Genomic DNA, 487,201 nt, shown 5'->3' with positions numbered 1-487,201 from the left:
AACGGGGAATCCAATCTGGATTATATTCTAAATGCTCTTGTTACTTCACCAAATCAGAGCTTTTTCCTCTGAAGGAGCGTATTAATGGCACTTCTTCCTGGGCGTCCTGGGTGTGTAATGCCCCCGCTCCCTAATTCCCTGAAGCCGAGGGAGGAAAAGCACGGGGGTGGAGATGTGCCCCCAGGTGCGGGACGCCCCACGAAAGCCCCGTCCCCAGCTGGGGATTGCTCCTTCGCTGGCGTGGGAGGTCCCGAGGGCTGGGATCTCCTCGGTGCTCCCTTGCTGAGCTCCTTAGTGCTGCTCCTGCTTCGGGCCAGGTAGGACAGGGAAGGAGCTTTGCGCCTTTGCACTCCAGGTGTCTTCTGCAAGGCTTGTCCCTTGCGACTGCACCCTTCTCCTGCGGCAGGGTGAGCGATGGTTTTTTTCCTCCTCTCATCTTGAAGACCTTTTCCCTGAGGAATGCAAAGAATCTGGCAGATCGTAGTGTCGATTCCTGAACAGTTTTTTTCTATTTATGAGCCTTTAAAGCTTTGCAGTCACAGAAGGTGGCTGAGACGGGGCTGTGGTCTTGACAGTAATTAAAAGTGAAGTTGAGCAGAGGTCTAGGTCCAGTTTGGGGCCACGCTTTTGATGTTCCAGTGCCCCACAGCTGGCCCTAGTGCGGGGTGGGAGCGAGTACCAAAGGGCTGGGGTCACTCAGGCTGCCGGGGCGTGGAGTGGTGTGTGGTCAGAGGGAGCAGGTTCACTCCTGTTCCCAGCATTATAACCTGAGCACCGTAAGCTTGAAGGCAAGTTTAGGACAGGGCCCTAAACCGTAGCTCTCCTAGACTGGTCTGTGTCCGCTCCAAAACTGCAGTAGGGTCATCTGAGACCGAGACGCCGTTAGGGTAAACGGAAGCTTACCTGCTCGCTGCTGGGCCCTTCTGCCTCGTCCAAAAAGCTTGCTGTCCCCCCGGTGCCACCCGCCGCTGGCGGGGGGTCGCACCTCTGCCCGAGCAGAGCCGTACCCCCAGCCGTGGGAGCTCCGCCGTGCAGGAGCGATGGGGCAGTGGACCAGGAACAGGCCTTCACCCCCCCTGCCTGCACTTGGCTCCGCTTCCTAATAATACCCTAAAACTCCCCGCTGCGGCTGTGTCCTGTCTGGCAATTCCAGCTCCACCGTGTGGTTCCTGAAAAGCTGCGCTTTTTTTCTTGGCTGATTTAAAGCCAAAAATACCCATTGGGGCACCTAAAGAGTCTGGGGTGTCTAAATATGCGAGTGCGCGTCGTCCTCTGACACCGTTATTTCCATTCCTGAGCCTTTCCCACGAGAAACTTTAGGATGAAGGATTTGGCAAGGCTGGAAACTCCTTTTCAAACTCCGCAGGATTTATAGACCCAAGTACGCTGCAGCTGGGGATAACCCCGATGGGTAGCGCCAGGCACCGGCGCCCAGCCCACGGACTAATCCCCCCCACCCCCAAAATCCCGGTAGGAAACGGTGTGCCCTGGACAACGGGTGGCGGCGCGGGTGGGGGTGACCTGCCAACGGCGTGGCCGTGCCAGCGCCGGTCCCTTGCCCGGCTCTCTAGGAACAGTGTCGCTCTTTGTCTGCGCCGTCGCCCGCCCGGCCGCGTGTGCCGCCCGCGTGGGAATTTCCCCTTTCATTGGAACCTCCCGCTGCTGCTGGGGGTCACAGTTCAGGGACCCTTTTCAGCAGCCTTGGGAGCTCTCGGGCAGCGGGGGGGGGTCACGTGGAGGCTGCGACGGGAAACCTAGGTGCGATGATTTGGAAGTTTTTTCCCCAAATCTCTCATTTTCTCTGCTTCCAAATTAACTTGTGATAAAAACAACCTGGTGTCCATCCAAACCTGCTCCTGGCGAGCAGGTTTCCAGCACCGGGACGTTTGGCAACGCTGGTGGTCGCCGTGCGCCGGCGCCGAGGTCGCCCACCCGGGTGCGTGTTGCTGAGCCCAGCGAGCGCCGTGGGGAGGAGCGGTGCTCCGGCGCCTGGCGGGCAGGAGCAGCGGGTGGTCTGGCGGGCAACGACCCGCACCGGCCACTTCCACAGCGCCGGTTCAGCCCAGTCCCGCTGGGGCCACCGAGGGGCGTCTCCTCGCCCGGCACCCGTCCTCGTGCTGCTGGAAGAGCCGCCGGATCCCGCAGCATCCGTTTCCTGGAAATGCCTCGTTCCCGCCCAGCGCTGGGGACCAGGACGTCGCAGAAGACCCGCTGAAGCGGAGCCAGGCTCTGCCTTTGGAGGATGCTCGGCCCAGAGCTGATCTCTGGGGTTCTCTGCTGCTGTGGTTCGGCTTCCCTCCTCCGGATGAAACAGGGCCCGAGTCTTGGATGTCATTAAATACCCGTGACCTGTCAAGAGAGGGGTAAGGCGTGCCTTTACCACTCCATGGGTCGCCGGGGTTCAGCTCTTCTGTCCTCCCGAGCTTCCTTCCTTCGTTTTCCGTTGGGTGAAGTGGTGTCTCCGCTCCTTGTCCTTAACTGTGAAATAGCTGCTTTATTCATCCTGGCTTCCAGCGGGAATAAAAGCAAAACCTTGAAGATAAAAAGCACTTCTGGAGGGCGTTCAGTGCCCTCTTTGCAAAATTGCAAGTACTAAACCTGTTCCTTCCGTGAGGAAGGAGAGGTGGGGGAGGTGCTATTGCTTGCAGCTGACCCCGGTCCGCGCCAGGTTTATTTGTCGCTCCTTGCAGACTCTGAACATTTGCAAACGCAAAAGGTGTTGGACGCGTCTGGCGGGTGCTGCCCTCGGTCCTGGGGGCGCAGCGCTCGGCGCGCTCTTCTCCCCGGAGCAGCTTGGGCCCATTTTACTCAGGTTTTTTTCTTGGTCTTTGCAGCTCAGAGCTGCAACGTGCGAGCGTTAAACCTCTCCCACCTTTTCCCTCTGCAGCCGCAGAGGAGCATGGTTCGAAAACGGCTGCTGCAAGGGAGAGCACGAGCCAGTGGCTGCCTGGACGATGGGGTTCTGCCTCCGCCCCGAGCCCGGCTCTGCCTCTGCGACACTGAATCCTCAAGCCAAACTCACCAGCTCCCTGTGCAGGCTGGGGAGGGTTTCTGGGGCGATGCCAGCTTGCTTTTTCCCTCCGGCCAGAGGTGGGAGAGGGCCTGGAGGGCTCCAGCACCGCAGGGCACACAGGGGTTGCGGGTCCGTCTGTCTTTACGTGGTGCTGCCAGCATCCTTCCCTGAGCTGCTCGTGCAACCCTAAACAGCTCCTGTTTCGAGGACTTTTGAATTATGGCAATTTTCAGATCAACTCTTGTGTCGGGAGCGGTTTGGTGTGTGACTGATATGTCGTGGGTGAATTTGTTCCCTGCAGAAATGGTTTGGATGATTTTGTCGGGTATTTAAGGCTGAAGGCTGTGGGGGAGCAGGGCCTGGGTGAGCGGGGACTAGGCTGAAGATCAATCTTAAATGTCGCAGCTTCCTCCAGCTATCGGTGTCACATCAGGGCTCGTCACCTCAGAGCTGTGCCCCATGTGGTGCCAGCCCCAATCATGGGCAAAGCTGTCCTGCTAAAACCCTGCCTGGCTGAGCTGAGCTTGACCCTGGGCTCAGGCTCACCATCAGTGATGCTTTGAGAGAGGGAAGAGCTCACGTGTCCAAGGCGAGCAGTGCCCGAGCGGAGAACGCTGACCTCAACCCCGTCTGTTCAATTCAGCGTTTTCTGCAGTTGCAATTTCTTTGCACCTTCCAATACTTGTTAATTAAAAAATTGGAAAAGGGGGTGGTTGGAGGATCTCTGGTGCCTGGGCGAGGAGGGAGGGTGTCAAGCCGGCAGCCTGGCGAGAGATGACGGGAGAAACAAAAGCAGGTCAGTTCATCCTCCATTCGCCATCAGCCCCCCGTTATCCCGGGGGTCTGGATGCAGCCCAGCGTGGGTCCTGGTCGGGGGGGGGGATGCCATCATGCGAGCACAGGGAGAAGGCGATGCCCCCCTGCTCAGATACTGGGAAGGAGCCCGGTCTGTGCCTCCCTCCAGCCTCTGTCTGTCTGTCCCCATGGGCTCCCTGATCCTAATCCAACCTGTCGCCTGTGCCCAGAGCAGATCTGCACCTGCTCTCGGGGACGGGGTACAAAGGTGCTGGTGTGGGGCTGCCCCACGGCTGCTGGCGTGCTCCGCTAGCTGCCGGCCGGGACGTGGGGCTCAGCCAACTGCAGCCGCTGCCAGGCGTGGGGGGAGCATGGAGCAGAGCGGGGCTGGGGGGGGGGGGGTGAGCAAAGCCCCTCCCGTGGCTTTTTGGGGACCCCAAGGCAGGGCAAGAGCCATGAGCAAGATCAGCCCCCAGCACTGGACTGGGCAGAGAAGAGATTTGGGGTGAGAGCCCTCCCCAGCTGTGTGCAACCTGCTCACATGACAGACAGACAGACGGAGCTCATGCTGTCTTCCTCCGGAAATGCCCCAAACGGGCTGCCAATGTGGCTGCATTTCATAGTCTTTTAATTCACCTTAAATATTTTGAGTAACTCCCCCAGGAAAACACGTGCCCGGCAGCAGCAGCTGGTTCTGCCCGAGAGGAGGGAGCTGCCGCTTGATTTCTTCTGCAAGGCTGAAGAGCTGTCACTGTCTGTCTGTCCTGCCACCCCCCATCCAACCCTCTGCGGTCTCTAAGACAAACCTGAGGCAGGTTTGTAGGAAAGCTGGTGAAAGCAGACTTGGGAGACAGCCCCGACACCTGCGCTGGGCTCTGCTGCTTTGTCTGGTCCTAAATGTAAGCGTGGTGATGGAGCCTGATGCGCCACGGCTCTGCCACGCTTTGCCTGGGGGGGTGCGAGGGGGAGGCTCTGAAATTCATCCCCCAGCTGGATGTCCCGGCCTGATGCGCCGCATTGAGGAGCTGAGCTCTGCCCACAGAGGGGGGCGAGACCCTCGGTCCCCCCTCACCCACCCGCGTTGACGCTGGAGGGGGGCCCTGATCTGGAGCCGCTGGTGCAGGGGTGGGTGCGGAGCCTGCGCCGGAGGGGCGAAGGCGTGTGGGGAGGTGGGGGCTCCTCCCATGCGAAGGTGGCCTGTAGGGAAATGCACCGTCCCCTGGGCCTGGGGGAGCAGCCAGCCGCCAGCTGGGGTGGGGGGCACTGACACCCCCTCGTCCCCCATGGATCCCGTGGCATCCAGGGCAAGGTGCCTCCTCCCCTCGGCACTCGGAACCCTGGGGTGACACTGGCCGCAGCTGGAGCTCTTGGGGGTGTCGATACCCCGAGGGGACACCATGAGCAGCTGGTTGACCAGGGCGGGTGGTCCAGGTGTGGGAGAAGGGCATCCCCTCGGTGCCAGGGCTGGGAGGCAGGGGATGGCGATGCTCCTGGGCAAGGTGCCCTGGGGCTGCGAGGTGACGTGGGCCAGAGCCACTCAACCCCACTGGCGAGGAGGAGCTGGTGCCCCGGGATGCTGGCACAGCTGTCCTGAGGGCTTGTGGAGCCTTCATCCATGGAGATGCCCAAGACCTGTGAGGCAACCTGCTCCAGGTGACCCTGTGTGAGCAGAGGTTGGCCCACGTGGGCTCCAGGGGTCCCTGCCCGCCCCACGGGCCAGGAGTCGCTGTGGGTGCTGGAAGCTCCCGTGGGCGAAGCAAGCACCAACCGCTTGAGCCTAAACACCATGAGCCATTGCTGCTACGTACCAGCACCCTGCCGCGGTGCTGGGGAAGGGCTTCGGGTGCAGGATGGGCGCTGCTACCCTGCCCCGGCTCCATCTCCCTGCCCCGCGTGTCATCCCCAGCACCATCCCCAGGATCCTGCCCGTCTTCCCTCGGCCTCTTGCTGCGATGGTGGGGACCCAGCGGAGGGACCCCAGCCCCAGGCATCGAGTGGGACCCTGATGCCTCTTCCTGACCCTTTCCCTCGGCTGTCGCAGCCATGTCCCCCCGCCCATCCCAGCGGCCCCTTGGCCGGTCCCCTTGGAAACGCATCCAGGGGCGGAAGCATGGGGAATATTAAGCAGGTGCAGCCCCTTCAATCCCCCTTTGAGCAGGGACAGAGCGGGGCTTGTTCCCAGCACGGGGAGCCCGGCCAGGCGCAGCGGCTGCTCAGGGGAAGAGGGGACCCCCAGCCCCACCATCCCCCTGCAGCCCAGCTCCCCCAGTCCCTGCAGCACCCCCTGCATGCTGCCCCTCTGCATGGGACGGGGTGACGTGGGTGAGGGGTGCACAGTGGATGCAGGGGGTGTTGCAGCTGAGCTGGTGTGGGTCCTACGCAGGGGCTGGGGGGCACCGAAATGGGCTCCCCCAGGAGCACCCGCTGCTCCCTCGGCCCTGCCCTGAGCATCCTTCCCCGGCGTGGCATGTGGGATGCAGGAGCAGCCATGGCCGTCACGTTCCTGCACCACCGGGAAGAGGACACACAGTGACCTTGGAAAGCCTCAGCCAGCCGGGTGCTCGCGCCAGCCCTGGGAGGATGAGGTGGCTGCAGGGTGAGCAGTGCGGGGGCCAGGGGACAGCAAAGGCACAGCCCCTCACCTGTGCACAGGTCCGGGCTGAGCCCCCCATGCAGCTCGGGGCGTCCCCAGATGTGGTTGTCCCCATCGCAACCCCCACATCCCCTGCAGAGCTGGGGTTCAGGCTGGTGACGGGCTGGCTGTCCCCCGCGTTGGCGGTGGTACCCGCGGGGTTTGGGTGCTGCCCCGGCTCTGTCAGGGCCAGGAGAGAGCGCGTCCCCCTCCCCACATGGCTTCGGGCAGCACAAAGGCAGAGCCCAAGGCTGGGAGGGTCCCTCCATGCCCACGCACACCCGCGCGTGCACCCATGGCCGTGGGCATGCCTGGCTCCCCGTACGTGCTTGTCCTGTGGGCCCAGCCCCAGCGTGCATGCCATGGGGCTGCCTGCCCGCTGCCTGCCCGCTGCCTGCCCGCTGCCTGCCCGCTGCCTGCCCGCAGCCCCTCTGGGCTCGCCCTGGCCCCATTGCTAGGCTGGTCACGTCTGCGCAGCTTCTCCTCTCCCGGCCCTTCCCCTGCTCGATCCAGCCACTGCGTCGGCTTGGCCTCCCCACCTCGCGCTGGGCCATGGTCTGGAGCAGCCCCCTGCCCGCACCCCCTGCCCGCACCCCCTGCCCGCACCCCCTGACCATCGGAGAGACCCCGGTTCACGGCACCCATGTGGACTGGTCACGGGTGGTGGAGGCCGCAGTGGCACGTGGACCGGTTTGGCACTGGGAAGCGGCACCGTGGCCATGGGGCACCTGCTTGGGAGGATGAGGAGGGTCTGACCCGACACCGGGACCTTTGTCTGGGAGGGGCTGAGCGGCCGCAACCCCCCACCCTGTGCCACAGCCCTGCGGGGACCCTGGGGCAAGGGCTTCACCCCGGGGTTTTGGTGCTCTGCCCTCACCTCGCTGTTGCTGGGGGGTGGGGGAATGCCCCCAGCCTCACCAGGGCCATGCATGAGTGGGGGGCTTGGGATGCAGGGTGGGGGTCCCCCCACACCCGTCGAGGATGCTGGGGGCGGCCCCAGTGCAGGGACGCCCCCTCCCCATGCAGAAGCAGTTTGGGGGGGGTGTCAGCGAGGCGTCCTGGTGCTGGTGGGGTGCGGGGGGAGCGGTTTGGGAGGGGTTCAGTGAGGAGTCCCAGTGTTGGGGGGATGCTGTGGGGGGGTCGCAGTGCAGGGACATTCCCCCACGAAGGAGCAGTTTGGGGGATGGGGCTCAGCAAGAGATCCGTGTGCTGGTGGGGTTGCGGGGGGCTGCCCCCCTCCATGCAGGAGCAGGCTTGGGGGCGGGGGGCCGGTGTCAGAGAGGGATGGCAGTGCTGGGGTGCGGTGCAGAGGGGTCCTGCTGCAGGGATGACCCCCCCCCACGCACGAGCAGTTTTGGGGGGGGGTCAGTGAGCGCTGCTGGTGCTTGGGGCGGGGGGGTGTGTGTGCGTGCAGGGAGGGTCCTTTTGCTGGTGCAAAGACGGCCCCCCCATACAGCAGCAGATTGGGGGGGTGTCAATGAGGAATCCTAATGCTGGGCGGGGGGGCAAGGATACACCCCCACCCCCCCACCGCCGGTGCAGGAGCAGTTTGGGGGGGGGGGGGTCAGCGAGGGATCCCTGTGCTAGAGGGGTGCAGGGGGGGTCCCGGTGCAGAGATGCCCCCCCATTGAAGGAGCAGTGTTGGGGGGGGGGGTGTCAGCGAGGGATGCCGGTGCCGGGGGGGCGATGCTGGGGCGGGGGGGGCCGTCCCATTGCCGTGTCCCGGAGCCCCGGCCGGTGCTGCCGGCGGCGCCCCCGGTCCCGCGGGCGGAGCCGGTGCATCCCGCCCGCCCCCGGCCCGCCCCCCCCCCCCCCGCATCCCCCCTCCCCGGGCCCGGAGCGGCGGCGGCGGGAGGCGGGCGGCGGCGGCGGGGGGCGGCGGGGCGCGGGCGGAGCCGCTGCCGGTGCCGGCCCCGCTGGCGGAGCCCGGGGTCCCTCCATGCCGCCATGGCCCCCGCGGCTGCCCGGCCCCGCGCCCTGGCCCTGCTGCTGGCGCTCGGAGCCCTCGGTGCGTACCGGGGACCGGGGCGGGGGGGGGGCTGCGCCCCGGGATGGGGCCGGGTCCTGCTGCGGGTCCCCGTCACCTGTGGGAGGGCGGCGGGGGGGGCCGGATCCCCACGGGGGGGCTCGGCGGTCCCGGGCAGGGGCTGCGTTCCTCTGCGGGCACCCGGGGGGGGGCGGGGGGGGGGGGCGGGGAGGGGGATGCCTGTGCGGGGCTGGATCCCCCGTAAGGGGCTGGGTCCTGTTGCAGGGAGCTGCATCCCCTCCGGGGCGGGCTGGATCATCCCCTTGCGGGGGGCTGGATCCCCTGGGGGCGGGGGGGGGGATCCCCTTGTGTATATGGGGTGCATCTGCAGGAGCCAGAGGAGGGGCTGGATCCCCTTTGCGGGGGGCTGGATCCCCTTGTGTGGATGGGTGCATTTGCAGGAGCCAGAGGAGGGGCTGGATCCCATTGCGGCGGGGGCCGGATCCCCTCGAAAGGCGCTGGGTCCCCTTGCAGGGAGGGGTGGATCCTGCCGCGGGGGGCTGGGTCCCCTTGCAGGGGAGCTGGGGGGGGTCTGAGCTGGGGCAGCCCAGCTTGGGGGATACTCTGTTGGGGGGGGTGGTCGCAGAGTTGAGGGGTGATGACTGGGGCTTTCGTGGGTGGAGGGGGAGCCACGGAGCCAGGGGCTGCTGTGGGGTTTGCCCCTTCAGTCCCTGTAGGAGGCTGTAAAAGACTTGGGGTGCAGCCACCCCACCCCCCGCAAATGGCTTGTCACGGTGGGCATGAGGTCGAGCAGATGGAGACCCACTGGGACCCCCCCCCCACCCGGCCACTGTGGCCTCCCCAGGGTGCGGGGGGGCACCTCTGACACGTCTTTCTCTCCTTGTCCCCCTCCAGCGTCCGAGTGGCCCCCCCAAAACACCAGCGAGGCCGAGGGGAGAAGCTGGGAGGGCTCCCTGGAGAGCAGCCCCCCATGGTGGGACCCGGAGAGCAGAGAACCCCCGGGGGGGGCCAGCAACAGCACCAGCCCCGGGGGGGCCGCGGCGGGCAGCGAGTCCACGGCGGGATCCCAGCTAGAGCCCCCCGAGGGGGGTACGGCCGCCACCACGGACCCGGCGGCGATGCCAGAGGGGTGTGCGGGGTGCGCCGGGGAGGGCGACGCCAGCGCTGTGCCCCCCAAAGCCGGCGCAGCGGAGGATGGCCCGGCAGCGGTGACCTGGCCCGGTGACGGGGGGACGGTGCCAGTGGCACTCGGCAGCCCCGAGGAGCCGGGGAGTGGCGAGCGGCCCACGCGAGCCTCCCTGCCCAGCCCGGGGGGTGTTGGGGGGCTCACGGCCGCCCCGTCGAGCCCCCCCAGCCCACGTCTCGCCACCGACTCAGCCGAATCCAACCTGCTGCTGGCAGCCGGGGGCTCGGCCGCGCCGCGGACCCCCTTGCTGGGCGACCCCAGCCCCGTGCCGGGTGCCGCGGGGGACTCGGGGCGTCCCCCGGAGCTCTGGGTGGCCGCATCCAGCCCGGCCCCGGCGCAGGGGGCTCGCGGCCGGACGGATCTGACCTGGCTGGAGGTGGAGGAGCCTGGCACCGCCACCCCAGGCCCGGCCGAGCTGCCCACCGACCGGACGGCCTCGGAGATCATCGACGTCGACTACTACGACTTGTTTGAGGGGGGCGAGGGGCTGGGGGGCTTCCCCGGGGGTGGCCGGGGGGCGGCTGGCTCAGTGCGGCAGCGGGAGCCGGAGGGGGCAGCCACGCCGTGGGCCCTCCATGAGCTCTACGACGACTTCACGCCCTTCGACGAGGCCGATTTCTACCCCACCACCTCCTTCTACGCCGATGGGGACGAGGAGGATGAGCTGGAGGAGGATGAGGAGGAAGAGGAGGAGGAGGAAGACGGGGGGCTGGAGGACGAGAACGGCTACCGGCCGCCCACCTCAGCTGTGCCTGGTGCCCAGCCGGCACCACGGGACCCCCGACCCACCGGCCGCCGCGACACGGCCCCACCGCACCCCTCCAGCGTCACGGGGGGCAGCCCCACGGCGCGGCCGCGGCCGGGGGAGCGGGGCCAGCCAGAGAACGGCACCGAGTGCCGGAGCGGTTACGTGCGGTACAACAGCTCCTGCCGCTCCATCTGCGACCTCGTCCCCAGCTACTGCCACAACGGCGGCCAGTGCTACCTGGTGGAGAGCCACGGGGCCTTCTGCCGGTAAGGGACAGGGACCCCAGGTCCCATGGGGAGATGGGGGGGGGGCGCATGTGGGGACTCCCCACCCCCCTGCACCCTGTCCCCAGGCTCTTCAACCTTGTGTACCCCATCCCTGGGCTGTCCAACTCCATGAACCCCATCTCTGGGCTCTCCATCCCCATGGACCCCCATACCCCTGTCCCTGGGCTTTTCATCCTTGTGTGCTCTGTCCCTGGGCTCTCCGTTCCCCTGCAGCCCACCTCTGGGCTCTCCATCCTTGTGCTTCTCATCCCCAGTCTTGTCTTCCCTCTGCACCCCACCTCTGGGCTCTCCATCCCCATGGACCCCAACCCTGGGCTCCACATCGCCCCATCCCTGGGCTTTTCATCCTGTGCACTCCATCCCTGGGATCTCCATTCTCCTGCACCCCATCTCTGGGCTCTTCAACCTTGTGCTTCTCACCCCCAGTCTCGTCTTCCCTCTGCACCCCACCTCGGGGCTCTCCAACTCCATGCATTTTATCCCTGGGCTCTCCAACTCCACCTACCCCACCTCTGGGCTCTCCATCCCCATGCACCCCATCTCTGGCTCTCCATCCCCATGCGCCCCCTCCGGGTCCCTTTCCCCCTGCAGCCCCATCCCGCCAGGGCTCAGAGGGGCTCTCCCTGCCCCCCGAGCAGCGCCTGGACAGGAATTAGGTCAGGGCCGTGCAGCCGAGGCTCCGGGGCCGCCGCACTAATCGGCCCCGGCAGATTGCGCCCGGGGAGGGCCGACGCCGGCTGTGCCGTACGGCTCGGCACGCGCCATGCGGCTGGCACTGAGCCCGCCTGCACGGGGGGACACGGGTGGGCGGCGTGATGGGGCCACCCCCTCCCCCCCCCACCTCCCCACTGGCCGCCCCACTCCCCACCACTGCTGGGCTGAGTGGGACGGGGAGCCACGGGTGCAGGGGACGAGCGTCACCTGGGGGGACCCCGTCCCCACTCCCGGTGTCCCCCACTGTCACCCACCTTGCTTGGCCCCAGCGTTAGGTGGGGGTCACCCCTCTCAGGGTGCCCCTTGTGGACCCATTAATCTCATCCTCTAAAATTGCCCCGATTACAGATGCTGGATTCCCCCAAGGATGCTCTGTGGGATGGGGACACGCTTTTTGGGGCGGGGGTCTCTAACTGCCTCCCCTTGCAGGTGCAACACGCAGGACTACACGTGGCACAAGGGCACGCGCTGCGAGGCCATCGTCACCGACTTCCAAGTGATGTGCGTGGCTGTGGGCTCGGCTGCTCTTGTAGTGCTGCTGCTCTTCATGCTCACCGTCTTCTTCGCCAAGAAGCTCTACCTGCTCAAGACGGAGAACAGCAAACTGCGCAAGACCAAGTGAGTGGCATCGGGGCAGGAGTTGCACCCCCAAAACTGCCCCAAATCGCTCCGGGGTGGCACCTCGGTAGCCACAGCCGCTTGGTCTCAGCTCCCAGCGGTGGCACAGGTGCTGGATGCAGTCCCGTCCTTGCACGGTGTCATCGAGACCCCCCCACCCCGGTGCCGATGGAGACAAGGTGACAGTGGGTGGGAAAGTGCCTGGAGGCGGGTGCCCTGCGGGGACGTGGCTTGTGGTTCCAGCTCCGTGTTTAATCCTTCAAAGCTGCTCCTGACTGGCACCAGTTAATCTGCTGCACTGGTAGCTGGGGCCACCGGCTGGGCTTGCCACACTGCCCAGGGCCACCAGAGATGGTCCCCACTGTGTCCGCGAGGACAGGGCTGGGGGGTGACAGGGGAGGGTTGGGGTCACCCCCACCCTGCCCCAGCAGTTGCTTCCCACCTCCCTGGAGCCGGGGAAGAGAAAGCTCTCCCAGCCTGGGTCTCTAATGAGCTGTTAATTAATGTTTGGAAGTGCCAAGTGTAATTAGCAGCAAAGCTCTGTGCCAGCCCGTGGGTCTCCCTCTCTGGCCCAGCAGCCTCTGCCTGCCCCGGGCTGCCCTCAGCACTCCCCTGCCTACGCCTGCCTGCACCTTCCCAGAGATGGGGCTATTTAGTCCCAAATTGCCAGATCTGGAGCTGTGTCACCCAAAAAAAACCCAGCTCTGGGGCATTTAGCACCCCAAAATGCCAGAGCTGGGGTCATGTAGCCCCAAATTCCCAGAACTGTGTACATTTAGCTCCCAAACCCTAGATTTGGAGGCTTTTAGCCCCAAAACTCCATCCCTTGGGACATTTAACCCCCAAAACCCTAGACCTGGGGGAATTTACCCCAAACCTCCAACTCTGGAGACATTCAGCCCCTCAGATCCTCAGAGCTAGGGGTATGGATCCCCAAACCCCCAGAGCTGGGGATATTTTGCCCCTAAATCCCCATATGTGGGGGCATTTAGCCCTCAAATCTCCAACCATGTATTCCCATGTATGTATTCCCAAACCCCCACAGCTAGAGATATTTACCCCCACAAGTCTCCAGATCTGGGGGCATTTAGCCCCAAATCCCCACAGACAAGGGTATTTAGCCCCAAATCCCCAAGCTGGGGACATTTAGCCCCCAAATCCTAGATATGGGGACATTTAGCCCCCCCAAAACCCCAGAGCGGGGGGCATTTAGCCCAACCCCCCACATCTGGGAGCATTTCACCCCCCAAACCCTCACATCTGGGGGTATTTATCCCCAAACCTCCATCCCTGGGGACATTTAGCCTCCAGACCTCCAGCACTGGCAGCGTTTACCCCCGCCCCAGCACTGGGTTCGCCCCAAAATGCGGCTGGGGGTGCGGGGAGTACTCAGCAATGTCCCCAGTCTCACCGCCGTGTTCTCCTCTCCCTCCGGCAGATACCGCACCCCATCCGAGCTGCACAACGACAACTTCTCCCTCTCCACCATCGCCGAGGGCTCCCACCCAAATGTAAGGAGGCTTCGTGGCACCGTCCCCTCCCCTGGCCCCCGCTTGCTGTCCTACCCTTGTCCGTCTGTCTGGTAACGTTTCGTCTGTCCCCCCCTGCTCACGGCCCCGGCACTGCCTGGGTGACGTCTCTCTGCACCCTCCTGTCCCCACCCCGCCATGGCCACCGCACCGGGCCCGAGCCAGGCACGGGGTTGGTGTCACCCCGCTCCCCCCCTGCCCCGTCCCCTCCTGCCCGTGTGGCACCCCGGGGAGCCACCATCCAGAGTTGCCTGGCGGCTCTGGCTCCGTGTGCGGCTGGCAGGGGGGGCTGTGCCGGTGTTTTCGGGGAGGGGACAGCTGGTGCCGTATGGCTCCCGCAGACGATGCTCGCCGGCTGGGGCATCGCTGGGGCCGGACCGGCGGACGACGGCCGGTAGCGACGGGCGATGCTGGAGGATGAAACGCCCGGGGATGCTGCTGGCGTGGTCAGGGTGCGGCCGCCCGCATCCCCCCGGGGCTGCCCTTCCAACCTCCTGTCTTTCAAATCAAAACAGAGAGAAGCGAAGGGCTTTGCTGAGCGCGAGCCGAAGGAGGAGCGTAGGTCCCTCTAGCCTTTGCCTTAGCTCAGAGCCGGTTTTCCCCGTCTTTCGACCGCCTTTAGCAGCCGTAGCGTCTGCCACCGCTCGGCCCGGCCGCCCTGGCAGGAGGGTCCCGGAGCCAGCTCGCTCCCCACTGCGGAGAGGATGAACCTTGGGATGAATTCGGTGCCGCTCCCTGGCGTCTCGCCGGGGTCTGACCCGTCCCTCATCCCCTCTGGGATGCGGAGGGCTCGGTCCCACTGTGGCATGTGGTGCCTGGGACGCAGCACACCGAGGATGCGGAGGGGACGGCGTGGCCAACACCCCCGGGAAAGGGGCTTTTGGGGACACGCGGTGCAGCCCCTCCGCCGGGCGATGGAGCTCGGTGCCCCGGCAGCAGAGCCCATCCCGCAGGGTTTGCCGCGGAGCCGATGGCACAAGCCGGACCAGCCGGGCCCCGCTCACAGGGTCACTGCCCAGGAGATGGAGGTTTCCTGTCCTCGTAGAGGCACGGCTGCGTGACACCGGCTCTTGGGTGTCTCCATCCACCTGCTGCTTGCCGTGCGGCACCGGGAGCACCGCGACCACGGGTGCCTCACCGCCACGGCCCCGGGCTCGTCCTGCCCCGCCAGCACTGACGGCGACGCCGGGACCATCCGGGCACAGACGTTACCCAACGCAGCCAGAGCTTGGCGCCGGTGCCGGGGGGCACGCTCTCCCCATGGATGCGGGACAAATTTGGGGTGCAGCCTAGTGCTGGGGTGGGGGAGGATGCTCCCAGCTGCCATGGTGGGACATCGGGAAGAGGCATCCCTGGCTTTGCCGCTGGTGGATCCGGCCAGCGGCGCGGCGGGGCCGGCTGTACACTAACGAACCTCAATAAATCCAACCCCTCGGGCCTCCTGCCAAGCGCCGCTCGCTCGGGGAGTTGCTAATTGGTGTGGGGGGATGATGAGATGAGCTGGGCTGGAAATGGGAAGAGAAACGGGGTGGTGGAGGGGGGGAGCTGGAAAGGTGGCGGGTGGGATGGCTCCCATGGCCAGTGCGGCTCTTGGGTGCTGCTGGTGAGCGGCTTTGGGTGCTGGAGACACCCCAAGGTGGGGAACGACACGGTGGGTCTGCAGGGGTGCCTGCACAGAGGCAGGGCCCGGATCGGGACCCTGCATTGCCGGCGTGGACGTTGGTGCCGTCACCCACTCCCAGCTGTGCGTCACCCACCCTCATCACGCCGGTGGCCCCCACGGCACAGCCGTCTCCTGACCCCCCCCCCCCCATCTTTCCTGGCAGGACGACCCCAGCGCTCCCCACAAGCTGCAGGACTCCCTGAAATCCTGCCTGAAGGACGAGGAGCCGTTTAACATCCACAACTCGACGTCGCCCAAGCACGACGGCGGCAAAGGGGAGCAGGACGGCGGCGAGCTCAACTGTCTGCAGAACAACCTGACGTGAGCAGGGGAGGAGGAGGAGGCGAGAGCGGGAGCCAGCCCTCCCATCCCCTGCTGTACAAATCTTCTCCTCCCCGTCCGGTATCTCTTTTTCCCGCTCCGTGGCATGCTTTGGTGTGTTTTGTACAGAGGAAAACAAAAAAAAGAGTTAATAATAATACAAAGTCAAAGGCTGTAAATAGCCTTTGGCTGCGTCGTGTTGTGGGGGTGTTTGGTTTGTGCTCCGTGTTTATCGCTTGGGCTAGTTCAGCGCTGTGATTTCTAAACCTTTGCCGTTCTGCAACTGACTTTTTTTGTACTTTTACCCCACTTTTTTTGAAATACAAGTAAAAACAACAACAACAAAAAAAGGGAAGATCTTGAAATAAAACTTTTTTTTTTTTTTTTTTAAGTTAAGCCTCTTGCCGGTGCCTGCGATCTCCTGACACAGACACAGCAGGTCCTCAGTCCCTGCTCCCCCAGGGTCCCATCTCACCGCCCTCCCCTCCGGCCGCAGCTCCGTCCCACTTCCCACAGGAGCCTTCCAGGGACGGATTCACCCACGAGCCAAAACTCGCGGCTCCTCGGGAGAGAGGAAATGAAGCAATTAAGCAACATACAATATTAAGTGTGCCGAGCATTAGGGATGCAGCCGGCGATCTCCCCGGGGCAGGTAGGAGCTAAAGCCGCAGCTCAGCGTGTTTTAGACATTCCTGATGCTTTCCACGAGCTGCTAAATAATTAATTCCCAGCTCACTCGGGGAGATTAAAAAATGAGGGGTGATGGCGGGAGGCGGCAGACAATCCCCAGGGCTGTGCAAAGCGGAGCAAGAGGCTGGCCGGCACCGTCGGGGCTGCAGTTTTGCTGTTCCCCTTCCAGCAGAGCTGTACGAGTAAAACCTGGTTAAAGCACCGGGGCAGCACGGCTGCAGCAACAAAGGATGGCTGGGGCAAAGTCCGGGGCGGAGAGCGATGTGCTGGGGGAGCAGGAGCGGAGAGGAGCTGCTGATGCCTGAGAAAGCCTCATGGAAAGGCGAGCTGTCCCCGGCACGGGCAGGAGCTGGGTGTGAGCTTCCCGTGGGACTGGGCAGGAGGGAAAGGGAGCTGGAGTGGGATGAGTGTCGCTATGAGAGGAGGGAGAAGGACCCGTGCTTGCAGACAAGGACCAGTTACGGGCATGCGTAAGGAAGGGGATGTTGGAGGTGATTGGGAATGATGTAGGGCTGCGGGGGAGAAATGCCTGCGGAGCCGTGGGGAAGAGGAGGGAAGGGGCGCCACAGGGGTGGGGGAGGCCACCCCTCGTCTCCGGCTGCCCTCGGAGGACGTCGGCAGGGCTGGATGCAGGGAGACGCGGGGTGGGATGGGGCGGCCAAGGAGTGAGTCCAATTGGCGAACGTGCAGCTGCATGGTGGGCTCTGGAAACTCTCCACTCCTCGCTGGGATCCTTCCTGACGGTGCCTGTGGGTCCAGCCGGACACTGCCTGGGGAGAGAAGAAAATCTTCGCAGGGAAGAAGCAGCCGGCATAATGCCAGTCTCTTGACTGGACAGAGAAACCTCATCCCTGTTCTGCTGGCCAGCAGCAGGCGGGTCTCGTGTCTGGGATGGGGCTGCCTTCACCCTTTGGGTGATTTGGGGAAGCAGCTGTCCCTGCCACTCTCCTTCTGCTTGGTGGTGAGGCTGGCATGGCACAGCCCCTCCACCATGCTGCCGGCATGGCATGGTCTGGCACAGCCTGTCCGTCCCAGCACAGCCCATCCATCCTGGCACATCCTGTCCATCCTGGCACAGCCCGTCCCGGCACAGCCCGTCCGTCCCAGCACAGCCCATCCGTCCCAGTACAGCCCATCCATCCCAGCATGCCCCATCCAGCCCAGCACAGCCCGTCCATCCCGGCACAGCCCATCCATCCCAGCACAGCCTTTCCATCCCAGTACAGCCCATCCATCCCAGTACAGCCCATCCATCCCGGCACAGCCCATCCATCCCAGCACAGCCTTTCCATCCCAGTACAGCCCATCCATCCCAGTACAGCCCATCCATACCGGCACAGCCCATCCATCCCGGCACAGCCCATCCATCCTGGCACAGCCCACCTGTCCCTGTACAGCCCATCCATCCCAGCACGCCCCATCCAGCCCAGCACAGCCTTTCCATCCCAGTACAGCCCATCCATCCCGGCACAGCCCGTCCATCCCGGCACAGCCCATCCATCCCAGCACAGCCCTTCCATCCCAGTACAGCCCATCCATCCCGGCACAGCCCGTCCATCCTGGCATGGCCCATCCATCACGGCTCTGCCCCAGCTCGACAGAGGTGCCCACCTCGGGTGCCTCCCAGGTGGGCAAAGTGGCAACTGGGGTTGCTTGTCCTTTGCCACCCGTTTTTCAGCCTTTCAGAGGAGCCCAACACGTGGCCAAGGTGTGGTGGGCAGCGGGGGACCAGCCTCTGCGCAAAGCCGGGGTGGTAACCCCTCGGTGGTGACCCCCTGTTTAAGAACAGCGAGGGGTGGGCCCAAGGAGGAGGCGAGGGGATGGGTGTCATCCCCTCTCGGCTGCAGCTGCTCACCCACACAGGCTGTCGGGGCTTACTGGGATTCAAGGCAAAACTGGGTCACAAGGCTTTAAGCAGGTCTAAGGATGCTCCTGGCCATAACACACATGTTAAGAGAGATGGGGGAATTATCCCCCGTCCCTCTGCTCTGGGGAATTGGTCTGACCCCCATAATTCCCCTCCTTGCCGTGCCCCCTGCTTCAGACCCTACTCACCTACCTGGTGCGCTCCCGTTTCCTGCAGGAAGACGCAACCTCCGCTCCCCATCTCGCTCCAGCCGGCCACGGAGCCCCGGCGCTCTGGGGTCCGCGTCCCTCGACGTGCCGCGGTTCTCCCCCCCCCCCGCTGACGGCGCACCCCCAGCCCGCGGGCTCTCCTCCTGCTCTGGCTTTGCCGGGGCACCGAAGGAGGGAGGAGCGCGGTTTGCACGCGCGGGTGCGTCGGGATGGAGGGGACAGCCAGGGTTACCCTGGGGGCCGGGCTCGCCGTCAGCACCTCGTCTGACACCGGGAGAGCAGGGGGGACGGCGAAGAGCATCCACCATGTGCCGCACCAGTCACCGGAACCGATTTCATGGGCCCTGCTGAGGAGCTTGCCTCCCAGCCAGCAAAGCAACGCATGGGCTTTAATCAGACGCCTAATGACTTTGAAACGGCGAGCTTGTGGACAGCTATTAAATTTAATTGCTTGGTTAGTTTGCTGGGAGGAGAGGTGGCCTTTTGTGGCTGGGCAAGGGCTGGCACGGGATGCTGGGTGCGAAGGGAAGGGAATTGGCGTCGGTACCAGGTCTGTCCTCCTCGCTCCATCGTCCTCTTTTCTCTCGCAGACACATGACAAGATTAGAGCCCCGACCCCGACACAAGGAGCCTTTCTTCCTTTTGACGAGCTCCGGCTGCCTGAAACAAAACAGCCAGAGTCCCGGTTCACCGGCCGAGCCCTGGCTGGGAGAGCGAGGGAGGGAGAAGGGGTCGGCGCAGCGGCTCTGCGGTCCCCGGCAGGCTGTGCACACCCCGAGCCATGCTCAACGTCCTCGGTGCGGGACGCCGCTCCTTCCGGGCCCAGGGTTTGGCCGTCCTTCCCTGGGAGCTTCCCCTGGGAGCCGAGGCCGGGGTTTTATTCGATACCTGAAGCTGGTGGGGTGGGATCTCTGTGCCCGTGTCCTCTCCAGCGCCGGCCCTTTGCTGGCTTGGGTTTACATACGCCGAGCGCGGCCGTGGCCGTCATTGTGGGGTGCTGGCACCCACCACGCTGGCAGAGGCACCCACTTCGCCCTACCTGCGGCCCCAGGTGCCGCCACCCCACCACAAACCCACCTCCTGTTGGCTCACCGGACCATGCCAGCGTGGCCGCACCGTGTCTTCCCCATGCACCCTTTCAAAGACCCCGACGTGGTTTCCTTGCATGAGAGCTGGCCCCACAGCCCCAGCAGCTCCCCTGGACTTTGGGGAATGTCTGGGAGACGAGGCTGGCCACCTTCTTTCCCCTTGGTTGGTGCTTACCTGACCCACGTCCTCCACCACGGTACAGTCTGGCTCCCGCTGACTGGAGCTGCAGCCCAGACACGCTCCAGTCGTACACGTGGTCAGATGAATCCCACCCTTGCTGTCCCACCTCCAGCCTCCCAGGATCAGGGGTAAGGAGGGTCAGGCTTGCGGGAGCGTTCCCAAACCCTCCTGGACCATCCTCCAGCACAGGACCGCTGCACGGGGAGCTCAGGATGCTTCCTGGTGATCCACAGGCATATCTGGGAGGAGAAATGTCCTGTAGGTCACTGTGGGGAGCTGGTACCCCCCGGACCTGCTGACATCCAGGTCTCCCTACCATCGCTGGGCTGTCTCCAGGCTCATAGGAGCCCTTAACTGGTATTTGTACAGCCCGAAAGCGCTGGGATCTCAGTATTTAGCGATGGGGAATACCAATTACTCCATTATTCTCAGTCTCAATGTAACAGGGAGCAAATCGAGTATTAAACTGACTGTACGTTGGATTTAAAGAGAGAGAAAAGCAAAATCCTCTTAGCTCAGTGTGGGAAAGAACAGCTGGGCGTGCATTCGCCGATGCTAGCGAAGCTCCGGGGATGGCTCCAACCGCAGGAGCCCCCCGTTCGTCACTGCTTCGTGCCGTGCTGGCCAGCGCATGGGTTGGGTTAGCTGGTTTTGCTGGGAGAGGAAGAGGGCAGGGCGCAGGCAGCCCAGCACGCTTGCAGGCAGCGACGGGCATCAGCCGCCGGAGGCTGATTTGAAACATAAAGGCAGGAGGCGAGTTGGCCAAGACTGAGCGTGGAGTGACCAAGCTCGCAACCCTCACGAAGGGATGTGGAAGAAAAGGGAAATAAAGACAAGGGACCCTGAGACCCTTTGAGAACCGGTAAGATCGCATGGGAGGCACGTTTAAAGGTGAAAGGAGTTAAGGAAACTGGCAGTTCTTCAAAGAACCGATGCAAACAGCGCACATAGAAGCCATCCCAATAGGAATCATAGCAGGAACCAGCTTGGCTACATCGCAGGCTCCTCACTGACCTCAGGCTGAAGGAAAAACATTTACAAAGTGGGAACTAGGTCAAATTACTAAGGCCAGTTATAAGAGTAGCGTGTGGGGAAACATCAGAAAGGCCAAAGCACAAATTGATATGGAAATAGCGAGCATCATTAAGAGGAAGAAGAAAAGACCGCACCAGCGGGAGGAGAAGGAGCAAGGGAGCCTTGGTCCAGACCCAGTGAAGAAAGGAAGGCTGCTGACAAAGGAGGCTGAGAATTCAAGGGTTTCACTTTTTTTATTTTAAAAAAATGCAAAACAGTCTTTAAAAATGCCAACTGCAAGCAGATGCCTACCACAATAAATAAGACGGTCTGCTCTCCACCAAGAGAGTGTTAATTGCAATAAATAAGAATACTAAATAGCGTACACAGATCGGTCAGGTATTTTCTGAACTTCATCCTCTGGTATTCCGAAAACCAGTTTAAAGCCACCTCAGACCTATTAGGTAGCACAAGGGTTGGCTAAGGTTTTGCAAGATGAAGTCCAGTTTGAGATGCGCCACTTCAGGAGAGATGCAGCCCATGGGAAAAGGTTCAGGGGAAGCAAGAAGATGAGCGATCCAGAAAAGAGAGCCTCTAAGGGGTGGGGTGGGCAGTGGGGAGAACTGAAGACCAAGGGAGACATGAGAACAGTCTCAAAGGATGTAAAAGCCTTTCAAAAAGGCTGGGAATAACCAAGATCTGTGGTGGCACATCAGAAGAACCCCATAAAAATCCCCAGTGAACTTCAAATGATGAACTTCAGAAATATTTCCTAACTGTAAGGAGAAAGAACGTCAAGGACGGGCTGCTGGGGGAGGACGGGCGGCTCTCCTTGTAGGGGTCATCAAGACCAGGTTAGTTGTCTCTCGGTGTGACAAGAATTGCTGACTCCCCAGTATTTCTTGATTCAGGAGTATCGCTCAGATCTCTGTATACAATTTGCATGTATTAAATGAATTAGAAGCCATTCTGCAGAAGAACCTAGGAGTCTCGGTCCTGAATGAAGATCTTTTGCTAGGTGCTACCAAAATGCAGCATGAAAATACGGTTCTTGCTTCGGAGAGCTCAGAATTTAACTGCAAGGCAAGAGACAGCAGATGGAGACAATCTGTTGGGTAGAGGAGTACAAAAAAAACCAGTGAGACAATACTGGCTGGCATGGCAGACAGCGGGGTTTCGCACAAGACGAGCCAAACTTGCTGGGGTTTTGTGCAGACGTTGGAAAAGAGGAGATTTCAGGACGGGTTTGGGAGATGAGGACATTCTTCTGCAGCTTTAGAGCTCTAGTTTCTGGGTGGTGACTCAGGCCAGGGCTGGATGTGGAGCGGAGAAGCTCATCTCTGAAGCTGTCTGTATCATCCTCAGGCTGCTGAGAGGCTGTCGTACGCGAGGTCGGCAGGAATGAGAGGGGAGGAAAAAAGGAGCCGTGGGAGCGCTCTGTGAGCTCCCCTCGTTGGGAGGACGAGAAGGAAGTGCTGCAGAAGGGGTGGTCAGAGAGGCAAGAAGAAAAGCAGGATGGGGCAAAATGAGGAACAGCCAGAAGAGGGTACGAAGCATGAAGGACGAGGGGATGACGGCGGATGGGAAGGGCAGGGGATGTGGCAGAGAGCGGTGTCTTTAGAGAGCCAAACACCTGCATCTGGGAGAGGAGAAGGACAGCATTTTCCATTTTCTCTGCCTGCTTTGATCCCATTTTCCTCGCAACCATGCTCAGGATCTCGGCAGTTCCCCGCTGAGACAACCCTGCCGCCAGGTCCCTGCTGGTTTCAGCATGTTTCCCAGGGATTCTTCAGTTTCTGCTGGAAAAGGCCTGGAGATCCCTCGTGAAAAGCCAGCAGGCATTTTGCTTCAAAACAGTAAAACAAATTTTAAAGGTGACCTGAAAATTGGATCAAAACTCTTTTTTCTCCTCTCCTTGCTTTATGAATGCAGTAAATTATTCTTCACGGCCACGGGCAGTCAGCAAACCAGCCACGGTTAAAGGTAGCAAAGGGTGCTTAGTTTCGCCATTAGCAGCACGTGTGTAACGTGGGGATAATGAGGCGCTGGAAAGAAATGCCACGAGAGGGTGCAGAGTCATCATCGCTGGGGGTTTGTAAGAACAGGTTGGACAAACATCTGTCAAGAAAGGTTTAAGCTGAGCTGATTTTGCCTGGCGGCAGGTGTTGCTCTATCTGCACGACCTCTCTGGGTCCCTCCAGTCTTATGCTCGTTGATCCTGTGATGCTTCTGCTTTTTTTCTCATCAGAAATGTCAGACCCGCTCTTCCGCCCCTCTGCAAAGCAGGTTTATGTGCTTCATCTTCACGGGGGGCTGGCAGAATGGTAATTCTTAGTTTTCTCCTACATTTTAAATAGCTGCTACGTACACAGAGGGATATACATGAATCTACCTACACAAATAGGCAAAAAGTAAGATTTGAAAAGGGAAAGAATAAAAATCATTGCCCTTCCTACCTATTTTCTCTATTCGCCTTGTGTTTCTTCTGTCCCAGTCGTATCAGTCCCCCATAAAATCTTCCAGGACGACAAATGCCCAGACGTGAGACTAACCCCACCCTGAGGTGTGTATCTGGCTTCATGCAACCAGTGGGAGGAGAAGGTAGAAGAGGGAGGCGTACGCACTGATGCCGTTTTTCTTTTGCAAGTGTCTTTTAAAGGCAGCTCAGGTGTCCTGGGGGTTTTACTGTGTCCTCAGGCACCTACGTTCATATTTATTTTCCCTGTCTCCTCCCTGGCGCTTTGTCCCTGCTGCCCAGCCCAAAGTATTCCACGATTCTGTGATCTGCGGCCTTGGGGAATCACGGACTAGAGGCTTTGTAAATAAATACCTGTGGGATTCTGTTTCCCAACCACTGCCAAGCTAAAGGAGACAGGGACGCGGAAGCCAAAGCTCCTCGCTCCCCGGGCGCTGCTTGGCTGATTTACCCTCCGTGTTTCTGAGCCAGTCCCCGAGGAAGACAGCGAGGTCCTGCGTCGGGCAGGGCAGCACCTCACCCCCACTTCCAGCGGGCACGGGGGATATCTGCTGGCTGCTGAAAGCGGGAAGAGCGGCTCCAAACACAACCTCAGGCAGCGATGGTCGATATCAGGAGGTGCACGTAAACAGCTCTGGTGTTTTGCTGCTCATTCGCAAAGCCTAGACAAGCTGGAAAAAAATAAGTCAGGTGTCCGCATGGCTAGCGTGACACAAAAAAAAAAGCAGTTTTCCCCTAGTTTCGCTATAGAAAAGAGGTGCTGTTAGCGGCAGAGGGGCGAGGACCCAGGTTACGGCCGGGTGAGCGGAGGGACGTGTTTGAGGAACAGTGACAATGGCAGGAGCAGGCAGCAGCCGCCTCTGCAGAACAGCCCTGCCTCTCGCGCCGGGCTCCGGGCTCCCTTTCTCCACTGGCTGTCGCAGGGAGGGACCCGCTGGCTTAGAAATTCTTTTCAAAGTCTGGCGCTTGCATGTCTTGAGAGAAATTCGGCACCTGGTTCAGCTCACCCATTATTCCTTCCAGCTGCTTTTTGCCATGTCAGGGCCGGAGCATTGAGCGGGCTGAATTTATCCCCCGAGCACAAGCTGAGTTAAAGGGACAACTTGCCCATTTCTTTTCTTACCCGGCCATTGACTCAGCCCAACATCTGCTCTCTTATTAACCTCCTCTGGCCTCAAAGCACTAATGATCTTTTATGACTGAAAGCATTGCTAAAGCATTTAGCATTCTATCAGCAACAACGGAGTTATTCGAAGACGAGAAAACCCTCCCACTTTGGTACGCTCCTTTTGCTGTGGTGTAATTTGATTTGTGCGTTAAAATCCAAAGGGACGGGAGTATCCCGGATAGCTCAGCAGTAACGCCGGCTCCTCTGTCGCCAGGAACGGGTAATCAAAGGAGGTAAATCAAAGCATGTTAACCCTAAAAATCGTTTTCCAAGCGCTCACATCAAGAAGCCCGGTGCTTTTAGTTAACCTTCCCTGCCACGCCCTTGGGAATTAACGCTGCAAGATTAATTGCTTTGATTTGTTCAGTTGTTTTGGGGTTTTTTTTTCCTACTCTTGGTCACGAATTGCTTTTTACCCACCGGTCTGACATCGCAGAGGAGCTTAATTGTAAGCAGCATTGTTACCTATGGATGCCATATGGCTCCACTACACAACACTCACAAGGTTTGCTGCATTGTAAATACCGCAAATAAGCACGAAGCAGATGGGAGGGAAGGGGCAACAGTTTCAACAGCAAAATTCTCGCTGCCTTTGCACAGTAACAAGTCATGAAATGTGAGAAGGAATATATTAAGAAGGACAAGAGGTGTTTTGAGAGATGCAGCTGTATTTTGCCCGCCGTTTTGGTCCCCTTCCCACTGCAAGGAGAAAAAGAGAGGATTTTACATTTCATTTACAAGGCATTTAGGGCTCTGTGGCTCATGAACGAGCTGGAAGGAAAGTGCCACAGAGAGAAATGCGGCAGTGCAGACAAAAGGTGGGCTGAAACCGGCATATTCGCTAGCATACGAATGCAGCCGTACAGAGGGCTCCCAGGTAGGAACACCTCCAGGTTCATCTCCGCCTGTGAACTCCCTTTGCTGTCGTCTGCATCGCAGAATGGGGCTCTGCAGGCAAACCACGTGAACTAGGAGGCCAGGAGCCAGAGCCAGACTATTTCAAAGGTCGGTGAAGGAATTAAGGCTCTGGCTGCACCACAGAGCAGGGACTGAGCTGGTTACCGGACTCCCTGAGACCAGACCCAGGTTCCCAGCTCTGTGAAAGGGTAGGAAAACAAAAGCAAAGTGATTCGGACTTTTAAAGAAGCTTTCAGCTAAAGCTTTTACAGAAATCAAGCCATCAAAGGGTAAGAGAGGAAGTCCTTTCACAGCTAAATAAGTGGTTAAAAGACAGGAAGCAAAGGGCTGACACAAATGATCGGTTTCTGCAACCAAGAGAGATTACAGACAGGGTACCTCAGGGTCTGTGCTGGGACCTGGCTCACCCAGCATACTCTGAAGAAGGGACGGAGAACGGGATGATAAATTTTACAGAAGATACACGTATCAACGTAGGAAATGAAGAGCAAAGAACAGCTGCAATGGCTCAACCCAATATCCATACAGCCCACCATGTTTTCTACAAGTTGTCCTCACCAGGAGGCCAGGGAAGACCGGGGCCAAGGCAAGCACTGCACGTGTTCCCACAGCTCTTGTCCCAGGCCCCAGTAATTCCCAGCTCAGGGACTTCCCGAGCCGGGTGTGGCCCTCAGGAGGTCTCTCTTCCACAGACTTGTCCCCTTCTCCTACTGATTCACACTCCTAAACAAACAGAAACCTTCAGTAGTGATAATTTGTGGTTCTGAGGAGGCTCACGCTAACCTACGCACGTGCCTCCTCTCTCTTGCTCGGCGCTTGCCATGTATTAGCATCGTTTGATGCCCCCTAATGCTCACAGCGGATGAGACAGTGAAAGGCTGGTGCGCCTTGTCTCCAGGCCCCTTGGCACGTCCAGGGGTCCAGCACGTCTCTGCTCAGCGGGGCAATCCTCGTTCTACACTATGAAAATCAAAGGTTACAAAAGCTTAGATGGAGCAACGAAACGGAAAGTTGAATTCAGTGCGGCAAAAAAATGCAAATTCAGGCACATAAGCAAAAATAATACTAAATGATGTGGATTTTTGTGGTTACAGGCTGTAAATTTGCTGTTACTACCCAGCTGCTAGCTGGGAACTGCTGTGGCTTGTTCTTTGGGAGTACCAAATGAATGCTCAGCAGCACTCACATGTGCTAATAGTGTATTGGGAAATATTAAGGTAATAATAGACCCCCTCCCAAATGTCCCACTGTCCTGTGGCATATTTGTAGAATCATAGAACGGTTTGGGTTGGAAGAGACCTCTAAAGGCCATCCAGTCCAACCTCCTGCCATGAGCAGGGACATCTCCCACTAGATCAGGTTGCTCAGAGCCCCGGCCAGCCTGGCCTTGAACACTTCCAGGGATGGGGCATCTCCCACCTCTCTGGGCAACCTGGGCCAGGGTTTCAACACCCTCAGCGTAAAGAATTTCTTCCTACTATCCAGTGTAAATCTCCCCTCCTTCAGTTTAAAACCATCACCCCTTGGCCTGTCACAACAGGCCTTGCTAAAGAGGTCGCCCCCACCCTTCCTACAGCCCCCCTTTAAGCACTGGGAGGCCACAATAAGGTCTCCCTGCAGCTTCTCTCCCCCAGGCTGAACAACCCCAGCTCTCCCAGCCCGGCCTCGCAGCAGAGGGGCTCCAGCCCCCGGAGCGTTTCTGTGCCCCCTCTGGCCCCGCTCCAACAGCCCCGTGTCTGTCCCGTGCTGAGGAGCCCCGAGCTGGAGGCGGCGCTGCAGGGGGGTCTCACGGAGCGGGGCAGGGGGGCAGGACCCCCTCCCTCGCCCTGCTGCCCGCGCTGCTGGGGATGCAGCCCAGGGCACGGCTGGCTCTCTGGGCTGTGAGCGCACACGGCCGGCTCGTGTCCAGCTTTTCACCCCCCAGCACCCCCAAGTCCTTCTCCGCAGGGCTGCTCCCCATCGCCCCATCCCCCAGCCTGTGTTGGTACCAGGGGCTGCCCCAACCCAGGGGCAGGACCTTGCCCTTGGCCTTGCTGAACCTCAGGAGGCTCTCCCAGGCCCCCTCTCCCGCATGTCCAGGTCTCTCTGGATGACATCCTGTCCTTCTGGCGGGTCACCTGCCCCGCTCAGCTTGGTGTCATCTGCAAACTTGCTGAGGGTAGACATGGTCCCGCTGTCTAAGTCATGGATGATAACGATAAACAGCACCTGTCCCAGTAAGGACCCCTGGGGGACACCATTGCCACTGGTCTCCATCTGGACAAGGGGGAGTTTTAATTCACGGCTCTGAATGAGGTGACCTAGGGCTCTGGGCAAGTCTCGTGGCATCACTGTGGAGGGGAGAGCTGGCATCTCAACCTGGAATGCAGGACAACACACGCCTTTGTAGGCTGGGTTGTCATCTCGGAGACATGCTCATCACCCCAGGGATGTGCTCCTCACCCTGGAGACATTAACCCTGGGGATGTGTTCTTCATCCTGGCGAGATCCTTCTTACTCTGGGGTCATCGTCCTCAGGCGGTGCTCTTCATCTTGGGGACAATTTTATCGAGATGTTATCAGAGAACCACAGAATGGCAGGAGTTGCAAGGGACCCCTGGAGCTCACCCCGTCCCACCCCTGCTGGAGCAGGCACCCCCAGAGCAGGGGCACAGGGCCGCGTCCAGGCGGGGGGTGAATGTCTCCAGGGAAGGGACCCCACAGCCTCTCTGGGCAGCCTGTGCCCCTGCTCTGGCACCCGCACAGGGAAGGGGTTTGTCCTCATGTTCAGGGGGAGCTTCCCGCGTTCCAGCTTGTGCCCGTGGCCCCTTGGCCTGGCGTTGGGCACCGCTGAAAAGAGCCCGGCCCCATCCCCCTGACACCCACCCTTCAGATATTTATAAGCATTGATGAGATCCCCCCTCAGCCTTCTCTTCTCCCGGCTGAACAAGCCCAGGTCTCTCAGCCTTTCCTCACAAGGGAGATGCTCCAGCCCCTGATCCCCTTGGCAGCTCTGCGCTGGCCTTGCTCCGGCAGCTCCCTGTCCTTCTGGAACTGGGGGGCCCAGAACTGGACGCAGCCCCCCAGATGTGGCCTCACTGGGGCAGAGCAGAGGGGGAGGAGAACCCCCCTTGCCCTGCTGGCCACACGCCTTTCCATGCCCCCCAGGGCACCGCTGGCCCCCTTGGCCCCAAGGGCCCGGTGCTGGCTCAGGGTCACCTCGCTGCCCCCCAGCACCCCCAGGGCCTCTCAGCAGAGCCGCTCTCCAGCAGGTCCCCCCCAGCCTGTGCCGGTGCGGGGGGCTGTTCCTCCCCAGGGGCAGGACCCCGCACTGGCTCTGGTTGAACTCCACGAGGCTCCCCTGGGCCCAGCTCTCCAGCCTGCCCAGCCCTCGCTGGATGGCAGCACGGCCTGCCGGCGCATCGGCCGCTCCTCCCGCCTCGGTACCGCCAGCCAACTTGCTGCGGGGACGCTCTGTCCCTTCGTCCAGGGCATTGGTGAAGGTGTTGACCAGGGCTGGACCCAGCCCAGACCCCTGGGGAGCACCGCTAGTTACGGGCCTCCAGCCAGACCCTGCCCCATTGATCACGACCCTCTGCGCTCTGAGGACGTCCCTAGAGCCCCCTGGGGCCCATCCCAGGGCTCTGGTTAGGGCAGGGGGAGGCCGGGGGAGCCCCAGGCCCATGATGGGAGCGGGGTACAGGGCGGGGTGAGGCGAGCGTCCCGCCCCTCCAGCAGGCGGCGCCCTCCTACTCCGCCCGGCGCATGCGCACGAGGAGGGGCCCTCCGCACACGCCATCACGAATGCTTCCGGGTCAGATCCGAGAACGCCGCCCGCCATGTTCGCGGAGCTGAACGAGTTGCTGGACGCGTCCCCGCAACGACCGGAGACGGTGAGAGGGCGGGGGGGCGGGGGCTGGAGCGAGGCAGCACTGGAAGGAGCGGGGTCGCCATTCGGGCGCACTGGAAGTTGTAGTGCGGTGCGCGCTGTCCGCCGGAAGCCGCGCGGTGCATGCTGGGAGGGGCGGGGCCCGGGGCGGTGGCAGGGGGCGGCATGGCGGCGGCCTTCCCACGCTTCCCCCCGGGGTGGGTGAATGGCCCTTCGCTTCCCCCGGTACCTGCCCCGCAGCCCTCGGTCCCCGGTGGGTGAATAACGGCAAAACCGGGGGTAAAACCCGGTGCCGGTGGTCCCCTGCGGTGTGTTGTGGAGGTTGCGTGCCCCTGTGTTCGGCACCGGTGAGGCCCCACCTCGAATGCTGGGCTCAGGTTTGGGCCCCTCGGCACAAGAAGGGCCTGGAGGGGCTGGAGCGTGTCCAGAGAAGGGCAGCGGAGCTGGGGCAGGGTCTGGAGCACAAGTGTGCTGGGGGGCGGCTGAGGGGGCTGGGGGGGTTTAGCCTGGAGAAGAGGGGGCTGAGGGGAGCCCTTCTCGCTCTCTGCAGCTGCCTGAGAGGGGCTGGAGTGTGGGGGGGGCTGGTCTCTGCTCCCAAGTCACCAGTGACGGGACGAGAGGAAACGGCCTCAAGCTGCGCCAGGGCAGGTTTAGGTTGGGTGTGAGGGAAATGCCTTCCCTGCCAGAGGGGTCAGGGGTTGGCACAGGCTGCCCAGAGAGGTGGGGGAGTCACCGTCCCTGGGGGGGTTCAAACACCGTGCAGACGTGGCACTTGGGGATGTGGTTTAGGAGACCTGGGGGTGTTGAGTTGGACCTCGAGGTCTTTTCCAACCTTAATGATCCCATGATTCTGTGATTTCTTTTCCTTTAGGCCAGTAAATTAATTCAGTTCATCCATTTTTTATGCTAATGTAATCACACTGTAACTATACCCCCTCACCCTGTATAAAAGTCGTGAAGCACTTCAGATAAAAAGTTAATAAAATACATGCAAGTTACACAGTGCTTATGTTTTTCCTGATAGATACTAGCTTAGATAATAAAAGTGTGTTTGAGGTGATCATTTATTTTTTGTAGGTCTGAGTTTCCCCTCCTTCTGTCCTTGCAGAGCTTACAGGGTGAGTAGGGCAGCTTTCTACCTGGGCTGGAAAATGCCAGTGAGGTAATTCCTTGTCAGCTCGCCCAGAGCAAGGCAGAGCTGTTCTGATGGGGAAGAAAAGCTGGGACAGCGCTGCTGGAGAGAGGTCAGGCCCTCAAGGCTGGAAGCAAACCTGGTGGACTTTGTTGCTGAGGCTTGGTGGTAGCAGTGTTGCTCTCTGTAGAGGAAAGACTGAAGCTACCTTTCTCACAGCCCAGAAAGCCAACCGTGCCCTGGGCTGCATCCCCAGCAGCAGGGCGAGGGAGGGGGCTCTGCCCCTCTGCCCTGCTCTGGGGAGACCCCCCTGCAGCACTGCCTCTAGCTCTGGGCTCCTCAGCATGGGACGGACACGGGGCTGTTGGAGCGGGGAGATGCCCCATCCCTAGAAAAGTTCAAGGTGAGGCTGGTCGGAGCTCTGAGCAATGTATTCTAGTGGAAGGTGTCCCTGCTTGCTGCAGGGGGTTGGACTGGATGGCCTTGAAAGGTCCTTCTAACCCAAACTATTATTCCATGATTCTATGATAAGCTGAGGCTGTGTAAATTCCCAAGTTCCTGTGGGTTGATCATTGGGTTTCTAAGACAGGTAAAATGCGAAGTGGGGAGCCCTTGGTGGAGTTTGACTATTGGTAGAGCAGAGCCTGTGCTCTAAGGTGGGTTTGATGGTGGAGCTGTGGGACGAGTGGGGATACTGTCATCCACAAGCCTGTTTTGGAGACAGGTGCCTCGCCTTGATGCAAATAGGAAATTAGGAAATAGAAACCAAAAGGAGAATTGGCCTGCAGGTCCTGAGTTTTGGCTTGGCAGCCCGGGCAGGACCCGACAGAAGAGCTGAACCAAAGGCACCTCTGCTTGAGGAATTGCCTCAGATTTGAGTTGGCTCTTCCTCTCCCATCAGCCAGGGACTTGAACCTCCCACCGCACGCCCCAGATTCCTCTTGTCGAGGTGTCTGGCGGTAGCGTAGCACCAGTATATGGCTGGCCACAGAACGAACTGTGTTTCCTGAAGCTACAGTTGGAAGATTGAGTTCATACACTGCGATGTGGGCTAACCTGGTGGTAAATGATGAGTATTCTTTTGCAAGTCCCTCTCTGCACCGCTCAGTGTCACCGATTGCTGCGCAGAGACGTGCAGTCTGCAGCTGGGCTCTTCCCCTTGGGGCGTGCCGAGATATCTGGCCAAGCCTGGCTGGAAATCAGTGTCTCGCTGTGCTTAAAAAGCACCAGCCCTTTGCAAATCTCTTCTTCCCATCTCTGCCATCCCGATTTCTGCATCTCCATGGTTGGCTTGTGCCATTTTCAAAGTGCTGACAGACACCTTCACTGCAGGGCCGGTAGGTGGATGAAGCTGCCGCCCGTGTGGGTGTATCTGACATGTCACCCCTGGATGGTTGTGACACCCGCTGCTGCCCTGCCAAGGGATTTTGGCAGTTTCTAACAAGTAGCTGCAGCTTCTGCCTTGTAGCCTGCAGGTGGAAAGAGTGTGAAAGCAGAGTGTGGAGGGAGAAGATGGGGCAGGCAGATGGAGAAGGTGCTACAGGAAGGCCTTGCCTTTGGAAGTGCTTCATACCCAGTAGTGTCTTTCTGGGCATGAGAAGGATGCGCAGAAGGGGGAGGAGAATCAGACCATGCATAATGATTCTATGGTTCTGTGATTTGCTGTGGCAAATCGGGGCCTGTGGGGTTTCTGCATGCTGGAAAACAAGGTCCTGGTGGTGGGGCCAGGACTCCCCTGCTCCTCGGCAGGAGAATTCCTCTTGCCTGGCAGTAAGGGGAAGCCGCTCGCCCTCAGGTCCTCCAGGGACCTGGTTTCTTCCAGCCAATTGCTAAACAATTTGATACATGCCATCTGTGGGATGGATGCAAAAGGTGCATGGACCTGCGTGAAGATGGCGTGACCATAGGGGTTTGCAGACCTTGGAAAGCCTCGCAGATTCCTGCTGGCTTTACGTCCTTTCCTCCTTGTGTCGACACAACTGGTAGAACCCCAATTCCTGTATTTGTGTGCTGTGCTCTGGAGTTGGTATTGGCTTTGGGGCAGTTCTGTGGCCACAAGCAGGATGCTGGAGCTTCCTGGAGCTATTGCCTTCCTTCCTTCCACCAGCTGTGCTTTGGTTCAGCTGCTGCCTCTGGAGATGCACGGTTTGGACGCTTCCACCCCTGGCCTGCTGGGCATCTAAGTGTCAGGAATGAAGAGTTTTGAGTGCTATCTAAGTTGCTGCAATGTGACAGCAAAGTGAGTGTTGGTGGGATTTAAGGGTTGATAACTGGAAGGTTTGAAAAAGCGAAATAGTGAATGCTCTGAATGACAATATCCTGCCGTGTTCTGCGCAGCATATGTGGGAGCAAAGGAGAGAGCCTGCAAGCGAGGGAGGAGACTTGGGGTGGTGTTCTCATAGCATCCTCACAGAAGAGCTAAGGAAGTGTGTGTTAGATGGGTGGACAGTGAGGTGGATTGAGTGGACAGTGAAGTGGATTGAGAACTGGCTGAACACCCCTATCAGGAGTCTGGGGCTCCCCCGGCCTCCCCTGCCCTAACCAGAGCCCTGGGATGGACCCCAGGGGGCTCTAGGGATGTCCTCAGAGCGCAGAGGGTCGTGATCAACGGGGCAGGGTCTGGCTGGAGGCCCGTAACTAGCGGTGCTCCCCAGGGGTCTGGGCTGGGTCCAGCCCTGGTCAACACCTTCATCAATGCCCTGGACGAAGGGACAGAGCGTCCCCGCAGCAAGTTGGCTGGCGGTACCGAGGTGGGAGGAGCGGCCGATGCGCCGGCAGGCCGTGCTGCCATCCAGCGAGGGCTGGGCAGGCTGGAGAGCTGGGCCCGGGGGAGCCTCATGGAGTTCAACCAGAGCCAGTGCGGGGTCCTGCCCCTGGGGAGGAACAGCCCCCCGCACCGGCACAGGCTGGGGGGGACCTGCTGGAGAGCGGCTCTGCTGAGAAGGCCCTGGGGGTGCTGGGGGGCAGCGAGGTGACCCTGAGCCAGCACCGGGCCCTTGGGGCCAAGGGGGCCAGCGGTGCCCTGGGGTGCATGGAAAGGCGTGTGGCCAGCCGGGCGAGGGGGGTTCTCCTCCCCCTCTGCTCTGCCCCAGTGAGGCCCCACCTGGGGGGCTGCGTCCAGTTCTGGGCCCCCCAGTTCCAGAAGGACAGGGAGCTGCTGGAGCAAGGCCAGCGCAGAGCTGCCAAGGGGATCAGGGGCTGGAGCATCTCCCTTGTGAGGAAAGGCTGAGAGACCTGGGCTTGTTCAGCCTGGAGAAGAGAAGGCTGAGGGGGGATCTCATCAGTGCCTGTAAATATCTGAAGGGTGGGTGTCAGGGGGATGGGGCCGGGCTCTTTTCAGCGGTGCCCAACGCCAGGCCAAGGGGCCACGGGCACAAGCTGGAACATGGGAAGTTCCACCTGAACATGAGGACAAACCCCTTCCCTGTGCGGGTGCCAGAGCAGGGGCACAGGCTGCCCAGAGAGGCTGTGGGGTCCCTTCCCTGGAGACATTCACCCCCCGCCTGGACGCGGCCCTGTGCCCCTGCTCTGGGGGTGCCTGCTCCAGCAGGGGTGGGACGGGGTGAGCTCCAGGGGTCCCTTCCATCCCCCGCCAGTCTGGGATTCTGTGATTCAGCCTGCTCAAGCAGGGGGCCGTTGCAGGCAAGAGAGGAGTTGAAGGTGATGGAGTCCTGCAGAAAATAAACCACTGAATCTCTGAGCTGGTGCTGTTTGAACCCAGAGACTCCTCCAGGCTTAGCCATGCAGGGTGCATCTTGGTGAGACACTCCCTGGGGCGGTGCCTCCTGTTATTGTAGGGGCCACAGTGACATAACCACTTTTTCGGGTGCAAAAGAGTTTTCTCTGGATGATGCAGAGTAGCGCTTTTGTACCCTGACTTCTGCTTTGCATTCCCTGCAGACATGTCCAGTGTTTGCCGTTCCATTAGCACTGCTTTGGAACACGTTTTAGGCGTCAGGGAGTTAACTCTGATAGGTGGCTTGTGAATTGCCTGTAGGTAGATTGCTTGGTGCTGCAAAGGGTGTTTTTTCTCGTAATAGATCAAAGAAAAGCATTGATATGTTCTTTGTGATTAAAAGCAGCCCTTCTATGATCTGTATTGATTAAAGAAACATCTTGGCTAAGGTTTTAATGGAAACAAACGCCTTGATGAGGCTAGTACTGATAACAAGCGTGCACTGATGAACAGAATTAATTTCCAGCTCAGGGCATTCTGTGATTCTATGATATGTGTGTGCTCTGGATGTGCCGGCACTGGAAAGCTCAGGGCTGCTCTGCAGCAGCTGGGTGTTTCTGTGTGAGGAGGTGGCTCTCGGTGGGCACAGAGCGTGGGGGTCCAGCTGGGATCTCAGTCTGGCACAAGGGCTTTTAGCTGGCGGGCACGTCTTTCAGGAATCAGTGAACTCAGCATCTTCTGATGCCTCCCCGTGGGCTGTGTCCAGAGGAAGCGCAGGCATCTCTCTGTAAACGGACGGGTGGCTGGAGCGCTGCTTGTCCACTTCTTTCTCTAATACCTGCAGTTCCCCCTAGCCTGAGCAGACGTCTTGTCTGCCAAGATGGAACCGGGAGCAGTTTGTACCCTCATCTTCCTTTGGTAAGTTATTTTGCTTCTTTTTTTTTTCAGGGTAAATTCACGCTGCTGCGAGACACCAGAACAGATGGTAGCTTCCTGGTGCACCATTTCCTCTCCTTCTATCTCAGAGGTAAGCCAGCAGCAGGACTCTCCAAGGCGAGGGCTTGCCTTTGCCTGCTCCTTGGAGGTTCCTTCAGCCTAAAGCATTTCCATGTGAGCAGAGGCTGGTTTTGCAGAGCGTGAGGCATCCTCGGATTTGCGCAAAGCTTTGGGGTCAGGATTTATGGATCCCAGCCCTGACTTGTTCTTGGCACTTGCTCTATATCCTTGGGTACATCCCGTAATATCTGTGCACCTCGTTTCGTCATTAGTGCAGTGAAAGTTGTAAATCACACGGACATCTGAGAGTGAGGTGTTCACTGTAATTCCTTCACGAGCTAGGTGTTTTATAATATAATTAAAAATATCTGGAACAACTAACAAATAGATAAGCTGGTAGTGAGTAGAGAAACAAACAAAGAGCCTGGCAAGTTGCCTAATTGCTTTTCTGCTAACAGTTTCACCTGTGGGTAACCTACCAGCCCCTGCAGAGCCAGTGCTGGACTCACGGGCTCCTCCAGCTTCCTGCTGGCAAAGCAGCCAGCCCAGCAAATCTGGCACCTATCAGACTTGAAACCTAGCTCAGCATGCTGTGCAGGTGGTGGAGCTGAGCGCATCCCACCCCCCATAACCGCCACTTCCTCAGCTATGGCTTTGCTTTGTTTTTAAAAATTTGTTTTACGTAATGGAACAGAGTCAAACCGCAGGAAAGCCCATGGAGAGCGAGTGATTGCCAGTGTGAATGGTTCAGAGGAACAGCCCTGCCGAGGCACTGCCTTAGGGTCTGCCCAAGTCCCCTCGGCTCTGCTAACGTGCTGACCTGCAGCCCTGTCCTGGGAGTTGCTGCGCGGAGCTGCCCGTCTGCCTGGGCAAAGTCTCACCCTTGGGGTTAGGAAGCCCTTTGGGATTGTGACTGCAGCTCAGGCAGGTGTGCTTGCTGCCACCCTCTCGTTTCCACCCTGGGACCTGGGTGCCAGCATACGCTGTGTCTGTAGCACCCTGTGTTGTCCAGGTACCCACTTGGTGCTCAAAATCTTTGGGAGCTCCTGAGGGGTCTGTGAAGGCTCAGCTGGGGCCACTGACTTATTCCACTCGGAATCCACGTCCTGCTCTCCAGCAGGGAGAAACAAATACGCTGATTTTGTTCATACCCAAACCATGAGGCCAGGTTGTCACATGCCGGCTTTTCCAAAATCATGTTTTAGTGAGGTGTCTTTGTCATGATTGCTTGTTCTGTGTGTTTTTTGCAGTCAAGGTCACTTGCCCTACAAGAGCCGAAATGGGGATTTTTGGCACATCAGTGTTTTCAGTAGTTTGTGTCGTGGTCAGCTGTTGGCCTCCTTGCAGTAGTACCAGCAAACAGTGCCAGGAGATCCCAGGGCAGGATGGCACAAGACAGAAAAGGGGCCTCCTACTTTTTTTTATGTCATCTTTTTCTTGTTCTTTCCCTTTGTTTTTAAACTGACTAACATTTCCCCTAATGTGGAAATCCTATAGAAAGGTGAAAATGGAAAGCCTAGCCACGAGCAAGCGAGGGGCTGCCTCGTCCTGGCTCACTTCAAGACCTTTCCAGGCAGATCTGTAGCCTGGCTGCTGTGATTTATGTGCTTTGATAATGGCATCTTGCAAAAAATGAAATGATAACGTGTCTTTTTGTCTCCTCACCCAGCTGGCTGTAAGGTTTGCTTTGTGGCCCTGCTCCAGTCCTTCAGTCACTATAACATCGTAGCACAGAAGCTGGTAAGTCTCTTGGCGTCAGTTAATAATTACAGGTCTGGGTAGTTTCTGTTGGGTGGAAAGGGATGAGAACAGTGAACAGGAATCGCATGTGAGCAAATGTTTCCAGATCTTGATGGGGGCAGTCAGGATTGGCACTCCTGCGGCAGGGGATGGAGAGCAGTTCTCGCTGGAGACGGGGTGTGATATAGGGCAAAAACCTGGCTATGGGGCTCACTGCAAGGCCCCCACCGGGCTCTGCCCCAGAGAGGGGAGAGTGCTGAATGGCTGCTTGCTTTTGTTGCGCTTTGAAAGGTTTTCTGGAGATCAGCATTCCCCAGGCAGGCCCAGACTGGTAGGTGTAGTTGCATTAGTGCTCTGGGGAGAAAAGCCCTGCGGTGCCTGTGTCCCGAGGGGCTCTGTACGCCTGCAGGATGCACTGGCGCTTCAGCGCAGGAGGTCCTGAGGTGACTGTCTTCTGTCTCCGTGGTTACATGGTGATGAAGTGCTTTGGGCCGAACCACCTGTAGATTCAGGACAGCTGTACACCTCTTTTGGCCTCCGTTCGAGCCATCAGTTCAAGGCATCTGAGGAGCCACAAGCGCTGAGTATGTTCTCACAGATTTCCTTCCCATGGTGAGTCAGGCGAGGATTATGTGTACCCTGAAATGAGGAAACGGAGAAGCAAAGTTGGCAGGGTCATGCCCAGTGTCAGCAAATCAGTCTGAGCTCTGGCTTTAAGCTGCACCTCTTGGCTGTGAAGTCCAGGTGACCTTCCAGGGCCGAAGGGATGCGGGCTTGCGTTGGTCCTCCCTCCTCTGGTTCTGCGGGAAATCCCAGCAGTGCTGCTGCTTATAAAGATTTTCAGGTGTTGAAGAACCAGATTTTGCATTAACTGTGTATTCCCCACTGTAAACATGGGTTGAGTCTCAATGCTTGCTAAATAACTGGTTGTATTTACTACTCAGTTTTTACCTTTTAAAAGCAGATTGATGGTCTGAGAGCTCAGACCTAAGTAAAATAAAATGGACCCAGCAAACGAAGCATTTCCGCGTGGAGCTTTAACTCTGTGAGATACTCAACATGTGATTCCCCTGCAGAGCAAATTCCCACTGCTGAGCAAACCAGCCTCTGCAAGCACTGAATAGTTCTTCGTGTTGCAGAGAGGAGGAAGTCTTGGGGGGAACTTGTTAAGTGGGACAGGAAACAGGACATAGCAACCGGTGTAGGTAGGAGATTCAGCTGTTACATGTGGATCCTTGCCTGCTCTAAAAGCAGAATCGTGTTGTTTGGTGTGTTTCCTAATGTGGTGAAATTTCCCAGTGCACAGCTTGTGTGTTTGCTTTTAATAGGTGCTGTTGTCATCTCCCTCGTGGGAGAGGAATGAGAAGGGAGAGAACATGAGGATTAGCTGGAGCACACGTGCAATGCAAATCGAAATGATTTGCTGTCTGATGCTTCAACAAAAAGGTTACTGATGTGAAGGGAGGTGATAAAAAAAACCAATACAGTTTGCCCAGGGGAGTTTGGAGAAGTGATTACATTTGGCTGCAGCGATGAGCTGTCCCTGTCCCGTTGGTTTCAAGTCTGAGTCAGTCTTACGTTATAACTTCACAGGTGCCCGTGCGGTCGGTTGTTGTGAATTCTTCCAAAACTCTGAGGAGTCGGAGGCCGTAACATCACTTATTTACATCTGTCTGAGTTTCCATAAGATCTTCTCTTTGCTTTAATCCTCCTTTGCCTCAGTGAATACATCAGGCTCAGTAAAGGTGGGTTTTGACAGGGTAGTTCCACTCTTAGGCTTGCTTAAGAATTTGCTGCTGTAGATCTGTACTGGAGACCAGCTGGGATGTCACTTACATGGCTGCAGCAAGCCCCGATTTCAGGCAGTGCCTGAGCTGCGTCATGCTGCAGCTAGGTGAGCTGCACGCTCCGCGGCATGACCGGCTGTTCCCTTCCCATCCCCTCTCCCTCGGTGGCGAGCTCAAGACCAGCTGCCTGGCTCTCTGGGTTGGCCAGAGAGTTGCAGGGGGTCAGGCTGTAGTTCCTCCAGGAACTGCTTGGAAGAATCTGGCCCATGGGCATCCACCTGCATTACATTATCCTGTCCACAGCTTAAATCTCACGTGGATAATCATTCCTAGCAGATTACACACTTATGAAAGACTGCAGCTGGGAGGGCTTCGTAACTTGGTGATGCTCCTGTTTCTGCTGGGAACAGGGTGGTCCCAGGCCTGGGAGGAAGGGGCCTGGGGCAAGGGTCGTATTATACAAGTCTTTACAGCGATGTTTTGTGGATCTGGTCCCTGTATCACCGTACATTGGCTGCTATACTGAATATTTATACATAGTTGAAGTAATGCTTACCTGCCGTGCTGCTTCCCCACAGTGTTGCCAGGTCTTACCAGTCCAGATCCAGTTCCTTATGTGTTAGCTAAATGCAGTGATGTACTTTCACTGGCAGGAAAAAGCTTCCCTGGATTTTTGTGCTTGTGCTGGCTCTGCAATACTGGCTTCCTGCTTTTCCTTTTCTGCAAATCCCACTCTTTTCATGAGGATCCGCACCTAATTTTAAGGGACAGTTAATATTTTTTGCCGTGACCTTGTAGACAACGTGCCAGGCCGTAGCAAGACTAATAGCACGGGAGCAGCTTGCCAGATCGATGCTCCCACCCTCATTTGTACAATGTTTGGTTTGTTTTAAAGGCTAAACGTATTTGTCCCCGTTTGGTCTCCTGCTTGCCTGCTCCCCTGTCCCGGCGCTGAGATCACAGACCACAGGACATCACCTGGTCGCCTCTGTTTTCCCCTCCAGGTAGTTGTACTAGCGAAGAGACTTTGGCCGGCTGCCTGATGACCGATCGTCGCACTTTGTACCACGGCTGTGTGCGCTGTTTGAGATAACAACGGGTGCCTTGCACGCCCTGTTACTAGTTCTCTCCTGAAAATATTTCGCTTTCCCTGATGAAATGGCCAGTGGCGAGTGGCGGTTCTGGTTTGAAGGGACATCACTGCTGGCAGGCCGGCGGGCTGCCACGCTGCCCAGCTGGCAGCATCCCGGACGGACAGATGAGAACAATTGCGCTCCGTTGTGGAGCTCGCAGCCCCAGCCACACCGAGCTGCTGTTTCAGAAGCATTTCTGGCCTTGGTCGATAAATGACAGATTGCCAGAGATAATGTCTGTGTGCTCCTGGCGATAATGGAGCGCGGTGCTGTGAAATAATGAAAGCTTTCAGGGCTGGTAATGCAGGCTGTTTGGGTGCTCTGCAGCACTGTGGCTCTGCAGCAGGGACATGTGTGGTGTCTGTGGCAGTCAGGCAGGTGCCCTTGGCTGTTTGGAGCACTTTTTCCACCGTCTCTGAGCTGTCCTGGTGTTTCCTGTGCTGCTTCCCAAGGTTACAGCAAGCGGGCTGTTAGCTGAGAGATGAGCAGAGGTTTGCTGTGGCAGATGACTGCAGCGGGGTGAGTCCAGGTCTCCATCCAACGCTGTCTCTCTGGGACCTGCTTCACCAGCTGCAAAATGAGACTGGGCTTGCTGGGTGCACCCAGGAATGTCATGGCACAGAGGGGATTGAATTCCTGCTCTGACCCACGAGTACACTACCCCTGCCTGCCGCCTTCTTACGCTGTGGCCCTTCTCTCGGTACGCCAGGCAGGCCCTGGTGTAACAGCACTAAGCTGCTGGGCATTTTAAAGAGGGGACACTGTTCTCTTGCTGATCTGAAGTATTGAGAGTTTGTTTGTGCGGGAAGAAATGGCTGAAGCAAAGTTAAAGTCAGTTTCTGAATTATTGACCTTAATAGTGAATTTAGCCAGTGCTGTAGCAAAGCATTGCAGCAAGTGCCGAGTCCTGTGGACTCCAAAAATTCGCCAGGGGAGGAGGTTTGTGAGACTGCCACACAACCCAGCCCTGCTTTAGGGCACGTCAGGTATTTGCTGGCTGTTCGCCGCTCCTGGCCTGCCACATAAAGGTTCTTCTGTCCTTGGCTAGAAATTTTTCCATGGTGTATGCTTTCAGTTGTCCTTAGCACTCCATTCCTGCCCTGCTTTCTGGCATGGCAAATATCACCTGCAAAAGCCGAATCCCTCCACCTGCAGCCCACATCAGCCTCTGCTGGGCTCGGGGCCGGCGGGAGGTATGGCAGCGAGAACGAGTCTCATTCATGGGAATTACTGCTCCTGGCTTGCCTGGGAGAAGGGGAAAAGACAAGAGACAATGCGGATTAGATGAGGCAAGAGTGTGCTGCAAGACTTGCTGGTTAATGCCATTTATTGAGAGGGCGCTTGAAAACAAAAGGGGTATGTCCAAAAGCACTGGCTGGTGCATTGCCCGAAGCTCTCCGTCCTGGGGTTTGCGTGGCAGGTGGGACCAGTTTCTTCCCAGAAGCACGTGTGGAAGACCAGGAAAAATAAATCAGCCCCAAGCTTGCCCTTCAAAACTGGATCTGAGGTAGGTGAGCGTCAGATGGCCTTTTCCCCGGAGCAGCCTCTGCTAGTCGAGGATGCTTGTATCCCCTGGCCATGATGGAGGATGTTGCCTCTGATCCGTTGTTTTCTAATTGCCGTAGACAGCCTTTTCTGGCAGCAGCCCTGATGAATGGAGCTCTCCCCCTCGCAGTTCAGCTGGGAGGAAAAGCAGTGGAAATCTGTCTTTCCTCTCATTAGCACTGAACGTGTGGCAACTGATAAGGCTTGCAGGAGCTCAGGGTTAATCTTCCCAGAGAGGACGACTTCTTTATCTACCCAGACCTTCTCTCTGGAGGTCCTCGTGTGGAAATGCCATGCTCACAAAGCCACTGGGCCCTTGTAGGGATTGGCTCAGTGATCAGATGCTTAAGATGTGGCTTTACAATCTTTTTTTTTAAATACATGGAAGAGAAGGGGTGTGTGAAATGTTGGCACTTAGATTTTCATGTCAGAATAACAGGAAGGTTGAGCAGGTGAAAAGAGAGGGCAGGAGGCAGAAGTGGACACATCGCTTTGCTGCATCTCCCGCTCGCGTGTGAGCAAAGAGAGCGCGGTGGCTCTCGGGGTGTCGTGAGGCCTGGGAAATGCTTGGAAAACCTCCAAGGTCTTTGCAAAAGAAGGTGTTGGGGCAGTGCCAAGCACAGCGCTGTTCAGTGCTCGAGGTCCTGGGGGAAGAGCTGCTACGAGCCTTCCCCTTGCTGGTGGCTCAAACAGACTCTGTGCTCAAGTGTCCTGCAGCTCCCAGCACCATTGCTTAGGAAATAAGTAAAAATCTGTATTTTCTGTGATGCTTAAAAAGTTCCTGGTCAAAAGCAGCAGCACTGCGGGTGTGTGCTTCTTCCAGCCTTCAGGCAAAAGCCAGTCCCGGCTTAAGGTAAGGGCTCCTGCTCCTGCCCTAGGACTTGCCTCTGTTCCTAACCAGTCCTGCTCAGCCACCCTCTTTGGAGGGTGCAAAATCTCTCAGCATCCCGATGGCATGTCTTCTCCTGGGGATACGGGAACTGCTTTTTCAGGATCCTTGTTTCTGGTTCCAGGCCTCTGGCTCACCAGTTCTGCCTGTCAAGCAATACTGCATTGAGCTAAACCTTCCTGAACTCTTTGTAAACTGTCTATGTCGCCATCCTGTCCACCTACCTGCTGCGTTGCACAACAGCCCTGTTTCCAGGCGGCCGAGACGCTGCGGATCTTGGCATTAATGCTCCCTGGTTCCATTTTAAGAAATTACAGTCCTGTTGTGAAATGTGGGAAGCAACCCACACCGGAGAGCAGAGCAAATTTGTGCTTCTTCCTGCCGGGAGCTGCGCAGTTTGGCCGAGGTTTGAAGATGGTGCATGAGATATTTGTACAATCGTGTCAGTAACAGGTACCAGGTTTTCTCCTGAAAAGTGGACTGTGCAGTTACCAGGAAGCTGAGGAGCTACAAAATGGTTCGCAAAAGTAACCCTTTCTGATGAAAGAAAGGAGGATGAGACAGGAATTCATGAACTAGATCTCCAGCTGCGGTCTTCTACATGTCTGATGCAACTCTGCCAGGGCTTCCTCCATTGGGGCTGGACGTGCCCAGCATGTGGCTCCTGAGGTCGGCCTTGTTGTGAAGCAGGGCTGAGAGCTGGAAACCTCAGTTTGAGTCAGAATCACAGAATCACAGAGTGGCGGGGTTGGAAGGGCCCTCTGGAGCTCACCCCGTCCCACCCCTGCGTGAGCAGGCACCCCCAGAGCAGGGGCACAGGGCCGCGTCCAGGCGGGGGGTGAATGTCTCCAGGGAAGGAGTCGTGGCCCTGGGCAGTTTGTCACGGTCCCTCCTTCTCCGAAGGGGAGTCAGGGCTGAGGCTGCTTCCCATGGGAGCCCCGGCCACGCTGCTCTCTCCCGGGCGTTGTGCAAGTGTCGGGGTGCCCAGCTCACGGCGTTCTCCAGGTCCAGGCCGTGCCTCATTCAGGTACGTGGGTTGTGCCGGGGAGACGCTATTGCCACAGTGATGATTTGGAGATAGCGAATACCGAAGGCTTTTGCCACCCAAGAGAGGCGGGTGAAGAAACTGCTCACAGCAGGGTCCTTGGGGCAGCCTGGAGAAGCCTGTACCCATCCTGTCCCTGCCTCCGGATAAGAAGCTGCTTTTCTCCCATGCAATGATGCTGCTGTCTTCCCAGGAGCAATTCTGGGGTGTTTGAGCCCCAAACCACAGTGATTTTTTTTTTCCCTCTGGGTAAAATACAGGGGAACGAATGCGCCCACCAGCGTGCGTAACAGAACCGCCTGCTGCACCCCCTGTGCGGGAGTCGCTGCGGCGTTGACTTTATTAGCGCATTTAGATAAGACTTGATAAAAACCAGATGTCGATCTGCTTTGTTCTGTTTGTACCATTCCTCCAAAGCCGTTTGCTCTGCAACTTAATGTTTTCCTCTCTCGAGGGAGTCAGTCTGACAGCTGCCAAAGAACGGGGACAGCTTGTCTTCTTGGAAGGCCTCAAGTCCTGCCTTGACCTCTTGTTTGGAGAGGAGGAGGAGCAGTCGGGACAGCCCAGTCCCCTCCAGTTTATAAGGTAAAACTGACCCGTTGGTGGCTCTGCTGGGGCTCAGCAGGGCCCCCCGCACACAGTGTTTGCCCCCAGATGTCTCCTGCCACTGTGGCCGACGCCGAGAGCGGCAGTGAAGCCCACAGCTGAGGCTGGGCTCCCTTTGGGCTCCCCTCCGGGGCCCAAGGGCTCGGCGGCTGGGCACCCAAGGGGAGGGAATTGGCGGCACCGTGCAGGGCAGGACAAGCACAGCGATGTGCCTCTCCCTGCCGCTCAGAGAGGGATTCTGTCCCCGTTCTCCAGCATTTCAGGGCGATTTCTGTCCCCATCCTCATTGCCAAGCATGTTATAGGTCTAGAGAAAATTTATTTTGGCACTCAACATGTTTGTGTCAAATAAAACCATCCGAGCAGTTTTGTTCCTTTTTTTATTATTCTGAGTTTTTTTCTCATCCAAGAGAAGAGTGCTGCTTTCCTTTTTATTTTTTATTTATGCTGGCTTTCCTTTTTATTCTCACTTCACTTTCTCCATGTCCCTGATGATTTGATCGAAAAAAACCAATCCACCGAGGGCTGTTAAATGGGAAGATACCACCTCTGGGTCACACAGCCTCAGCATGGACGGCTGTGGCCTTGCCCTGTTCCTGTATGCTCTCGGCTCTCTGCTGTTTCAGACTCGTGCTGGGTTAGGTGAGCCTCTGGGGAGACCCAGGGCAGGCACTGAAACCCCGCAGACCCCTGTGAGGGGGGACCCTGCAGCCCTTCGGGTCTGGGTGAGCGGGTGTCAATGCAGCATGGCAAGCTCGAGAAGTGGGCACCTGTGGACCGTGTGAGGCTCAACAAGGCCAACTGTGGGGTCCTGCACCCGGGTCGGGGCAACCCCTGGTGTCAGGACAGGCTGGGGGATGGGGGGATGGGGAGCAGCCCTGCGGAGAAGGACTTGGGGGTGCTGGGGGGTGAAAAGCTGGACACGAGCCGGCCATGTGCGCTCACAGCCCAGAGAGCCAGCCATGCCCTGGGCTGCATCCCCAGCAGCGCGGGCAGCAGGGCGAGGGAGGGGGTCCTGCCCCTCTGCCCCGCTCCGTGAGACCCCCCTGCAGCGCCGCCTCCAGCTCGGGGCTCCTCAGCACGGGACAGACACGGGGCTGTTGGAGCGGGGCCAGAGGGGGCACAGAAATGCTCCGGGGGCTGGAGCCCCTCTGCTGCGAGGCCGGGCTGGGAGGGCTGGGGTTGTTCAGCCTGGGGGAGAGAAGCTGCGGGGAGACCTTATTGCGGCCTCCCAGGGCTTAAAGGGGGCTTGTAAGAAAGATGGCCTGTAGTGATAGGCCAAGGGGTGATGGTTTTAAACTGAAGGAGGGGAGATCGACACTGGATAGTAGGAAGAAATTCTTTACAATGAGGGTGGTGAAACCCTGGCCCAGGTTGTCCCGAGAAGCTGTGCATGCCTATCCCTGGCAGTGTTCAAGGCCAGGCTGGCCGGGGCTCTGAGCAACCTGATCTAGTGGGAGATGTCCCTGCTCATGGCAGGGGGTTGGACTGGATGGCCTCTAAACATCCCTTCCAACCCAAACTATTATTCTGTGGTCCCTGGAGCAGGGCACGAGGGTTTCACTGCACACAGGCAAGCAAAGGAGCAGCGGCTGTGGGGAAGCATAGGGCCTGGTCACTGTCACAGCAGTGGGGACAGCAGGGATGCTGCAGGCTCGTGTTCCCTGCGTTGGGTCAGTGGGTCAGAGGGGGACGCACAATGTGTGCATGGGCCAAGCCCCTCAAGACCTCTTTCTTCCAGTGAGAGTGCTTCCAACCTGAAAGCCTTGTTTGACTTTGTCCGGACGTCCCTGACTCCTGCCGGCAGCGACTCTTGGAAGGGCCCTGTGCTGCTGGTGGACGACCTCAGCGTCCTGCTCAGCCTGGGTGCCGCGCCGGTGGCGGTGCTGGACTTCATCCACTACTGCAGAGTCGCCGTGTGCTCCCAGCTGAAGGTACTGCTCCCTCCGTGTGCTGCGTCCTGTACGCTACGTCCACAAAAGAGCCTCTGGAACACAGCTTGGCTTTCTTTTCTTTTTCCAGCTGTGCATGATGAGGTTTCGGAAGGCTTTGGCTGTCCAGAAAATTCAAATCATTGCTCTAGGGCCTCTCTCGGGGGGGTGCCAGTCCCTGGAGTACCTGTGTAGGGTCCTTTGTAACTCGTCTCCCAGGAGGTGCTGCCTGGAGAGGGGCTCTGGCTGTCCTTGACGTGTGAGCAGGGCTCTGAAGTGTAAAATACTGTTTCTTATAGCTCCCGGCTCCCCAGAGAGCTCTGTGCACACCCATGTTTGTGTGCATGTGGGAGGGCAGGGAAAGAAACGGGTTATGACGGTAGTGAGGGGCAGAGTCTTGCCAGGGGCAGAGATGAAGGTCCGCTTGGAGGGGCCGCGAGTCTCTGCTTCCACCAATTTTCAGTGTTGCTGTGTGTTGCACCGGCTGGTTTCTAAGGGCGTGTGAGGATGCAGCACTTCTACAAAGATCTCCCCAGCGATGTGCTAACTTCTGAGAGCATCGCAGCCAAAAATCGTTACAGTCACATCCATGCTTTGCTATTTACGTTGCAGCATCCCCCACCCTGGCCACGTCCCTCTCTGCTTGAGTGAGAAATAAAGTAGACGGCGTCAGGTTTTGTTATTCTGCACTTTGTATGGTGCCAGGGTGTTTGTGCTGTAAATGCTGACTGGGGATGTTCTGCTTGCTGAGAATATTTACCTCCAAAGCAGCTAAAAAAAGATGATAAATCATGCTAACACGTTTCTATTTCCGTCTAAGACGTTCTGAGGCTTTAAAGTACATTTTAATTGATTGGCAATTCCCTGTTATTTTAAGTCCCTGGTGACCTACATGGGCTGAGACAGAGACTATTGGGATGCGTTTTACACAGAGCTGGTGTTGCACTGGGGACCTCTGCGCTCCTTGGGGGAGCTATGAAGGTTTGAGCATCACAGCTCTGGCTGTGGCTCTTCAGCCACATCTTTATTTAGCTGTTCTGAATTCATTCAGAGAGTTGCCATTTGTGTGGCCTGACAGACTGGTTTAACTAGACAGCTGCCTTTTAACAAAGGCTTGATGTATTTTTAGGCTGCATATTATGAATATGTGTGTGTATATACAATAAATATACAGCAAGCTGTTTCAGAGATGTGCATACGTATCCGCTGTTTATTTTCCCAGTGGACTTTAGGTCAGAACCAGTTGCCATGCTGGGGGATGTCTAAGTAGCTCAGTTAGCAGGGCATTTGTGCAGGCTCCTGTGGCTATCTCTGCTTCCGTACCCAGAGCGGGTTAGGAATCAGCCAGGGGCTCATTGCTGTCTGGTGCTCTCGCTCCAGGGAAACATCGTGGTGCTGGTTCACGGCAACGAGGATTCGGAGGACGAGGAAAACGAACTAGTTGCGAACTCCCTGTGTCATCACAGCGACCTGATCCTGTGGGTGGAGGGGCTGGCGACCGGCTTCTGCAAGGATGTTCATGGGCAGGTAATGCACAGGAGAGCCCGGAGAGGCGGCAGGTGTTAACGTCACACACAGCACTGCCTGCAGGCCCAAGGGGAGGCGAGACCTGCTCCGACGGCTCAGGACTAGCCTGGTCTGCAGCACGGCTTAGGACTAACAGGCAGCCTTGCTGGGGTCACCGGGATCTGCTGGAGCACCTGGGCTCTTACGGCTGTGACTCTGCTTCTGCGGGGATATTCAGGGATGTCCTGGGGAATCCCCCACCCCTGAAAGCTGGGAAGGGTTTATACAGCAGCTACAGTGCAGGCTGTCTCCCGCCCCGAGATGATGGCAAAGAAAAATATCTAGTTCCTGGGAAGCTTCCCTAAACTATCCTGTTGGTGGGTCTCAGCCTGGCTCGTAGCGATCTCTTTGGGGCTGGGAGGGCCTGGTTACAGCGTGGTGTCTCAACAGGGGCTGCCACCAAAGGAACTGGTTATAGGCAGCTCTACGGTGGTGGTTTTATCAGTGATCCCCCTTCCCTGCAGGCCAGCAAGAGATGTGGGGGCTGAGGGTGCTGTGATAGGAGCAGCCAAAGGAGTGATGTTCCTCTTCCTTTTCCTTTGCAGATTAAAATAATCAGGAGAGTGTCTTTGGAGCTGACGGCAGAACCGGATCATGTCCAGATCTACCAGTATAAGATCCAGGACAAGAATGTCACCTTTTTCGCTAGAGGGCTGTCAGCTGCAGTCTTGTGATGCTGCGATACCACACAGCACTGAGAGCAACGCGGAGCAAGGCCGGGGAAGCTGGGACCTCTAGACTGGCTGTGCCACCAAACCAGCCTGGCTTGTCACCAGCTCCTTCCAGGAGCAACCTGACTCAGGAAGAGAAGCTGAAACGCGTGTTGAACTGTGTCCCGATGAGGGGATTAGCCTGCCCAGAGCCTGCTGCATCCCTTTGTCCTCCCACCCCGTTCCCAACGTACGCAGGCCAAAAGGAAGAGCAAAAACTTGCAAGAATGGCCCTTAGAGCGTGTAAATACAAGTAGGGGGGGGTGCCCCAAGGGCGGGGTGTGCATCACCTTTGTCAGTGTGTTACTGGCAGCGCCCAGGCGCTGCTGTGTGGAGGGATCACCCCACCCTCCCGCTGGCATTTAACGGGATGACACAGAGCGGGTGGAGTCAGGGATGGTCTGGGAGGGTGTTGCAATTCTTACCTTTCTCCCAGCTCTGGCACAGCAGAGATTTGCTCAACTCCCAGCTTCCACACAATTAAAAAATCTATAGCTACATGTATAGTCCCTCGCCTTGCTGCTGTAAGACCTGAAGGCTGCCTTGCTTGGTTGATACTGCGCTTTGTTTTCTTACTTCCCCTCTTTTCACATGAAACCCCTGTGTGTCTGTTTATTGTGTGGGTGATGGACAGACGCTTGTACACGAGCCTCTGTCTCAGCCACTGCCTCCTGATCACAAATCAGTACTAGCACTTGTACGATCTGCCTGTGTTGAAGCATTTTTGGGGGTTGATAGTCACGGAATTTAATTAGATAAGGGCACAGTTATTAAGTAACTGTGGATCTCTGGATGGGAACTGCTCCTGACAGGCTGCTTTGGCAGAGGGAGAAAAATGGGCATCTCCTGAGCCTGGGTGAGGAGGCAGTTTTGCGTCCTTCCCCACAGACGTGAGGGCAGTCCCAGGAGCAGAGCTCAGACCTGGGGGTCTCCTGGTAGATGCTCTGGCTGTAGTGGGAGATAGATAACATCCCGCACACTTGTGAGAAATGAGAACGACCTGCCAGGTCCTTTGCAGCTCCAGAGCCAGGGTAACAACCCTGGCAGTGGGGTTCTTACCCCACCTCTTGCTTTTTCCATGCAGAAATGCCGCGCGGCTCAGTGACCCGTCCTGCCACAGGTTTGGGAACAGTCCCCTTCGGCTTGAGTTTGGGGAGCCCTGGCACGCTTGGAGGCCATGGCTGCTTATTGATAGCAGCCCAGGGAGACTGGGCAGGTGATTGTGGCAAGTGGCGAGGTACGCAGGAGGGGGAACAAGCCCCACGTGTGCTATAGGATCACTCCACCCTCTTACATTGGGACATAACTCATGGGTCTCTCCGTGCTGCCACGGACAGCACCGAGTTGTGTCTCTGGCCCAGCCTCGCTCAGCAACCTCCCAACGTCCAGGCTCAGGTAGCGCCTGCTGGGCCTGAGCCCAGCCCCAGAGTGTCACGGGTCCAAATTATCTTTGCAGGGTGAGCCCCGAGCTGCCCATCTGCGCAGCCCAGGCAGGCAGCTGAATGCCGAGGGTGGCGTGCCGGCTGTGCTTGGTGCGCCCAGCCCAGCAGCCAGCAAGGAAGCAGCCAGGACCAGAGCTTAGTGTGCTCAAACCCCTGCCCAGCTACAACTTCTTAAAATACACCTGTAATGAGCATATAATGGTGTATAACTGAAGTAATACCTGTATGGTCAGTTCCCCCTTGGAGAGATCCCAAAGCAGCCCTGCTCCAAGGCTCTGCCTCCCTCCTCCAGGATCAGCAGGGTGACCGTGCAATGTTGCTGGTGGCTTTTGCCTGGTTCTTTCTGCGCTCAACCGATGCCTGCATCCAAGCAAGACCAGAAGCTGCCCTGGGCTCAGAGTCAGTGCGTCGCCGGCGGGCGAGGGCTTGGCACCACGCAGGAGCAGCACCCAGACTCCCAGTATCCCCATGCAGGGGGATGTTTCCCTGGGATCCAAGGCCCTTCCGAAACAGCTGCCTTTACCTGCTCTACAGAACAGTGCTGCCTGCACCCTGTTTCCCAACAGCAGCAGCTTCAGCCTAGTATTTCAGCATGCTCTGGTACCCACAGGCTTTTGATAACCTATGGTGATTGCAGCGGGGAGGCGGTGAGGGCTTGGGCAGGCTGTGTCCAGGAGATGCCTCCTGGAGAAAGGGAGGTGAAACCTGTGGAGGCTCCTGGTTTGTGGTGAGGACCAAGCCCAGCATTTCCTCCATCCCTGCCTGACATCCAGAGTTGGCATCCTCTACCAGGAGAAGAATGCCAGAGGCTGATTTGGCAGCTCCGCTCTACTGAGCCAAGGCCACGACCGAACTGAGACCTTGCTCTGGCGGTGACGCTGCAGGAAGGCAGTGCAGAAAGCGGAGATGAGGAGGGATGCGGTTGATGGCAGAACGGGACAGCCTTGTGCAGGGTTGGCCAACATCTGCACACTCAGGGCCACCGCTACGTGCAGCTCTGTTTGCGAGCCAGAGCTTGTGCAATGCTGCATCTTGACCAATAAAGCAGGTGGGTCTTGGCCTGAGGTTTGCGCTGTCTCTGGTCTTCGTTCCCTCGGCCTTGGTGGGACCAGCACAGGGCCTTGGCCAGGCAGCAACCGGAGAAAGGCCCGCCAAGGCTGGGACTGGTGGTCCCCCAGGAGAGGGTCGGATGCGATGGTATGGGGCAGGGCTGCCAGCAGTGGGGACTGTCACAAAGCGCCATAGCCCACCGGCTGCAAGAAAGGCCCTGCAAAAGGCTGGTATTTAGGGTGAGACAGCCTGTAGTGCCTCCGCTGTGCCCACCTCCTGGCCAGATGCACCACAACTTCAGAAATGAGGCATAAGGGTGACTTTCTGTGTGTCGCATGGGACATCACCAAACCATGGGGCCCTGAGCACATCAGGGGGCTGGATGTGGAGGTGCTCAGCCCCAGGAGATGAATGAGCAGGAGCTGCCTTTCCCCCATCCTGCTTCTGCTCCTTCCCTGCATCTCGCTCTGGTTTCCCACCGAGACCCTTCTTGACACTGGCTCTTCCCTCGCAGGGCTCCACTGGGATTTCGGGTGTGATGCCTGCCGAGCTAGCAGCACCGGTGTGGGGCCGCCTGGCTGTAGGGCAGCAGCTGCTTGGCTGCCTTCCACCATCCCACTCTGCCCCTGCCAGCGCTGGGGCTGCTGCATCCTTTGCTGCAGACCTTGGCCTGCCCATGGCTTCCTCCAGCACCAGGAGGAAAAGACACTAATGGTTTTGTTCTGGTGCCACAGGGTGAGGTCTGACCTTGCAGGAGCCCTGTGCTCAGGCTGTGTGGCACCTCGCCCTGTGCCAGGGCGTGTTGGCAGGCACAGGATGGGCGTTTCTGGGGGAAAAAAAGGACCCTTTGGGGACTGGTGCCCCTTCCCCGCCCTGCTGCTCTCGCTCTCCTCCCAGGTGAGCAGCAGCCCTCCCGACCGAGCCCAAGCCATGGGCTCTGTCTCCTCTGCGCTCACGGCTCCTGGTGTCCGGCCCACTCATCTTCCCCGCAGCTCCCGGTATCCGAGTCACCTCTATCCCTCGCACCGAGCCCCGGGACTCCCGTGGCAGGTCCTCCCTCCCAGGTCCGCTCTCCTCGCGGTGCCTCAGGGCTCCTGGTGCCCAACCCTCCCCTTTCAGTCCCCGCGCCCGCCCTGTGCCGCCGGGCTCCCACCGCCCGACCCCCTCAGCCGCGCCATTCCCAGGTGCACGGTCCGGATCTGCTCCCCCCCGACTCCATGAACCCCAGGGCTGCCGGTCTCCGGGCCGGCCCCTCTCCCGCGATCCCCTCTGTGCCCCCGGAACCCCCTCCCGTTCCCCCCCACTCCCAGTCTGGGCCCCCTCCACCCCAATCCCCGCTCCACGTGTTCCCGGCGCCACCGCGCCTCTTCCGCCTTCCCCTCGGGGGCGTGGCCTGACGCCCGGGGGGCGTGACCAAAGAATTAGGGGCGGGGAGTGGCAGTCAAGGGGCGTGGTTATAGCATGGAGGGTAGTTATGCAGATGAAGGCGTGGTTTTGCGTGCGTGGGCGTGGTTGGGGCGTGACCACGGCGGCGGCGGGGGGGCGTGGCCGGCGTTGGGCGCTGCGCGCGCGCGCGGGGCCCGGCGGCGGCGGCGGCGGCGGCGGCAACGGGGGGAGGGCGGGAGGGGGTGGGTGAACCGGATCGGGAACGCCGGGCCGAGCGGAAAGGTTGAGGGTCAGGAAAAGGGTTAAAACAAACTCAAAACCCAAGATAAAGAATAAAATAATATATATATATAAAACAAACAACACGGACTCACGGCCGCGAAGAGGTCAAAGGCCGGAGGTGAGGAGGAGCCGCTTCCCCGTCGGTGAGGTGAGCGGCCCCGGCGGGCGCGATCGGGCCCCGGCGGACACCGAAATACCCTCCCCGCCCCCCGCTTTTCCTCGGCGCGGTTCCCGCCGGGCCCCGGCGCGCGCCTTCCCCTCACAGGGACGTGCGCGCGTGTGCGAGGGGAGGGCGCCCGTCCCCCCTCCCCCCTTTTCTTAACGGCCGCTTAACGGTCGCTCACAGCCGACCCCCTCCTCTCCCCCCATCTCCGGTCCTGAGGGGACGGCGGCCTCGAGGCCTCTCCCCGGCGGGAAGCCTGAGGGGAGGCCCCTCACCCGGAGAGTGGGGGGCGGTGAGGGGGCCTCACGACCCTCGTGGGTGCCTGGGGGGGATTTGGGGTGCACAAACGGGGCTGGTGGGTGTGGGGAGACCCGCTGGGTCCTTTCCCACCCCCCGACCGGTGCTGCTTCAGCTGCTGTTGTATTCGGGGGTTCGGATGCGGAGGGCGGTGGATATCCTTGGTGGGGGAGTCGTGCAGATGGTAATTTATTTAATGAAAGTGTTTTCTCATAATTAATAAGAGTGTGGGTGTTAGCGAAAAAAAAAAATCCAAATCTTAATTTTCTTGTTTGCAAAGAGCAAGGTGGTGCATTTCGCCGAGGTACGTAGAAGGGACCCGCTTGGCACCTGAGGATGAGGAAGCAAGTGGTGTTTGTGGGAGGGGAGGGAAGGTTGGGGTTGGATTCGGAAGGGATTGGGATCAAAACAGGGAATGTTTACCGCTTGGGAAGCGGGCAGTTGTCAGCCCAAAGTATTGCTGTGCTGGAGGAAGGGAGGGAAAGCAGGAGGAACTGTGCCTGCGAGAGGGATGTGGAAAGTTTTGGTGGGGTCAGAGGTGGTGGGATGGGGCTAAAGCAGTGAAGGGGCTGAGATGAAGGAAAGCGTTCATCACCTCTGCTGCAGAACCAGAAGATTATGCTTTCTAGAAGCGAGGACAGAGGAGTGCGTGCGTAAAGGGAATGACCGAAATGCAGCGTAAGCTCCCCTGTGCAATAGGTTCACTTGGCGTAGCGGGAGGTAGTTGCCGACCGCTTCAGAACCAGAACTCTTCCACTGCTCGGGTTTTCTGGGCACTTAGCTGCGTGCTGATCGCATGGTGCCGCGCGCATCTCTCACCCTACCTCATAGCCCTCGTCTTTGAGGTCTGGCTAAAATTTAGGAACAAACTTCCTTATCTGAAACCAAATGAACATTTTTTTAGGTTATTTTCTAGCCTAATGAGGAAGGAACTGTTTGAATCCTGAGGTGGTGGTGGTGTGGTTTTGCCTTTGGGAGACTCCTGAGGAAAGGGCCACTGCCTTCATGCCAAAACTTCCTGAATGAAATGCCTGCTTATTTTTCAGGATTGTTGAAAGACAAATTAAGCTTCGCCCCCCCCCCCCCCGTGAGAGGGGCAAAGATGAGGCATGATCTCACTCTTTATGAAACCTAGAACTGTTATGACAGCATACTAGTGTGATAAATTTAGGATTACACGAGCTGTTGTGCAATGCAGAAAGGAGATTAGCTGACTTGAATTCAGAAGAAAGGAAAACACCCTGGGATTTTCCCTGAATGTACAACACGTAGAGAGCTGGGCTGTTAGCCCCTGTGTCTTTCCACCAAGACAATTCTGCTCAGTATTTGCAGTTACAAAGATCAGCTTGGTACAGTGCTGTGTATTTTTTTCCAAACGTGATTCAAATATAACATCACCAAAGAGCAAAGAAGAATCAGGTTTTGTCTCAGGAGCATTAAAATAGTTTTTTAAGTGTCAAAATCTCAGCAGTGAGTGAATTTGTCAAACTCTCTCTGAAGACGGCTGTTGAGTTATTCAGTGGTATTTTTATTCAGTGGGTTGCTAAGCCTGTCATCAGAATTTGTATAATTCTGCATAGATAAATTTTTGGGTTTTTTTTCTCCCTTGCTGAGCAAATAGTTTAAAAAAATGAGTAGGTACAGCTTGACAAACAAAAATAGTTTTACCTGTCTGTAGCGGAACATAGTAAGTAACGAGTGGAAGTGGAGTAGCAGCAGTACAGCGGTTGCAGCAGATTTTGTGATCTGGGAATCCTCCTTTCTCCCCTTGACGCGCTCATGGAACTGTCAGACCTCCCTGGACTGTCTTTCCAGGGAGCCGCAGGCAGCTTTTTCCCATTTTCCAGCGTGCTGTGGCAGCGCCGGGCCCCGGTGATGGGCAGCACGCTCCTCGGTGCCGGGTGCTGCACCAGCAAGGAGGAGCCGGCGGCGCTTGGGCCGAGGAACTCTGTCTTTGGTGCAGAGCGAGACTGCTATAGAGGTAGACTGAGCTTTACAGCATTCTGTAGCTGTAATATCTTGTGTTATAATTCCTTTGAAACTTACATGGCACGTTAAAGGGCGAGAAAGAAAGGCCTTAAGGAACAGGAGGCAGCTCTGTGGTTGTGCAGCCCTGTTTCAATGTCTGTAAGCTATTACTTCTCGCAAACAAAATATCAAGCAGAAGGTGCAGGAACAGGGACGGAAAGATGACTGTCTTCAAGGGAGTCTTTCCATTTGTGTCCTCAGGTGAAGACACAGTCCCGGTGTTTCAGAACGGCCCATGTCCTTTTACTCGTAACTGGATTCCCTTGGGAAGAAAATCAAAATTGAAGGCTCCTGCCAGTGAAGGAGCGAGTTTCAGCTGCAGTGAGAGAGAGCGCGGTGGTGAATGAGGAGGGGAGGAGGGTTGCAATTCTTTGGTTAAAAACTGAATTAATCTTGTATGGACCATTGTGATAAAGATGCCGTGGGAAGAATAATAGTTGGTTTGTTTTCAAAAGACAATGTGCAAGTCAGACTTTCAGACTTGTCTAACAGAGTAGTTTTGGGATTAGTTTTGCTGTTGGGAAGAAAGAGCTTAGTGATTTGCCGATCCTGGGATTATTAGAAAGAAAAATATTTTGTTCTGCATGATGCTAGGGGTGACAAAAAGCTCCCTTATGGGATGGTGGGAGTCCTGGTAGTTTGCTTATTCAGGCCTGCCAAACATTACTTCGGTAGCCTAGAACCTGTTGAAAATCAATCCCATGCAAGTGGATCACCTTACAGATGCTTGCATTCCCTTGAGCCTTCTCAGGGCACTTTTCAAGCCTGAAAGATATTAAAGTGCAGACTTCTCTATAATGAAAACTGTTCTGATTAAAGGTTTGGTGCTTTGGATTATTTTTTTTTGAGGGAACAATGCAGGGAAATACATGTTCAAGTTTCCTTCTTAATTTTTGCTTTCTATTTCACGGACTAAATGGTCAGTTGCGTTCGATGCCTGTAATTGTTGTCTCCCTGCACAGCATCCTGCCTGTGAGAGGATGCCTGTTAGTTAGGTGATGGACACAGCCAAAACTTGCAGCATTCGAGAGTTAAGAGTGAAAATACCACTGAAGCTCTGATGTTCGGGAGTTGTAGAGAGGGTCTCTGTGGAACAGGAGGCGTCTTTCCCCTGAGAGCCGAAGGCAGGCTTCTGCTTTTCTCCCAAACCCAGAAGTTCTATAAATCCTTCCCTTGATGGTACCCAGCGACACTAGAGAAACAAATCCCCCTTCTGAAATGGGAAGGCTGTCGTTCTGGATGTTTCCACATCTTTTTCAGGAAAATGATAGTGTTTAACGCATCAACTTGGTTCATTCCAACTCTCATTACAGTTAGTTGCGGAAGTTCTGCCAGTGATAGCTGGTCTTTGTTATAGGGGTATGTTTTTTGTGTGATGGAGTGGCTTACTCAGAAGCTATTTCTGAGGGGGTTGGGGGGTGGAATCCTCTTCTAGGAGGGAAATGACTCAACATAAGCCATGATCTTGGTAAACCAGAAAAAAATACTACTACTGTTGCATCAATAGAGACTCCAAGGCTGGCTGCTGAACTAAATTCAAAGGATTGTGGGAGCAGCAATGAAAATGGTGGTGATGCAAAAGGTGCTTGAAACACTTCTGTTGGCAATGCAAATTTCAGGAGGAGGAAGATGCCTTAAAAAGCTCTTCTGTCCTTCCTCATTTAAAGCCAGAGCCAGAGCTTTTATTTGTGTGGTGGAGGGACCACTCCTTTGTGTGGGGAAACGGAGCAGTAGGTGGGAAATGCAGAAGTCTGCTAGAAGTATTCATGTAGAAGTGGTTTACCTGGAAAGGGTTTCCAAAATCCACGTGTCTGTAGCACCCAGGACTGAAGTAGCGACCCAGACATCAGCAGCAGTGTGGCAGGCTGCTAAATGAATGACGTTTCCTTCTGAGGAGTAGGTTTGCCTGTTACAGGCGCTTTTTAAAAATGTTATTGTCCAATTTAACTTTCCCTATCCTGTAAAACTGTTGAAAACAATATGGATGTTAAGCATTTATCATGGCACAATCTCTTAAAAAGTAGTTGGAGGTGGTGGTCATATATACAGACAAGACCATCTATGTGAGAAATGGAACCGAAAACCATGCAGTCAGAACCTATGGGCCTAAATTAAATAGGCCTTCGTTTGTTTTGTTTTATTTTTTTTGTAAATATTGGTCATTACCATTAATTCTGATTTCTGTCCTGAAGGAGACTTTTGGACCAGGAAGTATATCCTTTGCAGGGAAAAGAGCCTCAGCAACAGGTAAAGAAACAGGAAGAGTCGTGCTTGTTTCAGGTACTTGTTTGATGAGGTAAATGAGTAATTGCAGCCGGAGAATTGTTAAGGAAAAAAAGAATGAATCTCTGGTGCGTGCCATGTGATGGGAAATGGCTGCTATCGGTACTTCTCAGTTACGTGAACTGTGTCTTAAAAAAAGCAGCGCTGGGTAAGAATCACGTTCTTATATGTTAAGTACTAATTGCAAACGTTGATTTCATCGCTCCCGCAACACAGGCGTTATTCAAACCCAGAGGTTGTTTCTGTTTTTCATTTGAAGAGTAGCAAGACCACAGAAGAAGCATTGAGGTAGAAATTAAACCTGACTAGCAAAGGCCGTCAAGGGTTATGGAAATCATTCTGTGAATGTCTTAATAGTAAGGGGATGTTGGAGGAAAGAACAGAGAGGAAAACTTACTGTCCGGTGTTACCAAAACGGAAGTGTTCAGTATCTTTTGTAGTTGGTTCTCACTGAAGACCAAAGTCAGCTGGTGAGCAACTGCTGCTAGTGGCAGACTAGGAAGAAAAAGGAGCAGTGAAGACCTTGCTAAAACGGAAGGCTGTGTCGGGAGGGTTACTGTGGGGGCTGGGGTTTTCATTCATGATTTGAGTGGTACGTGCAGACTATGCGTGTTACAGTTGTACATGACGTGAAGGTGGGAAGGGCTACAAATGTGCTACATGACAGGATTAAAAATTGAGAAAAGGATTTGATGACTTAAATGTTGCCTGAAAAACAGACTGCAGGTCAGTAAGGCTGGTGGTAGGGTTTTGTATTCAAGCAACAATAATCAGCTGCAGGCATTGGAATAATTGGTTGGGTATAATCCGGAGTCAAAGGACCCTTTTCACCAGTGATCTCCTGTGGGGGAAGGAGAAAGGGAGGCAAAAATTTTGTTTGGGTATATAAACCAGAAAATAAACTCCAGGTTATGGCATAATCCTTCTGTTCCACCCCATGCTGGTAGAGCTTCATCAGAACACCCAGCAACCTGCTTTTGGTACGACACCCGAAAAGTGACAGGAACGAAGTGGAGAGACAGTGAAGCAGAGCAGTCTGCCTCTGGAAAGCCTGATCAGGGATGGCTGCGTGCCCCGGGAAGGGTGAGGGGAGGCTCGAGGAATTTACTTTTACAAGGATTGCTGCTGAGGCTGCAGTGTTCCCCATGCCCACTGAGAGCAGCACAGAAGCATGGGTTTAAATAGTGGGGAGGGGCGCGGGTAAAGCGTTAAAAACACTCTCTAAAGCTGAGCACTGGGGTATGTTGCTTGGGGTGACTGTGGAGTGCAACTAAATGCTTAAGAGCAAGTTGGGTAAACATCTGTTGGAAGCCACCTGGGCATAACTTATAACGCTCTGAGTGAGGTATGTGAATTAGAGCCCTCAGCATCCCTTCTAGCCCTGTCTTCTGGCATGCATGAGCTGTAATTACTGGTGGGGTTCAATCTGGGCTGTGGGCCTCTGACTGTGACTGGGCGAGTGCTGGGGCAGGCAAAGGGCCTTTCGTTCCGGAGTGAGGCATAAGGTGCATGAACTGGAAGAAAGATGATGTCCTTCAGTGCAAAAGCCTGTGTCTGGCCTTGCACATTTCACAGAAAGCTGTCGTGGTTATGCTAAAGTATTTGTCTTGATTTTTTTTTTTTTTTTTGCAGTTTGTGTGCTTTAGTGGGGTGTGAGGGCTCCCAAAAGGGAGGTTTTGGCTCCTTATTGCTAGTCTGAAATATATGTAGTGCTTGGAAAGTTTTCAGAAATGATACTATGGAAGGATCTGACAGTTACCACTTCATGAATGACATCCAAAAGTATTCTACGTGTTTCATATCACAAACAAGAGGGCCATGACGCAGAGAGGTTTAGCAAATGACCTTATTAGAAACGGTAGCCATAGTAGGAAGACGAGCGTGTTGCAGGTCTGTGCTGGGCGAGCTGTGTACTGCTCTCAGAAGTCTTGCATACACAGGCTGTAGTGATTTGTTATAGAAAGAGCCAAGCAGGTGACACTATGTTCAGGAAGAAGTACAAATGCAGGCACTGCTACTTTATATTATAGCAATGGAGCTTCATTAAGGTCTACAAGAAGTCATCAACGTGGATTCACCAAGGGGAGATGAGGCTTGACCAACCTGTTACCCTTCTGCGATGGCATGAGTAGCTGGGTCGATGAAGGGAGAGCAGTGGATGTTTCTCACCATCAGTAAGGCATTCGACACTGTCTCCCATAACACCCTCACAGGCGAGCTAAGGAAGTGTGGGCTGGGTGAGAGGACAGTGAGGTGGATTGAGAACTGGCTCAGCAACAGAGCCCAGAGGGTCGTGATCAACGGGGCAGGGTCTGGCTGGAGGCCCGTAACTAGCGGTGCTCCCCAGGGGTCTGGGCTGGGTCCAGCCCTGGTCAACACCTTCACCAATGCCCTGGACGAAGGGACAGAGCGTCCCCGCAGCAAGTTGGCTGGCGGTACCGAGGCGGGAGGAGCAGCCGATGCGCCGGCAGGCCGTGCTGCCATCCAGCGAGGGCTGGGCAGGCTGGAGAGCTGGGCCCAGGGGAGCCTCGTGGAGTTCAACCAGAGCCAGTGCGGGGTCCTGCCCCTGGGGAGGAACAACCCCCCGCACCGGCACAGGCTGGGGGGGACCTGCTGGAGAGCGGCTCTGCTGAGAGGCCCTGGGGGTGCTGGGGGGCAGCGGGGTGACCCTGAGCCAGCACCGGGCCCTTGGGGCCAAGGGGGCCAGCGGTGCCCTGGGGGGCATGGAAAGGCGTGTGGCCAGCCGGGCGAGGGGGGTTCTCCTCCCCCTCTGCTCTGCCCCAGTGAGGCCCCACCTGGGGGGCTGCGGCCAGTTCTGGGCCCCCCAGTTCCAGAAGGGCAGGGAGCTGCTGGAGCAAGGCCAGCGCAGAGCTGCCAAGGGGATCAGGGGCTGGAGCATCTCCCTGGGGAGGAAAGGCTGAGAGACCTGGGCTTGTTCAGCCTGGAGGAGAGAAGGCTGAGGGGGGATCTCCTCAATGCCTATAAATACCTGAAGGGTGGGTGTCAGGGGGATGGGGCCGGGCTCTTTTCAGAGGTGCCCAACGCCAGGCCAAGGGGCCACGGGCACAAGCTGGAACACGGGAAGCTCCCCCTGAACATGAGGACAAACCCCTTCCCTGTGCGGGTGCCAGAGCAGGGGCACAGGCTGCCCAGAGAGGCTGTGGGGTCCCTTCCCTGGAGACATTCACCCCCCGCCTGGACGCGGCCCTGTGCCCCTGCTCTGGGGGTGCCTGCTCCAGCAGGGGTGGGACGGGGTGATCTCCAGGGGTCCCTTCCAACCCCCGCCATTCTGGGATTCTGTGAAATAGCACCTAATTAACATTGGAGTCCATATTACTCTTATGGAAGTTCATTTTCTCCATATTTCAGAAATTTTGAAGTACAGCTCTAACATGCCTGATCATTGCATTCCTATAGACAAGGTATATCCTAAAAAGATCAAAGGTGCTCTTTGTTGGTTACTATTTGTATTCTGGAGATAATTTCTCTATGGCTGGAGTCAGGAACTTCCCGAGCAGGCAAGGAGTTAAAAGTTGATCAATTCTGCAGTGTTTGTGCCTGGCTGCCAAGTTGAGGCATACTGCAACAGGCCAGCATGCTCCCATCGAAGTGAATGGTGGATTTGCTATAGCTGGGTTTAATGGTAAAGCTGCGGTACATAATCACATGTGGGGGTTGCGTCAGCCTTTCTGTATTTTTAGGAGAAAGTGATTCCCTAGCCGTTCGTCGTAAAGCAGCTACATTGGTAAACAAAAAGGAGTGGATTATTCTGAAAGTCATCATGTGAGATGCGTTGCGTAAGGAGAGCTGCTGGGTCAGGCTGACGGCCTGTCTAGGTTTGTGTGTGGTGTCTGAGCGTGGACAGCATTTAGCACAGGGGAAGAGTTGGACGAACAAGGCAAATATGTTGGATGCTGGCAGCCAGCGTGGTGTTCGGGAGAGGTGGCTTGTGGCTGAGGGGCTTTTCGAGCCGGAGGAATGCCTTGGCTTTGCGTTGAGCAGTGCTTTGTGGGTCGCTCTTCCAAAAATGTGGGGCTTGCTTTTTTTAACCCACGTGACATAGACAATGTCCTGGGGTAAAGGTTTCCACAGCTTAACTGTGTTTATTTTGAGCTGCCGCTTTGTAGTTTTGTTTGATGCTGAATTATTCCTGCACTGAAAGTGGCAGCCCTCCCCGTTGGGTCTCCTCAGATCACCGCTGATTCTGAGACCTCTGTTGTACCCATTTGCTGATAAAATCTTTTCCAGACTGAAAAGTCTTCCCGTACTCTTGTTTTACGGAAGCTGCTCTGTCTTTGAGCATCCTCGTTAAAATTCTTTGTACCTTTTCTGGTTCTCTTTTTTGTCCTTTCTGAGATGAGGAGGAAGAGGCAGAATGGCAGAACCGTGCAGAGCACAGATTTAGATATTAATGTTATATTTTCTATTAGTTCTCCATTCCATTCTTAACAATCCCTAATATACAATTTGCTTTTTTTGACTGCACCGAGCTCACTTTTTCAGAGAATTAACAATTAGGATCCCAGGATCTTGTTCGTGTGTGGCGACAGCCAGTCGAGAATGCATTCCTGTGTACGTAACGTTATTTTCCCTGTATGTATCGTGTACCGTTCATTGGCATTGAGCTTAATCTCTCATTTTGTTACTCTGTCGCTTGGCGTGGAGTTATTTCTGCCAGCTCTTCAGCTGGACTGATCTTTGCCACCATGAATAACAGGCAACTGAAAGTGTTATTTAGGTCAACATTGCACCTTTTTTCCAGGGAAATAGTGACCATATCAAAAGGCACAGTTCCCTGTGGGGCTGCCTGGTTACCTCTAGCTATGAAAAGAATCAGATGTTTGTTATGATCCTTTTTTAACCTGTCTTATAATCAACCTCTATCCATATCAAGGGATCGCCCCCTTTATTGCTTAGTTTTTCAGAAGTCCCTGGTAGGAGTTTTCCTGAACACGTTTTAGCAGCCTAGGTAGGCTTTCTAAATTGGATCTCTGCTCTACATGCTTGTTTATTCCTCTGGAGAAATCAGTCTAACAGATTTGTGAAGCTGACTCTTCCTCAGTGTGTGGTAACTTTCCTTCCATCAGACTATTCTTTTTTGCTATTTCCTACTCATTTCTTTAGACTCTCTGCCTTAGTCATCTGCAGTTTCCCAGATATCCCCTAGTAAAAGTCGGAAGAACACTTCCCCACTTCCAGCAACCATACTGGGACAAAAGGTTACCTGACCATTTGTTGGTCCTACAGACTCTCTGGAGGACTTGGTGCTCATGGTATCCGAATTAGCATTTCTTATTAGTCCTTACGCCTCTTCCCAGTGGTTCCTCAGACTCCTTTTTCACCTGCTGTGTAACATTCTCGCGCTTAGTGTGCGAGAGCCTCTCTCCTTATTTTCCTCGTTTGGACACATCTTCAACTCTTCACTGAATTTTTTGATATGTGATAGGCATTTCTTCTGAGTTTCCCTTGGGATATGTCAAAGTAGACTCTGTCACCTCCAAACATTTTGTTTTTCTAATTATTCCTCTTCAGGAAAACAAAAAACTTTTTGTTTTAAAGTAGCCTGTCCCCCGCCCTTTTTTCTTTTTTCCCTTTGCTGTTACACAAAGCAGTGGGGTTTTTATTTTGGACTCTGTGATTCCTGGCAAGATACAACTTTGGTTGTCAAAGTAGATTTTCTGGTAGAAGCAGAGCCGCTGTCCACACCTGCTTCTCTGTGCTTTGCTTGTTGGTAGTTTTAAATACAGAGTTAATTCAAGTACCGCTTAGGTCTGATCCCGTTGAGGTGATGCCACACGTGAAGGACATCGGACCTAACGCTGTCTAACCAGATTATAGCACAAATCTTTGTTCTCTCTTATTTCTGTTGAACCTTTTAAGGGATTACCCTGAATGCCCTGCCGTGATGGCACCCACAGGGAGCAGTGTACCAAAGCCACGCCACCTGAGCTGAGCATGGCTGACAAGGTATGGGCTACAGAACTAACCATACAGCAAAAATGGTGTTGGAAGAACCTTTAGTGGCCTGAAAAACAATGAATTGGTGTTGATCTTATTGATGGAGGAGTTCAGTGAAAAATGTGTTGGGCAGCAAGTTCTGAACTTGGTAAATTCCTCCATAAAACGAAGGAATTGCCACTTTGCAGTTCAGTATGGTCTGTGATAATAGATGGTAGAGGAGGTTTACGAGGCATTTGAAGTCTTTTTTTGAAAGACTTTCTGATGACCATTGTTTAAATGTTTGTGTATTGCATGGCACTTGAGAGTTTATATCCTTTCCAAAACCCCTGGTGGTTTGTAATTATAGTGTTATAACTGTGGACTTATTTATCTAAGTAAATGTCTGTTTTTTATAGTAAAAAATTAAAGAATTAAACTAAAAGCTAATCACTGCAATCTGATTTGTCTGGTTTGTCTTCTTATCCCATCAGAGTAGGAGTTTGGTACTCAGTTGCCTAAAGCCTGGAAGAAATGTAATATTGTGGTTGTGCTTTTAAAATTCAATTTGCAGGCGACACATTGGTATTGTGGAAAAAATCCACCTTAGCTAGAAATCCCCTGAACAGTTCCCTGCCAGACAAAGCAGCTGCTCTCTGGAGGGCTTACAGGCTTTATCTGGCTGAGGAATGACCTGCTGCTCGGCGTGCTCGTTAGAAAAGCACGTTCTGGTGGTGCTGTGAAGAAAGTAAGAGTTTGATGTCTATCTTCCTGATATTTACAGCAGCAGCTTTTGAATTGTGATTCTTAACTTTATATTCACACTGTTTATAATGGAATCAGTATCATTTACTTTCCTTTTACAGACCAGGGAGAAACAAGTCTAGAGAGGACAAGCTTTTTGTCCAAAAGCTGCTGAGCAGCTTGGTGCAAAATCAGAAACGGAATTTGGGGATTCTCTCTATGGTGTATGTCCTGCACCTTTTCTGCTCTAGATTAAACCTTGTCCTAACTAATCTTGCATGTTTTCTATCATGTATCTCCCATCACTTGCCCTGCATGAGGTACACACTAATAATATTTCTGAAATTGTAATAAACGATGCTGAAACAGGCTAAACCTGTGCTTTAAGGGAGGAGCTGTCTCATGTGATCGTGTTTCTTTCTGTGTAGTAAATTGACAGTGGAGACCAACGAGATCATTGCTAACAAGAATGAGGTTGGGCAAGAGCTCGGGGTCAGGAAGCAGAGATTGGGAAATGTTTTCTTGTGTTCGGTAAGCTGTCAATGTACTTGATAAACGAGTAAGCTTCCTTTGGCTGGATGCAAAAAGAAGAGGAAACTTAGAAGTTGTGGGTTTTTTTCTAAATTTGGGTGCTTTCTATTTTTGTTACATATCCCAAACTTCTGTGTGTTATGGTTCTTCACGTGGAACATCCTGTCATCCATCTGCACCAGTAAGTTGTTGTCTAATGCTGTTGGAAGTATTTTAGGAAGCAGGAAAGGACATTTGATAGCAATTCATTAAATGCAGTTTCTATTCTTAAGCATGAGTGTAGCTGAGGTTCTTCTCTTGTCGCATGAATGTCCAAAAGGTGTCCTGAAAATAGGTTTGGTAGCTTATTTTGAACGTCAGTCTCTTCTTTGGTAGGAGACACCACGTTATCTGGGATCTTAAGATTATTTAGGTGCTTTCTTTTTGAATCTTTGGCAGCGTTTCTCTGTTATTGCTGCTACTGAAGCATTTCAAGATAGGATTAAAAATTTGTAAAATGAGTGAAATACCACCTGTAAAATGGGGCCTATTTCAGATAACTTCTGGATTTTTAAATTCTCAAAACGTAAATTAATATTGTAAGGGGAGGAAAACGGGCAAAAAGGGGAGAATGGGGTGGCTGCTGTTACTTTGTGTAGAATTTTGTACCAAAATGCACGTAACTCCTTGATCTTTAAACCTCTCAAGTTCTTGGCAAGAATGCTTTAATTTGGTTTTGGTGGCTTGTTTATTTTTTTTTTTAGTTGGCTGAGGGAAATGAGTTGCCAAGCAAGTTTAGAGCTCACAAGCCAAATGTTAGAGCAGTGCTGAGAGCCTTGAGGTGTCTTCGGAGAAGGATAAATGAGAAGGGAAGGGTATGTTGGAGGTGCTTGGTCCTTGCAGTGCAGTGTCGTGCTATTGAGAACTTGAAGGTTCAGCGCCTGTCAAACCTAGCTTGTTTCTGACCAGCGGAAGGTGAGCCTTGTGCTAAGGGTGCACGCACCTGGATATCCTGGGCTGGATGCATGTTTTGAGTCTTGAAATCTGGTTCAAAAACTCGGTTCAGACTTTAAATACTGTTTTGGCCCTACAGCTGGAATGGAGGGCATGCAGCCTGAAGTTTAATTTATTGAAGAATTTCGACTTTTTTGAAAATGAAAAGTACCCTTCCATGAAGAATACTCAACTGAGACCATACAGGCTGTTCTGGAGCCTTATTTCTGAAGGAGCAGTGTCAGGATTAACCCATTCCAGATGCCAGCCTCCAGGAGGTTAGTGCACTGGTCGTGATTTTCCCATAGGAAGTATTCTGTTGCCTGTGACCTCCGCGTCCTTTCACAGCACAAAGCCCGTTATTCTTCTCATGGGAATGCAAGTGGAGAATAGGAACTGGTGTAAGAGCTGATTGTGTAGCGTTTCTATGAAGGGAGGGTAGTGTCTTGAGTATATTTCTTGTTTTCCCACCTCTGAAGTCTTCAGAAGAATGCTTTATCCCTGGCCCACATTGGAGGAGAACTCACACTTGCTGAAGAGCGGGAGGATTGGGTTCCCGAGGTCTGTTCTGCTGTTCCTTCCCCTTCTGCTGATGCTGGGGTGGGAGAGCTCCTGCAGCAGCTGATGCCAGTCACTTTGCTGAGGGGGTCACAGCTTCTAGCATCTCAAGGGTAGGAAGCACCTCTACAACCCAACAAAGGGCAAGAAAAGGCAGTTTTTCCTTTGCTGGTGTGTGTATGATCTAACACCTGGCTGTTCTCTGCATCTGCAGGGAAACTCTTTGATTGCACTTGGTTTTTGGGGGTGTTTGTGGTGCTGAGTTTCATTGTCACAAAATCAGAGCTGTAGTGGGGACTGAAAAGAGGCCAGATAGACGTTTGCAGGTCGAGTGGGGACTGAATCAGGCAGTAGACTCAGTATTGGCGATCAGTCTTGCTTTTCTGCTTTGTGAGGCCTGGGTATTGCCCAGGAATGCAGGAGATACCTGTAGCGCTGTGTGTGTGTGAGTACGTCCCCATGGGCTGTAGAAGCGCTGCCGTGTGAAGGAGGTGGCACATGGATTTGAGAGAGGCATTGTTGTCCTCTATGGACCCTCTGTTCTGGGGCTCAAGATCTTAACTGGAGCCAAAATTGAAGTTTTTCTCATTGGACACTACAATTTTGAAGTAGTTTGGATAATTGTGTCTCTAGCAGCATCAGTCCTGCCGTCTCCGCTTGTTTTGCGATGACTTTGAAGGCAGAGTGTTGCTCCACTGGCTCTGCTGTCTCTGGGGAGCCTGTGTTGGTTTGACGGGTGCCTGGCAAACGACTGCAGCCTTGGGAGGGTGAATTATTGCTAATGGTCCTTACGCCCGCCTTGCCCTCGGGTGCTGAGAGAGCAGCAGTCAAATAGATCTGCTCTGTTGGCAGCAGCGAGAGCAACTGAGTGACCTTATAAATCCTAATTTTTAATAAACCCTGTCTTCTTTTCCCCTTCGTTCCTCCCCTTTCCTTCCCCAAACACGCAGCCTTGGCAGGAAGGCTTCTGAAATTCTGCATCTGCTCTGGGGCTGCCATACAGATGTGATGTGCCCTTCCCCTTGTGAAGAGCACATATGTCAGAGAGGCAGGTCATGCCTTTGAAACGGTTAGGTCCCCGTGGGGGTGCTGTGCCTGGTGGAAGGTGTTTGGGGGGACAGAGGGACCGTGCCAGATCTGTTCCTGCTTTACCAAGGTTGGTGTTTTTAATGAAAAATGCTGGATGTGAAGTCACATTGAAAGTTTAGGTGTAGGACTTTGCTATAGGTAACAAGAGGGCGCAAATAGTTTCATATTGAAGTGCAAGAAAATTGCTATGGAACAGTGATTTTATTTTAATATATATTTTATTTTACCCCACTCTTCACTAGCTCAGCAATATGTTTTTATGTTTTCCCAATGCTAAGGCCTGATTCAAGGACGTTTTATGGAAAGCTGAGAGGTTGAATGTACTTGAATAAAACAGGTTACTGTTTGTTCTAAAGGGAGAAGTTTTTGTACGTTGGATAATTTTGCCCTTAAGCTTACAGTGAGCTTGTGTTGCCCGAGCTGCTGCTTTCTACATACTAGAGAGCTGCGTTTTCCTGTGCTTCAGTGGTAAACGGGGCCTTCTGTGAAGGCTGTAAAATGCTTTCAGGCAGAAATGTAAAGAATTTGGAACATGTAGCTATCCTTAAGTGAGATAAAAGCTTTTGTCTTGGGAAAATAGTATTATTCAGCATCTGATAGAGTTTTTTTTCCTGCAAGAAATAATTCTACGTTTCTTTGCTGCTCAGTCTTGTTTTGTGTAAAAATTTGCAGTAGAGCCAGCAAACTGCAGCAACAGTAGTTTTCCAAGAGAGTATAACTGTTCCAACACCCATAACGCTATGGAATAGCCACCTCTTCTTGCATTTGAGGTACAGTTTAATATTAGCTTAGTCTGGACTCTCTTGGTCACACGCTTGTTTAGTAAGGAAGTGTAAGAGGCTGCTCTGGTTCTGTGTCCGAGTGGTGTGAACCTCGTGCTGGTACAGGTGGGGATGAGAAAGCGGCTGTCTGTATGCAGAGGTCTAGCACTGTATTTCTTAAACCTTAGTGAGGCTTGTAGAACCACTTAGTGGGCTACTGAAAGCATCGCGTTAAGACTGATTAGGCGTGTCCTTAATGAACGCTGCCTGTGTGAAGTGGCAGCACAAGTCTTTTTGCGTAGAGGCTTTCCACGACGTGCCATGGGACTAACCTCTGGAGAACACCTTGGCATCTGCCCTTTTACTGTGGTCAAACACTGGAGCCAGTTGCAGAGGGGCTGTGGAGCCTCCATCGGTGGAGGTACTTGCAGCCTCAGTGGGGATGGCCCAGACCGACCTCCCCAGCTCACCCTTGGTGATCTCCAGAGGTCCCTGCCGGCCTCTGCCGTGCCACCACGTCTGTGAAGTTGTCTGGGTTCGGTGTCAGTGAAGCTTTGTTACCTGGTGAGGAGTTGGCTGCCACAAGCTCCTCTCTGCAGAAAAGCTTTAGAAGTAGAAGGTGAATTGTCTGTTCAGCTCTTGGACAGGTGGGAAATAAAGAGCCTGACCTGCTGTCAGCTAGCCGCAAGTTATGGCAGGACAAATTGGATTTTGTGAGGGGTTTGGATGAAGAGCTGCTGTGCTGGCGTACACTGAGGGGATGGCAGGGAAGGCAGGTGAGGCTGGGAGCAGGTGGCGTGATGCAGTGCTGTTAAGTACTGATGCCAGTCTTAATTCCGGTTGAAAAGTTGCTTTGTCTTGTGACAACAGTCAGCATGGAGTATATTATTAATTAAGTGGTATATAACATTATACACTTTCTAATCAGGATGAGGATCAGCTTGAAAAATGTGGCCTCGGGGCTCTGAAGGTGTTGTGGGAATTTAATCTTCTTTCTGCTGGTCTTGCATTGTGAATGAATAGCAAATAAATGATTTCTCTTGATGAGACGGTAGAAGCCCTTCTTCCAGAGTTGCAGCATTATGTATGAGAAGAGGTTTTGGCTACTTGAGAACGTTGTTTGTTAAGCCTGTGTGTGCAGAGGATGTAGCACACCCAAAAAAGTACAAAGATGTGCGGTATAACACGGCATCAATAAAAATTTCAGGTTTTAGTCATATTTCTCTTCCTGTCTGTGGGTGAGGGAAAGGGCTTCAGAGGGAAACCTCATTCCAGCTGAGAAGCACTGCAGTCTTCTGACCTGCACAGCGTAACAGCCAGGCTGTCTGAAAACTCTCCCTGGAGGAGGTAGAACAGCTCCTGTGGGCCGGAGAGTGAGGGATGCTGGGTGGCAGCGGTGCTGGCTCTGTCGCCTCGCATTCCCCTGGTCATGCTACTACATCCCCTAATCACAGGCTATCGAGATTTTCAGGATTTGCTTGGGGACCTTCTCACCAGCTGAGCTGTGGCATGTGTGTGTGTGTGGCACCTGAGGTGTGCTTAGTCCTTTATATGGCATAATCTGCTGTGGTTTGCAGTAAATTACTGATTAGACTATGGCAATTGGATTGTTTCAGCACTTGTTTATTCTCCATAACACTAGAACGGGGGAAAATATCGTGTTTACAAGGTAAATTAAGTCACTCTTCTGTCACTATCCAGTTGTGAATTCTGTTTTCTGGCTGCAGCGCTGAATTTTCAGTTTGGGACAAATCTGAAGCCTTAGTGTTGTGTTTGCATCTCATATGAAATGTTTGTCAAAGCTACACAGAAAAAATCTGTTTCTGGAGGCGTGAGTGAGTAACCTTGGTGCAGGGTGTCCTTCCCAGACCTGCGCTCCCTCCACAAGCCCCCAGTCCTCGCTCCCCCACCCCACTCCTGCCCCAGCCAGACCCAGGTAATGGAATCACAGAATCATGAAGGCTGGAAAAGACCTTGAGGATCATCAGGTCCAACCCCCAACCCAACACCCCCAGGTCTCCTAAACCACGTCACCAGGTGCCACGTCTGCACGGTGTTTGAACCCCCCCAGGGACGGTGACTCCCCCACCTCTCTGGGCAGCCTGTGCCAACCCCTGACCCCTCTGGCAGGGAAGACATTTCCCCTCATCTCCAACCTAAACCTGCCCTGGCGCAGCTTGAGGCCGTTCCCTCTCGTCCCGTCACTGGTGACTTGGGAGCAGAGACCAGCCCCCCCCTCACTCCAGCCCCTCTCAGGCAGCTGCAGAGAGCGAGAAGGGCTCCCCTCAGCCCCCTCTTCTCCAGGCTAAACCCCCCCAGCTCCCTCAGCCGCTCCTCATAAGACCTGCTCTCCAGACCCTAAATAGTTACCACGGGACTGCATGCTGCAGCTACATGAAATGTTGGAATTGGATATGTGCATGGGGTCAAAGCGTCTTAACTGAAATCCACTCATGTATAGCTGAATTTGCGTTTTCCTGGCAATAATAACATTTTATGCATCTGTAAGTGGAAGGAATTACTAGAGAGGCTGAGCGATTGCTTAATGTGTAACTTAATTTGGGAATTAAGAGGCTTTAAAAGCCAACTCTTGCTCGTCCAAGCCTGCTGTTTACTTTTGTTTCCTGTCATCTATTTCTGAACTTCGCTGTGTATGTATGTCTTGTACCTGAGACGAACCAGGAATGCCACACGTTGAGTTGCAAGGTTAAGGAAAATCCCGACGTCCTCCTGTTACCAGTCAAACTTTGTCTTGGCTTTGCCGTCATGCAAAAAGAAAGAAACACTCTGAACGGATTCTCCTTCAACGTTTCTTAAAATCGGAGGGTTTGAGTTACCTAATCCTGGTATGCAAAAATGACTTTGAATGGGAACGGTTCCTGCTTCTGACTTTTATGAGCAGGGTAAAGTTAATGAAGATTTCAGAATTTAATATGCAACCCCCAAAAAACTAAAAAGCAAATATTAGCTTTGGAATGCTTAATGTTTTCCTCTTAATGAATGCTGATGTTTCACATCAGGTGAAGCAAGTAAACGCGTAGTTTTCCTCTTTGCAATTAGTAGGAATGGTTCCCGGTGCGGTGCTAATAACAAAAATCGCTGTTAGAAGGCGAGGCTTGTCAGAAAGCCAGTCGTGGCATATTTCTGCCACAGAAGTAGAATATACGTGTCGTCCCCAAGTTACTTGTAGAGCAGGGATCGGAAGGGATGGTCCAATCCTGACGCCCAGCCCTCAAGGAAGATCAGGTCTGCTCAATCATTTCTTTGCAGGCTGCAACACCCAAGTGTCTGCGGATACGCAGGTCCCTGCTTAGTTACAGGGAGGAGCTGTCGCTCTAGAGACCTGCCTGCATCAGAAACGGTGGTTTATTTGCGCTTTAAGGCAAAGGTGGGGAATCAAATGCCGCCTCTTTGAGCAGCGGGGATGAAGCCGGGATGGCGCGCACACAGCGTGTGAGGAGCCTGGCTCCCGAGGCCTGTCCCAGGCCGAACAGCAGCTGCCCGTAGGAGGCAGCACGCAGAGGAGCAGAAGTGGCCCCGCTTTGCCAGCGCAGGGTCTATCTAAGCCTCCCTTGTTCTGAACGCTGCCGCCGCGATGCTCTCCCTTAGGGCTGAGAACTTTTCTTCCCATTTGACCTACACTTTATGTTGCATATGTTACGTATATCCACTGGAATTTTTAAGTAGTTGAAACTGGGGGGGGGTTTGCCCCTTACTTCTGTGGCTGGTTGGTGTGTGAAGCTTTTCTCATAATTGCAATTCTTGCACTTGCAGCATTCATAAAATTTATTACTAAAGTAAATGGGGCTGATATGAAGCATATTAATTTTCCTCCCGCCCCGCCCTTGCTTCAGGCTGGGCGCTCAGGTTAGTTAGTGTCTTGTCACAAGGGATCAGATGTTCTGTTGCAGCGGGATGGCCGTGGAGTCCGGGCGCTGAAAGCCAGAGGTTTTGCGGTGTGCTCCCTTTTGACTTTGCTTTGAAGGGCTATTTAATATTTTGTTTTTGTCTTCTCCCCTTAGATTAGGGATACGAGCTGTCTGTGAGCCCCAGCATAATGCTTCTAGCTCTAGCAATACTCACGCTGAGAAAAATCACCAGGGGGATGAAGCCCTGAATGTTTCGGTTCCACTACACTTGTTTGCAACTTCCTTTTCAATTCTGGTAACACAGGCTGTGGATTTTCAGTTCAGTTACTGCCATATATTCAAAAGGTATTTTTTATTATTTCAGAGATCTGTTCTGAGTGCTAGGCTTGTGCATGCAGGGACTTTCTGTGCTGTTCCCCACTCTTGTGAACAGCTCTTTTGTCACTGAAATTTTAAATCAAGATTTGCTTATTTTTCTACTCTCTCCTGAGACCTAGAATAGAAAGTCTGCATTTCTGGTGGCTTCAGTGCACCTTTTAAGATGTTTCTAAGTTGCCTTTTTTACATTTGCCTTGGACTTGATTTGAACAGGTCATGTTTGCCACTGAACAAAACCAAGCTAAAGGTTTTAAATTGAGCTTTTCCTGATGTAATCACTGCAACTTCTAAGCGTATTCTTATACACCACGTGTCTGTTCCTTTGCGGGGTACCACAGTTTAGGTTCTCCATGTGACTATGAGACAAAACCTCGCTGTTCTTCCTGAATGTGATGTGTAGTGTTTCGGCTGGCTTGTCAGCCTTGCCCTGGCATTGTAGGGTCTCCGGGCAGCAGTAGTGCACGCTTCTCATCCCTCCCCTCTCCCGAAACCCAGCGAATGTCCGTGCTGGTCTGCAGGCAAACCAAAATTGCCCACGACTAGGAAAGTGATATTGATTCTTATGGAAAGATGTATGTCTTGCTAAAAGGTGTGAGCAAAAATATTTATCCAGGTTTACCATTTGGTTATTAGGCCAGTATGCTGGTGCTTCCTTTGCTAAAAATCTGATTATTTTCATTTGCATTACTAGGGGGAAAAATAGGTAGATTATTGTAAAATAGTCCTGTGGGCATTAAATGGAATTTAATGTGAAATTAAAAGCATAGTGGCTGTACTTAGGGTTTGCCTTCCCCTGTAAGCTCTCTCTCATGTAGCTGGAAGTAGATGCTTGGGAATGAATATAAAACAAAACAGCACCTGTGATACCTCCCCCAGCCTCTAAATATTAGAGGCTTATACATATCTGGCTTAGGAATTCTGTAAAAACCCTTAATGGATTTCTGACCTGTGTGAACCTACCAGACTTCCTCTTGTAGTGTTCTGTATGTTTGAGGTGGTGAAGGTGAGGAGTTCCGCATGTCAAATGACCAGCTGGTTTTAGTGGGGTAGAGCCTGGGTTTAGGTCTTGTATTGAATTCTCTGGCACGATCATTGGTGGTGTTTTCCTGTGGACAAAATGACTTATTTCATATGCTTTGGGTCTCTTATTGTCCCACCTTATTCTGGAGAAGCCAGGAAAAAGGTATTTATTTCCTCTCAGATAAAAATATAAAAATCTTGGATAAGCATAGCTTTGAACTTTATGAAAAAAATCTGCCTTGTGTTCAAGCCTTTCGCTTCTCACAACATTGTGAACTGCATGCTTTGCATTTAGCCTGAGATTTAAAAAAACCTGAAAGTTAGAGGGTGGGCTGCTTCTGCACCATCTTTCCTAGAAATTTGGTTTGTGCTTTAATTTATTAGCGTAACCTTTTCTTAGGGCTTTTCATATTGAATTTTTTTTTATACTTTGTAAATCAAACTGCAAGTTTAAGTGAACCAGTTGGGACATCTGCGATTCAGTTTGCGCTCGGTAAGCAGCCTGGTCGCAAGTCTTATAGTCAAGTCAAAGTACATTTTGACATGAAGCATCTGCATTAGTTCATTTTACTATTCAGCATACTCTGGCTTCGTCTTCTGAACTGTGGCTACTTGTGCTTCCCTCCCTTGTTCCCCACGCGAAAATAACTTGCTTCAGATTGTGTCAGCTGTAAAGCCCATTCTGGTCTCTTCTCTCATTACTGGTGTGTCGCTAATAGTTAAAGCACTGCAAGTGCTTCGGTCGGAGTCCAAGAGCACTTCCCTTAGGACCACGTTGCTGACAGCTAGCCTCAATCCTTCTTTTCTAATTGGCATTTTGGCATCTCCTCGGAGTCCTGCTTAATTCTTTCACTGCTAAGCTCCTTTTCTTCCTTCCTTTCAGATGGTTTGGTTCCTAGCTCTGTTCCTGCGTGCTCTCTCTGACCGGCAGCTCGTGGCAGCGGTGCCTGACATCTGTTCGTCTGGTGCTCGGTCTCTGCATAGGTTTTCTGCCCTTCCTTCCCCTCGGCAAATTCCTAAAACAAGTGGGTAACGTTTATTTCCCTTTTGGTTGTATATGTTTCTCAAGGGCTTGCTTTCTTCCCAATTTCCAGCTGGATACAGTGCCTTTGCTGAAGTGTTGCACATGCTGGAATTGCCTGACCTCCTGATGTATTCCGGGATGGCAACAAGGTGACGACAGTTGAGGATGACCCTGACTGAAAAACTGCGCGAGAGGATATCGCGGGCGTTCTACAACCACGGGCTGCTGTGTGCTTCCTACCCCATTCCCATCATCCTCTTCACTGGCCTCTGTATTCTGGCCTGCTGGTAAGTCACGCAAAGTACTTGGTGTCACAGTGTGCTGCTGATTTCTGCGGTTTTTGTAGCGACGCCATGAACATGTTCAGGCTTCTCTCTCTCGTGGGCTATCCCACAAGCGCTTTTTTCTGTTGCTAAACGTAATAGATTTTTGTCATCTCTTTTTGTGGGACAAAAGAAAAGACAGGGATGAAATATTTCATGTGGTTTCATAAGTAAATAGTAAAACTGAATTGAATAAGTGAAGTAAAGCAATAAATAAAATAAAAATAATCCCAGACACCTGCTGGTGACTCCCAAGACTATGAATTAAAAATGGGGAGAAGGAAAGTTGATCTTTCTCTCTGTACTTGCCTATTCCACTCCCTGAGACTCGCACTCTTCAGCCCTTGCCTTGGTGTGTGTATGTGTGGTTTGTTCTGGTAAATTCTCTGCTGTCCTTATAGACTCTAGTTTGGATATGAGTTGCAGCTGAATATATTTTCATGATAAGAAATGTTACGTGGGCCTCTTAATATTTTCAGTGAGGTTTATGACTGCTGGAGTTGAGAACTTGTGTGCTCAGGTTTGCGCACAGATACATGCAGGGACAGATTCTCTTGTTGAGGTTTTAATTCAAAGTATCTTGTCTCTTTGGGTCAAAATAACCCCTATGTGATGATGTACTCTTTTCCTCTGCTTTTAGAAAAGCTCCACCTGTGTTGCTATAGATACAGACATAAATTTTTCTTTGAGCATTGCTGAGGATAAGACAGACTTCTTTCACATCTGCAGTTAAAAGAAGTGATTATTTTCATGTATTGAAAACCTGTGAGATCACTTCTCGTGCCCGTGACTCGTGAAGGTTGTGAGCAGCAATTGAAGCATTGCTTTCCTGATTTAGCACTGCTTTATAGGAATTCATTTAACTGTCAATGCGAATAGCTTAATTTTCAGATCTCTTGTTCTGTAGAAGCTTCTGCAAGGTCCAAGCAAGTGGATTCTACGCTCTTGTTTATCATTGTGATATCATTGCAAGTAACAGCTCTATCTTTTGACTTCAGCTTTGCTGGATGCTGATTTCCCGTGCCAAGCCTGCAGTAGCCAAAATGGAGTTCCAGCGTGAGTCCTGAGTCACTGTGCCACAGCGGTCTCGCTCGCTAATTGTTTCTCAGAGCTGCCAGTGGTATTAGGCTCCTATTTTCAGTTATCTTTCAGGTGCTGTTGACTGGGGGTGAATGCAGGAAGGCAAGGCAACTGCTTCAGTGTAAAACTTTTGGCCATACCTTTTGGGAGGTATCAAAATAAAAACTGCATGCTTACTCCCTTTCCTAAATTTAGGATTTCCCGGACAGGAGGAAATCTGATCAAGGATTACTGGCAGCTGTCCTCATTCTTCTTGGGGACCTCGTGCCCACTAGGTCAAAACTTGTATCTGTCCTGTCCTTTTAGTCCTATATTTAGAGCAGTGTGAATTAAGGTGTCGCACGTGAAGCTCCTAAAGCTCTAAACCAGATTGTCTTTGGCAGATGAGCTACTTGTAACTGTATTTGTGGAAGTGTCTGCATTACTCGGTGCCAGTATTTGAGGACTCTGTAGTTATTGGCCACCTTTAGGCTGCAGAAATTTGTCCAAGACACCACCAAGCATAAAGTGACTAGTTTGTGTGTTCTTTAATGAGTTTCAGTAGCTCATTAGAAAGGCAAATAATGGCCCTAGGAGAGACAGGGTTTTAAAAATGCCGTGACACCCTTTGAGAGCAAGAGTGCCTTGGCAAAGAAATGGAAGTGTGGCTCAAGTGCTCCCTCTTTAGAAGCAATTTTTGGGGACGTTTCAGCTCCTGTTCTGAGCTGCTCTGTATTAACTGTTGTTAACTAGGTGCTAATTCTGGCTTGAGAAGTGGTATTACTGACTAGGTCAAAACTGTTCCTGAGTGCAGCGTGGTAAGACTGAACCCTGAGAGGATATCTGTGCATGGGATACTCCGAGTGTTTATTGGAAGTTTAGTTTTGGGTTGAGGTCTTCAGGTTTTCCTCTTAGTTTGAGCCTGAGGTCTGACTTCTTCACTGCTGAGCTGGATGATGGACTGCGCCCTCAGCAAGTTTGCAGATGGTATAAACTTCCTGTATTGATAACTGGAAACTGGAAAACTGGATGAAGGGCTGGATGAAAACAGAAGGAGTAGCTGATACACCAGATAGCTGTATGGGCAGAGAGTAACCTCGTGAAGTTCGGCACAAGGAAATGTAAGAGGAAGAACAACCCCAGGCATCTGTACAGATGGGGCCAGCTCTCTGGAAAGCAGAACACGTTGTGACGGACACCAAACTGGCAGGAGCCACCTCTGTGTCCTCACGCAGAGGCGGCCCACAGTGTCCAGGCTGCACTGGGGAGTGCACTGCCAGCAGGTCAAGGGCGGTGATCCTTCCCTTCAGTGCAGCCCGGCTGAGGCTGCAGCTGGAGTGCTGGGCCCAGTGCTGGGCTTCCCCTTAAAAGAAGGATGTGGAATTAGTGGAGCAAGTCCAGCAAAGGGCCACGAAGGTGATGAAGGGACTGGAGCGTCTCTCCTATGAGGAAGGGATGAGTGAGCTGGGACTGTTCAGTCTGGAGAAGGCTCAGGGGGATCTCATGAATGTATATAAATTTATGAAGAGAGGGTGTAGAGAGGATGAAGCCAGGCTTAGCACCCAGTGACAGGACACAAGGCGAAGGGCCCAAACTGAAACACAGGAGATTCTGTTTATACATAAGAAAACAATATTTTTCTTTAAGACTATTAACCACTGGAGCAGGTATCCCAGCGAGGTGGGAGAGGCTCCATCTGTGGAGGTACTTGGAAGCCATCTGGCCATGGCCCTGAGCCACCTCTGGTGGCTGATCCCGCTTTGAGCAGGGTTAACTTAGCCAATCTCCAGAGCTGCCTTCCAGCCTCAACTGTCAGTCGTTCTGTCTCTTTTTAGTCTGCCTGCGAAGTTTATAAAGGAGCTGGGCAATGCATAATGACTTAGGAGAATTGTTTTTAAGGTCCCTTTTCAGTCTCTCTTGAGTTATCAAGGTGGTAGGAGTGTCCCCTTCCCCTCCATGCTTCCTTCCTTCCATCTTCTGTCTTTTTTTCCAAGCTGAAAAAGGAAGCGGTGGTAAAGAGAATGCGCATCCTGTATCTTATCCTGTTCACGAACAGAGAAGGACTGGTGGGAGGAGCGGTGGTCAGAGGCCATCTTGGGCTTAGCGACCATGATATGATTGAGTTCTTGATTCTTGGCGAAGTAAGGAGTGGGGTCAGCAGAACCACTACCGTGGACTTCCGGAGGGCAGACTTTAGCCTGTTGAGGGCACTGGTTGGGAGAGTCGTTTGGGAGGCAGTCCTGAAGGGCAAAGGAGTCCAGGAAGGCCAGGCTTTCTTCAAGAAGGAAGTCTTGCAGGTGTAGGAGCAGGCTGTCCCCAAGTGCCGCAAGACGAACCGGTGGTGAAGATGACTGGCCTGGCTGAACAGGGAGCTTCTGCTGGCACTCAGGAAAAAAAGGAGTTCACCACTTCTGGAAGAAGAGACAGGCAACTCAAGGAGACACAGAGACCTTGTTAGGTCTTGCAGGGAGAAAATTAGGCAAACAAAAGCCCAGCTAGAACTCAACCTGGCCACTGCTGTAAGGGATAACAAAAATGTTTTTACAAATATATTAACAATAAAAAGAGAATCTCCGTCGTCTTTTGGATGCGGAGGGGAACATTGCCACCAAGGATGAGGAAAAAGCTGAGGTACTAAATGCCTTCTTTGCCTCAGTCTTTAACTGCCAGACCAGTTATCCCCAGGGGATTCAGCCCCCTGAGCTGGAAGGCAGGGATAGGGAGTGGAATAAATCCCCCATAATCTAAGAGGAAGCAGTTTACGTGCTGTTCTACCTGGACACTCACAAGTCTGTGGGACTGGATGGATCCACCCGAGAGTGCTGAGGGAGCTGGCAGAAGAGCTCGCCAAGCCACTGTCCATCATTTACCAGCAGCCCTGGTTAACAGGGGAGGTCCCAGATGACTGGAGGCTTGCCAATGTGACGCCCATCTACAAGAAGAGCCGGAACGAGGATCTGGGGAGCTACAGGCCTGTCAGCCTGACCTCAGTACTGGGGAAGGTCATGGAGCAGCTCATCTTGAGTGAGCTCACCAGGCATGGTTTAGGAGGCCTGGGTATGTTGGGTTGGGGGTTGGACTTGATGATCCTAGAGGTCTTCCAACCTTCATGTTTCTATGATTATATGATCCTTGCTGTCAAGTGATTTGATTAGTAACTCCTGTTTTCTTGGGACTAGGTACTTTTGCAGTTGCAGCCCATATATTGTTAATTCATTTAAAACAAGAAGTAAAATTTACTATATCCACTTACAACGAAGCTATGTTACCAAGGGTATTGTATTTCAGGTTCCTTGGCTTGTACTGTAATTTGGGTATTTTCTTGCCAGAGCTCAAATTCAGGGGCTGCTCTCTACAGTGAGCACTTGATAAATATCCTTAGAAGTCCGAGATGCCGCCTCCTCTTTGCTCTGTGTGGAATAATATGATATTTGTGGTGTGTGGCTGCACACAGTTGTTAGCTCTGCGGCTTGCGCAACTATAGCCATTGAATGCTAATCCCTTAACAAGCGGGTAGGGACTATGACCGTGTAGACCTGGAGCAGGACACTCGGTAGCTTTTCAGACTGTGCTGCGCTAGAATCCTTCTAAACAAGTCTTTTCGTCAGATATAGTGAAATTTTATAGGTCTTTTAGGGGAAGGGGGCAGGGTGCCAAGGCCAACGAAAGGGCTGTAATTTTGTTTTTAATCAGGGCTGGATATATAAAATGGTGTGAAATAGCAGGAAAACAGAAGTGATCAACAGTCATCTGAATGACTACTGGCTACCTATGGGGTGGGTGGGAAACTTCCAAAGTATTGCAGCAATTATTTGGGAAAACAAATTTTTAGCTAATACACTGACTCCCTTCAGGTTAAGGTTAAATCCTGGAACTATGTCATGTGCCGGGCATTCCTCTGCTCTTTCCTAGACATCTGCAGCTGGCTGCTGTAAGAAGTAGGCTGCTGGGCAGATGAACCCTTGGTCTGACCCAGCACAGCTAGCGCTGTGTGTGTGTGTCTTGTTTTAAGCTACGTCTGTCTGATCAGCCGTCCAGAACACAGAACTGGCAGCTGTGGGGCACGTTCAGCACCTAGCGTGGGTTGGGCGCTGTTGCAGGAGCGGCAGCAGATGGTCGCTATGGGAGCTGACGACGGCCACCTCCTGAGGAAGCTTTCTGTTGGCTGGGGGAGGAACTCGCTGGTGGCCACGGAGTGTCACATCTGCATTTTTCCATGCAGTTGTACTGTGAGGCCTCTGAGTAATGGTCTTGGGCACTAATTTCCTGCTGAAATATCATTTTGTTTGCTCTCTTTGGAAGCATGCCATCTTCTCGGGACAGATCTCACTGATTCATCTCAGCCACCTCGCTGCAGAGTGAGAAATGTGCTGAAATTTGGAGAAAGAAGCTGGTGGGTAAAATCAAGGCCCAGCTTCAGGGTAGAAGCTCGTTTAGGTGATGTTTCTGTCCAACATGATAAGAGACCCTCAGCACTGCATAGTAATGCAGATTAGTGTCTGAAACAAGCATGGACCAACTGAGCAGTAGGAACTACAGGTGTTTCTAATGAGGAAGGACGATGCACAAGTGATCTGGTGGTTTTGTGCTGAATTTTATCAACAGGGAAAGAGCTAATAACATCCTCGGTGTTACTGAGGTTAGTCCCTGTCCCTGAAGAAGCAGGTGGAAAAAGAGAAGGTAGTAGACCAAAAAGGAAGCATTCTGTGTTCTTCAGCCTTAAACATGGTTAATAAATACATTGTATTGTTAAAGCAAGCAAGGGTGGATCCTAGATCCTGAATTCTTGAGAGGAAGAGAGATCAAATGGAGTCTTCTTTTCTGCACCTGTATGTACCCAGGAGCAAGAAAATCCTGTAAAACCCTGCTACAGAAGAAGTTAACTCAGTTGTTCTTGTTTTCCTCCCCCACGCCTCAGTAAGACTTCACCATCTTTGTGTTGAGATAACTTTTTTTTTTAAAAAAAAGCTGAAATAAACCACATGGTCCACAATTTATCCAGCATCAGTTCTGGCTCTTGATCAATGTGACAACAGTCAATGTGTGGGTGTTTCTCCCCTTCTAAAAAGGTTGGTGTCAAGGATCAGGTAGCACAGTCAGCACAGAAGGTCTGTTACCGGTGGTTTGAGCATACTCTGTCTTTAACCTTGGAAGTATTTTATGTAGACACTATTTTAAATGTCAGCTATAGCCAAGACATAACACATCTGGTTTTGTTAATAAATTAATGTTCAAAGGAAAACCAAAAATTCCTGTGACTCATTCTCACTGTATCGTCTTAGTCAAAGTCTGAAAATCCAAGTTAGTCCTCACTTCAGAGGGAGGGCTTTCCGCTGAACTGGCTGTTGACAGAGGTAGGGCTTGTTAGCCAACGTCTTGTTTTAGTACATATCCCTTTGTAGGTGACATTCATTTTCATCATCCCACTTAAATGGATCTGTGTTGGGAAGCATTCCTGTTCTTCATAGGGACAAACTTATCTGAGCATTTTTCTGTTCCCTTTTCCCCTAGTAGAATGAGAGTGCTGCATAGGCCTGTCTGACACAAGAGGAGTTCTTCCTCCCCAGCTCAGAGGAGAGCAGATGATACTTATAAATCTGGTAATCAGAGTAAATTTGGAATTCCCCTGTAGTTCTCAAGAATAGTTTTTAGTTAAAGTAAGAATTTAAAATCGAACGGTTGACTTCGTGAAGCAGTTTCAGGAGTGTTCAGCAGGGTGAGTCTTTGCGGGTGTTTGTTATTTGACTGAAGCACTAGGTTCTGCTACTAAGGAATTGTGGAACTGACTGGTACCAGAGCCCCTCTGTGTGTGTGTGCATGCATATATTTCCTTCTAAAAGAATGTTTCACTATTTTACAGAATCCCAGAATAGTGGGGATTGGTAGGGACCCCTGGAGATCACCCCGTCCCACCCCCTGCTTGAGCAGGCACCCCCAGAGCAGGGGCACAGGGCCGCGTCCAGGCGGGGGGTGAATGTCTCCAGGGAAGGGACCCCACAGCCTCTCTGGGCAGCCTGTGCCCCTGCTCTGGCACCCGCACAGGGAAGGGGTTTGTCCTCATGTTCAGGTGGAGCTTCCCGTGTTCCAGCTTGTGCCCGTGGCCCCTTGGCCTGGCGTTGGGCACCGCTGAAAAGAGCCCGGCCCCATCCCCCTGACACCCACCCTTCAGATATTTATAAGCACTGATGAGATCCCCCCTCAGCCTTCTCTTCTCCAGGCTGAACAAGCCCAGGTGTCTCAGCCTTTCCTCCCCAGGGAGATGCTCCAGCCCCTGATCCCCTTGGCAGCTCTGCGCTGGCCTTGCTCCAGCAGCTCCCTGCCCTTCTGGAACTGGGGGGCCCAGAACTGGATGCAGCACTCCAGGTTTGTACTGTCTTGTGTGATAACCAGAGGAGCTGAGCTGCTGTCAGACTCTCCATGTTCCGGATCCACAGATGGTCTCCTGTGGGACCACATGATGAAACTAGAAGCAAGCTCTGTGTAACGAGACCTCTGTTCTGCTTCACAGAAAAAAAGGAAACTGGCAGCACAGAGCAAGGGGAATCTTTACTTTTGCTGCGCAGATTTTTGAGGGCCCTGTCAGTGAGAAAGGGTGCAAAGCAAACCGAATCATTTATTCAGAAACAGGTATTGTTTGTGCACTTACCAAGGCTAAACAGGGAACTGTTGCTGCCAAATATCTGGGCTCCTCTACCCACTGGCAAGACCCTTTTTATCCAGTTTCACATCTGTCATTACCAAGGGGTTTTCAGGTTGTCCTGTCTTTGTGATAGATCATTTAGGCTGGATATAGGCTAAAAGCTTGTTCTGTGGTGTGCAAAATGAAAGTGGTAGCTATTTTAAGGCAATGTATCACCACTTTCCTTGTTATCTAAGACCTGGCAGCCCTCTACTTTCTTCTTGCTCACCAGCAGAAGGCTATTCTGGGGTGGTAGAGATCTCCGCTTTGATTCTGTGAAGGAGGAATATGCATTTGTAGGGTTTGCAGTTCTGTTGCGTTGCCAGCTGCCTTGGGCTGACCTGGCAGTTCTCCATCTTGGCCCTCTAAGCTGTCTTGAAAATATGTAAAATAGTTGGATGAACATTTAGCTTGAACTTACCTCATGCTTGGTAACTAAAATATGCTCTTGCTTGAATTCAGCAATACCAACTTGTAGATGATCTATTTTCCCTTTATTTTGGATTTGCAGAAGGGTGTCAGGGGTGTGCTGTTACATGAGCAACTAAAAATAACTCTTCTCAAACCCAAAACTTATTTTTGAGCTTTTCTGTCACCTGTTCTAGATCCCACTTTTCTTCCTTCCTTTCTCTATCCTTTCTGTTTGGGTGTTCACCTCTTCCCCTGACGGTCAAAAAAAAAATCTCTGACAAAGAGAAACATGAGGAGCATCAAACCTGAGTGCTAGAAACCACTTCCCTGTAACTGGCTTGGAGCAGTTCTCGCGTTTGGTGAGAAGTTTGGACTTGATGATCCTTGTGGGTCCCTTCCAGCTCAGGGCATTCTAAGTCCACGTGGAAAGGACCTAGGCCTGTCACATCTCGGAGTCCTCGCAGTGTTGAGCGTCTGTGGGAAGCCAGGATGCTTCTGACAACTCAGCAGCAGCTCTTGGTTTGGTTTTTTTATGTATCTATCTACTTTTAAAAGCTGCTCTAACATTGGTGTCTGAAGTAGTGGCTCTAGTGACTCTCTTGGTGTCATTGGGTGGTTCTTTCTCTGTCCTGTTTTTGTCCCTGCTGTCAGTCTGTCTCAGGTATCACTGACTAGATCAGCTGGTGCACACCTGTGCAAGGCTAATTACATTCAAGAATTAATGTTTTAGCATCATGCTGAAGCAACTTACAGTAGATATAATCTAGAATGTGTACTTTGTGTGCTCTTCCATCAGATATTCTCAAAACCTTTCACAAACATGAATCCTCAAATACCCCTGTGATACAAGTAAATAGATGTCTCTGCTTCACTTAGGGGGACATAGATTTATGTTGTAGTTGGCTCAAGATGAGGGAGCTTTTGAAGAGAATCCCAATACTAAGTCTTGTTCCTGAGCTCTGTTCCAGATCAGCACCATGAGCAGTCTGTGCTATCTAGATCATGTTGGGATAAGGAGTGTGGGAGCTAAACATAGGTGTGTACGGACCACGTGGTCTGTTTTAACCTTTTAAAAGTGGATTTTCTGTGGGGCCTCTTCTCTGAAGATAGCTGCTGAAAATGTGGATTATAATCACAAATAGTTCCAGCTTAATTTTTGTGCGTGCGTGCCAGACAATCTGCTAGGAAGTCCTGTTCCTGATGGGTGCACATTGGTGTCTTCCAGTACCACAGCTGCCACAGCCCTTCTAGTCTTAGTAAAATACAGAACTATAGCATAGAGTAGTGGAAAGGTTTGGGTTGGAAGGGACCTTAAAGATCACCTAGTTCCAACCCCCTGCCATGGGTGGTGGCACCTTCAACTCAATTAGATTTCTCAGAGCCCTGTCCAACCTGGCCTTGAATGTTTGCAGGGATGGGGCATCTCCCACCTCTCGGGGCAACCTGGGCAACCTGTACTGCCCTCTCAGTACAGAATTTCTCCCTAATATCTGATATAAGTCTACACCCTTTCACAATATGCAGATAATATCACCAAAGACAAAAGCTCCATTCCTGATGAAGGTAACAACCTATGAGGGTAGAGCCACAACTGAAATGTGTTACGTCTCACTGCCTTTAACAGTGATGAGTGTTAGAATTAGGACTCATTAGTGTATGGGGAAATGAAGAGAATGATGTTCTGCTTGGCAACGTGGCTTTTGTTGGCCGAGCAGCCTGGGCGTGTAGATGAAGCTGCAGGAGCCTGCCAGTGTGACCTGCAGAAGACTTCAGACTGGCTGGAGAAAATCTAATGCTGTTTTGCATCACATGAGCAAGAGGCAGACACTATGAGTAGCTGCAGTGTTAGATGCCGCTTTCTTCTTCCTCACCTACTGTAGGGGTAGATTAAAAATATGAATTGGAGGGAGCATATAGATCTCTTTCTCCAGCATAAGTCCTGTTCCATATTCAGGATTTAATCAAATTTCAGGGAAGTGCTGAAGTTATCTTCCCTGGCCAGATCTACCCTGACAACAGGCCTGGAGAGGATGGTGGAAAATGGGAGTCTTGGTTGCCTTGGTTCGCTGTCAGCTGCAGTAGGATACAGTCCTCAGCAGTGCACAGACATCTCCAGATTTTTTTATTTTTCTTTCTTCCGTCAGATCTTTCCCTTTTGTTATTCCCCTCATTTTGCTGCCCTTGTGTTTTCCAAGAAATGCCATTTACTCTTTCCTCCATTCCATTTGTGTGTACTTTCAGCTTTTTCAGACAACTTTGAAAATCCTAATGTGAAAAATAAAACCCAACAAAACAAAAACTGTGGTCGTTCAAAAATGCCGTTGAGGACCTGTGAGTTGCTGCGCCCAGTTTCCTGGGAGGTGGCTTGCACTTCAGCCTGGGAGTGGTTTGCTGCTTTAATTTTCTAATTAAACAGTTTTTTTTAACACCAGAAAAAAACAAATAGGGGATCCTTAGCTACCATCAGGCAGCCTGTCCTGTCTTGCTTCTTTCTCCGAGGCTCCATGTAACCCCGAGCAAAGTGGAAGCTGTGTACGAGTTACCATTGTTCAGATGCATGTTCCTCCTTCCCAACTTCTCAGGTAGCTTCAGTAGCTAAAGCCAAGGCTCCTGTGAACAGCTGGTACGTATGTAGGAGGAGATTGTTCGATAGTAGGAGTTGACATGTGGCTCCACTCCACTCTGGCAACAGGCATGTTTCTTGGCGATGCAGTGGTTTTATACAGATGTAAATGTACTCGTGGCTGAGAGCCAACGTGGTGGAGCAACTGAGAACCATCTCTAGAGGCTACTTTTTTTTCTTAAAAACATAGAAATATTCTCTTTTTCCAAGTCTCTGTGGTATGTAACCTGGCATGTTAAGGTCTTCCTTTGTGGCCTCAAGCACAGAAAGGGCACAGCAGAATCCAGAACTGCTTGGTGTGACATGCTCAATACTGGCAAAACAGCTGTGATTATGGCCAGGTTGTTATTTTGCTGTGGAAATTCAAGTCCTTCACCTTCCCCAGCTGTTCTCCAGTCCCTCTGCTGCAAGTTGCTGCTCCTGCAGCTCTGCCAGCAGTTCCTGTTAACCCCCTAATCCATGAACAGGGGTGAGGTCTATTTAACATCGCTGTTCGTGACCTGGGTGAGGGAGCAGAGCGCACGTTCACGAAGTTTGCAGATCGTGAGAGAGCAGTCGGTATGGTGGAGAGCATGGTTGCCAGTCAGAGACACTTTGATGGGTTGGGAGGATGGACTGACAGGAACCTTGGGAAGCTCTGCAAAGGCAAAAGGGCAGATGCAGAGTCCTGCACCCAGAATGGAGTAAGGCCCTGGAGCAGGACGGGCTGGGAAGCAGCTTTGCAGCAAAGCTGGCTGTGAGTCCTGCAGCATGTCCTGGCAGTGAGAGGCCATCTGCATCCTGGGCTGTGCTAGCAAGTGCAGCCAGCAGTGTTAAGGGAAAGGGAGTTTTCCCTCTCTTTGGTCTTTGTGAAACCACAGTCCTGTGTCCAGGCCAGGGCTCTGCAGCATGAGGAAGGTGTTGACATACTGGAGTGCATCCAGCAGAGCAATCGGAGGGGGGGCTGTAGTGTACAATGGAGGAGGAGAGGCTGAGAAGGCTGAGTATCTTCAGCCCTAAGTAGGCTCAGGGATGATCTTACCTACAACTACTTACTGGGAGGGTGTAGAGAAGGTGGAGGCAGGTTGTTCTCAGGGTGTGTACTGGAAGGACAAGAGGCAATGGACAGATGGGAAATTCTGATAGAGCTACGGAAAAAAAAATGTTCATTATGAGGGTTATCAAATACTAGAGGAGGCATCCAGAGAGGCTGTGGGACCTTGGTCCTTGGAGACCTGCAAACCCAGGCTGGACACGGCCCTGAGCAACCTGCCCTTGTTTGCCCTGGTTTGGGCAGGAGTTAGCACTGGAGCCCTCCAGAGGTCCCTTCCACACAGGGTGACTGCTGTGGGGGCCACTGCTCGAAGCAGGGCCAACCCCGAGGTTAGCCTCGGAGCCTTGTCTGGTTCAACTTTTGAATAGCTCCAGTGATGGGGAGTTCACAGCTACTCTGCTCCTTTTTCCAGCATTTGACTGCTCTCATCATGAAGATGATGCTGAAGACTGCATACTAGATTCCCTCCTGAGTCTCCTCCAGTCTGGATGAGTCCAGTTAACCCAGTATCTCCTTCTGCACCATGTTCTTGTATGAGGTTTAACAAGGCCCAGGGCCGGGTCCTGCCCTCGGGTCACACCAACCCCAGGCAGTGCCCCAGGCCTGGGGCAGAGGGGCTGGGAAGTGCCCGGCGGAGAAGGCCCTGGGGGTGCTGGCTGACAGCCGGCTGGGCATGAGCCAGCAGTGCCCGGGTGGCCAAGGAGGCCACCAGCCCCCGGGCTTGTGTCAGCCCTGGTGTGGCCAGCAGGGGCTGGGCAGGGATGGGGCCCCTGTGCTCGGCCCTGGGGAGGCCCCACCTCGAATGCTGGGCTCAGGTTTGGGCCCCTCGGGACAAGAAGGGCCTGGAGGGGCTGGAGCGTGTCCAGAGAAGGGCAGCGGGGCTGGGGCAGGGTCTGGAGCACAAGTGTGCTGGGGGGCGGCTGGGGGGGCTGGGGGGGTTTAGCCTGGAGAAGGGGGGGCTGAGGGGAGCCCTTCTCGCTCTCTGCAGCTGCCTGAGAGGGGCTGGAGTGAGGGGGGGGCTGGTCTCTGCTCCCAAGTCACCAGGGACAGGACGAGAGGGAACGGCCTCAGGCTGCGCCAGGGGAGGTTTAGGTTGGGTGTGAGGGAAATGCCTTCCCTGCCAGAGGGGTCAGGGGTTGGCACAGGCTGCCCAGGGAGGTGGGGGAGTCACCGTCCCTGGGGGGGTTCAAACACCGTGCAGACGTGGCCCTTGGGGCCATGGTTTAGGAGGCCTGGGGGTGTTGGGTTGATGGTTGGACTTGATGATCCCAGAGGTCTTTTCCAACCTTGATGATTCTGTGATTCTCCTGCCACACCACCATTTCGGTGGCCTCCACTGGACTAGCTATGCTAGCCTGCTGGCTGGCACCTCTGGAGGTCATCTGGCCTGCCCCCCTGCTCACGCTGGATTTCGGGGTACTGTACTGAATGAGCAGGATGAAGGAGGGTGGCTACTTGTTCCCCAGCTGGATGTGGGTGACTGGGATGAAGGGAGGGATGCAGTCATCTTCCTGGGAGGTGGCAATTTATTGCTTCTGTGGGCTGAGCTCATTGCACCCACTGAAATTACTTTCATCTCTAGCTACAGAAAGTAGTTTTCCCTCCCTAGCAAAGTAGTAAGAGGGCAGAATCCTCGCATCCCAGCAGGTCTCCAGAAGTTAAAAAACTCCGTTACATGTCTGCCAGGATTTGGGGTCTTTTTGCTTTGAAAGGCAGCAAGAGTTGAAGGTGTTTTCAAGGTAGAATTGTGTGCAGGGCCAGCGGAATCTTGCTAAACTACAAAAAAAGTACTTGCGAGATGTTCAGCATCCAGAAGATCTCAGAGTTTCCATTGCCCTTTACTTGGCACCATAGCTGTGACCTGTGGTCAGGTCAGGTCTTCGCCTCCGACTGTGGAGACACAACCATCTCCATTGCTCAGCCATTGCCCTCAACGTTTTCTCCAGCTTCTGGGTATCGAGGCTTCTTGATCAGTGCAGCGCCAGGCGCTGCTTGTTTCAGCATATCCGACAATAACCCGGCCCCGGAGATGAAGCTTCAACCGGAGAAGCGACAAGCTCACTTCTGAAGCCTGAGCTGCTCCACTGGTGCTCGTGAGGCACAACCAGCCTGTCCCATTGTTACTCCTGCAACGTGCTGGCTGTTTAGATTTTGTGCCTCTAAATGAGCTAAGTTCTGTAAAAGATTATTGTTCTTACTCCTTAAAACTGGCAGGGGGTTGCACAGGGAAATCCACCTCTGGAAAAGCACGTTGTATGAATCTAAAGGGTTTTCCTTAGACTGCTGGACTTGCTCAGGCATCAACATCAAAATCATTTAGTAAAAAAACCATTCTTCCTTGGTCATCTGTTCAACTCATTCTGCTTTGTTTATCACATATACTCCATTTTATTATTTGGATTGATGTCTTTCTCAGCCTCAGTCAGACGCAGGACAATTGCGGTATGTATCTCCCCCAGGCTTTTGTTTTCAGCAGATCGTTTGTGACACGCAGGGGCTATGGGTTGTTTAGAAGGGCCAAAACTGATCGCTGCTTGTGAGGGAAAACGGGCTGTGCTGTGTTGCCAGATTGTGGCTTTTGTTGGGCATTTTTCACTTCTGAGGTATTACGACGTGATGTTATTGCTTCTTTTTCTCTTCCTTTGCACATGAAATGATAATAATTAGATGTTGTATTTTTGTCAGACTAATAAAGTAGCAAATCTGACAAGCTTTGCTTCTGTTTCATTGTTTCTTTTCAGCCTTTTGGTGTTTGTTCTGCAGCCTTGTCTTTAGCTGTTGCTTGTCCCCTCCTTGGCCTTTGAGATTCAGGCTAATCCCTAATGAAGTGGGTGGAGTATTGCATGAAAACAATCCCAAGGCAATCAATACTGGCAATATTGCAAGAAAAGTTCAGCTACAGATGGGAAATATGTCAGAAATTTAAGGCCTGCTAGATTGTCCTGCATCAGACAACACAAAGACAGAAGTCATGTCATCAGAAAGCCCAGGAAAGTCAGATCTCTGGCTCGTTTTGGTGCTGAGGGTTGCTCTTGTTGGTCAATATCTCTGTAACAACAGTCTTGCTTTTTCCACCAGTTCAATTCTGATACGGTTTTAATCATGTTTAAGAATCTCTGGAGCTAAAAATACTATTCTAAACCCTCTGAAACCTCAGTTTCTCGACTTCTAAATAGGTTGAAGTCTTTGTTGTGGGTTAGCTGCCACAATCATCTGAAGACTGGAGTAGTAAAGGAGCAAGAAGATAAATATTTTGTAGCTCTTTTGGTGTCACACTGCTACTATTAAAATTGCTTCGAGGACCAATGAAGTTAATGACAAATACTGGAAATAGTTTCAATCTTAATGGGGAAAATGAAGTCATTAGTATAGGGTTTGGGTCAGGGAAGCAGCCGTCTGAATGCAATGAATGTCTCGTTTTTGTGCGGGCTACAGAATAGTTGAGACATGGCTGTACTTAATGTTTTTAGCACTACTAACTTACAGGGTATGGAAAGTAATTCAGGTGAGGTCCCACAAGATCTTCCCTTCTTCTTCTCCCCGGACTTTTAATTATCCATTTCCAAGAGAGAAAGACCAATTATCTCTTGTGTTGGGGAAACACATCAAAGAGGTTCTGTGATACCTCAAGCCTTCTTGTACCGCAGCTGTGCCGCCTGTCCTGCAGAGCTTGGGTTTAGCTGGAGGGGCTCATTTTTCATGACCCACTCATTTTCTGAGCTGCTCTCGGAGACTAAAAGCCAAGTTAAAACAAAAGCGCGATGTTTCTTGCTTGTGTCTTAATTGTAGTTACCCGCTGCTGAAGCTGCCGCTGCCTGGAACAGGACCTGTGGAGTACAGCACCCTCGTAAAGGATTACTCTCCACCCTCTCCAGACGCAGGTCTGCAGCAAGGGGATCTCAGCGAGCGTCCCGACTGGGTGAGTCCTGCATTGGGGGTGGCGGGGTGTTCTGGGGGAGATGAGCTGGCAAAACATCCCTGCTGTGCTGCCTACGCTTTTCTGTAGTCAATGAAAAATATTTCTGGTGACACATTGCTTTGTGTGACTGCTAAGTTTAGGCTGTATTTGTCTTGTATTAGTCTTACTCTATCAGCAAAATGGGTGCTAGGCATTTGCAAGACTTAAAAGCTTTGAAATGCAGTTTAAGAGCCCATTTCTCAAGGATAACTTTATCTAAGGCAAGTAGTGCACTTTGTAAAGCATTGTTAGGTTTTAAATAAGTTTAATGATGGGCTCTGGCATAACAGGTCCCATTCTCTAAAGTCATACGAAGGCATGCAGCAGGACAAGCCTCCTGCTGACACACACCGCTTCACGTACCTGCCTTTGGCCTCCTCTGGCAGGTAAGAATAGGATTCAGTCAGCCTTTACTGCTCTGACTGTCTGTGGAGATGCTACCAGTAATCACGATGGTGGTTTTGGTGGTGTCAGCCTCTCTCTGAAGGGGTCTGGATTCTGGCTATTGACCAGCTTATCCTTTGAAGATCACTAACTAGCTGTCAGAATGGAAATGTCTGTCTGGCCTGGAGGTGGAAGACAGACTATCCATCTCCTCAGCTTGCAATATTCTCTCCTTTGGCTTTAAAATACTGCATCTAGCAGCGTTTTTTTGATGGTGGAGGTAGTCTAGGCTCTGCCTCCAAGACACAGGCTTTTTTCTTAAGGTCACGATCAAGAGTTTTTCATTTGAATTAGATTTTAGGCAGCCAAAGCCTCCGGCTGTGGAGCTAGCTACTACAGCATGCTCTAGGGACTGTAAGGATGCTTGAAGAACCTGGTGAGTTGCGTATAATCTAAAGGTGGGTTTTGGTTTCGGTTTGGGTTTTTTTTAATTGGCTGGTGTGTATCATGCAGGTAAACTACACTTATAACCTTATATTAAGGGTAAGGAATTAACTTTTCTTTTGTATGAACAAACTGGAACCCTGGTGCTTTCCAAGAAGGCTGATGGCCTGGTCCAGGAAATCAGGGAACAATTCTAAGGTCATCCTTTGTAACCTGCATTGTTCTTTTTCATTCCAGGGTCTCTCTTAGGTAGAAGTTACCTGTTGGATTAATGCTTTTGATGCCTCTGGCTCTCCACTCTCTCATGTGTGCTTTTCTCCCTGTGATTGAAATAATTTGCCACCTTCTACACTCCCTGGTGCCACTGAGAGCATTTTGCACTCTGCTGTTAACTCAGGCTGCTGCTGGCTGATTAAATCTTCCCTTCTGCTTTGTTGCCTAGTTCAGCTAACAGAGCACAAAAGCTCTGGCTGCCACGGCATGTCAGTGCTGCCGTCCCCAGAGCAGGGTCAGGAGCCTGGGCACAGAGACCGTGAAGATTTAAAAGGCACACAGCAGAATTGGCACAGGTTGGGGGAGCGGCAGCGTTGTGAGAGGCATCTGCAAGAGGCAGAGAGTCCCTGCTCCTGCCTTTCACTGCAGTACCAAATTCAGCAGGAGCTGGGAGCCTCTGCCTCGCAAAGAAATGCAACAGACTGATGCCAGAATGGTCAGTGGCATTTTGCCTCTTTGAGAAACAGACCCTTTTTGTTCTTGCTAGGTTAGTACTGTCATGTTTCACCTCTAATTCGGGAAAGGAAAATATAGTCTGGCAAACCCCTTCTTGAAAGGTTGCCAAGCTGTGGTTTAACTCTGCTAAGCGGCTTCCCACCCACCGTGGGTTTTCATTTTCCCTCTGGTTTTCCCCACAGTATGTTGGTGCTCCTGTGGCCTACATTCAGCAGATCTTTGTGAAAGCTACCGTCTCCCCATGGCAGAAGAACTTCCTTGCTGTTGATGTATTTCGTGCACCCCTTTCCCGCGTCTTCCAGCTAGTGGAGGAGATCAGAAACCATGCCCTGAGAGACAGGTAATTACTGCTCGTTACAGTTCGTGTAGAAGGCAGGCTGGCCCCCTGTTGTACGCACCCATCTTCTGAATTACTGCTCTGGAAGTCTGATGGTTAGCTTTGAATGTGTAAGGTTCTCAAAATTAAAAGAAAATGAGAGTTCACTGCTAACCAGTGACATCATATCCATCCTGTGTGTAGTCCAGCTTTTGTGCTGGAGAACTTGCCTGACCTCTAGTCACTGATAATTGTCAGGAACCTTCCAGTCAGAGTTTTGGGTAGAGGGGTCTGGGAGGGTGCTCCAGGGTTATACCTGTTCCAGCAGACAGCAGCGTCATGTAATGCCTTCGGAAGTGTGCAGGCTTTGTATTAAAGCAACTTCATTTGGCCCCACTATGCCTATTGTGAAGCTCTTCTAGAATTTTACGTGGTCAGGAGCCTTCTCCTGACTTGCCACTTCAGCTATATTTAGGACCAGTTCATACCTGCTTGTTTTTGTCCTGACGCAGTCTTTGTGCAAAAATAGCTTTCCTCTGCTTGCAGATATTTGCAGGGAGAACTCATCCTCCCCACCCCAAATCTGTGTCTGTTAAGCTAAACATAGGAAACTCTTGGCTTACTCTGGTGAGACAGCTCTGTATTCAGTTCGGTTGCTCCTCTTGCACTGTTGCTAGTGTATCATTCCTGACCGTGGGAGATGAGAACTGTACACAGTATTCCCAGAGAAGTCTCGTTTGTGTGTTATTTTCCATGGAAATGCCTTTCCTGAAATACAGTGAGATTGCAGGTCCCTTTTTCATGGCCAGTCACATCAGTTTTACACGTTATGAAATGACTGATTGACGTCTCTGTGTCCCCCTCTGTGATATCCAGCTAAGGAGCTCCCACCTTGTAGCAGAAAGTCTTTTTAGTCCCCGAGTGCGTGGTCTTGCACTTAGTACTGTTAATAGAAAGGGGGTTAAATCTCTTTCACCCCTCACATCATCCATTTCAGATATTCTGTTCCTCTTCTGTATTAACAGTGTTTATTTTGTGTCTCTGGCAGGTGTCCCTATATCTTAGTCCAAGGTTATTAATAAAAATATCCAATAATCCTGGTTCTCTGAACTGGGTGAGAAATTCCACTTTGCTTTCCTCAAAGGGGTGGTTCCCCTTTCAGCAGCCCCACTACCACTTTCCTGTTAACCTAATTCTTTACTGCATCACAACTTTTGTGATAATTTTTGTGTATTTCCTGTGAACTAAAGCATTTTCTGTGTGGTGCTGCATCAAAAGCCTTATTGGGGCCCAAGTAGATGAGATCAGCTGTGCTTTCCCCATCTGAAGAGTCAGGCATTTTAAAGAAAAGACTGCTCAGATTACTTTGGTGTATTCTCTCTTTGTAAATCATTTTATACACATTAACTTGCCTCTATTTTTTTTAATAAGTTTTCCTTTGAGTTTGAGGTTTTTATCTGTGGTGAAGCTCTTGGCCAGGTTTACTTTCTGAGGACAGAAATGCTTCCCTACTTGTCTGACTATGTTCAGCAAGAAACGATGCTGAGAACAGGACAAGTGTGGTGAAGAATGGCGAGATTAGTGTCTTTGATCATCTCCTAGCTTTTCAGCCAGAAGCTGTCTTCATTCTTTGTCCTCCAGCTCACATGGGTAGGGAAGATTTGCTGCTTGTTCATACTTCCTTGGCAGCATCCTTCATGGTCTCATTTTTGAGAGTGTCCACTCGACTGCTCTACCTGGTGATTTGTCCTGTTTTTTAAGCCATCCCTTGCAAGCTGGCTGTCTGTACCCTCTGTGATAATTTTTTAGAAAAGCCATTTATGCTGTTAAATATGTTGCTCTTTCCTACCAACTCCCAAAGCCTCGGCACTGACATTCTTTCTGTGTTTTCAGTTCATCTCCTCCTTTATCAAATGTCTAACTTCAGATAATAATTGGTATATTGTCGCCAGTTACGAGTTAGAAATGTCTTGCTCCTAGTACATGTGTTATCTTCTCGTTATCTCTCCTTGGTGTTGCCCTTGATGAACGGTGATGCAGTATGGAAGCAAAATTAAACTTACATAGCCACCAGATGGAAAAGGCTAGGTAGTTGGTGCAGGCATTTAGCCCTGACCTTGGGATAAGGACTCCCAGTTTGGTGGCGGACTCAGGTATTTCAGGAAATATCTAACTTTGAGATAAATTCTGAAGTTGTTCAGAAAGTCATTACAAATTTTCTTGTTGTCAGTTGCTTTTATCAGTATCAAAGTTAAGTGCAACTGATGTTCTTAACATGAAAAAAGTGTTATTTTATACTAAAGTGGTACAGAAAGAGCTGAAGATTATTGACAACTGGATAAGAAGCACAAGGTGACGATACGTTCTCCCACCTTACTAGCGACAGAACGAGAGGAAACGGCCTCAAGCTGCGCCAGGGGAGGTTTAGGTTGGGTGTGAGGGAAATGCCTTCCCTGCCAGAGCGGTCAGGCCCTGGCACAGGCTGCCCAGAGAGGTGGGGGAGTCACCGTCCCTGGGGGGGTTCAGACACCGTGCAGACGTGGCACTTGGGGCCGTGGTTTAGGAGGCCTGGGGGTGTTGGGTTGTGGGTTGGACTTGATGATCCCAGAGGTCTTTTCTAACCTTAATGATTCTGTGATGATATTTTCATCAGCTCTAAGATTACTCAAACTTTGAGCAGTCGTAGTTTGTAAGAAGTCAGAAGTGACCTGAGATTTGTGGTTTGCTGCAGTTCATGTTTTTGGTATCACCCTCTGCATCCACAGCATACTGGTAGGGCATTGCCTTGTGCACTCGTTTCACAGATAAGAGCGTACATAGGCTTGTCTGCGGTATAAACGGTTATCGCTGTTTTGTGTCAGAGTTAGCTAAAGTTAAAATACAAAACAATAGTTGTCTTACTCTTCCTGGAGCTATTAGTGGAGGCAGCACTGCATCAGTTCCTTTAGATTATCTTTCAGAAACCTTCTGGTCCTACAAACACAGAACTTTCAAGCATATCTTCTAGTATTTTCATTTGATAGCTGTGACCTTTTGAGGCAGCTTGCCATACAGTGACAGAATATAGATTCTGGAGGGAGTGTTCACAAAGACGTAGCTCAAATCATCGTGAGCTGGTTTCCATGTTTTCTCTTTGTAGTCACCTAAACTCCTCTAGAGAAGCCATTTTACAATAGGACTCTAACTGATTTGTGTTCTGGAGCCGCTTTCTTTATAACCTGCGAGGCGGGAGGCAGGGAAGACTGATCTCTTGTACCTTAACTTAGCCTTTCTTAAATACACCCTTCCCATGCAAATCCCACCAGTTGCCCATATCATGTTGAGGGAAGCGTTCTCTTTTGAACCAGCAGCTCTTCCTTGTCTAGCCAAATGGTGTGCTGACAGATTTTGTCACTAAACCTTCACAATCAGATCCTCTTGTGAGCCCAAGTTGAGTCTTGCTTGAATGACTGGTTGATAAGGATGATATAATTATGTTACAACGAAGTTGGGGAACAAACACAAGTTCCATTTTGTACTGGTTACACCTCTATTGATTTCTGAACCTGTAAGGCATTTTCTTTTCCATACAATGCAGAGGAATTCTGAGAACATTTTGCACAGCTGCAGGTGTTGAATCCTTTGTACATTTTGGAGCACACTGTACACCTTAAATAATCCGCCTCAGGAAGGCTAATAAAGATTTCTGTAAAATGTCCCGTAGGAACAATGTAGGAAGAAGCACGGGGAGGGGTTTAATGTCTTTGAAGAATAATTCCAGGGAGACAGTGTCTCTATAGACTGGAAGCATTTTAGAGGTGGAACTGAAAATTGTGGCACCTAGGATGGGCGAAGAGTGAAAGCTGTGTGGCCATAGAGTGTGCAGAGAAATGACAGTGGGGTTCTGGAGCCTGTGCACCTGGTACAGTGAGATCCTGGTCTGTGGCCTGAGGCTCTCGATCCCTAGTTATGACGAACAAGAGCAGTAACACGGTGATGCGGGTCCTTGGGGTATTAATCTCGGCCGCTTTGCTTTTTGTTTGTGAGGGTTGCAACATTCATGGTAGCGTCTAACCTTCGTTTGCGTTTCAGTTCTGGTGTCCAGAGCTTGGAGGAAGTTTGCCTTCAGGTAACAGATCTTCTGCCTGGCCTCAAGAAGCTGCGGAATCTGCTCCCAGAACACGGCTGTCTGTTACTGTCTCCAGGGAACTTCTGGCAGAATGACCGAGAGCGATTCAATGCTGACCCAGATATCATCAAAACCATCTACCAGCATGAACCAAAGACATTACAGACATCAGCTACTCTCAAAGGTAAGAGGCTGAATTGCCAAAGAAGCTGTGAGAAGTGCCTACAGCTTGCATCGCTGTTTTGTCCTTGGTATCTCCAGTGCCTAGATTGCCAATATTACCAAATCAGGTGGCATTTTGTTACTCACAGCATCTGGAATGGAAGTACCAAATATGTGTCATCTCTCATCTTATATCTGTATTTGAGTTCAGTTCTGGATTTGTGGAAAGTAAATAATTCCACTCAGACTCCTTCTTGTAGGTGTAGAAATAGCAGGTAACTTGTCCAAGTCTTTTTATTCCTCCTACTCATGCTCTAGCCTATCTTTTTTCCCTCACGCTCTTGTCTGTCATACTTAAAGGCTGTCTCGTTGTCACAGATAAATGAACATTAATCCTGCTCCCTGTTGAGCGTTCACTGGTAGTTGCTTGCATACACCCCGAGTTAACATTGGGTATCATAAAAGTGGTTTTCTCTCTTAAGTAAAAAATTAAGTCGGGCCATGTCTGCAGTCATGTCGTTCGGTGGTTCCCTAAGGCAGAGGAAGTGCTGATCCTTTGCTTTTAAAAGAACTGTGTAGGTGTCGGGAACCCTATACCATGGCGTGTCTGAATAGGGCCTTTGTAACCCTAAAGCGAACTTGTTCTTAAGGTTATTTTCTGAGCACCCAGAGTGTGTGCACGCCATGGTTTGGGGTGCATGGACCCTCTCTTTGAGCGCTCATTCACAGGTAAGATAGAGGCCCACAGTATCCCGGGAATTCCCGAGGACAGTAGCAGTGTTCATCATGACGCAGACTTTTTTTAAGTCTGCCTTTTAGCACACAAGATTAGCAGAAGGGACGTTGAATAGTCCTTCGCAATGCAAAGTCTTCCTGGAACCCCTGGTTCAAATCACATGCCGATATGCACAAAAATGAAGTGTCCAAGGACTTCTCTGGCTGCATCCTTAAAGATAATGTCTGCCTCCTCTGCTGAAGGACAAATTAGGTGCCCACTTGACGTGCCTGAGCACACACACAGCATGGGGAGCAAACAGGAGGGATTAGAGGTGGTGCGCAGTTGGAGAGCTACAACCTCTTCCAGCTCATGGGGATGACGGGGTAGCTCGCAGTGCTGGAGAGCTGCTGTGGGTAGGCACAGGCTCTGCAGGAAGGACAGGCTGGGAGGGCGAGGAGCTGTTCTTCGTGTGAGCGAGTGGCGGGAACACGCGGAGCCTTGCTTAGGAACAAGTGATGAGCTAGCTGAGAGCTCACGGCCTAGGATTGGAGGGCAGACCTTGTCTGCCACAGACTGCCTGGTCAGGGAGAAGAAGGTGAGGACAGACAACTTCCCCACAAGAAGGAAGATTTTTCTTGTGTTAAAGGGAATTTCCCATGTTTTAATTTGTGCCCATTGCCTCTTGTCCTGTCACTGGGCACCGCTGAGAAGAGACGCTCCATCTTTACTCCCTGCATCAGGTATTTATCCACATTGTAAGGTCTCACCAGAGCGCTGAGAAAGTGCTTCCTTTAAGAACAGTAGTTCTCATTCAGCATTCTTCACCATGAACACCTCTTGTATCCCACCTTTTTTGTTTATTTTGTTGTTATCCTAATGCCTTGTTGATACCCTGGTCTTGCAGATCTGCTGTTTGGACTCCCTGGGAAGTACAGCGGGGTGAACCTCTATAACAGGAAGCGAGTGGTATCGTACACGGTCACACTGGGTCTCCAGCGATATGATTCTAGGTAAGGAGCTTTAGCTGTGCTATTTCTACATTCAATTGTTCAATTCTTTGCAAGTTTGCTGTTTTCTCTACTTTGATTATTGTTGTGTTTTTCTTTAATCTCCATTTTCTTGTGTTTCAGAGTATTTTAGGATCTTCTGAACGTGCTATAGCAAAACAGGGTGCTGTTTTTGGGAGAAAACTTATTGCATTTTAAGGAAATAAAATACTATCAGTTCTGTTTCTCCTTTAAAAAAGTACATATGATACCCAAAGCTGCCAATGGGGATTCCTCTGACGATGGCTTCATCTGCACACAGAGCTGTCGTTGCTGCAGCCAAGGCCCAGTAGGTCTGTTTCGACCCAGTTTCTGTGGTCTGTGGTTTGTTTTCCAATAAGCGCTAATTCAACTGGTACCAACTGTGAAACCCCTTTGGCATCGTTGGCAAAGCTGGCTTGGATTAAGTGGATCTGAGGACTGAATACTCTGCTCAGGATGCCCCAGGGAATGCCTAGGACAGAGTTGGCAGCACAGTGGTCAGAACTTGCTCTGCTGCCACCCATGCAAGAACCCTTCAGCCTGAAGGACTGGCATGTAGCACCTTTCGTCAGCCATACTTACATGAAATTCAAGGGAGGTTTGAGACTACAGTACGTTCTGTTCCCCAGGGCCAAGATTTTGGATGATGAGCCCTTGCTTTAAATAGTTCCGCTGAGTCTTCACACCTATCCTTGAATCCTTGTAGAAATCAAGGTCTGTGAGATTGCCACAGTAGAGGTGTGACAAATGTAGTTTGGGCCAGAGAGGAACAGACTTAGGAGCCAGGCCTAGGGAGAACCGTGCTTTGTAAGCCTGTGCAAATCTGTGGAGCTTCCTCCTACTTGATCGATACCCACTGAGCTCCTCCTTGGAATTAGGTACTGGTTGTTGGGTACGGCGTAAGTGACACCCTCCTGCTTGCTTTTCACCTCAGGTTCCTCAGCAGCCTCCGCTCTCGCCTCAAGCTGCTGCACCCCAGCCCGAACTGCACGCTGCGAGAGGAGAACATCGTTCACGTCCACTTCAAGGAAGAGATCGGCATTGCTGAGCTGATACCCCTCGTCACCACCTACATTATTCTCTTCGCTTACATCTACTTCTCCACACGTAGGTTTGTGGGGTGGAGAGCCTTGAGGGGAGAGCAAGCTAATAAGCCACCTCTACACCTGCCAGCTGAATATATGCAGGGATCAGTGGTGGGGTGCCTTTTCCCTGGCTGCAGATAAGAGAAAGGCTCTTGTCCATAGCACTGCAGTTCCCTCCTGATTCATCAGGAAAGGTGGTGTTGAAATTTTACCCTGAACTGTCATGTAGAGAATTAGTAGTCCTGTTGATCCGATTTCTGCTAATTTGTCCCTCTTAGCCAGCATGATGCTATTCCTTGTGATATCTTCTGAGGTGTTTTCTGTCTTAGGCAGCTCTAAATGCCATAGTAACGAGATTTTTTCCAGTTTAGAGAGACTAATTGATTGTCAGACAGATCAAATACATGTTCTGAACTGACGGTTTTAGACCTTACTAGCCACATTTAAGTTCCTTTTTTCATGCCTCAACAGTGCTGTACTGAAATTGGTTTGAGCTGGAAGCCATGCATTATCCTCTGTCCCACCCTTGTTACAGACCTCTTACATACTGGGAGGGTCTGGGAGCTGCGTTTTGGACATTGAGACTGAACTACCATTACTTCTGGGTTGCTGGATATTAAGCTACCTGCTGAAATAAGTCAGGATGGGAATCCCTTCTTATTTGGTTTTTTTTTTTTTTTTAATACGTCACTTTCTTTTGCTTGGTAACCAAGACTCTGCATTCTGTGTTGCAGGGAAGATTGACATGGTGAAATCGAAATGGGGTCTGGCGCTGGCAGCGGTCGTGACGGTGCTCAGCTCCCTGCTCATGTCTGTTGGGCTGTGCACGCTCTTCGGTTTGACGCCTACTCTTAATGGAGGGTATGTTTCCAGCACCAAGCCTCTTCCTAAGGAAGGGTAGATGGAGGTGAAATAATTTGAAAACAGCTGTTCCGTGCTTAATCTTTAAGATCTAGTATTTTTCAAGTAAGCTTATGTGATATTATTTTACACACTGCTGTGCAAAAATGATCATCAGATCCCCTCCTAGGCTGAAGAGCTTTGTGTTTCTCTGCCACCCAGCAAATAGACCTGACTGGGTCCCAGTCCTCCTGGAGATGCCTTACTGCTCAGCAGTTGGCTCTTTCTGCATAAAGCAGAAGGAATTGCTGGGACAACATCTTATTTATAAGCTTGATTTCCTGGCAGCTGAGTAGGCTCTCACATACCTTCCTCCTGCAGTGACTCGTCGTAGCATCCAGAAGGACTTGTTGCCTTTTCTCTGGCTGATGGAGGTTCACAGCATTTTGCTTAGAAAGATCTTTAGAGGCAGCAGAACTGACCTGTGGCATTTGTGCCTGGGAGGCTGCCTGGGTGACTTTGCACCCATCGCCGATCGTTGTCAGCTCTTCTTTTAAACGGGGTTCCTGTGCATGTTAGAGTTGGCGACTGGGGCTTTTCGTGGGGTTGCTGCCATGTGTTTCGTTTGTGTCGAGCTGAAAATCCCTGAGAAAGCTCTTAACTGGCACCTCACCTACCCGAGTTCTACGCACTGTTCATTTCTCATTAATTAAAGTTCGGTTCAGAATCTTCTGTTTGATTTTCAGATCCCTTTACTAAGTAGTTAAGGAAATATCCATCATTTTTCTTCCCCTCTCCTCCTCGTGACTGTACACCGCAGGAACAACAAAACGTCTGACCCCTGAGGGAGACTTCTCAGCACTGGCCATAAGTTTAGCAAGAGCCAGACCTAGATGGAGGAATTCCTCTCTGAGAAGCCTAAAAGAGAATGAAAAATTGACTTCAGAAATGGAAATATTTGTTGTTTCTGGTTTTACTGCTATGGTGCCTAGGAGCCTTAATTATGAATCAAGACCATGTTATTCTGAGCTGTTAAAATATAACAGATATCTGCTGGGAGTTTATCATTTCAGTGCAAGAAAAAAGGCAATATTTGGATGCAGGTACGTGGGAGGCATCCAAGGGAGCACTTTTGGTTAGCGCAATGACCAAGGCTTTTGTATATAATCAGCCTTACTGTTGTCACGCAGAAGGGCTAAACTAATCTAGTTCTTCCTCCTACAGGATACAAAGAGTGAATTCAGTCCTTATTTCTAGAAATAGTTTTCCAGCAAAATATCTCTGCCTTAAAATGATGGCATGGACAGTTTCCTTTGAGGTTGAAACTTAATTCTTGCAATACTTCATAAATGATGTCTGATGAGGTAGAAGACCTTGGGTTCTGTGGTGGTGGGCTCTGGTGACACTGAGGTTTCTTTTACTTTTGGTGAGTGACCTTTTCCTGGTTCCCCAGCATCTGCCAGAGCACTTTCCCTCCAGTTACCCGAGTCCCCACTGGGAACAGGGTGTTCTTGGTGTGTCACGTACCAGCAGCAACGCACTAGGATTTGGCCAGCTTAGGGTGCAGAGTCTGGTTAAACTTTGATCTGACTTCCAGCCTTTTTTATCCATTTTGTTTACAGCAGAGCCTTCCAGATGTGGGTGTGTTTGTTTTTAATGGTTCCTGTATTTATGATAAGCCTTTTTCCCTCACTGGTTTTTGTAAGGTATTAAAATAAAGCTTGTGGCTTAGAGATGAGCGTTCGCTTGCTACAGATATGATATATAAACTGGACCTTAATCATTAGCAATCAACTTTTATAGTGAAGTAAAATGATTATAGGTGAGGTAGGCATTAGTCTTAGTTTACAGAGAAGAAAACTAAGTGGAAATAGGTGACACGATCTATGCAGGATTTAAGAAAGAATAAACAGTGAAGTTGAGGAGAATGCCTGGAGTTCACTGGAAGTGGGATTCCTGCGAGCTGGTGGACTGGGAGAGTCTCTAGATGACCCCAGAGCTCAAGCTACCGACCCCCAAGTCGGCATCTCAGCTAGGTTAGAGGAGTCACAGCCTGAAATGATGAGCTGCTTCTCCTTGTTGCCTGTAAAAAAAGGCTGAAACCGACTAGCTCAAATATGTATATTTGCAGTTTAGAGAAGAGAAGCTGATGTGATAAATTCTTTGGTCTTCTAAACATTTTGGATAAACCAGAGCTCGTCTCTGTTCACCAGTATGTATGGAGTCAGAGAAGGTCTGTTTTCTTTATGAGTTAACAGTACTGTTTCTGTGATTCTGGGGTGCTGGATCATGCTATGATGCAGCACCTTCTGGCATCAAAGTGATAAGTGAGGTGTAATTGTTTCAGTAGATGGACACGATAACAGCACTTCCCCTTGCACTTCCTCCCTCTTCCTGTCGGAAGCTTGTTCTCAGTGCTTGGCACTGTATGGCGAAAATCTAGCGAGGATCTCTTGGTGCTGCCTCACTCTGAGCGGAGACAAACCAACTTGGGGTTCGGAGTTGCAGGGCGTGAACAGCATGTGTTTGTCCTGCACAGGGTCGCGTTGCTCTTCAAGAAAAGTTAATGTCTCATTGCTTTTAAACTGTTGGTCATTTAACATGAAAACTGCTGACTCTTTAGGGACTATCAGAACTCATCACCTGGGACTGTTAGTTAATTATCTTATACAGTAGGAGCTACTGTTTAAGTAGGACGCAGTTGATGGGAGAATTAGGAGTTTTCTTTTCCGAAATTGTACTGAAGGCTTACTGCAGCTTGTCTGGAAATGGCACTAGACCCCCTGTGTATCTTGCAGGGCTGTGCATAACACAGGACTCCGCAAGGACTCGTAGGAGCGTAGCCTTGCAGGTGACATGCTCTGCAGGACGGTTCTGCGCTGTGCCGGGCAGCAGGGCTCTCCCTTGTGTTTGCTGCATTCTCTTTACTTAGCAATTTCCATCCCAAAGGATTACGAAGAGCTTTTCTCACATCTGTTTCCTGTCCTAAAGTACTGCTTGGAGGAGTGACAGAGGTTATGAACTGAAAGTGCTTTAGATAAAGGCAGAACTAAGTTGCACTTGCTAGGTTTTGGACTCTTTGACATTAACAGGACGTTGCCTGTGAGAGGCATATATATATTTTGTATTTTTTTCCACTAAGGAAATGCCCTTCGTGCACAGGTTTTGGACAGGTGAATGGACCAGGGCGTTGCACAACTGTTAGAGCTAAAATTGGGTTAGGATACCTGGACAAGGGTGCATGGAGTTTGTTTTTTGGTTTGTTTAATCTTGCTTTCAGTGGAGCTCTTGCTGTTTCAGCTTGCTGTTTGCTCAAGAAATCAGCTGGAACAAATTTGCTGAGTTAGCAGTGGTTCCAGACAGGTGTCTTCCCCCAGCTGAGCTTGTCAGGTACAGGCTGCTGACAGCTGTGTGTGTGCTGAAGCCCGTGTCAGATGGCCAGAGGCAATCAAAAGCAGCATTTGGGATGCTGCTCCTTGGGGGCTATGGCAGGCAGTGGTCACAAATAGGAAATGTTCTTCTGAAACTCCTGTTCTTTACCTGTCTCGGCTGTTAGTGATGTGCCAAGGGGCGTGTGCGCAAGCACACACACATGTTGTCCTTTTGGATCTGTACATGCCTCCACAACGCAAGCTTTAGTATTTTGCTTGAGTTTAGCTGGAGGGAAACTAAGGGATTCAGTATATACCATGTTCTGGCTTTTTCTCTCTGATCTGGACTACCAGCAGTTCAAAAGAGAGAAAAATATTTAGGGGTGAGAAGAGTTGAATAAAGTCATGGTGGTGACCCTGGGTAGTCTTACTCTTCTGTGTGCATGTATTCTGAAGGGCAAATCCATTTCAGTGTGTCGTCTTGACTCTTGGGTAGAAACTATCCCTGGCAGGATTTAGTATACTTACATACAAAGTGTATGTACCTTGCATGTTGTCCTCAGTGTTGTGGCTCCTGAGCCTGCCTGCTGTACTGAGAACAGAGCTCCATGTTTGTTAACTTATCTCCTCCCAACAGAGAAGTCCCTTCGTGCGTCTCCTTCGCTGCCCAAGACCGGATTGCTTCCAGCAGCTGCAGGGTGCAGAAGCTTCTGCCCTCTGGGTATCCGAACCAGGCACCATCCATGCTCTTCACTTGAGAATTCTTTTTTGAAAGTCTTGTTTAATGTAATGCTTAGATGTGATGTATCAGTGTTTTCTCTGTTGATGGTGGACATGCTCCCTGCCCTCTTGTAACACACTCTCGCTGACTAGTTATTACTGAGTCTGTTGCACTGTTGTCCAAAGCCCATCTTTTTGATTTGCACCTCTTCGCACTAGATGCTGCAGGGACACAGAGGGGCGCTGTCCCAACCCTGGGAAACATTAAGACTAATTTAGTGGTGGTCTACAATGGCCATTTTCCAGAAAAACCTGCAGCTTTGCAAAAAAGTTAATATCTGTCCAAAGTGGATGAAATACAGAACCCTTACCTCATCATGGAGTAATATTGTATGAGAAGGCATTTGGCTGGGAGCACTGGGTAGGGCGTCCTGGCCTTGACTCTGTGGTGCGTGTTTGCTGCTTAACTTGCGTTCTTCCCTCCTTTTCCACCAAGGATCTCATTCTCAGTTCTGGTTCTGTTTCCTCTAGAGAAATATTTCCATACTTGGTTGTAGTGATTGGCCTAGAGAATGTGTTGGTTCTCACCAAGTCGGTCGTCTCTACGCCTGTTGACCTGGAAGTGAAGCTACGCATTGCCCAAGGTACGCAGCCTGCTCTGGAAGAGTGTAGAGAGAGTGAAAATTAGGGTAACCCAAGGACTGGGAGATGGGGAATGATCTTAGTTCTGGTTTGTGAAGGAAATAAGGACTGTGTCTGTTAATGTGAATCGGGAGTTGTATTCTGATAGTCTTTTCGTACCGTTTGTGATAATTCCGAGAACGAAGATAAGCCTGTAACTGTGGGGGTTGTCTGAAGCATTGACTAAACAAGTTTTAAAAAGTGTTAGTAAGGGTGACCTGTATCTCCTGGTATATGTATTTAGCCCCTTGTCCTCTCATGTCATGCATATTGTTAAGTGCAGTCCACAGGTCGTGTGAAGTTCTGCTGAGTCTGTGACAAAATTATCTTCTCTGTTATAGATACACTCTGTACCTGCCTAAGGATTTGAGTGTGCTCAAACTGTGGATAAATGTAGTTTACAAACTTAAAAAAAATATTTCTGGAGAGCAGGGAAGAGAGATTCTGGAGCAATGCCCAGAAAAATCTGCCTGGTTTTAAAGATACAAGTGGTTTGTATCCCAGATTGAGAACAGGACCTGAAACCTCAATGGTCCTTTACCCTTCTGAGTCCCTGTACTACCCTGTGCAGTACCCTCAGACTGCCTAAACCAGGGAAGTTTTGTGAGCTGAGAGTCATCCTGAGCTCCCTTGTAGTTAACAATAATCCCACTAATAGAAGCATTGGGAATCTGCAGTCCAGTTCTTTGACTTAGATGTTCAAAATAGGTCAGATGAACTTTAGCCTGAAGGTGCCATTTTGGCTGTCATCCATAGATGCCTAATTTTAAAGAAGGGAAGTCCAGTTCCTTTTTGCTACATGTGTGAACAGTCTCATTTTACCTGTCTTTGCGTGTTCTTTCTCCAGGTTTGAGCAACGAGAGCTGGTCGATTATGAAGAATGTGGCGACAGAGCTTGGCATCATCTTGATCGGGTACTTCACGCTTGTCCCAGCCATCCAGGTGAGTGTGGCTGACCAGTTTGAGTTTGCGGGACAGAGGCTTGTAGGCGCTGCAGGACGGCAGTGTGCAGTATGCTGCTTCCTTCCCTGGCTGATTGGATTGAGTGTCTTTTAGTGGGAACTATATCCATCTATAGAATGTGGATCCCTCCAGGACCTAGCCTGCTGTCCAGCAGCTGCCCCTGGATCCCCAGTCTCCCCATCTGGGATCCTTCCAGTAGCTGGGCTTACACGTTCAGTTCATCCAAGAGTTGTCCCTGGATCCTTGCTCTCTCCAGTTGCCTCACCCACACACACGCACGCTCACCCAAGCAGGTCTGTCAGTCACCCCACAGTCCCTCTGGAGCCCCTGGTCCATCTGGCAACCAACTCCTCCAGCTCTCTTGCTCAGGGACACGCACACACCTGGCTCCCGAGCCGCTCACCCTGCTCCCCAGCTGCCTGGCTCAACAGTCACTAGCAATCACACACCGACGTGCATACTCAGACAAGCTCCGGTTGCTGGTGACCCCGACACGTGGGCTTTTGTGCCGCATGGCTCCCATTCCAGTTGCTGGTGCGTAGATCCTGCTCGTTCCAGTTGCCAGCACCACAGACACACAGGCTCCTACAGGACACATGGGTTTGGAGAGCCTTTCTCATGGATTCCTCATGATGGCTGTCACCCCGGACCGTGGGGCTCATCACTTTGCTGAGACAGCCCTAGGAGAAGCCGGAGGAGGGGCTCATTTCCCTCCCTCCCTCCCGTCCGTCTGTCCATGTGTTTGTGGAATTGAGCTTCCTATCATAGAACTTAACACTGCCCGGTGCCCCTGCTGTGGGGGTGCCTTTATTCCAACCTAAAAGTGCCTTTTTGTGAGCTGGCTAATCCACTTTATAAGCGGGTGGAAGAAGAAAACCCACCCTAGTGCAGAATGCCTGCTCTGAGAATGAGGATGGAGTGTCCGTTTGGGGCTCCTTCGCCAGGCTGATGAATCTGTAGGTTTTTACAACCATGGATATCACTGCCTCTGTTTCATGGGCGGGTAAACTGAAAGCTCAAGGTAGAGTGATCTATCAGGGGTCATGCTGTTGGGTCGGTGTAGTGCTGAAAATAGCCCCTTCTGCCTCGCGGGGTGTTAGTTTCTCTGCTGCAGTCTCCTTTCCGGGACTCTGCTTGCTGAGTTGCATCAGGAAGTTGACACCATTTAATTTCTGATCCTTCACCGAGCAGAGCTTGTGCCTGGTGAGCTACATGAACAGAAGTACTGCCTAGACAAATCCTCATCACCAATTCTATAGCATCTCTGCAGCCAGACTTCAGGGAGGAAATCTCTGGAAATCTGGACATTTGTCTGGAAATTTCAGGTGCCATCAGCAAGCAAAGGCAGGAGCCCCCCAGCATCTACGTAGTTGGAGGCTACTCTGGGTGCTCGCTAGGTGCTCACGGGCCACCCGTGACCCGGGCGAAGAGGGGTGGGTTGTGTATATTCTTGCTTTAACGTTGGGGAGTCACCAGTAGAGACTGCGGATTAAAGTGTATTATAGTCTAAGAAGATTAAACGTTCAGGTTGGGAGCCTGGAGCATTGCCGGCCGAACTTCACAGTTCCTGAACTACTCTCAGAGCACAGCAAGAGAGGAGCTAGAGTAGAATTCCCCAGGCTCCAGCCAGACACCAATTGTGGCCCAATTTTTTTATTTGAAGCTGATTGCTGAGATTGCTCAGCCTGAACACTGTCATGATCCAGCCTTTGGGTCTAAATTGGGCTCATTCATGTGGGTGATTAGCACCTTTTGGCCCCCGTTTCATTGCTGCGCTGCTGGACCTCAGAAAGCGAAGCTTGACGGTGTCTGAAGCAAGCGTCGTGCCAGCAGCCCCGTCGTATGGATGCTGCTGGGATGGTTCACTTTCTTTTTGTGCTCTGCCACAGAGGAGCTTGCAGGCTGCACTGATGACAGGAGATAAAGGAGTGTGGTAAAAGGGATGGAGAAAAGCCATGTAAGTGTCAGTAGACCCATGGAAAAAAGTGACTCCACGCCCCCACCCCCATGTTATCTCCATTAAAGTACTCCCGTTTGTTACAGCATCCTGAGACGTGATGACATCCACTGTCTGCTCTCTCTGTGACCCTGCCTTTCCTTGGATGCTTGCTTTCCCCAGAGGAGGAATCTCGCAGGGATGCTGTCTGTCAGAGACTGACAGCTGCTCTGCTGGAACCTGGTCTATGCCCCTTATCTTCGTCCCTGAGAGTGAGGGACGCTGTACAGATAATGTGCTGTACTCGCGTTGCAGAGTCCAAGGAACCTGGCAGAAAGAGAGCCAGGCTGCGTAGATCCGGCAGGGACCTTTGCTCTAGGCTGTCAGAGGGAGCAGTGCAGTGCTGGGGTCGTTCAGGTGCTGTCTGGTGTAGGGAACAGCAGAAGAGGGAGGCTTTGCTTTGCTGAAAGCTCTCACCTGCCCCCAGGGCTGTAATGGGGCTTGTCGTTTTCCTCAGATACTCCTTGGCAGCGCAGCTCGTTTGGCAGAAGGGAATTTTCTGTGTTTTCCGTGGCTCTCCTTGTCCTAAAATAGAGTTTGGCTTCCATGAGAATTGCGTATCCACTTCACGTCCCTCATAATTGAGAGCAGCAATGAAATCCTCTTGCCATGCGTTGCAGGTGGGGAGAGACCCCTGTTCTCCTGGGACAGTGTCGCTGTTGATGGTCCCGAGGCGCTGCAGGGCTGCACGCTGAGCGCTCCTCCTGTGCTCTCCATCTCTGACCTGCTACCTTGTGCTGAAGTTCACGCACTGAGAGCCCAGTCCTGCACGCACTGAAACCACTCTGGGTTTTGCCGTACCCAAGTATAAGACGATTTTAGATTTCCAGGGCTAGCAGCTTCAGATGGCTCTAACCCTAAGTGGAGTAAGTGGAGGTGTTAACAGAGTTAATATCTCTCCATGCAGAGCCTGCCAGAGCCGAGGTCTGGCTGAAATCCGGCTGGACGTTGCTTTCCTTCTGGTTTTCTCCTTGAGAGAGGAACCTGTGTTGTGTTTTCATCCCTCCGCTCCTAAAACCTCCTCTCACACGTTGGGAAAGGGGCTAAAGAGAAAAACCTGATGAGACCCTGCGTCCTTGCGCTGCTGTCGCTGGGAGGGGTGGGGAGGGGCAGCTGACCTGGTGGGTTATCTCGTTTCATATCACACTCATCTTTAACAAGCAGTTGATTGCTTATGTTTTGAGAACAGTTTGGACACGATGGGGAGGCTTCAAGGTTTGTTTAGAGGTTTTGGATGGCCTTTCATGCTGTCTTTTTTCATTTCACTGTGCTGATATTGGCCTCCAGCCTTATGCAAGAAGTTGGGGCAGACACAGAAAGGAGGGGGACCAAAGAAATGAATCTCTGCGGCCTCTCTCCTTCCCCTTAGGTGGATGTGTCCTGGCTTGGTCCGCAGGTAGCGAGCATGCCGCCATGCCAGCAGGCAGGCAGTGAATGGCAGCGGGTGTTTGCCAGCTCTGTTCTGCAAGTGAGGGCCAGAGTCTTTAATCTGTTGTTTAGCCTAAGGTTTTAACTGCTGCCTACGTTCAGCTTTCTTGATCTCTCCAATGTTCACTAGATCCTTTTTGGGTCCTGACAGAAATTTGTGCCTCCAAGGAGAACAAAATGCTTCTCAAAAATACTTCAGTTCTTTGTTGCTGTGAAGTTTTGATTGTAGTGGGGAGAGGGGACGGCACTGAGCACTAGCGGGGACTGGGGTGAGAATGTGCATTTGTTTTATAGGGATGATCTGGGAGTCGACTGCATTTCTGCTGCTGGGCAGAATCTTTTAATCCTTATTTCTGCAATGGCACCTGCTGGGGAAAGTGGAGCATTACAGCGAGTTTAGGAAACACTGGCTTTGGCAAATGTTGTTTCCCATATACTTAGTGTTTAGAGACCTCTGGGAGTGGGTGTGGGACTTACTTTCCAGGGGCAGAGGAATGAAATTTGCCCATCAAATATACATTAAACAAAAGTGTGATTTAAGGGGAAAAGGTTTAGCTGGGGCCCTGGAGAATGGCTACAAATAAGGACACCGATGTGCAGGGACTGCAGCGGGCTGTCTTTGGCTGGAGAGTGATCGATCCAGTTCCTGAGCAACCTGTGCTCCAGGAGGAATTTTAAATCAGGGCTAAGGTTTATCAGTAAAGGGCAGGAAACTATCACTGTTGGAGGCCGTTTGGCTTTGTGATTTGAACGCATGGGCAGGAGGCTGAGAGCTCTGGCTGCGCTCTGCCACAGCTTTGTGAACTGGGGAAGCATCCTCTGGCAGTTTTTCCTTTAGTGCTTTGACATTTTATGGCTAAGAAGAACAAAGAATGTGAACCTGAATAAATATGCTCTTGAGTTCCCACACGGACTTTTCTAGCACTAAACTATTACAAAATATCAATCATAGGATTTGTCAGTAAAATAGACTCAGGCCTGCGCTCTGGGCAAGAGTTTGCTGATTTTCCCTTTTTCTGAAGTTGAAATATTTACTGTTGTCTCTGCAGCTGCTGTAGCTAATCAGTGCTTTCCTGTCTGCAGGAGTTCTGCCTCTTTGCTGTGGTCGGCCTGGTGTCTGACTTCTTCCTGCAGATGTGTTTCTTCACTACTGTGCTGTCCATTGACATTCGCCGTATGGAGGTAAGGAAGGGCTGGGAGCTGCTCTTGTGGAAGGATTAAAGGAAGCACACCCTGTGGTTTTCACTCTCTAACCAGCAAAGACTGAGACGTACAAGTTTGGGCCAGTACTTGCTTTGTTACACAAACACAGGGGCTTGGGACAGGATGCTTGAGGGAACAAGATGCCCTCAGGAATACAAATGTGCAGACTGGGGGTAAACGGGCTGGAAGGAGACATGGTCAGAAACAGATGACCGTGGCTGGGCGAAGAAGAGAGTGTGTGCTGGAGAGAAGCTGGGACAGATTGACTAGAGGGTGAAGGTGGGAGCTCAGACATAGGCATGTATCGAAGGTGCACAGGTTTCTCTCGAGGGACCTCATCACCGCGGCTCTCAGACGTTTGCTTTTCTCTTGGCAGCTCGCTGATCTGAACAAACGCTTGCCAGCAGAAGCCTGCATGCCCCCAGCGAAGCCTGTCAGCCGCTCTCAGCGCTACGAACGCCAGCCAGCCATGCGACCTGTTACCCCCCACACCATCACCCTGCAGCCGTCGTCTTTCAGGAATCTGCGCCTGCCAAAGAGGCTGCGGGTGATTTACTTCTTTGCCAGGACCCGGCTGGCCCAGAGACTCATCATGGTATGCCATGTGGTGTTTGTTATCTGGTGCCCCTTCCTGCTGGACACTAACCCAACCCAAATAGGCTTCCGAGGGAGGGGGGGGTGCAGGGGGGAGCCCCATTTTAAGGCATCCTCATACCCCTGCAAGGCTTCTGCTGCCCCGTGGTAAATACAGTTCAAGATATGCTTCCCCAAGAACATTGCTCTGCATGCATTCGCTCCAGGGCTCTGCTGTTTGCATGGTGTTTGGGTGGTAGCGGGTAATTTTCTGATAATTGCTTTGGAACAAAAATCTGCTTTTATGTAAGCAGATTTTCAAGGACCGTATGAGTGGAGAGAGGAGATGATTTCTGCTCTGCAAACACGTTTTGCTCCTGCATATAATGTGGACTAAAGACATGGAGATATTTTGCTACATGAAAGACTAAAGCTTTTCCTTTTGCGGGTGTAACTGCAGCAGTTACACCAGTTACTGCCTCTGCTTGTCCCCCTGTCTCTGTTCTGGGTGTCTATAATGGGAGTGGAGGAACATGTGTGTTCCTCACCTCTACAAACCACAGCCCAGCCCGTTACTGCCCACGAACCATGGTGGCACTTTAAGTTAAATGAACACATCAGCCTGTGAACTGTGGCTGCTGCCGTTGGTCTTGCAGAGCTCATGAGCCAGAACCCTGAATTAAGCCTTCCCAGCCCTGTTTGAGGGGCGCAGGCGTGCTGGTCCCAGCCGCCAGCGAGGAGTCTCCTCCCTGCTGTGCATTTGTGTGGGAGAAGTGGGGCTCCCGCCACCAGGTTGAGCCAGATGGCTCACAGAAAAACAGTCTTCAGTTCTTGCACGTGCTGTGTAACCTCTCCCAGTCCTCTTAGAAGATGCGTCTGCTGGGAGTAAGACCATAACTGAGTGCAGGGCGTCCCCTTGGTCGGGATGTGGCTGATCAGCTCAGACGGCTGAGGCGGCGTTGGGGGCGGAGCGCGAAGGCCATTTACTGAACGAGCTTGTCTCTTTTGCTCATCATATGTAGGCCGGGACAGTGATCTGGATTGGAATCCTGGTTTACACGGATCCTGCTGGTCTCCGCACTTACCTCACGTCACAGGTCACTGAACAGAGTCCTTTGGGCGAAGCAGGTCTGCCTCCTATGCCTGTTCCTGGAGGGGTCCTACCTGCTGGGGACCCCAAGATCGATCTCTCCGTCTTCCCATCGGACCCTATACAGCTGTCAGAGAACCAGACTCAGCAGCGTGAGCAGAAGTCGGGGCTGGAGTCCCTGAGCAGGCTGGAGACAAACCAGCACACTTGGGCCCACGGACCAGAGGGCAAAGGGAATGGACAGGTGGAGATTGGAGCTGAAGGAGAGGTTACCTGGGGAGCAGAGGATGAGGAGATTTGGAGGAAGCTTTCCTTCAGACACTGGCCATCCCTCTTCAGCTACTACAATATCACTCTGGCCAAAAGGCAAGTGAGCTGGCATCGAGTGCCGCAGGCGCTTCGAATTGTGGATTTGACGCCACGCGTTTTCCTTTCTTGTGTCCTTCGTCCTTCTGAGCGAGATAATTTATGTGCCACGTGGCTTGCTCCAAATGTGTCCTTGGGAGGAGACGGTTAAACAGGCCCTCCTGTGTGGTGCAGAGGTACCAAAGCCTCCAGGACTGCTTGTCTGAGAATAAGGGCTGTGATTCTCTCGCTGTGCTCTTGGGTGTCTCACTTGGTTGCTGTCATCCTTTACCCTGGAGGTGACATTTAGAATTTTGTAAAACAATATATGATCATCTGCAAGGGCTGGGGATGGTACATGTGAGGAATAGAGACCTCTGAGCTGAAGAAACTTCTTGCTGAGATCTTCTGTCTGGCAGTGTGCAGGAAGCTGGACCAGATCATTCTATCCTTACTTAAATGCGTGTGATCCATTTGATCTCATCAGCAGTTCATTCCACTGTTGGCTCTTAACCTCTTCCACAGAGTTACGGGTCAAGACCTGGAAAATACTATTTAGAAGAAAATATTTCAAAGTAGGTCTTTAGTTTAGAATACGTGAAACCACCGGACTGAAGGTACATACTGATGCCTACCTTGGCTGCTAGTGAGAAGATGGGCTGGGTAACCTCTTAGGGGTTTTGTGTCTTTCGCGGTTGTTGTTCCTAAGCTATTCTCACCTTTCCATTCCTTCAGATACATCAGCATCCTTCCAGCAATCCCTGTCACGCTGTACCTGAACCCACAAGAGGCCTTAGAAGTGCGGCATCCCCAGGAGGCTAACCGCTACCACCCCTTCTTATCTTCAAGCAGTGGGAAGCTGGATGCTGAAGCTCAGCCTGACCAAGCCTCACCCAAGCTGCAAGGGCACCAGGATGTCACCCTTTACAAGTAAGAGAGTCCTTGGTGCAGCCTCCCATCCATGCCCTAACTCCCTTGGAGACGTGGGCTGCTCTTGGGCTGTTTGGCTCTTCTCCTGGAGGGAAACCAAAAAACCTTTGTAAAGCTTCAGTGCAAAATCCTGCGATGCCCAGGCCACTCCAGCTCAGCTAGCGCAGCATTAGGTTAATCTCTCCTGGCACTGTTTCTTCTGAGCTGCCTGGCAGGAGGAGGTGCGTGCAGCCCGGGTTGTTAGCTCGCACTAGTAACGCTAGTAACTGTTGTGCAATTAGTCACGCATTTTGAAGATTAAATTTACCTGTGTTTTAACTGGATGGCTTGGTGATGCTAAAGCTGTTGCTCTTAGCACCACACGTGATGCATTCCAGGGTTTATCACGGGGTAACGGGGATAGGAGTTTGTCTTTGGGAATAAATGTTGTGATTCAATAATGCTTTATTGGCTGTTAGATCAAACTCTCATGCAAGCAGGGACCTTCCTTTCCTGCTGAGAAGTCTGGCTCCCAGCTTGCCCTCTGAATCTGCAGTTCTCCTTTGGCTGTTGAACGCACTTTATATCCCGCTCCCCATCTGGCGTTTTTCTTAAAGTCTTAGTTGCTATGTACATTTTTATTGAACAGTCTGAAAAACTTGTTGAAACTGATGTTTTCCCATTAAAAAAAAAACCCCTTTAATTTTCCACAAATCCCTATAGCTTGTTGGAAATGTTTCTCAGCTGAAAAATTTAAACCAGCACCATATGTAATACTTCACAGTATTTTTCAAACTCTATCCGTGGACTAGTAAGTGGCTCTTTTATCTCACCTTCTTTTTGGCTTTGTGTCTGTTTCTCTCTCCCACCAGGGTGGCTGCTCTGGGTCTGGCCTCAGGCATTATCCTGGTCCTCCTGCTCTTCTGCCTGTACAGGGTGTTCTGCCCCAAGAACTACGGGCAGAATGGGCTCTCTCACAGCAGGAGGAAGAGGGGGGACCTGCCCTGTGACGATTACGGCTACTCCCCGCCCGAGACTGAGATTGTCCCCTTGGTTCTCAGGGGCCACCTCATGGTAGGTCGGACGGGGGCAGTCCTTACAAGAAAGGCGTTTGACTGACTGGCACCACGCAAATGCTGTTCTCTTTGTTTTATTTCAATAAGAGCCCTCACACAGGACAGAGCAGCCATGCGATTTAGCGTAAGGCAGCCGTGGAGGCTGACAGCCGGGGTGAATGCGATATATTACATATCTAGTAAGAAACTGTAGCGTGAAGTTTCCTGCAGGACTTTCCCAATTCTTCCTGCAACTCGCTCTGAGCAATTGCTGTTACTACCTCCTCTGCAGAGCCAACCGTTGGCTTTTATCGGCTGGGCTGATCCAGCCTTCTTTGCTGGTGTAGCTCTGGATTCCTGGTATTTAATGCCTGCTGTATCCTTTTTTCCCTGCCTCCCAAAAGTTAATGCGTAGGTTTGGGCTGCTAAATGTTGTTTTCAGCACTAAAAGCATCCATGGGTATGCACAGAAGTGCTCAGTTCTCTCATTTTTCTTGAGGGGAAAGATGTTTCTTCCCATTCTGAGACGAAACAAAGCGCACGGGCACCCAGTCAGATGGAGTTCTGAGACACTGTGCCATGTCTTCCAAAGAAGCTGCACCTCTGTTCCTGATCCTGCCATCCCTTTGGGCCATACTTTGTCGGGGAAAGGGAAGACAGAGTCTGTTTGATTTGCAGCAGTCTAGTGCACACCTAGGACTCTGGGCAAAGATGTCCTCATGCTCCCGGAGTATCCCCAGGTTGCTAAGCCGGCCATGCAGTTTTGACATAAAACGTATCATTTCCATAGCTCCTCTGCCACACGCAAGGTGATCGTCAGGGTCCAGGGGCCTCGGTGGTGCTACGCGCTCAGCTGTGCTTGTTCTTCCTTCCCAGGACATCGAATGTCTGGCTAGTGATGGCATGCTCCTTGTCAGCTGCTGCCTGGTGGGCCAGATCCGTGTGTGGGATGCTCAGACTGGCGACTGCCTCACCGTTATTCCCAAACCGAGGTAAGTGGTGTCCGTACCAAGTCACTCAGCTGCGGGCAGGGCCCTCCGCAGTCGCTGCTCAGCAGCTGGCTGTCGTGGTTCAGCCCCAGGCGGCACCTAAACACCCCGCAGCCGCTCGCTCACTGCCCCACCCCTGTGGGACGGGGAGAGAATCGGAACGGCTAAAGTAAGAAAACTTGTGGGTTGAGGTAAGAACAGTTTAATAATTAAAATAAAATAATATGGATATTAATAATTATTATGATGCTAATATCATGAAAAGGAAAAGGGAAAAAGAAAAAAAAAAACAGAAACACAAATGATACAACCGGTCACCACCCACCAACCGATGCTGCTGGGCCCCAAGCTGCGATTGCTGCCTCCCTCCCCCAGCCAGCTCCTCCCAGTTAACATACTGGGCATGATGTTACATGATATGGCATATCCCTTTGGTCAGTTTTAATCTGCTTTCTCAGCTGTGCCCCCTCCCCTCCCGGCTACTTGTGCCCCCAGCAGAGCGTGGGAAGCTGGAAAAGTCCTTGACTGGTACAAGCACTGCCCAGCAACAACAAAAACATTGGTGTGTTATCAGCCTTGTTTTCATACTAAGTCCAGAGCGCAGCACTGGGCAAGCTGCAGTGAAGAAAATTAACTCTATCCCAGCTAAAACCATGACACTGTCGTAGCCCCCTCTGTATGAAATCACCCCTCTCTGATGGTAGAGGTGGGAGGGCTGAGCTTTTATTACTGTGTTTTAGGTTGCGAAGGGACAGCAGTGGCATCTTCGATTACCAGGAAAGCTGGGATCATAGTCCAGATGGCAAGAATGGTCTGGACGACTCTTTTGAGAACAGCCACCAGCTCAAGAGGATGATCAGCCCTCCCCAGCCTCCGCTTTTCTGTGACCAGCCAGACCTCACGTCCCTCATTGACACAAACTTCTCAGAGCAGGTGAAGGTGGCCGAGTCAGAGACGCGGCTCCGTGCCGTGGGCAGTCGCCAGAAGGAGGCTGGGTACGACTTCAGCAGCCTGGTTGGTAAAGTGTACGAAGAGCACAGCACCTCCAACTGCATGAACTTCACCGGCCTCTCAGCCCCGCACGGACAGGCTGCCTTCTGCGTGGGGAGCGGCAGTCCCCGCTCCCTGGGCTGCGGGACTGAGGAGGGGGGCTGCAGCAGCCGCAGGAGGAGCCTGGGGGACGAGTCTTTTATGGGATTTGACAAATCATCACCACTTCCTTCCTGGGGGGAAAACTTGGAGAGCTCTGTCTGGAGTCTGGACCTGCAAGGGAACCTGATTGTGGCTGGCCGGAGCAATGGGAAGCTGGAGGTGAGGAAGCTCGCAGCCAGCCCAGGCGCTGGGAGAGCTGCCAGCAGCTCTTTAAGACTGAAGAAGCTTAAAGATTGCCCTGTCATTAAGTAATGTTACTGGTCAGTCCTGAAATAAGGTAAAATTCATGGTGAATTTTGGAGTTGTCCTGTGTGGCGACAAGAGTTGGACTCAGTGTTCCTTGGGGTCCCTTCCAACTCTGGACATTCTATGAAAGTTAATAGGGATTCTGTAGGAATGATACAGGGTTTGAAGCTAATTTTAATTGGAAATTTAGATCTCCTCCACTGAGAAACTTTAAGAATTAGTTTAATTTCATTTTTGGAAAGGAAGTCGGGAATAAACCTTCAAGGGTTTTGAAGATTGACCTGTGCTCCATGTGGGCGGCGCTCCTTCTTCCCAGCAAAGACACAGGCAGGCCACTCGACTGGTTCCCTTGTCCTTTAAATATGCTTTTGAGCCCAGATGCCTTCTCTTGAGCAGCTGCCTTGAGACACTGACTGAATTTTGCTGCTGAATCTTGTTTCCAGTCCACATTGCAATATTGGTTCAAAATCCAGAGTGCTCCATGCTCAGAACAGGGCAGATGTGGGGCTGAGTGGGAGCAAAGAGGGGTGCTGCAGAGCCAGGGATGGGCAGCAGGAGCCTGTGCTGCCGCAGGGTGCGTTGTGGTGCACTGGGGCTAGCGTTCGTTGTGACCCTGCTAAGAAAGGCATTCAGTTTGTGAAGTGTTGGTTAAAATCATAGAATCATAGAATTACAGGATGGTTTGGGTTGGAAGGGATGTTCCAAGGCCATCCATGAACAGGGACATCTTCAACCAGATCAGGTTGCTCAGAGCCCCGTCCAACCTGGCCTTGATGTTTCCATGGGTGGGGCATCTCCCACCTCTCTGGGTAACCTGGGCCAGCGCTTCACCACCCTCATTGTAAAAAATGTCTTCCTTATATCCAGCCTAAATCTCCCCTCCTTTAGTTTAAAACCATCACCCCTTGTCCTGTCACAACAGGCCTTGCTAAAGAGGTCGCCCCCACCCTTCCCACAGCCCCCCTTTAAGCACTGCGAGGCCGCAATAAGGTCTCCTTAGAGCCTTCTCTCCCCAGGCTGCACAACCCCAGCTCTCCCAGCCCGGCCTCGCAGCAGAGGGGCTCCAGCCCCCGGAGCATTTCTGTGCCCCCTCTGGCCCTGCTCCAACAGGGCCGTGTCTGTCCCGTGCTGAGGAGCCCCGAGCTGGACACAGCACTCTGTTAATGTTAATACCATCTATTGCCATTAAAGCTAGAAGGAAGAAGAAGGTAGTGAGATCTTAGGTCCCTCTCATTGCAGGGAGCCCCGTGTTGGGCAGACCTCCAGTCCGAGCACGGCACACTGTGCAGGTCGTCTCCCTGGAGAGGTCAGCCAGCGCTGTGGTCCTTAGAGCTCTTAGGGGATACCAACCGTATGGAGTTTAACAAGGGCAGGTGCCGGGTTTTGCCCCCGGGGCAGGGCAGCCCTGGCTGTACAGGCAGCCTGGGGAGCGAGGGGCTGGGGAGCAGCTCTGCAGGGACCTGGGGGCTCTGGTCCATGGCAAGTTGAACACGAGCCCCCAGCGTGCCCTGGCAGCCCAGAGGGCCAGCCGTGCCCTGGGGGGCACCGAGCCCTGCATCGCAGCCGGGCGAGGGGGGGGATTGTCCCGCTCTGCCCCGCGCTGGGGCGGCCTCACCCCGAGTGCTGTGGGCAGCGTTGGGCGCCGCAGGACATTGGGGGTATAAAGGTACTGGAGAGTGTCCCGAGGAGGCCGCGGAGTTGGGGAAGGGTTTAGAGGGGAAACCGTACGAGGAGCGGCTGGAGTCCCTGGGTTTGTTCAGCTGGAGCAGAGGAGGCCGAGGGCAGCCTCATGGCGCTCTGCAGCCCCCTCCCGAGGGGAGGAGGAGGGGCAGGGCTGGTCTCTGCTCTCTGGTGCCCAACGCCAGGCCCCGAGGGAACGGCAGGGAGATGTGCCAGGGGAGGGTGAGGCTGGGCATTAGGAGATGGTTCTTCCCCCAGAGGGTGGTGGGGCCCTGGCACAGGCTCCCCAGGGAGGCATCACAGCACCAGCCTGGCGATGTTCCAGAAGCCCTTGGACACGGCCCTCAGAGACACGGTGTGAATTTGGGGTGTCCTGTGCAGGGACGGGAGCTGGGCTCGGTGGTCCTTGTGGGTCCCTTCTAACTCGGGGCATTCTATGATTTTCTTTGAAGAAAAGAATTGTATTCATCATTTCTGCTGTCAAACAAAAGGATGTTCGCTTGAGAACTTGCTGCTTCACTTTAAGGTAGATAGAAGGACATCAGACAGCCAAGGGAGCCAGGGGATGTGTGCGGCCCAGCACGGGTTAGCTGTTACGGGGATCACTGACTCCTCGATTGACAACAGTCAGGATCACAGCAGCGACCCTTTCTCCTTCCAGGTTTGGGATGCTATCGAGGGGACCCTCCGCAGCAGTAACGATGAAGGTCAATCTGGCATCACAGCGCTCGTCTTTCTGAACAACAGGTAATTGGATTTGTGCTCGGTGATGTCCTGCGAGGGGAGGGGAGCATGTGGTGTAAGCCAGGACCCCAGCCCTGACCCTCCTGCCAGGGAGGCTGAACAGCTCCGGATGGCAGAGGCTCAGCTGGGAAGCCTCTTCCTTCCCACGCGTCGCCCCTCAAGCTGGGCGTGGTGGGACGAGCTTTCCTGAATCCAGCTCTGTTCCAGCAGCCACTTCTTCACACGGATATTCTGGTAGCCGAATATGCAGAATAACTCAGGGCTGGGAGATGGGGCCTTTGGGTCCCAGCTTTCTCTGTGCTGTTACTCAAGAGGCACCGCGATCTCCCAGTTTATCGTGGTCTGAGCTTAATACAATATCCAACTTCCTTGTAGTCGGGAATGCCTCCTCACAGGGGGAGCCTGTGTGGTTTGGGCTCTGCCTCGGAAAGCACCTGGTCTCGGGGCTGTAGGGGCGGGAAAGGGTCTCCCCTCACGCGCCTGCGTTTCTCCCTCAGGATCGTTGCCGCCCGCTTGAATGGATCGTTAGATTTCTTTTCGCTAGAGACACACACGTCCTTGAACCACCTGCAGTTCCGAGGTAAGCCAGTGTCCAAGTGTGCTGTGCACCGCTGAGCTCCGCTGAGCCTTTTCCTCCTCCCTTGCCTTCTTGCAGCTGACTCTTCCTCACACCCACTTCATAAGCTTTTGTAATAATGCTCTGCTGAAAACACCCTGTGCTGCAGGATGCTGAACCAGCTGCTGTGGAGAGGTGAGGAATACGTGGGGAGTCCCCGATGCAGGGAGAGCTTCTCGAGTGCTGGTTTTCTCCAGTGCGTAAGTCGGGAGCCTGAGACGTGCTTTCCAGGGTCAGCTCTGCCCCGTACCTCTTTCCTCTCCCACTTGTCGCTTAGTTTCTCCTTCAGCAAGGTCTGTTCTCAGTCATTTGCACACCCTGCAGCTCTGCACAGCCACAATCCAGCCTGGGGCCTTGGCACAGCCGCGACACGCACAAAACTCGCCCGTGGTGGTAACTGGTTTGCAGTGCAGTGGCCCCTTTGGTTCTGGAGTGGCCGGGAGGGGCGAGCAGCCCTGGCCTTACTCCGGGAGAATGGTTGCATTCCGGTGGGATGCCCTGGGATCCACAAGCTGTAGGTCTGGAAGTGGAGCAGGCTCTGTGGGAAGGGACTGGCTGTGGGAACGATGTTTCCCCACAGGGCGCGGAGTCTTGTGCCCAGCTGTCTGTCCTGCCTCTCTGACGAGGGTAACCGCAGTGCTCTTGGGCTTCAGTGGCCCCAGTCTTGCAGATGACTTACTGCATAGGGGCCGCTGATGTGCAGAAGGGAGCTCTGCTGCTGAGGACCCTGTCAGAGACCCTCATGAGCGCTGAGCCACCGTAGCTTCTGCTGGCATCCGCCAGCGTGCTGAGCGTTTGGCTCTTGGGAGGCCCAGGGTCAAATTCCTTAAAGTTTGGCATCCAGGCATCCCTGATGTCACACCACGTCTGGGTGATACTCGTTTTGGAGCGTAAGGCTGTCTCTGCTGCGCTGAGGACTAACCTGTGTGTCTCTCCACAGGAGCCCCAAGCAGAAGCAGCATCCCATCGTCCCCCGTGTTCAGCAGCAGCGACATCATCCTGTGCCAGCTCACCCACACCGTGTCCTGCGCGCACCAGAAGCCCATCACGGCGCTGAAGGCTGCGGCCGGACGGCTGGTCACTGGGAGCCAGGACCACACTCTGAGAGTAAGGCTGTCGCCGGTGGGCTGCGGGCGCTCACCCGTCCTGCAGACGCTGTGGGACGTGGGCAGGGGGGCAGAGCTGACGCGTGCGCGTGCACAGAGGCAGGCGAGTGTTTGGGGTGGTGTGGTCGGAGTCCGGTGCGTTCCCCAAGCTCCCCGTGTTATATTCATCTGCCTGGAAGGGGCTCCTTGGTGGAGCGAGGAGGACAGAGCCCTCTGAGAGGTATCTTAGGAAACGGAGTGAGAGCCTCTTGCCTTAGAGATGAGTGACTTCATGAATAGAAAGGTGTGGGTTCTGTCTTAGTCATAGAATGATTTAGGTTGGAAAAGACCTTTAAGATCATCGAGTCCAACCGTTAACCCAGCCCTGCCAAGCCCAGCACTAAATCATGTTCCCAGGTGCCACGTCTACACGTCTTCTAAATACCCCCAGGGATGGTGACTCCCCCACCTCTCCGGGCAGCCTCTTCCAGTGTTTGACAACCTTTTTGGTGAAGAAATTTTTCCTCATATCCAGTTAATTAATTAACCCAAGTCTTCCTCTTGTCCCTTCCAGCAGCAGCTGTCCCCTTCAGCCATGCACGTTGCTTCCCTGCCCTGTCGCTGCCCGACAGGCATTACCCCCTTCCCCTGCCCTTGGCAGCAGCATCCCGTGACCTTGCTGCCCTGAATCGCCGCAGGCTCCGACTCTGCCATGAGAGGGGGGTGGCAGTAAGGACAATAAAATGAGATCTGTTGCCTCATTAGCAGGAGCAGTAAGGCTCAGGTAGTACCGTTCTGCAGCACAGCCACCCCGCGGACACTCACACCTGCCTCTTCTGCCCTGCAGGTGTTTCGGCTAGAAGACTCGTGCTGTTTGTTCACGCTGCAGGGTCACTCAGGAGCAATCACGGCTGTGTACATCGATCAGGTAGGCTGCAGCTGGCTCTGCACCGGCGAGAGCATCCTTTATACAAGGCTGCTGAGCCACTGGTACAGCCAGAGGGACCTGGCTGGGCCCCTCCTCTGGTTTGCACGTGGAGGTGATGTCTGAGGACACGGAGGCTCTGCTGGCCGCAGTGACCTTGCGCTCACCTTGTGCCTTACGAGCTGAGCCAGTGTTTTCCCCTCCACCTAACTGCGAGCTCAGCAGTCCCTCTCCCTGGGGGCAGTTTGTCTCCCTGCCCTGTTTGGAGCAGGAAAGCCCCATTCCCGCCGTACCCGTGCCGCCAGCTCAGCTGTTCTGACCACAGCCCTGAAACCCGGGAACCTTTGAGGGCAGAGCTGGGAGCAGGGGCTGAAACGGGCCCAGGAAACGTTCCCTGCCCTGTGAGTGTCTGCCCTCCTGGGGACCGGCTGGCCCCGAGAGAGGCACTGTAGGTGTAGCTGAGCCGATGCACGGCTGGAGAGGCGAGCGGGGCTAGTGACAGGGCCCAGCAGTGCACGCCCTGCTCTGCAGTGTCCCCCAGGAAGGCTTTGCCTCCCCTCAGACAGAAGGAGAGCCACACCCGTGTGCTTTACAGCCCTGGTTAAACGAATTCAGGTTTCTCTGCAACAGCGAGTCCTGCTGGGCTTGGGGTTTCACCTCCAGCCTGCTCGGACCTGTGTGCAAAGGCAGGGAAGACACGGAGCGGGCAGGTCAGCATTCCACCCACATTCCTGTGACCTCCTCCAGCCCGGGAGCATGCCCGGGGCGCTGGAAGTGCTTGTACACAGAATCGGCCTGCGTGTTCAGCGGCTTCCCGCGTCCGTGGCGCTGCGGGGTGTGAGGGAAGGGGTGCTGCCGGCCGCCTGCCGAGGCCCCTGACCTGGCCCTGCCCCGTGTCCTTGCAGACGATGGTGCTAGCGAGCGGAGGCCAGGACGGTGCCATCTGCCTTTGGGACGTGCTGACGGGGAGCAAGGTCAGCCACATGTACGCCCACCGAGGGGATGTCACGTCCCTCACCTGCACGACGTCCTGCGTCATCAGCAGCGGCTTGGACGACGTCATCAGCATCTGGGACCGCAGCTCGGGGATCAAGCTCTATTCGATCCAGCAGGTTGGTAGCTGGGGAGCAGCCAGGGAAAGCGTAAGGGCGGGTCTGTGTTTTTCTAGACCCCACCAAACCCCGCAGCCCACCTCTGCTGGGCTTCTAGTGTGAAGGGATCTCTAGTTAAACTCCGCGTGCTTTGAAAAAACTTCCCTGTTTGTAAATATAATGTGCAAGAGCTCGGAAAAGACAGACTCGGTTGCTTGGCTGGACCCAGCTGCGAGGCTCCGTGGCCCCGTTCCAGCACGTGTGCGCCCCCGGGGCTGGGTTGGCAGAGGGGCTGCGGCTAAACAGCCTCCTCCCAGCCACAGCAAGGGCTGGCCGCTGCAGCGGCATGGGCAGGGGGCTGCCCTCCCTCACGGAGGGGCTTCCTGCCAGGACACCCGCCGGGGGGGGTCCTGGCTCTCTGACATCTTCGTTCCACGCAGGAGATGGGCTGCGGCGCCAGCCTGGGCGTGATCTCCGACAACCTGCTGGTGACAGGAGGCCAGGGCTGCGTCTCCTTCTGGGACATCGGCTACGGCGACCTGCTCCAGACCGTCTACCTGGGGAAGAGCAACGAGTCGCAGCCCGCGCGGCAGATCCTCGTCCTGGAGAACGCCGCCATCGTCTGCAACTTCGGGAGCGAGCTCAGCCTGGTCTACGTGCCCTCGGTGCTGGAGAAATTGGACTGAGGAGGAGGAGGGGCAGGTGCTGGAGCCGGGGTGGAGCGAGGCAGGTGGGACAGGGTGCCCCGGGCCCCTTCTGTAGTTGAGGGCAGCGTAGGCAGGCGCGGGATGGGCTCCGAGCAGCGCCGTGCTGAGGGGACGGGGACACTGGCTCCATCGCTCTGTCCGTGCCTCTGTCGCCTTCCCTCCTCGTAAACTGGACTCTTGTCACCCAGCGGTGTGCGGGGCCTGAGCCCTCCTCCGCTCCCCGGTTCCTGCATCGTCCGTGTGGTCACGGGGCCTCCCCCGAGGGCGTGGGTGCTCCTGGGCCTGTGCTCCAGCGCACTGCTGGGGACAGGATGGGAGCTGGGGCCGGCGTGCGGTGGCTTCCCAGGGCTGGGGGAGGGTTGGTGCCTGTTGCCTGTCCATGAGCTAAGCTGGGCCCAGCCCTGGCTCAGCAAGTTCCAGCTTGCTCGTAGCCCTCAGGACAGTGGGGTGGGAGCGGGGCCCATGAGAACAGCCCTGGAGCGGAGCAGCCGGGCGCTGCCAGCCCTCAGCGAGCCCCTGGCCCCCCAAGCGCCGCCGTCACCACCGGGGAGGGCCGGGGCTGACCCCGCAGGGGCACTGGGCTTGGCCTCCACGTGCCTTAGAGTGCGGGCCGGGCCCCGACGTGCCTGGCTCCGGGCTGGCCCTGCTCCTCGCGGGCTCCAGGCCACAGCAGTCCCTGCCCTATTTATTTATACGCTGTATATATTTATTTATTATGGCAGGAGAGCGTGGGATTAGCAGCCCGGCAGCGCCCACCAAGCCGCCGTGGCAGAGCCACGCTGGGGCTCAGGACCCGCTCCCCACGTGCGCGGCCGCCCTTCCCGCCTTTCTCCTTTGCCCGGTTGGCAGCAACAGCACCTTCCTCCTCCTCCGCCTCCTCCCACTGCAGGGCCTTTCCTCTGGCTGGGAGTGGGCAGGCAGCCCCTGCCCTCGTCCTCCCTGCAGGAACTAGGGAGAAACCCCCTCGGGGGAGGGGGAGACAGCCCGACCGACGCGGGGGGGCAGGAGGTGCTGGGGGAGCCGCAGCGGGACCAAAGCGCCCTGCGTGGGCTGGCAGCACCCACCAAGTACGGGGCTTCTCCCGCTGGGCCTCTTCCACCACGCACAGGGCCAGGGGGCTCGGGTCCCCTCCCCAATTGCACTGCCGGCCCCAGCAGCGAGGGGCTGCAGGGGCACACGAGCCCCCAGCCCTTCCTCCAACGCTCCCTTCCCTCAAGTAAACGCCGATGACGTCTGTTAATCAAATCTTGGTGATTGTAGAGGCAGCGTCGTGCCGGCCCCGCGAGCAGAGGGACCGAGGGCTGGGGGCTCCCAGGGACCCCTGCCCACCCCTCCCCTCCGCACGGCACCGCGGGTGGCCTTAGCCCTGCTGTACGCTTTGTACAGGGCGGGGGGAAAAAATGCTTTTTGTACCAGATCGTGTTTTATAACGTGTACCACGACACCGCCATTAAACCAGAACTAACCCGAGCGTGGCTGCGCCGCTGCTGCGCCCCTCCCGAGCCCCCCGCCCTCCCTCGCAGCCCCCCCAGCCGGAGCAGAAGGACCCCCAGCACTGCCAGCAGCACAGCTGCAGATCAAACTCTCTTTATTTTAGTAGCAAAGAGCTGAAAAAGTCAGTTCTAACAGGAGTCAAAGAACGTGGCGAGGGCCAGTGTTACACCTGTATAAAGCAGAGGGGCTGGGGGGGACAGAGGGAAGGTAGGACACCCCCCCCCCCCCCCCACCGGGTACCCTAGGAGGTCCCTGGGGTGCTCCAGTCCCAAACTGGGGCCTGGGGGACAGGGCAGCAGCCCCAGGGCTGTAGTGCTGGGTTTAGGGGGCCAGGGCGAGCCCAAGACCCTGCCCCCTCCTCACGTCTTGTTAAGCGTCCAGAGGGGGTCAAGCATGCTGAGGGGGTCGTCGCTGGGCCGGGGCCCCCGCAGCCCCTCGCCCGTCTGCGCCTGCAGGAAGTTCTGCTTGTTCATCCGCTGCTTGCCCTTGAGGGAGGCGTCCAGGGTGAAGGCCTCGGGTGTGAGGGAGGCCAGCAGCTCCAGCGAGGAGAGCGCAGCAGGGGGGGCCACCAGCTGCCCCCCGGGGGTCTCAGGGCTCTCCAGCACATGGTCGCTGCTCTCGGTGTCACCGGGTGGCTCAGGGACGGGTGGGCCCGCTGGGGGCGGCTCAGGGACACCGTCCATCAGGCTGTCAGGCAGCACTAGGGGCACCTCCATAGTGGTGGTGGGGTCCAGCAGGGGGGCAGGATCGGGCCCCCAGCCCCCCCCAGGCTCCCCACTGGTCCCCGCTGGTTTGATGCTCAGCTTGGCGATGGTGGCCTGGATGGAGCTGATGGGCATGTCCCCCCCCAGCACCAGGTCCTGGGGGTCCTGCGGGAAGTAGAGCTGCGGGAGAGGTACCCTGTGAGCCCCGGGGAAGGGGCGGGGAGGACGCCTCAGCACCCACCCGGGGACCCCCCCCAACACACCCACCTTGGGGGAGGCACTGTTGGTGGCCTTGGGGACGGCGGGGGCACCCACGCCGTGGCGGTGCAGCACCTGCTCGGCGTGCAGCAGGACGGCCTCGTAGCAGAACTTGAGGTGGAGCTGCAGGGGAGGAGGAGGAGGGTGGCAGGGTGAGCCCCCTACGCCAATGGCAGCACCCCCCAAGCCCGGGGAGGGGTAACAGCCCCCTCCCCCCCACCTTCTCCTGGAGCATGTGCTTGCGCTGCTGCCGCATCCGCTTCACCAGCTGGGCCAGGTCGGGGATGCCATTACCGGCCTCCACCTCCTGCATGGCCGCGTAGAGCAGGCAGAAGGCCCCGGTGCGGCCCACGCCGGAGCTGCGGAGAGACCCCCGACCCCCCGGGCTATGAAAGGGCCCTGGGGGGGGGTGTCACACCCGCCCCAGCACCACAGGAGCCCCCCCCGAGCCCTGCTCACCTGCAGTGCACCACGACGGGGGTGTGGAGCGGGCGCTGGTGTAGGTAGTGGCCGTGCACCTCCTGGATGAAGCGGAGGAGGCTCCCCTTGCTGTCAGGCAGGCCCCTACCAGGGAGGATACAGTTATTGGGGTGGGGGTCCCCCTCTTCCCCTGCCAGGAGGGGCCAGTGCTCCCCAAACCCCCTCCCCATGCCAGGCGCTCCCCTCTCAGCAGAGAAGGGCTCCCATGGACACCCCCCGCCCCAGCACCGTACAGCTCTGGCCAGGAGGTGAACTGGAGGTGGATGACGGTGCGCTTGAGGCTCTGGTCACGGTACTGCAGCGTGATCATCCTCTCCACGTGGGTGGGAGCGACCTTCAGGCTGGTGAGGACCAGGGTGATGGGTCCCTGCACCATGGGCTGGCCCCGCTCCGGCGGGAAGTACCGCAGCACCTTCTGCTGCGGGAGGGAACGGGGCGCACCGTCAGGAGCCGGGGCGGGCAGGGGGACCTCCCCGCTCTTCCCTGGCAGCCCCGTAACATCCCACCCAAGGCAACCACCTCCACACGGGACCCTCCTCCTCCTCCTGGTCCCCGCCAGAGCCTGCAGGGCAACCCCGGCGCAGGAGGGGCCAGCTCACCCAGGGAAGGGGCTACCTTGTCCAGCTCCTGCTCCGACACCAGCATGACGATGACGGAGACCTTCTGCTCGTAGATCATCAGCCAGAAGTCAGCAGCGGTGCCCAGCAGCGGGGCCTGGGTGGCGATGATGGTGGGGCAGTAGGACGAGAGGTCCTCCACCCTGCTGGCGTTGATGTAGTCGTCCTTGCCCGAGCAGAGGACAACGCGGTTCCTGTCGTAGGGCATGATGTCCTGGTGCCGGTTCTTCATGGAGTAGCAGCGGGCGATGGCGATGGAGAGCTGCCGGGCGTCCCGCTCCTGGCTGTCCTGCAGCTCCTTCCAGACGGCGTCCAGCTCGGCGCTGCCGCTGGGCCCCGGCTGCTCCAGCCGCTCCACCAGCCCACGGAAGCGGTCGAGTTCCCCCAGCAGCCGTAGGACTCGCTCCGGTTTCTCGTAGGGATCGTTCTCGATCAGCTGCACCGCTTTGGGTTTCTGCCCTTCCTTGGCATCCGCCTTGGTGGGCTGCAGCAGGGGCTGGCCGACGGCCGCCTTGGAGCCGCCGTGCTGGCTCTCAGGGCTGGAGGACAGGAGATCGTCGGTGGAGGAGCTCTGCCGCTGGAAGGGGGCCTCGCTGGGGCCCTGGGAGAGCGGGGCCGCCCCGGGCGTCAGCGAGGGTGGGGGTCTCTGCGGCAGGCTGCCAGAGCTGGGCACCGGCGCTGGGGGCTGCATGGGCAGCGCCGGCTGCGGGGAGGGGGCCGGGGAGGGGACGAGGGGACCCTGGACCCCCACCGTGCCCTGCACCTGGCTCAGGCTGGGGCTAGGAGAGGGGGCGACGTGGGGGGAGGCCGCCTGGCTGGCAGGGGCAGGCGGTGGGGGGCCCATGGCCACGGTGCCAGGGGGCACCTGGCTGCTGGGGGGTGCGGGGCTGGGGCAGAAGGGCAGAGCGGGGGAGGCAGGGGGCACCGGCTGCAGCCCCCCCAGGGTGGGGTGCAGGGGCTGCGTGGGTGGAAGGCCCTGGCCAGGAGCTCTGGGGAAGGGCAGGGCACCCGTGCTGGGGGGGACCCCCTGGGGGTGCAGCTTGTCCTGCCTCGGGACCTGGTAGAGCTGTGGCAGCGTGGGCTGCCCCCCACCAGGGCCGGTGAAGGGCTGCTGGGCAAACTGGGCCAGGGGGGGCCGGAGGGGCGGCTGGAAGGGCAGTGGGACCTGGCCTCTCCCCGGGGGCAGGAAGGGGGGTGGGGGGAACGGCTGGTGACCCTGGGCACGAGGGGGCACATCGACGGGGGGCTGGAGCTGCGCCGCCGGGGTGAAGGTGTGGGGGTGGTGCCTGGGAGGGAAGGGGGCCTGGGGGGGGTGCGCAAAGGGCTGCAGCCCCCCCCGACTGTAGGGGAAGGGGGAAGCGGGCAGCCCCGGGCGCTGCGGGGCCAGGAAGGGGCCGGGGAGCCGTGGGGGCACGGTGCAGCTGGAGATGGGGGCCTGGATGCTGTCCACCGTAGTGGTGGCCGGCCGGGGGCCCGGGGCCGGCTCAGGGCCACGCATGGGTGCTGGCCCCAGGGCGGGGGGCCGGGGGAGGCCAGCCGCGGGCACACCGGGCTGGCCCAGGCCGTAGGAGGCAGCAGGAGCGGAGCCGGGCAGGGGGCTGTGCTGCGGGGATGAGCAGGGGGGAAGCGTGGGGGACCCCACGTAGCCGGGCTGCACCGGGCCTCGCGTCAGCGGGGCGGCCGGGAAGAGCTGGGGGGCTGCGGTGGGGGCCGAGCTGGGAGGGGGCCCGGCCACCTGTGGGGCGGGGGGCTGCAGGAGCTGTGCCGCAGAGCCCCCGCCAGGGGGAAAGGTGGGCAACACAGTGGGCACCGGCGGCAGGCGGTAGTGCCCAGGGAGGGCAGGGGGTGCCGGGAAGTGGGTGGGGGCGAAGGGCTGCAGTGGGGCGCTGGCCAGGCGCGGCGCAGGCAGGAATGGCTCGGGGGGCCGCAGGCCAGCGGCCGGGGTGAGGGTCAGCGCGGTCAGCGTGGCGGGGGGCAGGCGGGCCAGGTGCCCGGCCAGCACATCGGGCGGCAGGCTGCGCAGCTCCTCCGGCAGCTCCGACAGCACCAGGGAGCTCAGGGGCAGCGGCAGGTCGCCGGCGTCCAGCCCCGCGGCGTCCAGCTCCAGCGCTTTCCTCTGCAGGGCGGGTTTGGGGGCCGTGGGCCGAGGGGGCGGCTGCTTCTTCATCTCCCTGCCGGGACGCAGCGGGGCTCAGGGCGGGGCTGCCCCACCGAAGCCAAACCCTCCAGTCACAGCCCAGAGTCCCCGCCCCCCCGCGGGCAGCGCCCAAAGGTGCTTCCCCACCTCCCGGAGGGTGTTGCACTGTGGTGGGACCCCAACCTCGGCTTTACACCCCCCTCCAGCCCCTCCGCGGCCCCATGACGGGCACGGCACCACCTACTTCTCCAGGATCTGCTGCCTGTTGGCCTCGGCGGCTTGGCAGGCAGCCCGGGCCTTCTCCAGCAGCTTGGCGGCTTTCCCCTCCAGGTCGGTGTAGAAGTCCTTCCCCTCCTGCGATTTCTTCATCAGGTCCTCATAGGCTTCGTAGGAAGCCACCAAGGTCTGGACGGTCGTGTTCCACCTGGGGAGACGGGGTGGAGGGACTGAGCGGGGAACGTAATGCTAGGCCAAAACTGGGCGTCTCTGCTGCTGGGGAACCCACCAGCACCCGCCTGGGATGGACACTGGGCGCAGGACAGCCACCAGTGGCCACCCAGCAGTGGGGCACGAGGAGGGACAAGCGGGAGCAGCCAGTGGTGGCCCCACAGCTCTCCCTGGGGGTGGGGACAGGGCTGTTTCCTCACGCCCAGACCCCACCGGGGAACGCTCCCCACCACCACCACTCACTTGTGCTCCACCTCGGCCAGGACCTTGCGCACAGCCGCGTATTTGACATTGGCGTCCGTCAGGGCCTTCAGGATGTTCTCCTGGGCAGCCAAGTTCTGCTCAAGGTACACCTTGATCTGGTCGTACTTCTTCAGCTGCTCCTCAAAGAGTTTCTGCCGAGAGAAGCGAGGATCTGAGGGGCCGCAGGCAGCCGGGGAGGCTCGGGGTCGGCTGGGAGGGAGCAGAGCTTGTGCCGCAGCCCTGACCGCAGCGCCTGAAGGGGCTGCCCCAAAGGTGGGGTCCGGCGCCCACCTTCATCTCAGAGCGGTCGGTGGTGACCAGCGAGGTGGTGATATCGTCCTTCTGGATCATCTCGCGCAGCTGCTGCTCCAGGGACGTCCGCTGGTCCTTCATCTCCTGCACCTTGCCCAGGATTCGTTTCAGGTTCTGCAGCACCTGCTTGTCATCTGGGGGGGATGGGGAGGGCTGAGCGGCCGCGCCGGAACCCACCGAGGCCTCCCCGGCTCACGGGACGTGCTGCGGCTAAGGGGACCGAACCACGGGGGAAGGAGCTGGCGGTAAAGCCAGGCATTGGCCAAGACACTAACAGGGTCTCAGCCCACTCTGTCCCCATGCCAGAATCCCATTTTGCACGTTTTTCAGGGGGACAAACCCCCGCCCCAGCCCACGCAGGCGGCCAACGCCAACGCAGAGCAAGCCCTGGCGCCAGGCGCCACGAGGGGGGAAGCGGACCAGCCTTCCCCGCCAGCCCGGGGTGCGGTTGGGAGGCCGGGATGGGCGCAAGCGCGGCGGCCAGCCCTCCCCGGGGAGGGGCACCGCTCACCTTCGGTCAAGGTGGGCGAGGGCAGCGCCGCCCGGACCTGCTCCAGCGGCCCGCTGAGCAGGCGGAGGTTGCCGATGTGGAGGTTCATGGCTTTGTGGAGCTCGGTGTTGGTGAAGCTGGCCTTCTCGTGCGCCTCCAGGTACTTGGAGCACTCCTTGCTGACCTCGGCCAGCCCCGGGGATGGCGGCGGGGGGGACCCCTGGGGCGCCGGGGCCTTCCCCAGCAGCTCCTGCAGCTTCCGCTCCTGCCCCTCGTCCTCCTCCAAGAGGTCTCGGATCTCCTTCAGGGAAGCCTCCACATCGGTGAAGACCCCAGAGAGCACTGAGGGGGTGAGACATGGAGGCTGGCAAAGGGCTGAACGTGCTGCGAGCCCTCCCAGCCCCCACCCGCTCCACGCCCGAGGCTGGGTATCGGCACAGCAGCCTGAAGGACAAATCTGGCCGCGGGCGAGCGGAGGAGGCCCGGGCATCGCAGCCCACGCACGCGGGTGCTGGCCCAGGGTTTGCGTGCGCTGCGGAGCCGCCCGCAACGGGCTCCAGCCAGCGCCACCCCCTCGGCTGCAGCCCAGAGCATCCCCACCACCGGACAGCGGGAAACGCAGCCAGCTTTGGGGTTAAGGAATTTGTATCGGAAAGGAATTAGTGATGGGAGCGGCCCTTCCCAAGGGAGCGGCGTGGCTGCCCCCAGCGCCAGCCCAGACATCCCCAGTCCCCACCAGTACGTCCCAGTGTCCTCACCCTGCATGGACTGGACGAGGTTCTTGACGGTGTCAGGGCGCACGCTGAGCGCGGCACATTTCTCCATCAGGATGGGGGGGATGTGGCTGTACATGTCGAGGTTGTCCACGGTCTCGGGGTCCAGTTGCAGGGAGTCCGTGAACTGGCTACAGGGGAGAGAACGAGCCCCTGAGCGCTGGCAGCACCTCCCCGGCGAGCCGAGGGGGAAGGGGCTCCCCACTTCCACCCCGAGCCGCGGCCAACTCGGGGCGCAGCGCTGCGGCATCGCCCCGACGGCCTGAGCGAATCTGGGCACCGGTCACTGGGACTGGAACCCGCCCCAGAGCTGGGTAAACTGGGAACATGACTCTCCTCAGCACGAGGGTGACAGATCCGGGATGTCTGTGCTCCCAGCGGCGCCGGGGCGGGACCCCCGGCAAGGGGATCATCGGGACACCCCCAAGCCAGGCCACAGGGAGCCCCAACCGCCACCTGCATCTCCCGCGGGGAGGAACGGGCCGGGGCCCCGGTCAGGTACAGCTCACACGTACTTCAGCACTTCATTCTTGGCTTCGATCTTCGCCATCACGTCTCTCAGCAGTTTGGCCTTCTCCTCACTGTGACAGAGGGGGGGAAAAAAACCCATCCTTTAGTGCTGCGCCAGCAGTAGGGAAACCTCCACTGTAAATCAGAAGCGCTCCGAAACCTGCAGGAGCGGGCCGGAGCCTCACCCATCCCCAGGGCCCTTTGGGCAGCAAGGCCAGCTCCAGCCGCCGGGAGAGACAGCGGGTGCAGCCAGACATGAGGGCGACGTGGGGACATTTGGGGAGGGCGGCAGCTCCCCTGGGAAGCCTCCGTGGCCAGTTCAGTCCCCCCCAGCTCCCTTCAGGCCGCGGAGAGGCTGAGCTGGGGCATGGGCTCCTTGTCGAGCTCAGAGATCCTCATCCCTGGCTCTGGCAGAGCCGTGCCCGCCCGCGCCGTGGCCCCGGACGCACCTGTAGAGCGAAGAGGCCTCGTGGGCAGCCATGGGCACCAGCTTGGCAAATATGTCGGGGCCGGTGACGGCTGGATCCGTGGGGTTGACAGGGAGGGCTTTCACCAGTGGAGCACCTGGGGGTCAAGCACACAACATGCCCAAAACCTCTACGGGGAGCCGATTATTCCTAAGACGGGTCCTCCCAGCCAACACCTTTGCTCCCAGCGATCCCAGGAGAGCAGGGGATCGTGGCACGAAGCCCCACTGCCCCATGGATCCACCACGTGCCGCTGCGTGCGCGTGTCCCTCGCCCACCCGAGCTGGCGGGAGAGGGCACTGCCCATCCGCACCTTTCACGGACTGCAGGGTGTCCAGAGCAGGCACAGCTTCGTGGTAGATGAAGTCATTGTCCTTTTTGGCCGAGTTGTACCTAGAGGCGAGAAGCGATGCCGCATCGGCGAGGAGCGGGCAGCCTCCCCGGCTCCCCGAGCTCGCTCCCTGCGGCATCAGGCCCTGTGTGTCTCGGGCTTGCTCCAGCGAGAGCAAAGAGCAACACCCGCGGGCAGCCGCACACCCCGAGAGCCTCAGACAGCGTGGGGTGCTCGGGTCCGTGCACTGGGGACACCGGGGACGCTCCCTGGGCTGACACCAGGCATTTCTGACCCCACAGAGAAGGACGACGGTGACGTCCAGGGGTGCCCCGTGCACAGACTCACTTGCCACCGATCACATCCATGGTGAATCTCAGGGCTTCCTGGACGGTTTCTGGCTGGCCCTGCAGAAATGGGAGCACGTTAGTGCAGGCAGAGAACGGGCATCGCGGCCACCCACAGCCCCGTGCGCCGTGGCCACAGCCTGAGCGTGCCGGGGAGCCAGCGGCAGCCTCGCCAGCCATCTCTCCTTGCGCCCCACAAAGGAACGGGGATGCCCGCAGGCAGCCCCAAATCCTCCCTGTCCCTGTTGCACAGGCAGACCCCGCCGCGGGGCCACCCTTGGCTTCCCGAGCGCCGCAGCATCAGCACCAGGGGGTCTGTGGGGAGCTGCCAGCCCACAGCCCTTCTGGAGCTGCCCATGTGCTCCTGGATGATTGAAACCAAACCAATTCCCCCTGAAACCCTGGGAGACCAAGCAGCCAGAAGACACCAGAGCCTCGGGCTTGGCCAGATGCCGCAGAAGCAAAGGGACACTTTGGGAAGGCGGCAAAGGTTTGCCAGCCCAGTCAAGAGCAAAAGAAAGCTTTTAAACTGACGCCACCAGTTCTCATCGTGGTGTGGTGTCCCACCGGACCGAGCCACGGCTCAGCACAGCAGCTGTAAAAAAGTCCCACCCAACGAGTGCTACAAGGTGGAGCAGGAGCACACCTTTGCCAGCTTGATAGCTTCGTTGAGTTTATCCAAAGCGCTCTGGAAGTAGATGACCTGCAGAGAGACTGGGAGTTAGGGGTACCAGGGTGGGCGCAGAAGTAGGCACCCTTGCTTTGCACAGGAACAGCACCACCAGCCCCCCCACAAGAGCTGCAGCTTCCTTCGGCGTTGCGGGGCTTTCCAACAACACCCATCGCTTGCAGGAGGCAGGACATGGCTGGTGACACACTCATGTCCCCAGCGCCGCGGACACCCAGTGTCGCAGAGCGTGACAATCTCTCCCAGGACTCAACCCTCCCCGGGCAGGACTGCGATCGGGAGCCCGGACGAGATGGGCCGACACGGCTCTGCTTACCCTTTCCCCAAACTTCTGCTGCTCCTCGGCTTGTTTTCCCATGTGCAGCTGCAAGAAAACACGCGCGGGCGCTGTCAGAGCTCCGTAACTCAAGGGAGAGCTTTGAAACAGGGACGAAAACCCCACAGAGCAGCCACAGCCTGGTCGTGGGTTGCACCGTGGTGAGCACCGCTCCAAAGCGGGCGTGAGAGCCGGGCTGGGAGCAAAGGGCAGGTCCCCACACTGCAGCCAAGTGGCTCCCCGACCCCGAGCGGGGCTCCCCACTTACATGGGCCACAGCAGCAAAATAATAGATCTTCATTTGAACCAGCTTCTTCCAATCTTTCTGGATCTTTCCCAGCAGCGAGGCCGTCTCCGAGTTTTCCAGCGCCCGGCAGGCCTCTTTGTAGTAATCCACCACCTACGGAGAGAGGGACGGGTGTTTGGAAACCACCCCCAGAAAGCCGGATCCCAGGCAGAACCGAGAGCAACAAAGGGACAGGAGGATTCACCGGCTCCAGCGTTTGTGCCCTTGGGTCACCCGGGCAGTGCAGCAAAGCAGCCGGTGGGGACGTTGCGGGGGTGTTTTTGGTCAGAGCCAGGGACCAGTGACATCACCACGATAAATTCACCCCACACAGAGGGGTGGAATCACAGGATGGTTTGGGTGGGAAGGGACCTTCCAAGGCCATCCAGTCCAACCCCCTGCAGCGAGCAGCGACATCTCCCACTAGATAAGGTTTCTCAGAGCCCCGGCCAGCCTGGCCTTGAATGTCTCCAGGGAATGGGTGACTCCCATTTCTCTGGGCAACCTGTGCCAGCGCCTCACCACCCTCAGAGTAAAGAATTTCTTCCTTATACACACTCTGAATCTACCCTCTTTCAGTTTAAAGGCATCGCTCCTTGTCCTATTGCTATACTTCCTGAAAAAGGGTCCCTGACTATCGTTCCCACAGCCCCCCTTTAAGCACTGGGAGGCCGCAATAAGGTCTCCCCGCAGCTTCTCTCCCCAGGCTGAACAACCCCAGCTCTCCCAGCCCGGCCTCGCAGCAGAGGGGCTCCAGCCCCCGGAGCATCTCTGTGCCCCCTCTGGCCCCGCTCCAACAGCCCCGTGTCTGTCCCGCGCTGAGGAGCCCCGAGCTGGAGGCGGCGCTGCAGGGGGGTCTCACAGAGCGGGGCAGGGGGGCAGGACCCCCTCCCTCGCCCTGCTGCCCGCGCTGCTGGGGATGTAGCCCAGGGCACGGCTGGCTCTCTGGGCTGTGAGTGCACATGGCCGGCTCGTGTCCAGCTTTTCACCCCCAGCACCCCCAAGTCCTTCTCCGCTCTTGATCCCTTCATCCCCAGCCTGTTTTGACACCAGGGGTTGCCCCGACCCAGGGGCAGGACCCTACACTTGGCCTTGCTGAACTTGATGCAGTTCACACAAGCCTCTCTCTCCAGTCTGTCAAGGTTCCCCTGGATGGAATCCCTTCCCTCTGGGGTATCTTACAGGCTCCTTTCAAGAGCTGGTGGTCATGCTCACAGCCCAAGGCAACAGCAGCACCCTGTGAGGCAGCTGTTTGACTGCACCGACACCGCACAGGGTCTGGGACGCCCTCCCCGAGCTCCCGATCCCACACGTCGCTCCGTGCGGCGGGAGCAGGGCTGTGCTGGGAACAGCAAGCGCTGAGGTGGGAGCGGACAGAGTTCAGCACCGCAGAGGTTACCCAGGGGCTCACCTGGGCGCTGATCCGGGCCACGAGGAAACTCTTCCTGTTGTCCAGCATGGACTTCTCCAGGAGACACTCCTGTGCCTGGCCCTGATGAGGACATAGGATCACAGAATGTCCTGAGTTAGAAGGGACCCACAAGGACCACCGAGCCCAGCTCCTGTCCCTGCACAGGACACCCCAAATTCACACCGTGTCTCTGAGGGCCTTGGCCAAGGGCTTCTGGAATATCGCCAGGCTGGTGCCGTGATGCCTCCCTGGGGAGCCTGTGCCAGGGCCCCACCACCCCCTGGGGGAAGGGCCTTTCCCTAATGCCCAGCCTAACCCTCCCCTGGCACATCTCCCTGCCGTTCCCTCGGGGCCTGGCGTTGGGCACCAGAGAGCAGAGACCAGCCCTGCCCCTCCTCCTGCCCTCGGGAGGGAGCTGCAGAGCGCCATGAGGCTGCCCTCGGCCTCCTCTGCTCCAGCTGAACAAACCCAGGGACTCCAGCCACTCCTTGTACGGTTTCCCCTCTAAACCCTTCCCCAGCCCCGTGGCCTCCTCGGGACACTCTCCAGTACCTTTATACCCTCAATGTCCTGCGGCGCCCAACGCTGCCCACAGCGCTCGGGGTGAGGCCGCCCCAGCGCGGGGCAGAGCGGGACAATCCCCCCCTCGCCCGGCTGCGATGCAGGGCTCGGTGCCCCCCAGGGCACGGCTGGCCCTCTGGGCTGCCAGGGCACGCTGGGGGCTTGTGTTCAGACAAAAGGGGAACACTCCGTTTCCCCTATGCCTCGGGACACCCCCTGTATCCAATCCAGGCCCTGACCCGCAGTGGGACCCACCAGCTACAGCCCCTTTCCTGAGGGGCCAGCGGAGCGCAGTAAACGCCAGCCCCAAGGGATGCCCGAACGACACAGAGATGAGCAGGACAGCAAAGAGCCTTCCCTCTTCCCCGCTGCCCCCCAAAACCTCCTTCCCTCCCATGGGAGGGAGCCCCTCATGCAGCCGCCCAGACATCAACCCACCACAGGGCACCGGGGTCCTGTCCCAGCTGGCTCCAAGCACTGAGCAAGGAGCCCCCAACCCTACCAACACCCCTCCCCCGGTCAAGCAACAGCCGCCTTCAAGGTGTGGAAAGAGCCATCCCAATGTGACCAGTGCCCCAGTGGAAGCAGAGCCCAGTTCCTACCAGCATGAGGTTGATGTTGAGGTTGAGGATCTGGTGGCTCATGTCTACGCTGTAGGAGTGAGGGAAGTGATCCCGCAGGTACGTAAACGCCCCGGCAGCACACTGGAAATGGGTGCAGGAAACCTTCATGCCCTGAGAGGATGGAGAACACGCGTCAGGCGTGCAGCAGCCCTCTGGCATGTGCGCCGAGCCAGCTGATGGCCGTAGGCACGTGCTGCCGGACGCAAGGGATCCGCGGAGACTTGGCAAGACCGGGAAAGCAGCGACCTCCCTTCAGATGGGGCGTTAGGATGATAAACCCCAGCTCAGCAGGGGTTAGGTGTTCCCTGCCTCCTCCAAAGCCCCAAAAAGCAGCTGCCGCAAGCCTGGAGAGAGTTCCTGGGGCTCTAAACAGCTTGGTGCTTGCCCCTGGCTGAGCGTGCCCCAAGCTGCATCCAATTTCCCCCCTCCCGGCCCTTCGTGCTGGGGGTGGGGGGAAGGACAGCCTGGCCAGCCCAGGCAGAGCCTTGCTGGGGCAACGACGGGGCAGGGAGGGATGCAGACCCCCAGAGCGGCCCCTCAGAACGCCCTACGGCGATACCGGGTCAGAGCAGACACCCAGAGCTGGTGTCTGACATTAACATGCTTGTAACCACCCAGGTTACAGAGAAGTCCTCGGCACTATGGACTTGTGGCTATTAACCAGGTGGGAGAGAAAAGTCACCAAGGAAGGCCCCACGAGATTGTTACCTCCTCGGACACTCGCTTGTCCATGGCGCCCAGCATGGAGTGCAGCGCACCTGTGGAAAAAGGACAGTGGCTCAGCAGGGCAAGCGTGCTCACCGCTCCCGGAGCCCGGGCATCTTGCACCAGGGAAGCCTTAACTCTGTGGGAAGTTGGCCACAGACACCCGGCAGCACCCAGGACACCCGTCTCAGAGGGCACCCGTGTGCTGGAAGGCCCCGTGAAAAGGCTGGACACAAAAATCATTCAGCACAGGAAAGTCCCGCACTGGAAATAAATCCTCAGTATTAACAAGTGACTGTCTAACACCCTCCTGGTTTAACAGATGGGTTTCTACCAACTTCAGGGAGCAGCCGCCTCTCGAAAGGGGCCCGGGCACCACATCAGCTCCCGATGCCTTGGGCCGAGCAGCACGTGGGGTTTAAACCTGCACACGGTTGGCTGGGAGAGCGCAGCCACTCCCGAGCTGCAGCAAAAGGGGCAGCCCTGGTGCCAGGGAGGGTTTTCAGCTGCGCTAACTGTGTCCAGGGGCTGAGCGTCACCTTCCCTTTGGGGCTGGAGCCAAAACCCCTCACCCCACTCTGAGCCGTGACTGTCCAATGGCTGGAGAGCACAGGTTGGGGAAAAAGTGTTAGATTAGATGCTTTTCCACCCATTTTCTGCTTTTGAGGAGGTGGGATGCTGCAGGAGTCAGACAAAGCCTGACGGAGGCTGTCACTGTGCCAGAAAGGGCATTTGTAATGTCACAACCTGATGTCAGCCTCCTTGGTGCAACCACTGACCGAGAGGAGGGCAGTGCATGGCCAGGGTGTGCTCCAACTGGAAGGAAAGGAGATGAAAACCAAAGCCAACTGCTCGTGCAAACTCCGACGTTGAGCACCCAGCCCCACGGAGGGGCAGAGGCATGACAAGGCTGAGCCACGGCCTCGGCAGCACCAAGAAAGGCTGACACGGAGCTCAGGCAGAGAGGAGGGCCCGGATCCTCCTGGAGACAAGGAACCCTCGTGCCCAGAGCCGCAGCCAGTCCCCCACATCCTTACCCAGGTTGTAGAGGATGCATGCCTGCTCGTACTTGATGTCCTCGTGAGTCACCGTCTTGCCAGAGAAGATCTCAGTCCTGCAAAGAGAGAAGCCACGTGGCAGGAAAAGGCGCTGTCAGGAGATGCACTCTCTCAGAGGTTTGGAGAAGGGTCCCTCCCTGCCTGGCATCACCCTGCACGTTGAACCAAGGTGCTGGAGGTGGTGGGAGGGTCCCTCTCTGCCCAGTGGGCTCGTTTTGGCTTCGTGAGCACAGAGGCACCCCGTTTACACGCGGCCACACGACTCCGCTACGCTGGGGGATCTCAGCACTGTCACCTCGTGTGGTGACACCGTCCCATGTCTCCTCAGAGCCAGCTACTGCCTCGCGTTGCCCAACGGCTCAGCTCCAACACCCTGCCAGATCCCCAGGCCTGGAGGTTGTTTCCCAAGGGGTCCCCAGGACACCCCCGTGCCACCCAGCTACAGCCGACAGGCTTCGGGGAGGAGCATATTGGATGCCGGCAAAGGACGTGTATAGGGAAGAGGGAGCAGCTGCGCCGCTTTGGGTCAGCCTCTGCATTCTAGGAAGCACCTGCTGGGAGCCGATCCTCCCACCAGCGATGCCCGAGCCCCTCGCTGGAGAGGGTAAAAGGGAAGAGGGTCTTCCTCACCACGCGATGGGGACCGCCGCCTCCTGCTCAGCGCCCATGGGGATGCGGCTCTGCAGGTAGTGGAGTTGGCCAAAGTACTTCCGCAGCGTGCTGCAGCCCTCAAAGTCCCTGGGCACGTTGACAGCGCTCTGGAAGGGAGAGGAGGAAGAGGTTGCCCCAGGGACAGGATTGCGCTCATGGGTAATGTGTCAGGCAGGAATAGGAGCCTGCCTGATTCATGGTGAGATCCGCAGGCAGGAGGGGATGGCCAGAGCCGGGCACCAGCTGGCTCCCCCGGGATGAAGCAAGGCCTTTGGAAAACACCTGTGTAACACAGGTAGCAAAACAGGTCTGTTTGCCTAAACATGAGGCTGGAGGAAGCCACTTTATGGATCCAGAGCAACTGGTTCAGGGAGGAAGAGTCTCTGCTCTCCCCAGCATGGGCTCCTACGGGTGAAATGAACGAGAGGAACTGGGGAGCGACTGACAAGGGGGTGTCCTGGACAGGCCACGGGACCCGCTGCTACAGTGAAGCTGTGTCAGGAGAAGGAAGGGAAGAGCAGGAGACCCTAGAGAGGTTTCTCAACCTCCTGCTTCAGGTTTACGCCCATGGGTGGAGGGCAGAGCTCCCCAGATCCCAGGCTGGGGGTGTCTGAGCAGCCCACCCACCTCCAAGCCTGCCAGCAGACCACCGCTGTGCTTTGGAGACGCCGGTGAGAAGACCCCAGTGCCAACACCATGGGTGACCCCAGCTCCATCCTGTGCATCAGGCTTACGGCCTCACTACAAAACCTACGGCACGGTACAAACCGGCACCGTCTCGGGGAGGGTCTCTGCTGTCTCCAGCAGGTTTCCCCACCCATGTTTCAGCTACCAGCAGTCTGGGGCCAAGGCTGTCTCTAACTTGCTCAGCGGCCCCCAAATTGATGACCCCGGTGACTAACACAAGTATCCAAACCTGAGAGAAAAGTGACAATTTATTCACTGCAAAGAACTCAGGCACCGGCCCAGCTGAACAAAGCGATTCCTTCCACCCAACAGGGAAGGTGTATCCAACACAAAACCCCCCAAATTCAGGGAAGCGGAGAGAGCAGAGCCCTAACGCCCAACCCCTGCACACTCCTTGGGAAGCCTTGGAGAGCCCAGCACGCAGCCCGGCTGCCAGAAGTTTAGTCTGTGGGTCACTGGTGAGGAAGAGTAGCAGCGGCAGCATTCTGGCACAGCTCCTGGTGAAGGGAAGTGGAGGGAGCCGGCAGACACATCCTCGAGCGCAGAGCAGGTGACAAACCAGCCCCCGTGGTTCGGCTCTGGCACTGGCAGGCCTCACCGGGGCAACTGGGGACGGAGCCTGGCTTACCTGCCGGAGAACCTCCAGCTTCCGCAGCTCCTCATTGTAGTTCTCTGGGTTCTCTCCATAGTTCTTCAAGACAAACTGGAAAGGGAAGAAAGGGGTGAGAGACTGGCCCTGTCCGACACCCAAAAGTTGACTTTAGCCCCGCGCCAGAACTACAACTGGCAGCTTGCCCGGGAAGCCTGGGAGAAGCCCCCGCAGCGGGTCTGGCAGCACAAAGGGGCAAGCGCTGGCTCAGGGCCTTGCAGCTCCTGGTTGGGAGCTTATTTGCCCTCCAAAATACCCCAAATCTTGCCCAGTTCCTGCTGAACCTCAGCGTAACGCAAAGCCAGGCGCAGGGTCCTGCAGAGACAATGTCAGGAAGCAAAGCCCCAGGTATTCCAGGGAAAAGCCAGAATGAAGTGGCTGCAAGATCCCAAGGAGTCACCAGCCAACAGGATAGACCGAGCTGAAGTCACTCCGGATTCATGCCCGATACCCCTCTGAGCTTGGATGAAAGCAAAGCCTCACACTGACTGTCAGAGGGTGAACGCCATGCTGGCGGCTGGCCAGGAGGCAGCTCACCACGGCGGGGGCCGAAAGGGAAACGAAACAGGGTAGCGCGTGCCTATGCCGAGCAGCACAGCGCCGCAGCCCCCGCCAGAAGCTTCTCGCTCGGTACGGAGTGGAGTTGGAGCCAGGCTCAGCCAAAAGTGTTCATTAAAAAATAAAAATGCTCTGGCATGCCTAAGGAAGGCACTTGGTGATGAGCTATGTCTCCCCACCATGGCAGAGGAAGCGGAGCTCCCCAAACCTGCCTCTAGTGAGGGTTTCGCTATCCCTCGGATCACAATGCTGTCAGCAAGCACAGGGCTGCCTGGCCATGGGCAGCTCGGGATCCTCCAAGGGTCCGGGCAGGAATTCATCCAACCTTCCCAGCAGCCGCAGGGGAGAGTCGGGGACCCACAGCCCCACGCTGCCCCAGCTCAGGCAGGCACCGGCAGCTCGATCCACCCCAGCCCAGCTATGGGAGGTTAGGGACACACGAAGGGCAGCCTACACCTTCTGCCACTTAAGCTCAAGGTTAACACAGGTCAGCGCTGGAGAAATGAGGGAAGTTTCTTCTCCTCCCTTTCTGTTTCGACCAGGGTGCCAGGTTTTTATTCCCTGTCAGTTCTAGTGAGCCAGCAAAACAGCACCCTTTCCATCAAACATCCACAGGGAAGCCTGGCTCACAAAACAGGTTTCCACCTGCTGCTGTGCACAGGAATTCCCTAATCAGCCCGCTTTTGATAAGCCACCATCCCTCTGGCGCAGCTCGGACTTGGAGGCCACCGTCCCCCTGGCGCTGGCGGGCAGGCACGGCAGGGCCGGAGCCACACTGACGGCCGCCGCACCTTGTCCCGGCACGACATGACTCAGCTCAGCGGTCCCGCAACACCTTCCTCCTGGAACAGGGATGTTCCCCATCACGCTAACACCGCTGCTGGGGTCTGACAGGATGCCATCCCCCCTCAGCACCCCAAAAACCAGCGGGGCAGGAAGCAGGTGGTGGCATTAACGCAGAAGAAACACCTCCCATCCCTCCTTCCATATCAACAAATTGTACTTTTCATCCGTAGGCAGCACTAGGAAACGCCAGTCAGAGGTGGAGCTTGTTTACAGCTGCTTAATTAAGTATTTCACCTCCCTTAAGCCATTGGTTCATCGCAAGGGCAGGTCCTGTCCCCCTCGGTGGCCTCCACGAAGGAAGGAGCCCGTCACCTCGCACCCACCAGACTCTCAACCTTCCTCCGACACCACTGTGAAGGGGTTGGGGCTTTTAAGCGCCTGATGATTAGCCGGGCTGCTGGCGGTGGGAGAACCAGCTCCCCCCTCCTGGCCCCCCCTTTTACATGCCGGAGCGGAGGGAAAGGAGGCGCAAGGAATCGGCCGTCGCCAACCCAGATCTCCTAATGGGACCCACCGCAGCGTGAACAACGACTGCTGCCGGTGGAGGCTGGATCCAGCGGCGGGAGCCGGGAGTCAGAGCGGTCACATGCGGCGGGGACGGACTTGCCAACTCACCGCTCAGCCTGGAGGCGGCTGGGGAAGGCTCTGCCCGGGCTGGGGAGCGCTCCAGGGACTCCCCCCTCCCCAAACCCCATAGCACCCTGTTAGCACGGACCCCCCCACTGACCCTGGCCACCGAGGAAGGTCCTGCAGCCCTGAGGAGGCAGCAAAACGAGCAGGGCCAAGCTTGAGGGGAACTGAGGGGAGCACAGATGCACTTGTGCCCTTGCCCCCCCGTGCCACGCCAGAGTTACCACGGGGTGATGAGGCACCGTGGCTCACCCTCCTCCCTGCCCCAGGGCCCCCAGGGCCCTGTCCCAGCCCCTACACCTCCAGACCCCCCCGACACCCTGACCCACAGAGCCCCCAAACATCCCCAGCAATAAACCCAGGCTGCCCCAAAAATCCCTGACCCTCTGCACCCTAAAGACTCCCCACACCCCAAACACACGGCCCCCGGACCCTCCAACCTCCCCCTGCCCCATGCACTCCTCTCCTTTGCAGACCCCCAAACACCCTCCACAGAGCCCCTCTTCCTCCCTCAAGCACTCCTCATTCTCGCAGTCCCCTCCACACCACTCACAGAGCCACTGACACCCCCCCAAAGGCCTCCCAAAGCACCCCCCTCCCTCCCAGGCCTCACAGACCCCCCTCTCCATCTCCTCAAGCGCCTCCCCTCCCTCCCCCTCCAAACACCCCCCCAGCCTCACATTCCTCCCTGCCCATCCCCCCAGGCACGCACTCCTCATCCTCACAGACCCCAAACACCCCTCACAGAGACCCCTGACACCCCCACCCCGAGTAATCCCTCCCTCACAGGCCTCTCAGAGACACCCCCCCTCCTCCCCAGGCCTCACAGACTCGCCATCCCAAACCCCCCCAAACACTCCTCCTACCTCGCACCCCTCGCAGACCCTTCTTCTCCAACCCCCCCAACCTCTCCCCCTCCCCCAGGCCTCACAGATTCCCCTTCCCAGCGCCCACACCCTTCACAGACACCCCTCAACACTCCCCACAAGCGCTCCTCTCCCTCACAGGCCTCACAAACCTCTCAGAGACACCCTCCCCGGCACCCCACAAGCGCTCCTCTCCCTCACAGGCCTCACAAACCTCTCAGAGACACCCTCCCCGGCACCCCACAAGCGCTCCTCTCCCTCACAGGCCTCACAAACCTCTCAGAGACACCCTCCCCGGCACCTCACAAGCGCTCCTCTCCCTCACAGGCCCCAAACACCCCTCACAGGCCCAGACCCCTCCCTCACGGGCCCCTCTCGCCCCCCCAGGACCCCTCGCAGGCCCCAACCGCCCCTTCCCCGACCTCACCTTCTTGACAGCGGCGTTGAACGCGAACTCCCCGGCTTCCTTGAGGTCGAGCCAGATCATGGGCATGCGGGGCACGGCCTCCATCCCGGCCTGCGCCCGCCGGAGCCGCCCGCCGGAACCGCTCCTGCCGCCTCACGGGAAACCGAGTCCTCCCGCCCCCTGCCGCCACGCCCCTTCCGGCGCCGCCGCCACGCCCCCTCCGGCGGCGTTCCCATGGCGACACCCCGCCCCTAGGCGCGGCAAGAGCCGTTCCCATAGCGACGCCTCGCTCGCTGATAGGAGGAGACGGCGGTTCCTACGGCGACGCCCCGCCCCTAGGCGTGGCAAGCGCCGTTCCCATAGCGACGCCTCGCTCGGTGATAGGAGGAGACGGCAGTTCCTATGGCGACTCCCCGCCCCCGGGGAGGGTACGGGCGGTTCCTATAGCAACGGTCGGCCTCACTCATGCCCGGTTCCCCCGGGCCTGCTTCCTTCCGCCCCCGGTTCCCCCCGGACCTGGTTCCCTCCGTCCCCGGTTCCCCCCGGCCTTGGTTCCCCCAGGCCCCCAGTTCCCCCCAGCCATTTGGGAACCCCCCTCGGGGCCAGCAGGCTCCAGCAATACCCAGCCGACCCCCTGCCCCTCCTCCCCGGCCCCCCGCCAATGTCATACATTAAACGGTGTAAAATAAAACATCTTCGGTTGTGTCGCGCATGAGCTCAGCCGGGGGGATGAAATGCATCCCTTGGGAAGGGCAACGGCTTCCAGGGCCTTGGGGGAATTGGCCCGTCGAGGGATCAACTGGCAGCTCCCCACGTGCCAAACACTTCCCAGGCACTGGTGGGACGGGAGCCACCGTCTTCCACCCGGGAAAAATCCCCTGTTTTCCCATCCATCGCTCCCCTGGGCACGGGGACACCAGGTGTTGGGGACATCAGGACACGGGACACAGGGATGTCAGGACACTGGATGTCCAGGGTATCAGGAGTCGGGACATGGGGGCACCAGGACACGGGGACATCAGCATAATGGGTGTCAGGGACACCGGGAACTGGGACACAAAGCCATGAGGACACAGGGACACCAGGGATGTCAGGTCCTGGGACATGGGGACATCAGGCCATAGGGACATGAGGATGTCAGGGGACAGGGTGCCAGGGATATTAGGACACAGGGACATGGGAACAGTGGATGTCAGGGATATTGGGACCCAGGGCATAGGGACACCAAGATACGGGGACATTGGGACGCTGGGTGTCAGGGATATTGTGCCCCCAAGAGGGGTAGGTAGGGGTGCGGTGGGTGCCAGCTCCCACCCGCCCCTGCCTGTCCCACCCCATCCCACACCCTTCCTGCCCCATCCCACCGCATCCGACCTGGGGCAGATGTTTTGGGGGGAACCCAGCCCCGTGCTGGGGCTGCTGGGGGACCTGAGGGTCCCGGCCATGCATGGAAGAGTGAGGCTGTGGGGATCCCATCCAGCTCTTTATTCCTGGTGGTATTTATTGCTGGCTTTGGCATCACCCCAGGGGGACGACTGGACCGCGTGTGACGGGGCCGCAGTGGGGTCTCATCTCCCGGGCCAGTAAAGCACGAAGCCATCGCAACTCTTGCCAAAATCGGGGGCAGCCACGGCCGGCCGCATCTCCACTGTCAGCAGCCGCCGGCGCCTGCGGAAGCTCAGCTGGATGCAGTCAGAGACCCGGACCTGCAGCTCCCGTTTGGTCCTACAATATCCCAGGATCAGCGGGGGGCTTGTGGGGTGCCAGGACCCTCCCCCAAGCCCCCCAACTCACGCTCGGCAGTGCTCCAGGAGGACGCCCACCAGCTCGCCCACCCGGTTGTCCCCCGCCGGCTGCATCTTGTGCAGGCACACGGCCATATCCTCCTGGTTCTGGGTGTGGAAGACCACCAGCTGTGCCTGGCAGCTTGTCACAGTCAGCCCCGTCACCTGTGGGGACGTCTGGGTGTCACCCCACGGCTGTGTGGGCGGGGGCTTGTGGCCACGGCATGGCCAGCGTGGTGGGGACAGCATCACACTGCTGTCCCAGAGGACTTCGCTCTGCCAACGTGGATGATGGCCCCGGTGTGTGGCCATGGGGACCACAGAGGGGTCTCCATCCTCTCGGTGGGAGCGGGTCAGCCAGGACACCTTGGGTCCCCCGATCCCAGCTCATCAGCACAAAGCAGGGGGCCCCCCTGGACCCTGGGGACACCAGGGTGACTGGGGACACTCACAGTGCTGAGGGGCAGTGCCCGCATCACCCGGTACTGCCGCCGTGGGTCCAGTTTGTAGAGGTGCCGGTCTGTCACGAGGATGGCCCGGTCCCGGCTCTTACCAAAGCGGTTGATCTGCGGGGAGGAGGCCAGGTGAGGGGACATGCTGCGGAGCCGGGGGGGGGTGACACAGAGGCGGTGGCTGGGCAGGACCCCCCGTTTCCCTCCCCTCACCTTGCGGACGTGGCAGGAGAAGAGGACAGAGCCAAAATGCACCTTGTCCTTGAGGGCCTGGAGGCGGTGGGCGAAGGGCAGCGCCAGCCCCGGGTTCTCGCTGGGCTGTGGGGAGTCGTGGTGTGGCTGCCACCTCGGGGTGCGGGGTGGCACCCCAGGGTGTGCCATGGGGCACCCCCAAACCCACCACAGCCCTTACCGAGGAAAGGTAATCCCGCGCCCAGCTGCGCTGGCAGCCCCAGTCCTTCCGCAGCCCGCCCAGCACCTCCAGGGCGGCCACCTTGGCCCGGATCTGCCCCATCTCCGAGGGGGGGATGTTCTTGACGATCTGCCGTGCTCGCCACCTGCAGCAGGGAGGACACGACATGGTCACGTCACTGTCCTGCATCCCCATCCCACATTCCCATGCCACGTCCCTGTTCCTCGTCCCTCTCCCCTGTCACCATCCCACATCCCTGTCCCCTATTCCAGTCCCACATCCCCATCTCACATCCCATGTCCATCCCACATTCCCATTCCATGTCCCCATTCTATGTTGCCATCCCACATCCCCATCCCGTGCCCCCGTCCCACGTCCCCGTCCCTGTCCCACATCCACATCCCATGTCCCCGTCCCAGTCCCACCTCCCATGTTCCCATCCCACATCCCCATTCCACATCCTTATCACTCATCCCCATCCTGAGTCCCTGTCCCCTTCTCACATCCCCATCCCACATTTCCAGCCCATGTCCCTGTCCCACGTCCCCATCCCACTTTCCTGTCCCACGTCCCCACCCCACAGCCCCATCCCTGTCCCACATCCCCATCCCATGTCCCCATTCCATCCCACGTCCTCATCACACATTGCCATCCCATGTCCCTGTCCCCATCCCACATCCCCGTCCCTCTCCCACATCCCCACCCCACGTTCCCGTTCCCATCCCACGTTGCTGTCCCCATCCCGTGTCCCCGTCCCCACCCCACGTTCCCTTCCCGTGTCCGCATCCCTCATTCCCGTCCCACATCCCCACCCCACATCCCCATTCCCATCCGATGTCCCCGTCCCTGTCCCACGTCCACATCCCGTGTCCCCATCCCCATTCCACGTCCTCATCACTCGTCCCCATCCTGAGACCCTGTCTCCTTCTCACATCCCCGTCCCACATCCCCGTCCCAATGGGGGAGTGGGGCACGATTCAGGATGGTACCTGCGGAAGAGGCGCTGGCTGGCATCCTGGAAGCGCGCCAGCACCGCCGGCGGCTCCGGCCAAACCACGCTCTTGCCGAAATCGGGGAGGGTGCGGACGGCCTGGAAGCGCCGCAGCAGCTCCCGCAGGTACGCCTTCACCTTGTGCCGTTTGTAGTAAGCCATGATGGTGTAGGCGGCGCGCAGGTAACGGCAGCGCCGCCGCGCCAGGGCGCCGCGCCAGGCCTGCCGAAAGCCAACGGTCAGGGTGGGCGCTGCCCCATGGATCCCCCGCTGGGAGCGTGGCTGTGGTACTGGCGGGGTGCCCGGCACCGCACCCCAGCACCACAGCTCTGGGAGACCTCCGAAAATGCTGCGCCCACCAGCGCCAGCAGCTCCCCACACAGGCAGAGCCCTGGCTGCCCGCTCGCCCTGCCAGCACAGTGATTACCCGTCCGGCAACGCGGGCACCGGGGTGTTGGAATCACGGAATCATGTAGGTTGGAAAAGACCTCGAGGATCATCAAGTCCAACCCCAACCCAACACCCCCAGGCCTCCTAAACCATGTCCCCAGGTGCCACGGCTGCACGGTGTTTGAACCCCCCCAGGGATGGTGACTCCCCCACCTCCCTGGGCAGCCTGTGCCAACCCCTGACCCCTCTGGCAGGGAAGGCATTTCCCTCACACCCAACCTAAACCTCCCCTGGCGCAGCCTGAGGCCGTTCCCTCTCGTCCCGTCCCTGGTGACTTGGGAGCAGAGACCAGCCCCCCCCTCACTCCAGCCCCTCTCAGGCAGCTGCAGAGAGCGAGAAGGGCTCCCCTCAGCCCCCCCTTCTCCAGGCTAAACCCCCCCAGCCGCCCCCCACCACACTTGTGCTCCAGACCCTGCCCCAGCCCCGCTGCCCTTCTCTGGACACGCTCCAGCCCCTCAAGGCCCTTCTTGTCCCGAGGGGCCCAAACCTGAGCCCAGCATTCGAGGTGGGGCCTCCCCAGGGCCGAGCACAGGGGCCCCATCCCTGCCCGGCTCCTGCTGGCCACACCAGTGCTGACACAAGCCCGGGGGCTTGTGGCCTCCTTGGCCACCCGGGCACTGCTGGCTCATGCCCAGCCGGCTGTCAGCCCCCACCCCCAGGGCCTTCCCCGCCGGGCACTTCCCAGCCCCTCTGCCCCAGGCCTGGGGCGCTGCCTGGGGTTGGGGTGACCCGAGGGCAGGACCCGGCCCTGGGCCTTGTTAAACCTCACCCAACTGCCCTCGGCCCATCGATGCAGCCTGTGCAGGTCCCTCTGCAGAGCCTCCCTGCCCCCCAGCAGATCGACACTCCCACCCAACTCGGTGTCGTCTGCATTTGTTGTTCCCCCAACCCCATGTCACCCCGGCAGAGCTGAGACCGAGCCAGCTCATGCCAGGCACGCCCACCTTCTGCAGCAGCAGGACGATGATGGGGATGAGCTGCGCCCGCTCCTGCTCGAGGCTGAAGAGGGTACGGGGCGTGCGGATGAAGACCTTGGTGTGGCCATAAGCCACGTCATCCTGGAAGCCGTGCTGCTCCAGCAGGGCCTGTGTGGCCTCCCGGTCGCTGGCCATCAGGTGGTTGGGCCACGTGTACTCGCAGGTCATCTTGTACCTGGGGGGCAGAGCAGGGTGAGGGGGTGCAGGGGTGCCTGGGGGGCTCGGGGAGGCTCGGGCCATACCGCAGGAGGAAGCGGTCGTAGGGCTGGCGGTAGGCGAAGCCGGCGCGGCGCACCCGGACGTTCTCCAGCAGCCCCAGGTAAGAGACCTGGTGGCGGCAGCGCTCCTCGTCGAAGAGCGTCGGGGACTTCTGGTCGTTGGGTTTGATGCAGCGCACGTAGTAGGGCTCCTGCGGGGACACGGATGGGGTGGCACTGAGCCCATGGGTGTCGTGGGCTGGGGGGCTGTGGGCACGCAAGGTGGGATTGCACCAAGCATGAGTGGCACAGGGACAGGAGGCCTCAGTGGCTTGGGGACATGCCTGGCTGGCTCAGGGACAACTTGGCTGGATGGGGACATGCCTGGCTGGCTCGGGGTCATCTTGGCTGGCTCGGGGACATGGCTGGCTGACTTGGGGACATGCCACGCTGCCACAGCTTGGGGACATGCCAGGCTGGCTTGGGGACATCTTGGCTGGCCCAGGGATATGGCCGGCTGACTTGGGGACATGCCAGGCTGGCTTGGGGACACCTTGGCTGGCTCAGAGACATGCCAGGCTGGCTTGGGGACATTTTGGCTGGCACAGGGACACGCCAGGCTGACTCTGGGACGTCTTGATTAGCTGGGGACAGACCAGGCTGGTTCAGGGACATGCTCAACTGGCTTGGGGACAGACCTGGCTGGCGTGGGGACAGATGTGGCTGGCTCAGGAGCATGCCCGTGTGTCTTGGGGCGATGCCCCGCTGCCATGGGTACACACCAAGGTGGGTTGGGGACGTGGCCAGCTGGCATGGGGATGTGTCAAGTCGGTGCAGGGATGTGCCCGGCTGTCCCCGGTCCCCTACCTTGGAGGCGAGGTTCTCCACCAGGGCCACGATGGAGTTCTTGAAGAGCGTGCCCGTGGTCAGCGGGCGCTTGGTGACCTCGGTGATGCTCTGCTCGCCGTCGGGCCACATGGCACGCAGCACAGGGTCCGCGCTGGGGATGGCGTTGGTGTGGGGCTGGCAGCACTGGCAACCCCGCGCCTGCCCCACGCCTGTGCCACCAGCCCCCCAGCTGTGTCCCCTGTGTCCCCAACCTGTTGTAGAGGAGCCGTTTGAAGTCCTGGAAGAGCGTGTCCTTGTTCTTGTCCAGGAAACCCTCCACCGAGTACCTGAGGGAGGGGGACACCACGTTGCGGGGCTCCTTCAGCCACCCTGGGGGACCCAGGCCCATACAGAGGTGACATGTGGCCCTGGTGGCACCCACAGAGGTCAGGGGACTGTGGGGTCCAGTCCTCATGGACACGGAATCCCCTGACACTGTCCCCACCGTCGCCAAGGCATGGCATGTCCTATACAGTCCATCCTGCTGCACGTGGCCTCTGGGGACCTCCCAGACACCGTGGACCCCAACAGTCCCCCCAGATGGCCTTCCATGAGCCTAAATGACTCCACACAATCCTCCACGGGTCCCCCAAAGCCCTGTGGCCAACCAAGGTCACCCCATAACCCCTCAGGATCTACTATGGCTCTCCATGGTCCCAAGCAGCCCCACAAGGTCCCCCATGTCCTCCCAAGGTCCCTTGTGGCCCCCCACAGTTCTCCATGGCCCCACTGCAACCCCATGGCCACTCATGATGTCCTTGATGGCCACCCACACTCCTATAGCCCCAACTGACTCTCCCCCCCACAGTCCCTCAAGACCCCCCTCCATTCTCCCATGTGGTTCCCCATGGTTCTCCAAGGCCTCATGGTCAACCCTAGACCCTCAAGAGCCCCTACAGCCCCATGGTCCCAAGTGGCCCCCCACGGTCCCCCATGCCCTTCCCAAAGTCCTCCACGGTGCCCCACAGCCCCGTGGCCACCCGATGACACCCACAGCCCACCGTTGCCCCCTCCCCGCGTCCCCCCAGCGCCCCCCTCACGTGACATCTCCAGCGTAGTGCTTGATGCGGAAGTCCCGGTTGAACTCCATGGTCTTGTCCGTGGGGCAGAGCTGGAGAGCAGGGAGGTGTCAGCCCCCTGCCCGTGGACCCCCAGCCCCCACTCCCCCCAATCCCCCCCAGAAGCACCTTGCGGCTGGTATAGTGGGGGTGGCGGCCGAGGCGGGCGTCCATGGAGGCGAGGAAGAGGGAGTCGGTGACGGTCCCCACGGCCAGGCAGGCCTCGTCCAGCAGCGCCAGGATGCCGCGGTGCGGCTGCTCCACCAGCTCCACGATGGGCTCGTTGCTGAAGTACTCGATCTGGGGAGGGGGCGGAGTGGGGTGGGCACCCTGAATTGTCCCCCTGGGCACCCTGATTCGCCCCATGCACCCCAGATGTGTCCCTGCCAGGGGATGCCCCCCCGCGCCGTCTCCCTTGAGCCCCTCGTGCTCTGTAAAGTGACGTCCCCCATGTCCCACTCACTCACGCTCTGCCAGGCGATGCCCCCCCATGTCCCCCCGTCCCTCCAAGCCCCTCGCGCTCTGCCAGGCGATGCCCCCCCGTGTCCCCCCCGTCCCCCCAAGCCCCTCGCGCTCTGCCAGGCGATGCCCCCCCATGTCCCCCCCGTCCCCCCAAGCCCCTCACATTCTGCCAGGCGATGCCCCCCGTGTCCCCCCGTCCCCCCAAGCCCCTCACGCTCTGCCAGGCGATGCCCCCCCAACCCCCCGTCCCCCCAAGCCCCTCACGCTCTGCCAGGCGATGCCCCCCGTGTCCCCCCCATCCCCCCAAGCCCCTCATGCTCTGCCAGGTGATGCCCCCCGTGTCCCCCCCGTCCCCCCAAGCCCCTCACATTCTGCCAGGCGATGCCCTCCCGCTGGTACTCAGCCTGCTCCTGCCGCAGGATCAGCTCGATGAAGAGCTGCTGCAGCTTCTCGTTGCAGTAGTTGATGCAGAACTGCTCGAAGCTGTGGGCAGGGGGTCAGGCTGACCACCGCCACCCAGCCCCACGCTGTCTCCCCGCCATGCCCTGCCCTGTGACCCCCTGAGCTGCATGGTCCTGCTGGGGACCTCCTGGGCCTGTCCCTCCACGGGTCCCTTGCCGTCCTTGCCCTCCTGGGTCCTGTCATCTTCATGGGTCCTGTCATCTTCATCCTTCATGGACCCTCCATGCCCCTCCTGGGTCCCATCCCCTCCCTGTGTCCCTCCTGGGTCCCGTCCCCTCCCTGTGTCCCTCCAAAGCCCCCATTCCCTCCACACACCCCACGAACTTCTGTCCCCTCCCTGAGTCCCCCCCTGGGTCCCAGCCCCCCCCGTGTCCCTCCAAGGCCCCTGTCCCCTCCCTGAGTCCCCCCCGGGCCCTGTCCCCTCCCGGTGTCCCTCCCAAGCCCCCATTCCCCCCAACCCCCGTCCCCTCCAGGTGTCCCCCCGTCCCCTCCACGCGCCCTTCCCATCCCCACTCCCCCCGCCGTGTCCCTCCCAGCTCCCATCCGTCCCTGCGTCCCCATGTCCCCCCTCCCCACCCCCGTCCCAGGTCACCTGTTGGTGTCGAAGATCTCGAAGCCGTAGATGTCGAGGACGCCGATGACGGTGCTCTTGCCGTGCAGGCGGGCGTCGTAGCCGCGGGCGGCGATGCTGGCGTTGATGCGTCCCACGATCCAGCAGAAGAGCCGCTCGTAGATGGCCTGGGGACGGCACGGTGGGGTGGGCACCCAAGGGTGCTGTGGGTGGGGGACCCGTCACCCTGCGTCCCCCTCCCTACCTTGGCGCAGGCGTCCCGGGCGTAGGCGGCCTCCTTGGGGCTGTGGCCCTTCTCGATCAGCTCCCCGCCGCCGGCCGCCACGGTGCGGGCGAGCAGCGCCTGGCGCAGGCTGCTGGGCTCCGTGGCCGTCAGCTCGGCCAGCGCCGAGAGCTGCGCCGCGTCCTCCACCGCCGCCGCCTCGCCCTCCGCCACGAACCCCACGTTGCCCTGGGGCGGCCCCGCAACATCACGTCGGTGGCTGAACATGGGGGGGACACCCGGGAGCCCCCAGAAAGGGGCTGGGGTGTCCCGGTACCAGCCCCACCCGCACCACGGGCTGGGCTGGGCCATACTGGGCTGTACTGGTGCGTATGGGGCTGTGGTGGGACATACGGGGCTGTACTGGCGCGTATGGGGCTGTGGTGGGACATACGGGGCTGTACTGGTGCGTATGGGGCTGTGGTGGGACATACGGGGCTGTACTGGTGCGTATGGGGCTGTGGTGGGACATACGGGGCTGTACTGGCGCGTATGGGGCTGTGGTGGGACATATGGGGCTGTACTGGTGCATATGGGGCTGTGGTGGGACATACGGGGCTGTACTGGCGCGTATGGGGCTGTGGTGGGACATATGGGGCTGTACTGGTGCGTATGGGGCTGTGGTGGGACATACGGGGCTGTACTGGTTTGCATTGGGCTGTCTTGAGTCATACTGGGCTACGCTGGTTTGCATTGGGCTGTGCTGGCCGTGCTGGTTTGTGCTGGGCCGTACTGGTTTGCGCTGGGCCGTACTGGTTTGAACTGGTCTATACTTGTTTGCACTGGTCTGTACTGGGTAGTGTGGGGCCATGCTCATTTGCCCAGAGCCATACTGGTCTGCTTGGGGCTGTACTGGTGCACGGTTGCTGTACTGGTGTGGGGTGCGGGAGCGGTGTACTGGTGTGTGCTGGGGGCATATTGTCTGCCGCGGGCCATACTGGTGGCGTGGGGGTCATACTGGGGGGACAACACACACATACTGGTGTGGTGGGGCCATACTGGTCTGCCTGGGGCTGTACTGGTGTAGGGGGTCCCATACTGGTCTTCGTCAGCCCGTACTGGTGTGCAAAGGGTCCTACTGGTATACAGGAGTCATACTGGTGGGGTGGGGCTATACTGGTCTGCCTCAGCCTGTACTGGTGTGCAGGGGGACCTACTGGTATGGGGGGGCCATACTGGTCTGCCTGGGGCTGGGTCCCTGGAGGGGAGGCCATACTGGTGTGGAGAGGGCCATACTGGTCGGGGGGGGGAAACATACTGGTGTGAGGAGGCTGTACTGGTGGGGGGAGGCTGTACTGGTTTAGCAAGAACCATACTGGTGTGGATGGGCCGTACTGGTCTGCCTGGGGCTGTACTGATACATGGTGACCATACTGGTCTGCCTGGGGCTCTACTGGTGTGAGGGGGTTGTACTGGTATGGGGGGACCATACTGGTCTGCCTGGGGCTCTACTGGTGTGGAGGGGGCTGTACTGGTTGGGGAGGGGGAATGTACTGATGTGAGGAGGCTGTACTGGTTTGCCCAGAGCTGTACTGGTGTAGGTGGGCCGTACTGGTCTGCCTGGGGCCATACCAGTGCAGGGAGGCCGTACTGGTGCAGGGGGTGGGGGGTGTACTGGTGCGGGGGTCCGTCCTGGCGCGGGGTCTCACCAGGTGCAGGATGGCAGCCAGGATGCGGTGCACGGAGCCCACCTCCTCCGGGGAGAAGCCGATGACGGCCATCGCCTCCTCCACCTCCCGGTAACACGCCGCGTCGTCCCCGCAGGCCTGGGCACGGTGGGGCGTCAAGCGACGGGACCCCCCGGCCCCCCCCGGCGCCCCCCAGCTCCCCCAGCCCCACTCACACTGCTCCGGGCGCCCTCCCGGGTGTAGCGGTAGGCGCCAGCGTCCCGGTCGAGGCGGAGCGAGGCCAGCAGCGCCGCGGGGGCTCCCAGCAGCAGCTGTGGGGAGTGGGGTGGGGGTCGGCTGGTGCCCCCAGCCCGGCCGGTGCCGGTCCGTGTCCTCCCACCCTGCCTGACCCCTCCTCTCTCATCCTGCCCCATCCATAGATCACATCGGGTCCAGCCCATCCCCACCCCATCCATCTCCTCCTTCTCATCCCAGCCATCCCGTCTCCATCCCACAGATCCCAGCCATCCCAGCAACCCCATCCCATCTCAACTTCACATCCCATCCCACCCCATAAACCCCATCCATCCCACCCCAACCTTCTCACACCACCCATCCCATCCCCATCTAATCCCATAGATCACATCAGATCCATCCCATCCCCACCCCATCCCTCTCCTCCTCATCCCAGCCATCCCGTCCCACAGATCCCACCCATCCCATCCTTCTCATCCCATCCTGTCCTGACCCCAAACCAACCCACCCGCCCCGTAGATCCAATCCATCCCATCCCAAACTTCTCAACTCACCCACCCCATTCTCATCCAATCCCATTGATCCCACCCATCCATCCCACAGATCCCATCCATCCCCATCCCATCCCACAGATCCCATCCATCCCACAGATCCCATCCATCCCACAGATCCCTTCCATCCCCATCCATCCCACAGATCCCTCCCATCCCACAGATCCCATCCATCCCCATCCCATCCCACAGATCCCATCCATCCCACAGATCCCTTCCATCCCCATCCCATCCCACAGATCCCTTCCATCCCCATCCCATCCCACAGATCCCATCCATCCCCATCCCATCCCACAGATCCCATCCATCCCCATCCCATCCCACAGATCCCATCCATCCCACAGATCCCTTCCATCCCCATCCCATCCCACAGATCCCTTCCATCCCCATCCCATCCCACAGATCCCATCCATCCCACAGATCCCTTCCATCCCACAGATCCCTCCCATCCCCATCCATCCCACAGATCCCTCCCATCCCCATCCATCCCACAGATCCCTTCCATCCCACAGATCCCATCCATCCCCATCCCATCCCACAGATCCCATCCATCCCACAGATCCCTTCCATCCCCATCCCATCCCACAGATCCCTTCCATCCCCATCCCATCCCACAGATCCCATCCATCCCACAGATCCCTTCCATCCCACAGATCCCTCCCATCCCCATCCATCCCACAGATCCCTTCCATCCCACAGATCCCTTCCATCCCCATCCATCCCACAGATCCCTCCCATCCCCATCCATCCCACAGATCCCTTCCATCCCACAGATCCCATCCATCCCCATCCATCCCACAGATCCCATCCATCCCACAGATCCCTTCCATCCCCATCCATCCCACAGATCCCTTCCATCCCCATCCATCCCACAGATCCCATCCATCCCACAGATCCCTTCCATCCCCATCCATCCCACAGATCCCTTCCATCCCCATCCCATCCCACAGATCCCATCCATCCCCATCCCATCCCACAGATCCCATCCATCCCCATCCCATCCCACAGATCCCATCCATCCCACAGATCCCTTCCATCCCCATCCATCCCACAGATCCCTTCCATCCCCATCCCATCCCACAGATCCCTTCCATCCCCATCCATCCCACAGATCCCTTCCATCCCCATCCCATCCCACAGATCCCTTCCATCCCCATCCCATCCCACAGATCCCATCCATCCCACAGATCCCATCCATCCCCATCCATCCCACAGATCCCATCCATCCCACAGATCCCATCCATCCCCATCCATCCCACAGATCCCATCCATCCCACAGATCCCATCCATCCCCATCCATCCCACAGATCCCATCCATCCCACAGATCCCATCCATCCCCATCCATCCCATCCCACAGATCCCATCCATCCCCATCCCATCCCACAGATCACACCTTATCCATCCCATCCCCACCCCATCTCCTCCTTCTCATCCCAACAATCCCACCCCCATCCCACCGATCTCATCCCACCCGCATCCCATCAAACCCACAGACCCCACCCCACCCCACTGACCCCACCCATCCCGCCCCACCTGGTAGAAGGCGTGGAAGTTCCTCTCTCCCGGCTGCTGCTGGAGGACCCGGGACTGGAAGCGGGAGCAGGGGGTGGGTGCCGGGCGGTGGGTGCCTGGTGGGAGCAGCGACTGCCCGGCCACACCCAGCAGGCCCCGCCCACCCACGGCCCCACCCACGGCCCCACCCGCACCTTCTCCAGGAGGTAGTTGTGGATGTGGCCCCCGGTGGGGTCGCCCTTGAAGTCGAAGTTGATGTCCATGTACTTGCCGAAGCGGCTGGAATTGTCGTTGCGGTTGGTCTTGGCGTTGCCGAAGGCCTCCAGGACGCAGTTGGACTTGAGCAGCACGTTCTTCACCCTGGGTGGCGCCGCACGGCACGGCTGCAGCCCCACTGATGGGCTCAGGGCACGGCACCCCAGGGCCCCCCACGCCATCCCTATGGCCATGGGGCACCCCAGGACCACCCCACAAAGCGTGGGGCACCCCAGGACCAGCCCATGGGAGTGGGGCACCCCAGGTTGCCCCACACCATCCCACAGGACCATAAAGCACCCCCAGTCCCCCCACACCATCCCTGAGAGTCGTGGGGCACCCCAGAACTACCTCACAGGTGTGGGGCACCCCTGGTCACCCCACACCATCCCTATAGACATGGGACACCCCAGGACCACACCACATGTGTGGGGCACCCCAGGACCCTCCAGAACCCAACCCACAGGCTGAGGGGGCACCCCGGTCCCCCACCCCACAGGCATGGGGCAACCCCAGTCACCCCACATCACCTCTATGGGTGTAGGACACCCCAAGACCACCCCATAAGCCAATGGGGCACCCCAGAACCACCCCACAGACATGGGACACCCCAAGTCCCCCGAACCATCCCTAAGTGTCATGGGCACCCCAGAACCACCCCACAGGTGTGGGACACCCCCCCGTCACCCCACACCATCCCTATGGGCTCAGGGCCCCCCAGGACCACCCCACAGGCCCATGGGGCACCCCCAGTCCCCCCACAGGCATGGGGCACCCCAGGACCCTCTGGAACCAACCCATAGGCCAATGGGGCACCACTGGTCCCCCACCCCACAGATATGGGACACCCCTGGTCACCCCACATAATCCCTATGGACATGGGGCACCCCTGACCCACCCCCTACACCTCCCCCCACCCCACCCCTGGGGCTAGCCGGTCCGCGGGGTGCAAGCCACAGCACCCAGCCTTCCCGCCGGCACCGTGGGGCCGGGACCCACCTCTCCACCTCGGCGCGTTGGGTGGGGTTGGTGATGGCGGCGATGTACTGCATGATGTACTTGCTGGCCTCCGTCTTGCCCGCCCCGCTCTCGCCTGGCAGAGACAGCGGGAGCTGGGCGAGGGAGCCCACCCGAGGGTGCCCCCCACCCGAGGGTGCCCCCCACCCACCCGCCAGCCCCTACCCGAGATGACGATGCAGGTGTCCTTGGCGCGGCGCTTCATGGCCTTGTAGGCGGCATCGGCCAGGGCGAAGAGGTGGGGCGGGCGCTCGTAGAGCTCGCGGCCGCGGTAGCGCTCCACCGCCGGCGGGCCGTACAGCGCCAGCGCCCGGTAGGGGTTCACCGCCACCACCACCTCCCCGATGTAGGTGTAGATGAGGCCCTTCGAGAACCTGTGCACAGGGGAGGCCGTGGGGCGGGCTGTGGAGTGCCACCCCGTGGGGTGCGGTGGGGCAGGACGGCACCCTGGGGGGCGCAGTGGGGGAAGGATGCGTGCCCTGCAGGGTGCTGTGGGGCAGGATCAGAGTCCATGGGGTGCTGTGCTGTGGGGTGGGATGGCACCCTGTGGGGTGCTGTGGGGCAGGATGCATGCCCTGCAGAGTGCTGTGGCATGGGGCAGGATGCAGAGTCCATGAGGTGCTGTGCTGTGGGGTGATATGGCACCCTGTGGGGTGCTGTGGGGCAGGATGCATGCCCTGCAGGGTGCTGTGGCATGGGGCAGGATGCAGAGTCCATGGGGTGCTGTGCTGTGGGGCAGGATGCAGAGTCCATGGGGTGCTGTGCTGTGGGGTGGGATGGCACCCTGTGGGGTGCTGTGGGGCAGGATGCATGCCCTGCAGAGTGCTGTGGCATGGGGCAGGATGCAGAGTCCATGAGGTGCTGTGCTGTGGGGTGATATGACACCCTGTGGGGTGCTGTGGGGCAGGATGCATGCCCTGCAGGGTGCTGTGGCATGGGGCAGGATGCAGAGTCCATGGGGTGCTGTGCTGTGGGGCAGGATGCAGAGTCCATGGGGTGCTGTGCTGTGGGGTGGGATGGCACCCTATGGGGTGCTGTGGGGCAGGATGCATGCCCTGCAGGATGCTGTGCCATGGGGCAGGATGCTGAGTCCATGGGGTGCTGTGCTGTGGGGTGGGATGGCACCCTGTGGGGTGCTGTGCCACAGGGTAACACCCTGCAGGGTGCTGAGTCGTGGGATGGCACCCTGTGCCATGGGGCAGGATGGTGCCATGCCGCGGGGCGACACCCTGGGGGGTGCTGTGCTGTGGGGCAGGACGCACAGTCCGTTGGGCGTTGTTCCGTGGGGCAGGACAGCATCCTGTGAGGCGCTGCAGGGCTTGACAGCATCCTGTGGGGTGCTGAGGGACAGGTGCGGCATCCTGTGGGGTGCTGCGCCGTGCCGCAGAGGGGGGCGACGCCCTGCAGGCCGCTGTGCTGCAGAGCGATGCCCCACGGCGCAGGACCCTGGCCGGGCATGCCGCTGTGGGGCAGGGTACCTCCCTGTGGGGCCTGGGCGGTGCCGTGGGGCAGCGGCTCTGTCGGCAGCAGCTCCGGCAAGCGCGGGAGCAGGCAGAAAACGTGGGGGCCGCGTCCCCCCGCCTCAGGGAGGCCCAAATGCGCCCCAAATCGCACTGGGGGGGGACGGGACGGGGGAACGCGCCCGTTTCCCCCCCGCCGCGAGCAGCGGGCACCGCCCAGACACTTCCTGCCAACTCGGGGTTCGGTACCCAGCGCTTCCGCATCCCCCCGCCGGGGCCTCAGGGCTCCCAGCGCCCCCCACCACCGCCCCCCGCCTCCCCAGTTTCCGCAAAGGCGGCATCGCGCGGCACGCCGCGAACAGAGGGGGCCTGGGATGTCACCTCAGGGCACCCCCGGCATCTCCCCCCGCCGCCGCCGCCCCCTCGGCTCCGTACCGCAGGCGCAGGTTCTCCAAGAACTGCTCCATGGTCACCTCGTCCAGGAGGACGAAGTCGGCTTTGCCGAATTCGGGACCCTCCAACTCGGCCATGCCGCGCCCGCCGGGGCAACCCGCTTCCCCCTCTTCGCCCGCCCTGGGGTTTCCTGCGTCGCCAACGAGCGCCGAAACCGCGGCGCAGGCGCGGCGACCCAACCCGTGTCATCGTCACCTCCCGTGGGGCAGGCCGTGGGGCAGCCATGGGGCTGGGGACACCCACATCTGTGGGGCGGGGACGTCGCCCTACACCCCCAGGGCTGCCCTCGCCCCTCCGTCCCTTCCCCCGTCGCCAAACGGTACCAAAAACCCGCAGGGAAATCGGTTATTTATTAAGGTGCTGGTGTCACCCGTTGCCATCCCAGTATCCCCAGTTAAACCCCGGTAACTGGGACCTCTGGGATGGAGAAGCCAAGGTGAGGAGCAGCAGAGAGGGAACCCCAATATCCAGCTGAAAAAGAAAAGGGGGGGGGGAATTTATTAAGACAACGAGAATCGCAGCGCTAACGAGGCACCACCCGAAACCACGCGGGATCTCAAACGTCCCGGCGCTGCCCGTGGTTCCAGCGGCAAACCAGTATTCCCAGTTGTAGTTATTAAAACGTTAAGTTCTTCCCGGTAAAACCCAGTCGTTCAGAAAGCAAACCTTCCTCACCGAGGGCGGGAGCGTGGCGGGTCTCCCCGGGGGGCTGCGCCCAAGGCGGATCTGCCGGGATTTTTACCTAAAAATCAAAGAAAAAGCAAAGAAAAATATAAACCTCTCAAAGTTTGGAGGCACCGTGGGGGAGGGGCGGGGCCTTCACCCCTCCCCCCTTCAATTAAGGGGATTAATTACATACCTGGGAGCGTGGGGGAGGGGGACATCCCGAGCCCCCCCGCCAGGCCTGAGGGACCCGGGGGGGGTCACCCCAACCCCGCGGGGGATCTCAGCCCCCCAACCTCGGCCGGGGGCGACGCGGAGCTAATTACGGCTCATTGGGGTAACTTGGGGGGGGGACGGGAGACGCCCGGGCCAGGCCCGCTGCCCCCCGCCCCCCCCCGCCCTCGGCGCCTTCCCGGATCCTTCCTGGACCGCGGATCCTGCAAGGGGAAAGGGAGAGCGCGGCCTCAGCGGCCCGGCCGGGCCCGGGGCAGCCCGCGGTGGGGCGGGGGAGGGTACGGGGTGTCCGGGATGTCTATAACCTCCCCCCGGGGAAGGCGGGGGGAGGCCTCAAACCGTCCCGGGGTTGCTCTGGCAAGCGCTGTAGGAATGGCGGGGGCCACGGCGGGCCCCCCCACGCTGGAAGGCTTGCTGAAGCGGGGGGAACCGACTCCCGGGATCCCCCCGGGACCCACCCCCCCGGATCGGCCCCCCGCGGCCCGTGGAGGACTACCCTTCCCAGCATGCACCGCGGCCGCCTCGCAGTAGCGGCGCCAAGGCCCAACGCGGGGATAAACACCACGCTCCGCGCTGCCCCCAGGGGATCCCCGGTCCGTGTGGGGGCGGCCCCGGTCACGTGAGGGGGGCTCCCGGTCCCGGATGGCGGCGGATGGCGCTAGGCCGCGCCGCCCGCCCTCCTACCTGCCGCTGCTGCCGCCATGGCCGAAGGCGGGGCTCCGCCGGCGCGTGACGTCAGCGCGGCGCGCCGCGGGACGGCGCCACCTGGCGGAGGGAGGGAGGGAGTGGTGGCAGCGGGATTAGCGCATGCGCAGAGGCATCGCCGCGGCGGGCTAGGCCCGGTCTCAAGGCCCAGCTTCCCGGTGCCGCCGCGGCCCCAGGCCCTGTGTCCGGGCCCGGTTCCCCGCCGCCGCGGGAAGGACGAGGCCGGGAGCGACGCCGCCAGCCCCGGGCATGGGCTCGGCCGCCGCTGACAGGCCCGCAGGCCACTGCGATGGGCGGAACTACGCTATGAGCGAGTGGGTGGGGCCACACTGAGTGGGAGTGGGCGGGGCCACACTGAGTGGGGAGTGGGCGGGGCCCCACCCCTAGGCGGGTGGGGCCGGTGAGCGGGGAGGCCACGTCTGTGGGCGGAGCCGTACCGCAGAATGGGCGCGGCCAAACGTGTGGGCGGTGCCACTGCCACGCTTGTTCCGGACGGAGGGCGGGGCTAGCACGGGTGGGTGTGGCAGAGCAGTCCCTGCGGGGAGGGGATAGCGCATGCGCACGGCGCGGGTCGGCGGAGGACTGACGTCAGTCCTCCGGGTGGAGGGCGGGGCGCGGTGCATGCCGGGAAGCCGCCGCCCAAGATGGCGGCAGGATTGAAAAGTTGTGGGTGTCGCTGAGGCGGGTCCGGCCGGGCCGAGGCCGGGGGCGGGAGTTGGTCCCCGGGAGGGCCATGGCCGCCGCCGGGCAGTGACGGGCCGCGCTACTGGGGCCCCCGCCGCGCCGAGGCCGGGCGAGGAACGACCGCTGCGGGGATGCCCCGGGGGGGGCCGGGGCCGCCGCCGCCGGAGACATGGAGGAGGAGGGCAAGAAAGGCAAGAAGGTGAGAGCGGGGCGTCCCCGGGGCTCCTCGCCGCTGCGGGGCCGCCCTGGGGCTGAGGGGCCGCCGGTGGGCCCTGCTGTCCCTCTAAGAGTGGGGCCGTCCCGGGGGGCCTGACGGGGGCCCCTCTTGGCTTCTCAACCCTTGCCTCCTCCCTGTGGTGGCTTCAGGCTTGGCTCTGGCCCAGCTGAGTGTCTCCCCATCGGTGTGTCTGTTCCGAGGCCTGGGGCCTCTGTTCCCCTACTAAAAAACTTATTTTCTGCATGAATATGGTGCTTGGGGGAGTGCTGCTGTGGCCTCGCTGCCTTCCAGACCCCCCCAGCACTCATCTGTGGTGTGTGTCCGCTCCTGCTACTCTCCCGGTGTCCCGACACCCATTAGGGGCCCCTTCACCCTCCTGCTTCTCTCTCCAGGCTGCAAATGAGACGGACAGTTAATGGTGTGTCTTAAAATGTCTTCTGTAACAATGCTGGATTGCCTTGTCCACTGACTGTGGTGCTAAACTGGGAATGCTAGATATAAGTGCATCTGCTTCATCTATTTTTATATGTAGATTGTGTCAACTCTAGTTGGGACCACCGTACTGTAGGTGCCTCGAAGGTCAGCCAGCCCTGTCTGCGTTGCCTGCCAACGGGCTGCTCTACTTTCTCCTGTTTAAACCTATTTTTACGTTGCGTGGGAGAGGCGAAGCCTGAGCTGAGGCTGGGATGCTTGCTGAGAGCAGCGTTCCCTGAGCAGGCCGGGTTGGCTCGCTCTTTACAAAAGAAAACCCTTCCCTTCGTTTGATGATATAACTGGGGGGGGAACAAGTTATTTTTAGTCGTTTTGCGGGGCACATGTAGTAACGGCGATCTCGGAAGGTGGCAGCAGAGTCTCCCACTGAAACTGGTGTGAAGTGATCAGAATATTCACAGAATTAGAAACATGGCATGCCTTTTTTTTTTTCCTAGAGCTACTGTACAGGCTTCCCACGGAGTCAGATTTGGAAAGTAAAACTGCTGTCATCCCCTTGCGATGTCAGGTGACCCCCTGTGCAGTGTGGTGGGATCAGCAGCGCAGGTGGGAAGAGAAATAATGCATCTGGATAGGTTGTGTCCCTGCTTTCAGGACGAAATGGCTCTGGATGCTTGCTCCTGGGGCTGCGGATAGTTGTAGAGTAGCTCTAGGTGTGAGTAAGCGCCTGGTTTTCACAGCAGGCAGTGACTGCATGGCTGGAAGCGCTGCTTAGCTAAAGTAGGTAAAATGCGATAGGCTGTAGAAATAGTTCTTCTCTATGTTGAAAACTCTTTTTCTGCTATTTAAGAAACATCTGGGGTGTTTTGCCTTGGAAAATGGTGCTTTTCAGAAACACTAACTTCTGTGGCCAGGCTGGCTGGAGGGAGTGTGCTGTTGTAGCAGCCAGTGTAATCTGGGACCCTTGTGCTGCTGCCCAGGGGTTTTTAGTGTGAGAGGAGGCCCTCAGCTCCAGTGGCCGAGGATCCTCGGGTTGCAGGAACCTCTGGAGATGGCCTAATCCAGCCTTGTGCTGGGAGCAGACTGTGTCCTGCTGGGTTTGGAGTCTCTCCAAGGATGAAGACTCCATAGTCTACCTGGGCAACCTATTTCGTGTTCATTCTCACACTAAAGGAGGCGGTTGCATTTTTTTTCTTAAACTTAAAGGGAATTTGCTGTGTTCCAGTTTGTGCCAGTTCCCTTGTCTCCTGTTGCTGGGAAGAGCCTGGATTCTTCTCTCCTCCCCCACCAGGTCCTCGTATGTGTTGACGTGATTCCCCCAACCTCCTCTCTCCTCACATGACAGATACTCTGATCCCTAAACCTTCCTCGCAGCCCATTCCCTGGGCCTCTCCTGCATGTTCCAGTCTCTCATCTGCTGGTGACCCCAGAACTGGCCACTCCAGTCCCCCTTGCTCCACCTCCCACAGGGAAGCAATCCTGACAGATGAGGAGCTTGCTGAGATCTGCGGGAGTGGGGTAACAGCTGGGGAACAGGGATGGCAGCTCCTGGGCCAAGGCGTGGAGTTTTCCAAGGGGAAAACCCTTTATGGAGTTTCCTCGGTGTGAGTTTTCCCTTGTAGTGGCAGTTAATTAACCCTTGGATCAGCTGCCTGTGGCTCTTCTGAGCTTGGACCACTGTCAAACACTGTTAATTTGGCTATGGAGACTAGGACTAGGGAGAAAATCCCTTCCTGGCTTTGGGGTTAACTCCAGGTTTAGACAAAGCATGGACTTGTTAAAGCAGAGCCTTAGAAATCCCACCAGAAACCTGTGTCCCCTGGCTCTCGCTTTTGGTGGCTCACGCCAATGAGGTTATCCCAACTGGAACGCAGCAGTATAGGACGGAGCACATCCAACCCACTGTGGTCGCAAGAGCTGTGTCTTAAACAGGTTTGGGATAAAACCATCTGGTTTTCACAAATATTGTGAGGAAAGCTGGATCGACTGGGGCAGAGGGGCTGGGAAGTGCCCGGCGGAGAAGGCCCTGGGGGTGCTGGCTGACAGCCGGCTGGGCATGAGCCAGCAGTGCCCGGGTGGCCAAGGAGGCCACCAGCCCCCGGGCTTGTGTCAGCACTGGTGTGGCCAGCAGGAGCCGGGCAGGGATGGGGCCCCTGTGCTCAGCCCTGGGGAGGCCCCACCTCGAGTGCTGGGCTCAGGTTTGGGCCCCTCGGGACAAGAAGGCCCTGGAGGGGCTGGAGCGTGTCCAGAGAAGGGCAGCGGGGCTGGGGCAGGGTCTGGAGCACAAGTGTGCTGGGGGGCGGCTGAGGGGGCTGGGGGGGTTTAGCCTGGAGAAGAGGGGGCTGAGGGGAGCCCTTCTCGCTCTCTGCAGCTGCCTGAGAGGGGCTGGAGTGAGGGGGGGGCTGGTCTCTGCTCCCAAGTCACCAGTGACGGGACGAGAGGGAGCGGCCTCAGGCTGCGCCAGGGGAGGTTTAGGTTGGGTGTGAGGGAAATGCCTTCCCTGCCAGAGGGGTCAGGGGTTGGCACAGGCTGCCCAGGGAGGTGGGGGAGTCACCGTCCCTGGGGGGGTTCAAACACTGTGCAGACGTGGCACTTGGGGCTGTAGTTTAGGAGACCTGGGGGTGTTGGGTTGATGGTTGGACTTGATGATTCTTGAGGTCTTTTCCAACCTTAATGATTCTATGATTTGGAAGTGTGCTGGCTCTGGCTGTGCTGCGAGGCCAGTGCAGTCGTGGGAACCTGCCCAGAGCTGGAGAGAGGTTGGTCTCGTGCCTGGGAGCCTTGGGCAAGGATGGATGTTCCTGGTGCGCTCATTCCTGGAAAAAGAAGGGGTGGAGGGAGGATGGAGGCACATTTCTTGGCTACCCTGGTTGTTATTTGCCTGTGCAGAGGATTTGCCTGCTGGCCTCTGTCACAGAGGCTCTTACAACACCTCGGATCCACAGGGAGGCTGCCAGGCTGCTGCAGGTGATCCAGTGCGAAGCTCTCGTATGGTTTTCCCAGCGTAATTCTCTGTGGGTGGCATCAGATGTTAGCATAAAATTCCTGACTTTCCCTGCTCAGATATGCCCGAGATCTCTGATGTCGGCTTCCTGGGGGTGAATTGAGGCGCTTCTGCGTGAAGTCTGAGGCCTCTCACAACAGCTGCTTTGGCAGTTGCCAGATCTTCCTCGTAAAAAGCTGATCTTGGTCTGTGGCACTGAATTCTTTGCGGTTTTAAAAGCTGGTTAATACTGAGGATGTTGGCCGGTCGGGCAATTCCTTCTCGTGCAGATCACTGGGAAACGTCTGCCAAAAAAATTGAGCTTGTAACTCTGAAGTGTGCTTCGCTCTGCGCCAGAGGACTTGGGCAGCAGGGCTGTGCTCTGCGCTGGTGTTTGTGGGAGGGACTGGAAAACTGAGAAGCTTCTGGGGGGAAGCGAGGTGGTTATTAAATGGCCAAAATAGAGCTAGTTCTTCTTGAAGTTGGGTGCAGGGCAAGCGCCCAGCCTTACTATAAAAAATACTGAAGGACTGAGCTTGCAGTCACAGCTCTGAGGAAGTTTCTGCTTACGGGACAAGTTGCTTGAGCTTCCTTTGCTCTCCCAAATATCCAGCTTGTTCATGCCAGAATAACCACCGGGCTTTGACAAGCCCCTCACCCACGTTCCTGCCTGAGACTCTGTTGCTGCAGGAATGGTTCTTCCATGACTTCACTTGTTTAGGCCACTTGAGTGAAGGTGGTTTCTGTATTTTTTAGTTTGCTGGGAGGTTTGTTTTAGGTTAATGAAGGCACACTCTTCTCAGACCCTACACCGCTTTGCGTGTGGAGCCTAGCTCTGTACTTCCAGCTAAAGCAAGCTGTGGGAAGAGCATTCCTCTGGGCTGCTGGTTGCCTGTTGCTCTCTTCTGCTCCGAGACCAGCTGTGACCTGATCCCCAGCCCTTTCAGGACAAGTAAATTTGTTGGGTGGGTTGTGACTCCTGGTGATAAAGCTCCAGCTGGCACGGTGTCTGGTCGCTTCGCACCTTGATCTGAAGCTGTGCCATGGAAGGTTGTGCTGAGGGTAGGACCGGGGTATTCAGCCCCTTTCTCTGATCTCTAACCTGTGCAGGGGTCCAAGCTGTCATCTGAAAACCTTCCAGAGTAACTGGGCAGAGCCTATGGTCCCAGGAGGTGTGGTGAGCACTGCTGCCTTCTCCTCTGCTCCTGGCGTGTCCCCTGTCCCTGGGCTCACGCTGCTGCTCGTGAGCAGCCAGGGCTCATGGTGGAAAGGCAGCAGAAGCTGCTGTGCTCCTGAGGGACGGGGGGTTGGTACGCTGCCTGATGGTGGGGAACCGGCGGAGGGCGAGATCGGAGGGCTGGGCAGGGCTGGGGCCGGCTGCCCTTGTCCCCTGCCGCAGTGTTGATGGGTGGTGCAGTTTGGCGTGCCGGCGCTGCCATCTGGGCAGCGGGGGACAGCTTGGCATGCTGTGAACCACTGCCTCTTCCAGTGTGGGGGGCACCTCCTGTTAAAACAGGAGCCCGGCTTCTGAGCTCCCCTCACAGACAGATCAAGGTTGAAGTGTTTATGCTGATTAAAATGTGGTTTCAAGTACAACTCAGGTCCAGCTGGGATCCTAGTACAAGTAGGGTCCTCTCGAGGCTCCTCTTACTGAGCCTGGAGATGCATGGGGCTCCCAAAGTGGATACAGATGGGTTGTGAATTGCTGGTCGAAGTGCTGCCCTTCCTGCTCTGTGCTTTAAATACAAACACTCGGGTACTTCAGCCGCTGTGAAGCTGGGCAAGCTTAGCCAGAACAGCGCTTATGAGGCCTTCCTTGGCTCTCCCCCTCGGCGAGTGGTCTCTGGTCTTCCTCTGCAGCTAGAACATTGTTTGCTGTGTACCTTAGCTCACATTTCCAGACAACAGACTCGTCTGAAGTAGCTAATACTTGATCTCTCTACCACACTGCTTTGTGCAAGCCTAGCTGGGGCTCGTGCAGGTGAGAGCAACCCAAGATCTGCCATATGGCTCCCTGACAGCCTCTGGGTTTCCACTGCTGATCCCGTTAAACCTTAACGGTTGCGGTTACAAACCCCGGTGCTGTTTCAGACGGAGCTTGGGAAAACTCCCAAGTGCAAGTCAGCATTTCCCTAATCGTGCTTACGATCTCTGCCTACATTCAGCAGCTCAATAAGGAAGAAATTTGGCATCGCTGATCCCTCTGAAGGGATGGCTTCTGGGTTGGGAAACGGGCTTTTCATTCTGAGAGCTGCCTCATGATCTAAGTCTTCATGGGGAAGCCGGCCAACCCGCTAGACTGGGTTTTAGCAGCTGCTCTCCTTTGAACTGCCGGTGCTTGGCTTGCTGCCGGCCTCAGCGGGACAATCCTGTCCTTGCTGTTCTTGGCTGCTTCTGGCCTCGGCCCAGTTATGAGCAGGGAGTTGCTCTTTTTCCTCTTCTCAGTGCTTCCTCTTGCCTCTGGAGGAAGCAAAAAATCTTCTGGAATATGAGGAGCAGAGGCTGAAGGGAGGTGGGATCATCTTGGGTTTAGGCTTGAAGTCCAGAGGGGGAAAATGTGGGGTGAAAGGGGTGGGAGAGATGAGGCTGTGGTGTGCTGGTCTCAAACAAGGCAGACTTTAGTAGAGCCTTTGACACTGTCTCCCACAGCACCTTCCTAAAGAAGCTGGCGGCTCATGGCTTGGACAGGTGGACTCTTTGCTGGATAAAAGCTGGCTGGCTGGCTGAGTGGAGCTAAATCCAGCTGGGGGCTGGTCATGAGCAGGGTCCCCCTGGGCTTAGTGTTGGGGCCAGTCTTGTTTAATGTCTTTATCAATGACATGGACGAGGGGATTGAGGGCACCCTTGGTAAGTTTGCAGGTGGCACCAAGTTGGGTGGGAGTGTCGACCTGCTGGAGGGCAGGGAGGCTCTGCAGAGGGACCTGCACAGGCTGATTGGGTGGTGGTCTCTTCTCCCAAGTCATTAGTGATAGGATGAGAGGAAATGGCCTCAAGCTGCGTCAGGGAAGTTTAGATTGGCTATTAGGGAAAACTTCTTTACTGCAGGAGTGGTTGGGAACTGGAACAGGCTGCCCAGAGAGGTGTTCAAACACCGTGCAGACGTGGCACTTGGGGCCATGGTTTAGGAGGCCTGGGGGTGTTGGGTTGGGGGTTGGACTTGATAACTCTCGAGGTCTTTTCCAACCTTAATGATTCTGTGATTCTAGGTCTTGTGCTTCACACCTGTTGGTGGCATCTTCCTCTTGATGCTGCCAATCCTCAGCTACTCGGCATGAAGGTTTGGACGGTTCTGGTGGACCTCGTGGTGCTGCACAACTGGACTTGTCCAGCTTGCAGCAAGGAGCAATTCCTAGGCAGTTACCTCAGAAATTGAGCTTAGCTGTGCTTCTCAAGCAAGGCCTGTGAAATCTGAGCCTCGCCCAACTAAAATTCAGTGTGAGTTTTGTCTCCTTGTAGTGTGTGGTTCAGTCTCATCCGTGCCCTTCTTGGAGACCCTCCACCTTGTCTGGGGCAGAGTGAGGAGCTGTGGTGTTGGTGGGGACTGGAGGACTCTGGAAAACATGTTGGTGTTGCCCTGCGCTGTGGAGCTTTCCTCCCACCTCTCCCAGAGATCTGTGCTGCTGTTGGGGTGCTCGCCTTGAGTGGCGGGTGACCTCTTCCAGCCCCGGGGTCTCAGCTGCTGGACGTGGTGGCAGCTGTGACGTGGGACATCTCCAACGGCCCCTCTCCTGGGTGTGGGTCTAAACCTCCTGGTTGGAGGGGCTGCTTGAGACCCGGTGCTCGACTCGGCCGAACGCAGGATGTCTGGCATTTTGGTGGCGGAGGGCAGTGAGGGGTGGTGATGAGGCTGCTGGGAGGGGCAGCACTGCTTCCCTCCGCCCCAGCTCCTGCCCCATCCTCGGCACTGGCTCTGGGGCTCGTCTGCTGCCCGCCCGGCTTCCTGCACCACCTGGTGTGTGCCGTGGTGGGAGCAGGCCAGCCCTTTCCTCTAGCAGGTGGCCACTAGATAAGAGGGTCTGCTGTCAGGGTTGTGGTCTACCTCGAGATGAGGGAGGCTGTCCCAAAATCAGTAAGGGCCCTCAGTGGGCACCAGTACAGTGGCTGGGAACAGAGATACATTCCCAGTTTGCTTCACTCCCTTGGACTGGGGACATACTGAGTCAGTGCTGTGGCTGTAGCTGACCTTTGAGGTCCACGAGCTGCTCTGCAGACCAGTCCCCCACCCTGTTCTGCAGCAGGCTCTCCACGGCGTGCTGTTGGGCAGCAGCGTGGCTCCTTCGTCCTTGGGCTGACCCACTCAGGGTAGCGTTGCTTCCCCTCTAACTGGGAGAGGCAGCGAGCAGGTCATCTTCAGAAGTGTTAGAAACACGTCCACCACCCTAACTTGCACATGGCATCTCTTCGTGGCTGCTGCTTGGCCTGAAGGAGGCTTGGTCTGAGTTATGTGGCTCTTCTTGGGCTGGGGGTGACCACAGGCCCAGCACCTTCCTGGCTTTCCCACTCTTCCCTGTCCCCTGAGTGGGGGTGGATCAGAGCTTGGCATCGGGGTGGTGATTCCAAGAAATGTGGTGTCTTCCTCGGTGGAAGCAGGCGAGAGTCTGCGCGGTATGTGCGGTGGGGAGTGTGCTGTTGCTGTGTTCCCCTGGGTACTGCCCAGGCTCTGCCTCTGCCCAGCTGCTTGGCCTCAGACAGACCTGAAATATTTTGTTCTCATTTCTACCCTTGTATAACTGATGTAAAATGTTGCTGCCTCACTGGTGTCCCTTTTCCAGCAGACTGGTGCAGGTTCCTGGGGTCTGATGTCCACCCCAGGAAGAGAGACCTGATCTGGCTCTGCCTCAGCAAGACCTCCTGGCTCCTCCTCCCTTTTCCCTCGCACCCTTGTGTCCCCCCTGGTGCCAGCTGGCACTGTGATATGAATAGCAGCTGTGACTGGAGGCGACTTCCCTGAGCTGGGAGGCACTGGAGAGGACAAAGCTCTGCTTCAGAGTCACAGCAGCACCCTGAGTATCCAGTGCCAGTAATCAGGTGCCCTGTGTTGGCTGCTCTGGCTCCCAGCAGCTACTGGGGGTGTCTTTGGTTTGTATTTGCAGGGTTATGCAGAAAGACTCGCCCAAATAGAGCACCAGTGTTGTGCTGAGACACGTCCTCGGAGGCTGGAGAGGTGGCTCTTCTGAAAGCTCTGGTTGATGCTCACACGCAGCTTGAACAGGTTGTCTTCTTGCGGGTGGTCATGGGAAGCAGAGGGAGAGCATCCGGGCTGCTGCGGCTCCTTGCTGTCCAGGTGTCTCTACTTCCCACCTCAATGCGTGTCCTGGTTGTGGCTCCTGGGGGCATTGAGGATGGAACGGCGTGAGGGAGTCGGGCTGGTGGCAGTGGGCATTGCTGGGTGATTGTCTCCTCGGGGAGCTCATCCAGGGCAAGTGATGTCTGGGGGATGAGAGGGGTCATGTTTTGGGGGTTAAGGCTTTACAGCCATGTAAGCTAATGGTCCTGCTTTTGACCTTCAGCCTATGCTGACCTTCTCTGTACACTGAACAGCTGCTGAGGCTGGCATGGGAAAGGACAGATCCTGCAGCAGCGCTTAATGTAATGCAGGCTTTTCTGGGGCTTGCATGCCTGTGTCGAAATAGCTTTGCTGCTGTGGGTTTTGCTTGGTACAAAATAACTCTACCATGTAATTGGGCGAATACTTGCTTTGCTGTTTGGTTAGAGAATGGCAGACAGAGCTAAAGCTTGCACTAGATGCTGGCTGAAGTAATCATATGAGCTTTGAAAAGTGTAACTTGCACTCTGTAAAACTCTCCATGGTGGAAGCTCTGACCCAGCAAAAGTCTTGTTCCAGCCCCAAATAGATGCATGAGGTATCCCCAACCCTGCACCCCTTGTTAATTTTGTTGTGAAGAGCAACACCAAACACTTTGGGTTTAAGCCTCTGCTCCCTCTTGTGTGAGTAACATCCAGAAAGCGGATAATGTTTTCTGTTCTGGAGGTGCAGCCTGTTTCTCTGCTGGTGAAAGCCTGAAGTGTCTGTTTAACCCAGAGACCACCCTGACCTTGAGCAGTTTCCATATTTCCAGCCCGCTGTCTCGACGCACGGGGACTCGGCAGGCTGGCCGAGCCAGCAGACAGAGCTCTGCCCTGTGGGATATGGTTTAGTCTGAGGGTCTGTGGAGATGAGCCGTGGCAGGCTGCGGAGCCCAGTTCTCCAGGGGTATGACCAGGAAGCCCCCAGGTTTGCTGTGGGACCACCAGGATCACAAGCTTTAAAGCTGTGACTCATCTCCTCGGTGGTGGCTGTTCTGCAGAGCCCTCATCCTTTCCCCAACCAGTGGCATCTTGCTCCCAGGACAGCATCTCAGTCCCACACAGGCTTCATCTCTGCTTATTTCACTTTTCATGAAGCCATATCGGCCTCCAGTGCCTTTGGATCCTTTTGCCCTAGGATTTAGTCACAGCAAAAAACAAAGTCAATCAAGGGAGAGTGTGCTCTGCAGAAGCACAGTTTAACGTGGCTCCAGAGCTGTGCTGTGGGGGGTGTGAGGAGAGGCGACTGCAGAAAAGCGCTTCCCTTGTACTGACCAAAGGGGGAAAGTAAGGTATGAAGTTGTGCTCATCCTGATCTTCCATCAGCTCTGTGCCCTCGGGCTTAATCTTGGCCTTGGTAGGGAACAACTGAAACCTGGTAGGTGATCAAAAGAGTGTACTTGTAGGCGACAGATGGGTTAGCATCGCTGTGAGACTGCAGAAACCTCAAGCTCCGCCTTCAGCAGAGGTCTCTGGGTCTTGTTTATGCTCAGCTTTGCAGGACAGTGCACTGCTGCCTGGGGAGCAGTTGCAAGAACTGGGTTCTAGCTGGAGGTTCCTAGCACCAAAGCCATGGCTGGCCGATGCCTGGGAAGTTCTTATTTGTCCATTTGAGGTTTGGGTACCAACGCTGCAATGACAGCTACCATTAGCTGGTGCCCAGCTGCATTCGCACCTGCCAGAGGTCTTGTGTTCTAGCGCTGCAGGGGGCTTCTCTGATGGCATCTCCTGTTAATCATCACTGGCTTGTGTCCTTACAGACACCTGTAGTGGTCATCCAGCCTGACTCACGCAGGTATTTTCTAGCCAAGTGTAGGGTGGGAACGCGATGCTCTTGTCTAGCAGCAAGTGTTCTGTGAGCTCGGTGCGACCAGGATACTGCTGAGGGCCCATGGATATAGAGCAGAACAGGAGCAACCTGCTCCCAGCCAATACACCTGGCAGGGTGTGTGGCTTAACATGTTTGAGACTCGATTCTGCATCTATTTGAGTCTGTAAGTTTCCCGCTGTTAGGGTTGTAGAAGGATTTAGGTTGGAAGGGACCTTCCAAGGCCATCCAGTCCAACCCCCTGCCATGAGCAGGGACATCTTCAACCAGATCAGGTTGCTCAGAGCCCCGGCCAGCCTGGCCTTGAATGTTTCCATGGGTGGGGCATCTCCCACCTCTCTGGGCAACCTGGGCCAGGGTTTCACCACCCTCAGAATAAAGAATTTCTTCCTTATGTTCAATCCAAATCTGCCTTCTTTCAGTTTAAAACTATTCCCTCTTTTCCTATTGTTACAGGCCCTACTAAAAAGTTATAGAATCATTAAGGTTGGAAAAGATGTCTGGGATCATCAAGTCCAACCCCCAACCCAACACCCCCAGGTCTCCTAAACCATGGCCCCAAGTGCCACGTCTGCACGGTGTTTGAACCCCCCCAGGGACGGTGACTCCCCCACCTCCCTGGGCAGCCTGTGCCAACCCCTGACCCCTCTGGCAGGGAAGGCATTTCCCTCACACCCAACCTAAACCTCCCCTGACGCAGCCTGAGGCCGTTCCCTCTCGTCCCGTCACTGGTGACTTGGGAGGAGAGACCAGCCCCCCCTCACTCCAGCCCCTCTCAGGCAGCTGCAGAGAGCGAGAAGGGCTCCCCTCAGCCCCCCCTTCTCCAGGCTAAACCCCCCCAGCTCCCCCAGCCGCCCCCCAGCACACTTGTGCTCCAGACCCTGCCCCAGCCCCGCTGCCCTTCTCTGGACACGCTCCAGCCCCTCAAGGCCCTTCTTGTCCCGAGGGGCCCAAACCTGAGCCCAGCATTCGAGGTGGGGCCTCCCCAGGGCCGAGCACAGGGGCCCCATCCCTGCCCGGCTCCTGCTGGCCACACCAGGGCTGACACAAGCCTGGATGGCTGATAGAAGCCTCGGCCCATCAATCCAGCCCGTCAAGGTCCCTCTGCAGAGCCTTCAGTTCTGTCCCCATCTTTCTTTTAAGCCCTCTTTAAGCACTGGAAGGCTGCAATAAGGTCTTCCCGCTGCCTTCTGTCCTCCAGGCTAAACCACCCCAACTCTCTTAGCCTGGGTTTGTAGCAGAGGTGCTCCAGCCCTCTCAGCTTTAGGTTTTGGGTGACTTTGTTCCATTTCTCTTCTTTCCAAAGAAGCTTCATTATCTTCACGTCCACATCGGAGAAAGTTACCAGGTTACTGCCCGCCTCTGTGCTGTGGCGCACCTGTGTCCAGACCAGTGCCTCCGGGGGGGAAGCGTGAGCTTCTGACCGAGGAGGTAGATCTCAGCGAGCAGCTTGGCACTGTCAGCTGTTGGGAGAGAGGCGATGACAGCCTGATGGCATCACAAGATGTGCTGCGGACACGGTCCGTGCAGCTTGGCAAATCCCCTCTGCGAGCCTGGCAGCGCTTCGGAACTGCTCAGCGCGGTGAGCCAGGAAGGGATTTAAACCAGGAGCCTTGAATGAAGGGGAAGGAGCTTGAGGGCACTTGGTCAGTCTGGTTGCAGAGGTTCTTTACCTGTTTCTGATGGGAGATGGAAGGGCGTGAGCCAGACATTCTGCACTTTACTTCATAGACAGCTCTTTTTCCCCAGGCTGAAGCGTACAGCATGGGTCTGCCCTCTCCTCCTCTCCAGGAACTGGGAGACTTGGCGCCAACGGGATGAGCCCAGACACCCGTGAAGGACTCACACGCAGCGTGGGGAGCCTGACATATGGATTTTTAACTTGTTTTACCTTCTTGATTTCAAACCACAGCTGCTTCTTTCCCTAATCTTGATTTTGATACCTTGCATTTGAGTAAGATTCCCCAGAGGCAAGGTAAGATAAGCAAAATTCACCGCATCAGCTCTCTGGGTATTTCCAAGGGAAGAGGAGCTGTAAAATCACAGCAGCAGCGCTGGCCATCCTGGTGTCGCTGACTATCTTATGGTGCCTTAAGGACAGGCAAAAGCAGAACCAGGGGATGAAATAAATGGGATTAATTATGCTCTGTGGTTTCCTTAATGCAGCTCTCGGTTCTGGGTGGCTGAACTGGACAAAATGGGAGGATCGGACTTGATCCGTAGCAGGCTGGAGGCAGCGGCTGTCCCAGGTGCGTCAGCCTGTGTGTTTACAGGGCAGAGTGTACTGTAAATAAATAAATAAAACCAAATCCTGAAATAAATGAACTTTGGCAGGAAAGCAGTAAAAGGATTTATGGACACCGATGAAGCTGCCAAGCTAATTGCTGAAGCCAGAGTATGCAGAACACGAAGGTCAGAGCCTGGCTGACCTGCGTGTGGGCTGTGCATAACTTCCCCCCTCTCCAACTGACTTCCCTGGGCAAGGGATAGTGATGGTGAAAGGGTTCTGAAATCGCTGGTTTCTCAAAGTCTTGGTAAAATGTTAAGTAAGTAAATATGCTTGAGTGGCTGGCTCCTAACAGAGGAAATGTCAGGAGCCAGACTGAGCAGTGGTGAAGTTGTAGGCTCTGGATTTTGGCTGTGGCCAGCTCAGGAGGTTGCTTTCTTACTCATGTGCCTGAGGTCAGGAAGCCTTGCCCTGCCCGAACCATTGGTGTCCTTCAGGTATCGCCTCGCCTCAGCTAGAGACAGCCCGACTGATCACAGCATGGCAGGGGCTGGAAGGGCCCTCTGGAGCTCACCCCGTCCCACCCCTGCTGGAGCAGGCACCCCCAGAGCAGGGGCACAGGGCCGCGTCCAGGCAGGGGGTGAATGTCTCCAGGGAAGGGACCCCACAGCCTCTCTGGGCAGCCTGTGCCCCTGCTCTGGCACCCGCACAGGGAAGGGGTTTGTCCTCATGTTCAGGGGGAACTTCCCGTGTTCCACCTTGTGCCCGTGGCCCCTTGGCCTGGCGTTGGGCACCACTGAAAAGAGCCCGGCCCCATCCCCCTGACACCCACCCTTCAGATATTTATAAGCACTGATGAGATCCCCCCTCAGCCTTCTCTTCTCCAGGCTGAACAAGCCCAGGTCTCTCAGCCTTTCCTCCCCAGGGAGATGCTCCAGCCCCTGATCCCCTTGGCAGCTCTGCGCTGGCCTTGCTCCAGCAGCTCCCTGCCCTTCTGGAACTGGGGGGCCCAGACCTGGCCGCAGCCCTGCAGGTGGGGCCTCACTGGGGCAGAGCAGAGGGGGAGGAGAACCCCCCTTGCCCTGCTGGCCACACTCCTTTCCATGCACCCCAGGAATCTTGCTCTTCCCAAGGGGAACAGTGGCCGATGCAGTTGCAGGCAGTTTTTGGTTCTGCTCTTGCCCTGGCTCCTCACCTCTGCCTCCTTGCTTGCCATCGTCAGGGTGTGTGGGAACTTACCAAGTCTTTGTTTTAGCATAAAACCCCCTGAGTTTTGGTGGGTGCTGTCTTGCTTTCCTTCCCAGCCTGGCTCTGGCTGTTACAAGTGCAGCTAAACTGCTGCAGATGAGCAGGGTGAACCCCAGAGGAGGGTGGGTTGGGGCAGTACGCCCTTGCCTTGTCGCCTCCTCTCCAAGCATGCACAATCGCATCCCTGAGAGTGGTGCCCTGCAGCATGGCTCCTCTCTGGTTCGTTTCCAGACAGCTCAGGGGATTCGTGCCAGCGGCACTTTCTGTGTCTGTGCTCACTGCATGGCTAAACCCTCGTGGGGACTGCACGGGAGCCTAGCCAGGCGAGGATGTAGGGAATGTCTGGTAAACCCAGATCTTCAAAAGAGAGATCAGAGACTTCTTGAAATGTCTCTGCCAATTTAGTTTGACTTGCATAAAATTCTCCTCTACTTTATCCTGTTTTACTGGCTGTGATGCCATTCAAAAGAGAGACTTAAAAGCAGTATTTTCCATAAAGTCCTTCAGATTCTTTACTTGGTCTTGTCTGACTAGTGTGTCTCTGCAGACTTGGTCACCAGCCTTTTAAGAACCTTCTCTCTGTCTCCTGAAGTACCTTTTGGTGTTTATCGAGCCAGAAGCATAATACCAACCCCTTCGAGTGTGGATGCAGTCAAAGTTTGCCAAGCAGACTTTTCCTCACAGAAGCAAATATACTAAGCTCTAAAAGCCAATGTAGAAAGTGCACTTTGTGCTGCTACGTGTGGCAACGCACTAAGTGAACTTCAGGGCTTCCATGCTTTTGGTTTGTAACCTTGTTAGGTTATTAAAATAAAGTAGTTTCTCTGTTAAAAAGAGGAAATGGCCACCTTTCCTGGTTTAATTGGAGGTGTGAAGACTCTTCAGAGGGTGCCTTGCAGGAGAGGCAGGATATGTGGAAAACCTCTGGAGCCTGGCTGAGCTAATGGGAGGAGCTGGTGGTGGTGGGATGTTGCCTTCATGACCCACCATCTGAGAGAGCTGGGGTTGTGCAGCCTGGGGAAGAGAAGGCTCCAAGGAGACCTTATTGCGGCCTCCCAGTGCTTAAAGGGGGGCTGTGGGAAGGGTGGGGGTGACCTCTTTAGCAAGGCCTGGTGTGACAGGCCAAGGGGTGATGGTTTTAAACTAAAGGAGGGGAGATTTAGGCTGGATATAAGGAAGAAGTTTTTTATGCTGAGGGTAATGAAACCCTGGCCCAGGTTGCCCAGAGAGGTGGGAGATGCCCCACCCATGGAAACATTCAAGGTCAGGCTGGCCGGGGCTCTGAGCAACCTGATCTGGTTGAAGATGTCCCTGCTCATGGCAGGGGGTTGGACTGGATGGCCTTGGAAGGTCCCTTCCCACCCAAACCATTCTATGACTCTAAGGAGGTGCCTGGGGCTAAGGGACACCAGCAGTAGGACACACCAGGCCGTCAGCTGGAGGTCAGGAGCTCAACACAGCTCAACAAACGCGGCTCCTGTTCCTCTATGAAACGCTCTTACCATCACAGACCCCTTTTTTTCAAGCTCCCCTGTGTGTTGGTGGGTCTGTAGGTCAGGCAGCGTGGTGTGCTTGGGCAAACGGAGCACCAGCAGGAGGCGAAACGGGAGGGGGTTGAGGACTCGGTTGCAATGCTGAGCTTTCGGCGTCAGAACTCACCCGAGGTGACTTGACCTGGTGTGGCAGCTCGGTGCTGCCCAAAGGAGAAGGTCTAATCCCTCTCCTCTCCCCTCGCCAGGCGTGGCGACGTGCTGGGCTGTTGGGGATGCGTTTGAGAGGTGTGTTTCTGTGGATCTGGGTGTTAAAGAAGATGGCAGAGCTGGTGAAGCCAGGAGCTGAAGTGGGATGAGCACGGTGTGTCAGCCAAAAGCTTTGTGTGGTGGGGAAGGAGTCATTGCCTACACCCAGCCTGGAGATAAGCCGCCTCTGGGTGTTGCAGGAGACGCCGGGATGGCTGGGCTAGCGTGGTGGCTCTGTCCCATATCACTCTTAAAAATCAGTGCCTCTTTGAGAAGAGTCTGAGAAGTCATCAATCTTGTGATGTAGTGGCTTAAAATACTGTCAAGTTTGGCAGGGTGTGCCACCCTGGGTGTTCTGGGCAGCCTGGCCATGCAGAAGGAGCTGGTACAGACTAGGCGGACGAGAAAGGGCTTAACTGGTGAAAGTTGGATTTGCCACTTCTTCAAAGGTGCCGTGAAATCTTGGGCCTCTGACATGAAAGAGAAAAGGCTGAGGTGCCTCCCTGTGGGTAAAAGCTTTTTGTTATTTACTGCTGGGGAAAAAAAAATGCAACCTTTCTGAGGGACGCTTGTTTCCAGCCAAGGTGGGCAAGTTGCCTGCCTCGGCTCTGGCGGGAGTGCCCGGCCGTGTGGGTCCGGCCGTGCTGCAAGACTTTAAATAAAGCTGGAGTTGCCCTTGAAGCTGGAACAGCGTTGGATTTATGGAAGCGGCTCTGCCCTCTGCTTTCGGGGAGCTGGGTGTCACCTTGGGAGATGTTCCTTGCGGCGCCTACCTAGGACCAGTGCTCTTTTACAAGGGGGAAACCACCACGTCTTCAGGTGGCTTTGATCATGGAAATCACTGGCTAGGAGACCTTTGGGCGCAGGGGGAGATTGGGCTTGGGAGGATCATTCTAGGGTGTTTTAAAATAGCTTGGGGAGTCGCCGTTGAGCTGTGTGGACACAAACCCAAGTCACCCCATTCTAGGCTCCTCTGCTCTGTAAATCATACGTGATTATCTCAGAGCAGTGTTGGGTTTGGGGTGTGCCGAGGCTTCCCAGGGACGCCGAATTCCCCACGTCCTCAGTGGATCTGAAGGGCCGTATCCTGAGCAGTGATCCGGAGAACCTGTTCTTGAGTGGGCTGCCCAAAACGACGATCCTTGGGTGGCTTTTCCTGAAGATACGTAGGTATTAACCCACCTCCCTTTAGCTGCACAGCTGAACACAGCAGCCAAGCAGGGAGACAGTACACTGGGCGCCTCTATGGGTTTCCTTGAGCGGCTCTGATGTGGAAAAGCAGCTCGGGGATCTTCTCCCGCAGCTGGCTTCCTGGCGCCGGCAGCTTCAGTCCGCCTGGTCCACACCTGGATGAGTGGTCGGGCAAAGGCTGGCTTGCGGCATCTTTCGCGGTGCCCGGCTGCAGAGAGGTGTTTCGCTGCGTGGGCGTTGCAAACCACCTCTTCTCTAAGGACTCCCGAAGGACTTGGTGCTCCATCCTCTGTCTTTACAGGAAGGGATGACGGAGGTCCCTTGGTGCCCCCAGCCCTACGTGCAGTCTGTGTCCTGAGAAGGAAAGAAAGACTTGAGAGTGCCTAAACTGCAAACGTACATTCTTAATGCAGGGGGTTTGGCTCCTTGGACTGACAAAAATGAATAGTAACACGTCCCAGAGAACATGCTAAAACAAACCAGACTTTATTTCCTACTGCCAGAAACCTCCCCATATCCTTTGTCTGGCAGTCTAGACAAAAACCTGTTGGGCAGTTTATGTCTGCAGCAAGTCAATGCAAAGGTTATTTCCCTGTGAAATGATCCTCTCAGCAGCCAGCCGTAAACTACATGATTACAGGACTGGGTGTTTCACCTTTCCTCTTTCAGTATGCAAGGAATGGGAATAACCTTCTGAAAACTGGAAGGGGACTGGCTGTGCTGGAGGACGGGCCACCAGCTTGGCTGGCCACAGGGGAGCTTAGACATTCCCATGGCATTTTAGATGCTGTGACATGAGCATGCTTTGCCAGCGTAGCTTGGGACAGATCTCTGCAGGCTTTCTGTTGATGCACATGCTGTTTGAGCCATGCAGCTTTGTCCTGCCCCAAACCCTCAGTCCTGCAATCCTCAGTCTCAAAGCTTCTTTCCGTGATGGTGGTGGCATCAGCTGTCAGATTTCCCTTCTCCCATGAGCAGCCTCGCTTTTGTGTTCACCTACGCTGCAAATTCTTGTAAGGTGAATCCACAACCTTGGCTGTCTGTGGAAGATGCCAAAGGGCTACACTGTCTATTTTGAGGCCAAAAACTTCTTGGATGCTTTCCTCAGTGTCTGTGGAAGCAAAGCTCTAGACTTTACTGGGGTCTTGGGTAGCCTAAAAGTGGGAAGAAGTGTTAAAAGTGGATTTAATAAGGCCAAGGGCCGGGTCCTGCCCTCGGGTCACCCCAACCCCAGGCAGCGCCCCAGGCCTGGGGCAGAGGGGCTGGGAAGTGCCCGGCGGAGAAGGCCCTGGGGGTGCTGGCTGACAGCTGGCTGGGCATGAGCCAGCAGTGCCCGGGTGGCCAAGGAGGCCACCAGCCCCCGGGCTTGTGTCAGCACTGGTGTGGCCAGCAGGAGCCGGGCAGGGATGGGGCCCCTGTGCTCGGCCCTGGGGAGGCCCCACCTCGAATGCTGGGCTCAGGTTTGGGCCCCTCGGGACAAGAAGGGCCTGGAGGGGCTGGAGCATGTCCAGAGAAGGGCAGCGGGGCTGGGGCAGGGTCTGGAGCACAAGTGTGCTGGGGGGCGGCTGGGGGAGCTGGGGGGGTTTAGCCTGGAGAAGGGGGGGCTGAGGGGAGCCCTTCTCGCTCTCTGCAGCTGCCTGAGAGGGGCTGGAGTGAGGGGGGGGCTGGTCTCTGCTCCCAGGTCACCAGTGACGGGACGAGAGGGAACGGCCTCAGGCTGCGCCAGGGGAGGTTTAGGTTGGGTGTGAGGGAAATGCCTTCCCTGCCAGAGGGGTCAGGGGTTGGCACAGGCTGCCCAGAGAGGTGGGGGAGTCACCGTCCCTGGGGGAGTTCAAACACCGTGCAGCCGTGGCACTTGGGGCCGTGGTTTAGGAGGCCTGGGGGTGTTGGGTTGATGGTTGGACTTGATGGTCCTTGAGGTCTTTTCCAACCTACATGATTCTAAGAGACCTCAAATGAAAAACACCAGCATGCCAGAGCTACACCTTTTCTGTGGCTGCCTCCTGATACGTCTGTTTGCCCATGTTCTGCTGCCTGACCTCCCCGAGGTGGCCTCCCACCTCCTCGACCTTTGGTATTGATCTCTTCTGCATGGGTGACCTTCACCTCTGCTTCTGAGGCTTGAAGAGGCAGCTGGGCTGGGGAATACGCTCCTCCCATCCTTAAAAATCATCCTTGCAGCTGGCGCGGTCCTGGGACCACCGGGATGACACGCATGGTCTTGGGGGGGTGGGTTGTGCCGAAGCGTCGCTGACGCTGACAGGTCTCTGCAAGAGCCATTTACGTGGGCGAAGGATGGTGAGTAACGGCACTGCTCTGCCCAGGCCCACCGCGGACCACAAACCCGCGCGGTGCTCGTGGGAGCTGGGACGATGCTGGCGCTGAGCAGGAGCAGAGGCTCGTTGTGGAGGAACGGGCCCAGCTCTGCTTGGGAGCGACCTGCGCAGAGCTGGGCGCTCGGGGGGCTCAGTTCCTTGGGCACCATTTAATTACGCAAATTAAACTGGCTGCATTGCTCCTGGCTGCTTCCACGACCTCGTTCACCGGGCGGCTGCGTGACGGGCTGGATTGGCACAGCTGAGGGAGGCACAGAAACAGTGGGAGCTGGAAGAGACCTCCTGGAGCTGCTTCTGATGCTGGAAAATCCCCGAGTCTTTGGGTGCTTTGGGGATGGACTTACGGCAGCTTCTTCCTTGGGGGTTTGTTTGTGTGAAGCTCTAGCTTCAGCGTGACTCTAGAAGCCGGACTTAGGGATAAAACCTTGAAGGTTTAGTTTTGGACAGGAAAAAGCTTCAGGATATGAAGCAAACATTTAAGCTCAGAAAGAAGGTGAGTGTTAAATCCTTCAGTTCTGATACCTCGGATAGAAACATGCCAGGCAAATTGAGGGCCCCTCCTCTGCGTCTCGCTGGTAAATAGGGTACTAGATTGAAAGGTTCACTTCTTGGCACAAATAAACATTTCTCTTGCAAGCAGCTGATGCTAATAATATTGAGTAGAAGGGGCTAAACTTGTGAACTGAAGTAATCTAGTGGCCTGTGTTAACGTGCAGCTAAAAACTGGGGAAATAGGGAGAGGAGAACAGGGCAAGTGAGCTGCCTTCCTCCTCACCTCACTTCTCTGCGCTCACCTGTGTGCAATGGGTATTCCTCCGGGAAAGGGGAGGACGTCGTCCCGAGGAATCGGCTGGAGCCAGGGAAGCTGGTAAGCTCGTGTTTCCCTTTCCCAGTCAGAAATGGAAAAAGCGGTTTTGTAGCTGAACTGAACAGGCTTGCCTGTGGCCAGGCAGTCCCAGCGCTTTCTTGTGATAAAACTCCGCTTTTCTTGCTTTCTGTGCTCCAGCACCTTTTTGATCTCTGAATTTTGGCAGGATCCCCTGGAAACTGTGGAAAACAGTAACTCTCCCTCCCAAGTGTGCTCCTGGTGCTGATAAGGCTGCAAATAAGCTGACCTTGCCACCCTTTTCCCCCACAAATATCAGTAAATGATAAATATGAAGGGCATAGCCGCTGCTGGCGCTGTGCCGGCGGTGTCTAGGTGCTGCCGGTACCAGCAGAAGGCTGTTTTCCACCTCTACGACCCCTCCATATCAATGTACATCAGAGCAGGAGAGGCAGTGAGGACATGCCGGGTCTGGATCACCTGGGCAAGGAGGTATTGGTTTTTCATCTCTTGTCCACAGGGCTTAAATTTAGCTTAGAAATTAAGCTGGGCTTAAATTCTGTCCAGTCCTGCAGACGTGGATTCCTGAAATCAGGAAGGGAGGCAGCAAGAGATTAAGTCAAGCCCATGAGCTGTTATTTCATGAGATACCGAGCTTCTTGTACTGCGATACGGAACAGCCTGGGCTAAAGCCTAGCTTAGGAAGTACAACCAGGGGATTGGGCTCAGCCAGCATGGGTTTATGAAAGGGAGGTCATGTCTTACTAACCTAGTCTCCTCCTATGTTAAGGTGACCTGCTTAGTGGATGAGGGGAAGGCTGCGGACGTTGTCTACTTGGACTTTAGTAAGGCCTTTGACACTGTCTCCCTCAGCATTCTCCTGGAGAAGCTGGCTGCTCGCGGCTTGGACAAGTGCACTCTGCGCTGGGTTAAACACTGGCTGGACGGCCGAGCCCAGAGAGTGGTGGTGAATGGAGTCAAACCCAGTTGGCGGCCGGTCACGAGTGGTGTTCCCCAGGGCTCAGTGTTGGGGCCGGTCCTGTTCAATATCTTCACTGATGATCTGGACGAGGGGATCAGGTGTACCCTCAGTGAGTTTGCAGGTGACACCAAGCTGGGCAGGAGTGTCGACCTGCTGGAGGGCAGGGAGGCTCTGCAGAGGGGCCTGCACAGGCTGCATCGATGGGCCGAGGCCAGTTGGGTGAGGTTTAACAAGGCCCAGGGCCGGGTCCTGCCCTTGGGTCACACCAACCCCAGGCACCGCTCCAAGCCTGGGGCAGAGGGGCTGGGAAGTGCCCGGCGGAGAAGGCCCTGGGGGTGCTGGCTGACAGCCGGCTGGGCATGAGCCAGCAGTGCCCGGGTGGCCAAGGAGGCCACCAGCCCCCGGGCTTGTGTCAGCACTGGTGTGGCCAGCAGGGGCCGGGCAGGGATGGGGCCCCTGTGCTCGGCCCTGGGGAGGCCCCACCTTGAATGCTGGGCTCAGGTTTGGGCCCCTCGGGACAAGAAGGGCCTGGAGGGGCTGGAGCGTGTCCAGAGAAGGGCAGCGGGGCTGGGGCAGGGTCTGGAGCACAAGTGTGCTGGGGGGCGGCTGAGGGGGCTGGGGGGGTTTAGCCTGGAGAAGAGGGGGCTGAGGGGAGCCCTTCTCACTCTCTGCAGCTGCCTGAGAGGAGGTTGTAGCGAGGCGGGGGTTGGTCTCTTTTCCTTAGTAACAAGCGATAGGACGAGAGGAAACGGCCTCAAGCTGCACCAGGGGAAGTTTAGGTTGGATATTAGGAAAAACTTCTTCACCAAAAGTGTTGTCAAACACTGGCACAGGCTGCCCAGGGAGGTGGGGGAGTCGCCATCCCTGGAGGTATTTAAAAGAAGGGTAGACGTGGTGCTTGAGGAGATGGTTTAGTGGTGGACTGGGCAGCGATAGCTTAGCGGTTGGACTCGATGATGTCATGGGTCTTTTCCAACCTTAACGATTCTATGATTCTCTGATACTGCTCTTAAAGGAGGAGGATTTAATTGGAGGCTGTCTGGATGCCTTCCCCTCCCTCTTGCTTTGAGGATCCACTGCAAACTGCGAAGCTGAGTCAAGGCAAGCCTCCCGCATGCCTCTGCCTCCGGCCTCTTGCTCAGCCGATGCGTCAGCTCAGCCTCGCTCGGCTGCGCACCCGGAGATGAAAGCCGTGGCCGGAGGGCTGAGCCGGGCGGTAGGAATCTCATCGTGAGGAGGAACAAGGCTCTGCTAAAAATAGCCGGGAAAAATTCCTTTCCTCTTGCCTTAGAGGAAAATCCTGTCGGGGAGGCTGGAACCCGGCTTAGCTCCTTTGACTGGGAGACTGCCTGGCAAGGCAGTCTGAAACGTGAAAACACGGAGCTGAGCCTTGTTTTGAAACCAGGTTTTATACAACCATTGCCTTCAGTCTTGAGCTGCTGCGTTGTTTGTTTTCTTTTTGAGACTGACTTGGGCGCCAGCTCACTGTTTTTAGGAAAATGGTGTTTCTATGTTGCTTAGGTTTAATAACATGTTTGTTTGTAGGAGCGGCTTTGAAATCAAATACAGCGTTTCTGGCTGAAACATGAGTTTTTTATTTATTTCACTCTGATACAGCCGGTGAGTGTCAGCTCTGCATCGGCCTGCCGGGAGCTGGGGAGGAGTGAGAGGTCCCAGGGCCCACAGGGACCCCTTGCTCCTGTCTCTAATTCAGCCCAGCGGAGATGAAGCCAGGTCTTGTGGAGCCACGTGGAGCTGGGCAGGGCAGCAGGGTCACCTCCAGAGGCTTCCCTTCAAGCTGGGCAAAATGATCTTGGAGAGATCCGGGTGCTGGCTGGGTCGGAGGAGAGCTGCCGGGGTTAGGAGCGGGATGGATGACTAACGTGGCACAAACAGAGCTAGAAAACCGCCCACAGGGCGGGGTGAGGAGGGACAGTGACCTCGGCCAAAACCCCTCCTTCGTGCCCTAGGGAGCACAAAGCTATTTTTACCTGGCGCTAAAACGCAAGAGTCACGCGTTATCCGTTCCGCAGGCAAGGCTGCAAGAGGTCCGTAACCTCCTCATCAAAGGAACTGAGCTTTATCGCTCTTCCTCTGACCCCCCAGCCCGTCGGTTGTGGTCTCAGGTGTTCAGCTCCTCAGGGAGAGGAGGGGACGCTGCTACAGCTGCCCTTTCTGGTGGTCATCGTGCAGTAAGATCTTGCACCGGAGAAGCTGCGTGAAACCCAGATGCAACCCCACGCAAAGCCTGAGCGTCGCCAGCTCTGCCAGTCCCAGGGACAGAGCTGGATTAGAAGGCTCTTGAGCAAGAAGTAGGAAGAGCTGCATGTCCCCAGGTCATCCTTCATGTCCTCCTTGCTTAGATGTTCCCTGGGCTTTGGTGTCTGGTTTGGGTGTAGGTGGGTTCTTGCCCACGAAATGCTGAATGCTGCAGCAGCAACGGGGACTTCGCTGCCTGGACGACGCTCCGAAGCCGGAGCGTTCTCTGCTCGCTTTGGAAATCTCCAGAGGACCCTTCCACACGTCGTTTCTCACTCCGCATGCAAAGCTGTGGCTGAGCATCTGACCGAAACACCGTTCTGGCCAGCCTCCTGCCGACGGGGGAGGCCGCGGAGGGGCTTCGAAGGTCCCTTCCTCCAGCAGCCTCACCCTGGCAGGCGTTGGCAGAGCTCTGCGTGGTGAGATGAAACCGAGGGCACTTTCCCTTGCCCGAGCACCGCGGTTGAGTGTAGGCGTTGCAGATCTGGCTTCGGCGCCGTCCCAGTGCCCAGGGAGAAGGCTCTGCGGCCGTGACCGTGGCTTTGCAGAGGGACAGGAGCTAGCAGAGGGTGACATCCAGCCCTGCGGCGCACGCCCTCCTGCTCCCAGCCTTGGCAGCCTGCCCGCAGCTTTGGTCTTGATTAATTTTCGACGCCACTCCTGGCATCATTATCCAGAGCCTCCCCTCCTCTTAAATCCTCGCTGTAGCGTTTCCCTAAAGCTGATAAAAAGCTGAAGCTGTTCTTAGCTCTCGGCTTCAGAAGGGAAACCCTCAAATAATGCCTTGATTTAACGTTTTAACATCCAGATATCTCTGCGGGGAGGAGAGGGGCTGACCGCACCGAAGCGGCTCTGCTGCAGCGACGTGGGCGTGCAAAGTTCAGCGGTGAAACCCGGAGCTGCCCTGTCTGGAGTTTCTCAAACCGAATGCCGACACACCCTCATCTCGCTGCACTTCCCATACAAATAAGTCCCCTGGCACCAGTGTACCGCTTCATCAAATGCTTCCCGTTGCCAGAAACTGGAAGAAAGTGGAATAAAAGGGCTTTGGGAAGGTGTTGCCAGCCGGCGTGCTGCGATGTTGATGCTCCGAACCCAGCAGTGGAATGAGGAGGGAGCAGCAAGGGGCACGTAATGGGAACATGTACCATGGGTGGTTTTCCGTCCAGATCCCATATGGAGCTTCGAGGGGGTTCCCAAGCCAGCTCTGTGGCTCCTGCGGAGTTGCTGGGCTCTCCATATGTTTTTCCTTGCAGCGGTGGGGTCTGAATGGTGGGTTTGGAGGTCTTGGGGGGTTGGGGACCATCCCACTGATGGAAAGCTGTTTTCCTACCGAGCGTGCCAGCACCAAATAGCATTCGTTAATGAAACCAGCTCTGCAGAATTAAACGTGGCGAGGGTCCTTCTCCTTAGGCAGCACTGAAACACAGCCTAGCATCCCTGCACGGAAACCCAGGGCTCTTGCTCAGGGCCGCGGGTGCCGGCAGTGGGCTGGGCGCCGCTGCTAGTCAAACAACTGGGAAACTGCTTGGCTTTGCAGCATCGGGGCAGGGCTGTCTGTGGAGCGTGGGTTTTGGCTTGGGCTCAGGTGTTTGGGTTGTAGGGGACAGGCAAAGGCAGCCGCCTGAGCGGCTCAGTCCTCTGCATAGCAAGGGCAGGAGCCATCTCCTCCTTGACCATCCCCCTGCAAGTTCAAATATGTAGGCGGCTGCTTTGGGGAAGAGCTTGAGTACTGGCCAAGTCAAAATAAACCTAATCACAGGGACAGGATGATCTAACAAAGGTCGCATCTACCTGAACACCTGTAGCTGCTCCTGAGTCCTCTTGCCTTGTTCTGGTCCAGGACCAGAGAAGGTCTTGGTGGGCACCAAGGTGGGTGTGAGCCAGCAAGAGGTCCTCGTGGCAGAGATAGCACCAGCTCCCTGGGCTGCCTGCGGGCAGGAGGTGATCCCTGGGAGCACTGGGCTCCCAGTACAAGAGAAGGGGATATACGGGAGTGAGTTCAGCAAATGGGGAAGGGCCCAGAGCATCTCTCGTCTGAGGAAAGGCTGAGAGCGCTGGGGCTGTTCAGCCTGGAGCAGAGGAGGCTCGGGCAGGGGTTTATTAATGTATATAAACCCCTCGTAGAGGGAGTGAAGAAAAGAAGGAGGATCCAGGCTCTTCCCAGTGTTGGGACAAGAGGCAACAGGTGCAAACTGGAACACAGGGATTTGTATTCAAGCATAATAAACTTTCTTTAGCGTGAAGATGGTCAAACACTGGACAGGCTGCCCTGGAGGCTGCAGGTTCTCCGTCCTTGGAGATGCTCAAAGCCTGACGGGACGCGGTGCTGACCCTCTACTTCCCTCTAGTGCTCTTGGCCAAGCCTCTCTGCCCATAAACACATGGCGCCGCTGCACAGACCTGGCTGTAAAGGATGGAGGGGTGGGGAGATCCAGGGCTGTGAAAGGTCTGCAGCCTGTTCCCGAGGCAGCAAGGTATTTGCTGGGATTTAATACGGTTTTTAAGCAGCTGCTGCTGTAATCCCATCGCTGCCAGGTTGGGAGTTGAGCTGGTGTTTTATTGTCTGAGCGACTTTGCGTTGCGCTGAAGGGCTGGAGAGAGCCCCTGAGTAATTCACCACCTGGACGGGGACCTGCCTCGGTCAGGCAGAGCAACACAAGGCTGTTACGGCTTCCTCCTGGTTGAGGAATAGGAAGTCATCTGGAAATAAACCTCCACTGGGCATCAGGATGTACCTGCTGCAGTTTGTGGCTTTGCGTTTGGAGCTTGTGTTCCTGTTGGGGTGGCGTGAAGGAGCAGCAAATGCGAAGGTTGGTGTAAAACCAGGCTACTTTCTGCTTTCTGCTTGCGTTCCCTGGTGGGGCTGAGCCCTGAACCAGCCCCCCAGTCCCGCTTGTGTTGCAGCGCTTTTCTGTGCAGCTAATAAATATAAATAATAAACCCTTTTTTTTGGCAGGGCCGTGCACTCGCAGCTTTGGTTTGAGGATACCCAGTGTCTGGCTTTCCCAGGTCAGAATTCATGCGTTCCCTTGTCACCCCTCGGGTCATGGAGCCTGGTGCTGCGGAGCCTGGCTCAAGCCATGCCCAGGCAAAGCTGAACCCACAGAGCCGGTGTTTCCGTGGCATTGCCACGCTGGAGGCTGGTTGGAGTTTATTTCTTAACAGCCAAGTCTTCTCTAAGCATACTGAATGTGTGTTTTGTTGCTTGGTTTCACATTTTGTTATTACAGGCACCTCCCATGACTTCTCGTCCTTCCACACTCGCCTCTGTGGTCCTTTTCTTCGCTTCCTCGTTTCCTCTGCCGGCAGGGAGCTGACCCAGAGCCCCTTGGGGCTTGGTTAATTGTTTCACCCGCTGCTGTATCACGTGCTCCCTTTGTGCAGATACTTCCTCCGCCAAGCCCAGCCTTCGCGTTGTTGGTACGCTCAACATTGGCTTTCTGATCCGCTCAGAGACGTAGCCTGGTCCTGGGGTGCTGCCGGCAGCTCTCTAGGAAAGCGCTCTGGCTTTACGCTAAGCGAGTGTGCCCTGCGTCCCTTTAGGAACAGGGTAACTGGATTTGGGGCGCAGGCTGTCCCGGGGGGCACACAGCATGCTGGCCAGCAGGCACTGGGTGGCCGTTTGGAGCTCAGTCTCCCTTAATCTCCACGCAGAGCTGCCTTACAAATTTGCATTTGAGATAATCCCCTCGAGTGGATTAAGAAGCTGTTTCCTCTCCTAATGAGAGGGATGCTCTTTCTCCTTTGTGTTCAGCTCAAAGGGTTGAACCTATTTAAAGGGGCTGTCCAAGACCTCATTGATATTTGGGTGGATCCAAGCGGCTGGGCTCCGGGTGAAAGCAGCCCAAGCTCTGCACTAGAAGCAGCTTCGTCCCCTGTGAAGCGCAGCTGGCGTGGCGTGGCATTGCTCGGCAGCACGGAGGCGGATCCACACCTTAACGTGAACCGTGCGCTCCTGGTCCTGGAGGTGTGTTTTACAGGGTCTTCTGAAGCGTGGGAGAAGGTCCTGGTCTGCTCCGTGGGTTGATCAGGGTTTAATTCCTGGCTCTGCCACCAACCTCGGGCTGTCAGACAGCCTTCAGCAGCAAACGTCCACCCAGAAATTTTCCCCAAATCCCCCCGATGCTCTAGCTGAAGTAATGACAATCTAGGTGAGGGATAAATCCTCCCTTTTCCCAGAAATGGCTTTCCTGGGATTCCTGAAGCGCAGCAGGAGCTGGGGATGGGCGCGCTGCTGGTTGGGGGCTGCAGGGGGGCATGGCGTGGGTGAGCAAACCCCGATGAAGTGGGTGCTGATGATGATTCAGGGGACCCCGATCTTTTCCCAGCAGCAAGGGGATGGTGCACCTCCTCGGTCATCTGGGGCATGCTGCGAGAGCCCCGGTCTTGCCACCTGAGTGGGGGGCTACTTATTTGGGGCACCAAATAAAGGGGTCTTTGAAGTCCCTGTGTTGTGAGAGGCAGGGGGAGCGCAGAGAGCTGCAAGCACTTTACGGGGGTATCAATAAGGCTGCAAATTCCTACCTTGCCTCCCAGTTACCTCGAGAGCTTTCAAGGGGAGCCTCCTGCTCAAGCAGCTTCTTGAAGGTTTGAGGATGGATCAGGCTGTCTTCCCTGAGCTTCGTACTGCCGTAACAACCTCCCCTGGTCCTTCCTGTGCCCAGGGCTTTCCGCAGAGCGGGACAGCACCGGGCTCTGCTGCTGCGAGCAGTACCAGCCCTTGCAGGGAGCTGCCTCTGCTATCTCAGCTTCACACCTCGCTGCTGGCTGGTCCCCAGTGATGGAGAGGCAGGTAGTTGCGAGCAAGTCCTAACGTAGCTGGTGGGGTTGGTGGAACCTCCGAAGGGAGCCCTTCTCGCTCTCTGCAGCTGCCTGAGAGGGGCTGGAGTGAGGGGGGGGCTGGTCTCTGCTCCCAAGTCACCAGTGACGGGACGAGAGGGAACGGCCTCAGGCTGCGCCAGGGGAGGTTTAGGTTGGGTGTGAGGGAAATGCCTTCCCTGCCAGAGGGGTCAGGGGTTGGCACAGGCTGCCCAGGGAGGTGGGGGAGTCACCGTCCCTGGGGGGGTTCAAACACCGTGCTGACCTGGCACCTGGGGACATGGTTTAGGAGGCCTGGGGGTGTTGGGTTGGGGGTGGGACTTGATGATCCTCGAGGTGTTTTCCAATCTTAACGATTCTGTGATTCTATGTGTTTTATTGGCCTCAGACAGGAGAAATGGCATCAGAGGGACAAATCACCCCAACCCAGATGCAAGCTCAGGTTGACTAGGGGTTCTCTGGACTGTGCTGTGTCTCTGTTTCTCTCCTGACAGTTTGTGGCTCTGTCCAACCTAGGCTGGGGGCCTTAGCGCCGGGCTAAGTCTGGTCTCCTGGGCTTTTTCCTGAGTCTTTGTCCTGTTTCCGTTGAATTTGCAGCCCCTGGAGCAGCAGCAAGTGGCTCAGCTGAGTTGACTTTTTCCACGCGGGCCACCGGATCCGCCATGGCCAGGAGTGTCCCTGGAGCCTGGTGGCAGCCAGTCCCTGGTGGCAGCTGGTCCCTGGCACTCACCAGAGCTGCACGCCATGGCACTGGTGGGTTTTGGGGGGATGCTGGTGGGGCACGCTCCACCCTGGTTCCTCAGCAGCGTTCCTCGTTCAAATATGTGCGAAGTACGTTGGGTGAACCAAAAAATCCCAGCCAAAGCCCACCTACAGGTCCCAGAGCCCTCTCCCCTGCCCAATGGTGTGCCTTTCCCTGTTAGTCTGGCCTGGCGGGTTAAAACCAGCTCTGAGATGCTCTGTCTCAATTAGCCAAGTCTTAAATGCCTCGTTAAGTAGATGAAGTGACTCTTTTCCTCCTGAATTTCTGTCGCAGATACAGATCTGTGGATACTGCCAACTACACCGATTTGTCAGGAATGTGATTTGTTACGCGGCTTTGGTTAGCAATTTAAGATTTATTAATATTTTTGAGGTAGATGACAGTGTTAGGTTGTGTAATTCTTCACAGCGCTTAAGCATCAGCCGATTTAAAACAGCAGTTTGATGGGATTTGTTACAATCAACGTAGTGACTTAGTTAAAGACTCGAGAGTTCCAAAGGTCTCCCTGTTGGATCGTTAGTTATAGGATCGAGACGATTGGCTTTGGTCGATATTTTACTTTCTGGCCACAATTCGTGCTCGAGTCGTTACGACCAAGGTAACAGCCCTGCAGGGCTTATCCTGGGACCTCAGAGTGGCCCGCGGGGCTGCACCACCACAGCTTCGGAGCCATCAGCAGCAGGAGGCTCCAAGGAGTGCCCACCTTGGCCGTCCTCTGCCGGCACCTGCAGCCCTCTGTGAAACGCCGAGTGCTGGCTGGCACAAGGTGTTCATGTAACGCCTTCCCTGCCTCTTCTCCTGACTTTGAAGACATAAATGCATTTGAGAAGCAAACGGTGTGGGAATGAGCTCGTGGCAGCTCTCGCCGGCGCTGTGCTGCCTGTGCCCGTCCGCTCCCCCTGCGCGGGGAAGGACCCGTCCTTTCCACACAAGCTCTGTTGTTTGGGCTGAGCCCCGCTCCCCTTCCCGGTGGCTTTTACAAGCTGTTCTGCGCCAGGAGATGGCTCCGGACCGGATGGATCCGCAGGGAGGTGGGCTGGGAAATCACCTTCAGGGATTGCAGTTGTGGGCAAGGAGGTGGGGTGGGGGGAGAAAACAAACTTATTTTATGGGCTTTAAGGAGAAATGGAATTCTTTCCCAGACCTACTAACTAGGCAGCCTGCCAGAGATTCCTAAGATGGGAATCTGCTCAGTGCAAGCACCGGCGCGGCTGCAGGTAGCTGGCAGCAGAGCAGGTCTTCGGGTGCTCCTTCTCCAATCGACTTTCTTGCCTCTGCTCAATGGGTGAATTTCATCAGGGAAATCACCGCCTTCGCCTTTTTAATTTGATTCTCCGTCTGTGAAATCAGCAACTTGTTTTCATTAATCCTCCGAGCCTGACTCACGTTTGAGCCCAGCAAGTCTCGCTTGAACAGTTTGCGCTTTCCCAAAGTGCCTCCTGGGAGGCCTTGGCTCGGGCAGGGAGCTCTTAACCTCACTTCCAAGCTTTGCTTTTCTAATGCGAGCAAGAAACTTAAGGACTCAAAACACGGGCTCTAAAAAAATAAGCTTTACAGCCCTTGGGCTCAGTGGCTGTTGTTGGACCTCGGAGCACAAAGTAGCTTGGGAACTTGGAGGAGAAACTGGGATTAAAGACTCCTGTGGGCTCTGGGTGTTTCCATCCCAGGTGCAGCCGGGTGCGAGTCCAGCCTGTAGCAGCAGAGGCTGTTGGGGAGTTTCTAGGGGTTTAGGGGTGCAGGAGGTGGGACCACATGGCTGGGAGCCAGGAATGGGATCGAGCTTTGCAAAAATGGGCTTCTGCGCCTCGCCTTGCCTCGCGCCCGGCCCTGTTGCTGCCAGACCTTGGTGTTTCTCAACCGACAACTTTATTTTGTCACTCTTGCTGCGTGTAACAGAAGGAAACTGTGGTTATTGCACTTCCTGGCCGCGAGCCGGCAGGCGAATGAAAGCTCTCGGTCTGCCAGCCCTTTGGCACGGGCCCTGAGCGTTGGCAGCCCCCGAGACGAGGGTAGCAGCTTCTCTTCCCCACCCCAGGGAGGTGATTTTGGTGAGCCACCAAAGGCTCCGTGCCAGCACGGTTTGGTTTTGCTCTCCGTAGCCGGGTACTTCGATGGAGAACGAGGTGGGTGCTGGTTTTAGATCGTCTCGCAGAAATGCAGAAGCTGTTGTTCCGCGTTGCATCACGCCGGGTGACGCCTCCGCCTTGGATTTGGGCTCCCCAAATCCTCCTTCAAGGAGAGCCTGTGGCTCTGCCACGGGGATTGGGTGCACGGGATGGTGGGGAATCCCTCCCAGCCCTATGGAGGCTGCCTGAATCCCTGAAGGAAAAGCGAGAGTTTCTCCTGTTTTGCTCTGTACGAATTGGGCTGGATCCAGCAGCCTCAACGTAGAGAGCTGAACCAAGCCGGAGCTGTCAGACCCCGGCTGGTGGAGGGGGAAGCGTCCGGTGGGGCTGCTGCGGTCCAGCCCTGACCCCGGCGGCAGATTTCTGTACCTCTCTGCTTTTGACTCCTAAAAGATGCTGGTGGAACGAGATCTTTATGCAGCGGTGGCCAAGGTTTGGGGTCAGACACCCTTGTAGTCGGGGTGGCGGAGCCAGTGTTGAGCCCCACACTCTGATCTTGGCAGAGAGACCTGCTTCTTTCAGGATTTTCTTCTTTCTGGAGCCAGGAACGGTATCCCAGCCCCTCGGCAGGAGCCAGCGGGGTTGCACAGCACAGGGTGATGCTCCATCTCGGGAGCCCAGCTGAAGGGAGGGATGCTGCCCCTAAAACCTGCAGTGTTTGGCAGGACTGGTCCTGCAGAGCTGTTTCACGAGCGTCATGTAGCTGTGTTTTCTACCCCTTTTGTCCTATAATCTCGCTCTATTTTTGTCTCCCTGGTCCAAGGGACGTTTTCAGGGCCGGGCTGTCCCCAACGTCCTTGCAGTGCCTGGCTCACGCTGGGATTTGGTGAATACTATTCAACCAGGAGCTTTTCCATCCCACTTTCCCGTCCTAGTACAATGGTTTCAAATTCTTCTGGTCCTGCTTTGATTTCTCTTGTTCCTGTTGATCTTTCACGCTCGTCTACATTGAGAAAAGCAACATGAGAGGCTGAAGCTGCCAGGTGGGAGCAGGTCCCATGTGTGCGTTTGAACCCGGTGCATCAGCTGCTGTGCGGGGAGGGATGTTGCTGGGAGTAGGTGACGTGGTGGTGGCACTCCCCACACACCCCCCCAGAATACGATATCCTATGGCAAGGCTCGGGCGGTTCAGGTGAAGGGTTTGCAGCAGCTCTCGTCGGTGGTTTCCAAGGCAAGGTCCTGCAGTGGATGGCGCAGGAGACGGAGCTGAGTTTGCAGGGTGCTGCTGCTCTTTGAGGTGGCAAAGGACTCCATGCTTTTCTGAGCAGGAACACTGGGTTTATATTTAAGTAATTCTCCTTTCGAAGCATCTTTTCTGCCTCTGCTGATTGTACAGTGCTGCTTCTTTCCTGTGAGAATCAGGAAAGCCAAGGTGTGGCTGCCTGAGGGGTGGGAAGCAGAGGGCATCGCTGCCGTGGGACAGGGAAGCTTGAGCTGAGCATGCGTGGGGCATCGGAGCTGCGTGGCCGGGCAGCCAGCGGGGCCACGAGGAGCTCTGCCTTCCCCCTCCAGACGGGCATTTAAATGCTGTGAATCCCAAGCGTTGGATCTGCCCGCTTCAAAACATCCATTTGAGCTGGTAAACTCGGAATTGGAGAAGTCCGTGCATGCTCCCGGTCATTTGGCCGTCGGGTGGGCCGGTGTGGAGCTTGGTGGGGACCTACCGTGGGTCGGCTCTGCCACGACGGCCCCTGGGCGTGCAGCATTCCGGGGCTGTCCGCCCCGTGCCGCGGCACAAGGGTGGTGGTGATGCTCCCTCTATAGCTGGGAGCCCGTGTGTGCACGCTGCCGCCGGCTGGGCTTGTGTTGGCTCCCATGTTTTTCCAAACCCAGCACTCAATGGTTTGGGAACCACAAAGACCTGTTTTTCCCAGGGGAGGCCATCTCCTGGGTCATGTGCTCACGTTTGTGGGTCTCCCCGGAGACCTCGGATGAGTTTGCAGCATCTTTGCCTTTTCCTTTGGCAATCCTTCGTCGAGTTGCTCACTGCAAATGCTCAGGTGAAATATAAAATTGCACTGAGGTGAGGAGGAAGCCTGCTGGTTCTGCACATGGCCATGGCTCCCTCACTCTTACAGCTCTTAATCCGAATATATATTTGTATTTGTTCTTAACTGGAAGGTTTGGCATCAGGACTTTTGGGGGAAGAACCATCCTGTAACGGTGAAGGGCGCTTATCAGCACTCACCTTCTTGCAACATGTTGCAGGAAAGGGGTTTTCAGCAGAAGATCACACACTTGTGGATCCGTAGCTATAAAACCAGCCTGTCCATGGGGTCGTTGGAGCTGGCAAAACCAGGCTGAGTGCAGATATATGGGCTGGAGGAGCGCTGGGCAGTGGGTGCTGCCAGTTTGCCCCCCATATCGGTGCAGAAACTCCCTCTTTCGCCCTTAACCCCTCTGTTTCCCTTTCTCTCCGCAGCCTGGAATAGTGTCTCCTTTCAAACGAGTCTTCCTAAAGGGCGAAAAAGGTCGGGATAAAAAAGCCCAGGAGAAGGTTACGGAGAGACGGCCTCTGCATACGGTGGTGGTGTCCCTGCCTGACCGTGTCGAACCCGACGTGCTGCTGAATGACTACATCGAGAAAGAAGTGAAGGTAATGTTGGCTCGTATAGAACTATATATAGCTATATAGCGTTCGGATAATGTCATGGCATGAGAGATCTTATAGAATCACAGAATCATTAAGGTTGGAAAAGACCTCTGGGATCATCAAGTCCAACCCCCAACCCAACACCCCCAGGTCTCCTAAACCACAGCCCCAGGTGCCACGTCTGCACGGTGTTTGAACCCCCCCAGGGACGGTGACTCCCCCACCTCCCTGGGCAGCCTGTGCCAACCCCTGACCCCTCTGGCAGGGAAGGCATTTCCCTCACACCCAACCTAAACCTCCCCTGGCGCAGCCTGAGGCCGTTCCCTCTCGTCCCGTCACTGGTGACTTGGGAGCAGAGACCAGCCCCCCCCTCACTCCAGCCCCTCTCAGGCAGCTGCAGAGAGCGAGAAGGGCTCCCCTCAGCCCCCCCTTCTCCAGGCTAAACCCCCCCAGCTCCCCCAGCCGCCCCCCAGCACACTTGTGCTCCAGACCCTGCCCCAGCCCCGCTGCCCTTCTCTGGACACGCTCCAGCCCCTCCAGGCCCTTCTTGTCCCGAGGGGCCCAAACCTGAGCCCAGCATTCGAGGTGGGGCCTCCCCAGTGCCGAGCACAGGGGCCCCATCCCTGCCTGGCTCCTGCTGGCCACACTATCTTCCATATGTAGGCATATTTAGCAGCTTCTAACCAGGGGCCAGGGGCACCAGCCCTTTGCTGTCTATTGATTGTGTCTTTCCTGCAGTAGCTGGCATGTTCGTGGCCTGCTTAGTGAGTACGTGCTGTGGTAACTGTTTGGTTCTTCTTTTCCAGTATTTAGGTCAACTCACATCCATCCCAGGGTACCTGAATCCCTCCAGCCGCACAGAGATCCTGCATTTGATCGATAATGCAAAGGTGAGGGCTCAGCCTGTTGAATGATCCGCTCTGTGTTGTTTCTATCTGACGTGCAGCATAAAAAGGCTTATGGAGCTTCCTTGGGGCTGGGTGCCGGTCTGACTCACGTCCTCCATCCTGTGGGTGGGAAGCCTGTTACCAGACCGTTACCAAAGGGGAAACAAAATCAATGGAAATACATTTATTTTAGAGAGCGCACCAGCTCCCGGGGCAGCTGACCCAAGAACACGATGCTGTCATCAGTCTCTCTGCCTACAACATCAAGCTGGTGTGGAGGGATGGAGAAGATCTCATCCTCAGGGTCCCCATCCACGACATCGCGTCCGTTTCCTACATCCGAGATGACTCCTCTCACTTGGTCGTGCTGAAAACAGGTAGGTCGTGGCCAGCACGGGCAGGCTGTAGCCTTGGGTTTGGGGGTTGCCGTGTGTTTTGGGGTTGTGGGGCAGAGCCTCGCAGCAGCCAGCATTGCCCTCATGTAGGTTGGCAACCGGCCGGGCAAGAAAGAGGACAAAGGCAATGCTGGGTGAGAACAGACCAAAACAGCCGGTGTCCTTCACCGAATCATAGAATCACAGGATGGTTTGGGTTGGAAGGGACCTTCCAAGGCTACCCAGTCCAACCCCCTGCCATGAGCAGGGACATCTCCCACTAGATCAGGTACTCAGAGCCCCGTCCAGCCTGACCTTGAATGTTTCCATGGGTGGGGCATCTCCCACCTCTCTGGGCAACCTGGGCCAGTGCCTCAGCACCCTCATGAGAAATTTTTTCCCTATATCTAGTCTCCTGCCTGGAATTCTTTCAGTCCATCCTTCTCTAGTGGGAGTGGAAGAAGGACTGGGTTTACATGTGTTGCCCCGAGGGTGCTGTGACTTGCAGAGGAGTTGAGCACGCTGGGAAGGATGAAGGATGTTGGGACCTGGGCTGGGTTGTGCCTGGAGATGAACTGCGGGCTCATGCACAGCTTAGAAATTCCCCTCGTTACCTGTCCTCCAGCAACTGCCAAACCCCAAATGAGAGCTGTCATTTACTGACTCATAGGAAAGTTTGGGATCTTAAAGTGTAGAGGTTTATTCTGCATTGCCTATCCTGCTCCAGTCTGTGTGGTCTTCTGTGGATATCAGCAAGGAGGAAAAGCAGGGAGAGCAGGTAGAGGCAGCTCCTCCAGCCTGGTCCTCAGGCTTGTCGGACCCAGCGGTTGCTGCGAGGATTTAATCACAATGCTGGATGTCTAAATGCCCGTGTTGAGTAACCGGGGTGATACCCACCACTTCCGACACACCTCACTTCTTGTAATACCTGGGGAGGGTCTTGAACCTGTCCCCAGCAGTTCTGCCTGTGTCAAACCTGCATGTTTTGGGGCTGGAGTGTTTGGGGAAGGCTGAGCTACTTAGAGAATGTAATGTCAGAGACTTATCGGATTATAAACCCCATGACAGCAAAGGACAGTCTACAGAATAAATAAGTGACTTAGAAGGCTGTAATTCTGCTGATGGATTTCTGAGGCTGGCTAAGCCACGGAAATGAAGCCGGCGGTATGTAGAGTTGTTAGAAACCAGCTCTGAATTATAGGCTTTTCATTCAAAGATTTTCATAGAATCATAGAATTGTTTAGGTTGGAAAAGACCCGTGACATCATCGAGTCCAACTGCTAACCTATCACTGCCAAGTCCACCACTAAACCATCTCCTCAAGCACCACGTCTACCCTTCTTTCAAACCCCTCCAGGGACGGTGACTCCCCCACCTCTCTGGGCAGCCTGTGCCAACCCCTGACCCCTCTGGCAGGGAAGGCATTTCCCTCACACCCAACCTAAACCTCCCCTGGCGCAGCCTGAGGCCGTTCCCTCTCGTCCTGTCCCTGGTGACTTGGGAGCAGAGACCAGCCCCCCCCTCACTCCAGCCCCTCTCAGGCAGCTGCAGAGAGCGAGAAGGGCTCCCCTCAGCCCCCCCTTCTCCAGGCTAAACCCCCCCAGCTCCCCCAGCCGCCCCCCAGCACACTTGTGCTCCAGACCCTGCCCCAGCCCCGCTGCCCTTCTCTGCACTTCGGCCCTGGGCAGCATTCCGGTGGAGTTCCCGGGCTCCCAAGAGCTCCCTCCTCCAGGGCATTTTCTCCCAGCTGTGGGATCCTCTGCACTCCTGCTCTGGGGACTTTGCTCTCCCCACAGGCAGCCTGCTCGGAGGACAGCGCACCATGCAAGGACTCCTTGCTCTTCTCTCCCTGCTGCGACCTTTCCATCACAACTTCTCTCTTTCTCAGCTCAGGACCCCGGGATCTCCCCAAGCCAGAGTCTCTGCGCCGAGAGCTCCAAAGCCCTTACTTCAGGCTCGCTGTCTGAGAGCGGGGTTGTTCCCGTCGAAGCTTGCTGCTTGGTGATCCTGGCTACGGAGAACAAAGTAAGACTCAAAACACTCGATTAAAACTCTGTCCCACTTTGGGGTTGCCTACAGAGCCACTCTCTGATTGCAATGATGCTGGGACTGGGATTGCTGGGAGGTTTTCTGGCCCTTAGACTGGGCTGGCCACAACCTCTCAGGTTGATAGTGAAGACCCATGAGCCCCAGGGTGGCCTCATCCTGCCCTCGCCAAGTGTCCCCTCTGTAACATGACCAGATGCTTACCTGGCCATCGGTTGCGTGACGCACATAGGCCCAGTTTTAAGACTGCGGGGTGTGGGTTGGGCTTTGCTGGTGCATGAGGTGCTACCTGGAGGAGGAAACCTGGTCCCTGCCCCAGCCCCAAGACCTGGTTCGGACACGAGAGGGTCTCAGAGATGGTTTTCCCTTGGTGGCAGTGCCTGCTGCCCAGAGCTTTCTCCAGCAGCAGGAAATCTGTGAAGGCAACTGAATCTCTCCCACAATAGGATTTTGCTAACTGGGGAATTTTCCTCATGCTGACCTGGAATCGGTTTCATCCGGTGTCTGGATCCAGAGATTCTGATCTTGGGCTGTGTGCTCCTACTTCTACAGCAGGAACCCTTTGCCTTCAGGGTGGAGTTTTGCTCGCCTTGTTTCAGCTCTGGGGTGCCTGCACCTATTTGGGATGTAGGTTATGCAGCCAAAATCCCAAGGAGCTGAACTGAGGAGTGGGACAGAGCATCGACACAAAGTCTGGGTGCTAGTTCATAGCTGTGAGTTGACCACAGAGCGTCTGATCTCCTATTGCCTGGTTCTGGCCAGTTGAAGAGGGCTGGGATGCTTCTCAGGCAGTATGGAAGGGTGATGAGGGGCGATGCAGCTTGGGAGTTTGTCTCCTCTAGCACCGAGGAAAAGCCCAGGGGACAGCAGGAGGTAGCTAACGAGATCGGAGGTTTGTCACCTGCAGCCCTGGAGACCCCGTGGGTCAAGCAGTGTCCTGGATCCTGGCCGAGTAGGTTCCCTCTCATCGCTGGGAGGACAACGCCCTTACAAATGCAGCACACCGCTGTCCCACGTGGTGTGCCCACCGTAGGAACCCGAAGAGAAAGGTCACCGTGGTATCTTCTGCCTTGCCCCAGCCCTTCTTTGCTCCCTCCTCAGGTGACTGCCGAGGAGCTGTGCTCACTTCTCAGCCAAGTCTTCCAGATTGTTTACACTGAGTCCACGATAGACTTCTTGGACAGAGCAATATTTGATGGGGCGTCCACACCGACGCGGCACATGTCCTTACACAGTGGTAAGTCCATGCTCTCTCCATTTGCCTCGTTCTTACTGGGCCCATCTGAGGGTCATAGAATCATAGAAAGGTTTGGGTTGGAAGGGACCTTAAAGATTGTCCAGTTCCAACCCCCAGCCATGAGCAGGGACATCTCCCACTAGACCAGGTTGCTCAGAGCCCCGTCCAAGCTGACCTTGAACACTGCCAGGGATGGGGCATCTCCCACCTCTCTGGGCAACCTGGGCCAGCGCCTCATCACCCTCATCGTAAAGAATTTCTTCCTTATATCTAATCTAGATCTATTCTCTTACGGTTTTAAGCTGTTACCCCTCGTTCTATCACTACAGTCCCTGATAAAGAGTCCCTCCCCATCTTTCCTTTAAGCACTGGGGGGGCCGCAATAAGGTCTCCCCGCAGCTTCTCTCCCCCAGGCTGAACAACCCCAGCTCTCCCAGCCCGGCCTCGCAGCAGAGGGGCTCCAGCCCCCGGAGCATTTCTGTGCCCCCTCTGGCCCCGCTCCAACAGCCCCGTGTCTGTCCCGCGCTGAGGAGCCCCGAGCTGGAGGCGGCGCTGCAGGGGGGTCTCACGGAGCGGGGCAGGGGGGCAGGACCCCCTCCCTCGCCCTGCTGCCCGCGCTGCTGGGGATGCAGCCCAGGGCACGGCTGGCTCTCTGGTCTCCCCATCTTCACCAAAATCTGTCATCTCTCCTCCTGCCACCCTCCAAGGTCAGAGCCAGCCTGGCCCAGCTTGGTTGGCTTCCCTCTTGCAAGATATTTAAAAAAAAGAACCCTCCTCTGCTTTAATTATGTGTGAGCTGGAAGGGCACGAGGGCCATCTCCTGCCTGCAGATATTTCCCCAGCTGGGCTACATCAGCCATCATCCTTGTCCCCCGTACCCTTTGCCTCTATTCACGTTGGATGGAGGCACTTAATAAAACAATCTCTTTGTGGTTCTGCATCTCTGCTGCGTCTGTATCCAGACCCGACAGAGCACCGCTCCGCCCCAGCCCCGCTGCCCCTCGCCTTCCAGTGCGCCTGTGTGGTTGTGTGTAGGTTGTGGATTGGGAGAAAGCACCCAGTTGCTGCCTCTTAAACTCTATGTCCTGAATGTTTTCCTTGCAGATGACTCTTCTACAAAAGTGGATGTTAAGGAATCTTACGAAACGGAAGCAAGCACTTTGTAAGTTAAACACGGTACACCGAGCTCGCACGACGCTCGGGCGTATTAGTGCAGCCTCGCTGCCGGGCTTAAAGCCCCCGGCGCAGGAACCGCTGCGGTCTGCACATCGAGAAGCTGCTGCTCGCTCTGGCTGAGACATTGGACGGGGTTTTTGCTGCCCGCGTGCGGTGCCGTGGTCCCTCCCTCCGCAGCACCCGTGGCCGCATTGTTCCGCTGCCGCGGGTTTCCAGAGACGCTCACGTACGCAACGTACGTGCAGTCCCCCGCGTCAGCAAAGCAGGGACGCGGCGCGCGCCCGGCTGCTTTGCCTTGGTGAAATCCAGCTGGAATTGGGAGAAACGTTTTCCCCAAAACCCCTTATTTTAGAAACTTTTTCCCTCCTGAATCGGTGACCGCTGAAAACGTTGCTGGTGTTTGTGGGCTGAAAACCGGACGCACGAAGCACTTGTTTAAAACTAATGCTATTTGAACATTTCACATTTAACGCCAAAATAAGGTGGTTTGAGACTTTTCCCCTCTCGTGGTTCCACAACGAGGAAGCAGTTGGAGGGGCTCCGTGCTCATGCAGGGCTTCATTTTCAGCAGGTCACCAAACCGAGGCATCTCAAGTCTCCTGTGCCATGTGGGAGCCTTCAGACACCCTCAGGAGCGGAAGGCCGCGAGCTTTATTGCAGAGAGCACGCGTCTCCACGTGCTCCTCCACCCTTCCACGCTTCCCCCGTGCCGCGACTGCCGGCAGCGGCGCTGCAGAAGGCGCCCGAGGAGCTCTGGAGGGCTCACAATCTGTTTGCGTTTCAGTTCCTTTCCAGAAGCCTTGGATGCAGGTGACAACTCCCCCTCTTCCTTCTCCACGCAACAGTCTCCACACATAAAGACAGTCAGCGAGAGCGAGCTGAGCACCACGGCGACAGAGCTGCTCCAGGACTATATGATGACGGTAGGGAGCCCCAGGGAAGGGCGGAGGGGTTTTCTTCCCTTTTGGGTGCTCCAGTGCTCTTGAGATTTGGGTTCTACACACCTCAGCATGTAGAACATGAGCCCACGCTGCTGTAGGAACAGCCCATCCCCTTCCTCTTCATACGAATTGTGCTTGGAGGCTTCATGTGACCCGAACGAGGGCTCACATCCCTCTCCTGCAGGAGCATCCCCACCCCCTTGTCCCCTCTCACCACGTCACGGCGTGTCCCGCCATCCACAGCACTCCAGGGCCGTCACTTTGCGAGTCACGGTCCCTGCGTGCGCTCGCAGCTTGTCCCCATTTGAAAGCTGCCTGCTCAGGAGTGGGTCACCCCAGCGTGTCCTGCTTTTCTATCGGGATGAGCTGGTTCGTTGCTGCAGCTCTTGTCAAATAGCAATAAATCTGGTAAATGCCGTTCCCAGGCTTCCCATCACCTCTTCCTCCTAAAAAAACCAAAAACCAAGCCCCAGTGACGGTCTCTTCCACAGCTCCGAACGAAACTCTCGTCCCAAGAGATCCAGCAGTTCGCAATGCTCCTGCACGAGTACCGCAACGGGGCTTCGATCCACGAATTCTGCATCAACTTGAAGCAGCTCTACGGGGACAGCAGGAAGTTCCTGCTCTTGGGTGAGCGTCGGCTGCCAGGCGTCCAGCACGGGTGACCGACCGGAGGGCGAGAGCCGCCGTCAGTCTGTCCCCGCGCCCCCGTGACGCGCCTGGTCCCGATCCTTGACACACAGGGCCTTCCCGCGGGCATCTGATGGGACACGAGGGGATAAAGGGGCGGGTGTGGATGGCACGAAGATGCCTTGGGGGTGTCACCAAGCGAGGGGCAACATCTCGATCCCTCTCTCCTTTGGAGATACCTCTTTCCTGAGGGCACTGGGTCCGTCTAGATCAGGCCCCCATCTCAGAGGCTTGCGTCATCCCGCGAGGCGCTCACCTCGCCCTCCCGACTGCCTGGCTATCTCCAGGGCAGGCACCCGGCGTTTCTGTGCCTGCTGGTAATAAGCGTGTGAGCTCTGGTCCTTGGTCCAGGCCGTTCTGGTGCTGTTCCTATTGCACCTGCATTCCCTGGAGAGGGTTTTACAGCCCTGGAGAGAAGGTGTGCAGCCTGGCACCTGACAGGACCCCTTATTTCCCCTTCATTAGAAGGGGGCTGAGAGCCTCAGGGGCTTCTCAAGTCCCTCCTGCTCAAACTCCTTGATTTGATTTTTTTTTCGGCTTTAATAATCTGAAAGAGCATCAGTAACACGATGTGGTGATGGGGCAGGAGCACACGGGCCTGAGCTGCTGTATTCTGCTTCAGCCCCCGGGGCAAGGGGGCTGTAGGGCCGGCGCCTCGGGTGCCAGGGCTGGAGGGGCCTTCGCACAGCACCGGGACCAGCACAGAGATGCCTTAGTATCACTGAAAAGCTGTGTTTTCGCCCTGTTTTAAAAGCAGATCTGCTGAAAGGCCTGGTGAGGGGGTTGGTCACTGGAGTCGGTGTGCCGCAGGGAGAGGGGCAGCTCTCAGCGAGCTCTTCCCCCGCCAGCTTCTCTCCCCTTTGTCCTGGGGATGCGGCAGCCGAGTGCTGCTGCCAGTACAACGGTGTTTTCTTTCAGCGGTGTATGCACAGCTGGCTTGCTTTTAGAATCACAGAATCATTAAGGATGGAAAAGACCTCTGGGATCATCAAGTCCAACCCCCAACCCAACACCCCCAGGTCTCCTAAACCACGTCCCCAGGTGCCACGTCTGCACGGTGTTTGAACCCCGCCAGGGACGGTGACTCCCCCACCTCTCTGGGCAGCCTGTGCCAACCCCTGACCCCTCTGGCAGGGAAGGCATTTCCCTCACACCCAACCTAAACCTCCCCTGGCGCAGCCTGAGGCCGTTCCCTCTCGTCCCGTCCCTGGTGACTTGGGAGCAGAGACCAGCCCCCCCCTCACTCCAGCCCCTCTCAGGCAGCTGCAGAGAGCGAGAAGGGCTCCCCTCAGCCCCCCCCTTCTCCAGGCTAACCCCCCCCAGCTCCCCCAGCCGCCCCCCCGCACACTTGTGCTCCAGACCCTGCCCCAGCCCCGCTGCCCTTCTCTGGACACGCTCCAGCCCCTCCAGGCCCTTCTTGTCCCGAGGGGCCCAAACCTGAGCCCAGCATTCGAGGTGGGGCCTCCCCAGGGCCGAGCACAGGGGCCCCATCCCTGCCCGGCTCCTGCTGGCCACACCAGGGCTGACACAAGCCCGGGGGCTGGTGGCCTCCTTGGCCACCCGGGCACTGCTGGCTCATGCCCAGCCGGCTGTCAGCCAGCACCCCCAGGGCCTTCTCCGCCGGGCACTTCCCAGCCCCTCTGCCCCAGGCCTGGGGCGCTGCCTGGGGTTGGTGTGACCCGAGGGCAGGGCCCGGCCCTGGGCCTTGTTAAACCTCACCCAACTGGCCTCGGCCCATCGATGCAGCCTGTGCAGGTCCCTCTGCAGAGCCTCCCTGCCCCCCAGCAGCACACCTGACCTGTGTCCTGGTGACCCGCTCCTCTTAGCAGCTACAGCCACCCCTCTGGGGACGCTGCCCCACAGCAGGGCCCATGGAGGGAGATGGGACCAATGGTCCTGCAGCTGCCCTGCCTGTGCTCCATCAGGGGCCTGCAGCACAGGCTGATGCCGTTATAGCAATAAGCTCAGTAAAGCCAAGCAATATGTTTCGGTGAGGAATTAGCAGATGATCCTTTTGAGCTTGGAAAAAAATCCCACTTTAGCAGGATTTTTGTCCCCAGTGGGCAGCAGCTGCAGGTCTCAGAGTGCAAATGGGAGTTGTGCCCTGAGCCAGAGACCACAGTGGTCCCCATCCCTGCCCAAAACAGGCTCCCCTACCAAGCCCCACGCTGTTTTGGGGAGCTGGGGCATGACTTTGCAGCAGCTGAAGGCTCAGAAGCCCAGGGGATTGCAGCCAGCTGAGCCAATCCATGTGGAAAGCTGTCCGGGGTGTCTCCCCTGCGTGCCCAGCCCGTACAGCACACACGACGCCGACCGGTTTCATCTCGTGTTTGCTTCTCTGCTCCAGGTCTTCGCCCCTTCATCCCCGAGAAGGACAGCCAACACTTTGAGAACTTCCTCGAGACCATCGGGGTGAAGGACGGCCGCGGCATCATCACAGACAGTTTCGGGAGGTACAGGCGGACTCTGAGCACCACCTCCAATTCCACCACCAACGGCAACGGCGCCGCCGGCAGCTCGGACGACCAGTCCGTCCCTTCGGAGGAGGACGAGTGGGACCGAATGATCTCGCACATCAGCAACGACATCGAAGCCCTGGGGTGCAGCATGGACCGCGATTCCTCCTGAGGGCCAGCCGGGGGGGGAGGACGGCCCCGGCAGCTCCCCACGCCGGAGGGGCTCGCTCCAGCGCCCTCCCGGAGAGTCCCCGCAGCGGTGCCTCCACCCCGCTGTCCTTCTGGGAGAGGCTGTGGGGCACGATCAGGATGTCATTACTCTCCCATCCTCATCAACGGCTCTGAGCGGCAGGCGGCTGGTGCCCTCTCGCTGGGCCGGGAGGGCCCCGGGGCAGGAGCCCGGCCTGCGACCGTCCCTGGTTTGGTTTTGCCAGCACACCCGAGGAGCGAGGCCAGGGAGACAAGTTGGCTACAACCCTCTGCCTGGTTTACAGTTTTGCACATGGTATCCTTATTGTAACTGCTCTCTTCCTCCTCCTCCTCTTCCTCTCCCTGTTTTTTGAATGAAGTTTACCACAATGTGAATTATTTAAACCTATTGTTGATGGTGTCAAAACATTTTGGCTCCAGACCCACGGGAGCTGCCGCCGACGCTGCTGTGCTGCTGCAGCTCGGCCTGCAAACCCCGTCCCCCCGCTCCAGCTTTGCTCAGGAATAGCGGGGGGCCCGAGGGAGCTGGGGGCGGGGGGCACAGCCCATGTTTTACCCACCAGCGGGCTCACGGGTGCCCCAACACCCCAGGCAGGGCATCGCCTTCCCACCCGCTGGGAGCAAGGACCGGCCCCATGCGTCCCACCCCAGAGTCGGGGGGACCCCACTGTCCTCCCCGCCATCCATCCTGGGGTTCGTGTTGCTGGTGGTGGTGGGTCACCAGGCACCTTCCAGGGCCCCCCAGAGCCCCCACAGGGAAGGGAAAGCCGCTCTAGGGCGTTCAGGGCAGGGCAGCAGGGCACAATGTACATGTTGTATATTTTACACACGGTTATAAATACACACTTATTTTTTTAAGCTGCATCCCCTGCCCAGGGAGCACTCCTGTGGGACGCACCTGGGAAGGGTCGGGGTGGGGGTCCCCGGTTATCCCTAGAGCCACAACCTGGGCGGGGGGCTGGGACAGCTCTCTGGCACCCATGGGTGGCTCTGGCAGGGTCTGTGGCGCCGGTGCTGGCTGCGGTGGTGCCGGGGGTGGCCCCTGTGACGGGTGCTTTGAGGCCAGACACTGGCTCAGCAGTTTTGGGGGGATCCAGCCGCCTCCTGCACATTCCGCTGCCGTTTGTCCTGCCGGTTTGGGTGACATCGTCCCGCTTTTTGTCCCCAAAGCCCCCCCCCAGCGCCTTTAACCCTTGCTCGCCCCTCACAACCCCCTTCCTCCCCCAGCAGCTCCCCCGTTAACCATCACCCTTACTGGTGTCCCCCTGCCGCCCTCCTGCCTGTCCAGCCCAGGCAGAGAGCAGCCTTCAGCCCTCCATCCTCTCCCTCCCCAGCCCCGCTGCTCCAGCCATTCCTTACCTGCCCTTCCCGGGATCGCAGGCACCGGCCCTCGGTACAGGCCCTGCTTTAGGCTGGGGTCGGGTGACCCCCGCTGCTCCCAGGGGGTCCCCACGGTCCTAATCCCACCTTCCCCCGGCCTTTATGGGGTGATGGCGGCTGAGACACGCCGGTGCTTGGCCGTGCGGCTCCAGGGGAGGCAGGGACGGGCCTGCCTCGGGTACAGCCCCCAGCAGCCCCCAGCAGCCCTTTCCTTCCCGTTTCGAGGCTGATAAACCCAAAGGGGGGGGGGGGGGCAGAAATGGTCCCCCATCCCCTGGAGGAAAGGGTTTGGCCAGGACACACCCATCCCAGGGAGCCTCTTCCCTAGGAACAAGCCTTGATGGAGAAGCTCGAGGCTTCCTCCTCCTGTTGCATGTTTTCGCCATCTGCCGAGGGAAGGGGAGACGGGGGGGTCCCGGCTCCATCCCCCAGCAGCAGCTCCAGGGTCCTCAGGAGTCGGGGAGCCAAGATTTCCCTCCTCCTTCAGCCCAGGAGGCAGCGGCACAGCCCGGGCATAGTTTCTTAGTGCCTTTTTGTCATTTACAGATGAAAAAAAACAGATCGCACATGTGGACGTTCAAGTCATTGAAGACTTAAAACTTTGGGGGGGGGGAAGCCTATTTTTGACACGATTGTATACAGAGAGCTATAAAACAGGAGCCATAACAGCTCACAGTGGGGTTTTTTTTTTATACTTCAGTGGGAAACGGGACTTAATTCTGGAAATAACCCTGCCTTGTAGCATTCTGGGAGCGAGCTGGGGGGGTTCTGCCGCCTCCATTTCCCCGTCGCCAGCCCTGGAGCCACCCCGGCCCCGGCGGCGCGGGGGGACGCGGCCCGGGGAGGCGGCAGGGGTCCCACGGGGGATGTGTATGTATGCTTTCTGTACGGAGTATTTGTTACAGGTAAATATAATTCTGCACCCGACAGTGGTTTGTCTCATTGATAAAGCCCTCGCTCACCTCCCATGGGCTGCGGCAAAGCCCGGCTTTGTTAAGCACCTCCAAATTCGCAATGGGGGGCGGGGGGGGGTAAACCCCGATGCCCAATGGCTTCGGGAGCATCCCGGGACTCCACCACCCCATCCAGGACCACGTGTCCCCCCCCCAACACCGCCAAGCCAGGGGCTCCCCATGCCGCACGTCCCTGTGGGCCTGACCGCACACCCCATCCCAGTGCTGGAAATAGGGGTGCCCTGAGCCCCCCCCAAACACCTCCACAGCCAGTACCCCTCTGAGACACGGGGCTGGGGGAGCCGTGGGGCAGCCCGGACCCCCCCCCAAATCACCACGCTGGGAGGCAGCGTGCGATCCAAGTGATACATGAGGCCATTTATTGAGCATTACAGACGCTGAGGAAGAGGAGGAGGAGTATGGGGGGGGTCTAGAGGAAGGATGGCGGCGGGGGAAGTAACTGTGCACCTATACAGGGGGGGCCGGGACGCCGCCGGCTGCTACATGGTCAGCTCCTGCAGGAGAGAGCAGAGTGTTGGGGACCCCCTGCAGCACCCCGGCGGGGTTTGCACCCCCAGTTCATGCTGGGAGAGGCGGGGGGGGGGTACCCCTGTTTGCAGCCCCCACCCCCAATCACTCACCATGATGGCGTTGACGATGTCGTTGTTGTTGTGCCGAAGCGCCCGCACGGCTTTGGGGCGCGAGACGTTGGCCTGGGCCATCACCAGCTCGATGTCCCTCACCTCCAGCCCTGTCTCGTCCACCTGCGAGGGCGGGAGGGACGTCGCCGTCACCCACGGGTGACCCATCCCACCCCTGCCGCTGGGACACAGGGGGTCCCTCTCCGCCCCCTCCCCAGCACCCACCTCTTCCTCCTCCTCGCTCTCCTCCTTGATGGTGAGGGTGGGAGCCGTCTCCGTGATCAGAGGCGAGTGCTCCATCGGCACCTTGAACTTCTCTGCCGCCGCTTTGTGCACTTGCTGCGACAGGTCCTCGATCTTGGGGGACACACAGGGTCACCCACCTGCCCCCACAGGCCACGGGCCCCAAGGACGGGACACACCCACCCCCCCCACCCCCAAAACCCCCCCCCCCCATCACCTTGGCTTCCCCGAAGACGATGTAGATGTCGGACGCGGGGCTCTTGAAGACATCAGGTTTGGTGATGACGAAGAGGATGTTCTTGGACTTGCGGATGGTGATGCGGGTGACGCCGTGGATCTGCCGCAGCCCCAGCTTGGACATGGCCTGGGGAGGGGGGGGGGCACACACAGGGGTGACCCCGTGGCCCCCATCCAGCACCACGACCCCCAGAGCAGCCAAGGGGGGGCTCCAGCCCCACCAGAAACACCCCAAAACCCCAGGACAACAGCAAAACCAGGGGTGTGGGACAATGTGGTCCCCCAGCAGAGCTAGGCTGAGCCCCCCCAGAATGGGGGACCCCACATTGCTGCCCCACACTAGTGTGCTGGGACACCCCACCGTGACACAGAGGACCCCCCCTCCCGGAGTGGGGACCTGCCCCTGGCCCAGGGCTAATCCCCTTCCCAGGGGTAACCCTGGGCTAGGGACCCCAGCCCCATAGGAGACCCCCAGCCCCATAGGAGACCCCCAGCCCCACCCAAGTACCCCCAGCCCCACCCAGGGGGGTCCCCTCCCACCTTCCTGGCCTTCTTCTCACTCCGGCTCTGCTTCGCCTTGCTGACAGTCTCCTCCCCGGTGCCCAGCGAGTGGGTGAGCTGCGCCTGCCAGAGGTGGGTGGGTGAGGGCAGCCCTGGCACAACTGCCCAGGGGGTCCCCGTGCTCTGCCCCCCACCCCAAAACAAACCCCCACCTGGTTCTGGGCCGCCGACGGCTCTGAGCCCTCGGGCTCCTCCAGCTCGGGGATGGACTCATCGTTACTCTCCGACTCGTTACACGACCCTGCGGCCAAGCAGAGGGGTGGGATGGAGACTGGCACCCCTCTGACCCCCCAGAATATGGGGGGGACCCCACAGGAACCCCCTCCTCTCACCTTTATGGTTGGCCTCACAGCGGCGAGCGGCCGGGGGCTGCTTCTCCTGGCGCAGGGCGATGCCGGCGGCTTCCCGCAGGCGCTGGATCTCGGGGCAGGGGTACGGCGCCTCCGCCTCGCTGGAGGAGCTCGACTCCGACTGCAGGGACCCCCGCGGGGGCCCCCGGCTGCCCGTCCCTGCCTGCCTGCCTCGGGCCTCCTTCTCCTTGTGTGGGGAGGGCTGGGGGGCTGCGGGGGGGCGAGGAGGGGGCTGAGCTGGTGGTGCCCCCCGAAATCCCCTGCGTGGGGTTGAACCCTGCCTGCCGACCCCCATGGCCCACCCTGAGACTCCCCTAAAGGGACCCCCAGCACCCCACCAGTGGGTGATGCCCACCCTGGTCCCGCATGACATCCCACAGTGGCGGGGGAAGGCAGTGGGGGGCTGAGCTGGTGGTGGCCCCCAAAATCCCCCTCATGGGGTTGAACCCAGCCTGCTCACCCCCATTGCCCACCCTGGGTCCCCCCAGCACCCCACCAGTGAGTGATGCCCACCCCAGCCCCACTCGACATCCCACAGCGATGGGGGCAACGGGGTGTCTCTTACCCTCGAGGTGCTTCCTGGAGGGCGGCAGGACAGACGGACACTCCTCGCCGGCGGGGAGCCCTGAGGTGTCCGGGGAACCGCGGGCCAGATCCGGGCATGGCGATGGTGGCGACGGCGCGGCGGCGAGAGGAGGCACTTGGCTGAGTTTGGGGAGCAGAGGGCAGGGGGCCGGCAGCGGGCTGGGGGGCTCGGGCGGGGCTTGGGGTGCTGCTTCCCCAGCCGGCTCCTGTGGGGGCTCCAGCTGAGCATCCCCCCCTTCACCAGCACCCGGAGCAGGCTGAGGGCTGGATGCAGCCCCTGCCACCACCTCCTCTTCCTCCGGCTGCCCAGAGGGTACCGGGGGCTCGCTGGGGGGGCTCGGGGGGCTGCCCTCCCCCGGGACTTTGGCATCGGTTTCTCCAGCAGTCTGGCCCAGGAGCTCATCGCCCGGCTGAACGGTCAGGGGCTCGCAGGGGGCCGGGGGCTCCTCAATCTCCCCATCACTTGGGGGGCCCTCTGGGGGCTCTACTGGCACCTCAGTGGTCTCCAGGGGCCTGGGGAGGAGGCGGGGGGCCGGCAGGTCCCCGAAGGAGCCCTGTAACATGGCGGCGACCTGCTGCCGGTCCTCCCGGCGCTGCCAGGCCGCCCCGCGCTCCGAAAAGGCACCGGGTGGTTGGAGCAGTTCGAGGGGGGCTGGGGGGACCCCCACGTACACCTCCTGTTCCGAGGCGGTGAATATCAACGGGGGGATGGCGGGGGGCGAGGCAGGCAGGCAGAGGGCCAGGCAGCGATGGGCATCATCCTCCTCCTCGTTGGAAGATAGGGGTCTGGGGGGGGCAGCCACCTCCCCCGCGCTGTCCTTGGGGGCGGTGAAGAAGCTGGAGTCAGTGCGGGAGCGGGAGGTCTCCAGCAGCTCCGGGGACGACTCCTCAGAGGAGGTGGTGGCAGCATCCCCCTCCTCGGGGGCTTCGCCGACGTCCCAAGAGGGATGGGCCATCGGCCCCCGCCCCGTGGGACACGTGGTCACGGGTGGCTCCGAGGACTCGCTGACCAAGGCCACCCCATCCACCGGCTCCTTGCCAGCATCACAGGGGGACACGTCCTGTGGTGGAAGGGACGGTGCTGTGACGCTGTCCAGTGGGCTGGGTGGCACCGATGGCACCAGGTCCGTGGTCACGGTGTCCGGCTCCTCCGACGGGCTGGGTGGCACCATGTCAGTGGTCACGGTGTCCGGCTCCTCCGACGGGCTGGGTGGCACCATGTCAGTGGTCACGGTGTCCGGCTCCTCCGACGGGCTGGGTGGCACCGATGGCACCAGGTTGAGGTCAGTGGCCACCGTGTCTGGCTCTTCCAGCGGGCTGGGTGTCACCGGTGTCAACAAGTCAGTGGTCACAGCATCAGGCTCTTCCAGCGGGCTGGGTGTCACCGGTGTCACCAGGTCGGTGGTCGCAGCGTCAGGCTCTTCCAGCGGGCTGGGTGTCACCGGTGTCACCAGGTCGGTGGTCGCAGCGTCAGGCTCTTCCAGTGGGCTGGGTGTCACCGGTGTCACCAGGTCGGTGGTCACAGCATCTGGCTCTTCCAGCGGGCTGGGTGTCACCGGTGTCACCAGGTCGGTGGTCACAGCATCACTCTCATCCAGAGGGCTGGGTGTCACCGGTGTCACCAGGTCGGTGGTCACAGCATCACTCTCATCCAGAGGGCTGGGTGTCACCAGTGGCACCAGGTCGGTGGTCGCAGTGTCAGGCTCTTCCAGCGGGCTGGGTGTCACCGGTGTCACCAGGTCGGTGGTCACAGCATCAGGCTCTTCCAGCGGGCTGGGTGTCACCGGTGTCACCAGGTCGGTGGTCACAGCATCTGGCTCTTCCAGCGGGCTGGGTGTCACCGGTGTCACCAGGTCGGTGGTCACAGCATCAGGCTCTTCCAGCGGGCTGGGTGTCACCGGTGTCACCAGGTCGGTGGTCACAGCATCAGGCTCTTCCAGCGGGCTGGGTGTCACCGGTGTCACCAGGTCAGTGGCCGCAGTGTCAGTCTCATCCAGCGGGCTGGGTGTCACCGGTGTCACCAGGTCGGTGGTCACAGCATCAGGCTCTTCCAGCGGGCTGGGTGTCACCGGTGTCACCAGGTCAGTGGCCGCAGTGTCAGTCTCATCCAGCGGGCTGGGTGTCACCGGTGTCACCAGGTCGGTGGTCGCAGCATCTGGCTCTTCCAGCGGGCTGGGTGTCACCGGTGGCACCAGGCTGGGGTCAGTGGCTCTGGCGCCTGGCTCATCCAGCGGGCTGGGCACCACCGGTGGCACGAGTTCGGTGGCTGCAGCGTCTGGCTCTTCCAATGTGATGGGTGTCACCGGTGGCACGAGGTTGGTGGCCACTGTGTCTGGCTCTTCCAATGTGATGGGTGTCACCAGTGTCAACAAGTCAGTGGTCACAGCATCTGGCTCTTCCAGCGGGCTGGGTGTCACCGGTGTCACCAGGTCGGTGGTCGCAGTGTCAGTCTCATCCAGTGGGCTGGGTGTCACCGGTGTCACCAGGTCGGTGGTCGCAGTGTCAGGCTCATCCAGCGGGCTGGGTGTCACCAGTGGCACCAGGTCGGTGGTCGCAGTGTCAGGCTCATCCAGCGGGCTGGGTGTCACCGGTGTCACCAGGTCGGTGGTCGCAGTGTCAGGCTCATCCAGCGGGCTGGGTGTCACCGGTGTCACCAGGTCGGTGGTCGCAGTGTCAGGCTCATCCAGCGGGCTGGGCGTCACCGGTGTCACCAGGTCGGTGGCCGCAGCGTCTGGCTCATCTGGCAGGCTGGGCACCACCGATGGCACCAGGTCAGGGTCGGTGGCCACCATGTCCAGCTCATCGTAGCCATCAGTGGCTGCTGGCTCTGTGCTCCCTGCTCTCACAGTGCCAAGCTCATGGTCGCTGTCACCACCATCACTGCCAGGGCTGCCCTGGGACTCGCCATTGGCTGGCACTATGTCACTGTCCCCCCCCAGCCCATCGGTTTGGGGGTCTTTGGGCTCCCCAGAACAGAGGCCACTCGCCGCCGGCTCCGTGTCGGGCCCCTCTCCCAGCATTGCCGTGCTGGAAGCATCCTTTGCCACCGGCTCCTTCTCAGCACTTGACATTGCTGCAGCCTCCTCCGGGAGCTGGGGGGTCTCCAGCAGGGCACACCCCACCGGGACAGGGTCCAGCTCCCAAGGGACATCGGGCTCCAGGGCTGATGTGTCCTCCAGCTCTGAGGAGGAAGAGGAGGAGGTGAAGGTCTCACCGTCCGGCTCCATGGCGACTTCTCCGGTGGGTGCTGGGGGGGTCTCGCTGCTGTCCTGCTCCTGCGTCCCCGCCTCCATCTGCTCGGCACCAAGGTCCTCAGCGTCGGCATCCTGCCCGCCGGGCACCACGCTCACCGGCTCCTCGCCGCGGTGGTGCCGAGGGGATCCCTCCGGTGAGCCAGAGCTGGCCGGGGCCATCCCGGCGTGAAGGTGGAGCTCGATGCCACCATCCCCAGAGGTGTCGGTGCCGGGGGGAGCGGTGGCGGTGCCCGGGGGTCCCCCCTCAGCCCCCATGGCGTGGCGCTCGGTGCCGTAGAGCCGCTCGTCCTCCTCGCCATCGTAGGCGGCCGAGTCGGAGGAGGCGGAGGTGTCGTCGCGGAAGGCGAAGGACTCGTCTACCCCCTCGGTGATGGAGGTCTCGGACAGTGAGCGTAGGAAGGAGGCCGAAGTGCTGCCACCCTCCTCTTCCTCCTCTTCTTCTTCCTCCTCATCCTCCTCCTCACCGGAGAGGGGCAGGGGGGCCACGCCGGGGGGCAGCGGGGCGATCTCCACCGCCTCGGCCTGGAAGAGCAGGCTGCCACGGAAGGGCAGCAGCGCCGCCGGGATCAGGCCCGCGCCGGGCAGCCCCTCGCCCCCCGACACGTCCCACTCCACCTCCGGCATCTGCCTGTCATCATCATCATCGCCCGACATCTGCCCGTCATCATCATCATCATCGCCCGGCGGGGCGAAAGGCCCGTCTTCCTCCTCCTCATCCTCCTCTGCAGATGGTGGGGTGAAGGCAGGGGGATCCTCCAGGCAGGCGGACAGCACTGCCATGGCTTCGGCCTCCACCATGCCTTCGGCCTCAGCCTCGGCCACCAGGTTGGGGGAGCAGGACGGGGAGGTGCTGGCGGTGCCGGAGGAGCCCCAGCTGCCCCCCTCAGCTGTCATGTAGGAGCCAGAGGGGGAGGTCGGGGGGGAGCAGAGCCCCTCGCTCTCCCCATCCGTCTGCTCTTCGGTGGGGGGCGACAGCAGCCGGGACCCCCCGACCCGGATGGGGGTGGAGGGGGCTGTGAAGAAGAGGTCGGGGTCCAGGGTGGTGGTGGTGGGTCTGCCCGGGAGGGGCTCAGCTGCTTGGCAGTGGGGGGGGTCTTTGGTGGGCGCAGGGAAGGGGCAAGGCACAGCAGGTGAGGGGGGACCCCCCTGGAGCTCAGGAGCATCAGGGGAACGTGTCTCCTCCCCCATGACAATGCGGGTGTCCAGGGGGTCCGCGGGCAGGGGGGGCCGGCACGGCTCACTGGGGGGGGTGGCGGCGGGGGGGCCAGGGTCGCAGCTGGCCCCCTCGGGCTGTGGGCGAGCCTCCTCCTTGGTGGGCATCTCTGGGGGGCCCGTGGCCGGCGGGGCGGCTGCAGAGAGAGGGGAGACCCCCCACTCAGTACCATGGTGTGTCCCCGCCCCAGGGTCACCCTGCAATTTAGGGCCGTGGGGAGGGGGCAGTCAGGATTCTCCCATGGAGGGGGGACACACCTAACCAGGCTAGTTCCCCCCCCACCCCCCAGGGGTGGGAGAACAGGGTAAACCCCCCACCCAGGGGCCACTAGAGGGTTTAGGCAATACCAGGGATGACCCGAGAGGGGACACACTCCCCCCCCACACCAACAGCCCCTCCCCCACCATCCCCAGCCCCTCCCTGGGGGCAAAAAGACAGAGCTGCATTAAGGAGGGATCCCTCTATGGAGGGGATGGGGAGCCCACGTTTCCCCCCACCCCCCCCAAGCAAAGCAGAGCTCCCCCCCCCCTTGCAGAATCCCTTCTGCAAGGAGCTTAGTGCCCACCCATGCACCGAGTTTGTGCACCCTCAGCCCCCCTGATTTCCCAGGGTACAGCCCCCTCCCAGGCACCCCAAAACTTTAGGGGAGGGGGAACCCTCCCCCCCCTTTACCTGGAGCCCCCAGGGGCAGGTCCATGAGGGCAGAAGCAGGTGGGACCTGCCAAGACCCACCTCCTGCACCAAACCCAACAGAGCCTGACGGGCCCCCCCGGGGGCTTTATATAGGGGTGAGGGGGTGGGGCCAGGCGCAGAGGCTGCTGGGAGGGGGCGGGGCCCCACCTGGGTATTTAGCAGGCAGCTGCCCGCAGTGGGGCAGGTGTGGGCAGGGTGTTCCCTCTCTTATTGGAGGCTGTTGTTGGGGGGTGTTTAATGGATTAATTGGGGGCTGGGAGGGTGTCCCTGCATTCCCCCCCACCCCCCAATGCTATTTTGGGGGCCTGGGTCTGCCCTACACTGAGGGGGGGGATGTTTCTGTGATCCCCTTAACTCTGCCCTTCCCTGCTACTGCCTGGCTGGGACCCCCCAAGGGGATGTTTTGGGGTTCCTCCAGCTCCCACCTGGAATGGGGACCCTGCAAAGCCCCCTCTGTGTGTTGCCGTTGTTTCCCCCCCACCCCCCCCACCCCAACCTTGGAGGGAGGGAAGCCCTGACACCCCCCCTTGCACAGACTGGACCCTCACCCCCTTTTTGGCCCTGCACCCCTCCAAACCGAGCTCCTGGAGGGAAACTGAGGCACATGGGGGGTGGCACTAGGATGGGGAGGGGGGAGCTGCACTAGGGACCCTCCCTGCCGGCTCCCAGCCCCCCCCGGACAGGCAGCGGCGAGCCCTCGGGGCCGCCTGCGCAGGGTGACCTTGGGCCAGGGCTCTGCACCACCCCGTGCCTCAGTTTGCCCTCCTGGTGGTCCCTGGGAGGGGCAGGGTCGGGGGGGGGCTCAGCCTCCCCGGGGCACCAAGACCCCCCACCCCAGGTCTTCCCAGGGCCTCCTCGGGGGGAGCACCGGGGCCAGCCTCCGCTGGGTGCTCCTCGGGGGTGTCCCCAAAGTCACCTCCCGCCCGGCCCTGGGGGTGCCGGTACCGGACCCCCCTCAGTGATGCCGCTACTGGAGCCCCTCAGCGGTGCCAAGAGCTGCTGCTGCGGTCGGCCCTGTGTCCTCCATCCCTCCACCTCCATCCTCCATCCCTCCCGCTCCCTCCGCCGTCCCGCATCCCCGCATCCCTCCATCCCCTCGCCCCGCGGCCTCCCCTCGGCCTCACCTGCCTCCGATCCCTCCAACATTCCGTTTTCCTTCTCCAATCCCCCCAGCCCTTCGGTTTTCACCGATTCTCCGGGCATGGCGATGCCAGAGCCCGGCCGGCCGGCCTGGGCGGCCGCCTGCCACCCCGCTCAGCCGCCGGCACCCTTGGCTCGGGCCGGACGAAGGCGGCTGCGCCGGGAGAAGCGGAGCATTAGTGGGGCTCCGGCGGGGGGGCCGGCGGCAGGATCAGCCCCGTCATCCCAGATGATGTCAGCAGGATTTTTTTTTCCCCTGGTTTTTTTTTTTTTCCTCTCCTGCCTTTTCTTTCTCTCTTTTTTTTTTTTTAATTTTTTTTTCTCTCTCTCTCCGGCGGGGAGAAAGCGGGGTGTGTGCCAGGCACTGCGGCGGTGGGAGGGGAGGGGAGAAGGGCCCACCCCGTCGCTGCTTGCATCAGCCCTGAGGAGGGGAGGGGGGGGGTGTGGCGGGGGGCTCCCCCCAGCCTCAGTTTCCCCATCCAGGGTGGGATTGATAAGGGGGATGGAGGTGGGATTTTGTGTGTCCCCCCCCCAAAAAAGGGGGTTGAGCATCCTGGGTGTGACTGCTGGGGGGGGGACGATGGGACAGAGCCCACCCTAAAAGCAGCTGCATGCTGGGGGTGATGCCACGTGTTTTGGGGGGACCCTGGCGTCCCCTGGGACATCGCCCCGGGTACCGCCAGGGAAGCTGGATGGGTGCCTGCGTGGTCGCCATGGGAACAGCCCTTCTCCTCCTCTCGTCTCCATGGTGATGGTGATGAGGATGGTTCCCTGGCAACGTGGGGATGGGGGGGGGGTACCCCCTTCTGGGGCTGGTGATGGGGAGACCCTGGATGGATGGACAGACAGCCTGGGGGAAAGGGCAGCCCCCGGTGAAGGATGCTGGGGGGAAGCTGAGGCACGGCAGAGGGGTGCCGGTGCCCGCCGCGGGCACGGAGCGAGGCTGGCACCCAGCACGGGCGCGGCGGGTGCTGGCCGCCACCCCGGGCACGCGGCGAGGCTGGCGCCGAGGCCGGCCTCGCCGCGACACCGGTGCCAGGAGCAGCCCCGAGCCGTGACTCAGCAGCTCCCGGCCGCCTCCGGCAACTCAGCACCGCCACGGCCGCCTCCCGGCACTGGGCCCGCGGGGCAGCGCAGCACCCCGAGGGCTGCGGCCCCCCAGCGCTGTCGGCTGAGGGGGGACCAGGCTGCGCCCCCCCCAGCCGGAGGGGCTGGAAGGGATGTGGCAAGGGCCAGTGGTGGCCAGATGGCCACTAATCCATCCCCAAAGCCCTTCCTGGCAGCCGGCTCCGGTGCGTCACGGCCTGGAGAGTTCTTCTGACCCACCTTGTCCCCCCCCCCAGCCTGGGTGCACGTGCCCCACGGGACATGGGGGGCACTACACATGTGTTGGGGTGCATGGGGTAAGAGGGGGTCCTGGGCCACACTCAGGGCTGGAACGATGCAGGGCAGCATCTAACCCTTCCCAGTCAGAGCCCCCCACCTCCCAGGGTGCCTGGGCTCGCCCGTGCCGGGGGTCGCGCTGCTCTGGGTGGAAGCAGCCCCGTGCAGGATCCAGCCCTGCCCGCCCTCCCTCCCCACTCGCACTGCGCAGCCGCCCGGGGACAAAGCCCCGCGAATAAGACGGGAATAAGAGATAAGAGAGGCTGGGATGGCTCTTAATCCTAAACAGCTCAAGCCGGCTTCCCTCCAGGAGCCGAGCGGTGGCTACGGCAAACAGGGTCCCACCGAGCATCGCCCGCCCCGGGAAGAAGCAAAGCCGGGTGCCAAGCGGCCCAGCTGCCAAGCGGCTCCCAAACCCGCGGCGCTGTACAGCGGTGGGTTTATTTAAACACATTTCTAACATGAACAGGTGCCGGCGGAGCCGCCGGGCAGCGCGGCGCGGTTAGCTCGCCATCTCTTTGGCCATGGCCTTGTTGAGCTTGTCTTTGAGGTAGGCTGTCCGCTGCCGCTCCAGCTTCAGGTCCAGGAACTCGTAGTGGGGAACCTGCAGCACGAGAGGAAGAGGAGGCACTATCAGAGCCTCAAGACGCACAGCAGAGTCCTGCGTCCGGCCCCCGAGGAGTGTCCGTAACCTATTTTGACCCCCGATGTCCCACGGCAGGGACGCGGGGCTCGTAGGGCACGGACGTTGCTGTGGCAGCCCTTGGGCCGGTCCCCGCCGCGGCAGAGGCGGGCACCGAATTTGACGAGGCTGCGGGGATGAGGGGCGAGGGCACCCTCCGCTCCCACCGGCACCCAGGGGCCCAAAACGCAGACAATTCAGGACTGTCCCCAAATCAGCCTGCGTCACCGCCGCCGAACAACGGGCTTCTGTGAGCAGCCGGGGCGGCACAAAGCACCGGGGGCTGTACGGGGGCTGCTCGCAGCCACGGAGAACCGAGCAGCCGTGGGACCGGCCTCAGCACCCACCCTTTCCCCGGCAGAGGATTCAGGGTTGTGCCTCCCCCCCGAGAGCCCCAGGACCTCGCTGAGCCCCGAAACCCGCTTAATTTTTCATGTGAGATGCAGAGGACGTGCAGGGTTTCATGGTCCTGCCGTTGGCCCTTCCCATCCTCCTCCCCGTGCCTCTCCCAGCCTGGCAGAAGGCAGATGAAATGTTTATTTGGAGTGAATGCGCAGGCGGGAGGAGGGCACGTAGGCTGGGGAAGAGGGGCAGGAGCCTGGCACTTGCTTTCTGGCCGGCGGCTGAGGGCTCCAGCTGCGTTAGAACACCAAAGCTGGGCTGCCGTTCCTTGGCAGTGCCTCCGCCAGCCGGTACAAGGGAGCAGACTTGTCTGGGGGGATCCCACCACCCACCCCTGCCTCTATATTTAGCAGCCAGGAGGCAAGGCTGAAGCTGCGGGAAGTGGCACTTCCCTCCTCCTCCTCCTCCCGTCTCCCCCCCTCCCCGCCCCGAGCCTCCCCAGCCAGCCAGCGTGGGGGCTGCAGGGGGGGCGGAATTACACAAGCGCTGGGAAAACCGGTGCTGGTGAACCTCAAACCTCACTTCACATCAGCCTCAAAGCGCGGCAGCGGGCGCAGGGAGCTGGGGGGGGTGGGGGGCGGCGCTGGGGAAGCGCTGAAGCTCGGGGTCCTCAGCGGGAACCGCTCTGGGGTGACAGCGACACTGCTCTGGGGTGACACGTGGACCAGGGGAGCCACGCTGCCCCTGCGCAGCTCGGGCAGGACAGGGCTGACCCCGCGCCCCGCAGGGCAAGGGGCAGAAGGACAGCGCTCCGCTTGCAAAGGCCGGACACCGAGCCACCAACCCTCCTCCCCCGGAGCAGCCTGCGGGAGGGCAGGGCTCACCGTCTGCCAGGGGAGCTATAATTACCTCTGGGAAGTTAAATAATGCATGACCCCGCTGGAGCACAGGGCTCCGGCGCAGGGGATCAGCGCCCTAAGACCTTGTCTGCCGTCCTCCTTGATTACCGGTCCCCCCCTGGCACCTTCGGGCTGCCGAACAGGTGGCCTGGAGGGGATCACGGCTGCTAATCCCGGCGTGGGCAAGGACGGAGTGCTCCGGGCTGACGTGGGGCTCTGCCTCGCCATGCGGGACCCAGAGCGATCGGGAGGAAGGGGAGGGGAGCGAGAAGCAAGCTGGTATCTCCCCCCCCACCCCGCAAGACGTCTGCTCCTCCATCTCCATGGAATTAGAGACCTTCTCTCTTCCCCGCAGCTACTCACGTCCACCACGAGGAAGCCGGCCGCCTGGATGTGGCGCCGGGCCATGGCGTAGCGGCCCAGCAGGTCCTTGCTTCTGTTGCTGTAACAGGGGAACTCCCACCGGAGGAAGGCGACCCTGGGAGATGCACAAAGGATGGGAGGCTGAGAGACTCGCGGAGCTGGCAGCAGCGCCCGGGTCCCGAAGGGAGCTGCGGCAGAAGGGCCTGCTCCAGCACTGCCAGCTGCCCCACGCCAGCCGGACGCAGGTTTGTCCTGCTGGAGCAGTTATCCTGCCTCTGAGCCGTCAGAAAAAGCACCAGGACAGTGGCACAAGCGTAATTTATCCACAGCCCAGGCCTGGCAGCAAGCTGAGTGGGGCGATGCTGCCTTTTTTCCAGGCAGGAAGGAGGCAGCTCGGTCCCCAAGGCCCTGCAGAGAGCCGGGCGGTGTGGCAGACAGACCTGGCAGAGGCTCTCTTTAGAGGGCAAACCATTGCCACGACCAGCGTTCATCCCCCTCCCTCGCTGTGCCTCCACCAGACCGGCCAGTCGGAGTAGCCCTGGCTGCAAAACATTGCCCCACGCAGGGCTGGCACAGCTCTACCCCAATTTCTCTCCTGTGCCCCCCCCACTCCCAAATGAGGGAGGACGCAGCTGGGCACGGCGTCCTCGGCACGCTGGCAGCCTCTGCGGCGCCGCCGCGAGCCACCGGCCGCAGCGACCGGGAGATGTGGAGCCCACGGACCCTCGGCACCACCAAGGCAGAGCCTTCGCCGGCCCCTCCCCGCGAGCTCCTGCCTGGATGGCGGGGCACAGCCGAGCCCAGACCCACCTCCTGGCACCCGGCGGCAGCGGCTTTGTCCCTTCCGAGTGGGGCAGATGGGGAGCAGCAAAGTCCTTCAAGGGAAGAGGTTTGTTTTCGCTGTTCACCACCATCTCGGCATCTGCACGGAGAGGAGGGAACACAAGGACTCCCGAGACCTACCTGGATGCTGCTCACGCCGCCTCCCCCCAGGCTGGTGACGGAGAGCACGCGAGGTCCCACCACAGAGCAGGGCTGGCTTCCCAAGCGTCTCCTCGGGCAGAAGACGTGTCCGTGGCATGATTTTATCCCCCAGGGTCCCACGGGAAGGGGACATGGGTCCCACAGACCACAGGAGTTGTTGTGGCAGCCGGTTGGCCGGTCCCCACCACAGAGGAGGCAGGGACCGAATTTGACAGGGCTGCAGGAGCGCGCAGGGAGCTGGGGGAGCCTGGGGCGGGCTGCGGGAGCCAGCGGAGCGGCAGCGGAAGGGAGGGCAGAGCCAGAAGCGTTTCACCGGCCTCGGAGGAGGGCTTTCCTCCCGCATCTGCTACCCAGAACCGTGCCCTGGGCTGCAGTTTCTGCTCTGCCTTCAGAGGCAAGTTGTGGGAGGAGATGGCAACAAGACAGGGCAGCTGCAGTGAGGAAGCAGAGGGGTGTGAGGCTGAAGAATGAGGAGGGATAAAGGCTGGTAGCGGTACCCGAGCCCTCAAAGTTCAACTCCCTCCGGCAGGCAGCGCCCGATGGGGTCCCGCTGCTCCCCACGGAGGCGGGGAGAGGGTGCACTCACCGATCTGCCAGCCGTAGATGGTGTGTACATTGAAGCGCCCGTTGTCCCAGCTCCCCAGCACCCCCGCCAACGCCTCCCGCAGGCTCCTCTGCAGCGGGGTGACCTTCTCCCCCGCCGGCTCCGCGGGCGTCAGCAGCTCTGCCGGCAGGAACGGTCCCCGGTAGTCGGGGCTTTCCAGCCTGGCAGCGGTGTTGATGTGGATGAGCTTCAGCAAGAAGGTCTGGGCCTTGAGGGACTGATCACCTGGCAGGAGGAGAGAAGCAGAGCTAGAGACAAAGCCCAAAGTCCCGGCCCACCGCAGGGTCCGGCTCTTCGCCCAGCAGCCTGCGTAGCCTGTCCGACTGAGATTCCTCATCCCGATCCCCGCCGCGATGGGTCCCTGCCTGCTGGTGTTGAGATACAGATCACCAACGCCGGGGCCCTGGCCTCGCTCTGGCTGCTCGCAGGAAGGCACCACGAGCTGGCCGAGCCAAACAGGGCCCTCCATCAGGGGGGACAGCCCCATCGGAGCCAATGCCTGTGGCATGACTTTATCCCCGGGGTCCCACAGACTACGGAAGGTGGCAGCCGGGTGGCCAGTCCCCACCACTGAGGCAGGGACTGAATCCAACGGGGCTGCACCTCCCCAGCAGTCACCGCTTTGTTAGGGAACACCAAGCCCTCCCGTCTCGTCCCGAGGCCTTGAGGAAAGCACACAGGCAGCGCCCGGAGCAGAGCAGCAAGCTGCACCTTGAGGCACACGATTTCCACGACAAGGTTGAAGGCGATGCCTCACCCTGCTGTCGTTCAACCCTGCGGGCACCGCTCCAGCCATACAATGTTCAGCTTTGGGCTGGGCAGGCAGAGAGTGGGCAGGACCCAAGGAGGAAGGCAGAAGAGCGCACAGGGAATGAGCAGGGAAGGCACGAGCAGGACAGCACGGAGGGGGATGTCTTGAGCAGATCCCCTTCACCGTCACTGCCTCGTTCTCCTTCTCCCCCATCGCACACAGGCACAAATCCACAGCCCGAGGGGGATGCCGGAGCTGGAGGCCGCGGCTCTCACTAGCCCAAGTCCCCTGGTGCTGCTGCCCTGTGCTCCCCTTGCCCAGGAACCCCACCCAGAGCTGCGGGGGGCTCTGTTAGAGCCACTCCCAGTGAGATCCATTCCCTCCTGGTTAACAGTTACAACCCATTAACTCGAATTTCGATGACCAGGCTCAGTATCCCCACTCCCTGCCCCAGGCCTGAGGTTCTCAGTCCCCATCCCACTGGCAGAGATGCCCACCTCACCTCGGATCCAAGCGTGGAAGTCGGGTGCCAGCACTCGCCGCAGGTAGGGAGCCTTGGCCTGCTGCAGCACGCAGAGCGACCACACCAGGTCCGTCAGCAGGTAAGGCTCCAGGCTGTCCAGCTGGCTCTGGAGCTCCTGGTGGACCTGCAGAGAGCAAAACCGAACAGCTCAGCACCACTGACGCCTCGATCCTGAGGTCAACACGCAGGCCTGGCAGCTCGACAGATCCCCGAGGCGTCACGGTGCCCCCGATGCGCGCCGTCTCCTCCACAGCAGTACTTCTCCCCTGGGTTATTTTGCAGAGGGGAGATTTTGAGATCGCTCCAACGCGACCCTGCAGCTCGTGAGCTGCGGTTCGCTGGCCCAGAAAGCTGCGTCGCTGCGGAGGGGCTCCTCAGAGAGCCCAGTAGCAAATGCAGCAGCCAGGGGTAACGCACCGCGGCAGCCAGCCCGGCCATGAGAGCAGCGTTCAGAAAATGGAGGGCTGGAGGAAATAACCTCTTCAGGATCTGCAACTAAAACCTGCCATAAATAGAGCTGGAGGGGTCTGAAATGGTATCAGTGGTGTCAGGACGTCTGTCCAGGAATCTCAGCAAGAGCCTGAACCTCTGCATCTCACAAAGGTTCCTCCTTTTAACCCTAAAGAACTCTTTTGCAAGGCCTCAAAAATGAGTAGTTTTTCAATTGCTACAAAATCCCTCTTCATGGTGACCACAATTAATGCTGGCAGGGGGAGTCCAGAGCCCTGGATGCTACTTCCACCCCTCGCCTTTCTCGCTGTCCTATCCCTGCTCCCCAGGACGGCTTGGCTGTGGGGGACAGGCTGCCCCACGGTGGGACGCAGGGTCCTGCTGGTTAGAAACACCCGTATCTGGGTCCTCTTCCTTCTCAGCTGCGCATCGCAGCGGGGGACTGGGCAGGCCGCGCTCCCTCTGCCGGGTGCTCGGCAAACGCCCGCTTGCTCAGCGACAACACAGCTCCTCTCAGGCAATCGTCAGCATAAATCTGTCCCCAGGGAGGTCAAGGTGACTTCCTCCTCCGTTTCAGAGGCCAGCCTGGCTGCCTCCACAAGCCGGGGAAGGCAGGAGGATGCCAAGGACAGCACCTGCCCCACGCTCACCACCTGCCAGCCTCCGGCTAAACCACGCAGGAGGCTCCCCCTTCGCTCAGCCGTTCCAGCTGGTCTGGCCTCCTCACCCCGGGATGTGGCAACCTCCCCCCCAGGGCAGGAAGACAGCGAGCACGTCTGCCTGTGGCAGCCTCTATCCTTCTCAACAGCTCCCCGGAGCCTCCGTGCTACCAGACTGAGGGCTTGGCCCGGCTGGGAGAGCCACAGAGCTCTGCCAGGAATGGGCGTGCAACCATCAACACTTATGGCCTTGTTATAAAGAGTTAATTACAGCAATCAGAGTTCAGGAGGGCATGTGAACACCCACACGCTGCTTGTGTCTGCTAGAAAAGCCAGCCTTCGGGGACTCCAGTCATGGACTAACTGGTTCAGCCACTGCCCTGCGTAGCGCAGTGCGGCTTTTTCAGCCTGGCCTGAGCTCTGGGCTCCCCCTTCCCACCCCACCAATGGCTGGATTGAGCCATCCAACACCCACTTCCACATGCGGACACACTAGATGGAGATTCTTCAGCCTTCCCACTGCCTGGGGAGGGAGGAAGGTTGGTGAAGAGGGGGATAGGAGGAACATTACCATGTTGAAGAAGTCCTCGCTTCCGCTAGGCTGGAAGTTCAGGCGAGCAAAAGACAGGATGATACCGCACAGATGGGTGGCCGACAACTGCTTGCTGTTGTCCAGGGTGTACTGGAAGATACAGGGAGCAAAACCAGAGGTTTAGGTCTGTCCTACATGAGTACAGACAGGAAAAGACTAAAAGCATCAGCCAAGGATGCATCCAGCCCTGTGGTGAGATGGGAAAACACGAGCAAAAGATCTTTTAGCGCTTTCCTGGGATTTTATCTTGGCACAAAGGAAAGCTTGTGAGTGGAAGCAGAGCTCTGTAATATTCTGGTGCAGATGCAAAAGTGCAGGTGCATAAGCTGGGGCAGAGCTGGGAAGGCGCCTGGTGACAGCAGCAGCGCTGGCACTCGGGGGCGGAGGCTCAGACAGAGCCGAGACCAGCCCCAGCTCAGCACGGATTCCCAGTGCTGACTTCAGCGGAGGATGAACAGCGAGTCCTGTCAGACTCGATCACAGCCGCCAGCCGGGTAGGAAAAAGTGACAACATCCCAGAGAGCATCTCTGGAGAGGTGGGGGAAACTGCTCCCATCTCCTGGGCACTGGGGTGGATCAGATACTGGTGCCAGTGGGGGGCTTCCCTGTGCCCCCAACCCCCCTCCTCCTCACCTGCGCAATGGCCTCGAACAGCGGCAGGCTGAGCCACTTGAGGAGGGCGAAGGATCTGATGCAGCGCGTCACCTCGATGGGTGTCATCATGGAAACGTGGGGGTGCAGGTCGGTGGCTATCTTCTGGAAGACCTGGGGCTGGTGGAAATTCAGTTTTCCTTAAAGGAGCAAAAGAAAGCGGCAGCCACTTACAAGGAGCTGGTACGGGAGCCGTGCCTGGATGGGTGGTGGTGGCACAAGGGAGAGCACGAAGCCGTTCGTTAGGAGCAGTGGAGGCTCGGAGACCGGTATCGCCTCCCCTAGCTGGCTCGGCCCCATCCTTTCCGGTCAGACCAAGTCTACGCTGGGTCCTGCCACATCCACCAGTTCTCAATCCCAGTGCCAACTCATGGCTCCAGCCAGTGCTGGTAGCAGATTTCAGCCCCAGTGTCTCCAGCTACAGATCCTAGTCTGGCCAGAAGAGCCCCCAGCTCGCTAATGCTACCGGGAAGCTCACGCCAGCCGAGGAACAAGCGAGCGACAATCAGAACCGGCAGCACCGAGCCCCGGAGGTCAGCGTGGACCAGCCAGGATGGGACAGTCCCCATGAAGGGGGGCACAGGCAGGGTCTGAGACCAGCTGCGGCAGCAGCGACAGGTACAAACCATCCTGATGCAACGACGCGGCAGCTACAAGCAAAGACAAACGTCGGCACAGCGTGCCAGCAGCCCGGCCAAGAGCATCACAACCGCAGTGGCTACAGTGCTGGCGGAGCCTGCGAGAGCCAGTCTTGCTCCCAAACCACATCCAGCCGCTGTAGTTGTCCACTTTAGATGTTTTAAGGCTGGGGAACTGCTGGATTACCTGGTCTGATCTCTGTGTATGACCTAGGCCCGTATATACTGTCCAGCTGCCCTTCCTGAGCTGGAGCCTCCTAAGCTGGAGGGCTGAAGCTCTCCTGGCTCCCTCTATCCCTGTTTGCCTGGGCTCTCCACTGGCTCCCAAGAGTAAAGGGAGAGCAGGACCACCTAAAAATGTATGGCAAGAGGAGCCAGAGAACCAAGACACCCAGTATCATAAACCAGATTATTGACTAGTGCTACCCTGCTGTTAATAGAGGTGTTTTGCACCAGGTTCTGTCATCATCAAGTATATGGTGGCTCTGGTGTACCCTGTGGCCAGGGACATCACCAAGGTGGCTGTCAGCACCCCGAGCACCTGCCAGCGCTCACACAAGTACTTGCAGCAACTCACCTGTGGAGGAGTATGAACTCAGCACCCAGTGCTTCTCAAATGCTAATTACCTTCTCACTAGGACATCTTGGGTAGAAAGAAATCAGCTATTTTAGAGCCACTGTCCCCATGTTAGAAGTCCAGCTCTCCCCAGGGCTCCCACTCAGCCCTCCTGTTACTGAGGGCTGCATTTTGCAAGTGAGGAAACAGAGGAAGGGGCCCCCCAAGAAACCCATGGCCATAGGAGGAGGTGAGAGAAGATTTGGGGCCATCTTGGGGATCCTAGCTCAGTAGCTGCCTACACTGCAGGGCAGAGGGGCTCCCTGGCACCCCAACCATCCTGCAGCACGCTCTCATTGCAAGTTCCCTTCTTCCTGTGCACTGGACGGAAAATCAGGGTGTAACGACTGCCATGAGCTGCACTGACCACACCGTACGGCAAAGAGGCACCAGGCATACCGGGGCTCGGAGCTGGTACTACCCAGTTGCGCTAGCTGGTATGCTAGGCCCAGCCTAACATACCCTGCCAGCCTTCCTTCTTCACCTGGCCTTGATGCCGTGGTAGCAATGCCATGAAATCCCCACCTGAGTGCCCAAAATCAGCTGGGCTCTACCAAAAGTAACGTCTAGCAGGTCCCAGTACAACTGAGCTGCTTACCACAGGCGAAAATCAGGTCCATCAGGATGTTGAGGCTGAGCTCAGAGTGCTTCTGAATCAGGTGGTAGGACAAGGCTCGGAGCAGAGGCACGCACCGCCGGTTCTGGTAGGCTAGAGCTAGCATTATTTTCTGGATGTCATTGGGGTTGAACTGTTCAGCAAGTTCCAGAGCCTGCCAAGAAATGTTTTGAGCAGGGATGTAAAGGGAAAGCACAAAGCGAGGTGCAGACACAGCCTTTCTATGGCATGGGGCGCCCTATTGCTACTGACTGAGCCCCTCCAAGGGCGATGGGGACTGGAACTGGTGAGTGTTTAGCTAGAGGGGCTGGGTAACGGCTCACGTGGAGACAGGGCGAGGTGAAGCAGACCCTCGTCCTCTCAGCAGAGCTCAGCCAGAATCTCCTCTGGCTTGGGAGGAGTTGCTCAGGAACTGCTCAGGAACTGCTGGAGCAAGGCCAGCGCAGAGCTGCCAAGGGGATCAGGGGCTGGAGCATCTCCCTGGGGAGGAAAGGCTGAGGGACCTGGGCTTGTTCAGCCTGGAGAAGAGAAGGCTGAGGGGGGATCTCATCAATACCTATAAATATCTGAAGGGTGGGTGTCAGGGGGATGGGGCCGGGCTCTTTTCAGCGGTGCCCAACGCCAGGCCAAGGGGCCACGGGCACAAGCTGGAACACGGGAAGCTCCCCCTGAACATGAGGACAAACCCCTTCCCTGTGCGGGTGCCAGAGCAGGGGCACAGGCTGCCCAGAGAGGCTGTGGGGTCCCTTCCCTGGAGACATTCACCCCCCGCCTGGACGCGGCCCTGTGCCCCTGCTCTGGGGGTGCCTGCCCAAGCAGGGGGTGGGATGGGATGATCTCCAGGTCCCTTCCATCCCCTGCCAGTCTGGGATTCTGTGTGATTCCTCGCTGCTGGTTCTGCCTCCCCCAGCTGGCAGGAACGCAGTGTCCACTCCATCCCACGCCCAGGCACTGTAACACGCTGTCAGGCAAAGATTGACAGAAGAAAGGCACCCACTGCCGGATGGGCACACCGCTTTCCACTGTAATTTCTGCTTCGTTTGCATGATGCTAACCTAACTTCATTAGTTTGGGCTGCGCATAAGCTGACAACCCCTGTCAGATGCAGCTACAGCACTCTGCCCTGTCACACACCAGTGTCTGCAGCATTTATTTATCCCCAGGGTTGAGGGAGAGGGACAGTGGGGCTCATAAGCTACAGCTGTTCCTGTGGCAGCTGTTTGGCTGGTCCCCAGCGTGGGCTGGACAAGGACTGAATTTGATGCAGCTGCCGTTGGGGCACCTGCAGTGGTTCAGACCCAAAGGACATCCCTGCTCCTGCGAGCAACAGACACAGGGACCCGCTGAGCACTGGAAGGGACAGACGAAGATGACAGGTGCCCAGAGGCAGCCAGAAGACAAGGACAGTATGGCCACTCCTTATTCCAGCTCCCCTCAGAGCCTGGCTTGTACAGAGAAGCAAAGGACGATGTTTTTGGCAGCTGTGTTATGCTGGCTCTGTAAGTTACCGCTTGCCAGCTGAGCTAAGGAAATTCGAGCATGTTCTCTGCGAGCCTGCCACAGCTGCAAAGTAAAATGCATCAGCTCAGCCCACCTTCCAGCAGCGCAGACCAGTGTGAGTCACCCACTTGCACCAGTATGGATTGGGAAGGGGCTGGAGAATGCAAGCTCCCTGTCTATGTGGCTCCTCAGGGTGGAAATCCCTCTCAGAAGCCCCCGTGCATGGGAAGCTGCTTAAACAGCAGCCTGTAAGCGCACACCAAACTATGCTGGTGCAGCGACGAGTGCGGCCCGCACGGAATTAGCATTGCCATATAGGGTGGGTTGAAGAGGACGGGGCTCTCCCTTCCACTGTTGTCACCTGTGGGAGGTGGCCCGTCCGAAGGGAACGGAGGCGGAAGGGACAGCCCAAGCCCCTACCTTGTCCTCCAGCCGGTCCATCAGAGCCGGGGAGACGTGCCCGACCTTGCTCATCAGCATCACCACGGTTCGGGTGCCCTCAAGCTCTGTCCAACGCAGCTCCAGCTTCTTGATGACTTCGTTCAGCAGCTTGCTCTCCTTCCCCTGCTTGACCACCAAGAACTCTGCCAGGGAGGCGAGCTGCCTGAAGGTGAGGCGTCGCAGCCGCCACAGCACCTCCTGCTCCACTGACTGCATCTCCCTCCTGTTGCTGTCCATCCCCAGGGAGTAGAGGCTCTTCAGGAGGCTCACCACGGTGTTATTCCACACTTGAGAAATCTGGGCAGCAGAGAGAAATAAGTGAAAGGTGTTGACCAGAAAGAGCACAAGAACATTCTGCTGCCAGTCGCACTGAACAACATGCCAGGCAATGCCCTGCCTCTACAGAAGGAGCTGCACAACGTTGAGGAGGAGGCGAGAGTGTCCTCCGTGGTCCGAGGACATCCAGCTATCCCCCACAAGCCGAAGCCACGCACTGATCCCAGCAGCATGGATGAGCCTCGAGAGGTAACCACACGTCACTTATAGAGCTGCCATACGGGCAGTGAACTCTCCCTGCCTCAGGGAAGGAAGCTATGCAGATTTACTACCAGATGGGTGAAATACTTAAGTAGACTTTACCCTTCTCTGGAGGCACTTAAGCTTCCCTGTGGTGTGGCTGGTAAAATGAAAAGCAGTGCAAGAGACTGATAATTCAGGGGCAGAAACTTGAGGGTTTTGGGGGGAATGCCACGGGACTCTGCCTTGCCTCGGCACCTTGGGTCAGGTGAAACTTACCCTAAAAGCTCTGATTTCTCTCCAGTGTCTCCAGAATGAGGCTGGGCTCAAATCCCACCAGCTGCCGGGCACACCCGGACTCGCCCAGTCCCGCTGAACTCCTCTGCCTGGCCACCGCTGGCTGCTTTCCCACTGGCAGCCCCGATGTGAGGCAGAGCTAGTGGTTTTCCACCAGCAATTGGTCTTCCAGCCTTCATCTCCTTCAGTGTCTGCCAGTCAATGCCAAGTGCCTCTTTATTTCCAGCCCAAGCTTCCCCAGCCATGATCTGCTGCTGCCGTGCAGCACCAAAAGGCAAGTCCGGCCTGAAAGCTCTCCTGATTTGTATAAAACCAAACCTAATCCTTCGCACATCGGTTCCGACGTGCAGGAGGCAAGCGAGGCAGCGCCGCGGGACGTTGAATTTCAGGCGGGAGGGACCACATGGGTTTGGGCAAACAAAGGCTTTAACTCTCTGGCCTGTCCAAACTCCGGTGCTTCCATCGGCACGGCAAATTCCTAAAGTGCTGCTCAGGCACAGTTCAGCACCTTGAGTGCAAGAATGACCTGAGTGCTGCCAGGGTGCTCTGCTAAAATCCAAAAATTCACACCTGGGATGCAGCTGAGAAAGCGAGCAGAGCTCATCATTTGCCCCCTGATTACTCTGAAAGTCACAGGAGAAGCACATTGCTTCCCTGGCCGATCCCTCGCCTCTTTCACCCCTTCACACTTACAAAATTCATCTCACAATCTGTTAAGAGCCCTTTCCCTCAAAGCTGTCCTGGCCCACGCCTCATCGACTGCTCAAAATCGCTGTCTCGTCAACACAAGAACATTGCAAGCCGATTAATTTTTAGTTTCTTTGGACCAGAGCATCTTTGCATCAACACAACGGCCTCTTACATTCAGTTATCTACAACCGCAGCTGCGGTCACAGCTCTCTGGAGAAAGAGAATTGTGTTTGCAGCGAGTTGGCTTGCTTTACATCTCAAAATCTCTAGCCACGTCCCTCTTGGCAGTTTCCTACGCTTAGGCCATGCTGCCTTGCTTCTCATAGTGCCCATCCGGCACTTCAGCTTGGCTTTGCCAGCTCCAGGGCATCCCTTCCCCACTAAGTGGCCCCCAGGGACACGAGCACCCCTATGATTCATGGTGACAATGGCATAGGACCGCATAGATGAGCAGGAGCCATACTTTCATTTCAAATACAGGTGCACGGAAGCATTTCAGCTCAACGGAGCTAACAGGGCACCCTCAGGACAAATCACAGAATCCCAGAATGGCGGGGTTGGAAGGGCCCTCTGGAGCTCACCCCGTCCCACCCCTGCGTGAGCAGGCACCCCCAGAGCAGGGGCACAGGGCCGCGTCCAGGCGGGGGGTGAATGTCTCCAGGGAAGGGACCCCACAGCCTCTCTGGGCAGCCTGTGCCCCTGCTCTGGCACCCGCACAGGGAAGGGGTTTGTCCTCATGTTCAGGGGGAGCTTCCCGTGTTCCAGCTTGTGCCCGTGGCCCCTTGGCCTGGCGTTGGGCACCACTGAAAAGAGCCCGGCCCCATCCCCCTGACACCCACCCTTCAGATATTTATAAGCACTGATGAGATCCCCCTCAGCCTTCTCTTCTCCAGGCTGAACAAGCCCAGGTCTCTCAGCCTTTCCTCCCCAGGGAGATGCTCCAGCCCCTGATCACCTTGGCAGCTCTGCGCTGGCCTTGCTCCAGCAGCTCCCTGTCCTTCTGGAACTGGGGGGCCCAGACCTGGCCGCAGCCCCCCAGGTGTGGCCTCACTGGGGCAGAGCAGAGGGGGAGGAGAACCCCCCTCGCCCTGCTGGCCACACGCCTTTCCATGCCCCCCAGGGCACCGCTGGCCCCCTTGGCCCCATGGGCCCGGTGCTGGCTCAGGGTCACCTCGCTGCCCCCCAGCACCCCCAGGGCCTCTCAGCAGAGCCGCTCTCCAGCAGGTCCCCCCCAGCCTGTGCCGGTGCGGGGGGTCGTTCCTCCCCAGGGGCAGGACCCCGCACTGGCTCTGGTTGAACTCCATGAGGCTCCCCTGGGCCCAGCTCTCCAGCCTGCCCAGCCCTCGCTGGATGGCAGCACGGCCTGCCGGCGCATCGGCCGCTCCTCCCGCCTCGGTACCGCCAGCCAACTTGCTGTGGGGACGCTCTGTCCCTTCGTCAAATCCCATCTCTCTGCTATCCTTAGACAGGTTTTAGTGAGCAGAGATTATAGATCAGGAGAAATATGAAGAATCTGCAGAAGACTCATACCCCAAGAGCCCTGCCAGGAACCTCACCAAGTCCAAAAAGGCAGGTTCACAGGTCAGGGTAATCCCCCAGCACAGACTGGGGGAGAGATGGATTGAGAAAAGCCTGGGGGAGAAGGACTTGGGGATACTGGCTGGTGAAAAGTGGGACGTGAGACAGCAACGTGCACTCACAGCCCAGAAAGCCAACCGTGTCCTGGGCTGCATCACCAGTGGGTCAAGGGAGGGGATTCTCCCCTTCTACTCTGCTCTTTAAAGAGATGAAGGCTCTGGGGAGGCCTTATTGCAGCCTTTCGATAAATAAAGGGGCTTATAAGAAAGATGGACAAGACATTTTTTCCAACACCTGTTGTAACAGGACAAGTGGGAATTCTTTTAAACTAAAAGAGGGGAGATTTAGATTGAACATAAGGAAGAAATTCTTTATTCTGAGGGCGTTGAAACCCTGGCCCAGGTTGCCCAGAGAGGTGGGAGATGCCCCATCCCTGGAAACATTCAAGGCCAGGCTGGCCGGGGCTCTGAGCACCTGATCTAGTGGGAGATGTCCCTGCTCATGGCAGGGGGTTGGACTGGATGGCCTTTAGAGGTCCCTTCCCACCCAAACCATCCTGTGATCCCACAACACAGGGCTGACGAGCTGCAGGTATTCCTGTAGCAGTCGACTGGGCTCTGGTTCCCTTCAGACACCCCAGTGGCTTCTCCACTGTCCAGCTGTGCACGTCTGACACGTCTTTGCCATGAACCGACAAAGGTGCATCTTTATCTTCCTGTGAATTTTTAGTTTTCTCAGTAGGAGGAGCAAGGCAGCATTTAACAAGGATGATCTCTCTGCTACATTTTATCTCTGGTCCAAAAAGCAGCACTTTTGGATAGAAATAACCAGGCATCTTGCCTAGAACTGATAATTTCACCTCCTGATCCCCTCAACCTCATGTTTTACTTGGAAAGGCAACATACAAACCCTAAGCAAGCACTCGCCTAAATCCCAGGAGCACCCTCTGATCTCCACCTCTTATTCTTTCCCCAAAATGCTTCCGCAGCAAGAAGGGACCTTACCTGGGAATCCGTGATGCCGACGAGGTGTTGGAAACGTTTATCTTGCACAATACTCTCCGTTTCCAGGTTTTTTTCCGCTGCAAGGCGGGAAAGTTGAGTAATTATTAGAGAGGCTTGGTTGCTGTTGAGAGCATGGAGTTCGCTCAACTGGAAGAGTTCCTGTGGACTCGTGGCTGTTTCAATCAGTCCCCTGATCACTTTGTGCTCCGGATTTCCGCCGTCCTCCACCTGCTCTTTGACTGAGAATCCATCTGCCCAGCTGGAAGGGCTCGAAGTATGAAATAAAGCTAAGGATGCTTGAGGCAGGGCTCTTGCCATCACTACCTTCCCCGCTGGCACCAGCAGAGAAGCCGGGACTGCTGAGGGAGTAGAGACGAAAGCACCGAAGTGCCGCCAGCAGCAGCGTCGCACCAAGCGGGCTGCCATGGTGGAAGGCATCGGGGCAGGGAAGGAACAGCTGGAGCTCAGCACCACATTTCAGGAATGCTTCAAAAGGAAAAGAAACCCTTTAGGAGTGGGAGAATTTCAGAAATAAAAAGGAGACGGCAGCTGACTGTGAGAAAAAGACTGTTTTGACCTGTAATAAGGGATGTGAGGAGGCAATAAAAGCTTTCTGACAATCGATCGGCAAAACACCGAGATCAAGGTGGTGAAAGCTTCCGCCTGGGTACTGCTGTGGAAGAGGCTACGCCCTTCCTCAACGGGGCTACCCTCCCTCTGGGCCCTTCAGGGGGCTGCTGAACTCTAGCACAACTTTCCAAGGCAGCATGCAGCCACTCCAGGGAACACCCAACTTCTCACCAGCCCCAGCGAGGCCTAACTGACACCTTCAGGGGTGCAGCCCTGGTTCCCCAGCTGCTCCCAGTTTCCCCACACCCTCCTCCCCGGGCTGCCTCCTTCCCTGAGAGCTGCCACTCCTCCCAGGCTCTTCCTCTTAGAGCCCCCCCAAGCTAGGCCTATTCTCCACAGAGCTCCCCTAGGCTTAGCCTACTGCCCTCAAGCCTAGCCTATCCCCCTCAAAGTCACCCCCAGGCCAGGCCTATCACCCTCAGAGTCCCCCCCAGGCTCGGCCTACCCCCCTCAGAGTCATACCGCCCCCCAAGCCCGGCCTACCCCCCTCAGAGTCGTCCCCTCCCCAGGCCCAGCCTATCCCCCTCAGAGTAGTCCCCCCCCCAGGCCCGGCCTATCCCTCTCCCGCCGCCGGCGGGCCTGACCTCGCCCGCCCCAGCCACACGCCGGGCCGGCCGGGAAGCGCTTCGCGCATGCGCGCCAGCGCAACCTGATGGTATCATCGCGCCATCGAGGCGCTCTATTGGCAGAGAGCCGGCGCAGTCCTTGTGCGTCATCTCTCTGAGGAGAGTGCCGATTGGCTTAGGCGGCGGCACTTCCGGTTCGCCGCGGCGCGGGCGGGCTGTTAGAGGAGGGTGACCGCCATCGGCCGTTGTCCGCCATGATTTGCAGCCAGCGGCCGCCGCCGCAGCCCCGCCGGGCCTGGAGCGCGGCGGGCGGCCTTGCTCGGGGCCGTGTATCGGGCTGGGCCCGGCCTCTCCCCCTTAGACCGCCATTTTGTGGTGCGGCGGGACTGACCCCGCCGCGGGAGCGCGGCGAAAGGGGGGTGGGGGTGAGGCCCAGGCCCAGGCCCGGTCGCTGCGGGGCTGCGAGCGGGAGCTGCTCTCGGGGCCGGCCTTGTGCGGGGCCCGGAGGGGTCGAGCCCCCGCGCTGCCCCGCCGCCGGCCCTCCCTGGCCTCATTCTCCTTCAGCTCCCCCCGCGCCTCAGTAAAGCTTCCCGTGGGCTGGCTGTCTTCCTGGGCGGGCGGGGATTCACCCCCTTGGCCCTCCCCGGGACTCCTGCTCCAGGGCTGAGGGACCAGCCGTGCCCTCAGTTTACCTGCTGAGATTGTCCCCGGTGAGGTTGGCTGGGTTCTGCCTCACCTGACCCTCTGTGTCCAAACAGGTCAGAGCCTTGCTGTGGGAATGAATAAAAGACAAATATGTGGGTTATCAGGAATGAGGAGGGGCTGCTCAATCTTGCAGTGGTCAAACAAAGCGAGAGACTGATTTATGAGCCGGGTATTTCTCACAGGGCTTGGTGTTTGTTCTGGGGAGTGTTATTTACCACCGCCCCCTCCCAGTCGGTGGTGGGGAGTTGGCACGCAAAACACAGCTGCAGCTGTGCGAGTGTGGTGTTACCTCAACTAAAACTTGCCAAATCTTCCCTTTTTGTGCCAAAAATGGCCTCGCAGGATTTCATGTTTATTTTGAAAGGGGGGAGCGCACTTGGGGCTTACACAGGACACTTAAAAATATTTTGAGGTCTTGATACTGGTTTTGGTTGCTGTTAAGTAGGAGCTGCAGGAAAGCGGAGCAAAAATTTCCCGCCGAGGCCTGGTGCACCCTCCTGTGGGACGTGGACTCTCGGGTCGGGCGCCGTTTCCCTATGGGGCACGGTTGCTGCTCGGCTGGACGTTCCCTTCTGGCAGCCGGAAGGCTTTTGGTTCCGATAAAAGGCAGCTGACTTTCATCACCTTGGCGTTATGCTGCAGAGGGGCAGGAGGCCTGCGAGGTCCCCCAGTGCTGGGGGTTCCACCCAAATCCAATTTTCTGCATCATTGATGAATTTGGAAAGCATTTGGAAAAACTGAAGAATTTGGAGGGAATTTGGAAGAACTGAAGCATTTGTAGCAAGTTTGTCTCCCCCAAAAGCTCGTCTCCAGCTGCAGCAGTGTGGCGGGGCCCTGCCAAGAGCCGGCTCAGCCACAGCAGGGTGCCCGGGGCCACCTCCTGCTGAGTTTTGGGTGTCTCCAAGACTGGAGCCCCCACACCCCCTGTGAGCTCCCATCTGCTGAGCTGCCTTACGGCCACCTCGGTGCCCACCGAGACCCCCAGGACCTTCTCTGGGTGACCCTCAGCATGTCCTGGTGCCTGGGGTTGTTCCTCCTCTGGTGCCAGATGTGGCTCTTCTCCTCACTGAACCCTGGGAGGTTCCTGCTGGCTCATCTCCAGCCTCTTGAGGCCCCTCTGGTCAGCAGCACAATCCTCCGATGCATCAACCGCTCCTCCCAGTTGGGTGTCACCTACACACCTGCTGCAGGTACGCTCGTGCCCCACCATCCCCATCATCGATGAAGCTGTGGAACAGTTCTGGCCCCAGTATGGAGCTCTGGGGAAGGCCACTGGTGACCGGCCTCTGCACCTCATGCTGCCCATCGCCAACCTCTGGGCATGGCCGTTGAGCTCGTTTTCAGCCCGTGCTGATGGCTCCTGGCCGTCTTCTGGTTGGATACAGCCCCTGGTGGGCTTTGGCTTCCTCAAACCCAACCCTGCACCTCGGCAGTGTCTGCGTCTTCCTCCTGCATCACCTCTCGCTGCTTCCACCCTTGTCCTGAGCCCAGTCAGGAGCCCCTTCCTCATCCATGCAGACCTCTGGCCACCTCTCTGTCTCCTGCCCATTGGGATGACACGTTGTTTGGCTTAGAGAAGATGATCCTTGGAGTTCAACCAGCTCTCCTGGTCCCCCTCTCCTCTCCGGGGCTGTATCCCACAGGATCCTTCCAATTGGTTCCTGAAGATGCCAGATTCTGCTGTCTGGAAGTGTCTGGGGTGGGGATCCTGCTTTCCCTCCTCTCAGAAACTTGAGATCCGCCATCTCATGGCCACTGGAGCCAAGGCTGCCCTTGACCTCATCTCCAACCAGTTTGTCCTTGTTAAGAGGGAGATCCAGTGGAGCCCTCTCCTTGGTGGCTCCTCGGTGGCCTCGCTCAGGAATCCATCCTTCAGGCAGCCCCTAGAGTGGTGTGGCCAGTTCTGGTCCCCACAGTTAAGGATGCAAACAGACTGGAGAATCATAGACTAGAGTCCTAGAATCACAGAATCATTAAGGTTGGAAAAGACCTCTGGGATCATCAAGTCCAACCCCAGCCCAACACCCCCAGGTCTCCTAAACCACGTCCCCAAGTGCCACGTCTGCACAGTGTTTGAACCCCCCCAGGGACTGTGACTCCCCCACCTCCCTGGGCAGCCTGTGCCAACCCCTGACCCCTCTGGCAGGGAAGGCATTTCCCTCACACCCAACCTAAACCTCCCCTGGCGCAGCCTGAGGCCGTTCCCTCTCGTCCCGTCACTGGTGACTTGGGAGCAGAGACCAGCCCCCCCCTCACTCCAGCCCCTCTCAGGCAGCTGCAGAGAGCGAGAAGGGCTCCCCTCAGCCCCCCCTTCTCCAGGCTAACCCCCCCCAGCTCCCCCAGCCGCCCCCCAGCACACTTGTGCTCCAGACCCTGCCCCAGCCCCGCTGCCCTTCTCTGGACACGCTCCAGCCCCTCCAGGCCCTTCTTGTCCCGAGGGGCCCAAACCTGAGCCCAGCACTCGAGGTGGGGCCTCCCCAGGGCTGAGCACAGGGGCCCCATCCCTGCCCGGCTCCTGCTGGCCACCCCAGGGCTGACACAAGCCCGGGGGCTGGTGGCCTCCTTGGCCACCCGGGCACTGCTGGCTCATGCCCAGCCGGCTGTCAGCCAGCACCCCCAGGGCCTTCTCCGCCGGGCACTTCCCAGCCCCTCTGCCCCAGCCTGGGGCGCTGCCTGGGGCTGGTGTGACCCGAGGGCAGGACCCAGCCCTTGGCCTTGTTAAACCTCACCCAACTGGCCTCGGCCCATCGATGCAGCCTGTGCAGGTCCCCCTGCAGAGCCTCCCTGCCCTCCAGCAGGTCGACACTCCTGCCCAGCTTGGTGTCACCTGCAACTCCCTGAGGGTGCCCTCGATCCCCTCACCCAGATCACAGATGAAGACATTAAACAAGACTCACCCCAACACCGAGCCCTGGGGAGCCCCGCTCGTGACCGGCCGCCAGCTGGGTTTAGTTCCCCTCCCCACCACTCTCTGGGCTCGGCCCAGCCAGTTTTTACCCAGGGAAGAGTCCACCTGCCCAAGCCTGAGCCGCCAGCCTCTCCAGGAGGGGGCTGTGGGAGACAGTGCCGAAGGCTTTGCTGAAGCCCAGGCAGACACACCCGCAGCCTTTCCCTCACCCACCGGGCAGGTCCCTGGTCACAGAAGGAGATGAGGCTGGTCAGGCAGGACCTGCCTTTCATGAAGCCATGCTGGCTGGGCCCGAGCCCCTGGTTGTCCTGCACATGCCTGGTGAGCTCACTCAAGATGAGCTGCTCCATGACCTTCCCCAGTACTGAGGTCAGGCTGACCGGCCTGTAGCTCCCCAGATCCTCCTTCCAGCCCTTCTTGTAGACGGGCGTCACATCGGCAAGCCTCCAGTCATCTGGGACCTCCCCTGTTAACCAGGGCTGCTGGTAAATGATGGAGAGAAGGTCCCAAGGAGGCCCAGGACAATGGTCAAGGGGCTGGAGAAGGTCCCAAAGATGGCCAGGATAAAGATCACGGGGCTGGAGAACTGGCTTTAGGAGGAAGGACTGCAAGAGTTGGGTCTCTTCTCCGCAGAGAGGAGAAGGCTTGGGGAGGACCACAGCACGGTAGGCCAGTACTCCAAGGGTGGAAGCTTTCTCCTCAAAGGAGCCACATGGAGAAGACATGGGATGATGGGCACAAGTTGCACCAGGAGAGGTTTCATCTCAACTTAGGTTGTACAGTGAGACCAGTTAGTCACTGGAAGAATGTCCCTGGCGACGTGGCGGAGTCCCTGTTGCTGGAAGTTCTCAAGATGAGCCTGGATAGGGAGTGAGATAATCCCATTTGGGTCTCTTCTCCATGGAAGGTTGGACCTGGATCTTTCCAGGGCCAACCTGGGCTGTCCTACGGGTCTGTGATTGATGGCATCCGTCCATGGGGACTTTCCACCAGCTCTGACCTGGGCCAGCTTGTCCCTGCTTGATTTACGGGCCCCTGGGAGAACGTACTTGATGGTCTTCACCGGCCAGGAGCTCCGAACCTGTTGGGTGGCTTTGGGCTTCCCCTCACTGCTCGCTGCAGTGCTGACAGGGGTTGAACGGAGGGTCATCTTCTGGGCAGGGTGCCTCGATGTCCTCCTGGAGGTTCCTGCTTGGCCTCAGAGAGGGTGAACGCTTCCGAGGCTGGTGTTTGGTCAAACCCAGCTTGTTTGCCGTGAAGGACAGATGTCTCTGCTGCTCCGCCCAACCATAAAACACCTGCGGGGGCTGGAAAGCCCCGGCCGCGAGGCAGGGTGGCCTCTTCACCCAGACCCATGGGAGGACAGGGGGGATGAGAAACCCAACGTGGTGTCACCCTACATCCCCATCCAACCCAGGCTGGCTCTTTGGTGGTCTCCCCGCCCTGGCACGGTGGTTGGTGGTACCCGGACCACCTCCGTGGCCATGTGACTAAATTCCATCCGTGTCCTCGCTGTCACCCTCCCTGGGGACGCGGTGTCCTCCCACGGGGACTCCTGTGGCAGGGAGACCCCAAACCCTGTGGCCTTCCTTCTGCTGAGCCCCGGAGGTGGCCGGCAGCACCCGTCGCAGGGCCTGGGACAGCCATTCCGCTGGCCTGGGGGCCAAACGGGGACGGACTCGGCTCCCGGCCAGATTCAGCCCACTGGGAATTTCCTGGAGGCATGAGGGGGAAGCATCAATGTTGGGGAACGCCCATGAAGGTGCCGCCGGCACGTCCATGGCAGCGCCCATAAAAGGGGCTCCGCGGCACGGCGGGTGGCAGGAGGCAGGATGAGGCCGTGCCGAGCGGTGCCGCTGTTCCTCCTGCTGCTGGGGCTGGCCAGAGCCACCACGCCGGAGCCGGATGAATCCACGCCGGGCTTGGATGGATCCTTCCTGCCGACCCCGGCGGGGGTTTGGGTCGTGAGCTATGAGGACGTCGTCTCGGCAGCCGTGGAGCTGCTCAACGCCAGGGCCGTCAGTCCCTACGTCCTGCAGCTCCGGGAGGCCCACCCGCAGCCCGGCTGGGTGAGTGCGGAGCTCCTCCATCCCGGGAGACACACCGGGCCCTTCCCAGGGCTCCGTCTGACCCGTTTTGGGGCTGGGTCTGCCCCATCTCCAGACCGGATCCTGCCCCTCTCAGGGCTGGATCCCACTTTTGGGGGGGCTGGGTGCTGGGGACAGCGGTGCCGTGGGTCCCTGACGGATCCTGTCCCCTCTCCCAGACCGGAGACCTGCAACACCGGCAGGAGCTGAGCTTCACCGTTGAGGAGACCTTGTGCCGGGCGCCGGGGATGGCCAACGCCGCCTGCAGGAGCCGCTGGCTCGCGGTGAGGCTTCATCCCCTGTCCAGCATCGACCCCGACGGGGGGTTGGGGAGCAGCCCATGGGGAAACTGAGGCACTGGGGGGGGGGTGGGTTTTGGGGCTCCCTTCGGTTGCAACTTTCCCGTCTCTCCCTCTGCTTCCCCGCAGCCGGTGAGTTGGTGCCAGGGCTCCGTCTTCCTCGAGCAGCAGCAGCCCGTGGTCGAGCTCTCCTGTGAGAAGGTGCCCACCACGGTAAGAAGGTGCCCAAAATGGCACCGACCCCACCGTGTCACCCCGCTCCCCTCCCCGGCTGCCTTGGGGGTGGCACGTCCCCGGGGGGGGGGTCACCAAGACACCCCACCCCCTCCAAAACCCCAAGGTTTGACACTGCTGCTTCTCCTCCCAGCTCGGCCGTACGCGGAAATCCAAGATCAGGGACTTTTTTGGCAGGCTCCGGGAGCGTTTCAGGGGCTTCTTCCAGTGCAGCAAGATCTGGATCCGCGACAAGCTCAACCTCAAAAAACCCAAAGCTTGAGTGGGCACCGCCATCGCTGTGTCCCCCCGACCATTTGGCCCCCACCCGGGCACTCTGCTTGCAATAAATGTCCCTGCAACACTCCTGGTGTCATCCTGCGGGTCCCTGCGCCGCCCTGTCCCTCCCTGCGCCCCGCCGGGGAGCGGGGACAGTCCCCGGGGGCTCACGGTCCCACAGACACCCCCAACCCCAGACGAGGGGCTCCGAGGGCTGGGGACACCCCACGAGCGGGGCCGTGTCCCCGAGGGGGACCAGACGTGCTACCGCCTGCCTGTGGGACACGCTCGGGACCCCCCAACCCCGTGTCTCCCCCCCAAAAAACTGCCACTCTGTGGGCTGGGGCCAGGCATTTCCGGGGGGGGGCAGCCGAGCCCCGGGGCGGGTTCCCCAACCTCCTGGGGGGGATAAAAGGGGCCGCGGGGGGTGGCGGTGGGGGACAAGGATGCCGAGCTCCTGGGTGCTGGTGCTGGCGGTGCTGGGGGGGGCCTGTGCCCTCCCCGCCCCGGCCCCCCTCGCCTACACCCAGGCGCTGGCCCAGGCCGTCGACTCCTTCAACCAGCGCCCCGAGGTGCAGAACGTCTTCAGGCTGCTCAGCGCCGACCCCGAGCCCAACCCGGTGAGTGCCACCGCCCTGGGGACACCGCCGGGTCCCCGCGGGGACATGGGGGAGGTCCCAGAGCCGACGCACAGTGGAGGGTTTTGGAGTGGGATGCAGGGGGATGCTCTCCCCACGTTGGGCCCAGGCACGCAGTGATGGGTGGCATCTCTCCCTGGCGGGTGCCACCGTCCCCGTGCCCGTCCCCGTCCCCGCAGGACGTCCAGCTCAGCTCCCTGCAGCGCCTCAACTTCACCATCATGGAGACACGATGCTCGGTGCGCTCCGGCGCCCGCCCCGACAGCTGCGAGTTCAAGGATGACGGGGTGAGAGCCTTGGGGGGGGGTGTGTGTGTGTGTGTGTCACCCACCTGCCGTGGGGTCCCCAGCCTGGGGACGGTGCCCCCCCCGACTCTGTGTCCCTGCAATCAGCCCCCCCCGGCTCTCTGCAGGTCATCAAGGACTGCTCGGCGCCCGTGCCCGTGCCCCAGCGCGGCGGCCACCCCGCGCTCGACATCACCTGCGTGGATTCCACCGTGGATGTGAGTTGGGGGAGCCCAGGGCTGGGGGTGGGGGCAACCCCAGGGCCTGGGGGGGAGGAACTGGGGGGCTCCCATGGTCCCCCACACCCCATGACGCCTCCTCTCCCCGCAGCCCGTCCGTGTCAAGCGCTTCTGGCCGCTGCTGAGGGTGGCCATCAAGACGGTGGCCACCGCCGTCAACATCTTTAAGGCCATCAAGGGGAAGTGAGACTCCCCCCCTCCTCGAGGTGTTGCCATCTCAGGGATCCCCCCTATGACACCCACCTCCCCAAATAAAGCTGCTTCCCAGCCCCGCTCTGCCTTTTCCTGCTGTTGTCACCCCGCTGGAACGTGCTCGGAGAAATGGGGTGGGTGATTGGGGGGGTGGGGTGATGCTGATGGGGGAGGGTCCTGGGGTGGGGGGAGCAGGGTCACCCCCCCGGATCGGACACCGCCGGCTCCCTGGGGCCTCATCCTGGCACCGGCCTCATGCGGGGGGCTCGCAGGCCTGGGACTGAGCCCCCCACTGTCCCACTTTGGGGACCGGAGGGTCCCCTGGGAGCCTGTGCCAGGCGCGGGGACCCCATGGCGGGGGGGCAGAACCCCTTGGGACCATTGGCCCATCGCAGGGGACAGGGGGGACGGGAGACGATGGGAGGGGACGGGGGGAGGATGGGAGGGCACAGGTGGGGACAGGAAGGGACATCCCCAGGGCCCCACAGGGCCCCCGGAGATAGGGCTGCAGCCACCACTCGGGGGTGGCTGCTCTCGGGTCGTGGGGGGTCCCCCCACACCCTGTCCCCGTGTCCCAACATCCCCGTCCCAAACTGCCGGTGACGGCCCCAGTGACGTGGCCAAGGTCGATGCCCCGAACACGTGGGGCAAGGGTGCACCCGGGGGGGTGTGTGTGTGTGTCTCGTGGGAGCTGAAACCCCCCACCCCATCCCTCCTCTGTGCCCTCCCTGGGAGGGGGGCACACAGCCCCGGTGCCAACCCCCCATGCCATCGCCACCAGTTTTGGGGGGACAAAATGCCAGGGGGACGATGACGCCGTGGGGACGATGACGCCGTGGGGACGATGGGGGGGTGGGATGTGAATGGCTTCTTTGGGGGGAGGGTTGGTCCCCTGGGGGGCTCCCCAGAGCAAAGCCAGGCCCTGTCCCCAACGCCGGCCCCCCCCCGTTCCCTCGGGACCAAGCCCTTGATCCTCACGGTGGGGACATCGGGGATGTGCTGGGGTACGGGGGCTGCACACAGAGACGGCAAGTGACGAGGGGAGAGGAGCCCGCCTGGCTCCTGCCCGCGCCCCCTCCCCGCGTGCCTCAGTTTCCCCCCGTCCCTGCACCCCGGAGGCAGCGAGGAGCCCGGCTCACGCACAGCGGCCGTCACGGCCCCTTTATTCGTTCAGCCCAGGCGCAGGGAGCCGCTGGCTTGGATGTGGATACTGATCTTGGGCCGAAAGCGTCGGATCCTGCTCAGGAACCGCCCGAACCGGCCCCGCTGGATGAGAACCGGCTGCCAGAGGGACAACGGGGTCACTGGGGTGGGCGGGGGCTGCTCGGGACCCCACGGCTGGGACCCCACACCTGGGACCCAGCACCCAGCCTTCCACAGCTGGGACACAGCACCCTGCACCTGGGATCCCGCACCCAAGAGTCCACACCCGGGACCCCACACCCAGGAGCCCACACTGGGGATCCCACACCCGGGACCCCACACCCAGGAGCCCACACTGGGGATCCCACACCCGGGACCCCACACCCGGCACCCTGCACCTGCACCTGGAATCCTGCACCCAAGACTCCACACCCGGGATCCCACCCAGGACCCCACACTCAGCATTCCACACCCAGGAACCCACAGCAGGGACCCCACGCTCAGGAGCCTGCACCCAGCACCCTGCACCCACGTCCCCACAGCCAGGACCCCGCACTGGGACCCCACAGCCAGGACCCCACACCAAATTCCCCACAGCCACCACCCTGCACCCAGGCCCCTGCTCCCAGCACCCAAGTCCCTGTACCCGGGAACCACACCTGGGACCCCACACCTGGGTCCCTGCTCCCCTTGCAAGACCCAGCGCCCTGCACCCAGCACCCTGTGGGTGGCCCAGGATCCCCCCAACCCACCCTCTACCACCCGCGGGCTGGAGCCATCTCAGTGGGACAGAGACATTGGGGGGGTGCCTTTTGGGGGCAGCAAACCCCCAAGATGCAGAGCAGGAGGAAGGACATCAGTGCTGGCACCCCGAAACCCCACCCATGGGTGCCCCCATACGTGGTCAGTGGGTGCTGGGGGTGGGTGCTGCCCCCCCAACTCACGTCGTTTGAGGCGTCGGTGCAGCGCAGATCGATCTCGGGGGAGCTCTGCAGGAACTGCACCGGCCCCCAGCACTCCTTGATGACCTGGGAAGGTGGGGGGACACTCAGCATCACGCCGGGGACGCCAGGTGAGGACACCCAGAACCCCCCTGGTGTCCGTTCCCCCCCTTCCTCATCCTCATCCTCACCCCGTTCTCCTTGAAGTCGCAGTCGTCGGGGTTCACCCGGATGCTCGGGGCGCACTCCGTCTCCATCATGCTGAAGTTGAGTCCCCGCAGCGTGCTCAGGTCGACGCCCTGCGGGGTGACGAGTGGGTGGGTGGGTGGGGGGTGTCACGAGCGGGTGGGGGGGTGTCACGAGCGGGTGGGGGTGTCCCCAGGGCGGTGGCACTCACCGGGTTGGGCTCGGGGTCGGCGCTGAGCAGCCTGAAGACGTTCTGCACCTCGGGGCGCTGGTTGAAGGAGTCGACGGCCTGGGCCAGCGCCTGGGTGTAGGCGAGGGGGGCCGGGGCGGGGAGGGCACAGGCCCCCCCCAGCACCGCCAGCACCAGCACCCAGGAGCTCGGCATCCTTGTCCCCCACCGCCACCCCCCGCGGCCCCTTTTATCCCCCCCAGGAGGTTGGGGAACCCGCCCCGGGGCTCGGCTGCCCCCCCCCGGAAACGCCTGGCCCCAGCCCACAGAGTGGCAGTTTTTTTGGGGGGAGACACGGGGTTGGGGGGTCCCGAGCGTGTCCCGCAGGCAGGCGGTGGCACGTCTGGTCCCCCTCGGGGACACGGCCCCGCTCGTGGGGTGTCCCCAGCCCTCGGAGCCCCTCGTCTGGGGTTGGGGGTGTCTGTGGGACCGTGAGCCCCCGGGGACTGTCCCCGCTCCCCGGCGGGGCGCAGGGGGGGACAGGGCGGCGCAGGGACCCGCAGGGATTGCGGTGACACCGGGAATGTTGCTCGTATTGGGTTGGTGCCCCCCCCGGCTTGCCCAACCCCGGGCTTGCCCCATCCCTGTTGCCCAATGCCGGGGGGTGCCCCCCGCCCCCAACCTCTGTCACCCCCACACTCGCACACGTACGACCCCAAAAGATCTTTATTCCAGCCCCGCAGGGGTCAGGGGGCCACGGGGTGTCCCCGGGAGGGACGCGGCGGCAGGCGGCCGAGGTCGTGGGGGTGGCTGCGAGGATGATGATGGGCGACCCGGGCTGGTGCCGAAGGCTCGCAGGGTGCCAGGGGAGCGGGGCTGGGTGCTGCTGCTGGGCTGCTGGGGGGAGAAATGAGGGTAGGCTTCACCCCACGGCCAAAAAACGTCCCCAAAGTGGTGGGGGGGATGCACGTCCCCACCGCTGGCTCCCCCCCGAGGACGGGGGACCCCAAGCCCTCACCGACTCCCGGCCACACTCCACCATCGACAGCGGCACGTCGGGCAGGAAGGCGAAGACGGAGACCTGGGCCGTGCACCGCTGTACCTGGGGGACGTAGCGACCCTGAGCACCTCGGGGACACCCTTCTGTCCCCGCTCCGCCTTTCGGGGGGACCCGGTCCCGCGCTTACCCTGCCCGGCCGGGTTTGGCAGCCGGCGCCGCGGCGGTCGGCGAGGGTTTTGGGGCAGGCGGGCTGGCGGGCGGTGAAGTTGATGCTGAAATGGGTGCCCCAGTCGAACGTCTGCCGGTGCGGGGGGGGGAAAAGGATGGAGCTGTCGGTGGCTCCTCAGCACCGGTGGGGGAAAGGGGTCCGTGCCGGGGTGGGTGCCCAAGCCGGGGGCGCCCGGCTGCACCCACCGCATCGCCCACCCCGCTCCTACCGTCCTGGCGACTCCCAGCAGCTTGAGCAGCCGCAGCTCCTGCCCGTGGGTCTCCAGCACCGACCGAGCCAGGTCGCGGGGAGCCGGCAGCCCCGGCGGGACCGCGGCGCCCGCCGCCAGCAGCACGGCTCCCAGCACCAGCGCCATGCGGCCGCGGGGAGAGCGGGAGGATGAGGGGATCGGCCGTCGCCTCGGCTCGGGGCCCCCGGCTCGGCCGGCTTCGCCTCCAGGATAAACACCGGGCCCCCGCCGCGGCGGGGAAGGGATCGGGTTGCCGGTGTTTTCCTTGGCGTGGTGCCGTGGTGGGAGCTCGCCTGGATCTGGCTGGGATGCGGCGATGCCGGAGGCTCGCCTGGGCTGATCCCCCCTTCGCGGCCCCTTCCCTTTGTCCCGCTCCCCATTTCGCGGCAGGACGGTAACACCGGTGCCTCTGGGATCCATCCAGCCACGCTCGACCTCCCGCTCCTCCGGAGCCGGCAGCGAGGGCATCCTCATGGCTCCTACGGAGAGAAAAGCCGGCAGCGCCCTCCCCTCTCCCTCTTTCTTTCCAATTTTTGGGTTTTTTTTCAAATCCCTCTCGCTCTGCTCAAGCTCAGACTCATCTAACCACCCCATCCCCAGACGGCGATCACGCCATCGCGCCCGGAAACCCTCCCCACCTCGCCCAAAGCCGCCGCGCCAGCCAGCCAGGGGATGAATTCCTCTCTGGTTTTAATATCAAAGTGCCCTTTTGGGGTGGGGGCGAGGGCTGGTGCGCGCAGGGGGAAGAAGCAGCATGGCCGAAGCCCCGGGCGCTCGCCCGGTGCGAGGGCGGTGGGTGGGGGACGGCAGCACGGTTTGCGGAGGCAGAAACGTGCTGCTATTACGAGGATCTTTAATGCATTTTGCAGAATTTTGGGGTTTTCCTTGAATTCGAGGACGTGGGATTCTCTGAGGGCTACCCTGAGCGGATCACGCTCTCCCAGTTTACATTCCCCGGGTGAGCGGGCCTCGATTCCCCAAAACCCGGTATTTTTCTGCCCTCAGACACCAGCAGTTTGGGGCCGGGGCCGGAGGCGCTGCAGCCTCGCTGAAGGGCCAGAGCTCCCCTTTCGCTTTGGTTCCTCCACAAAGGAAAGAAACCCGCAGGGGACAAAACCCAGGGAGCTCGAGCAGCGTGGCCGGAGGGCAGCGAGGCCCCCCGGGACCGGCCTGGGGTCATCGCCCGCCCCGGCTTTAGCCGCTTTTGCAAATGTATTTGATCCAATATTCACGTTTTTTAGGGCAGGAAGAGCCGCTGGGAGGGAGAACGGGCGCGAGCCGGGGCACCAGCACGCCGGGAGAGCGGCCGCGCTCCCCTCAAAGCCTCCCCTGCGCGGGGCGGCCGTCGCAAGGACGCGTCCTGGAGAAGGTGCCACGGGGTGGGAGATCAGAGGCAGGCCCGAGGCGTCGGGAGCACCAGCTACGCAACTCCGCCAGCGGCGCCCGAGGCGGGGGAACGCCGGCAGAGAGGCGGAAAACCACCCCGCGGCCCTTCCCTGCGAGGGGACGGAGGCTGCCCCTTCCGCAAAGACCCCGCCGCGGCCCCAGCTCCGTTATTTCCGCGATTCACGGCCCGAAAAGCAACTTCATTTCGATTCCAGTGTTTGTGGGTGGGTTGTTTTTGTGGTTTTTCTTTTTTTTTCTTTCCAAGAGTCTTAGCAGCATGGAAATCCCAAATGAATTCCCCCTCCAGTGAACCCCGCGTTTGGTATACATGGGAGAAATATATATATATACCGACAAATTACATTTATAGCCAGATACGCTCATTATATATACCTAAAATATACATAGTACCTGAATATATATAGACATCCACATATACACCCAAAGTCAAAATCCCAAGTGACGCTGGGAGTCGGGTATGAACAAGCTGGGGGGGTCTGGGGGGAACAACCAGCTCCCCCCCGCGCGGCACAAGGTGGGGGATGGGAAGGGCAGGCTCCGAGCCCCCCCCCCCAAAACACCGGGATCAGGCAGGACAAGGGCCGAGGTCCCCGTCCCTTTAGCGGGGTTAGTGTCGAGTTCCTCCTGCCCGAGCGCGCGGGGCGGCCGCGGTGCAGAGGTATGGCTTTGCCGGAGGGCGCCACGGGAGGGCACGGGCACGCAGGGAGCCCCGGGGGGATGGCGGTTCACGTCCATGCAAGAGAAGTGCTGAGGAGATGGTGCAGCCGAGTCCGGCCCGGGCACAGAAAGTTTCCTGGCACAAAACCCACCGCAAAGACCTTTCCCAGCGTAGCAAACCAGAAAACACCGAAGGCGTGGGTCTCGCCCGCGCCGCGGCCGTGCCGGCTCCTCTCACGTGATTTTCCCCTCCCCGGCCCTTCGCAGAGGTGCTCACCCCGCGTGGGCTTTCTCTGGGCGGCCGTCCGGCGCCCCGCTGCCCCCGGGGACGGCGCCTGCCCAGAGCTGACAAACTCAACACGTATTTCTCGCCCTTCCTGAAAGGCCCCGGCCTCGCTCTGCTCCAGCTGCCTCTTTTACACCGACTTCAAAAAAACACGTCAATGTTTAATTTAAGGGACATCTTTCCAACGAACGCCTTGGCCTATTTCCCGTTTTGAAATCCTAAGACTGTTGCTTAGTGTCGTTTACATTCAGCTTCTCCTCCAAAGCTTCCTAAAACGATACGATGGTTTAACCGACAGGTTTTCCTCTTCCTACTTTCTCCATCGTGCGGCTCTTGTGGAGACGTTTTCCCCATCGAGCTGAAGAAAGCGCAGCCAGCGACGCCTGGGCTAAGCAGCACCTTAAAATGCAGAGCCTGGATGTGACCCGGGAACCGACGGCGGCGGGTTTTTTCTGGTTCAATAAGCCAGGTGGGCGCCACCCACGCCCGGCGGCGAGCCGCCACGACACCCCAACACTGCCGCTGGCCGACCCCTCGGGGCACCGCGGTGGCTTTGCTGCGGACAGAAGGCGCCGACGTATTTTCAAAGTCATTAAAGAGGCCGTTTTTATGTCGCAACGAAGCCTGCCCCCTTCCTGCAGCCTGCGGCAGCGCTTCCCGAAGGCGCAGCCGAAAGCAGACCGCAGGGGCGCCTGGAAAACCACCGGCCAGAGGGTTGGCTCAGCCGCAGCGCCGAGGAAGGGCTAACGGGTGGCCGAGGGAAGCGGGCAGGTCCTCGCTTGCACCGTGTTTCAAAACGTTGGATTTTTCAGGAGCCTCAGCCCAAAAAGCCAAGGGTAGGGATTTTGTTAAGTGTTTTTTTTTTTTTTATCTTTTGTGTGTGTGCGTGTGTTTGTGAATGACACTTGAGCACCTGGAAACGCTCCTCTGCGTATATCACATCACAAAACCTTCCTTGAACCTCTCCCCCGATTGTCACTGAAAAGACAGACCCCCCCCCAACCCCCAAAGCTTTCTTCTCAGATGGTCAGGAGGGGTATGCAGCCCACGCCAACCCCTCCCTCGTGGCACACCATCGGGGCCATGAACGTCCAGCGGTTTGTCTCGGGGTCGTACATCTCCACCGAGCTGAGGTTGGACTGTCCGTCGTAACCCCCCACTGCGTAGAGGCGGCCACAGTTCGCAACGAGGGAGACGCGGCTCCGCCGGGTGTTCATAGGGACGATCAGGTACCACTGATCCGCCATGGAGCTGTAGACTTCGGCGATGCTGAGGAAACCCGAGCCGTCGTAGCCTCCGCAGACGAACATCTTGCTGCCCAGGGAGGCGGCTCCGTGGCGGCAGCGCTTGTTGAGCATGCTGGCGACCGGGTGCCAGGTGGCCGTGTGATGGTTGTAGTACTCCACCTGCAGTCAGAGAGAGCACACGGCATCAGGGAACAGAGTCACAGCATGGCAGGGGTGGGAAGGACCCCTGGAGCTCACCCCGTCCCACCCCTGCTGGAGCAGGCACCCCCAGAGCAGGGGCACGGGGCCGCGTCCAGGCGGGGGGTGAATGTCTCCAGGGAAGGGACCCCACAGCCTCTCTGGGCAGCCTGTGCCCCTGCTCTGGCACCTGCACAGGGAAGGGGTTTGTCCTCATGTTCAGGTGGAACTTCCCGTGTTCCAGCTTGTGCCCGTGGCCCCTTGGCCTGGCGTTGGGCACCGCTGAAAAGAGCCCGGCCCCATCCCCCTGACACCCGCCCTTCAGATATTTATAAGCACTGATGAGATCCCCCTCAGCCTTCTCTTCTCCAGGCTGAACAAGCCCAGGTCTCTCAGCCTTTCCTCACCAGGGAGATGCTCCAGCCCCTGATCCCCTTGGCAGCTCTGCGCTGGCCTTGCTCCAGCAGCTCCCTGCCCTTCTGGAACTGGGGGGCCCAGACCTGGCCGCAGCCCTGCAGGTGTGGCCTCACTGGGGCAGAGCAGAGGGGGAGGAGAACCTCCCTCGCCCTGCTGGCCACACTCCTTTCCATGCCCCCCAGGGCACCGCTGGCCCCCTTGGCCCCAAGGGCCCGGTGCTGGCTCAGGGTCACCTCGCTGCCCCCCAGCACCCCCAGGGCCTCTCAGCAGAGCCGCTCTCCAGCAGGTCCCCCCCAGCCTGTGCCGGTGCGGGGGGTTGTTCCTCCCCAGGGGCAGGACCCCGCACTGGCTCTGGTTGAATTATTATTGAATTGTTATTAGGACCCTCACTCGGGACCTACAGATCACACAGACTGTTTCAACACGCAACTGCAAGCTGGCCGGGGAGCTTGGGATTTGTTTCTTGCTTTAATACAGTATTTACTATCATTATTAGAGCTTCTCTAACACCCTGGATCTCACCAGCCATTGCGTTTCACCCCGCTCCCTGACCTCAGCCCAGTAACTTGCTGGTGAGCTGGAGCGGGTCAATGGAGGAGACCACCCTCCCCACCTGATATGCCGCAGAGACCGCAGCACATGCTCCTTTGAAGATGGTCCCTCTACCTCTCTCCCCTTTCCCCAGCTTCTGCGTGGTGTTTTAAACACAAACCTGAGCCCCAGCACCAGAAGGGTTGAACGCCCTTCGATGAAAAGCTCAATGGCCACAGGAATGTGTCTTGATTTCGAGGAATTAATTTTCCTCACGCGCACAAGATCGCGCTGCTGCCCCAAGGCAGAACCAGCCAGAGCTCCGTCATACCCAAGAGTTGCATGTCCGAGCGGTCCTTTAACAATCCCCGAAGCCTCCCCTAACCCCAGGTCAGGCTCCCCACTCTCTCTGGGCAGCCGATTTCAGCTTTAATACTTCAAACTTTCCAGTTTCTCATGTCAGACCACCACCACTCATGACGCAGCTCAAGCCGCTGTCCTGCACCCCCTGGCAAAGGGTTGGGTTTCTTCCCTTCCTCCGCACAGGAAGCTCCTCCACTTCCCCAAAAGGCTGACACCTCTTCCCTGCACGTTTGTAGAAGAGCTACCTGGCACCTCGGCGGGGGAAAAACACCCAGCCACCACCATTTTGTATCCCTCGCGTTTCTAGAGACACCATTAGATGGACCCCTTCTGCAAGGGCTCCTGCGCTGCTGAACGCGTCACGCTCGGGAACGTGCTCAGACAAGCAAGATTTGTAGTTCTTGGCTCTGGGGTACTTCAGGCTGCAGAGAACAGCCCGCCCCGATCTGCTGAGCAAGGCAGAAACGGTTATTGCTGCTCCCGGCAAACCCTTCGTTACAAATTTCTGAGGGCAGTGCATTAGCGACAGAGCCAACTCGGACACGGCGCCCCGCGCTCCCGCTCCCAAGCGGACAAACGAGTCGCTGCTGTTCTGCATCGGGTTTTTCTTTAGAGAACAGGCAGAAAACTCAAACGCAGAGCAGGTGGAAGAGGGCAAGCGGCCGCGTACCCCCAGCTCCCCCTGCTGTGAGGTTAGCTGCAAAGATAACCTGTTTCTGAAACTGAAGCCAAACATTTTGACACTGTCTCCCACAGCCCCCTCCTGGAGAGGCTGGCGGCTCAGGCTTGGGCAGGTGGACTCTTCCCTGGGTAAAAACTGGCTGGGCCGAGCCCAGAGAGTTGTGGGGAGCGGAGCTAAACCCAGCTGGCGGCCGGTCACGAGCGGGGCTCCCCAGGGCTCGGTGTTGGGGCCCGTCTTGTTTAATATCTCTATCAATCGAGGGCACCCTCAGTGAGTTTGCAGGTGACACCAAGCTGGGCAGGAGTGTCGACCTGCTGGAGGGCAGGGAGGCTCTGCAGAGGGACCTGCACAGGCTGCATCGATGGGCCGAGGCCAGTTGGGTGAGGTTTAACAAGGCCCAGGGCCGGGTCCTGCCCTCAGGTCACACCAACCCCAGGCAGCGCCCCAGGCCTGGGGCAGAGGGGCTGGGAAGTGCCCGGCGGAGAAGGCCCTGGGGGTGCTGGCTGACAGCCGGCTGGGCATGAGCCAGCAGTGCCCGGGTGGCCAAGGAGGCCACCAGCCGCCGGGCTTGTGTCAGCACTGGTGTGGCCAGCAGGAGCCGGGCAGGGATGGGGCCCCTGTGCTGGGCCCTGGGGAGGCCCCACCTCGAATGCTGGGCTCAGGTTTGGGCCCCTCGGGACAAGAAGGGCCTGGAGGGGCTGGAGCGTGTCCAGAGAAGGGCAGCGGGGCTGGGGCAGGGTCTGGAGCACAAGTGTGCTGGGGGGCGGCTGAGGGGGCTGGGGGGGTTTAGCCTGGAGAAGGGGGGGCTGAGGGGAGCCCTTCTCGCTCTCTGCAGCTGCCTGAGAGGGGCTGGAGTGAGGGGGGGGCTGGTCTCTGCTCCCAAGTCACCAGTGATGGGACGAGAGGGAACGGCCTCAGGCTGCGTCAGGGGAGGTTTAGGTTGGGTGTGAGGGAAATGCCTTCCCTGCCAGAGGGGTCAGGGGTTGGCACAGGCTGCCCAGGGAGGTGGGGGAGTCACCGTCCCTGGGGGGGTTCAAACACCGTGCAGCCGTGGCACTTGGGGACGTGGTTTAGGAGGCCTGGGGGTGTTGGGTTGGGGCTGGACTTGACGATCCCAGAGGTCTTTTCCAAGCTTTATGATTTTATAAAACAGGCACAGAAAGCAGATACCAGCCTGACATCTGGGCTACTTCAGAGCTCAAAGGGATGCAACGATACAATGATATAAAAAGCGAAGGAAGGAGGGAGACGACAAAATGCACCAACTCAATCGTTTTGGCACTGGGGAACAAGAGTAGCACTTCCACTTCAGTTCCCAGCGGGTGCCTGGCTAGCTCATTTCTTCCTGAGCAAGATGGCCATGGAAACGACTGAATTTGGTGGTGCAAACACTTACAGCACTTAGGGTACCCAGGGACAGGGCACAGAGCCTTCCCAGCCCCAGCCTGACCCTTCCGCTCGCTGCAGTAGATGAGTTTCTGCACCAGGAACCCGCACCCCGCGGACTTACGCTGTTGAAGATCTGCAGGCCGTCGTGCCCTCCCGATACATAGATCCGGCCCTCGAAGACAGTGACCCCAGCGGCGCTGCGGTTGGAACTCATGGGGGTCACCACTGTCCACCTTGCCGGGAGAGGGGAGAGGTTAGCAAGGGCTCCTGGGGCACGGCACACTCCCCGCGGGTTATTTCAACCTCAGTGGATTTTCTAGGACTGGGTACCAGTAACTCTCCTTTCACCATCACCACCTATTTTATTTAAACCATGCCTTTGTTCACTTGTGTCCAGGTCAACTGTTGCGAGGAGGGATGCCGCTCCGCTGCCAGGATATAAAGGCTTTTCCACATCATTCAACATGTTTCTTTTACAGCCCGGATGCCCAGCAGTGCCACGGCGCGGCACTACCCTAGCAGCAAAGGGATGGATAAGCTTTAGGGGATGAAGAGCTCTTACTTGTTTGTTTCTGGAGAATAGGACTCCACGGAGTTGAGGGATGAGTTTCCATCGTATCCGCCACATACGTAGATCTGGCCGTCCAGCACCACTGTTCCCATGGCACTGCAACGAACAGCAGGACCCCGTGAGATGGCCATAGGTGCTGCCACACCCTCCGTAACACGGCAGATCTGCACAGCCTGCCTTGCTCGCCGCCTGCCATCGCCTTCACCCCACCGAACCTCCTCCTCTTCCCCTTGCTTCACCGCCAGGCTGCTCAACCCCACCTGAGTTCCATCACGAAAGATGCTTGCGGCACGAGCACGCCCCGTTTTCCTCATCAGAGGAGCTAAACCAAAGCACAGGGAGAAATTTTGACCCACATCGTGGGTTAAAAAATCCCAGCAATTCTGGCTTCCCGTGAAGGACCTCCCCACTGCTCCTGGTGGGAGATAACTCTGGGGAGGGGCATCGCCGCTCGGCCTCAGGAGATGCGCTAATTGCTGTCAAACATAAAGTTCGTTAAACCAAGGCTCGTTAAACCCTGTCCTTACACCTTGTAAATCACGTGTTTGGCTCACAAAGGCTATCAAATGGGACGCTTTGGACGAGAAACCAGAATCCCACCTTGAAAACTTACTTGAAGCTTCTCATAAAAGCTCGGCAACACAATCCTCAGTGATAAAATCCCAGCACTACAGCTGGAGCCGAGCAGTTTGGACAATAACGGACATTTTCCTCCACAGAAGAGCATCCGATGCCTTTTCTGCTTGGCCTGAAGGCAGAACAACCCAACTGTGGAGGAGCAATTGCCTCTCACCGTGGGAAAAGCTCCCAGGAACCTCATTGCTATGGAAAAAAATGAGCTTTTCCACTACAAAGCAGAGCTTTGTGCCCAGGATTTCATGTACTCAGCCGCGTGCCCTGTGCTCTTCCCATGCAATCAAGGTCTCAGACCACAAAAAACCCCAAACCAGACAAACCACCGTGGCAAAGAAGTGCTGCAAAACTTGCAGGAAAGCGAAAAATTTAACAGCTCTCAGCGCCCAGGCACGAGCGCAAAGAAAACCACGGCAGAAACCCTGGCTGCCAGGAAGATGTTTAAACATAGAAGTAGCTACCGCGTTGCGGTGGGGAGGACGGGATGACCACACAACTTAATAGGTGGGTTTCAGAATAACGCAGGGTAAGCTCCCAGACCCAACCACAGAGCCATCTCCAGGCTGGCTGTGAGCTGTGCAGCTCTGTTTGTCAAGCGCAAACACCTTCTGTTTCGCTGAAAACTCCTTTCCCTAGACAATAAAAATACTCCTCTCCTTCCCAGCCAGGATTCTCTTACACTTTCTGGTTGGGAAAGAAGATGCCAGCACTGGACAGAGATGGTAAAATGGGTTTATTTGACTCCTAACAGCACAGGAGTTTCCTACATGGCGCTTACCAGTGCCTTACCTAGATTCATAGAATGGTTTGGGTGGGAAGGGACCTCTAAAGGCCATCCAGTCCAACCCCCTGCCATGAGCAGGGACATCTCCCACTAGATCAGGTTGCTCAGAGCCCCGGCCAGCCTGGCCTTGGGTGTTTCCAGGGATGGGGCATCGACCACCTCTCTGGGCAACCTGGGCCGGGGTTTCACCACCCTCAGAGTAAAGAATTTCTTCATACTATCCAGTGTAAATCTCCCCTCCTTTAGTTTAAAACTATCACCCCTTGGCCTGTCACAACAGGCCTTGCTAAAGAGGTCACCCCCACCCTTCCCACAGCCCCCCTTTAAGCACTGGGAGGCCGCAATAAGGTCTCCCCGCAGCTTCTCTCCCCCAGGCTGAACAACCCCAGCTCTCCCAGCCCGGCCTCGCAGCAGAGGGGCTCCAGCCCCCGGAGCATTTCTGTGCCCCCTCTGGCCCCGCTCCAACAGCCCCGTGTCTGTCCCGCGCTGAGGAGCCCCGAGCTGGAGGCGGCGCTGCAGGGGGGTCTCACAGAGCGGGGCAGGGGGGCAGGACCCCCTCCCTCGCCCTGCTGCCCGCGCTGCTGGGGATGCAGCCCAGGGCACGGCTGGCTCTCTGGGCTGTGAGCGCACACGGCCGGCTCGTGTCCAGCTTTTCACCCCCAGCACCCCCAAGTCCTTCTCCGCAGGGCTGCTCCCCATCCCCCCATCCCCCAGCCTGTGTTGGTACCGGGGGCTGCCCCGACCCAGGGGCAGGACCTTGCACCTACTCTCTACTATCACACCACAAACAAATGGGGCTCTGACCACCTCCTTTTAGACTCCTGCTCAAACCCTTACAGACCTCAACAGCAGAATTTTATCACTCTCTTTTAGTTTTATTTCACTCCTTGATGCCACCAAAACTGAGTCATCTCCATAGCTTGGAGCCCACACTGCTCAGCTGCTTTTTATTTACCAAGGTCTTAACGGCTTTCCTTGTAAATCAATGCTGGGATGCCCAGGTAGCTGCTGACGGTTCTCCCCTCTTCCCAGCAGGCAGTGCCCAGAATCAGCACTACTTGCCTGCCCAGGCAAATCCCACCTGCTTCCACACTGCTCCACTCTTCCTTTTTCTTTCGCTCCTTCCCCACACATTAAATTCTCATTCGGCAGCCACCCCCACCCCCCAATGCCTCCAGCCTTCCTACAACCTCATCCCCCCCCCCCCCCCCCCCCCCAGCTCCAAAGGTCCCCTTCCCACCGCACAAGCCACACGTACCTTCGCTTGCTGTTCATACTTTCTACTTTGGACCAGGAATCCATCTCCGGGTTGTAAACCTCCACAGTGCTCAGCCTTAGCTGACCGTCGTAGCCGCCGATGGCATAGAGCAGTCCGTTCACCACCGCTACCCCGACTCGGCTCCGGGCCGTCGTCATCGGCTGGCACTTCTCCCAGCGGTTGGCAATGGGATCAAAGACTTCCACCACATTCAGCGAGTCACCTGCATAAAAATTTGCTACTCAAATTAAAAGAGGAAGACCTGATAAAACACTCCACTAGCAGGCTTGCCTGTAGCAGAGCTGCGTGAGGGATAAGCGGTTGCTGCTCTGACCCCAGTGCTGGGGCTGACCCAGGGACTTTGCCTCCTTTTCTCTGGGAAAACAGCCAGGATCTCACACGTCCTGTTCTGGGCTCTCACACATCCTACTCCAGCCTCCCGCTCCCACACCAAAGTCAAGCCAGAGGCGTTTCCCAGCCACGTCTCTACACACCCGCAGATAGAGCCTGCTCTGAAAAATTCACATAAACTGCACGTCACAACGCAAAAAGATTGCGGAGTGTTCCAAAGCTTGCCCGTGCTCGGTACCCTAAGACTTGACAAGCCCTAGGCTGTGGAAGTGAGGCCTCTTATAACCTCGGAGGGGCAGCAGAGACCTGCAACGTCCCGTCTGTTGGCGTCGCTGCTTCCCGGGAGCGCAGCTTCTCTAGAGAAGTCAGCCGTGTGGTGGTGTGGCTGGGGTACCGACCCCACGCGGCAGCGCCCAGCACACACCGGCTTTTCTGACCCTACAACTCACGTTAACCAGCTTGTTTGGGGCTCCAGCAGATCGTTTCACAAACGCTTTCTGTCCCCTTTTCCCGCGCTGGCTAGGCTTGTGCAAGCGCATCGTATCGGCAGGTGTGATCCCGCGACCCCACCGACATCACCTTGAGATCTCTGGGTCCTGCTTGTTGTTGTAGGCAAGGACACCATCCTCAAAATGGTGATACTTTAAGATACGCAAGAAGAGCTGTCCTAAATAAACCTGACCTAGACAGAGTTTCTAGATGGAAGACGTTAAACTACAGGCACAGCCCCCTCGAGCGTTTCAGCGGCGGCCACAGTGCTGCATGGAGGAGGAAAAGCTCAACGCTTCACATTGGGGAAGTTCCCGATCTCATCGTCCTGCCCAGCAAACTACGCTGCTCTCCCCCCTGCAGGGAGCGGACATGCAAGGTACCTGCTGAGTTAAGTCCTCCAACGGCGTAAATCAATCCTGCGATCGAAGTACAGCACCGAGGACGGGTCTTGAACGCTGGGAGGTGCGGCCGGCGCTCTGGCATGAGGTGATAGTCTTTTGCCTCATCAACCAGATCCCTGAAATCAAAGCCAAAGAGTTAAAAGAGCTCAGTTGCTATGATGAAATCTGACTGCCTTAAGTCAGATGAAGATGTAAGCAACTGATTTTCCCTCTCCACCGCCAATACTTCTAAAAGGCAACGTGGCCCTGCTGCCAGGTTAAAACAGGGGAGGACGCTTTGTTTTCTTGTTATGCGAGGTGCTCGTCCACGGAAAGAGAGAATTTCAGGCTCCGAGACCGTGAAACCACATTCCTGCCACCTCCACCCCACTGAAAGGCACCGTCCCCTGGGTGCTTTTCTAACCCCCCGCCCAAGCCTCACCTGCATTTGTGGCAGCAGCGGACCAGGTCATCTTGCTGCACACGGTCAGTGAGAAACTGAGGTCGACAAAGGGGTAGGCGGATTTTGGACAGCAGCTCGGGTAGGAACGACTCCCGCTGGTCTCGGTCATACCGTATCCAGGCTAATGCAGCTTCAAACACCTACAGAAGAGAGGCACGGGGAACTGGAGTTTTGTTGCTTTGAGGTTTTTCCTGCAAGTCCCTACTGCTGCCAGTTGTCCGATGGAAAAGAAACCACATGTTGACAATGGTCTTCCCCTGATCTCCGATGACACGGTTTCAGGACAGGATGGCGATGCTCTGCATTGCACCAGAGGGCTCTCCCGTCGCGCGATGCTTGGCTTTGGCATTGCTTCCTCTGCCCCTGACAGTCTGCAACAACACCGACCTACTGTCCCGTGGGACGGTATGTTTAGTATGAATGTTTGCAGGGAGACAAGGGAGCTGGGAAGAGTTTTGTTAGAGGAGGTGGGACAGAATGCAAACTCTTGCTTATGTAGTGTCAAAAAAATCAGGAAATCGAGGAAGAAAAGACAATGGTGCTGCTCTGTGAAAACCAGAAGAGTGTTTTGATGAGGAGGATCCTCCTGTTTGCTTTGGATGTCTAGAGCTGAGCAGGTCACTCTGCGCTCCCTTTGCAGGCACTGGAGAGGCAGAGCTCTTCAAGGCACAGAATCACAGAATCCCAGACTGGCAGGGGCTGGAAGGGCCCTCTGGAGCTCACCCCGTCCCACCCCTGCTGGAGCAGGCACCCCCAGAGCAGGGGCACAGGGCCGCGTCCAGGCGGGGGGTGAATGTCTCCAGGGAAGGGACCCCACAGCCTCTCTGGGCAGCCTGTGCCCCTGCTCTGGCACCCGCACAGGGAAGGGGTTTGTCCTCATGTTCAGGGGGAACTTCCCGTGTTCCAGCTTGTGCCCGTGGCCCCTTGGCCTGGCGTTGGGCACCGCTGAAAAGAGCCCGGCCCCATCCCCCTGACACCCACCCTTCAGGTATTTATAGGCATTGATGAGATCCCCCCTCAGCCTTCTCTTCTCCAGGCTGAACAAGCCCAGGTCTCTCAGCCTTTCCTCCCCAGGGAGATGCTCCAGCCCCTGATCCCCTTGGCAGCTCTGCGCTGGCCTTGCTCCAGCAGCTCCCTGTCCTTCTGGAACTGGGGGGCCCAGAACTGGGCAGAGTTCACCTGCCCTGTTTCAGATGACTCCAGATTACAAAAGGAGCCCGGTGACTAGTTTAGCTGGGGACACGTACTCCTTGGTTCACAGGACTCTCACAGTTAAAGCCCGAGCTGGGCTGTCCTACACTCTGGCGCTAACGTCCAGATGACTACCTTCAAGTCCCATCACTGTCACCGAAAGCAGAGCTCCCACTGAGCAGCATCCCCAGCGGTCGTGCGGACCCGGGGTCACGCTCCAAGGCCCACATCGCACACCGCAGCCTCGCTGCTGCTCACAGGTTCAGCTCGGGGAGATCACAAACCCACCGCAGTCTCCCAGAAGCCGCAGGAGAAGTGGGCGCTGTGGTCATGGCCACCACCTCGCAGGACAGCCGCTCTCCTGTGGTCGTAGCGAAAAGTCCAGCAGTACCACTGACCAGAACAACATTATTAAGTCTTTCTTTTATGGTGGTACTTCTTCAACAGCACCATGGTGAGCTTATAGAAATAAAACAAATATACTTCCACTCTAGAAGATGCTTTATGACCAGCAGATAGGCTGCACTGTGCTAAAATACTGCCATTTCTGAAGAGGGGGCTGGCAGCTGTCAGGGCACGAGGCAACACCAGCAGGGATGGACTCTTTGGGCTCCTACCTGCCCCACAAAGAATCCACTTGGAAAAAAAGCAGCGAGACACAAATCTGTGGTACGATACATAGCAACGTGACTGGAATGTGACGCAGGTTCTCCTCCTTTCCCATTTCAGACAGCCTGATTAACGAAGCACTCTCTTACCCTACATGGAGAGAGCTATGGGTCTGCTTTTCATTTGTCACCTCCTCAGTAACCTTTTCAGACAGAGCAGGACAGATTTCCTGGCTTGAGGACGGGCTCTGTTTCTCCTGCAGACTGTCAGCCCAGCACCGGCAGATTCTTGAGGCTGTTAAAACCTCCTAAGGTTGCTCAGCCCTGTTTCTAGGGGCTTTTTTTTTTTTTTCCTCTAGGAACAAGACAGTCTAGAGGAGCTTTTTGATGGCAAATTCAGTGGGACTCACATTATAAAATGCTGCAGCACTCGCAGCAAATTCTTTACAACTCAAAACCACTCACAGAATCATTAAGGTTGGAAAAGACCTGTGAATCATCAGGTCCAACCCCCAACCCAACACCCCCAGGCCTCCTAAACCATCTCCTCAAGCACCACGACTACCCTTCTTTTAAATACCTCCAGGGACGGTGACTCCCCCACCTCTCTGGGCAGCCTGTGCCAACCCCTGACCCCTCTGGCAGGGAAGGCATTTCCCTCACACCCAACCTAAACCTCCCCTGGCGCAGCCTGAGGCCGTTCCCTCTCGTCCCGTCACTGGTGACTTGGGAGCAGAGACCAGCCCCCCCCTCACTCCAGCCCCTCTCAGGCAGCTGCAGAGAGCGAGAAGGGCTCCCCTCAGCCCCCTCTTCTCCAGCCTAAACCCCCCCAGCCCCCTCAGCCGCCCCCCAGCACACTTGTGCTCCAGACCCTGCCCCAGCCCCGCTGCCCTTCTCTGGACACGCTCCAGCCCCTCAAGGCCCTTCTTGTCCCAAGGGGCCCAAACCTGAGCCCAGCATTCGAGGTGGGGCCTCCCCAGTGCTGAGCACAGGGGCCCCATCCCTGCCCGGCCCCTGCTGGCCACACCAGTGCTGACACAAGCCCGGGGGCTGGTGGCCTCCTTGGCCACCCGGGCACTGCTGGCTCATGCCCAGCCGGCTGTCAGCCAGCACCCCCAGGGCCTTCTCCGCCGGGCACTTCCCAGCCCCTCTGCCCCAGGCCTGGGGCGCTGCCTGGGGCTGGTGTGACCCAAGGGCAGGACCCGGCCCTGGGCCTTGTTAAACCTCACACAACTGGCCTCGGCCCATCGATGCAGCCTGTGCAGGTCCCTCTGCAGAGCCTCCCTGCCCTCCAGCAGATCGACACTCCCGCCCAGCTTGGTGTCACCTGCAAACTCACTGAGGGTGCCCTCGATCCCCTCGTCCAGATCATTGATAGAGATATTAAACAAGGCTGGCCCCAAAACTGGGGAACGCTGCTTGTGACCAGAGTCAGCTCCTCTGGACTTGATCTTCAGCTCTGTGAGGAAGAGCTCCCTGCTAGTGCCCACACCCTCAGCCTCTGTTCCCCAGGACCAGCAGTTTATGAACAGTGAGGAGCAGAGCCAAAGGTCCTCAGGACCCACCAGCTTCTACTTCTACCACCAATAATCAAAACACTTCAAAGTTTTGCGAAATCTATGGTCTGAGAAACTCTACCAGGCGTTTCTCAGAGCAAGGTAACAATGGCAGCACAGACAAGAAGTGGGGCTGAGGGAGTCACCATAGCTCTATTTAGCACCTCTTCGTGTCCCCACTGTGCCAGGACACCTCAGCTTCATTCAGACCAGGCACAGGGTCATATCCCATTCCACTCCCAAGCAACCAAAAACCCTCCAAAGGAAAAACTACCTCTGCTGAGAGCTGCACCGGGTACACACCTGCTCTTCAGACTTCACATTGAGCTCATCCCTGGAAACGAGCTCCAGGACGTCTTCAAAAGGCAGTGCCAGGAACTCTTCGGACATGGATACCTCCACAAAGTGCTGATGAATGAAGCTGTTGGCAGCATCGTAGAGCACCGCACACATCATCGTCTCTGCAAACTGCCGCACTCCCAGACAGTTCTTAGGGTGAAGCCTGGGAAAGGGGGAAAAGGAGAGCAAATGTAACATCGGTTTAACGGAAGGATAAAGAGAATTACAAACAGGTTCGGTGAAGCAGCGCAAGCCTCGGAGGACATGTGATGCAGTGAAAGCCACAGCCGCGTCCTCTTCAACGACGGCAGGTTCCAGCTCACTGATCGATGCATCTACACAGAGATCTGAAGGTGAATCCACAGCAAAGCCAGAGGATGGAAACCATAACTTAAAAATGTCTACCGAGACCTGCCAGGGAGCCACTGGAGAGACTCAGCTGGCTCTGCATGAAGGGAAGCGTGGGGCTCTGCACAGCGATCCCTCCCTCCTGCAGCTCAGGGTGCCTGGGCTGTGCAGCCAGCACCTTCTTTTTCTTTAAACTCCAGTATTGGACAAAGCTGGATTCAAGCGCATTGCACAAATACCAACCATCAGTCCCTGTTCTTCCTCTTACATCTTTTCTAAGCACCACAAAACAGCTTCTGTAACAGCTTCATAAAGCCATTTCCTGAGATTAAGGAGGCTTTATCACCAAAGACGCTTTTGCAACTGGAGGTTAGACAGCGAGAAGTACTGCTGCAGGTCTGAGCCTCTTGCCAGCGCAGCCAAACAACCACTGCATAAAGCTGCTTGGTGGCACGATGAAGCTGGACAAGATGATATTCGTTACAGCTCTGTGCTCTACAGAAACCGGACGCTCCTGTCCAAACAAGCGGCCCTGCCCAGTACAGGCATGCCACTGTTCAACATGAGCCAATAGTTGTGTTGTTTTGTGGCACTAATCATCAGATACTAAACTAAATACTACCTCTATGGAGAAAATACCTTGGGTTCTGATGGTTTCAGTGTCTAATAGTCTGCAAAAACCAGGCTCAGCTATTGACAGCGGTGCCCAGACGCGCATGGGGCCGCGCCGTGACTTGCGTCTGCTTTGGGGAAAGCGCCCTCAGTCACTGCCCTGTGCTGTGCTACGAGCGAATACACAGCGCCGACGGGGGCACCCTCACGCGAGGAGGGCTCTCGGGGCTCGCGCGGGGCTTGGTTACGGCACTGCGGACCTGTCTGTGCACAGGGGGCTAAAAATATCCCAAACCTTAATTCTGTTTAAGAATGAGAGCTCAGCGTGCATACTGCAGCTCTTCGGGATGGTCAGAGTCCACCAATTTTCTTGTTATTAATCAGAAGTGGCAGGACTCGATTTAGGACACCCAGCTGCTCTTGGCAGCTTTGGGAGAACTGTAGCAGCTAAATCTGAGAAACCAAATCACCTCGCTTAACCTAGGCATAGATACACCCATCTAAGCTCACAGGGACTCAAAACTCAGCGCAACCCATCTCTTTCCAGCTCAGTGTCACATCCAATACCTCAAATAAAATGGTTTTGCAAGGAAAATGAATACTCAGTAATCTTACATAATTTAAAACAAACTGCAGAAAGTCAGGAAACTCATGGGACTGAAAGTTGAGACGCTTTAAACATGGAGGAAGAATATTTTTTCCCCCAACCCATGTTTTTAGAATACGTCTATTTAGAAGTAAAGAAAAATAACCGGCCGAGACGTTCCATGTATTTGGGAGGTACGTTTAGCATCACCCCGCGGAATCCACTGAACAGCTGCAGAGAAATCAGGCTGGGGAAACTAAAACGCGTTAGATTCCCTGGCACGATCTGGGAACGCGTGTGGTACGTTTCCAAAGAACAGCCCAGCTTTTCCGTTCCCAGATCATGCTGCCGGAACAGACTCGCGGCCAAACGCCAGCGAGGGAACTGAAAAACCTGGGATCGATTTAAGGCTCTGCCACAGCTTCCTGTCCAGCTCCTTGGCCCAGTCCCTTTGTTCCTCCCCTCTTCCACACGCAACAGCAGAAAGAATTACTGCAAGGCTGGGTTCGTTAGCGGCAGAGGCAGTCGCGCACCACTGGGATGGGTAACAGCTAACTCTTTTAAGAGCTAACTCTTAAAAAAGGGAAATGTCCACTCAGTTTTCCTCTCGGTATTAATTCCCATTGCTGGCCAAGGCCTTATATTGTGCCCCAGCATCTTATAAACCAGATAACTCATTTTACAGGCAATGAGAATGGTGAGTCTTGGGAGACACGGACCTCCTTATCACACGGCAGGAGACACCCCGCTTGTTCCCAAGCGGGGACACAGATGACTTAAAACCTTGCTGCTGTCGGTGAGCCATAAGCACAGCCGAAAGACGAGCCCTTACCTCTCTCTGAGGAAAGTGCAGCAAGCGTCTTTGATGTTCTGCAGCTGAAGGAAGCTTGCCCCCATCAGCAGAGACTGGACGTTCTGCTGATCTATTGCCAGGTGACCATTGTAGGCAAAGTTGATCAGAGCCTCAAGTGCACTAAAAAAGGGGGAGAAAGGGCAGAAAATCCACTGAATTCAAGCTGGCGTGGGACCCTACTAACAGAAAAGTATTTTCTAGCACCATTCACGCAGAGGGTTGGCTTTCAAGCCTTGCACGCGCAACGCCGAGGCCCGCAGAGCGCTCACGGTCCCCTCTGGATGGCCTCGCTCTCGTGCCTTGGGACGTTACCTGGGATCCATCCCCTGCATGACAATCTCATCCTGCTTGCACTCCATCATGTCGTTGGTGAACATGGCATGGAAGTAGGGGATAGACGCTGCCAGCACGATCCGGTGAGCGCTGAATTTATGGTCCCCTACCTAAAAGGAAAGAAAAAGGGAAGGAGGGGCGATCAGCACCATCCACTACCGGCCACACGGTCGAGGTGACTCGCTGTAGCATAGCTCCGCCAGCCCAGCAGTAACCAAGGGCTGGAAGTTGGACAATTCCCATTTGCAAACAGGGCAGCAGCCCAACCCTTAAATCCAGACTTTGGAATCCAGTTTTCCAGCCTCATAAGCCGCCATGAGTGGTCGACCGGGCAAAGATAAAACAGTATTACAGCCCAAGAGCGGGTTGTCACCAGATTGCTCACAGAGAACGGCCAGGACCGCAGAGCCAAGTGCTTACACAAATCAGCTCAGTGTTCAATGGCACGCACAGGTTTCAAACCCAGATCTGCTTCCCCCACCTGCTTGGGGCAGAAAATGCTCCCCCGCAGCCCTGCTTGCCCCTGACAGCTGGCAATCACCGATCCCACATCGCCCGTCTGGTCCCGGGGCACCCCGAGCACAGCCGCAAAGGCTCAACACGAGTCCTGGACCACAGTTATTCTGTAGAACTGAAAGCTGGGCGATGCGGACGCCCATTTCCTCTTCCTTAGCAATTCCTCTGAACCGATGCTGCGCTTACAGGTTAAATCCCACACGCTTTTCTTCTCGGCCAGCCATCCCGTACCTTCAGCTTACGCTCAGAGCCAGTCACCTTCACTGTAACCCAGAGGCTCACGGGCTCACCTTTAAACATCTGCAGGTTCACTTTCACCAGCTCTCCCATACCTGCTCACATTTATATCCTCTAAAGAACCTTCCTGAGAGATACAGAGCAAGGCTTGGAAGGGGCTTCTTCATCTCTGATTCCAGTTCTCGCTCCTGCGGACACTGTACAATATTTTATCCTCAGATTTATACAGGTCTTTAGTTACTTCTCTGTTGAGTCAGTGATATCCCCCGCCCCCCGCCTAATTTCCAGGCTAACCTGACTCATACCAGCCTATGCCCACCTGAGCTTGTGCAGAACTGCTGTTTTCCCTCACGTAACCAATATTTTCGCTTTTGAGCTTTGTTTTCCCGGGACACACAAGCTGGCACAGCAGGTCCTCTACTCTCCAGGTCATCCAAGCAGCCCCTCTCTTCTCCTCTGCGCTTCTCTACAAAAAGCTTCGTCGCCCTTTGATCTCTAGGCAGTTTATGAACAAAAATGTCGTTCACATTCAGGGTTTTCATGGTTCCCAACAGGGCCTTGCCTCTCCCTCTAGGCCCAGACCTCTCACACCCAGTAAATACGACTTGCTGGGAATTTAGAAAGCAAAATTCCTGACACGTTAAAATAAAGGAAACCCAGAGAGGAATTGGGCGCTATGCAAGATGCAAAAGCAAGCGGTGGGATTTTTTATTTTCCTTTTTAAAACAAAAGCAGACTCAACCGCCACAAATGTTTTTACAAGACTTTTCGGGTTTTTTTAAACCAGCTTGACCACCGAGCCGCTCGCTCTGCGTGCCTGCCTGCGCGACGACTGGGGCGCGCCAGCATTCAGCGTGCGGCCAGCCCACAGCGCTGCGTGTCTCGGGCACAGGGGCAAGTCTCCTCTGCCCGAGCTTCCTGGTTTAAAATAGGGCTGCAAACATCCAAACGGCTTCCAGGACTTGCTCCAGCCTGGCGGTGGCAGGGCTGCTTTTGGAGAGCTTTGCCTCCGTCCCGGTCAGCTTAGGTGCGCCTGAACCCCGGCCCATGCGGTCCACTGTGCCTGGATTGCCCTGCACAAACCCCGCTGTCCTGGATTTTGCAGAGTTCCCAGTGCCCAGAGCAAAAGCAGCAAGTGAAATGGTATGGACTGTTACAGCTCACGGGATAAAAAACTCACACAGCCGGTGACTCGTTCGCTCAAGATGGGTAAAACCCAATAACAATCTCTTCCACGAGCTCAAACCCACACGGAAGACATCTCAAAGGCTCCCAGACTTGAAAGAGCTGTGCTACAAACACCAGCAAACACTCTGCTGCTCTGTTCCCTTCTCTGCGGACTCAGCCGCTAGCTTATCTGGTGCTTCACCTCCACCTCCTGTGCCAGCATCGAGCAGGAGACAAGCTCCTGAGGCAGCTGAGCAGGAGCCAGACCTCAGTGGAAAAAGAGGCAGGACGAAGCGGGCTTGCTTGGCAGCCGAGGGCTAAGAGGATGTTCCAGGAGAGAGAGGGAAGAAGTGCAAAAGAATAAGGTCAGGAAAGCGAGGGGATGGACATTTTATACCGGCGAGCTGGTAAGGGTGCGCACGGAAGTTAAAAACAGCTCCACCAGTGCTACAGCAGCAAGTGCTGGACCACAGTATGCGCTCCCTCAACGTGCAAAACCATCACCAGCTTCCTCGTGCACACGCAGGGGGACAGGGAATCTCTGGCAAAAGGAGTCGAGACCGTGAGGACTCGCAAAGGAGCCCACGGTCAAAGAGGGGACTGAGCTCAAGGCCACAAGCCCCAGCCCTGTCTGAGCAACAAACCCTTGCAGCGCAGGGTTCCCCACCCTGATCTGACACAGCCTCTTGCGAGTACAAACCCTGGCCCGGCCTCTCTAACGCAACGGGTTTAAAAATACATATAAATAACACCGGGTTTAATGAGAAAAGCCCATAAGAGGAAGGAAGCGATTCAAGAACCTGCGCACCCCTGAAAGCTGACAAAAACCTCACTGTGTCCACGGCTGTGAGGTTTCCACTTCCTCGCTCCGCGTGGCTAACCGCCAAGCCGAGCACACGTGCACACCAACAACTTGGCTTCTGTTTGTCTCTCCGTGTAAGCGAATGACCGAGGCGCTGCTCGTGAGGGAAGCCAAGAGGTAAAGATAGATAAAGAAGGAGATTTGGGTGCTGGAGCTCTTCGTTTGGCACTTCTCACTGGTGGAAGGTTTATGTACCACCAGCCACAACCTGGTTGACTGCGATGACTAACTCGCTGCTCAGCCTGTCCACGCTCCAGTCCCGAGGCTCAGGAATACCAGACCTGCTCGGCAAGCTCCGCATGCTCTGGCGCTTCCCGGCCCGTTCCTACCCCGTGGATGAAGCCACTCCACCAGCCGCGCCTGCAGCACCCCTGGCCCAGCCCGATGAGGAATAAACACCGGTGAAACCAACACGACGGGTCTCATTATTTCCCCACCTCAACGCTGTTCTCTCGTGCATCGCACACAACGCCCGCTGGCCTGGGACACTCGCGCAGACCTGGCAGAAGCTGCAGGACTCCGGTAGCTCGGCAGCAGGACCCAGCCTGTCTTTGTTACTTCCCCAGCTCCTCAGCGCCACGTGCAGAGTAAGGTCTAAGCATCACCAGCACCATTTCGGAGCTGGGGGACCGACACCACCGCTAAAGCAACAGACACATGCCCACAGATGAAGCCTGCAGCTAAAGAGAGGTTTGTTCCTTGGTCAAGGGCAAAGGGCTGATTAAAAACTCCAGGCTATTTTCTTTCAGGCGAGATGCATTTCTGCTTTAAATTTTTTTCTTTTGCTGAAAATATTTTCAACTAAAAGGGCAGAGCATGCAGCGCGGGGAGTCACTGACCAGGAGCCGGCCTGGAGCACCCAGCTTCTGCAGGGAAACCCCTTCCTGGGTGTCTCAAACATCCCAAAACACAGGAAAGCTCCATTTTCCCTTTCAATATTTCTCTGGCTTGAAACAAGGTGAAAGAATAAGGCCTCATATCTCTAAAATTTTAAAAGACATCACGGTGCCTGAAAGGAAGTCGGTCCAACTGCAACACTTACTTTGGTTTAATATAGCTCTTAATTACAAGACGTGTTTGGATGAGCGTTCCCATCCAGGCAGCGCAGAACGTGGCCAAGCGTGCAAGAAAACACACTTTAGTTGAATTTCATTTCCACCCAAGTACAATTTGCCAAAAATCACAGGTATCCAAAGGTCATTTCGCCTTTTTAAAAACAAAAAGTAGCATTCAAACCGAATGGGCACCTATTGAAACAGTCCACCTGCTTCACACGCACACAGCGATCCTCTAGGTATAACCATCGCTAACCTTGCGACTAAAGCTAAAACCGAGTTCAACAGCAAGGTAATATTTACCCGAAACAAGCCTACGGCGTTGCCCAACAACGGGGGAAAAAGCCCCCGTTTCAGAAAATAACTGTGAAGGACAAAAGCAACACCAGCTTGGAATTGTTTCTAAGATAGATTTTTGTTTTAAAGCGGACCCGTGTGTCGGACAGCCACCTAAGCCGTGGTTAAATTCACCCATTTCAGTCCGTCACTCCAGCCCGCTGCACCCTGGGATTTCCCAGCCCTTGAGCAGCTCACCAGCGCTGCTCCCGCGTCCCTCTCCCCCACGCTCAAGGTCACTCAGCGCTTCCTGCGTCCTTTGCCAGTGCCATCGTGCTGTCACCCTCTGGGCGGCCGCGAAGGACTGTGCATCGGTAACGTCACCGCTGAACCAGACAAATACTGCCTGCAACCGCCTGCCCTTTTTCTTTCGAGGAGTTCAGCGCTGCAGCCCCAGACCTCTGCCTCCTCGCAGCAAAAGCCTTATTTTTCACCTTGGTCTCTCTGATGGATGCATATATTAAACTGCTTCTCCACTGCCCGCATTTCTCCCTAGGAAAGGCAGAAAGGAATCAAAACACAAGAGGGGTTTTATGCTCAAAGTCCAAACACAACAGATTTTAGCACTGTCCAAGAGCCTGCCCAGAGCTGAAGTTTTCCATCATGCTTCAGGGGTGCATCGCCATGACCCTGACCCATGATGGGCTGCCACCAAATGACCTTATTATAAATAATATACCTGGTTACTGCAAAAGCAATCATTTGTAGTCACTCAGCAAGATTCCTGACGGGCTAACGAGAGCTGTGTCATCACAGGGATGAAATACCTCGTGTCTGAGCAGTAGATGTTGTTTATCTTGACTTCAGTAAGGCATTCGACACTGTCTCCCATAACGCCCTCACAGGCGAGCTAAGGAAGTGTGAGCTGGGTGAGAGGACAGTGAGGTGGATTGAGAACTGGCTCAGCAACAGAGCCCAGAGGGTCGTGATCAACGGGGCAGGGTCTGGCTGGAGGCCCGTAACTAGCGGTGCTCCCCAGGGGTCTGGGCTGGGTCCAGCCCTGGTCAACACCTTCACCAATGCCCTGGACGAAGGGACAGAGCGTCCCCGCAGCAAGTTGGCTGGCGGTACCGAGGCGGGAGGAGCGGCCGATGCGCCGGCAGGCCGTGCTGCCATCCAGCGAGGGCTGGGCAGGCTGGAGAGCTGGGCCCAGGGGAGCCTCGTGGAGTTCAACCAGAGCCAGTGCGGGGTCCTGCCCCTGGGGAGGAACAGCCCCCCGCACCGGCACAGGCTGGGGGGGACCTGCTGGAGAGCGGCTCTGCTGAGAGGCCCTGGGGGTGCTGGGGGGCAGCGAGGTGACCCTGAGCCAGCACCGGGCCCTTGGGGCCAAGGGGGCCAGCGGTGCCCTGGGGGGCATGGAAAGGCGTGTGGCCAGCAGGGCGAGGGGGGTTCTCCTCCCCCTCTGCTCTGCCCCAGTGAGGCCACACCTGGGGGGCTGCGGCCAGTTCTGGGCCCCCCAGTTCCAGAAGGGCAGGGAGCTGCTGGAGCAAGGCCAGCGCAGAGCTGCCAAGGGGATCAGGGGCTGGAGCATCTCCCTGGGGAGGAAAGGCTGAGAGACCTGGGCTTGTTCAGCCGGGAGAAGAGAAGGCTGAGGGGGGATCTCATCAGTGCTTATAAATATCTGAAGGGTGGGTGTCAGGGGGATGGGGCCGGGCTCTTTTCAGCGGTGCCCAACGCCAGGCCAAGGGGCCACGGGCACAAGCTGGAACACGGGAAGCTCCCCCTGAACATGAGGACAAACCCCTTCCCTGTGCGGGTGCCAGAGCAGGGGCACAGGCTGCCCAGAGAGGCTGTGGGGTCCCTTCCCTGGAGACATTCACCCCCCGCCTGGACGCGGCCCTGTGCCCCTGCTCTGGGGGTGCCTGCTCACGCAGGGGTGGGACGGGGTGAGCTCCAGGGGTCCCCTCCAGCCCCCACCAGCCTGGGATTCTGTCTGGGCAGCACCACCCTTCCAGCCCTGAGCCACTTGGCAGCCCCCGGTGGGGTGCTCACCATTACATTAAGGAAAGGGTTTCACTCCATTTAACAGATTAACTCCACCGTGGATGACCCTGCACAGGCAGGGCAGGGTTTGAACTAACCAGAGTTGGTTTTGGCTACCTGCTGGGAGAAGCCTCAGCTCCCCACTCAGGGCTTGACCTCCTGCCCCGCTTGGTCCCCATCTAGGCACGGGGTCCCTATCTAGGATGGCACAGCTGAAGCCACATAGTTCACAAGCTCTTCCCTTGCACTGGTATTAGCACACGCCTGACCTCACCGTTCAGGGAAATACAACAGAAATAAACTGTACAAAAAAGGGAATAATTTTCTGCTGTCGTAGCAGGGGGAGTGGGAGGACTGGGACTGGCCCCTGCCAGCAGCGAGATCCATGGAGCTGCATCAGCAAAAAGCTGATCCATGCTGTGATCGCCACCAGCTGAACAGAAACTATTGCCTGGTACTGGACAAGAAAAAAACGGTGATTCCTTTTTTATTTTTTTTTTAAACTTGTTCCTGTAATGATAGAGGGCCCTCAGGGAGATTTATAAATTGTGATCTCTGGTCTAGAAGCTATCATTATGTTCATACCATCAGCACTTAATGGCAAGTCCTGAAGGAAAAACTAAATTTCTTGCTGGAGGCGAACGACAGTACCTGTTTTTCCTGTAGAAGATGAAAAATACTTCTGAGGATGAGCGTACAGTGCATGTCCTGTCAATTTATCCTTGCACCTTCTGATTCAAAAAGTGCTCCTTATCTCCAGAGCCAAATGATCTCCCTTTCTTTTGACCATATAAATATGCTTTCCTACGCTGACAGTCACGCTACAGTCATGTAAGTCTACCAAGCAAGTGAAAAAGAGCTCACGCTCTTCTTGATATCATACCACCCTACCACTGACAGGTTTCCTCTTGCTCAAAATCCATCACAGCCCCGCCCACTAATTCCAGAAGCACCAGCAGAACATTAAAAAAATATATATAGAGAAAAAGCTTTGTCCAGTTGAGAAAAACCCCATTTTTGTCCTCACTAAGTACGGCCGGCAGGGACGGGCTGCTCGGTTCCTGTTTGGATCTTACAGAGCAGCTCAGCCACACAGCCTTTGGAGCTAGCTGCCTTTTCCATCCGTAGTCAAGAGTTGTCTCGAATTATTTTTTCCCTTTTATTTTATATTTATATACTGCTGCATACGCCCCAGGACGGAGGCATCCAAAGGGCAGGATGCTGCCAACCCAGGGAGCTGGTGTCCCTGACAGCAGCAGCTCCTTCCCGACAGCAGGGTTTTATTGCCTACCTAACGTCATGGGGCAAACTGCCGAGGAACCTCCGTGAGCTGGGCTGTCACTCGGCAGGTGGCTTCCCTGGCTCTGCGTCATCACGGGACATGTGTCTAAACCAGGGTCTCGGTTGGGGATTTTGGCTTTCAGCTGAAGGTGGAAGCTCTCATTTGCAAGAGCAGGCTGTCTCAGGGCAATACCTGCAATGTTAGAGAAGTCAGGAGCTCCTGTTGAGTTACACACAGATCAGCGCCTTTATCTTCCACTTTCTGAGCCTGGAGTTCAGGACTGTCTCCAGGCGCAAATGAAATCACCACAAACTTAATCACATCCACGTCACTAAGCCAGAATCAGTTGTTTACACCAGCCCCAAAAAGAGAAATACCCCAGCAGCTCCAGATCACCAAGCTCACTGGGAAGAGGCTTGAGGATAAGTCCTTCAGGCAGGACTGTCATCCCTTTCAGAGCCTCAGCAGAACAGCTTACCATTCAGAAGATTCCCACCTTTATGCAAGGACGTGCTGTTTTACACGACATCATTTTAGGTGCCTTTCTTTCAAGGCAAAAGATACTGTTTACCAGAATCAAGAGCAGAACCACTGCTTGCAAAGCATCCCTTCTGACCACAAATGTTACAGAATTCCCTTCCAACGCATTCTCTAGCAGGGTCATAAAAAGCTCTCCCTTGCACTCCCACGTCCACTAAATGTTAACAAGTTCCAGGGTACAATGAAGCTTTCTCCATAGGAAAATGGTGTCAGTGTAATAAAGGCATCTATTGTTTTCACAACATCATTACGATGCATAGCTGTGAAGTCTCTTGAGTTCTTAAAAAGAACTCAAAGATCTCAAAAAAAAAAAACATTTTTCCTTACGTGACAACGGCATTCAAGTCACAGAGAGGCCACAGGAGAAATTAAGCTAGTGCCCAAGCCATTGTAGCGATGTTTTGCTGGGCAGAAGGTAATAGAATAGGAAAATTTAAGAGATCTATCAAAATTTAGAGATTTGGATAAATACCCTTCCTTCCCACCCAAACAGTAGCTGTATGAGATGGGAAAGAGTTTGGATCACACTTGGCATGTGTAAAACCAAGAGATTGATCACGTTAAGTCATACATCCTTCTGGTCTAGACTAATTAGAGTCCTGCTGATATAATGGTAACTAATTAATTTGAACCTGGCTGCAATGCAGGACTTACTTGCCCTCCTTCACGCTCCTGAAGGACCAGCAAAACCAACGTTGAGGGTAACTCAACAGCTGAGGGACCCTCATGGGCCCTCCAGCCACACGCACCCTGGTTCCCTGCCACATTCCCCCAGCCTCTTCACAACAGGAACCCCAGATCTCTCCTACACCCCTATAACCCTTACAGCAACACGGAGAACATGCAGCCTCTGCTCTTAACTCACCCCACAGCATCCTGCTCCTCAGTGGGCAAGAAGCACCCGCCAGCGGCCCTGCCAAACACCAGGTTAAATACCCAGGTCACCGAAAAGCCCAGCTGAAACTGTAGGGAAAGTTTTGCTTTAAGGAAAGCAAATAAAAACTGGTGCAAGTGGGTTTGGAAGTCAGACATTAAGCCTTGTTGCTATGCGCAGAGAGGCCGAGTCAAAAGCTTAGTGCAGAAATGTGTGGTTTCTGCTAACGCTTCAGGTTTAACATCTTCATAAAGCACTAAAAATACTTGTCTTTTATATAAGAGGAACAGCATCCACGCTAGCTGAGACCTCGGGTGAAAAAACAAGTCCAAATGTAATCCAAAGTAGCTCGTTACAGCTGTATGACAAGGTTTAAATAAGATCCTTGACCTGAAGATTTCACGTGCGTAGCAGATTATCTGCTTTTAAAATCTATCAGCTCCTCAAATAAAAAGATATTCTCCCTCCTACCAGGCTCATTTTCCTTAAGGATCTCACAAACGTGCTCAAACATCTGCAGAGCAGCCAGGAGCCGGGTTTTCAAGGAGCCTGCTGAAATTACTCACGCAGCCTAAGCTGTCTGGAATTCCACTTATCTGCCACGTCGGGACGAAGGGAGGCTCCTCCACCTCCGCTTGGCAGCAGCGGCTCTCCCGGGTGCATCTGCTCGAGCGCGGAGGGTTTTGAGTTAACAGCCTGCTTTGGGAAAATTGGGGTGAGAAGGGGAGAAAAGCCAACAGGGCTATCACCTGTCGGTCTGATTTGGGTTGTACATGAAACAACCTCTCCAAAATTCCAGCTTGGAATTACTCTAACTTGCCAGGCTTGCATTATTTTTTAAGAGACTTTTCTAATTAGTCTTGGAGTTGGTCATGGAAATATGGCATCTGTGCAATTCAAAAGCAGCAACAATAAGAGGAGCTCGCATTAACTTCGCTCTTTGAGCATTCAGAAAGGCACAAACCTCCCCTCTTTTGACAGTGTCCCGGGGGTGCCAGCCTGGCCCTCAGTTCTCTGACGGCTCTGACCTGAGCAAGCAGGAGCTGTGAAGACCTTTGTTCCCCCCAAATTTATCAATGAAGAAATACGACAAGTATTGCTTCCCTGTTTTATGGAGTGGTGCAGTCCACGGGCTTCCAGCAAGCTGCTGATGTGTCCCCAGAGAGCACTTGTACCTTGGCCTAAAGCAGAGACGCAAACTCCAGAAAACAAAGCTACCCAGCAGCTTTCACCTCGAGAGGATATTTGTCTTCAAAAAACAATGCTCAGGAAGAACACAAATACCAAGTAGCTTAATTTCTGCTCTTAAAAAGCAGATCAGAATCTCCAGATCAGGGACTTACGCCCCCAAATACCTGCATTTGTCAGTAAACTGAGATTCTTCACACTTTTGCAGCGGTTACTTGTGAGCTTTAAAATGCTTTGAGAACACACACACACAGAGAAAAAAAATAAGAAGGCTACAAATGCACACTAAGGTAATTGGGAAAGGTTTTGCCACGTCACTGCGTACAGGAAACCAAAGCAACGAGGGCCCAAACCTTTAACACAGAGCTTTTCTTACCCAGTGAGCTTATAAGAAGCTAACTAATTTCTACCAATAAGGTAAAATCAATGGCAGTGCTGACTGTAGAAGTAACTGAAGACTCCTAGGCCATGTTCAGGCAGAAGGTGAAATGCTCTGGGGAGGAAAGAGCTCCAGGGAGAAGCAGAATAGTGCCTGGACAGGAGCACGACAGCACTGCGAACAGTAAGGCAGCCAGAAAACAGCCCAGAAGTCCCCTAACATGAAGACACCCTGAAAGAAAATGCTTTATATCCAGCTTCTGGGGCAAAAAAAGCAGGTGGACAACACAGAAATCAAACCTCACTGATTTCATCCAAAAATGCCAGCTGTCAGTAACTGCGATAACACCTGACCCACAGGAGGTGGCACCCAGAGGGGACCTCGCTGCAGCGGGTTCTGTTCCACGGCCAGAGATGCTAAGCACATTAAATTTGAAGCTACCCCTAGCACGTATATAGACTTTGCCACTCACAGCCCGTTTGAAGCCTGAGAAATCCAGACAATTCAAACCCTGGTCCATCACTGGAAACCCCAGTTTGGCCCCAGGTGCTGGGTAAGGTGAGGTGCGTGGGGAATGGCTGCTCCTCCGTGGGTCTACGATCACACCTCAAAATGTACAGTCCAAAGGTGAAAGCTAGATTTGAAATAAGCCTACCAGTCTTCAAAACGCTCAACGCGTCCGTATTTGTAGCTAAAAGCCTCAAAACCCCCCAAACTAAAAAAAAAAAACAGTCAAGAAGCCTCCTTTCTGCACACCTGATGATCGCTCCAGGCTTGGCGTTTCCCCGACACAGACGGACCCACCATCAGCTTTGCCAACACCACCAACACGGGATAAGGAGAGAAGCACAAGCCTCGCCTGGAAGATTTTTCCATAATATCACTGTGGTCAGGTTAAACTGGCAAACAGTTTGGTTGGTTTTTTATTTTTTTAAACCAGACAAGGCCACGCTGAGGCCCAACCTTGCGATCCTGAGAGAAGGGAGCAGTGGCTGAGGCTTGGCTTTAGTCAGCAAAAATCCTACTTTCACCAAAGGAAAATGAACTAACCACAGAATAAGGTGTGCCTCCTTGCCTCCCCTCCTCCCTCCAGCTTATTCACATGTGTTTCTACCAAACCATCCTAAAATTATTCTTTAAATAAATACTTCCGAGAGTCTCCAAAAGGAGACTGAAAGGACAGGTGCCTGCGATGGAACATCTTCAAGAGGAGCTCTGACCTGCAGCTATTTAAGAGACAGGAATAGAAAAGGACTTTTCAAATCCACAGCCCCAACCGTCCATGCCGGAAAGGAGCTTTGGCTCTCGAAGAACGCATCCTAAGCCGCTGGAAAGACGCGCAGCTCGCTTACCGCCCCGTGAAACTTTGTTTTCACATGGGCAATCACGAGAAGCGGTGACCGATTTCCCTAAGCCGAGTTTGAATAATCGGAGCTCCAAGGGAACCAGTCAAATCAGCACTTCTTGCTTTTAATCACATCTAAACCCAGCTGCCGTATGCTGCTGAGGCAGCACCGTCTCCTGCAGAGCAGGACTGCGGCAAGACGGTTTCTGAGAAAGGAGAGCAAATTCTGCCCCTCCTGTTTACTGAATGAATGCTCGCCTGGCTTTACGAGGGGAATAATTAAAACAAACAAACGAGAGCACCAAAGCTTCCTCACAATCTCAGGCCTGTCGGAACAGCAAATGTTTCTGCGGGCTGGGAGAATCATTTCCAGCCACTGACCCAGCGCTGATATCTGTAAACAGGCTGCTAAAAACCTGAACCGTGCTGCAACAACGCTGCTCGCTCCCGTTTCAGTCGCGAGCCCGAACGCGGGTCACGTCAGGAGGAATCCGGCTCCTGGCCCAAAGCAGCGTTTGGCAGCTTTTTTTCCTTTATAGACGCGACAACTTAAAGGCACTACGTGTGAAAAAACAGCAACAAACTCACTCCAGTGGGGCAACAGTCACCGGGACCCACTACGGTCTCCTTCAGGTATTGACTTTAAATGCTTCTCAGTGCTTTTCCTACTTTCATTTTGGGTAAGGAGTATTCGAATGCCGTCCCCGCTAGACAACTCACTTGGCAGGCTCCTTCTGCACCGCGCTGGATTTACAGCTTCACCAACGCATGCGGGAAGCGTTCCCGAGCAAGGTCAGGGAAAAGCACGCTTTGCGTCAGCCGTGATCGAGGTGGCTGATTCGAAGCCACCTCCAAAATCGAGCTAAGAAAAATTACTTCTTAAACGTTCAGCAGCCAGAGAAGACACCCTGTACTGAACAACAGGGAGGAAAGGCTTGGCTCGGATTCAGCAGGCAGCATTAATTCAATCACCACGGGACAGGCGAGCACAGAGAAATCTGCTGTCAAGAGGGAGAAGCGGCAAAGAGGTGGGATATTTTGATGCCATGACTCAGTACAAGAGGAATCAAAGGAACGAAGCACGCGTACGAGGGAAAGCTGGACTGTTTGAACCAACGCGGAAACGCACTGCCAGCCCTCTGCCAAACGTATCAGTCGCTGCTGGGGCTGCTCTTCAGTATAATAAAGAATTAACCAGGCAGCGGAGGAAGTTAAGACTCAGTTTAAGAATGACAGAGACATCTTTCTTAATAGATTTTAAACCTTTGTGGCGATGGAAGGCTCTGCCCCCTCCCCAGACAGCAACAGTCTCTGGAACAAAATATAATAAAAAGAAAAAGGAAGCGGGCCCACACGGTGCCCTCACCCATAAAGCCCCGTCAGGGCGCGCATTCTGACAGCTGGACTGGAAAGCTCCCTCAACCCTCAAGACTTTAAGAGTGTTGCCACTCTGCCACCCAAGATATACAAAGGAAGATAAGCAAGATTTAAAAAAAAAAAAAAGACTTTGCTATGGTAAATCTATAGGAAAACTTATTCAGTAGAGTTTTGCAGAACAATGGTTGGGTCTTTACCTGAGATAAGCCCGGGGTTATGTACCTCGTCGCTATCGCCTCCCTCCGGACCACACAGAGCAGCCCAAACCCAGCAAGGGGACCCACGGCTGGCTCTCCACTGCGATTCCAGAGACGTGGGACTCGCAGGACCTGAGAATCATCTTCTGCAACGCGAAACCACCTCAATAACACAAAGTTTAATTCTAATAAAATGGTGCCCCCATTCACAAATGAGTTTTGTCACAGAATTCCTCCGTGTTACGGCACAGACTGCCGCAAATATCGCGCCTTCAAAGGTACAACCCCTTCCAAGGGGGATCAGCCCACGGCTGTGCTCTTCACGATGAGCGTTTCAGCCTGCAAAGCAGCCGCTCCTCCCGACAGGTGATCTCTGGGGAGAAGGCAGCCCCGCGTAGCCCAGGGGTGCACCCGAACCACACATCCTGCTGTCTCCACGACGGGCACAACCCTCGCCGGCTCCTTCTTCGGCGGCAGGAGGCAGGTGAAGGGTTTTAGCATGAGTAGGCTGGGAAACACCTTCACGTTTAATTAAACTCGAGAGTAAATTCTGGCATGACTCAACCAATCCTAGGAGTTACATGTCGCACCCACCCCACAACAAACTCCTCTGCCCATGAGCTCCTGGTCCGAAGGACTCCAGCATCTCCTGCCCAGCATGGGCCACGCTCAAAGCCCTTACAGCCCACCCCTGGAGGGCCAGGAGCACGATCCAGAGGATTTACCAAGATTACAGGTTATTTCTTCATTATAAGAAAGCTATTTTTAAAACATAGAAGTTTCCTATAGAAAAGGACTCTTCTCCCATGGGTTGGGGCAGAGGTTGGTCCATAAGCTCACACCAACACCATTCAGCACCGGGACCACCACCAAAACATGGCGGGGGGGTCCGGGGCACCCTGTTTCCTCCCAAAACAAGATGTATTCTCACATTGCTCTGCCTGGCTGCTGGGAAAACCACGATGATCCCAAGAAACAGAGACTCCATCTCCCACCCTGTGCCCGGGGTGAGGCGCAGCGTCGGGGGGTCACCGGCTTGTCCCAGCACCTGCCGTGGGCTGGAGGTGTTCAGCACCCCCCTCACCTCCAAAAGGGCTCTCACAGAGCCCCCCACCCAGGGCTGGGGAGGCCCAACACCCCCACCAAGGGGCTGCAGCGGGTCTCAGCAGTGCCCTATTCCGCTGCAGAAAGCCATGGGAAAGGGGGACCCTCAGCTCCCCCTCCTGCCCCCCCCAAGGGGCCCTCAGCTCCCCCTCCTGCCCCCACCAAAGGGGCCCTCAGCTCCCCCTCCTGCCCCCACCAAAGGGGCCCTCAGCTCCCCCTCCTGCCCCCCACCAAAGGGGCCCTCAGCTCCCCCTCCTGCCCCCCCCAAGGGGCCCTCAGCTCCCCCTCCTGCCCCCCACCAAAGGGGCCCTCAGCTCCCCCTCCTGCCCCCCACCAAAGGGGCCCTCAGCTCCCCCTCCTGCCCCCCACCAAAGGGGCCCTCAGCTCCCCCTCCTGCCCCCCACCAAAGGGGCCCTCAGCTCCCCCTCCTGCCCCCCCCAAGGGGCCCTCAGCTCCCCCTCCTGCCCCCCACCAGACAGACCCGAGGGGACCCCAGCTGCCCCCTTCTCTCCGGTAAAGGGACCGGGGGTCCCTCAGACCTCCCCCTCAGGAACCGGGGGGGTCCTCAGCCCATCCCCCCCAGCCTCGGGCCGCACCTTGAGGGTCACGTCGCAGAGTTTGCCCTGCCGCCGGATCTCGCCCATCACGCCGTACCCCCGGCTGGGCAAATCGCCCACCGAGAAATGCACCAAGTCCTCAGGGTCCAGCTCCGGCTCCGCCGCCGCCGCCTCCAGCATCTTCCCAGCCGCTCCCGCCGCGCACCGCCTGGCTTCGCCTCCCCCGCGCCTTGTCCACGCCCGGCCACCGTAGCGCAGCCTCCACCTCCCCCCGCCCAACTTCCGCCTCCCTCCGCTTCCGGGGAAGGCCGGAAGTGGCGGACGCCATGGCAACGGCGTACACAGAGCCGCGGCCTCCCCGCGCCGGGGACCGGCTGAGGAGGGGGCGCAGGTAGGTGAGGTCCGGGGGCTGCCTCTTCGCAGGGGCCGCTCGTCACCCGCCTCTCCCGGCGCTGTTGGCCCCACAGGCCGCAGCGGCCCCACAGGCTTTGTCCCTCTCCTCCGGGCCTCACCTCCTCAAGGCCCGGTCCCGCTCCTCCAGGCCCAGGCCCCCTCCCCAAGGTCTGTCCCGTCCTTCCCCAGTATTTGTTTCCCCCACCTAAGGTGATGTCTCCTAGGCCTCCACCTCCCCCTCGCCATGCCACCAGCCTCACCTCCTCAAGACGTTGTTTCCCTCCTCAGCCCTTTTCTCCCCACCATCTCCACCCCACAAAGGTCTGCTAAAACTTGGATGATGCCTCCCCTGTCCCTGCAGCCCCCCTCCACCCCAGCCCCCTCTTAGATCACCCTCCTTTACACTTGTCCCCAGCAAGCGGGGCTGTGGGCATGGCTGTCCATGGCATAGAATCACTAACACTGGAAAAGACCTTTGAGATCACCAACTCCAACCCCAACCCAACACCCCCAGGCCTCCTAAACCATGGCCCCAAGTGCCACGTCTGCATGGTGTTTGAACCCCCCCAGGGACGGTGACTCCCCCACCTCTCTGGGCAGCCTGTGCCAACCCCTGACCCCTCTGGCAGGGAAGGCATTTCCCTCACACCCAACCTAAACCTCCCCTGGCGCAGCCTGAGGCCGTTCCCTCTCGTCCTGTCCCTGGTGACCTGGGAGCAGAGACCAGCCCCCCCCTCACTCCAGCCCCTCTCAGGCAGCTGCAGAGAGCGAGAAGGGCTCCCCTCAGCCTCCCCTTCTCCAGGCTAAACCCCCCCAGCCCCCTCAGCCGCCCCCCAGCACACTTGTGCTCCAGACCCTGCCCCAGCCCCGCTGCCCTTCTCTGGACACACTCTAAGAAGGCATTCCCTGTGTTCCCTGTTATCCCGGCCATCCCATGCCCTCATCCCATCTCTTCTGTCATCTCTCCTAGGCCCCTGTTATTGGTGAAGCTGTGTCACCAGCTGCCTCACATCCCACACTCTCTGGTTGGTTTGTGCTCCCCTGGGAAGGCAGCAGGTAATCTGAGGCTGTTTTCTCCCCTGTTCTCCTTGGGGCGGAGGTGGCCCAGCTGCAGATTTTGCCCTGGGGGTGCAGATGGCCCAGGGTGCTGAGGCACAAGTTGTGCTGTCAAACTGGGTGGATTCAACTCTCAAAGCATCACCAGAGTTTGAATTCTAGAGACTGCCTCATGGTCACCTTCCCAAAGCAGCTTTGCCTCCCCATTTTGCCTCTCATGTTTAGAATCGAAGAATAAGAGAATGGTTTCAGTTGGAAGGGACCTTTCGAGGCCATCCAGTCCAACTCCCCTGCCATGAGCAGGGACATCTTCAACCAGATCAGGTGCTCAGAGCCCCGTCCAGCCTGACCTTAAATATTTGCAGGGGTGAGGCATCTCCCACCTCTCTGGGCAACCTGGGCCAGGGTTTCACCACCCTCAGAGTAAAGAATTTCTTCCTTATATCCAGTCTGAAACTCCCCTCTTTTAGTTTAAAACTATCACCCCTTGGCCTTGTGACCCCTTGGTCACAACAGGCCTTGCTAAAGAGGTCGCCCCCACCCTTCCTACAGCCCCCCTTTAAGCACTGGGAGGCCACAATAAGGTCTCCCCGCAGCTTCTCTCCCCCAGGCTGAACAACCCCAGCTCTCCCAGCCCGGCCTCGCAGCAGAGGGGCTCCAGCCCCCAGAGCATTTCTGTGCCCCCTCTGGCCCCGCTCCAACAGCCCCGTGTCTGTCCCGTGCTGAGGAGCCCCGAGCTGGAGGCGGCGCTGCAGGGGGGTCTCACAGAGCGGGGCAGAGGGGCAGGACCCCCTCCCTCGCCCTGCTGCCCGCGCTGCTGGGGATGCAGCCCAGGGCACGGCTGGCTCTCTGGGCTGTGAGCGCGCATGGCCGGCTCGTGTCCAGCTTTTCACCCCCCAGCACCCCCAAGTCCTTCTCCGCAGGGCTGCTCCCCATCCCCCCATCCCCCAGCCTGTGTTGGTACCGGGGGCTGCCCCGACCCAGGGGCAGGACCTTGCCCTTGGCCTTGCTGAACCTCAGGAGGCTCTCCCAGGCCCCCTCTCCCGCGTGTCCAGGTCTCTCTGGATGACATCCTGTCCTTCTGGTGGGTCACCTGCCCCGCTCAGCTTGGTGTCATCTGCAAACTTGCTTGTTTAGGACAAGAGGTCATGGTTTTAAACTAAAAGAGGGGAGATTTAGGCTGGATATAAGGAAGAAATTCTTTATGCTGAGGGTGTTAAAACCCTGGCCCAGGTTGCCCAGAGAGGTGGGAGACGCCCCATCCCTGGAAACACCCAAGGCCAGGCTGGCTGGGGCTCTGAGCAACCTGATCTAGTGGGAGATGTCCCTGCTCATGGCAGGGGGTTGGACTGGGTGGCCTTGGAAGGTCCCTTCCAACCAAAATCATTCCATAATTCTGTTCTGTGAGTCTATGATTTGGCCCAAGCTTTTGTCCATCCATGGTGGATAAGCTCAGGTCTCTCAGGCAGAACCAAAAGCCACACTCCAGTGCTCTGGGAACGTGCTTCTGTGGCAATCAGCCCCAAAATCCCCATCTAAAATTCTGTTTGACACTAATATTTGTCTGGGCACGTTGGCGCCTGCCTCCATTGCAGAGGTAACTGCGTTTCCTTTAATTCCGAGCATGAATAGTCCGTTAGTCTTGAGATTAAGGAACGGGAGAGTCCTGCTGGCTTGAGCTGCTGTATGAGGGGGGACCAAGGGACTTGGGTTTGGCACCTTGTCGTCAAGAGATTCAAAACCAACGGCCTGAGCTGTGGCTTGTGATCTGCTTTGCTTGGCTTACGTTACAGCCACTGAATGACGCGGGAAGGTAACGGCAAGCCTCACTCTTGTCCTTCTGACATTTATTGTTTGAGCTGAGGGACGATGATTTAGCGGTGAAACAGCCAGAAACGTTTGTGGTCAGCTGACCAATAAACATGTAGTTTTTCTTTGTAGTACGTCAATAAAAATTCCACTGCAGACAAAAAAACCCCACCCAATTAAAAATCAGATTGGTTGGATGCTTGGGGTGTTGCTAATGAGCTGGAGAGCTTTTGGTCTCTGTGCTGTCGGTTAGGAGCGTGCCAGAGCGGTGTTCCCCTGTTTCCTTCCCATCTTTTTATGTTAGTAAATGCTCCCAGGTAGAATGGCTTTTGTGCTGACACCGAACAATGGGCATTGTCGCAGCGAGGAAAATTCCACTCGTTCTGAATTTGTTCTGTCTCTCTCTGATTCGTATTAAGAGTTTTTTGCTTAAAATTTTCCCTCGCTCCTTTTTCCTGCCATGCTTCTTGCTGCGGCTTTGCGGAAATCAGGTTAATGTTTGGACTCGATGATCTTAAGGGTCTTTTCCAACCTAAATGATTCTATGATTCTAAATAAAGCACATACCCCTCCAGGACTGGGTTACATGTGCGTAGCAGAGTTTTGTGGTCTCTAACGAACCTGATAACCAGATGAGCAGCATTTCCACACCGGTCAGTGACTTGAAAACTGTGTCTCCTCTCCATTTCACTGGTACCTGTGCTGCTCCTGCCTCTACTCATGCACTGCCAGCAAATACTGCGGCAGCTTTCTGTGCATGTCACTTAGTGGCAGTCCTTATGGTGACGTCTGTGCGCTTCCTTATCACCTTGCTTTTCCACAGATCATTTATTTGAAGACTCTCTGTGATACTGAAGAGATTATGGTCACGGTAAGCTAGCGCCGTTGTGGATTCTGCAGCGGGCATTGTGTTGGCATTGCCGCGGTAGTCTGGGAAGAGGACAAGGCGCCCACGGTACCTTTACCAGGTAGTCATCAAATGCTGACTTCTTTTAAATGAAGAATGTCTTGGTTCAGCTCACATCTCTATGTTTCTTTTTAGAGCAGTCACAGCAGATAAGGTGAATAAAAATACTGAATATACAAGGGACACCAAAGATCTAGTTTGAAATTAGAAATTGTCACTAGATATTCTCAGCACAGGACAGACACGGGGCTGTTGGAGCGGGGCCAGAGGGGGCACAGAAATGCTCCGGGGGCTGGAGCCCCTCTGCTGTGAGGCCGGGCTGGGAGAGCTGGGGTTGTTCAGCCTGGGGAGAGAAGCTGCGGGGAGACCTTATTGTGGCCTCCCAGGGCTTAAAGGGGGGCTGCGGGAAGGGTGGGGGCGACCTCTTTAGCAAGGCCTGTTGTGACAGGCCAAGGGGTGATGGTTTGAAACTGAAGGAGGGGAAATTTAGGCTGGATATAAGGAAGAAATTCTTTACTCTGAGGGTGGTGAGGCGCTGGCCCAGGTTGCCCAGAGAGGTGGTCGATGCCCCATCCCTGGAAACACCCAAGGCCAGGTTGGACGGGGCTCTGAGCACCTGATCTGGTTGAAGATGTCCCTGCTCACTGCAGGGGAGTTGGACTGGATGGCCTTTAGAGGTCCCTTCCAACCCAAACCATTCTGTGATTACCCAACTGTTGAGCAAAGACTGTCTGTAGCAAACAGTCAAGAGAAAACATAGGATCTACGTGTTCATGGGATTTAAAATCATCAGTCCGTGTTTCCCAAGTGGGGCTTTAGCAGCTGGATGCATCCCCCAAGCCCTCCTCCAGTGGGTTTTGGTCAGCAGATCCTTTAACCTTGCTGGGTATTGACAGCCACTTACTGAGTTTGCATTGACCAGAAGAACAACACAAGAATTTCACCTGGACTTTTTTTTTCCTGGAAACTTTAAGATCAGGTTTAACTAGGAACTTAAAAATATTTTTGCGTATCAGTGTGAAGAAGGGGTTACAGAGTTATGGGAAATGCGTATTCAGTACAGACTGTAAGCAAGGTCACTGCTGCTGGGAGCGTTGGAAATGTCAGCATTCCAGCTCACTGCCCACCCTTCTGCAGTGCCGTCAAGCTCCTTTAGGCTTGGTTTCACCTATAACACGTCTTACTTAAAGCCTCAGAAGCTGGAAACACAGTGCTGGATGAACTGTTGTTACAAAACAGGAGGCTGCGTGTGCCTTGGCACACAGAAAACACTAGACAAAAGAAAATCTGTCTCATATTCCTGCAATTAGTTTGCTTTGCAAGGCTAAGGGGATGAAAAGCTTGTGATGTCAAACACTGTGTGCCCGATACACAAGAGGAAATCATGATCACCGAGACCCTTCTTTTTTTACATGCTCAGTTTTCTGAGCCAAACAATGCTGGGAAGAATTTTCAGCATCAGTTTGCCCACAGTTGCTTTTAATAAAGAATAGAAACTGCAGCTGTACATTTGTTAACACTTTATTTTTAAACTTGACTACTCTGTAGCTTGTCTTTTCGTGACAATTAACATTACGTTTCATTTTAGGGAACTCAACATCGTTGTTTTTTCCTTTTTTTCCCTCTCTAGTTAGAATGGATGCAGTAGAAAGGAGAGTCCAAACATTTGTGCGAGTCAAGCCAACAGCTGATTTTGCTCAGGACATGATCAAGTTTGGGCCAGGCAACAAGGTAGAGAAAACGAGATTGCAAGCGCAAAAGGTTTGGAATTTGATTTCACTTTTTGCCCACAGAAATGCGGAATTCTTCCATTCCTTAAGGCCGTGTGTAACATTTTGGTGCACGTTGATTCGTGTGTTCCCGCTTGCTGTTCTCCTCTGCGCCAGCAGCAGCTCGTGGGTTTTTATCAGCAAGTGTGACTGTGGAAAACGTACTTCTTGTCACCCAGTCACTAGAGAAAGTCCTCAAAAGGACCGGGACTCTGACCCTTGAGGACTTCCCAGCGGTAACCACGGTTTCAACCTGAGAGGTCTCTCTGTGGTACAGTCGATTTCTGTCCCCCCTTACGCCTGTTCCTCTCTTCACCTTCTCCTGCTTAATTAATAATTTCCCTGGGACACAAAATCAGACGCGTCGCCGAATGGTGAACAGGTGAGCTTAGCCATGGTTCCTTTTTTTCAAATATCTGTTAGGAGAAAATACCATCCGGGTCAGTAAAACAATACTTGTGCCCCGTTTTCTGCTCACCTTCAGGCCTTCGGTGGGTGGGTTTTTTTTCAGGCAATAACTGCTGAAACTCTTCCCGGCTACTGAAGTTGTCTTCACCTCTTTTTGGGTTTCAGAGCATAGATATATACATCAAAAAAGATGCCAAGAAAGGAGTTGTGAATAACAGGCGGACTGACTGGTCCTTTAGGCTGGACGGCGTCCTTCACAATTCCTCCCAGGAACTGGCCTATGAAGCTGTGGCCAAGAAAGTGGTGTCCGAAGCTTTAATTGGCTATAATGGTAATTTGTTGCTATTTTTTATGACTTTCACAGTAAGTGGAGATTTGATCTGAGGGAGAGATCCTTCTGATGTTCCGTTTGAGAAATGCAGAGGTTCCCTCCTGAGTTTATTCTTTCGCTTTTGAATCTTTTCTAGGCACGATAATGTGCTATGGGCAAACGGGGGCTGGTAAAACTTACACCATGACGGGAGCAACCGCCGAGTACAAGCATCGAGGAATCATACCCCGAGCCATACAGCAGGTACTGGATCTGAACGGGAAAGAGGCTGGAAGGAATAACAAAGGCACCTCTTGTATCAGCTATTGCTGATACTCACGGAAGTGTTTCAACATGGTGAATATGTTTTCTGTTTTTATCTCCACCAGTCCTTTTTCCCCCCCCTCTTTTATCTAGGTGGTGTTCATTAAAGAAATAAAGAAGCCTGTAAAACATAGTTACTTTGTACGTTTGTTTTACTACACCGTGGCCTTGCGCACTGATAACGGTGACCTTTCAGAGCATAGGGATGGTGTTGGCTTGAAACATGCTGATTTGTCAGTCCCATTGCTGCAGAGGCGCATCCCTGTCCAGAGGCACACGCTTCCCACTGCTCTGAGGGGGGCAAGTCTGCTTATCTTTAGGCAGCGGCTCTGCAGAATGCTCTCCGCTCCCGCAGAGACAGGCGACACGCACGGTGTGGGGCTGACGTAACGCAGCGTCCTGAAACAGAGACGGGAGGAATTCTGCAGTTATGCTTTACTGTCATCTGCAGAAGTTGTTCCCGTTTAATTCTACTAGCTCCCGTAAAGTGCTTCCCAAACATAAGCAGGCCTTCCAAAGTGCTGTTTTCAAAACGATCATTTTGAGAAATCATATTAAAACCGTGGACTCCGCCCTGTAAGCCCTCAGGCAGCCACAGTGCAGCTACAGACACACAGATGCACGTGTAGCTGCTCAGAAAGTTATAAATAGCTTCTCTGGAAAGCCATAAATAGCTAATAATTCTGTTTGTGAGCTGTCACCGCCACTGTCAAACTCTTTGTCTTTGTATAGGTCTTCAAAGCAACTGCGCATTCCGTTGATCCGTTCGTCACTGTCCGAATATCCTACCTGGAAATCTACAACGAGACCCTCTTTGACCTTCTGTCCCCCATGACAAGCAATGGGACCAGTGATGTGCAGATGGCCGTGGTGGATTGCCCGCAGGGTGTTTATGTGAAGGGCTTATCTATACATTCAGTTAGCCACGAGGAAGATGCACTAAATCTCCTTTTTGAGGCAAGAAAAGCAAATATTATACTTTATCTGGTCATTGTATTTATTGGCTTAGCTGAGGGAGGAGGCAGTAAAGCAGGAGATGGGTGGTCAGGACATCTGGAGGGAGGTTCAACCCTCTTTGTTCTCTTTATTGTGGGTAGAAGAATTGGTAACTCTTTGTAGTCACGTTCTCGCAATGAAAAATGTCTCTGGCACGGGGATTCTGGAAGGTCTCCATGGAGAAACCCTGTTTTTAGCGTATGCCAGAGCAAGAAAAGCGATGGAGGAAATATGCTGGGGTGAGACCATGGAACGTAGTAGCATTGGAGGTTCCAGGCAGCATCAAAATAGTGAAGGCAGCCACAGAATCTGCCTTCATTCAAAAGGCTTATCTCACCGTCCTCATCACCGGCCCCTTCAGCAGACCGAGATCCCGGACAGCCCAAACGACTTGTTTACATTACCTTGGTTATCACACAAGGGTTTCGGTGAGTGACTTCATACGAGGCGTACGGCATTTGGGATCCTTTTAGACCCACCAGCTGACCTACACTGGAATTTCTTCCTGGAAAACACACCTGCCTGTCCTAGCGATGTCAGTGCTCTGAGAAAAGGGTCTCACCAGTGAGGTCTTTGGCAGATGGTTTGGGATGGCCATGGCACAGGTACCATTAGCCAGATTTTACAGCAGGGATGATCACACAATGGGTTAGCTTTGCGAAGGGAGTGTGCTTACTTACGTTTGCATCTTTCTTTTATTTGTGGGTGCTTTAGTTTCATGCAAAACATGAATAAATAATTGGTTTTGTATGCAGGAAGTGTGTTCTCACCAGGAGCCATCTGCTGCCCTTAAAATCTTTTACTTGCCTTTTTAATAGCGATGCTGTGGCGTCCTAAGCCAGCCCCTGTGATTCGCAGGAGCTCCCGTTTTCTTTTTAAAGAGTAGAAGGATGATGATAATGCAGCTTAACTTGAGATCTGTTGACACAAGAAGTGCAAGTGATGCCTGGGGATCTGTTCAGGTCCTTAGATGAGTTCTGCCTCTGGTTCCAGGTTCACAGAGAAGGCTTTGAGGAGGCTGCCCACTATGCCATGACTCTGTTTATTCATCTGTTGAGTTGGGTTGATGGTATTTACCTGGAGATCTTCACCTTCATTCTTGCTCTTGGATTTACCCTCCCTAGTGTGGAGCCGGTTACTGACCTTCCAGCTCTCGAAGGTCATTGTCCTTTGAGGCCCAGACAGACCAGCCGGCTGTGAAACTTGTTGACAAGTGCATTTCTATGCTGTAGACCCTTCCGTTTCCTTCTCTGCCTCGCCAGCCTGGCAGCACAGCTCTGCGAAAGACTGGCACTCCCGACAAGCAGTTGCAACATCATTTTCAATGTTGCTTTCTTTTCCTGTAAGCAGGCATTACAAATTCGTGGCTATCGCATACGTGTGAGTTTTCTATGGCATATAAAGCTTGGAGAACTCTTTGGTTTTCTAGTCATCAAGAAACTGAAACAGCCAGGGAGGTATTACCTCTGAACAAGGCTTGCCTGACTGTACCTTAGAAAGCCACAGATCTGTGAGCTGAGCCGTGGAAGTGGAAATAGAGATAATGTGGTCTCCGGTAAAAGGCATTATTACAGTAAACAGCGACCTTTACCAACCGCACCGTGAAATGCTTTGAGAGGCCTTTGAGTAAGAAAACGAGGCAAAGCCGGTGAGCTCCTGCTCTGACTGCTCTAACCAACTGACCGGCGTCACAGGCTCTGCAGAGTGAGGATCGAACCACTCTCTTTAACCACCTGTATTTCTGATTTTCCTCTATTCTACCAGCGCAGTTTAAAAACACTGCCTTCCTTTTTGACTTCATTTGCAGGGCGAGACCAACAGAGTGATAGCAGAGCACACACTGAATAAAAACTCGTCCAGATCCCATTGCATCTTTACTATTTATATTGAGGTAAGAGCTCCAGCAGATTTTCTCGGGACTCAGATGGCTGAGGATCTTTACGTGTCTGTTTTTTAATGTATTTCAGTTTTGTCTCCTGTGAAGTCGTTTCTGTTCTTTTCCCCCTCAGTCTCGTTTCAGAGTTTTCTCAGATGTCAAATGCGTTAACTCGAAAATCAACTTAATAGATCTGGCAGGATCAGAGAGACTGAGCAAGACTGGAGTAAGTAATGGAAGAAATATTTCAGCCTGTGGTGAAGAGTCCAATAATCAACACGGTGGAGGTGAAATTACGGGGTTTCCCCACAACAGAATTCAGCCTGTGAGAAATAGGAGAGACTGTGAGAAATTGAAAGTCACGTTAACACATCGGAGGGTGCTAAGCTGTTTGCAGCTGCCGTGTATCATTTCTAAGTCCCCGTTTATGTGACTCCAATCCTGCACGTGCCTTCCACCCTGACCCAGATTCAGTTAGTTTATCTGGCTCTATCATTTCTCCGCAAAAGAAAGGGCCGGAACCATCAACTACCAAGACAAAGAATCTTTGATTTTCCTCTTCCTTCCATGAGTGACAGTGCAAATCCCCCACTTCTGGTCACAGCAGGCAAGCTGTTGACACCTTCTTAGAGCATTAGGGCTCGACAGCTGAAAGCTCCTCCAATCCCGTGGGACATTCTGTATTGATCATAACAGAAATCACATCAGCCGTGTGACAGATAACGTAATTTACCCTTTGGGAAGGAAATCCAGTGGTCATGGTAGACTTGTAATGAAAAATTGAGGTCTCTGAAAACTTGTTTTCCAGCTGAAGAAAGCTCTAGATCATGAATTTATTGGGTCTGAGTTAGATCCTTACCCGCGCAGTCGGGCAGAGTCGTACCCTCAGTAAGGAATACGCTCTCTCTGTGGTTCGGCCAGAAACTCGTGTTGTGGAAGCTTTGCCTTTTGATCTTCATTCCAGTCTGAAGGACAGGTTCTGAAAGAAGCCATGTACATCAACAAGTCTCTGTCGTTCCTTGAGCAACTCGTCATTGCCCTGGCTGATCCGAAGAGGGACCACATCCCCTTCCGGCAGAGCAAGCTCACTCACGTTCTCAAGGACTCGCTAGGTAAGAGCTGTGGATTGCAGCAGCCCCAAAGAGTTCCTAGAAAACAATGCTGTTTCAATGACCACACCGAGTCCTAAGGCCATAACGTATAAAGACGTGGAACTAATTTGTTATTCAAACGATATCTGGTTTTCCTCATCAAATAAAAGAGCAGGTGCAGGAGGCAGTACAAAGCCCGCACTGATCGAGCCAGTAGCAATTCACAAAACCTTAGTTAGAATACTTTTAAAAACTACCACCAAACCCCGTCCCCAGCATGTTAAAAGCCTTTTCAGATGCTCCTGCTTCAGCATCCGGCTAGATGCCAAACCCAAAGCCGTGGTGCATCGTGAATCCACAGGAGAGGCTTGTGCTCTTGGAACGCAGGCTGGAGACACGGGAGGAGAGAGCAGCTGAAACGGGGCCGTGGGCATTTGCGTGGAGCAACCGAGGCCTTCTGAGCACGAGCCTTGCGTTGCTTTTAGGGAAGGCAGCGACTCTGTCCTGCCAGGTTCCTGCTATTAGATTTAGGCCAAGGGCTTTTGAAATCCCTCTGCTCTGATTTCCTGATTTTAGGCTTTCGCAGCCTGTATTCCCAACTTCTTACTGCACCGTCGCCACATGGGAAACACATTTTACCTTTATTCTTCAGCCGTTCTGTGCTGCTGTGTTTCTGTACCCAGGGGAGGGACAGTTACAAACTGGCTGTGTCCTCTGTTGCTTCTTTTTTTTCTATTTTAGTCAGCACATAATATAATACATTCCAGAAAAGGAAACAACAAAAAAACCCCAAATTATATTATTAGTTTTTTTTCCCCTTTTGTTGTTTTTCCCCAGGGGGAAACTGCAATACTGTCCTAGTGGCAAATATCTGTGGGGAAGCTGTGCACGTGGAAGAGACTGTAAGTTGAACTGATTTCTGCAGAATTAAAGTCTTTTTCCTGCTACTGTTGCAATTGGCCATAGCTTGGTTTAAAGAATAGTCTCTGGAGGGCTATGGCTCGAGTCCCAGGGAAACATCCTGCCTAATTCATCACAAACACTGGCTGGCTCATCTTATCTCAAAGGCTCAGAAAAACACATTGCTCTTGCCAGTCTGCTTTGTGATGCGAACGGTTGAGTGGTAACTGGCCCAGGGGGGAAATGAGAGCTCGAAATAGAGCAGGCACAAGCAGCTAAAATCGGAGCGCGCTGGATAGTGCTAATTATTATTGTTGGTTCAGCGCTAGGAACGTGTTTGAATGGTCCGTCACATCATGCGGTCAGTGGAATTGCACCAGTTCACATCAGAGCTGAGCTGGCTGGCTGCTGGTTCAGGAACCAGGAGTAACCTCCTAACGCTAAGGTGTTTTTAACCCGTGAAATAACGACATTGGTGAAAGCCTCACTGTGAGAACTGGGTCAATTAAACCGCGTCTGTAACACAGAGAAGGGAAGCACCTTGCTGTTTACCAAGAAAGTTTTATGTAGCAAAAAAAAATGTAAACACAAACACCTTTCATGCAGTAGTCTTCAAGCCAGAGTGTTGTTTTTATCCTCTCCCCCTTGTGTCCTGATAGCATCTAGAAACTTCTAATATTACTGAGGAGACAGCTGCTATACTTTGCATCGGGAGGAGGATTTTCGGGCTGCAGGGCCTTACTCTCAAGATAGCACAGCTGCAGGAATTAAGCTTGAAGGAAAATCGATGTGTGATTTGGAGTTTTTAGGGAGTGTTATTTTGATCAGAACTGGGAGCGGGTATTTCTGAGCTCACAGCTCCAGTACGCAAAGAGCTGACCACATGGAGAACAGAAAAGACAAAGACACCATCTGAAGCTGGTTAATCATGCAGAAGCCAGCGAGCACTACAAGATACGCTCCTGGAATGAGAAATCCTGTACTCCTCCCTGCAGTTAAATAGCTTCTGTATTCCTGTGGTCTGGGATCTGATACGGTGAAGTAGTAACAGATTATGAAAATTGCATCCTTGCCAATATCTCTTTCAGTTACATAAACCCCATGTTTTTCAGTTGTCTTCTCTTCGTTTTGCTACCAGAATGAGATGGATCACAACAGAGCCAGTCATCAGCGAGACATATGACCAAGAGGTATGTGGAGACTGGGGAACGCGGGGCTGGGGAGCAGCTCTGCAGGGACCTGGGGGCTCTGGCCGACGGCAAGTTGAACACGAGCCCCCAGTGTGCCCTGGCAGCCCCGAGGGCCAGCCGTGCCCTGGGGGGCACCGAGCCCTGCATCGCAGCCGGGCGAGGGGGGGGATTGTCCCGCTCTGCCCCGCGCTGGGGCGGCCTCACCCCGAGCGCTGTGGGCAGCGTTGGGCGCCGCAGGACATTGAGGGTATAAAGGTACTGGAGAGTGTCCCGAGGAGGCCACGGGGCTGGGGAAGGGTTTAGAGGGGAAACCGTACGAGGAGCGGCTGGAGTCCCTGGGTTTGTTCAGCTGGAGCAGAGGAGGCCGAGGGCAGCCTCATGGCGCTCTGCAGCCCCCTCCCGAGGGCAGGAGGAGGGGCAGGGCTGGTCTCTGCTCTCTGGTGACCAACGCCAGGCCCCGAGGGAACGGCAGGGAGATGTGCCAGGGGAGGGTGAGGCTGGGCATTAGGAGATGGTTCTTCCCCAAGAGGGTGGTGGGGCCCTGGCACAGGCTCCCCAGGGAGGCATCACGGCACCAGCCTGGCGATGTTCCAGAAGCCCTTGGCCAAGGCCCTCAGAGACACGGTGTGAATTTGGGGTGTCCTGTGCAGGGACAGGATCTGGGCTCGATGGTCCTTGTGGGTCCCTTCCAGCTCAGGACATTCTGTGATCCTATAAATAAAGGGAATGGAAGAAGGCATATTTTCTCAGGTTCATTAATGTTTAGAATAATTACTTTAAAAAACAGAAGGAAATTCAGTAGTTTAATGAATTACCACTCGTCAGCCAAGCTGACACTTGCTGAGTTTAGGTATCAAAGACTTCAGTATTAAACTTTTTTTCATTGGTATTTAATTACGATTACCTTGAATCTGCTACAGGATACAGTCACACAGATGGTCGCATCTTCCCTGACACGTGGTAATTCTTTCAACTGCGTGTGTAGGAGCCCTTAATTTTTCTGATAAAATTCACCTCTTAACAGAGATTTTATGTTGTGGACTTCTCCCCTGGTACGTGGGGAAATCCTCTCCAGTGCTACCTGCAGCTTTATACAGCATTATCCCCGGTGCTGCTGGTAACGTAACGTTTTTGCTACAATTACAAAGCTTGTTTAAACAAGGAAATGATTTAAAGAAAACGATCAGAGTATTTTAGATGCCCTGAGTGCACTTTCGCAGCTGAAACAGAGCTGGCAGCAGTAAATGCTCTGTGAATTACTGATAGCCCAAAGAACAAGTTCAGAGTTATCTGATCTGTAACACAGGTGGTGTGTGAGAACCCTGCTGTATTTCATGCTCTGAACTCACTGGCAAGCAGAGAAACAGCTGGAGAGTTTCCTCCAACAGCTTCCAGAAGCAGCCGTGCAACAAACTGCCTTTTCCTCCTCAGTCCCTTTCATTTTTGTTGAGATGTGCGGAGTGGAAAAGAGCAGCCAAAAGAGTAGTGTTTAAGGAAGCCACTGTGATTTGATGCTCACCAGGTCACTTCAAAAGCAGCTCAGTATCTAATTCTCACTGAATCCCAAGGAGATTTGTGTACCCACACCTTTCTGGAAATGCATTCTAAATAGTGACTGCTTGAAGATATTCCACATTATGGAGAAATTCAATCAAATACACCACAGGAGACTCCCTCCTCTGTTAAAGTTAATGTCAGAACTCCTTCTGAGTGCAGTAAGGGTCAGAGTGGAAGCCTCCATGCTTCTTTGCTTTCAAGATAATATCTCATAGTCCAGAACCTGATGGCCCCTACAGTGCCAGATCAGGAAAGCATCAAATTAAGAAAACAGGTGGCCCTTCTTTTGACGGCTTAGGCTGACTCTGCAGGCAGTACACGCAGGACGCAAACAGAAGCTGTCCTGTTGGAAGCTAATCAAAGGCAAAGCCATTTCCAGACTCGCTTCCTCACTGAAGCAAACCTGACAGCAAACCCTGGGGGAGCTGGCACACGGCTGTGATGTTCTCCAGCGGCCCATTTAATGCTGCTTTTCAGCACTTTTTTTTTCTCCAATAGCATTTGGTCATTTGCTCACCCTTTTGTTTTCCTGCTAGGGGACAGTGAAGGCTTTGGAGAAGGAGATTAGTCTTCTGAAGCAGGAACTGGCCATGCATGACAGCTTGGTAAGAGGCTGCACCGACTTAGGCGGGACCTAGTTAAGGCTTTGCCATGATCTTTGTTTTGCAGCAGGATCAGTTACCTCCGTGTCCAGTGTGACTGTATTCTTCCCTCTGCCTCCAGCACTGTCTTTCCAGGTTTAGGCAAAGCTCTGAAGGTCCCATGCAGGGAGGCTGTTGTAGCTTCAGTCCCCATCCACTGTAGATGCTTTTTTTCAGACTCTTGAAGCCCGTCTCTGATTTGATTGAAATGTGTAGGGGGAAGCATTGATTTCAGCATGCTCCCAAGTCGCATCTCCTGTCAACCCAGATGATGAGAAGCCGCAATCAGAAATTAAACATAAGGCATCCCTGGGCACCGTGATGTCTGGTGTTCGCCAGATTAGTACTTGCGTAGCTTTTCGTAATTCTCTGATACTCAGTTGTTCTTTTTTCTTAGGTAAATCGTTCTTTGGTGACTTATGACCCCCTGAGTGACATCCAGATAGCAGAGATTAAGTCTCAAGTCCATAAATACCTAAAAGGAGCCATTGATGAAATTGATGTAAGTAGCTTTCTAGTGGGGAAGGTCTTATATACTGTTTCCATCCCATTTTACCCCAAGATAGGTGCAATGAAAATGTCTTCCGTAGAGGTTGTCTTTAACCCAAAAAGCACTACAGAATTGTAATTTAATTTTGTTGCATGTTAAGGACTGTCTCCTTGGTTTCATACCATTTTTGCTTTTTTGGAAGCTTGAGGAGACTTTTCCTCAGTCCTGAAAACCCTTGGAATTCATTTCTTTAGAAGTTCTTAAAGAATTAGTGTCAAAATTTTGCCCTGCTAAAGTCAAACTAAATCTTTGCAAGGTGTGTGGCCAAAATACGTCCGGTCACTTAGAGACAGGTTCATTAGGGCAGGGTTTCTCAGCTTGAAACTACCCGTTGACTGCCAAATGATTATGAAGAGAAACAGCAAAAGTCCTGCGTACACAAATATTCCCCTGGGGGCAAACAGGAAACCAAACAAGATGTATGAAAATGGAATTTATAAATGCACGCTCAGAGTCACTGTAAGGTTTTGTTTGGTTCTGAACAGAAGCCACTGTGACAACAGTGCAGAAGTTGCTGGAAGACTGTTTTCCAAACAGTTAGATAACCCTTTAGTTTAAAGGAAACACTTGAGACACTCCCTCTTATTTAATTTAATTGTTATCTTCTCTCAGAGTCCCTGTTTCCTCCCTCCAGCAGTCAGGAGTGGAGCGGAATTAGGGCTTGCTGAGGGAGTGTGTTACTGGGCCTGCAAACCTGGCAGCGGGTGGGTGTGGAGCAGGGGAGGTAGAGAAGGACTAAGGAGTTCCCCAAGGGAAGGATATCCGTGGTGGCACTGAAGGATCTTTTAGAGAGAGGGTCCAGAACAGAGATAGTGCATTTTGTGGCTTGGTCCAGCCTTTCGGGCCTTGGGAGAGCTGAGCGCAGATTCCTGCTCAGCTACAGGCTGCCCATTACTTACCTGTCCGCACCTCTTCATCATCTCCAAAACAGAGATAACAGCACGGCTCGACCGCACTGATTTGTTATCATAGGATCACAGAATGCCCTGAGCTGGAAGGGACCCACAAGGACCACCGAGCCCAGCTCCTGTCCCTGCACAGGACACCCCAAATTCACACCGTGTCTCTGAGGGCCTTGTCCCAGTGCTTCTGGAATATCGCCAGGCTGGTGCCGTGATGCCTCCCTGGGGAGCCTGTGCCAGGGCTCCACCACCCTCTGGGGGAAGGACCTTCTCCTAATGCCCAGCCTCACCCTCCCCTGGCACATCTCCCTGCCGTTCCCTCGGGTCCTAAATGGGTTATTATGGGTTAGAGGACACAAGATAGTGCTCTGGCAGTTCCAAGTACTCAGGCAGTCTTGGACAGTGGTGAAAAGAGAAGCAGCATCATAATCCGCAGGGTCAGTAGATGCCATCTACGTGATTTGTAAAATTATTGTAAATCACTCGGTACCTTGATAGCTGCGTGCTCCGTGGAGTTTACCACAGTCTACTAGACTCCCCTCTCTTTAAAACTCTCCTTGGAGTGAGCAATGTATCCACCTCCAGCCTGCCTCTCAGTGCAGGATAAAGGTGACTCCCCTTGAGTGTGGATACCCAGCAAGTGGAAAGCAGAGTCCTCACAATGGGAAGTATTTGAATCCGTACAGCTGACCACAGCATCGGAACGCTTACCTGTATCTTCACTGTATGCCTCTCTTCCCCAGATAGTGAACGTCAGGCAAGTCCAGGAGGTATTTAAGCAGTTCAAACTGATTGTAAGGTAAGATATCTAAGGCTGATGCATTTCACAGTGAGGCTTAGAAGCTCCACCGAGCTTTTGTCTGTGATATCACACTTACCATGGCATTGGCGAAGAATCATTATGAAGTACAGGGAATAACTTGTAACTGAAAACACAATTCTGGACAAATTCTACTGGCCTTTGCACAAGAAGACTATTGCCTCTAACGTTCCAGGGTTCGTAAGCCATGTGCAAGGGCTCTCGATGGTAAACCTCACTGGTTCAAAACTCTGCTTGGCAAATACAGCATCACTGAGCATGAACTGTGCAGGATCCCTAGTCATGGAGCGAGCTCCATAGTGCAAGGCAGCCTGCAAACAGGTCAAAAGAGGAATCTAACTGTAGGATTCGATGATACAAGGTGGTCTCACCACACCAGCATCTAAAAGTGATCGGATTCCCTTTTTTTTTTACTGATCATGGCAAAGGAAGGTCATAAAGCAATTTGGAGGAGCATGATAAGCAGGCTCTCTGGCTATTTCTGGGAAGGTGATCTCTGATGCGTGGTGTGGGATGGGAGAAAGTGTGAAAGTGGCAAAAAATGTCACCAGTGGGTGGTGCAAGTTGTTTTTTTGGGCTGAAGGGGGGAAGGTGAATGACAGGCTGGAAACAAATCCTACAAATGAGAACAAGCAGCTTCCGTGTCATGAAATAGAAGAGAACAAAGAAGAATAAGGGCGTTAGGGCAAGCCACGCACTCCCTGCCCCGCCCGCCTTCGCAGCGATATCTGGCTAGGCAGCAGAGGTTGCTACTCACAAGAGTGACAGTGGGATATTGCTGTAGAAAATCTGCCTGCCCTCGAGAAACTTGTGTGAACACGAGTGTCAGTGGACGTCATCAGACGTGGCAGTCAGGCTTCGCTGGGACCCAAGACCCAAATGGGTTTCATGGTAAAATTTTGCTTGGTTATTATTTTTTTAACGTGGGACTCCTTTTATTGTTCTGAAACAGTGGGCTTTAGTCTAACTTCCAGATTCTCTAATGATTTTCAGTCTTGTATGGTGTATTTAAGCCTACTGAGAATGCTTTACTTGTTCCTTTCAGTGAAAAATGACTCAATTTGAAAATCACTAGGTTAAAGTAAGGTGATGGAACTGAACAGAGGTAATATTTGATCTGAACCACTCAAAGGTTATGCTAAGTATTAAAATAGCCGTCAAAAAGCTTCCATATCTAAGAGGCCTAAAGGGACATTGTAGAAAAAGAAGGAAAGAGGAGAATGGAAGAGGGTTACAACGGCATGGGGAAGAATAGAAGGAGAAAGGTGGGGTGTTTGGGAATGAGATCACAGGTAAAAGATGGCTTTCTTTGGAAATCTGATATTGGCAGATATCACAGGTTTTGACATATGGAAGAGCACTCCCTGAACGCAACAGTAAGGGGCTGTTTTCTCCCCTAGTCAACAGGAGCACGAAGTGGAGGCCAGATTACGAAGCAAGTACGCTCTGATAGACAAAAATGACTTTGCGGTTGTTGCTGCTGTTCAGAAGGTAATGCCTGGTGCTCGAGCCCAGCCCAGAATCCACCTTAGACTGGCTCCTTTGCCGCTGAACCAGAGCAGAGGTGCAGCAGTGAACAAAGCGGCGCTCATATCAATATCAGCAGAGGATTAGGCCCGTTATCTGAACAGAATAATTTATTAAATGGAAATGAAGAAAATATAAAGTAGAAGGTGACTGGTCTGTCAGTCGTAGCAGGCAGGATCAGATCACCTGCCTCTGCTGAGCTGCTCCTTTTGACCCTTAAATTTCTGGAACAAAGTAAGTGTATCGTTCGCAAGCCATAAATTCAGATGTGGGCTCTAACTTAGAGCTTTTAATCTATTTTTCACTACTGATTTCCATCTGTGAAATATTTTCACTCTGAATTGGTTAATTCCTTGCCTTGGTTTTACCCAGTAAGGCAGATAAAATAATCATTATCTGTTATGCAGAGCCGTGTAATTGCCCTGTGGCTTAACTGAAGAGGTTTTGAATTTTTTGTACAAAAGGCACAAGGGAAAATGCGAAGTATTTGTATAACAGAGAAGCACATGGTCTCTTACAGGCCTTTCAAGTCTTTATTTAAAGAAAACAAAACTGAAACCTGATTTAAGTAGATTTTAGTGCTTAATGGCCCCTCTGTTTTAGAGTTGAGGCAATATGAGAAATTGTATAAGAAACAAAGCGACCTTACATATCTTCATTAAATGAAGACGTCTGAAGGTGCTTTTACTTCTGCAACACTAGACCCAAGTTATTCTCCCCCCAGGTGGCCGAAACATTTGGCATATGAATTTGAGGATCATTTTCACCCTATTTCAGTTTACGATTCATTGTTATAGATGTGTTTCTCTGAAATGCTTGGTAGCGAACACGGATTTCTGGATCAGATTGTACAACGGGATGGAATAGCTGCTGGGCAAGGGCGGTATAGCTTTTGTGATCTAGGCAGCTACAGATCTAATGCTTCCTGGAGCGTGTTTTATTTCTTCCTGTTTCCAGGCAGGTGTGGTTGATGTGGATGGCCATTTGGTGCTGGAAGAGGATGGACAGGATTTTGGGACAAGAACTGCTCCTTTTTCATCCAGGCGTGGTGGGAAGAAGAAATCCAGGAAACGCAATGAGCAGCCCAAGTGAGTTCAGAGGCCAGAAAGCTCTTCCTTTTCTCTGATAATGTGTCTTTGCAGTGACCAGATCTGGTCACGGTGAGATGGGCAGCCCACGGAGGAAGGCAGAGACGGAGCTGGCTTAACCGGGGTGTGTGGAAGTTCTGTGTTTCCTCAAGGATGACATTCCAGCATAGTGCTGTGAGGGTTTGTGGTGTCCTCATGGCCACCAGCCACACCATCAGGAGGATGTTAGGGGAACGCCTGTGGTAGTGTAGACCTCTGTTATGGGGAAGATTTACCCCGAATGGTTCATCTAGTATGGAAGAACCAGAACCACGGAGCGCTGTGTGGGGTGCGAGCTGTGGACACAGAGGGTGGACAGGCTTTGAGCTGAAGATCTTGCAGCCAGCACAGGCAGGGCAGGGTCAGCCTGTGGTAAGAGGTGGAGAGCTGAACTTGCAGGCAGGGGAACAGTCCTGTGATGGCATCAGAAGACATGTTAAACCTGCAGTTTTTCTTTGAAGTGGTAGGTGGAAGGAGATCTGCTAAGTGGAAAGGGAGGAAGGGACAGTGGACAGAGGAGCAGAAAAGGAGAAGAGATTTTGAGAGGGAAGGGGGAACCAGCAGTCAGTGCTGAGCACAGAAAGATCCTTCAATGTATAGAAGTGAGGTCCCTGCATTGGCAGTTTCTACAGCTGCTTCTGTGGCTGAGAGCATCTGCTCGGTTCCTCCCTGACATTTCCCCAAAGACCTTGTGTCAGAGAGGGGAGGAACCACCAAGGCTTTAGTATCCACATGACCTGGGGGACTCTCGGTGCAGTTGTTTTTTTAGGGAGATGGAAGAAGATTTGGCAAGTACTTTTCTGTGTCTGTTTCAAGTCGAACCATCCCGTGCAGACAAGGCTGGTGGTGTTTGTGGAGGTGAGCTGAGGGAGAAGAACAGAGAGCTGGGCTTGATTTAGATGTGGAGTTAGATCAGATCCTAGGGGATTCAGTTTGTAGGTTCCTCTGAAGGTAAAGAGGGTTATCCTGTCCGCAGGTATGCCTCAATCCAGACAGGGTGAGACTGTTGTCCTTGTGATCCTTCTCAAGAGAGCTAGTCCAGCCTGGGCTGTATTTGTACACAAGGCAGTCCATCTACTCTAGGGGGTGAGGATTTGTGAGAACAAGGCTGATCTTATGCCTTGTCAGTAGATACTTCACTGCAATGTCAGACTGCTGGTTTTTGAATCAGCAAAGCTAGCACCTGCAGCATGTTTTGGTTCTAGTTTCCTATTATGAAGAAATTACTCTGGTTCATCCTTTTCCCCCTGTCAGGAAGGAAGGCATCAGGAGCTCTCATTCTGGGAGAGATCTGGATGGTTTTTTACCATCAAAAAGCCATGTAATAACTTCCACCAAGGATCTGGATGTGAAAGAGGGAGCACGGAACCAGGATACAGCAAATATTGATGCAGAGCTCCCAAAGCCAGCTCCTGTGGAGGATTCCCAGCGACCCAGGTAACTTTCCCTGTAAGGGAGCGTATCCACTTTGGCAGAGGGTGGTTTACACCAGAGTGATTGCGTTGTGTTCCCCCAGTACAACTACCTGCTTCAGAGTAAAGAGGAGAGATTCAGACATCAGAGATTCAGAGATGCAGCAATGCACCGTAGGACAGCAGTGGCTGTACGGACACCCTATGTACATCTGCTTTGAGCCCGGTCAGGACCGAGTTGCTCTATTAAGTGTAAAGTCTCCAAAAATCAAAGCACTCCTCACCCTTTGGTTAGTAGTAGAAGCCCGGAGAGACCTCGTGTCTAGCCACAAAACCCCACAATCTTGTGAAAATGGGTCAATAGCTGCACAGGATCACGGCAGGAGGTGCCATATCACGACAGAAGAGTGGAGAATGGTCAAAAACATAACAATGTGCCAGCATCTGCTTGTACCACCACAAGAATTTAACATGGGAGGGCAGCACTGAATTGCATTTCGTTTTGGATGGAGTTGGTGGGGTAAAGAACACTAAGGATACCAAGATGGAGGACTCTTTCCAGGAGGATGCTCTCAACAGCATGAAGCTGTTCAAGTCACAGGAGCTCAGCCAGGACCCCACACAAACCAGTCTGGACACCACTTTTCCCATCACCAGCCATCTTTTCTTGCTGAGAGCTCTCTAGTGCTCCTGTGCTCGGCCCTGGGGAGGCCCCACCTCGAATGCTGGGCTCAGGTTTGGGCCCCTCGGGACAAGAAGGGCCTGGAGGGGCTGGAGCGTGTCCAGAGAAGGGCAGCGGGGCTGGGGCAGGGTCTGGAGCACAAGTGTGCGGGGGGCAGCTGGGGGGGCTGGGGGGGTTTAGCCTGGAGAAGAGGGGGCTGAGGGGAGCCCTTCTCGCTCTCTGCAGCTGCCTGAGAGGGGCTGGAGTGAGGGGGGGGCTGGTCTCTGCTCCCAAGTCCCCAGTGACGGGACGAGAGGGAACGGCCTCAGGCTGCGTCAGGGGAGGTTTAGGTTGGGTGTGAGGGAAATGCCTTCCCTGCCAGAGGGGTCAGGCCCTGGCACAGGCTGCCCAGGGAGGTGGGGGAGTCACCGTCCCTGGGGGGGTTCAAACACCATGCAGACGTGCCACTTGGGGCCATGGTTTAGGAGGCCTGGGGGTGTTGGGTTGGGGTTGGAATTGATGATCCTTGAGGTCTTTTCCAACCTTAATGATTCTGTGATTCTAAGCTGCAAGCAATGAGCTCTGAAGACTTATAAGCACCTCCATTGCCTGGGTTGTAAATGACCAGTCCTTGCTTGTTCCTGCTGCCCAAAGAGAGCATTGCAGTGAAGCTTCCTCAGGAGAATTTACTCCTGAAGCACCTTAACACATTGCCATGCTCCTCCATGTGCTCTGCATGTATTTTAGTGTTCTTCTAGAAGTCCTGTGGCTGGCAGGGAAGGCTGCTGCTGCCGCTGCATAAGGCACAACCAGAGTGCTTAATAGCTTGGTAACTGGCTGTCAGAGCTGTAGCTGTGGCAGTCTGCCCAGTGGCCACTGTTTACAGCACTTTGCCAGCAGTTTGGCACAGAAAACAGTCTCACACAGCCTTTGAGGAGTTTGAAAAATGCCCTTAAGAGGTCAATCAGAGGAAGGCATTAGTCAGAGTTTTGCTTTGACCACTCTGGACTGAGGAATGTGGAGACTTCTAGCTACCTTCTGCTACCAGAGTCTGCTCACCGCGAACAACCTCATGCAGCACAGAGCAGCACCCATGGGAGTGTGATGTTCTCCTGAGGGACTCTCCTTTTGCCCAGCGTGGCTTGTGTTGAAGTAAGAGCTGGTGTTCATGCAGGCACATCTGCATCAAAGCCATTTCATACAAAAGTCAGGACTGACACCTGCTACTTTGAATTCAGTCTTTCTAAATAGGCAAGACTTAAACGCCATGGGCGGTAGCGTTGTAGAGCCAGCCAACGCACGCAGCTGTGGGGTTTGGTTGGCAGAGGTGACTGGTCTGTGCTGGGAATCCAGCGAGGAAAGAGCAAAGGCGTTTCTGTTTAACAATATTGAGGAACAGCATTGTTTATTTTTCTGAAAAATCCGACTATTAAAGGTCCACTTTCCAGGGAAGACTCCATTCTGAGGCATCTCCCGAGGAATGTGGTTTCTATGTAAATAACTCGTTCTTCTGGGAGTATTACAGGGGGCGGGGAAGGGGATACGAAGGTTGGCACAGAGGTGGTACCAGGGTGCAGTTAGCACAGAAACATCCTCAAAGAGCCCACTGAAATGCCATCCACAAACCCATGAACTGTTTCATGCCGCAGGGCAGAACAAATTGACCTCCCCATGTCTGTGTGTGTTTCCTTTGAATTCTGTTGCAGCTCCCCTCCATCCAAGCTGGTGGCATTTGAGCAGTTTAAGGAGGAGGGCGGAAGTGAGATCAGCCGGATCTTTAAAGAGAACAAAAGCATCCTCGTTGCCAGGAAAAAGAGAAGCAGTACAGTAGCGCAGAGAATCAACTTCATCAAGCGTGAGATGGAGGGCATCAAAAAGGCCCTGGAGGCTCAGAAGCAGGAGCGGTGGCAGCAGGGTAAGTCGCTGTGTGGAGACTGGCCAGCGAGAATGTGACAGAAGAGGGGAGCCGCTGATTTCAAAGCAGTTCCGGTGGTGAGACCACTCGATTAGCACTGCTGCTTGCCAGGGCAGCGGGGCAGGCCGGGCCTTACGCCCTAGCTCTGCAGCTGGCCTTGTGGTTTGCCACCCAGTTCCTCCACCTGAGTCCTCCGCACTTCAGCCTCATTGACCTGTGCTTCTCAGGCTTTACGCTAGCGAGGTGAGCCGCAGTCAGGTTGATTCCTCACCCCACGCTCTGACGGATTAGGCAGCGTGCTGCTGACAAACGCAGGTCAGTACACTGCAGAAATCACGGGTAGCAGGCTTGCCCTTACTGCGGTGGAGATACACTGCATCTCCTACAGCTTGATTTCATCTCGATTAGAGCCTGGTTTATGAAAGTCAAAATCCCAAACTTCAAGGTACTAGAGGAAAAATGGGGTAAGTGCCTTCCTGCTTTGCTGCCACAAGATGTTTGTTAGGTGGAGTATGCCTGGTTGAGATGAGGAAGCGTGTCAGGTTTTGTGCTCCCTGCAGCAGGGCTCCCAAGGGTCGGTGCTGTTGCGTTCTGCAGAGGAGCAGAGAAGAAACACCTCTGGGCGAGGAGAGAAACCTAAAACAAATGGCTTTAACAGCAGAACGGTCTAGAGTGTGCTGCGCATGATGGCGAGGAAGTAGCAGTGGTCTTCCTTGCATGCAGGGAGGACAGCAAAATAACTCAGTTCTGTGAAACTACAGCCTTAACTATTGCCAGGCAATTAGCTGGAAATAAGAGGGAATGAGAGGGAAAGAGAATGGTCACCAGCAAGCAGGCCCTGACTAGTGAATGAGGGCCAGAGGGTCAGACCCAGAGTGAACGCTGCTCTACTGGTTTCCGTTTCTTTTCCTGTAGAGAGACTTTTACGACCATGCTTTGCAAGGGGCCTTTTTCCATAGGGTCTGATCCTGCCCCTGTGCTCGGCACTGGGGAGGCCCCACCTCGAATGCTGGGCTCAGGTTTGGGCCCCTCGGGACAAGAAGGGCCTTGAGGGGCTGGAGCGTGTCCAGAGAAGGGCAGCGGGGCTGGGGCAGGGTCTGGAGCACAAGTGTGCTGGGGGGCGGCTGGGGGGGCTGGGGGGGTTTAGCCTGGAGAAGGGGGGGCTGAGGGGAGCCCTTCTCGCTCTCTGCAGCTGCCTGAGAGGGGCTGGAGTGAGGGGGGGGCTGGTCTCTGCTCCCAAGTCACCAGTGACTGGACGAGAGGGAACGGCCTCAGGCTGCGTCAGGGGAGGTTTAGGTTGGGTGTGAGGGAAATGCCTTCCCTGCCAGAGGGGTCAGGGGTTGGCACAGGCTGCCCAGAGAGGTGGGGGAGTCACCGTCCCTGGGGGGGTTCAAACACCGTGCAGCCGTGGCACTTGGGGACGTGGTTTAGGAGGCCTGGGGGTGTTGGGTTGGGGTCGGACTTGATTCCAGAGGCCTTTTCCAACCTTAATGATTCTGTGATTCTAAGATACAAAGCTGATTTGGATAAATGATGAGCAAATCAGCTGGAATCCATATGGGAGTGAGGGTCTGTGTTTTCATGGACTCATCGCTTCTTTTGCATCTTTGCTCTTTATGATGTCATCTACCAGGTGGTGGTTTATTGTGGATGCTGGAAACTGCAGGAATAAATGGATTTGAGGGGAACTGAGAACAAAAGATGTTTATCATAAGGAGGTATCACTGGCATAACTGTCCCCAAAAGGGTTCACCAGCTTGTCTCAAAAACCCTTACCATGGCTGCCCAGGGAGTTTTTCAGTAGGAGCCATAAATGCTTGAAGTGATACCCTTCAGCAGGCTGTCGTGTGGGTGTCTTTCTGCGGAGCCCCATCCCTCCTCTTCATCTGCTCGTGTCCCAGTTCAGGGAGGACTGATGTCTGAGTGGGTTTAGGAGTTCAGCAGTGATTTCTGCCCCACACCACTCCAACACTGTATTTGTAGTCAGCATGTCTAAGGAAACGTCAGTTGTGTGGTTAACCTCAGTATAACTGGGTAACTACCGTGTGGTTCCAAGTATAATGACTGTTCTTCATCCCTCTCCACCCTCATGAGAAACCTTCGTTTCCTTTTCTTACCCTCCAGGAGAGTATGTTGATGAGAAAGGACAGATCATAATTGATGAGAAGGAGTTTCTACTCATCATGAAGCTGAAGGACCTGAAGGAAGAGTACAGGTCTGGTTATACCGAACTGCAGGACCTCAAGGCAGAAATCCAGTACTGCCAGCATCTGGTGGACCAGTGCCGGAACAAACTCGTCTCAGGTACTGGCTCACCAGGGCAGTTTCTGAACAGCCTCCAGTTCAGCTGGGATCCTTGATAGCAGCTCAGTACTGAAGCATTTCACAGACATGTTGCATATAAGCCAAGTCCATCATCCTCTGTTGTCATTTTTCTTGTTGCCTTCCAGGCTTGTCTTTTATTGAAGATTGGGTGGGTTTTTTTTGACATTACACTGAATTCCTGAAGATTCTGTCTCAAAGATAATGACATACCGCTCCTTGATGCAATGCTGTGGGTTAAAAGCCTTTCACAGTGAGGTTGACAGTAACGCTCCCACTGATGGCCCTGGTTCTCATGCTTGATTTCATTTCATAGAGATGGTGGCTAGGGAACTGTACTGGGCCAGGGCTTTGGCTCTGGACTACAGACCCCTCCTCTGTACCCCTGTGAGATTCAGGTTCCAGTGTTGCAGCACGGGCACCTTGGCAGGAAGCAGAGCTTGGTCATTTTAGCATCTACTTCACGAGCACCACCCTTGCGGCGATGACTGATGGCCCACACCTCTGCTCAGGGCGATCTGTGCAAACTCGAGGTGCGCTCTGCTGCGAGCCGCTCAGTTCGAGTCCTGCTGTATCCCCAGGTTTGTCCTGTGTGGTGGAAGACAGAGGTGGATGAATGCCAGAGTCACAAACATTCGGATGCTGTGCATGTGGCAACGCTTTATTTTCTACAGACCTGCCAGAGCACAACTTGTATCCATCAGCACATCCCACACTGAAATAAATGCATGGCTTGTTCCAGGAGATACACAAGGCCAAATCATAATTGTGCAGAAACTTTGCCGCTGGTTTCCGTTGGATCTGGGTTTGATATTTTTTGGGTGCTCCAGGTGTTTGCTGTTTGTTTAAACATACCGGCGTGGACTGACTCAATATCTGTGTCATCCCAGAGCAAAGAGGTCATCTCAGAGCTAAATACAGGGTGAAAATCAGTGGTGTTGCATCATGCCCACAGTGCCTAGCAAGGGCAGGGCTCTGCGTTTAACCTTGCTTGTCCTTCGTGACTCCCACGACAGAAAGCAGCTCCGTTCCTGGGGTCCCTCCTCGGCGGCACAGCCTTCTGCAGGGGCCGTGGGCTCTCCCACTCCGTGGGGAACCGCGCCAGGGGACCGAGGCAGAGCACAGCCACTCTGCAGCAGGCAGCTGGGAAATGCCCAGTATTAATAATGACAAAATTCCTGCTGCATCCCAGCACCTGCTGTGTGTTATCACTGGCTATTATGGGGTGGAAAGCGGCTGTCCTTTAGCATTTGGAATTGAAATCTGACCTCTAAATGTGCTGACCACCCAAAATGGCTAGCTCCAAGCTGGGTGGCTCGGGGACGCAGGAGCAGTGCCACCTCGCGGCCAGCCGCCTCTCGGGCTGCACAAGCCCAGGGGACTGTCCCCAGCGCCAGCCACCATGTCCCAGCCACCTCGCAAGCAGCAAGGCCAGGCAGCAAGCAGCCTCCCTCAGCACAGCCATGCCAGCTGACGGTGCCCTGTCCCTTTTAATTAGCTTTTCTAATAGTTTGAAACTCAAGAGCTTGGAGTTCTGAGGGTTTAAGAGCACTGAGGTCCCATCTGGTCCACGGGCAGGGAGCCAGAAGCAACCCACCCCTTGTCTCTTCGGTCATTACAGCCCTGTTTATCGCCCCCCGCTTTGCTTTGCAGAGTTTGAGATCTGGTACAACGAGTCCTTCCTTATCCCCAAGGATGTGCAGGAAGCTCTGAAGCCCAGTGGCAACATCAGACCTGGAATGATTCCCATAAACAGAGTCATGTGCCTGGTGAGTTGTACTGGCAGCTCTGCTTATTCTCCGTGATAGTCACACGTGGCATGGTAATGAGGGCACAACTAAGCCGGTGGGAGGAGGAGGAGGAGGAAGGCACGGCAACTCTGCCCCTTTCTCTAAGCAGAGTGGCTGGCATTGAAATGCTATCTGCTATGATGCCGGGAGCAACTATCTGGAGATATGTCTTGCTTTCACAGTAGCTTAACCATTAAGAGGCTAAAATAGGACAGAGTGATTGAAGTACCCAGTCATCTGCTGACTATCAGGAACCAGGCAGGCTGCCCAGAGGTGCGAGGAGTAGTTGGGAGGTTTGTTTCCAGTCTGTGTGATCTGTAACATTTACAGCTAAACTATCGTGTTTCCTGTTGTGGCAACTGGTACTCAGCCAGCCCTCTGTTTAGCAACCGCCGCCTTCGGGGAGCGGGGTCTTTTGTCATTCCTGACAAAACACATTTCTCTTAAGCTTCTCATTTACCAGACTTCTTTGCACAGTTCTCCTCTGAAGCCATTCCAGGTTTTGTCCTTCACTGCTAAATGTCAAACTCAAAACCTTCATGCTGTTTGGTAGGAACGCGGTGGCAGTGCTTCCACTCTGCCTGACACGACGAAGCGATGCGTGGCAAGGAGGGAGATCCCACCCTGGCTGCAAGGGGGAGTCAGCCCTTTGTAGGTGTAGCACATCTCCATTACCGCTGCTTAACCTCTGCAGATCGCAGAGAACAGCTTGTGGGGAGAGGCCCTAGGCCCAGCTCCCCCAGGAGCCCGTCCCTACCAGGAGCAGGGGCCACCCACAGGTGTTTGGGGAAGAGAATAAGCAGGGTGTGAGCTGTGACCCCTTTCCTAAATGCACAGCCCCGTTTCTAGCCGTGTAGTGGGGCACAGGGTGGCTTTAGCTCTGGAGAAGGAAAACAGAAAAGGAACTCTTTTGTCTCCACGTGTCTGATTATTTTGACTGTAGATCTCAGTGAAGCATTTTCTTTACTCCCTTCTGGAAAGGCATGTGAAGGGTTTTAAAGCTGATCAGAGACAGGTTCTTCCCATCCAACTGAATTAGTTCCCCTGAGGGTATGAATAACAAACATGATGTGAGAAAAAAAACCCCACAACATTGTGAATTTATGTTTGAACAGAATGTTGAGATCTACCAGACTGTGGAAGATTTCACATACAGACCTCTATGGGAAAGAGCAAAAAAAACCCCAACCCAACCCAATCCAAGCCCCTTTGGACAAAGCGATGCACCCAATGAGGTCAACAGGAAAACCCTGACAGGGTCCAGGGTGTCACTCTTTGGGGAAAAGAGGAAATCCATCACTAGTCACTTATACTAACCCAAGTTACTCAATGTATTCTTAGAAACTCGCTTAATGGTTTCCATCCCTGGTTTTCTTGTCATCCCATCAGTTAGAACCCCAAAGATGAATGAAGCATGCCTTTTAGCAGTGCTGTGCAGCTGCGTCAAGCTGTTGATGTTACAGGCAGAAATCTTCAGGTGGAAAATAAACAGTGTCCCTGGTAATGTTGCTCAGCGCTGGTTTCTTCTCTTGTTCCTTTCACTGGGTGGTTCACTGCAGCTTCCCAGTCAGTGTCGCTGGCCGTGCTGAGGCCCATCCTGGGTCTGGGAAGGAACCACTTCATCTTTCTCTGGAAGTTTGTTTCCTACTGGGAGCCATTTTCCCTTTTCCAGAGCGGCTCTTCATTTCCTGTTCTAACCCCTTTCTCCAAGGTGTCCATCTTTCACTCTTGACTCAATTCGGTTTGGCCACCTGCCTTTTACCACACCAGAATTTCCCTGTCACCATCTCCAGGCTAGTCATGAGCCGCCCCAGAAGGCGACCTAAGAATCTGCTAGAGCCGTCTCAAATCTGGTATGAAAACTTTATACATGAGCTGGTATCTTATAAAATCATACTTCTGTTCAACCCATGCTCCTCTTCAGTGCACTCACACCTTCCAGATGGTTCCCTGGAGAAGCCGGGGCATGGACATCAGCTAGCTGGGCTCAGCGGGGACCACGCTGAAGCTCAGACCTCCTCCAAGCCGTGACATTACCTCGCAGTGGAAGGGAGGCTGTCCTGTGGGGAGCTATGGGTAGAGCATGGCCATGAGAAGACAGCTGAGGGAAGTCCCTTTACACCTGCAGATGGATTTTGCCCAAAGTCCTGCCCACATCTACTCACTTAAGGAGTGACCTCTCGCTTCTGAGGCTTCAGAGAGGTTGCTGAATCAGCATTCAATGCGGCAAACGGGATCGGTTGGCCTCTGTGACTCCAGACGTGTGTTTTTCACATGGAGTGGGGTCTGTCTTTCTGCTGGCAGGAGGAAGACGAGCAGGAGAGGTTTGAGCGGATGCAGGAGACAACGCTGCCAGCCTGCCCAGCTTCCGTCTCATTCTACAAGGCGAAAACGAAGACTGATCAAAAGGTAACCTCAGCTGGGCCCAGTTCCACGTACCCCTGCCGAGGCGCGCTGGGAGAGCGATTCTGCGCCTCGCTGCCAGGTGGGGTGCAGGACTCTTCTGGAACAGATGCTGTTTTGGCCGTAGCCTTTTGAAAGATGCTGGTTTGGTTCTGTAGCACAGCTAAGCTCTTTGAAATGTTCTTTGTCTCCGGCTGATGTAAAGACCCCATCCCTTGCTGGTTTTCTGCTAAAACCCAATTTCAGCACTTTTACTTCCTCCCTGGCAAGGGCTCGCATTAAAATACCACTGAGGCCCGGAGCTTAGCAGGACTTCAGAAAGATCGGGGGTTTATGAGAGTAACAGGGCTGCACAACTCTATCAGCAAGCATTTTTAAGGAAAACATCTCAAAACCAGCTCTTCAGTGCTTGGGAGGAGAATTTCCCAGGGCTTCTTGCACCCTCCTTTGAGCCTGCTGGGAGCTGCCACCAGCAGAGCAACGCTGGTGTGATGGGGCTTATTTGGCAGCTTTTTCCAGCACCACTTGGGGAAGGTGGTTTTGTTTTACCATTTTTTCAGGAAAAAAAAGCTTTTACAGGCAAGAATTCTGCTCCGAAAACTGAACTCACATTCAAGATCCCTTTTTGTTTTCTGTTCCCAGCACATGTATGCCAGAACCATGTCATCCCTCGAGCAAATGCGTAAGAAACCCGGGCTCATCACAGCTGCTGGGAAGAATAAACCCCTGTCCTTTCTGCATGTCGTGTAGCAGGTTCGGGCTCAGCCTGGAACCCAGCATTCAATATGCAGCGTCACCTCAGAAAGCACCTCGCGGTCATGTCCACAATAGATTTATCAAAAATAAATAGTATGGGGGGAAAAAAAAACCACCCAACTTCTGTGCAGCTAGACTGACAGTTATTGGTAATCAAACCTGGTGTTTAGACAGGAAGCAAGCCAGGGAGCTCAAATAGCAACGCTTCGTTTTCTGAGTGTTTCTGGAAAACGCAGCATTGCGACAGAGAGGTGTGTTGTGGACAGCCTGGGCTGCTTCTGCCTCCCTCCTTCCCGGTGCTGGAGGCAAGGGCCTCCTGGGCTTGTTCTCAACGGAGCGTCACGGCACATCTTTGCTAGTTTGACACTCTCTAGGTGGATCCTGAGAAGCCAAGTCTGGATGAGAGCGAGTCCTCCCTTGGATGGAAGCAACCCCGGGGCGTTTGCTCTCCCGGAGAGAGGAAGGGGCTGGAAAGGCGCACGAGCGGAGAAGCATTTCCGTCAGCTGCCCGGCGTTAGCTGCGGCGGCACTGATTTATGGCAGCTTCCCCGCCCCAGCGCAGCAGCAACGGGGCACTGTTTGCCCGCCGCTTTCCAGGAAGGCGGTTCAGATCCAGGGTGAGATCATGGTGCTCGGCAACTGGAAAGCTCCAGAGGATACCGCGCTGCTTTGCCAGGCTGCTGTTATCTTCGCCTGCTGAGTGGAGCGTGCCGAAGGCCTGCTGGAAGTCCTCCTCCTCCTCCAGCGCTGGTGGAGGTGGGAGGCTGACTCCAGCTTGACACATGCCGGGAGGTCTGTGTACCAAATATCCAGGCAAGAGCGTCCCGTCTCCTCCTACTGCTGCAAATGGTTTGCGACCGCATCAGTCTTGCCAGGCCTGAGCTGGGCTGGTCCTGTGATTTACCCAAAATGATGAGAGACGCGAGATCTCGCAGGGCTCCCTCCGCCGCCCGGCTCGCCCAGGGCGCAGGGCAAGCGGCGCGCGTGGGCTGGCCGTGCCGCTGGGTGCCCTGATGTCTGGGCGCACGGATCTGCCTGCGGAAGGTAACGAAACAGTCAAAATTAATTTAATACCCGCCTGGGCAATGATGACGGCATGTGGCCTCTGGGGCTGCTCTGGTGATGGCAGGCATTTCCTCAAGCCTCGCCTGCCATCAGTGCTGGCTCCTCAGCGCTCCTCTCTTGCCTGTATCACAGCTGTGGCTCCGAGGAGCCGCGTACGGACGTGGGTCCGTATATATGTATGGATATACGTGCTGGTCACGCTGCAAGCTTGGCTTGAAGGAGCTCTTGGGGTCCAGCTCCTCCTTGGGGTTTCTGCTTCTTGTCTAAGCAGGGAATAAAAATGTCAGCCATGATTTTGGGGTCTATTACGTGTTTCGGGTGGCCCTCGGCGTTTGCCCTGTCACTGCAGCCGGTGGGTGCCGCTTGCCGGAGCAGCGAATGCGCAGGGTCTGGTCTGGGCTCAGAGCTGCTGTGACCGCCGACGGCACCGCCGCGGCAGGAGCCGCATCTTTATCCCTCTGGGATGTTGTGCAGCCCCAAAAGCTTCGAAATTATTCGGGGAGCTGGAAGAATGATGCTGAAAGCCCCAAAACGCAGCACCTGTGCTCCATGGTCATCGGGAACACCCTGGCCAAAGCCTGGTGAATCACTGGGGCTACTGGAAAACCCGCTGGCACATCACTGGGATTACTGGCAAACCCACTGGCTGGAGCTTTACGGGGTGATGCCGGCTGCATCCTGCCGAGCGACAGGATGGGGATGAACAGCACCCGCTGCCAAAACCAGCACCAGCCATGGCAGGAGCATCGCTGAATTCCAGCATCCCGGGACAGAGGTTTTCCAAAGGCTGTCCCTGTTTACATGAACCTCTGAGAAAATTAATTAGTCCAAGCTGTTCGGTTGGGTTTAATTTGTTGCAGCTCACTTCTGTTACCGTAACAGCACCTGCTCCCCAGAAGTGCTGTGGGTAACAGCCTAGAAATCACTTTTTCTTTGTAATTATCAATTTCCAAAGGCTTATAAAGCTGCTGGAAATTCAACCCAGGCTGAATTTCCCAAGAAAATGCTTCCCCATGAACTGAGCTAAGCCTTCCTTCAACATTCTCCTCCATCCACCCACCCTTTGCTTCCCCCGCATGCTTCCGCATGGGTGCTGCTCAGTGCCACCCACCCCATCCCTGCAGGTCCCTGTGCCGCTGCTGCCCGTGCCACAGTCCCAAATCTGGGGGAAAAAAAGCAAGAAATCTCAATTTTGGATGCTGCAAACATTGTTTTGAAGCTCCTGCGTGAGCAGGAAGGTCCGTGCTGCACCCCAGAAGCAGGTGGGTGTCCTGGGGTGCTCTGGCACCGCCTCAGCAGAGGAGCGCTTGCTGGGGTTTGGGAAGTTGGTGAAATAAAACCAGCTCTGAAAGGACAAGGGCAGTTTTTAGTGATTTTGTGGTGTTTGTCTCTGGAACGTGGCCTGGGGACAGGCACCGCCCCGCAGCGCAGAGAGCTGGGCACCTCCTTAGAGCAGGGGACCGGGGTGGGCACGGGAGGGCGGGTCTGGGCGGCTGGCGGGGGCCTGGGGGGTGCTGGTGTCCAGGCTGTGATCCAAGGGCTGTCCCGGGTGGGATCCTGGCGGTGCCCATGACCCTGGGGGAAATCTTGGGGTTGTCCAGGGAGTGATCCCGAGGTGCTGGTGATCCCCAGGTGCCGGTGATCCTGGGGGTGTTGGTGTCCCATGATGCCAGTGTCTGGGATGCAGGGTGATCCTGGGGGTGATCTGGGAGTGTTGGTGATCCCAGGTGTGCTGATGTCCTGGACGGTGGTTGATCCTGGACTGCCGGTGTCCCACGGTATGGGAGATGCCGGGGTGCTGCTGATCCCAGTTTCCTGGGGTGCTGGTATCCTGGGGGTGATCCTGGTGTGCTGTGGGTGATCCAGGGTGCTGGTGATCCTGGGGAGACCTCGGTGATCCCATGGCTGATCCCAGTGTGGTCCCAGGGATACCAGGGAGATCCCAGTGATGCCATGACAGACCCCACTGTGGTCCCAGGGATCCCGGGGAGACCTCGGTGATCCTGCAGCTGATCCTGGGGTAGTCCCAGCGATCCCATGACAGATCCCGGTGTGGTCCCAGTGATGCCGGGGAGATCCCAGTGATCCCGTTGCCGATCCTGGCGTGGGCCCGCCGTGGTCCTGGTGCGGCCCCGGTGATCCCGGGGGTGATCCCGGTGCGGTCCCGGCGATTCCCCGCGCGATCCCGCGGCAGGTCCCGGCCCGCGGTGCCGCCGCCCGCCCGGGGGGAGCGGAGCGGAGCGGAGCGGGGCCGGGGAGCGGCGGCGGGGCCGGGAGCGGCGTCGCGGCGTCGCGGCGGGGAGGAGCCGGGCGGCCGGGGCGGACTCGGCGGCGGGCGGCGGGCAGGGCAGGGCAGGGCACGGCGCGGATGGCGGGGCCCCGCCGGCGGCCGCTGCAGCGCGGGGCCCGGCGGAGGATGTGAGGCGGCGGCGGCGGAGCCGAGCCCCCGCCGGGCTCGGAGGGCGGAGAGGGGCCTCCCCCGCGGCGCGGCCCGGCCCGGCCCGGCCCTGCCCGCCCGAGGGGCCGCGCCTGCCCCCGACAGCGGCCGCCCGACCATGGGGGACTTCTACGACCCGGAGCACCCCACACCGGAGTAAGCGCGGGCCGCGCCGCCGCCCGCACCCGCTGCTCCCGGAGCCGCGGCCTAAGGCCTGCCGGGCCCGGCGGAGCCGCGCCGCGCCGGGCCGGGCCGCCCCGCGGAGGAGCCGCCGGGGCCGGGGCCCGGGGCTGGCCGGGCCGCCGCCGCCGCCGCCGCTGCCCCTTCCCTCCCTCGCTCCCTCCGCGGGGCGCGGCGGGCGGGCGGGCGGCGGGGGTAGGCCGCGCATCCCCGGCCTTGCGTGAGCGCCGCGGCCGGGCGCCGGCGGGCGGAGGGCGGGCAGCGCGGCGGCGCGGTGGGGGGGTAGAGCGGTGTGGGGCGGGAGCGGGGCGGCGGGCGCGGACGGGGGTGCCGGGGTCCGCCCCTGCCCTCCCCTCCCTCCCCGGCCCCGGGGGCGGCGGGGACCGGGCCCCCGGCCCGGCGGTGCCGCCCGCCCCGCCGAGGGAGGCCGGGCGGTGAGTGCGGACGTGTCCCGGCCTCCCCGGGGGGCCATTTTTCCGCACCTTTATTATTATTATTATTAATAATTTTTTTCCCCGGTGTGCGGAGTTGTTACCGAGTCCCGTCTTTCTTTTGCCCTTTGAATCCTTCCTCCGACAGTCCTGGGTCGGCCCGTGCCCTGACCCCATTTTCTGACAGGAGGAAGGAGCCTGGCAAAAGGGGGGAGGGCAGCCTAATGGCTGGTGAACTCCCGTTCTCCTCTCCGCTGGGGATTTTCGCTAACCCCCCCACAATATCACACCAGGGCTGCCACCTTTATTGCTTCTTCTGAGCAAGCCGTGCAGTTCCTGCTGGTGGAGTTTCTTCCCCCACCCCCCACCCCCTGCTTGTTTGTTCTCAATGCTATTTTTACATTTTTTTAGACTTCCTTCGTGAAGGATTCGGGTGCTTCGTAAACTTTGCGCGTGCGGCATCCCCGACGTGTGGCCGTCTCTGGGGTGGAAGGAGGCAGACACCTGGCATGTCGAGCACCTCTGTGCAGTGGTTGGATCGGAGGCAAAGCTAAAAATGGCGTGTTTTGAGCAAGGACAACAGAGCAAACCTTTTTGAGCGAACGCTACGAGTTCTGGCTGTGCCCACCTGGAGTGGCTGAGGATCTGTTTCAGCTGAAACGATGCCTGCAGCTGAGCCTTCTAAAATTAGTGAGAGACGGAGGATTTCATTTTGAATCCAGGCTGTGTTTTGCTAGATGTGCCTCCTGCCTTTCTCTTGGGACGGGAGAACCCGGAGCAAGCCCTGCACCTGATTTACGTGAGCTTAACCCCAGTGGGGAGCGACGATCCCATCTCAAGCGACCCTCTGGGTTCAAATGACTCTACTGTCCGCCCAAGAAGTTTTAGCCTGGCTTAGGTGTTTCACCTTTTTAGCTTAGAGCGCGAGGGACCCTGTCGCCGGGGGCTGGGGTGGCGCGTGGCATTCGGTGTCAAACAAAGCGTCGCACTGAGCTCGGCGGTTAAAAGCGTACGGGTTGTATCACGCCGCCGCTTGTTGTCTAAAACATTCTCAGGTGTCGTAAACCTGGGCTCTTGAAAGGAGCTGGAGCAGTTTCTCTGACGACTTTTTGAAAGAAATGCTAATTTATTGCCTGACTTTGGGGTTTTCTTGGGGCGTGCGTTCTGGCTTGGGACTCTGAAAGCTGTCAGGAGGCATTCACATGTTTTCAGGAGCCTTGTTTTCCCCGTGCCTGCCTTGAAGCCTGGGAGTTGCATTCGCTGCTTCGTTAATGGTGTCTCTTACTCCGGACGTGCTCTTCCCAGCGCGTGTGCTTTTAGCTTGAGAAAAGGATTATTTGCCGTAGCTCAGCGATGGTCTTCTTCAGAGGCGGGGATTAACTCGAGGTTCATCGTCTCCTTCCTCGCTCTTGAATGTCGCGGTATTAGACATGCGCCGTACGGCACGTCCCGGGAACCTGTTGGGTGTTTCCAAAGCGCCGTCGGCCGCCGCGGTGGAGAGCGCGATTGAAAACAAGCCGTTGATGGCTGCGGGGCGTTTGGTGCTGCTGGAGACATTGATTTCCCCTGGTCCCGCACCTGCTGCGGAGGGTGGTGAAGAGAGATGTGCATGGTTTGTCTTTTGGAGGAGTTGGTTTTGTAGCTCGTAACGTTGGGAGTTGTGCTGCTGCGAGACACGGGGGCTTGGAGAGCGTTGGACGCAAGCGGAGCCCAGTAAATCGGCAGGCTCAGCTTTATGTTTCATGGGAGTTATTCACAGAATGGTTTGGGTCAGGAGGGACCTTCAAAGACCATCCAGTCCATCCCCCTGCTGTGAGCAGGGATGTCTTCCACAAGTGCTCAAAGCCACGTCCAGCCTGACCTTTAGCGCTTCCAGAGAAGGGGCGTTGTTGCTCAGCACTGGCCGTAGGAGGTGGGATACTGAGTCGGGGAGCTGGACTACAGGTGACTTGAGTATGTGCTGATGGTGTTTACTGGGGTTTTCCTCTTAGCAAAGACATTCCGTGTGGCTTTTGCCTGGTCGGTTGCTCTCCGCGTCCCACTTGGCAGCCAGAGCTCAGGGTCCTGAGAACTTCAGTGTCCAGCGAAACCAGCTCTCCTCGCCTCTGGGTGCTTGCGCTGGGGCCAGCTGGGCTCCCTGAGCTCAGAGTTGCTGCCAAGCTCCACGCGAGGTCTGCGGCTTCTCCGTGGAGCTGCCCGACACGCCGACCTGGACCTACTTGAATGATTTTTGTATCGTAGGCTGCGAGCAGCAGTCGCTCCATCTCTTTGTGCCGTTACTAGAGCTGCGGCGATGCGGCCGGTACAGGCAAACCTGGGACGAGCGAACGCTTCCTTCAGAAAGGCGCCGAGATCGTCCCTGGCCGCTGCGTACCGACGGCGGAGGACCCTCTCAAACAAGCGACGTGGTGGTGGGGTGATTGCACGGGGCGGGATGGGTCAGGTCGAGGCTCCGGGGATGTCTTCAGCCGGCGTCTCCGCGTGAGGAGGGAAGCCGAGGGTGCTGCAGCAGGTCCCCTTGCCCACCCTATGGCTGATATGTATTTATCCGCTGCTGCTTCTGCGCTGTGCTGCAGGTAGACCTCCTCAACTTGACTTTAGCTCCGTTAGGGGGAAAGACGGTCCTGTCGTCCCGCATCTCCGCAGGCCACTGGCGGGGCTTGGTGGTGCGCGTGGGTGGTTTGGTGGGGTTGGGGCGTAGGGCCCGGGCGTTTGAACACCCCGATGATCGTGTTTGTGTGACTTGGTACGGATTCAAACAGTCTAAAACTTCAGGTTTTTTGTTGTGGCTGTTACTACGTTTTTTTTTTTAATGTGCGTTGCAGCTGTGGAGGCTTGTGAGCAGGTCAGTGTTCGCACCGCTTTGGGACTTCATTATTTTTTGCTTCTCGTAGGCATCTGGATTCTATTTTCTGCTTTTCTCTAGGGAAAATGGTCAGTAACGTCGGTGCCTTCAGCGCGAGGCAGAAGCTCTTGGCAGACGGGCTGTGGTTAAATACTCAAATTTGGGTCCTTGAGTATGTTGTTCAAATCCATCGGGGAGATGCTAATGGAAGGGAGGGGCTCCATTTCACACCTGCATTTCCCTTTCAACGCTCTTCCCCTTTATTAAGGAGACTAATGATGGTCCCACGGGGTGGGAAATTGAGTGTGGTAAGGGAGAAACTTGGCTCTCGCTGGCTCTCTCTGCTCCCTCGGAGCTGAGCGTTTTTCAGCTCCGCGCTTAAGCCTTAATGCCTCTGAAAAGTCAGTTTATTTAAAGGGAAATGCTCTTTATGCACCTGAATTTGTCTGGGTCGCGGGAGGAGACCCTCACCCGCCCGTTTGGCGGGCCAGGAAGTTATTGGACAAATTTCTCACTTGGGTGCATTATTTTTGACGTCGTCTTAGGACAATTCCCAGCTGGACCCGGGCTTTGAGGCTGGTTGCTTGTAGTGGAGCTGAATTAAATGAGGTGGTTGGGTTGGGTATCTCCAGGAAGGAGATGTGGACGCCGCGCAGCGCCGCCTGTTCCACTCCTCTCGCCTTTTCCCTGCTCCATCCACAGCGCGTTTTCGGTGCCGCCGCCCAGTTCTCTTAAAACCAAAGCCTGAGGTTTGTAGCTTTGCCCTTGGAGAAGTCGGTTTCTCCTCAGGTTTCGGTACCCAACTTTGGGTCGTCTTGTTATTGTTGGGCTTTGAGGGCAGAGGGACCTCTCGGCTTGTCCTTCTGCCCTGGATTCTTGTGCAGCTGCTCCGTCGTTCCTCCTTTTCCATCTGCTCGTGGTCGAGGAAGGCGGCGCGCAGCAAAGGCAGGGCAGATCTGTTTAGCTTCAGGAGAAATTCAACAAGGGAGGAGAAAAAAAAATAGGTCCACATTTTGGCTTCGAGCAATTGAGGTCCCTGTGGCTTCTGCCACTTTAGGTGCCTACAGATCGGACAAGCGTGCATTTTTGCAGGAGCTGGCCGTGCGTCGGCACGCTGGGAGTACTTTTCTCCTTTGGTTTTCAAAGTTTTAGGTCTGCGGATCAGTGGTGTTCCTCTACGGTGGAGTGGCCAAGGATGGAATGATGTGCGCAAATGGGACAGGGCAGGTCACCGCCTCGGGATGCCTCGCTGGGAGCGTGTGCTCAAGCAGTTGGGTTTCTCAAAAATGAGGAGATTTAGCAGCTGTAGGCTACCCTGGCAATATATTTTGAGTTCCAAGTTGTTCCATGTACCTTTAGTCACCGGGACGCGTGCACAGGTAATTACACACTCCACGCTTAATATGCAAGAGCAGCTAATATATAAACTCAGCTCTTCTTAATACTACGGTTTGGTGATCGCTCGGAAAAGAGATGGGAGAAATCCCTGGTTTGTGAAAGGAGAAGGCTTTCAGATGGTTCTCTTGTCTTAATTGTTGCTAATTTTCCCTCTGCAATTTAATATTTTCCTTGCAACGGCTCAAAGTGGGCTTAAAATGGGTAGGTGACGGCCTTCTTTCGACGGCCTGTGTTAGAGATCTGCTGACGTAATTCTAAATATAATTTGTTTGTGTGTATATTTAGACAGAGGGAGAGAGGATTTATAAACACCCAGTTTTAATAGACGTCGAAACAAAGGAAAATCAATATGTTTGCCACAGGTATTTGACCTTCGTCCCAGTTAATAGACTGGCTGCGTTCTGTAATTTAGGTGATGATTTAGACTCATTACAAAGACGAGCCGCGAGGTGCCGGTGAGGCCGTGCAGGCCGCTTTGGTGCGGCTTCCTCGGCGTTGCAGGAGGCGACTGGGAGCCAAAGCGCTGCTGTCCGAAGGCTTGGACTGTTGGTGGTGGTTTAACGCGGGCCCCGGCACGCTGGCCGTCGGGAACAGCGATGCTCCCTACGTTTTACAGCATCCCGGCTACGCTTCTTTTTTTAGTTTTCCTTGCCAGAACTGGTAGGATTCATTGAGAAAATACCTTGAGAAAGTCAAAGTGTGGCTCTGGTTTGGGTCGGTTTGGTAGGACGCTTGCTGAAAAAGATTATTTTTTTTTCTCCCTGACTTTTTTCCCAACTCGCCCCATTTTTTGGGGGGGTAAACTTCCATCAAAATGCTCCCTCCCTGCAGCTGCCCCTCTCCAGCGAGCTTCGGCCTTTCGGGATTCATCCCAGAGCATCTCCCTGAAAGCCCTGGCGGGGCTGGTGTGGAGCAGAACCTGAAATTCAAGAGGAACGTGGGCCAGGAGTCAGAATTTGCCCCGAAATACTGATGTGGGAGGAAGAGGCGTTGGGCTGTGCCTGGGGAAGGAGCCTGAGCCTGAGCGATGCTTGACCTTAAACACCATTTTCAGGTCCAAACACAGATTCCTGCTGGTTTTACCCACTGTCACGGAAAGGTTTTACAGTTTCCACAGCATCACATTGTAATTCTATTACTGCCTTTCTATTGGAGACGCATCAGCGCAGGTTTTGCAGCTAGGAATAAAAAGCCTGTCGTTCTGAGTTTAGCAGAAAACAATAATTTTTAACATTTGCAGCCTTGTGTCCAAAGAAAACACTCCAGAGCCCAGTGCTTGGAGTTTCCTTGCACAGCCCATTCCCAACTCGCACCTTTATTGTAAATAAAGGTATAAAGGCACATGAAGGGGGTTGAATTTATCTGTTCCTACAGTAATTTTCCTGCCTGGTATCACCTTGTGTGTAGCATTGCCACAGCAACCGGCCGCGACGTTGCAGAGCGATAGCAGGGTGCAGGTTTTCGCTCATTAGCTCTCGTTTCTTCTTGCCGAGTTAGGCTGGGTTTAATCTCCCTAAAATACTTTGATTTAAAGCACTCGATTCTCCAGGAGTTGGTGTCGCAGGAAGCTTGGATTTATTTTCTTTTATTGAATTGAGAGCGGCTCCCAAGATGTCTCCCGCTGCTGACTTAACCTGCCGGGCAGGTTTTGTAATAGAAGATTAAACTTCGTCTATAATCACATAAGAAATAAATACGTTAAGGATTTTACATTAAAGCAGCAACCTTAAGCTTAGCTCGGGTGTTGCAGCATTTTATTTACAGCATTGAGACAACAAAGTTTTTCGCGGTGCTCGGTGCGGCTTGAGGTTTCTTCCCTTTGAAGTCTGAATTTAGGGACGCCTGATTATGGGAAAGTATCTCCTTGTTAAACTCGGGGTGAGTTTGGGGTGAGGACGGGGCCTTTGGTGAACGCAGGCTTCAATATGGCGCGTTACGGAAGCCTTTGGTGTTACATGCAGGGCTGTGAGTTATAAGGTGACCTCGCTAGGGTGACTCAAGGTGAAAAAGGACACTAAAACTGAATGTTTTTTCCTCCCAGTGAAGCCTGTAGGATGTACCTTTCAAGAATCTCTCCTGTTTGGCATGCGGGGGGCAGGACTGTCCCGCCTTTCTCTTTTGGGGAGAAGGGGATGCCGGGGACCGCTCAGGCGACACAGCTCCTCGCCGGGCGTTGGCACGCGTCCGACCGCGTCCCGGCACAGACGTTCCCGCCTGGCCCAGTGACGCCAGGCTCACCGGGTCGTGGGAGACCTCCCCAAGGCCGCCAGCGGGGCCACCGGTGGGGTTGGCCTTCTCCTGAAGCAGGTAGACTCCTGCAAACCCAGCCTGCGCCGGGAGACGTCTTTATTTGTGATTTTTAGGGGATAAAGGTGACCCGGAGCACCGGTGGGGATTTGTCAGGCAGGTTTGGCGATGCCTCGATAAGGTCAGGTTAGGAATTTGCTTGCCCACGCGTGGAGAACGCGGCAGGTGAAGCGGGATGGGGATACCTGCTGAAGGTCCCTTCCTGCTCCGGGCACAGGAGGTGAAGGAAGGGGGAGGAAAAACCCTCATGTTTTCACCCAGTCCAGAAATCCAGCCGGCGGGAAGGCGCCCGCAGAAGTCGCGGTGTAGCCTGGGGGCTGCCCCGGGGGGTCGTGCTCCCCGGAGCCCTTCCCCGCCTTGTGCCAGCCCTCCGAGGGAGGGGCCTTGCCTTTCTGCTCTCTGGGGCTTTTCCCCCCCCCCCTTTTTTAGCTCACAGACCCAGAGCCATTGCTCAGGTCAGATGAAACCTCAAAGTCTTCGTGCCCGAGCTGCTGACTTCTCTGCCGAGAGCGAAGCCCTGCGCTGGTCGCCCGTAGTGATGCTCGTAAGTCAGCTCAGATATTTCTGATATATTTTTTTTTTAATACAAAAATTCAGTGTGCTTTCCAGCCCCTCACCTTCCTGTGCTTCCCCTGCCGCTGCCGAGGAGTGCTTTAGAGAAGCGTTGGTATAACCGGAGCCTTTTATTTCGTGGAAGCTGGGTGTAGCCGCCTGCTTTTCAGCAGGATTTAAATACTGATTATTTTTTTTTCCCTGGTACCGAACATCTTTTAACTTAATTAAAGCAGTTTAGTTCAGCGCACGCTGAACTTTTTCCGTGCAGCCCGGTGACTGCATGGGATGGGGATTTGAGCAAAATTAGAAAACGAACTGGTTTTTTCCCCTCCTAATTCCTTTTCCCTCGGAGCCTAGCAGCGTTCCCAGCTGCGCCCGGCTCAGGCGTGCCCGTCCCCGCCGGGTTGCCAGGGCAGACGCGAGAGGGAGCTTTGCGAAGGGCTGGCACTTGCTTTCTCTCCTTTTGTTAATGAACTCGGGGGGTATTTACTGGAAACCCGCAGCAGAGCCTTAGGAGATACTTGCCGCATCTCGTGGTGGCGAGCGCTTTTGGCTTGCAGGGTCGGTATCCCCCGGGGGGGGCGGCTGGGACCAGTAAGGCGGGGCTTGGCTGAGTCGTGGTGGTGCCTCCGCTTAAACCAGCCCCAGGGCCTTGCTGCTGCAAACGCTGTTTTAAAAGGTCCGTGTCCTGAAGAACCTGGTAATAAATAAAGATGGGATGGGGTGTGTGTGTGTGGATAAAAAGAAGCTGGGGGTGGAAATCACCACCCCAGTGACTTGTTCAGGTTGCACGCAGGCTGTTGCAGAGCTAGGAGCTGACCCTGAGCCTGGCCTAACCCTGGCCTTAGGAAGGAGGTTTTAGTTTCAGCCTTTTGAATTGCTAAAAATTGCTCAATGAGGTGGTGAAGGTGATTAGTGGGATAATGACCTCGCCTTGCCCGCCGCGGCCCTGGGCCCCGGTGCCGGGGTGCCCTTGCGAAGCTGCCGCGGAGTCCTGGTTTTAACGGCGGTTTGGGGGTTTCTTTGTGCAACCCCCCCCTCCGTCCATGCCACCAGTGGTACCCCACGGGGAGAGGGCGATGTCAAACCACGCGGCCTCTGCCCCCGCTCGTGTGCTGGAGGTGATAAACTGCGTTTGTGTTAGATCCAGCCTCGTCCTTCCCCAGGGGCAGCTGCAGCCCTGGGTGGGGGGTGTGTGGGCATTTTAGGAGTTGATTGCTTCGGGTGGGGAAAATAGGGTTTAAGAGGACCTTGTATGTGTGAGATGCTTCCTTTTGTTGCTGGTTGTGCCAGGTCATGTCGAAAGGAGGTGATCTTTGAGGCGGGGATTACCTGAAAAGTGATCCCATTTACATGTTGTTGATGGGACCCTGCTGACTCTAAAAGCTGCTGATGAAATCGCTGCTTCCCTGCTCTGAGAGGAGGAGGAGGAAGAAGCTTAAGCTCTCCAAGGACTGATGCTCCCATGGTAGCGAGCCAGAAGCTGTGCTTTCGAGTTAAGCCGTGGGTTTGGGCCCTCTCCTTTTGGCACCGTCGCTCTTCTGCCGTGCCCCGGCCTGTCCTCGTCCTTTCCCTCGCTGCTGCCATGGGAACAGCGCAGCTTATGATGATTGCTGTCACGATTTCCAACTCCATTTCTTCTTTAGAGGTGCCCCGGCACTGAGCAGAGAGGGGAGAGCGGGAGCCGTGTGCGTGGTGGTGAGTTTGGGGAGCTCCTGGGCAATTTGGGGGAAGGAGCAGGGTCCTGTGATGCTTTTATTGGAGCAGAAGACTGGAGACCACTGGAAATGGTTTTCTTAAGCAGGTCTTTTTCCTGAAGCAGAAGATCCTGGCTTCTCTGAAATGCTAATGTTATTAACGCAGAGATAGCTAAATAGTAAGTGAAGCTTTGGGCCGAATCCCCCCCCCAAAGCTCAACCTGTGGCTTTTCGCACGCTCCTGCCAATATCTGTTTCTCTGACCCACTTTCCTTTGCAAGAGGAGCGGTAGCAAAAGCAAATTGTTTTCCAAAAATCATCCTTTTCCCCCCTTTATTTCTTCACCTTCTCTTTAGGTCGCTGTCGGGAAGGGTCTGGACGGGCTCTGCTGGTCCCAGGGCTTAATTCATACCTTGGGCAGACGTCCCTTGGCCGGCGCTGCCGGCTGGCAAAGAGCGGGCGTTTTAGCTCGTGCCATTTTTTTCTAGCCTATATTTTCCCCAGCTGTGGAGGACGGAGGAGTGTAAATGCTCATAGTAAAAATTTATAGCGCTATAAGTTTTCCATATTGTCTTGTAATGCCTCTTGAATCTCCGCTCGGCAGCTCTCCTCCAGCCCGATGAGAAACGGGACCCTGCCCTGGCCCGAAGCGGAAGCTACAGCAGTTGAATTTCTTACTCTTCTTCAAGCCTGATGTGGAAAGGGCCGGTGCCCGGGGCTTTCTCTTGATTTATAAAGTTCATTTCAAGGGGGGTGCATTAGGAGGGAGCGTTCGCCGGTGATGAGGGGTGACTCCGTAACCCCTGCTCTATGTTAAAAGAAGATCCCCTTTCCGACATGCTCGTGACGCTGCAGGACGTCGCTCAGCCCGTAGCGTTTTTGTAAATGAAAGAAGAAATAACTTATTTTTGGCATATTCGTCTGTTTGTTTTCTTGGCGTGTTCAGCCCTCTCTGTGCTTTCATATTTCAGCGCGGGAGAAATGGTGTCTCTTTTCCTGCTCCAGACTCCAAACGCGGGGGAAATGTTGTGTAAACCAGCGAATGCTGATGTGGGAAAGCAGGGGATGGGAGAGCTGGATTTGGGGGATGTGCCGCAGGGGCGGCTACCCGCCTACAGCTACCTTGACCTCATTTTCTGGGGAGTTTGGCTCGGTTTCAAGCTTCTGTTTAAATAAGATGTTTGATACCGTCAGTGATTATTTACCCCCCGCTCCCGGTGTGCGTTGCTTCCCCCGTCCGTTGCTTTTTGGGGGAAGGAGCAGGATTGTCTATTAACCTCCCTGCTTTTTTTTCCCTCCCCCGGTTGTACATTATCCGGGTGTGGTGCAGTATTTTTGGGAGCAGGTTGGGTATCACAACAGACTTCACCGCAATTTAGCACCGTATTTCAGTTAATCGTAGGGACCCGCTGCACATTTGTCCTTGTTTGCTCTCTCCACGTTAGAGACTCATAAACCGAGTGGGCAACAGCTCATCGCACCTGCGAGTGACCAAATCCTTCGCTGTGGAGGATGGCAGGAGCTGAACGAGGGCGGCAGCAGGTGAACTTCATCTACAGCACCACGGTGCACGGCGGCGGAGGCGCAGCCCCCCGTCACCAGCCGGGCAGCGATGAAATCTGCCTAGATATTTCCTTTTTGGCTTTAGGATCTTGGCTGGAACTGCACATTTTCACCCAAGGCGTTAATTTTTTGTGTTGCCTTTCTGGTTTGCTTCGCCCTGGTGTTGTGGATGAAGGTCGGTGGATCCACGAGCAGCTCTGGAAGTCCATCTGCGTCCCCTGGAAGTCCATCTGCGTCCCCACGGTGGCAGGATGTGACTGGCTAACCTGGCGTAAGCAAAACAGTCCGGAGGTTGGGATTTCCTCTGGTTGAGCCTGAGGCTTTGCATTTGGTTTCCTTTCTTCAGAAAGAAAGGTAACTGCTGAGGCAGGTAGGCTTTCAGATGGACCTATGCTAATGCCCGCACAATACCCCCTTGTCAGCTTGAAGCAAGGTGTGCTTGCAGGGTTGTTAGTCTTGGAGATGTGTAGATAAGAAGAGCTTTAGGATTCCTGATTTTTCTCTCTAAAGAAGAAGAAAATGGGAAAAGAAAAAAAAAAAAAGAGGACATATGGGAGGTGAGGCTCTTCGAGTTTTGTCTTAATGCAGGCCAGCATTTGTCATTTAGACTTTGGAAGCCTGAAGGCGGTTTTTTTTGTTGTTGGCCTTTTTAGCATAAGCAAAGCCTGCCTGTAGTTCAGATGACAATGCGGATTACATCTTAAAAGGGAGAGAAGTCTCATTCAGGTCAAGCTGTTTAATCATCTAAGAAATGCTGGAGCTGCTGAACCTCAGAATTAAAATACAACTTTATTTTTTTATTAACATGCCCGTGACAAACCTGGGACGTTTCCACGAGTAGGAAAGCTGGAGGAATAAAACCGTGGCATAAGAATGCTCTATCAGGCCGTTGAGAAATTTATAGAAAGAATTTTGGTACAAATGCGGGTCCGTAACCTTAAACCCCTTTCCTGCAAATCTTGGGGTCTGCTTGCTGCCGTGGCCGCTGCCGGGTGCGGCTGTGCGTTTGTGGGGTGTGTGCAAGCTCTTGCTGTTACCTGGCCGGTATCTGGCGGTACTTAATCACATCTGACCGGCAAAATCGTTCTTTTGAGTTTTACTTCAGGGGCAGACTGATTTATTTTTCCCTCTTTTTTAAAAACACTAATGCATAGGGCTGCTGTAGTTAAATAAATGAAGGTACAGCTCCTTTTTTTTTCTTTTTAATTGATTAACCACTTGTTTGGAGAGGTCTCCTGTTTTGCTTTGAGTTTTATTTGGGGTTTTAACAAGCTCTTTCTCTTGGCATTCACAGAAATGAGCCTCTAAGTGCATGACTTCAGTGCTAATTTTAATAACAATATTCCTTTTATCTACCTGCAGATAGCAAGGTGCAGCCGGAGGGAAACAAGTGGGATTGCTCTAAACCTCTGGGGCTGGAAACCTGCTGGCAAACCCACGGGTTGTGTGTTTGGATGGATCCCCAGCTCGCGTACGCGCTTGTTGTGCTGGGCCTTCTGCGTGCCAGCTCCTTCCTCAGGCTTGTAACGTGGGGATTTTATGTAACTTCAAACCCAGTGTGGGAGGAATTCGGCAAAAGGTTTCTGAGCGAACGGCAACGCGTTCGCTAATTTTGGAAATCTATTTATTTTGTATTTTTTTTTCTTTTTTTATCTGGGGCGAAGGAAGAGGCTGTAAATGGACGTGTGATCCATGACCCAAGCCAGCTACCTCTGTTACGGCTAACCTGCGCGAGGGCAGCCGTAGCGAGGTGGGGCGACTTTATGGTGCCAACAGCTGATTTAGCTGGTCGTGGAGGGGTAATCCCGGAGGGACAAGGTCTTGGACATACCTGGCTAAAACGCCGCTGCCGAGAGGGAATACTGCTGTTCCTTCTCTGAGAAGAGATACTTCTCTGTCCAGTAGAAATTAAATTGCCTGTATGGCCATCTGGGACTGTACAGGAGATGTTATCAGGAATGTCATACCTACTTACTTCTTACCTATTTTATCTTGAACAACTATTTAAATTCATGCACTGCCTTCTTCTGTCTGGTTCCTTCTTCACTGTTTTCTGTCTTTTGATATTCTGATTTCTCCCTTGCCATCCTTTAAGCTGCACAAAGTTTAGCAGTTTCCCCCTGCCAAGGGCAGACAAGTCTCGCTACCAAGTGGCTTTACTTGGTAAAGCCTTGGTTTACCAACGTCCTGGGGGTGCTGGCTGACAGCCGGCTGGGCACGAGCCAGCAGTGCCCGGGTGGCCAAGGAGGCCACCAGCCCCCGGGCTTGTGTCAGCACTGGTGTGGCCAGCAGGGGCCGGGCAGGGATGGGGCCCCTGTGCTCGGCCCTGGGGAGGCCCCACCTCGAATGCTGGGCTCAGGTTTGGGCCCCTCGGGACAAGAAGGGCCTGGAGGGGCTGGAGCGTGTCCAGAGAAGGGCAGCGGGGCTGGGGCAGGGTCTGGAGCACAAGTGTGCTGGGGGGCGGCTGGGGGGGCTGGGGGGGTTTAGCCTGGAGAAGGGGGGGCTGAGGGGAGCCCTTCTCGCTCTCTGCAGCTGCCTGAGAGGGGCTGGAGTGAGGGGGGGGCTGGTCTCTGCTCCCAAGGCACCAGTGACGGGACGAGAGGGAACGGCGTCAGGCTGCGCCAGGGGAGGTTTAGGTTGGGTGTGAGGGAAATGCCTTCCCTGCCAGAGGGGTCAGGGGTTGGCACAGGCTGCCCAGAGAGGTGGGGGAGTCACCGTCCCTGGGGGGGTTCAAACACCGTGCAGCCGTGGCACTTGGGGCCGTGGTTTAGGAGGCCTGGGGGTGTTGGGTTGGGGTTGGACTTGATGATCCCAAAGGTCTTTTCCAACCTTAATAAATCTATGATTTTATTATTTTAGAGGAGCAAGATCATCTGTTTCCTAATGCAGCTCATTTTCTTCTGCAAGATTTTCTCTGGGTTTTGAGGGGGTCTCACCTAGCAGTTTTCCCTGTCAGTGTATTGCACTTTTCTTCCCTGCTTTGCTGCCCACCCTGGGCAGAAGCTGGTGCTCTGCCCTCCATCTTCCTGGAGCGGCTCTTTCGAGGTGGCAGTTTCTCAGGCTGCTTCTACCAACCTGGCCTCTTGTCCAGGAAATCTGGTGCTGTGGCTGTAAGTTTTGAGCCGGACATGAGCTTAGAGCTGGCCTGGATCGTGCCGTGATTCCTGCTGTTTTGTAGGCATGCCCTCTTGGAAGGGAAAGTTTTCGTCTCAGCTTTCAGTTTTTGGAGACCTCTGCTTTGGGTACTTGCCAGCGTTTTAGCTTAATGCTGGTTTTAGGCAAAGTTTTGGCAACAAGAGCAAAAATGGGTTGTTAAGTGGAATTAGCTACTTCCTTTACTCTTACAACAGGTTGTTAATTATAAATACTAAACATTGCCTCTCTCCCAATATATAGCTACTTAAATCTGTGTTCTTACACATAAAGAGACAGTTATTTCTTTTTGGTTTGGGACCACCAGCTTTCATCTGTTGGCTGTTGTTCTGTGCTGTATCGTAACAGATCTGGTTATGGATGTCTTGAAAATCTTCATAGAATCGTGGCATCCGTTAGGTTGGAAAAGGCCTTTAAGGTCATGGAGTCCAATGTTCACGTTGGGTCTTGTTGGCTCTTGGCTGCGCTAGACGTCAGTGCTGTTCTCACCCTTGTGAACGCTGTGTTTAACACTCAAAATGTGTGACTGTCAACAATGTCCGTGCCCTGGATGTCTAAAAACTCCACTTTCTGTAATCCTAAAAATGAAGCCTCCTTTTTAGGCACTAATTCATGTCAAAGTGCGGTTCTCAGAGTGCTTCTGACCCGCTCTGCATCAGCACTGTTTTGAATTCATGGCTTGCTTAACCCCACTAAATCACACATGCCCTCGTGTACTCTGCAGCTTGCTTAAACTCATGGCTCATGTTTCCTCAATGAAAACAAACCCTGTTTTTGCTGCTCTAAGAGTGATTTATAGCCTATTAATAAGCTTTATCAATTGGACGTGAGCCTTCGTAGAGGCAGGAGCATATTCCTGCTGGTGATAGGTCTTTCAGCAGGTTGCTCCTAATTCCTCGTCGATGAGGGTTTAAATGGGGAAATAGGTGGTTATTGCCGTGCCGTCACCGCGTCGGGTCCCTGCCTGGCTTATGCAGAAACCGAGAGCTTTGGCTTTCTTTTCCAGAAACTGATACTTCTCAATTGGCTGACGTTTGAAGTGAAATCTGTGAGCCTTTTCTGCCAGAAGTCTTTCACCGTGCCACCGCGATGGCGCCAAGTTATGGCTCAAAAGCTGACAAAATTTAGGAAAGGTCCAGATGAAAACTTCCCCCTGTGTCTGTAGGTATAGGGAAGAGGCTCTGTGCAGCTTAGAGCCCTGGAGAATGCTTGTGGGCTTCGAGGAGGGGAAATAACGGATAAAACAGATGGGCTGTTGACATCTCGGTTAAGGTGTATTGGTAACCACCGAAACTTCTGCATCTGCTTCTGTAGTTTTCCTTTGGGGGCCGAGAAACTCGCTGAAGCTCTCCCAGGTATCAGGCAGAGCGAGAAGAGCGTAGCTGTGTTCTTGTTCCTTCTCCTTCCTCATGGGAGAAACTGCTCGTGGTGTTGGAGTGAACAACTTGGGGAAGCAAAGAAAAGTTGGGCTTTGCCCTTGGCTGCTCGGCATTGGCTGGTTGGGTTGGGATCAAGGTAACGCTCCAAACGAGTTTGTTGCCGAGCGGCTGGCTTCCAGAGCACTGAGTCATTAATTCTCAGCGTCGTGGTACATAGCCAGGGCCGCAGACCCATAGCAGGTCGTACAGCTATAAGGCGTTCATCAGTGTCTTTAATTTCTGGCGATGAGAGAGGCAGATACTTTCACTATTTCTGGGCTGCTGAGGAAAATACTAAAATCGAAAGAAACCCAAATTCACCTTCCTACATCTCATTTTCATGATTTTCATAGCTGCGTTACCTCTGCGGTGTCTGCTGAAATCAGGCTCCGGCTGGTTTGCAGACCCTCAGAAGACAGCACCTAGGCAGCAGTTTGCTCAGAAAATGTTTGCTCTGTCAAAGTCCACGCAGAATTTTCAGCGTTGAAATCACTGAGATGCAAAACTACGCCGGGCTTCCCTTCAGAGGTGGTCGCGTGTCTGCCTGACCGTCGGGGGACGTCGGTAGGGACGTCTCTTGCAGCGGGATTATCTGTAGGGCTGGCGTTAGCCTCGCTCCGTGTCCCCGGGTCCGCCCTGTTGGCAGTGCCAGAGATCTAACGTTACGTCTTGTTTCTGCCTGATGTTTACACCTTCTTTTTATGTTTTCTTTTGCATGTTGTCTCGGCTGGATTGCAATAGAGAAGAAGAAAATGAGGTGAGTAAAACTGCTTCCTTTCTTGATGTAGCTCCTGACACACGCGTTGGCCCACCCTGGTTAGGTTGACCTATAGATTTCCTGAGTCGTGAGAGACTTCAGGGTCCAGGTAGAGCAAACCGATGTGACTCTGGGGTGCCTCTAGTCCCGTGGTTGAATCCAAGAGAGAAGGGAACCACGTTCAGTACCACTTCTGCCTTCTGCACGCAGGGATGCGGCGGCAGGGTGCCCTTGAGTCATGCGGTGGAGGTAGATGCTGCTTTCTGTGCCCTGAGGTGATGATTATTTAAGGACCTAATCTGTGAAAAAAACGAGTTTTGCTGTATATGGCTCAGTGAATTGAAGGGGAAAGGAGAAAGCTTGGAGGGACTGGAAGAGTTTATAATATCCTGGCATAGGAACGACTGCTGCGAATGATTTTTGATGCTGTAGGAGCCCGTCTGCTCTGGTTGTGCTGGTGAGCATGCCGTGTGTCTCCCCGTGTTCCCCGCGAATCGAGGGCTGTGGGAGCGCTGCTGCTTCAGTAATCGTGTATCTCTGCTGGACGTGCAGAGTGAGCTTCTACCGCCTTTTTTCTGTCTGCAAAATACCCCCAGCAACGTCTTGGGGAACGTTCCCTTTCTGTAAAATATTAAAGGAAGGAGAACCCCTCTTCTAGAGGGCTTTTGCCAGTAATTGGTACCTATTACATTTTGAAAGCTACCTGTGGAGTATGTTTAAAATTCTGTAAGTCATGTTTTGTTAAACTTGATGTTATTTAAGAAAAAAAAATCCCTGGAAGGGGGAGCATGTGAGGGTGAAACATTTATTCTGAAATGTGTCATTGCTGCTGAATAGACTGAAAAGGGGAGGATTAGAAGCTTAGCAGCTCCTTTTTGCCTTCAGGTCCTGTGCTTTCTGTAAAGGTGGATGTATCCAAACCCCATTATTCATGTGTGAGCTCAGATTTCAGATCTGTTGTACTTGAAGTTAGAAAGATTTTGATCGAAACAGACATATTTCCATAACCGTGAATTTTGCACATAAAATCATTTTGCAAAAGCTCTAGCGAGAAAGAAAACCCTTGAATGCTGATGCACTGAATTTACTATATTTTTACTATATATACAGATTATTTTTTTTATCTATAATTGGTACAATAGGTGAATCCAGTCTCTGATAAGAACTTGGATTCAGATTTGTGGAGACTCCTTCCATTAGACGTCAGGGTATGGATGAAGATAGGATCCTGACCTCTTACTTTTCCATTGTCCCAAGGTCAGAGGTAAAAAGGTGTAAATTTCTGGTCGCAGTAATGATAATTGACCCAGCAAACCCACAAAACGATGTCTCCTTGCTCTTTGGGAGGCTGAGCCCAGTGTCCTAGGGGACGGCAGATGTGTAGACACTTCAGACAGGTAGAAACTCCTACCAAAGGGGCTGGACACTTGATTTTGTCCTTTATTCTTCCATGAATTAGTTCATATACGCTTGTGTATTAGTCTCTGGATCGCTTCGGATGTGCAGATTCCTTTGAAAACGGGGATAGTATTTTCAGCACGACATTCTGGAGATGGTTGGGAGACAGTCGTGGAGAGGGGAGCGTGTTTCAGAGCTGGGCAAGCGTGTGGACGTGCCCTTTTTCTTCAAGGTCACTGTTTGGGTGCCCTTTTAGCCAATGCACTTGTTTAAAAGCATCCATGAAATGGCACCCGTACAAATGGCACCCATTTAAAAGGAGTGGGTTTTATTTTTTGCACCCATTTTTTTCCCCGAATGCAGCCGATCATCTGCTGGTGAAGATCAAACGTTGTGTGTGGTGCTGAGTTGGGTGGCCAAGACTAGTCGCGTGGAGACCGCGACATGGTTTTCACAACGGAAATAAAACCCCGTATGTTTCCTCAAAAATGAGGATATTTTTGTATATATGATGTCCAAGGGGGCGAATAGAACGAGGTGGGGTTTCCATTCCACCGCTGTCGTATTTAATAATTTACTTTGGTGCCTTTAGCCTGAGCAGCCGCACATTGTTTGACAGAAGTTAAAGGATAACAAAATGCGTAATAATTCACAGTGGGTTGCAGGAAGCCGCTGCTGCTGCCAGAGGTGTGTTCATGCACCAGTCGCGGGAGTAAAACCCAGCTCTTTGCAGTTTTTTATCCTGCTACAACTGTTTCCGTCGGAGTTACGCTTCTCACACAAAATGTAATTACACTAATGCAATTTGGATTTGTGGGGATAAAGATTAGTCACAACAACACCCTTTTACCGCGGTGCGGCAACGTTCGTCTTCAGGGATTGCACTCCTGTGACACAGCTTTGGCGCAGACGAGCCCCGAGCTTTAAAATAGCGGAGAAATCTAAGATGGGTAAACATACGGTGCTTTACACTCTGAAAATTGCTAATCTCGGGCTTGGATAAACGCATCCTGTAAGGTAACAGGCTGCCATGGTGAAGGAGCTTTGTTGCTCTGGACTCGCTCTGTTCCCAAAGCCAGGGTTCAGCTGCGAGTGCTGTCACAGCAGCTTTCTTGGTGAAGATCCTGGGCTCTTAATGCCTGAGGGAAGATGTCTTTCAGGTCGTTAGCATCGAAAACGAACAGCTTGCTGTAGCATGGATGTCACTGCAAGGTGGCGAGTGAGATCCCGGGCAGGAGGGAGCAGGTAGCTTCTGGTGAGGTGCACATGGAGCCTACTGGCCTGGGGGTGACGGAGTCGTCACGCTCGACTGGGCCCTGATGGGAATTCTTGGAGGGTGTTACATCAATACTGATCCGTGCCTGAGCCTGGAGACTTATTAGGAATTACTAATGATTGAGATAAGGCTGTTGGGAGAGGTGGGAAAGGACGGGGCTTAAAACTGCTGCTGTAATTCTGGGCAGTCTGATTCATGCCGAAACCGAATGCGTCCAGGTGAAGTCTCCTGGGACATGAAAACACACGCTCTTAAAGCTTAAAAACGCAGGGTATTTCTAGCGTGGGACCACAGAAACAGCACATATAAAGTGGTGCTATCTCTTCAATTAGCTTTAGCTGTTGAACCCTATCTCTTTTTTTAAAAACCTAAGAATTAAGTGAAAAAAGGACTTCCAGGTTTGTCATTCATAAGTCAGTTAAAGGGCCTCAGTCCAAACCCCAAAGGAGGTTTTGCTCCAAACTGGAAATGACTGGGTGATTGATTTTGTTCAAGAGAGAGCCAGGCGCGGAAGGTGGCACAGCTGTGCTATCCCAGACTCCAGCTGAGGGTATCAATTTCTGTTTCATCGTCATGAAAATTCACTGGGTTAAAGAAGGCTGTTCAGTGCACCTGTAGAACAGAGTTAAAAACCCCCAAAACCAAGTCCTCTAATTGCACCTTCTTTTTCTTCTGCAGGGCAAGCCTGAAACCGTGCAGAAAGCCGGCTTTATCAAAGGCCCGGTGTTCAAAGGCGTTGCTTCGAGCCGCTTTTTGCCCAAAGGCACCAAAACAAAGGTTAACCTTGAGGAGCAAGGAAGACAAAAGGTGTCTTTCAGCTTTAGTTTAACCAAGAAAACCTTACCGAATAGATTCCTGACTGCTCTCGGAAACGAGAAACAAAATGAAACTCAGAACTCCCCAGCAGTACCCTTTCAGGCTGACTTTAACCCCAAAAGCAAAATGGACCTGGGGGATGCCGCTGGTTCAGCTGAGGAGTCTTCACCTCCAAAACCGAAGGTGGAATTAGGGAAGATCCATTTTAAAAAACATTTACTTAATGTTACAGCAAAACCGCCACCAGCTACAGCAGCAACACTACCCCCACCGCCGCCGGCTGTGGCACCGGTAACGGAACCGGTGGCGCTGGCCGCGGACTTTCCCTCAACGCCACCGCCTCCCCCGCCTCCCCCTCCGCCGACGGCATCGCCAGCAGCATCCATGCCGGTTCCCGCGGCGGCAGCCCTGCCACAACTGCCGGTAACGCTGATGTCGACGGTGTTGCTGTCGCCGCCCGCGGAAGCTGACGTCCCCGCGTCGAAGGAGCCGTGCCACGCAGTACCTAAGGAGGCTTTGGAGCTGGCCGTCAGGCAGGATGCGGTATCGCGCAGTTCAGAAGAACGTGTAACTCAAAACACGCCCGAGCAGACGGAAATAACTCCGCAGAAGGAAGATTCCCATATTGGGAAAGAGGATGAGGTTTCCGATGGCTCGAAGGGTGCTCCCCTCTGCTCCCGGAGGCAGGGGTCGAAGAGGAAGTTCTCCCAGTCCGACGGCACGCTACAGGGCTCCGAATCCGATGAAGATTCGGTGAGGACCTCCTCCAGCCAGCGGTCACACGAGCTGAAGATATCCAGTACGGAAAAGGAGAGAGATCCCAGAAGAAGCTCCGCGTCCCTCAGAGGTGACGACCTGGGGAAGTCCTCCTCGCGCTCCAAGTCGGACAGGGATGAGAAGTACTCGAGCTATTCAAAATCGGAAAGAGATTCGCGGTATGCGTCCTCCCGCTCTCGATCGGACAGAGAGAGAAGGCGAAGCCGCTCTCATTCCCGTTCCCGATCCGATCGGGGCTCCCGAACCAGCTCTTCCTACTCGAGGTCGGAGCGTTCGCATTACTACGAATCCGACCGCAGATACCATCGGAGCTCCCCGTACAGGGAAAGATCGAGGTATTCCCGTTCGTACGCGGACAGCAGGGCGCGAGAGAGCTCGGACTCGGAGGACGAGTACAGGAGGACACATTCCAGGTCGAGCGACTCGAGGCGCACGTCGTCCCACTCCTCCTCCTCCTACAGAGACTCGAGGACTTCTTACTCTAAGTCGGACAGGGACAGCAAAGTAGAGTCGTCTCATGCCGACGTGGAGAGGAGAGGAAGGTCTTCTTCGAAAGCGGATAGAGATTCAAAAAGGACTTCAGAAAGTGAAGTAACCAAAAGGTGCTCTCCCCTTGATGAGCTAGGCTATCGAAAGGGGACATCCCATTCTAAGCCTGACAGTAATGTGAATTCCTCCCGTTATAAGTCCACCCCTTCAAAGACCCCTGCACCAAAGCCTGATAAATTTAAGAGTTCTTTCTGTTGTACAGAATCGATCGAAGAAATAAAGCAGCAGTCTAATTCTCTAGATTTAGAGACCTCTTGTCTAAAAAGCAATGAGATCAGGGTGTCCATTGCGAGAAAATTTGAAAGGGAAAAGACGCTTTCTCCGTTGCACCAGTTAAACGATTTGCCCGCTTTTAAAAAGGCAGACGAATCGAAAGCGGGTTTTGCTAACTCAGAGCCTGAGGAGCTTACAGGAAACGAATGCCACGACAGTGTTAAGGAACAAGAAACTTTATTAAAGATAAAGCCCGATCAGTTAAGAATGTGTTTCCCCGTGGAGCTGAGTGTTAATGGGTCCCCAGAGGGTAGGGCTGATGGTTTGGCAGCTTCCAGTGCCTCCAAAACAGAGGATGTTGCCGCCTCTTCTGGCGATAGCCTGTGTCGGTCAGAAGCGTCGCCTGTCGTGAAGACGAGTCCGTCACATCCGTTGCCATCTAACGGGTTTGAGAGCACGTATGCCGCTCAAGAGCAAGAGCCGGACGATTCTCGGGTCCAGTCCAGCGAGTGCAGCAGTCTGTTTAGGCAAGCGGAGGCTCCGGTCCCGCAGCAGCAAGGGGAAGCCCTCCCTTTGCCCGTCATGAATGTAGATCATACTAAAACTGTCCTTAAGAAGCTGGATGATCAGGTGACTCCGTGTGACAAAACCAAAGAACCAGTTTTTTGCTACATTTCAGACGATGCCACCCCTGCTTTGTATCATTCGGAAGTTGAAATCGAAGCAGAACCAGCAGATGTAAAAGTGACTTCCGAGACTTTCCTGGACGTGCAGGTAGAGCCGCAGACTGTTACGTGTGATTATGAGAGCGCGGAGGATCACCACTCAAAGCCTGCCTGTGACGATGAGCACGGTCATCCTTCCCATAAAATTAGCCTGGCCGTGGAGAGCTCGAGCAGGGATCCCTCGCAGGATGGCTGCTCCCCGAGGCTCAGGTTGGGCCATCCCGTGCCGGAGGAAAGCGTCTCTTCCAAATGGGACGTGCCGCCGGATGGACACCAGGAGGTGCTGCAGCATTCGGAAGCCGAAGAGATGCTCGAGTTGGATACTCAGCACGTTGATCGTGGTCCGGCGAAAGGCAAGCCGTCGTTCAAAGATGAACATTCGTACTATTCAGAAGTGCCGCTGGAGCACCGCGGCAGAGAGGTTGTAGAAGAAAGTGCTGTTTCCACCGAGGGAGTTGGGCCAGATGATTTGAGGGTTCGGTGTCCCGGCGTATTGGCCGAGAAGGTCCAGGGAAATGAGCCCTTGGTGGCTTCGGCTTTTCCAGATGCCTTGTTTCCCCCTTGCGATGTCATTGTCACTGCAGAAGAGATAGAGACGGTAACTCAAGCCCCGACGTGCGACAGCAGCGGCAATGCTGCTGAATTTGTTCCCGCCGGCCACGACGATTACTCTGACACGGGGGAAAGCGACAGCGAGGGGGCCAGCGAAGACAGTGACAGCGAAGACTCGGATTCTGATGATGGGGTACCACGGAAACGGCTCCAGTCTGTTGTGGTAGTACCAAAGAACTCGACCATCGCGATGGAGGAGAGCAGTCCCGGCTCCTCACGGAGCAGCCAGGGCAACCGGCGCTTCTCCGACCACTGGGACGATGAGCGACCGGAGCCCAGTAGACCCTACTATGAAGAGAGATCGGAGAATATGGCGAGTAAAGGTGGGCCGCAGGTAGAGAGCAGATGTTCTCCTAGAGGGATGGAGAAGAGTCCAGCAACTTCTACCGAGCTCAGCAGGAAGGAGATGGAGGAGCTGCGGCCGGACCCCTGCCAGCCTCAGAGCGACGGTGTTGACAGTACGAGTCAGGCAGACCTGACGGCAGACTCCCACGGCAAACCCAACCCGGACGAGAGAATAATGTTGAAGGAGCTGATGTCCGTTGGTAGACCGATGGGCCGACAAGACGAGCAGCCGTTTTGTCTGCCAGAGAGCTTCGAGAGCGCCGATAAATCCCGACACCAGATGAGCTCTTCCAAGCCAGACAGTAGGCAAGGGAAGGGTGGCCTTAACCAGTCTGGCCTCGGAGAATTCTCCAGGCTGGATGGTTTTCATACGACGGAGGATCTGGGTGGTTTGGGCTGGGACTTTTCCCAGCCGGAGAAGCCCAGTAGCACCTACCAGCAGCCAGATAGCAGCTTTGGAGTCTACTCGGGCTACGTTTACCAGCCGGGCTCGGGAGCGTACAGCGGGTCTCAGAGTTACTGGCAAGGCAACGGTTACTGGGATGCGAGGTCCACTAGCAGACCCTCTGCGGTTAATTACGAACGAATTCAAGGGCAAGTACCGGATTCTCTAACGGAGGATCACGAGGAGTACGAAGAGGATGAGCGCTGGGACGATGACTGCAAGCCTGGTTTTCCCAGCCCCTCGAGTAAATGCCAGATACCCGGGCAGAAAGAAAAAGGCTCGGTGCAGGCACACGAGATCAGCAGCAATTCGACCAAGGAGCCGGTGCCTGGCGGGGAGAAGAAGGAGGAGGTGAAGGTTTTTGAAAAAAATGATGCGAAAGAGCGAGGTCCACCAAAAAAAAGACGCCCGGAGTTAGAGAGCGACTCCGAGAGCGACGTGGACTCGAGGGAGAAGAAGAAGGTGAAACTGGAGGGGGAGCAAGTGGAGTCGGCGCCGCAGGACTCCTCCATGGTCGGTCGGTTGTGTATCATGGACGACTTCAGAGATCCCCAGCGCTGGAAGGAGTTTGCCAAGCAAGGAAAGATGCCCTGTTACTTCGACCTGATTGAGGAGAATGTGTACCTGACAGAAAGGTAACTGATTTTTTTTGCCTTTTCCTTTTTTTCCCCTTGCCTATATCAGTTTTAGATTTCAACTTGTATTTATTCTGTGATAGTTTCTTTTTTATGGCCAAACTGGCATAATTTGGAGGGAGGGGGAGGGTTGTCCCATTCCCTACATCTGGCAAAGCTGCTCAGAGAGGAGACGATGCTGGGGAAGAGTTTACCTCCCCCAGGTCTCTTCTCCTAAATGAAAAACCCTGGTTGGGCCCAGGCAGACCATGGTCATGAGAAGAGGTGGAAGATGGGCGGGTATGGGGGGAGGTTGGTTTATTTATACCCTCTTCTCAGTCGTCTTGCAGCATCCCCTTTGTCTAATGTTGGTTTGAGTATCAGGCATATGTGGGATTACAGAAGCAAGTAAACATGTTATTCTTGTACCCATGGTAGTTTGTAAGAGTAATTACATTTTTTTTTTTTAAATATAATTTAAAATTCACTCTAGATCTGAGCTTGGTGCAGCTGCATTAGAGCCGGAGCAGTATAGCAGCATTGCCTCTGGGGCTTCCCAGATCTGGTCTGTTTAGTGTCCCCAGACACCAGCTTGCTTCCTCTCTGAAGACACAAGGAAATCTGGATGTGGGGAAGGTTTTGGGCAAACAACGTGTGTTTCCAGAGGCTTTGATTACTTGCGCGTAATTATTTGTCACCGCAGATGAGTTATTTTGGATCTAACAGACCTAATTTGAAATATCAGAGGGGAGCTGTTGGCTGCAGATTATCCTTCTCCCTTCTGCATGGGAATGTTGAACCGGATACGATCCCTGGAAAAGAAAATCATCTATTTTGGAGCTTTAGGGGTGATTACTGAGTGTACAGCTGCAGGGCACAGCTACCTTGGGCCTTCCTTGCCACAAAAATACTCACTCTGGCTTTCACGCGTAGGCGAGAGCCCCTTACGAGCTTGTAACCAGCCCTTAGTCCTGGCACAGACGGTGGTAAGGCCTTCCGATGGTTTATGCCTATCGAAAATCTTGCCATTTCATTTAACTTCACGGCCCTTTTTCATCCCGTGGCTCCTCGGGTGCCAAGCGCCGGCGCTCAGCAGCAGCGAGGGCACCGGGCGCAGCGCCGGCGCGGGGGGATGCTTTAAACCCATGGTGGGCTTCATGTGCTGGGCTCTGAACACGCGAGGCCACGCCACGTCTTTTGTTCACTGAAATGGCTTTTTTTTAAAATAAGTATAAATGAGTTTTAAAAGAGATTCATGATTCAGGGTCTGAAGACCAACCACTTCTCTGCACATAAAACCTGCTATTTATTTCAACCCAAGTTTTTTTTCTCATGCCTTTTTTTTGTCCCGTTGGGATCCATGTTCCACAGCATTTCCCTAATTGTCTCACGGCAGCTAAAATATCCACTAGTAGATGCCTTTCATGCCCTGCCTTTCCTGCTACTAGGGTTTTCTTGCTTTCTTTTTCATCATCTTATCTGACAGTAAGGCAGAGGTTTAAGTAGCTAAACCCTCCAATTTGCTTCGTTAAAAGAATGCCATTTCAAACCGCGACGTGTGCTCAACTAATGGTTTGGATGTTAATATTTTAGAATGTAGGTTTTCTCCTGGCCTCTGGATCAGCGAGACCGAGTGGACTATCACAGAATAGCTGAGGTGGGAAGGGATCTCTGGAGGTCGTCTCCGTAGTGTTATATGCGGTGACGGCATACAGTGTTTCATGAGAGGCTAATCAGAGTTTATCTGTTTAGTTTAAACCTTAGAACTTGCGCTATATGGTGAGAAATCCTCTGTCTAGAAAAATCCAGACTGAATTTTCTGGAAATTGGTTTCTCGTATGGCAAAATGAAGGGGCTTTAGTCCTTCCTCTGGCTGTAGGTGCGTGTGCGTGCGCGCATCTACGCTGAAGGTAAAATTGCATCGTGGGCGTTGAGGAGAAGGAAGAAGTAGTGAAATATCCTGGGATGTCTTTCTGAGAAATCATCTTTTGTGGTCAGAATGTCATCACCTCCCGCCCAGAACAAACCGAGCGTCCTTGATTACCCCCGAACCTTCTTGTGGTTGTCCGAAGGTAATCGATCCACATGCCCAGTTTCTAGGGAATAAATTAATTTCCTCCAGTAACAACGGATAAAGGTTGAGGAGCAGTTTCTCCACTCAGCTGCTGTCTAACCTGTACTGCAATGACTCGTCTTCAATAGGAAGAAGAACAAATCTCACCGGGATATCAAGCGAATGCTGTGCGAATGCCCTCCTCTCTCCAAAGAAGAGCGAGCTCAGGGGGAGGTTGCCTGTGGAGAAGACTGTCTCAATCGCCTGCTCATGATAGAGTGGTAAGTAGTGTTGGATGAGTTGCCAGAGTTGGGCGGTTGTTGTCCACGAGATGCCTTGGGGGCCCCTAAAGGAACTCAGACCTTCCTGGGCAGTGGCAATGAGCTGTCTGTGTGCTCTCATTTTCACTGGCTGGTGTGGAGTCACCTTCAGAGCCTGCATACCAGCCTCTGACCTTCGATCTTCTGCGTGAGGCAGAAGCAACCTCCCGTTAAAACCTGCTGCAGATGCCCAGTCTCCAGCCTTAACTCTGCTCCATCACCCGCGTGGTTGGAGGGAGTGAGAAATGCAAATGTAGCTCTGCTTGTAGATCCACGCTTCCTCTCATTTCTCCTTTGGCATCCTCTCCCCGGAGCCTCCCCAGGCTCCGGCTGTTGTTTCCTTTTCCCTCCTGGAAGGGGTTAGGAGAAGGGGGAGCGCTGTTGTGGGCGCTTGGTGGGACTCGCCCCCTGGCACGAGGACTGTCACCGGCTGGGGTGGGAGGAGAGGAATTACCTGGCTGAAGCCCTGCCCTTTTCTGCCCTTTATTTTTTTTTTAAATTTCATAGCCCAGGCAGCAGGCGCAGGGGAAGGGGATATCTTGGGGGGAAAAACCAATAAAAACGTGGGGGGAAGAGGCCAGTTCATCCCATTTTGATTGTATGACTCTGAAGTACAGCGGCTTTTGCATTCCAAATGTTTTTATCTTCCTTCCAGAAATAAATGGTCGGCGTTTGGATGTTGACAGTCAGATGGTTATGCTTTTTATAGCAAAACACGTTTGAAGGTTTTACACTGAATTTATTATGGCTCCTTGGTATCTATTTCCCATCTGAGCCGTTTCTGTTCTCTCTGTCGTCCTGCTGGGAATTGATTTGTTCCGTTTCCTTCCCTTAGTTCTTCCAGGTGCCCAAACGGCGACTACTGCTCCAACAGGCGCTTCCAGAAGAAACAACACGCAGATGTTGAAGTCATCCTCACTGAGAAGAAAGGCTGGGGGCTGAGAGCTGCCAAAGACCTGCCATCGTAAGCCTTTGCTCTTCGAGTGACGTCCTCGTGCTCTTTTACTCCCTTGTGAAAGGAGAATAAGTTGCTTGCGTTTGCTCAGTTTCATTGACATTGTAGATTTGCTGAGGTTCCTCCAGCTTTATATACTGTCCTTCGTCCTCTGTCAGGTGCCCCTCTTCGCTGTCAGCACGTATCGACTAACGGCGTGTTAGATCTCCCGCTCTGCTTTTGCCCTCTTCTCATTAGGGTTTCTGACAGTCTTGCCATGACTTCATCTTGTGTTTAACCTGTCTTCCGTCTTTCTCTGTCCCCACTACACGGTGCCAGAAGGGCACACGCTCTGGTTGCGTCTCTTCCCACCTCTGCAAGACTTACCTTCTTCTTGAGTCCTCCTCCCCCGTGGAGTACATGAAGATCCCGTGGGGGTCTTTCCTCCCCCGTTAGCGTGTTGTTAGTTAATGGCTGTGCTTCTAAGTGCTGGTTTGCCATCAGCCGTGCTCACAGGTCCGACCCTCTGTTTGGCTCGTCTCTCCCGCTAAAGCCAGGTGGTGTTTGCCCGTTGTGCCTGGATCCGTGCCTTTATCGACGGCGTCTGGCACAAAGGAGCTGGCGGGACTGGGACGCGAGGGTTGCGTGGTGCTTGCACCCCTTGGCAGCAGGTTCTGTCGCTCTTTTGGGGATCACAGTCTCGTTTGGAAACTGTTGTGCTCCAAAAGTGAGCATGGCTGGGAAGAAGAAAAGTGCTGGGTATGTTTTGCTCTATGGCTGTGTGTGAGGAGCCGGTCTGAGGCGGGAATGGGGTAGGTGGGGTAAGTTAAGGAGCTGCCTTCTGCCTTCCTGAGCTGGCGCTTTCTCATATTCCCAGTAGTAAAAAGAGCTTTAGGTGAGGCCATGAAAGAAAAGAGAGGAGCGAGGACATTCAAGGAGCTGCTGGGGCCAGGAGCACAAGGCGCAGCAGGAGAAGCGGGGCGAGCTGGAGGCAAGGATGGGGTTTGCCGGACGGAGGGGGCAAGGCGGGAGCTCTCTCCCGGTGAGAGCGGCTGCGGTGAACTGCCACGCTCTGTGGCTAACAAAACCCAGGTGGGTTTTTCTTGCCCAGGTTCAGAGCTCACCGTTTGGGCACGGGTGTCCTCTCAGATCCACGCAGGGCGAGCAGAAATCGGTCGTGCTGCTCTGCAGATGAATAACAGACTCTGTAGAAGAAACTGCTGGCGCGTCCTGCTGTGGAGAAGCAGTGCTGTTCACTCAGAGTTTCACCAGGCTCCCATTTCCATCTCCAAAGGCTGTGGCATGGGCACGATGAGTCTGTTCAGCCTCCAGCGCGCCAGAGACTGAGCTTCAAGGCAATCTTGCCTAGAACTTAATTGCATAAAGATTTTCTGTAACTCTGGATGTTTCAGTGAGTTTCTGTGGAAACTCTGATTATTTTTTTTTTTTTTTCTTTGGCCTCTGTTGAAGACACAGTTCTGAGGAATCCAGTGATGTTTCTGACGCTTAAGAAAGCTATAGGTCTTGCGGCAGAGTTTCTTACTGCTTGAGGCTAATTTGCAGGAAGATAACGGGGAAGGGCTTTGATTGCCGTGGAGAGGTATGGCGAGTTGTCTAAAATGCAGGGAAAACAATTCTGCATTTTCAACCCAATACGCTTAACCGAGAGCGCCTTCACGCTGTGCTTCTGTAAAAGCCAAGAGCGTTAAGTGATTGTTAAAATGGGCGAGCGCTCCTCATCGCTGTTCTGTTGCACAGCAACTGTATCGAAGAAGAGGGTGAGCATCGTGGCATTTTCTGTCTCCTGATTTTCCAGGTTCGGCAGATAACCTGAGCCGTCCCTGGTGCTGCCGGCCGTAACCTCTGCAAGAGCAGGGTCCTGTTGTTTTTGGAATAAGGCGTGCACAGGGAAGCGGTAGCGATGGGGAGTGAAGCAGCGCTGCTGCCCTGCCTGGAAGTATCAGGTCCAGTTTTATTTAAAGTTTTAGGAATTTCTTTTGAAGACAAGGTATGGAGGTGGTTGTAAAGATGTGGCCGATAGGGAACAGCTCGCCGTAGCAAGCACCGTGTCGGCTAGGTGTGCTGGGGTCAGGAACACTGAGAAAGATGGGAAGGAGATAACGGTGCAAAGACCCCCTTGGGTAAGAGGGTAAATAAATCAACAAAAGCTGCGAAAGTATCTCCTGCAATTGGCCTGTGGGCATCAAGCGATTTGGAGATGGTTCCTCGACACTTGATATGGCGACTTGAGCCTGGGGCTGGCTGGAATACTGCTTTTGTTTCTGTGCGTGCTCTCTGAAGAGCTGTCAGATGGTCGGCTTCGGAGAGGGATTTGCAGACTGGCAGAGTGTTGCTGCGGAGCTAAAGCTTGTCTTGGGAGAATACAACCTTCCCTCGGTAGTCATGCCACCAGGAGATGGTCTGTGGACTGTCACGGACCCAGCGAAGGGTGGAGATGACCTGGCCCACCGGACGTGGGCTTGCTCAAAGATATTTCTAGCTCGGCTCTCCTCGCTGGCCTGCCGCTGCGCCCGTGTCCTGGGCTTGGAGTTTTGCGGTTGGGACTTTGAGGGGAGCTAACCCAGCTGAGCCGCAGGTCATCAGGCGACCATTGCTGGTATCTGCAGGCTGGGGAGGCATCTAGGAGAAAGATACGGCCGAGGTCTGAGCTGAAGGAGCAGGGGGAAGGGGTGTGATTTGTGCGTGTGGGCTGGAAGGCCACCACGGTCCTGTGCGAGGGGCTGGGGTTAATGATGGGAAGGAAATGGGGTGAGCGACACCTGCCCAAAACACTGAATGCTCGGTCTGGGTGGAGCTGGGCAGGAGCTTTTGCTCTCCTGGCGCCCTCCTGGTTAAGCACGAGGAAGGAGTTGAAGGCTTCAGGGTGACATTAAGCAAGGGAGAACGGGACAGCTATCGAGAAAAGCTGTTTCACAGTGCGTCTTGGTAGGCTGGAGGGTTTAAAGCCTGGCCGTGCCGCAGAACGCGGTCTGTGAGGTTCGTGGCCGAGTGTAGGGGTAACTAGTTCTCTTCTGTCTCTGCTTCTGAATTCACCTGTCTTGTGGTTAAAAAGGCTATTTTATTGACCCCTCATTCCACCCACCAGACCAGCAAGGTGCAGACAAGCTTTCCGTTTCAACTGAGGAAAACCACCTGCCAGCACCTTCCCATAATGCTCCTTATTCTCCTCTTCCCATCACCCACAAGGTCTTGTTCTTTTACAGAATAAACCCTGCTCGAAGGGGAGCTTTATTCTTGTGTCTGAGTGTTTCGCTGTGATACACCTACCCATGTGATAGCGTGAAAAAATAATCAGAATTGCTTGAGATTAAGGCGTACAATAATCGTAGCTACACCACCAGGGTGACCAGGCTGTCAGCTGTACTCGGAGAGCCCGGCTCAGCAGCGGCTGTTTTCTGTTCCGTGGTGTTTCTTCCTTGCGGCTAAGTGGAGTGATGCTTTTTTCCTCTTGGGCTTTGCAGCAACACTTTTGTCTTGGAGTACTGCGGAGAAGTGCTGGATCACAAAGAGTTCAAGGCTCGCGTGAAGGAATATGCCCGGAACAAGAACATTCACTATTATTTCATGGCCCTGAAGAACGATGAGGTGAGCGGTGTGATTGTTGTGCTTGGCTTTGGGGGAGGCTGACTGGGCTTAGCCCTGGTTCCGTACAGCGCCGGCTCCTTGTGAACCCACTAAGCAACGTCCTGAATCTACTAAAAAGGTTGTCCTAAGGAAAGGAAACTGGCTTTCGGTTGTTGCACCTTATATATTTTTTTTTTACCCCATTGCTCAGTTTCAACCTGGTGTAACAGAAGTCTGGTAGCTTAACTCTGTCCCAGTGTCCTTGGAGAGGAGAAATTGTCCTCCCAAGGGAAAGGATGGAGTATGGCCCATCCTTTCTGCACGAGTAAACCTCTGTGGCAGAGAAACCGTGTCTGTGTCCCAGCCTGGGGAGATGCGTCAAGCCAGACTCACCCTTCTTGGATGCCCAAGTAAACCAGTCCAGAAGCCACACCAAGAAACCACGTTTCCTTTTGGCCCTTGCTCACAAAACTACATTAAATCGGGACCCTTGTAGCGGGTGGAGTCCCTACGTGCAGGGTTACTGTCACTGAAATATTTATATAGCAGAAGTTCTTACCTATTTGTCTTTGCTTCAGCTCTATGGGACCGTGGAGCTGCGACGCAGCGAGCGCGGCCTTGCTTACCCTGGGTGACAGGCCCTCCCTCGCTGAGAACAAAGTGTATAAATAGAAATTTAATATCATATTCTGCTTGTCTCTTCAGTCAAGGCCTCCTGGGTCTGCGTAGCTTTACAGTAAATGAGCTAAAAATACTCAGAGTGTTTTTTCCCCTCGATTTTTTCCCCCCGAAGTAAGCAGTTCTTGTAGCTGCCGTGGGATTGTTACGTGATCACAAGGGGGCACAGGGGAGCGTTTCCAGTTACAGAAGGGAGGACGCAGCGATCCAGGAGCGGCCTTTCGATTCGAGTGCGACGCACGCGGCAGAGATGTTCGGCCTCCCCGGCCCTCGTGCTCATTGTACCGCGTACGAGAGGGTCAGAAACACTAAAACCTCAGGATCCCCGTCCAACTGAAGGGCTCTGTTAACCTGCAGTGAAACCTGAGAACCGCGTACCAGTTGCTTAGCCCTCTGCTTTTTTTGGGGGGCACTTAATATCATTATAAAACCCGCTCCCCAAACCAAACAAAGTTGGTAGCTGAGGCAGGTGATGGCTTCTACGTGGGTTGTGCCCAAACGCGCGGCGTTCGGAGCCATACTGCTTCGTATTTCTGCCCGGTGCGGAGGGAGGGAGGCTGTTTTGCTCTATTTGTGGTTTCTTTTCAGATAATCGATGCTACCCAGAAAGGAAACTGTTCTCGTTTTATGAACCACAGCTGTGAACCAAACTGCGAGACACAAAAGGTAAACTGCGGGATCAAAGCTGCCGGCTTCTCGCTTCCACTGCCCTGCGAGTTAGCAAGCTCGGAGGGAAAAGCTTTTCTCCTTTATCTTTATGTCTCTTTGTTTTGGTTTTGCTGTTGTAACTTTGCGAAATGGGAACAGCCGCCTGTCAGCGAAATGGGCGAGTGCCGCCGCCCCGGTTAGCAAATCCTGAGTTTATCAGTGATGCTGCTTGAAGGATTAGTCTTGTTAATTTAAAGCAAAACCAGAGTCAGGCCTGGCTTTTGTAATAACTGTCATCATCTTGTTTTTTTCCTTGCCTTAGTGGACCGTGAATGGGCAGCTCCGAGTTGGGTTCTTCACCACCAAACTAGTCCCATCGGGCTCAGAGCTGACGTTTGATTACCAGTTCCAGAGATACGGGTACGTTTCGGCTCTCTCTTCCTTACCCTGCTGGAGGTGGGGTTTTGTGAGTGGAAAAAGTCCTGCTCTGAAACGAACCGTTGCAAAGCCTCGTCTAACAGAGCGGTTGTAAATGAACTGGAATTCACTATATAAAAAGCTACTGGGATAAAGTTTCTTCCATTTCTAACATGAGAGATTGGGAGAGGAATTTCCTGTTGATTTAATACGTCTTTTCCAGCGTCACTTCATTGCTTTTTTTTGTTCCACTTCATCCCATCTCTCCCCAGTGGAAATTTCCCAGATAATTATCTTGACTGTTTCTTTCCTCTGTCTAATTATTAATTGCCCGAGCTCCAGACTTTGCAATACTCTTCCACCCGCCCGTTTTACGACTTTGCAAATACTTGCAGAGCTGTAAAACCCCAACAGATAGCCCGTTCCCTCTTCCTGTCTGACTGCGGAGGTGCAGGTGTGCAGGCGCCAGCTTTGCCTCCCTTCTCTAAACCCGAGCCTAACATTTTTATATTACTGCTTGTCCAGGTGTATGCAAAGGATTTCACTCTCTTTAATGTGATTAGCACAAAATAGCATCTGCCAGGCTTGAAGGAACATGTAATTATGAGATTAATTGTAGATCCATTTTATAATCCCCAGCTTTTTTTACTGAGTATGGTTGTTTAAGGAGCGTCTCTTCCTTTTCCTTCTGGACCTGGCCTTATGCTCCCTCCGTGGCTCCCTCCGTATGCAGAAGAATCGGAAACGAATTTTTAGTTGCGTTATAAAGTTGTTTGTGCTGAAGCGTCAGACGCCGTCGTGCGGTTTTCTGTTCCCGGTGCAAACTTGCAGGAAGGCAGGCAAGCGTAGCCTCAGCCTTTCTGGTTGCTCTTGTGGCAGGGCCTCTTTGATTTCCAGGCACGTGGGACTATCTCTAAAGCTGGGGAAGGTCACGTGTACAGTCTGTACACCCATAATTGTATTTTCTGTGTGTAGCTGAGTCAAAATCGTTAGGGTTTAGCGATTGCTCGGGAGGACGGTTTGAGTTCAGCGGATCTGGTCTCGTCTCGCTGGAGGTTCCCAGCTCTGGTCTCTCGGTTGTGCTTCCTGCGCTCGGGTTCTGCTTCGCGGGAGATCCTGCAGTTGAGCTTCCCTGGTTCTTGCCTCTCGTACTGCAGAGCCACCTTCCTCCGAAGGATTATACACGTTTTAAAAAAAAAAACAAACCCAAACCGTCCTCCCGAGCGATTGTGGCATAGAGTTTAGAATTTATGGTATGTCAGGTAGAAAATACAGAGGCTTTGCAGAAATACTGCCTGAAGATGATATCATTTGTCTCTCTCCTGCTCTCCGTGGCTGTATCTCTGTGCAAAAACCCACCTTCCACTTGAGTCTTAGTATTTCCACAAACCCTCAGCCTGTTCTTTATTCTGTTTGAGCAATAAAATGTGACCCTTTTTCCTAATGAATATATAACCTTATTTTTTAATGTATTGATATATAGTCTTAAGATGTATAATCTTAATTATATGTTCATTAGGAAAATTAATCTGTTAATTGCAAGCTGTGGTAAGAAGTTAGCAGGCCAGCACCTCCACCTTTTCCTTTCTGGCTCTTGGTTCTTGACTTACAAAGAGCCCGGGAGCGAAGCAGACTTTGGTTTCCAGCTGAGACACCATGAGCTTGCGGTGGCTGTGTAAGAAATAGAGACTTTGTTTGAATTCTCAGTGGCCAGAACGGCCTTGCCATGTCCCCGTCCCTCTCTTCTGAGGATGCGCTTAAGAGTAAGGTAAAAGAACTGGCTGTGGATGGAGTTGATCTGTTACTGAAGTGCTCTGTTGCTTGTGCCCACCGACAGCAAAGAGGCTCAGAAATGTTTCTGCGGCTCGGCCAACTGCCGGGGTTACCTGGGAGGAGAGAACAGGGTCAGCATCCGAGCCGCCGGCGGGAAAATGAAAAAGGAGCGCTCCCGGAAGAAGGACTCGGTGAGTCTGATTCTCCCTTGTACGCGTGTGTTTGTTTATTTCGAAGAGTAGCAGCGACCAAGGGCTGACCCTGGGCTTGGTCTTCTCTCCGTGAGCCTTCGGGTCACCTCTACAGTCTTCTGCGATCAATGACTGATGATGGCCTCGGGGTTCAGTCTTTTCCATGGATATATTTGCATCATTTTATTTCCACGGGGGCCCTCGATACTTGTGTTTTCTTGGAGCTTTAGTTAAATCTGTATTTCTTTTCTCTGGGTTACTTAGCGCAGCCCCACCAGAGAGGGACTTTGGCAGGCAAGATACCTGGTCATCAACACTGCGTGCTTCTAAAAAGCACGCTAAATCCTACGGGGTTTGAAAAATCTGGCTGTGTTGCATGATTTTTAAACGTCGGTGAAAGACGGGCAGTACCGGCGTCACCGTTTAGGCCATCACCTGACATTTGACAGCCGATGGGGCGCAGATGTTTGCCATCTCCAGGCTGGGATGTGAAATCTGAATCTCTTAATTGCTTTGGCCTAGAGGCAAGTCAGCTTCCAGGTGAAACTTGTTCTAACGTGCGTCGTGTTTGTGCTGACTTCGGTTACAGTTGTGTTTGCAGGTGGACCTGAATGAAATATGTAGCTCAAGTCCTTTTTTTTAGTCTTTTCATGCATGTAATCCTCTTCTATGAACGTCCTCCCTGCATTGAATTGCAGGGAGGGGTTCACATGGTAGATGTAGGAAACGGCAGAGAAGTCTGAAGCAGCCAAAAGGAGTTTTTCCTGCGTGCCAGCTGCTGCAGGAAACTGGACGGGCTCCTTTTGCTTCCTACGAGATGTGACTCTTCTCTCCTTGAAGATGAGAGTCTCTAGTCCTACAAATAAGATTTGTTATCTGCTCTTCTGGGAGAAGCTACCTTTAAAAACACCAGCTTCATTGTTATTTACTGTATCGGACAGTCAGGAAGCCAAGAAATTATTTAGAAGCCATTTATAATTGGTTTTAAACTGCTAATTGGTGGCAATAGGCTCAACTACGAGCGCTGATATTTCGCTGCCCGCATGGAAAGGAATGCACCTCTGGTTGTAGAGATTATAAATGCCAGTTAGGTATTTAAACGAGTAAATGTACCTGCAATTAAAGGTAATCTCTTAGCGCACATCTGTTTTCCTGTGTGAAAAGATAATCTTGCGACTGGGAGTGTTTTGGTGCCCACACCTGGAATTTCCCCCCGCAGCGTTGGGTGGATACATCCAAAAGTGCCATTCGTTAGAGTTAGATGTTAAGAGTCGGGGGGTTCCCGCCTGTCGCGCGTGTGTCAGGCAGGAGAGCCACCGGCTGCCCTCTGTCCCCAGTATAAACATAACTGGTGGGAATGGTGGGCTCTTGTATGGGATTTAAGGTCTAAAAAGAACCCCTATAATAAAAGAAACCCAACCGCGCTGAGTCAAATTAAAGCCAGGCTTCTCCCTGTGAGCAAACTGCTCGGGAGAGGCTTCTCGGGGCTCTTAAAGCCAGGGAACGGATTATCTCCGCCATCACGTAGAGTGGCACGAGCCTGGCACGACCTGAGAGTTGTTTTCCTTTGCCCGCGGTAGGTGGACGGGGAGCTGGAAGCGCTGCTGGAGAACGGGGAGGGTCTCTCCGATAAGAACCAAGTTCTCAGCTTATCCCGGCTGATGGTTCGGATTGAAACGCTGGAGCAGAAGCTCACCTGCCTCAAACTCATACAGGTGAGGGGGTCCCAGCTGAAGGGGAGGAAACCGTGTCCGGTTAAAGCAGCGCCCTCGGAGCTCTCGTTAGAGGAAGAGGGGGGAGCTGGGAGAAAGGTGTCGCGCTCGTGCCGGCATCCCAAGCGTGGGCCGAGGGGTTCTGCTTGGGTTACGGACGGTGTTCGGTCTCCACCCTCTGCTCGTTCTGTGTTTGGTAGAACTTGGGCGGTGATGCAAAATGCCCGTTCCTTGAAGCAGTTAGTGCGTGAGGGATTTAGACTGTAAAGGAGTAGTTTGTTGGCTTAAAATCTCCAAGATTATCCCGCGCTTTTACCCCTGGTGAGTTGCAGCCAGTTTTCTGTGCAACCCATTACCTCGCCTTATTCCGCAATACGAGCCGGCCACCAGGTAATGGTTATAACGGTTCTGGTGCGTGTGTTATTGCTCCAAACCGGCAGTTAGGGCCACCTAAATTACGTTAGACGTGAGCTGATCTTCGCAGGTGCCTAGTCCTTGCTTCTGCAATGGGTTTGATGGGTAACATGAGCCCGGTTGAGCAGTTAGCTGTGTTAGCCCCTGGAAATCCAAGGGGGTTTTGCCCATAAGTCTCTGACCGTTCCCATGGACTCTCTCTAACTTTGGCTCATCCAGAACACGCACTCGCAGTCCTGCCTGAAGTCCTTCCTGGAGTGTCACGGCTTATCTCTCCTCTGGATCTGGATGACGGAGCTGGGCGATGGGAGAGGAAGCACCGCCAACAACCTGAAACTGCAGCTGGAGGTCAGTAATTCCCTCGGGTGTGAAGCTTTCCTAGCAGCACTGCTAATCGCTCAGAAGCACGATTTTATTGTTCTTTTTTTGTTTTGAATATATGTATTATATGCCAAGCGTTCCTGAAAACAAACTGCAGGTATCCTGAAAACTACAGCCTAAGACTTCTGCTTTAAGGCAGATCCCTAATATGTGGAAAGAATTTGCTCTTGTGGTTTTTCTTAGATTTCTGAGTTAGTGACATGAGCCAGACTTTGTAAGATCATTGCTGTTGCTGTTTATTCTGTACTGAACCGCACGGGGAATTGGAGGTATCGACGGTCTGAAGTGGAACTTAAATATTTCTGGTTTCTAGACGCACTTCAGCGTTGCATGCCGAAGGACATCTGGAAGTTCCTTTATTAAAGACGCTTCTACAGGAAGGTTGCTGTGCAGTTCGGAGGGGCGCACACAGTCCTCGACCCCGAGCACAGCAGAAGCCACGTGAGCCCCAGAGCTCAGGGCACCTCTTCTGTTGACTTCTCCTTTGTTTTGAAGAAGCGGTGGCAGTCCTGCCCAACCCTGCTTCCTTAGCTCGGCGCGGTGTTTCTCCGAGCCGCTACTTAGCGCTTCTGAATGAGTCGTGTCGTACTGGTGCCTTTCTCCTCTTGAACACGATGGGTCCACGTGTTCCCTCTGAGAAACGGGTGCTGTTGGTGTCAGAAGGTGAAGAGCTGCCTCTGTGTGCTTTTGTGAGCCTTCAGCCCTTGGGGTGGGATAACAGTAGGTGAAGGTTTTCTGAGCCCAGCTCAATATCAGGCCTAATAAGATGGCTTCTGCGCTTCTTTTGAAGCACCTGTGTCACTGGTGGTGGAGGGACAGCGGATCTGTCTGCTCTGCAGCGTGTCCCATGGGAAGGCCACCCTTTCCACTGCCCAGTCCTCATCCGTCCTCCTTTAGGCAAGGTTTTGGCTGTAAATACCTGGAAAGCCTCAGTGCTGTTGGGTTAGGGGGTCTCTGGCATTAAGCTTGACTTGCTGGGGTTGGGCAGACCCATACTTCATCAGCCTTGTCCTGCGCAGAGCGTGTTGTTGCTGATGGGTCGCGTACGTTGTGCACAAGGTGCGAATTCAGCGGGTGCCTTAAGTTTCCTCCCCCGCTGATGGGACGCGGCTTTTCAGTACTAACAGCCAAAGCAGAAGCGCTTGGCCGCTGCTGAGCCAACGTCCCTCTCGCCGCAGTGCGTCTCCCCGTGTTGCTGTATGGCGAGGCGCTCCTCACGGGGCTACAAAGAGATCTTTTGAGACTAAACAAACAGGGAGCGAGTTAATCTGTTGCGGTGACTGCTCTGAGGAGGGAGCTGAGCTATTCCCCTTAGGCACTGCAGTATTTTCTTCTTTGGGGTAGGTAGGATCCATCCCGCTTTTATGTGTTGAAGCCGTTGCTCCGAGGGAGTCTCAAGTCTGGATTTTTGTACACGTAGTGCCTACCTTCCTTGCTCCCTGACGTACAGGTGCCATGGCATTGCAGAGCTGCTGGGCAGCTCGCCTCCAACTCGCCTCTCACCTCGAGCTTTGGAGAAGTCAGTGGTCGGGTTAGACTCTGGCTTTCTCCTGGAATAGATTCAGGCATTCAACCTCGCCGATTTCAAACGCCGAGCTGCTCCCCGCAAGCTTTAAGAGGGAAACTGAATCGATCCATGAGCATCGAGCCTCACCTTCGATGAGTGGTGGCTTCATCGCCGCTCTCGATGCATCTCGTCACAATATGCTGTCAGCTTTGATGGGGTTTTGTGGATGGGGTATTTTTGCTTAAAATCCACATAATAATTCACTGAGTTGCAAGTGGGGGTTGGGGTAGGGGCCAGATCACCCTTTGCTTTTTTACCCCCCTTTGCTTTAAAACCATCGTTGTTTTAAGAGAAGTGGTGGTCTTCTGGCCGTCAGGTGCCCATGGCATAAATTAGCGTAATGCCATAAAACAATCTTCTGTGCACTTCTGGTTTTGAAAATGAACAAGCTGAAAAGTCCTGTAGAAGGGCTGCCTCACTCTTGCTTCAAAAACGGGGATTTGGGGTCTGGTCTTGGGAGAGAAGTTGAAGTCGCTTGCTGGATCCCGGCAAGGTTGTGCTCATTTAACATCTGGTGCTTCCTTCTGTGCCCGTGACCCCTGTTCCCACTGACGGGTTTTGAAAAAGGGTTTTGAAGACCTTTTCAATAACTTGTTTCTCATCTCGGGCTTTGGACTCGACCCAGTTGAGGCCAGGCTTTTTGGCTGCTCTCTAGGGGAAAGCACTACAGCACGAGCTGTGCTGTGGTCTCTGACACTGTGTTGGCTTCATCACCTGGTACCTCCGGGTGTTTCCCGGTGTCTAAAGCAGGACACCGGTTCCTGGGACTGCCTCGTTGGGCGCTGGCAGCGTGTTGTGGTACTGGGGGCGCAGGTGCTAGCGGCAGCCTTGTATTCTGGCGAGATTAAAGCAGCTGGAAGTGCCACCAGTATCAGATGCTCGCCTTGTCTCGTGGTTGGAGGACCGGAGGAGGATCCCCGGTTGTCTGTATCTCTTTGTCCATAAGGTTTAGCTCCCCAAGCAGCGGACTGTCGCCCTCCCGCTGACGCTGGTGACGCTCCAGCTTCTGCTGCAGCACAGGGCACCTCTGTCAAGCGAGGAAAAAGCTTTCCCGGTATTAGTTTGCAAACTTTTTTGGGTCAACCTCTTCTGTTTTGACTGCTGATATATCTGTATGTTCCTGATCAGGTTTTCTTTCATGTGGCGTGTCCACCTGCTGTATTGTATGGATTGTCCTAGGAATGGGTATGGCCAGCCGTCAGCGCCTGAGCTCTTTGAACTCAGTTTAACTGCAAGTAATTGCTAAATTAGCTTAATTGCTAAATGCTCCTGCTCACTGTTTTCCACCCACTCACAGTTTGTTTGCTCTCAGCAGAGGTTCACCGCTGCAGTTCACCCTTGAGCAGGGACGCCGCTACCCCCGACCCGTGACCTGTCACCGTCGCGTTGGTATTTCAGAGTTACCCCTTGCTGAGAAAAGGAAATCATTCCAGGTTGGAGACAGCTTGAAATTCTAACGGCTCTAACAATGCGATTTTTGTCTTTGCGATTAGATTATGAAGACGCTAGAGCTCCTGCCTATACCTACCAAGAACATGCTGGAGGAGAGCAAAGTGCTTCCCGTTATTCAGCGCTGGGCTCAGACCAAGACTGCCGTCCCACAGCTCAGCGAAGGGGATGGCTACTCGAGCGAGAACACCTCGCGGGCTCACACGCCACTCAACACGCCGGATCTTTCCACCAAGCAGAGCGCGGAAGGTGACACGGACACCCCGAAGAAGCTGGTGTTTCGAAGGCTGAAAATCATAAGTGAGAACAGCATGGACAGTGCCATCTCGGATACAACCAGCGAGCTGGAAGGGAAGGAGGGCAAAGAGGACCTGGACCAGCTGGAGGGTGCCCCGATGGAGGTGTCGGAGGAGCCGCAGCAGCAGGAGATCAAAGCTGCCGTTGATGCGGCGGTGGAGAGCAGCAAAGCCCAGGCTGCGGAGCTGGAGGCTGAGCCTGAAGCAGAGGTCAAAGAGAGCAACGGTGCGAAGCTGGAAGAGCCCATTACGATGGAAACGCCGTCTCAAGATGAAGAGGAAGGCGTATCCGACGTTGAGAGTGAGAGGAGCCAGGAGCAAACAGACAAAATAGTGGATGTGAGCGATTTGGCTACCAGGCTGCTCGACAGCTGGAAGGAGCTCAAGGTAAGAGGCACCTACCTGCAGCTACACCACCTCTGCTCTTCCGAAGGAAAATGCAGAGTTGTTTGCGGTTCAGTACAAATGGGCTGAGTTATTGTCCTGTTGGTGAACGTTTGACAACTGAGAAAGCCTTTTCTACACAAAAGGGCTTCTCCAGGTGCTTTCTATATATACCCTTCCGTTGCAAACCGCCCTCTCCGTGACTTACAGTAGGTTTCCAGGTGTCAGTGCGTTGAATGCTGAAAACAGCCGATAATTCAGTTTGGGCACCACAAAGACACCTTAGTCACCCAGTTATTTCTTTAGGCTGTTCAGGGACGGGGGCAGCTCTAAGGGATTGACATTCCCCTCTCAACCGATCAGATAAGGAGGCCAGCGACAGCGCCGCAAGCGTTTTTGGTTGAAGTGGCCCAGTATCCGTCAACATGGAAACAAATTGAGGGATGGTCTAGTCCTAAATTCAGTTATCGCCATATCGTCAGCGGTTCTGCTTTTCATCTGCAACGTATAGAGCCTCCAGAGGCCGGTCTGTTGGCCATATTGCGTTCTCTCGATAGCAGTAGTGCTGGGTTAACCTCTGGGTGTTCGCAGTCGGTGTTTAGATCAGGTAAATGCTCAGATTTGCGGGTGTTATTTGAGCCTTTAAAGACTGCTAGAGTATGCAGCTGCTCAGGGTTTCAGTCCCCTCAAGGTCTTCCACAAGCAGATAGCCTCTTTAAGAGAAGGGCTGGGTGGCTGCAGGCTGCTTTCGCTCCTCTAGAAGCAGGCCCCCATCCCCACGCAGCGTGGGTGGCCGACTTGGCTGCTCCATCTTCAGCCGACAGCTTTTGTTGTGATGGGACACAGGATGATGTTTCTTGAGGTCTTTGGAAACTCCTCGCCCATGTGGTGCTCCTGTAGGATGATATTCCTTATATTATATTCCTTTATATTATATTTGAGAGCAAGAGGGGTGGGAGCCTTTAAGCCTCAGCATTTGCTAAGGATCCAGCAAAGGAATCGAAGGCACTGCCGTGCTTCTGGCATGGTGTGGGCTTGGTGGGAAAGGTCGTGGAGGGTCTTCTGCCCTCCTCTTAACCAAGCATCTGCCCAGTTTTAATTATTGGAAGTAGTCTTCAAGCAAATTCATGTTTTATGATGCATCATAGAGCTAAAGAGTGGATTTACCCATTGAGTTTGATAATGAGTAACGATCTAGAAGAGGCTAATAGAAATAATGGGTGTTCCACAGGCGGGGGAGACCACAGCAAGCTCTGAGTGCCTGAACCTCTGCTTGCACCGTTCAGCGACCGGAGATACAAACATTAGCATTTATAAAACGTATCTAGAGATTTACGTAAGACTTAAGAGAAATCTGACCTCAATCTCTGAATTTTTCCGAAGGATCAGGTACTCTTGAACATTTGCAGAATTTGAGCATAATCATTTATGCCATAATTCTTAGTGGGGGAAGAGGTGAGACTTTACAAACGACTAAACCACGTATCTGTAGAGAAGTTAGGTTGTGTTTCTTTTTTTTACCTTCCCTCCCCTCTTTACCAAGTGGATCCGGTCGTTTACTACATATTAATTTGCAGACGCTTAAAATGTGTGTGGGCCTCGTGATTTTCTTTATTGAAGTGACACTGTCAGGTTGAATATTATGGTTAAATTGAAACACAGTCCTTTTCCATCCATTGCTAATACCTGGGATTGTTGAAACTGAAAGCTAAGCCAAGTCTTAGCCCTATACTGCCTTGGACTTAGACTTGCTTCAGATTACCCAGGCTCAGCTCTCTGTTTGCAAGCAGATGTGTCCGCTTCCAGAATCACGTGCCGCGGTGTTTAAACTTGAGACACCACCAGAAAAAAATGTTGACAAACTCTTACGGAAAAGCGTGAAGTTGCACAAAACGAGTGACCCTCCGAAACGTTGGTTTGAGACCAGATTTGATCTGACAGTGTCATTTGATCACCAAGGCTTGTGTTTTCTTTTGCGCTCGGAGGAGCTCAGCCTTGGGTGTGTAGAGACCTCTGCAGAAGCCCGTGGTCAGGCTGTGGAGTCACGATCCGTCACAGTTGCTATTTAAGATGTGGATTCGCATCCTCTCTGTGTACTTAATTAATTAACTTTGGGTGGTTGGAAGGATGCGAACAGCCTGGTGCAGCGCGCGTTTCTGGTCGTAGGGATGGGGGTGCTTCTCCCAAGCCCTGGCTTTGTAGTAATTCCAGCAAATCCAACCCAAAAGAGCAGAATTGTGCCGTGGGGCTGTGAAAACTCATTTTTCTTCTGTAAAGCATTCGTGGGGGGGGGAGCTGTGACTTGGGGATGCATTCGGTCCTGGATTTAATCGTGGCACTAAGAGTTAACTGCTTCTGTCCGACTCTCACCCGTTAAGATGCCAGGTGCCACCATGGCCCAGCCCGGAGGTGGCCGATGTCTAAAAGACTAAGCTGGCAGGGCAATGCTTTAGGCGGAAGGGGGACGGAGAGTCACCTTGGAAAACCCGGTCGCCCCGGTGGCAAAGGGAGCCAAGGCGCCTTTTCCAGCACTTCCAAGCTTTTTAAAAGCTGGTTTTGCGTGGAGCGGCAGAACATCTGCAATAACTGGCATTGGATGGGGGGGCGGGAGGGTCTGAAACCTCGTAACTTAAGCTGTGTCCTCTCCAGTCTTGCTGATGACCCCCTTGTAATTTCAACCATTTCCATCTAGCTTCTCAGGGCAGCAAGGAGCTGACCATGTGTCTCCTTTTCACAACTCCATTTTCAACTCCGTGCTGAAGAAGGGAGAGGACATAGCGTGCATACGGTGAAGAAACGGGAAGATGGTTGGGAAGCTGGATGATGCATGAGCAATATAATAGGTGAAAAGAGGACAGAGGTGGTTAACTCATTGATGCCGACGTTATTTTGGTGCGTCCATTGCCGGCAATGGACGTCGCTCCGGGAAAATCCCAACTCCTGGCATGAAAGGATTAAGTGAGCTATCTTTTTCTATACCTCTATACACAGGACTTGTAAGTCCTCGGCTTACAGGGCTCGTACACTCCGACTCCTTAACCCACGAGGAGTGCTGGCCACTGCTACACACCCATCGCAACACACACTCACACTCCCCAGCGGGGTAAGTTTTCAGCCTGGGCTCGTGCGCGCCGTTCCCGCTCTCCGAGGAAGCGGTGCGTACCTTTCCCCATGCTGAAAACTCACTCCGGGTGGCAAAGGCTGGTTGGTGGGCACCCAGCAGGGTGCAGGTGGTGGTTCAACGTGGTTCTTCCAGGCGTCTTAGGCCGCTCCAGCCGGAGGATTGCCCTCAGGTAAGGTTCTGTGGACTGATCCGTACAGCCAAACCCACGATGGAGGTGACACGCGACGTGATGGCCAACAAACCCAGTACAAACAAACCCCTTGGCATAAGAGGAGCAAGCAGGGTCAGCACCTCTAAGCGTGGCAAGCTTTTCGCACCGTCCTTTTGATGGCTAACGTTTCAGTAGCTAAGGCTGAGGGGCAGGAGAGTGCGTTTGGCTTCAAGCGTAGGATGCCCTTTAATAGCGTTGGTGTTTCAGGGTGGTCTGGCTGTTGGGGTTCCCTCGCCGTTTACACCACGCCTTGAGGTCCTGCAGCTCCGCTACCCAAGCCGTAGGCTTCTTGTGGTGACCTGTTACACGTCTAAAATGCGTCCCGTAGTGATCCCGTGCGCTCTGCCCACTGACTGATGCCGTGCTGGCTGCTGCAGAACGTCCCACCGCGCTAGCGGGGTTTGGGTGCTGCTCTGCTGCAGGTGGGACCGAGCTTTTGGCATCTTCCTCCACCCCTGGGTGGGCAGATGATGCTCTCACCCTCTTGGAGGGGGCAGGTAGGAGTTGTAGCTGTGAGGATCTTGCCCTTATGAGTTGGAGATCTTTTTTTTTTTTAAGAAAAACCTTTTGAAAGAGCCAAGTGTCTTGGGTTTAAAAGGTTTTAATTGGACACTTCTGGCCTCACAAGTATTTAGCAGTGACTCGGAGTTCAAGGTTCAGGTGTTACCCCAACTTCGGCCAAGGTAGGCTTTCTCTTTTGCAATGAAAACACCCATTCCCTGAGCTTAATTATCAGCCTGAACAGGGATGGCAGAGCTGGTGACCCGGGCAAACTGAGCTTTTGTCTTCCCCTGAGATAGTCTTTCCAAATCCCATCTGATACATCTTGACAGGACGGCCCTGTGAAGCTGCTCTTGCCTCTCCTGTTCCCAGACAAGCCTTCCCGGAGCGACTGGCTCTCGTTCCGGCACGCACATTGCACGCTTTAATGAGGAGGCTTATAATTTATTACAACTTAGAGCAAGAAAGAGTTTGTGAGAACAATAGGCACTGGTGAGCGGCCAGGCTGTTGTTTGTGGTGGGGTTTTTTGGCCTTCAAGCAGGGGTGCCGTGGCATTAGTCCTTTCTCTTGCTCTCCTCCATCCGTTGGGATCGTGCCGGAGCTTCATGCTGGTGTGGAGGGGATGGGGAGCTGCAGAGGGAAGAGAGGAAAGGAGCGTCCCAGGAGAGAGGAAAGCAAGGAAGAGGAGATCCAGCCCTGGCTGGTTGAGCATTGGGTACCCAGCCTGGCAGGGGACGGATTTGATTGCGTGGTGTTTCTTTAACACAAGGACACACAAATTCAGGGTGCTCCAGAGCCGAGTTGGGCGAGACAACGCAGTCTGCAGGTTGTCTTGGCTTCGAGCGCGGAAGCCCGGCCAAATGCCGCGAGCTCTGGAGGGCTGCAGGTGGCTTTCCAGCTCTATGTCCAGGCGCGGGACGCATCCCCTCGGCCCCAGGAGAAAGGCGCCGGGTCCCTGGTTGGGCGGCAGGGGTTTTGAAGCGCGGGCACGCGGCTGGGTTGGCACAGGTCAGCGTAGAAGAGCGGTCCCCCGTTTTGCGCTTGCGTTGGCATTAACGCAAGGCAAACCTCTACCCAGCTGCGCTGTCGTTTCCTTATACCCGTCGCTGGTGTCCATCGGTCTTCTCCAGTTTAGTCCCATTAAATCAGAAATAATTGGCAGCTAAGGGACAGATTTCTGGAGAGTTTCGTTAAGCGCGCTCTTCCTACTGCTGCATCCTTCAAGCCTTGAGACCGCTCTGCGGCTCTCTTGCCTCTCCCAGGCCAAGGATGGTTTGTGTCTGCAGCCGGACAGTCTCAGTCCTGGGGTGGTTTTTCTTGTGGTTTTTTTTTTTTTCCCTCTTTTTCTCTTTTCTTTTGTTTGTAACAGACTTGTATCACTTTTCTTTCTGTGTTTAATTTTCTGAGCAGCTCATTAAAAAATTGTTCTGGAAGGTTGAGAGCCATTTGGACTCCGTTAGCGGCGGTTGCATTGATTTAGCGGTTATGCACGCTCAAAGCCAGCAGCTTCCGTTTCCAAAAATAAAATAGGCTTTTCTTCGGAGTTCCCCCTGGCTCGCCTCTGTTTTGACCACCATCTGGTTTTCATGTAGAAGTTTTGACATCTTCCTCTGTTTGTTGCTTGTTCAAAGGCTGAGCTGCCTCCACCTTCACCAGACCGATGTCGGCGGCTCTGCAGCCCGTTGGGTAGATCCATAGCTGCTCCCCAGCAAGACGTAGCTCATTTCCCCCATTCTTAATTATCTTGTATTTTGAGCCACTTGGACCTTTGTCAGGGCAGCCCGATTTGATGGGATGGATCCTGCCATGGGTTCACCCATTTTCCCCCTCCAGGGCCCTCCTGTTGCTGTGGTCCCAGCCGAGCCTCTCCAAAGACGATGTTTTCTTGCCCCTTCCACATTCAACCATCTTTGACCTCGAAGCTTAGTCTGAATTATTTCCATTGAGCTGAAATGGCTGTATTCCTTAGCTTTAGCAGCTGTGCTTTTGATGTCATGGAGAACCTAAATCAACGGTAGCAGGAGGAGGCAGTGCCTTGTTTGCCACGTCCGCTTACTCCAGGTGGCCCCTGGCCGCCTCCTGTTCCCATTGACCCTTTTTTCCAGTAGCTTCCCGTTGCACGCCCTGCTATTTAATGGGACAGATGGGAGCTGGGGAGGCTGGTCTAGCTTAGGACGTCCCTCTGCTTGCCTGCTGCGTTGTCCTTCAGCTGTCCTGGCTGGTTCATCCGTCATCCCGTGGCTTGGTGGCTCCTCATCACACCTTCTTTCCTGCGGCTGGAAACGCCGCTCGGGCCAGACGTGGGGTGGTTTTTGGACCGTGCTGCTCTGTGGTGTGTCTGAGAAGGAGCTTTTTTTGGGGGGTGAATCAGGAGAAAGAGAATAAATAGAGAAAACCTGTTGCTGGTGGGTGCTTTGGGGCCTGCAGAAGCTGCCCTCGTGGTGTTCCTTCCACGTGCCTGCCTCGTGGTGCTCCTTCCCGCACGAGGCAGTAAGAGGCAAAATGATCCCTGCCGCTGGACGGCGAGTGAATAGCGTTATATGGGCTTTATTATCCCAGCCGGCTCCTTCTGCGTCCCTCCCACCCCAGAGGGTGAGCTGCTGCCTTGTGTCTTTGCATTTAGTTAGAAACAGGCTGGATTTGGGGTCTTTTGAGCGTGTAAATAACTAACAATTTTAAAAGGGCGTATTTACAGACTCTTAATGCCCCTCATCACGGCGTGTGGGAGAGGATTTGCAGACACTTCAAACCGCACGTGTTTGCTACGTTGTGTCCAGGCGCCGCAGAAAAGCAAGATAGGTACTTGAAAAAATAAAAATCCTGGCCAAAATCACGTTTCTCCAACCGTCAGCAGCACTTTTGAAGTGGTTTTGTCTCGTGAACAGATCACAACAAGGGATTCTTACACTTTCATTTATTTCACCGAAGGAAAATACATTTTCTTAGCCCACGGGGCACATGGGGGGGTTTTTTTTCCTAACACAATAAAAGCGTGATTCTCAAACCTGGGCGCGCTCGTTAAATCCAGTGCTGGAGGTGGACGCATCGCTAACGGGTGATGCAGTCTGGGGCAGCCCGGCGGAGGCGGCGGTCAATTAATTTCCAGCCAGCTTTAAAAAAAAAAAAAATCAAGTGGGGTTTTATTTAGAAAATGAACATTAATATAAGGTTGAGAGTGAAGTCGAGCTAAAGCTCTGTATTTCTGAGCGTAGGGAAGCTTTAAATACGCAACTAGGAGCAACCTTCGCTCCTCCAGTGACAGTTTTATGCACCTTTTTCTCCCCTCTGCCTCCTCCGTGCCCTAAATTAAAGGATATTTTAGAGCTTTAGGGAAGGTCCCCCGTTCGGAGGCTGTGATGGTCGTGGGGTGGGGACCTGGGGAGGCGGCTTCGCTGAGGTGTTGGCTTTGCTCTGCCTGCTGTCGTGGGAAGGCACAAATCCTGCCCTGGCGAGGCCGGGAGCTCAGCGCCCTCCACCAGAACAGCTTCTTTGTATCGCGCTGAGTATCTTTTTCATGAATTAATTGTCTTTTTTGGGGGGTTGCAGCTGCAGCCACCCTCAGGGATACCCCGGATTTTCTCCTCTGATTTGGTTTCTTTGGTGTTATTTTCTTTCACCTGACCACACCGATCGTATTCGGCCAGAAAAGAGCTGGTTCATCACATTCCGCTTCAAATAACCGGGCGTTCTTGTGAACCACTGTCTTGCTTCAGGAAGGGAACAGGGCAAGGGCTTGCTACAAGCTGGAATGAAAAGAAAACAAGTTTTTTTCCCAAGCTACCAGAGTTTGGGTGGTCATTAATGCTGTAAAACACCTCTATATGTGCTGTAGGATCATTGTCACCACTAATATGATAAGGTGACATTTACACTTTGAGCGTCAGAGTATTTAAATTAAAAATACAACCGAAAACACGGTGGCACTGATAAAACCCATTTCGTAATCTGTAGCGATACACGGCTGTTTAACGCGGCATGGGAAGAATCGCTGCTGCCTGACCCCGTGACGTTCGGCAAGGATGCGGCGCTAAACCCCGTCCCAGTCCCAGCAGTTGCAAGACCGGGACCCTGGGGAAGTTTAAAGCTTCATTCCCAAACCCCCGTCCCGTTTTGTTAAGGTAATGGGACGGTATTGATGAGTTATTCCTGCTCCCGTGGGTTTTGGGCTCCAGCAACGCGCAGCGTGCTGTCTGTAGATATCTGAGAAGTGGTTTGTGGCTCAAATAAGTTGAAGTTGCAAAGAATTACGTGTCGCCTGAGCAAAATGCATGAGCAAGGCGCGCGTTCCTGCGCTTGCTTTCTTCGAGGCTCCTGCTCGCCCCTTGCTCCCCGCGGTGCCGTCTCTGCCTGGAGGTGCCAACAAGGCACGGAGCAAGTGGCGTAACCCCAGGGCTGCCCGTGGGCCAGAAAAGCAATAAATAATCAGAAGTTCTAAAACACCTCTTGTCATTTCCCCTTGCAAAGCAGCACCTTTCCTTCAGCGGTGACTGCAACCCCGAGTTGTCCTGGGCTGAGGTCCTGCTTTTGCCCGGGAGGCCGGTCCAGGTGACGAGTCGGTGCCGTGTGGGGATCGAGCCAGCGTGGGCAGAAATCTTGGGGGATGGTGGTGTGGGCAAGGGGCCGCGTGGGTGCAGCTGAGAGGTCGTTACTGCAAATAAGAATGATGGAAAATAAACGTAGGGCAGGGTTTAATGCCATACGCTTAAAGATCAGACAGGATAATTAAAGGAGGCGATCGGAGGATGCCCTAAAGACCTTCGCAAGGCAAACAAAGCTTAGTTAAAAAAGCAGCTGTGCAATATAAGCCCTGCAGGTCAGCAGAAAACTGCCCCATTTTACTCTGCCAGTAGGCGTAGAGCTAAGCTGCGTGCTGCTCAGGCTTCTGAACCGTGACGTGCCTTGAAATATGGACAGAAGAAACATGGGTTTGTGTGGCATACATGGCTTAGTACCAGGAGTTGCGCCAGCGTTGGGGTGTCAGGAGGTCAGAATGGCTACAAGCGATGAGTAACAGCCTGAGTGTGTTTGACGGGGAGTTCCCTCGGTGCCGCCGTGGGATGGGGCGTGAAGGGGACCCAGATCAGACAGGAGCCTGGTGGCACAGCGAGGGCTGGGCTTGGACGTCTTGGAGATGCGGAGGTGTGTTTGGTGTGTCGGCTGGGCACGAGCCAGCAGTGCCCGGGTGGCCAAGGAGGCCACCAGCCCCCGGGCTTGTGTCAGCACTGGGGTGGCCAGCAGGGGCCGGGCAGGGATGGGGCCCCTGTGCTCGGCCCTGGGGAGGCCCCACCTCGAGTGCTGGGCTCAGGTTTGGGCCCCTCGGGACAAGAAGGGCCTTGAGGGGCTGGAGCATGTCCAGAGAAGGGCAGCGGGGCTGGGGCAGGGTCTGGAGCACAAGTGTGCTGGGGGGTGGCTGGGGGGGCTGGGGGGGTTTAGCCTGGAGAAGGGGGGGCTGAGGGGAGCCCTTCTCGCTCTCTGCAGCTGCCTGAGAGGGGCTGGAGTGAGGGGGGGCTGGTCTCTGCTCCCAAGTCACCAGGGACGGGACGAGAGGGAACGGCCTCAGGCTGCGCCAGGGGAGGTTTGGGTTGGGTGTGAGGGAAATGCCTTCCCTGCCAGAGGGGTCAGGGGTTGGCACAGGCTGCCCAGAGAGGTGGGGGAGTCACCGTCCCTGGGGGGGTTCAAACACCGTGCAGACGGCACTTGGGGACGTGGTTTAGGAGACCTGGGGGTGTTGGGTTGGGGTTGGACTTGATGATCCCAGAGGTCTTTTCCTATCTACATGATTCTGTGATTCTATAACCTGCTTTGCTTTGAGTCCTTGGTGCCCACCTGGCATTAAGGTGGTGGCTGCGGTCTCAACCCCGCTGCAGGTCCTCCTCCCTGCCCTGGTCCCCATGGACCTGCTGCCCCATGGTCGGGGGGGTTCTCCAGTTGGCATGGCTTGGGTTGAGCTGGATGGACACAGGCAGCTTGGCTGGGTTCCCGAAGGAGAGGGGTTGGGAAGGGGGAGCACTAGTAATGCTTCTGCATCCCGCCTCTCTGCTCTGGAGTCTCCTGGTCTGGTTTTCCTGCTTCTGCCTCTTCTGGTCCGTAGCAAACATGTAAATAAATAAGAACCATTAGAAAAGGGCGCATTTGCAGACTCCTCATGCCTCTCGTCACTGGAAGAGGTCACGGCACACGCGGTAGCGTATTCGCAGATGCTTCAAACTGTATGTGTTTTCTGCATTGTGCTCAGGCTCCACAGAGAAGGAAAAATATTTTTAAAAATGAGAAACTTGGCCAAAATTGCTTCTTTTTTAACCTTCAGTGGCACTTTTGAAGTGGTTGCATCTTGTGAACAGACCACAACAGGATTTCTTGCAGTTTCATTTGTTTTACTATAGGAAAATATATTTTCTTACCCTGAAACATAGGGCTAATATATTTCTTTTATATCTATAAAATATAAATATATTTTTCTTAGCCGAAATAGGGTTATGAAAAGCTGCTGAGTGCAGGGGAGCTGCTTAATGCATGGGAAAAGGGAGTTTCTTTGGTACTTGCAGGTTATCTGGGACGTGACACTTCTTCCAAGGGCTGTCCCTGTGCCTGTTGCTCAGCCAAGTGATGCGGCTGATATAAAAAAGAATCACAGAATCACAGGATGGTTTGGGTGGGAAGGGACCTTCCAAGGCCATCCAGTCCAACCCCCTGCAGTGAGCAGGGACATCTCCCACTAGATCAGGTGCTCAGAGCCCCGTCCAGCCTGGCCTTAAATATTTGCAGGGATGGGGCATCTCCCACCTCTCTGGGCAACCTGGGCCGGGGTTTCAACGCCCTCAGAGTAAAGAATTTCTTCCTTATATCCAGTGTAAATCTACCCTCTTTTAGTTTAAAACCATCACCCCTTGGCCTGTCACAACAGGCCTTGCTAAAGAGGTCGCCCCCGCCCTTCCTACAGCCCCCCGTTAAGCACTGGGAGGCCGCAATAAGGTCTCCCCGCAGCTTCTCTCCCCCAGGCTGAACAACCCCAGCTCTCCCAGCCCGGCCTCGCAGCAGAGGGGCCCCAGCCCCCGGAGCATTTCTGTGCCCCCTCTGGCCCCGCTCCAACAGCCCCGTGTCTGTCCCGTGCGGAGCTGGCTGCCGTAGGAGAAGGGGTGGTGGGTGTTGGTAGCTGATCTCAGCAGCCTTCAGTAGGTGCTTGCTCAAAGGGCTGTACTCGGCCCTGGGAGATGGTGTCCTGCTCATTTCCCTTGGGGCGCTCCGATGTCAAGTGTCAGATCTGGGGAACATCACAGGGAACGTGGTGGACCCTGTCCCCGATGAGGCTGGTGGGTGCTGGGAGAAGCGGAGGGATGGTCCGTGGGAGCCCACGAGAAGGGTGAGCAGACGATGGCTACCAGCGCGGTCTCTATATCTCCAGCATGGTGAAACTGTGGCTGTCATAGCATCACAGGATATCTCAGGTTAGAAGGCACCCGTAAGGACCATCAAGTCCAACTCCCTGCTCCTCCCAGGGCTCCCTAAAACTGCCTTGAAGAGCAGGATGGGGACAATGGGAGGTCTTCAGGCGCTGGTGGGCGTCACCACGGTGTCGTTAGAGGACAGGTCAGATGCCCGTGTTCAGGGATCGGTGGCCTTAGACACCCCGACAAACCAAGACTCAGCTGGGATCAGTGCTGGTCACTGTGGGAACACCAGGGCTGAGAAAATAAGAGGTAGGAAAGCACAATTTTTGCACCCGGAGGGTGGCTTGTTTAATTGCAAAAATCATTATTTTTTTGCTATTCCAGCAGAGCTGCAAGTTCAGGTGCTCGTGGCACGTGGGTGGGATGACCAGCTTAGATCCTGCACCACGGCCTGTAGAACTTGGCCCAAAAAGCCACCTAAACTCCCGAAACGTGAAATGCTGATCAGAGGAAATATATAGAAAGCACCACAATAATTTGCCTAAAACCAGAACTTTGCTTCAAGAGACACGGGGGTGGTTTTTTTTTGTTCGTTTTAAAATTATGATTGAATCGTTACATTATTAGCGCCGCGTTACGATTCTTGCAGCCCCGGAGATATCGGGGTTGTTCTTGCGAGCAGCTGAAACTCTGACCCTGCTTGTGGCTTGCTTTGCAGGAGGTGTACCGGATCCCGAAGAAGAGTCAAGCAGAGAAAGAGAACAGCGGTACGTGCTCCCGTTTCCCCGTGTATCGCCATGCTCCTATGAAACCACTTGATTTCCCCAGTCTGGGATGCCAAGAGATGTTCTGCCTTCATAGCTCGGCGTTCCTACTCCTTGAAAACAGCTCCTGTAGATAATCTAAGCAGTGGGAGACGGGGAATGTAGCCCTGAGGCCGATAACGGGGCAACTGAGAACCTGTTTGGATGGAGACTCTGTTGACTGACGGAAGCTACAGGAGGTGCAGGAGGGGAGAGCCAGAAATACACTGAATTATAAAAATTCTCACTCTTGTACCCGTTTTCCCCAACAGCCGACCGCGGGAGAGAGACAGCCGGCCACAGGGACCAGACTCCTACTCCAAAGAACCCCATCCTGAGCAGAGAGCGGGATCCCGAGAGGCAGAGCCAGAGCAAAGAGAAGAAGAGACGGAGAGACTCGTTGTCCCCTCCGTCCTCGGCGTACGAGCGAGGAACGAAGAGGCCGGAGGACAGGCAAGTTGTCTGCAGCAGTGGTGGCTGGGCTGAGGATCTGACCGCTGGGCTGGGAGCGTCAGGTCTGCGGTAGTCCTGGGAGAAAATGCTGGGAAAAACAGTCCTGGTGGACTTTGAAAACACCCGGGGAAGGGAAGGACATTTTCTCCTGGAGGAAGCCCGTGTGCATGGCGAGATGCATTCCCTGGCCAGAGCTGGGTGGCTCCTTGGTGTTAGGTGGCTTCTCCTCTTGGATAACCAACACCTTCATCTTCAGATAACGTACACCTTCGCCTTCAGGCACGTTTTGAGAATTAGATGGGTCATGAGGGAAGGTATATCCAGCTCTTGCGCAGACCTCTCGGTGCAAAGAGGTCTTCTGAGTCCTTCAAAACCCGTTCCCTTTGTCTATTCCACCTCCCCCCAGGGCACCTGGGGATTAGTCTAAACCTAAACTTAGAGCAAGCCTGCCCAAGAGCTAGCACCCCCCAAGCCAAATGGGATTTCTAACGCAAAACAACTTCTTGACCAAGTGAACACCCCCCAAAGAGCATTAAGCGCAAGGAAAGCGGTCGAGGTAGGTGTGACCCCACCGAGCTGGTGCCGTGCCTCCTGCCTGCCCCTGGGAACGGCGGCCTCACGCTGCCTTGGCTGAGAAGGCGCCTCTTCAGTTCTAAAGACCTTGCGGTGGTTTTACTTTGTGTTTCTCTTTTGTGGGCGCCCCGTTGCCCGATGATTCCCACCTACCCTGTGTACATTTTGCAAGTGATGAATACGAGGGAGTGCGGGGACTCCAGATTTACTTAGGTCTTAGAAAAAAAAGGATTTTTAAACTCAGGTTGGCTGGGGAAACAAGGCGCGAAGTCTCTAAGCTCCAGTGAAAGTATAAAATACTTTACATTACAGTGTGCGCAGGGGCTGAAGCTGAAGTAGAAAATAAAAGCAACCAATTTGTGTTGCAGTAGCACGAGTTGTGCTCCTCCGTGTGAAATACTTCTGCTGACCGGGGTTTCTGGGATGGATGTTTCGGAGAGTAAAGCTAAGGGCTAGTAACTGAAACGTAGACGCCTTTTGTCGTGATGAGATGGCCAGTTGAAGAAACAAGCAGAAAGAGAAAATACTTGTAATTATGAGCCGTTCTCCCAGATTTTAAGTGAGAATCAGGTCAGTGCAATGACCCCGGCAGCCACCCGAAGCTGCCCTTTCCTTTTCCTATAGCCTCAGAGCGTCGCTTTCACAGCACCCGGGCCTGCGCCGGCTCCCAGGGTCATTCCCACGCGCCCTGCGAGCGTGCGGCCGGGCACAGCCAAGCCCTCCCGGCGCCGGAGGAGCGATAGAGATGATGGTGACGGCAGGGTTGGTGCGAGGCAGCGCGTGAGTCGGCAGCTGCTTGGTACCAGATGCTCGTTTTCCTCCGTCGAAAGTTGCTTCTTAATTAAGAGAAGGAAAATATTACATGTCTTGCATTTCAGGGAGACTTGAGAGCATGTTAAAGGCGGTAAGAATACTGAGGAATTTCCTTTAAAGAAGACAGTTTTCTGTTGTCCCTCTTAAGTAGGATCTAAAGCCACTTAGTAATTAGGGAACAATCGGTGGTGAGTCAGCCAGACGAGGAAACTTGTCCCCGTAGTGGGCTCTGCTGGGAAAGTTTAAAACATCTGGATAAAAACTAAGACGTAAATCTGTAATACTGTAATTAGCCACTTGGGGGATGGAGACATCACTGAGGCCTGGGGGTGAAAGTGGAGCTGAGTAACGGCGGTGTGTCAAGCGATAGGAAGAAGGATGGGATAGATAGCGTGTTTTGTGTGTTATTTTAAATAGAACAAACTCTTCTGCAGGCAGGGAGTCGCCTGCGCCGGCTCTTCCCTCCTGCGCCAGCGTCCTTGTCGGTGCGCGGCGCTCGCTGGGAGAAGGGCCGGGGTGCCGGCATCCTTCCCTGGGGGTGCTCCCCCCGCTCTGGCCGTCCCCCTTTGTTAAATGGAGGATTTAATACGATAAAATAATAAAATAGGTGGAGAGAGGAGCAGAGTAAATACAAGAGCATCGCTGGCTTGCTCGATGCTAAACCCTCGTTTCTCCCCTGCCCGTGCCTTCACGCCAGCTGCCTCTCGTGTAAACTCTCCAGGCAGTGCCAGGAAAGGCTTTAATTTTCGAAATTGAACTCTTCACGTCAATAAGGTTCGCATTAACAGATCCTCGCAGCTACTCTGGGAATGCGAGGAAACATCTTAAGTGTATCTGTTGGTAGCAATGTGCTTTTGATATGCAAATGGAACGCATGAACATAAAGTGAGTATAGAGAGAATATACTGGGTGCTTTGTAGAATCCATTATATTCGGGCTGCAAAGCATTTTTGCTTGTAATCCCAGTTTTACCACACTCATAACTTCTCAAAATATCCACCTTTGATCTGAAATTTTCCATGGCTGAGGTCTGATCAAAGTCCTTCAGGCTTTTTTATTTTTCTTCTTCTCCTTTAACTCCTTGGAAAAATCCCTCCAGCTGCTCTGCCTCTCGGGCTGAAAATTCTTATTCGTAAAAAAGAATTAAAAAAAAAAATCCATCCACACTTTATTATTTTTTTAGGCTGAATCTGTGGTCTAGGAAATAGCATGACTCTAAACAGAAACGTGCTGTTTGTAATTCCCCTGTTCTTTGTCATGTCTGCAAGCGCGCGGTGTCTGCAGCTCCGCCAGCGCCGGGGGTCCTTAGACCAGGCAGACGGGGCGCTTTCCCCATTGCTGAGCTGGTCTTCGGGGGGTGGAGGTGCGCCTTCTGTTTGGAGAGCCACTTCCCAAACCCTTCTTTGTTGGTCCTCCTTTGGGAAACCGTGGCAGAGGGTCTCCAGCCCGGGCACCCAGCCTGTTCGGGGGGTGCCCTGCTTATTCTGCCCTCTCCTCTGGTTCTCTGTTGGCCCTGAGATCATCGATTCATAGAATCGTTAAGGTTGGAAAAGACCCTTAAGATCATCGAGTCCAACCGCTAAGCTATCGCTGCCCAGTCCACCACTAAACCATCTCCTCAAGCACCACGTCTACCCTTCTTTTAAATACCTCCAGGGATGGAGGCTCAACCACCTCTCTGGGCAGCCTGTGCCAATGTTTGACAACACTTTTGGTGAAGAAGTTTTTCCTAATATCCAACCTAAACCTTCCCTGGCGCAGCCTGAGGCCGTTCCCTCTCGTCCCGTCACTGGTGACTTGGGAGCAGAGACCAGCCCCCCCCTCACTCCAGCCCCTCTCAGGCAGCTGCAGAGAGCGAGAAGGGCTCCCCTCAGCCCCCTCTTCTCCAGGCTAAACCCCCCCAGCCCCCTCAGCCGCCCCCCAGCACACTTGTGCTCCAGACCCTGCCCCAGCCCCGCTGCCCTTCTCTGGACACGCTCCAGCCCCTCAAGGCCCTTCTTGTCCCGAGGGGCCCAAACCTGAGCCCAGCATTCGAGGTGGGGCCTCCCCAGGGCCGAGCACAGGGGCCCCATCCCTGCCCGGCCCCTGCTAGCCACACCAGTGCTGACACAAGCCCGGGGGCTGGTGGCCTCCTTGGCCACCCGGGCACTGCTGGCTCATGCCCAGCCGGCTGTCAGCCAGCACCCCCAGGGCCTTCTCCGCCGGGCACTTCCCAGCCCCTCTGCCCCAGGCCTGGGGCGCTGCCTGGGGTTGGTGTGACCCGAGGGCAGGACCCGGCCCTGGGCCTTGTTAAACCTCACACAACCGGCCTCGGCCCATGGATCCAGCCTGTGCAGGTCCCTCTGCAGAGCCTCCCTGCCCTCCAGCAGATCGACACTCCCGCCCAGCTTGGTGTCACCCGCAAACTCACTGAGGGTGCCCTCGATCCCCTCACCCAGATCATCAATGAAGACATTGAACGGGATGTTGCCTCCCCTCTGCAGGTGTCTCGCTGCTGCCTAGCAGGTCCCCCAGACTACTTCTGTGGCATCTTTGCCTCTCCCTTAGCTTCAGCACCCAACTGAAGTCAGTAAATCCAGTGGGCTGTAGCTCATCCTCTACCCTCGCTCCTTGCTCGTGGATGAGGAGGACCGGTGGGTCTTTCTCCTCTGAGTTGCCATGGTTGGTCAAGCAGCGGAAAATGAGCAAATGTTTTTAGGAACTGATGCTGCTGTTGGGCATTTGGGTCCCCCTGGGTCTGCCACCGTCAGTGGTGGCCCTTTTCCTGCTGGAGCCCTGGACTTGTGGGTTTCTGAGGTCTTACAAAGCCTTTTCTTTCTCTCCCAGGTATGACACACCAGCGTCTTCGAAGAAGAAAGTCCGGCTTAAGGATCGCAACAAGCTGTCTACGGAGGAGCGCAGGAAGCTGTTTGAGCAGGAGGTCGCCCAGCGGGAAGCCCAGAAACAGCAACAGCAACTGCAAAACCTGGGGATGACATCCCCCCTGCCCTACGACTCCATGGGCTACGGCACGCCCCACCACAGCTTTATCGGCTACCCACCTGGCTACCCCATGCAAGCCTACGTAGACCCCAGCAACCCCAACGCTGGCAAGGTGCTGCTGCCCACGCCCACCATGGATTCGATGTGCTCGCCGGCGACGTACGAGCACCCGCAGACTTTGGTTGGGCACACGGTGGAACCAACCCTAACTACTCCTCAGCCGGTACCAGTAGTCCAACATGTAGCAACGACGATGGAGGTGACAACTCCGCAGTATGTAGCACAAAGCGACACCGTGGTCCATCAAGAACCCAACGTGGCCGTCCTGCCCGTGGCCGCGCCGGGACCGGTGCAGAGCCAGAGCTACGGGGTCTGGGATTCCAGCCAGCAGACTGTCGCTGTACAACAGCAGTACTCGCCAGCCCAGTCCCAACCAGCCATATATTACCAAGGACAGACCTGTCAGACCGTTTACGGTGTGACGTCCCCCTACTCGCAGACGACCCCACCGATTGTACAGGTAATTTTCAGTGCAGACGCAGCGTAGCACGCAACACCCACAACATGAAGGGTGCACTTTATTTGCTCGCTCTTTGCCACTGTTCTTAATGTTAGAGCATCCTAATTTGCTCCAAAATTAAGCTGCAGTACAACTTCCCGACCAAGAGGCTGAGAAAAGCACATTTAGGCAGGGTATTTTCCGTGTACAGACGCCATATGTCATAGCTGTGGGGGCCAAGCAGGGGCTTAGAGCTTACAGAGGGGTTTTTTTAACCTGTTTATAACAGTTATGTTGTTTTTTTGATTGTTAATTCTGGTGAACGGGTATTTCTGGGTAAGAGCTCCCGCTGTCACTGACCAAGCAAGCAGTAAAACATGACTTTCGGAAGCAGGGTCTGGAGCTACCAGCTCTTGTATGACTTAAACCAAACAAAAAAAATCCCAACAGATCAACCTTCTTCATCTGTTTTCTCTGAATTACACGTCCCTTTCCGTCAGGCTTGGCCTTGAGCTCCGGGTGACCGTGCTGAAGTGCTCCTTCCACTTTGTCTTTGTTAACAAGGGTATTGGCGTTCAGCGTCTTCCCAATGCCCAGTTCTTCCTAAAAGCAAGACGTGGGTAATTATACGGCTCCTGGGACAGCAAATAGGCCGGTTGTATATTGAAGATGGTTTGCTTGAACCCTGCCTCGGTCACTGGTTGTTGCTGTTTGGTTTGGATATTACCTTCCACTAGTCCTCGAGGACTGTTGTCCTCTTCTTGCCCCCACGATTTGATTCCCAGTAAGGGAAGCTGTGCTGTGTCCTCCAGTAAAGCGTATTTTCTGGTAAAGCAAGCTGACTTGTGACCCCCCACGCTCCCTTTCAGAGTTACGCCCAGCCAGGTCTCCAGTACATCCAGGGCCAGCAGATTTACGCGGCGCATCCGCAGGGAGTCATAGTGCAGCCACCGACAGCAGTAACTACGATCGTGGCAGCCGGGCAGCCCCAGCCCATCCAGCAGGTAAGGGCTTGGTGGGTCAGAAGGGGTGAGGAGCGTTCGTCTGCATCTGCTTTGGGTTTGTGCGATTCCCCGTGGCTTCTAGGTGCTGTGAGAGCCGTGGTGGTACCAGCCGGAGGAGTTTCCCGTGGGCAGTGGCCTGGCACCCTCCAGGCTGCTGCTCTCCGGGCTCCACGTGAGCATCAGACACATTTTTGGGGGTTTTGAGCCCCAGATCCTGTCGTGTTCAAGCTTTCTGCCAGGACATCCGAGGAGGCTGTGTGTGGGTGGGTCCGTGGGAGCTCCATGAGCTGCTTTGGCCACTGAAGCTCCTCCAGCAGAAACGGTGGTTTCGACATCCACCACGGAGGGTTTAAGTGCACGAGTGGCAAAGCGGCTGTATTATAAGCTCAGGATGTGGTTGAGTGGGTGCTTGGGGCATCTGGTGAAGAACTAGGAAAACATACTGTCCTTGTCACTTCTTGGGCCGGCACTAAAGTAATTTTTAAGTTTTACCTTCCACAAAGTCTTTGTCGTGGGGGAAAGAGCTGTGAGGGTTGCGCTGATCACCCTCGCAGCCGCTCACGTCTTTCTCTTCACCCTTTTTGTGCTGTTTTCAGCCAGAGCTTGTGGTGACCAATAACCTCCTGGACTTGCCTCCACCATCCCCTCCAAAACCCAAAACGATCGTCCTCCCACCCAACTGGAAAACAGCCCGAGATCCGGAGGGAAAGATCTACTACTACCACGTGGTGACAAGGTGAGGGTGATGATGAGGTGAGCTTGATGGCTGCTTCGGGGCTGGCGTTTGGTGGCTCAAGCGAAGGAGTTGGGTGGAAGTTCTCATTCCTATGGATGCTCAGCCCTCGGTGTCTCCTTAGGTGGGTGGGAGGGATGCTGAGATCACTCAAAACCTTTCCTTCGCGCCCATAAATGTGGCCCGGGGATAGAGCCCCGTTTTTGTGAGCAGAAGTGTGATGGTGGCGAACGATTTCCTTGCAAACGATGACTCCAGCCGTGCGCTGGGTTGTAACCCGGTGTGATAACGTGGTGGCGAGGAGCTCCGCTTCTGACATCTGACTGCAAACAAAAAACTCCATCAGGGCAACATCTTTCTCCCCAGCATCTCGGTCAAGTTGCGTTTAGTTCTTTTGACATCGCCTTTGGTTCCCACCGCTCTTCCAGAACACGAGGCGCCCCACGTGGTGCTGAAACGGCAGCAGAATTCAGAGGTAGAGGGAGACTTGGTCTGCCCCTCGTGCTCTGAAACACCCGTGCGGCTCTGGCAGCGGTGCCGGGGAAATAACCCCGCTCTGCGGAGGCTTTGGCGCGCGTGCGAGCGCTGCGGTGGGGACGTGCTGCGTGCACAGGAGGTCTCTGGTGGCTCCGGGATCAGCCGCGATCCGTGGCGTTGCGGCATCAAAGGCTTTGTTTTCTCACCCTCGTTTTTTCCATCTTCAAGCCTCCGGTCCCTTCTGGAGTAAGAAATTGTTTCCCAGTGTTCTCCCCACACCTTCGCAGTCGGTTTTGGAAGGTACCAGGTTTTTGGATCAATACCTGTGAACTTATCTAAAATGAGTGTCGTGAATTATAGACTTCTGAAAAGGATTTTTAAAAAATTTCAAACTCCACGTGAGATCTGTGTGGGGACCCACCTCTCTAAAGGGTTAAGCCTTTAGTTTCTTATAAAATCAAGGTTAAAGGGTGAAGCCTGAGTATTTTCTTCTGTGTCTTGATGTCAGTTATTGTTACTTGCACACTTTTCACTGCATCAATTGACCTTTTCAACCTCCTGCCTGGACTCCTGCCCGCCACCTTACGCACCAAGAGTGGCACCAGCAGCAGAGCAGGAGGCCTTCAAACCCCAGGAAGAAAAAGAAAAGAGTCGAGCAGGAATTTGTGATTTGTGCCGTGGTTTGGAAGCCTTGCAGAGGGATGAGGAGACCCGAGTGAGCCTTCCCCCTCGGCGAGGAACGCCTCCTCCGTGCATCTTCTGCAGCTACACGAGAAGCCACTAATTGAGTATAATTAATCTTGTACGTTTTCGAGGAACACATGCTGGAACATTTCTTTCAATCCTTCTTTGAACTGTGTATCTTCTGACAGGAGGAGGCCGGTAGAGGAAAGGAAATCTTATTTCTCGATACGCTTTCCTATGTTAATATTTCATGTTACGAAGCAATCAGCTCGGTAGTGGTCTGGGGTCAGGGATATTCAGCAGTACCTGGAGAATTAAGTAGCATGGTGGAGCGCGTGGGGGCTGGTTGAAATGAGAGTTTTACGTTTCCCCCAGCGTTTTCTGAAAAGTAAAATGCCTTGAAGTGGGACATTTCTGATACGGAAACTTTGAGAAACTCAAACCAGCGACTCCTTTTGATGCAGGCTGTCAGGTTTGTGCTTTTCTTGTGCTCAAGAGTCCGTGTCCTGGCTTCACACAGAGTTCAGAGATGGACAACAGTTGCCATGTTGGGTCACCTCCGGACCCAACGTGGGCTGCTGGAGGTCTGTCCTTTGCATCCCTCTTGTCCAGTCTGCTTGTGAGTGAGTCCTCTCACCTGATGGAGAGCCCTGTACTCGCCCCAGTCCTGCAAAGACAGCCGTCTGTCCTGCTGGCTCCCATTTCTCCTGGTTATCGTCCTCCCCCGGTCTGTGGTTTCCCTCGCTGGCACCGTCCTGCATCTGCTCTGGGACGCCGATGGTTCTCCCCTCCCCTCTTCCCCACCTTGAGGGAATCCAGAGCAGGTCTCCCCATCCCTGCCCGCTTTGATGTGGTGGGGCTCTTCCCCGCTCCCCGGCCTGACGAGCCCGAGCAGGCTCTGACGGCTTCTTCCATCTCAGCCGAGGTGTTTCTGCCGAAACGGTGCTTCCCACGTGCGGTGAGCCGTGGAGGGCTCCTTTAGCCTCCTCTAGCGGAGGGATGAGCGGCGTGTCATCTGCCCATCCGCCCTTCCAAGCTCCTGCTCACTCCTGTGGCCTTTCTTGAGATCTTTGGTCTGTGCCCTTTCCACGAGGAGATACTTGTGGCCGAAGGCTTGGCTTGAGGTGCCGAGAGCTGGCCCTTGCTCTGCAGGAAGGAGTGCCTGCCCCAAGCTCTCCGCTGTGATGTCTCCCGTCTTTCCACGCCACAGTCACCCACCTTCTTTATTTCTTTATTTCATAACTGTGACGAACTTCTCTTGACCCCTCGTTGAGTATCACCAGTGCTAGAAAATCGGGCAAATTCCCTTTTTTAAGCTCTTGCTCGGCTTTAGCCTTCTCCAGCTTAGAAGCCTACTCAGACTCACCATTAATAGCATGACAGGGCCATGTGTTACACCCACATTGAGAGTCTGGATGGCTGATGGAGACCAGATGTCCCAGTTGATGAGACAATCAATAAGCAGCTACCAGTTACTTTTAAGAGGGTGACGGTGGTCTGTCTGTCTGTCTTCCTCCAGGCAAACGCAGTGGGACCCTCCTACCTGGGACAGCCCGGGGGATGACACCAGCCTTGAACACGAAGCTGAAATGGATCTCGGGACCCCAACGTACGACGAAAACCCCATGAAGGTAAGCGCGGGGTCAGGGAGGGGAATTCGGTGCTAACAGCTCTTCGACAGGCGGCGGGGACAATCCTGTCCTGCGGAGCAGGAGCGGCAAGCGCCGGGGTGTTGCTGAGGTCGGTACCGACGTGGGGGGATGACGGAGGGACAGAAGTGACCCAAGATGAGCCGTAGTGGCTGCCCTGACCGTAGGACCACTGGTTGGTTGTGCTTTAAAATAGTGGTAGAGTATTAATGGAGTTAAGTTGTTCTTTTCTCGCCACTCTGAAATACCCGCTGAAGTACGCTGTGCTGCCTGGTAGCCGCTGAAGAGCAGCTTCCCCTTGTTGCTGCCAGGTTTTGCCCTGGTGACAAATAGTCGAGCAGAGATTTCCGTGGTGCTCTCGCCTCCTCGTCCTTCTGGGTGCTGGTTTGGTAAAGAACCCCGGTGCTCCTTTGCTCACCTCGGGCTGTGCCGACCGCGGCTTGGGTGAACGCAGAACACTTTGGGGGCGGCTGATGTTCTGCCCTGGATGCCAAGCGCCGCTGCAACCTCGTGTGTGGAGATGACCTTCTAACTGGCCAAAAAAGGGGGACGGAGGGGGATAATTGTGAAATAGGAGAACCTAACGGCGCAGCAGCAGAGGAGCTGGGAGCTCTGTGTTGCCTCCACCACCAGCTGCCTTTCTGCTCTCCCGGTGAGTGCTGTCGCATCGCCGCTGCTCCTGCTGTCAAAGGCGACACCTGAGCGGACGGAGCTGCTCTCCACATGGGACTTGACGGCCAGTTAGGCCCCTCTGCGGCCACGTCTACCCCAGCGCTCGGCGGGAGGCTGAGCCTCCTTGGAGGACGCGTCTGCCATCGGTGCGGGTTTCCAGCTCTTCCAGCCCTCGCAAAGCAGGGAGGGCAGAGTCTGAGCAGCAGTTGCTGAGCCCCTATAGATAAATCAGCCTGGATACCTTTCTGATTCCCTAAAAAGAAGAGAGAAGAGCTGTGGAAAGAAAGGTTTGTCAGGATATAACTGTCAGAGAGCAATTCTCTTTATGTTCCGGTGATACCCACAGACCTAGGACTGGTTTTGCTGTGGGTACTGACGGCACCGTCCATCCTACAATGCCCAGGAACATCCCACTCTGCTGCTGGGATCCTAAGGGGTAACCCAGTCCCCATAACGCTTCCGAGTACTTCAGCCGGGATTCCTGGCGCGTTCACTTAAACGACGTTATTTACAAATATTTATGTCCGGGTAAGAAAGTTAATTAGAAAGCGTACTAAGACCTGGTACACGCTGCTCGGCCGCGGGGCCTTTATTTCTGCAGAGGAATCCAGAAAAGCCTTTAAAATTATTTTTGTCCCTGGGTCGGCATCACACGTACCCTGCCGGCATCCCCGCCCTGCTGGGAGCCTCGGCGGGCAAAGGAGCAAATAAATAGTCACGGCACTGGGGGGATTCATAAACACGCGAGTGTCCTGGGATCGCTGGGGCTTGCTGGGTCTGTTAGGTGAGCTTTGGGTTCGGTGGTGTGCGGCCACCGTGCGCTGCACCGCTCTGGCTGGTACCTGGCCTTATCGTGCTCAGCAAAAGCATTAAAACCTGAGCTCGTGCAGCTTTATGAACTCTCCGGGTGACTCAGGCTGGAAGAACAACAAATATTCCTAATTTGCCTGTTTTCTACAGCGCGTTTCACTTTGACGGGAAGAGTTTTCCGTGCGCCTGCCTCGGGGTCGACTCCAGTTTATCTGCGCTTGTCTCTTCTGGGTTGGGCTGCAAATTGCTGCGGAAGGGTATCGGAGCAAAGCGAGAGGCGAGAACCTATTTACCAAACAGACCTTCATTTTAGCCTTTGAGGCGAGGTTTTATTAAGCTGGAATAGCTGTAAACTGCATCCCCAGGGGGAGGTTTGCTGCTCTAGCCGTACGAGATGAGCCTGGAGGGACTGGGGAACATCCCTGTGATGAGAACAAGGTGCTGAGAACAAGGTTGGGGCTCTTCGGAGCGAGAAAATATAGTTGGGCTGGTGCTTTGCAGCTCGGGACGGCTTTTTCCTACTGCCTTTCGAGGGTCTTGGCAGTGCCTGCGACTGCAAAGGGAGCAGCAAGGAAAGATGCTGCTGTAAACGCAGACAGGCCGTGATTTACATGCCACATTTAAAACCTTTGGGATAAAAAGGGGGCTGAGGGCTGGGGCGATGCTCAGAGGGCTTCATCTTGGGGCATACGTGAGCTGGCTGCTTCTGCCTGGAGTTTTTGCTGCTTCAAACCCCCAAATCCCTGTTTTCAGGTGCAAAACTTCTCTGAAGCCATCAATACCTCACTCCTAAATGAGCACCGGCCGCCCGGCTTTGGCTGACCTCGCAGCGATGTGGTTCTTCCTCGCTTTAGAGCTTTAAATCTTTTTCTTCTCGGCCAGGATCGCCTGAGGGTTGGGCTTTTCCCGGTCTTGGAAATAATGCTGAATTCCCATGTGATTGCAGCTTGCTCGGCTGCCGCCTCCGTAACGACTCTTCCACCCTGAAATCGCAGCTGCATTCCTTGGATTGTTTTTTTACCCTCCTTCTCCCCACCCCGCACCTTTTCCAAGAGGGATTTAACCCACCGACACCGCGGCTCCGGCCATCCGACAGCTGCCGCTGCTATTCCTGGCGTCCCCCGGCCCGCCGGGCACCACTCGCCCCGGCGAAACACATGCGATGGTGGCGACCGGGGTATTTTATTTCCTCCGGAGCGTGTTCAACGCACTCCCGCGCATCATCTCCTCCCTTCTTGATACCCTCAAAGCCCCGGCGCGGCCGGTGCTGCCGCAGCTGGTGTCAGCAGCGGGTGAGCTCGCCCGGGGCTCGCGCGCCGGTAGGGTGGTTTTGATGGAAAGGCACAAGAGGCGGCGCGAAGCCACGCTCGCTTTTTAATTTCCCTTTATAAAACACATTTTAAAACCACCTTTTCCCCCTGGAAAAGGGGTTTCAGGGGAGGGTGGCAGTGACACGGGGCTGGACGCCGGAGTATTTGCATCCTTTTAAGATTGAAAAAGCCCGGTTTTATTGCACGGATGTGTTTGCGTCTCTGCCCAGTGGTACCTCCCAAAGAGCACGGAAAGGTTGGCGTCAGCAGAGCGGATTCCCAGATCCCAGCAGATCCCTTACCCCGGAGAAGAGCATCGTGCCAATTTCCCAGCACATTTGGCTTCTTGCTCCCGTCCCACCATCGCCCCGTCCCACGCCGGTTCCCTTACCAGCGTCCTTGCCCACCTCTCCATCCCCACCTCTCCTCCGGAGGGGTTTTTGCATGAAGCAGCAAAGCTCATAAATTTGAAAACCACCATTTTTGGGGTCTTTTCCTGCGTTACGGTTTTCCCGGCGGCTGGCACGGCTTTGGATTAGGGGAGCGCTTTGGAGGGGCTGTGGGGGAGGGGCTGCGGACACGTCAAGGCAGGCTGACGTCCTTCGGTACGGAGATTTTAGTGTTGACATACAGATTGATTTTAGCATAGGGAGAAATGAGCTCCTTTATGCAAGAAGTAGCTTAGAAATACAGTGTCTATTTCTCCTCCTCACGCCCCCCAGAACTTTGGCACTGATTTTTCCCCCCGTCCCGCGTGCTCTGGCCAGGGGGAGCAGGATTTCGCCCCGTGCTGGCTGCCTGCTGTAGGCGGCACTGCCTGTGCCCCGGCGGGGACGGCAGCCGTGCATCGGCTCGCGGCTTCCCCCGTCCATCAGGCTTGGTGGGCAGCGGGGCTTTGGCTTCTCCTTCCCCCTCCGGTCCCCAGAAAGTGCTATTTTCCCCCTTCCAGATCACCCCCCGCCGCCCGGGCAGCTCCCGCAGTTGTGATGGGAAGCGATGGAGCTTTTGCTGTGGCTCAAAATCCCAGGAGCGTTTAGTCCCAGGCTTAATCCAACCAGGCCAGGCTTTATTTTTGCATTTGCTTTCTTTACACGTTTATTTACACGCATCTTTGGCTGTTGCGGCGGTTCCCTGCAGGCTCCTCCAAACCCATCCTCCGGCTCTACTTTATTAGTGCTGATAATTCATAACATCCTTCAAGGGCTAAATTAAAACCCCCGTCGTTACCAAAGTGACCCGCGTAGAAAATAACTCCTTCCTTGTGCTGGCTCTGGGAGTTCAGGGAAATTCGGGTGTGCCGGTGAACCCGGGGCCTGGTGATGGAGCAGGGCTTGGTGACGGGAGGTGGCAGGGCTTGGTGACGCCACCGTGCCGGTGCCGCGCCGGGAGCCGGCAGGGAGCCGTCTGCTCCCCATTACCCACCCTTTGATGTCGGGTGAGGGAGCCGCGGGCAGCGAGCGGCGAGCTTTGATGTGCGGCCAGCCCGGAGACGCACCAGCGCTCGCTCGGGACAGCCCTCGGCCGTAAAACTTCCCCGTCAAGGGTTGATTTAAGCCCCGCGTCGGTTTGCTTACGGGACCTTGTAGCTCTGCCCTCCGGCCTCAGCCAGGCGCCTTTGGGGTTTGAAAGGGATGGGGCGGCTCCTGCTTTTTTCAGTGTTAAATACTTTAAAAAATTGAGGTTTTTTTAATTAAAAGAAATAGCGGGGCACCCCCAAAGAGCGCAAGGAGAAGGCAAACCTCCCCCGGCTTTGCAAGCCTCGGACAAGCCCCTTTGCTCCCTCCATCCTTAAAATCCGAGTCGGGATAACCCGCAGTACCCAAACCTCTCTCCCAAACCAGCGCGGGGAGGGGGGGAGACGCCGCTTTTCGCTCCCTTAAGACCGCTCGGAGGCCGCGGCGCTCGGAGGCAAAGCCCGCAGGGACGGGCGCGCGCGGCGAGGCGGGCGTTGAGCTGCCGGCGAAGGGGTGCCGGCCAGGGTGCGGTTTCTACCCCGTTAGTAACAGGCAGCAAATGAAATCCGCCGGTGGTTGTGCTCTGTGGGGTTAGTGCTCGGGGGGAACAGCCAGAAATTCCTGTAGAAGTCACTTCACCCTTCCGCCATCGCCTGCAGCTAAAGAAAAGGCGCTGCGAGCGCCGGCCGCGGGGGTCTCGGCACGAGGGCCGCCGGCGCGCCTCTCCGGCGGGGACGGTTCTGCCGTCGCCGATAGCTGCCGCCGAGCTCCTGGCTTTGATTAAGGGGCTGAATAAGCCCACGTTGCTCAAACAGCCCCCGGAGCGGGGTTAGGATGGCGTTTCCCCCCGCCTGGGTGTCCGGCCGTGCCGGATTCATCCCTGCAAATCGTGGCTGTGCCGGTAATTAGGCTTTAACACGTGTGAAATAAATGGGGTGGGGGGTGGCGGGGTGGTAGGGAGTGTGCTGGGACCAGGCCGGGAACCACTCCGGAACTGGGCTGGGGAATAGGTTGGGATCAGGCTGGGAAATGTGCCAGTACTGGGCTGGAGAGGGGGCTGGGATCGGGCCAGGGAGCGCCCTGAGACTGGGCTGGGATCAGGGTGGGGGGCGTGCTGGCACTGGGCTGGGAATCCCACCAGCACTGGGCTGGGAAGCGCACCGGCACTGGGCTGGGAGTCCCACCGGCACTGAGCTGGGAAGCGCACCGGCACTGGGCTGGGAATCCCACCGGCACTGGGCTGGGAAGCGCACCGGCACTGGGCTGGGAAACGCACCGGCACTGGGCTGGGAATCCCACCGGCACTGGGCTGGGAAGCGCATCGGCACTGGGCTGGGAAACGCACCGGCACTGGGCTGGGAAACGCACCGGCACTGGGCTGGGAATCCCACCGGCACTGGGCTGGGAAGCGCACCGGCACTGGGCTGGGAATCCCACCGGCACTGGGCTGGGAGTCCCACCGGCACTGGGCTGGGAAGCGCACCGGCACTGGGCTGGGAGTCCCACCGGCGCTGGGCTGGGAAACGCACCAGCACTGGGCTGGGAATCCCACCGGCACTGGGCTGGGAAACGCACCGGCACTGGGCTGGGAGTCCCACCGGCGCTGGGCTGGGAAACGCACTGGCACTGGGCTGGGAATCCCACCGGCACTGGGCTGGGAATCCCACCGGCACTGGGCTGGGAAACGCACCGGCACTGGGCTGGGAATCCCACCGGCACTGGGCTGGGAAACGCACCAGTACCATGCTGGGAATCTCACCAGTAGCGGGCTGGGAAGCGTGTCTGGTTTGGGGTGGGGAGCGTGCTGGCACTGGGCTGGGCTGTGCACTGGGACTGGGACTGGGCCGCAGGAGCGCTGTCCCCAGGGAGGGGGCGGGGACAGGTGGAGCCCTGCTCGCCCCGGGCAGCGTCTAACGCCCGTTTGTTTTCCCCCTTCCCAGTCTTCCAAGAAGCCCAAGACGGCGGAAGCGGACACGTCGAGCGAGCTGGCCAAGAAGAGCAAGGAGGTGTTCAGGAAAGAAGTGAGTGTCACCAGCGCCCCGGGGCGTTTGTCACCGTCCCACAGCGGTGACGTGACCCATGGGGACACTGGGGGGACTTGGGGTTCCCCGTCCCACAGCGGTGACGTGACCCATGGGGACACTGGGGGGACTTGGGGTTCCCCATCCCACGGTGGTGACGTGACCCATGGGGACACTGGGGGTTCTTGGGGTTCCCCGTCCCACGGCGGTGACGTGACCCTTGGGGACACTGGGGGTTCTTGGGGTTCCCCGTCCCACGGCGGTGACGTGACCCTTGGGGACACTGGGGGTTCTTGGGGTTCCCCGTCCCACGGCGGTGACGTGACCCTTGGGGACACTGGGGGGATTTGGGGTTCCCCATCCCACGGCGGTGACGTGACCCTTGGGGACACTGGGGGTTCCTGGGGTTCCCCGTCCCACGGCGGTGACGTGACCCTTGGGGACACTGGGGGTTCTTGGGGTTCCCCATCCCACGGCGGTGACGTGACCCTTGGGGACACTGGGGGGTCTTGGGGTTCCCCATCCCACGGCAGTGACGTGACCCTCGGGGACACTGGGGGGTCTTGGGGTTCCCCATCCCACGGCGGTGACGTGACCCTTGGGGACACTGGGGGGACTTGGGGTTCCCCATCCCACGGCGGTGACGTGACCCATGGGGACACTGGGGGGGACTTGGGGTTCCCCATCCCACAGCGGTGACGTGACCCTTGGGGACACTGGGGGGACTTGGGGTTCCCCATCCCACAGCGGTGATGTGACCCTTGGGGACACTGGGGGTTCTTGGGGTTCCCCATCCCACGGCGGTGACGTGACCCTTGGGGACACTGGGGGGTCTTGGGGTTCCCCATCCCACGGCAGTGACGTGACCCTCGGGGACACTGGGGGGTCTTGGGGTTCCCCATCCCACGGCGGTGACGTGACCCTTGGGGACACTGGGGGGACTTGGGGTTCCCCATCCCACAGCGGTGATGTGACCCTTGGGGACACTGGGGGTTCTTGGGGTTCCCCATCCCACGGCGGTGACGTGACCCTCGGGGACACTGGGGGTTCTTGGGGTTCCCCATCCCACGGCGGTGACGTGACCCTTGGGGACACTGGGGGGATTTGGGGTTCCCCGTCCCACGGCGGTGACGTGACCCTCGGGGACACTGGGGGGACTTGGGGTTCCCCGTCCCACGGCGGTGACGTGACCCTTGGGGACACTGGGGGGTCTTGGGGTTCCCCATCCCACGGCGGTGACGTGACCCTTGGGGACACTGGGGGGACTTGGGGTTCCCCATCCCACAGCGGTGATGTGACCCTTGGGGACACTGGGGGTTCTTGGGGTTCCCCATCCCACGGCGGTGACGTGACCCTCGGGGACACTGGGGGTTCTTGGGGTTCCCCATCCCACGGCGGTGACGTGACCCTTGGGGACACTGGGGGGATTTGGGGTTCCCCGTCCCACGGCGGTGACGTGACCCTCGGGGACACTGGGGGGACTTGGGGTTCCCCGTCCCACGGCGGTGACGTGACCCTTGGGGACACTGGGGGGGATTTGGGGTTCCCCATCCCACGGCGGTGACGTGACCCTTGGGGACACTGGGGGGATTTGGGGTTCCCCATGCCACGGCGGTGACGTGACACTGGAGCGGGAGGTCCCACTGCTCGGGGACTTGGGCGTCCCGCAGCGCTGGGGTCCGGGGGCCACCGGGTGCGTGGGGACGCGCCGGGGCGGGGGCAGGGACGCAGCTCTCCTCTCCCGCAGATGTCGCAGTTCATCGTGCAGTGCCTGAACCCCTACCGCAAACCCGACTGCAAGGTCGGGCGGATAACCACCACCGAGGACTTCAAACACCTGGCGCGCAAGGTGACGCGCGGGGACGGCGCGGGGACGGGGGCTCCGCGGGGGGAGCGGGGCAGGGGAGCGCCCCTGCGGGGCGTCTGAGGGCAGCAGCGCCAGTATCTGGGGAATAACGCCAATATTTGGGGGGGAATAGCCAATATTTGGGCACTATTTGGGGATTAATAACAAATATTTGGGGAATAATGCCAATATTTGGGGGGAAATGGCCAATATTTGGGCACTATTTGGGGAATAATTCCAATATTTGGGGGGAAATAGCCAATATTTGGGAACTATTTGGGGATTAATAACAAATATTTGGGGAATAATGCCAATATTTGAGTATAATGGCCAATATGTGGGGACTATTTGGGGAATAATGGCCAATATCTGGGGAATAATGCCCATATTTGGGGGGGAATAGCCAATATTTGGGCACTATTTGGGGATTAATAACAAATATTTGGGGAATAATGCCAATATTTGGGGGGAAATGGCCAATATTTGGGGACTATTTGGGGAATAATGCCAATATTTGGGGGGGAATAGCCAATATTTGGGCACTATTTGGGGATTAATAGCAAATATTTGGAGAATAATGCCAATATTTGTTGGGAAATGGCCAATATTTGGGAACTATTTGGGGATTAATAACAAATATTTGGGGAATAATGCCAATATTTGAGAATAATGGCCAATATTTGGGGAATAATAGGAAATGATGGGGACTCTCTGGGGAATAATGGCTGATATTTGGGGAATAATAGCAAATATGTGGGGACTATTTGGGGAATAATGCCAATATTTGGGGAATTTTAGGGACCGCTCGGGGAATAATGGCCAATATCTGGGGAGTATTTGGGGAACAATAGCAAATATTTGGGGAATAATGGGAAATATTTGGAGGCTATTTAGGGAATAACGCCAACAGGTGGGGAATAATAGGAAATATTGGGACTATTTGGGGAATAAGAGCAAGTATTTGGGGAATGTTTGGAGCGCAATGCTGATATTCGGGGAATAACAGGAAACCGTTGGGGGCTCAGGGAATAACGGCCGATATTTGGGGACTATTTGGGGAATAACGCCAGTATTTGGGGAACGAGAGCAGAACCGCTCGGGGCGTCCCCGGACGTGGGTTACTGGGAATAACGGCGGCTGTTGCGGCCCTGCCTCTCCCCGCAGCTGACTCACGGCGTCATGAACAAGGAGCTGAAATACTGCAAGAACCCGGAGGATCTGGAGTGCAACGAGAACGTGAAACACAAGACGAAGGAATACATCAAGAAATACATGCAGAAATTCGGGGCCATCTACAAACCCAAAGAGGACACGGAACTGGAGTAACCAGCGCCTCCGGTGCCCCGCCGACGCCGATTCTGCCAGGATTCGCGGTTTTAAACCACCAACCTGTGAATTTATTATTTTTTTTAAGAAAAAAACAAAACAAAACAAAAAAAAAAAAGGAAAATAAACTCCCTTCCCCCTACGACTTAAGGCGGTTTGTGCTGCCAGGGCGATGCGGAGGAAAAGCCGGGCTTTGCTAAGCTGGGCTTTGCCTGCTCCCCTACCCCGGCGGTGCTGTTGGACGCACGCACCCGTGCGTCGCCAAGCTCTGTATTATATTTTAACGTATATGTGAATATATTGATAATTTTTGGTTGGTTTATTATTTTATTTTTTTTTTGCTTTTAGCCCAGGATGAGCCGATACCACGGGAACACTTTGTAAGGATAGTTTCGGGGTTCGGGTTTTGTTTTTGTTTTTGGTTTTTTTTTTTTTGGTCGTTTCCTTGGTTTTATTTTTGGTTCCGCGAGGTTTAATCTGTTCTCCTGTAAATACTGCGGAGCGGGGCTGCCCCCGGATTTCTGGCAGGCCTCGTGCTATGTTGATAAGATTGATTTTACTGCTTAAATCATTTTACTTTATCCAATTTTTACGGAACTTTTTATGTAAAAAAAAAAAGGAAAAAAAAAAATAAAAGAAAAATGACAAAAAATGGACACCGAACCCGGCCCCGGAAGGTTTGGCACGGCCGGGGGGCGGCTGGGGGGAGCTGGCGGTGGCCCGGCTCGGTGCTCCCCCCCTCTCGCTCGGGGACACCCCCCTCCCCGTCACCCTCGGCGTCCCCGCGGGGCCCCGACCCCCCGTGGCGGGGAGCGGGACGGGGTTTTGGGGTGCCCGAGCGCAGGGCGGGGGCGGCCTGTGCCCCTTTTGGGGTTAAAAGGGCTCTTCTGCGTCACACAGCATCTCCCGGTGCCACCTGCCTCGGGGCCTTTTGGGGGGGGTGTGCGTGTGTGTCCCCCCCGCTGGGGCCACCAGCCCCCTGCCATGCTTATGGGGGTGAAGGTGGGACGTGTGTGGGGACACACGGATGCCTGAGGACACATGCTTGGGGGGGGGGGGGGGGGACACGGATGCCTGAGGATGTGTTTGGGGGGACACACGGACATCTGAGGACACATGTTTGGGGACACATGGACACACGAGGACACGTGTTTGGGGGGACAGACGGATGCCTGAGGATACATGCTTGGGGGGGACACACGGACACCCGAGGACATGTGCTTGGGGGGGACGGATACACGGACGCCTGAGGACACGTGTTTGGGGGGACAGACGGATGCCTGAGGATACATGCTTGGGGGGGACACACGGACACCCGAGGACACGTGCTTGGGGGGGACGGATACACGGACGCCTGAGGACACGTGTTTGGGGGGACAGACGGATGCCTGAGGATACATGCTTGGGGGGGGACACACGGACACCCGAGGACACGTGCTTGGGGGGGACGGATACACGGACGCCTGAGGACACGTGTTTGGGGGGACACACGGACAGACAAGGACACATGTTTGGGGGGACACACGGACAGACAAGGACACATGTTTGGGGGGACACACAGAAGCCTGAGGACACGTATTTGGGGACACACGGACGCCCAAGGACACATCCTTGTGACTTGCTTGGAGGGGGGACACACGGACACCTGAGGACACACGGACACCTGAGGACACACATCTCTGGGGACACACGTAGCCCAGTGACGCACACTTGTGGGGACGCACTATCCAGCGACAGGCGCTCGAGCGGACACACGGACGCCTGAGGACACACATCCCAGTGACACGTTTAATGCGCCCACCCAGGGACGAGCCGCGTCCCCCGCCCTCTGCCACCGCCACCAAATCACACCCCCCCCCCCCCCCAAAAAAAAAAAAAGTACAAAACCCACTTAAAAAACACAACCGGGTTTGTGGCAGGAAGACGCGGGGGCTCCCACCGAGCCCACCCGGCGTCCGTGGCATGTCCCGGCGGGCCCCGGGGACCCCCGGTCACACCGCGGAGGTGGCGTCCCCCGACCCCGCCAAGCGCCGGGCCGCGTCCTGCCGGCCGATGGCGGCCAGGGCCTGGCAGAGGGTCTCCAGCGTGGCCCCCTCGGCGCCCGCCCAGGCGCTGAGCAGGGTGCGGGCGGGTGCCCGGCCCCGGCCGAAGGTGCCGATGGCGTCGGGGCTGAAGCCCAGGTGGGCGGCCAGGCTGCGCCAGTCCCCGCCGGGACCCCCGCTCTCCAGCAGCCGCTCCAGCTCCTCCTGCCGCTGCGGCGGCACCGCGCTGAACGGGTGCCCCTCGGGGCGGGGGGCTGCGGGTGGGGAGGGCGCGGGTCACGGCCGGCACCCGAAATCACTGCCCGGCGCCCGGGCGTATTTCTGTGCCGGCGGCGTCGCTGGCTCCTGGGTGGAAGGGCCTTACCGGGGCATGGGTGCTCCTAGACCCCCATCCAGGAGCTCCCCGACCCCCATCCAGGAGCTCCCCGACCCCCGTCCAGGAGCTCCCCGACCCCATCTGGGTGCTCCCTGACCCCCATCCAGGAGCTCCCTGGGGCATGGGTGCTCCTAGACCCCAATCCAGAAGCTCCCCGACCCCATTTGGGTGTTCCCCAACCCCCATCCAGATGCTCCCCAACCCCGTTTGGTGCTCCCTGGGGCTTGGGTGCTCCCGACCCCCCCGTTTGGGTGCTCCCCACGCTCATCCATGTACTCCCTGACCCCAGTTTGGGTGCTCCCTGGGCACGGCTGCTCCCCAACCCCATTTGGGTGCTCCCCGACCCCCATCCAGATACTTCCCAACCCCTATTTGGGTGCTCCCCAGGGCATGGTGGCACCCCAAACCCACGTGGGCACTCCCTAGAGCACCCCAACCCCATGCAGATGACATCGGGGAACCAACCCCACCCTGGGATAGGTGCCCCCCCCAAAAAAAACCCCCGTGGCTGGGTGGTGGGTGCTCACCCTTGCCGGGCTGGTGGGGCTCCTGCAGGCTGTGGGTGTCGAGGAAGACGCCGCTGTCACTGTGCAGCTTCTCCCCGTCGGGTGACGTCCCCAAGTCGCCCGCCCGCGCCTTGGCCAGCTGCTGCTTCTGCCTGCACGTGTGCCAGCTGCCCGCGGGGGGGGGTCACCCGGGGTGCTGGGCTCCCGCACCCCCCGCCGGGACACCCCCCCACCCCCCAGAAACCTACCACTTGAAGGCTACGTAGGCGAGGAGTCCCACCACCACGGCGGCCAGGAGGGAGCAGTAGACGGGGATGATGTCCTTGCCGGTGGCCTCGGGCGGTGGCGGCACGAATTTGGGGGTGGCGGGCGAGGGGCCCCCCGTCACCGGCTCCCCGGGGGGGTCCCCATCCGTGCACTCCGGGTCCTCGTCTATGGGGAACGGGGATGGTCCCCCCCAAAGGTTAGGGGTCCCCCACCATCTCCTGCCTCAGTTTCCCCTTGCTGGGGAACCGGCACCCATGGGTGGGGGGCTCGTGGGGTGGAGGGGGCCCCAGATATGTTGGGGTGCTGCACTGCTGCCCCCCCCCCCAATCACCCTGATTTCCACTGGCCCCGCTCGTGACGCACAGTGCCCCAGACCCCCGTTAGCGGGGGGAGACACCCCCTGCCTGTGGGGGGGCTGAAGGGTGCTGGGGGGGGCCTGGGGGGGGGGTTTAGGCATAGGGGGTTGGGGGTGGGGGTTTAGGGGTGGGGGGCACTCACCGGGGGGGCAGGGCTGGCAGCGGGTGTCGCTGTGGCCGCAGAGCTCGGTGTCGCCGAAACCGGGGGGACATGGGGTGCAGCACCCCTCCCCCGCCGTCCTCCGGCACCCCCCGCCCCACCCCGGCACCTGCGGACACGGGGGGGGGGGGGGGTCCTGCCTCAGTTTCCCCTCAGCGCTGTCGGGGCGGAGGGGGGTGACCATGACCCCCCCCCCCCAAGTGCCCCCCCCTAAACCCCCGCTGCGGCCCCCCCCCCCCCCCATGGGGGGTCCCCGAGCACCCCCTGGTCCTGCCCTGGGGGGCGGGGGGCGATGGCGGGGCCCCCCCGCTGGTGCGCGGGGAGTGAAACGGAGCGGGGGAGGGAGCAGCGAGGGACGGTAATAAAGGAATAATAAAGTAAAATAAATCAAGTCGAAAAATTAAAGAAAAAGAATGAAACTACAAGTAAATAATCACCGCGAAAACAGAAACAGGCATGAAATAAAAGACATGGAAATGAAAGAAAAGAAGCAGAAAAGGAAGAAAATGGAATAAACCGAAATGAAATTAAATGAAAGAAAGGGGGGAAAAAAGCGAATTAAAGGGAAATAATAAAAGGAGATCAGGTGAAATAAAGGGAAATAATAAAGGGAAATACAGAGAAATAAAGGGAATGAAAGTGAAATAAAAAGGTGAAATAAAGGGAAATAATAAAGGGAAATACAGAGAAATAAAGGGAATGAAAGTGAAATAAAGGGAATTGAAGTGAAATAATGTGAAATAAAGGGAAATAAAGGGAATTGAAGTGAAATAAAGGGAATTGAAGTGAAATAATGTGAAATAAAGGGAAATAATAAAGGGAAATAAAGGGAGATAAAGGGAAAAATACGAAATAAAGTTAAAAAATAATAAAATGAAATTAAGTAAGTAAAAAACAAAAAGAAAGAAGAGAGAAGGAAAAGGGACGGGAAGGAGCCCAGCCCAGCCCAGCCCAGCCCAGCCCAGCCCAGCCCAGCCCAGCCCCACACAAAGAGGCGAAGCGACCCGGGGCAGGGGCGGCCCGGCGGGTCCCGGGGCGGCAGCGGCAGCCCCGGCACGGCCCCCCCCGGCCCCCGGCCCCGCTCCCCGGCCCCACCCCGGCCCCCCCGGCCCCGCCCCGCCCGCACCGGGCAGAGCACCAGCAGCACCAGCAGCACCAGCACCGGCGGCACCGGCGGCACCGGCGGCGGCGGCGGCAGCGGGACGAGCCGCAGCACCGCCCGGCCCCGCCGCATCGCCGAGACCCGGGCCCGGCCCGGGACCCGCTCCCTCCGCGCCGAACTCCGCCGAGCTCCGCCGAGCTCCGCCGAGCTCCGCCGAGCCGCCCCGGCCCCACTCGGCTCCGCTCGGCCCGGTTCGGCTCCGCTCGGCCCGGTTCGGCTCCGCTCGGCCCCGCTCGGCGCGGCCCCGGGCCGGCCGGGGCGGAACGCTTCGCTATTGGCTGCGGGCGGCGGGGAGGGGCGGGGATCCGCGCGGGGCTCCGCCCCTTTGGGGCTGGGGTCGAGGGGGGGGGTCCACCTCGGCCCAGCCCCGGGTTCGTGTCCCGGCCCCGCTCAGCCCGGTGGCCGCTGGCCCCACTGGGTCCGGACTGGGCCAAACTGGGCCCGAACGGGCCGCTTTCGCCCGGTCACACTGGGACCGGGGGTAGCGGGGGGACGGTGTGTGTGTGTCCCCCCCCCAGCCCCCTCCCCACGGCCCAGCCCCTCCCTGCCCCGGGGGCGAAAGCGCCGGGAAACGGGTAAAGCGGCTTTATTGGCCCCGATCTGGGGAGGGGGCGCAGCACCCCGGCGCGGGGGCGGGGGCTGGGCGTGGGTGCAGCACCCCACGTGGGGGCAGGATCTTGGCGTGGGGGCAGGGTTTGGGCAGGGGTGCAGCACCCTGGCTTGGGTGTGGGGTCTCAGAGTGGGTGCAGCCCCCCGCCGTGGGTGCAGGACTCCGGCGTGGGTGTGTGAGAAACTGAACTAAGGTATTGTTTATTAAGACTTATGTTAAGCTCAATGTAAAGCATGCGAAGAATACCTCCCAGGCGTGCTTATGCAAGATAACCATCAGAGATAAGACAAGCAACCCCATATCACCAGGAAGCAGGAAACGACCCCCTAACAACAACTGAAGCATGCGAAAAGTACCTCCACTATCTCATTGAACATGGAAGTAAAGATGTATAAAGAGAGACTGTTTGAACTGCTCAGTACGGCAGTTGGCGGAGCGCAGACTCCCCTGCCGTCCAGCGCTGTATTTGCTCATATTCTACTTGCTACAATTAATAAAATTCTAATTGGATTATGATCCATTGTGGTCTCAATTTATGACAATTTGGTGCCGTGACTCGGATAAGGAACGGTGAGCTTCTGTCCTCCGGGGAGGCGCCCCGCGGCAATCCGCGGCCCCGCGACCGACAGCTTACCTCAACCTTACCGACGAACCTAAATTCTAGAATGATGAGCAAAGGAGAAACCGGTAAAATCCCATAAAAATTCTGTGCACGGGAGTCCGGACGAAGACGCAGGGCGCGTAAGTATATGGCGAATTTGTTCGCGGGTTTACCGTTCGGGCGGGATTGGGTTTCCTGGAATATAACGAGTGAGAGGTTCGCTATATTGAACCAGGCGAGTGCGGACCCTTAAGTACTGCGTTTCCCATCTCCCGCGAGGGACTGGGCCAGGAACAAGGGGAACGAGTGAGTGCGCGCTTGTGGATATTCCAGAAGATGGGGGCGAAGGGCAGCAAGCCTTCGACTCCCATGGGAAAGGTACCCACTGTACCTAAGAATACCCCTCTGGCATATATCCTAGACAATTGGAGATATTTCCCTGGAACCCTAGGGAAAGATAAACAGAAAATGATAAAATATTGTACTAGGATATGGGGAGGGAAGAAGATTTCTAAAGATGACGTTTGGCCAGTCTATGGGTCAGAAGAGGATTGGGTCAGACAACAATTAAACCTCTGGGTTAACAATAAAAAACCCCTTAACCCAGAAGAGAGTCAGTATGCGGAAGTGTGGCTAGAAAGACCGAGAGCTAGACTTTATCCACTGAATGAAGTAAAAACTGAACAAAAGAAAAAGAAGGAAGAGTTAGACGAAACCCTTCTAAGCCCCCCTCCTTATATTTCTTCTCCTGCTCCCGCAGCCCCTTCAGAGGTCCCCAGAGTGCCCACTCCCCCACCAGAATCGGAACAAGGGTCTCCCCCTCCTCCTAGACGCGTAACTAGGAGTCAAAAAGGGGCAGCTCAGATGTATCCTTTAAGGGAAATGCCCATGGGGGGACCCCAACCTGTGATTGGATATATTTTTGTGCCCCTAAGTTCGGCTGACCTACGAGATTTTAAAAGAACCGAGATGGGAAACCTAATTGAAGACCCACTCGGAGTGGCAGAAAGATTAGATCAATTTTTGGGACCAAACCTTTATACTTGAGATGAGATGCAATCTATCCTTGGTCAATTATTTACTACCGAGGAAAGAGATATGATTAGACGAGCAGGAATGAGACTGTGGAATGCTCAGCATGCCCAGGGACCCCAAGCAGATATTAAATGGCCACTCCAAAGACCTAATTGGGATAATCAGGATCCGGTGCATAGAACTCATATGCAGGACCTGAGAACTATAGTAATTCAAGGGATTAGAGAAGCAGTACCCCGTGGCCAGAATATCAATAAAGCATTTAATGAAATACAAAAGAAAGATGAGAGCCCTACTGAGTGGCTGGAACGACTGAGGAAAGCCCTTCAGCTGTACTCTGGGGTAAATCCAGACGACCCTTTAGGGCAAGCGCTCCTCAAAACTCAGTTTGTGGCAAAATCATGGGAAGATATCAGAAAGAAGATTGAAAAGTTAGAGGACTGGCAGAATAGAGGGTTGGATGAATTATTGAGGGAAGCTCAGAAAGTCTACGTAAGGCGGGAAGAAGAGAGCAGCAAGCGACAAGTAAAAATGATGGTAGCAGCAGTCAGAGAGGATCGCAAAGGGCGGACTGGTGAACACAGATCTGCTGGAACGAAACAAGGGAATGTGCTAGTAAAGAAGGAACAGAGATGTTGTTTTTACTGTGGAAAGAAGGGACATATAAAGACGAATTGCAGAGAAAGGATCAGGGATGAGGAAATATTAAAAACGGAATAGGAGAGTCAGGGGCTCTATATCTTAGGGGACCGGAGTCATCATGAGCCCTTGATAAAATTAAAAATAGGTCCCCATAAACAAGAGTTCACCTTTTTAGTAGACACTGGGGCTGAGAAATCGACTATTAGGCAAATACCTGAGGGATGTAAAGTTTCCCCTGAAAAAGTACAAGTAATTGGGGCAAAAGGAGAATTTAAGACAATAGAATCGGGCCCCCTGAGTGCCAGCTGGTCGGCTCAAGCCTGTGAGCTGTACGCATTGTGGAAAGCCTTAGTGTCACTGAAGGGAAAGGATGGAACTATATATACAGACTCACGCTATGCGTTCGGAGTAGTACATACCTTTGGGAAAATATGGGAGGAGAGAGGATTTGTTAACTCACAGGGAAAAGAACTGATACACCCAGAATTAATTCGGCGAGTTCTGGGGGCATTGAAAATACCAAATAAAATAGCAGTTGTACATATAAAGGGACACCAGCGAGGCACGAGTTATCAAGTTAGAGGAAATAATGCAGCTGATACAGAAGCAAAACGAGTAGCAGGCAATTATAGTACGATTTTGACTATGCAACAAGTACCTGTTAGTAATAATTTGAGTTTTGAGTCTGCAGAAAAGGAAAAACTAGAACAAATGGGAGCTAAGGAACAAGATGAAACAGCTGTCCGGACTGCTGAGCGTGGATGGACTCATGCTAGTCGCATTAAAGGCCCAGTGACGAGACCCCACTGGAAAGTAATCAGTACTCCAGGTGACACCAAGATAACTCTGAAAAGATAACGTAATGATAAGAACTTTAGTTGATTATTTTGCCGCATTACCTTTTGGTATAAAGTGTATATTGCTGTTTATATTTGCTATAATTATCTTTTTTTAATCTATTATATATGGAAGCGTACAAAGTGTGTTGAAGGAAATTGCTAAACTTATGTAGTAACACAATATTGAATATAGAGGAAAAGCTAATAAGCACTTTAGATATACAAATTAGATGCAATCATTTGAACTGCGATTGTTATCCATTTGCTCGTTGCAAGTGTAAGGTATGCCAGGATAAATGGTGGACACACTGTGAATATGGATACCCTCCGATAGGAGTTTGCACACAGTGTTGGAAAACCCAAAGAACTCTCACTGAGTGGAAATTAAAAACAATTAGAGTCGGAACAAGAAATTATTCGAGGATCCCATGAATGGTGGAAAGTTTTGCCAAAGGAATAAACCCTTAGTATTATTGTTACCATTCCAACGAATCAATCCCCTTTGTGGTTGAAATTTTGGCTACAAAGTGCAGAAGGGAAGTACTAGCTGTGTCTTGCTTAGTCCCATTAGTTAAAGCTGCAAAGTGGGAGGCCTATATAAACAGGCAGAAAGCCTGAAACAGCTGTTCTCCTGAAGATTTCCCTTGCTGCCAAGAAGATGGTACACCCCGTGGCTCGAAGCAACCGAGTCGACGGGCGAGGCAGAGGAGGAACAAACTGTGGAGAAAAGAACCAGAACAATGAGACGCAAAAGCAGCTATGGTCGAACTTCCCCAAGACTGGTAAAAGTGTACTTAAATTGGAAAAATTGACAGACACCCTTTTTCCTGGTATATCGTTAGTTTTATTATCGATAATAGCCCAAACTCCGGAAAAGGTTAGATCAACGTAAAAAAAGATCGTGAAGCGGGCAAGTTATGGTATGAAAGCTGGTTTAATGTTTCACCTTGGCTAACCACTTTGTTGTCTGCTTTAGCAGGACCGCTTATTATGTTGATTCTGGGACTTATATTTGGACCTTGTATATTACGCTGTATTTTACATTTTATTAAAGAACAGTTTGACCCAGCTAAATTGCTTATTTTGACTACAAGGTCTGAAGCAAAATATAAGAGTGTATCTATTAATGAAGATGACGATTGTTGTGAATGCATTATGCCACATAAGAACTATGATTGTAATTGTGAGATATTACCTTGTGAGTGTTATGATAAATGTCGGAATTGTGGAAGAAGATTTGCCTGCAGTGCCGAAAATGAAAGTAGTGTCTAATAAACAATAATAGGATAAAAAGAAAAAGGGGGGATTGTGAGAAACTGAACTAAGGTATTGTTTATTAAGACTTATGTTAAGCTCAATGTAAAGCATGCGAAGAATACCTCCCAGGCGTGCTTATGCAAGATAACCATCAGAGATAAGACAAGCAACCCCATATCACCAGGAAGCAGGAAACGACCCCCTAACAACAACTGAAGCATGCGAAAAGTACCTCCACTATCTCATTGAACATGGAAGTAAAGATGTATAAAGAGAGACTGTTTGAACTGCTCAGTACGGCAGTTGGCGGAGCGCAGACTCCCCTGCCGTCCAGCGCTGTATTTGCTCATATTCTACTTGCTACAATTAATAAAATTCTAATTGGATTATGATCCATTGTGGTCTCAATTTATGACAGGTGCAAGGTCTTGGTATCGGTGCAGGACCCTGGCGTGGGTGCAAGACGCTGGTGTGGGAGCAGGACCTCGGCGTGGGCGCAGGACCCCAGTATGGGTGCAGCTTCTTGGTGCGGGTGCAGCACCCCGACATGGGTGCAGGACCTTGGCGCGGGTGCAGCGTCCTGATGTGGGTACGTGGCCTTGGTACCCACAGCCTGGTGTGGGTGCACCCTCTTGGTGTGGGTGCACAGCCTCGGCGTGGGCGCAGGGTCGTGGCGTGGCTGCAGCACCCCGGCGTGGGCTCCCTGCTCTCCTCCCTACCAGCCGCGGACGGGGTGCCAGAGCTCCACCACCTTCCCCCCGGCGTGGACGTAGTAGACGGGGTGCATGGCAGCGGTGGCGCAGGCCTGCGGTGGGTAGGGATGCTGAGCCGGGCGTGGCGGGGCGTGGCGGGGCGTGGCGGGGCGTGGCGGGGCGGATACTCACATGGAAGGGGATGAGCGCCAGGATGCTGCCCAGCGGGAAGCGCTCGAAATCCAACTGTCCGTCGACGGCTTCCACCTGCCCGTGCTCCTGCGTCAGCCCCACCAGCCTGCGGGGACACGCCATGACGTCCCCACCCGTGTCCCATCCACCCCCCGCCCGCCGCCCACGACGCTCACCTGAGCTGAGGGTGCCCCTCGATGGCGGCACAGCCCACGGGTGCCTTGTCCCAGCCGTGGAGGCTGAGGGCGGCCCACCCGCAGTCCACCAGCAGCTGGCTGCGGTGCGGGTAGTGACCGATGACCCTGGTGAGGACACGGACGGCCACGTCCTCGGGGCGACAGGAACCCAGCAGGGTCTGCTGAAGGTCTGGGAGAAGAGGGCGCCCAGCCCAGGTTGGGGGTGCATCCCACCTGGTGGGGGTGGGGGAGTCACACCAGGGTTGGGTGGGGGGTCCCCGACCCACTCACCGTAGAAGAGGTAGTTGCCCGGGTGGAGCTCGGTGAGCTGGGCCATCTCCGGCACCGGGTGGCTGCAGGACGGCGTGGAGCCGACGCTGGCCTGGGGACACGGCACACCCGCCCGCCGCAGCCTGCCGGCACACCCACCCTCTGAGCGGCCGGGGCGGGGGGCAACAGCACCCCCAGTTACTGCGGGGGTGGGGGCAGAGGTGGGGAAACAGCACCCCTGGGTGCCATGGGAGTGGGACTGGAGGTGGGTCCATCACCTCCCCCTGGACACCCCAGAGGGGGGAGCTGGTGATGCCCCAGGGGATCCTCCCCTAAATGTTCAAGGGAACCATCCCGATGTGGCAGAGCCTCCCCTTGCCATGGTGTGCCAGGAGGACTCCCAGATGTGCCAGGGAGCCAGCCAGATGTGGCAGAGAGTCCCCCAGATGCAATACAGCCCTCCCAAACACTCAAGGCAGGGCGCACCCCCAGATATGGCAGAGTGCCCCTCCAGATGTGCCTGGGACCACCCCCAGATGTGCCCAGGCATTCCCAAATGTGCTTGAGGGCCACCTGTGTGAGCTGGAGACCCCCCCCAGATGTTTTAAAGCACTCCCAGATATGTTGGGATAGATGTGGGACCCCACAGACGTGCCGCAGCACCACAGATGTGTTGGAGATCCCTCCAGGTGGTTCTGGGAGCCCCCAGATATTTATGGGAGCCCCCCCGATGTGCAAGAGACACCCCCCCAGATACACTGGAGACCCCTCAGATGTGCCAGGGCACCCTCCAGATGTGCCCGCCTCCCCAGTGAGGACATAGCACCCCTTAGCTGTCCTGGGACCCCCCCTCAGATGTACCAGGACATCCCCAGATGTGCCAGAGAACCCCCTCAGATGGGACTGGGAGCCACCTGGTGTGCCAGAGCCCCCCAGCTGTGCCAGAGCTCCCCTTAGCTGTGCTGGGGACCCTTACAGATGTTCCAGGGCACCTCCAGATGTGATCAAGATCTTCCCAGATGTGTCCGCGCAGCCCAGATGTGTCACCCCCACACACACGTTCAAAGGCCACGTGGAAAGGGGGTGCCATGTCCCCACAGCGCTGGGCTGGCAGCTGGGGGACAGTCACACTCCTGCCCCCCTCTCCCTGGCCCCCCTGGCACTGTGGGGCGAATTAGGGGGTGGGAGAAAAGCACCCCCCCAACTTTGTGGGGGGATCTGGGAGGGGGGAGGGCAGCAGTTTTCGCCGCGTGTCTCAGTTTCCCCACTGCAAAACGGCGCCGCAACCAGCTGGGGTGGGACCAGTGACCCCCAGGATGGGGAGGACACCCCCACGCACACGGGATGGGGGGGGTCTCGGGGGACACCCCCACCCCCCCCACCCCCGAGCCACTCCTGTCCCCATCCCAGTGGGAACCATCCGGCAGTAATTCCCTCCAGGATGCAAAACCCCGCAGGGACAAAAGGGGGGGGGAGGGGGGACAATGACACAGGTCACAACCTGCCACCAAAACCACATCAAAGGTGACCGGAGCTGCCAGCATCCTCCTCCGGCTCCCCGGGGGGGGCTTTGTAGGGCCCCTTTTATGGGGGGGCGGGGGGTGGGTGTCATTCACATTTACAACCAGCTGCTGGGGTTTTATGGGGAGGCGTGTGGCGGGCGTCGGTGTGGGCCCCCCCCCCCCAAAACCCCCCTTAACTCTGCCCGTCCCTGGGTTTGGGACACTCACGCGGTGACGAAGTCGAGCACGGCGGCGGTGGTGGCCCGGGCGATGACTTGGACGGCCGGGACGTCGCGGCAGCCGTAGGTGTCCCCGCAGTGAGCGTAGACCCCCACGAGGGTCACCTCCTGCGGCGCCTCCTCGGCGATGGCCCGCGCCAGGGTCACGGCACCGGGGTCCGTGGGGCGCACGCCGGCTGCCGGCCGGGAGGAGGGGGCTAGCGCGGCTTGGCGGGGGGTTGGGGGGCTTTCTTGCCCCATGTTGGGTGAGATGGTGGGGATGGGGGGGGGGGCACGTGGCGCGTCCTAGGGGGGGGTGGGTGGGTGAAGGTGGGGTTTTGGGCGGGGTGTAGGGAGGGCTGAAATGTCCCGTCGTGGGGGCTTTGGGTCACCTCTGCCCCATGGAACAGCCTTGAATAATGTCCTTTTTTTGGGTGGGGGTGTGTGTGTATTGAATGCCCCATCCTGGTTGAGCTGGGGGGGGATATGGGGCATCCCCCCCCCCCCACGGAGCATCCCTGTGGTGGGTGGGTGAAGGTGAGGTTTGGGAGGGGCTTAAATACCCCATCCTGGGGGCTTTGGGGCACCTCTGCCCCATGGAACAGCCTTGAAAAATGACTTTTGGAGGGGTCTTAAGTGTCCTATCGTGGTTGAACTGGGGGGTTGGTGGGGCACGGAGCATCCTTCCCCAGTGGAGCATCCTCAGATAATGACTGGGTGGGTTTTTTGGGGGAGGGGGGGGTTTAAATACCCCATCCTGGTTGAGCTGCTGGGTCTGGGGAGGGGACGACACGGAGCATCCCACCCCAGTGAGGATCGTTGGGGTGGGTGGATGAAACACCCTCGGAGCGGAGGAGGCGCAACACCCCACCTCTGCATCCCCCTCACCCCACAGCACCCCAAGCACTGGTGGGATTTGGGGTGGGGGGGGTTGGGGGGGCGCTGCTTTTGGAGTGTGTGTGGGGGTGTCACCTACCCCTGCCGTTCCCACAGTCGAGCTTGAGCCAGACGAGCCAGCGCTTGCCGTGGGGCAGCGGGCGCTGGCGCAGGAGGGCCAGGGCCTGGGGGCTGTCGAGGAGGAGCTGGAAGGCTTGGAGGCGCTGGGCCAGGGCGGCGCACTCCTCCAGCCGCCCCCCCGGCAGCGGGTAGGCGTAGAGGATGTCATCGAAGCCCCCCGCCGCGAAGAACCGAGCTTCGGCCAAGGTGGAGACCACGATGCCCCGGCGGGTGCCGCCCGTCGCCAACGCGGCCCCTTCTCTGGGGGGGTGGGGGGTGATGGGGGGTGCTGGGGGGGGGGGAGGTGGGGGGATGGTGGGGGAGATGCTGGAGGGGAAGGTGGGGGAGTGTTGGGGAGGATGCTGAGGGGTCCTGGGGAGGGAACTGGGGGGATACTGGGGGTGCTGGAGGGGAGGGTGGGGAGAGTGCTGGGGGGTCCTGGGGGGATGATAGGGAGGAAGCTGGGGGGATTCTGGGGGTGCTAGGGAGGAAGGAGGGGGGATGTTGGGTGGATTCTGGGGAGGGTGCTAGAGAGGAGTATGGGAGGGTGCTGGGGAAATACTGGGGGGATACCGGGGGGTGCTGATGGGGAGAAGGGGGATGCTGGGAGGAATACTGGGAGGATGCTGGAGGAATGATGGTGGGGATGTTGGGTGGGGAAGTGGGGGGATTGCTTGGAGGGAGGATGGGGGGATGCTGGGGGCAGATTTTGGGGGGGAGAATGGGGAGATGCTGGGGAGACACTGGGGGATGCTGGGGAGGGCACTGTGGGGATACTGGAGGATGATGGGGAGGAAACCGGGGATGCTGGGGGGAAGGTGGGGGTGCTGGGCAGGAAGGTGGGGTGTTAGGGGGATGTTGGGGGAAGGATGCTGGGGGGATTTTGGAGGGGAAGGTGAGGGATGCTGAGGGGGAGGAGAGAGGGGTACTGGGAGGGTGCTGGAGGGATGATGGTGGGAATGCTGGGGAGATGCTAAGTGGGGGGATGCTGGGGGGTTTTGGGGGGAAGATGGGGAGATGCTGGGCAGGAGGATGGGGGGATAAGGGGGGATAGCAGGGGGGATGCTGGGGGGATGCTGGGTGGGGGAGGGGGTCACAGGGAGGCTGCTGGGGGGGGGTGGGCCACACTCACAGCGTCTTGTGGGTTTTGACGTGGGGGCGCAGGCGGAGGCCGAGGGCCCGGCAGCGCTCCCGCATGCGCTCGGCGTTGCGCCGCACCGTCGCCTGGTCCACGGTCAGCGCCGGCGTGGGCAGCTGCTCCAGGGGGGCTCCCAGCCACCTGCCGGAGCTGAGGGGAGGGGGGAACCTGCCCTGCACCCACTGCCCCCCCAAACCTGTGGCCACCATGCACCCCCTGCCCAAACCGCTCTGCACCCAACCCTGCGCCCACCCCACCCCTGCGGGCACAGAGGTGGCTCCCTGCCCCCGGGTGGGGATTGGGGGCTGGAGGCCAGTGGGATGAGCCCACCCCCCCCCATGGGACCTGGCACTGAGGGTGGTGGTGATGTGGGGCAGCCCAGGAGTGTCCCCCCCCCTCCACTAGGCTCAGACCCAGGGGTTCCCTTGGTCTCAGTTGGTCACTGGGACACCTGGGACTGGGACACGTGGGTCACTGAGGACTGGGACATGTGGGTCACTGAGGAGTGGGACATATGGGACTGGGAAAACTGGGTCTGGGACACCTGGGACTGAGAAACCAGGGAGTGAGCCACCTGGGCCACCTCAGACAGGGACGCTGGGAATAGGGACAAGTGAGACTGGGAAACTGGGACTGAGACACCTGGGACAGGGACATGTGGGTCACCTGGGACTGGGACACATGGAACTGGGAAACCTGGGTCTGGGACACCTGGGACTGGGACATGTGGGACTGGGGCACCTGGGACTAGGACATGTGGGTCACATGGGACTGGGAAAACTGGGGATGGGTCATCTGGGACTAAGGAACCAGGGAGTGGGCCACCTGGGACAGGGATACTGGGAACTGGGACACCTGGGACTGGGATTTATGGGAATGAGAAACCTGGGACTGGGTGACCTGGGCTCGGGACACTGGGAACAGGGACACCTAGCACTGGGACTCCTGGGCCCAGAATGTGGGGACAGGGACACCTGTCCATGCCCAGGTGGGACGGGACGCCCGGGCCACCGACCACACGGCTGCCCGGGGTGAAGGTCCCGGGGGCACCCTGAGCACCCAACCCTCCCCCTGCCCACCTGTCCATCCGTCCGTCCATCCCTCCGTCCGGCGCTGCGGCCGCTCCCGGCTGAGCTCCGGTGGCTCTGGCGGCCCCGCTGGTGCCCGCTCCACGTGACGCCGTGGGCACCCGCAGCCAGCCTTGGCTGGGAACAGAGGTCGCTGCCGGCCGTGGGGCCCCCCAGGGGCGGCGGGGGCAGGGGAGGACACAGGCACCGTGTCTGGGGACACTCAGCCTTCCCGAGACAGCACAGGGACAGCCTGCCAGCTCCCCGGGGACAGTGGCTGGCTACGGAGCCCTGTGCCCATGGAGGGACGAGGAAGGACGGCTGAGACCTTGCGTGTTCATGCTACGTGTCCACGGGGCTGCTGGGACGCCCCCGTCTCGTGACACGTGGGTGCGTGGCTGCTGAGACCCGGCACGTTCGTGACACGTGGGCGAAGGGTGGCTGAGGCCGCACGTGCTCATGACACGTGCGCACACGGCTGCCGAGAGCCCAGCTGCCCTGCGCTTGTAGCACGGGGGGTGCACGGCTGCTGAGGGCCCACACGCTCGTGACACACAGGGTACACGGCTGTGGAGACCCTCTGTGCTTGTGGCATGTGGGTAAATGGCTGCTGAGACCCCCCCCCCCGCACTCGTGACACGTGGATAAATGGCTGCTGAGACCGCCCCATGCTCGTGACACCCAACACATGGCTGCTGAGGCCCCCCCCCCCCGGCCCCGTTCATGACACATGGTTGGATGGCTGCTGAGACCCTCCGCCCTCAGGACACATGGGTACAGGGCTACTGAGACCCCCCCCACGCTCGTGACACGTGGGTGTACAGCTGCTGAGACCCCCCCACACTCGTGACACATGTGTGCACAGCTGCTAGAGACCCCCCCCACTCGTGACACGTGGGTGCACGGCTGCTGAGACCCCCCCCCACTCGTGACACGTGGGTGCACGGCTGCCGAGACCCCCCCACACTCGTGACACGAGGGTGCACGGCTGCCGAGACCCCCCCCACTCGTGACACGTGGGTGCACGGCTGCCGAGACCCCCCACACTCGTGACACGAGGGTGCACGGCTGCTGAGACCCCCCACGCTCGTGACACGAGGGTGCACGGCTGCTGAGACACCCCCCCCCCCAATAACACGTGGGTGCACGGCTGCTGAGACCCCCCCCACTCGTGACACGTGGGTGCACGGCTGCCGAGCCCCCCCCCCACTCGTGACACGGGCCTTTACTCATCTATTTCTCATAGATATATTATTATTAATTTTTTTTTCTGTAAAAGATCTAAAAACCGATAGAAAATCCCGGGGGACGGGGCACACAGCGGCCGGCTCCTGGCCAGCGGGCACGGCGAGGGGGGACGTGGCACCCCCCTTCCCAGCGAGGGGTCCCCGCCTCCTCCTCTCCCCCGTCCCTCCACGGGAAGGGGGGCTGTGTCCCCCTACGCCTTGGGGGACACACACGATCGTGCGCCCCCCACCCCACGGGGGGGCTGGATAAGGCCACGGGCGATGGGCTGAGCAGGCAGCCCGCAGGCAGCACGGGGCTCTGCGGACCCCCGCCCTCGGTGCCGGGGGGTTGCGTGGGGCGCCCCGGGGGGGTGCGTGGGGCGCCCCGGGGGGGCGGTGGGCGCAGGGCTAGGACTTGCCCTCGGCGGGGTTGTACTCCGTCTCGCCGGCCGAGACCTGGGAGATGCGGCGCGTCGAGCGCCACAGCCGCCGGTGGAACTGGCCCGGCCGCACCTGGGCGAGGGGAGGGGGTGAGCGCCCACCCGGGGGGTCCCTGTCCCCTTCCCCAGCCCCTTCTGGATCCCCGCGCCCTTCGTCCACCTCCCTCCCCCTTCGCCATCCCCACCCTCATCCCCTTCTCCCTCCCCATCGCCTCCCAAATGTCCACCTGCTTCCCCCTCCCCACCCTCATCAACTCCTCCTTCCCCATCCCCTTCCAAACACCCACCACCCCCAGCCCCTTCCCCAGCACACGTCCCCTCCCCAACCCCACCCTTTGCTCCACCCACTCATCCAAATCCCGATCCCCATCCCTCCTCCCACCCCCATCCCCTTCCCTGTCTGCACCCCCACCCATCTCCTGACCCCTTCCTCGTTGCCATCCACCCTCCATCTCCACCTCCGTCCCCGTCCCCACCTCCATCCCCACCTCCGTCCCCACCTCCGCCCCCTTCCCCTTCCCCATCCCCACCTCCGCCCCCTTCCCCTTCCCCGTCTCCACCTCCGTCCCCTTCCCCACCTCCATCTCCACCTCCGCCCCCTTCCCCTTCCCCGTCTCCACCTCCGCCCCCTTCCCCACCTCCATCTCCACCTCCGTCCCCTTCCCCACCTCCATCTCCACCTCCGCCCCCTTCCCCTTCCCCGTCTCCACCTCCGTCCCCTTCCCCACCTCCGTCCCCTTCCCCACCTCCGTCTCCACCTCCGTCCCCTTCCCCTTCCCCTTCCCCATCTCCACCTCCGTCCCCTTCCCCACCTCCGTCCCCACCTCCGTCCCCTTCCCCACCTCCGTCTCCACCTCCGTCCCCTTCCCCTTCCCCTTCCCCATCTCCACCTCCGTCCCCTTCCCCACCTCCGTCCCCACCTCCGTCCCCTTCCCCACCTCCATCCCCACCTCCGTCCCCTTCCCCTTCCCCATCTCCACCTCTGTCCCCTTCCCCACCTCCATCCCCACCTCCGTCCCCTTCCCCACCTCCATCTCCACCCCCTCCCTTTCCCATATCCCCTTCCCCGTATCTCCCCTATCCCACCTCACCCCACCTCTGCCCCCCTTTTTCTGGAGGACAAGCAGAGGTCCCCAGCCCAGCAGCACCCAGCGGACACCAAGGCATGACCCCTCCCAGTCCCACCACCGCCTGGGGCGGGGGTCCACGCTCACCTCAGCGGGCTGCCCAGCCCCCACCACGATGAGCTTGCCATCCTCCAACCCCACCAAGATGTGACTCTTCTCCTTGGTGACGGACACGCTGTGGACGGGCACCCGCATGGGCACGGGGGACACGGCCATCCTGAGGCTGTGAGAAGACGAGTGGTGGGATGGGACCCCTCGGGCACCCCAAGGGGGTGGTTGGGGTGGGACGAGGCGGGTGGTAGCCCTCACCTCTGGAGGTCACGGATCTCCAGCCCGCACTGCATGGTCCCCAGCACCACAAACTCCTCCGTCAGGCACATGGCCGTCACCTCCTCGTCCAGCGGGACGGAGGAGAGGTGTTTCCCGTTCACCGAGTAGAGGTGCAGCGCAAACCTGTCCTGAAAGAGAGCGAAGACGGGGGGAACACACACGCTGAGGGCGACGAGGGGGAGGACACACGGACACCTGGCCGTACCTTCAAGCAGGCTCGTTGACCCACGGCGGTCTGGGCGACCACCTGCCCCTCCGGCCCCACGGCCAGGTGGGAGAGGACGGCGGGTGGTGAGCTCTCGCCGGGCGGCCGCAGGGACCGGATGAAGAGACCCCGGCGGATGGTGTGGATGATGATGGTGCCGTCCTACGGGAGGAAGGGGACACGGGGTGATGACGGTGGCACTGCCCACCCCGCCGCCCACCCCGCCACTCCAGCTCACCTTGGAGCCCGACACTGCCATGTCCAGCTCGGTGCTGATGGCCACGCACGTCACCTCGGCGTCGTGGCCGTACAGGACCTGGACGGGTTTGGGAGCCAAGCCGCTGGAAAACCCACCCTGGCGTTGGGGACACGGGGACCCTCAGTGACCTGGTGGCAGTGCCCACTGCAAGCCACCCCATCCGGAGCGCGGGGGGTAAGGGTCAACCCCTTACCTGCTGCAGGACCTGCCACACCATGCAGGTGGTGTCCCGGGATCCAGAAATGAGGTAGATGCCGCAGAGGTCAAGCGCCAGGCAGGTGACAACGTCTGTGACACCCAGGGGGACACCATGAGGTGCTGGTCCCATCCCACCGTGCTTGGTACCCCAACCCCGTGGGATGGCACCAAGACGTGTTTTGGGGCGTGGAGATTCTCTGCGGTGGAGCCTGGCCTCTCCCCAGAAGACAGGGGACACCGGGAGATGTCCCCTGCCCTTCCTATGCCCCCTGCCTCCACCCTACAAAGCCACTGGGGCATCATCGGACCTTCATCATCATCGGATGACGTACCTATGTGCCGGGTGATGTGCCCAACGACCTTCCCTTTGGCCAGCGAGGTGACACGGAGGCTGTTGTCCCAGTGTCCCCCACTGAAGAGCAGCTTGCCGTCAGGGGACACGGCCAACGTGCGGGAGCACAGGTCCACGCCGGGGGCGAAGGGGCCCTGCAGGAAGCGCTGGGTCCTGGTGGGGAGGGATGTGGGATGGTGGCAGAGCCATGGGTGGGCTGGTGGCACCTTTGGGGACCATCCCCGGGGACCCTGCGGCAACTCACTTTGCATTGGAGACAGTGGGGTCTTTGGTGAAGCTGAAGTAGTTGGAGATGTTCTTGTCATAGGGCAACCAGTTGTGGGTCCCCAGCAAGCCGTTGGCACTCACGGTGACCTGGGCAGAGGTGAAGATGGAAGTGATGCAGTTCCTACCACAGGAGCCCTCCTGGGGTTCGGCCCTGGTCCCCCCGGCTCAGCAGCACGCACCCGTGCCTCAGTTTCCCCTCACTCACCAGGATGTCGGGTGATCCCTGCGTGATGAAGGAGTGCGCCTGGTTCTTGGGGACCACAGCTTGCACCAGGGCCACCCCATCGCTGATGCCCTGTGGGGAGACAGCAACTGGTGGGCACCCTCCTGGCCACCACCACCCCCCTGAGTCCTGGCCAGGGACCACCCAGGGTTGTCCTCACCTCCACGAAGAAGGACTTGAGCTGGTCCAGGTTCTCAAAGACGTTGGGTGAGCGGGTGTCGAGGCGGGCCAGCCTCCGGGCAGCGCTCTCTGCCGACAGTCGGGCAGGGTGCGGCTCCTTGGGGGGCAAGGGAACCCATGAGAAGGGGGGGTGGCCCCCCAAAAGGGGATATATTTTGGGGAGGGGAAGGGTATGAGCTACCTTCAGCAGCTGGCAGGGCGTCTGCCCAAAGTTGCTGATGATGCCCTCCAGAGCCTTCCTCTGCGTCTCATCAGCAATGGCATCCAGGTCCACGGCCCCTGGGGATGGGGATGGTCACGGGGGGCCACCTGGCAGGTGCCCCCCCCACCTTCCTGCCCCACGGCTCACCCTCGTAGGTGCAGTAGTAGAAGACGTTGAGGGCCTCCACGGCAGCCGGGCCTCGTTGCTTGTACCCAAAAATGAGGTCGATCCACTCGTGGAGGTGGGCTGAGACATACTCCGACTCCTGTCCAGGGATGGGGCATCAGGGTGGGCCCGGAATGCCCACGACCCCCCCAGGGGCGGGAGTGGAGGAGGGATTGGGATGGGCTCCACCATCTCACCAAGGCTTTGCGGTGCTGGTAGATGAAGTCCTCGCGGGAACGCGCCCACCGGGGCAGCACCACGTCGCCCACCTTTTCGTTGGAGAGCTGCAGGCAGCCCAGGTCGAAGCCTGCAGGCAGGTCAGCCAGGGGGTGAGGGACACCGACCCCCGCCGTGGTCCCATGGGTGCTGTCCCGACGACGGGTACCCCTTACCATTCTGGTTCTCCAGGAACTCGGGGAAGTAGAAGAACTCGGGGATGAGCTCCTTGACGTCCACAGGGTTCTCCATGCGGGCTTGCCACGCTGCCGGCACCGAATGGAACTGCCGGTCTGAGCAGTCAAACCTGGTGGCACAGGACACCTGGTCGGAGCCTGCTCGTCCCCTGCTACGTCCCCACCCCAGGGTCCCCCCGCCGGGTGCCCACCTGCCGCTCTGCAGCTGGATGTGGAGGGTGGTGAAGGGCTCGGTGCGGATCAGGTAGTGCATGACGCCCGCCGCGTTGGAGTAGTGCGTGCCGTAGTGGAACTTGTCCACGGTGCCCGAGGGGTCCTCAAAGCTCTCGTACCTTGGGGGTGAGGCGGGGAGGTCCACCAGGAGCCGGCCAGGCGGTCCCCAAGGCCCCCGTCCCTCCTTTTTTGGAAACACTCACTTCTCCTTCACGTCCCGTGCGTGCCGCTCGTTGGCCACCCCGATGGGCTTGGACAGGTCCCGAAACACGGCTGGGTCGGTGAGGTCGAGGGTCTCTGAGACGTAATCCCGCAGGATCCAGGGGAACTGGGTGGGGTGGGAGGCGGGTGAGGCTGGGAGGGGGCCCGGGCTTGCTGGGGGGACGGGGACACACACGGGTGCTCACCACAGGGTACTGGGAGAGGTCGTTGTAGGTGCGCCCCGCAATCGTGTTCAGCTGCATGAGGTACTCAAAGTTGGAGATCTCCCGCAGGACCCATTTCTGGAGTGGAGGGAGGGTGGTTGAGATGGGCTGGGGGGGAGCAGACACCCCCACCGCATGGCCATCCCTGTCCCACAGCCACCCCTGGTCCCATGGACATCCCCATCTCATGGCCATCCTTTGTTCCATGTCCATCCCAGGTCCCATGGCCAAATCCAACCCAGACATCCCTTGTCCCATGACCATCCCAGGTCCCATGGCCATCTCCAACCCACAGCCACCCCTGGTCCCACGCTGGCACCCTCCCCTTTGCCATCTGGGAAGGAGAGGGGCAAGGTGGGGCTAGCACCTGGGTGAGCCCTGAGGCTTTCAGCAGCTCCTGGGGCGACCGGCTGCCGAAGTAGATCTGGTTGGGGGGACGCAGGCCGAGGATGCAGGAGTACACCTTGTTTCTCACCTGGGGGGACACGGGTAGGACATGCAGCGGCCGGAGCCTGGGCCGTGCCATGGCCCTGGAGGGGTTTGAAGGGGGGAAAGGGTGCCACCACCTTTTTTTTGAAATTGAGGAAGTAGTTGGCCTGGTCGATGAAGAAGAGCTCGAGCGCGGAGCGGCGCAGGTTGTAGCGGCGCAGGTGGACCTCGCGCAGGTGGGACAAGGGGCGCTTGAAGTCATATCCGATCCCTGCCGAGACAGGGGTGTACAGAGCCCCGCGGGCATCGCTGCCCACCCAGACCCCAATTCCCGAGGCAGGGATGGAGGCCAGCATCGCCCTGGGGCTGGGAAGAGCCCACCCCCAAAATGGCCAGCACCCGGCGTGATGGGCTTCTGGAGGAGATGGGATGGGCGGGGGGTTCCTCACCCCACTTTGCTGCAAGGACCCCCCACAAGGAGCACGTGCCGTTACCTCCTTCCGTCTCCTCCTTCTCGCTGCTGCCGTCGTAAAAGTAGACGTGCTGGGTCGTCACCTCCAGGCGGCCGGGGACGACGGCCACCGTCGTGATGAGCTCGCAGTCCTCCGAGACCACCAGCTTCTCCCGCTGGTTCTGCTCCTTGGGCTCAGTCCTGGGTGACAGCAGGGGTGAGGAGACCCCGGTGACACCCCCAGCCTGGGCGAGCCAGTGCCACGGCAGGGGATGGAGACACTCACTGGTTGTCCAGGACGGGGAGGTCCTCCTCAGCCAGTTGGTCATCCTCCAGCTCGCTCACCTTGGCCTCCTTGGCCATGGCGAGCGGGAGGGACTCGGTGGGGTTGTGGAGGTGGTCAGCTCCTGAAAAGAGGAGGGGGTTAGCAGACACCCCCAGCCACCCATGGCTGGGGAACGAGTCCTGCAAGGGTTCCCCATCCCACTCCCCCAACCCCAACGGGGTCCATGACAGCTCCCAGCTCAACCCCACCATGTGCATCCAACCGGTGGCACCCCGCCTTGCCCGCCGCATGGGGGGACCCCTGGGCGCCCCGCTCCCATCAGCCTCACCCAGGTTGTCCCGTAGGGCACTGGCCTCCAAGTGCTGGTCAAAGTTCAGGTTGGGCACCAGCTTCAGCCTCATCCGGGAGTAGGTCTCGGCGCTTGAGAGCTTCCAGCGAACCTCTGGTGGGTTCCTGGGGGGCAGGTGGGCGTTAGACACCCTGGGGACTCCCAGCCGTGTCACCCCTCCCTGGGGACCGAGGCAGGGGCTCACCGGTCAGCCCAGGCGGAGCGGGGTGAGGTGAGGAGGCGGCACAGGGACCGCCACTGCTTCAGCACGGTGCCGTGGTGGTTGTTGGCCTGCTTGAGCACGTTGGCGTGCCGGGTGTTTTCCGCCTTGGCGCGCTTCACCGCCGGCTCCAGCACCAGGTCCTGCCAAGGGAGTAGGAGAGTGAAGTGACAGCAGGGCTGGGGCTTGGGGACATCCCTGAGGTGAGGATGACATCCCCAGGGCAAGGAGAACATCCCTAGGATGATGTACTTGGGGTGAGAAGCACATCCATAGGATGACACCACTGGGATGAAGAGCACATCCCTAGGATGACATCCCCAGAGGGGGGAGCACATCTCCTGGATGACATCTTTGGGGTGAGGAGCACGTCCCCAGGCTGACGTCCCAGGGTTGAGGAGCAGGCAGTACCTGGAACATCTTGCGGCTGGCCGCCTTCTCCCGCTCCCGCCGCTGGGAGCTGCTCATCATGGCATCGTAGCAGGCGTTCCAGAAATTGGACATGTGGTCATGGCTCTTGGCAAAGGTGTCCATCTCAAACTGGGCCATGGTGGGCTGCACCTACCGACAGAACCAGGAGGAGAGGGGAGGTGTTTGCACCCACCAGCCATCATCCAGGCTATGAACACCCTGCCCTGGAGGTCACCCCTGCAGGCTGTCCCAACCCGGCGGTGACATGGGGACAACACTGCAGCATAGACCCATCTCTAAGTCTGGGAAGGTCTTCCCCCAACAGCGATGCCACCCCATGCCCCAGGGCACCCACGTGCTTCTCGATGAAGCCCCTCCACTCCGGGGTGGTGCAGAAGAGCTGGAAGTCCTCGTAGAAAGTGAGGCTGCCGTTGGTGGGAGGCAGCGAGGGCAGGAAGACCTGCAGCTGCAGGGTCTCATAGCACTGGTCCATCAGCGTCCGGACGATGGGCACCAACCAGGAGAAGGTTTCCGACTTGGTGTCCACCGAGCGTCGCAGCGGCGTCTCCAACTTGCCCAGCAGGTAGCAAGCCTCGTCCTTTTTGGGGGCCGAGGCGGTCTGCAGCAGGCTGTGGAGCTTCACGTATGCCAGCGAGTGCAGCTGGCGTGGAAACAGGACATCAGATGGGGCCACCTGCCGTGCCCCAAGGGCTGGGGTCTCACCCCGAGCCCCAGGAAGGGTTGACCCACCTGGGGGTCCTGCAGCATGATGTAGCCCACGAGAATGCGTAGACCCGTCTGGGCCATCTCCTTGAGGTCGGAGGTGCCGTTGGCCAGGTGGTACCAGACGCCCAGCTTGTCCAGCAGACTGTTCACCCCCTCGTAGATCTGGGGGGGGGGGGGGCACAGTGAGCCCCCCCGCCCAGCCACGTGCCCCCTCGCCTCTCCAGCTGGCCACATGCAAAGCCACCAGGTCTGTCCCCATCACCCCGCCACCCTCGGTTTGCTTGACGTGGGTTTGGGTTATGGGTAGGAGTTAGGATTAGGTTGAGGGGTTGGGGCTTAGGGTATGGGTTTTTGGTAAGGCTGTAGGGTTAGGGTTAGCGGTTAGGGCTGGGGTTAGGGTGTAGGATTGGGGTTAGGGTTGAAGTTTATGGCAAGGAGGTAGGGTTAAGGTTTAGGATTAGGATTTAGAGAGTATGGTTAGATTTACAAATTTGAGTTACGGTTAGGGTTAGGCTATAGGATTAGGATTTTGGTTTACAGTAAGGCTGTAGGGTTGATGTTAAGGGTTGGGATTGGGGTTAGGGCTAGGGTATAGAATTGGGGTTAGGGCTGAAGCTTACGGCAAGGATGAAGAGCTAAGATTTAGGATTAGGGTTTAGGAGGTATGATTATGAGTTGGGGTTCTGGCTTAAGGTTAGATCTTAGGGTATAGGGCTAGGGTTTGGTTTAAAGTAAGGGTGTGGGGTTAAAGTTAAAGCCTAGGATTAGGTGTTAGGATCAGGGTCAGGTTTTACACCAAAGGTTAGAGGTAGATTTACAGGTTATGAGTTAGGGATAGTGCTTAGGGTTATATTTCAGCGTATGGGGTTAGTTTTATGATAAGGCTGTAGGGTTAGGGTTAAGGGTTAGGACTGGGGTTAGGGCTAGGGTATAGAACTGGGGTTAGGGTTGAAGTTTACAGCAAGGGTGTGGGGTTAAGGTTTAGCATTTGGATTTAGGTGGTACAGTTAGATTTACAGTTTAGGGTTAGGGTTGAGGCAACAAGGCTATGGTGTTGGGTTTATGGCAAGGGTGTAGGGTTAAGGTTGAAGCGTAGGGGTTAGGGTTGAATTTGGAGGTTATGGGTTAGGGTTATGGTTTAGGAGTAAGGTACAGGTTATTTTCTAAGGTGAGTTCAAGGGCTGCAGGTTGGGGCAGGGTTTTGGGTCAGGGCTAACATGAGGGTTAGCATTAGGGGTCAGAGCTCAGGTTTGGGACCAGGACCCCCTGCTCGTGCCCATGCACCTTCTCGCTCCACAGGGCCTGGTTGTTGTGTCCTTCAGAGAACAAGAAGTCCTGGAGCAGCCGCAGCAGCTTGAGGGCGTTGTGGGTGAGACCGGGCAGGGCAGCTGGCCCCGACTCCTTCAGGTCCGTCAGCGCCGACTCCAGCATCATCTCCAGCAGGCTGCGGGAGAGAAGGCAGCTCCGTGGGGTGGTCCTCCCTCGGAGTCCACCCCCTGGACCTCGCTCCCGACCTGGGCAGGACTCACCTGCGCTTGATCTCATCGGGGGGCCGCACCAGCTCGCACGCCGACCCCAGCTTGGTGAGGACGGAGAAGACCTGCCCGCGTTCCCTCCAAGCCACGTCGTCCCAACCCTCCACCCCGCGCCAGGTGACCGAGAAGACGATGTTGGTCAGGAGGTTGCACAGCTCCTCCTCAGGCGTTTGCTGCCAACGGAGAGGAAGGGTGAGAGGTTCAGCGTCCAGCATAGCCCAGGGTGGTGGGCACGATGGTTTGGGGCTCACCTGGGGGTTGCTGGTGTTGGAAACGTTGTCACTGGGTAGCGTGTCCTGGTAGCTGTTCTCATCCAGGACGTTTGAGAGGCTGGAGCTCTTGCGTGCTCGCATCCCTGGGAAGGGCTTGAAGCTCTCCAGGGGGGAGGGGGTGTCGGGGCCGCTGGCGGGGGTCTGCGTGCCGCTCTCAGCCGTGGCGACGGAGCTGGTGCTGGCCAGCTCAAGCCCCAGGTCGAAGGGTGAGGTGGAGAAGGGTGAGAGAGGGTGGTAGACACCATCGAAAGGAGGACCATCACCGGGGTTGGAGGATGAGCGGCTGGCCCGGTCGGAGGAGTCAAAAGACTTGAAGTTGTAGGAGTGGAAGGACTTGGTGCGGCCGCTCGGGGAGATGGAGTGGTCGGAGAAGCCCTCGGAGAGCTCCTGGTCTGAGACCTCATAGCCCAGTGGCAAGAAGACATCCAGCTCCTGCAGCTCGGCTGGCGGTGGGCTCATCCCCTCTTTGCCGGAGGTGTCTGAGAGACGGAGGAGCTCCAGGCAGCCCCCGTTGCCCGCGATGCTCAGGCTGTGCTGGCGGGACTCGTAGGACTCTTTGACGTAGAGCTTGGTGAGCGTGTCCTGCCAGCCGGCCAACCTCGCCAGCTGCTTCACCATGTCCTGCTGCGCATAGATCAAGTGGAAGAGCTGCAAGAGAAAGCCAAGGGCAGACCTGATGATGTTGCCCCAGCTCCTGGTAGCCTCTTGGGCGGGGTTGGCCCCTCTGAGGGGCAGGATGCTTGAGCACTCCACATCTTCCATAACCATCATGGAGTGCTGGGGTTGCACCACGTCCATGCTGGCACGTCCACCTGCCGGCAGCCCTGTGCGTGGGGTGTTACTGCCATCCCCACGGCCCCTGCATTCGGGCACGGCTGGGTGCCCATGGGTGGCTGCGGGGAGCTCAGCCCCAGGGCGACCTCCCAGTCACAGGCCCTCGTGCCCATGGCCCCGCTCACCTTGCGGCAGATATCGAGCCGGACCGTCAGCTTGGCCCGGTGGGACAGGTAAACCACGGCCACCAGGTCCTTGTAGTTGGGAGGGTCTATGGACAAGGAGAGACAGTATGGTGGTGGGACACCTCCTTCTGTCCCCAAAAGCCACCAAAGACCCCCAGCCCCAAGACCAAGCTACCGGTGATGACCCCATGGCATGTGTTCAGGATGGGTGGCCAGGGCCAGCCTGGTTTCAGCTGGGTGCACGGTACCTGCCCCGAGGACCTGCTCCGAGAGGCAGCGGAAGAGCAGCATGGAGCCGGGGACGTCAGTGAGGCAGGCAATGAGCCCCTGGTACCCGATGTCCTTCAGCTTCAGGCGGTTCTTGCTGCGCTCAGGGACCCTCTCATACTTCAGCATCTTGTAGAGGATCTGGTGAGACAGAAAGAGGTGGCCACACCACTGTGGCAAAGCCCCCGGTAGCTGGGGATGGCAAGAGGTTGGTGCTGGGGACCCGCCTTACCTTGAAGACTCTCTCCCGCACTTCATCCGAGAACTTCTTCTGCACCAGCAGTGAGAAGAGGACCTCCACATGGCCCGGCTCAAAAAGGAAGGCGAAGAGCTGCTCCTGGGCAGGCGATCCCTTCAGCAGGCTGTGGATCACCTCCAGCGCCCCGCAGACCTGTGGGACATGGGGCCGGTTGTCCACTGCCCTCCAGGTGCCCCATTGGGACCTCAGCAGCTTCTCCCCACCTGCTGCCAAGCGCTGGGCCAGCCCATGGCACACTGAGGTGTTTGGGGACCTGGGTGGCTTAGTGCCGTACCTGCTGCTCATCCTGCGCCCCAGCCACGTAGTTCAGCAAGCTCTGCATCTCCTCCCCAGAGAAGCTCCTGCAGAAGAAATCCTTCACCAAGCTGAAGAGGGATGTCTGCACTGTCTTGATGTCGTCGGTGGCTGTGGTCTTCTCCCTGGAGGTGCTGATGGACAGACACGCATTGGCATTCCCTCTGGGGACGGGCACAGCCACCCTCCTGCCCCTTGTCACCCCTCGCCAGCATGATCCCAAATCCCACCATGAAGCCTGAGGAGCTCTGGGGCAGCCTGGCGTGGACATCCCTTCTGGCCAACCCTGCCCACCGGGAAATGTCCACCCCATGCATTTGGGTGTCTGCGGGCGTGAGCACCCGCAGTACCACGGGCATGAAGAGACGCATGGGGTCAGACGAGAAAAGGGCATCACCTTGTTGCAGAAACCACCATGCTCTTGGGTGCTGCTGGAGAGATGCTGGGGGTGGATTTTGGGGCTGACCGGGCACAGCTCTGGGTGCAGGCTTGGGATGGGGCATGGCCATGGGGAGTGGAAGGTCCTGCACCCACTACCATGCTCCCACACCGGAATATTATCCCATGAGGTGCTCGCACGGCGGGATATTGCCCCAGGCAAATGGTGTCTACCCCAAACTGCAGCTCCAAGGGGTGAAGCCCACCACCAGACCAGTGTCGGGGGGTTCCAGCTACATGTGGCAGCTCACCTGTAGTACGTCCGGATGGAATCAAGGATGTACTGCACCCCGTACTTCTTGCAGATGCGCTGCTTGTGGTCCTTGATGACGTTGGCCAGATACTGGATATGACCTGCAGGGAGAAGGTGTGAGGGGCTGTGGAAGCCCGCTGGGATGGAGAGCACCCCCAAGCACCCCCAGTTCCCACCTAAGCGGACGGCGAAGTCGCTGTTGCTCCAGATGCGGAAGTCGAAGAGGAGATGCTGGTAGAGGAGGTGCAGCAGGAGCCCGCTGCCCTCGGAGGCCACCTGGTCCATGAGCATCTGCGAGGCCATCAACATGCTCATGTCCAGCAGAGGACCGGAGACCTGCCACGGGCGAGAGGGGAGGCTTGCAGCCCCGGCGTCCCCCTTGGGGAATGGCCCCGAGGACTGCGGGATGGAGCCTTCGGTAGCCCCCCACACCTTCTGCAGCAGCGCCCCGATGATGGCCGGCCCGTGGCACTGCACCAGGCTCTCCTGGTTCACCGGGTGGTTCTGGATGAAGTTCTTCACCAGCAGCAGGAAGGCGGCCACGCTGTTCCTCTCCAGCCTGCTCTCTGCAAGGCACAGGGCAGAGCCCCACCGGTAGCTGTGAGCCCTCTTCCCACCCCAACACCTTCCTACAGGGCTGCCTGCAACTGCCTGCAAAGGGCATCCTGGAGGCCCCACTGTTGACTTTTCTCTGCAAGGTTTTCAGCCTGTTCCCCTCTTTCCCCCAAATTTAAGCTACTGGAAACCTCTGTTTTTCTGAGCATCTTGGAAATAGGCAGCTGGGTTTCGGGAGAAGGCCTGCTTCACCTATGCAGGAGAAGGCTGCTGCATGAACCCAGACACCATCAAGACATCAGAGACTCCACACAAAGGCAAGCCAGAGGTAAGCAGGCTGGAGTCACCCACGTCTTCCCAGAACTGCTTATGACTAATTAGGTCATAAAAACATTAAAAGGTGTCAATGGTTTCTCCATTACCCCATAACTCTTGGTGCCCCAGGCAAGACCTCTCATGCCCACGGTGGACACCAGCCTGCTGCAGGCAGCGCCCACACGGCAGCACAGTTACCTCCAGCACCCGAGCAGGACCCATGTCCCACTCCACGTCCCCTGAGGTCCTCACCTGAGGACTTGCCCAGTGGGATGAGCATGCCCTGGGCATTCCTGGAGGATGTCAGCTCTGGCCCCACCAGGTCGTTGGTCTCCTGCTCATCCTCGGGCTCCTCCTTCTTGGACACCACTTGCTCGAGCAGGGGCAGCAGCACGCCCATCCCACCCACGCAGTTGACCACGTCCTGCCAGAGGGAGGTGAGAGGCTTTGCTGGGTGCTGCACGGCGATGGCAGCGTAGAGGAGGAGGTTGCACGTGCACCTGGGGTCCACCCTGCCTGCTCACAGGCTCAGCTCAAGCCAGGGAGAGCCAGGCCCTGTTGCTAGCAAAGATCAGGGTGTGCCCTGACCCATCCTACAGCACACACCTGAAACGGGTCCCCAAAAACACCTGTTCCCTTGCACCACCCATGGTGCCCACCCTGGACACCGAGGACCCACAGGGCATGCGGGTCCTTAGGGGACCCATGGGGCATGCAGGTCTTTGGTGCACCCAATACCACATAGCAGAGTCCCTGTAGGGTCCAGAGGAATCACCATGGCCATCCAACACCCCTTGGGGGTTCCTGCCCCTTCCCCATACCCCAGGAGGGGTCCAGCTGCCTCCACGCCACGGGGCCAATGGGCCAGGATAGACCACCCAGCGCTCAGCGTACCTTGACGTCCCAGTTGACCACCTTGTGCCCCGTCAGCCTCCCATCCAAGCCGTGGCTGGGAGAGAGGTCCAGGCAGATGTTGTTCCTGCAGGCCTAGAAGAGAGCACCATGGGAGCATCTTCGTGCTCCTGGAGATGTCACCTATGGCAGAGGGTCTACCGGTGCCATCCGCATCCCCGGGGGTTGGCTCTCCTCACCTGTGGGGTGTAGTACAGCAGGAGCTTGCTGCTGAGCTCCACCAAGTCACCTTCCAGTGTAAATGGTGATGTGACGTTTGGCCCTGGGGGAAGAGGATTGGGGTGAGCTGGAGCATGGTGGAGGAGATCCCAGTTGCCACCAGCATCCCTGTGGATGTCCCCCGCGTCCCACCATGACGCACCCGCACAGAAGAGCGCCTTGACCTGGGCTTGCTGCAGAGCCTCGCAGAAGATGGCCACAGAGCCGAGGTGACCCTCCAGGGAGGTGGGGCTGCCCCACTCGGTGTCCTGGCTGCCTGCCGCTGTGGTGGCCACCACCCCCTCTGTGGGGAGCTGAGTGGGGGTCCAAGTGTGGGGGCCCAGGGCGGCAGGGACGGACTGGGAGCGGCCGAGCGAGGGGCGTGGGGGGAAGACCAGCTCTGGCCCATGGGATGCTGGTGGGTGGCTGGCAGCGGTGGCGGTGGTGGTGGTGGTCCGGTGGCCCGCGGAGCCGATGCAGCAGGAGGTGAAGGACTGGAAGGGAGGAGTTGTGCTTGGCACCCGGCCCCGTGCCATGGGGAGGGGTCCAGCTGGGCGTCGAGGGGTCCCTCACCTCGTGGAGGGAGGGGAAGCGGAGCTGCGCTGTCTTTCGCAGGTGCCCATCGGTGTAGATGCTGACAATATTCTGGCCGAAGGGCCGTCGGCCGGCGACGTGGACAATGTCAACGCAGTGCTGCGGGGACAGGGAGGGGGTGTCAGGCGCCCTGGTGTCTTCGTTGCCTTCCCTGATGGGGACGGGGATGAGGAAGGAGACAGGGATGGGGATGATGCTCACCCAAGCCGAGTCGTTGAAGGCAAACTCTGGCAATGCCACCGTCATGTAGTCCTTCTTGGTGCAGACGGCCACCACCAACACGCCGCCGGCGGTGAAGAACGCCTCAAAGCCCGTCCCTCCAGCAGTGAAGAAGCTGTTGGAGAAGCACGGTGAGGATGTTAGTGCTGTCCTGCCTCATCCTCACCTCAGCCCCCCCCGGTCCCTTCTTTGAGCCTCACCTGTAGAGCTGCCTCCTCTTCGGCCTCGCCGGTGGTTCGGGCTCCTCCTCGCTCAGGCACAACCAGGCGTGGAAGGCGAAGGCACCACCGGGCCACTTCTGGACGGCAGGCACCATGATCCCCGCCATGCCGGGCGTCAGGTCGAAGCACTGCAGCGCCCGGGGGGGTCCCTCGACCCGTGCCATCCCCGAGAGCGCCCGGATGACGGGTGCCGCGTAGGGATGCGGTCCCTGACCCCGCTCGTGCCGCAGCAGCCGCAGCAGCTGCCGCAGCTCCCCGGGGCGGATGGAGAGGCTGCCCAAGGCTCGCAGCAGCTCCAGTAAGTTTTCGGAGCAGGCAGCTGGCAGCGCCGGCTCGGTGGCCAGGGCACCCAGCAGGCAGCCCACCATGCCTGCCTTGACGCAGGTGAGGCGGCTGGGCAGGGAGGCGTCGCAGAGCCGCCGCAGCCAGCCCGAGAGGAAGACCTGCAGCTCCCGGCACGCCAGCGCCGGCAGCCAGGCCAGCAGGATGAGCAGGGGTTGCTCGTTGCGGATGGGGCGCACCGGGAAGGAGCTGTGGTCGCCCTCCACTGCCTGCCAAAACACAACAGCTGGTTGGTGCAGCCCCGAGCCCGTGGAGAAGGACGGAGCCTGCCCCTGGCCACCCTGGGCTGGCAGCAGAGACCTCGTGCATGAAGCCCCTTGGAGACTCCCGTGCATCAAGCGTACCAGCATGCTACTGTCATGCGTCAAGAGTCTTGGAGACCCCTGTGCATTGAAAGTCTTGGAGATCCCCACACATGAAGCATCTTGGAGACTCTCCTGCATCAAGGGTCCTGGAGAGCCCCGTGCATCGAGGGTCCTGGGGAGCCCCGTGCATCGAGGGTCCTGGGGAGCCCCGTGCATCGAGGGTCCTGGGGAGCCCCGTGCATCGAGGGTCCTGGAGAGCCCCGTGCATCAGTCATGTCAGAGACCCCTGTGTGCCTTGGAGACCCTCGTGCATCAAGCACCTTGGAGACCCCCACAATCAAGCATCTTGGAGACCCTGCCACATCCAGCAGTACCAGAGCAAGCAGTACCATATCAGAAAGGGCTCAAGACTCCCCGAAGCTGACCATGGCCCCAGGACCCCTTGGGAGGAAGCTGGTGGGAAACTAGCAGAGTGGAGAGGAGAGGGGGGCGAGGAATGGGGCTGCCGGGGGCCGAGACGTACCACGAATCACCAGCGCTGAGGGCTTTGCTCAGCGTGGAGGAGAAGTGGGCATGCTCACCATGTTGAGGAGCTCCTGGAGCAGGCGTTGGGTGGGCTGCCCTTGGCTCCTCAAGACCTCGTAGAGGTGGGCATAGCCGATGCGCTCCTTGAACACCTCCTGCAAGCACCCGGGCACGTGGGACCCTGTGCTGAGCCCCACCACGTGCTGCTTTCACCCCAGCCCACCTCGCAAGGTGAAAATGCCCAAAGCCATCTGCTTTTGGGGTGTCCTCCCTGCCTCTGGTCCGCTGCCCACCTTGGCCGAGGGCGAGTTGCTCATGATGGCGGTGAGCACCCCGATGGCGTGGACCGCGATGGCGTCGGAGCTGCCGTCAAAGACCTACAGAGACATGGGGGTGGTGGGTCTGCAAGTCATGGGGTTGAGGGGACACAGCCCAACCACGCCTGGTGGTTTGGTTATGAGGCGGCCCCTTAGGGTTATGGGGTGGCCCCACACGATACCTGCTGGAGGCCATCCCTGTCCGGTGGCTGCGCGGGGACCTCGTCCCGGGCTTCGCCCGCCTCCCGTGAGCTGCTGAGGTAGAGCTGTGGGACACGGGGTGGGTGTCAGCCCTGGGGAACGGCACCCAGTATGGGGTGGGAGGAAGAGGGAAGGGGGTTACAGAGGGTCCCCACCCTGGGGACGCTGCTGCACCGTGGCCACCCCATCCCAGCATTGTTTAGAGCCAGGAAGGGTGAGGACAGAGATGAGGGTGCCCCACCCTAGTGTCATCAAGGGGGGACACCAAGTTGGCCGCCCCGGTACCTTGCTGTTTTGGAGGAGGCGGATGATGTGCTCGAAGCAGTTGTTGCTGAGAAAGACGGCTTGGAGGACCGGCCGGTCCTCACAGCTCAGCATGGCCGGGATGGCATCTACGGCGAGGTGGAGACGGCTCAGCACCGACCCCGCGTCCCCGCCCCCATCCCGCACCCCCACCCACCTACCCAGCATGAGGACACGGACAGCGATGAGGCCACCGGCCGCCTCCGGCGCCAAGGAAGCGACGGGCAGGTCCGAGTTGAGCACCCTGAAGTAACCATCCAGGAGGACACGCAACGGCATGGGGCCGGTGCCGGGGCTGCTGCCGTGCAGCACGTGGACCACGGCCACCACGCCGCGTAGCGCCAGCTCCAGCAACCCGGGGACCGGGGGGGTCCCCCCGCCTCCCCGCCGCAGCACCCCCAGCAGCACCTCCACCGCCGCCGGCGTGATGGCCCGCAGCGCGTTGGGCTGTCGGGATGATGGGGGGAGACGGGCTTTTATGTCGCCTATCGCGATATAAAATCCTTTATTTAAGCTATTAACGCTGAGCCCGATGTTTCCAGCCCTGCAGGTTTCACCCATCTCGCCGCACCCCACTCCTGGGTGCGTGCAAGTGAATTTAAAGCCAATTTCAGAGCTATTCATCAAATCCTGATTTTTAAGCATCGGGTTAATTAAAACCTATTTCTGCTCAAATTTATCCAGCCAAGAAGTTCTCATCTGTCACCCCAGAGCCAAACCGGTGGTGAACAGGCAGCTTCAGCTCAACCCTCCCTCTAATTCAATTACCTTTTTTTTAAGGTAAAACCCACTGAATTTAGAGCTGGAAGTTTAAATATGGTTTTTAAAGGCGTTTGAAAATTAAGCGGTTTAATTCCAGCGTTCATCTCACTTGGCATAAATAAAGCTTTGGGGTTTATCACTTGGATGATGAGCCCAAGTTCCGCCCCCCCCGCCCCCTTCCCAACACTACCTTGGATCCGGAGAGGATGGCCCCAAAAAGATGGATAAGTCGGAGCTGGAGTGTTTCGGGAAGCTGCCCTCCAGCTTGGAAACTCTCTGCGAGGATGAAGAGGGAAAGATTTACTTTGGGGAGTTAGTGGTAAAAAACAACAAAGGGAAAAATTCTCTTTTCCGCCCAAATCCACCCCAAAAACCAGCCCATGTGGGAACTGGACCCTGTTGATGATGGAGGGGATGAGGATGCTCAACGGTTTTGCAGCTCTGGTTGCGCCAGGGGAGGTTTTTTTGTCCTAAAAAGATGGGGTTTTGTTCAAAAGTAGGGTTCAGTTGGGGATTTACAGGCCGTTGGGTGCGCTGGGAGTTTTAGGTGATTTTTTTGCAACGCTTTTGCCTCAGAATGGGGGTTTTCTTTGGGGGCTTCCCCGGAAAAAAAGTCCCCTTTGCATTGATTTTTGCAGGCTCCCCGGGACACGCACAACTCAATCCCTGCTTCGGGTTCCTACACCTGCCCCCGGGACCCCTGTACGTGCCCATATGGGTATGGGGTCCCGGGGCAGGTATAGGATCCTGTATTTTCCCTGGAATCATAAAGGGATCCTGGGGTAGACACAGGATCCTGTATTTGCCCTTGAACATATAGTGATCCTGGGGCAGGTGTAGGCTCCTGTATTTGCCCTTGAATCATATAACAACTCTAGGGCAAGTATAGGATCCTATATTGGTAGGGGGAGGTATAGGCTCCTAATCTGCGAGGGCAGGTATAGGATATTGAGGGGCAGGTATAGGATATTGAGGGGCAGGTATAGGTTCCTATATTTTCAGGGGCAGGTAGAGAACATCCTGGGGTAGGTATAGGATCCTATATTTGCAGGCGTAGCTATAGGGTAACCTGGGGCAGGTATAGGATCATATATTTGCCCTCCTCTTGGGCGCCTGCAGGGTCCTGGGGCAGATATAGGACCCTATATTTGCCCTCAGATCATATACTGACCTTGGGGGAAGTTATAGGCTCCTACATTTGCAGGGGCAGGTAGAGGAGAACCAGGGGCTGGTATAGGATCCTGTATCTGCCCTCAAATCATATACCTTCCACTGAATACTATACGCCCCCACGGATCCTGTATGTGCTCCTGGATCCCATCCCTACTCCAGCACCCTCTACCTGGATGCTCTGCACACCCATGGATCCCATACTGACCCCCTGTGTGCCCCGGGGTCCCGCTGCCGGAGCCCAAGCCCGGATCCGGCGGGCGACGGGGGGGTCCGGACCCCCCACTTTACCTTGGAAGAAGGCGCTGAACTCGGGGGGCAAAGGGGCCGGGGAGAACTTGTATTTACTCTTCTCCTTCGCGCTGATGACTTCGCTGGAAAGAGAGGGGTGAAGTGTGGGGGGGAAGCGGGGGGGGGTGTGGGGGATTTTGGGGTGCGGTGGCGGGAGGGGGGGGGTCCCTGCTCACCCGCTCAGCTGTCGCCGCCAGGTCTGGTAGGGGTCGAAGAGGCACTCGCAGAGATGCAGGGCATAGAGCATCCCGCTCTCCAGCTGCGCCCCGCTTTGCTCATCCTCCCGGACACTCTTCAGCTGCCGGAGAAGCGGGATTAACACCCCACCCACCCCCCCAGACCCTCCTCTGGCTGAGCCCCCCCCCAAATCGGGGCAGGGGGTTCTCCCCGCACGCTCACCTTGCTGCCGCAGACCCGCAGCAGCTTCAGCACCTCCGCGATGAAGCCGGGGGTTTTGTCCGTTTGGATGTTTTCCAGGTTTCTGTGAGGAGGGGGGGATAATGTTTTGGGGGGGTTTAATGCTTTGTGGGGGGGGTTATTGCATCGTGGGGGGTTAATGCATCGTCGGGGGGATAACGCCGGTGCAAGCCAGGGTAGGTCCTCAGCTGAACCCTGCCAGTGGCTGGGAAAAGGTGGGTGGGGGGGGGATATAGATGGTCCCCCCCTTCCCATGGACAAGGAGGTGGTGGCTTCGTGGGGACGCCGCTGCCAGGGGTCACCCTGCGTCGGCTGGCAGGAGGTGGCAGGGCCCAGGGGGGTGGGATGCACCTGGGGGGCTCAATGAAGCACTTTAGGGGGGGTGTAAATACTGTTTTTTGGGGTGATGTGATGCACCTTGGGGGGCTGATGATGCACTTTTTTGGGGGGGAAGCCACACTTTGGGGGAGGGATGCTGCACTTCAGTGAGGGATGCTGTGCTTTGGGGGGGTGATATGCTTTGGTGGCAGGGGGGATGCTCTGCTTTTGGGGTGTGGGGGGCGATGCACATCCAGGAAGGTGCCGTGGTAGTTTGGGACCGCGGCAGTGTGGGACCAGTTTGGTCCTTTCAGTGAAGATTTTGGGGTGGGGGGAACAGGACCCAGAGATGTGGGGTCCCCTTAGTGCCCCCCAGCACCTGGGTGCGGAGCTGGGCTGCATTTGGGGCCGATCCTACAGCACCGGGAGGACCAAAAGCAGGAGCACCCATGGGTGGGGGGGGATGGAGGGGCGGCGGTGGTGGGGTGTCACCCACCTGCAGATGATGATGAAGAACTTGAGGAGGAGCAGCGCCTGCCCCAGGCTGGCCCCGCCGCCCTCCTCCCGCGGGATCTGGGCCACGCACTGCCCCAGCCGCTGGCTCAGCACCTGCAGCACCTCCCGCGGCAGCACCGGGATCTCCGACACCGACTCCTCCGGCCTGTGACGGGGAAAACAGGGGTGGCAGGATGCGACCCATAACCCCCCCCCCACCCCCCCAACCCTCCCCACCATCAAACTCCTTCCAAGCTTCAGACCGGATGGTTTAAAACCACTGAGAGCGGATGAGCCGCCGCAGCAAAACCCAAATTTAGCTGTGGGTGTCACCCTTGCAGCACCCAAGGGTGCCGAGGTGCTCCTCACCTCCTGGGCTCCAGGGAGGGCAGGGCAATGATCTTCTCGAAGTTCATGACGAAGGCTTCCAGCCACTGCTGCAGGTAGGAGAGGTCCTTCTGCAAGGGTGAGGGGCGAGGCTGGAGCCGCTGGCCAATCAGATCCCACAGTGACCACCGCCCCAGAGGTATCAGCCAATCAGCAGCCAGGGAAGTCAAGATTACACAAACACCCCCCTGCCCCACACCAGGAGCCACTGGCCAATGGGAAATCAGAGCCAGACAACCTGTAGAAATGCTGGCCAATCAGCACCAAGAGTAACACAACCTGTAGAACCACTGACCAATCACCAATCAGCACCCAGGGCGGCGCAACCTGTGGAGCCGCTGACCAATCAGCACCCAGACCAGCACACCTGTAGAACAGCTGACCAATCAGCACCCAGGCTAGCACAACCTGTGGACTTGCTGACCAATCAGCACAAGCCATAGGGCTCCTGACCAATCATCATCCAGAGCCACACAACCTGTAGAGTCACTGACCAATCAGCACCCAGGGCACCTGCCCCTACAGACAACCACCAGCCAATCAGCAGCAAAAGCTGCCGACCCTTTAAAGACACATGCTGGCCAATCACTTGCAGAGGGTAACTCACCCCTGGGACCTGCCAGCCAATCAGCAGCCAGAGCACTTGCCCCTACTGGCAGCTACCAGCCAATCAGCAGCCAGAGCCGGGCGCGGGCCCCTGGCACCGCCTGTGACAACCCCCAGCCCGGCGGTTGTGCAACGGCTGTGATTCACCCCCGGCTGGCACCGCGCCCCGGGGCCGGGCACCCCCCACCCGGCACACCTCGGGGTGACCCACAGCCCCGAGCACCCCAATGCAGCCCCTTGGGGTGACCCACATCCTGAGCACCCCAATGCAGCCCCTCGGGGTCACCCGTGTCCCCGAGCACCCCAATGCAGCCCCTCGGGGTCACCCGTGTCCCTGAGCACCCCAATGTAGCACCTTGGGGTCACCCGTGTCCCTGAGCACCCCAATGCAGCACCTTGGGGTCACCTGTGTCCCCAAGCACCCCAATGCAGCCCCTTGGGGTGACCCACATCCTGAGCACCCCAATGCAGCCCCTTGGGGTCACCTGTGTCCCCGAGCACCCCAATGCAGCCCCTTGGGGTGACCCACGGCCCCGAGCACCCCAATGCAGCCCTTCGGGGTCACCCGTGTCCCTGAGCACCCCAATGCAGCACCTTGGGGACACCCGTGTCCCTGAGCACCCCAATGCAGCACCTTGGGGACACCCGTGTCCCCGAGCACCCCAATGCAGCCCCTTGGGGTGACCCGTGTCCCCGAGCACCCCAATGCAGCCTCTTGGGGTGACCCACATCCCCGAGCTCCCCAATACAGCACCTAGGGGTGACGCACGGCCCCGAGCACCCCAATGCAGCACCTTGGGGTGACCCACATCCCTGAGCTCCCCAATACAGCACCTAGGGGTGACGCACGGCCCCAAGCACCCCAATGCAGCACCTTGGGGTGACCCACATCCCCGAGCACCCCAATACAGCACCTAGGGCTGACGCACGGCCCCAAGCACCCGAATGCAGCCCCTTGGGGTGACACACATCCCCCAGCACCCAAACGCAGCACCCTGGGGGCCCCCAGCCCAGGCAGGGGCCATCCCGCCTTGGGGACACCCCGCTCCCCACAGGGACCTGCCCCCCCCCATCCCCAGCTCCCTGAGAACTCGGGGGGCCCGATCGCTCCCCCACGCACCCACAGCACCGCTGCAACGCAGGGGACCCTCAGGGGACCTCCCGGCCCTCCCAGAGGCATCCCCCCAAAACCAACCCCAGTCCAGGACCCCCCAAACCCCCACACGAGCTGCCGCTTCCCCCGCGTCACCCATTTCCCCCCCAAACGCGCCCCCCATCCCCCCATTTACCGCCGGGTACCGCTCAGCTGCAAGCGCCGCATCCGGCGGGGCGAGCCGGGACGGGGTCCCCCCATGTACCCCCCACGCAGACCCCCCGTTACCTGGCCATCGGGGGGAGCGGGGTCGTCCATGACCCCGGTACACGGCGAGTCACGCCGGCGCAGCCGGGCCGGGGGGGGGATCGTTGTTATTATTTGATGTCCCTCCACCCCCCCCCCCCGTTTCTCGTTACCGCTTCGCTTTGCTCTTGTGCAAAGCCACCAAAAAAAATAAAAAAACCACCCCAAAAAAAAACCCCAACCCGAGCGTCAGGAAATGCCAAGTCACCCGCCGCCCCAACGGCGCTTCCTCCCGCCGCGCCCGGCCGCCCGGCGATGTTTTGGGGTGCTGCTGGTTGCATCCCCCCCTCCCCCCCCCCCCCCCAGCCCCAGGCGCCCACCCAGCGGCTGTGGGACGCAGTCAAAGGTCGTGGTGGGGGCGATGGGACACGCGGGGTGATGGACGTCGCCGCCGGCGCAGCGCGGACGCAAAGCTCCGCGGGGTTTCGAACGCCGCGGATCACCGCGCCGAAAACACGAGCCAAATCCTGCCATCGCGCGCACACACCCCCCGCCCCGGCATCGGTGTGACCGAAGCCGGGGTGTACTGAGTTTGCCAGTTCTCAGCATCCTTCCTCCCCACCCAAGGTTCCCCCTCGCACCCACCCGGCGCCGGCGTCCCATCCCGGCGTGGCGCTCACCGGGCCGGTGCCGGCGGCCGCCCCCGCCGGTGCCCGTCCCAGCCGGTTGCCAGCTGGCAGAGCCTGTTGGGTGGCTTCTGGGCTCCGGCGGCGCGGTGCCGCCTGGGAAGGTTGTGCCGGCACCTCCATCCCTCGCCGGTGCTGCCGAGAGCTCTGGAACCCCCCCACCCCCCCACCCCCAAAAGTGAGGGTGGCAAAGCCACCGCGTTGTCCCCTCCCTGGCGCTGAGTCCCATGGGGTGACACGGAGGGTCCCGGCGGTGGGACCGCACTGGGGACCCTGCCAGCTGGAGGGGGGGGGGCTGGTGTGGGACAACATGGCCGGCACCACCCACGCCACGGCACGGCCACCCCGTGGGACACCCCTGGGGACGCGATGCGAGCTCTGCCCTATTTCACAGCCGCGAGAGATAACGCATCCGCTCCCGGCACGCGGCCCTCCTCAGATCTCACCAGCCAGCGAGGGGGACGGTGACAGGTGACACTCCCGCCGAGGTGACACCCGGACCGGTGGCATCACCCGCTGCCCCCGGCTCGAGCCTCACAACAAGCCCGGTAGTGGGGTGGTAAAAGGCTGACACGGTCCAGGGACGCGTCCCGGCAGCCGCGGCCTCGCCGGCTGCTTGGGGACGTCACCGCGGCGAAGGCCAGCGTGGTTTTGCCGAGCGACACGCCTGGGGAGGTGACACCGAGGTCCTGCCTCGGCCCTGGTGGCACGGCCACCCCAGCGGTGCGGCACGGCGAGCAGGCACACCCCGACGGCCTGGCACGCTGTGCAAGGGCGCACACCTTAACGGCGTGGCACGTGTGTCCCCCCGTACGACCACACACATCCCAACGGCGGGGCACGTGTCCCCTGCACCACCACGCACACCCCGACGGCGCAGCTCCTGTCCCCGTGCGAGTGTGAACACCCCGACGGCGGGGCACGTGTCCCCTGCACCACCACGCACACCCCGACGGCGCAGCTCCTGTCCCCGTGCGAGTGTGAACACCCCGACGGCGGGGCACGTGTCCCCTGCACCACCACGCACACCCCGACGGCGCAGCTCCTGTCCCCGTGCGAGTGCGAACACCCCGACGGCGGGGCACGTGTCCCTGTGCAGCCATGGGCACCGAATGGTGTGGCACGTGTCACCTGTATGAGCATGTACACCCCAACGGCGTGGCGTGTGTCCCCGTACAACTCTGGACACCTCCACGGCGTGACACGTGTGCCCACATGACCACAGACATCTCTACAGCGTGACATGTGTCCCCGTACAACCACGAACACCCCACACATGTCCCCGTAAAACCGTGGACACCTGATGGTGCAGCACCTGTCCCGCTGCGAGTGTGAACACCAAAACGGCACGGCACATGTCCCTGTACGACTGTGCCCAGCTGACAGCGCGGCGCATGACCCACGTCCGACTGTACCCACCCCACGGCGTGCCACGCGTCCCCCGTACGACCATGCCCACCCCATGGCATGTCCCACATCCGACTGTACCCACCCCACGGCGTGCCACGCGTCCCCCGTACGACCATGCCCACCCCATGGCATGTCCCACATCCGACTGTACCCACCCCGTGGTGTGCCACGTATCCCCTGTATGACTGTGCCCACCCCATGGCATGTCCCATGTCCCACATCCGACTGTACCCACCCTGCGGCGTGCCACGCGTCCCCCGTACGACCATGCCCACCCCATGGCATGTCCCACATCTGACTGTACCCACCCCACGGCGTGCCACACGTCCCCCGTACGACCATGCCCACCCCATGGCATGTCCCACATCTGACTGTACCCACCCCACGGCGTGCCACACGTCCCCCGTACGACCATGCCCACCCCATGGCATGTCCCATGTCCCACATCCGACTGTACCCACCCCACAGCGTGCCACGCGTCCCCCGTACGACCATGCCCACCCCATGGCATGTCCCACATCTGACTGTACCCACCCCACGGCGTGCCACACGTCCCCCGTACGACCATGCCCACCCCATGGCATGTCCCATGTCCCATGTCCCACATCCGACTGTACCCACCCCACAGCGTGCCACGCGTCCCCCATACGACCATGCCCACCCCATGGCATGTCCCACATCCGACTGTACCCACCCCACGGCGTGCCACGCGTCCCCCGTACGACCATGCCCACCCCATGGCATGTCCCACATCTGACTGTACCCACCCCATGGTGTGCCACATGTCCCACTGTACCCACCCCACGGCGTGCCACACGTCCCCCGTACGACCATGCCCACCCCATGGCATGACCCACATCCGACTGTACCCACCCCACGGCGTGCCACGCGTCCCCCGTACGACCATGCCCACCCCATGGCATGTCCCATGTCCCACTGTACCCACCCCACGGCGTGCCACGCGTCCCCCGTACGAGCCCCCCAGGACCCGTCCCACCGCACCGTTTCTCCCCAGCGCCCCACAGCGAGGATTTTGGGGTTTTTCCCCACCCGTCCCCGGCGGTGAGTAACCCCAACCGCGGTGCCGGCACCGCCGGGCTCCGGCCCGGGCCCCCACCATCCCCTCGACGCGGGGCCGTCCCCCAGCACCTGTGTCCACCATTTAATGATTTATTTAATTTTTAATCTCGTGCCGGGGCCAAAATGGGCCTGGGGTCGCGTGGGAGCGGCAGCACCCACCGCCGACGGGACCCTCGCGGTGCTTTAACCCCTTTTCCCAGGATGGAGATAAAGGGGGGGGCGCGGGTGGCTTTGTTTTGGGGGTGCAGGGGACGTCGCGGGGCTGGACGCGGTGACGGGCGCGACGGCTGACCCCATCGCCAGCTGGGACCGGGGTCCCCATCCCTCCTGGCGTCGCCGGCCGCGGTCCGGACACACGGCGTGGTTTTGGGGTAGAAATAACACCCTTCACCCCCAAAATCCCGGCTGGTTGCCCCAGCCCGCCGGGGCAGGAGCCGGGGGGGACACGGGGGGGGGTGTGTGTCTCCCCTCCTGCAGGATCCGGCCTCCGCACCCTGGGAGCGGGGATAATTCAGGGGAAAACGAAGTGCCAGGGACAGCTGGGGGGGTGGGGTGTCCCCCCAGCATGCTGCCAGCTGGGGACCCCCCCATTCCACGAGGACACCTTCCCCCCCCCCCCGCCCCCAAGGGACCTGGTCTGATCGGAGCCCCTCGAGCAGAGGGAGACATGACGCAGGGGGGAGGTGGCGGTGCCAAGGGGGGGCTGGGGGGGTCCCCCGGAGCAGGACAACACCCCCCCACCCCGAGGCAGGGCACCCCCTCCCCATCGCTCCCGACGCTGCTCCAATGTCACCGCGGTCGTACCTGCGGGGACCCGGGGGGGGGCGTACGGACCCCCCTCACCCTCCCCACTGGGTGCAAGGGGGGTGTGGACCCCCCTCGGGAGGTGTGGGATGCAGTGGGGGGGGGTGTCCAGGGGGATGCGGTAACCCCAAAGGGGGGGTCGTGGACCTCCGGGGGGGGGGGGTCGCGGTGCCCCCCATGAGGGTCGCACGGCGAAGGGGGGGGTCGCGGACCCCAGGATGCGGCAGTGGGGTGCAGGGGGGACGCGATGACCCCCCAAACAGGCAAAACGGGGCGGGGGAGCGGGATATAGCAGGCGGGTGGGGGGGGGGGGGCAAGGCGGTGCCCCCCAAGTGGGGAGCCCCCCCCGGGTGCTGCGATACGCCCAAGGTAGGGACCCCCCCTTCCCAAAGGCAGGGGGTGCAGGCAGGGGGGTGCGCGCAGGGGGGGATGCAAGCGTGGGGGGGGGGGGGGTGTTGATGGGGGTAAAGGGGTGCTGCCCCCCCCCGAAATAAAGCCGGGGGGGCGCCTCCGGTGCCGACCTCACCTTAGCGAAGTAGAGCATCCAAAGCTCGTAGAGCCGCTCCCGGGAAGCCATGCCGGGCCGGCACGGCTCGGTACGGCGCGGCACGGCGGGCAGCTCCGCCCCCCCCCATCGCCGGGCCCTCCCCCAGGTACGCGGGGGGCGGTCACGGGGCCCCCCCGGTACCGGCTACCTGCTGCTGGGGAAGGGGGGAACCCCTCTCACCCCACCTTTTCACCTCCCTCCCCCTCCCCCCCGGCAGCCGGGGGGGGGTAAAGGTAAAAGGGGAGGTGGGGTAGGTAAAATGCCCCCCCCTAATAATTATCACCCCCCAATTAAACTTGCGCGTCCTGGGAGGGCGGGGGAATAAGCCTGGCAGGGTGGAGGAGGATGATTTAGGGTTATTTGGCCTTTTAAATTTTTTTTTTTAATTTTTTTTAAATTTTTTTTAATGCCCCCCCCCGCCTTTGCCTCCCCTTTTTCGCCCCCCCACCCCCCGCCGCGCTTTTCTCCATCGATGAGCTCGGCGCTCGATGTTTTTCACCTGCTCCGCATGCGCAGTACGGGTGTACGGAGCGCTGGGGGAGAGGGAGGAACATGGCGGCGCCCGGTGGCGGGGTGGAGGCGGAGGAGGCGGCGGGTCCGGCTTTGGGAAAGCTGGAGGAGGAGGCGAGGAGGCGGCGGGAGAGGTTGCGGGCTCTGCGGCAGCGCACGCTTCAGGTCGGTGGGGCTGTGGCGGTGTCGGGTGTCTGGGGTGAGCGGTAGAGGGATATGAGGGTCTGAGGTGGGCCTGCGGTTTTTGTGGATGGGAGGGATATGGGGGGCAGAGGTTCTGAGGTGAGATTGCAGTTATTGGGGATGTGGGGGGCAAAGGGTCTGAAGTGGGCCTGCGGTTATTGGGGATGTGGGGGCAGAGGGTCTGAGGTGGGCCTGCGGTTATTGGGGATGTGGGGGGCAGAGGGTCTGAGGTGGGCCTGCGGTTATTGGGGGTGTGGGGGCAGAGGGTCTGAGGTGGGCCTGCGGTTATTGGGGATGTGGGGGGCAGAGGGTCTGAGGTGGGCCGGCGGTTATTGGGGGTGTGGGGGCAGAGGGTCTGAGGTGGGCCTGCGGTTATTGGGGATGTGGGGGGCAGAGGGTCTGAGGTGGGCCGGCGGTTATTGGGGGTGTGGGGGCAGAGGGTCTGAGGTGGGCCTGCGGTTATTGGGGATGTGGGGGGCAGAGGGTCTGAGGTGGGCCTGCGGTTATTGGGGGTGTGGGGGCAGAGGGTCTGAGGTGGGCCTGCGGTTATTGGGGATGTGGGGGGCAGAGGGTCTGAGGTGGGCCTGCGGTTATTGGGGGTGCGGGGGCAGAGGGTCTGAGGTGGGCCTGCGGTTATTGGGGGTGCGGGGGCAGAGGGTCTGAGGTGGGCCTGCGGTTATTGGGGATGTGGGGGGCAGAGGGTCTGAGGTGGGCCGGCGGTTATTGGGGGTGTGGGGGCAGAGGGTCTGAGGTGGGCCGGCGGTTATTGGGGGTGCGGGGGCAGAGGGTCTGAGGTGGGCCGGCGGTTATTGGGGGTGCGGGGGCAGAGATGTAGGAGAGACTGGCGAGGGGTTCAGGTTATGGGGTGCAGGGGGTTAATAGGGGTAGGGGGGAAGGATGGCCGGTGTGCCGTGTTGGGGGATGTGGGGGGGTGGGCAGGAGGGGGTGGTTGGGGAAGCAATGGTGAGGGGTCTGTGGGGTGGGAGAGAGGAAAAGCAGAGAGGAGTGCGGCAGGGGGTCCCCCACTGTGGGGAAGGGATGTAAAAAAAGGCAGGGGTGCAAGCGCTGGAGGAAGGGGCTTGGGATTTGGGTGACGCCCCAGTGATGTACCGGGTCTCTTTGGTCCCATGTGTGGGGTCCGTGCTGGGTCCGTGAGACCCCGTGGCCTGTCTGGCCTCGGGCTGCCTCTTGCTTTTCCGTTCTGCCTCTGCCGTGCTGCCCCTGGCCTTTGCTAAACCCTTCCCTCGTGTGATGAAGCCTCTGATTTTTCCACGTCATCTCCCCAGTTCACTGTGTTTGCATCACGTCTGAAATCCAGGCTGCGACCTGGGTTTGGCAGTGAGGATGAAAACAGAGATTCATTAATTAATAACATGTTTAGTTTCTCAGGCGCTTTCTGGGCCTTAAACTTCTTTTCCATGGAGACATCAAGACCCGACTGTCTTTAGTGCAGGCTTGAGGATACCGAGGAACCGGTTATGTTGCCTGACCAAACCCAGGGCCAAGCGGGTCCGTAAACTGGGATGTTGTTCTCGGATGTGTGTGCCGCGGATGGTGTGGCAGGCTCCTCGTGCAGCCTTGGAGGAATTCACTGAGGTTGTTGGAAATCTCGTGTCGTGGAAGGTGCGGCAAAATCGGCAGGATTGGTTAAGGAGTTTATCTGAAAAGTTTTGTGATGGGTTGAATCCTCACCCAGAAAACTCCAGTTATTTTACCTGGTTGTCCTTGTTGCCTCTGCAAATGCTGAGTGTAGAATATTAAAATAGACTTGCTTTTTATTGGGGGTGAAAGATGGATGGATTAAACTTGAGAAACTTGGCAATTAGTACCTCGGCAGCGCCTACTGAGGAAGGCAGCCGCTCTTCAGCGTGTCTCGGCGTGTCCTGATGTTGCTTAACTCTCCTCTTTTGGGTTAGTAAGGTGGCGCTAGCTCTGCTCCCCTTCTGCCACGTCATCCTGAATTTGTTGATCCAGGTTAGTGCTGCCCAGTAATGTGGGAAGATGTCCTGTCCCTCCACTGAGCGACCTTCTCTTGGGGTTATTAACGGGAGCTGTGACTTCGGTGGGCCGGCCAAGCGCATTCTGCTGCGTCTCTTGCCTTGAGATGTTCGTTGTTATCAGAGAGCTGAGCTTTCTGAAAGGCTAAGGTGGGATACAGCCCCGTGCCCAGCCTTACCAAGAAGAAAAGCAGTTGAAAAGAAAAGCTCCTTCCAAAAGAAAAGCTCTTTTGTTTCACTTCTGTCCTGTCTCGCAAATTTAGAGGGAGCGAGATGGGGCGGTTGTGGAGGGTGTAGCAGGTGGGCTGGTGTTCTCATCTGCTTTGTTGCTGCATTGTCTTGGTTTTTTTTAAAATTTTGGGGTGAGATTTTCTGACTTGGCCCCTGTGAGGCCTCAAGCTTCTTTTCCACAAGTAGTATCTCACGCGCAGTACCCGCGTACTGCACCTTTGAGGGTAATGCCTGGTGGTCTGTGCTGGCTCCCGGTAGACCTGGCTTGGATGAACTTACCAAAGCTTTCTAAATCCTTTATTTAATTGGCTTTTGCAGCCTCCTGAGACAGAGTTCCACTGTTTAATGACAAAATTACCTCCTTTGGTTTTAAATGCATTAAATGGAAGTTGCCTTGGGTGCTCTCTCACACAGCCCTTGTGAGAAACACAAAATAATTGTTCCACGTTCGTGTTTATGATTTTTATAGTGCGCTCGGCCTCTCTTCCAGATTCAAGCCGTGGTCTCTGAAGCCTCTCTTGGTATACAAATCCCTCTGAATCACCTCCGTGACTTTCCCTGGCGCCTCCCTGTGTGCTGGGATGCCCTTTTGCTGAGAGGGAACCTGTGACTGCGTGCCTGGCTCAGGCTGTGGGGCACCCGTGGGCTCACAGCGCTGGCACATGGTTTCCTGTTGGGTTCTTTTCTGTATTCTCACTATGGCCACATGAGCCTGTCTTCAACCAGTCAAAGCTTGTCTGCTTTTCCCAGCCCTATCGGTCTCAACTGAGCCCTTTCCCCAGCAGCAGAGCTCATCGGGAGCCCGTTGCCTGTGCGCGTGTAGCCAGAATTATTCCCCCCTCCATGTGGGTTGCTTTACATCAAGCTCTGAATTTCACCTGTAGTCTCATTGCTCAGTTAGGTGTGACTTTACAACCCTCCTGCAGACGTCGTTGGATTTTCTTGTGAGTGATCTCACCTGCAAACGCTGTCATCTAACTAGCCAGGTCTTTCCCAAGTCTTTCGTGGTGCTTGCAACAGCCCAAACCCTGGCAGAGGGTGTGGGGAATAGAGAAGAAGGGGGGACCTGCCAATCCTCGCCTGCTGCCCTGAAAAGCCGCTGCTGGGGTTTGCAGGAGAGAAGGTGCGTTTCCGCCGCGTTCCTGTGCGTTCAGGGAACGGGTACTTAAGATCCAGCAAGGAGCCTCCTTCAGTTCAGGATTCCTCCGCAAATTGCACCGTGCTCTCGGTTTTTGCGGGAAAGCGATGCTCATCTTTTCCCAATCGGTGAGGAAATAAGTGAGGTAACACCCAGCCATAAAAAAAAAACCACCCTCAGCGGATGCTCCTGTGCCTGCTGCTGCGCTCACCCGACCTGTTGCACCGCCTTTTATTGATTGACAGCAAGCGGGGGTTTTAACTTAATAAAAAGTGTGTGTGTCTGAGTTCTGGGCATGATTTACGTTTGAGAAACGCCAGTCGCCACTTGCTTATACAGATAGGCTTAAACCAGCGTGCAAGCCGATGTTGGATTGCCAGCCTCAACGTACGGCCTTGCCATCGGCAGGGTTTGCAATGCGGAGGATCAGGTACGGTGTCAGAGAGGCCATTTCCCTCCTAAATTTAAGTTAAAATTGTCTTTCAGCAGCAAGCAAGCAAATTGTGGACTCTGCCTTGTCGGCATATTGAGTTTTACTTCCTGTTCTGGCAAAAAGTATAGTTGTGAATTGTGTGACCGTAATCTTAGTTTGCAAGCTTTCCTCTTTTTTTTTTTTGTTGTTGTTTTTCCTAAGAAAATCAAATCAAAATATCTTGCAGCCATTGCTTACTCAGCTTACAAGCCCTGAGGGTTTCTACACAGCCTGCTCTGCCGTGGCTGCCCAAACACCATCCTTTAGTCTGACCCGCTCAGGCTTCGCTTGGTGCTTCTGAGCAACCAGGTTATTATCTGAGACCGTTTTTACTTCCTTGGGATAAGTCTGATCCGTGCGGGCTCAGCCAGGGCGGGTTGCAGAGCCTTTTCTTGCTTTGTACGAGCGTTGTTACCGTTTCTGAGTCCTGCAAATTGAAAGATCATCTCTCCCTGTTTTATACCCCCCAAAAATTTCAAAGCAAGGACCAAAATAACCCCACAGTATCCTGTAATCTAGAAGCTGTTGGAGGGTCGAGTGACAAGGTGGTGGGAGCAGCCTCGAAGGTGAGCTTTCTGCTGTGCTGGAGGAGGGGAAGCGCACAGGGAAGCACCGTGGTCTTTCCCGGGGCTGTGCACGTTTTCTGCCGGCTTATGACATTTTAGAGAAAAGTCTTTCTGAAGCTGGTCACTCACATAACCGCCGCTTGGCGCGTGTTCTCGCTGCCACGTTCAATTAACGGGAAAACTCCACCAGGTTTTTGCAGGGAGCCTTGTGAAAGGTCACGCAGTGACGTAGGTCTTCTCGAGTTTAAGGTTGGTTTGTTTTTGTTTTGTTTTTTAAGTAGCGAACGGTTGCAGGTCCCGAGATGCCACAGCAAGGGGAACGCGGGGACAGCCTTCTCCTAAATACGCTGTGCCCTGTATTGCGCGCCTCGCCTGAAGGCAGGCGTTGGTGGGGTTAAGGGCTGAGGAACGGGATTCTTTGCATGGCTTTTATTTTTCAAAGGACTGAGTAGGGACAGGAAAAGCTGCTCGAGCGCTGAACTGGCCCCCAGCGCTATCTTTGCCCAAGGCCCGTTGTGCTGATGCTCATGACAGAGCTGACGCTTTATCCTCGCAGTATCGTGCAAAAAAGCCCTGATTATCTGCTGTGTCTTTCTTTTTTTCTTGCTTAATGGCTGAAAATCAGATGAAAACGTTCTGTTTGCGTTTCTCAGGAAGACTTTTCTTTAGCTGAAGAAAACCTTTTGCTCAATTTAAGCTTTAGCTTAGCATGACTGTATTTAGTGCCTTTAGTTTGCCTATTCCTGGCTATTACCCACCCATACCTTTTGAAGCAAAACAGGAGGGCAAGGACTCCTGAATCTGTTTAAAGCTACCTGGCTGGAGGTGACTCCGTGTTTGCGCACACCGAGGTCCTGCCGGCGCAAGCTGGAGCAGTTTGACCAGCAGCGAGATATGCAAAACTACGGGTATTTTCAGGATGGAGACCTTACGGGCTGAGTTTCAATAGCACTTTGCAATTTTCCAACTTAAAAGGAGCGCGGCAGCGTGGCGCGTCCCGTGAAAAGCTGAAAGCCCCTGCACCGCCTCAACTAGAAAATTGTGTTACAGGTGGGAGTGAAGCTTTGGGGAGCTTTGTCTGTGCAATGGAGGGGCTCCAGTCCAAAACAGTGTTTGGAGCAGGAAGCAAGGCCTTATTCTAGATAAGAAGTCAGGAGATAGCTCTCTTGATCACCGCCAGCTGCTATAAGGGGAGCTGTCATCCCTGCCTATCTGCAAACTTGAATTCTGCTGCAAGTCCTCCCCTTAATATCAAGAATCCGTATCTCCATAGCCACGGCTTTCTGCTGAGCAAGTTGATAATTAACTCTAGTGACTTGTATTTATGAAACGCTTGTCTGCAGGTTGTCCTTGAAACCGGTTCTCTGATGCATTCGAATCTGGCCGGTTTGGAGTTAGATGAAGGCTCCGCTCGTGTGCGGCGTCCGCCAGAGTTTACCTTGCTTCAAACCCCGTTAAAATCACCACGTAAAGTCAGTTCTTCCAGCAGGCACGTCCTGCCATGCGTCTGTAAGGTGTGCGCCATATAAATCGGAGCTTGCAGCTTAAAAATAATGAGGGGTCTGCAAAAGCTAAGCTGCTTTGGGCATCCATCCATGATAAGGAGAACTATGCTGGTGAAAAAAGGGTGGGAGAGGGGAAGGTCACGGGCCCTTTAGTTGCTTTGGGTATCCCAGTATAGCGTGTGTCACTCATGAATGCTTTTGGCCTAGGGAGGAATTCTATTGTAGACAAAAATATGTGTATGTATATTTAGTAAAGGATTTGATAGGCTTTTCCTCTGGATAGCACCAGAGAAGCAAAGTAGTAGTGAAATAAAGAAGTACGTACGTTATCTTTCTTGCAAGGAGCTAAGTACTTTTCCCACAGCTACTTATTTTTAGCCATAGATATCCAAGTAGAGGAACCGTCGTCTCGGATGCTGCTCGTAACCTGGGTCTGCTCCTTTGATCCAGCTGTTGAAATAATCTTGTGTGTGGCTGCTATTGAAATGAGAGGAAATACTTCATGGCTGCCGGTGGGGTGATGGGGGCTGTGGCACGTTGCTGCTGGGTTGCTTTGAATGACAAGGGAGAGGAAACTTCCCAAATTTGGCTTTGCGAGACTGCGAGCAGAGAGATTTAAGGCGCCCTGGGTCAGGCTGTCATATGCTGAATGCAACTGAAGTGTTGAGAGGAGCTTTGGATCCACCTCTGCCCTTTCCTTGCCAGTTTCTAGGCTTTCAGGGTCATTTTTCCCACCTTGTTTCTAAAATTACAGCTTGTGTCCCCTGTAAAGATGAAGAGGCAGCAAAGTCCACCGCATGCGGGGAGGATTTGGCTGGCAGTAGCTTGGGGATGGAAGGGCAGCCGGCAGCGTTGGACTCGCCTGATGGAGCAGCTCTCTGCTAGGAAGGCACGTGTAGCAATCCTTTTCCATTTCGTGAGCTCCCTGATGGGCTGCTGTGTCCTGCCTGAGGCTCAGCAGTTCAAGGAAGGATGGGCCGGCGTGCTCGAAGTGGCAACGAGACGTGGCAGAGAGCGGGAAGGGATGATCTGTGGGGAGGTGGAAAGCAGACCGGACTGACTAAACGGAAGGGCGAGAAGCTAGTGGTGCGACACGGGCATGAGGAGGACCAGAAGTCCCGCTTGAGCCGTGGCACGCTTTCCTCTCCAGCATGGCCACCGTTTGCCTGTCCCTCGCCCACCGCACGTGCTTCTGAACTGCCAGGGCCGCTCCCGGGATGTTTGGGATGCTGTTCCTTCGGCCAAGGTTAGCACGAGCAGAAGCGTTAGGCAGAGCCGGCCTTAGACCCTCTTTTTCACCCTGCTTTTTGCCATTCGCAGCAGGCGCCGTTGCCACCTTGTCAGACCCCCAGTGGAGCAGCCCAGCAGACGCCGGTACTCGGAGGCAAAATATTTGAAAACACCATGCGGATGTTTTCCTTTTATTTTTAGTATGAAACCACAGGGATCTAATAAACCCCGTCGGGAGCCCCACGTGTGTCTTGCAAATGGAGGGTTAACTTTCCTAGGAGAAACCAGCAGAAAGTTTGAGATCTGATTTTCCTGATGCTCATTAATCTTGACTTATTTTTGCATCACCATGGTAATGGACAGAGGGTTTTTACATAATTTTTCTCTTTTCATCTGTACCCATAAAAAAAGATTAAGCGCTCCTTTTCAACCCCAGCTAGACAGTGCTAAAACCTTGGCTCCTTTCATCTACTGCTCAGTAGTCCCAGCTGTGCCGTCTGGGTTGCCTTTTTACTGGAGCTTTTGAATGGGCTCCATGGAAATAATAACTGCCACGAAGCCTCTTTTCATCCGTCGCTGATAAGGCTCATGCCGAATGAGTAGGAGCTCCAAAGGGTAACGCAGAGCCAGAGGGATGAGTTGTGGTAGCGGCAGGAGATACGGACGGCGTGTCAGCTCTCCCTTGGGGAAATCTCATTTAGCCTTCAAATGGATAAACTTGTCTCTATAACTGCTTGCTCTTGAGGTTGTTTAAATGACCCATTGTGGGTAGCTTTTAATTTTTTAACAGAGAAACCCTCTTTTCCCGAGGAAGCCGGGGGGGTTGTGTCGCTCCTCCCGAGCTGCTGGCCTCGTTGGCCGGTTTCACGCCCGGGTGATGGAGGGTGGGCACGCTGTAGCTATGAGGCCCCTACAAGTTTCAGGAAAAGAGGTTGGATATAGGAGGAGACTCTTGTTTGTTTGTTTTTTTACCACCCTACTGGAAGATTCGGTGTGAGCTCTGTTGTTACCAGCTCTCAGGGAACCCATCCGGGAGATTTGTCGTGTGATTTAACAGTGGAAAATGTTTTGATTAGAGCTCCTGCTTTATTAAACCTTGGAGAACATACCCAGGAGTCGAATCCATGGGAAAGCAGGCCTGAACCTACAATGATTCCTGCAGGAATTTCACTTGGCACCTCTTCTTGAAGGAAATGCGCAACGGTTATTGCTGGGAAGGCAGCATCAGCATGGTCCTGAGCTCTTTGGCTTTGTAAATTGTGGTTAAATTCAAGGAGGTGTTTGTTAAACAAGAGCAATGTAGGTAAAGGTCAGCTTGAAGCTTTTGCTCCCATGTGTTTGATTCCCTTTCAAATTCTCTTTTTGAAGCTTTTAAAAGCTTTTGCTTTGTTCAGATTTGGTTCTCTGTCCTTTGACAACTCACAGCATCTTGGTTTGGGGTTTTTTTTTTTTAAAACTAGGGCTCAACATTTCTGTTCCTGATGCCCTTAGTTCCATAAATACAGCAAATGCAAATCAGACCGCCTAGTGTAGAGCAGGAACATTTCAAGGGTAATGTATTTTCATCTGGAAGAAGGTAATTTGAAATACAAATGCCGACAGGGAAAAGTAGCGTATATGTGAACTTTCAGACTCACTCCTTAAGCTGCAAATGTGATGCAGAAATGGGGAATCCAAAGCTGACCTGAGCAGCAGACACATTCCTGAGTGGATTTAGGACAGCTACAAAGGATATCGTTAATAAGCAAAAATCAAGTGACCGTTAGTAGCGTGACAGGAGGCAGCGAAGGGCAGCAAAGCACCTTGAAGGTGTGATCAGGGCTGGTGGCGAAGACGATGTGAAGCGTCTCAGACTGGAGGTTGTTTGCCAAAAGTTAGGGACAAGCTGAAATAAGATAATCTATTCTGTAAATATCCACATTTCACCCGTTTCTTGCAGCTAACAGGGATTGTTCGAGCTTGCGCAGCCCTTACGACGAGGCATACTGCTCTCCCTTTGATTTCGCTGTCGTTCCCGCGTCTCCTGGGACGCGCGTGGCTTTGTGCCGAAAACGTGGCAGCCTCGGGTTATTCCCGTGGCTTTGTGCGAAACGAGGCACGGAGGTAAACAACAGGGATGCACATGGGTCCGTGGAGAAACTGGTGTTTGGCCCTGGGTTACATCCTTGCCCGTGCTGTGAAAATCCAGGTTGCTTGGGGCTGCTGGGGGTTTTGTGCCGGGGTACGTGTTGGGGGCACTGAAGAGGCAAAAGCTGGAGGCCTGCTCAGGTCGTCTGGCTTAAGGAGAGCTCTCCAAAAATGTTTAGTTGTACCTAGATGTAAAAAATAATCGGAGGGAATAATAAATAAAACAAATAATGTGATCTTTGCTTTGAAATACCATGAAACCGGCACAGCAAAGAGTAAAGCAGCTTAATAAGCATCCTTTCTCTGCAGTGTTTGAACTTCCAAGGGAGTAAAGCAGATGGCTGTGCTGTTGGCTTCTGTGGCAATGCTTGTTGTAGGCATGTATTTCAGTATTGTCCGTATAATATAAGTGCATATATACATATATATATGAGTTCCTGCATTCAGATTCCACCTTCCTTGCAGCCTTCCCTCGCCTTCTTCCCTTGCAAAGTGGGTGGTGTAGTACTTTCTCTGTAACTTGGGGGGGGAACGGGTGTATGGAAGAAAAGTCCTTGCTGTGAAAGTGGTGTTTAGCATTTAAAACCATAGACAGACCTTATTGTGCAGGCGTGCTCTGGCTGTACAGGCTTTCTTTTTCCTTTTGCACTTGGCTTTGCTGCTATTAAATCCTGGGACAGCGTTTGATTCCCGTCGCTAAATGACAGGATCCACTACTAGGTAATTTCCCAGTAAAAGGCCTGGCTATTCCTCTCCTTTTACAACAACACCTGGCAGCTCAAGGGGATGCTACTCGTTTTCCAAAAGTGTCTGTCAGCAAAACCAAGGTGGAGATGGTTGTGGGGGAGACGCCGGAGCGGCACGGCTCAGCCCCTGCTCGGCCGCCGTGCGGCCTCGCCCGAGCAGGGGAGATGCCTTCCTCCACACCGAGCCTTCGTAATGCGATAACCTAACGAGCCCAATAGCCGCGTAGCCGTTTCTCCTGCTCTTGTTTGCCAAAAGCCTTGAAGGAGGCCAAAAAAACCAGCAGGAGCCTTCCCTCCGAGGCTGTACGACCTTTCAGCTGTGTCTGCGTGGGGAGGAAGGGTCTCCCACCCGCTCCTTCGCTCCGCATCCCTGCGCCGGCACTAAAGCTTTCGCGGCTGTGTCATGCATCACGTCGGGGAAAAACTGCTTTGGCCGCAGCCCAACCTTTTGTTTAACGTTGCTTTCGCTTTGCGGCCCCATCGCTTCCCTGCTCCTCCACGCCTGCCTGTGCTGGCAAGAGAGGTAGGAGGGGGAGGAAGGTCACGGCGCTGCTCGTTTCCTTTGCAGCGTAGCTCTGCACCGCATTTTCCTGCCGTTGCCGCGGACGAGGAGCCTTTCCGCCTGTTTTCCCGGCTGTCCCAAAGAGTCGGTCAATCTGCAAATGCTGTTGGACTCTGACTGAAGCAACCGAACCGTTTGTCCATCTGAGGGCCAGCGTGTGGCACGGCAGCTTGGCTCGCTGCCGTCCTCAGATGTGTGCTTTCTGCTTAGTTTTTATTTTGGTGGAGCAAAGCAGCCTTGCGTTCCTGAAAGCAAAGTGCCAAACGGCTGAGAAAACAGTTGCTGTGGAAACAGAGCGTAGTAAAGTTATTACAGCGAGAATAAAACGCACACTTAGGGCTACAAAGGCTTCATTTCTATTCAGGCTTTATTAGGAAAGTAATAAACTATCGCAGCAGTGCTGCAATGGCTGGAGGTGGAAGCCTGCAGACAAAATGATTGTGCTTCCACCAGCAAGGCTCAAATACACATGCGGTGGGTGGCCAAGACGGGTCGGTCATCTAACCTTGGGAAATGTTCTTTGAGGCGTTTCTCTGCGGTGCCACCCCATGAACGTGGTTGATTTGGAGACGAGAGGGTCCTCCAGAGCTGTGTCATGTACCCCGGGGTCCGGGGTGATGGGGAAGATGGGATCAAGGGGGCTTGGGTGTTAACTTGGATCTGGAGCTTGCTGGAGATCTCAGGTGTTTCTTGGCATCTGCAGGGAGCTCCTTGGCCAGGCGGGCTCTGGCGTCGTGCTGCGTCATTTGTATCCGCAGGGAAAACTTGATAGTGAAACCTGAAAAGCAATATATTTTTGAACACTCATTTTGTTTGTCTTGTGGGCAGCTCCGGCTTGGAAGCCGATTGTGTGAAATATGTTTTGTTTTTAAAGCTCTGGAAACCTTTTGTGACCGTGTGGTTAGGAAAGGCTGGGAAATAAGGTCTGGGAGTAGAGGAGTGCCAATATATAATTACTTAAAACGGCGCTGTACACAACACGAAGGGTGGGAAGTAAAAGCTTGCAGGCGAATAGTGTTTTGTCTGTGCATCGCTGATGACAGTCCTGTGAAATACGGAGCTATGCTTGCCTTTGTAGGCAGGTGGGTCTCTTTGTTTCCCTTAAGGATGTGCGAGGCTGGCGGTTAAAGCCAAGACTCAAACTCACGTCTGCTTATTCATAGCTCCTTGCCATAATCGCTGGAAACAGCGGCAGTCACAGCTCTCTCCTCCGTGCACTGTTTGATAGGTTTTGTGCAGGGGAGCTGAATAACTACAAGTATTTTGCCATAGTCCCCAAGACGCTGCCGTGCAGCCGGCGCTAGGGACCAAAGCGGCTCTGCTTGTTCCCTGCTTTTGCTGCCCTCCCTCCAGTGAGCCGAGATTAAACCAAACCGAGTCGGGTTAAAACTAACCCAACAGGAAGAAGGAAATACTTGGTTTCTCTCTGCTTTGATTCCTGGATCTGGTTCATGGGGACACCTTGTGAACAGGAGGGGTGGGGAGGAGGACGGCCGGACCTTTGTTTTAAGCGCTGACTTCGGTGCGGCTGTGAAACTGTGGCTGTAGGCTGGAATTTAACAACCTTTTACACCTGTCGGAGTTGATCCTACTGCGGCAGCATTGTGCTTGTAGCTGCCTGTGCCGGCATGTTTTTGACCTTGCCGTGAACTGGCTCAGGAAGCTAACTGGCTTTTCTTTTTATTCCCCCCCCTGCTTTTGGTTGGTTGGTTTGGTTTAATTTTTGTGGGAGGGTAAGTCCTTGAAGTGGTTTCCCACGGGGCGAGGCGAGCGCTGGCGATGGGAAGGCGCGGCTGGTAGGGATGGACGGAGGCCGGGGACACAGAGGGGCTCTGGCACGGCCGCCTTGGAGGGACAGGGACAGGCTGCAGGATGGGGAGGCCGGCCTGAAAGCGGGCTCCTCACCGAGCCAGGGCTGGGCTGACAAACTGGGGAGTTAGGTGAGATATATTTCTATTTAAGCCTATGACAGCCAGTGGCCAGGTATAAATAATGGAGTGCGGTGGGATTATTTTGAGTAACAATGCACAGAGCTGGCACAGAGGCATCCAGGGTAATTGATTTGATGAATCTGAAATGCTTGACCAATCTGAGAGCCTTCTATGATGGTGGGACTGGCTGGGTCGATGAAGGGAGAGCAGTGTTTTTTCCTATCTTGACTTCAGTAAGGCATTCGACACTGTCTCCCATAACACCCTCACAGGCGAGCTAAGGAAGTGTGGGCTGGGTGAGAGGACAGTGAGGTGGATTGAGAACTGGCTCAGCAACAGAGCCCAGAGGGTCGTGATCAATGGGGCAGGGTCTGGCTGGAGGCCCGTAACTAGCGGTGCTCCCCAGGGGTCTGGGCTGGGTCCAGCCCTGGTCAACACCTTCACCAATGCCCTGGACGAAGGGACAGAGCGTCCCCGCAGCAAGTTGGCTGGCGGTACCGAGGCGGGAGGAGCGGCCGATGCGCCGGCAGGCCGTGCTGCCATCCAGCGAGGGCTGGGCAGGCTGGAGAGCTGGGCCCAGGGGAGCCTCGTGGAGTTCAACCAGAGCCAGTGCGGGGTCCTGCCCCTGGGGAGGAACAGCCCCCCGCACCAGCACAGGCTGGGGGGGACCTGCTGGAGAGCGGCTCTGCTGAGAGGCCCTGGGGGTGCTGGGGGGCAGCGAGGTGACCCTGAGCCAGCACCGGGCCCTTGGGGCCAAGGGGGCCAGCGGTGCCCTGGGGGGCATGGAAAGGAGTGTGGCCAGCAGGGCGAGGGAGGTTCTCCTCCCCCTCTGCTCTGCCCCAGTGAGGCCACACCTGGGGGGCTGCGGCCAGTTCTGGGCCCCCCAGTTCCAGAAGGGCAGGGAGCTGCTGGAGCAAGGCCAGCGCAGAGCTGCCAAGGGGATCAGGGGCTGGAGCATCTCCCTGGGGAGGAAAGGCTGAGAGACCTGGGCTTGTTCAGCCTGGAGAAGAGAAGGCTGAGGGGGGATCTCATCAGTGCTTATAAATACCTGAAGGGTGGGTGTCAGGGGGATGGGGCCGGGCTCTTTTCAGTGGTGCCCAACACCAGGCCAAGGGGCCACGGGCACAAGCTGGAACACGGGAAGCTCCCCCTGAACATGAGGACAAACCCCTTCCCTGTGCAGGTGCCAGAGCAGGGGCACAGGCTGGCCAGAGAGGCTGTGGGGTCCCTTCCCTGGAGACATTCACCCCCCGCCTGGACGCGGCCCTGTGCCCCTGCTCTGGGGGTGCCTGCTCCAGAGGGCCCTTCCAACCCCTATGAATCCATTAAAGGCACTCGAGATGGAGGTTTTCCAGCAAGTGCTGTCTGTGGCACAGCGCTCCTGTTCATCCTTGGGAGATGCTGGACTCCCCCAAACTTGCTTTTCTTCAGTGCACCCACCTGCATTGCTCCGACAGGGCTCCAGAGCCCCGGCTCTCGAGGGGCGGCCAGTCTTGCTGTTAGTTGCAGGTGGATCAAGTGTAGCGCGGAGGTTGGCAACTTGCTACAAGCCGGGCAGGCATCTGCAGAGCTGCTGAGACCTGGGGGAGCTGGGGGAATCCTGTGCCGAAACCAGCAGCAATTAGTAACAGTGGCACAAAAGCTTTTCAATCTCTAACTGTTGCCTCTCCAAGAGATGGTGGTGAGAGAATGATATAATTGACCTCGTCAGCAAAATCCATCAAATGTCGCGCGGTCGGGATTACCCGGCGCGGTCGTAGAGCAGATGGACGGGTAAAACGTTTTGTTCCGCGCGATTTGAGCGTTAATCGGGCTGTGCTTGGTTTGGGAATCCCTGTGTGCTCGTTCCCTCCTTCCGTCTCACGCTTCGATGCCGGTGGAAGAGGAGTCTTTCTTCCTTCCCATTTAATTTCTGGTTGGTTGTGGCCATGCGAGGGATTTGGGGACAAGGCCAGGAAATCTGCATTTAGCCTTTTTTTTGAGGGAACGTGTTGGGGAACGTGTTTTATTTTTTTTTCCCCATAAAACAATGTTATTCTCCTTCCTGCCTTAGAGCTGTTGCAGAGACGTAGAAATTAGACCCAGCTACAGGAAAACATGCTTACTGGAGCTGTGGCGTGCATCTTGTGGGTACATCTGAGCTCATCCCGCTCCGTAGGGTGAGGCACTGCTGCTTCTCTTCCCCATGGGGATGTCACCGTGGGAGCATTCACACCACGATGCTCTTCCCTGGAGGTACCTGCAGCAGTTCCCGCTGCGGCGCTGGGGAACTCAGCTTTTCTCCAGGCAATTTCCCAAGGAGCCAAGTAGCCGCGGTTCTTGCTGACCTCTGTTGAAGAGCCCTTAACGCTCTCCCGTGTCCCACGTCGGGTACTTGTGCTAAATTTCCATGCTGTTTGCTCGGGGCCGTATTTGCTGCTGGCTCCGTCGTCTGAAGTGTTGGTGTGCTGCTACGGTACTGCAGGGGTTTCAGCATCTCACGTGGTGTCTGAATTGAACAATTAAATGTTCATAAAGGTTGTCAGACTCTTTAAAAAAAATTAAAATAGAGACATACCGATATAGGGGACCGCTCATTGAAAAAAAACAATGCAGTGCTCAGCTTTTGAGCACGTTATTTTGCCTTCTGCCGTATGTTTCAGGCTCTTCGCAAAAGTGAATATTCCGCTGTTCTGCCATAAAGCAAGTCTGAAGCAGGTCAGGACTTGGGGTCAGAGCACTGGGCGAAGACCTTGGTTATTGCCCAGTTCGATGAACAAATGAAATGAAGTTTGAGGGAAGATATTCGTCCCTTAGCCAAAAAACATGAGGCCCTGAACTGAATTTTCAACCCAATCCTGAAACATTAGCTGAGGCTCGGCCGGTGCTTTGCGGTGGGCGTTGGTGGCTCGGCGCTGCCCCTCCCCTGCCGTCCGCCGCTGCCTGGGGAAGGAAAGGATCAACGGAGGCTTCGTGTCCGTGTTTCTGCGAGGAGCTGTTTTGTTTTTCAGTTAAGTGTGGTGTTCTGGGCCAGTCTGGTGCGTGGCTTGAGAATCCCCCATGGCCGTGACCTTGCGTGAATCACAGAAGAGAGAAACTGCAGTTGTTGACTCTGTGTCTCCCTGCGACGCCCAGTTACTTCAGCGCTGGATGATAAATACCTGGGTTGCACCATCTATGAAATTGTTGAGTTATTTGCCAAGCCCGTGTGTTCATTTAACCACACGGCACCTCTCTCGGGTGGTTTTGAGCCATCCCAGTTTCACGGATGGGGAAATTAAAATCTCGTTGCTGAAATAACGTGTCGTAAGCAGCCTGACCGAGCGGCTCTGTGGTGCCGGGCTATCCTCTCGCTACGCGAGTGTAAGGTGGCTGCTGGTTATAGAGGAATTTTCTCTTAAAGGTTAGTTCCCTCGTAGCCTCCAAGGAAATAATTTATAATCCTGACGAAGATGGGATGGTCCTGGCGATCTCCATCAGTAAGCAAGTTTCCCCAGTGTCTTTCTGCCTGGGAGAACAAAGTCAGATGCAACAAAGCAAAGGAAAATCCATGGCAGGGGAGCTGGGGAGCGGCGGCCGTGTCACTGCACGGCCGGCTGGCGTTGCTTTTCGACGGGCTTTTTTGTTTCATTTATGAAGAGGAAAAAAGAGACCTCCAGAAAGTAGGTTAATCATCAGCTCCAAAAAACGCAGAGTTAGGTTTGTCTTGCGCTCAAGTGGCACCAGTTAATTAGCACGAGCGAAGCTGTGATTTACATTTGCGAAACTCTGGGTAGTTGATTTAACTTTCTTTTATATATATGCGGGATTGGGAGGATTCATGTGGGGAGCTGCTTGGCTACAGCAAACCTTTAACGTTTCAGCAAGGTCTTGGTGTGCAATCGCAAGCCTAGTTGTAGTCTCTCATTTTTCCCCCACTCTTTTTTTTTCTGCCTTGGAGAAATGAAACTGGCCGTGTGTAGCATTTGGTTTTGTTTCTGCTTTTATCTGAGAGCAACAGAGGTGACACATTAACTCACTGAAACGCCTCTAAAATCCACCCGAGCCAGCCTGGCCCTCTCTTCCCTCCCACCCCAGAGGAGAACAGGTAACTGGAACATCGTCCACTAAAGGCAGTGGTGGCTTCTTGGCTCGAATATGACTTAACAGGAAGGGTTTTTAAAGGGTTTTTTTCCCCCCCGGATAGTAGAAAGGAATTATGTGACTTAATGAAGAAGACGTGATGGGGGTTAAAACAGGCACACCGTTTCTCTGGCACAGACAGAATTAAGCCTCGAGTTAAAACCCCTTTTTTGGTAGAAATTCAGCTGATTCCCAAGTGTTGTGTCCTGTAAATCAACAGCTTTTATTGGAGAATGGGACGACTCTTGCGAGCACATTAACCTGTCAAATTCAAATAAAGAAGTTCTGTGGTCGGTTAGAACAAGCTGTAATGGTCTGCTCTGCCAGCACCGCTCTTTCAGAAGGGCTGGCTTTATCTTCTCAAACACGCCAGGGCTCTGAAAGCAGCCTACAAAACCCATAAAACTTGCTGTCGCCGATACTGGTACTTGTATTAGTGGGTGCAGGGGAGCGATGCTTTACGGCCCATCTTCAAGCGCGTTCGCCCTGCCATTTTGAGGTGGTCCTGCACCTCTGCAGACGAGGGGTTAAGTAGTCCCCGACGGGCATTTGCTCCATTTAAGGCGGTGGCTCTGGTCCTGCTGTTTCCTTTGGAGATGCGATTTTTAAACTCAGACCTCAGGAAAGCACCGCTTTCCCTCTCAAATGTTAATTATTTGATGCTTTTGGGCATCGGCGGCTCCATCCTTCCTCCCTCAAGGTGCGAGCCATTCCCTGCCAGCACGGTGGGGCTCCCCGATGCTCCCACCGGGGCGTTGCAGCGGTATTTCGTAGCAGCGTGCAGTGTCTTCACACCAGCGCCGCGGCCCCGCTGCGGAGGGTGAGTTCATGTGAAGGAAAGCCTCATGCTAACGTTTTTGCGTCAATAGGGAGCGTTACTGGAGACCCTTGGCCCAGGGCTTGGGAGAGGACCTGTCATATGCCCCGGATTTGAGGCCAGTGGCAGAGCGCCTCTAACAACCATCAAGGGCACCTCTAATATCGCCTAATGTGAGCGACGCCGATGTGTGCGTGTGTGTGTCGTTAACAAATATGGTAACGATGCTGGAGCAGCGTCCTGCGCTGATGCAAACTTCAGTGACCTGATCGGATCGGTGTCGTGAAAAATCCTGGGGTCAGGATGGAGAATGAAATGTAACCTTAAACCTTCTCAGGGCCTGGAGAAGAATGGTAAGAATTTGTCCGAAACGGGTGATGCCGAGGAAATTTGGCATGAAACGGTGTTCTTTGTGAGTCTGTTGGGCAAAGCTGTTAGAGGGAACTGGTAAACTACGTGTGCGCAGGGGTTCCGCCAGCTTCCCCCAACGCTCTTGTTCTGCTTAGCTTAGATTTGGCTTTGACAGTGTCCGACGGGGACAGCAGTTAGTGATGTTCCTGCCGTATTGGGATGGAGAAGCTTCTCCGTGGTTTTTCCAGCTCTTTGTTGCCTGAAAAAAATGTTCTGGCTTTGAAATGTCCTGTTCTTCCTGCTCAGGTGTGCCTGCTTCTTCCCCCTCAAACTTTCTGCATCTCATTGAAACTCATTCGCACATAAGCAGTTTCTTCGACGAAAAGTTTGTAGTTCTGATCTCGGGGGAATGGTGGTGCCGCTCGTTTCACCGGGGGACAGCAGCTTGCTGCCAGAAACGTTCTCCGGTCTTTGCCACTTGGCAGCCGCGTTTGCGACGCAAACACGCGGGTTCTGAAATCGTGATAACAGGTATATTTAAACCAGCCAACCACAGCCACTTAGGAGTCATTTTGGGTTATTTGAAGGGAAGAAATAGTTGTGCTAGTCTACTGTATAAGCATAATTATTAAAAAAAGAGATAGTATTAAAAATACCTTTCATTTTGGATACATTTTTGGAGGCACGGACATAAACCAAGGTGTTTAATTGAATTTCAGAGGTGGTTTTGCTCCTTGTGTTTGTTTCTTACGGGAGGTCGCACTGTTCGGGCTCTGATTTAACCATTTCCATAGTAACCAGCTATGACTGAACCAGGATTAGGACTTCAATAAGGAATAAGCAGCGGGGACACGGAAGCTCTGGCTCTTAAAAATCATGTTTTTACACAACTACCACATGGGTTGCTATGAGCAAATGGATTCTAAACTGTTTTTGGAAAGTATCGGTGGATCTTGGGTGCTGAGTATACCTTAGTGACGTTTTTATGTCCAGAACTTTTTGCTGTAAAATTTTATTGAGGTCTGTTTTTTTGGCTACTTAAAGAATTGAAACTCTCTTGGTTTTAGAACATGCTTTATTGCTAATTGAGACTTTGAGCTACTCGGTGACATTCCATGACTTAGGTTTTTGCATTCTGGCATTAAACGTCTCGAAAGAGCAGCGAGGTGAGAGCGGGGCAGCACAGCAGTGCTTTGCCAGACTTCAAGGACATCTAAGCTTAAATCTTAGCCAAGCGAGAAGCAAAAAGTACTAGTACGTGCCATGCTCGGACCAAGGCACCGTAACTCTGCGCTCACCTCGTCGCTGACCTGACCGCCACGTATGCTTCCGTACAAAGAAACACCAAAGGAAAAACGGCGAACGCAGCCACCGCACAAGAGGAATGCTTGTTACCTGGATCAAGCTGTCCGCTTGTTGCGCAGGCAATCAGGCTGCGTGACCTGGGAGCTTCCCTTTTGTCAGCGAGATGAGGACGGGCTGTTGGATGGGCTGCTCTCGCTGATTCGAAGGCTGGCACTTGGCTTGCACGGGCTCCCCGGGGCTGGCTCTCGGCAGCCAGTAAGTGGGAATAGGAGCAGCTACAGCTTGGCTGGCAGAGATCAAACTTGCTTTGTTCCAGCGCTGACCTCTTTTTAACTCCTCAAAAAGAGACAGTTATTTGTGCCAAAGAAGCACTTGAGTGGTAACGTGACCACCCTCTAAGCTTTAAATGAAAGATAAGGAGATCTTTAGTATTCTGGTCAATCCCCGAGGAGAATAAGTCAGTATTAGCTCCTGGGAAGAGGAGAAGCTGTCAGGTCATTTTGTTGACTTTTAGGGGTTGCCAGGGGATTGCGAGCCTTGGCTGGGCCGCATTTAATACAGGCACGCGGGGCAAACTGAGTAGCCTGAGGGATTTGAAAAAGCAGCTCTGCTAAAGCCGGGGAGGAATGGAAATGCAAGTGGGAAGATTTAGGCAGATATTAAAACACGGCAATTTGGTTATTGTAACTTTGGGTAAAGGCCAACCCCGATGAGAGGGGGAAGCAGTTCTTCAGACAGAAATTCTTAAAAGAAGGTGAAGAGAAGGGAACAAATATAAAGTTCAGTTTATAAAGTGTATTTGGGAAGGAGTTAAGTGACCCACTTGTGTTGTATGGGAATGATGAGCTGCTTTCCAGACCAGCGGTGATGAGAGGATGTTAGACATCTAGCAAAACCACTTAAGATCAGCAGTTGTAGGTAATTTGCACCTAGGAATCACAAATAATCAGCTGAAGAGATTGTTAGCCTGCTGCGTTTTGATTTAAATCTTTTTCTGAATACTGGACAAATTCCAAAGGACTGGAGAAGTGCTAATAAAGCACCACTATTTAAAAATAAAGGCAAGAGGGGTAACTTGGGTGAAGCCAGTTCGACTGCCATTGGTGTGGAGCAGAATGATGAAAAGCCTGATTTGCACTGCTTTTTAACGGAGTGAGAGAAAGGGAGCGTCATTTTTGTCATGCAAATTTGATTTAGTGAAGGGTTAGGATTGCACAACACGCTGGTTAAAAATTACAGCTCTGAAACGGGTAACTGATAGCTTAAAAGCTGTCAGCGAGGAATCATCATCTGGCAGAAGTGTTGCTTTTTGGGGCCCGGGCACCCAGATTTCCATTAGTCATTTGGAAATACATGTACATTTTCTGCTGGCTCGATGGCAGCTGACTCAAAGGCTGAAGGCTGGTGAGGTCCGAGCAGCGATTTTCATCTCTTTATATCAAGTAAGAGCCCTTTTGAGCAAAAAAGGGGTTCTAGGGCATGGGGATATGTGCTCTCTGCACCTGTGTGGAGAAACTACAGGGCGTATCCGTAAAATGGGTTCATCTCTGGGAAACCAGCGGTGTTGAGAAGGATGCTGGTCCTTGGGTTTGTATGTCAGGTGAGGGATGGTGTCCCCTCCGTGTCACCCTGGCTCACGTGGTCCGGTGTGACCATTTTGGTGACATCTTAAAAAGTCAGCAATGGGGTGGGGGTAGGAAGAGAGAGCCCCATTAATCTGGTGGCTTATCAAAAAGGTTTGAGAAGCGTCCTCGATCGTAGCGCACAAGTGTTTGTACCCTTTAAACGTACCAGGTACAAAACGCTCTTTGGAAGTGAGCGATGGCAGGAACCAACTGGAAATAAGCTGTAGCATGAGACGGGCTTTAAGAGAAGCTGCCAAAGAAAGGAGTGGCTCCTCCACCTCCTGCCCCCAGGGCAAGGTTGTGTCCTTCCCCTTTTCTTGGAAAAGATGCTTTACTCAGGTGTGGATTGCTGCGGTGTAGGGATAACTGGCTGAGACTTCCCAGATCAGAGGAGTTTTAAACAGCAGGTGAGGTGATTTAAACATCCCTTTTGGCCTTAAAAATTTGAATGCGATGCAAAGTGAGCTGCTTCCCTTGTTATTACAGTGGAAGGCACCAAAACTCATGATAATGTGCTGAAGCCCAGAGGAAAGTTTCATATTCCTCAACATGTGGTTTTCCCCGGAGCAGACGCTTCTTGCAGGTAGCCAAGACCTGCTCCACACGCAGGGAAGCACATGAACATTTTCCTCACTTTACTTGGAGGAAAAATAAGGCTTGTGTTTTGTAATTTCATATGCAAAGTTCGGCTGGGTGCCAGGAGAGGAGGAGATGACAGAAATGCCTTCGCGACCGCATTCCTCTCTGCTGATTATCAAGGCTTACCTCCTCCTTTGTGATACGACTTGCCTGAAGTCTGGGAAGTGGGAGAACACGCAGTCTGGTGCTTTCCCCAAAACACTGGAAGAGCCTGATGTTTTGCAGTGGAAGCTCAATACAATCCAGTGGTTCTTCAGCAGGCAAATAAAACTTCTGCCTGGCAGGACTGTAGGTTGTGGGTGGTAGCGGGAGACGGGCTCATCTCCCTCGTAATGACCCAGAAGTCGTCGTCTTCGCTGCCCTCCTGCTACGTGTAAAACCTTGGCCGTGCTTACAAAGTGTCTTACCAAGTTGTCGCCGTCCGGCTCTGAATATCGAACTGTTGGATATATTATTCTCTCTGCCCGGTGCTGCCTAGGAGGAAAGCAAACTAACGCAATTCATGCTGACCGAGGAACGTGGTTTACATCGCAGGTTTGCAGGACCCAGGTTCTGAAGCTTGCAGACATTGTCCAGTTCCCCAGATATGCTCAGCCAGGAGCACAAGCTATTAACCGATCCCATGTAAAGCTTGCTGTGGGCCTTGCGGGTGTTGCAGAGAGGCAGCCGACACCCTCCTTTGAACAACCCGATGCAAATCTTTTTGGATTTACACCTTGAACAGGCCGTGGATTGGACTCTTTTCATCTCCAACCTCTTTGTGAAGAGCGGGAGTCCATGGAGCAAAAGCGTTGGTAGCTATGAGCCAAGGGTTGCCAGCTGCGACGTCGGCAAATTAAAATAGGTAGGAAGCTTCAAGCGAGCAAGCTTTTTAATGTTGGAAGTTTAACTTTGGAGTGCCTTCTTCCAGAGACTGAAGGATGGAAGTGACTTTGCAGGCAGTTGGTGAACGGTCTTGTAGACTTGTGCATGCGTGTCTCTAATCGTATGACTTTATGTCTTACAGCTAATAATAAACACCTCGCCACGGGGTGCTTTCAAAAGAGGAATCGCTAAAGCAAGAGTGGAATGGCAGAGGGGGTTATTTTTGGCTCCCTTTGTGGCGTTAAGGTTTGAAATGTGAGAAAATGAAGTTTGAAGCGAAAAGTAGTGAGAGTAGAATTGCTGCTGCGCACCTGCGGGAAGTGACCGCCGGCAAGGAAAGAGAAACACATTAAAAACAGTTGAAGGATGAATCGGTAATGAGGGCAAACGCTGTTTTGGGGAGGAATACTTCACTTCCTGAGTTAAGAAATGCAAGTTGTGACACAGCTGTTGAACAGAGATACTTGAAGAGGATGACAAAGGGGCAGAGCTTAAGACAAAAATTTGGTGCAAAGTGGAGAACCCCAAGGCGTCGCTGCTGTGTCAAAGTCCCGAGGGGTCGGATAAATCCAGTATGGGCAGAGGAGAAAGAGGAGAGAGACGGGGCAGCAGTAAAACATGGAGCTGTAAGATAAGTTGCGTGTTTGAGAGGCCGCCTCCGTATCGATAAATGGTCGCAGTAATGCGATCTGCCTTTCTGCCACCCTTTGCTCCCGAGGAGGCCCAGCATCCTCGCCGCAGGCTCCGTATCTTGCGTGTGGTTTCAGGTTCTGCACCTGCAGGAGTGGCCGGAGAGGGAAGCTCCTCCATGTTCCTGCAGCCGTTGTCTGCACAGCTGCTTGCGCGCAGGAGGAAGGAGATGTTGGTTGCGATCCCCCATCGCTTCTCCGCAGGGGCAGTCGGTCACGTGCCTCTGCGCTAACCAGGCTATCAAGGGAGCGTTATTTCCCCCCTTTCCGTCTGCTTACCAACGGCCCTCTCGATGCCACCCTCTCTCAGCTACGCTCAGGCGAGGTGACGTGACCAAGGCGGCTTCGCATCTCAGCCAGGTTCACTCACGGCTGCCTCCGCGCTGGAGCGGAGGAGCGCGCGCAGCCCTGCTGTGACGTGCTGCGCCTGCACGTGAGGACAGCAGCGTCGTGCAGCACGTCAGCTCTGCCCCAGCTCTTTGCTGACGCCCCAGGGATTTCAGATAGGTATCCCCTGAAGAGTTTGGCTGTTATTTTTTCAGACTAAAGTGTTAGTTTTGAATATAATTTCAGGGTGTGCTCTGAGTTACTGCCTGGAGGGTGCAGGGGGTGCAGGTAAAGCTTGCCGTGACACAGCTTTTCTATCGCTAGCCAAAGCTACGGGCGCTGCCAGGCCATGGGGTGCATCTCTGTTTTTTTGTGGAGGAGGAATAATCTCTAAGGGGATCTACACAGGATTTTTTCCAGGAATATCACCATGACTTCAGAAAATCTTAGGGTGGTAACGGGGAATGAAATAAATCCGTTAGGGGATCTAATGGACCAAGCTGCTGCAAGCACTGAATCAGTCCCTTCCTTACCACGTCCTGCTGCCGATGCGCACAGTCGGTCTCTAAGGCTGCAGGCACTTTAATTGCCTCTTTCTGCCGAAGTAGTTTAAATTCCAGCTTGCTTGTACGGCGGGAAACCCCAGCATTTTGGGCGAGGAAGCATGGAAAGCAAAGGAGGGATCTTCTTCAAAGCCTGCCTGGCTGGGTGCTGCTCGCCATGCACCCTGTTTGCTGCCTGCTCCGGTGTAAAACCCATCGAGAAGCGCTTTGAATCAGCTGCCGTTTGTGTGTCTATTTAGAAACCCCTGATGGCTCCTTCCACACAGCATCTAGAGTAAGCCACTGTCATTTTCTAACCTTGCCCTTTTTCGGTTTGCGTGAATTCAAGCGCTCGAAGGCGGCACAGGAAGCCCTCGTGGTAAGCTGTGGGTAAGGAGTGTGTGCAAGGGGAAGGCAGCGCAGCCTGGCTGGAAATGCAAGCAGAAAACTCGGCAATTGGAAGAGGAGCAGCGATCCTCCTCTGCTGCATCCATCAAATATTACTTTAGAAAAGCCCCCCCCCGCTTCTTTTTTCCCTAGGGTCGGCGATGGGCTGCCCCTTTGCAGAGCTGCGACCGCTCCCGACGCTGCTGGAGGTTTACGGCCTCTTCGCCGCGTGTCGCCTCTGCCCTGTGGCTGGGGGTTTTCGGCGCTCTGCTAATGAAACCGAAATCTTGTTTACAGACCGTTTCGCAAACAGGGAACCAGCTTTAATTTCTCTTGCTGGGGGTGGGTGGGGGGAAGCCTGACTTCAGACATCCATTTCAGACCTTGTTTGTGTTCCGCTTGCGCGCTGATCTGTCTGGCGGAGCCTGATCAGCGGCGGGTGATGGCAGGGAGTATAATTCAGAGGGCATTCGTGTGGGTGATGAGCAGGCTGGAAACGGTTACATGCAGTTACGCCGTCTCCTTGGACTGTGCTGCAATCCTCATTATCCTGTATTCCCTTCTGCTGAAGTACAGGAGGGACCATATCTCGTTCTTTCCAGCTCAGGACATCCCCAGGGAGACGTTCTCGTGGTGCCGAAGGGCAGCGCGCCTGCTCTGTGCCATCCGAGAAGGCGCTACGAGGGGAGGTGTAGCAGAGGAGAAGTCCCTGGCTGAAGGCACTACAGGACTTGTTGCATGGAATTGCGTTCGCTGGTGGTGTGCTCCGTTTTTCTACAAATATCACCAAGACTTTAGAAAATATTTGGGTGGTAACGGGGAATAAATTGGAATTGGGGATGTTGAGCAAGCTCTAGAGGAGTGGTAGGATTTCAATATCAAATTATTTCAGCATATGGGGAAAAGAAAGATTTGCAGGGCTGCGAAGAGCACGGGCTTGTGGTGGGAAGAACAGCCACGGCTTGATGTGAATGTTTTTTGCCAAGTATCTCTTTGGGATTGCAGAACCTGCTTATAACCCTCCCAGATAAAGCTCTAGCAAGAATGAGGGGAATGTCGGCTCTGTGCACATGCGCTAGAAGTATGAAGAGATGAAAAGAATGAGAAAGGGCTTAAGAGTGCAAGAAGGTGCTTCCCACAGCTTTCAATAACGTGGGCTGAAGGGGGTCTAAATATCACCTAGCACTGAGCTCGCACAGGTTACGGCGGGCTGCGTGTGCTCATGTGAGCCCAGCTCACAGTCTTTATTGAGCAAGAAATGTCTGTGCAAATATCACGAGGTTACTTTGGACTTAAAAACAAAATCACAAACAGGGAGTTAAAACTGTACCAAATATCTGTTTTAGGAATGATTATTTTTATTCTCTTTCTAAAAAAGACAGGACCATTTTTCTTGCCCTTTGAGCTGAACCCAAACAACTGCAGTCGCTGATGAGCCTGAACCAGAACTGAGCTATTTCCTGGCTCGCCTTCCTGTTTGCACGTAATCTAATTTTTAACCCAGGTCACAGAATAGAGTTTTAAAGTTCGTGGAGTCAAGATGGACACGATAAGTAAGCTCTGGAGTAGGGAAACCTTTCTGGTCCTTGCAAAGGTTAGGAATACGTTTAGCCGGGAAATAGTTTTGGTATCCTGAAGTTGGCTCTTAGATGTCTGAACCCTCCAGCGCAGCTTTTAACAGAGCAAGTGACTAATCAAGGTAATTTCTGATCTGAAAGTGATGTTGGTCGAGTTGTGGCTATCACCAATTTTTCCTTGCAGTTTTCCAAGGCGAGATGTGCCCCTGTTGCAGGGTTGAAAAAAGGCTGTGAACAAGCTGCCCTAGAGGGCTTCACCTCTTTGAACTGGGTGAAAAGGACCCGTAACCTTTGCGGTGCGACGAAAGGACGTTTCTTGAAAACAATTTCTGGTCTCTGAGCTGTTCCTGTTGAAAGGCAGAGATGAATGTTGGCACAACAGCCCCCGTGAAACGTAGATATTACAGATGCTGCGTATTTATTACCAGGTAACTTGGGTAATACCCCTCCTGGAACCGGCCACGCTCACGGAAATAAAGACTTCATCTGCTGTCTGCGAGAGCTGCCACATTTTCCTTTTCATTTGGAGGATGACAGGGGAGCTCAATCAGAAAAGCAACAGCTTCCAAGGAAGTTGTTCATTCATTGCCTTTGCTATAACAATATGCTCTGTGAAATAAGGGCAGATGTGTTTGTCACGGAGCATACTTTGTTCAGCGGTTGAATGAAATTAGTTAATAAGTGTGAGAACCCAGCAAACCCCTTTCCAGCTCATTATTGTTAACATTTCAATATCTGTGCCTGTCTGGGTAATAAATATAATTGGTAACTTGACTAATAAGCTCTTCGTGCCAGTGTCTGGATGATGCAAAATGAGCCTCTTTACAATACCGAACACCCTGTTAAAGAGAAATTTGATTTATGTTACTACACGGTGTTTCTGGGAGCTGAAATTATACCCTTTGTTGTGCTGATCGCTGTTTGATTTCTGCCACCTTGTTTTGCAACCCGTTAAAATGTCCAAAATCATTACTGAGGAGAAAGAAAAGGGAGCTGCGTGAGGCCTGCTGACATGTGTTCCCTGGGCACGAGCCAGCAGTGCCCGGGTGGCCAAGGAGGCCACCAGCCCCCGGGCTTGTGTCAGCACTGGTGTGGCCAGCAGGAGCCGGGCAGGGATGGGGCCCCTGTGCTCGGCCCTGGGGAGGCCCCACCTCGAATGCTGGGCTCAGGTTTGGGCCCCTCGGGACAAGAAGGGCCTGGAGGGGCTGGAGCGTGTCCAGAGAAGGGCAGCGGGGCTGGGGCAGGGTCTGGAGCACAAGTGTGCTGGGGGGCGGCTGAGGGGGCTGGGGGGGTTTAGCCTGGAGAAGAGGGGGCTGAGGGGAGCCCTTCTCGCTCTCTGCAGCTGCCTGAGAGGGGCTGGAGTGAGGGGGGGGCTGGTCTCTGCTCCCAAGTCACCAGGGACAGGGCGAGAGGGAACGGCCTCAGGCTGCGCCAGGGGAGGTTTAGGTTGGGTGTGAGGGAAATGCCTTCCCTGCCAGAGGGGTCAGGGGTTGGCACAGGCTGCCCAGGGAGGTGGGGGAGTCACCGTCCCTGGGGGGGTTCAAACACCGTGCAGACGTGGCACTTGGGGCCGTGGTTTAGGAGACCTGGGGGTGTTGGGTTGGGGTTGGACTTGATGATCCCAGAGGTCTTTTCCTACCTACACGATTCTGTGACTTTTGCAGGTCATTTGCTCTCTCACAAGCCAGCCAAGCATGGGCTCGCTCACTTCCTAAACTTATTCTCTCTTCTGTCTGCCTGTAGTTCCCTTCAACCAACACAATAATACCCATCCTTTCTCCTGGATCTGGGAGGACGGGATTTAACGTCAGGGCCCTGCCGCAGCGCCACGGTGAAGGCGAACACGGTGGCTGCCGGCAGTCCTCTTGCTCAGTGCCCCCATCTCCTTTTGCTCTACCATTTAACGCGAGGTGGGGATTCAAGCACTGGACGAGGTCTCTGAGCTCTGTTATTGATTGCAACTCAGTGTTTGCTCTCTGGATTGATGCAGTTACCACTGATAAGAGAGATATCTGCGCTCAGTGGCGTGGGTGCCTCTGAGAAGAAAATTTAAATTTAAATTTTCCTTGCCTGTTCTTACACTTGTGTGTCATGCTGTCTGGACAAGCAGAATCCTAAAGGGAGAACAAGGAAAACAGGCTTAATTTAAAGGTGTCATAATTTAAAAGTCATTTCCAAGCGTGCCTTTGACTGCCCCGTGCCCTCCGGGAGGGTTTCTGGGCTGCTCTTTGCTCTCTGGCATTTCCAGAGAGGCCGGGGCCTGACAGATCAACTTCTTTTTCCTTTCAGAATAAGGATGGCGGCGAACGTGAGAACAAGCAGTTCAGAGACGACGAGGACGAGGAGACCGTAAAGCACAAGTAATTATTTATTTACTCCCACTTGTCTCCCTCCATGTATTGTTCAGGCGCTGCTTTTGAGTTTGCTAATTAGGACATTTCCTTGGCTTCTAAAATGCAGTTTATGGGTTTTTGTTGTTTTTAGTGTGAATTTGAGCTCATGGTGTAAATGATCTGAGATGGGGGAAATAAAGAGAAGCAGCCTGGGGCTGACTTGCAGCATTTCTGGGGTGCAGCTGGGTGCCATCAGAGGTGTTGGGAGCATTTAGGCTGCCTTGCTTTAGGCTCCCCTGAATTCAAGAGCCGTTGCTGCATCTCTGTCCCCTGCACGTGCGGCGTTTTAAGTGCGGATTATTTTTTTTTTCCTGTGAACAGAGGCCCGTGGGGGTACACGTGGCTGTTTAACGGCGGCCCACCGCTGTTCTCTCTTGTCGCTGGAAAACGTGAGCACAAAACGAACCGAGGCAGGGGGTCACTCCTGGCAGGACCAGCTGACGGTGCAGTTGTTTTCCTGCCGGTAAAAACACCATCAGGTGTCCTTTGGAGATGACGGGGAGTGAAGTTTGGTTTGAAGATGCGGGATGTGACCTTTTCTCATCGTTTTACCAGCTTAGAAACCTCCTCTGTGGGAGGCGTGCATCAGAGATGCTGCTGCAGATTAGCACATGTGCTCTGCTGAGAAAGTAGAGCACAATCCTCACTGCTTCTCGGGAATAACTCCCAGCAGAAAATGCATCCCTTCTTGAGAACTGCCCACGTGGATTTGGGGCTGGGCGCTGTTCTGGAGAACTTTGTAGGTGCCGTGGTTGGGTTTTGTGTCGGGAGAGGCACGAGGTCTGGGCTGAAGCTGAAACAGGAGCTAGAGATCTTGGAAATGATGAATAATGAATAACCAGCTCTCGCTTTCCAGCCCTGCCACTTGATACGCTGCGCGGCGAGGTGATGCGGCGTGCGGTGGCCTGCTGACGATGAACGTCAGGTCTGGGCTGTCTTTACTGCGCGACGAGCTGGTGTCGCTGGGCTGGAGCCCAACCCCTGCTCCCAACCTGGAATTCTGAATTGGTCCGCTAAATCTCTGAAAAACCCCCTCCTTTTTTACTCCGACTGACTTTCAGGCTGGGGATTGCTTCTTTTTAACTGCTGCTGAGCAGCCTGGAGCGTCTCAGCGGTGATGTGGTTTCGTACCAAGGCTTTGGCGTCACTAGTATCAAGTTGGCAAATCACTTTTTCCACGAGCGCTTTGGTCGTGAGCTCTCATCCTGCGGCAGGTTCAGCAAAAAGCCTTCCCCTGCCTGTGGGTGATGCCCTTGAAACTTCGCCGAGGTTATATGCAGAGAGCAAAAGTGCCGAGTAGGAACTCCTGTTTCTAGCCAGTTCTGTACTGGTGCATAAAACTCCCCGCAGATGTGGGCACAGGGCTTCTCCTGAAACACGTGGGAGCGATGGCTTTGGGGAGGCAGCTTTTGGGGCAAAAAGTTTGCTTTGCAGATAGATTATTCCACACCTCCCCCCGCAGGATTCTGTAGCTGTCTGTCTATCCAGCCACGGCGTGTTTTGTCGGGATCCAAGCGTAACTTTGCAAGGCAAATTAGAGCAAGATCTGCTCTGTGGGAAATGTTTGAAGCATAAATTTGGCTGAGATGATTCTTAGCTTTTGCTTTACTTGTTGAATGTCCTTTTTCTGTCGCCGGAATTGGATGTGTGTTTTTAACTAGATCTAGAGGGCTGGTGCGCCGATAACTTGATTTCGTCTTAGATTTTTATTTCCCAATAGTGTAGCTGAACCTTCCCAGCCCTTTGAAAAAGGGGATTGCTGTGCATTAATGCCCTGCTGGCTGGTGGCACAAAGTAAGATGAAATAATCCCCTGGCGTTTACCCTGGATTTGGGAAACGAGAGGTCCTGGTAACTGAAGTCTGCCTTCCCTGCAAACCGCTCCCTCACCCCAAACAAGTGCCTCAATAGCTGTACTGCTTTCTCATCCTGAAAACCACCGAGAGCATGAGGTGGGGAGGGGAAATCTAGCGGTTCATTAAATAATCCTGCGGCCTGTATGCGGGGTTTAGGTGCACTGACCACCCCAAAAACCGGGCAGCGCCCTGGGCTTTCGCTGCAGGCTGGTTCCTCCTCCGTCCCCGCAGCTGCACCTTCTGCACCAGCCCGTGCCCGAGACCCTTTTTACGCTGTAGGAAGGACAGAACTGCCGGGCGCTGGCTTTGCCGATATTTTCTCACTGCCTATGTGACAACATGTGTTTTGGCAGCTTCCTGTTTTGTTTTTTTTTTTCTTTTTTCTGATCACCTCAAATCTCCCCACCCCCACCCCCCCCAACCCCGCTTTTTTAATTTTTTCTCTTGTTCCTGGTTTTTATCTTTCACGCCGCAAGCTACCACCGGAGGAACAAGTGCTGACAAAGCCCTCTGCGAAAACCCTGATACACACTCGCAGCAATTTCAGCTCGGGCCATCTCTGATCTGAGCTCTCAGGGGAGTTTATATCTGTAATTGCAAAGAGCTCGCCGTATTTATTTTCTTTTTTAAACCAGTTATACTTAGCCCACTGACCAGGAAACACCTCCCGCCACGGCGCAGCTTGCAGTCTGCCTTTGCAAGGAACAGGGTGTGGGTGGACTTTGGCCCTTCCGACTGGTTCCCGCTGGGAAAAGGAGTGGGACTGGGGCTCGGGGACCTGCAGGGCGAGCGCTGCCTGAACCCGCGGCTGGCTGGAGGCTGGCTTTGCCGCTCCGCAGGGAGCGGAGGGGTGTTGAGCTTTGAAGTTAGGCTGCAGTTCTGCAAGCGGAGCTCATCAGGGATGTTAAAAGTGTAAATAAAAATCCAAGGTAGGGCTTGGAGAGGGGGGAGGGGGGGAATATCTTCAAGTCTTCAATTTAGCTGGAAATTAAGCTTCAGTGAGCTGCTGTTAATCAGCTGCTGGTGTTTCGGCACTTAGTCATCCTTTAAAATTACAGCTCCGTGCTGTGCCGCTTGCAGAGATGAATTTCTGGGAGGAGCTGGGGGAGGCAGGGGTTGGGAAATGCGATCTCTCCCCTCGCAGTGGGAAGAATGTCACGGGGCAGGTCAAAACCACTTTTATACTTTTTTTTTTTTATCTCTGCACAAAACCCAGTACAGCAGCGACTCCGCTCAGTGTTGGCTTCAGCTTGGCAGCACAGCCAAGCAGTAGCAAGGATAACTGCTGTGCGGACGTGCCTCCTTACAGCCTGGAGCGTGGAGACCTTAATGAAGAGTTTTAAAAAAAAAACAAACTTAAAAAAAAATATAATCAAATATAGGAGAGAGGAGCATTTATGTGTAGGCTGAGCCAAGTACCCGTGGGTTTGATTGATGTCTGCGTGGGGAGCTGGACCTGTTACCTGTGGCTTGTCCCGATGGACACCGTGCTCCATCCCCACCCTACATCTCCAGGGACCAAGCGTGTGTCCCCTCCGTTAGGCTGAGAGACCTGGGTCTGTTCAGCCTGGAGAAGAGAAGGCTGAGGGGGGATCTCATCAGTGCTTATAAATATCTGAAGGGTGGGTGTCAGGGGGATGGGGCCGGGCTCTTTTCAGAGGTGCCCAACGCCAGGCCAAGGGGCCACGGGCACAAGCTGGAACACGGGAAGCTCCCCCTGAACATGAGGACAAACCCCTTCCCTGTGCGGGTGCCAGAGCAGGGGCACAGGCTGCCCAGAGAGGCTGTGGGGTCCCTTCCCTGGAGACATTCACCCCCCGCCTGGACGCGGCCCTGTGCCCCTGATCTGGGGGTGCCTGCTCCAGCAGGGGTGGGACGGGGTGAGCTCCAGGGGTCCCTTCCAACCCCGCCAGTCTGGGATTCTGTGAATCCACCTGGCTGGTAACTGGTGGGGTACTGGCTGGGGAGATTTAGGAGCTGACAGGATCTTGGCTCCATCCTGAAGATGCTTGGCCCTGTTCTGATGCAGTGTAGAGCCCTTGTCCCCTCCAGAGCTGTGAGGATGCTGTGGACCTTCCCTCTGGTTAGAGCCCTGCCTGTCTCACTCCGGAGGAGCTATCTGGGAGATGATCTGCTTTCGCAGGGAAGGCCCCATGGAGCTTCAGCTGGTCTGAAGCCTGGCTGCACCCTCCTAACAGAGGTGGTTGGTGTGGTCAGTGGGTGCCTGGTGATCCTGGCTTTGCCTCGGACAGGCTGGGTGTCCCTCTGCCCACCCCCCAGGCAGGCTGCAAGCAAGGGTGGGCCGCCAAAGGTGAAACCCCGCTCCCTCCTACCCAACCCTTGGCTGTGAGCTCCCAGCATCTTCCCAGCAGTCTGCTCCTTCCGTAGTCATTGCTGGGGAGGCATCCCAGCTGTAACCAAACCACCATTTGGGTGCTTAGACCTCTGTCTGAGCTGCCTGTGGGAGGCCTCTTGGTGGGTGTACGTAATCCTGAGCGTCTTGTTCACAGACCTCGTGCTGGCTCTGTGCTGAGACAGCGGACCTGAACGTGGTTACTGAAGTGCAGAGCTGCAGCAAAGTCATGCTTGGTACTGTTTTAAGGCCGGCTAGGGAGATGTTGAGGTCTTGTGGTCATCTAGATGCTACCAAGGTACCTTCAGGGCCCCTTTTTTGGCATGAGCCTCAGGGGTGGCAGATCATTTCTGACCCACCCAAAGGAGCTGGAGAAGCCTCATAAGAGCGTGGGCGCAGCATGCTTTTGTGCCGGCACGTGGAGGAGCAGGGCTATGAGCTCCCAGCATCTTCCCAGGGGCAGGGGCAGGCTTTGCACATCAGTCAGCTCCTGGTGCTGCATCACCAGGCTGGGTCCTGCCTTCAGCTGGAGCGTGGGTTTTGTCCTGGTTGTATTTACTGATGTTGAAGTTGCTTGTGTCTGCCTTGGAAGCGCTCAGCTGCCTGGTGAAGCAGCGTGGGAGGCCAGACAACCTCATGGCACCTGCCTGCATTTGAAGAGCTGCTCTTGCAGCCTTCCTCCTGCAACACCTGGGGGTACACCTCTCCCCATCCGTGCTCCCCCAAGAAGCGTGTCCTGAGAAACCAGCTGCGGCAGCAAGCTTTGGGGGGCTGGGGTTGTTAATAGAGGCGTTTGTTTTTTTGGCATTCCTCGAGTGCCTTTCGGCAGCCGCTCGGGGAGGAGGATGTGCTCCGACACGCTCAGCTCTTTGAGCAGGAGCAGCCCTCTCCCAGCAAAAACAGATTGCTCCTTGGAGGGTGGGTGCTGATGGGCCTCTGCTTGTTGCTTGCTCTTTTTCTGCCTTGGGCGAGGAATCCAGGGACGATGGCAACATCTTTGTCCTCTTGATCAAACAGCAGCTCTGGACCCCTGCGTTAGAGACATCTGTATCCTACCACAAGGAGAGGGTGCGAGGAGAGCCTGGACTAACGCGGTGTGCGTTCAGGACGTGAAAGTAATGTCTTCGTTTCTAAGTCGCAGCAGACGTAGATCATCTCAGCGTGTATCTTGGTGGCTGGAAAGGTCACTGCTTGCAACGAGGCAGCCTGGAGACGTACGGACCGTGGTTTTGAGCCAGCTCAGCTGTAGGGCGGTCTCCAGGAAGGCTGCGGCAGGAGACGGTGCACCCAGATGTCAAAGAGCAAACGTCAAAGCTGTCTGCGAGGGAACAGGCTGGATAGGAAAGTGAAGTGCAAAAAATGGGGGGTTGTGCCAGGATTGATGGGTGTCGTAGAGCAAGTCTCGCGGTGCCCCCGGAGGGTGATGGTGCTGTAGAGTTCCCTCAGCTCCCATGGGTGATCACGCAGCACCCTGTATGCGCTCGGTGACTTTGTGGAGGAGTGCAGCGGGTCGGTGCGGGGGTGACTGAGGGGAGCGGAGTCTAAGCCTGAAATCTCTGCCCAGGTGCTCTTAATCTGGTTCTTTCTATGGGGTCTGCAGACGGTAAGAAAGAGTCAGCTTGTCAGTCAGTTAAACTCACTGTATGGTGACTTTTCCCTGGCAAAAAGATTAGGGGACCTATAGAAAAAGCTTGAAAATGACTTCTGCTCTGTGGTTTGCAATTGGGAACAGAAAAGGGAAGAGGCGCTTTAAGGAGAAGCGTTTGCTGCCACCGAAGAGCGTCTGAGTGCTGCCCCAGGGGACACCTTCACCACATGGCCCCACAGGTACCCCAGCGGCCCCGCTTCTTTCGGGTTCTTCAGTAGCTTGGCCAGAGCCCAGCTCCCTGCAACGTGCGCCCAGAACCTCCTGGATTGCTGCCGAAGTTTCCTGCTTTGCCGTCCTTTGCTGTCCGGCTGCCTTGTCCCTGCTCCTTCAAACCTTCTTGCCCTCACGGAGCACATGGTGGAGCAGAGGGAGGTTTGCCAAACCACCGCTCCTTCGAGGATCTGAAACCTCCCTCGTGTCTTCCAGAGCAGTAATTTCTTTACATGTTTGAACGTGGCTTCCCAGGACCACTCAGGAGTAAGTGAATTTTGGAGGTGCAGAGAAAATGAAATTAAATTCTTGCGCTGGTTCCTCTTTAAAGGGCGATGTGGAAACGGTTGCCGAGGACATTCGGTTTCAAGCAAATTGGGGTGGCTGTCGCAAAAATGGAAGGTTCTGAAAACAGGGGCTCTGGAGCAGCTTGGGAAGGTCAAAGGGCAGCAAATTCTCAAACCAGGTGGTATTTCTCCAGGGCTTTGGAAAAGAAATTGCCTGAAATGGCTGACATAGGGTTGACTTCCCTAAACTGCTTCTAAAGAATGGAAAGGCTTTACCACAGTACTTCAGAAATAGTTGTCTGGCACTTAGGTGTTTGAAAGCACTTTGGTTTGATGATGCAGCAGAGGAAGCATCTTTTTTTTTTCCCATCAGGTTTCATCAGGTGCCTAGAACTGATGCTGAGGAGCACAAGGGACATTTAAGCCGAGCAATGTGAAGGCTTGAGGGGGACTGAGAGGTGAAGAGCCATGGCAGACACCTACCTCTGATCCTGGGCAGGATAAGCAGGGTCTGCAAACGCCGCTGGACTCTGCCTTGTGCTAGTATCTGTCCCGCTGAGGTCTGCTTGCCTCTTTCACCTCCAGAAGCATTAAGAAAACCATATCAAGATGTCCTAGCCAGCTTGCTTCGGCTCTTAGCCTTGTCCCCAGAGAGGTAAAAATAGGAAGGTGCTCTTGAAGCACTCTGGTCGGCGCAGCTCCAAGAGACTGTTCTGTGATAAGTAACCATGGGAGCAGGGCCGCTGTGACATCTGAAGAAATCACCCGTGATGGGGTTTCTTGGCAAACCCACTCCCCGTGATCCGCTCATCAACTGCAAACCGGTGTTTTCTCCGTAAAGCCCTCGGGGCTGGAGGAGTAAAGCAAAAAACCAACCTCGCAGACAGCTTTGAGTACCCTGTGTTTCGCACTGAGATGGCTCTTTGCATTCTGCGCATACCCTTCGTGCAGTGCCATTTCCAACCCGCCCGCTTCAAAGAAAGGCTGACATCCCTTCTGCTTCCCCAGGGAGGAGCTCTGGGCCCACAGTAGAAAGTGGATTTAAGGTATTCCTGACCCAAAACTGGGAACCTGCTACCCCTGACGGGCTTTTTAGGAGATGCTGGAAAGCTGTGTCCATCACTTCCCTCTGTAATCACTGCAGCTACCCAAATCCTCAGGCGGTCCTGGCAGCTTCCAGCACAGAGCTGTGCCCGCTGCCAGCTGTAAGGCTATAACCACCTCCATCCCTAGCAGCCCTGGCTCGTTTGGGCTGAAACGGGCTGGGAAACGCTGTGCAAGGCGCTCAGAGGGGCAGGAGAGCATCTCCCGGGTTTGGCACGTCCATCAGTAAGAAGATGCTGATGAAATCTGCTAGTGACCCTGCGTGAGCTAGAGCCCACCCTAGAGCCAAATGGCTCAAACCCAGCTCGTGTCAGGGTGCTCAGTCCCGCTCCGGGAGCCCTCACGTTAGTGCCGCTGCATCGCCGTGGCGTGCCCTCCGCCCTCGGGAGCTTCGCTCCCTAATCCGGCTCCTCCATGCCCGTTCTGCCCTGGAGCCTGTTCTTAGCTCTGGGTTTGGGTGGGGTGTTTTTTTTGTTATCATGGGAACTTGGATAATTAATCACTTGTAAAGTGCACCAGGCTGTGTTTGGAACGCAGCGTTAGAGGAACCATGGGCACCTGACCTTTATTTAACCTGCCTCTGTGGAAGACCAGTAACTTATTCTAAATATATATATTCTTAACGCTTGCCTGCCTTTGAGTTACTTGGGGTAGCACCGCTCTGCTGCTTGTCTCTCTGTCTTTACAGATATGCTCGTGCACAGAAAAATGGGGAGATGTCTTCTGTTCCTGGCGAGCGTGGCACTGCTGGGGCTTGAGCGCGGTGAAATCCCCGAGCCCCCCGAGGAGGCGGCCGCGGGGAGCGCTGGGCACCGAGAATTACCGGAGGCAGGTGCGAGAGCTGCTCTCGCCTTGCGCAGTTAATTAAAGGGATCAATTTTTGTTTGTTTTCTCCTGGTGCTTGCAGTTGTGCATGGGTTTAATAAGGATCTGAAAGCATTGGTGCCGGGCGCCGGGGTGGGGGTGGGATCGTCTCGTAGCGCTTCTTTTCGCCCCCTCACATCAGCTGCTTCCCCTTCTGCCAGACCCGTGCCACCGCTCGTCCCATCTGCGGCAGAACCTGCCAACTTGTGCCTTGTGCCTTGGTTTTGTTGTTTGTTTTTTTTTAAATCTCGTGGATAAACCTCCAGCGAGCACGAGCAGCGCTGGCGTGTGAGGCTTTTGTTTGCAGGCTGAAATGGGGCTTCTCCGGGTGGGAAGAGTGTTGGGGAGCGGGTTTAAACTCCCATCCCTCTTCCTTGTGTGCTCTCCAAGTGGTGCCGAAGCCCTGCAGCCGTGTAAGGAAGGGCTAGACGCCCTTCTCATAGCAGGAACCAGACCTCCAGAGTGCGTGTCCCTTGAAACGGGGGATCCAGGAGCTTCTGCTGGTTTGGCTGCGGCCGAGCAGCTCCTGCTGCACGTGCAAAACGATGATTTTAAAATATTGCTTGTCAAGGTGTAACGGTAACATCGTGCTGGACTGAAAGAAACAACTTGCTTAGCTCGCAGCTCTCTTGTTTTAGGTGATCTGACCCTAGGGAGTCTGTGTTTGATTCCTTTTCAGCTGCAAGTAAATCCTTCCAAACGTCAGCTAAGGAGACTAGAAAGTCTGGGAGATATTGACAAGTTTGCGTTCTGCAGGGTCTGCCACTTTGGCGGATAAATCCTCTCCCGCAAGCGTGAGCCAGCCTGTGGCCAGATGTTAGACATCGTGGCCTGACGTCCTGTTACCTCCTGAATGAATTAGCTGCTCCTCTTCCTCCCCAGCCTCCCAGGTTAGCCACAAAATCCTGCTAAGCGGGGATAGTCCGTAAAATCATGGAATAACGGTGATTCCTGTGTGCCTGGAGACGGCATCTCCTGCAAAAAACCAATCACCTGATCCTCTAAGATCAGCCTTCCTGAAAAGAACTGCCTTTCTGGCTGGGGACTGATGGTGAGCGGTACAGGTTAATTTAATAAATCCCTTCTCCCTGGGCATGTGTGTATAAAAATACGCATAAAACTGTGCACAGCAGCCTGTCTTTGTGGGGTGAAGGTGCTCGTGGCCTGGGAGAGGTGTTGCAGCTGCGTGCTAATCTCTGCTGTGTTTCTTTTAAACACCCTTTTCCCCAGTGCCGGGGAAGGTTGTTCCTGTTTCACAGCATTGCACTGATGGAAGGGCTCGGGGGAACTGGGCTTGATTACATGAGAAATGTCTGCAAGTCTCTTAATCCGCCTGGGCCCTGCTTTGCAGTCGCATTTATCTCAGTTAGGTCTCACTGAGCTCCAGCCACGTGCTCCTACCACCTCCGTGGCACCAGCCGTGGTGTGGGACGGACCCTTCGCAAGTAGGTTCAGCTGCGAGGGGACGGGATGGTGTGGGAAGGGTAGGACCTTCCTGCTGTGCCCCAGGGACCTCCAAGGTTGGGGTTTTTTGTGCTTCCCAGATGAGCGTGGCCATCTGACCGCTGACCTTCCTCGTCTCGCCTCTCCTGGGCTGTCGCTTCGTCACCCTTTTTTGCCTCTCTTCGCTGTGACTGTCAGCCCTCGGGACGGGTTGTATCTCACTTGCTTCTCCATCAGTGAAGTCTAGCAGGGAAGTGGCCCCAGGTACCAGCTCTCTGCTGGGAGGAAAAATGGTAATATTTGACTTGACTTTTCTGCCTGATAAAAGTGCCCTCTCCTGTGTTTGCATCGGGGGTCTCTGTGCCCTCCTCCGCAGCCCCACAGCCACCCTCATCGCTGCCGAAGGCTTTGCTGACGGCTGGGGCAGGAGCACTGCCTGGGCAGCAAGTGCCTCGGTTTCTATTTAAACTGATTAAACCCATCGGCAGTGTTAAATGAGTTTAATCTACTTAATTTGCCCTGTGGGCTAGTGCGCTGTTACATAGATCCGGCAGCCTGCAGAGCGCGTTGTAGGCATGCGTAAGCAGCTGGAGGTGGGATGGGGTCCTGCGAGCTTGGTTTTCAGGGCTCTGGTTTTAGAGATGCCTCTTCCTGAAGCCTGCAAGGTTTGATCTCGGGGAGGAATCGGCCTGGGGATGCACATGACTGGGGTTGTCTAATGGTTGTCCATTTGGGGCCCAAATTACTCCCGAGAGGTGTAATAAAAGAACAGCAGCCTTGAAAAGGGGGAGAGTTAGCGTCTGAATATGGGGGAGGTGTGTGCACTGGGGAGAGGGTTGACTGCTGGCTCTTGAGCTGTTCTGGAGGGAGGTGAAAGGATGGGTGAACTTCTGGGTGTCCTTTGGATATCGCCGTCCCTGTCGCTGCCAGCTCCGCCACCCATTTGCTCGGGAGCCTGAATTTGCTCCCCTTATTTGCGGCACGTGGCTGACCTGCACCCCTCTTTGTAGCTCTTCCAGAAGCATCCCTGGTGACCGGATAACTACCTTGTACCCTAAATACTCTTTATTTCCCCCCTTCCTTCTCATGTACCCTTCTGGGATCTTTTTTTTTTTCCTGACTCTGGATTTTCTCTGGTGTTTCCATCCTGGGTTGAGACCTAAAAGGGAGCTGGGCTGAAGTTCAGAGCTTTGCAAAGCAGCTTGAGTCCATTACTAGCTGCCCCTGCTTGGCTTGCCAAGACATCGCCTTCATCGTGCCAAGCTCCTGGCTGACCCTGCTCTTTCTGACCTGTGTGGGTTGCTGCCAGCCCCCGGCGAGAGCCCACAGTCTGGGGTGGCATGGATGTGTCTGACTGCTCTGTGCTCTTCCCCTTCCTCCCCAGGGAGCTCAAACTGCGAAACTACGAACCCGAAGATGAGGAGCTGAAGAAGAGGAAGGTGCCCCAGGCCAAGCCGGCCTCAGGTGGGTGCAAGCGGGAACGTGGGAGGTGAAACAAGGGAGCACGAAAGCAGAAGCATTGCCAGTGGTGGTGCTGGTGCCTGTGGTGAGGGAATGAAGCAGCGCTTGTGGTTGTGAGGACAAGTAAAACAGCGTGGGGCTCTGCATCCAGCCAGCGTGCTGCAAAATGGATGGGTTATACCTTTTCTTTCAAAAAATCAGGTGTCTTGGAAACCTCTGTGTTCCTGCTCGTTCCAGCCCAAGGTGGAAAAGCCACCGGGATGTATTCTGGTAGCAGCTTGCTGGTGTGAGGGTGGTAGGTGCTAGGAGATGAGTGTCTGCGGCCCTGGAGGGTGCCGGCGTGTCCGAGCAGCCGTGGCGGGAGCTGGGGGAGCGTGATGTTTGCAGGCCCTGTTGCTTCATCGTCCCCTCTCGCCCGTGGGGACTGCACACCCTGCATTGCACAAGTGGGGCGTGTGTCTGAGCGCACCGAGTCCAGCCCCAAACCGAGGAGTTGATACTCAGAGGAGCTGAGCTCTCGCTGGAGGATTCTCAGGGAGATTCAGGCTGTTTTTTTGTTTGAATTACCTTTAAACAAATATTACTCATGAGTCCAGGGCATTTAGTCTGCTATTTCCTAGTGCTGAACCTCCACGCAACTCTTGAGAGGGAGGCGAAGGGCAAAAGTTCCCTTGATCTTGAAATATTGAGTCCTCCCGGAAAAGATCTCTTTAAAAATGCCCTAAATAAAAAGGCTGCCTTTGGGAGCACGGCAGAGATCTTGTAGGTAGGAATGCTGATGCCGTGCTTTCTTTATCCTTTTGTAAAAGTATAAAACTTCCCCTGACTCTTCCCGGGCGTGTGGTTTGGCATCTGGAACAGCAATTCTGACCATTTCCAGTAAAACTCGTGCTCTCTGCCAGCCCTTCTTGGGAGCTGCAGTGCCCGTCGGCTGCGGTCCCGTGTCTGGAGTGACCTGTCTGTCCTCAGGCACTTCGTGCGGAGGCTGAGGATGGAGGAGGACAGAGGAGCTGGGGCTTGGGGTGGATTAATATTAAATGTGCCTCGGGCGTATCCATTTGCTGGAGCAGGATTCATCCCTCAGGGATGTGCTCCCTGGTACCTGCACCCCCTCCATGCACAGAGGCCCGAGTTTAAGGATGGAGGGCTCTTTTCCACACGTGCTTTGCCATTATCCCTAGGATCTGCTTGGTTCCTCCGAGATGTCTCAGGTGGTGGCCTTGTAAATGAGTCACGGTGAGTCAAATTCCAGTTTAAACACCCGCGGAGCAGCTGATCCCTGCAGGCCTTACGGAAAGGGGACTTGAACCCAGCAGAATTCTTGCTGCTGTTGCTGTTTGTGGTGTTAAACGGTTGTTGGGTTTGCATCATTTTCAGATGGTTTTTAGGAGTCTCTGAAAGAGTTTGGGCGGTGGGGGAATGTGTGTACCCACGTGTACTCGTATTTACCGAGCTCTTAAAGCAAAGACGTTCCAATTGGCTTTTGTAAAAGCTTTTGTGAACCAAGCCTGGAGCTCTGGTGGGTTCCCCTATGCCTTGTCCCCTTGGTGTGCTGCTGTGCCCTGTGCTGATGCTGGTCCTGTTCCCCCATCTAGTGGAAGATAAGGTGAAGGACCAGCTGGAGGCTGCCAAGCCGGAGCCCATCATCGATGAGGTGGTACGTATATTCAGAGCTCCTGGGTGCTGGGTGCATCTGTCTGTGTCTGGGCTTGAACCTTGCCTGCAGCTCTCACTGGGTGTCTCCTCTTCCTCCCTAGGATCTGGCAAACCTGGCCCCCAGGAAGCCAGACTGGTGAGTGCCTGCAGAGCCCTGCTCCTGGCAAAGGGGTGCTGGCGTCAGCGGTGGGTTACCGTCACCTCGAGGTTGTCCAGGGTGGGTTAAAAGTGCTGGAAATGGGAAACCCTTCCCTGCTGTTGAGGGAGACGCAAGGCACGGGGCTGTCCTCCCTCTTGGTGCTTACGCTGAGTGACTCCACTGAACCCTTCGGGGTGCTTGTCACTGTGGTGGCCTCGGTGACAAGGGATGCTCTGGACGTCGGGTTGGTTTGCCCATGAACTGCCTTGGGGCAGACACACGCTCTGCTCCGTGCTGCTCACAGGAGGGAGAAGGAGTTTCTCTTCCACTGGGAAACGTGGTCTCTGCATTCACATCTGCCTGGGGCGAGGATCTGACGTTGCCACTCTCTTCCCCAGGGATCTGAAGCGAGATGTAGCCAAGAAACTGGAGAAGCTGGAGAAGAGGACGCAGAGAGCCATCGCTGAATTGATACGTGCGTTACGCTGCCGCAGGGATGGGGTTATGGGGTCACCAGTTGTTCTGGGAGTTACACGATCCTTACTGGGAGCTCGGTGCCTTGCAGTTGGGCTGGGGAGGGACTGGCGGAGCTTAAGCCCCTTCCCAAAAGGGTCTGTGAAGCTGACGGTCTGTGTAGCTTCCGCGAGGCTGCGCGCACGCCTGGCTTGCACGGCAGGGAAGGATGGTCTGCGGGTTCGGGGGCTGCGGTTCAGGCCCTCCGCCGCGTGCATTCCCTGGTATCTCTAAGCCGCTGCTGTTTCTCGCTTGCAGGAGAGCGGTTGAAAGGGCAGGAGGAGGAACTGGCGTCTGCTGTTGAGTCAGCAAAGCAGGAGGGAAGTGACTCCGACTGAGGAGGTCTGTCCGGCAGCCTCGGGCACGGGCTCTGCCTCTGCCAGCACCACCGATCCCGTTGCTCTCAGGTAGAGGCACCTCTCCAGGACACGCTGCTCACCTACGCTTTGCCAGGAGCCCGTGAATCCTACCATGCCTGAAGGAGAGGGACAGATCCAAGGAGCCCTGCTGTACTCTCTAGGACTATGGCTGTTCCTCCATTGAGGAACATTTCACAGAGCTTTTTGGGGATCACGGGGGGCTGATGGGAGCGGGACAGACACCCACGTTAGCATGAACCTAGGCTGCCAGGGCAAGGAAGGCGTGGGCAGAAGGGCGAGTGCCAGAGAAGGTAAATCCAGGCTAACTCTCCTCTCACTTGATGGGTGAGCAAGAAGATGCCCACACAGCCTACAGCAGCCCTTAGAGAGGCGCTGCCATTTCCCTGGGGACCGATGCTCCTGTCCCTGCTCAGAGATGCCTCTCTCAGGGCGCTCCTGTCTGCAGAAGAGCCGGTGTAACAGCCACGCGGGGAACAAGGGGGGCTCTCGCTCTGGAGAGCTGGCTGTGAGTATTTGGCAACGTCCGTGGTCAGACCCAGCACATGCAGAATAACTGCTGGAAGTGGCTGCGTGGCTCAGGGCCTGCTGGCTGCTCCGCGCCCAGCTGAGGTTAACGTGGGGTTTGTTCCGTTCCCTGAGGTTTCCCGACCCTCCAGGCTGTGCAGCGTGTACCGCTCCTCTGTGCGTTTTATAATTGACAAAGTTTGGTGTTAAATCTTTTCGTAATAAAACAGTCCCGCAGCGGAAGAAGTTGTCACTTGTTCTGCAGAGGGCTGGGTGGAGGCAGCTCACTTCCATCTCCCTGACGCCTGTGGGGACTTCAGGCCACTGCTTGCTGGTCCCCGTCCCCTTCGCTCCCCTGGGACGGGCTTCAGTTCATGGAAGGTTGAGGTGGCCGAGCTGTAGCTACAGCAGGTCAAGCACAACGCCTGTGGCGACGCCAACCCCATGCTGCTGGAAGAAGCGAGTGGGTGGGATGCTGCAGAGCTGACCCCACATCTTCCCTGGGAAGCTTTGCTGTGGCTCTTGGAGATCTTGCAGGATGGGTGCCTTGGCCAGGCCTGATCATACGGGCTCCTGCATCTTCTGTGTTTGATTCAAAAGTGGTTTTGTCCCGAGGTAAAACATCTGGCGCGTATGGTTTTGACAGCGGTATTTACAGAAGAGTTCACCTGTGATAAAAATAGCTGTTCCTGTTAATGCACGCATCCTGCTGCTTTTAAAAGCCTGTTGGAAAGAGCTGCTCGGGGGGAGAGAAGTCCTTCAGGTGGCAGCAGCCTGCCTTGGAGGGGGTGGTGTTTCTGGCCTCATGCCTGCTGGAATCTTGGTGGCTGCAGCTGCCGTCTCATCTTGTCACCAGCTAGACCATATCCCCACGCGGGGCGAGATCAGTCCCAGCCGCGCTAGATACAGACCGATGAACGCTTGTCCCTCTGCCAGGGTCTGCTGAGAGCGCCCACCGCTGTGTGTGCGTGTGGCGAGGACACGCAAGCGCCTTCCCACCTCCCAGAGCCCTGTTCCTGCCTCCAGACGGTGGGCAAAGATCTGGTGAAATGCCTTCTTAGTCCTCCAGCTTCCGCGCACAAACTTAAATCCCTCCACGCCCAGCTCCCCTCTACCTTCGCTCCCTGTTCCCGGTGTCTGCAGCCATCCCTGCTCCCTCCTCCCCTTGGGCTGGTTCTTGTCACCCCTTGGAGGGGCCCTTTCCTGGGTCCGTGAGGAGACAGACATCCCACGGAGCGAGGGGAGACCCGTACCCCTCTGGGCCAGGGGTGATCCAGCACCGGGCTCCGACTTTGGTGTGTGGTTGTGGGCTCCCTCTGGGCTCTCTAGTGGAAAAGCACCTGGGGTGAAACCTTCCCGGGGATCATTTTTTGGTTATTTTTATTGCTTTGCCCTATTCTTCCCCAGGCAGGAGGCAGCCCTAGTGCCCCTCGCTCTTCTCCTGGATCAGACTGTTTCTGGGCAAGAAAACCAAGATCTGTCACCGGTGCGAAGGTGCCACCCGTGCACCCCACACAGCAGGGGCAGGTGGGTGCTGCTTGTCGTGGGGGCTCTTGGCCATCAGGTAACGCTGCCCTGTGGGGGTAGGTCTGGACGGGGACATTCTCGCACTGGGCAGAGCACGTGGTGATGCTTTGAGGGTGCTTAAAAATGGGAAGGACCCCCCAAACTCGTGACAGTGATGGCTTCTCCTCCACCAAAGCGGAGCTGCCAATGATTGAGTGTTCAGTGATTGCTCCGCCACACGGATTTATTTATGGTTAGTTATTAAACGATGTGGGCTGTCACACGCCTTGATGTGCGTTTCTTCGTTGGGAAGGGAATTAGCGGAGCGTGAGCACGCGTCCCCTGTGGAGCCACGGCCTCTTCTCCGTGAAATGCCCTGTAGATGTCAGCAAATCTCCGTGCACAAAACCACGCCGAGTCCGGCTGGTCCCAGCAGCTGGACCCTGCACAAAGCCGAGCTTTGCACCCCCGGCAGCCGCTCGGGCTGGGATGCTGCCACGCTCCTCCATCGGCCCGGCTGCGTGGCTCCTGCGCTGCCCGTCCCGCCCCGGCTCCAGCTGCACTGGTGGCCTCTGCTTTGCAACATCGGTCAAATGTAAATACGAACACTCCCTGCAACCGTGTGAAGCAGAAGGAAGTTTTCCCTTGTTGACTCTAGAGGGACATAAATTGCCTTCAAACTGCCTCCGGTTGCAAGTGTCACCCTTCCCAGAACAGTTTAGCACTTTGCTGGGTAAAAAACTGGCTGGGCCGAGCCCAGAGAGTTGTGGGGAGCGGAGCTAAACCCAGCTGGCGGCTGGTCACGAGCGGGGTTCCCCAGGGCTCAGTGTTGGGGTGAGTCTTGTTTAATGTCTTCATCTGTGATCTGGGTGAGGGGATCGAGGGCACCCTCAGGGAGTTTGCGGGTGACACCAAGTTGGGCGGGAGTGTCGACCTGCTGGAGGGCAGGGAGGCTCTGCAGGGGGACCTGCACAAGTGTGCTGGGGGCGGCTGGGGGGGCTGGGGGGGTTTAGCCTGGAGAAGAGGGGGCTGAGGGGAGCCCTTCTCGCTCTCTGCAGCTGCCTGAGAGGGGCTGGAGTGAGGGGGGGGCTGGTCTCTGCTCCCAAGTCACCAGTGATGGGACGAGAGGGAACGGCCTCAGGCTGCATCAGGGGAGGTTTAGGTTGGGTGTGAGGGAAATGCCTTCCCTGCCAGAGGGGTCAGGCCCTGGCACAGGCTGCCCAGAGAGGTGGGGGAATCACCGTCCCTGGGGGGGTTCAAACACCGTGCAGCCGTGGCACCTGGGGCCGTGGTTTAGGAGGCCTGGGGGTGTTGGGTTGGGGTTGGACTTGATGATCCTCGAGGTCTTTTCCAACCTTAATGATTCAAATTCTATGAAACCTGAGCTCCGCCTGCATCACCCGGAGCAGAGCCACCCTTCCAGGACACGAGGGGCTGGGCTGTACCTGGAGCGGGGCGGTGGGCAGGATGGGCAGGATCAGGCCCATTTCCCTCTCCAGCGGGGCCTTGCACTGAAGCATCGCTTATCCTGGCAGAGGATTGGGGCCCCATTGTGAGATGTGGGCCCTGGCATGGGACTGGGCTCCCTGCGTGGGACTGGGGTCCTGGCATAGGACTGGGGGTCCAGCACGTGACAGCCCTGGGGTCTAACAGGCAGGTGCTTGGGGACTAATCCCCCCTTCCCTGGCGCATTCCCTTCCCCAGCCTCAGGGAAAGAGGAGCACGTGGGGAAGGGCTGGGAGAACTGGGGCATTTGGGATGTAACACCAAACTCTGCACCCCATGGGTTTAATTTATTCCCTGGCTGTATGGCCAGGCAGTGAGGGAACTTCTCCCTTTCAAAGCTTGTGCCCCAAGCCTGTGTTTAACCTCTAGACCCTTTAAAATCCCAAATGCTGCTTCTCTTTGCCCAGAAACATTTTTAACTTAACCATGGGGTTTTTTTGTTTTGCATTGCAGGTGTCCCAGGGACCCACCTGAAGCCCCCTGGGACAGTGCACTGCTCTGTGCCCATCCCATGCCTGTATCCTCGGGATGCTGCGGTGGCAAAAACTCAGAGAAACAGCTGTGGTTTGCTTTGCCCTGGTTTCCCTAGATGAGGGGAGCTCCTCTGAGAGGGGGACTGGAGAGAATGAGGCATGGGAGAGCCCCAAGGATGGGGAGGTCATTTTGCTTAAGGTTGTTTGCAAAGTTGCCACTGAGACCAGAATTAACAATTTCTCAAGCAAAGCAGATTAGAAAAGCCACGGGAGAACCATAAATAAATAAGCCAGCAAGATAATCCCCTCATCTCCAGGGAAATTAAGGGTTTAACATTTACCCTGTGCCTCTTGGGGGGTTTTTCTGGATTGCTGAGCTGATGCTCCATCCACACCACCAGATACCAGAGGAGGCACGTCATCGTTGAGCTCCTCTGGACGGGGCTGCTTTTCATGCCGCCCTTTTTGAAATAAGGAAAGCGGTGGCCCACACGAGTCTGCAGGGGTGAGCTCGTCCTTCTGGAAACCTCTGGGTGTGTTGGGGTGGACATGGGGGATTTGGTCCATTGCGCCTTCTCCTCCCGCCTCCCCAGCAGCAGTCAGAGTAGGTCCCAGCTCTTCGCAGGCCAGTCCAGCTGCCCAGCCCTGCTCTCCCTTTTACAGGTTCCAGTGGTGAACGATGGCATGACGTCTGTCCTCCATCTGTCCCTCCCAAATGCCTTGGGATCTGCTGTCCTGGTGAGAGATCTTGACACAGCCGTTGTCTCCCTTGGGTTGAGAGTGCTGCAACCTGCAGCAATTCCCCCAAACCAAGACCAGTTTCAGGCAGACACCCGCACCTAGCAGAGCTGGTAATAATTTGTAACTTGTAGCTCATGCTGACGTGGTGGCTATGTGGGGAGATGCAAGGAAAGGTGAAGCTAGAAGTCTGTAGCGCCTTGTTTGGGTCTGATGGCATGGCCTGTTGTCCCAGGTGTTGTCCACAGAGGTTGGAGGCACCTCTGGCGATGCTCAAGCTCAACCGTTGCTCAAGCTCAACCATTCCTCAAGCAGGGTCAGCTGGAGCAGGTTGCCCAGGACTGCGTCCAGCTGGGTTTCGAATGAACTCATGTGTCTGGTGAGGAAGGAAAGTGCTGGAGAATGGAGCCGCTGCTCCCAGGGCCGGACCCAGTAAGCTCAGCTGTTAGCTAACCCAGAGCGAGACCACCGCGGCTTTAGCGGAACGAGCTGGGCCATCAGCGACAGCCCAGGCTGGATCTGCTCCTGGGACGTGGCTCTGTCCTTTGCTGAGGTCTCAGGTCTGCGGAGGGAATCAGAGACACTGGTGAGGATGGAGCTGACTGGGACGATGCCAGGGGCTGTGCGATGCTTCCTTGAAGCTGAACTCTGCCAAAAATGTCTATTTTTGGGGGTGGGGAGGCATAAAAAAGATCCACCTATAGATTGGGGGTGTTTCACAGACCAAAGGGTCTAAGTGGGGCTTGAGGAAGCTTCACCTCTAGCAACAGAGCTGGAGCAGAGCCCTCAGACTGACAGCACAGAGCTAGTTGATGAAGAAAGGTCCTGATGTGGTCTCCAAAGGGTGACAATCTTGGCTTTCCAAGATGCTCTCCCCTCTTCTTTCCATTGGTCACAGGTCTGGGCACCCACCCCTTGCTGCCTGCCTCCTCCAAGAGGTGTGGGTCGAACATCTCATGCTCCTCTTCCCCCCTGACGCTGGCTGGAAAGTGTCAGCCTGGAGCTCATGATGGCAGCCGGAATGCCGCTGGAAGTCAACAGGATTCAATCAGGCACACAAACATCAATCTCAGCATCCGTCTGTGAGTAGCCTGGAGGAAAACTGAATTTCTGAGCTGGGGATGCTGGAAGAGAGAGAAAAATAGCATCCCCGATCTGGAACTGAACACATGCATTAGTGCAATGAAATTCAGCCACCCAGGCTCTTTCTGCTAGCAGGCTATCTTAATTATGACCTAATATTTTATAGGCCACGTATATCTTTGTATATATATTCATGGAAAACGAACGAACAAGCCCTGAATACAGATGTAGCTGGGGAGAAGCATCCTGAGCTCCATCCACAGTGGCAGCTCTGGAGCATGGGGCTGTTCAGAGGCCATTCCTCGCATCCTGATGCGGAGCCAAGCCTCGGCAGCACGAAATGGTCGTGTGCTCCACCAGCGCAAGGCCAAAGCAAAGGTCGCCTTGTGGGTGTCCAACCTGGTGGGATCCTAATTGTCCCCAGGTTTTACCTCTCCTCTTTTTTCCTTGGCATGGATTTTTGGCCACCCAAGTTCACGACACTAGAATATTCCTAAATGTTTATTTTATAGCTGTTGGTGTTTTGTGTTATATATGTATGTGTGTGTGTTTGTATGTAATAGACACACACACATGTATTATATATAAAAATTATCTTATTATTTGCAAAGATTTTATTAACTATAGCAGCAGGCACAGGTCTCGGAGCAAGGCTTAGCTCTTGGGTCTGGAGAGGCTTGTGTTTGTCTTGGTTGTGCTCCTCTCTTCTTGACAACGTGCTGAATTTCCCCCTGGAGATCCAGCCCTTCTCTCCCCAGTTCCTTGTACCTGCTATGGTTTTGGGTTACATCTGTCCCTATTTATCTTCTCCTGGCCCCTTCTCGTGATCTTGGTTGACCCTTGAGGACTCAATGTTTGCTCCCTGGCACCTTTGGTAGTGCCTGATGGAGTGTTTGGAGGCCGAGGGAGTCCCACTCTGTGCAGCTCAGCAAAGCCATCGCTTGGTTGGCTTCTCTGGTAACCTGTTTCCATGAACACGATCCCACCACGTTGCTCTGGCCACTGGTGAGGCGCTTGGATGCGAACTCTGGCTAGAGGTTGAGCAAGATACAAGTGGAGCTGGGGCAGAAGGGGAGAGCGCATGGGGAGAGATCAGTGTTTCAAGGCTGCTCTACCTGCGGGCTCTTGGGCTTACATGACATTAAATGCCCCAGATACCTCGGTAGTTATTTGGGCCACCACCAGCTGACGCGATGTCCTGTGCCAACACAGCCTTATCTCTCATGGTTTCCCAACCTGGTGGCTTCTAGCTCCAAACTTGCTCAAAAATGTGGCAAACACAAGGTCTTGGAGATTAAATTTAAACACAAGAGGGTGAAAGGCCTGATTTTCAGAAATAGGAGGGGAGCGTGCCTGTTCCTGGTCAGTGGGACTTAGTTCCCAAGCTGCTCATGGACCTGTCCTCTGGCACAGACAAGAAGGGGGACTTGGGGGTGCTGGGGGGTGAAAAGCTGGACACGAGCCGGCCGTGTGCGCTCACAGCCCAGAGAGCCAGCCGTGCCCTGGGCTGCATCCCCAGCAGCGCGGGCAGCAGGGCGAGGGAGGGGGTCCTGCCCCTCTGCCCCGCTCCGTGAGACCCCCCCTGCAGCGCCGCCTCCAGCTCGGGGCTCCTCAGCACGGGACAGACACGGGGCTGTTGGAGCGGGGCCAGAGGGGGCACAGAAATGCTCCGGGGGCTGGAGCCCCTCTGCTGCGAGGCCGGGCTGGGAGAGCTGGGGTTGGTCAGCCTGGGGGAGAGAAGCTGCGGGGAGACCTTATTGTGGCCTCCCAGTGCTTAAAGGGGGGCTGTAGGAAGGGTGGGGGCGACCCCTTTAGCAAGGCCTGTTGTGACAGGCCAAGGGGTCATGGTTTTAAACTAAAGGAGGGGAGATTTAGACTGGACATAAGGAAGAAATTCTTGACTCTGAGGGTGGTGAAACCCCGGCCCAGGTTGCCTGGAGAAGCTGTGGATGCCCCCTCCCTGGAAGTGCTCAGGTTGGCCGGGGCTCTGAGCAACCTGATCTAGTGGAAGGTGCCCCTGCCCATGGTAGGGGGCTTGGACTGGATGGTCTTTAAAGGTCTCACCCAAACGAAACCATTCTGTGATTCTATTCTATGGCACTATGAACAGAAGCGTTGCCCATGGAAAGCAGACCAGTGGCCTGGGTCTGGAGATCAGCGTGTGCTCAGAGACCAAACACCTTCCAAATTCCCTAATAGCACATGCCAAACTGCAAAACTCTTTCATATTGACGTAATATTTTCGTAGGGTGGCCTTGCAGCGTGCCCTGCTGTGGGAACTGCCCTTTTCTGCAGAGGGTGACCTTTCTGGAGGCCCATGCTCTGGCCATGGGATGGTGTTTGGCATCCCGTGTGCCCACAGTGCAGATCTGAGGGTTCGGTGTGAATATTTACCCACAAAGTGCTTGCGGCTTGCGGGCCGTTTCGGATGTCACATTTCTGCCCTATTCTTTCAGCAAGAGCCTGTTTTCAAATAAGCTGTGAATATTTTATGGGCAAATTTTCAAGCGAGCCTGGGATCCTTCAAAAGCAGTCTTTCATGGCTAAATAATAAAGTGGGTAGGAAACAGATTTTTTTTTGTTGTTGTTTTGTGGGAAATTTCATGATTTCGGATTCTTTTCTCCAAACCAAACCAAATTCAAAGCTCTCCGCAAGATGAAATAAAATTAAAAAATCATGTTGGGCCAATCAAAATGCCATTCTGAAGCGGAGATGCACAGTCTGTGATTTGCTAACACCACGTCATCTCTATCAAAATGCTTCTTTCACTTTTTCCTTTTTTTCCAGAAGCTATTCAGGGTCTTCTGAGATATCCTTTTCCCAGTGCTGGGAATAAACTGGTCCATGGTGGACCGTGGAGTCACCGCCATCGGCTTCTACTGGAAGGACTCCGGGTGGTGTTGGTGGACCCAGGAGAATCAGCCCACGCTTCCCTGCCTTGTACTCTCAACTCCCTTCAGTCTTCACGCCCTTGTATCGGAGGGCGAATCCTCCGCAGGATGCTGAGAAGATGAAGGCTATTTCTGACAGCAGTCGGTGTCCACGGCAGCCTTCATGAATATTGTAAGTGCCTGATTTGCCGTTCCTTTTGAAAACCCTCAGTGACCACCACCCTGCATGCCCTAGCAGCACTCTAACAAGGAGACCCATGCCAAAATCAAAGAGGAGACAGGATTATGGGTTAGAAACTTGACATAATGACATTTTTTTAAGGTGCAATCCAAACAGTGCTCTCTGCTGAGCCAATACGCAATGACAGGAGAATTGTGAATTATGCTTATGCAGTGTTTGGCCTGAGCCAAAGTGGCAATCTCGTTTTAGAGGAGATGTTCCTGGGACATCAGCCAGATGCTTGCCCTAGATGACCACCAGCTTCTGCTCTGAGTTGACGGAGACCTTTTTTTTCAGGTTGTGCACGTGGGGATTTGCAAATCTGGGGGGCCAATGCTGCTTCTGCTAGGTGTGTGGCTGCACATCCTCCAGCCCCGACGGGTGACCGTGCCAGAGGGGCCAGCTGGCCGAGGCCCCGGGGCGATGTCTGGTGTTGCCTCACTTGTGTCCAGGGAGGGCGATGGGGTCCTGGGCGCTAAGCGACTTGTGAAACACCTGGTCCCTGGTGATGGGGACATTTCCTGACAGCCCAGTATTCTTTTTACGGGGGGGTTCTTTTAGCAGCTGCAGGAGCACAAGAGCATCAAAGCTCCCCCGGTGCTGGCTGGCTTGTTGCCCTTGTTGCCAGCTTTCTGTTTCACTTGCAGAAGGCTTTTCACCTTTGCAGGTCACAAAATAACAGAAAAGAATATATGAATGTTTTTCAAAGTCCGCTTATTTGTCTTGGAAGTAATATTTCTGTTTCCTCCATCACTGAGGAGCTGTTTCCCCCTCTGATTAATGGCACCCTGCCTGTGAAATGTTACTGTCCCAAATGGGGCATTCTTTGTTAAATAATTAAGCTATTTTTGACTTATTTACTGCGTCATGGCTTGCTAGGTACCATGTATTATTTTTTCCCCACCAGGTTACAGCCTCTACCTGAAAATCATTATAGAAATAGCTGCAGGTCCTTCCTATGACTGGGGAAACTTCATTCTTACTCCTCGACATCCTAGGAATCAGAAAGAAAAAAAAGTGGCTCTGTGCAGTGGGCTCCGCTGTCCCGTTCTCCGCGTCTCACATGCAGAGGTATGTCCATGTCCCAGTCGCAGGCTGGGGTTATGAATCGGGGAAGTTCTACCATGTGGATGAAGTCCGGCTGGTCGCCAGCATCCCTTCCCCTGCTTCTCCATTTGCGGCACGCGCTTGTGTTATTTATTAAAGGGTTTCTTCGTGTGTCTGTCTGCGTGTGTGAGTTTTTCCCATTTCGTTTTCGCAAAACCTCCCCTTCCTCTGTGGTTTCGTTTGGGGACTTGTCCATCTCTGAGAGCTGTGTTTGAACTCGCGTTGTGTTCGTGGTGCCCAGGGGCTGGGAGGAATTAGGCATTTCAAAGGCATCCAGGGTGACTGAGACATGAAGGAAAGGAGAAGGATCCCACGGCTCACGCTCAGCTGATGATACTCCTGCACATTTGTACCTCGTGATATGAAGGAGGCTGGAGGACATCCTTCCAGGGTGTTGGGGGCTTCCTCGCTTTGCAGGCTATCCTGGCCAAGGGCCGTGTTTGAGAAGCAGAGGAGTTTTCCCGGGGTTGGCATTAGCCACCTTGACCAGCCCAGGATTGCACTCTGGGTGCAAGGAGAAGGATGCTCTGAGCCTCAGGAGAGCAAGGGAGATCCATCAAGAGAGCTGGTTTCTAAAGGCAAGGCACTGCCTTCCCTACGTCATGAAGGTGCCAGACTCCAACCCACGGCCTTTCTGGGGGCAACTGCACCCTGCGCACCTTGAGGATGGCACCCCATGAGTGAGGTCTGCTCTGGGGGAGGAGGAGCTGCTGCAGGACTTTCCCCGAGTGGAGCAGGAGGACAGAAAGGACCCATCAAGCCCCTCTCAAGCAGTGATGGGCTGCTGTTCCCAGTGGGAGGAGGATGCTCCCGGTCGGCGGTGGGGAGCGCAGCTGCCTGCTCGGTGGGGGACTGCTCTTTGATTTCCTGGGCTATTTACTGCATTCACTCTGCCTCCTCTCCGTGATTTATTTGGGGACATCTTGTTTTGGTTAAGGTCCTCGAGCTCTGGGCCGTGCAGAGCTGATTGCAGAGTCCTCTGAGGGGATTGCAGCTTGCTGGGGCTGAAAACTCCCCTTTGGGAAGGCCAAAGTTATCTCTACTTTTATCTCGCACCTTGGCTGCCTGGAGGACCTGAGAAATGACCTCACGTTGGACGATGGTCGCATCAGCTCACCTCCCCTCACACCTTAGCAGCATCACTAGTGAGCTGCACCAGCCCTCTATGCGTAATTGAGTGCATCTTGATTTACTGCCCGTGCAATTGTTATAAGCTTTGGAAGAGAATTTAGCTAAATCAAATTAAGCCACTTTAGTTCTGAATAAGAATGTTCTCACGGGGTTTTAATGCAGTTTAACTAATCCACTGCGGACCTTAAATCAGTGTCTCTGAGCAGATGAGCCCTCAGAATCAAAGAGGTCTGAATTTGTTTTAGGATAATTTATTAGATGGAAATCAAATTACAGCTCTTTGGACTTATGGGCAGGAGCAGGGAATTAACGTGATTTAGACTCGATCACCTCAGTGCACACCTTGAAATGATTTGCACCAATATTTCATGAGTGTAGGAGTCTCTGAGGTCAAATTTCTACCCAACCCTGCTTTGTTGAGCCAAGTGTTGGGACCAAAGTGCCGTGTGTCCCTGAGCGAGGTGGGATGGGGCCCAGGAGAAGTGGGGAAGGCTCTTCTGGCTGCTGGTGTGGTTGGATGGGCCTGTGACATCTGGAAACCTGCAGGCACTGCCTTAAAAAATGGCAAACGTGGGCTTTGCGGGAGGTGCCCTGTGTAAATACAGGCGCTGGGTTTGTGGGGAGGAGTGGTAGAGTTTGGGAATCGTGGGAGTGTTGGGATGTTTTGAGGATGCAAAAAGGAGGGATGAAGAAATAGAGATTACAGGATAGTCAAGGAAAATGGCTGTGGAGGCTTGGAAATGTCTTGAAAGAGGCTGTGCTGGAGTGGTACCACCCAGAGAGCAGCGATGGAGGTGAAGGAAGAGCAAGGATGGGCTGGGCAGGCTCAGGGGAAGGAAGCAGCCTAAAAGACCTGGTCCTGAGCAAGACCAAGGGTGGACAGAAAGTCCCATAATGACACCTAGGGGCTCTGCCCTTGCTGATATGGTGTCTCATAAGACCAATTATAATAAAAATAGTGCAGTATCTTTGGGTCATGGTGCTCTGAGAAGGCCAAATGGCTCCTCTGGGGCGATCATCTGGTCTCATCCACAGCCTGGCCATAAAGCCTTGGCTCTTCCCCTTGTGACCACTAGTCAGAGATGGCCCCAGCTGTTACTAAATTAAAAAGGGAT

At 55.9% G+C, this 487,201-nt stretch overlaps 18 protein-coding genes, 3 long non-coding RNA genes and 5 other non-coding genes across 43 annotated transcripts; 10 read left to right on the top strand and 16 right to left on the bottom strand.

Moving 5' to 3' along the window:
- Positions 1-8,269: 8,269 nt before the first annotated feature.
- On the top strand, positions 8,270-15,621 carry CSPG5 (chondroitin sulfate proteoglycan 5). Of its 2 annotated transcripts, none has more exons than XM_064445253.1 (5): positions 8,270-8,448; positions 9,322-10,627; positions 11,792-11,980; positions 13,419-13,491; positions 14,025-15,313. In XM_064445253.1, exons 1-5 carry the CDS (start codon positions 8,388-8,390, stop codon positions 14,079-14,081), a joined length of 1,686 nt encoding a protein of 561 aa, XP_064301323.1. In that variant the 5' UTR covers positions 8,270-8,387; the 3' UTR covers positions 14,082-15,313. The 2 variants fall into 2 exon arrangements, with proteins under 2 accessions (XP_064301323.1, XP_064301322.1); XM_064445252.1 differs by lacking the exon at positions 14,025-15,313 and adding an exon at positions 15,336-15,621 and having other exon boundaries at positions 8,271-8,448.
- A 13,218-nt stretch (positions 15,622-28,839) lies between these two features.
- ELP6 (elongator acetyltransferase complex subunit 6) lies at positions 28,840-48,432 on the top strand. Of its 2 annotated transcripts, none has more exons than XM_064445279.1 (7): positions 28,840-28,976; positions 34,729-34,807; positions 36,446-36,516; positions 43,370-43,500; positions 45,262-45,454; positions 46,832-46,978; positions 47,563-48,432. In XM_064445279.1, exons 1-7 carry the CDS (start codon positions 28,923-28,925, stop codon positions 47,689-47,691), a joined length of 804 nt encoding a protein of 267 aa, XP_064301349.1. In that variant the 5' UTR covers positions 28,840-28,922; the 3' UTR covers positions 47,692-48,432. The 2 variants fall into 2 exon arrangements, with proteins under 2 accessions (XP_064301349.1, XP_064301350.1); XM_064445280.1 differs by lacking the exon at positions 28,840-28,976 and adding an exon at positions 29,117-29,225.
- A 3,398-nt stretch (positions 48,433-51,830) lies between these two features.
- On the top strand, positions 51,831-124,480 carry SCAP (SREBF chaperone). Of its 2 annotated transcripts, none has more exons than XM_064445225.1 (23): positions 51,831-52,005; positions 73,612-73,828; positions 89,459-89,588; positions 91,367-91,524; positions 95,572-95,792; positions 97,393-97,498; positions 98,451-98,623; positions 99,336-99,462; positions 104,064-104,176; positions 105,061-105,155; positions 109,684-109,782; positions 110,180-110,398; positions 111,399-111,832; positions 112,547-112,741; positions 113,593-113,794; positions 114,652-114,767; positions 115,505-116,075; positions 118,504-118,589; positions 119,084-119,166; positions 120,143-120,309; positions 121,135-121,215; positions 122,118-122,324; positions 122,744-124,480. In XM_064445225.1, exons 2-23 carry the CDS (start codon positions 73,707-73,709, stop codon positions 122,987-122,989), a joined length of 3,951 nt encoding a protein of 1,316 aa, XP_064301295.1. In that variant the 5' UTR covers positions 51,831-52,005; positions 73,612-73,706; the 3' UTR covers positions 122,990-124,480. The 2 variants fall into 2 exon arrangements, with proteins under 2 accessions (XP_064301295.1, XP_064301294.1); XM_064445224.1 differs by having other exon boundaries at positions 51,831-52,035.
- Positions 124,481-124,581: 101 nt separating this feature from the next.
- PTPN23 (protein tyrosine phosphatase non-receptor type 23) lies at positions 124,582-143,743 on the bottom strand. Of its 3 annotated transcripts, none has more exons than XM_064445218.1 (25): positions 143,583-143,743; positions 140,235-140,309; positions 138,899-139,026; positions 138,248-138,324; positions 137,214-137,263; positions 136,485-136,616; positions 135,322-135,402; positions 133,893-134,024; positions 133,625-133,672; positions 133,267-133,323; positions 132,622-132,680; positions 132,256-132,335; positions 131,925-132,039; positions 131,481-131,546; positions 130,951-131,096; positions 130,214-130,534; positions 129,682-129,836; positions 129,391-129,542; positions 128,945-129,124; positions 126,562-128,734; positions 126,180-126,364; positions 125,926-126,030; positions 125,687-125,825; positions 125,476-125,589; positions 124,582-125,388 (listed from the first exon to the last, which is right to left on the bottom strand). In XM_064445218.1, the coding sequence occupies exons 1-25, from the start codon at positions 143,664-143,666 to the stop codon at positions 124,864-124,866; spliced, it is 5,379 nt and encodes a 1,792-aa protein (XP_064301288.1). In that variant the 5' UTR covers positions 143,667-143,743; the 3' UTR covers positions 124,582-124,863. The 3 variants fall into 3 exon arrangements, with proteins under 3 accessions (XP_064301288.1, XP_064301290.1, XP_064301289.1); XM_064445220.1 differs by having other exon boundaries at positions 124,582-125,373; XM_064445219.1 differs by having other exon boundaries at positions 126,180-126,361.
- A 1,176-nt stretch (positions 143,744-144,919) lies between these two features.
- On the bottom strand, positions 144,920-161,564 carry MYO1G (myosin IG). 5 transcript variants are annotated; one of them, XM_064445238.1, is made up of 25 exons: positions 161,220-161,564; positions 160,498-160,738; positions 160,305-160,380; positions 159,621-160,109; positions 157,891-158,099; positions 157,708-157,801; positions 156,648-156,813; positions 156,475-156,528; positions 154,371-154,466; positions 154,177-154,293; positions 152,510-152,716; positions 152,287-152,432; positions 151,601-151,715; positions 150,900-151,070; positions 150,753-150,823; positions 149,925-149,999; positions 149,692-149,824; positions 148,870-149,036; positions 148,595-148,802; positions 147,199-147,422; positions 146,210-146,354; positions 146,011-146,115; positions 145,798-145,911; positions 145,356-145,510; positions 144,920-145,286 (listed from the first exon to the last, which is right to left on the bottom strand). In XM_064445238.1, the coding sequence occupies exons 4-25, from the start codon at positions 159,713-159,715 to the stop codon at positions 145,130-145,132; spliced, it is 3,024 nt and encodes a 1,007-aa protein (XP_064301308.1). In that variant the 5' UTR covers positions 159,716-160,109; positions 160,305-160,380; positions 160,498-160,738; positions 161,220-161,564; the 3' UTR covers positions 144,920-145,129. The 5 variants fall into 5 exon arrangements, with proteins under 5 accessions (XP_064301308.1, XP_064301303.1, XP_064301305.1 ...); XM_064445233.1 differs by having other exon boundaries at positions 160,314-160,380; XM_064445235.1 differs by lacking the exon at positions 161,220-161,564 and adding an exon at positions 161,032-161,213 and having other exon boundaries at positions 160,314-160,380.
- On the bottom strand, positions 160,819-160,952 carry LOC135312320 (small nucleolar RNA SNORA9). The gene has a single exon (XR_010371891.1). It is a non-coding gene; the product is annotated as a small nucleolar RNA SNORA9 (small nucleolar RNA).
- A 286-nt stretch (positions 161,565-161,850) lies between the features above and the next one.
- Positions 161,851-208,126, top strand: CCM2 (CCM2 scaffold protein). The gene is made up of 10 exons (XM_064445270.1): positions 161,851-162,123; positions 195,632-195,805; positions 196,609-196,692; positions 196,883-197,066; positions 198,952-199,088; positions 200,211-200,346; positions 201,451-201,508; positions 202,307-202,445; positions 202,955-203,093; positions 205,501-208,126. Exons 1-10 carry the CDS (start codon positions 162,094-162,096, stop codon positions 205,779-205,781), a joined length of 1,362 nt encoding a protein of 453 aa, XP_064301340.1. The 5' UTR covers positions 161,851-162,093; the 3' UTR covers positions 205,782-208,126.
- A 378-nt stretch (positions 208,127-208,504) lies between these two features.
- On the bottom strand, positions 208,505-217,467 carry NACAD (NAC alpha domain containing). Of its 3 annotated transcripts, XM_064445223.1 has the most exons (12): positions 217,054-217,467; positions 212,908-215,372; positions 212,452-212,850; positions 212,036-212,337; positions 210,750-211,939; positions 210,167-210,394; positions 209,987-210,075; positions 209,814-209,897; positions 209,254-209,400; positions 209,019-209,150; positions 208,794-208,916; positions 208,505-208,667 (listed from the first exon to the last, which is right to left on the bottom strand). In XM_064445223.1, exons 1-12 carry the CDS (start codon positions 217,130-217,132, stop codon positions 208,653-208,655), a joined length of 5,253 nt encoding a protein of 1,750 aa, XP_064301293.1. In that variant the 5' UTR covers positions 217,133-217,467; the 3' UTR covers positions 208,505-208,652. The 3 variants fall into 3 exon arrangements, with proteins under 3 accessions (XP_064301293.1, XP_064301291.1, XP_064301292.1); XM_064445221.1 differs by having other exon boundaries at positions 212,452-215,372; XM_064445222.1 differs by lacking the exon at positions 217,054-217,467 and adding an exon at positions 215,909-215,989 and having other exon boundaries at positions 212,452-215,372.
- Positions 217,468-218,860: 1,393 nt separating this feature from the next.
- On the bottom strand, positions 218,861-235,163 carry TBRG4 (transforming growth factor beta regulator 4). Its single transcript, XM_064445250.1, has 11 exons — positions 235,063-235,163; positions 233,849-234,334; positions 229,743-230,060; positions 227,805-227,976; positions 225,935-226,092; positions 225,281-225,391; positions 223,580-223,724; positions 222,309-222,551; positions 221,549-221,660; positions 220,739-220,853; positions 218,861-219,056 (listed from the first exon to the last, which is right to left on the bottom strand). The coding sequence occupies exons 2-11, from the start codon at positions 234,284-234,286 to the stop codon at positions 218,955-218,957; spliced, it is 1,914 nt and encodes a 637-aa protein (XP_064301320.1). The 5' UTR covers positions 234,287-234,334; positions 235,063-235,163; the 3' UTR covers positions 218,861-218,954.
- Positions 219,132-219,268, bottom strand: LOC135312316 (small nucleolar RNA SNORA5). Its single transcript, XR_010371887.1, has one exon. It is a non-coding gene; the product is annotated as a small nucleolar RNA SNORA5 (small nucleolar RNA).
- On the bottom strand, positions 221,805-221,944 carry LOC135312317 (small nucleolar RNA SNORA5). The gene has a single exon (XR_010371888.1). It is a non-coding gene; the product is annotated as a small nucleolar RNA SNORA5 (small nucleolar RNA).
- Positions 222,820-222,928, bottom strand: LOC135312319 (small nucleolar RNA SNORA5). The gene has a single exon (XR_010371890.1). It is a non-coding gene; the product is annotated as a small nucleolar RNA SNORA5 (small nucleolar RNA).
- On the bottom strand, positions 228,957-229,094 carry LOC135312318 (small nucleolar RNA SNORA5). The gene has a single exon (XR_010371889.1). It is a non-coding gene; the product is annotated as a small nucleolar RNA SNORA5 (small nucleolar RNA).
- Positions 235,164-235,254: 91 nt separating the features above from the next.
- LOC135312174 (cathelicidin-3-like) lies at positions 235,255-242,951 on the top strand. Its single transcript, XM_064445284.1, has 7 exons — positions 235,255-235,802; positions 240,924-241,028; positions 241,173-241,256; positions 241,411-242,155; positions 242,353-242,460; positions 242,586-242,675; positions 242,788-242,951. Exons 4-7 carry the CDS (start codon positions 241,607-241,609, stop codon positions 242,881-242,883), a joined length of 843 nt encoding a protein of 280 aa, XP_064301354.1. The 5' UTR covers positions 235,255-235,802; positions 240,924-241,028; positions 241,173-241,256; positions 241,411-241,606; the 3' UTR covers positions 242,884-242,951.
- Positions 242,952-244,029: 1,078 nt separating this feature from the next.
- LOC135312169 (cathelicidin-2-like) lies at positions 244,030-246,052 on the bottom strand. The gene is made up of 4 exons (XM_064445274.1): positions 245,370-246,052; positions 245,164-245,271; positions 244,976-245,059; positions 244,030-244,169 (listed from the first exon to the last, which is right to left on the bottom strand). The coding sequence occupies exons 1-4, from the start codon at positions 245,967-245,969 to the stop codon at positions 244,059-244,061; spliced, it is 903 nt and encodes a 300-aa protein (XP_064301344.1). The 5' UTR covers positions 245,970-246,052; the 3' UTR covers positions 244,030-244,058.
- LOC135312170 (methyl-CpG-binding domain protein 6-like) lies at positions 246,036-247,343 on the bottom strand. 2 transcript variants are annotated; one of them, XM_064445276.1, is made up of 4 exons: positions 246,765-247,343; positions 246,515-246,625; positions 246,346-246,429; positions 246,036-246,221 (listed from the first exon to the last, which is right to left on the bottom strand). In XM_064445276.1, exons 1-4 carry the CDS (start codon positions 247,257-247,259, stop codon positions 246,054-246,056), a joined length of 858 nt encoding a protein of 285 aa, XP_064301346.1. In that variant the 5' UTR covers positions 247,260-247,343; the 3' UTR covers positions 246,036-246,053. The 2 variants fall into 2 exon arrangements, with proteins under 2 accessions (XP_064301346.1, XP_064301345.1); XM_064445275.1 differs by having other exon boundaries at positions 246,036-246,224; positions 246,765-247,340.
- Positions 247,344-249,279: 1,936 nt separating this feature from the next.
- Positions 249,280-280,562, bottom strand: KLHL18 (kelch like family member 18). Of its 2 annotated transcripts, none has more exons than XM_064445254.1 (10): positions 280,338-280,562; positions 265,279-265,409; positions 264,946-265,086; positions 262,532-262,730; positions 258,853-259,013; positions 258,411-258,547; positions 257,188-257,425; positions 254,504-254,608; positions 254,063-254,174; positions 249,280-250,541 (listed from the first exon to the last, which is right to left on the bottom strand). In XM_064445254.1, the coding sequence occupies exons 1-10, from the start codon at positions 280,476-280,478 to the stop codon at positions 250,155-250,157; spliced, it is 1,752 nt and encodes a 583-aa protein (XP_064301324.1). In that variant the 5' UTR covers positions 280,479-280,562; the 3' UTR covers positions 249,280-250,154. The 2 variants fall into 2 exon arrangements, with proteins under 2 accessions (XP_064301324.1, XP_064301325.1); XM_064445255.1 differs by having other exon boundaries at positions 257,188-257,410; positions 280,338-280,561.
- Positions 280,563-280,602: 40 nt separating this feature from the next.
- Positions 280,603-313,068, top strand: KIF9 (kinesin family member 9). 3 transcript variants are annotated; one of them, XM_064445241.1, is made up of 22 exons: positions 280,603-280,689; positions 284,380-284,524; positions 286,094-286,194; positions 286,806-286,971; positions 287,108-287,214; positions 288,007-288,231; positions 290,078-290,161; positions 290,280-290,372; positions 291,111-291,258; positions 292,075-292,139; positions 293,250-293,327; positions 295,421-295,489; positions 295,923-296,027; positions 297,721-297,776; positions 299,198-299,288; positions 300,282-300,412; positions 301,706-301,888; positions 304,231-304,439; positions 306,564-306,743; positions 308,415-308,530; positions 310,856-310,960; positions 311,597-313,068. In XM_064445241.1, exons 3-22 carry the CDS (start codon positions 286,099-286,101, stop codon positions 311,702-311,704), a joined length of 2,415 nt encoding a protein of 804 aa, XP_064301311.1. In that variant the 5' UTR covers positions 280,603-280,689; positions 284,380-284,524; positions 286,094-286,098; the 3' UTR covers positions 311,705-313,068. The 3 variants fall into 3 exon arrangements, with proteins under 3 accessions (XP_064301311.1, XP_064301310.1, XP_064301312.1); XM_064445240.1 differs by having other exon boundaries at positions 310,856-311,036; XM_064445242.1 differs by lacking the exons at positions 280,603-280,689; positions 284,380-284,524; positions 286,094-286,194 and having other exon boundaries at positions 286,929-286,971; positions 287,108-287,307; positions 310,856-311,036.
- Positions 313,069-315,093: 2,025 nt separating this feature from the next.
- Positions 315,094-388,078, top strand: SETD2 (SET domain containing 2, histone lysine methyltransferase). 2 transcript variants are annotated; one of them, XM_064445217.1, is made up of 21 exons: positions 315,094-315,368; positions 331,501-331,516; positions 334,869-339,307; positions 341,489-341,620; positions 342,495-342,623; positions 346,076-346,199; positions 347,445-347,522; positions 347,827-347,924; positions 349,759-349,885; positions 351,466-351,600; positions 352,231-352,359; positions 355,453-356,091; positions 368,032-368,080; positions 368,389-368,569; positions 372,782-373,457; positions 374,306-374,440; positions 375,037-375,176; positions 377,854-377,965; positions 384,170-384,250; positions 385,998-386,099; positions 387,261-388,078. In XM_064445217.1, the coding sequence occupies exons 1-21, from the start codon at positions 315,331-315,333 to the stop codon at positions 387,420-387,422; spliced, it is 7,722 nt and encodes a 2,573-aa protein (XP_064301287.1). In that variant the 5' UTR covers positions 315,094-315,330; the 3' UTR covers positions 387,423-388,078. The 2 variants fall into 2 exon arrangements, with proteins under 2 accessions (XP_064301287.1, XP_064301286.1); XM_064445216.1 differs by lacking the exon at positions 315,094-315,368 and having other exon boundaries at positions 331,384-331,516.
- Positions 388,079-389,196: 1,118 nt separating this feature from the next.
- On the bottom strand, positions 389,197-392,568 carry LOC135311771 (death domain-containing membrane protein NRADD-like). The gene is made up of 5 exons (XM_064441768.1): positions 392,256-392,568; positions 391,112-391,238; positions 390,595-390,778; positions 390,368-390,513; positions 389,197-389,718 (listed from the first exon to the last, which is right to left on the bottom strand). Exons 1-5 carry the CDS (start codon positions 392,361-392,363, stop codon positions 389,414-389,416), a joined length of 870 nt encoding a protein of 289 aa, XP_064297838.1. The 5' UTR covers positions 392,364-392,568; the 3' UTR covers positions 389,197-389,413.
- Positions 392,569-397,698: 5,130 nt separating this feature from the next.
- Positions 397,699-404,124, bottom strand: LOC135312148 (D-serine dehydratase-like). 2 transcript variants are annotated; one of them, XR_010371826.1, is made up of 9 exons: positions 403,539-404,124; positions 402,454-402,609; positions 401,302-401,582; positions 400,336-400,522; positions 398,627-398,748; positions 398,336-398,525; positions 398,160-398,265; positions 397,836-398,080; positions 397,699-397,797 (listed from the first exon to the last, which is right to left on the bottom strand). XR_010371826.1 is itself a non-coding variant. In XM_064445208.1 (8 exons), the coding sequence occupies exons 1-8, from the start codon at positions 403,556-403,558 to the stop codon at positions 397,991-397,993; spliced, it is 1,152 nt and encodes a 383-aa protein (XP_064301278.1). In that variant the 5' UTR covers positions 403,559-404,124; the 3' UTR covers positions 397,699-397,990. The 2 variants fall into 2 exon arrangements, 1 of the variants encoding a protein (XP_064301278.1); XM_064445208.1 differs by having other exon boundaries at positions 397,699-398,080.
- A 637-nt stretch (positions 404,125-404,761) lies between these two features.
- Positions 404,762-432,288, bottom strand: NBEAL2 (neurobeachin like 2). The gene is given in 55 exon segments (XM_064445206.1): positions 404,762-405,265; positions 406,407-406,542; positions 406,629-406,777; positions 406,855-407,016; positions 407,093-407,209; positions 407,307-407,401; positions 407,644-407,816; positions 407,908-408,017; positions 408,136-408,225; positions 408,314-408,430; positions 408,515-408,612; positions 408,683-408,800; positions 408,898-409,007; positions 409,093-409,223; positions 409,305-409,445; positions 409,530-409,654; positions 409,734-409,829; positions 410,119-410,304; positions 410,306-410,451; positions 410,675-410,832; positions 410,918-411,038; positions 411,246-411,370; positions 411,451-411,608; positions 411,877-412,026; positions 412,232-412,537; positions 412,627-412,764; positions 413,887-414,046; positions 414,132-414,310; positions 414,389-415,057; positions 415,369-415,454; positions 415,617-415,776; positions 415,868-416,026; positions 416,169-416,322; positions 416,878-416,980; positions 417,056-417,215; positions 417,312-417,445; positions 418,002-418,173; positions 418,644-418,736; positions 418,841-418,923; positions 419,023-419,353; positions 419,433-419,552; positions 419,655-419,787; positions 419,873-420,444; positions 421,122-421,220; positions 421,359-421,442; positions 421,565-421,648; positions 421,869-421,975; positions 422,048-422,333; positions 422,839-422,924; positions 424,110-424,192; positions 424,286-424,407; positions 424,509-424,590; positions 425,341-425,505; positions 425,709-425,797; positions 432,178-432,288. Coding segments are annotated over 55 exon segments (8,367 nt in total). The 5' UTR covers positions 432,229-432,288; the 3' UTR covers positions 404,762-405,160.
- Positions 432,289-432,714: 426 nt separating this feature from the next.
- On the top strand, positions 432,715-475,676 carry CCDC12 (coiled-coil domain containing 12). Its single transcript, XM_064445207.1, has 7 exons — positions 432,715-432,873; positions 460,910-460,980; positions 472,162-472,241; positions 473,834-473,895; positions 473,996-474,030; positions 474,432-474,508; positions 474,805-475,676. The coding sequence occupies exons 1-7, from the start codon at positions 432,751-432,753 to the stop codon at positions 474,882-474,884; spliced, it is 528 nt and encodes a 175-aa protein (XP_064301277.1). The 5' UTR covers positions 432,715-432,750; the 3' UTR covers positions 474,885-475,676.
- LOC135312147 (uncharacterized) lies at positions 443,819-449,322 on the bottom strand. The gene is made up of 2 exons (XR_010371825.1): positions 446,837-449,322; positions 443,819-444,243 (listed from the first exon to the last, which is right to left on the bottom strand). It is a non-coding gene; the product is annotated as an uncharacterized LOC135312147 (long non-coding RNA).
- LOC135312144 (uncharacterized) lies at positions 457,412-459,394 on the top strand. Its single transcript, XR_010371823.1, has 2 exons — positions 457,412-458,742; positions 458,836-459,394. It is a non-coding gene; the product is annotated as an uncharacterized LOC135312144 (long non-coding RNA).
- A 2,553-nt stretch (positions 475,677-478,229) lies between the features above and the next one.
- LOC135312146 (uncharacterized) lies at positions 478,230-485,073 on the top strand. The gene is made up of 3 exons (XR_010371824.1): positions 478,230-480,735; positions 483,525-483,800; positions 484,756-485,073. It is a non-coding gene; the product is annotated as an uncharacterized LOC135312146 (long non-coding RNA).
- The last annotated feature ends 2,128 nt before the right edge of the window (positions 485,074-487,201 follow it).

Source organism: Phalacrocorax carbo, chromosome 2, assembly GCF_963921805.1.
Source record: "Phalacrocorax carbo chromosome 2, bPhaCar2.1, whole genome shotgun sequence".
Classification (NCBI taxonomy): Eukaryota; Metazoa; Chordata; class Aves; order Suliformes; family Phalacrocoracidae; genus Phalacrocorax; species Phalacrocorax carbo.
Note: the sequence above shows the minus strand (reverse complement) of the source record. Positions and strands in the feature narration are given on the sequence as shown.

Coding starts and splice junctions, on each gene's coding strand:
- KLHL18 (XM_064445254.1), bottom strand. CDS start 280,478: ATGCTGGAGGCGGCGGCGGCGGAGCCGGAGCTGGACCCTGAGGACTTG. Junction 265,087..265,278: donor ATGCAGGGGATGGATCCCAG/GTAACGTCCCAA, acceptor CCCCTTTTTTAG/TGCACTTGAGGCTCTGATCA. Junction 262,731..264,945: donor TGCACTTTCCTCAGAGAGAG/GTAAGGGCTCGT, acceptor CCCCTTTCCCAG/GCTTCACCCTAAGAACTGTC.
- MYO1G (XM_064445238.1), bottom strand. CDS start 159,715: ATGGCCGAGTTGGAGGGTCCCGAATTCGGCAAAGCCGACTTCGTCCTC. Junction 154,467..156,474: donor ACTTCCACGCCTTCTACCAG/GTGGGGCGGGAT, acceptor CACTCCCCACAG/CTGCTGCTGGGAGCCCCCGC. Junction 146,116..146,209: donor CGCGGGATTACCTTTCCTCG/GTAAGGGCTGTG, acceptor GACTCCCCACAG/CCCAGCGAGAACCCGGGGCT.
- LOC135312148 (XM_064445208.1), bottom strand. CDS start 403,558: ATGGACGGACGGATGGACAG. Junction 398,749..400,335: donor GTGCTCGACTTCGTCACCGC/GTGAGTGTCCCA, acceptor GTGTGCCGGCAG/GCTGCGGCGGGCGGGTGTGC. Junction 398,081..398,159: donor TGGCGCTCATCCCCTTCCAT/GTGAGTATCCGC, acceptor TACCCACCGCAG/GCCTGCGCCACCGCTGCCAT.
- LOC135312169 (XM_064445274.1), bottom strand. CDS start 245,969: ATGGGGCAAGCCCGGGGTTGGGCAAGCCGGGGGGGGCACCAACCCAAT. Junction 245,060..245,163: donor GCGACTTCAAGGAGAACGGG/GTGAGGATGAGG, acceptor CCACCTTCCCAG/GTCATCAAGGAGTGCTGGGG. Junction 244,170..244,975: donor GCACCGACGCCTCAAACGAC/GTGAGTTGGGGG, acceptor TCCCTCTGGCAG/CCGGTTCTCATCCAGCGGGG.
- LOC135312174 (XM_064445284.1), top strand. CDS start 241,607: ATGTCCCTGCAACACTCCTGGTGTCATCCTGCGGGTCCCTGCGCCGCC. Junction 242,156..242,352: donor CCGACCCCGAGCCCAACCCG/GTGAGTGCCACC, acceptor CCGTCCCCGCAG/GACGTCCAGCTCAGCTCCCT. Junction 242,676..242,787: donor GCGTGGATTCCACCGTGGAT/GTGAGTTGGGGG, acceptor CTCTCCCCGCAG/CCCGTCCGTGTCAAGCGCTT.
- NACAD (XM_064445221.1), bottom strand. CDS start 217,132: ATGCCCGGAGAATCGGTGAAAACCGAAGGGCTGGGGGGATTGGAGAAG. Junction 212,338..212,451: donor CTGACACTGCGACCACCGAC/CTGGTGCCACTG, acceptor GTGACCACCGAC/CTGGTGACACCGGTGACACC. Junction 209,151..209,253: donor TCGTCTTCGGGGAAGCCAAG/GTGATGGGGGGG, acceptor GTGTCCCCCAAG/ATCGAGGACCTGTCGCAGCA.
- KIF9 (XM_064445240.1), top strand. CDS start 286,099: ATGGATGCAGTAGAAAGGAGAGTCCAAACATTTGTGCGAGTCAAGCCA. Junction 290,373..291,110: donor AGAGACTGAGCAAGACTGGA/GTAAGTAATGGA, acceptor TCTTCATTCCAG/TCTGAAGGACAGGTTCTGAA. Junction 304,440..306,563: donor GCAGGAGCGGTGGCAGCAGG/GTAAGTCGCTGT, acceptor CTTACCCTCCAG/GAGAGTATGTTGATGAGAAA.
- CCDC12 (XM_064445207.1), top strand. CDS start 432,751: ATGGCGGCGCCCGGTGGCGGGGTGGAGGCGGAGGAGGCGGCGGGTCCG. Junction 432,874..460,909: donor TGCGGCAGCGCACGCTTCAG/GTCGGTGGGGCT, acceptor TTTTCCTTTCAG/AATAAGGATGGCGGCGAACG. Junction 474,031..474,431: donor GCCCCCAGGAAGCCAGACTG/GTGAGTGCCTGC, acceptor TCTCTTCCCCAG/GGATCTGAAGCGAGATGTAG.
- CCM2 (XM_064445270.1), top strand. CDS start 162,094: ATGGAGGAGGAGGGCAAGAAAGGCAAGAAG. Junction 200,347..201,450: donor GCACATGTCCTTACACAGTG/GTAAGTCCATGC, acceptor TTTTCCTTGCAG/ATGACTCTTCTACAAAAGTG. Junction 201,509..202,306: donor GAAACGGAAGCAAGCACTTT/GTAAGTTAAACA, acceptor TTTGCGTTTCAG/TTCCTTTCCAGAAGCCTTGG.
- SCAP (XM_064445225.1), top strand. CDS start 73,707: ATGACCCTGACTGAAAAACTGCGCGAGAGGATATCGCGGGCGTTCTAC. Junction 111,833..112,546: donor AATATCACTCTGGCCAAAAG/GCAAGTGAGCTG, acceptor CCATTCCTTCAG/ATACATCAGCATCCTTCCAG. Junction 120,310..121,134: donor GCCAGGACCACACTCTGAGA/GTAAGGCTGTCG, acceptor TCTGCCCTGCAG/GTGTTTCGGCTAGAAGACTC.
- CSPG5 (XM_064445252.1), top strand. CDS start 8,388: ATGGCCCCCGCGGCTGCCCGGCCCCGCGCCCTGGCCCTGCTGCTGGCG. Junction 8,449..9,321: donor GCTGGCGCTCGGAGCCCTCG/GTGCGTACCGGG, acceptor GTCCCCCTCCAG/CGTCCGAGTGGCCCCCCCAA. Junction 11,981..13,418: donor AGCAAACTGCGCAAGACCAA/GTGAGTGGCATC, acceptor TCCCTCCGGCAG/ATACCGCACCCCATCCGAGC.
- PTPN23 (XM_064445218.1), bottom strand. CDS start 143,666: ATGGAGGCCGTGCCCCGCATGCCCATGATCTGGCTCGACCTCAAGGAA. Junction 138,325..138,898: donor GCGGCGGTCCCCATCGCGTG/GTGAGGAAGACC, acceptor CTCTCTTTGCAG/GACTGAGATCTTCTCTGGCA. Junction 135,403..136,484: donor TCAACATCAACCTCATGCTG/GTAGGAACTGGG, acceptor TGTCCTCATCAG/GGCCAGGCACAGGAGTGTCT.
- SETD2 (XM_064445216.1), top strand. CDS start 331,442: ATGTTTACACCTTCTTTTTATGTTTTCTTTTGCATGTTGTCTCGGCTG. Junction 331,517..334,868: donor ATAGAGAAGAAGAAAATGAG/GTGAGTAAAACT, acceptor TTTCTTCTGCAG/GGCAAGCCTGAAACCGTGCA. Junction 356,092..368,031: donor ACAGCTGGAAGGAGCTCAAG/GTAAGAGGCACC, acceptor CTTGCTTTGCAG/GAGGTGTACCGGATCCCGAA.
- LOC135311771 (XM_064441768.1), bottom strand. CDS start 392,363: ATGCGGCGGGGCCGGGCGGTGCTGCGGCTCGTCCCGCTGCCGCCGCCG. Junction 390,779..391,111: donor CTGCCAGCCCTGCCCCCCCG/GTGAGTGCCCCC, acceptor CGTTCCCCATAG/ACGAGGACCCGGAGTGCACG. Junction 390,514..390,594: donor GCCTACGTAGCCTTCAAGTG/GTAGGTTTCTGG, acceptor CCCCGCGGGCAG/CTGGCACACGTGCAGGCAGA.
- LOC135312170 (XM_064445275.1), bottom strand. CDS start 247,259: ATGAGGATGCCCTCGCTGCCGGCTCCGGAGGAGCGGGAGGTCGAGCGT. Junction 246,430..246,514: donor GCCAAACCCGGCCGGGCAGG/GTAAGCGCGGGA, acceptor TACGTCCCCCAG/GTACAGCGGTGCACGGCCCA. Junction 246,225..246,345: donor TGGAGTGTGGCCGGGAGTCG/GTGAGGGCTTGG, acceptor TTCTCCCCCCAG/CAGCCCAGCAGCAGCACCCA.
- TBRG4 (XM_064445250.1), bottom strand. CDS start 234,286: ATGCCTTCCACCATGGCAGCCCGCTTGGTGCGACGCTGCTGCTGGCGG. Junction 227,977..229,742: donor TGGACCGGCTGGAGGACAAG/GTAGGGGCTTGG, acceptor ATTTCTTGGCAG/GCTCTGGAACTTGCTGAACA. Junction 225,392..225,934: donor TGTTCGAGGCCATTGCGCAG/GTGAGGAGGAGG, acceptor TGTATCTTCCAG/TACACCCTGGACAACAGCAA.
- ELP6 (XM_064445279.1), top strand. CDS start 28,923: ATGTTCGCGGAGCTGAACGAGTTGCTGGACGCGTCCCCGCAACGACCG. Junction 28,977..34,728: donor CCCCGCAACGACCGGAGACG/GTGAGAGGGCGG, acceptor TTTTTTTTTCAG/GGTAAATTCACGCTGCTGCG. Junction 43,501..45,261: donor AGTCCCCTCCAGTTTATAAG/GTAAAACTGACC, acceptor TCTTTCTTCCAG/TGAGAGTGCTTCCAACCTGA.